Here is a 502,996-nt window from a genome sequence, read left to right as displayed (position 1 = left end):
GAGCTACAATTACAGTTTAAATAACTACACAGGATTAACAAAGTCAAGATATCCTGTAGTGTTTATGCAAAAATTCAGTACTGGCTTAAACTGCCGGCTCTCTGGATTGATCTGGCAGAACAACAGCAAAAAGATTTTTAAAGGATGGCTTCTCCTGTGGGATTTGTCACATTTAAACCATTACATCCATCTAATCCATTTAAGCTGATTTTCATTCCTTACTGAACTAATAAAAAAAAATCCTATAGCCACAGTGAGTCACAATTATCAGACAATGTATTAATGTGGTAATGAGAGGAGAGCACACTGAAACAGTCAAGGAACATCATTTTAGCTATTCAGACTGTGGGAGGACAGAAACAGCTGGCAGCAGAAGATATAAGATTAGATTTACCCTCTGCTTACTGGTCCTCCAGTTCAGTTTTACAGGGTGTATTGATTATTGCGGATTAACCCTTTAAAACCTGAACCATTAAATAATTGAGTATTTATTTAACCTTCTGACAATGAAAATCTATATTCTTTGTATCATATTTGCTCCTTTTTGTGGAGCAAATATGTTTAAAATGTACTGTGCAATTTTTTTGGGTTTTTAGTGGGGAAATAAAACCCACACGGATGATGTGGTCTCAAAAACTCACAGAAACTGTCAAATATGATACACTATGCATTAAAGCACTACATACGGCACAGGAGAGATCACCTCGAAACTAGATACCCTGTTCCCAGATTTTTGGAGGTTCATGAGGAGGCCATCGCCTGCTGGTGCTTCTGCTGTGTCAACCACTTCAGTGGTCACAGGTGTATAAAACCAAACACCGAGGCATGCAGACTGCTTCTACAAACATTAGAGAAAGAATGGCTCGCTCAGGAGCTCAGTGTACTCCAGAGTGGTGCAGTGATAGGATGCTACCTGTGCAATCGTGAAATTTCCTTACTACTAAATATTCCACAGTCAGCTGTTTTGTGGTATATAACAAAGTGAAACTGGTGTAGAGCAGCGGAGACGACCAATCACGTTTCTCCATCTGGTGATGTGATTGACGAGGCTGACAGTTGCCAGGGGAACAGTCCTTGTCTGACTGCATTGTGCCAAGTGTAATGTTTGGTGAAGGGGGAATCGTGGTGTGGAGTTGATCAAAACTGGTCAAAAGTCCCCATAAACACCCCTAAACCTTGTAGAAAGACTTCCCAGAAGAGCTGAAGCTGTTATACCTGCAAACAGTGGGCTGACATTATATTAAACCCTACGGATTAAGAATGACACGTCACTTGAATTGATATACGTGCGAAGGCAGACGAGTGAATACTTTTGGCAATATAGTGCATGGCTCTCTGTAATACTTTTGATAGCATAGGCGAGCCATGGGGACATGGGATGATGTCAGAAAATCTGGGTCACCAGTCTAAAATAAAAGCTATGAAAATGAAACCTTCTCCAACTAAATTTGGGCGTGTAAGTATAGAGAGTGACACACATTCGCCACTGCGGACGTAGGCTTGTGCGCGCGGTGTGTCGATCCCAAAACAGGACGATCATTGTGTCAAAACAACACAGAGAGGCCGATGTCTTACACAGAAGAAAGCCGAGTGGCAGCTCAGCGAGAACACAGCGTCTTCTGTATCGGGTGCCTCGCTGGCTTTGACCTTTGACCCCGTGCCGAGTAATATGACCATATCCTTTAAGAGGGCCGAGCCAGTGTGCGCCAGGCAGAAAACACGAGCGCAGCCGTTTATGTGTGTGCCGAGCAGCCTTTTTTCTCACACACACACACTGCCCACACAGCTAATTTATTCAGTAAATGGGAAACTGGTTACAACCTTTGCCCTCATGTCGAGCCGCAGCACTGAGCTCGCCGGTCAAAGGAGTGCCACCTGAGCCCAGGGGAGTGGGTGGTGGTGGGGATTTCATTAACACACACATACAGAAACAGGCACAAGACAGCGAGGAAGCGGCAGGAAACCTAATAACGACTCGAACATCGTCCAGAGCAGATTTAGCAAGAGAGAACAAAGGAGCGAGGTAAGAGATGGTGAAATTAGTTGGAGGAAAAAAATGTGTCTGCTGGAAGGAGCAAAAAGAAGAGAGAGGAGAGAAGGCAAAGCAAATGTGAGAAGGCAGCAGTGGGAAAAATAAGAAAGATGACAAAGAGGAGTGTGGGAATGCATGTGTGTGAGTGTGTTTGGACGGCAGTGCGAAGCAGTGCTGACAGGATGTGTTGTCAGGCCCGTTTGGAACAGTAGAGGTTTTATCTGTGCTAATAAATGAGGCCCTATATCCCATCCTACACGGGCCTATTAAAAACTGACCTGGAGTCTGTTGTACTTTCTTATTAAATATTTCAAGTGGATGCTCCACAGTGTGGTGGGTTACCCCACACAAGTAAAAATCCCTGGCTTGACTTTTCCCAGGAGGAGACACACGAGCGTGAATGTGCATCCAATTCTAAAAGTGTGCACGAGACACTAAGAGGCTTCACCATCAGTTTGCCAGTCCACCACGGGGTGAGAAGAACTGGCAATGCATACAACACGCTTCCACAAGAGCTTCTTTCCAACAAAAGTCAGACTGTTGGTGAAAAAAACCCCTAAAATACAGATAAAATCTAGGAGTGCAATACATATTTTTTCATACTTGTCCTTTAAGTGCAGTATGGGAATTAATGTTTCATAATTGAAATTACTTGAAATTGTGTCCCCTTACTTTTCCTCACTGTGCACTTTGTTTTGTATTTGTATATAAATATACATTTATTTGGCTTTGACTCTAAGCTCTGCACATCAGACTTGCTTTGTATGCAGATCCAGTGCATGTGAACAAATGGCTGATAAGAGGCGTTATCACTATCTTTTTTATCTTTATAAACCACCAAAGAAAATCTACACTGTATAACATTTTGACAAGAACATGTCTCCTCAGTGTAGAAAGAATCCTCCAGGAAGCTCAGATATAATAGAATTGTTTATTATCTTAATACAAATAAGAACCAGGCGGCTACATGTCTTTGCAGGTTGCATCAGCACCCCAGTTCCCAGGATGTCCTTCCACCAAGAGCATTTTTCAGGGTCTATTTAAAAAAAGTCATAAATCGCACTTTTCAGATATTTTTAATGCCATTTAAAAAATTTAAAAGATCACCCTTGTGATGAAAACACACATGGTGATGATAATAATAATAATAATAATAATAATAATAATTGTGCCTGATCATTTTCAGTTTAGACTGTGTATAGCAGATGAACAGTATGTGAAAGTTACATCCTTAAGAAATAGGAGGAGAAAAAAATAGTCCAGCCAATCCATCGACTGTTCACTGAAGCCTCATCAGACATGGTCTCAGCGGAAGGGTGGCTGTCAAGAAGGCGTTCAACAGCGAGAACAGGCTGAGGTTTGCCAAATTACACAAGAACGGGATTGAAAATCAATTTCAATAGTCTGGAGAACTATTCCCGAAGAGTACTTAGAGAAAAAGAGTTCACGCTGCATTAAAGAATAAAGGTTTGCATTCCAAATATTGACTTTTAAGCTCACCAGAGTTGTACATTCTCTGTTTCCAGCTCATACATATTTCCTGTATGTTTGCTCATATTTTGTTTTAATAAACCACTTCACAGATTTCTTGGCGAAATATAAAGAAATGAGGGCTTGATACTTTAGCACAGTACTTTAAATATTCAGTTTATTCTTCCAGAGATAAGGTGCTTTCTAATCTTCTGCCAGCAGCTGAGCTTTCTGACCCTCCTGTGGCTGCAGACACAAGTAAACTTAATATATATGGAGATGCCGCAGAAACACTTGAAGGCCACCAACAGAATCCACTCATATTGCACAGTCAAACAGGCTCGACCCACTGGGACTCCTTTAAAAAAGTTGTTTTTTAAACATCCTTATTGGTGCACAGTGAGATTTTAGAGGTTTTGCTGAAAACAGCAGCTTCTGCCAAGGGAAAGAAAGCAGTTACAGCCAGCAACAAGCCGCAAGAGGAAAACGAGTGAGAGGTCCAGGCATTCTTTATTGCAGTCAAATAAATAGGATTCATTGCCGTGTTGAAAACGATGCTAGGATACTGCCCGACATGCTTCAGTGTGCATGTTTCATGTTATTTGCAAATGTTTACATTTAATTTGTCAACCCTGGCTTCCTGTGTGCATGACATATCTTTAATGGCACAGTGAGCTGGGTTCACAGACACAGATTTCTAGAAGTGTCTGTGAGGCCATGCAGTGATTTGCATGAAAGAATCATGCCTGCTTTTAATATAGTGTGTCCCATGGGCATGAAGGTCACAGACATATAAAACATGTTACTGGAACATATAGCAGCCTCACTGACTGCTATATGTTTTTACAAGAGTCAAAGAGTTCTTTTGGAATAGGGGTTGTATTCGCATACTGGTCAATGTAATCAGTGTAATAATAACAACAGATCTCACATTTCCAGTTCAGGTGGACTAAAGCTTTGTGGGAGTTACCATTTACAATATTAATTATGATCAAATTTGCTAGAGGCACAAAAACAAAGCTCTTTGGTCTCTTTAAATCTGGAAATTACATACTCATCGCTGTTTCATTTTCACTTAGTGTTGTTTACCAGGTGATATCTGTTTTGAGTGCTATCCAACACCCATAAAGTTTTATGTCAGCTGCTTCAGAGCAATCATCTCAAGACTTGTGTTGAACCGCTGCAGGTGTACACTGCAAAAACCCAAACTCTTACCAAGTATATTTGTTGTTACTTAAAATAAGACAAAAACAGCTACAGAGTAACATTTCAAGACAGTGAATCTTGAAACTACAGACAAACTAGATCATTTTCACTTGTTTCATTGGCAGATTTTTTTTCACTTAATATTTTGACTTGAAATTAGACAAATATACTTGGTAAGATTTTGAGTTTTTGCAGTGTATTTTTATTCTTCTGAATCTTTATGATAACCAAACAGTTTATTGCTGTAACCAGTCAAAAAGCTGAAATCATGGCTGGTAAGCACACCACAGACACATATTATATACCAGCAACATTGTCCACAACATCACAACCTTGACTTATTGAGCCTGACAGCAGGAGCATGGTGGGTCTTGTTAGGAGCGTGAGGGACCCTGAACAGGTCAAAGTAACGTCACGGACCATCCAGAGCGCCCTCCATGTCTGCTGATTGTACCCTGACAGCTCGAATGGAAGATGAAGTGAGCCGTGTCCGGGGATCTCTGCAAGCGAGCAGAGATTGTAAATAATTTAAAAATAAAGTAAATGGTGCATGACTCTGTCCTGCCTCAGTTCTTTTCAATCTTTTGTGCCATTCATGGTGTGGAACACGATGGACGTTTGCTTTGGTTCTGAAGCACAAAATATTGATAAAGTCAGGTTTTTTTTAAAGTTTTGTCAGTCCAGGCTGACCTGATTCTTGTCTACACAAATCAATAAAAGTAATTATACAAACAGATATAATGTTGAATAATACTTTGCTGGTATCTCTTTCTTAAGAAGCCTCTTTTGAAGCCTTTTGAATATAAAAAGTCATTTAGCCATTCTTTAATATTTTTTAATGCTCAACAACAATCAGTTGTATCAAAGAAGAAAAAGTCTGTAAAGTTTTAGAAACATCTGTCCCTGCTTCTCAAATCACATCAAACACAAACCATAAAAAGCTGCAGAGGAACCACAAGAAAGCGCCCAATCAATCAGAAAGCAGCCCATTAAACAATATCCATTCAGCACAGCGGTGTCATGCATTACTGCCGGTCCACAAACAAGCTAAAAACAATGAATTTATAATGCCAGCGGGGTGTTTAACAAGCTTCGGCCAATCTCGCAGCTCATCACAAACAGGATCAATAGGAAGAAGCGACAGCGTTGCCTAATCAAAGTCTGCGCTGTTCCTCACAAGAATAATAACCCGTATGGAGGAGGCAATACGCTGCAAACACAATAACTCATTAATTTATTACACCCCCGAGTCCAGATCGTTACTCAGTCTGTCCGTCAGGATTCAGGAAGCATCCTTAACCTCACCCCCCCAAAAACAGGAACGTAATACTAATAAAATCAAAGAGCGGTGGGATGTATTAGGAGGTAAAAGCCAGAAAGAGTCCAACTGTCCTTTAAATACACTACAGGTGACTCATTATTAGTTCACAGGAACACTGTAAGAACAGGATGGAAAATATGATGACTACTAAGTCTTTGAGACGTGTTTTTGAGTAACGGAGATAAAAAACAAACGTGACTACAAAAGAAGGGAGTGGAAATAAGTTGCAATACACAGTACAGGCAAAATAAATACAAACGAGAATAATAACTTATAAAGAGCCAGTTTAAGGAGACTGTAATAAGCGTGAGAAAAGAGGATCTATGTTTCTTAGTAAAGACTGTTTAAAAGTTGACTTCAAATGGCAGGGGAGAGAGAGGCAGGGCGATAAACATCGACGTGGGTCAGATTGTGAGGGTGTTGTAAACCTCCAGGGCCAACCAGGAAAGAGACGATTAGGGGAACACTCGAGCCAATTAGCACTGCAAGACTCACACGCAACACCATTAAAAAATAAATAAATAAAAGATCTGCTATAAGTACGATGACAATTTTATACCCAATAATTGTATTGGGGTTTTTTTTTAATAGAAGAGAGAAACAGCACCTCTAACAACAGTGATCCTTGAAGCAGCATTAAAGCTTGTTTGGAACAGCATGACCTGTTTTGTTTTCAAAAATGCTCGTACAGGATTCCAGGATGTCTCAGATTTATTGAGTCTGTTATCGCTCAGAAGTCTCAGACTCTCCAAATGTGATGTATTCATCATTTCTCCCATCCAAAGCTCAAATGTGGGTGCTGAGCCTTTTTATTTCCACTGCTGTAGGATTAACTTTTTAGCCATTACCATTCCAAGCAGGAACGCAATCTGTTCGCGGTTCCTCGCAGACGCCAAAGAGCTAGTCTTTCCGAGTAACAATGAAAACCTACCACGGCAGTTTCTACTATTTGATTTCGAGGTGGAATTAATGGTGCTTTATCTGTTTCTGCAGGTTTTTAGCCATGCACTGTAAAAGATTTTCGATTTGCGTCCAGTTCTCCAAAGCAACGTCTGCGCATAACCCAATCTCAGTAAGTATGTAGAATAGAGTAGAATAGTAAAGGGAACCACAGTAGAGTTCACCACAAACAGGAAGAAACATGAAAGAACAGCCAGTGTTTAAAACCCCCCCAAAACACCTAAGAGACAAGCACAGAGAATGGACTCCTAGCTGAGAGCTGTCGTTGTTTCTAACACAACAAAGAAGTTCTCTGTGTTACTTCTATGTTCCCGAAAGCAGAGGCTAAGCTGGAGGGCCGACAGCACCATCCACATACTTTGACACTTCCTCCTGGATCACGGCACGCGGCTCCGTGCCGCTGCCTGTGTGACTGTGTTTTTCTCCCTCCCTGCCTAATGGTCGTGCTGTTAACAGTCTTTTAGCACTGCTTTATCTCAGTACGCTGACTTTTGGATTAGACAAGAACATCACATATTTTTAAAATCGCTCCCTGTTGTACCAAGATTTCTTATTTCATATTTTGGTCTGTTCGTTTTATTTCTCTCTTAGGGGTGTGTATTTTTTTTTGTCCTAGAACAGAAGCAGCATTTATGTTAGACAACCCTGATGAGGATGATTGGAAGAGAACAATTGGATAGATCAAGTTATTCACCCAGCATGGTCACAGAATACAATCAGAACAACGTGTGAAAGTGATAACTTGAGTTTATGTTGCAACTGAGTCATTCCGTAAAAGGACTACATGTTACAATCCCTGATAATGCGCCTGATAATATCAAGACAAAAACATGATGCTATAGAACCTTGCATCGAGACATAGAAACAAAATAGCAAGATGTCAAAACATTAAACATTTCCATCACAATAGTGTTCAAGAAACATATATTTTATTGGTGGTTTTTATAGTTCTGTGAAAGAGGACTGTGACTGCTGAGTGGGCCTCTTGGATCAGAAATGTTGGAGGACACTTAAACGTGACAGTGGTCCCACTGCAGCAAAGATTAGTGATTTCCATGACAACTTGATTATCAAGGCTGAGATGATTGGCTTGTTACTCATGATACCAGCAGAAAGTTGATGTCATGTAAACCTGTAAAAAAACAAACTTGTGCCCATACCCATATTTATGGTGTTTTGGAATGTCTCCATTAGACATGCTAAAACAAAATATATGACTCAGCTCATTTTGAGAGGGTTGGATGGGAACTGTAATTAACCGAGGGGGGTGGGTGGGGGGTATAAGTGTTGAAATAATGAAAAATAAATCTACTAAATGCTTGCATTCATTGCAATTAGTAACTTCAGTCATACTAAACACCCCTTTGTTATGAAAATGCTGTGAATAATAGATGAGGGAGGCCCCGTTCCTGGGGTTGCCTAAGGCCCGTGAATCACTAAATGCACCCCTGTTGACTGTAGATTTACATGCGAGCTCTCTGTGAAGCCCCACTTCAAATTTAAATTAGCCTGCGTGGCATCACAAAAGCTTTTCACAGTGAACGGCAAGAAGCAACTTTACAACCGAGAGCGCGGGGTTAACCGAGCGCCCGGAGCCGGAGATACAAAATTCGGGGAAACGTTACATAAGTATTACAATAATTTTCTCGTCACGGTCGAACGACTTTCCGCTAGGATTGTCCATGCGCGTTAATGTGCTCGTGGCGTGTGTGAAGACCATATGTGCTTGCTGTGAGCGCGCGAGTACAGCGTTCTTCGCGCGTCACGAACGCACGCGCAGAGAGAGAGAGCGAGGAGAGAGAGAGGCAAACGCCTCTCGTTATGTAGCACGAGGAGTCGCTCGCGAGGACCATCCTCTTGACAGACAGCAGATCTGCAGCCTCACTGACTGCTTCACCTGAACAAGCCCCAAACAGTGCCGAAGAGAGCCAAGAGTGAAGGGGAGCAGGAGGAGCGGGAGGTCCTCCAATAAACCGAACAAATAAAATAATTTAAAATAAAATAACGGAAAAAGAAGAAGGGAGAAGAAGAAGGAGGAGAGGGGACAGGAGGCAGCCGGCTGGCCGGGACACGCAGTCCGCCTGAGGGGAGAAATCACCGCTACCACCGTCACATCACATCACAGCTCCGGAGATAACAAAGGTCGGTAACGGTGTAATAGCAGCATCCCTATCCTTACATGGCGGCGTTAATCCCCGTAGTAGAGCAGCAGTGGACGTGTCTGATGTGCTGTTTAAAAGGGAAAAAGGGGGGTCGATGTGTCACAAGCGGACATTTGTAGACGATCATGTTTGTTTCTATTGTGCCAATGCTCCGTTTTTCTCTCTCTGTGATCCTCACAGCTCCTCTGTGGGGACAATTACGCACCGATAGCTGCGCCAAAAGCGGATTTATGGCCACCCCCCTGCGCTGACACGTTTTTCTCAGAAAAAAAAGGTGTTCAGAGCCAACATGTGTGTCATTTGGAAATGCGCCGCGGAGTGATTTCACTCCGGCACGACCCCTCAAAGCTATCCAGGCGTGCTGGTGCTGTTGTCGATCCAGCGGCGGAGAAGAACGAAGTTCTCACATACAAAGAGCTGAAGTGAAGCTGAGTGTTAAAAGCAATGAAGAGTGGACACGGTAACCACTGTCCGTGCTTTTCATGTCGTTTTTTAGCCTTTTGAAGTTTTTTTTTTCTTTTTTTCCCCTCCCGGTTATCGCGTTCCCGCTAAACTCACTCGCTGCTCTAACCCGGTTTTCCAGGTTAACAGATTTTTTTTTCAACTGGTTAGATTTGCTTACATTTTACGCTCTCCAGATGTTGCAGATTTGTCTATTTTTTGAATAGATTAGATAAAAGACCTGGCGGAAAATAGGAGATTGCCATCGCCTTTAGTGTATACATGTGCATATAGGTGCTGATAGTATCTTCAAATAGCAACGCGAACTATGCTGATGACAAATATTTTCACATTCAGCTTTTTGTTCGAGCAAATTAATGTGCCAGTTAAGCGGGAAGCTGTGTTAAACTGTGTAAGAAACTGGTGACAGGTAGCAGGTGTTGATGTTTCCAGCTCATCTCGAGTCTGATGAGTTTCTTTGTGGTTTTAGGAGGAAAATATCAGCTTGTGATTTCATGTCAGTGGACACACAGGTGCCAGTATTTTGCATCGTAATATGAAGATAACTACAACATGTATTTGCATGAACTGGACATGAAAACCTTCTTTTTCCATAGAGGTCTTTATTTTAGTCAAATCATATGGAATACTTGCAAAAAGGCAAAAACCAAAGCTGTAAATGATTTGTATATATATTTGTATAATACCCCTTTTCTGACAGACCAGCAAAAGCACAAGCACAGTAAAACAGACCCGTTGTACTGCATACTTTGTGCATTGCCTCCATCTGGCAACAGAGCTCACTGCACTCAGCAGTGCGAACATACCATACCATGGACCATAAACCCAGCTTTAACCTGGAAAACCGGTCTGCTTGTCGACAGGTCGACATTGGGCAGATGCTTTCGTCATCCGCTGCCAGCGACGTGCAGTCAGGATTTTGGAGAGCTGCACGAAAGCGCGTCCTGTCCGAGCTGAGACGCTTACACTGTTGGACACATTAGCCTAAAACCAACTATACACCGAGATGGAATCGGTGTATTTATCGTGATCTTCTCTGCCAGCGCCTCAAAGCTTGTCGGGATGACTGATTTCTCCTGCTCAGTCAGATTAAGAGAGTGTCAACACCTGTGCCGGGAAATTAATTAATTAAACTTCACGCGGAGATTAACCGCGCGGGATTAACAGTGTGAACTCTTTCGTACACCCAGAGGAGAGGAGGGCAACTGTTAATGACAGACTATTTATACCTTTATTGAATCTAGCATGATGGCAGAATGATTCCAGCTGTTGCTGGAGCCTGTTCAATATTTTCCGTAACACAGATTTGCTTCTGTTCCATTAGTTGATTAGTTTGTTGTTGGCTGAAGTTTTTTCAGTCTGCTGCATCACTTACAGAGGTTTGTATTTGCCTTGTTGGAAGGAAATGCGCATTGTTGTCACTGCTGGTTCTTGAAGTGGCTCTTTACACACACACACACATACACACGCACACACACACACGCACACACACACGCACACACACACACACGCACACACACACACACACACACATAAAATGTACTTTGGTTACATGTTAATGGGGTACTTCATTAATCTGACAGCTGACAGAAAATTATGGGCCACACTCAAAGCAAGTCAGTCCCTGCAGAAATCATTTACTTGGGTGGGGGAATAAAATAAAAAAGATTTAAAATAAACATGAAGAGTATCAGAGGAGTTGTCCCTATTTCAGCTCAGTCACTCAGTGAAATAGCTGTCACATCTAATGAATAATTCAAGTCATTTAGTAAGCTTAAAATGGGGGAAAAAAGACATTTGCAGGCTCCAGCTTGTCAAAATAAGAATTTGCCCCCCGACACCATTTTTTTTATTTGGTGCTTGTTTTTGACTTTTGGTCAGACAAAACAAGACATTTTAAAGGCATCAAATACTCCAGGAAGCTAGAATGGTGTTTCCCCCCTTTTTCCCATCAAGTAAAGCAAATAACTGTGGGACTCCTTTGTAAATGTCTCACAAAACAGAAATAATTCCCAGATTTTCTTGTTTTTGTGTCTTTTTAAATGGCTTTGACAGCAGGTGGATGGACGGCCCACGTAAAATACTGAGAAATCTCATCAATCCTCGCCCCCCTGCACGAACCCGGCCCACTGCTGCTCCTTTTTGATCCGTGCGTCTACCTGCCTCCCCTCTGTCCGTCTGTCTCTCACCTCCTCGTCTGTCTTCGGGAAGTAGGTTAGCGAGAAAGGAGGCGAGGTGACTTAATAAACCCCATCTCGCGGCAGGTCATTTACAAGCACGGACCTAAAAAGGTTCCTGACTTTCTTTCTTTCTTTCTTTTTTCTTCTCTCTCTCTGGCGTGCCCACAAGAAAGGCACAAGACTGAGTGATGAATGTGCACTCTGTTGGGAGAACAGCGATGCAGGGAATAACAATGGAGGTGAGGCGAGGTGGTGTTGATGGAGGGGGCAGGGAGGGATAGAACAGCGACACACTTACGAATAAATGCTCACACACAAACGCACGGGCCACACCGGCCCTCTACAAAAAAACGCGAAGATAAAGTGTGCTGACTAAGATTCACTGCACGGCTGTGTTAAAGCTCATCACAAAAGTCTTTTTAGATGGAGGGTGCCCTTTAAAGGCTCTGAGAAAGGAGTTTATTTATACTGTAGTAGACTATGATATACTGCTCTGTGTCTGGCTGCTGCACAGTGTCCCTGAAAACGGTCGTTCTTAGGCCCCGAGCCAGAAAAGGAGAAGTCTTTGTTTACTGGTTCCTGGGAGGCGGAAAGAGTCAGACATGCTGGTATGTAGCATAAATTCCTCCATTTGTGTGAGATAGGAATTTCTAAAAGAAAGGGAGGAAAATAACCTGGATAAGTAGGATGTGGAGTGTCTGCATACAGTATAATGCAGTTCTTTTTTATTCAAATTTAACTCCGAGTGACAGAAACGCCTGCATGTACCCTGTCAAGCCAACAAAGATGACATTCTGGTGATGGGGAGAGGTGAAAAGGAGCCAGATGGTGATTTTAGGGTGGGTGGGTGGGGTTTTCAGAAAATGCAACAGTATCAGCAAAGCTTTGAAGGAAGGGGACAGTTAAGCATCGCAGAGCTCACACACTTGCACACGAAGAGAAAAAAAAGGGGCAGAGAAAATCATACAGGAGGACAGATGGTGAGCGTTGTCTTTTTTTTCTTCTCTGTGCAGTTGGTATTGACAGGGAAGGGCTTTACGGGCACGCAGGTTTCAGGGGTGCAGGAGGATGCGGTGCTCACTGAGGTCTTCTTAATGTGCGCAAGCGGAGGTCATGACTGTGGTTTAAGACCGACTGTGAGCCTGAGTGATTAGAGCGCATGTGATTAAAAATTTACTTGTGGGCATCTCGGCTCACCGCGGAGAACTGAGGGAGTGTGTGTGTGTGCGCTGATTTAGCGATGTGTGGATGCTGGCCTGAGCGAGATTAATGCTCCATGTTAACAAACCTCTTGGTTTGACCCTGGCCAGCAGACACACACACACACACACACACACGTATTCTCTCACGCACACACCATCCACTTGATCCCCTGTTAGGTTGATGCTGGCCTTGAGCAACCCTCCTTGCAGAAGCATGCATGCGCACACAGACACACACAAACAAACATTGAAAACTGGCCAACTTTCAGCCACTTTGATGCATTAGTGCAAAGGTACATTTTCTCCTCATTGTGGCTCGGGAGCAAATAGATTTTGATGCGCAGGCATGCACCTTATTTCAGATTAGAGGCTTTACTGGATACAAAAATGAAGGGTGTAGAGTTGAAAATGCCCTCTTGTCACCCCCCTGTGGTGCCGCATATCATTGATATCCCTGGTTGTGATTGATTCCTTGGGGGAGCCTGCTAGATGAAGAAGAAGAGACATCAGTAATTTGTTGTATAATTGTTAGAGAGCAAAGACTTCATAATGAAAAATTAATGCTAGAGCGCTCTTTATTGCTTGTCACAAAACGAGACAGGCTTTTATCCCGGTTCCCTGTCATGTGTGGTTCTGGCTGCTGGTGCCAGATGAAGACAGATGGGCGAGGGTTTTTGTCGGGGTTTGGGCCCGGCTCCAGGGAGCAACCCTTGGTACGAACGCTTTCATCTACTTGTAGATGTCCGATAGCCAGATACCAGCAGACCCTGGATTAAAACGGTCTGGGCAGAAAGATTATGGGAGCAAAGTCCTGTATCTCAATGGCCCTGCTGTTCCGCACAACACAAAAATGCATTATTCATTATTAATACCGAGAGCATCTCGGTCTGGGTGCTGTTGTTATTGTCGGGCAAACTTCTACGTAGCAGAGTCCTCCCTTTTCCGAAGTCCTGACCTTGAATTTCTTTTCCATTCAGACACTCTCTGCTCTTGAGACTTTTGGAAAGTGTTTGAGTGAACCAGAGCCTGAGGTTGTTTTTTTTCTCAGTACTATGAATAGCACCATGACTAATCTGACTGGGGTAATAACAACATTTAAGCTTTCTTTGTTGCGCTAGTCAGTCAGAGCGTATACGGTGCAGGGGACACCATGAGGTTAACTGAGAAATTTGTAGATTTTCATCAATTTACCCAAATAACACAAATATTTTACATTTCAAAATACAGTGATGATCAGGCTTTCTTTCTGATCAAAGAGCCCTGTCCTATAGTTTGACTGATATCAAATTGTGTTTATTACAGTTATCATTACAATGTTTCTGTGTGAGAATATAAATGAAATCAATATTATTATAATGACAACCATCCTCGAGTAGGAATAATTTGGGGTGGTTTCCAGTTTAACTACCCTGAGAGGCACAAACCCCTCATCTAGCAGCTGCTGATGCTCTCTAAGCTAATTGCAGTGATCACATGGTGCAACACCAATCAGCCACAACATTAAAACTTCTAATGTTGCATAGCGCTGTGTAGGTCTCCCTCATGCTACTGTAATCTCTGACTTGTCAGTGTGTTCAGTTCCTTTGGTGTCGGTTTTATTATTGTGTCTGTAATGAATATGGTGACTGATGGTAATTGAGAGCTATCTGTTGTACGTGTTATTATCTGATAGGATTGATGAGTGCACGATGAAGCAAGAATCAAGGGTTTGTGAGGTAATCTGAGTTTAAAGTTCGTCGGCGTCATGAAGGTGGCTCTCATTTTATTTGTCTAAAATCACCATGGTAACTTGTACTGAAAACATAACCTGGTCGGGAGGTTATGTGTCCTGCTGAAAGACCCAATTTGAGTGAAGTTTAGCTGTAGGACAGATTCTCTAGAACAGCGGTCTCCAACCTTTTTTGCACCACGGACCGGTTTATGCCCGACAATATTTTCATGGACCGCCTTTAAGGTGTCGCGGATAAATACAACAAAATAAAACTAGTACCGGTACCGAAAAAAAGAAGATTTATTCATAACACACGTGAAAAGACCCAGGCAAACCGAGTTAACAATAAAAACGATAACAAAATAACGCTGAAAACCGATAAAAACCCTGAAAACTATACATTTCACACCTGAGCCTCAACTCTCGCAGCCCGGTACCAAACGACTCACGGTACCGGTCCGAGGTCCAGGGGTTGGGGACCGCTGATCTAGAATACTTTGGTATACAGAGCAGTTCATGGTTCACTCAGTGACTGCCGAAATCATCACCCCTCCACCACCGCACTGATAGTTGTTATGAGGTTTCTGTGCTGATATGCTGTGTTTGGTTTTCTCCAAATGTGGTGCAGTGCATCATGGTCCGACATCTCCACTTTGTGCCCTTGTCCAAAGGACATTGTTCCAGAGTTTTTCTGGTTTTGTTCAAATGCAACTTTGCAAACCTAATCTGAGCTGGGATTTTTTTTGAGAGAAGAGGCTTTCTCCTGCAGTTCTTCCAAACAGCTGAGCCCTGTAGAGTTTGACATGCAGCTCTTGGGCTTTTAGCAGTTTCTTTGAGCATTGCACGAATCTGACCTCGGGGTCAATTTGCTGGGTCGTCCACTCTTGCGAAAAGGCTCCGGATCAGCAATCTTCCCAAGAGTGGACTTCTTGCTTTTATAGAGGTGCTCACACTTATTGATGATCAGTCAATCAAGTGCATTTGATTCACAGAACATGGCTTCTACTTACCCTCTTTATTTCTATAGAAGCAGGGCAGCAAAGAGTCCTGAGAAAACGTCCTTTTTCACATCACTGTATTCGTGGCTCTCATTTAACATTCATGCCACGTGATCGCAAAGGGCACAAGCACAACTGTGGATTATGCAGTTATAAGTTCATCCTTAATCTTGGAAACACCATTGTACCTTTAGTAACTCTTCTTGACCTTTCATTTTTTTACATTGCATAACCTTAATTAGCAACAAACAAACATGGATGTAACATCTGCTCAGTAAAAATGGATGTTTTAGCATACTTTCCGAAAATAAAGTGAGGTGCTCAGGTGATTAAAAAGCAAACAACGAGCTACTAAATAGTATATTTTTCCCAACAAACCCTAACACCAAACATAGCTGTAATTGGTTGAATCTACCAGGTTATGATGAAACTTCTAATTCTAATCAAGATGATCAGATAGAGGTTTTGCCATAATCAGATTATTTCTGCCAGTGGGATGAACGTGAGCTGCCGGCACAAACTCATAACGGGCTTTACCTTTATTTTGTTTTGAAATTGATTTCTGTGGAACTTCAGCCCACCTGAAGTGAAACAAGGTTAGATACAGTGGGTTTGGGTACTCTGGCCCTTGATGGCAATTCTGATTGAAAAAGCTGGGCAGTGTACTTACATCCTGTCGTTGCCCTCCAAATAGCTCGGTTCCCATGACCTTGGATGAAACGGGAAGCTTATAGTGCCCATAAAGCCACATAAAACAGAGCATAAGAACAATGATAATGGCCGGTGAGAGCACACTGTGGTGGCTATTAACTCCGGCAGGCCATTCGATATGTTATCTATAGAATCACTGGCTCGACTTCAGCCAGAAAACAGATACTCGAAACTGAATATCGCTTTTCCACACTAGCGAAGAGCTTCATCACAAAGAACTCCCGATGCCACGAACTGAAGAAGTATTGCAGCGTGTGTTGAGGGACTTACAATATATTTCACTTTGGCTCAGTTTGAAAAAAAAAGAGCTTCTTTTCAATAGACTGGATCCCATTACCTCTTATTCATTAGGCTACAAGGAGCAAGATGAGGCACACGGATCAATAGAGGACACCTCCGAGGGCTGAGCAGTGCTGGCAAACACTCGGCTATTTATGGCTGAACACTGTAATAGTTTGATGATGATAATCCATTTTCAGCTGATGTCAGTGCAAACAATTATTTTTTTCAGTGGATTTATTTCTCACTTTATGTGTGTTGTGCTGTTTATTTTACCCGAGGAAATTATTTTATTGTGCAGCTTGAATGATTGAAATTCTAATATTTGTTTAAATTTCTCGTTCTCTTTGATTAAGAACCACAGGGGGAATGAAGAAAGTTTTTTTCTGTTTTCTTTTGACTATTCTCGTTTCATTTTTACCACCTGCCTTGCAACTCTTTCATCCTGAAACAATATGTTTGGTCTAATAAAGAGGAGGAACTTAATGAGTGTGCTGAGCTGCCCAGGCAGGCGAGTAAAAGCCTCCGTGAAGTGCTAACGATGTTTCTTCCGGAGGCTGCCGGTGTCAGGTTAGAGGCGGGCTCTTACACACTTTGACTCCTTTTACCTGTGTGTTTGGGTTTTTAATCATGAGATCTGCTTACCTGTGTGTGTGCATGTGCCTTATTTATTCGCAGCAGCATCTGTGCGCTGGTGTGTGCATTACGTGGAGTTACGATGCACAGGGCTGCCCACCCCTTGGGGATTCTGGTGTGGACCCTTAATTAATCCGTTTTCTGGCCGGAGGGCCTCTGTTATTAGGTTTTTACAGAGAAGCTGGCTGAATCCTAACAGCACGATCTCCGAGAGCACAACACTCACTCACACAGCTGTGCTTCCAGCAATGTGAGGACAGTTCACATAATGAAATGTTTTCCATAACTTCTAAAAAACACCCTTAAAGAGTGATAAATCAGTTCAAGTTCAAACAAACTGGATTAGCAGCAAAGCGTCAGCTGCCCATCCTTTCATATGATCAGCTTGCATATGTAACATAACTTATGCTTAAACCTATGGCTGTAAAAATGTATATGGACGGACCTGCGGGCTGTCTTTCAACCTGGTGCCACCACCTTAGGTTATCACTCAAGATTACATTTTGAAATCGCTGACTTTCAAGTTAGTTCATAATACCATATTTCAGTTAGCCCGATGACTGTTTACATGCTGAGTGATTTTTTTGATGACAGACTGCAAATGTTGTGTTACTGGATCTCATCTTACCCAGTTTAGTAAGGAATTAACGAACAAAAATCACACTTGATGTTCGTCTTCTTTGACTTCAAGACAGATAGACGTCATCTATCTATCTATCTATCTATCTATCTATCTATCTATCTATCTATCTATCTATCTATCTATCTATCTATCTATCTATCTATCTATCTATCTATCTATCTATCTATCTATTCATGCAGCCTGAGGGTTGTCAGTTTGGGCCACCTCCTACACCTGTGTTCTCACAAACAGTTCAAGTTAGAAAAAAGAAAAACCTTCCTTTAAGCATCGCCATCAGCTGCACACCCCAGGTTTTACCACGTTGCCCCACTGAAAATATCAGCACCACATTACTGTGACACTATGTGATACACATACAAAGAGTAAGCATGGCACAGGAAGACTGTAAATACAGGTGTGTAAGCAGCAAATATGCACACATGCATGCCTGCGAACACAAACTGTGCACCTATAAGTAAAACAATGTGTTTGAACAGTTACACCTTACTGAGCTATCAATTTGTATTTGTTTATAGTCATTTCTATAGACGTCCAAACAAAAACACTTGTCAAGTGTTTTTGTTTTAATCTATTAATCTATTAATGTCTACACACATACATAACAGGTCTCATATAGTTAAAAAAGAAGTTGACCAGCTGCAGGCTCAGCAGCACTTTCAGATAAGAAGAATATGAAAAATTGTTTGGTTCATAAGGTTGACTGATCTTAATACCTTTAACCAGCTGGTTTGCCAACATCCAACTTTATTTTTCATTATTTTTTTTATCCTCCTGTAAATATTGAAGAGTTATCATGTCACTGCATTATGATTAGATTTGAATATACTTTTTTTTTTTTTAAAAATTCAGATGAACTCACAAAAACAGCTGTTTTTTTCACAGATGCTCCTCACAGCGCAGCCACTACAAACGGAATTTATAGAATATGATTCTGGACATAAAACAGAACATAAAGCATTTAAAATGAGCTCAATCTTTAACATTTGCAGCAGTAAAATTAACCGAGAAAGCATTGTTCTGCAGAATAATAATTTTTACTTTGGTTATTTTATAAACACAATTTTTCAGAAATCCAGTTTTATGTGTACTGAGGTGGGTTTTATTGTTTCGTTTCATAAAGGAACAGTTTAGTCTAAAGAAGTAATACCATCTTATTATTCTTCAGCAGAAGGAGTGCAGACATGCAGCACAAATAGTATGTTTTATTGTGATTTTGTTTGGTGTATGTCTGTTTTGGGGGCAGTCACGCAATTCGATTAGGAGCATGGTATCAGCTACCTGAACCGTTCATATGATCGAGCTTGCAAATACAGCTTAATTTATTTGAAAGCAAAAATTAAAAAAATTAATGTATAGGACAGCCTGAGGGTTTACAGCCTGTCAGTCTGGGGCCACCCCTACACCTGTGCTACAGGTTCTCACAAACAGTTCAAGTTAGTTTCAGTCTGCCTGACAAGTTGCTTTGTTTATGCCCCGAGTGATTTGGCTCACGAGACTGCTTTTGTCATGTGAATGGATCTCGTGTCACGCAATCTTTATAATTAAGGTATAGAAAAACGAAAACCTTCCTTTAAGCATCGTCATCAGCTGCACACCTCATGTTTTACCACCTTGCCCCACTGAAAATATCAGCACCACATTACTGTGACACTTCGTGTTCGTCTTCTCTGACTTCTGAAACTCAAACTCCAGTCAAAAGTCAGACTTTTGTCCTCAGTTTCTGAAAATATCCTCTGCAAGAGCACAGACACACAAATACATGGCACAGGAAGACTGTAAATACAGGTGTGTAAGCAAAATGGATATGCACACATGCACAAACTGTGCACAGCCAATAACCTCAAAAACGAATGCAAACACACTTTGTCAGCAGCTTTCAGTGGAACGTTTTCTGTCCCTGATCTGTACAAAAATATTAAAGTAAAAAACCCCAATAAGTCTAACAATAACACCTGTGTTAAAGTAAAACAGTATCTTATCTGAGCAGTGAGCCCTTTCAAGTTTCATGTCTTTTTTGTGTATTTCCTGGTTTATGTGCTTGATCAGATCATTACTTCAGTTTTAAGGTTTCTTAGTTATTTTTGAAACCTTTTGGAAGTAAACCTATGGTGGTTAGAGCTGCAGTGTATTTTTAGTTTCTTGTGTTTCAGTTTTGACTGCTTCCCTCGCGTTTCCTTGTATCTTGTCAGCGTTTGTCTCGTTAGGCGTGTTAGGCTCAATGTCATGCTATTTTGGCCACATCCCTTGGACAAAGAGACTTGGAAAAAGTCTGTGTTTGGGATCCCTGTGCAGGGCTCGCAAAATTTCAAAATCCCTGGTAGCCCTTCGGGCAGGGACTCTTCAGTTTTTGGAAGCCCAAAATAAATTTAAGTAGCCCGAATAAAAAAGAGAGCAAATTTTTTGATTGATGTTTTGTTTCCTTTACAATATTATACTTTAATGTATAATATTGTAAAGGAAACAAAACATTAATCAAAAAATTGTTGAAACACAAATTACAACATTGTATAAAAATTACAATCATCAACTCAAATACTTGGTTCTAATTGAACAGAAATTTCTATGAACTTGTAAGAACTGTGTAGAACATGAATCAGTCTGTGTCAGATCCTCAATCTGAAATTTCCACTGAAGTCAGGGTAAGAGGCAAGTGGAACCAAGATCTAGGCCATTTGCTTTTTGAAGTTTGCAAAGACTGCTAAATTGTGCCAGTGGTAGTTCACTCTTTGCAACATAGTACCTGTTCTAAACAGATTTTCAGGTTTATTTTTAGTATGTTATTTGCAATTGGTGTTTGTTCTGGGAAAGATATTGCAGACTGAGCAATAATGCATTTCTTGCATTTCTCATGGGTTCTAATGGGGGCCTTTCTTAAAATTACTGGTCCCAGTAACAAAGGCGCGTTTCGATTCAGAAATCGAGGGAAAACCAACAACACAGCCGGCAGAACATTATGTTATTTACACGAGTGCACATAAGTGGTGCGCATTCGTTGTCAAAATAAAAGATGCGCACCAGATAAGAAGTTGCAACGCGCGTTTGCGTCCATATAAAAGGCACTGTTTTTGTCCGCTAGAGTGGGATTTTCACGGCACATTCTGCACCACATCTATGTGCGTTCATCATTTGTTTGAAGCCAGCTCACCTCCTGCAACCACTTTTCCGAGAATACGCGCTTCTTTTGTGGTTTGGACTCCTTCTGACATTTCTTTGGAGGTGGAGGAAAACCAAAGTAATTGCTTAAAGGAGCTTCTTCGACATCTTTAAGAGTTCTAAACAAATGTCTGTCCTCCTCCAGAAAATCTTATGTACGCAAACACGCGTTGCAACTTCTTATCTTGTGCGCGTTTTTTATTTTGACAGCGAATGCGCACCTGCGGACCACTTATGTGCAGCCCTGGTTATTTAACTCGTCATATTGCAGCCACAGAAATTCTTTTGTCCATGAAACCATAAAGCTGCACTTTCTTTTTGCCTTATAGTCTGATTTGCCATAACTTTTCCGTTTTGTGGTAAGCTTTTCTTTGGCTGTCACTTCTTCACGCTGACCTGTCTTATTTGGCTCAGCAGAACTAAAATATATATCCTGCTGCTTTTACACACGCACTCACATAACGCTCAGCGAGTCTCTGCGCGATCAACCTCTCACATGTTTAAGCTTGCTGCGGGAGATTTCACTTGTCATGTTTGCATAGTAAGCTAACGATTGATAAGACGATGTCAGAGGAATTGGTGCGCAAATTATCATCACTCACCAATCAGTGCTGTCGCTCTCTATACACAGTTTGCGCGATTGCAAAGTGAAAGCAAAAAACAAGCGCAAATTCAAACGCGATTTCAATATGTCACATATTGACAGTGGCTCACCGATGCCAATGACATAATTACCCAGCTACATTTCCGAAAGAATGCAAAAGCATTGACATATATTTTTCCTTCCTACAATAGCCCGACGGGCAGGGCAGAGATAGATTTTGGTAGCCCAACTGGAAAAATTGATAGCCCCAGGACGTCGGGCTAGCGATTTTGCGAGCCCTGCTGTGCTTCTGTTTAAGAGTTTGGATTTTGCCCCCTGTGTTTATGGACTTATTCACTCAACCTAATTCATTTTTCAGTTACTGGTTTGTCTCTGAGTCCTGGGTCCACTTTTTTTCATGACACTTGCTTCATGACAGTTATTGCTGTTAGCTTCCTTATGGCTAAGACCAGAGTCATTACTCAGTTGCTGCTGGTAACACTAGTGACGTTCATTTACAGTTCTTTTTCGGAAAAACGGAATATTTTATGCAAATCCTCACGTCCATCATTCTATATGGCAGGTACATTTACATTGAGTGCCATATATGTCCCCTGATGGTTCATTGAGTCGCTGGTGTTACCATGTATTTGTTTTTTGTTACATCATATAAAGTGTGTCATTCGATAGTTATTTTACATACATTCAGTTTTGTTACACCTAAAGCTGAAGGATTACATCACTAAACTTCTTTAATTTTTCTTCGAATATTTTCATTTTTAGAGCAAATAAATGGTTGTGGAAATTCAAAAAAATATAATATCAGTATTTCTGTAGAATGACTCAACACCCTGCTTTTCTTTTACTTCTCCTGTAACACACATCAGTTCAGCCACCTGACTGCAGCAGAATCGGGGTGTTTGGTTGAGATGCTCGAGCGATGTGTGAAATCTGATTACGGTCTTACACAGCTTCTCTCAGCGGCGGGAGGGTGATCTCTGTTACTGCCGCCTCGCCTGTCCCGTCTGGCCTCCCTCCTCCTGATATTCCTCTTCCTCTCTGTGGGACTCTGTCTGCATCACTACTCTGTATAATGGTAGTGTCTGGCCCAGCGGTTAGAGCCTCACATGTTTGTTTTTTTTCTTGCAAGAGCTGATGCAATCTGTTCAGGTGCTGTAGAAGTAAAACTTCAAAGAAAAACCTGAAAGTTTTTTTTTTATGTTCGTGTGGATATTGTTTTTTCACTGGAGCAACAATTTGAAGGAAAAGAATCTAATTTAGGTGTCAGTCCCTCAAATATTACAGGGGTCTTTTGAGGCTAATACTTATGCACTGATGCTACGCAGTGGAACAGGGAGGACAGAAAGTACACAACAACAAGGACATACATTTTGGTTTTAAATATGAAAGAAGCATATTTTAAGAATTGTCACTTGTGTTTGATGCCCTTATCTTATTTGGCAGTTGTAGCAAATTTTTGAAAAAAGCTATGCTAGCTAATTATGGCTTCAATCATAGCAACCGTTTGGCAACCACTGGTTGCTAGGGAAAAATTGTGTATTCCCCGACTGATTGTAAGTGCTTGCTGGAGGTTTCTTGGAAAAATTGGTCACAAAGAGGGTGCTACAGCACACATCTCCTTGCTGTGGCTTTGGTCACAAACAGATGAGAAGCCTTGGTCACCTGAAGCTTATATGAAAGACGCCGGCTTGTCTGCAGAGAAGAGATAATGCAAGTTAGACCCCTTGAATTAAAGCTGAAAGTCCGCTCTTTAATCACATATTATAAGTACTTGCTTTTGATGAATATATTATCTGTTTTGATTAAGGGACTTGCTTTTGAAGCATTGACTACTTATTTTGAACAACTGACTTTTCTTTTTGATGAAGTGACTCACGTTTGCAAGTTATCCACCATGTTTTGCTGTTTGCACTAATTGTTTTGAGAAGAGCCTTAGTAGTGGTGCAAAGTTTAATTCTGTTGTGAGAAATGCACCAAAGCAACTGAGAAAAACTGTAAAACCCACTGTGGTGGTGTACAGACAAAATTACAGAATACATTATTGCCCAAATACCAATAACAACAAGTCCAAATCCTATGACACGGCTCGCCTTATCAAGGTGGAATCACACAGAGCTTGTCCTCAATTTTTAAAGTTGCAATCCTACAAATTCTTGTAAACACTTTCTCCCAGTGCAAATTTGTGACGATTCACATTTTCGTTTGAATTTTGGCCGTAACTGTGCTCCCCTGAAACTTAACTTTGCATTTGGTGTGAACAGACCATTACAGCTACTGTACATGTGAGCTACTTCAACAGGAAAGGAAAACCCAAAGCACAACCCTGGGAATAATGGAACAGGAAAGTACTGACATTTTTTATGTAATCATTCATGACCTGAACAGCATGAGTTTATTAGGCCCTGACTGTACTGCTATTGTTTCCCTGTTCCTTCGTTTCGCTGAAAGTGGGCAGACAGACCAAGCGTTCATCTCAGGAGAAAGCTCCTCTGCTTTCCCGTGAAACTGGGAGGACAAAGTCAAACCACAAGGACTTTGTTCGACTCAAAAGCCTCGTACTTTTATCTTCCTCCATCAGCTCTGCAACTTGCCTTTGTCTTTTCAATGACTTTGTGTTTGCATATTTTCTCTCCGCTCAACACTTTTTCTCCATTTGGATCTCATCTGTGTGATCATCTGCGTGCTGAATATCTCGGCTTTTTCTCCTGTTTTGTTTCTGCCATCGTTGCCTTTATGTTCGCCTGTGGCGATGCACTAATAAAAAGACACACCTCCGGCACGGTATGACAAAGGACACTTGCATTTCTATATCAGTATTAGCTAAGAAGCCTGGGTCAGTTGTTCTTCCCCCTCTGTTCAAAAATAATAATAAGAAGGGTTTTTTTTTTCTATTGTGTTGCCTCGCTTGTTTCCCCCCCTCTACGGTACATTCCTGCTTCTCTCCACACCAAAGTTTTGCCGCAGGCGGCGTGTCATCTGCTTTTGACATTTTCAGAATAAGGAAAGCTTGTGGGAACAGCCTGTTTATTGTTCCATTGTGGTTAATTATTCAAACAGCAGCTCTCGGTTCAGAGCGGCCGGTTATCTGCAGGCACTGCCCTGTGCGAAGCTGGACTGACACTCTGTGCAGAATTCAAAATTTGGAATTCATCATTCCGATGCTGCTTTACTCCAGTCTGGAGGTAACAGTTGGAGCTGAGAGTAGAATAAGACTCCCTATTGTTGGTCCGGCAATTAGTCAGAAGTGCAGAGTGCAGAAATAAGAGTGTAAATGACAACAATAGGTCATCAGTCAAAATCACAGCAGAGCACCTCCGTGGCACGCTGCCCATTATGGGCACATGTTGTGGTCCAGCAGCAAGTGATCTGAAATGCACTTTTTGCAATTTTTCACATCAAAGTTTGTTTGTTTATCATTGTCGGGCAGGGCTTGCTTCATATGCAAAAACTGTGATGTGAAAGTGTTACGAGGCTCCAGAAGGAACTATTAAATTTGCTTCAGCGATGGTGGGTTCATTTGTGTAACCAAATGCAGGACGCAGGGCACTTTTTTCATGGTGATAACTTATAAACTACAAAGTCGAGCGATAAACAAAGGGAAAAATCAACGAATACAAAAACTTCGGCGCAAGGAATCCAGAGTAAGAAAAAACAAAGAGTACCAATATAGGGAATACTCCTCTATGAGGACACCATGCAGATTACAACATAAAGGAAGACGGAGACAATATATATGTGACCTATAAGTAGGGATGGGTATTGATAAGATTTTCACGATTCCGATTCCATTTTCGATTCTGTTTAAAGATTCGATTCTTTATCGATTGTCTTATCGATTCTTTTTAAAAAAGGAGAACACTAAGGTCGATTAGCTTAGAACTTTGTTTTTTATCTTCTCTTTGAACAAGAGTAAGTGACATGGCCTTACAAACCCAACAGTGAGATCTTAAGAGATCCACAGCCTACGGCTCTTCAATTGGGTGTCACAGGGTCCCCGGGGAAAAAAATTGTAAATGTAAAATAATAAAATAAATATTCTTCTGTAGCAATAACAAAGTATAACAAATTATTCTGTAGCAATTACACAAGAGTATCCAGTAATGTCCCTGCCTACAATTAAACACATTCACTTACCGAAAATCGGGGCATCTGCTGTGGCAAATGGGTGCAAGCCTTTGACCACAAACTTAGTCACTGCTCGGTGACATTCGTCTATCCTGGCCTGAAAGGAGACGCTAACGGTAGACTGCAGCGACAACTGCCAGCATCTGAGCCAGCCAGACTCTGTCTCTCTCATCATGGTCACCTAAATGCACAGTAATGGTTTTGTAAAAAGGCAGATTGCGCTAACATAATATGCACTGTTAGTTGATTATTTACCTGCCGCATTAACGGGAGAGGACGTGCAAACGTTACCGCTGCTGCTGGGTTGAGATTCACGAGTCCGGAGCGGAATTAAAAACACGACATTCATTTAAGGTCATCGCGTGTTTTGTGAGCAAATGCTTTTGCATATTCGTAGTGTTTCCTCCCTTAAATGAAATATCTACTTTGCAAGTATTGCAAGTTGCCCTGTTGTCATCCGCTCTCGTAAAGTATAACCAAACTTTTGAGCGTTTGAGCCGCTTAGGCGCCGTGTTTCCTGCCAGGTAAATGACGCCCCGCAACGTGGTGACGTCATTCGGGGCGACTGGAATCGATAAGGGAATTGTTTGCAAAAATGGCAAACATTTCCAAGGAACAGTGGGAACCGGTTCTCAACAAGAACCGGTTTTCGATACCCATCCCTACCTATAAGGGTGAGAGTTAACAGGTGGGGAGTTAACATAGCTAAAGACAATAAAAAGGAGTCCGCAAAAGTTAAAATTCGATTTAAGAAGATAAAGGAGCCTATACAAAGCATCAGAAGAATATTAAAGAATTTTAAAAAACAATGCTTAACAAAGACAAATGCTAAATTTCAAAGGATATAATAGTAAATCATATTTTAATGTAAATCTATCCATCGATCCATTTTCTTCTGTTTCTGGTTGTGGGGTTGGGTTGGTGGGCTGGAGCCTATCCCAGCTGTCATAGGGCAAGAGGCAATGTACAGGATGTCTCAGGGCTAACACAGAGTGACACACAACCATTCGCACTCACATTCACACCCATGAGCATTTTAGATTCCCCTGTTAGTTGAACCATACTAGGCGCATGTACTTGGACTGCTGGAGTAAGCTGGAGTTTTTGTAGAGGACCCACGCAGGTCAAATGTAAGCCATTTCTCAAAACCAAAAAAGGATTAGATTTCCAGAACGTAAAAATCCTGGGTCTGAGAACACTCAGTTTGAAAGTAAACAGGTGAAGAAGTTTACCTGTATAACCTGCTCCTTATCTCTGCTTAAGGGTAGTGGCTCCAAGCAGAAGTTGCTTGTATCACACAGACAGGACGGTGTTGAGTGAACTTGTGTGTCAGGCAGATGTCAGACTTCGACGACAGAATGTGTGGTATAAAAATTCTTCTGCTCTGCTAATTTTGATCCTTTACAATAATGTTGAATGTGAACCAGTGGAATTAAATACATTTATACTTTTCTAAGCAATATGATGCCTCATAGAGTTGGAAGAACTTCTCCATAGAAGACTTTTCATCCTGTTTACATCTGTCCTGTTTACATCTAGCCATATTACAGATGGGTGCTCACTTCGATATAGGGGCTTCTTTGCCGTGAACTAGGTGGCAAAAAAAGTTCATTAGCAAACTAACTTGTTATGTTATGTTAACACGTCACTACAGTAGGTACATAGCTGTCTATTTGCATTAGTGTGCAAGCGGAAGGATTTTTGGTGCCTGCAACAGCTTGTAGTCTTCTTTAGACTTTGGGCAATCGTGGCTCAAGAGTTGGGAGTTCGCCTTGTAATCGGAAGGTTGCCGGTTCGAGCCGGTTGGACAGTCTCGGTCGTTATGTCCTTGGGCAAGACACTTCACCCGTTGCCTACTGGTGGTGGTCAGAAGGCCCGGTGGCGCCAGTGTCCGGCAGCCTCTCCTCTGTCAGTGCGCCCCAGGGTGGCTGTGGCTACAATGTAGCTTGCCATCACCAGTGTGTGAATGGGTGGATGACTGGATGTGTGAAGCGCTTTGGGGTCCTTAGGGACTAGTAAAGCGCTATATAAATACAGGCCATTTACCATTTACCATTTAGACCTCTATTACATTATTATGCACACCTCAGTTATCTGTACTGTACTCCTAGTTTGAATCAAGTTTCTAAAAATGTGTTAAATATAAAATGTGACTCAATGTATTTTTATCAGTAAAACATCAGTAAAGTGTAAATAAAAACAGGATCCATTGATGTGCAAATCTCACAGCAGAACACAGAAAACACGTCAAATGTTTGAACTTAGACATTTTACCATTTCACACAAAATATGAGCTCATTTTTGATGGCAGCAACAGGTCAAGAAAGTTCAAAGAAACTTAAACAGCTGGAGGAACGCTTTGCAACTAATTAGCAACAGTTCAGTAACATGACTGCCTTTTTAAGATGCTCTGTTAATACTCTCTTTTTTTTTGCAATTTTCTACAGATTGTGGAACAATTTTAAATCACTGTCTGCAGGTTAAAGCTCTATCATGTAGAGAGACGTCATACGGGCAGACGATCCAGAAACACTTGTGTCTTTTCTGAGCAAATAATCATTTAAAATGTATGGAAACAAAGTGCAAAACTGTTCAGTGGTCAGACCAATCAAAATTTTAAATGCGTTTGGGAAACAATGGATTCAGTGTCATCCAGACTCTTTTTTACAAAAAGAGGAGGGGGATGCTACGCAGTGGTAAACACGTTGCTGCCATCACATTCAAAATTAGCTAAAGGTTTTCCTTAGGTGGTGCGTTTTCTCAGTTTATTGTGTTTCATATGTCCGGTGGTGAATAAAAGAGATTTGCAAATCATTGTTTTCTGTTTTTTTAATTTACATTTTTACACAGCGTCCAAACTATTATAGAAAATGGGTTGTAAATGACTGTGTAGCATATGCAATGAAGCATTATAATTCCAGTGCTGATGGCAGTTTTTGTACTTTTTTTTAAAAACAGACCTGTCTGTACTAGACTCATTGTTAGCTTCGTAACCATGGTAATCATTATATTTGCTGCAGTTACTGTGGTGATTTGACATTTAGTCCAGATCTGACAGGATACCTGCTGCCTCTCATTCTAGCATACACGTCAAAAAATGTGCATTAGGAGGGGTTTCACATAAGTGCCAGATTACATATGAGCCACAGATGTAGTTTTACCACTTTTATATAAAAAATAACATGTTGTTGAATTTCTCTCATTCTGTCTTTGGCTTGGATTAACCTTCCTCATCAGTCCTTGGTGATGAGCTTCTGTTTGCCAGGTTTTATCAGAACTGGACATCCTTTCTGTCCGTTCCTCTTACTAATTATTCCACAAGTAATCCCGCAACACTGACGGTAATATCATGGTTTATTTGCTTTTTAATTTCTCAATTATCACCGCAGACACAACCAAAATTAACCAGAGACCTCTTTTCTATCAGTATGAGAAACTGTGCGATCCGCCTTCTTCACAAATAATCAACAAGCTAGACACCCAATTAAGGCCGTTTGACCTGGTTATAATTGGGTATGAATAAGGATGGCGCTTTCTCCGACGTCTTTTAATTGCATGCAGGGATTTTCACTACAATAACAACGTAATGTAGATCTAGTATGCATTGATCTTTCCTTTTGCTGCTTGAATGTTGGATTATTGGCTCATTAGCCTGTGTTATGCAGGGGTGAGGGTTCAGCTTATGGGGTAATGGTATCCAATTACAAGACCGGAGCTGGTCTGTGTAATGTTGCTCTTGTTTTTTTAATCGTTCTGCTGTGCAGTTAGTACAGTTGTAGACAAAGCGCCTCAACAAACAGTGAGCTCATTATTTGTTCAGCGCTACTTAAACTTTTAAAATCTGGCACTGTGGGTTACACGCTTACATTTTTTCACTGACCGCATGAAGTATTGGCTGGGACCTGCTAAATACATGTACGATTCCCCAAACCAGCAGATCTGCTAAGTTACCAGCAGCACGCTTAATGTTAATAATGATTGATGGCATTATAGCTCGCCTAATTGCATTGCTGCTTACTTTATAAACTATAGTACTTTGTCAGGATTCCCAACTTAAGTAACCCATATGGAAAAGAAATAGTAAAAAATTATAAAAGACTTGGATAAGATGTGGCCTACTTCATATAGTGAGTCATATAAGGCTTATATGATTTACTCATGAAAGTGGACACTTTCTCATTACTTTCATATATTGTTTTAGGAAGTATCCAAAACAACAAACAGCAGTAAAAAAAAAAAAAAAACGTGAAGACTGAAAACAGTCTCGCAAACTTACTGACATTCATTTGTGGACATGAGGGCAGCAAAAAGTCGGATTCAGCTGGGAGCCAGTGCCAATAACAATTTTTTTTTCTTGTTTGCTGCAACTTTTTAGGGTTTCTTGTTTGTTCTCTCCTTTTACCCAGGAAATAAAGCAATCTTCATTATGAAAACGACAAGTACATATTTCAGGCGTTTTCACTGCATCTTGAAGCTGGATTCAGTCAGAGCTAACTGATGTGACACAGTAAATAAACATTGTCAACTTCTAGCTCTAAATGATTTCTTATATCTAGGTACACAGTTAATGTATGTCTGGGTCAAAAGAGGCATTTAAAAAAAAGACCATGTTGATGATACAGTATCTCATCACGATTGCTTATAAAATCATTAATTTGACCTTTGCCTTGAGACAAATTTGACTTAAGACCTAGTAGGTGATCAAGGTTTGATTAAAGATTAACCAATACTGTAAGATAAGCAGTGATTTTTAGTGGCATAAACATGATAAGATAATAACGTGGAAAACTGATTAGAAATCTTGTAAAGAAATTAAAATCCATACAAACTTAGTGAATGACTGAAAGTCATCTAAACACCTGAATAAAGTTTCACGAATGTCCGGCAGTTAAGATTCTCCTTGCATGGCTAAAAAGCACCATTTCTACTTTGATGTAGAAATGGTGAAAATACTTTTTTTCTGTAAAAGAAAATCCATTTCATGTGAAAGTACCTTTGAGTCACCTAACAAACAACAGAGAAGACCGGGCCTCTGGCGGGAATGAGCAATAAAGACATTTCTACTGATTTTAGCAGCCCTCCTCACTATAGTCTGCTTCCTACTGAAAGATAAAAAAGCAATTTGGAGCACGAGAGCTCAAAAGGTTGCTGTGTTTTTGTCTGGGCGAGCAAAAAGTGTTTGCGTACATGCCTGCAGTTCACTCTGATGGGGCGTGATGCATTTTTGTGTGTGTGTGTGTGTGTGTCAGGGGAAAACACTCATTCAAAATATCGTTTCCTCGTCTTTCTGCATTCATATTCTGCTCAAGGAATTCAATGCGCCTTTTGCAACTGAGCTGTTCATTTACATAAGACACAGCCTTCTACTTTGCCAAATGAATTTGATGTTCTGAGGCGAAAGCCAGAAAGCATCTTCACAGGATGAGGCCGCAGCTTCCTGTTGGCTAAGCTGGCCCTACCTGAGGAGTTCACGTGTGCTTCGCTAGCGCACGTTGTTTTGCTGCTGCTACAAAACTGCAGTTGTTGGATTTACATAAAGCCCCCTGTGCCGCTGCTCTGTGCTTAAGCACCAATTACTAGTGAGGGAGCAGAGTGATCCAGCAGGTTTGTTTGGACATGAGCCCTATTTTATATTCTTGGTTTACTGGATGACAGTTTATTCTGCTGCAGGGTGCCGCTTTGTTTCTGTTTCTCCACTTGGTAAAGATGAAAGAGAAAGCCCCACTTCATCAGTGTGACAAACAAGCAAGATTTGTGAATCTAAAACACACCAGTTTCTCTCATAATTACGATATATTTCCAGCAGAAAAACCTTTACCAGATCCCTCAAACTGAAGAGCTTTGACGGTGCCCGCACCAGAGCGGAAAACCAAAAGCGCTGCCTGCACTCTGCAATTAAGTTGAGACGCTGTCACAATAGGAGACAGAAGGAACATTAAAGACTCCTCTGCGCTGCAGAGGAATATGCACACACTTGTTCAAAAAGCTCGCTGGCTTTTATCAGTGAGTTGCAAATGCTCCTGAAGTGGACTGACAGATGGGGTTGCCTTTAGTAATTAGTAAAAAGGCCAGCATGTGGATCAAATCCAGAGCCTCATAGACGGCAGCGGGCAATCAGTCTGTTGGTGACACAGAACAATTACAGAGGGAGTGTCAAGTCCTGTTAAGAAGCTAGCATGAACAGCATAACTGATGCTTGACTTCTTCACATACCTGGCCTAATTGCCAACAAGGAATTCAATAAGGAGAGACCATTAGAAGGAACTGAACATAATTTATTGATATACAGAATTCTATTATGCTATTAGACTCTGATGGCTCATCACTGGGATTTCACCAGCAGAATGAAAATTCCAGCAGTGATAGGAATTACGGCAAAACTTCCCGGAGTCTAGATGCAGGTGGTGAAGATAAGATGCAGGGTTGGATGAAGTGACTTGGTTCGGGTGGAGATGGGGTGGAGGTGGGTTGCACGAAGGAGTTTGCAAGGGACAGTGACAGCTAGAGCAGGGCGATATGACCAAAAATATTTATCACGATATATAATTTGTGATAACGATATAACTGACGATATAATTGACACTAGACAAAATACTGTACAACTCCACAACTTTATTAGTGCAAAAAAAAACCCCCATAAATGTATTTTCACTTAAACAAGCAGCTGTTTTTATGCGCATTAAAGTTATATAAAAATGTAACAGTGCAAATTCCTTGTTGACAGTTTAACCAAAAGGCATTTCCAGTGGAAATTGGCCGACATATCCTCAGCATAACCATGTATAATATCCACAAAACTTAAAAAGAGGTTATACACACGCAATACGGTAATATTATGTTGAAGCACAGTACGTATCACTCTGCGAGGCTCCTGCCTACGATAGCTGTAATGCTCCGACAATCCATCAAGCGGTGCGGGTTCTTGCTTAGCAAAGTTGTACTGAAACATTTGACAGATTTTCGAGCGCCGTGTACGACATAAAATCGCTTCGAGGTCAGTAAACACAACCAGAATTCATACATAAGGCACACGGGATTATAAGGGGCACTGTCGATTTTCAGAAAAATCAAAGGATTGATTTTAAGTGTGCCGTATTTTCCAAACAACACGGTAATAACGACGGCCCGCTAGCATGCTCTACCAAAAATAGTGCTTTGTTGTGTAGCTGACGGACGAAAGCTAAACCAGTTCCACACCACTGAAGTTTCAGCATTTTTACAAACCAGCTCTGGTTCATCCGCTTCATTCAACGATCCGCTTTCGCTCTTCTTCTTCTGCGTCGCCGCCATGTGCGTATGTAAACATAGGCACTGCGTATGCGCGTTTTACCCATATTCTATCGCGATATTTAATTTTCCTATCGTTGCCCAAAATTACACCGGTATTACCGTGTTCTGACCAGCAGTCAAACGCCTGGGAAAGCAAACAGAGCGTCCTCATCGAGCTTATCCACAAACTTCATGCATATTAAAAATGTGTCATTTTTTTCCCATAGGTGTGATGCAGTAGAAACAAGAAAACTCTTTAAATATTTTTCTCATTTAAAACATCAGGACCAACTCATCATGTTGAGTTTTTCAGTGCGCTTGTACATTACTCGACCTGAAAGAAAAGCAGATGTGAAATGTAAAAGTGAGGTTGCAGGGCAAATGTGACAGTTGCATTTGGATGCAAACTAGAATGTGATATTCACAATCTGCATATACCAGTATCGTTTCCTAAATGTTGCTAATACAGGCAAAAGAAGTCGAATTTGAAGCACATTTTTAAAGATAAAATACATTTTATGAAAGTTTGAATTTATTTGACCTTAAAGAAGAGGTCAGAGTGTTACACCATGCTGTGATGTGTCGTGTGATACGAGTGGAAGCTGCTCCCTCAGATGCAGAGGGAAAAAGCCGGCCATCGTGCAGAAAGCTGCAAAATCTGCCATTATTGGTTTTTCAACATCCCGGCGTGTTTGATGTGTTAAAGGTGTGGATGGAGGAGAACGGTGGAGAAAGGTTTCTCAGCCTTCTGAAAGCACCTCTGATAAAACGTACTCAATGCTTCAGTGGTGTTAAAAAAAACCCAAAACGCACCACTCGCCGCTCCTGTTCTTTCGCAGCATTGACGAGCTTTCTTCAACCTTTGACGCTGTAATTCAGACGTTATCACAAAACTGCTGTTGAGCCAAAAGACACCACATTTCAGTGTATGGATTAGCCCGTAGACAGTGTCTATACAAGCAGATGAAAAACCAGAAGATGTGCCTGTCATTTGACTTTGCTGAAGGGAACATTGTGTTGCTGATGTTCTGTTTCTCTTGTGTTCGTTCCCTGGATTTGGCTTAAGGCTTTTGTTAGCAACAAATGATCTAAAAGGCTTTTCGTCGATAAGCACACAAGTACAAGGCCCGATGTTGATTCTACCCGCTCATTTGGTCTCAGGCCTCTTTCATTTTCTCCTGACATGTTCTCTGGTTGTCTTTTATCAGATCTCATCTCTCTCCCTGGCTGCCTCTGTTCTGCCTCTCCTCCCCATTTTCACCCCACATCCCCTCTCTCCCTCACTAACCCCATATCCCCCCTCACTCCCTGTTTTCCCCCTTTTTCCCTGCTGCTATCTCATCACTCTCTCTGGGGGGTCATTTGGGGTAAGATAAAGCCTGAATGTGTGGGTCCACGGGGAGTCTACCCTGCAGACAAGTAATGATCTGGACACGCTCTTAGGCGCAGTCATGCACAAGCACTCACACACAGACGGGCAGGCACAAACACAGCTGCGTGCTCTCACACCCACCCAAACACACACACACACACACACGTACACACACACACACACGTATTAACATACATGTTAAAGTATAGACATCCACTCTGTTTCCAGCCATCTCTAGCAGTTCCAGAAACAGGGTGGGGCGCGTGGTGATAAAGCACTGTAGGGATACGGGGAAGAGATAAAGGGTTGGGAGATGGAGAGATGGGGAGAGGAAAAGCCCAGAGGAGAGGTGGAGGAGGAGGGTGGGTCAGTGAGGTGCAGTGGAGATTAAAGTAATGAGAATGGGAGGCAAGAGACTGTGGGGAGAGAGCAATAAGAGAAATAGTCTTTGCACGGGTGCAGGCAGAAGCTGTGATCCTCTTCGGGTCGTCGTCCACACCCCCACCCCCAACACACCGCAACAAAATAAGAAGTGTTTGATTCAGCACGGTGTTTATTGACTGCTCGTGCTGAGCCCCGCCCTCCAAGTTCAGCAGGCTTAATACCGCTTATCTCGTAAATAACAACAAATCTGACCTTTTTACCAGAATTCATATCGGGCGGCAGCTACTGTGAGCTTTTCCATCAATGGAGGCAAAGCTTGCAAAAGCACATGACATGAGTCTACTGGTTTGACTGGTTCACCTCTGCAGTGATGAATCAAAACACACTAATGTATGATATTGGTCGAAAGACAAAGGACTAAAAAGTATCATCTGCGTAACACAAAGCAAAACAGCGTCCTCTGAGGACGTGCACACATTCTGATATAAATTATAATGGAGCAGCTGTGGCTGAGGAGGTGTGGGAGGTTCATCCCTGTGGCAAGACACTGAACCCCAAATTTCTCTCAGTGCATCAATCAGAGTGTTTGTGTAAATGTGGGCTTGGCAGCTAGGAAGCACTTAAAGGTGTAGAGTAAAGAAGTGTAATGAATACCTGACAGTGTGATTATACTTTTGTATTTTCTAATTATTTTTATTTCCTCTGAACGTTTTCTCTTTTCTGTTTCAGTTTGTTTCCAGAGTGGATTTTCTTGTTTCAGCTGAGTTTTTCTTGTTTGAAAATGGTCAGTTCTGCTTTGGTTTTATCCGCTTCATTGTTAGTTTTAGTCTTTTTAATTATTACTGTGTGCAGGGAATGTGTCAGACGCTTTTTTAGGAAAATTAGAGCAGTGATTACGATAAAAACAGCTCTTTGAAAGCAGTTGACTCATAGTGTATCATGGTATTGTAGATGTCCACAGTCTCAGTAAACATGTCATTGAATGCCTCATCAGGCAAGTTGTAATAAAACTAAAGAAACTAACAGATTATAAAGCTTAGGATATTTCCCTACATTTTTATTCCTCAACTGTAAAAGGCTAATGAGAAATTGTCGTCACCCCGCTGGGCGTGTGGGCGGAGTGCGAATGCAGTAACTCCCGAACAAGGTGACGTAGGTTTTTAAAATTCTTACCATACCAAAGAAAAGAGCTTTTTCCATGGCCCTACACAGATAGATGATAGATCGATGTCAGTGCTGGTAAGACAGAAATTAAAAAAGTTGCAGGAAAATGGCGTAATCGACACAAGTGTGAATGCACTGTGAGGTGAAATTTACAGAAATGATGAAACTATTACACGCATATATCTCATTTATTCATATCTACAAGAGAAAAAATAACTATAAATGACTGAGCTGAGCTCAAGACTCACACTCACACTCAAGACTCACACGTCACTGGTTGTACACCAATAGATCAAAAAGGCACCTTTATCTTGCTGCTGCTGGAGTGCATGACTTCCCAATATTGCCTTAAAGCAGCCGTCTAGCCTAAGTATGAAATGGGTTTAAAAATATCTCTGCTCTTGGAGGATCTTTACTTCACTCAGAGGCATTAAGTGAAAGGGTGGAGCAGCGGAGACGTGGGCGAGGAGGTACAACTGTAGAAAATAACTTCAAGCTTCATATCCCAGATTGATTTTTTAGAGGATTTCAGAGACAAGGGATCAGACATTAGAAAACAGCCTTCCTGGAAAATGAGTGATTTCTTAGACTGTCCCGAAGCCCCCTGAGGATTTCTCAGAACTTGATTAATACAGTAGCTCCAAATGGCACGCTTAAACAACCTTAAACAACAGTCTTAGCATTTAGCTGCCTTGCTCTCGAGTAAATCCCTTCAGTCGCGAACAAAATAAAGTCTTTGTCCTTAAGCAGCTACAGATATTAAGACACATGCCGGCATCAGGATGCAGCTGTTACCAGCACATCTTCGACTCCACCGCCGCTCGTCCAGCTATTGATTCTCTCTTTTCCAACAAGGGCACCCCACGACGTTTCACAATTTGCAAAGTCAAACCTAAGTCACTGCACCTTGTAAACAAAAACAATAATCAGATGAGATATTTATTGATCCCTGCAGGGCAGAAAATTGCTGGACTGTGCTGGGAGGTCAGATCGAAGGGTCGGGTGCCCTCGACCTGGAAAGGATCCAGTATCCAGATTTTACAGCTCGATTGCCACCACAGGAGGTTTAAGACATACTCTGTTGGTATGCAGTCATGTGTATATTACAGAGGTTCTGATTGAAAAGCATGTTTTTCTAGGCTGTGCAATTAATTTCTAATTTGATATTAAGCCCTGATCTCAGCCTTTCTATGTGGAGTTTGAATGTTCTCCCTCAAACTCGCGCACAGATTAATTTGACTCAAGCCAGGATGACAAAAAGAGAGCTGCTGGTCCACAGCTGCCTGAGTTTTGTTTCTTTTTTTGCTGTTCTCAATTCGTTACCCACAAACCAGGTGGAAGTGGGTGGGCAAAAACACCACCCTGCTCCGAGCTTAAGTCCGAACCAGACAAATCTCTGTCTTCTCCCACTAACTCCACCTCATTTTTCTTTTATTTATTCCCCGTTTAAGTTCAATAAATGTGTGATGTGATGATTTTCTTGACCTTCGTGAGCACACACTGTGATAAAAGTTCCCAGATCGAGGTACTTACCTGCCTTACTGTCCCAGAGCGTTATTCAGCAGCTGGCACTTTATCACTTTATTTTAATAAAGTGGCCCTTTCACCCGGGCTTGCCATTATGGCCACTGCAGCTCTCGTTACTAATGTGAATGAAGCTTGAGGAACACGTGGATCTTGCACCAGCATCACTGGCTTGCTTGCACCTCAGAATTTTCCACATAGCTGATGAAGGGCACGAGTGCAAACGTAACCTCAGGTCTGCTCATCTATTTACAGTGTCATGCATGCGGTGTGTGTTTCAGAAAGAACTGGGATGGCATGTTGATACATAGTCACTGACATACGCACAGACCACTTCTATATGGTGCTGTTAAATTCCCACAAAAAGCGGCGTCACACCCGCCGGGGCAAGCTGTGCTTTGTTGTCCTTTGTTGTCCTTTGTTATGGTATGCTTTAGATCAAACTGATCATCAAAGTGAGGAAGAAAGGTGATATATTGCACGTATACGTGGCGTGTCGACGTGAGTGTTTCAAAACCTGCTGGCATTTTTCCACACAGTCATCTCTAAAGTGCACAGTGAAAAGTATGAAAAGGAGAAAAAATGCCTTTTTAATGTCAGAGGTCAGAGGGGAGGGGAATGCTCAGATTGCTTCGAGCTAAGGCTGCAGCTGTCTCAAACGTGGCGTTCCCGGTCTCTTCATGTCACCGCGTATTTTACTAGGTACGTGTGTATGTGTTTTTCTCCATCTGCGTGTGTCTGCATGCTCACGCTGAGGAAAGTATTTTTGAAACATTCAAAGGTTCTGATAGCAACCTTCGAGCTGAGATGTGGCCTTCGATTTGTTTTCTACAGCAAGAGAAGTTGCTTCAAAGGTTGGTTGATGTTAATAATTAATCTTAATAATTATTCAATGTTTACTTTAATAACCCCAGGTCAGTGGCAGAGTCACAGTTTTATGATCCCGTAAAAAAGTGTATTTAGTTATTTTTAAATTTTAATACCATTTAATTAACATAATATTTATTTATACTGATCTAAATGTGCAAAAATAATGTTAGTAAAAGCCTTGAAATAAACACGGCCAAGCACACCCCATGCCCCCCTTTATACTCACCCCTGCTTGCTGCAAGTATTGCTGCCATATAAAGTGGGACGGCTGCCGTCAGGATTTTAATATTGTAATAAACGAAGTTAGCAGTTCATATTTTGTTTGAACTGCAGCAGATTTTCTCTGTGTGAAACAGACGGTGGTGGATGGAGCAGCTACAGAGCCGGCTGTATCTCAGTAAAGGCTTTAATGGTGATCACTGTAAGAAGCGCTGCCGGTTTGGACGTTTTCTTTCGCTCGACCTGAGCTCTGTGTCTTGGTAACAGCTCTGCCTGTCCTACTGCAGGTCTACTTTTAGTCACAAATGTGGGCGAAATGCACGTGTTTGCACTGTGACACCTGAGTGCTACAAACTTACGGATTAAACAAAGCAAAGAAGAGAAAACATTTGTGTTCAAGATCATTTGAGTTAACAGATCAGAATAAATATCGTACAGAACTTGTTAGATATTTAGAAGAGCATCTCTGAACAACAGCCACAGACGACCCCATTAGATATGAGCTTTCCAGCTAGTATGTCTTTTACTGCCAGTGTAATGAGTGCAGAAGCTCAGAGACTCACAGATTATACACAGGGACACGTTACAACTGTTTAAAAAAGATGAGGCTTTCTAAAAAAAAAAAAAAAAAAATTAAAATCCTGCAATTTCTTTGATTCCACTTTTGACTTCTTCCCTGCCCGTACCAGCACTGATGTGGAGGTTTGTCTGAGTATTGATGCCTAGTATGCACACCTTCACCGCTGGTATAAATGTGTGGCCACATGACTGGCTGTGGGTGTGTGTTTGACTCATGTTAGATTCATAGGAAATATAGTGTGTAGCATCTCATCTTATGCTGTTGACAGACTGAAAGGGTGCCTATGATGTCTCTGATGTCGTTGCGTACTTTACTAGTTACACCTGTCCAACTGCTTTTTTGTGCGATTATCTAAACTGTCAATCTCATGACAGAAAGTCGTTGTATGTAAGAACAGAAATATGTCATAAATTATACTCCAACGTCCAACCTGAGCATCTGAATGAGGAAGAACTGTATGTGAACGTGTCATGGTTGTTGTCACAGTTTTTCCAAAGTAAAATACTCATTAGTTTCCATTTGAGAAACTGCGATAGTTTTAATAGTTTAGTGACAGTAAACCCTGTCATGGTTTTTACCTGTCTTATTAAAATCACGTTCAATGAGTGAAAACTTGAATAAATAATCACAAGTACAGTAATGTCAGATTAAATAAGGTATACATACAATCTAAACTAAACTTGGGCTAAAATAAAATAGCCTTTACTCTGTCTTCTGCATGTGTCTTCATGTTTAGGCTAGTTAATGATTAGGTCCAGTTGTGAGCCTTTAAATGCTGTGATAGCTGCACTGAAGAAAATCAAGCATTTCAGTGAATCTCAGTTTCAGACAGACTGTAGGGCCAGAATTGTGTGTATATAATAAGGGAGCTTTCTACCAACATATTAAGCTGGTGTTGGTGTAATGGTGTATATTTGTCTTTGCATATTTTGGACCTGTTATTAAAGATATTCTTATTCAAGAAATCAAGCTGGTTTCTTGAACATAACATGATGAGTTCACTGTCCTCAGATGGCCTCCACAGTCACCAGATCACCAATCAATATGGACCAAAATTGTTTCCAGGACCTTGTTGAAGGTGAGACAATGAATTAAAGCAGCTTTGAAGGAAAAAGCTCGTCCAACCCAGTACGAGCAAGGTGCACCTAATGAGGTCCTGGTGACTGGTTATGACTGTGTTACACTGTCCTGTCTGACAACAATTATGCCAGGTTGAACTCTGGCATGTTACCTTTAATGTGTTTGTGTACGTACATGTAAATATGTGGCTTTCTTTAATGAGATAGACTCTATGGAGTTAATCGATCAGCAGGAAGCCACAGGCAAACACAGTGTGATAAAAATACAAGATATACATGCGGTGGAGTCAAAGTCTGGAATGATGCGTGTGACTTTTATTTCTTTGAAACATTAAAGAGCATCTAAGTGTTGTAAAAGTCCCTTTATGGTCAGAGATCATAATGTGGCATCAGTATAGATGACACGATTATAGAGTGGAGCAGCTGCTGTTGGCCCGGAGCGAGGAAGCTACTTATACACGCTCATTAGGTAGAAGTCAGCTTTGCATTTGTGTGTGTGTGGCAAAGGTCTGCAGTGAACAGCTGTTTAAATGCGCGTGTTAGTTTGATAGTTTTTTCCTCTGCTTCTCTATCAAGCAGTGGCTGTTGAGTGTTACTGTGTGCGTTAGGTTCTCTCTCTCACCGCTTGTATTATGTGTCTTTGAATCGTAATTCTCTTGTGTCGCTGCTGGATTTCTGCAGAGCCGGGCTACTCCAGCGCTCACCCCTGGGTTCGCACAGAGCCAAAGGAAATATAACTTTTTAAGAGTGTTTCGCTTTTGTTTTCACTGATTCATGAAGTATTGACATTTTGGAGATATTGTGTTTTCACATAACAGCAGCGGAGATGTAAAAAGAAGACCTCTGGGAGAACAGAGGTACACTCTCCGAAAGATAGTAGAGACTGGAGGACAGAATTTGAAAATTTAAAAGAGATGTTGTTTTCTAACTTATCTCGATCTCAGATTAAATTGTGTTTGCAAACTGTCACAGCCTAAAAGAAAAACATATCCATTGCCGGTTAGCCTGGTTTCGGTTGGCATCACTCTGAGCATGGAAGTCTTTTGTTGCTAGCTTTGTGTTAGCATGCTCGTTTGCTCGGAAAGTGGTGCCGTTGTGTTTGCAGTGGGAGGTAGTTGTTTCTGGCACTTTGCATATTTACACATGCTACTTTCATCCTTTCTACAGCACACACTGAGGTAAGGCAGTTGACGCAACATGTATTACGCTACAGTCATAAAAGCGGAAACAGAGACTGACTGCGGCAAGATTATGGTTGTGTTTAGGGGGGAAAAGGCCACTAATCCACTGTACTCTGACTTTTTAGTTACCTCTGCCTGTCTGTGGGTCAAGCTTAGAGCAGACAACAAAAGCAGTAATGCAGAAACGTAGCATAGATTCACAATAAAATGAGTACTGCACTGATGGAAGAGACTTGGCACAAAGTTTGGGAGCAGATAAATTAAAAAAGACACAAATAAGCACAGTTGTCGCCTCATCGCTTTCTGGATGATTTAAAACTATTGTTATTAGAGCTTCATTACAAACTAATATGTGTATGTATTTAACAGGCCAAATGTGAGAACCCTACTACATCTAATGTTTTAGTAAAGAGGGAACGAGAACAAAGTGTTATTGTGATTTACCAGCACCTTACATAAACTGTGTCTGCAGAGAAATATCAGTCTCTAACAAATATGTGCTTTTTACAAAGACAAAAGCACTCTATTGTAGGTATGTGAGGTGTGGTGATATGTTTCAGTAAAATTCCACCTTAGCGTCATCCTAAGTGGAATTTTCTTTGCCTTTTAAATGAACAGTCAAACAGAATTCAGCCATGTGTATCACAGATATGTTCCATGTGTCTGTGGTAGATGCATTTACTGAGAACAACAAGTGTTATCAGTTCATCAGTAGCTAAGTTAGTTGCAGCTTTTTTTTGTTGGACTAAATTAAATTAGAGATACCAGAATGAAACTTAAAAGCACTGAACAACAAAGGACATGAGGTTTTAGGAACGAGCAAAGCCGCCAAGTCCGGGGTAATGAGCAACACGCCGATGCCTTCATTTTATTCACAAAACAAGCCGTACTACTACCACTGACAGGATTGGGTGTCCTCTCATTCGGTGCTTTTGTATCTGCAGCGATCGTTAGAGAAACCTATTCAGACATTTTTAATTAAAGAGGCCAGAGTGTTTGTGCTGAAGGAGGATAAAGAGGAGGAAGATGATTACGAGGTGAAGGGAGGAGAGGGTGGCAGCGGCTGAGGGTGGATGAAGGGGAAGAGGTCGAGTCTGCCTGCTGAAAGCCACTTAAATCCCTTTCTTATTAACTCACTGTGACACATGATCTTCCTCCATCCCCCTCACACACACACACACACACACATCTACACTCACAGGGCTACAAACCTGCTCTTCTTACTTCTTACTGCTTCATTGTGTCTTATCACTGCCTTGCATCAGCTTTGGCCTTGATGTCATTGCTCACCGAACCACGATGGATCGGTCTGTGTTTACGCGCTTTGTTCAAAACAGGTATTACGCTGACATTTTCTTATGCAAATGAGATCTACCCTTTAGGTGAAGAACCCGGGGTAACTAAATGTAATTAATCAGCCTGGAAAAGGTAACATTTCTTAGGATGGTGATGAAAAGTCTGTCCGCTTCATGCCATGTTAGCTGTTGTTGTTGTTTGACTGCATGCAATGGAGCCATATAAAACATCCAGAAATCAAACCATGAAATAAATGCTGCATTTTCTTTACGTTGGATTAGCTCAGTAGCAGCAGTAGCAACTAAAGGCATGTAGAGGCACTGTCCCAATCCATCAACTGAACCTTTATCTTTTACACCTATTACACTGAAGTGCAGACATGTCTACACACTGCGGTTCCTAGTATGAGCTGATCGGCTGCTCACCATGTTGTGCATTCAAAGATGCTCTTCTGCATACATGGTTGTAACTCTGTCGTCTTTCTATCAGCTTGAAGCAGCCATTCTCCCATGAAGGTACCCGTTAAAACCACGGTATGCAGACGATATGTTGAGGCCTGATGGAAGTGGGTTTACAGAAGCAAGTACTGAGTACCTGTCTACATGTCTATATGTAAATGCATTGGGTTTTTATTATGTATCTGGCTGATTATATATTTGTATTAAAGAGAAGTTGAACAGATGTACCTAATGAAGTGAGTTGAAGTAGCTTTTGCCGTGTTTAAAATTCCCATTGAAGCCATATTTAAACATTTACCCTCATTCCCACTTTTTTAGCTTTTTTAGCAGACATTACCCAGGTTCATCTGCAAATGCTGAATGCAGCCATTTTTATTCTCTGTTTCAGTAGCAATGTAGTTCATGGAGTCCCACAACCTTTGCACTCATACTGGAAAACCTCATTAAAAACAAAAAGACTGTGTTTTCACCCCATTTCTAATATTTGTGTGCCTGAACACAGGTTAAGGAGCTTCTTTGTTTGTTGAGAAAAATGCAAAGGGATCTGAGAAATCAGATGCTAAAGTGAAACATTTTCCACAGAGGCATGTGTCATCTTCTGTGGGTCCAAGAGTGAGTGACAGTTAGTCCCAAAGTACAGAAGGAAAACATGAGTATCTCCATCCACAGAGACTGTGTTTTATTTATTGAAGAGAAGAAAAGAACCCACTTCCACACTAAGTGCGATGAGTAGTTTTCAGACAGTCTTTGCTCAGGTGAAGTCTTGACAGTTCTTCTTTCCAGTGGAGCAGAGAACAACTTTTGCTGTAAATCAAAGAACACGTAGCTGGGGAATGATAAGCGCTGCACAGAGAAACCACTTGTGGATCTAAGGAATTCATTCATTGTTCTCATACCTCTTGGATAACGTGCTATCACCTTCTGATTTTACACTGCAGCATCTAGGCACATTAAAGTGCTTAGAACCCATTCTAATAAACACGGGGAACCTCGGGATGATGATGATTGGTCAAATAGATTCTTTCAACTAGAAAATTAAGATGTCAGCATCATTTGTTGATGAGGTCTGATTAAAACGGAGAAATAGACTGAAAGCAAAGTCTTTATTGAATTCAAATCCAGTGGAGGAAATGAAATGTCGACCAATGAAAGGAAGACTTTTGCTCACATTTGAACTCAACTAGCATAAGCTTGACCACGGGGAAACATTTTTGGTTTTCATGGTTTTCATCATGAAATCTGCAACACTTAACAAACTCACAGGTAGGCTCTGGCATTTAAGTGATGCTCAGATGATACTAAATGTGGAAGGAAAGCATCCCACACCCCACCACCACTAACCTAAATCTTTGATTCAAAGCAGCATGAATCCATGGTCTCCTATTATTTACATCAAATTCTGACCATAGCATCTGATTGTTGCAGCAGAAATCGAGACTCATCATTTTCCAATCTTATATTGTCCAACTTTGGTGAGTGCGGGCAAACTGAAGCCTCCGTTTCCTGTTCCTAGCTGAGAGGAGTTGCCCCGGGCCGGTCTTATCTGCACGCCTTTGTTTTAACAAGTGGTTATTAGCGTTACTGCGGGATTCATATCAGCGCAAAGCCGTCTTTCACTGATGTCTAACATCAACGGGACACCCAGAGAGAACTGCAGTGTGATTGGCTGATTAGCTATTTGCATTAACAAGCAGTTTACAGTTTATATTAACTAATTACCCTTTTAATGATGTAAAATAACTGTATTATTTGATTCTACTTACCAAGTTTTGATATCTGTGTATCTGGAAGTATACCGTCTTAATGTCACGTTGCTGAGACGGAGTCTACTGTGTACAGAAAGTCTGTAATAATATTGTTTCACCATATGAACCTATCAGCACTGTAAATTATGGAAGTGTAGCAAGTGAGTCTCTCTGCTTTTGCACCACAGAGTCTTTGTAGCAAATGTGATACAAATTAATATGTAATTTCTTTATTTCAGTGAACACTGGCAACTACTTCATGGTTAAGACTTTAAATGGTTAATATGTTTGCTAAGAAAAAAAGAGGCAAAAAAGCAGATTAATTGATTCAAATATAAAGATAAACATTAGCAGCATGCCTGTTGTGCAGCTCTGTGGACTATTCTTTGAACCAAACTGGCAGCTCTGCCACATAAGAAATGCAGGAGATGGGACTGAAATTTGAGGTTATGAATTCAGTATGAAAACATAAATGAATAAGAATAGATCCAGTTGTGGTCAGATGGTTGTGTCATCAGGAAAGCAGAGGGCACGCTGCATCAACAAATCAAACTGTGCGTCTGCACAATCTGTGTCAATTAGTGTGAGAGCACGGCTGCCTGTTTGGTATCAGAGCAGGCTTACGGCTTTGTGCATTTGTGTGCCCACACACGTGTGTTTACGCACATTCCTGCAAAAGCAGCCAACAGCTGTTCAAGGCTTTTAAAGCGGGGAGTAAAAAAACAACAGGAGTGAATGTCGGTATACACTCGGCCCATTCTCTCTTAATCTTCTACAAATCAACATGAGGTCAGCTGTTATTTCATCACTGAAAGCTTAATTACTTTTTGGGTACATTTGGAGATTTGACTTTGGATTCGTGACTTACTGTTCTCCAACAATTGTGCTTCCTCTGCACAAAGACACCCCCCCCCCCCCAAAAAAAAAAATCTTGTTTTTATTCATGAGCTGTGGGTTTTGAACAAAAGCCTGACTCTGTGCTCTATAGCTGTGTTTTTTTTCTTGTCTTTTTCCTGAAATGCGTTATTTGACAGCTTTATTGAGTATGTGCTTGCTTCTGAATCTAAAATGTGAGTTCTTGTTTAGTGAAAAAAAAGCTTTTTAGGGGGGCACTACATTTTATTGAGATAACCTTTAACTGATCTATTAAAAAAAAAGACATTAAACCACCATTTAAATCAAATAAAACAATGTTTGTCGAAATGTATTGATTATTTCACTCCTGCATACAACATCTGCATCTGTACAGCAAAAGATTAACGATCATGTTTGTTTGAGTGCCACGGTCACGGTCAGTAGTTTCCCCGACTGGGACCACGGGTGCTTCAAACTGATGCACTTGTGCTCCTTCACAAACGGCATATGCAGCGTAAAATCCAGCTGCTGGGAGTAACGCGAGCTCGCGTCTCGTCTGCTGGCATCCATGCAGATCGTAGCATCACAGTGTAATCAAGGAGAGAGATGTCAGCTATTGTTATGCAAGTGAGACGCTGTCGAGAGAGGCTTGGACTCCCTCCCGGGTTCCACTGCCCGTCGTAGCTTTTCAGCGGCACGGGTCGAGTGTCACGAGGAGTTTCTGCTATAGAGCGATCTCAGCGTGATGTGCTGCTTTTGTTTTTTTGCTTTCCACACGTGCGTATGCCATTTCTAACAAGACCTAATGTACGAGGCCATTTGCCCAGGGTGTCAGTAAATGTGACTGTTACAGCTGTGGAAGGTAATGAAGGTATCGTTCACTGTGTTATTAGTGAGTGACTAAAGCCAAGACGCATCCTCTCCTGCTAATGGATCCCAGCAGTTATTGAATAAATCATCCTGCGTCGTGTCCGTCTCTTGCTCTCATTCACTTTCTCGATTCCCTTTCCTTTCTCTCCTTTCGCTTTTCTTTACTGCTTCCTTTCATCATTTCAGTCTCTTAACCTTCTCTTCTTTTCTTGTCCCCCAATTTTGCGTTGCCCATTTTCTCCGTCGCTCTCCCTCGAACCTGATCCTCATATTTGCTTTCTCATTACACCTCCATCTGCTCTCGTTCCCGCCACCCTCCTGCTCTCTGTTTTTGCTTAAGTTCTCACTCGCTGTGTCTTTTTCCCTCTGCCTCCCACAGATGTGGAAGAAGAAGATATTCCTGGTCATCATTGCCATCAGTACCATCAGTCTTCTGCTGCACCATGGGGGTCACTTGACCTGGTGAGTGACCCACGATATGAAAACACATTAAATATCCATTATTCTTCTATAAATCCATATGGTCCTTGTTACAGTGAAAAATCCTGACAGTCATTGTGCTACACTTTTGCCTCATAGGCAAATTAATAGAGAGGGGCTTATTATTAAAGTCAAACATGGAAATCTTGAGCGCCTAAGCACTGCCATGCTGGTTGAGGGACCAATTATAAAAGTAGAGTGCTGTAGACTTTTGACAGCCCAGCGTTTTGTTCTCTTTCAACTTCCTATTCTCGACATCTTTATCGTCTCACTTCACTGAACGCTCTTGTTTCCACATCCCACCTCTTATCATTGACTCTGCAGTGAGCACTGCATTCTTTATATTACTTTATTCACTGATACGTACCAAACACCTCAGATTTTAGGAGAATTTAGAACTGGTATCCTGCAGTGCTTACAGCAAATGCATTAACTGCACATGTCAGCTGTGTTCCACCACATCCCAAAAGTGCTTTATTAGGTTGAGAACTGTGACTGTGGAGGTCATTTAAGTATAGTGGACTCATTGTTGGGATCAAGAAACCAGTTTGACCAGTTTGTGACATGGTGTGTTGTCCTGATGGAAGCAGCCACTGTGGTCAGTCATAAAGATCGAGATGCTAAGCAACAGTACTCAAATATAGGCTGTGGTGTTTAAATGATGCTCAACTGGTACTAAATGGTCCAAAATGCGTGAGGAAAATATCCCCCAAACTAGTACATCACCATGCTCCATGCTTTCATATTATATACACAAAATTCTGACACGACCATCAGAAGAAATCAAGACTCTTCAGACCAGGCAACATTTTTCCAATTCTACTCTATTCTATTGTCAGGTTTTGGTGAGTCCGTGTGAAATGTAGCTTTTCCCGGAGTGTGGTCTCCTGCTTCAAAGTTCGACACATTGTGCTTTCAGAGATGCTCTTTTGCATAGCTTCAGGACATACAGTTAGGTCCATAAATATTTGGACAGAGACAACTTTTGTCTTCTTTTCTGTACATTACCACAATTCATTTTAACTGAAGCAACTCAGATGCAGTTGAAGTGCATAATTTCAACTTTAATTTAGTGGGTTGAACAATTGCATAAAAATGTGAAGATCTAAAGCATTTCTTTTAACATAATCTCTTCATATCAGTGGGTCAAAAGTAATTGGACAAATTAAACAACTGAAAATAAGATGTTCATTTCTAATACCTGGTTGAAAACCCTTTTATGGCAAGGACAGTCTGAAGTTTTGAAATCATGGACATCACCAGGTTTCCTCCTTTTTAATGCTCTGCCCGGCCTTTACTGCAGAGCAGTCTTTCAGTTGCTGTTTGCTTGTGGACCCTTCTGTCCAAAGTTTAGTCTTCAACAGTGAAATGCATGCTCAGTTGGGTTAAGATCAGGTAACTGACGGACTATTCCACTTCATCCACATCATCAATAAATACTAGTGCCCAGTGCCACTGGCCCAAGCCATCATACTCCCTCTGCCATGTTTTGCAGATGATGTGCTATGCTTTGGATCATGAGCCGTTCCACGCTTTCTCTATACTTTTTTCTTGCCATCATTCTGATAGATGTTGATCTTGGTTTCATCTGTCCAAAGAATGCTTTTTCCAGAACTGTGCTGGCTTTCTTAGATATTTTTTAAGCAAAGTCCAATCTAGCCTTTCTATTCTTGGGGCTTATGAGTGACTTGCACCTTGCATTGAACCCTCTGTATTTACTTTCATGCAGTCTTTCACGCAGTGTTGTTCACTTGGTTGGCTGTTGTGAAGCTTTTTCTCTTCACCATGCAAATGATTCTACGATCATCCACCAAAGCTGTCTTCATGGACGTCCAGGTCTTTTTGCATCGCTGAGTTCACCAGTGCTTTCTTTCTTTCTTTCTTTCTTTCTTTGGATGGACCAAACTGTAGACTTTGCCACTCCTAATATCGTAGCACTTCTTCGGAAAGGCTTTTTTCTGCTTTAACAGCTTAAGGATAGCTTGTTTCACCTGCATGGAGAGCTCCTTTGACTGCATGTTGTGTGTTCACAGCAAAATCTTCCAAATGCAAGAACCACACCTTAAATAAAGTCCAGGTCTTTTATCTGCTAAAATTGATTATGACATAACAAAGGAACTGCCCACAGCTACTGATGAAGCAGCCTTTGAGTTAATTGTCCAATTATTTTTGGTCCCTTTAAAAAGAGGTTGACAGCAAAGAAAACCTAAACTTGTGTCCTTGTCCAAATATATATGGACCTAACTGTATGTATATAGTATGAACTTTTTTTACTTCTTCATTAAAAATTGATAAACATCTGCCACCAAGATCTTTTGATAAAGTTCATGAATAATTCTGCCAATAAAAACTTAATGTACTTTGAAAAGTAATAATTCGTACTATCATCTGTGTGTTCTGTGAATGTCAGTCCACTATACAATAAAAACAGACACACTGTATATTATATCATATATTGCATTTCTGGCCTCCTCTCCTCTCACGTCTATATCTTTCTACCTTTCCCTTCAGTCCCATTTATGGTTACTATTTTTGCCTTCCTGTTGTGTTGCTTCTGTTCTGTACAACACATTAGTTTCTTCCATTATCTGTGTGCAGCTTTTTCTCTAATGTCACTATTTTATCTAGAACAGCTGCTCTTTGTGCTGTTTAAGCGAATGCAGCTTTAAGTAAACTTGTTTGTTTTTTGCCCCCAGGACCATGGATGCCTTCCACCTCGGTTGTCCAGCCCTGCACTCTCACCCTTACTCCGGCCTGAAGCCTAAGCACAGTAACATGGTTTTCCTGAAAACCCACAAAACAGCCAGCAGCACCATGCAGAATCTCCTCTTCCGCTTTGCAGAGCGCAACAACCTGACGGTGGCGTTACCCATACAGGCCTGCGGTCACCAGTTCTGCTACCCGCGATCCTTCACAACTCACTCTGTGCATCAGCACACGCTACCGCCAAACATCGTCACCAACCACATGCGCTTCAATAAGGCTGAGCTGAAACGACTGATGCCAAATGATACGATATACGTCACGATCCTGAGGGAGCCTGGCTCCATGTTTGAGTCCTTGTTCAGTTACTATAACCAGTACTGTCAGAGTTTCAAGAGGGTCCCTAATGGTTCACTGGAAGCTTTCTTACATGAACCCTGGCGCTACTACAAACCAGAGGAGAACTACTCCATGTATGCACGTAACACCTTGACCTACGACTTGGGCGGAGACAAAGATCGCCCAGCGAAAGATGTCTCTTATGCAAAAGCTTTTGTAGCACAGGTGGAGCGAGTGTTCTCCCTGGTGATGATCTCTGAGTACTTTGATGAATCTCTGGTTCTACTTCGACACCTCCTTTCCTGGGATCTGGATGACATTTTGTATGTTAAGCTCAACATGCGGACGCCAAGTTCCAAGCAGGGCCTGACTGACGATCTTCGCAAAAAGATCCGTGCCTGGAACTCCTTAGATGCCCAGCTCTATGATCACTTTAACGCTTCACTGTGGCGTCAAATCTCTGCTGTGGGTCCAGCCTGTGTGGCGAGGGAGGTGCGCCTCCTTCGTGAGGCCCAGGAGAAGCTGATGAAAAGATGTTTCGGTGAAGGCATGCCGCTTGTTCGTTCAGCTGCTGAAATCAAAAACAAGGAGCTCCGCCCCTGGCAGCCTAGCGGCAAAGTCGACATAGTCGGTTATGACCTCCCTGTAAATATTACCCAAAGCTTCTCGAGCCAGGACCAGGAGCTCTGCCTGAGGCTCATCATGCCGGAAGTCCAGTACACAAAGATGCTCCTACGTTCCCACTTACTGCGGTACCGTCGGAACACTCAGGCTCGGCCTCAGCAGCAGTCACACTCCTTCCAGCAGCCCGTACGCACAACCCTGCTTAGACATCCAGCCCACCGCAGCCAGCCACCAGTGCCTGCTGCTGCAACCCCTGCCTCAGGAACTGGAATTAACTCAAAGACTGCTGCAGGAACTCGAGGTCGGACAAATAAGCAAGGGACAAAACCCTCACAAACTCAGTCATCATAGGCTGGAAAACTCCTCGTAGACTTGAAAATTATCCGAGTGCCCAACAAACTGCATTGTTTAACTCATCATGACCCATGAGACTATGATTGTTGGCTGGTCTGGGGTTTTTGGGGAATAAGGCTATTCTTGGGAAATGTCCTTGTTTATCTTGAATTAGAGTATCCCCTCTTCCTTCTATGTGTGTTTGGTTTGACATGAAAATAAATTAGGAAAAAGGGGATTGGACATACTTGGACTTGAATTTTAATCTTTCTCCTTTCCAATCCATCAGACCTTATCAGGGTGGGAAGGCACAAAAGCTGGAAGAACACTGGGAGGGAAGTTTAACCCAGCCGTACGCCTCTGCAGCCCTGACTGCAGTGGATATGAGAGGGTTTCTGATGAAAGTGGTTCTTTGAAGGAAATCTGTTTCATGCGACTGGGACTCAATAGAGAAGTGGCGATATCGGGTCTATTGTGCAGCACAGAGTGTGCTTTGTGTGTATCACACTGGGATAGTATCATGTTACTTGTGTTTGTTCTCCGTTTCTCAAGCTCTCATTTGCTCTCTCTCTCTCCTAACATATGCCACTTAAAGTCCTTGAGGAGACATAATGACATAAAGGGATCGGCTGTCAGGCCTCCGAAGAGCCTCCTAAGAGGCCAGACAGACACTGAGATCAACTCACAACCATTAATGTGACAGCACAAAACAACTCTTCCTTTTTTGGCCTTTTTTTTCTTACTGACTCTAGAGTTGAAATCAGTGAAGGGACGGGGGATAAAAAGGCCAGAGAGATGGAGACCTTATCCTGAGGGTAAGCCTAAAAACTGCTGAATACTCAATTTGGCCATACAAGTCCCACAGAGACTGAGCACACGTGCGAAGCCTGTGTCCCGTCACCTTTTTGACCTCCCTTTCTTCCTTCAAAGGTCCTTCTCTGCATTCACCACCCTGTCATTACGGCTGTTGCCCTCTGGGCAGGCTCTCCATCCACCAAGAAGCACTAACATCTTTTTTTCTCCAACCCCCGGTACTTCATCGAACAGCCAGACAAGATCACACCTCACCTTGTGGAGACTCTGTTAAGGTGATGCTTCTGGATGTGGGGATTTACTTTAAAGCTTGGGTGTTATTGCAATAAGATCTCCAGGCCCTTCGCCCTGAATATGAAAGGCATGGATTTAATAACCTACCAGCAACCCTGTGCCGCATATACAATAATCACACACACTGGCACAAGTAAATCATCAAACTCCTTGATGGGACAAAGACTTGAAGCCTGTGGATCGTGGCGCTTGAATATTTAATCATCTCCTCTCACGGGCCGCCTATGGCCTGGGTTCTAGGGTTACACGGCTGTACGTTGTCATTAAGGACATGTTCAACCAGGTGAAAGCTGCTCAATCCGAACCCTGAAGCACAGAAAGACAAAGGGAGAGCGTTAATGCACGATCCTTAAAGCCTCTTAAGGCAGCTGGGCCAACTGGGGTCTTAAAGAGTCTTCATTTATCTCGGCTGTGATCCATTTTTAATGCTTTCTGCTCATATTTAATGTGTCATTTATGTTCTTTTATTACTCTGGTGATCAGTAGGGTGCTGCTGAGGAAGTGAAGGAACAATATAGTTGTGTGAGAGTATGTGTTTGAGCCAAGAAATGTCTCTCTTTTTTTGGGTTTTTTTTCTGTGGCCTGCAAGATTTATTAAACTATGTATTATTTATGATCGGGACTTAAAGAGCCCCATTATTGTATTTTAACTGGTATTTTTCATGAATCACTGGATGAAAACTGCTTTTCCATCGATTTGGTGGTTTGTGGTGTGCACGGTTTACCACTTCAGGCAGCAGAGATGGAACAAGGCATGTGGAAACGGTTTAAAATATTAATTCTGTACATGTTATACATAATGCAAAACTACAACAAACTGCACATCGAACCTACTTTAGTGGCTTCAGAATTAATCTCCCATTCAGCAGAGCTAAGTACTTAACCACACTACGTGTTTGTGGTTTGAGTGTGTCAAACCACAGGTAACAATAATAATAAAATAGACACACACAGCTGCTGCTCAGAAATAAAAAGCAATGAAGCCATCAGGCAACAGACGCGAGGAGAGGATGCACAGTTTTATGAAGTAGCTGTGAGAATCTGAATGTGTGCAATGCATGATAGTTTTTATTTATTAGACATGTGAAATGTCTTCAGATATGTGTAAAAACCTTTTCAGGTTACATGCACTGTAAAACATGAGCAAACATGAAGAAAACATATTTTCTTGCTCCCATGAAAAGACCAAAACCAGCAATATGTAAATTGGTCTGCCAACTTCCTGCTGTGAAAGCACACCACAACTCCCTAAAGAAGGCTCAGTACTGAGCAAAAGTCTAGAGTCACCCTTTATTTCTTTATATGTTGTTAGAAAAATGGGAAATAGGTATGACGATTTATTGAAGCATATATATACAAACATGGTAATGCAGTGCGTACAATTGTAATGAGCTTGAAAGTCGGTGTTGGTAGGACCACCTTTATTCTTCAGCACAGTCTGAACTCTCTTAGGCAGCTTTCTTGTTATTGTTTTAAGTAGTCTTCAGGAATAGTTTTCCAGGCTTCAAAGGACCTTCAAAACATTCGCTGCTGTAATGCAGCTCCCAACCATGAAAGAACCTTCACCGTGTTTTACAGATACCAGAACTGCTGCCACTGATTTTCAGTCTTCTGTAGTTTGGCACACTTCAACCATCTTTCCACTGAGACCATTTCTGATGAAGCTTCAGTGAACATCAGATGCATGAGCTGAAGGTCAAGATCCATCTCTCAGGTCCTGTGTCAGGTCTTTGCTGGATTCTTTCCTGTTTCTTAAGGACATGATCTTCAGATACTGTTAATCTGTTGTAGATAGCTGTTTTTGGCCTGCCACGCCTTTGGTTCTCAATTTGTTCAGACACAATCCATTAAAACTGATCAGCTACAAGCACAGGACTTGTCCAAAGAAAAGCTTTGAAAGAGCCTCCGAAAGCCTGGAGAACTGTTGCTCTTGCATCATTTTAAAGCTATAGCAAAGAATGAAAAGGGATGAGGATTGGCTCAAAACATTTGCACAGTACTGTATAGTAGTACAGTTTGACTCAGTGAGTGTGTTTCAGATATTTTTGGACAACAAAGGCACTGGAGACATCAAACTTGATTGATTATATGTCGTAAGAGCGATGTGTTGTTGGCTTTTTCAGTAACATACGGAGTATCAGCAGCCTTATCCTTTACCAAAGCAGGGCTTCTCAAAATATTTGGGTCCTGGGACTCCTTACAGAGGAGAATATTTTCCAAACATCCACCTCCAATCCTACAACCGGGTTAGCTAATTTGGATTAAGCATTAGATGAAAAGCTGACTGACTCACGCATGTGTTCACTAACTCAATAGTTGGCTAATAAATCCAGCTTTGCAGCAGCAAGACCACTTTGACTCTTTGAGTTTCTACTGGTGCAAAGTAAAGGACAATATATAGCTAATAGCATAAATTTATCTATTTAGCAATTCCTTACTTGCTAAGATGTTATTACTCTGGACCTCTGAGACGTCCTCAGATCCCACTCTGAGAAGCACGGCTGTAAAGGAGCTGGCAGCTGATGCTGACTTTCATCATTTTCCCCCCAAAAAAACAAAAACCATGACTGTGAATGCAACTCCTAAATTGCTTAAAGCACCTGTGAATCTGCTAATATTAAACAAATGATACATTATCAAAAAGTATTTGCATTAATTTTAAATCTAGACCAAAAAATGAATGAAAATTGTTTTATGTATTTATTTATTTATTGAACTGAACCATGTTTGTTTTTCATGCTTCACAAAAAGGACGAAAACCTGGTGTTAGATTTGATCTAACTGATAAAGACAGACAGTTTGGAATAAAAAAAGTAATTATCTTCATTTTTTTCAGTGAAACTATACATTTATACATATTTCTGCAATTTTGGACACTTTGGGTCTCTACAGAGGTTTCTGATAGTCGAATGTAGTTTTTTTTCTTTTACGTGAACTTTCAACTTATGTTTAGGCTGTAAGCGCTCTTTTGATTGCACAAGACGTTTGCTCGGCTGTTCTGCTTCATGTCAGAGTGTTTCACTAATGGTCCTGCTGTCATGTCTAAAGTGTCGGCTATTCTTTCTTGGGTTATGCCAGAGGGGCTGTGAAAATGGTACGCTAAAAAACAAAACAAAAATAAAAAAAACCTCATCATCTCCACATTAGCTGGCTCCTCTTTTCTTGTGAGGGAGAAATGTGAAGCTGCTTTAAAAAAAAAAAACAAAAAAACTGGAACATGAAAGCCTTGTGGGATCAGAGCATTTTTTTGTGTACCTGCTGAGCTTTTATGTGTCACAGGGAAGTAAACATGAACTGCATTGTTGTCCACTGTCCTCTTTGATGTGCACATTATGTTTTGGGAGGGGGTTATCTGTGAACTGAGAAGAATGAGAGAGTTTGGTTTTTTTTGTAATTCTGTGAATACTTGGATAATGTTGGGTGGGTGATACAGCTCTGAAGACATGGCTAGTGACAATCAGAGCTAGGGGCCCCAAAGCTTTGTAATGATGGTTGATGAGAGGGATGAATAAAGTTTGAATGATTTCAATTCATCTGCGAGTGAGTGTCTTTTGACTCTGCCACTTTTTCGGTGAGATTTATTCAGATATGCGGACCCTTGAATTATTCTGGATATCACAGCAACACACGCACACACTCTTCATCAGCGGTGAAACATAACACACGGCGACAGTCGCTCAATTAAGATTCAGATACTAAACGGTTTCTATTTCCCTGAAGACTGAAACCAGACTTTTCAGGCTGCAATCAGTCTTTGGAAATTACCTCCATTTAGCACGCCCGCCTAAATGAATGAACAAATTGCTTCTCAGCGGGACAAAAACAAAATGCAGAGCGGCGTGTGTTTGATATGACTGCGATTGAAGCAATCACCATGCTGTGTCCCACTCCGCCGGCCTGTCATTATGGCCTGCTGTTGCCATGGCTTTGGCTGCTAAGAGGTGGCCCTCCGGAGTCTCGTCGCCGCTCTCGTTTTTTTCTCTAACACGGCGGCAGCCTTTCTGTTTGTTTCTCTATCATAACCTGCCATAACCTGGCCTCCAACCATGCGCATAATTACAGTAATTATGCTAACTGTAATAACAATAACATAGAATGAAATGACCACAGGAGAAATATATTTCCTTCACCACTCCATCCACTTTCTTCTAAAGCAAACTTACTGTCAGAGGATGTGCAGTGAGGGCCTTTAACAGCTGTAAACAGCTGTTTAACAAATGCTCCGCTCTCTTTATGTGTCAGATGTATTTATGCCTGAGCAGCTGGGGTCTCTGATGCGTGAAATTCACTTCAGCTTATATAAATGACTCTATTAATTGAGAATGTACCCTAATGTATTTGGCGGATTGTTTCATTACCTCTGCCAAGGAGGTTGTGTTTTTGGTAGCGTGTCAGTCTGTAAACACGGTAGCTCGAAACGTTTTGAAGTAATTCTGATAAAACTTTGTAGGGGTGTAGACTCGGGTCAGGTTAGTCATCCATTAAAATGTCAACTTAATGATTTATTGATTGAAAATTACAAAAATCCTTATAACTAAGAAATTATATTTCTTAAATGTGTATGTGTATTGTCAACATTTAGAAAGGACTTGTAAAATATTCAATTCAGTTCAGTTTTATTTATACAGAACACAACAACAGTCGCCCCAAGATGATTTATATAATAAGGTATACCCTACAATAATACATCCAACAATTATATGACCCCCTATGAACAGCCATCTGTTGGGTGTGTGAGTACAGTATACAGGACAAAGACACACTGTGGAAGAGAACCAGAGATGAATAATGGCTAATGATTAAATGCAGGCAAGTGTATAAACAGAGTGATACGGTACTATGAGGTCTTTAAGATAAGATGGGCTATGATTCAGGAGCTTGTATGTGAGGAGAAGGATTTTAAATTCAATTCTGGATTTAACAGGGAGCCAATGACGAGAAGCCAGAATGGGAGAAACGCACTGTCTATTTCTAGTCTTTTTCAAAACGACTAACCCCCCCCAAATTCCTTTGTCTAACAAATTATGGACCTAAGTGTCAGACATTTTAAATTTGGGCGGCACAAGATACCTGCTCAGAGCCACAGGAGAATGTGACAGCAGTGCACGACATAAATGGACTAGAGTGGGGGCACAATCAAATGCACCTGCCTGTAATTAGCCCAACCTTAGTGCAGCCACTGCCTTCACAGCATATGTGAAATGCACCTGCACCTGCACGCACGCACACACACACACACACACACACTTTCAAATCAGTGGCAACTGCTCACTGCAAATGTGGAGGTGAATTAGTGTGCCGAATAATACAAGCCCACCAAATTACACCCCCACCGATTACTGCTTAAGGCTATGAATGTCAATTCAGGAAACTGACAAAGACTCAGCCTTTGCTCTCTTCTACATTATGAAAGATCAGCCTCACAGAGTGACTGGCAGGATTTTTGTTTCACATTTTCTCAATAATAATGAATAAACCCGTGTTAGTTCACCTTCATATCATACATTATGTAAAGGAAATGCTTGTATAGACGGGATTGTCGACATGTCAGTGTACATGTTGACCTCAATGAGATCAGTGAGTTACCACAGAGGTACTAAATTACTGCACAAATTAAGACAATTCAATAAAGTTAAACACCAAACAACACAAATAAGGTTTATATTTACAAGTCTATTCAAGCTATATAGGTATATAGCTGTATTATTAATTTGTCAGCTTTGTTGGTATTGTCATGGAGACCAGAAATGTATCTTCCAACTACTAGCTTAAAGTTACTGCTAGTTGACCACTGTGTAGCCAAGATGGTAACTACTTAAGAGTAAACCGACCCACACTGGGCTTTTCAACCAACATCCGCATGTCCTTCATCGTGCACTTGATGTCATTACTTGTCAGCTTGAATGCACCCATATACTCAACACTGTAAGGATGAAAGCCCAGAGCATATGACCGGTTCAAAGGCTGGAACATCGAGTAGTTACCCCATTAACCAAGAAAGGATTAACAAGATTTATTAAACCCAACAATAAACCAGATATATTGTATCCAGATACACAAATTGCTTTCATCTGGAATTAAGCAGCTGAATACCAAAAGAAGCAGTCTGCATGCCTAGGTGTTTAATTCAATCCACCTGAGACAATGGAAGCGATCTGAACACCTGAATTCAGTGATTTGGATGGGTGAGTGAATAATGTGTATGTGTGTGTAAGTCTATATTGGTGGTGTGAAACAGTGCGTGGATGGGTAGTCAAGTTTATGGTGTGTGTAAATAAAAACAACCAAATGTGGTACCAAAGCATGGATGTCACAGGAGGAAAGTAGGACAGCAGTAGGGCTCCAATCATGGAAGGCAGGATTTAAATAGTCCTGCTGAACACTGGCCAAGATTTCTGCCTTTCCTGCAATCTCCACATGGAAAACTCCTGCAACTCAACACACAGAGCACTACTCAAGAAACCTTAGGGCCATAACATGTAGCAGGACTAATAAGATGTGCACCATAAGCTAATTAAACCATGCTAAGCACAGCTACAAAATATGAGTTAGCACACCTGTATACATGTATGCAATATGCATGTAAAACAGCCTACTCTATTCTTCAACATGACAAATACGAGATGGATACATCGAGAGAACGACATTTGAAATGCCTACAGAGTGTTACATTCATTAATATTTGACCAGAGCTGTACTGTGGGGTGGATGGTTGATATGTCTGTCCATCCTGCTCTATATGAACGCGAGCAAAGAGCCAGCGTACACCCTTGATGCATCTACAAACGGTAAATAGGAGTGTCAGAGAGAGTAATAGAGCGGGAGATAAAAAGGACCGTCATTAGAGCGACCAGGCTTCATATACTCACAAGATCACATTTAACCCCACAGTAACAAATACAGCTGTGTGCTGTGCATCATGCACTCAAGCCCATTAAATGTTGTTGTTAATATCTAAATGGGCTTTTACAAGTGCACACAAGAGCCTATCGAACACACAAAAACACCCTCAAAACAATTTCCCTCGTGACACAAAACCAAAATTAGACCTCAAACGCCAGCAGAGCAACAAACATGAAGACAAACTGAGGAAAATTCAAGCATAAATATACCACTGAGCTGGATTTCCTTGATGGGACGAACACGTATTTATGAGCTGCGCAGACATGCTGTTCAGTGGAGCAGTTTATGGCATTATTCATCTGAAAGCGCACAAGTGGAATTCTGGGTAAATTGCAGGCACTGAATTGTCATAGCTTAGCTCAAGTGCTTTGCCTTGATTGCCCTGTGATTGGGTCTAAAATGTCAGGCACCTATTCATCATCAAGTTTGAAGTGCATTTTCAGCTCTGAAGTATTGCAACTGTGTAACTCAAGTCGTATCCAAAGATTAAAGCAACAGAGGAACAAACTCTGGTAGTAGCCACAGGGTGGATGTAGTCATTGTATGAAAAGGTAAACGCTTTGAAATAAACAGAATTAAAATGTTTATGATAGAAATGCTCATTGACACGTTGCCTCATAAGAAGGCTTCTCCTGGCTGTGTTTCCATCTTTATGTCTGCTGCTTATTGGTGGTAAGTATATCAAGAAAGAGAGCAGTGGAGTGGAGAATTCAGCTTCACTCACAGCAACTAGATTTACAAAGGATTTTACACTCTGAGGACTGTGTTTACATTGGCAGCGGAGCCTCAGTCAGAGAGCCAGAAGACTAGATTTCGACTTGCTGAGATTGTCTCTCAAGACGTGTGATAAACATCAACAAAGCAGAACTGCAAACTTTAAAACTGGACTTGATACAAATTCAAAAGTCAAAAATTAAACATGAAAACAACTCCTCCTGGACTTGAGGCAAATTAACAGCATTGTAAACTGATTCTGAAACGCTGATTGGGACTGGGGTCACGACTTGAATCTACAAAAACAACTTTTCTCAAAGGATTAGAGGGTCATATCCAGAGTCCCACATAAACATATACAAATTAATGTGAATGTGGTTCAATAAGCTACTGAATCATGGGTAGTACTTATACTTTCTGCACAGAATCCTGAGTACTTTGTATATGTTCAAAACTCAAGAGGTTGTCAAGAAATGTCGCACTGGAACCCAAGAATGTAGTTTCATAGTAACTTCAGTTTTTTAAACTTAAAGGTGGTGTTAAACTGTTTTGTAGCATTGTGTTTAAATGTAACAGGGCAGCAGAGGTAACTGTCAGGTTTAAAGTAGAGCCTTATAAACTTCATGCAGAGCTGCTCTGCTATGTGTGCTAAGGACAGCCATGCCAAAGACCATCAATGATGATTCATTCTTTCTTCATCAGCACCATCATACTGTAAACAATTTCACCAAGGTTAAGCACAGATAAAACTGTATATTATGTGATGATCTTATGACTAGCAAAGGCAAAACTCAAATTTTTATCTTCATTAATTTGAGCCTCCACCCCTTGACAGTATGAGAGAAAAATAGGTGCTATAATTTTGCTATTCTCTGATTTTAAAGGCGTCTTTTCATAATCACACTGCTTTTCTTGAAGTCTGAATTTCTGCCCCAGTTGTCAGCCCCTCCTATTAGCACTGCCTTAACGTTTCGGCTTTGCATCACTCCAGCTCACCGAGGCTGCGAAGGCGGCAGATGTTGCGGGCTAAATGTAGTCAGGCTTTGTGAGTCACAGGGAGCAAGGAGGCACCACAGCAGAGAGGTTTCTCTGTATTTTTGCCTTTTGTGAGTCAGAGCATGCTGGAACAATGCGGGAGCGCAGGAGGCTGGCTGGGTGGGCTGTTAGAGCAGCTTATCCCTGATAATGTGAGCTCATCCCTGCTCTGAATAAGCGCTCTTCTGGGCTCAGAGGTACCACTGACATCAAATCTACCATTTGTTCTCGCTTTTACTCTCTCCTCTGCAGAGGAAGAATTTATAGTTGAACATGTGTTTCTCTCAGGCTGATATTATGTAACTGAGCAAGTTAAAGCTCAACTGATGAAGCCAACAAAATGGGATTTTTCAGAGTTTTGAAACTGTATACGGTAAGAGGAAGAGGAAAGAAAAGATCAATTAACTTTTTTAAATCATTTATTTACCCCCCCATGTTTTGTTGTGACGATGTTGCGACTTTTTTTTTTTTGAGTAATGAATCCTCCAGGGTCATAAAATGAAAGGCTGTGTGGAAGGGAAACTGTGGACCTGAACACATGATTTGAGAAACAGGAGTGAGCTCAAAAACCGACTTTAGTTCAAAGCCCAAACAATAGCAGAGCAACAGCAAGGAATACTGATATTAGCAATCTTCACAGAAACGCATAACAAGAGGACACAAAACCATGAGGGACAACTCGACAGTGGCTACAAGGGGAGACTGAGACAATATATACACACAGCAGATAACATGGAGAGAAGTAACAGGTGGGAGAACAGTCAAGACCTTAATTAAATTTGATTTTATTTGTATAACACGTTAGCTGAGGCCTCAGTTGGCGTTCAGCAGTGTTGGGTGTAACATGTTACACCCAACATTACATGCAATGCCATCTTTCCACAACACTAAATGTCAGACTCTTAAAAGGAGCAAGATCTGTGCTGCACATGCAACCTTCTTACAGTCGAGGAAAAAGAGAGCCACACAATTTATACCCATAAAATGACATCTGTCACGCAAATCTGGGCCAAAACATTGGATCAGTTTCCCCTACTGGAAAATTTAGTATTCATCCTCTATAATAGTTTCACCAGCATACCCTCATTTTCCTCTCCCTCTGTCTGGATGGTCTGCAGTGTTTCACAGAGACGGCGAGTTTGGGCAGAAGGTGGACAGATGATAGGCAGAAGGGATGCAGAGACAAGAGGCTCGGGGATCAGAGGAAAGCCTGACTCTCCATGCAGCGGACTGTTGTCGGCTCTCATCACCCGCAGCAGATGGCCGGAGCTGTGATCAAGACTTTTGCCAGAGGCACAGACGGACAGACAACCAGCTCTTGTTATTTTTTGCTGTTGTTTATGTTCGCATGAGCCAGGATGGGCAGTGGGTCGTGTTTTCTGTGACTTAATTCCTCCCCGTTCCTCAGTGTGTGTGTGTGTGTGTGTCCAGCTATCTAAATGAGGTCCACTTTTAGTTCTAAACTAAACTGGACGTCCTGACATTTTTACCATTAGATAGTTAGGGAAGATAGCTGCGTGCTTCAGATGTGTGGGCGTGCCAGAGGAATTAGGAAGGAAAAGAGAAATCCGCTATGCATAAACATAACACGAATAAATACTTCAGGACTTTGCACACTTGTAAATGCATGGGAGAAGAATAGCTGCTTCCCAAACACGTTAATATAAAGTGACACAGATATTCATATTCACAAATGCAACATAAACAGTATCACTGGGGGGTGTGAGGATCAGCTGGCTGCTTTTTATCATCTCGCTACAGAGAAGCAGAGTCACTGTGAAATATGTTTGCTGGGCTTAGACTCAGTTTAAAACAACCACAGCCACCACAGTGTCACTAATTTGTAGAGTTGGATGTCTCGAGACCGGTCTTGGTCTCGAGACCGGTCTCGAGACCACTTTTACGTGGTCTTGGTCTCGTCTTGGTCTCGACGGACTTTTGTCTTGGTCTCGGTCTTGGTCTCGACGGACTTTTGTCTTGGTCTCGGTCTTGGTCTCGGTCTTGGTCTCGCTGTCTCGGTCTTGCGCTCTCAAATCGACATAGTGTTCGGGAGATTTGGAGTCAACCATCAGCGGAGCGGGGGGTGTCTTACTGGGCTTAAGCCCGGGTCATTTTTTCTGAAGCATGGGGTTTTTTGGAGTGTAATTTGTTTGTTAGATGCCTGACTGACAACTGTATAAAACAAAAACAACACACGAAGCACAGAGCGCACCGTCCTAAATTCCCCCTGATTTTGGTATGATCCGAGCTTTGGCACTAGGCGACTGAGCATAGCACCCATGTGAGCGAGGGGGGAGAAGCTGCTGCCTGCGAGTTTGCTGCAGAGGAGAGCTTAAGTTTGACCAGGTACCAATGGAAATCATTCGTACTGAACTAATAATGTAAATATGACGGTGTATCACAAAAGATTGATATCAAACTGATCACTTGGTTGCGTTACTTACTCTTCGAGTGAATCAACAAATGGATAAATAAAAAGCCGAACGACAATGCTGATTTTTTTTAGAGAGTCTTAGCTTACATCTCATATTTTCAGTTGTTACCCTCCACGGCTAAACAAACTCTCTAAATCGGTTTCAGTTGTGTACTGATGAACACAACAATGGACATAAGGAGCTTCTTTCAAAGAAAAAACTCAGGTAGATGTTATTTTATATATTATGCTTTGTATGTTGTTGTTGTATGTTCAGTATATCTATGCAAAACAAGAGGAATTTCAATACACAGCAGTATATTCACAGTTGAAACCAGATATTTACATACACTTTAGGGAGAAAACATAAAACCTTTTTTTTACTGTTAAACATCAATTTAGAGTAAACTTTTGTTTTAGATAAATAAATGTTGCAATGTCTTTTGAATTAGTTAAATGTCAGAATAAAAAGAGGGAGCTGTCTATTTTAATCACTTTCATCAAATGTAGGAGTACATATACACTAAGTTTATTGTTAATTAAGATTAATTAAGAAAACTCCAGATGATTCCATTCTGAGCTTAAGAAGCTTCTGATTGGTTAGTAAAGTCCATGTGGGTAAATTGGTGGCACAGCTGTGGATGCATATAAGGCAAAACACAGAGCCTGTTTCTTTGAAATGGGAAAGTTTCTTTGAAAAATCAAGAGCTGTCAACCAAAACACCTGGAAAAGAATTCTGGAAAAGAATTGTGGAGCTCCATAAGTGTGGCTCAATTTTGAATACAATTTGGTGCCATTTGCAATTAAGAAATACAGACAGTTTCTCTCTTTACTCTTAAAGTTAACAAATATGTTTTTTATATTTATCAATCTAAAAAAAGAAACATTTAGTCTGATTTGATGTTACAATTAAAAAGTGTTTGTGTTTTTATCTGAAGAGTATGTAAATATCTGGTTTCCACTGTATATTTGTGTTTGGCTTGATTGTCAGCACAAAGAGGGAGAGAGAGGAACAGAGAGGGAGAGAGACGACGAAAATGACGACAGAACAGAGATGGAACAAGAGCAGGTGAGACACACAAGTTAGTCAAATGGTTGTTTGCCAAAAACTCATCAGAACATGTATCTCGTACCTATTGTATCTTTTTAGATAGCGTTTGTTACTTTTAAAATTCTATATTTATTAAGTTATGCAGGCTTGTTTGCTGAACAAGGCTGAATAATTATATAAACTTTTCAGAATCTAAATAGTGTACTTTGGTAGAATTAAAAAATAAGTGTAGTGCAGGTCTAAGATGATTTTTAGTGCTGCTATCATCTAGTTCTGATTCTGGTTCTGTCTTGGTTACTGTTGTAGTCCTGTTTTAATTCTGGATCAGTTCTGGGTCTGGTTGAATTGGGGTTTAGTCCCTGTGTCTTGATACAGGCCCGACTTTGTTCTGCCTTGCTGCTTAATTAAAAAACTATATATATATATATATATATATATATATATATATACACATATGAAGTCATTCTTTTTTGAACAAAGCTCAAAACAGAGCCTAATAATCTTTCAGTCATTTCTACCCCCACTTAATTTCCTTTGGCTGCTCAGCTCTCACACAGTGGCTCAGCTATGCTCCAATCCCTCCATATTGTGGCCAATCACATGCGAGGATATAGGATAATATCATTATGTGAAAAACAGAGAGGGTGAGAGACGCAACAGTCAAGTGGAGCATGCGTCAGTCCTTTCAGTGAGTGAGTGAGACAGTAGACAGCGGTGAGGAGGGCTGTGCGAAAGCAAAAACATAAATATGCCCGAGACCCGTAAACGAAGCAGCATCTGGCTGCAGTTTAAAGACTTTTTTTGTCTCGGTCTTGGTCTTGGTCTTGGTCTCGTCTCGTCTCGGTCTTGGTCTTGGTCTTGTCTTCGTCTCGGTCTTGGTCTTGGTCTTGTCTTGGTCTCGATACCCTCTGGTCTTGGTCTTGTCTTGGTCTCGATACCCTCTGGTCTTGGTCTTGTCTTGGTCTCGGATTAGGCGGTCTTGACTACAAGTCTACTAATTTGTTTGTGGAGTCTTGTTTTCAGACATTTTTGCTTTTTCATTTTTACTTCTTTTACTACTTTTTTTTAAAACTGGACAGACAAACTGCCACACTTAACATACTTTGGTTGCTATATTGTTCCAGCAGAGACCATAATGTGCAAAATGAACATTGTTGAAATTAATACTTGGAATTAGCAGTGGACGGTCTAAATCAGAGATGTCAAACTCAATTTCACATCGTGGGCGATGTGCAGTCCACTTTGATCCCAAGCAAACAGAGGAACTTCCCTTTCAGTCAGCGTAAAGAAATGTAAATGTAAATGTATAATTCCAATTAATATAAGAAAGAGAAGTGCAATTGCAATTTCAACAGCATACCTCAGTTTTTCAACATGATAGAAAAATGCTGCTGATAAAGATGATAAAATGAAAAATCTGCCAGAATGAATAAATGAATTATCTTGTGAACGTAAAATTACAGAAAAGGTTCTTATAGCTTATTGCCCGCACTCTCCTGTTATTACAAACTGAAAGTTTTCATTAATTAGTTAAAAAAAGGATGTATTTATTTTAGTTTCGCTGTTGTTTTTGGGTTTTTTTTTTTTTAACAAGAACAACAATTTCTATAGTTAAAAGTAAAGCAACAGGAACTTTTCTATCATTTAGTTGTTTAATTACTTTGATGTAGTATGCATGCAGCAGGGTGGTCTTATAAAATTACAGTTAAAAGTCCAAAATCTATATCCATATATTTCAAAGCCATCCGGTGGGCTGGTTTGGAGTCTTTGGAAGACCGATCCCAGCTCCCGGCTTTATGGTTTACATCCTGGTTTTAACTCATCAAGGGAATGTTTACTGAGGCCATAAATCAATTGAGAAGTAGGGTCCTTTTACTAAATTATTTCTGCATGCTCTGACTTCTTTCTGTAGCCATAGGAGCTGCCTCCTAGTATAGAGTATGTAGGAATTCTTCATTTCCACAACTAATCTTTTTTGCTGTGAAAATAAAACATCCACAAGAGCAGATTTACCACATACCGTTCCCAACCCCAACTTTCTCATTTATAATAATAACCTATGTGTATAGCATGTTTTACAGAAAAGTGCTACGACTTGAAGGCACAGTCTCCATGAGTCTTTATGTGAGTATGAGGAAGAACCAGACCTGAAGACCAGAGAGAGCGAGAAGTGGAGTATGTCTGAAATATACATCTGTAAAAGGCTAAAATGTTAAAATTTATTCTAAATTTACTCTGGAGCCAATGAGGAGCAAGTAGAATGGGAGTAATGGGAGATCTCCTCAGTTAAGAAGCCTTGAAGGAGGATTTTGAGCAGTCTGAAGCCGATTAAAAGATGAAATAAAAGAATGAATAACCATCTCCAGCACTGTTTTAGAAACAACACCTCTCAGTTTAGCAATTTTCCTCAAAAAGATGAACGAGTGAACTGCTTAATGTGACTATCCAGAGATGTTAGATTGTGACCTCCTGAGGGTGGATTTGTGTCTGAGTGCAGAAATTTATGAGGTAGAAAGTTCGAGCAGAGATCTTTCTCCTGCTGCGATCTCCATTTATCTATGGACGTGCCTTTCTTCAGTTTCATGTTTAGCCAGTGAATATCTAGATTTTTTTGGGAAATTCACAAAAGGCCAAGAACTATGTGAAATTAAATTCTTCAAATATTAAATAAGCCACATGGCATGCAGCTCAGGATTTTAAGTTAATAGTTGAAAATGTCAGTGAGCTTTTGAATGAAATTTTCTCACTTGTGGAAAAAAGAAACCTGAAAGTTGTATTCCTGCTTTCAGCTCTCTCTGGCTTTGAGGAAATGTGCAAAGTTTATTGATGGAAGTTTATTAGCTGTCATGAAGAGAAGTACTCTATATTGCCAAACGAACTGCCTCGTCTGGCTTCACACAGAAATGAGCTTGTGTGACATCCCATTCTTAATCCATAATGATGTCGGTCCACCCTTTGGAGCTAAAACAGCTTCAGCTCTTCTGGAAAAGCTTTCTACAAGGTTTAGGAGTGTTTGTGGGAATTTTTTATGATTGCTCCAGAAACACATTTGTGAGGTCAGACACTGATGTTTGACAAGAAGACCTGGCTTGCAGTCTCCACTTTAATTGAGATCAGGACTCTGTGCAGGCCAGTCCGGTTCTTCTACACCAAACCTGCTCATCCATGTCTTTACGGACCTTGCTTTGTGCAGTGGTGTGCAGTCATACTGGAACACGGAGGGGACATCCCCAAACTATTCACACAAAGATGGGATCATGAAATTGTCCAAAATGTCTTGGTGTCCTGAAACATTAACAGTTCCTTTGGAACTGGAACTAAGTGACTGAGCCCAACTCCTGAAAAAACACCCCCACACCATAATACCCCCTCCACAATGCATTGGCACAATGCAGTCAGACAAGCACTGCCAAACCAAGACTCATCCATCAGATTGCCAGATAGAGAAGCACAATGAGTCCAGAGAACACGTCTACACTGCTTTAGAGACCAGTGGTGGTGTGCTTTACACCACTGTATCCGACACTACTCTGTAATGTAAAGCGTTGACGCAGCTGCTCGGCCGTGGAAACCCATTCATGAAGCTCTCTGCTCGCTGCTCTTGAGTTAATCTGAAGGCCACGTGAGGTTTGGAGGTCCGTAGCGATTAACTCTGCAGAAAGTTGGTGACGTCTGTGCACTATGTGAATCAGCATCCGCATATCCTGCTCTGTGATTTTATATGGCCTACTATTTTGTGGCTGAGTTGCAGTTGTTCCCAGTCGCTTCCACTTTGTTACATATTATAGTATAGTGTATGTGACAAGACTGGTGCAGGTGCTGTCTGTACGCTAACTGCTGGGACATTATCTCAGTGACTACAGGTGCTTTATGAGTCAAGCTTTTGGAGAGCTGTTAAAGCTTTACAAATGAATAAAAGGGTTGAAAGTGCTGAAAATGATAAAGACTGATTATTTTAGTTGATGACGTGCAGGAAACAGAGATCTGAAATGGCAGGAAACTCATTAAGAAATCATGTTGATTGCTGTGCCGGATGCTTGTTTGTGGTGATTGCTGATCGCACGCCCCTACCAACAAGTCCTTTTCATCTCTGCTTGTACTGTATGCACTTTTTACCCAGACTACAACTGCACAATATCAAACACACACATTTTCGTGTTTGCCAGCCAGGGGCGATTCCAGCGCCTGAATCCAGTGCAGACCTACAGCCTCCACCTACAGCCTCCACCTACTTCCCACTTGTTTACAAAGACTCATAAAGACTCATTCTTATACCCTCTGAAGAGCACCGCTCTCTGACCCCCCGTGCCCACACAGGATCTGTAATAAAAAATAAAACAAACACTTTGTTATCTGCAGAGTGAAGCGGGTTAGGAGAGTAGAAACCTCCCAGGGAAAATGAGTGTTTCTTTACAACTGGGCAAACATGGGTGTACAAGGTGTGCAGCAGTGAACACAGGTATATTTCAATGCTGCACTGGCTTTAAAGCAGCTAACGTGTGTATGTACTCATGCATATGTGAAGATGTACAGGTTACACACTCTGCATTCATGTAGTATGTTTCTCTGCTTTGTTTGGCATGCAAATAAGGTTGTGTGTGCGTGTGCACGTCTTGTCTGTAGTGCTGATCTTTGAGGCAAACTGTGTATATATGAATGCCTGCATGAATTCTGTGTCACTATTATTGGTTTGTTTACAGAAACTCCTCCATAAACATTCATTAGCTCCAAACATCAAGCAAGGAAGAGCAAGACCACAGCAGCAAACAGAGTGAGTAGGTGTGCAGCGCAACAAAGAGCATAAGAAATGCCACAGACTAAAGTTTGGAGATTTCTTTTGAAGTTTCTTTTCGTTCCATCTAAAGTTTAGGCAGATGTAATTCCATAGTGCTCCTTACTCTTGGTAGAGATTGCAGATATGCACTGCGTCAAGTTTAATACATGCCTGAACATCCGTGGGCATGTTTAGTTTGAGGTTTGTCTATTTCAGCCATAGACACAGAAAATGTTCTGTTCTCAAAACAGGACATAGATGTGTTTTTGGTTTGGTCTTTATGAATGCTAGAGATCTAGAGATTCGATTTTAATGAAGGATTTTTTTTTTTCAACCAACGCATGGCTGACTGAGCTACACACTTAAGCTGCTCTTCTCTTTACTTTCTAGCAGCAAAATTCAATAATGAGAGAGCAGACATCCACCAGAAGAAGCCCGGTTTCCTGGGTATTTCTGCTGTGTCTAAAAAGTTTTCTTTCTCGACAACTTACATCCTAAACAATTCATAAAGGCAACTTCAAACAGAGTCATGTTTGTTCCATCGTGTATAGTTGTCAGCAGATGGCATAATAGCAAGTCAGCTCTCAGCTTAGAGATAGCCTGGAGGCACACTGGCCTCCCACTCAGGTGTCTCCACTTATCTCACTTGACTGGACCCCCTCTGTGGGTGTGAACAGAAAGAACTTACATCTATTTAATTTTCCTGTTCGTGGGCGTGCGACAAATTATACCTTCATCAGTCTTAATTAGTGCTGTCAGTTTAGGAAAATCACATCATTCATGCCCAAGTCTGAGATGATTTTCGTCTTTGTGCAAGGAAATCTAAACTTTAATACAACAGCTAAATGTGGGTGTTTTCCTTGTTTCCTCATTTTCTATTTTTAGCAACCCTGCTGGCTAAATAGATATGCCGGTCTGCTTTACTTCTCAAACATCTTCCTAATTAAAAATTAATTAATTAAATGACACTTTATGTAGTTTCCAGAGAATTATTCCCATTTACTTCAAATATCTATTGTCTTTTCCACAATGCTTGGTTAGTGTTAGTCAAAGAATTACTTGGTTAAAAACTAAGGAAAAGACCAGTTTGTATGGGCAGCCTGACTTCACCAGACAAACTCCTGTATGAATAGATGTTAAAACAGCCACTGTTTACAAAGGTTGCCTCCTAAAATCTGCCAGCACAACTTGTTACACATCTGTCAGTAGATGAGAAAACATGTTGATTTCCATAGTAAAGTATATACTAAAGTATTCTGATTCTGATAGTAGGAGTAATCTTCTGTCAGTATTGGAAATTTGCCCTTGGCAGATCGTGTGGGATTTGCATCAGGAGTATTAACAAAAGGTAAAGAATGTCCCTGTACAGCCACAGTGGACAGCTTGGTTGGAATTGGTAGCCAGTCAGATCTGTTATGGGTGGGTGTTACACTCTTCCTTTCGTCATCCATTGTATTCAGAACCTTGATGAAAAACTTTCCAGGTGCAGCCAAGTGCCAGATTTCGGCTACACCTCATCCTGTTTTGTGGATGATAAGGCGCTGTTGGCTTTATGAGGTAGTGACTTCCAGTTTGAAGACAAGTATAAGTCTGTGACCAAGACACAGGCTGAAATGGGTGGAGTGTTTGCTCCGGGACTTGCTGTCCGAAGTGGAGGAGAAAATGAGCTTCTCTCTAAAGGGTGTTTGGACTTAGAGATAAAATATTTAGTAGGGACTCAGAGCAACTCCTGCACATCAAAAGGAGCCAGGTGAGGTGGTTCAGGCATCTCTCCAGGATGCCTTTTGGGTATCTCCAGCATGAGATGCTTTTCTAGCATGTCCTACAGGGTGTAAGTCCAGGTGGAAAGATTATGTCTCTTGAGTATTTTGGGAAAGCTTTAGCATCCTTCCAGATGAGCTGCAGGATGAGGCTGCATAGATGGAGGTCTCTGTGTGTTTTGGGGGGTTCATGGCTCAAGAGTTGGCAGTTCATCTTGTAATCGGAAGGTTGCTGGTTCAAGCCCCGGCTCGGACAGTCTCGGTCATTGTATCCTTGGGTGAGACACTTCACCCATTGCCTGGTCAGAAGAAGTGATATGGCAACCTTGCTTCTGTCAGTCTGCCCCAGGGCAGCTGTGGCTACAATGTAGCTTGTCATCACCAGTGCGTGAATGACTGAATGCAGTGTAAAGCACTTTGGGGTCCTTATGGACCAAGTAAAGTGCTTTACAAATACTGGCCATTTACCATTTGACCATTTGTTTAGGCCTCTGGGCGCCTCCTATGTGAGCTGCTTTGGGCGAGGCCCTGGGGCAGACTATGTCCTTTTGAAAAGGCTTTTCACATTCCTCATTCCATACATTTCCTGTCTGTGTTTACTACAGATATAATCTATCTGATAAGGCAAAAATATAAATAGATTTTTCCCCCCAAATGTATATGCACAGAAAAGCACAGAGGCATATTTTTCTTATATTTTAATGGTTCTTTTCTATCATTCCATTTTTTATGACTTTATCTATTTTTTATTTTTATTTTTATTTTATTTCTGCTTTGATTTGTGCTTTTTGAAAATACAAATGTTTTGGGGTCCCAAGCGAACCCAGTCAAAGGCACCGATGCAGTTTTAATAAATTGAAGATTTTATTCAGTTATCGTTTGTTATTATCACTGTATCAAGAGCATCAGTCATTTTAAACACTTCATCATCTGGGCGGAGAATTTTCCACAGTGAAAGAATCAGAGACAGATCTTCCTGACCAGTGGCGGTCCTAGCCTGTTTGGCACCCCGGGCGAACACTCCCTCTGGCATCTGAATACATAATGGGCTTGGATTTACAACATTATGAATGAAATGTGCTCTATTTGGAAGCAGCCGGTCCCCTTTTCACAGGTTGTGTGTGAGACTTTAAATCATCGAACTGTAAAATATAAATTTTAAATTGTTATTGATCCCTTTACCCCTGGTCCTAAAGTGTATATTTATTTTCTTACTCTTCTTATATTTATCGTTTGTTTACTTGCACTGTTGTAACTGGAGCCTCGTCGTCTCGTCTCTCTATATACTGAACTGTATGTAGCGGAGATGACAATAAAGTTTACTTTGACTTCAGCAGCGAGCAGGCGCACCGAGGGCTCTCGCGCTCACTTTTCAGTATAGAATTTCGAAAAAACATTGGTGCAAATTATAAGTCTGTATTACAATGTCTGCTGTTTTTGTGTTTGTTGGTTTGTTTTATTTTGTTTTATTTTGCGAGTTGGTTATTAGATGCTGCTCTAGCTGGTCAGAGAATTTGGACAAGTTCTATGGAGATGAGCCTATGGACAGAACCCTGCAACTTGGACCCAGAGAAGTAGCTGGAAATGGATGGATGATCCATTATTTTTGCCTGATTTACTTAGCTAGATAAGTAAAAAAAACCTTGTGCATGTTTAAAGGCACTTTAAACTGAGACAGTATTTATGAGAAACCTTTCATAAGACTAATAATTCGTTGCATTTTGCAAAATGTTTTTGTTTTCATATTTGTTGATGAAAAAAGAAATTAATTAAAATAATATATATTTTAAAAAATGAAGCACTGTTCTCATTAGATGGGTGCTTATTGGTCCAGATAAGGAAATCCCCAAAAGTGAGCAGAATCAACTATTTGGGACTGTTCTCACTCACTAAAGTGTTTTTATTACGTAAAATAAAACGTCACCTTTACATTTTGTCTCTGGTATAATTATTCAGTGCTTGGAAATTTGGACAAAGTCTGCATGTTGTGAATTTAGCCTGTTTGCGGTGTATATGCAAATTGTACTTTTATTGATTGTGTTTTTATTCCTCTGGCCTCACGCCCAAAATCTTTGTTTTTCACCCTTTTTTCCCTCTAATATTGTAATGAGAAAAAAGACAGCGTTCAGTGCGAGGAAGATGACAGGGCCTGTTTCATTAAACCTCACACGGACTTGTCTTCACCCACGAATAAAAGAGCAGAAGAGGAAGACAGGAGAATAATTAGAACAGCAGTATATGCAAATATTTAGCCATTTAGAGGATTTAGGATCTGTGTGCATGTGTGGCAAGTGGTGGGTGGTTTTGCTTGTGTGTGTGTGTATGCTTCTGCAGGATGTTTCAATGTGTGTCTTCTCCCTAAGCGGCTGATGTCACTCAGTAACTGGGTGGAGGAGCATCTCTGGTTTCCTGGGCTCACAAAGAAAATAAGGGCCACTCTGTTGCAGCGCTCCATTCTTTGAGAGGTCTGCAGAGACCCGGTGGGCCTTACGAGGGAGGCCCCCTCATTATCAGCCCCTCTTCTGCCCACTCTGTCTTTTAAATCAGTGATTTTCCCAGCTATCTCTGTGTCTCATTCTCCACCTCACCCGTTTTCTCTTCACTCCTCAGGTCTTCACTCACACTTCACTTCTGTTCTCAAAAGAGTTTAAAATTGATTTCAAAAAACTGAGAGCAAACTTTTTTTTTCTCTCACGCCACCTTCGCATTAGCTCCCAGACTTGTACGTCTCTCACAGGTAAAGACTCATAGCTAATGTTGTGGTAAAAAACAAGAAGATGTGCCGCTGTCTGAATACAGCTACACGTGCTGCAACCGAGAAGTTTGCTCCATGAAAGATTTGGAGCATACTTCTCTGTTGCCTTTCTTAAATAATGCAGCAGTCCAAAGCACTCTTCCATACATCATTCAAAAGACTGGACTCCACTTTCCTCTCATGTTCTAATAATTTAACTAATTGGCTTTGATTTTCTTTTCCAGGGTTTTAAACAGTCTTCTGAGTTAACCAGTGGACACTTTGTTAGAGAGAAATCAAAGATGCACCGATCGACTGGCACATGGTAGCGCACACACTCAAAGTTGCATGCTAACATGTCATTAGCTCCTTGCTGTGAGCTTCCACAGAGTTAATCAAAATAAGCTGCAGGCGTCACCATGAAAAAGTTTGTTGCAACAAACCTAATATCAGAATCTTTAACCACCCTCACCCAGCTGCACAGGAACGGGCAAAGTAGCTAAAGCTAAAGTCGGCCACAAGCAAGCAACCTCAGTATGAGCAAAGAATAACTGACATGAGAAAGAAAAAAAAGGGTGGAAGTCCTGTTAATTGGTGATTGTTTGAACATACTGGAAACTAAAGCATCTGAAGTTTGTTGTGTTCTATAAATCTATTTCACCCGTAAGGCACAATATATCTGGTAAAGGGAGCTTCTCAGCTACACATTTATAATAATTTAATAGAATTATTTGCACCTCTCTTCCTGGAGCTCCTTATTTTAAAATCTTTATGTGTTGATGACTTCTTTCACAGCTGCACGGTGGCAGGTACGACAGACAGAACAGCATTTATGCACTGTGGAAACATCTGCATGGTTTTCTGGGCGACTGTAAGAGAACTCGACTTTGCATTTTGAATAAATATAATACAAAATAAAGAATCAGCTTACTGTTTTTGACTGAAGTCTCCAAATGTTTCCCTCCCTTTTTTTTCTTTCCTCATTTCAATCTGTCTCCTGTTATGTTAAAGATCCTCAAAGAGGGAGGGGAGGAAACCTGAGCTTCTTATAAAAGGACTTAGTTGCTGAGTTATCAGTCAGAAGGACATAGAGCTCCTAATGGGTGGGGTGAAGGTTGGGGGGTCATAACTGTCCACAGTGGTCCTTCTGAGGGAGGAGTCATGGGTTTAAAAAACAAATGAACACTTACAGGAGGAGTAATCTGACCTCTCCCCTGCTTTTAATTCACATTAAAGAACTACTCTCTGCTACTACTACTACCACCCCTCAGCTCCCCACACCCAGTCTAGCCCAAATACACACACACACACACGCGCACACACACACACACACACACACACACACACACACACACACACACACACACACACAGCTCCTCCTCTGAAAGACAGCTTTCAGAATTGGATTACCAGCTCTGAATGGGGTCGGTTCCCCTCCGCTGGGCTCCGTCTCCATCCCCTGCCGGGACTAGTGGTCTGCACACACACACACACACACACACACCTACACACACACACACACACACACCAGTCCTCCTTAATTGGTGGGCTGTGCCCTCATTACAAGTCCAAATATATTCATGTGCTGCTGTTGCCTCTCCCTGAAGACTCCCTCCAAAGTGTGTACTATACTCTGTGTGTGTGTGTGAGATCACAGCTGTGCATGTGTCCTTGATGGTGGTGAACTTGAATCTCATTGTGACCCTATTCTTCTCTCGGGGGGGCTCGGTGACAAAGCTTCACAATGTCTACAGAGATGTGTTGAGCAGTCTTTTATAAAACAACCTTCATCCACACACACACACACACACACACACACACACACACACACACACACACAAACGTGCAGGTGAGCTCGGCAGGAGGACAGGAGATCTGGCGCCTTTTATCGGCTCCAGGCTATTGCACTTGCTGTTTCTTTCGGATAAATACCTCAGCATAATTACCATAGAAGTAACAAGACAGTAAAGTGGGAGAATGTCTTTAGCAAGCCCTGTAAAGACGCACTCACAACGGACTCACAAACTGCACACTGCTGAATATGTTAAAATCTATATACCCACAGATAAGAATCTCTTCCTTCCTCAGTTAAACTATTTGTCTTTCTCTTTTTACAGTACACAGCTGTCAAGCTAAGTCAACAATCTAAGTCCTGAGTTAACAAACTGTAAAATAATATATAAATATAAGTACAACTAAATGTCAGTCTCCTTCATATAAAAACCTTGTCATCTGTTTCTTCTTCCACTTTGTTTCTCTCAGCACATCAATCACAATGTTTATTCAAGTCCTCCATATTATTAGGAAGAAGCAATATTTCCAAACAATATGAAAGGCAGTACAGGTCTGTCTTCCTTCCATGAGCTAACACTGTATTTGTGCATGAATTATGGGCAAATGGCTCACAAAAAGACATTAAAGTGACATCAAAGTGATTAAAGTGAATCTGCTCAGAATGCCACTTGAGGCTGGTTTGAAAAGTTAGTTTTTTCTCCACACTTTCCCATGTTAAAATACCCAACGGTGTACCAGAGAAACACAGGTGAAGTGCCTGGAACACAAAATGTTGATCTATATACCGAAATTCCTACTTCACGACAGCTGTAGTGGTGGTACATTTTTGCATATGTCACCAGTTTAAATGTATTAATGCTTAAAATGCTGTATTTCAGATACTGCTGCTACAAGGAATTGCTAGCTTGCTAGCTGTTTGCCAGGCTTCATCTTAGCTAATTTGGTTCAACAAACTAGACCTCTCAACCATGTTTGGGGTATTGGTACATAGCCTGTTCTCCAGTTTTGGTAAGTTTTGTCTTTTACTTCAGTAGTATGTTACAATGCACCAATATGCTAACTGATAGCCTTATCAATGATCTTTGCTAACTGATATCTGATAACCGTTACAGTAGCTTATCATTTATCACAGACTTTAAAAGGAACCCCGACTATTATGATAAGTTACTCTAAATATGTTACAAATTATCTCCACTACATAAAAGCATACTTGAGAATAACTACAATTTTTTGTTATTCATTAAATCTTTGTTGTTTAAAACTATTTTGGAGCCGTAGGAGTGGCCATGTTTTTTTGCACACAATGCATATTAATTCTTCTAATTTCAAATCATTTTGCAGATTGCAAAGACAGTATCCTTGCTGACTAATGACACTTCAGTTACAATGTATGATATGTTAAATGTGCTCTAATCACTGCGAGGATGGATCAAATAATGTGACCAGGGCAACTTGTAATGAGGCTCTCGCTGAGAATTTAGTCTATTGTGAATTTAGTATAACACAATATGTTAGTGTTGTGTTCACAGCTGCCCGGAAGAAGCCAAAAAAATAAATAAAAAAGCCTTAATGCTGAAAATTAATACAAGTTGCAGCACTCGCTGACATTTAATTTCTTATGCAATGAGACCCACAACCTGATTTCATCTGAGCAGAGAGCAAATACCAATTATGAATGCACTGCAGATTAGATTTTGATGTGTTTACAACCGGCTGATGAATAAAAGATAAGACTTACCGTTTAAGGGATTTCTAAATGATTTGCACTTAAAATGTCATTTCACAATTTCACAGTATGTATGTGTTCATAGTATAGATACACATACAGATTTGTACAGTTTTTTCTTATCGTTCATCTTCCTTTTGCAGCACGCAGCATCCACCTGTCAATCATCCAGGCCTCTCATCGTTTCACAGATTAATTTGCTCGTGGCAGAGGAGGGGTAAGTCAGCCAGAGGTGTGATCGTCACGCCTGTCATCGCTCACTTTACACATCCTTCGCTTCACATCGCCCCCTCAATAAAAAAGAATTCTCTCCCTTCCTTCTCTCGCCTCCACACATACACACACGTGTATCTGATGTCTCCATCACTCCCCCTGTCTGCTTCTCTGTCTGGAAGGCTTTCTGTAAGATGACCCGATGGTGCCAGCAGCGACGTGCTTATGCAATGCATGTCAGAGCTTCTGGTGACACAGACAAAGAGGAGAGGACTGGAGGTGGAGTGCGTTTATGTGCATGTACTGACGGGCTTTTTTCACTGTGTGTGGGGTGTTAGTGTGTGAGTGGATAGCTGTGGATCATTTTTATATCCTGTCTCTGCATTGGACTAAAATGTGACCTACTGACAACAACATTCTGTGTGAGTCAGGGGGGGAAAAAAAGCTTTTATTTCAGCACTGTGTGTCTTAGCAGAACAATTTAGAAGACACTTTCTTATCGTTACGTAACACGTGGTTACCAGTAAATGGAAATCATTGTAACCTCACTTTCCTCCAACAAATGTAAAATCAGTTTTTAGTCAGTATCTTCCCATTTCACTACTATTTAACACCTAAAAACATTAGTAGGAAAAAAAAATCTCAAAAACTAACAGTTTTTATACTGGGATATTTACAGTATTGCTTATCGATTCGAGTCGTTTTCAATTCTCTTATTGATTGTCATTGGCTCCGTTTTTAGAGTCACCACCATCTCTAAGCAGAAATAAATAAATAATATTCATGCTAATGAATTGCAATCTCTTTGTTGTGATTGGTGTTGGAGTCGTTATTACATATTACACAGAACTTATCATAAAAGTAACGTTTTCGTTATACTACTCATTACTTAGGATGGGTATCGTTTAGGTTTTATCCGATACCAGTACCAAACCGGTACTTTTGAAACGGTGCCGGTGCTTAAACGGTGCTTGAACCGGTGCTTAAATAATGGAGAACACACACTTTGTCCAAAAACCTCTCATGTTTAGCTGTTTTTTTGTAAAAAGATAACAATGTTAGCCTTTTCTGCAGCTATAGGGTATATATGGCATCACTCTTGGCTGGAAGCAGTGCTTAAACAATGGAAAAAAACACAAATTCTAGTCTAAAAACCTCTCATGTTTAGCTGTTTTCCACTTTTTCTTTGGTCATTTTAGCCTTTTTGGCCAGGGTGAAGGGAGTATCTGCCATCAAACAAGAAGACAGCCGCATTTAGCTATGATGATGTTTGCTAGTTCACCTTACATGCATTAATGCAATAACGTGGTTAGCGTACTCAACGTAAATTATACACGAACAACATTAAGCTACTCACGCAGAGAAGAACGGCTGCTGCTGCCATCATCATCCGTCATCATTTCTGCTGCACTGGCAGGGCTAGGGGCCAGGACTCTACTCTTCGGGTTTTTGGGAGATATTGTTAACTCCGGGTCCAATAACAGGCAACCCACCCGCAGTAGATGTGCTCGATGTGAGGTCTCGCAGCAAGCTATCAAATACGGCGCATTTCTCGGCTTTAAAAAAAAACGCTATGCGTCACCAGATGTTTCATCGGATTTGAGGTGTTACTTCCTTTGACAGTATCACAGTATAAGCTTAAAGGACTTGTTGCCGGCTGCTGAGTTTGCATCTTTTGCTGTGAAGTACAGCCAGACTTTTGACCGCTTTGCCTTGGGCATTTTTAATCTGTAGCTCTGCTCTAAAAGAACGTACGTACCTGGGCCCGCCTACTGCGCTTGCAAAGGTAAAATGATTGGCTAGAATCCAAAGTGTATCACATCTCAGGGAAAAAAAGCACTGAAATAAAGCACCGAAATGTGCGCTGCTTTTTGGTCTGGTTACTACCGTTTATGTCAGATGGCACCGGATACCGGTACCCATCCCTACTCATTACATTACTTTCATGTTACTCTGTAAAGCAGCTGAAACACACTGTCTCATAATCACCATTTAACAATATAAAACTGAGGCTCCAGCCTCGCACACAAATACAAATACAAAAAAATGATTAAACACATCTCTAAGATTTTTCTCTAAAGCTGACCGCGGAAAGCAAAGTTGAAAACCAGCAGAGAAAAGCGATCGCCACAGTGACTCCGCTTTAGAAACATGAACAGGCTGAACGGGAGGCTGCAGCCTGACTGCTTATCTGCTTGTTACCTGTTAAAACTAAGGGTCTGAGTTCTTAGCTAGCTTAGCATTAGCATGCTGTCTTGGCAGATCCTTGCACTGAAGTTGTGTTAGCAGCATAATGTGGTTGTTTCTGTCCTGGATGTCCTTTTCTGTCTCTGGATTCAGTGTTCCACTTTACCGTTTATCTCATTCTGTTGTGCAATAAAAATAAATGTCCATATCCATTCTCTAGGCTACATCGCTATTTTCGTCCTCTGACACGCAAGTAGGGATGGGTATTGATAAGATTTTCACGATTCCGATTCCATTTTCGATTCTGTTTAACGATTCGATTCTTTATCGATTCTCTTATCGATTATTTTTTTTTAAAAAAAGGAGAACACTAAGGTCAATTAGCTTAGATCTTTGTTTTATATCTTCTCTTTGAACAAGATAGAAATTTAAGAGTAACATGGCCTTACAAACCCAACTGTGAGATCTTAACAGATCCAACCTACGGCTCTTCAATGGGGTGTCACAGGGTCCCCAGGAAAAAAAATTGTGAATGTAAAATAATAAAATAAATATTCTTCTGTAGCAATTACACAAGAATATCCAGTAATGTCCCTGCCTACAATTAAACACATTCACTTACCGAAAATCGGGGGCATCTGCTGTGGCAAATGGGTGCAAGCCTTTTACCACAAACTTAGTCACTGCTCGGTGACATTCGTCTATCCTGGCCTGAAAGGAGACACTACCGGTAGACTGTAGCAAGAACTGCCAGCATCTGAGCCAGACTCTGTCTGTCTCTCTCATCATGGTCACCTAAATGCACAGTAATGGCAGGTTTGTAATAAGGCAGATCGCGCTAACATAATATGCACTGTTAGTTGATTATTTACCTGCCGCATTAACGGGAGAGGACGTGCAAACGTTACCGCTGCTGCTGGGTTGAGATTCACGAGTCCGGAGCGGAATTAAAAACACGACATTCATTTAAGGTCATCGCGTGTTTTGTGAGCAAATGCTTTTGCATATTCGTAGTGTTTCCTCCCTTAAATGAAATATCTACTTTGCAAGTATTGCAAGTTGCCCTGTTGTCATCCGTTCTCGTAAAGTATAACCAAACTTTTTAGCGTTTGAGCCGCCATGTTTCCTGCCAGGTAAATGACGCTCCGCAATGTGGTGACGTCATTCGGGGCGACTGGAATCAATAAGGGAATCGTTTGCAAAAATGGCAAACGATTCCAAGGAATTGAAACAGTGGGAACCGGTTCTCAACAAGAACCGGTTTTCGATACCCATCCCTACACGCAAGCATCAGTCAGCTGATTGTAGTGCGAGTGCAAGAACCGATAAGTAGCATCGATAGGCAGGCAGACTAACGATTCCAAGGAATTGGACTACTTGGAATCGGTTTTCTGCAAGAACTGGTTCTTGATCCCCGTCCCTACATCTGACTGTTGTTTATTCTGGCGCCTTAAGCGTGTTCTGGCTTTATAGCCTGCGACTGCTGCTTTAGTTCATTGTCACTGTTATCATCAACACATCCTTATCAGCTTCACACACTCTGATTCAGTCAGGACCTGTAGGCATGTCACTTTAAGGAAGATGAGGAAAAATAAAATCTGACAGATGCCCACATATACAGTCAGGAGGCAGGCGGGGTAACAGGTGGCATAATTTGGAAACAGAAGGCTGGGGTTTGGAGTCCCATCTGGGGCCGCTATTTTTACACACTCGATTGTGACTTTTCTTTACTTTTCTTTTCGAGGGGCCTACTTGGTGATAATGTCGTTATCTTTATTTGAACCCAAAGACATTTATATGTATTTAACGCTTAATTGGGAAAACTACAAAAACAGTAAATTAGCAATAATAGTTGAAGAAGCAATAATAATAATAGCAGCACAGACAGTAGTCATCATGCTATGATGACTGTAACACATGTATGTCTTTGTATGTTCCCTGTCTCCCTGTCTAGACGACTGGACCAATCATGATGAAGCTTTGGATGAATATTACCAAGGGCACCGTTAGTGCCGACATCTATGTGGTGTTGTGAGATTATTACACTGTCTTATGTTACATTATACCTCTAATCAAAGAATTGTTGAATCATTTTACGGCTATGGGCCACATTATGCCGTTGATTAAAGATTGTGAAATCATTATATTGTTTTAGGTTGCATTATACTCCTGAGTTAGAAGAAGGTGAAATTATTAGATTTATTAGACTGATTTGTATTGCATTATTCTGCTGATTTATAAAGAAAATACTGTTTGCAGAGAATCATGGCCTTGTTTTTCTGATTGTAGAAAGAACAAAACATACTGCACAAGAAGCCAAGGTCGTAACTTAGGCTCACTGAGAGAGAATGTGAATGCTTAGTTTGGAGGGGGGCCGAAGCTATAAGAATGTGAGAAACGGTCAGACACTTCAAGATTTTGCCGGACACCCTCCTGTGCACATCTCCCGTCCGGATGTAATGCTCAAAGTGTTGTATGGAATAAAGAGATTGTTGACTGATCATTAAACAGAGTGTTGTTCTTCCTTCAGCCCAAAGAATTGGGATATACAAATACACCAACCTTACGACTGTGTTCAATGTGTGCACGTTTGCTGATGTTGTGTGCGCATGCTAAGTTTGTGTAGTTTTTGTGCATGTTCTGTGTTTGTTATGCTGCATATTTTAACAGTCAGTGCAAAGTTTTCATCTATATATTTAATTTATCTTTAGTGTTACTCTATAACACTTGAATATAGTCGTTAATTTACATAATTACATTGTTTAAATATGACATCTAACAAATTATTGCTACAATCGGTATTGTTCTGGTAATATAACATATAGATCTTGACCTAACACAGCCATCCATCTTTATTTATAAAAAACACTTACGAACAACCACAGCTGATACAAAGTGCTGCACACTGGAACTAAATTATAAAAATACATAAGATATAAATAAAATCAAATTTTAAAAAAGTCAAATAATTAAAAGAAAAATGTCTCACTGGGGCAGAAAGGGAAAAAATAAAAACAAATTTTAAGACATGTTTTAAAACTGGATAGCAAAGGGGCCTTTCTAATGTACTGGCCAAGTTATTCCATAATTAAGGAGTAACAGTAGAAAAAGCCATGTCCCCTCTGAGTTTCCTCCCAGATCTCGGTACTTGCAGGAGCAGCTGGCTGGGCGACCTGACGGGGTGTAGGGGAAGGAAGAAGGTTATAAAGGTAAGGCGGGGCAAGATTGTGAAAGCAAACATAAGAATTTCAAAACATGCAGGCAGCCAGTGAGGCTTGAACAAGGGTTGCGTGCTCTCTTTTACGAGTTCTTGTAAAAGGACATACCTGCGCACAGTAACACTAATCACAGTAATATCACTAAAATAAAATATATGAGTAATAAAAAAATTATTTTTCATCACGTCATCACTTTTTCTACTAGTTCAGATACTTCTGGATAATTTAAATGTCACAAAGTCACACACTTGGGCAAAACACATTAACGTAGCTTAAGCATTTCTAAGCATTTTTTTAACCTTCCTTGAATAAAGTTAATACGTCACACATATGTCTTAATATGAAGACAAATACTACAGTCAGAAATCTCCAGTTCAAGCGCTGTTACAAGCAGCTTTATTGCTTTGTTGAAAATTTAACTCAATTAAAGAAACAAGGGGACAGACAGAGGTGTCAGCACAGTGTGGAGCACTGTTAAAATGACCATCACCTCGCCATGTTCCACCATAAACTTGACTGCTCCAAGTAAACACACCGACTGCTGCCAGGAAACCATAACGATGACAGCAGGACCAGGATTACAATTACTAACGTTTTATCTAAAATGACGTGATGAAAACAAAAAGTAAAAAATAGAAACATTTTATGCCTGTGAAGGTTCTCAGTCATCCAGGTCATCGTAGTCAAAGGAGCTTGCAAAGAAAAGCGTCTGGACTTCTTTAAGTTGCTTGAAGATGTTTCAGCTCTCATCCAAGAAGCTTCTTCAGTTCTAAGGTCAAATGGTGGAGAGTCCCAGATTTAAACCTAGTGGGAGTATCCCCCCCGCAGAGGGACAAAAGGACCCCCTGATGATCCTCTAATCGCCTGAGCCAAGGTGTGAAACTGGGTGTGGGTCCCAATCAGCCAGGGTTTCGGGTGAGCTCATTGTGAAACCTGGCCCCACCTTATCATGTGAATTCCTGAGGTCAGATCAGATCTGACCTCAGGAATTTGCATGTTAAGGTGCAAGCTCCTTTGACTAGAAACAGTTTAAAAACTCCAGCAGATAATAATCACTGTTTGACAAACACGTAAATCCACACAGTTCAGAAAGCTGTAGGTTAAGATTCTTGAGGCGGTGCTTTAACATCTGTCTAAAAGAGCTAAAGGAAACATCCAGCCCCCAACTTATCAGTTAATCAGCTGAAGTGACTCATCTAGCCGAAAGTACAGTCGCTGGTTGTGGCTTAGAGGACTGTGTTGAATCCACCCTGTTCACTGAGCAGGGCTACAACACCTGGTGCATGGCCTTTTGTTACTGAAGCACCTCCCAGTAAAATGCCCACTATCCTCAGTACTGCTGAGCCACCTGGAAATTCCCATACGGTACTTTGCCATCACTCACCAAAGTAAACATTATCTAGCCAATCAGTACAATTACAACACTGCACTGTACACTGTACAACACGGTTCTTCAGTTACCTGAAACACCTAACGTGACTTTTTCAAACAAAACTGTATCCAGGACACAATCCGAAAACTTTATTAATCCCAGAGGAAAGTATGTGTTCACAGTTACTCCAGGACAGTAAGACAGTAGCAAACAAGTTAAAGTACTAATATTAAATAATAAAATATATTACAAATAGCTCTGATATGAAAAATTTCTCCAATATATTACAGAAACGAAATATTATGTTGAAATTGAGATGATGTCTTATCACACTGACAGTTATTTCCACTGTAAGGGATGTGCAGATGTTAAGGATGTGCAAGTATTGCAGTGCATACTTGTACTTTTAGGCTACGTCCACACGTACACGAGTATTTTTGAAAACAGGGATTTTCCGTTTTCTTTTCCAAAAGAAAAAAAAAAGTTTTCCAAAATCTCAAGGAGTTTTTAAAAATCTCAGTTTTCAGTGACCCAAAACGCTGTTTACATGTGGACGAAAGGCCCAAACGCATAGAAAAATCTACGTTTTCAAAAATACCCGTGTACTGTGGATGTAGCCTTAGATGGAAACAACTGCATCACACAACTTTGTGCGTGATGAGCAGTGAGGCTTGCAGCACTGGAGGCTTTGTTCATATTTCTACAGCAGAATCACTGTGGTGAAATTTTTGCGCTGGTTTTCAACTTTGTGTTCAAACTTAAACACTAAAAAGAAAACTCGTATCTGTATCCTCATTAGGAGATGGATTTGTGTTGGTGTGTGAATAATGTAGTGCATTAGTGTGGTTTTCTCCGCTGAGTAATTAAGTAACATGATGAATTACCTTTAGGAGTAATGTGTTTGCTTTATTCTTGGAGAAATGACTTTAACTGCTTGTGATACTGCTGATAATACATATCAAGGAAAACAAAATATTTCAAAATAAATGAAGCAGAACTGATTTTTTAAAAGCGTTAAAATGATCAAATTAAAGAGCAGATGATTTTCTGCCAGATAGACTGTATTATAGAAGGAGATAGTGTGTGGGTATAAAGGTTTTCTTGTATCTGTCCTTGTGGCAGCAAATCACAGTAAGTGGATAACAGCTTGTTCAGTGATCTCCTCTCCACTGCAGCTTCAGAAGTATCCAGTTTGCAGCCAATCACAGAGCCAGTCTTCCTGGTCGGTTTATTCAGCCTGTTGGTGTTACAGGCTCTGATGCTGCTCCTCCAGCAGACCACAGCGAAGTTCACAGCACTCACCACAACTGACTGGTACAAAGTCTCCATCATTTGGCTGCACATGTTGAAGGATCGGGTGAACATCCAGGTACTTACACTCCTACGCCACATATATACATGGGTCATGAACCCCTCCTCTTCTCTGCGAAATTTTCTCATTCACATTCAGGACTAGACGATTCTTTCCAGACCACTTCAAACAACCATCCACTCGTGCTCTGTCCTCCTCCTCCTGCCCATCACTAATACATCCAACCACTGCTGAACAGAGTATTTCTATAGGTGGTATGACCTGGACTTGTACTGAAAGTCTGAGGTGCACGAGGTGAACAGGAATGGAAACAGCACCGTCCGCTGTGGAGCTCCTGGACTACACATCACCAAATACTACAGCCGGTCTGTCAAGCTGTCAGTACTCTGTGAGATGGGGAAAGTGTTTACTGATGTTTCCTAAAACGTCTCTCTCAGTGGGAATCAAAGGTGGTTGTCACTGTGTGAAATGCACCTTGTGACAACATTTAATTACAGGGGTATAACAGCCATAATTGTGACCCTTATTATAAACCCCAAATTCTGGCCATTTGAAATCACTCAGACTGCGCTGCATGTTGAACAAGCTAAAGGGGGACTGACGGTGTTAAAAAGTTGTAGTTACATCACCTGAGCTGCATCAAACAGCACACAGATACAGTTAGCAGCTAGCTTGTGAAGTACTGCTCATTGAGACGTCATAAAGAGAAAAAAGGCTGAGTGACTTTCCTTTTAATTGTGGACAGTGCATTCATTATTTGCACACACATACTCAGATTGATGGGCAGCGGTTCTGACACCATCGCAGATTTCTCTGGTACAGGGAGAGGTTTTTTTCTTATTGTGTGATTTCACCTCAAACGCAGTGAAACTCTGTGATGACGGTAGCGGGAGAAAGAACAGCTGCAGGAGATCAGGCGATGTCAGCTGACGTGAGGCATCTCTAACAGATGTTGGTGTCAAAACATTTTTATGAAGTGTCTGTTCCAGTGGATGGGCTCTGATCTGGGACTTTTCTCAGTCCCTTTCTACTCCTTTTCCTTCTGTCTTTCTTTAAGACACACTCAACGGCACACAGCACAAACACTCGTCCAGCACCTACTGGTATTGAATTTAACTAAGTGTCTATACTTTTCATTGCAGCAATTTCTTTGCTTCCTTTTTTTCTCATGGTCTTTGAAACAGTATTCAGACCATCTAGAAACCCCTAACCTTCACACAACATGGTTTAAATTAGATGATTTTATTTATTCAGCAGCAAATCACAGCATAGGTTATCAAAAGGAGCTTTACATAATAAGGTTAAGACTCTGCAAAACCCAACAAGGTCCTCTGAGCAAGAGATACTCAACAGTGTGGGCTTATTGAGGCTGGCATTGGACATTTGAATGAAATGAATGAGTGAAATGTGACAAAAATGTGGCCTGGCTGCAAGTTCTTTATGTGCTGGTTGTGCACGAAAATGTTATACATGCTTACAACACAGAAGCAAGCAAATGCTTCTCATCAACGCTGGGTGTTGGGTAACTGCAAATCATTTCCCAGGCTCTCAGTTTGGTTTAGAGTGACAGCATCCTTCAACAGCCAGTCAATTCAAACTGCTTTAGGACATATAATGGTGAGGATAAAATTATTACAGAGTACAACAAAACAAACACACACACAAAGAATACAATACCAGCTCTGATTCAGAACTTCAACCTCTACCCTTTTTCTTTATGATACTCTTTTGTAAAACGTTCTTGGCACTATACAAATCTAATTTATTACATTTATTATTAAGAAATATTCATGTTCATTTATGTTCATTGAAGGGAAGTATTTCATTTAGACCATAGCAGCGTTAGTTATATGTAAAACAAACGAAATAATGCTCTCGGAAACAATGCGACAGCGATGGCGTGTCAGGGCCACTCTTCAAGGTTCATTTATAAAGAAATTTGCACGTTTGAGCTCCTGGGATCAATAACTTATATGGAGTGTTATTAGAAGACCAGCAGCACCTCTTTCTTACATCATTAGTGCAGGAAATAAACTACAAGCTTGTTTTCATGAAACTAGTCATCATTCAACCTTGGCTGAGTGAAAACGCTGTCCATGTGCAGCTGGTTGTAACAGGAGTGTGTAGGCCCCGTATACAAAGTGCAACACTTGACACACCTGAGGTGTAATCCTGTCGATTATACTGCCATGCTATACAGAAATAAAACTTACTTTCAGCTCCTCCCTTATCACGAGGGGTTGCCACAGCAGGCAGCTCCACATGCTTGGATGCCCTTCGTGGCACAATCCACAAGCGATTCATGTTTACTCCAGGAATCAAACCAAGGATGGAACTGCTCCATCTACACTATAGAAAAATATGCATCTCAGTAGTAGGGCTATTTTTCATTGCAGTTATTAAAATGATTTAAAACCCTTTTGCTTGTACAGTGAACATTGATTAACATTTCCTTGAAACCTGCATTTGTCTATTATTTTTCTAACATTTCAGTTTGCTATCATGGACTACACCGAATTTAATTATAGTAGGTCTCTATCTGAAAGTGCAACAACCAAACGTAACGTACGTGATTCCATTAAATCAATTTGCTCTACTTTCTTCAATGCCATGTAGCAGACAGAGCACAAAGTCATTGCTGAACTTTGTAGACTCATTTTTAAAACTTCACTAGCTGGGCCCACGTCCTCATTTTAGGTTTGGCAGCGTTTTAGTAGGTAAAGGTGAATGCTTGGACATGAATTGAGCTGCAGTTTGGGGAAGGCCTTGAAGGGGACTGGCGACGGCTCCCGGGCCTGGCAGATCCCCGTGTACTAAACAGGAGTGAAGAAGTTAAAGAATTGAGAACAAGGAGGGAGGGAGGGTGGGGCACGTAAACGAGAATGAACAGTTTGCAGAACTGGGGGGGAACCTATATAGATGACAACTGGAAGGAGCGTGCTTGGAGGCGTGGTCCCGCTCCTGAAATTCCGATACATAATCTCCAATAAAAAAGCTTGGAGTTTGTCTTCTGCCTTGATAATATAATTGGAACGAGGTGCTGTTGGTTTCACACACGTACATAGACTTCATAGAAAAATGTGAGATACACACTAAGACTGTCGTGGTTTAGCCAGATAAGTTACCATTTCCTTTTTGACTGTATTCTAGTCTTCATGGTGTATTTTATAATTGTATATGTATATGTTGTATATTTTAATAACAAGAAAAAATCATGTTATATTTTAATCTTCTAGAACTTTCACATCCAACTAGTCCTGCAACATCTGTCATAGAAGTACCGCTCAAATGTCAGAACGATACATATCTTTTGGTGGCCATTGTACTATAGGAGTTAGAGAGGAGAGCTAGGCTCCGCCTGCATTCCTGCTGCATACCAACAGATGCATAATACCAGTAAACAATCTTTCCTTCAAACTATGTCAGGTCTTGTCTACGTGCATGTTGTGTGTTCTTGATGGTCACCCCGTGTCAATGGTTTACACGCTGCATGATGAAGCAACACTTTCACCTTCTGGCTGCACAAGCTGGAGAGGATCATCAAACCAGAGGGCAGTATCCTCATCTGCTTCTACAGACCACAACCACAAAAGCACCTCTGAGTCCAGCGGTAGCTCTGCCTGCTGAGAGTTTTGTCTACGATGATTAAATATCTCTATAATTTAAAAATATATCCCTACATGTGTATATATTTAGATCCTTGCTTTGTATCGCAGCAACAATCCATCTGCAGTTTGTCCAGAAATTACAGTCTCTCGTTGTTATTAAACCTTCATCTTATTTTGAAGGTGGAGGTGACTGTGTGTGGGCCAGAGGGTACTCTTCAGCTAACACCAACCAGCTCGCTTAGATATGAAGATACTGCAGCAAGTCTCTGACATACTTAGTTGGACACATGCTAAGAAACTAAATGAAGAACTTCTTTAGAGTATCTGTTGGTGCACACTCAACACTAAACATGAACAAAAAGCAGCCACCTCTTACTCAAAGCAGCCCATCGCCTTCTAAAGCATAACTCTAATCCTTAATGTGATTTGAATTGCTGGGTTATTTCTGTAGCTAAGCTGGACTCACTTTTGGAGACAGCCTTAGTAGGAAACTACTTCAGGTTGGCTTCGTTTTTAGCTCTGAAGGTTGCAACTTGGCTTAAACCTTATGAAACAGTGGCAACACGCATCAATCAGGAAACGCTGCTTTGCTGTTCTGAGCAGAGAGTACAGACTAATGTCACTTTTTTTAGTGCAGGTTTAACAAGTGAAAGCTGCAGAGCTTGAAGGTTTATCTTCATGACAACTGAGGAAAATACATCTGCTCCACATTCTTTACAGTCCACCAATTTAGGTCACAGTCTTCGTGCGTCCTGTCCAATTGGCCCTCGCTGTGAAAAGCATGTTGGTTTCACTGAGTAACACCCATGCAATACAGGCCATCCCTCTGCCTTGTTTCTTGGCCTCTACAGTCATTACTAGGCCACAGGATCCCGAGTCGTTAACTCACTTGTCAGATTCTGGAGTCCAGGAGATGTGAACAAGGTGTCACTGAGCTGTGTGGTGGAGCACTGATCCGTGATGAAGGCAGGGAAATAGACAGGATACAGGGGATGTGGAAAACCAAGTCAACTCTTCTGCCTGCTGTCGTACGCTGCAAGGCCCGGAGGCACTGTGAGCCCAGCAGCACACGAGTGCATGTGAGTGCACTGGCACGTGGGTTTTTGCACGTCTCTGTGTGGATACGGTCTCGTATTAGTCCTTTTTAAAACCGATTGATGTAAACTTAATTCATTGAAATTTTAATTGGAGAATCTTTCATATATAAAACTTATAAAATCTTAACTGTGCTGCCAGTTTATAAAAGCTCAGTAAAAATGAGAAAGCATTTTATTTTGAAAGTATGAAACAACACTTTCACCTTCTGGCTGTAGAAGGTAATATATACTTACAGAACACTTCATTAGGTACACCTTGCTAGTACCAGATTGGACCGTTTTTTCCTTCAGAGCTGCTTTAACTCTTCATGGCACAGATTCAAGAAGATCCTGAAAACATTCTCATCATATCGTGATGACAGCATCACACGGTTGCTGCACATCCATGATGTGAATCTCCTGTTTCACCACATCCCAAAGGTGCTTTATTGGATTGAGATCTGGTGACTGCAGAGGTCATTTGAGTTCAGTGAAATTGTCGTCATGGTCAAGAAACCAGTTTGAGATAATCTGAGCTGTGACATGGTGTGTTATCCTGCTGGAAGCAGCCATAAGAAGATGGTGCACTGTGGCTATAAACGGATGGACATGGTCAGCAACAATACTCAGGTAGTCTGTGGTGTTTAAATTATCCTTACTTGGTACCGAGGGGCCCAGAATGTGCAAAGAAAATATCCCCCACACAATTACACATTACATTACAACATCGCCCTTACAGTGCTATCTGATTTTTGCAGCAGAAATCAAGACTGTTCAGGCAGCATTTTGATCACTTTTGGTGAGCCTGTGTGAACTGTAGCCTCAGTTTCCTGTTCTTAGCTGACAGGAACGGCACCTTATGTGGTCCTCTGCAGCTGCACATATGCTTCAAGGTTGGATGTGTGTGGCTGTTCTGCAGAACTTGGTTGTAATGAATGTTTTTGGTTAATGGTTTTTAAAGTATTGTTGCCTTCCTATCGGCTGAAAGCAGTCTTGCCATTCTTCTGACATCAACAAGCATTTTCATAGAGAGAGCTGCCGCTCTGTGGATATTTTCAGTTTTTCAGAGCATTAGTAGTAGAGCATCGAGATGGCTGTGTGGGAAAATCCCAGCCTGGCCTGGCAACAACAACCATGTGTAACAGGGTCATAAATCACATTATTATAATTACACAAAATGTGTCCTAAACCCCCAAACTGTTCCTTTTATACCTGACTTTTAGGACCTCCAAGCCTGTAGTTATGTTCATTATCAGTTAGAGCCCCTCCTCATTCTTTTCTTCTTCTTCTTTGGTGCAACCCTATAAATACAGTGTACCCCTTTTGCCTCTCCCCTTTTCTACAATTCCCCTGTGGGAGAGGTTGGTATAATTTCCTTCCCAACACTTTAAAACACACATATAATGCATATTTAGCCACCCTGATATTTCTGATTGCAATTTTAGTTCAATTATTGTCATTATTAAGCCTGTTTTTGTTAGATGTTATAAGTGTGTAGTATGTGTGTATCATAAATGTGTTTTAGGCGCCATAAATGCTAGCATGGATATATACTTCTTGCTAGCTTGGAAGTTGTGGTGGGTTGAGCTAACCCTCTTCCCCACTGTTTGTATTTGGTCGTAGGAGCTGGAGTGGGCAAATTATTTACTTGGAGGCCTTTCTTTCTTTTACCTTTTTTGATCAGACACAACGCAGAATCACACCGGTTACACATGACACGTTCAAATTTAACCTTTCTTCCTCATTCTGACGCTCAGTTTGAATTTCAGCAGGTCGTCTGCATGACTAAATGCATTGAGCTGCTGTCATGTGATCAGATGATGTGTCAGATGCCTGGCAGGGCCTCACCTGTTCCGCCTCGCCTGTCCCTGCGGTTGCAACACCGCCGTCAGAGCCAGCTCGATCTGTTCCGCCTCGCCTCTGCTGGCCGTTTTCCAGACATCTAAGTTGGCATCATGGCCGTCGGGGATGGCCTCCGGAAAGAGTTCGTCACCGCCGCTGGCATCGCGGCCGACCTCCGGACCTGCTCAGTGGCCGCCACTGCCTTCCAAGCGGTCGGCCTCCTGATTGGTTTTGCCTGCGCTGCCGCCATTGCCGTGTGCACGGTCGGTCTCCAGAACTCTTTGCCCGTCGCCGCCATTGCCGTGTGCACGGTCGACCCCTGAACTTTTCATGGACTCTTGTTGAGCTCTAGTTTTGTTTTGTTTTTTGTGCTTTCCTGCGTTTTTGGACTCTTGTGCTCCTTGTTTTTTGTTTGGTCTCTGGTTTTGTTTGGTTCATCTGTGTCTCACCATAGTCTAATCCTCGCCTCTAAGGTACACACCACTGGCTCATGTGTTTTATGAGCCTGATGTTATGAGTCATTGAGTGGTTTAGTTGGAATTTTTTTTCTCTTTCACTTTACCTGTACTGTAGGGTGTGGCTTCAAGCACAGCTTGGGATAATTTTTTTATGTTGAACTTCCACTTGTTTGCAGTTTGTTTATTGATGTGATTGTTGCAAAGCAATGATCCCCGTATATTTTTGCTGTTGTCGGCCAATATATATATTATTGGGACTGTTTCAAAGCAACGATCCCATTTAAATCAGATCCCAGATACTTTTAGTAAAGTAAATAAGTGTTGAGTAAGTTTTGAATAAACTTAAAACTTACAATAGACAGCTGGGGTTTGGAAGAGAACTGAACAAAATTTAAAACGTAATTTGATTATTTCTGGAGCAGTCTTCAGGATCTCCACGTCGAGTTAGCTACACATATTTATATGAGGGATTAAAGATGACCCAAATATTCAGTTTAAAATATACTGATGGCTCTCCAAGGAAAACTTTAAAATGAAATAAAACAATCCTGTTATGAAGCTGAACTTAAATCTAAGCCTAACCAATTTTTAAATAAGTATGTTTGATAAATTTTTGATCAGCATGTTAACAAATTCCTCACCATTTGATGTAAAACATTTAAAACATTGTATTATCCATGTTTTGCACGACCACTGTCTCTCCACTACAAACTGCTGTGAAAAAGAAATTCCTATTCAGAGTCTTGTTAACTGAAGTGGAGCATAGTTATTCTGCAGTGACTCTGCATTAGTTGAGATGAACCCAGGCACTGTGTATGTGCATAAAAAGACTTTATGGTTTACGCATACATTTATCTTACCAATCACTGACTCAGGAATTCTGTGAAAATTTTTTCTGCACTGCTGTTGAACGGGAAGTGAACCCCTTTCTTCGGGTGACACACACTGGACCTATACTCAGTAAGCATCCCCCCCACCCCCCCATCTTCCAATACCTAAAATCTGTCAACTTTAATACAGTCACAATAACATCTACATTAAAAAAAGAAATCTTTGTAATTTGATCTAGAACTCTGACTTCTGAGTCTGGTTTGGTGGACAGGTAAAGCTGGGTGTCGTCGGCATAGCAGTGAAACTGAATATTATATTTATGGAAAATGTGTCCAAGTGGAAGGAGATTAATAATGAAAAGGAGGGGCCCAAGAACAGATCCCTGGGGCACCCCAGTAGACAAAGGAAAAGGGTGAGAGCCCAAGAACAGTTCAAAATGAAACAAACAAAAACAAGTCCACGAAAAGCACAGGGGCCCAGGAAACTGTTCAGAAAAGGTTCAGGGGGCCGGCCTGGAGGTGGACAACACAACAGTCCAAAACAGTTCAGTTCAGGAGGCCGGCCGCGTGAAAAGCACTGGAGGCGGCGATGCAGAAGGCAGCAGCGGCGACGCAGGCGAAGGAGGTCTGGAGGTCCGGAGGCCGGCCGCGCGGAAGGCCGGGCAGTTCAGGAGGCTGTCCACGATGTTCATGATGTCCAGCCAGTGGCCCAGAAAGTGCCTGGCGATGTTGAGATGGCGGCCATAGAAGAGCCAGCATTCCTGTATCTTAATTTGTAGAATATATATTTATATGATATACCTTTATTAGTCCCACAAGGGGAAATTTCATGTTAAGGCTGCCGACCTATTGCACGCAATTTCGGCACCATCTTACCCTCCGACCATAAAATACATTACACAAAAACATCACATGGGGAAGACAGGTCAGAGAGGTATAACAATGGAAAATGCAGCACATGAGAAAAGATAAGGAGAAAAAATAACTCCCCCCAGACTGAGCTCCAACAGGGAGATCAGTTTGAGAACAGAAAAAAAAACACCTCTGCACATAGCACATGAAAAAACTCTTAATACACCAAAGAAACACATGACAAGCAACAGGGGTGGGTAAAGGGTGAGAGACAGCCAATGTAGACAGTACATCCGGGCCTGCAGCCTATGCGCTGGTCTCCTTGATCCACCGTCAGCATCGGAAGGGAATATGCGTCGAAGGCGTTTGGAGGGGGGGATGAGTGTATATCTGCATGTGTATATATATGTTTGTGTGTGTGTATGTGTCCAGAGTTCAGCTGAGACAGTGTCCTTCGCCCTGCCAGGCTAAGTAAACAGTCTTCCAGCCAACCCAGGTGGCCTTGCATGGAATGGGAAGAACAGTCTAAACACAGTCGTTATCAGGGTGTTTTTGTTCAGCTCCAGCCTTGAGACCGCAGCTGGCGCCAAAGGGGTATCTGCATGAAGTGATGGTGGTTTTTACTTTAGTACGAACAACTCATATGAATTTCAAAGCTGTTCTAACAGTCCGACACTGGTCTCTCAATCTCCCGTTGGAGAGCCGTGAGCTTCTCCATGATGTTATCAAACTTACGCTCCGTGATGTTGTCATTCTTGTGCTCAAAGAGCCGATTCTGAGAACTCACGACCGCAGTGAGCTTCTCCAAGATGTAATCCAGTTTGCACTCAGAGGTCTTATTCTGAGTATTCACGGCAGCCGTAAGCTTCTCCAAGATCTTATCCGTGCTGCCCTCAATGAGCCCATTTTGAGAAACTCACGCCTCGTCCCATCATTTCAATCCCAGTGGGCAACCTTGTGGGGGTTTGAACAGCCGGTTCCGCTTCCTTAATTCTTCGATAAGCCAGGACCGATCAGCAAGAACCCTGTTACCATGGTTCCGAATAGGTAGATATCTTCAGCACTCAGGCTCACCCAAGCCCAAACTTCTCATTGAGAAAGGGGTGTCAATTGCATTCACGGACCAGTTGATCAAATCCATAATTCTCTTTTAGGTTTTAGAGAACAGACTGTGAGAGAATGTTGCAGGGAAAAGTAATACAAAAAACACGAGACAAGACAAGGACACAAGAGGCTAAGCAGGGAAACTAAGAGAGGGGAGGAGAGGAGAGGAGAAAAGTGCGACCACCTTCGTCAAGAGCAAGAGCAGAATGGATGAGGGTAGATTGCAACACAGACAAAGGAATACACAGGGCTTATTAGTACAATTGTTACATTTTTGAAAAGGCAGTGCACTAATTCTTATTGGCTGTTTAAAAATTCTTAAATGTATTAATTAAAAGTAGTGCCAGAGGGTCTGTCATTGTGTTTTTGTTTTTTTATTACCACATTTTATTGAAACAATTTGTGTTTCAGACTGATGTAAATGTTTACTGTTCTTTTAGATGAATAAATAATTAAATTGTAAATTGTTTTGGCCTAAGCTTTTCATAGCTGTGATTGCAGCCATTCCCCAACTCTCTGTGAATGGTACTCATGGCCATTGACCAGTGGTCTTTGATCAGTGGTTGTTGTTTAACCCTTTAAAACCGCTCTGTTTTGCGTAACTATTTTTAAATCCCGGTAGCTCTGCAACCACGTAAGCTAGCGCAATAATTTTTTTTGCATATGAAACCGGAGGAGTTGTACTTACATCTTATGCCATCAGCTTGTCCTAGGTCACAGTTTCCTTCCACACATAGCTTTGCAAAAAGTGCATTAAAAAGCGCTTGCAGCAACAAAAACATAATATTCCAGAAACACGCTTTGCCGATCCGATCAGCTGTTCATAACACTTCCTACATTGGAATAGACGTCAGCGCGAACTTTTGCATGTCCGCCGTTACCTGCCCGAAACCGGAAGTGACGTAATTTTTGCGGAAATGTAGTTTTTTTTTTTTACCATATAGCCTCATGAGCCTATACTGGTGTTTTTAAAAGTTATCTTTGACTTTATGACTTTCTGTGTCGTTTCTGGGATGCTTAGGACTAATATTGCACTCCTGGAAGTAGTTTATTTTGATGCATATGCTGCTTTTTTGCAAATTTGCAGTATAATATCTATTTTTCGTTTTTCCTGCAGTATATAAAAATTGGTGTATTTCAAAAATAAAACTATGAAGACACTGAAAATAAATTTCCTGTGGTGGGAAACTATTTTGTGCAACTTTTTTGTATTTACAGTTTTGAGGGATAAGCCTCTTAAATTTCTCTAACTAGAAATATATGTTAAAAAAGCAAAAACGATTTTCAATTTTTTTGTAGTTTATTGCACTTTTTTGCAATTTATGTAATTACTATGCACTTAATGCATACATATTATTAAAATCTGGGCTATAATGGTTGTATTGATGTATAGCAACTTGAAATGCTCCCAAAAATGGCTCTACAGCAACATGTAAAAATATAATATAAGCTCTGGCGGACTTGGTTCTATGGTAGGTCTTAAAGGGTTAATGGTCATGAGAATTTGCATAATTATGATGAAGGACCTGACCTCACAGCCCATTGTTCCTTCTGTGCTGCTAGTTTCTGTCATTATGTAAATGTACTGTTTATAAGATTGGGGAAACCTGTGGTAAGCTGAGACTGAAGAAGTCACTTGGATGAGTGACAAAACGTTTTTCCCACTGAAAACGCTACGTCCAGATGAACAGAATCAACTTTTGGAGATTTACTTACCTGGATGATTGAGCATGCGTCAAGACAATTTTTCAGTGTTTATATAAAAGTAATCTGTAAATTCAACAAGGATGTGTGTGATTTTTAAAAGGCATTCTTACTGTAAAATAAAAAATTTTGTTTAGTTTATTACTTTACCGTCGTATATGTATTTATTGAGAAAATGTTGATGTAAATTAAACATTGCTTTGTTGTTTATCTATTTACACACTCACAAACATTTTTACAGTGTACACACACCAAAATAAGTAGAACAGCTTGACGGGATAATCAGAGCTTTTAAAGCACATCAGTATCACCTTTGGATACTATTTCACAAGCCATTTTCTGAACAGACTGGAATTACATATAAATTGAACACACACTTGCTTTCAGTGTTTCTAAAGAGAGAATGAAAAAACACAACTTTCCTGAGCTGTGTAAACTGCTACTTATTACTATGCAGCTACTTGTCTTCTGTCTATCATGTTATTTTCCCTGAAGAGCTCTCGAACTGACATGAAGAGGCCCGAACAGCACCGCATCTGTCTGCCAACATGATCACCCAACAGCATTGGATATGAGGCTACACACAATATTTGCCATGACTCTAACATGTAACGCACACACACACTGACAGTATCTCATATGACCAGTGCCCGTGTCCCTGCTCATTTATCTCTCGGTGAGTCAGAGATGCTTTTTTGCAGCGTTGAGACCACAACACATCACTTCCATTTTAGTTCACACACTGAAGGGCTGTGGGCGGCATGAGTGTGTGTTTGTGCAGGGAGAGAGAGCAAGAGGGCAGAAAGGAAAGGGAGAGGACTTCTGTGCACGTGCGTGTGCACATGTGTGTGAGTGTGTGTTGCAATTAATTAGCATTAGCTGGGCGCTGTTGGTTTCCGAGCGGCTGCAGATTGCCACACTGGAGATTTTTCCACTCAGTGGATGGAGGAACTGGCCCACAGTGATCTGGCGTGTGAAAGCTGCTGGAAAGACGAGGATGTCCGAACAAGGCAAACACCAAGCAGTGAAACACCGAGAGCTACACAACATCGGAAGCATAGATTCCCCCCTGAAGGCGTTCAGCAGACCGCAGCTTGATAAAATGCGGCATTAAAAACATGCACACACACACACACACCCTGACCTTGGAATAATACAGTTTCATGTGCCAGTTTGGTTGGATTAAGTTATTCACATGAAGTCTGCACAGAAAATGTAACTAGCTATGAATCAACATGAGTGGTTAAAGACTTGATATATCAATTAAGCAACATTTCTATAATAGCAGATGTTGCTGTGTTTTTAAACTGGCAGCTGTATAATTTATCTCTAAGCTTCCCAAATAAAAACCTACAAGACTGAAAACAAAGCAAAACTGACAGAGGTGCCCAAAATGAAGCAACTCAAATGGGCACTAGAAATCTCTTTGACCTTCATGTTAACGTCACATTTATAAAACGTAAAAATCCTTTCTGACCACCCGTTTTTTAAAGTCTTGAGATTTAGTTTTCTTGCTGTTGCATCTTTTGGTTTTGAAAATGAGCAGGAGGTGAATGAAGCTGTGCATAATTTCCATCCATCCATCCATCCATCTGTTCATCATTAGTCCATCTTCTACGTAGGACAAGCCTACTGGAAGACCTCACCTAGGAAGTGCCCAGGAGGCATCAGAGTCAGATGCCACCTCAGCTGCCTCCTTTCAATGTAGAGGACGAGCAGCTTGACTGTGAGTCCATCCCGAATGACTGAACTTCTCATCCGATCTCTAAGGGAGAGTCCAGCCACCCTTTGGTCGAAACTCATATCTGCCACTTATATCCACAATCTCAATCTTTTGGTCACGAGCCAAAGCTTGTGGCCATAGGGGAGAGTAGGAACACAGATCTCACCGGTGCCTTCACGCTCAGCTCTCTGTTCACCACACTGGTCCACGCTACTGAAGATGCAGCTCTAATCCATCTGTCAAGCTCTTGCTCCCCTCTTACCTCACAAGACCCCAAGATAACTTAAGCTCCTCCACTTGGGGCAGCAACTCATCCCTGGCCCAGAGCGGGCACTCCACCATTTTTGGGTTGAGAACCACGGTCTTTGACTTGGAGGTGCAAATTCTCTTTCCTGGTTCTTATTTTCGCTTGCCTGTAAACTGCTTCAGTGTAAGCTGGAGGCCACTGCCTGATGAAACCAACAGAACCACATCATCCACAAACAGCAGAGAGGTCTCTGAGTGGCCCTGAGAAATGCTGTCCATAAAACGATGAACAGAATCAGAGACAAAGGGCAGCCCTGGCAAAGTCCAGCATCCACCGGGAAAGAGTCCAACTTATTGCCGGCGATGCAGACAAAGCTCTCGCTGCAGTTTCTACAGAGACCAAATGAGAAAATATAGAATTCAGTATTTCTCCACCGGGGCTTTATTCCTGGCAGCACAGCTGAGCCTTTGAAGGAAAGTACTGCTCCAATAATTCTGCATGTGTGAGGAAATAACTCAAACACATGGTCCACTCAGTAGCTTCTTCTTGATCTCTGAACTGCATCTCACAGCCCATTTTATCAGCGTCTCACACTTCATTTCATGGGTCAGTCACTTCTTGGAAAGTTTTCTGGCCACATTTATGTAACACTGGTGCTATTTCGAGGAAAACCGACAATGATGCAGTTATTCAGAGTTAAGTTTGGCACATGGAGCTGACAGAATATGCATCGGCTGATATCAGCAGAAATGTTCCCAAGAGAACTGCTTCCACTTGCATAAAATCAATTGTGAATAAATAAATGCATTAAATAAATATGAAAAAGGTAAGTAATTAAAAAAAAATTAAAGCCAGTATTGCTAAAATCTTTCCAACAGCCCTGAATGACAGTATTAAAATGCACATATACTAAAACAATGTTCTTTTTAGGCCAAATAAAGAGTAGCAGAAGAAGAAGAAAGTCACATATGCCAGACATCATTTTGTAAATGTCATTGTCATCATTTTAAAAATGGCTGAGCTTCACAGTTACACTCGTCAAGGACGGGTCCTGGGAGGCATGAAAATGACAAGAAAACAAGTCAGACTGCAATAAACAAGAAAACAATCCTAAATAAACTAAAGAGTGTGCAGAGGAATGGATGTGAACACAGGACACATGGCAGAGGCCCAGAGAATAATGATGTGATGCCAGACTTCAAATAACATCTGGAGCTGGCAGAGCACCAGCAAACCAAGCATTCAGAAGGATAAATAATGAGGAGTGTGGGCAGGCAGGCACATTATTGTGTTAGAGCTGATCTGAGAAACAATATAGAGAGAGGCATGAGGTTAGGGTAAAAACACCTAGAGCTGACCTGCTCCTGAAGCACCGCAGAGAAATACGTGGACAGACAAACATCGCAGCGACATGACCATTGAATCTCGACTCCCTATTCTAATAAATCATCCTCTCATTAACCACATGAGCAAAACTGAGGTCCAGTTCTATTTCATACAAGCAGCGCGTTCTGCACCCACAACATTTTCTGTCAGGAAGTTTGTTCACAGCAGCTTATTATGTCTGCAAATCTGGCAGTGAAAGCAAAGATATAAGTCATAACATAAGATATAAGTCTTTTTTACAGTGTGCTTTCACTGTATTGAAGTTTGCAGTGATTCATTCATGCACAGCTCTCTTAAGGTCCCACCACAGCAGTCTGGACCTCGACTGTGTTTGGGGTCATCGTCCTGTTGCATGACCCAGTTTCAGCCAAGCGTAGCAGTAGCAGCTCTTTAGCTGTCAGACTGATGACCTCACATTTGACTCTAGAATATTTTGGTATACAGAGGAGTTCGTGGCTGACTCTTTTAGTGCGTGGTGTCCAGGTCCTGTGGCTGCAAAACAAGCCCAAAACATCACCTCTCCAACATTGTGCCTACAGCTGATATGAGGTGTTTGGTTTCCTCTAAATTTAGTGGTGTGAAACAAACATCTGTACTGTCATGACTTTTATAGATAACTTAGGCCTGTTGGCTCTGAGGTGGAGAGTTTTTTTTACACGGTCTGACCTTGGGGTGAATTTGCTGTGACATCTACTCCTGGGAGGATTGTAGCATTGTGCACTCAAAAAAATGAAATTGGGTGGTTGTTACATGCATAAGATCCAAACTTGTAATTTGAACTAAATAATTCCATGTTTCTATGGTGAACGTAAATAAATCATGTAGCATCTGCATGAAATTCAGCAACTTAATTTGTTCTTGTTGAGATGACATCATATAATCTAGTAAGAGTGGCTGGATCCAGGCAACTAACTGCTCTTACTAGATTCTCACGAAATTCACAAGATCACATTAGATGTCAAACCACAGGAAAATCAGTGGAGTTACAAGAGGCAGACAACCACACCACGTGTATGCTGTTACTATTTCTTACGGTTTAACTTGTCAAGGACAACAACATAAAGCATCATCAAGCATAGCTTTCCTACTTTTGTTAAGTCTGTATTGACAGATTAATGCCATGGTGGTTCGTGCTGTTGCCTCAGAGCAAGAAGATCCTGGGTTCAAATCCACAAAGTGGCGACTTTTTCAGTGGGTTCTCTCTGCGTACTCTGGTTTCCTCCACAGTTAAAAGTCATGCAGTTGTAAGGGTAACTGGTTATTCTATAGAATAACCAGTTACCCTTACAACTGGTTATTCTATAGAATAACCAGTTACCCTTACAACTGGTTATTCTATAGAATAACCAGTTGTTATTCTGTAAGTTAAGGGTAACTGTAAGTTACCCTTACAGTTAACCAGTAAGGGTAACTGGTTATTCTATAGAATAACCAGTTACCCTTACAACTGCATGACTTTTAACTGTGGAGGAAACCAGAGTATGCAGAGAGAACCCACTGAAAAATTCACCACTTTGTGGATTTGAACCCAGGATCTTCTTGCTCTGAGGCAACAGCACGAACCACCATGGCATTAATCTGTCAATACAGACTTAACAAAAGTAGGAAAGCTATGCTTGATGATGCTTTATGTTGTTGTCCTTGACAAGTTAAACCGTAAGAAATAGTAACAGCATACACGTGGTGTGGTTGTCTGCCTCTTGTAACTCCACTGATTTTCCTGTGTTTTTTGTGAGTCGACTCACAAAAATGAAATTGGGTGGTTGTTACATGCATAAGATCCAAACTTGTAAGTTGAACTAAATAATTCCATGTTTCTATGGTGAACGTAATTAAATCATGTAGCATCTGCATGAAATTCAGCAACTTAATTTGTTCTTGTCTAGATGACATCATACAATCTAGTAAAAGCAGTTAGTTGCCTGGATCCAGCCACTCTTACTAGATTGTATGATGTCATCTCAACAAGAACAAATTAAGTTGCTGAATTTCATGCAGATGCTACATGATTTAATTACGTTCACCATAGAAACATGGAATTATTTAGTTCAACTTACAAGTTTGGATCTTATGCATGTAACAACCACCCAATTTCATTTTTTTGAGTGTAAATTGCCCAAAGGTGTTAAAGTGCAAATGATTGTTTGTCTCTGTATGATAGACTAGCGACCTGTCCAGGACGTACCCTGTCCCTCTTGCCCTATCACTTTCGCAGCCCAGATAAAGATAAGAAGATGGGTGGATTGGAAGTTGCTGTAAATCTCTTGAATTTTTTTGTTGAACATTACTTAATATTAATATAACATGTACTACAGACATAAGTTACATTTCATTCATTCAACAAGATTATCACTGGTGTAACAAACAAATATTTTACTAGTTCATGTAACAAGACTGACTTTTGATGTGCCAAAGTGTTTAAACAATATGAGATGGATTTAAATACATTTAATTAGACTAACATGGTGCAAACATGTTGATTGAACAAAAGTCAAATTAATTGAATGTTAATGTTAATATTATGTTAAACCTACACACATATATCGTGTTGACACAACACAATCAAGATGGATTAACATAACATGATTTGTTTAGATGGAATATAAGTGGCAAGATAAAATTACGTTAATCCAATTAATTATTTTTTTGAGTGTGTCTTAATATGCCAATGCTATATTAACACAATGTCAGTTAGTGCAGGTAGTTTAATTAGTGATTCTAAATTACCCATAGGTGTGAGTGGTTGTTGTGTCTCTGTGTTAGCCCTGCCTTAGACTGACAAACTGTCTGGGGTGTACCCCACCTCTTGCACTATGGTACTATGGTCCCTGGGACCCTGATAAGGATAAGCTAAAGATAATGAATGGATGGATGGATAGATGGATGGTACAGCATATGTAAACAAAATAAAAATTGGGCTTATAAAAAGTCATATATGATCAACAGTATCAAAGCATATATAATTAAAATTCAGGACAAGAGTTTTGTGGCACAATGGTGCAATGGTTAGCCCTCTTACCTCGCCGCAGGACGGTATGTGGTTGAAACCTTCTGCTCGACCCAGGTCCGCCTGTGTGGACTTTGCTTGTTATCCCTGTCCCTGTGTGGGCTTCCTCTGGGCACCCCTGCTTCCTCCCACAGTCCACTTTGCTTGTTAGGTTAATGGGTGATTCTAAAGTGGCCGTAGGTGTAGACGTGATCCTGTGTGGTTGCCTGACATGTCTCTTTCCATTAACCCTGTGACAGACTGGTGACTTACTAGAATTTTATTAGCATTTAATCAAGCTCTTTCCATTTTTTTTTTTAGCCTGGTTTATTATCAATGTCAAAATAATGTAGGCTAATGCTTTATTGTATTACAACGGGAAAATCTGGCAACATGCCAGATGCTTTGTCACCCCCAATCCACATACTGAGCATATCAAGTAATAGTTCTTATAGTTAGGTAGTTATAGGTATCCAGTTAGTTAGTTAGTTTCCCATGGCCACATAAAGACACAGTTATAGTTAGTTAGTAATGTGATATAAGTTCTACATTCAGTTTAAACACAGCTCAAGTTGTCAAATGTCAGTTTAGTAAGTTAAACATGTTTATTATTTATGTTCTTTCTGCTTCACATATGTAAAATATTACATCATTCATTAGATATAGAAGAAGGTAAATGTTGTTCAAAGTCACACATAAAGAACCACAACCAAATCTTCACCTGTTTCAGAAAACTTCTGGAGCTTTTTGGCCATGTCGGTGACATAAAGCGCGGACTCTGGCGCCACCTGGCGGCCATTAGCAGAACCACACACCTTCACCTGTAAGAAAAAAAAAAAAAAGATGGATGCAGCAGTCCAGAAATAGCTCTCACAAAAAAGCGCACAGTGCGTCAAAGTCCAGTTCCGGTTATGTGACGCTTCTCACAGCTTCTCCCATGGTCACACACACGCAGTTTTATAAAGAGCTGTGTTATTTCTGATCGTTTAGTCTCTGTGGGAAAATGCAAATTGTTTCAATTAGCATTTTCAGGACCTTTGCGCGCTTTCTCTTCCACCTGAACTGCGCGTTATATACTCAAGGGCTTCATTAGGGGAACAGAAGTGGGACGATTCGCTGCCTTTCTGCAGTAAAAAGTCTGTTTATAATATTTTTACGCTATTTTCTTGGTTATATCACAGATTTAAAAACGTGCCTTGTGTCCCCTAAAAGACAAATGATTTCGTCTTTTATAGTTTGCACTGGTGCTGTCTCCTTCATGGAGTCCATCAACCTCACGAGAACATAACAAAAGGCTTAAAGTTTTGTGAGGCTCCTGCATTATTACACGGGAAACGCCCTTTATTAAATATCGTGTCCACTATGTCAAAAAAAAAAGTGGATTTACAAGCAGAATATTTTCCCTGGCATGGTGTGATTTGGATTGGTGTGAGTGAGTGAGTGTCAGAGTCAGGGAGGCGGGAGGGGGGGCACACAGTGTGTCTCTGCTGTGACTGTGTATCACTTCAGATGCTCAGACAGAATTAAAAATGCGCTCCTCCGCCTTGTCGCCGGTGTTGTGCGCATTTTCTTGACAAGCCCGTGTTCCCACAGCATGGTGCTCGGACTCGGAGGCTCGGCACCCTCTTCGTACATAACCATCAAACTCTCGCGGACGCTTAATTAAGACAGCAGACTGCGCACAGCGCCCCGCAGCACCTGTTCCCACCTTCAGATAGAAGGTAAGTTTGTTTTTGTTTTTTTGGAATCGAAATTTGCGTTAAAAAGAAAAAGGGAGACAGGTGTGACTGGCTGTGAAGATGCATAAAAATAAATAAATAAAATTAAGACTGCGCGAAGTTGAAAAAAAAAAAGGAAGAGGTAGTTCCTGGAGAGTTGGCACATGCAGCACAGCTCCAGGCTCCAGTAGCTGTATTAATATTTTCTCCTCCCTTTTGAAGGTCCCCTTTCTCTTCTCAAGTTCAAAGCGCGTCGGCGTTTGTTGTTTAACGTAGTTTCCGGTCAGCAGGGGACGTCTCGGTAAACAATGCAGCTCGGTGATTCACGCGTGTGGGTCCCCTCGACATTAAAGTTTTTGCCAATTAATCAATTAGCGATTAGGACGGTCGGAAAGCGTTGGTGCAGGGGGGCGGGTGGGAGTGAGGCTGATGCACGACCCAAAGCTCAAAGTGGAGGTTTCATGAAATTAATATGGATGTTTTTTTTTTACATGATAATAACAGTTTGGGTGTAGGTGTTCATTATTCTCAGCCACAGGTCTGCACTGTGTACTTGGGCTGTTCCTCCTTCAACTTTACTGATGGTTTTTCCTTCTGTCTCTCAGTGGTTGTGCTGCAGATTTCTCTGTGTACAGCCTGAAAATTTCAAATTACCATATTACCTCAGACAAGCAGAAGTTCAGGGCGTTTTTTCCCCCAGATTTCCTCCAGCACCTAATCAAACCAGCCACCCACGAGAAGTAATGCAAATTTTCATCTCTGCAGGTTTTGGAGGTGAACTAATGACCATCCATCCACCCATCCATCTGCCTGGCTTTCTTTTCTTTTCTTTCTTTTCTTTTCTTTCTTTTTTTTTTTGGTTGAACTGCACCTTCACGAGGCATGCCAGTGTTCAATTAGCCACTCAGACTTTTATTTTTGAAGTATCTTGATCTCCTGTCTCCCCTCAGAGGGCAAAGTGAATGTAATCTCACACCAATGGACTGTTACATAACTTTAAAACTGAAGTGCCATCCTGCCTGCGTAGGAGTAGATGTGATGTTCCCACTTCCTCGCTGTTGTTTTGCTCGTTAATTCTGAGAGGCGCATTACTGTAAGTGGCGTTTTGTGACTTTACATGACTGCTGTTTTTTTTTTTTAAAAAAAACAGTTTTTATTTATTATTTTTTTAAGACCCCCACCCTTCTTTTAAATGCAGATGCAGATGAGGCTACGAGCATTACTGATTGCTTTGCGAGTCGTTGCTGTGATTATGCCGTCCTACCTACAAGAAGTCTGTGATTGCTGAATGGTGGACTGACATGTTGATTTTGACCAAATGTGTGCGTATATATTTATGTGTGTGTAGGGGGAGGGGGGCTGCTTTCTGCCCTGTGTTGTGTAGGAGGAGTGCGATCGCAGAGTGCCCAGGCATGACGCTCAGAGCTGTTGGACAGAGTTCAGTCCTTTGCTGAGCAGCCTGTCCTCTGTGCTGGAAACGGTGCGCAGACAGACACATTACAGTAACCTGACTCATGTATATGGCAGGCTTCCCCTCTTCACTGCTAAGAAATTGTGTCATCACCTTGAAACACAAGAGAGAAAAAACAGAAAAAAAGGTGCTCACTCCTGAAGTAAACGTCCACCATTTTGAAAAGTCTGGCAGATATATAAGGATTGCTGGCACAGGAGACAGTTTCTCCGCTGAGAGCAGTTTCTTACTGTTCAGTTAGAGGCTATTTTGGGCACCAAATCAAAACTTTATTAAAGATGTAATTAGTTTTTTGTTTTTTTTAGATATCAACCATTTCCCATCAGTGTGTCCCAGCAGTATAATCAAGTTAAGCTGCACTAACTTAGGATGTAGACGCTCGCTTTCCAATGCGAACGCCTTCTCCAGTCAGCTTGAGTCAGATTCATTTAAATGCACAGTAGGGCAGGGCAGCACTTTACAGGAAAACAAATTGTCAGTAGCACCCAATGCTTCATGCAATGTGATACGAGTAAAAAAGGTTGCATTTTTTGTAAGTATATGCAAAATGGGGAAAATACTTACTCCTTATCCAACCACGGTCGTGACAGTGCTGCTGGAGCTGTTGTCTTTATTGGAGAGGTGAGGTATCACCATGAATAGGTCGCCACCCCAACACCCTCAGGTCTTAACAGAGAGAACTTAAAGCACAACTATGATAATTTTTGTATGGAAACAGCAGATGTTTATGATATTATCTCACTGGTATAGCTCTCTGTTTATAGCTTCATATTAACCACAATAACAGTAAACAGACACACAAACAAGAACACAGCTTCTAATCTCCTCTTAATAATTAGTGCCAATCATTTGTAGAAAAAACACATTTTCTTTGCATCCATAAGCTTGAAGTTTCAATGGATCTTCTCAGAAGCTTGAGTCCCAATTTCCAGGTATTATCTCAAAACCTTGACTTGCTAACGCAAAACGTCTGAGTAAAAAACTTGAAATTAGACAATAACCATAAATTATGACTTACAGATGCCAAAAAGTGTTTTAGTTTGTCAGCGGCAGAAACAAACTTCAAGTGAGAGTGGTCTACCGGTGGTCGAAACACGTCTTTAATGATGTCATTGATCTTTATCGGTGTCAGTACTTCTCATTAAGGGTAGAGGGGAGGTCCCCAGATGTCGTCTTTATCAGTTAAGAATGATTGCTGCATTCGTAATGTTATGGTAAAGCTTCGCCTGCATCTAAAGAGGCAGCAGAAAATAACACGCCTACATAACCACTTGAAAGAAACCATCACAGAAGTGATCACTTTTGTCGTACTGCACACGTGCACTCCTCTAACTCGCAACTAATATGTAGTATTAACAAGTAAAAGGTCACGGACACGTGACAAATTACAGAGTGACTTTTTATAATAAAAGATATATCCCCAAATTACCACCTCTATTGGTTTTTAGGTTGAAATTAATCAGTTCCACCTCAACAAGTTATTGACAGATGGAGTTCTGAAAAACAACATTCTGCGTTCGAAGTACAAATACTCCAAAACCGATAAGACATGATGTGATCAGAAGCTCTGCACTGCCTCATATTCATTACCTCCTGGTTAAGACCACAGATCCCACTCTGTCTCCTCACTGTTAGGGTACCGTATGCACCACAGCACTGATGGAGTGGATGTAAAACAGCAGGATTTGGAGGATATCGTTCAGTTACTGTTTCATGCAGTGTAATTAAATTAGGAAGTGTGTTGCTATAGTCCTAATATAGGTGTGTTTCTTAGGCAACCTGACAGCTTTTTCTCTCAGGTTTGAGCATGTCTGGTGGATAAATGCTCCAAGGTAGATGTTCAAGACGAGAGGTTTAGGGCTTACGTACACTGACTCAACAAAACATCACGAAATGTAAAAGATTTGAATTTGGTTTACGGATTAAAGACGACGAGTTTGCTAAATCTGACTCCTTAAATATGTCAAAAAACATATAGTTGACTGTTTTTATTTTTAGGTTTATTGTGACAGGACTTTAAAAAAAAAAATCAGTAGGGGTTGTTTAATAGAGCAGAACTTGAAAACCAACAGATCTGGTTTGTCGTCCTCCTTCCCTGGCTTCTTCAGAGAGAGTACAGTATTAATGCAGGCTTTTGTCCTCTTGTGGTCACTCTAACACAATCTGAAAATGAAAGATGAAAGTGATCCCTCTTTGTCGTTGTCAAGTCCGCGCTCGTGAGATTAAATCCACGGTAGATATCGCAGTAAAGCCGGGGAATTTAAATACTAACCAAATGTATGGACGCACATGCACGCACTAAAGTCTTATCAGCAAAATAATAGTTTAGGAAACATTTTTAGTCCTAACTCTAACATGATCGTCTAGTTTGAGGTTTCTTTGGGGGAAGGTGTTTGATAGAATAAAACTAAACTTCCTAAACTTCCTAAAGTTCCTAATCAAAGTCTTAAAAAGCTGCTAAAACTGCTTTTAGCACAAAGTCTACGAGACGCTATATCTACTCAATCAATATCTTCTCCAAAGACCCCTGACAAAACTCAACTTTTAGAGATATTATTCACTCCCGCTTATGGAAAAACCTCTGACATTACCTAACAGTCCTTTACAAAAAATACCATTTTGTATGAAGAGCTCCTCATGCATCATTAGTTACACTGTGAATCACGCAGTCATGCAGAGGTCAAGCAACACCAGAAAAAAGGAGGAACTGCGATGCTGAAAAGACTTTTTTTAAGGGTATGGATCCTATTATTTCCAAGCACATTTTGGATCGCAGCTTTAACCGCAGTTCGGGATAAAGAGAGATTAAGAAGGAGAGGAGAGGTGTTTCGCCTTGTTTTTGCTGAAAGCGGTGTGAGAAAATCTGGCAGTCGCGTGGTGAGATTCCAGTTGTTATGTGTTTTTGAGAAGTGACAACGGCAAAGTGACAGCATCTTGAAGAAAGTTGGTTTCCAGTTTTCGTGGGAGACAAGTGAATGTGGCCGGGCTGTTATCCTGGCAACTTTTCCAGCTCTTATTATGAGGAAAATGCAAGATTCAGTGACCTGTTCAGATGGACAACTTTGGCACTCCAAATCGAGTACAGGCTTTCCAGATAAGCTCCAAAACACCGTGGGAAAAAGACACAGTAAATAAGATTTGCAGTAAATTAAAACCTCAGTCAAAACTTTATCCACTGATTAATTGTATATAAATAATAATAGTCACTGCTCACATTAGTCCACACTTTTTAGACTTTCTCAAAGCTGATGACGACCACTTACTTAGTTTTGTTGTGGGACCACAGACTGTATTTAAAAATAGATGAGGCCACTGTGACGCCACCTACAACCTTGTGAAGAAAAAGAAGTTTTCTGGGGGACATGAACTTAACATTCTGAAGACAAAATTATCTTTTGTTTTACTTTTTTTTTTTTTTTTTACATTTTACAAAAATTCTGACAGTTTTGAGACATATTTACAGACACTGAAGTTAAGATAACAAACAGAAATATTGGAATGTCTGCTTGTTCGTGATTTTCTTCTTTTGTGTTTTGTTTGTTTTTGTGCACAGCCAGGATTGTTGGTTGGCATCTCTGACGGGCTTTTCCTGTGCTGCGTCACATATTTGGATGAGTGGTTTGAATATGAATTTACCCGCTAATACTACCAAGCTTAGTTAGCAAGGTGCATGGATAGCTCATGAGTCACTCAGAAAAAAGCAGCATACATGTCTAATGTGGGCTCCAGCACGTTTTCTTTGTGGACCAGCTGAAGTCAGCTGACTGCTGGCTCTGAGGTTTCCTCCTCCTCCTGGAGTCACCCAGCTGCATCCTACACTATATGAGTAGATGTTATATGAGGCATCATGAATGCTTTCCAAATCCTAGCTAATAAAAAGACAGCAAAAGGGTGAAATATCAGCTAAAATTCATGTTGATGACTCCTACCAAAGTTCTTCTGGAAGAAGGTCCTGTTACTCAGCGGCTGCACTGAAACATTTTGAAGCATTATTAAATTAAACTTTAAATTTAAACCAGGATATTAAAAAATGCACAGATTCACTCATAACTGATTAAAAACATATTTTAAAAGTTTGCTTACTTTTACCACAAATAAGACTTTAGAAGGTTTTTCCTCTTTAAGCTTAACCACTACTGATAAAAATGCTTTCAGTAAAGATCAGATTTTATTGGTTTAGTTTTGAGCTCTTTGATTGGTCCTTCTTGGGTTTATTGGCCAATAGCTGTTCTTCTACAGTATTATGCAGCGTGGTCAAAACTTAGTGGATTGACAGTAGCTAAAGTCTGTTTTGAGGATGCGTAAATGCACTCACGTAAGTTTATTCATTTGTTATTTATAATCAATATTAGAGAATACTAGATATCAATAACTTTATTTCTTGTGTATATTTTTTCTTAAATGTCGAAACTTGCTAGTCTGGGTGGTATGCTAACCACTGTTTGGTCAGTCAAATTAATGTGTACATTTCTGAAGAACATTTATATTAGTTATATGTAAATAGTCTATAAATACTGTTTACATGTCTACAAGCATTCAAATAACATATCAGAATATTGTAGTTACGAAATAAACATTTAGGATTACCTTAGGTTAAAGTTTATTTGTATTTAGAAAATGCTTTCTATGGGCCTTTGGTGTCCTCTGGTGACACATGCAAAATAGATTGGTCACCTGGGAAACGGATGTACTTTATTTTTTTGTCATTTTTGTTCTTTATTTGTGGCCAGAATACAAATACGCATATAGTACCATTGTGTACTACATGCCTGTAGTGGTTTTAATTATTTGAACTTTCAAGGCATACCTCCTGTTGCAAAATTCTCACACAAAATTTTATTCCAAATTATTTTAGTGCCGTTTCTGTTTCTTTCAATGTCTCTCATAATAGCCAGGAACTAACCTGCCAGTTACCAAGGATACCACAGCCTGACCTGCAGCCGTTTAACATCAATCACTTTAAAATGTACCACAATATTGTATACGATATGAAAAAAACTCAACTCCAACAGCACATCACATTATGTAAGCTTTAAATTTCCTATTTAAATGTTTCTTCTTATTTTAATTATTTAATTATTCTTTATTATTTTTTAGGGTTAATGACTGCGGTAAATGTGTACTATAATTATACTCCTAATGTTTTTTCAGTCTAAATGTGCTTTTATAGATAGTTTTAATAGGAGGACTTCAATACTGTGGATTATTTTTTTCATCTCTTATGTTTAAATCACGGTTCATTTTATTTCTCTGCCTGAATGTGCATACTTATCCAATTTGGGATCCGTATCAAATCTAAAAATATCCTATATTAGATTTACACCTCATAATAACTGCAGTCTCCACACCTCATATTTGCTCTTTTCAGTGCTAAACACGCAATTATTCACGCCAAATTATCCTGAATTCAAATAATCATAAGATTTTAACATGCATTATATACCTAAAGCTGCCATCAACAAAAGCTGAATGATTATAGGTTGCAGGCTGACCTCTGTGTCACACTATGGAGCAAAAATAGAACAGTTAAATGATTTGACATCATAATGGATCACATTTAGCTTTTCTCTCATTACACACACACACAGACACACATCTCTGGTCTGACAGAACTATTTGTGATAATGCTCCTTCTGAATCACCACATCAGTTAACCGATATGCTTCTAAAATTATGAAAATTCACAGTTATGCTAACAGTCCTTCTTCTCTCCTACAGCCCAAGTGTTGCTTCTGACTCATACTAATGCCTTTGTACTACTTCGTCATGCACGCACACATACAAACAACACACAGCTCTCACTTCCTTGTCACTGGCCCTGAGTGCCTTTGCTATGCCGCTTATGCAGCAGGCATCAAAACGGACACCTGTCATCAGTCAGCAGGCCCCTGTGCCCACTGTTGCCCCCTGTGGATACTTATAGCCCACTGCAATTATGTTGTTCCATTAGTCATCCTACGCATGCAGTGATGGGCTGCTGGCTATACTTATCCACTGTCATGGTCACTCTTATGCAAATGAGAGATTTTACAGACTGATGAGAGAGTGGCTGGCGTCAAAGCAAGAATTTATGCTGAACCTTAAGTACACAGTTGTTAGTCTGATTTGTGTTTGAGTTTAGAACTACCTCTGCTCGACATGTTAAGGCTTCAACTATTATGAAGTTAGAGTTGGCGTATACTGTGTATATAATAGTGTGTAGTTACATTCATGTAGATAGACCACTGGCCACTGTTCATAAATCCAGCAATGTGGCCGCCATATTGGCCAGAAATAACAAATATAAATTCATCGCAATACATTAATGCCTGTACACATTTTTCCTGCCACCATCCTCTTCAGAGTAGGAAAATCTTTTCTGCTGCAGCAGCAAGACACATTGTCTGAAATGACAAGAGAAGAGGTGTTGTGGTGACAGTGGGTTGCAAAGAGGCTTGCTATAAGCAGCAACTGATGTGAGCTAAAATGACTCAAATAGCACGTTCTACGCTACATTTGTCAACTGCAACTGCACCTACAGCTGATTTGGGTTAGCACGGAGATCAGCTGATCTGCTGAGAGTGCATTTGAGCCTGACCTGCTGGAGTGAATGCTATACAGGTGAGGACAGCTATTAGGCCTATGAATTTTAGATTTTTTGTCAAAAGTCATTTTTAACAGTTAAGGTATGGTCGACATAGTATTTCTAAACATTCTACTTTTCTTTAAGCATTTCAAGAATGAATGAATTTTTTTTCTACATAATTACAGAAAAAATTAGAGGTTTATTGAGCCATAGCACAAACCTCTACTGTGCAATGATGTGGTTTAACTTTGTGATGCTCAAAACTTCACAAAACGTTTTGCTCAAATCAAACTAAAAGTAACGCTTATCTTTTATTTAACACACAGTATAAAAAAAACCAGCATGGGTTTGAGCTATTTCTTGAAAACGCATCATGTCAAAAGCAAAAGAAGTCAGTTTAGACAGTTTAAACCTGGCAGAGGTGGGAAGCCAAAGATTTCAAAGACTCTGGAAAGAAAACTATTGACTACTGACTGATTAAAGGACCACCTGGCACATATTATGTACACTGGAAGTGTGGCACAAGATTTCAGATGACCCAAAAACTAGGTCTCTTTGGCCACAGAGATGCTGCTTATGTTTGGAGAAAGAAGAGAGAGGAAAACAACTCCACAGTGAAACATGGTGGAGTATTATGTTGTGGGGATGCTTCAGAAGATCTGGAACTGGGAATCTTGTCAAGATGGAAGGAATCATGATGAAAGAAGGATATGTGAAGCTTCAGAAAGAAAAACCCATGAAACAAGAATGGCCTGGGATTGCTGAAGAGACGGAAGTGATACTTACTGAAAACGACAACAAACGACTGCAGGCTGTTATCCAGCAAAAAGAAAGCACAACTGACTTTCAGCATCAGGGAGGTCAAATGGGGAACGTAAAGTAATGTAAGCATCTATAATAAAACTAGGATGTTTGGAAAAGCTGTGTTAAAAGTTTCTTGCTCTGTTTAACAGAACTTGGGAAAAATACATTTTCTGTATGTGATTAATAAATGTGCACAATAACCTGTTAATTCTTATTATTAGTCATGTTAATTTGTCAATGGTAAGCTGCTATAAATGCGCAGAAATCTGTGCATCCAGTGGATTTCTCAGAGCTGCAACATCAGCGCATATCCATGAAATGTAATGTCCCCGCCAAATGTAAAATCTGTAGAAGATGATTTTAAAAAAAGTGAATTTCCAGCGCCTGCTTATCAAAGACTCCAGATGGAAACACCGTATGTAGGATGTAACAATGAGCAAAGTGCACGGCACTGCTATCTGCTTTCAGCATTACTATCACTGCATGTTTATTGGCTGGGGTTTACATTTGTGAGAACTCGGTGGATTTCACTCGGTGTGGCAGAAGCTGAAGGCAGCGTAGCCGCATCAGCTCAGTGAAAAGTGGGTGGGTTGTTGAGATTTAAGTTTCCGCCTCGTTCCTCCTCTGCTGCTGTCTCAGGAGCCTCTATAACTTACCCTGGACTTATTGCATTAGGGTTTGTTTTTTCCCCTGTGAGTAGCTGGCAAAATGCGAAGCACTGTACAGATGATTTAGAATTTTCTTTGACGTTTTTGACAGTGCATCAATCACCAGCAGCATTTCCCGTCTCATTATTTGGGATAACTGATCAGGCTTGCAGATCACAGCTTGCAGATGTGTAAATCGTGGAGGTTTCTGCTTAACTGGACACCTGCGCTGCTTTGCTATTACTACCTCTGTCATTATATGGCTACATCCACCTACACATAAAACTCAGCTGAAAACAAGTTTATGAGTGTTCTCTGGAGGCTGCTGAAATGAATGCTGGGAAATGCAGGAGTCCACCGTGTGAAGCTGGAGGGAGAATAAAGGGGCAGCATGCAACAATCTGGGACAACCTGATTTCACATTTCAGGAGGGCTTTTTTTTTTTGCAATTCTCTGGATTTTTCATCAAGTTTTTGGTTATTACTAATTAGGGCTGGGCGATATATCGAGTTTTTTAAAAATATCGATATATTTTTATATGAGATATAAGATGTGACAATATCTTTTATATCGATATAGTCTATGTTACGTTATAATTATAGTTGTGGAGCCACAAGTTTGCCTCTCTTTTGTCCACTTTTGTCTTTACGCAACGGTACTCGGCCTCGCCTCTCCTTCACTGAACACAACTCCCCCTCCCTCCCCCATTGCTTCACCTGCAGGCAGCGACAAGATGGACACGGCAAATCTCCGTTAACGAGGTACTGCGCATCGCCCCGTGCGTGCCGTGGGGCTGGACGGCGTCAACGTGTTAACGAGCTAACCACGCTAACGAGCTAACCACGCTAACGCCATGTACGGCCTAAAATCCTTTCATTCTCTCAAAAATTGACAGCGCGCCTTATGTATGAATTCTGGTTGTGCTTGATGGCCGCGAACCGATTTTATGTGGTACACGGCGCTCAGCAATCTGTCAAAAAATGTTTTAGTACGACTTTGGTAAGTTACGGAGCTGCACCGGCTTGATGGATTGTCGGAGCATTACGGCTACCGAGGAGCCTCGCGGAGTGATACGTACTGTGCGTCAACGTAATATTACCCTACTGTGTATAAGGACCATAAATGGCACCTGTTAAGAGACATGGTTACAAAGAGGATTTCAAACTCCAGGCTGTCAGTCACACAGTAGAAGTTGGGAACAGAGCAGCTGTGAAATCTGCCCTTGTTATTATGCTCAGCGTCTTTTAGTTTACATTTTGACTGCACAATTGTGAGCTCTTTGTTATGCACAAAAACAACATAGTTTTCTTTTATTTATGGAGCATTATTATTTAATAAATGCTCATAATTTATTTTTGAGTAGTTTTTTTCATGCTTTTCGTGTCATGCTTTGACTAAGAACTCTCTTTTTGTTCTTACCTTGTGGCTTTAAAAAAATATCGAGATATATATCTTATATCGCCATCCAGCTAAAAAATATCGAGATATGAATTTTGGGTCATATCGCCCAGCCCTATTACTAATGTTACATTACATTAAGTTTTTATCGCACATTCTGTTATTTATTTTTAAATGTTCTCCCTCCTTGTGACTGCAAAACACTAGACTTTCTTTGATGGATTACTTGTTGTGTCTCAGGTAGGTCTAAAGTTCATGCAGATGACTTTTTCCTCCTTACTGGAACCAAAGGTAATTTGTCAAAGCAAACACTTAGGGTTTGCTGCAAGAAGGGATGCACAAGTTTTAGTTAATAATATATGTCAGCGGTCTCCAACCTTTTTTGCGCAACAGACTGGTTTATGTCTGACAATATTTTCATGGACTTAAGGTGTTGTGGATAAATACAACAAAATAAAACCAGTACCGGTAACAAAAAAAGAAGATTTATTCATAACACTCGGGAAAAGACCCAGGGACACCGACGATAACGCTAAAAACGATTAAAAAAAAGCAGAGCACTGGATGTTTTTTCTGCAGTGAACTGCAACACAAACTCGCTGTTCACCACTAATGCGACTATAGATGTGCCACGTCACGTGGATGTGGCTCAGGAGTAGGGATGGGTATCGTTTAGGTTTTATCTGATACCGGTGCCAAACCGGTACTTTTGAAACGGTGCCGGTGCTTAAACGGTGCTCGAACCGGTGCTTAAAGAATGGAGAACACAAAATTGGTCCAAAAACCTCTCATGTTCAGCTGTTTTTTTTGTAAAAGATAACAATGTTAGCCTTTTCTGCAGCTATAGGGCATATATGGTATCACTCTTGGCTGGAAGCAGTGCTTTAACAATGGAAAAAACAAAAACTTTATCCAAAAACCTCTCATGTTTAACTGTTTCCCACTTTTTATTTGGTCATTTTTGCCTTTTTGGCCAGGGTGAAGGGAGTATCTGCCATCAAACAAGAAGACAGCTGCATGTAGCTATGATGGTGTTTGCTAGTTCACCTTACATACATTAATGTAATAACGTGGTTAGCCTACTCAACGTAAATTATACACGAACAACATTAATCTACTCACGCAGAGAAGAACGGCTGCTGCTGCCATCATCATCCTCATCATTTCTGCTACACTGGCAGGGCTAGGGGCCAGGACTCTACTCTTCAGCTTTTTGGGGGATGTTGCTAACTCTTCGTCCGATAACAGGCACCACACCTGCAGTAGATGCGCTCGGTGTGAGGTCTCGCAGCAAGCTATCAAATACGGCGCATTTTTCGGCTTTTAAAAAAAACGCTATGCGTCGCCAGGTGTTTCATCGGATTTCAGGTGTTACCTCCTTTCCACAGTATCACCTTAAAGCACTTGTTGCAGGCTGCTGAGTTTGCATCTTTTGCTGTGAAGTACAGCAAGACTTTTGACCGCTTCGCCTTGGGCATTTTTAATCTGTAGCTCTGCTCTAAAAGAACGTACGTACCTGGACCCGCCTACTATCCCCGGAAACGTAAAATGATTGGCTAGAATTCAAAGTGTATCACATCTCAGGAAAAAAAAGCACCGAAATAAAGCACCGAAATGTGCGCTGCTTTTCGGTCTGGTTACTACCGTTTATGTCAGAACCGGTGCCATCATGGCACCGGATACCGGTACCCATCCCTACTCAGGAGGTTGGTAGCTCAAGAGATATTTTGAGCTTTGTAACATGGTGTGTTATCCTGCTGGATGACACACTGTGGTCATAAACAGATGGATGTGGTCAGCAACAATACTCAGGCAGGCTGTGGTGTTACTCAGGCAGGATTCTTATTTTGTGCTAAATGTACTAAAGTGTATCAAGATAACATCCCCTACACCTTGCACCACCTCTACCACCAGCAGCCTGAACTGTTGATGATGTGGGATTATTTTATTTTCAGATTTATATTTCAAATGAACATGAATCTACTTGAAATGTAGATTTGCTTTCAATATCTAATAATGGTGTAAAACAATAAAGTAGTATGACATGTTTAAAGGGTAATGAGTCCATTCACATTGAGTAAATGTGTTATGCACTGTCCTATCCACTCTTAGATCCAATGGCGCTGTTCATCTGCAGATCAGCTGTATTTTAGACCAGTGGTGTTGGTGAGGGGTGGGGGTGGGCGGGTAGAGGCTCCAGAAGACCAATCATATTTCATGGCTGTAGAACCAGTAGTTGCCTTGCACACCTGACAATACTCTTCTTCCTCGCATGCATGACACAGCAGAGCTTTTTGAGGTCATTGTCTGTGAAGTCTTCAAATAAGCCTGACCCCTTGGGGGCGCCACTGTGCTTCTGTGCATCCTGAGTGGACGCTGCTGTGGAGGCGGACAAACTGCGTCCTGCAAATCTGGACACCATGATGTTGACCATCTGCATGAAGCTGAGCTTCTAGCATAGCAGCTGGTCACTGTTAGCGATCTCTTTCATCCCCCACAATGTGACTTACTCACATTCAGCCCTAAAAGCCGTTTTTCTCTCGAGTCCTGAGTTGTTGTCCAGTGACAGACAGGTGGTGATGTAATCTCTGTACACCATTTATGATGCACCACTGCCTATAAAATCTGAACAAAACACTCATACCTATTGCACCTGCTGTGTTTTCTCACATCTGTTGTAAAATCATCCTTTGTTAGGGTTTGAGTCACTCCGTCAGCCCGTCATCGCTCGCAGTCCTTCTGTGCAGCATCGCGCTCATGTTCGGATTTCTTTCGAAATTTCTCATCTCCTCTCCAAAAGGTGTAGTCAGGTTCTCTCCAGCAGTCAGTCATTATTTGCACAATAAAACCTGATGTTTCCTGCTCAAATTACCCACCAACAGCCTGCTGCTTCTCCTCCCCCCCCCCCCCCCCCCCCCCTGTAGCACTCACTCCAGTTTTGACTGTACAAGCTCTTCTCCCCTCTACCTTTTTCCCAGAAGAGGAACATAATTTAAGGTTCTCTAAAAATCCTCAACAACTCCCCACTGAATCGCACTACTGGGCTCAGCACTCCTTTCCTCCTCCTCCTCTCCCCATCCGCTTCAGTCAAGCCTTGCCCTAACTGTCTCTTCATCTACTTCTTGTTAAGTCCTGAGTGCGATCAGCAGCATCAGACTTTATGCTCTACCCCGCTGGGCTCCCACTGCTGCTGCTTATGCTGCAGCTGCTGCCCTCAGGTGCAAAAACACCTTGTTAGATATACAGCGTGCGTTGTCTCCTTCTGCTTATTACATTTCCAGTCTTCCAGCTCGCAGCGCTGTGGGCCCACCGATGTTGTGATTTCCTTATCCAAGCTTTAATTTGCAGTGCCGGCTTTTCTCTCTTCTCTTTTCATCGTTTTATCTTTTATCTTTCTTTTGTGTTTCTCCCTCTCTCTTTCTCTGAGGGAATTGCATAAGACTTTCTGTGTGTGTGTGTGTGTGTGTGTTTGTGTGTGTGGGCAGCACTGCATTTTATGTAAGGTGGACCTGGAGATGGCTAGCAAAACATTTGTGTCTTGCTCCGTGTTTTTTCTCTCATTCTCTCTCTGGTTGTCTTGTGGCCTTGTGTGTGTGTGTGTGTGTGTGTGTGTGTGTGTGTGTGTGTGTGTTTGGGCCATCGGACTGTGGTTGACTCCAGATACACAATGATGTGACTCTCCAAGCCCACTCAGAGTTGTAAAAACACGCACATATACACACGAAAAACTTATTTTACATTTTAATTATTAATTGAGCAGCTTGATATATGACTTGTACTTTTACAGTGATGCTGCTTGTTGACTTGTGACGCACATGTAAAGTGTGTCTGAGTTTTTTATTTTTTTGAAGGATAAACATTCATCCTTTGTTTTATTCATTTAAAACTGCCTGTCGTGAGGCTTGCCAGGATAACAGTGGCAGATTTGCAGCTTCACAATTCAGCATTTTCTGAAACAATAGCTACTCGAAGTAAACAAAAGCAGTCTTTGTATTTCAAGCCAACAAAAAGGGATTTTCTTGATTGAAATTAGGTTTGAAATTTATGACAGTGGACCGATGGCCGACCACGGCTCGATGAAACAGGGAATATCAAGAAATAGCAGATTTTATTAACTTCAGCTTTGGCTAATGATGGGAACTGTTAAAGGAAGCTAGCTTAAACCTGTTATTGGGCATAGACTGCAGAAGGACATAGACCAGGGGTTTGAGGAGTAAAGTAAACAGTGGAGGTACTTACACCTGCATTTTCCCAACACCCACAAGGGGCAACACCTCTGGTTGCAAAAGACAATGTTATTACTATTTATTGTGTTTTGTCTGATTCAAGCTGATGTTGCCATCCCTATATTGGTATTTTGGATGTGATAAATGAGGGGCGGATCCTACTGTGAAACCATATGTATGAGGAAATCCTGGATAATCCTCCTTTCTGGAACTTGTGGCCAAATTTTCCAAAATTGATTTCATGTATATTATTCTATAACACCCCAAATAAGCAATTAAGAGCATTAAGTCATCAGGGAAGTGCTTAAAGCAGTCAGGTCTGAGGTCGGTTTTCACTTCTATGGAGCCAGAACTGTTTGTAGTCACAGGTATTTTGGCCTCCTTTAACAATTAAGAGGAATTCAGGTTTAAGGCTTTTTACCCTCCCGCGCTGTTCGCCATATTGGGTGGCAGATCTCCGCCAGCGTAATCGATCAGCTACAGCTCCTTCGGCCTCATCCCATGCAATGTCTTAGGTGCGTAAATCATCAACGAAAGTCCTTCGCCATGTTGTACGGGGGCAGTTGGTGCGGGAGTTGGCGTAAAATGTGACCTCCAAAGTGCATACACCGCTCAGTCACAATGTCACAGAGGGGACGTGTGGCAGTCCGGTCTGGACTTCTTAATTCGTGACATGGTCTTGGTAAGAGACCTGCAAGATCCGTCTTAGCCATCGATGTTGGGCCACATTGAGTCTATTGGGGATTTTGGCTGATGTTTTCCACGACTCACGAGCTTTAAGGCACTCGGCTTTTATTTTCTTACTGGTATCTACATTTAAAATGACCAGTAAATGATCATTTAAAAAGTAAAAAAGAGACAAGACTTTTAGAACTTAAATGCAGTACTTTAATCTGTTGCATTCCCACCATCTTCTTTATGAGACAGGACAGCTGAGGTGCTGCTGCCACATCAAATATTTGGTAAGCAGTTTTTTTTTAACATTAACAAACATGAAACATGGTGAAAAAGCTTTTTGATTAAAGCGCACCACTTTTAAAGACACATGGACGCAATTTATGTGGAAAGGTCTTTTAAAATTACCCACACAGAATGAAAGAAGTCTGTATTTTTAAGATAGTTGAGATAATAAAGCATGTTTTCTTTGAATTTAGCAGCTCAACTCTTGGATCTGACCTCTGCAACAAGTGGCTTTCTTTATTTAAATTAAATTTGTAACCCTACAATAACAACTCAACTAAGTAATACTAACAGGTGTTGAAAAACTAGCATTCTGGGTTTAAAAGGCTAAAGAAGAACAACAACACACTTAAAACTCTCCTCTTACATAGAGAAAGCATCTTATATAGGTGGCTATTATCATAAAACACAGACCCTAATGTGATTGATATGTGCTGCACTTGTTTTCTAACCTTTCCTGTGCTATTTACAGTTAATGGTCCTGCAGGGTGCAGACTGGGAACTGGTTTCTCCTGGAGGAGGGGAGGGTTATGTAATAGGTGACAGGAGGTGATGAAAAATGTGAAAATTTCAAATGTGATACTGAAAGGAAAACAATATTCATAATGCTTTTACTAATATCGCTGAAACAGATCGCTGCGTTTGAGCTGTGCTTCGGCGGTCTGATGTAAGGAAAAGGAGGAACTGGAAATATAATGATTATTAACGACATCATTCCTTCACTTTCCTTAAGAATAAAGGAAAGAAGTACGTCCTAGAAATAAAACACCTCTGCACCCCGGAAAAACCTGTCACCCGTCAGCCAACAGTGTGTGTGTGTGTGCGCGCATCTCCAACTTGTTAGAGAAAGGGTGTTTCACTGAGTGGGAATGCCTGGTAGGATGTGTAGGCCCAGGTTGCCATAGCAACCATCTGCTGCTACGCTTGCAAGCGTTCGCCGGCAGCCCACACAGTGTGACATCCAGCAGCAAGCCAGTCTTACAGAGAAAGTAACACTGTGACTGAAAGCTTACATTAAAGAGCCAAAAATAAGCAAACACAAAAAATCCCAAAAAAACAGGGAATTAGTTTCACTTCACGTCCACATAAAGGTGAATTTGTTTAGAAAGTGTAAGCGCAATAAATTCTTTAGGAATGCTGCTATAGTGGTGACAGAAGGAGGAGAGGTGTGCAGCATGTGAAACACAGCAGACTTTGGCAGATTATAGAAGGAACAGAAGGATGTAAAGCTGCTTTAAATGTTCAGGATTTGTGAAGTTTGGTAAAGGATGACGATGGTTAAAGCCGCTCACAGGCAGGCAGCAGGTAAAAGTCAGAGTGTGGCGCAGGCCTAAAGGAGCCACAGTGTCATCGCTAGGGCCATTGAGTTTTAAAAAAAAAAAACATGCCAGGAAACTGGTGGCGTTTCTTCCACAAAGCTCAGGAATGGATTGCTAATATGATCTAAATGAGACCATGAATAATTTATCAAGAAAAAAATTGGCTCACCACTTCAATCTCTTGACTTTCTATTGTCTAATAATTCTGTCTATCTCAAGCATGTATAGTTTTACAGCACACTATAAAATATGCAAAAAATAAAAATGAATGCACTCTGCATAAATCACACACACAGCACGACATAAATAACACTTTGCTGAGACTTTATGTGGGCTTTCTGACAAATCTAATACAACTCTTGTGAGGGGGCTGGCGGAGGGGTTGGGGCAAAATAAAAGTCTTCAATCCAGAAAACACACGATGGTCATACACAGGATATCAGTTTGTGCGACAAACAATCCAAATGAGGGGCAGGCAAAAGTCAAGCCATATTTAAACAGAAATCATTAATAATCTAACAGGTGGTAAGCAAACAGCTAGAGGCTTATATACTCCAGGGAAGCTGATGACTAATTGGAAACAGGTGTTGCAGACTAAACACAGGTCACACTAATGAGGGCAAACCATCACAAAAGGAGGGGACGCTAATAAAGACAGGAAGTACAACAGTGTAAACATACTGACACTGATTAGGTTTTGGAGGACTTGGGTATAAAAGCTAACACCACTCTAACACCATGCAGTTATTGACATTTAACACTATTTTATATATTCATAATATATTCTTCTGAACTATAATTAACAATTTAGTCTGTTCTACTCAAGTGAAGTGTTATAGTTTGTCTGGTGTTACATTAAAAGTGTCCCCTCAGCAGTGTTGGAGCCTAGCTTAATGCTAAGCTAGCAGCTGGACCACACAGAAGATTCTTGAGTCATGCTAGCTTTTGATGGGGAAGGGCCACATCATGTGAATAACTTGTTATTATTATTGTTATTGTATGCCCATGCGACAGTATTGTTTGGCCTGTTCATGAAACTGGAATGATAAAATGCTTTTATAAGGTGTGGTAGGTGCATAAATGCTAACAGGGTTAGGGCTAACAGGGTTAGCAATAGGTTGTTTTAGCCTATTGGTAGGTGGTTGCTAGGTAAGATGATGCTGTTTATAATTTATCATGAACAATTCCATTTTTGTGGACATATGTGAGATGGTTTTGTTGTGGAATAAAAACGATACTAAACCTCATTAAAAACATGTTAGGTACATAAAAGCTAAAAACTGGTCATTTGTTCGGTTGTTGCCAGGCAGTGTAGTGACATCATAATATATTATGTGTAATTCAGCTGTTGTGGGTATAAATATTACATTAATGCTGTGTAATTAACATGATATCAAACCTTTCTAAAACGTAATAGATCCTTAAATGCCACTAATAGGTCATTTTGCCTGTTGCTAGGCAACATGATGATATCATAATATCTGATATGGATAAAAACTTGGTGGCCTAAGATGTGCCTGTGTGCCCAATTTGGTTGACTCTTGATGTTGTGGGACTTCATAAGTAAATAGATTATTGTTATCATTATTATCAGTAGTAGTCTAACATGTGTTTACTTTTCTTAATAGAGCCTAAAATGGTTTGTGACTATTTAATAAAACTAAAGTAAAGACATTTCAAAGCTTTTTCCTTGGTACAAAATGCTAACAACAGCAATTAAAATATGAAACCTAATCACTTTTTACGGGGGCAGAGAGTAAACACATACATCCGTCCTCCTACCTTTATCGGGGTCACAGGGGTTGGAGTCTAGCCTGTGTAGAAGAGGTATACACTGGACAGGTTTCCAGTCTGTCACTGGACTGTGAAAAACAGATTATTTATGCACAATTTGTTAATTAATTAACCTAACCACCCTAACTACTACCTCCACACAGAAAGGATCTGTCCACATGATGAATTTGATCCCAGGACTTCCCCGCTGTGTGGAAACAGTGCTAACCTCCTTGGTACTGTGCTGCTGTATCACAATCTGCTTCTCTAAACTTCTGTCCTTAAAACAAGAAATCATGATTTCAAGTTTGAAATTTGAAATATTTGACAGGAACAGCTTGTCTGATTAGTTTTTTCTCTGGTTGCATCTGTCTTGCAGATGCAGGAGGTGGGCAGTTCCCAGCGAGGCTCTCAGCGGGCCTTCAGTGTTCTGGATCGTTTGCTGCTCACACATCCTGTGTGGCTGCAGCTGTCACTCAACCAAGAAGCTGCCCTATACATCCTGCTCAGAGAACCTGTCGGGGTGAGGAACTATCAATCATATTACTCATACTATTTAATCCGGTAAAACAATAATGAATCATCTTTTGTGCATACCAATGAACTGGATGGTTACATATGTAACTAAAAAAGCAGGATTTTGTAAAACCTTACGTGGATATGATTCCTGGCTCTCCCTGCTTTGGCTTCATATTTACTGAGGGTGGTCTAAATGTCCTCATCTAATTAACATCATCATCTAAGTGCCATCAATCAACCTATTTATGCCAACTGCAATTCTCCACTAATTAAAATGAAATGCATTTGATTGAAAACCATGAAAATTAACCTTAATCATGAACTGGACATCATCTCCTAGAGCTGAGAAAATTTAAAAAAATGTTCTGTTCTTATTTTCGGTGATTTTTTTTTTTTTGTGCTTACAGACATTTCTAGTGCGCAAATGCAGCTCTACCCAGAGGAAGGTGCTGTGTTTGAGGGTGACAGCGGACAGAAGTGCCTCCTCTGTTAAGGAGTGCTTCATCTGTGAGGAGGACTCCAGTGAGTATAAAACAAGCTAAATTATCAGCCAACTGCAGTTGAAGCAATACACATAACTCTCAACACATCCACAGCTGCCAAGAGTCAGGCTGAGTGAGATCAGGGGCGAGGGGATGTGGGGGAGAGGGCTTGTGTTGGAGTGCAGCAGGGTTGATAATGCAAACCACATGACTCTTATTTTTTAGAAATTACCTACACAGCCACTAAGTTGTCATCTTTGTACCTCTAAAAAAGACCACGTCAGGCTTATGTTTACATCTTTTTAGATGTGCACAAATGAAATTAACTGATAATTATTTTATAATATCACATGTAATATTCAAAATTAGCCTTTTTATAAAACATAATGATCTGTTGTGAGGGCCTGGGGCAAGAGTAAGAGGGAAGGTTTACAACAAGGTGTATGGTTTGGAGACAGTGGCACTGACAAAAACACAGGAAGCAGAGTTGAAAATGTTAAGATAGACAAGCATGAGACGGTTTGGATGTGTGCTGAAGAAGGATAGTGTACATGTATGTTGAATATAGAGCTGCTGGACAGGAGGAAAAGAGGAAGACCTCAGAGGAGGTTCATGGATGTAGTGAAGAAGGACATGTTTGAAGTTGGTGTGACAGAATATTGGGTTAGGGTGAGATGGAGCTAAAAAAATTTGCAGTAGGGACCCGTAATGGAGCAGGAAGGTGGTACAATGATACAAATCATTGCTACTTCAAAAACTCCAAACTTCAAAAAGCAATAAATGAGAAAACTTTTTACTTTACACATCAATCTGTTAAAAAGAGCAAAACAAATGGCTTTACAGAGGATGGCTGCACTGCTTTCTGAGATGCTCGAATGGATCATGCTGCTGTTGAATGCAGCAGATATTCAATAAACTCAGAGAAAAGTTCATTAAATAAATCCAATAATCAAATAAATCAATAAAACAAAGTAAACTTTAGTTTCTGCTAAAGGCTTGTCAGAAATGGATTACATGTATTACTGGTGAAGGGCAAACCTGCCACAAACTCATCACAGGGATTTTCTGCTCTCTTGTAGGAATTTCAATGTGTAATAGATGAAAAATGTAGAGTCAAGTAAACGAGGCAAAACTTAACATCCACGAAAGTCGATCTGTGATTTTGGTGAAGTTTGGCGAAGTGTGCATCCACTAACTAAACGAACAAAACTGCAGCTCTTGTGCTTTCTGTGATGTTGGTGTTCAGACTGTTGAGAGAAAGCCTGTTTAACATGGATTACTTTTCATAAAGGCTTCTTTTCGTGGCTTCCTCTTAATTGGAGCGAGATTTGTTTTGGCAGCATGAGAGTGTGAGACAGACTGAAAACAGGTGTCTCATGTCAAAAGTGTGAGAGTTGACAACCCAGTCAGCGTTTGTGGCGCAGTGCAGCTCAGACACTCTCGGTGAAGTGATGTGGGCCGGCGAGGATGGGTCCTCCAGATTTTTTTTGCAGCTGGCACATTTCCTGTTAAAGCTGAACGAGTGTCCCACTGCTCCCATTAGCTGTCAATCAAACTCTGTCTGTGTATAACCAGCGTTCGCCTTGGAGAGCTCAGCACTCAGCTTCCCTGACTTGTGTCGACTGGTGGCCTTCTACTGTATCAGCAGGTAATAATATTATAACTGATAATAAATCTCAATCATTCTTCTTGCTAACATTCAACCTATGCAGAGTCCTCACTTCAGCCCAGTATTTGGAATGATATGGATGGCCGAATGCCCAAATCTTATTTCTTAACAGAAGTGGCAGATCTCCCCTAATGCCTTTGCACCTAAATGGGAGCAAAGTCTTTGCACGCTGGGTCCTAAATCTTCTTCTGCATCTTGATGCCCACTGGTTTTTAAAACCAGTTTTATTCCCGTAATTTTTAGCTGTCCACAGACTTCCTTGCATGTAAATTGACTGTGTCTAGTTTTAACTTTCTGATCTCACATATCTTCAAACTTGAACTTTTCATTTTCTTTGATCTGCAGGGATGTGTTGCCTTTGCCTCTGCAGCTACCTGATGCCATCGTTAGAGCGTCAACACACAGGCAGCTGGAGGCCATCTCACACATGGGACAAGGTTGGTCACTGGTGGCCTCTTTAAAAAATAAACTGCAGCAGCAGGTACATTCACTTGCTCCAAATAATAAGTGTTACTTAATGTAGATCAGCATTTTTGGGTCAGCCTGTCTAATTGTCTGAATTGCCTAAATACTTCAGCCCAACAGAGCTGCTACCATAAGGTATTTCCTATTTGTCCTACTCTCTCATAATTCACTAACCAGAGGAGAGAGGGTATTTTTCCCCTTTTACACTGAACCTAAATGAGATTTAAGGACTTTAAAGATGTGTTCAGGACGAGATCGCTCACAGAAAACCAAAGTTTGAGAGAACGAGAGAGTAAAGTAATAGCTGACTAAAGTGGTGGCTGCCAGCTTGCGTCTATTTTTAAATGCGTGGCATGCTTCTGTAGTGCAGTGGGGTGTGACTTCATTGCGAAAAGTGATAACCAGACTCTTTCTCATCATGCGTCTGCAAAATCAGTCTGCTTCTGGATCAGCTTGCAGTAAAAAACACAGGTTAATGTTGTGTGTTGTGCTGTGTATTGTTTTAGTTTTCAAGCAGGTGAAACATTAAAAAAAATGGGAACACTATTTAAACACTTGTAAAATAAAGTACAATAAAGACTTAAATATTTAAGTTATCTCCCCTCTCCTGGTTTTTCAATTAGACTTCTGGAGTTCACCGAGTGCTTCAGACATCCAAAATGGACCGATGGAGCCAGTTGCATCCACCAGTCAGGCCCAGACTGGGGTCCAGGACCGATGTCCCCTGCTGTCAAGGGGCACACAAGGCAAACTGTGCTTCATTAACCCACTCTTTCTGCAGCTGGAGGTTTGCAAGGTTAGTTGCTTAGAAGCTTTCTCTGAGACCTTTCAAGGACACCCGTTGGTGCTTTTCTGGCCTCTACAAGTGCTCTAAATCGAAACGTCCGTGCAACTGATAAATAACTACACCCTGCACTTTACTCTTATAGATAATCTCTTATAGAAAAATAAACAGTTCATCAATCTACCCTTGAATCCATTTCCTCCCTTTTTACAGCAGCAACAGCTCACAAACCACAGTGCCTCCAATAAACGGCACCGCTTCAAGCGCAGCATGCGGCTCCGGCTCTCTGAATCCTCCATGAATCTGTCCCTCGAGGGGGTTGGTTCCTTCTCACCTCCCCTTTCGGTTGAGCAACCTGGTGGGTCAGAAAGGCTGAACAAGACCAACGCCAACCCACAGAGGAAAGTTCACGCTGGTGCAGGCGTCCTGAGGAGAACTCCTGCTGTTTCACCTGGATCTGCTGAGGAGGATGACCTGATGTCTGTCTATGTGCCACAAGTAATAAGAGTCAGGATCTTTATTTGCACGTCAAAGCATGCTTATACTGATACGGATATGTGAGCACACCTCCTTTCTGTCTTGATTTATAGTAAATATGTCGCTTTTCACATCATGCAATAACATCTCCTCTCTTCAAGACATCTGCCAAGGTGGAGGAGTCTCCGAAGCCCCAGCCGTCTGGCCCAGCTGAGGAGCCAGGCATCGAGGTGGCACTTCTGGCCATGGAGCGCCGCCCGGCTCCATCTTTGGCTGAGCTCGACAGCAGCAGTTCCTTCAGCAGTATGGATGAGGACCATGACTCAGACACGGAACCTGAAAGCATGTCCCAAACCCAAATGCACGCCTACCATCGCCCGCCACTCTTGCGCTCTCGAGGTCGCGGCGGGCTGCACCGCATGAGCGAGGCATTTGTGTGCTTCTTTGCACCAGACAAGCGGCTCACCCGGCTGGTGGAAGAGCTGTCCAGAGACAGGCGCTCAATCTTCGGGGGTATCATTCAGGACTTCCTCCTAGAGCAGAGAGAGGTGCTCAAATCCCTGACGTCTTCGCCTTCGGCATCGTCCTCATCACGCGTGACCTCCGTGCAGCTTCTGCAGGGTCTGCGCCTCTTTCTGTCCCAGGCAAAGTGTTGCCTGCTGGACAGCGGAGAACTGGAGCCTCCCATTGAAACCCTGGTGCCAGAGAACGAGAAGGGTAAGCAAATGCAAACATAATTAACATGCAAATACACTCTGATATGAAACACGGTGCATTTAAAACATAATTTGATCTGTGTTTTTGAAATTATCCTCACCACCCTTTCTCATATGAATGCTTGATTGGTTTATCACATTTTAAAAAGGAGGCGATGGTGAGTGCACCGAGGGACCGAGGAGAGATAGAAATGTGTAAAACAAAGCAAAAAAACCAACAAACTGTACTATTAGAAAACAGTGATTCAATAGACACTGTGCCAGAGGATGCAGGTCTGTGGAAACAGACAGCCTTTTCTGATAAATGGTGGGCTGCTCGGGCTCCAGTGAAAGGCACTGTCAACACAAAGTAGTTTGCGTGGGGGGGCGGTTGGGGGGGTAGAGTCTCATTCAGTGGAGCTCATATTGTCTCTGGTATTTAGAAAATAGCATTAGGAAAGCCCGGCCCGATGCGCCTGCACTCACATCCATCGCATTCAAAGCGGGACTCGTCTCATTATTGTAAAGACATCGCAGGGTGTTACTCTGGAAGCATTCTAGTTCGATCTTTTGACACGCTCCTCTGCGTAGGTTTGGTCGTGTTTGGACTGCTTTGTGTGTGGCCGAGCGTTTGCGCGTGTGTGCGTCTGCGCTCGCAGGTGCGTGTGCTTGTGTGTAAATGTGTGATGACGGATGGTTGCCTGGCTTCAGAGCCTTCAGGGGAGAGCGGTCGGCTGTTGCCTTCCGTCCTCCCTTTCCTTCCTTCCTTCCTGCGCTGCGATTTTGATTTATCTCGCCTTGCGTCGGTGGGAGGCATTTGCATTTTTTTTTCTCCCCCTCGTTTATCATAAAAAGATATCACAGTCCCACGCTCACTTGAAGAGCAGCACGATTCAGAGGAGGGTGGGAGGGAGAGATCGAAATAGGCAGGTTACTTTGAAAATGTAATCAGTTACTGAACTGTGAGTAACAACTCAAAAAATAAAAGGGAAAAAAAGAGAGAAAAGAAAAAGTCAGCTTTTTTTTCTGTAGCTGGGTTGTAATCACATTGCATGTAATCTATTACTCTCCAGAGCTCTGTGTGTGAGAGAGAGAGAGACATGGAGCAGAGAGGGAGGTGGATAAACAGAGACTAGAGGGTGGGAATGATTGATCACAAGGGGGAGTGCTATAGTGAGGTAGATGGGGGAGATGTTCAAGGATTATGCAGCAGGGAAACATGAAGCATGGAGAGGAGGGAGTGGAGTATATTGATGATGAGTGGAAAAACAGTGTGCACTGGAGAATTGTTACCCACTTAGTCAGGACTGCCCACTGACTGCAGGAGAACCACCGAGTGTGTGTTTTTTACACGTGTAAGGGAAGGCTCGCATGTGAACCGTTACATGTACACGAGTTCACTGTTGTCACCCCAAAACAAAATGAAAAATGAAACCAAAAGAAAAAAAACACACTCCTGAGCTTTTCAGAGGATGAGAAAATGTCATTTCTAATTACATGATCAGGGAGCTTTAAAGGAGTCGTTTAACATTTGCAGAAATATGCTCGTTTCTTCATTGGAGGCAGGTTTTAAAGCGTGTTTTATCTTTAGGGGAATGTAAGTGAGGACCTGCTGAACAGAAAGCTAAGGTTTACCCTTATTTCAGTTCTGTGACATCTGTGAAGCACTTCTCTAAGAATTGTGGGTAAGCAGGCGAGACTAGAGCGAGGAGGGAGCCAGGTTTGTGCAAGCGAGGTGGAAAATTGGCTGGGAGATACAAAGGAGTTCCCAGAAAAACTAACAAAGATGAGAAAGTATAGCTTATGCCTGCTGCTAGTTAGAGCCACTATTGTAGTTTCTGGGATCCCTAGTTTATGTAATGAATACACTGTATTGCCAGAAGTATTCATTCACCCGTCCAAATCATTGTTCAAATTAAATCCATGACCACAGGTGTTTAAAATCCAACACCTAGGCCTGCAGACTGCTTCTACAAGCACTTGTGAAAGAATGGCTCGCTCTCGGGACCTCAGTGAACTCCAGCGTTGTACCATGATAGGACGTCACCTGTGCAACCAGTCCAGTCAACAAATTTCCTCACTGCTGTTAGTGGTATTATAAGTGGAAGCGATTGGGAACGACAGCAACTGAGCCATGAAGTAGTAGGCAAAGGTTCAGTCGCACAGGAACTCGTAATGCTTCAGCACATCAACATGTCCAACCTTTTGGACAATTAAATGTTCCCAACCTTGGCAGCAGTTTGGGGATGTCCCCTTCCTGTTCCAACATGACTGTGCACCAGTACACAAAACAAGGTCCATAAAGACATGAATGAGTGAGTGTGCTTTGACAGAACTTGACTGACTTGCACAGAGTCCTGATCTCAGCCCCAAAAAACACCTTTGGGATGAATTAGATTGGAGACTGAAAGCTAGGCCTTCTCGTCCAACATCAGTGTCTGACCTCACAAATGTTCCTCTGGAAGAATGTTTAAAAATTCCCACAAACACTCCTAAACCTTGTGGAAAGACTTCCCAGGAGAGCTGAAACTGTTATAGCTGCAATGGGTGGGCCGACATCATTTTGAAGGAGGTATTATTATTAATTATAATGATACTATGCAATCAAAACTGCCAGGATGTTTGCCATAAATTATAGAAACTTGTTTCTGCCATTAAAAAGACTCAAAAATTTGACTAAATCTGAAGTTTCAATTTTGAGATAATAACTCAATTTTTTTTATTTAGCTCTACCTGCTAATAATTTGTAACTTTCAATGATGGAAATAAGCGTTCATAATAAATTGTCAGAAGGTCGTAGATTGCCTTTTGTTTGTTTGTTTTTTTAAATGTTTTTTACACAGTATCTCACCACCTTCAGTCTTCCCAGGCTTTAACACGCCCAAAGCGATGAGAGATGATCGAAATGACAGTCTAGACATTTTTTTCTTGGAGCAGTTATGTGCTGCTGTAACTATGTCTTGACTAAGAATAGCAGGCACAAATCCCAGTCTCAGTCTGCAGCCAGAGGAGGACTGCTGATCACTTTGATTTGTGTTACCTTGAAACAATTCCTGTGTCTCTGCAAAGGTTTGTGCTCTGAGAAAAGGGTTAATGGAAAAACTGTGCCGGGAGGTGAACTGCAGGGAGGGTTGTTTTCAGGTTAATGTGACCATGCAAAATAGGAGCTGTTTCTACAAATACTCACTCTTCACTACAGCAGAAGAGTTTGAACAACATTTCACTCAGCGATAATCTCCCGAATCCAAAGCACATCTGATTTTATATGATGTGAGGCAAAACAGGATGCACACAGTCAAGTACAGTACACTCTGTAATTAATGTGTGTTAGTAGTTAAACCTTTTAAGGCTGTAATTTGTGTTTCTGTGGATTGCTCCATTAAGCGTACTTTGTCAGATTCATTAATATCTGAATTATTATTTTCCTCTAAATTAAGGTTCTAAATAAATAATCTAAATATTCATTTGAAACCAGACAATGGGACTTGACACGGCGTGGGTGAGATCATTAAAAAAATCGAGCCAATGTTATTTGTCGGAATTTTTTATGTATTTTCATATATTTGTCTGTTTTCTGAAGGTAATTTTACTTTATGTGCACTTTATCGCAGGTCACTGGATGATGGCTGAGTATTTTAGAGCAGTAATCGTTAAAATAAATGTAGATAAAATGTTACGGTCCCTAATGGTCCCCCGCCCCCCACTTAGACATTTCCAGGATTTTGTAAATGGAGTGGCAGTGGGCTGGGATGCAGAGCCAGCCGTGGGGTCTTATGGGAAATCAGGAACAAATACATTATTTTTAATTGATTTCATTAATCCATTAGCATCAGGAGATGTTACTGTGCTGCAGCATGGGTGTTGATACCGTACAGGGAGGCAGCACTGAAGCACAAGACTCAGGTGTGAAGTAAAAAAAGTTCTATTGACTAGTGAGCATAAAGAACAGTATCTCAAATATGCTTTCTTTTAAGTTCACTTTTGCAAAGTTTATTTTACTGAACTGTGGTTTTATCTTGCTTGTTGTGCAAAGCACATTTACTTTTAACCTTGTTGCTCTTAAATGTGCCATAGAAAACAACTGACATTGGCATTTACCTATAAATAAATTATAACATTAATGACATCATTTTAAAGCTCATATACAGCCCTGCCTTTGCAGTTTTATTGTGTGAAAAGTGAAACTGCATGAAAATTTAAACACAATCTTGTGATGAATATGTCACGGCTGGCGGGGTGAGCCGCGTGGTGTGGAGGAAAGGAGGACCCAAAATGCAGACAGCGACTGGTGATTCGAGTGAGGGTTTATTTACAGTGCACAAATAACACAACTGAGGGCAGGACAGAACATAACCTAAACTGGGTGAGCTAAATAACAAACCTGAGATCACACGAATGGGGTGGGAGGCAGAGAGACACAGACGAGGAACAGACACCATGAAACACAGACGAGCCGACAACGAACACAGACCGACACCCACTATAAATACACACACCAGGTAATCAGGAAATGGCACACAGGAGGGGACACAGCTGGAACTAATGGACATAACGAGACACAACCCTACAAAGTAAAACAGGAAACACACAGACTGTTTTACATAACACGAGGACATGAACAGAGCACCGAGGGAGACGCAGGTAGGGAAAATAAACACAACCAAACACCAACAACCAATACAAGATCAGAAATAAACTAGAAAATACTAATAACAAAACTCAAAGCGCTGGGTCACCGACCCAGGACCATGACAGTACCCCCCCTCAAGGGCTGGCTCCAGACAGCCCAACAGAAACACAAACCCCCCCCCCAAAAACCAAAAACGACCCGACCAGGGCGGGCGGCGGGGGACCAGGACGGAGGGACCACAACCAAACAAAAAACATGCTCCAGCGGGCCAAACGAATTGTCCAAAACACAACACATACTGGAGTTCCTGAACAGGGTCCCAAAACATAGTTCAGGAGGCCGGCCATGCACACGGCAGCGGCGACGACGGTGAAACGGTTCAGGAGGCCGGCCATGCACACGGCAGCGGCGATGACGGGGAAACGGTTCAGGCGGCCGACCGTGCGGACGGCGGCGGCGGCGAGAAAACAGTTCCGGAGGCCGACCGTGCACGCGGCAGCGGCGGCGACGGGGAAACAGGTCAGGCGGCCGACCGTGCGGACAGCAACGGCGGCGACGGGGAAACAGATCAGGCGGCCGACCGTGCGGACAGCAACGGCGGCGGCGACACAAGTCCGGAGGCCGGCCGCATGGAAGGTAGCGGCGGCCTTTGGGAGGTCGTCCATATCGACGATGACGCCCAACAAGCGGCCTGGCAGACGACCGCCGATGTCGAGGCGGCAGTTCGGGACCTGAAGGTGGCGTGGCCCCTGCAGCACCAGGCGAGGCGGATGCAGAGGCTGGACCAGGCGAGGGCGCGGATGAAGACGCGGCTGCTGCAGCCGGACCAGGCGAGGGCGCGGATGAAGACGCGGCTGCTGCAGCCGGACCAGGCGAGGGCGCGGATGAAGACGCGGCTGCTGCAGCCGGACCAGGCGAGGGCGCGGATGAAGACGCGGCTCCTGCAGCCGGACCAGGCGAGGGCGCGGATGAAGACGCGGCTGCTGCGAGGATGAAGACGCGGCTGCTGCAGCCGGCGGCGGCGAGGATGAAGACGCGGCTGCTGCAGCCGGCGGCGGCGAGGATGAAGACGCGGCTGCTGCAGCCGGCGGCGGCGAGGATGAAGACGCGGCTGCTGCAGCCGGCGGCGGCGAGGATGAAGACGCGGCTGCTGCAGCCGGCGGCGGCGAGGATGAAGACGCGGCTGCTGCAGCCGGCGGCGAGGATGAAGACACGGCTGCTGCAGCCGGCGGCGTGGATGGAGCAGCAGCCGGCGAGGATGATGAGGCTGCAGCTGGCGGCTGGACGGGCTCCTCGGGCCCTCCAGCTGACGAGGCAGAAGACCGGACGGGCTCCTCGGGCCCTCCAGCTGACGAGGCAGAAGACCGGACGGGCTCCTCGGGCCCTCCAGCGGACGAGACAGGCGGCTGGACGGGCTCCTCGGGCCCTCTAGCGGACGGAACAGGCGGCTGGACGGGCTCCTCGGGCCCTCCAGCTGACGGGACAGGGGGCTGGACGGGCTCCTCGGGCCCTCCAGCGAGAATAGTCTCAGGACCAGCGGGCACAGGGGCCCCTGGCGGGCGCAGAACAGAACCAGCAGGCGCACGGGCCTCTGGCAGGAACGGATCAGAACCAGCAGGCGCACGGGCCTCTGGCAGGAACAAATCAGAACCAGCAGGCACACGGGCCTCTGGCAGGAACGGATCAGAACCAGCGGGCACACGGGCCTCTGGCAGGAACGGATCAGAACCAGCGGGCACACGGGCCTCTGGCAGGAACGGATCAGAACCAGCAGGCGCACGGGCCTCTGGCAGGGACAGATCAGAACCAGCAGGCGCACGGGCCTCTGGCAAACACAAGGCTGACTGCAGCTGCACCGAGCATTGACTCAGCTCAGGCAGCGACAGCCGGGTGCAGTCCTCAGCTGGCTTCTTTACCTCCAGGGGTCCAGAGTCTGCTGGGGGCTGAAACCCAGCCTCTGGGGAGGCCCTGGAGTGCATCTCAGAACTGGCCAGCTCTTGAGGAGTGTTTTCTGGATTGTGTGGTTTGTCTCTCTGCAAAAAATACTTAGAAAAAGAGTCCAAAACGGGGGGCAGAGACGCAGCCTGCTGTACAGAGGGAGTCGGTGAAGATGGCATAGATGACTGGGCTAGTGGGGATACCGGGGGCCGAGCTGAATGCTGCTGTGCAGCTAAACGAGCTTGCGGCTGTGCAGCTAAACGAGCTTGCGGCTGTGCAGCAGGCTCAAAAAACACAGCCCCGGTATAAACCGTCACAAGTTCTGGTGAAACCAAAAGAGTGTCTTGTCCACTCACCACAGCCGGCCGCTCAGAAATCCCCAGGTCCGACTGTGGCGAGGAGCGTCGGCGGCGTGAGCGCCTTTTCCCCCTTGAAGGCTGCGTTGACGGGCCGGGCAGAACATCCTCTGTCGAAAGTGAAGCATGAGTTGCAGGGTGGGTGGTAGCAGCCGGGGGGTGAAGACGGAGCTCGTTCAGAATGAAGTTCTGTGCGAGTGGGTGAAGTGAGTCCAATAGCCAGGAGTGAGCAAGGATTAGCTGCTGTAGCCTGGCTTCTACAGCGCGGTGAAATGCCTCCCCCTCATGCTCAAGCCACAGGTTAACTAACCTTGAAACAGAGTCAACCAATTCCTCCCGAAACTCCTGGGAGGGTGCGGATGCTGCTGGGTCCATGTTTGGTCGGCTCGTACTGTCACGGCTGGCGGGGTGAGCCGTGTGGTGTGGAGGAAAGGAGGACCCAAAATGCAGACAGCGACTGGTGATTCGAGTGAGGGTTTATTTACAGTGCACAAATAACACAACTGAGGGCAGGACAGAACATAACCTAAACTGGGTGAGCTAAATAACAAACCTGAGATCACACGAATGGGGTGGGTGGGAGGCAGAGAGACACAGACGAGGAACAGACACCATGAAACACAGACGAGCCGACAACGAACACAGACCGACACCCACTATAAATACACACACCAGGTAATCAGGAAATGGCACACAGGAGGGGACACAGCTGGAACTAATGGACATAACGAGACACAACCCTACAAAGTAAAACAGGAAACACACAGACTGTTTTACATAACACGAGGACATGAACAGAGCACCGAGGGAGACGCAGGTAGGGAAGATAAACACAACCAAACACCAACAACCAATACAAGATCAGAAATAAACTAGAAAATACTAATAACAAAACTCAAAGCGCTGGGTCACCGACCCAGGACCATGACAGAATAGTTGTTTTGCAAAGTGGAAAAAAGAATTTAGATGTTTAACCTAAGTAACAGTTATAATCCTATTTAACTAGCTTAATAGTTTGCAGGTTGTATCTTCAAATATATGTAAAGTACCTAAAGTAAATGTACTAATGATGTTTTGGGGTTATAATTTATGATTTACTGATGTGTGAATCTCTTTAATTTGCGAAATAAGAAGTAACGAAAGCTTTAAAAAAAAATGGCGTATGAAGTGGAATAATTGCATTCCAAGTATAGAATACATGGAAATATTTAAATGTAGTACAAGTACATTAAATCTATGTGAAGTACTTGAGTAAATGTACTCAGTTACATTCCTACTAGTCCTATCTGTGCTCTCATCCAGTGGTATCAGGAACTACAAGATTAACATTCCTCTGGTTTGAAGGCTTTGTTGGTGGGGCAATCACATTTATGCCCACCTTCTAGACACGCCTCTGCAGAAGACCAAACCACAATATAGGAGGGGGAGACAATTTTTTAATTGTATTTTTATTGTTTAAATATAAAATTACCTGAAGATGAGTGGATGTTGTTATATTTATAGTTATATTTACAGTAATGCACAGTGGAACAACACTGTTCCTCACCCAAAAAGGTGAAATGTCATTTGGAAGAAGTTGCATCCCCAAGATCCTCTTATAGAGACGTACCTTTGTTTTAATTTCCATGGGTGCTTCTCAAAATGCAGGACAGAATAAAAACTGGAAAAAAAGCTTTTCTTCTGCTTTTTCTTAATTTAAAAGGAATTTCATGCATTATGAAAAGTGTTGCTGCAGACCTTTCTGTCAGTATTTCCCAGTTGCACAAAACACAAAAATTAGTTCTCTTCCTTCCTTGTGCATCAGTTTGTCAGAATAAATGCTGGTTTTCCCGAATAACAAGCCCCTCCCCTTTTTCGCAGACCTGGCGTTGGAGCGCTCCATGTTCTCCTGTGTGCTCAGGCCTCTGAGGTCCCACCTCGAGAAAGCCCTGGTCGCTTTGCACAATCAGGACGGCTCCACCCAGCGTCTCACCGAGAACCTGCTCCGGCTGAAAGGGGACGCCACCATGGAAAGGCTCGGTGTTCGGACGGGCGTTCCAGACAGCCGAGAGGTGGAGAGGGTGAAGCAGAAACTGGTCCTGATGCAGCGGACGCACTCGCCCATCGACAAGGTGCTGCTGCTGCTCCAAGTGTGCAAGTGTGTGCACAAGGCCATGGGGTCCTTACACGGTGAGACTGCTGGACGCTGCACAGACAGAAACACAGGTAGCCAGAGATGGAGTCACTTCAGCTGGAGTTTTGTGTGGATTTGTGATGTTTTTAGTTAAAGATCAAGTTTGACACTGGAGATTTTTCACTTTCTGTAGCGTTTACAGATAGAGGGCTTTGTCGCTGCTGCTTGTGATCCTGGCTGTAAAAAAAAAAAGAAAAAAGAAAAAAATGAAGGTCAGGTGTCTCTGCAGAGCGTTTCTTCACTGTCAAAACCTTCACATTTCAAACTGTATCTGTGTGGGCAGCAGCACAACCTGCTTGCTTTTGTACACTTGTTTATTTGGTACAATGTTCATTTCAAGCTGTCAGAAAGAACCATGACAGCCTCTTCTTTTCCTTCTCTTAATATATATGCAGGACAGGAAGTTAGCTGGGACGACTTCCTGCCATCGTTGTCTTACGTGATCGTGGAGTGTAACAAGCCTCACATCCTCATAGAGGTGGAGTACATGATGGAGCTGCTGGAGCCCTCATGGCTCGGAGGAGAGGGTAGGTCCTAAACTGCGGCATCGGTCGCACCGCGACACTGTCTCAGGTCGTCCCAAGATATCTTTGGTACAACAGTCATCATTAAACCTCTGTTACTGTGCAGTGCAGGAGCAGCTATCACAATAGTTTTGTTACATTTGCTGTCTTTGTTTTGGGACAGCACAGTGCATAACTGAGTCAGGTTATTTTTTAACCACCGTCTGTAATAGCCAGACAACATAAACATTTGATGATATAACAATCAAAAGTAATTTATGAGCCAAATAGGACCAAGTTACCTTCTCAGGTGCTTTTGATTCCTCTGAGTTTGGGGGTCAGTAACTTCTTCTGGGAATTGCAAGGTATCATTATTTAAATCCTCATTTGGACAGAAAAACGCAGTCGACTCTTTTGGTGTTCAAATCTTTACCTACAGAGGGGTCAACCGTCCAAAGCAATAAACAATGCACGAGAGAGATAAAAAAGAGAGTGTCGGTAGGGTGGCGGGGATGGAGACAAGTCTCAGGGGTGATTTATGACATAGGGATGGCAGCATGAGTGAAGCTTTACAAAATGGGAGTGAGATCTGCTGTGATGTATGTTTTGGAGACGGTGGTACTGACAAAAAGACAGGAGACCGAGCTGGAGATGAAATGAGTAGATCAGAGCGACGGCGCAGGTTGAGCAGTTTGGAGAGAAAGTTAGAGAAACAAGGGTCAGAGGGTTTGGACATGTGCAGAGGAGGGAGAGTGGATATATTTGACAAAGGATGTCGAAGGTGGAGCTGCCAGGCAGGAGGAGAAGAGGAAGAGCACAGAGGAGATTCATGGGTGTAGTGAATGAGGAGTGTTGGTGTGACGGAGGAGGATCGGGTGAGATGGAGGCAGATGATCCGCCGCAGCATCTCGTAAAGGAAGCAGCTGAAAGAGGAAGAAGAAATCAAATTGTATCCAGACTGGAAGATTTTTAAGTGCAACCTTAAACTGTTTTTAAAAAGGTCATTCACAAATGATTTGGTGGTTTTTTCTTTTGTTGTGTGAAGCTTTTCTTATGTGTTTTTATCTTTAAATGGTGGAAATGCAAATTAGTCTAACAAACACTGTGCTGTTGGACTTCTACTAATACTACATACCTATTCCCATATAAAGAAAAGTGACTTTAATCAATAAATTCGATTAGTAGAAACAAGAGGTTTTTAAAAACACACTGATGCGACACTTGGATGTATTTGACAATCAAAAATCGTCAGGGATGCAGGAGAGAGGACACAAGTGTGAAAATGGGAAAGGAAGACAAACAGGAATTAAAACCAGAAGAGACACACAAAAAAGCTAACCTTTCAATCTAAAACAGGAAGTTAAAGATGAAAAACTAACAAAAGACAGAAAGAAGGAACACAGGTAACAGCAAAATAAAATGAACAGATGTTATGAAGGTTTATGACAGCTAGTTAATTTTTTTTCCTGGTTTCATATCAGTAAAAAATACACATTTTCAAATATTACCACAAATCTGCGTTTGAGGATTCACATTTTACTCGCTTTTTGTCTTAAAATTGCACTGACTGTTCATAATCTACTCTGTCTTATTTGTATTTTGGTAGCTGTTACGACATGCACTGATTATTATTATATTATTATCCTCTATTATTAATTCGTACCTCTGACTTACACAGGAAGAGTGTAGGAAGTGAATTTAGGAAGTAAATAACAAAAAAAAAGAAAAATCTCTTGAAAGCAGAACATGGCAGTGAAGTTTAAGACAATCTTTTTAAGGACAGAGTAGGAGGAAGTACTATGTGATGCAAGATTTAGTCCTGTTTTTACACTCTTTTTCCCTCCTACACCTTTTTCGCCTACAGGTGGCTACTACCTGACCAGCGTGTACGCCAGCCTGCGTCTGATCCAGAGCCTGGATAAGGAGCAGCCGTTCTCGGGCTGCCTGACGCCAGAGGTCCAAGAAGCGCTGAAAGAGTGGAGCTGCAGACGGAGCCGAGAGGCCCAGAGACAGAAAGAGAATCAGCAGAGCCAAGTAGGCGCCGCCTGCTTCGATTGTACCAGTGCACAAGCCCTAGTAGCATTACATGTGGGTTTGTTGTGGAGTAATGTAGTATACAGCCTTCACACAAACCTCTCTTGTGTGAAATGGTGATTTATGTGTGGACAGCTGCTTATTATGCAGTGAGACAACTCTAATAGGATATTCTGGCCCGTGTGGACGACTTAACGGCAGAAACAATTTAAAGACACGAAACTAAATCTTACAGGTGGATGAATGATGATCAAAAGAAAAACACATGTGAGGGGGATGTCTTATTTTTTTCTTTCTTTAATCTGTTTTTGTACATGAAGGTTATTACAAACGCAGGGAATTGGACTAAACTGATAATATGGATAAAAAAACTAATGCTAATCAGTAGCTTTGCAGAAATCTCCTTACAGTTTTGAGCTTTCTTGGATAACTCTGGTCAAGCCTGTAAAAGTGTGACTTTTTATTCCATTTTTCTTGGACTGGCTCCATAATGTAGTGGTTTGCACGTTTGCCCAACAAGCAGAAGATCTCTGGTTTGATCCCAGGAGGAGATGCAAATCCCTTTGAGGTTGAATCAGTAGGGGCATCTGGCATAAACAAAAAGTGCCAAATTAAGCATGCAGAGCTACCCTGCTGTGGCACCCTGTTGTGAATTAGGGAGCAGCCAAAATAAGCTTTTATTTTATTCTATACTTCTTGGCAGATTCTCTCTGCATGCAAGGCGCCTATTCAGACCTCTCGACTGATGTTTTGTGGCGTTTAAGTCTGGGATTTGATGGGGTCACTTAGGAACAGGCAGAGACCTGCTCTGTGCTGGCCTCTGCTCTGAGGCCACTCCAGAGTGGCTGTTTGGTTATTAGCTTCAAGTCACTGTCATGCTAAAAAGGTGAACTGTCGCCTGTTTGTCGGGTGGTTTATCTCCGTCTCTCTGCTCTGATCACTCTGCCTTTCCCTCAGCTTGATGCTATTACCAAGCAGTGCCTGGCGTTTCCTGGACATCCACCATTTCACACACGCTGACACTCCAACGGATGGATTCGAGGGGGTTTAGGGGTGTCAGCACGGGGTTTGGTATCTTAACCAAAGATACTTAGACATGTGGCCTGGAGCAGTCAGAGATTAACCCATTGACCTTCTGATTGGACCTGCTGTAACACCTGAGCTACAGCTGCCCAGTGTAAGAAGCAAAGCATCAGACTTGGGTATTAAACAGTCTATCCCCTGCACGCTCACCAACACGTCTTAGATTGTTAGAAAGAGGAAGTAATTGTAAAAGGATGTGGACATTTTATGTCCTGCATCCTGCACGCTCAGTCCTGCTGCTATTTCCAGGTTTAAGAAGACATCGGAGGACAACTATCTCCTGTCTCAATCTTTTTCTCTAAATGTTTTTTGGGGTTATAAGGCTCATCAGAACAGAATATCTATCCATCAAGGTTCCAGTTCAGGATGCTCGGACTGCAGGGCTAACACAGAGAGACAGACAACTATTCACATTCACACCTATGGGCAACTTAGAATCACCAGTTACCTTAACCCCACTAACTGCATCTCTTTGGACTGTGGAAGGAAGCCAGAGTACCCGGAGAGAACATGCAAATGCCACACAGAAAGGCCCCGGCCTGGTAGTGGGGTCGAACCCAGTGAGGCAACAGTGCTAATCACCACTCCACCATGCTGCCTATCAGACCAGAACATCTTTTACTCAGATGTTCTCAATCTGTAGGTTTTGTTCTATTTGCAGAGGAGTCTACTTTGGGGTTTTGATTTCACCCCTTCACCAAGAAACTGTGTGTTTGATTTATCAGTTTGGCAGTTCCAGCATAATTACAGTTACTAGAAATAGCTTGTTTAGTAAACGTGAATACTTTCTGGATCCACTCTAGCTTATCTCATACAAGGGCCAAGACAAGTGTTTCCATGCATCTGCAAAGCTTCTGCATGCTGCTTTGACTAGTGCTGGTGTTGGACAGCAGTATAGCTTTAACCATTTTCTGCACGTTTATGGATTAAACACAAAGCTGCACTCAGAAGCAGGCTACCCTGGCTTCGTCTTTAATTGACTGTCAGAGAATAACAAAGCAAATCATCGCTTGATGGCACCAGTTAAAAACTCTTTTCTTCTGGCAGAACAATCAAAGTCTCTCTCGTATCAAACGTGTGGTCTTTGCAGCTTGGAGCGGCCAGCATCTGCTTAGAACTGTCACAGTGCGCTTTGGCACATAAAAATTGCACGAAAGAAGCAAGTGACATCGAAAAAGAGGTGATAATCCATCCAAAGAGGTCAGATATTACAGCACATTAATTACACTGATGGCACAGTGTTGAGCAACATCACACTGTCCTCTATCTGTGACTCTGGCAGGTGGGGTAGAAAAAAAGGAGCAGTGCCCCACATTTGACTCAAAGTTGATTTCGGGCATCACCGCTGAAGCTTCTTGATGAAGTCGGGGACAGAGCTGGAGTTTTTGGAAAGCCGGTTTTTAAATCAGAGGTGGAAGAGCACACCTGGATTTCCCTTTTTTGGTTTTCTGAGTGCCAACACGTTTCAAATTCATTTGGGGGGATTAGTTTTTAGACATTTTTAGAGGTAATCCTCTGATCTGGGGCCGCCGGCTTACGACCGGTCGTGCACTAATGCGCGCTCACACACACGCATGCTGACTTTTTACCTACACTCTCCTATTATCACCCTGCTGGCCCCACGTTTGTGTAACGGTCCACCAGATGCCATGGAAAACAGGCATTGTCATCCACAACGTTTCTGTCTCGTCACGTGGTTCCTCTCCTGGCTTCAAATAGCCGATCTAACTCACCCGGCAGCCAGATTTTCCACTGACACAGGCGGGGATCAGTGAGCCAAGTGCTATGAAGAAGTGGGCGGTCAGATAACATGAAATTTATTGAGCTGCATCTACCCATCGAAGCAGGCAAACACAATATGCACACGGACAGTGAGGAGCTCAGTGACTCTGTAAGTTCTGATAATGGCTGACCTGTTGATTATATTTGCTACTGAGTGCTTTTTATTTCTTTTTTTCTGCTTCTTTTAAAAGCCACTTATTCGTCTGTGGTGTGTGTGTGTGTGTGTGTTGAGGGAGGCAGGCTGGATGGTCTGTCTGTTTGTGTGTTTCCGTGAGCGACAGGGAAGAGGATTCTCCCTGGTTTCTCAAGGTTGGATGTTTGGTAAAAAGGATTATGTCCAGCATGTTTTCACAGTGTGTGTGTGTGTGTGTGTATGTGTGTGCTTTACAGAGAGTTGTGAGGGCGTCTGTAGGTGGTCAAATCTGACATTATATAATGGCTCAAGTGCCTGAAGAGCAGCGATTGTTGCGATAGACCTGTTAGTTTTGGGTTTGCTCGCTTTTTGCTCTGTGGAAAATGTGAAAAAAGTTTGTCTGCTGAGTGGTGGCGGTGGTGGAGGAGAGTGGGGGGGACTTCAGCAGAGCACCAGAGCAGAGCGAGTTTAATGGATGATATTTGAGTTTGGAAGTGGACACGCTGGAGTGGATTTATGCCGGGAGTTTGTCAGTGAAGCTGTAACATGAAGCAGAGCAGGGGGAAACAGAGCAGTTTCATGAAGATGGCTTTCGCGTGAAGCTCTCGGACCTGCCGGCTGTGTGTGGGAAGCAGGAGCTTTGTTTAAGAGGCATTTCTCTTTCATGAACGTCCTTTTTCTGTTTTTTTTTTTTTTTGGCTCATTTATTGTGGCAGCGTATCAGCCGTGCTTATACAGTCCTCACTCCTCCTCTGACTCCATCTCTCTCCTCCCCCTCGTTTGCCCTCACTCCATAAGCCTCTTGACCTGTGTTTTGCATAAATACAGTATATATTCACTCCTTTTCTCTCTCTCCCTCTCTTTCTCTCTTCCTCCCTCCCTCGCTGCCTCCAGAGGTGCGTTCGGATACTGTTCCAGGACGGGGAGCGGAGCGCCGTGCGGACGTTGCAGTGGAGAGCCGGGGAGACGAGCCAGGCCCTGGCGCAGCTGTGTGCCGCCACCTTCGGAGTGTCCGACCCGCAGCAATACACCCTGTACTGGCGCAGCGGCGGTGAGATGAGGGCCCTGCCGCCCCAGGCCCAGCCCCAGGACCTGGCCAGCCACAGCGAGGGAGGCCCCTCGCTCTCCTACCTGAGGACCGACCACGACTTCAGCAAGATGCGGCGGCTCACCAGGGGTGGCGCCGTGGACCTGAGCGAGTCGGTGTGTGAGGAGTGAGTGGGAGGCATAGAGGAGGAAGGAGGAGGAAGGAAGGAAGGAAAGGAAGGAGGAGGAGTAGATGGATGGTGGCTCTTGCTTTCTCTCTCTCTTTCTCTCTCTTGTTCTGTCTCTTTTCTCTCTCCGACGGTGTGTTGTGTCTCGTCGTGGGTCGGGACTTTTTCGTGACAAACTGCAGCCCTTCTCCAGACCAGGAGCAGAGCTTTAAAACAAACAAACAAACAAACAAACAAATGGTAAACTCTTCCCTAAATGGACCGACGTGCAGAACAGAGCAGGACCAACGTAGGGGAGTGTTGCCAAAAAGCTGTACTATGTACCACTCAGTGTGGCTGCTAGTGTAAAGGAGTGTGCTGCTTGTGACAATGGAAAATGTGTAATAAATGGATTTTGATTGTTATTTGAAACATGAACCCAGAGTTATACCACGAAGCGATTACATCATTAAAAACAAAACAAAAAAAACATGTGAAGAGGCTCGAATCCAAAGACAAATTCTGTGAGACTACTGTTGCCTGGAAACTAATCACTTCCTGCGAGCACGCGCCGCAAGACGGCAAATAGTCCACCGCGGTGATGTAACCCTTCCACTGTATAGTTCTGGGTGAAAATTGGATATTTTATTACTTTTTGAGGGGTTTTTTTTCCTCCTTTTATGTGTAAATGTCTGCAGATTGATTGCTGGATGGAACTATGCTGTTAAAAAGTGGGGGTAGAGGCTTTCTGTGCCCCCTCCCTCCCTTCCCCCCACCCCAGTGACAAAAAAAAGGGGAGATGTGTGATAACCACGACCAAACCTCAATACCAAAGGGACGAAAAAAGAAGATAAAAGAAAGGCCATCTTGTGACACAACAGCTGTTTGCTTTGAAAGAAATCATGAGGGAAGCTTTAAATCAGCTGTTTATTTTTAGGCTCACCCACAAAGACTATTTTATTTTTACTTCCTGAAGAGAAAAAAAAGGAAAGCAAAGAAGAAGAAGAAGCTCTACTCCCAGCTTGCGTATTCTATTTAATGGTTTTGGCAGGTGGAGTAATGGGCGAGTAGGAGGGAAGTGATAGAAAGGCATCATCTCTCTCTGTTTTTAAACCAAGTGAGGGAAGAAAAAAGACGGAAGCGCATCACATCCACACACCAGGACAACAGATTTTACTGAATGACTCGCGAATGTATTTAAAATCTCTCTCAGTGTTTATTCCTTTTCAGAACTGCATCCGTTTCATGTTTCGATTCACCGCTTTTGAGTTCTACTGTTGGCCGAGCCTGTTTTTCTTTCTTTTTGTTATAAGCGGACTGAGAGGACAGTCTGACCAATAAAACCGGGAGCCTCGCGGCGACTGGTAGAATGTAAATGTGCACGTCGCCAGCCTCTTGGTGACTTCCTGCTGCAAGTCATCACTATCGACTGACTGTTCGACTCAGTGTCGTTGTCGATGATCATTATTGTGTATTTAAAACTAACTTTGAATAGTTGAATTTGTTGGGTAGATATCGAACCTAAACATGTGGACATTCCAACATTTCTGGAGTTTTTGGATTAGCCGAGTCGGGGGAGGGGAGGAGGTTCAGTTTTGAGATGTGTTTTGAACATTATTGCATGCTTTTTTCATTTTAACGCGAAGGTTCTGCGAATGTGGCGTGCGCGTATGTGTGCGTGTACGTGTGCGTGTATGTGTGCGTGAAGCATGTGTTCATTGTGAGAGCTCACTATTTCTTTTCAGTGTAAAAACACATGACTGTATTTTGTCAGGTAACTCAGTATCGCAATAAAAAAAATTGCAATATCCGTTCGCCGTGTGGTTACGGTGAGTGAAGTGCTGGAGTGGGGTTGGGAGTGTTGACGGGTACAGATTTAACCACCAGATGGCAGCAAATACTAACACTGTCATTTCACACCTTCACATTAATTTCTTACTGACTTGAGTGTTGAGACTTATCATTGACTATTTAGTAATTCATGTATTAATCCATTAATTAACCCATCAAGCCAAGTCCTGCTTTTGGATGTATGATCATGTTATTTAAAAGGTCTCATAAAAAAAGAAAAAAAAGATTAAATTATATTTTTTAAATGAAAGGCACTAACATCTGCACTCATTGGTCACTAGTACCAGGTTGGAGCCCCGTTTTCCTTCAGAGCTGCTTTAATTCTTCATGGCACAGATTCAACAAGGTACTGGAAACATTTCTCAGGAATGTCGGTCCATGTTGACATAACAGCATCACACAGTTGGTGCTCATCCATGATGAGAATCTCCTCTTCCACCACATCCCAAAGGTGCTCTGTCGGCCTGAGATCTCGTGGCTGTGGAGGTCATTTGAGTTCAGTGAACCCATTGTCATGTTCAAGAAACCGGTTTCATCTGAGCTTTGGGACATGGTGTGTAGCAGCAATAAGGAAATGGTGCACTGTGGTCATAAAGGGATGGACATGGTCAACATCAGGCTGTGGGGTTTAAATGATGCTTAGTTTGTACTAAGGGGCCCAAAGTGTGCCAACAAAATGTTCCCCCACATTAATGCACCTCGAGCCTGAAACATTAATAAATCCAGGTTTGTTCCAAATTCTGACCCTCCTTTCCAAAAGTCAGAGCAGAGCTTGATACACATCAGACTAGGTAACACATTTCTCATCATCTGTTGTCCAGTTTGAATTGTAGCCTCACTTTTATGTTCTTAGCAGACAGGAGTGGCACCGCGTGTGGCCTTCTGCTGATGTAGCACATCTGCTTCCAAGGCCAGTGTGTTGTGGATTCAGAGATGCGCTTCTGCATACCTTACTTACTTACTTACTAAGCAATCTGGCCTATTCCTCTCTGACTTCAGGCCTGAACAAGACATTTTTATGCAGACATCTGCTGCTCACTGGATATTTTCCTTTTTTCCAGACTGTACTCTTTAAACCACAGATATGTTTTTGTGGGAAAATCCTGATCAATCACCAGTTTCTGAAATACTCAGACCAACAACCATGACACATTCAAAGCCACTTAAATCACATTTCTTCCTCATTCTGATGCTCAGTTTGAAGTTTTGCAGGTTGTCTTCATCATGTCTATATAGCTGAATGCATTAGCTTGCTGCTATTTGATTGGCTGATTAGTTACTTACAGCAATGAGCAGCTGAACTGGTGTACCCAGTTAAGTCAGTGTATGTACCCAATTTTATATCTATGAGAGAAGTAACAGGTCACATTTTGCATCATTTTTCATCGCATACAGCAAGAAATATGTACAATAAAAAACAATTCTAATTGACATTTATTAAAAAAAAAAAAAACACCAAACAAACCCACAGATAAATTCTTTACAGTTTTTTTCCCCACTCAAAACATTCAAATGTTCAGCCTGTATTTACCAGTCCATTAAACATTTATTTTTACAGATAATAAGAAGAATCTCTCAATCTCTCAGAATGGGAGGAGCAACAAATCAGGAATCAAACTGGGACCGAGGCAAAATGAGCAGCACCAAAGGGAATGGAAACAGGTGTTATAACAAAGGCCAAACTATAAATACACTGAGAAGTGACAGACAGGTGAGGAACGAGATGCAGGTGAGAGTAACACACAATCAGTCACAGTCAGGGGTTTGGGGAGGGCAGACTGGAAGCTATACTAACATTCAAAGTTAAACAGATAAAAATAACCCCAGAGACCTACACAGACCCACATACACACTGAACAAGTCAGGAGTAAGGAAACACAAAGGGAGGAACAACCAGGAACCCTGGGGAGGCTGCCACTAATAATAATAATAATATACATCAACCAAAACTAAGATTAAAGTGCAGGGGGGAAAAAGCACAAAAGACCTAAACTAATCGTTTATATGAGCCAATAATTAAAGTTAAACTTTTGATAATAACAAAAAAAAAAAATGAGGGGTGACTCAAAACTTTTGCACAGTACTGAAGCACAGATCTATGAGTTTTAAAAAGGTTAAATAAAACATAAACTTGCTATTAATGCAACAAATAAATTCCTGACATTTTTTAACTTTAGTCATCAAAGTTTTATCAAATGGTCCAAAGAACATGATCTGGATAAGCGAGCACCTACACAGTCCAAAAAAATGTTATATTTAGAACAGTATGTAAAAACCTACAATTGTGTTTTTTAATGATAAAAGTTGTAATTTTGCTCAGTTAACACTGTTTTGAATAGAGATGAGACTGTGAGAGGTACGGAGTTAATATTTAAAAGTACAAAACCTAGTTCATATTTTTTCTCATTTTTAATTTGTGTTTTTAAAATTCTGTTTAACTCAGTTTTATTTTATCTGACTCCACCTCCCAGCTTCTGCAGCACTCCCAGGCCTTTCTCCTGGTATTCTTGTCTAGTCATCCAGAAGGATTCTTTGTCTTTCATGATGTTGGCCAGCACAGCACCACCCATGAACACCATGTGCTTTCTCCTGGGAGGGTCCTCGATTCGGATCTTGAACTTCTGCACGGGTGAAGAGAAAAGTCGGGAGAGGTCATTAAAACACAGAGCCCTAATATTTAAGTACAACATTTCTTTCCTTTAAGCCTTTTTTTATATTCTGTGCTGCTACGAAGAAAAGTGCTAAAAGAGAAATGACCTCAGTAATGAGGTTAACAAAACTTAACTTTCAATTTCTAGATATATATTTAATTAATATGACAAATGTCACACTTTATTGGTTTGGCTTTAAAACAACAAAAAGTAAATGCATTTTAGTATTTGTAATAAAATAGCCCAAAATTATTTTTAATACAAAGAAAAAGAGATAACCTTAACCTTAAATGTTGCAGAGCGTCAAATGTGGAATTCAAACTGAGCTTTTTCTAAACTTTTAACTCATAAAGATATTTAAATTCAGAAAGTTATCACAGCCAAACTGGACCTGCTGTAGAAAAACCTGCATGCAAGTAGCCCTCAGGTTCAGTGAATAAAACAGAGCATCTATATGAATGCTTGGTGACATTTATTAAATAACTGGAAAATGTATTCTATTAACATTTCGTCAGCTCATGATACAGATGACACTCATCATCAGTAACATTATATTTATGCAAATGCACTGAAGAACGCCTTACAGGCTCTTAATCGAATCCATTCTCTACTGACATTAATATGAAAGCTCTTACTGATAGTTTCTCAGTGTCTCCCTTGAGCACTCTTTCCAGGTAGAGCTGCTTGATCTCTCTCTCGAGCCTGGATGGGAGGCCCGGGTACATGGTGGTCCCCCCGGACAAAACAATGTGCTTATAGAAGTCGGCCCTGCATGGGAAAGCAGACGGGAGACGGAGCTGATGAAGGCATGTTTGCAGTAGTTCAGCTTCATTAATTAGAGAAAGGCGAGGGAGGAGGATTGGACCTGAGGTCAATGTCTGCAGCCTGGATGGTGTTAAACAGCAGCTCGGCTACTCCAGCTCCCTCCACATTGATGAGATGAGGCTGGAAAAGAGCTTCAGGAGCCCCGAATCGTTCTCCGCCCACCTTCACCTGCCTGCCATCAGGAAGCTGCACAAATGAGAGGAATCGGTTATTTTTTCTGACGTTTCTCAACTTTAGGAGGCAGAATAAATAAAAGCTTGCTCCAACGTACCGTGAATGTCTCCACCAGGTAAGTGGTCTCTGTGGCCAAATGCTGCTCTTGCTCAATGTTGTATGCCACATAGCAGAGCTTCTCCTTCAGCATGCGCACGGTCTCAAAGTCAGCAGTGTGGTTGAAGGCGTAGCCGCGAAGCAGCAGGAGCTGATGGAAGAACATTTTTTCACACATATGTTTGCTGTGAAACTGTACATATACTTTCCTTACACTAAAAAAAACCCAACTCTTTGCCCGATCACTGATCTTTCCAGCTCACCTTAATGAGGTAGCGTGTGACATCACGTCCTGCGATGTCCAGCCTGCGTGTAAGGTGGGGCAAAGAGAAGCCCTCGTACACTGGACAGATGTGGGTGACGCCGTCTCCTGAGTCAACTACAACACCGGTAAGCAAACCTGTGGACAGAGTCATTTAGCAAAGCGGGAGTTAAAACTAACCAAATATCCAGTCAATTGCACCGTTAACAGCAGGTCAGGATTTAAACCCTTTATTTTTGTGCAGCGTTTCGCGCCCTCTTACCCTGAGCGTACAGAGTGAGCACGGCCTGGATGGCCACGTAGATGCCGTAGAACTGGTACTTCTCAAACATGATTTCAGCGATTTTCTCGCGGTTTTTGGTCGGGTTCATGGGCGGCTCAGTCAGTAGGATCTTGGATAGAAAACATACACAAACTCAATAATAATCTAGTCCTTGTACAGTTTTTTTTTCCATTCATTTCTGTCGTTATCTGTCTTACACGGGTTCATACCTTGCATTCTTTTGGGTTGATGTCCAGGCATTCTGGGCCAAAGGTGTAGTCCCACAGGTGGAGCATGTCCTCCCAGCAGCGCACCATGCCATTCTCCATGGGGTAGGACATCTCCAGCATGGAGCGACACTCGCTGGCCTCTTCTCCCACCATTAGGTCCTGGTGGAAAAGATGACAGGGACAGGAAATATTAATGGTTTTGTTTTTGCTCTTCTTTGTCTGACCTACAGCAAAGTATAGGTTTAATAAATAATAATAATAAAAAGCATCAGTTAGATTTTTAGTTTGAAAATTATCAGCAAGTCTTTCTGTTGAAATGTTTTAAATGTACTGTGTTAAATATTAAGTTACAAACATGCACATCCATACACAAGTACAAATATAAGACAGCTATCCTGGGAAACCTGGTGTTTCAAGTGAACACTAAATAAAAATCTATGAAAATGTGATGTTTATTACATAACAGCCTGCCTTAATTTGTTTACTTATTTATTTGTACCAATGACCTTTTCATGCTTTCTCTGCTCCGATCCTGCAAGGGTTATCAGGTTAAAAGGTCTGAATGATCTCAGGTTACGTGAGTCTATGAACTCAACAGTCTCAGCATCTTAGGAAGCTAGCAGGTGTGCACTTCTAAGACGCTTTAAGCTGAGACACAGGAAGTTGATGAGAACCAGAGATACCGATGATCAAGTCTCAGGATGTGTATCTAGATCTTATAGATGGCTACACCAATCAGCTGCAGCATTAAAACCATCCAATTTCTTTCATTTATCCAGTCAAAGGTCGCTGGAGCCTATCTTAGTTGTCACATGGTGGGACACAGGGTACACCCTGGACATGCCACCAATCTGGCACCGGGGTAACACACACTCCACATTCAGAGGCTCCAGACACCACTGTGCCATCTCGAACATTAAAACCACCTGAGTAATATAGTGCAGGTCCCTGTATTGCTGCCAGAACAGCTCTGACTTTTCTAGACGTGGACCTTGAGAGTCCTGTGGGTTACTGGGTGGGACCATTGTGCTTGTGGTCTACGTCTTGGCTATTTATTATGTTCTTAGTAGTAGTTTTTGTGGTGTTGCAGGGCCCCTTATCCTTCTTGGGAATGCTGTAATGCTTTGACACCAGGTTTCTCAATAGAGCACTAAACTTTAACAGGATGACTCACCTGTCAGTGGTTTTAATGCTGTTTGCTGTTACAGTTTTTTCTGATTGCTTAAGCACATTTTTTGTAACTATTGGCTATTTTTGCAAAACTCTACACACAAATAAGAAAACCTGTCACCCAATTATCAAAACATTGTAGTTCTCTTGCAAAAGCGAACACAGCTAGATTAACTCTTCACACCTTCGTAAAAATGGTGTTTTCGTATCAAACAGTACACACAAGCCATCATCTACTAAGCACACAATGCGCCAACTGCACACTGATGGTATGAATACAAAACACATCTGGCTTTTGCTTTCTCTGTGTACAGATGTCAATTGAACATTCTGCCTCTGCCCCCAACATCTGGACGTCTAGCAATTCTGTAAAGTAACAATTTCAGTATTTTTGCATGTATGGTACTGTTGTGTTTCTCATTAGAGTATGGCAGTGCTACAAAGTACTTACCGATTCTCATTTCGAAATGTCCTAATGATGCTTGCCACAGTGTAGCGGCTCAGTTTAGGCTGAACCCGTTGGCCAGCTTCCCTCAGGGTCATCCCATGGTTGATGACATGGTCCACTATTGTAGCCCTGATGTCATCAGTTATTCTGTTTCTTACTCTTCTTACCCTTCCTCTTTCCCCTCCTCGTCCTCTTCTTGCTCCTCTTTGTCCTCTTCCTCTAACTTCCTCTAACCCTCTTGCTTCTTCACCTCCACGTCCTCTTCCTCCAACTTCTTCACCTCCACGTCCTCTCCCTCGGCCTCCTCTGATTCTCACTCTTCTCACTCTTACTGCTCCTTCCATTGTACTCCACATAGACAGCTTACCTGTGGCCTGTTTATAGTGCTTAGGCTGATTGCAAAGTGGACTAATTATCTAAAACAGTTTTCACATGTGAAAGTGTGCCAGACAGTTGGCAAAATAGTGTTAATGATAGCCATACATGTGTATAATTTTGCTAGGAGTGTGTTGGAAATTTGGTAATTGAGTGTAAGCAGTGAGTTGTGCCTACAGTTTTGCAAAGTGTGTGTTACAAAATTGCAAACTGAGTGCAAAGCAGTGTTTGTGCTTTTAGTTTTGCAAACTCAGTGAGTGGTTTTGCTATAAGTGTTAATAGTTTTAGGAATTGTGCTATAAGAATCACAGTTAGGGTTTAAGCATTCAGAAAAAACTGTAATAGAACTCTGCACACAGTAGATGTAATTTCCCCATTTCTTTTTTTAATGCTCCTCTATTCTGACTTTAGGTTAACTGAAAGACCCATGTGTAGTCCTTTCATTTACATCAATCTTACCTTTATCTCGATGTTGCCCACTCTGGCGGATGATCGTATGATTGGCCGGCCCACCAGGGCTGGGAAGATGTGCTTTGGGAAGTTGGAGCCGGCAAAACCACACTTGACAAACTGCACAGGGATGTGAAAATGAAACTGAGAGCCAGTTTGTGTTTGTGTAGCCCTGCATTAAGGCTAAACGTATTAATTGTACTCTTGCACTAAAAGCCTTTTGTGCAGGTAAAATTCCATTCATAAATCAGGTTTGTTCATTTTAATCTGATGCTGGGATTAATCTGCCTCCAAGGACCTGACCTAGAGTGTATTACTGTAATACATTTAACAAATTGTTTCTTTCAGTGGCGAGAGCAATTTCATCACGTTTACTGGCACTCATTTGGAAAGCACATACACACTATATATATATATATATATATATATATATATATATATATATATATATATATATATATGTATATATATATATATAGTGTGTGTGATTTTTGTTTTTTTACGCAGCCTTTAAACAGCAATAGATTTACCAAATTTCCCATGCTTTCCTATCTGCCATAACTACTCCTCCTACTACACTGTCTTAACTTGTCCATGTGGGCACAGACACACATTCCTTAGCCTGGAGGGATGCAATGCATTCCTAACAGGGGTAAAAACACGACTCTGGTCATTTCTGGTTGCAGCAAGTAAAGTCTGTCAATGCGCATCTTCCTCCGGAAATCAACCACTGAGTGCCACTTCTGTGATTTTATCTCCTCTGATAAGTCTCTCTTCCTGGTTTTTGTCCAATGTCTGCTCACTTCAAAGCACCACAGCCATTTATGGTGGTGTGCGCATACTGAAGGCAGGAGTGACAAGTCCAGACAGATGTGAAATCACACAGTAGTGCACTTTGTCTCACACCCGGGATTTCTTCACATATTTGCCATTAAATGATCCAGATGATTGACAATAAAACAAATAAGATAGACATCGATGCAAAAGGTTACTTTGCATCAAGATATCTTAAAGAGACATGCAGTTAACATGATTAGTAATATTTTTCACGCTAAAACTAAACGCTCATGGAAAGAAAAATAAAAGACAACATCCAGTACTATTAGCAGGATATCTGACTATGTGGTAATATGACTGCTTGACTTACCCCTGTCCCATTGTCACTGACCACCACTTTCCTCCCCTGGCTGTCCATTCTTAATAAATATTGCAAAAATCAAAATACCCCCACCCGTCTGCACAGGAACCTCACTGACACACAGCCGATTGTGTGTTATGTGCAGCCCTAAGATTGCACATAAGTGTAGCAGTGGCTAAAAAGTGACAGGTCTGTTTTGCTGCTCCTTCTGGTGTGGGTGGGATTACTGAGCGTAACAACACCCATTTTTGTGGTCAGGCAGGAAGAAGAACTATTCTACACTGTGTTGTTATGAGATAAGAAAAGAGGAATTTACACAAACATGTGACTGACATTTTGCACATTTTGCGTTTCACTTACCTTTAAATGTCCCTTAGTCACAGCTGAGGAAACGTTTCTGTTTCACTTTGAGGTTGGTAAAGAACTGTTTGTTGTTTGTTTGTTTTTGTTGCTTTGTAACATAATACTATACAATATGTTGGAGGTCTGATATTTATTAAGTTGTACTATATACCATTCGTTCATTTTTTTAAAGTTACACATCCAATATCTGAGTAGTTTTTAACCTATAACAGCCTGACGGTGCAGAACTTTTTGAATGGCAGCAGCATGTTTTCTGTCAGTGCTGACATAGTTTTAAACTGAAATTACAGAGCAACATATGATTAAAATGTATAGCTTAAATGTCTATTTGTGTTGTTATCTTTAATTACAAGATAAAAACAGTAAATTATTTGTAATTTCCCAAATGTCAGCAATTTCACAACATTTAGCGTGAATCCAAATTATGGGTGAGTGCCAGAAGAAACCTGTTTTAATATTTTTACCTTTTTTTTGTTTGTTTTGTAATCCCTGTAATGACATGGCTCCTTTCTGCTCGTCATGCAGCTTGCTTAGCTTCTACTTCTTATAGGTTTAGGGTAAAAAAAACGTGTCTTTCCGGCCGCCATCTTTGTTTAGTTTGAGAACCAACCTCATCTACAGAGGAGCAAGTCTTTTTTGTGAAAGACAGACAGCATTTGTTCCTGGTAAGTCAGGTAAGTCTCTCCAAACAACATTTCAACATATATATTTTTTATGGAAGCTGCAGACATTTGTGAATTGTGAATTTCTCTTCAGAAACGTATGCTAACATGATGTCTGTTAGTATAAGAGTTAGCTAGTACTAAAGTTGTGATAAACCACAATAATCTATCTATCTATCTATCTATCTATCTATCTATCTATCTATCTATCTATCTATCTATCTATCTATCACAGATGGCTGTATACACTGTCATGTGAAAAAGACCATTTTCACAGTACCCCCTTACTGCTTTCATGGGAATTTAGAGGGCTGGTATCAGCCACGTGCTGCAGATCAATTGCATTTGACTAATTGATCAAGAGCATTTGTGAGCTCCTCCCTAAAAGCAGAAGTTTTGGCATTTTGTTGGGCTACAGCATACATGTGTGTAACATAATGCCTTTATCTTCCCAGCAAAAAGCCACTACAATGCTCACAGTTATTTTACAGTTTTTCTCCGTTGGTTTGGCTCATTTCTTGAAACTGAAATTACATTCTCAAAACTCTAAGATCATTTGGCAAAACACTCTTACAGTTTACCACAGCACTATAGCTCACCTGCAAAAGCTCATATCTCTTCCAAAACTGTTCACTCAGGCTTCAATCTAAATCCCTTTCTCATTTAAACAGTCAGTGTCTCCAAAATGGCAAAGATCCTTCTCAATAGCTTTGGCTCATTTCTCGACACAGATCGGACATTCTCATCATTCTTGGTGCTTTTGTCAAAATAAACCTGGATGGTTGATCACAACAACATGGTCCACCTGCAAAAGCTCATATCTCCCCTAAAACAGTTCACTTGTGTGTCAAAACTACATTTCTTTCTAATCTGAATAGTCAGTGCCCCCAAAATGCATCGTCCCTTTGGCATTGTGTGAGTACTGCCATACAAAATGTTTAGATGTTTTGTCACTATGGCAGAGGACCAACAATATACAACAGAAAAGAGTAGCCTCCAAGGTTTGACATCACAGACTGCACTCACACTACCAAGGAAATGATAACCATTTTTTATTCACACGCAAAGAAAGTTTCATACATATGTAAAAAGAAAATGTACATTACAGTAGTAAATTGTATGAACACAAAATCAAAAAACAAGGACTTATTCAGTGGTCGCTGTACTCATTCTCCCACTGCACAGTGACTGGAATACTACTCTAAACTGTATAAATTATGTAATTCCATAGTTTACAGTAATTTGTTCAATATATTTCTTGTCATATTTAGTATCACAACATTCCACTAGTCCTCTCCACCTGCTAGTATAGACCTACCACTGTAGGCAGGTGCACACAAAATCTCTCCAGTAAGTTATACATTTTTTGCCTCACGCACAGTGCCCTGTCCTATACAACATATAATTCCATTATAGATTACATAGAGTACATACCTGTTTTCCCTGCGAAAGGTTTGGATGATGGAGGAGACTGTAGAGCGAGGCACATTAGGCTGCACTCGACGACCTGCCTCTGACATTGTGAGGCCATGGTTTATGACATGGTCTATAATTGTGGCCCGAATTTCATTCGGGACACCACAGTGTCTTCGCGCTCCTCGGCCTCTTCCCCCTATTCCTCCACCACGCATTCTCAGTCCTCCTCTTCTTCTTCTTCTTCCTCCTCTTCCTTGAGGAAGAACTTCCCCTTGTCCGTTTGCTTGGCCTTGTCTATCCATGTTCAGAGATCTGACTGGCTCTGGTCAAGCTCTATATATCTGTGTTTGGCAGCACACAATCATGAAACACACCTGTGTGTGACACCTAGTTTCATCTGACTGTCAATGACTGTCATCAATTTATCAAATATTCAAAGAAGTTCATATATGGTATTCATGGCATTATGTTCTTGACCAATTTTGACAATTGAACAGACAGTTGTGCATGCGAGTACTTATACAATGAAATCATGCTGACATGTTTTGGAGAGAATGATCATTAGACTGAGAATCAACTAATCAGTTTAGATCTACAAGATCTATTCATTTGGAAAATGTGCTAAATGTAGGCTAACTGTATAACTGTAGGCTACTTGTACTTAATCATTTGCAAAGATGCACTGAGACAATTGAGACATGTACTGAGGCATTTGCCATTTGATAAAATGAATGAGAAATGCCATTCTGTTGTGAACATTTTGGAGTTTGGAGGTTTGTCCATGTTATTTTGAGAATGTAATTTCTGTTTCAGAAATGAGCCAAATCAATGGAGAAAAACTGTAAAACAACCGACAGCTACATCTCAGAGTCTGCAGGCCTCACTTAGCATTTTAAATGTTCAATTAGACAAACTTTTGATAAGAATGGGCTGTTTGGAAAATCATGGCAGCACAGGTTAAGTTTGCAAAATTGCATGTGAACAAATCAGATGAGACCAAACTGCAGATGTTCGGCTGTGATGCACGGCACCACAAATCGAAACCAAACACAGCATATCAGCTCAAACACCTCATGCACAGTGATGGAGGGGTGATGGATTAGGCTTTGCAGCCACAGCACCTGAACACGTCGCAGTCACTGAGTCAAATTCCTCTGTTTGTTAAAGTATTCTAGAGTCAAATGTGAGGTCATCTGTCCAACAGCTAAAGCTTGGCTGAAACTGTGTCATGCAACAGGACAATGATGTCAAACAGAGAAGCAAATCTACAACAAATAGTCTGAAAAAATAAAAGAATCAAAGGGCTGCAATGGTCCAACGTCCAGACCTCAACCTGATTGAAATATTGTGGTGAGACAGAGAGCTGTGCATAAATGAATGAACTGATGCAGTGTTGTAAAGATGAGTGGGCTAGAATTTCTCCACAGTGATGCGAGAGACTGATAAGTCACACAGAAAATGCTTCAAGTTATTATTAACACTAAAGGTGATTTAAGAAACTACATAAGTCCTGGTATTGCAATTGTAACTGTAACCCACTGCAGAGTAGTTTAAAAAACTCTAAATTTTTACACCTTATATTACAGTTTTTCTCCATTGGTTTGGCTCATTTCTTGAAACAGAAATTACATTCTCAAAATAACATGGACAAACCTCCAAACCTCTTGGCAAATGTTCACAACAGAATGGCATTTCTCATTCATTTTATCAAATGGCAAATGCTTTAGTACATGTCTCAATTGTCTCAGTGCATCTTTGCAAATGATTAAGTACAAGTAGCCTACAGTTATACAGTTAGCCCACATTTAGCACATTTTCCAAATGAATAGATCTTGTAGATCTAAACTGATTAGTTGATTCTCAGTCTAATGATCATTCTCTCCAAAACATGTCAGCATGATTTCATTGTATAAGTACTCACATGCACAACCGTCTGTTCAATTGTCAAAATTGGTCAAGAACATAATACCATGAATACCATATATATGAATTTCTTTGAATATTTGATAAACTGATGACAGTCATTGACAGTCAGGTGAAACTAGGTGTCACACGCAGGTGTGTTCCATGATTGTGTGCTGCCAAACACAGATATATAGAGCTTGACCAGAGCCAGTCCGATCTCTGAACATGGATAGACAAGGCCAAGCAAACGGACAAGGGGAAGTCCTTCCTCAAGGAAGAGGAGGAAGAAGAAGAAGAAGAGGAGGACTGAGAATGCGTGGTGGAGGAATAGGGGGAAGAGGAGGCCGAGGAGCACGAAGACACTGTGCTGTCCCGAATGAAATTCGGGCCACAATTATAGACCATGTCATAAACCATGGCCTCACAATGTCAGAGGCAGGTCATCGAGTGCAGCCTAATCTGCCTTGCTCTACAGTCTCCTCCATTATCCAAACCTTTCGCAGGGAAAACAGGTATGTACTCCATGTAATCTATAATGGAATTATATGTTGTATAGGACAGGGCACTGTGCGTGAGGCAAAAAATGTATAACTTACTGTAGAGATTTTGTGTGCACCTTCCTACAGTGGTAGGTCTATACTAGCAGGTGGAGAGGACTAGTGGAATGTTTTGATACTAAATATGACAAGAAATATATTGAACAAATTACTGTAAACTATGGAATTACCTAATTCATACAGTTTAGAGTAGTATTCCAGTCACTGTGCAGTGGGAGAATGAGTACAGCGACCACTGAATAAGTCCTTGTTTTTTGATTTTGTGTTCATACAATTTACTACTTTAATGTACATTTTCTTTTTACATATGTATGAAACTTTCTTTGCGTGTGAATAAAAAATGGTTATCATTTCCTTGGTAGTGTGAGTGCAGTCTGTGATGTCAAACCTTGGAGGCTACTCTTTTCTGTTGTATATTGTTGGTCCTCTGCCATAGTGACAAAACATCTAAACATTTTGTATGGCAGTACTCACACAATGCCAAAGGGACGATGCATTTTGGGGGCACTGACTATTCAGATTAGAAAGAAATGTAGTTTTGACACATGAGTGAACTGTTTTAGGGGAGATATGAGCTTTTGCAGGTGGACCATGTTGTTGTGATCAACCATCCAGGTTTATTTGACAAAAGCACCAAGAATGATGAGAATGTCCGATCTGTGTCGAGAAATGAGCCAAAGCTATTGAGAAGGATCTTGCCATTTTGGAGACACTGACTGTTTAAATGAGAAAGAGATTTAGATTGAAGCCTGAGTGAACAGTTTTGGAAGAGATATGAGCTTTTGCAGGTGAGCTATAGTGTTGTGCTAAACTGTAAGAGTGTTTTGCCAAATGATCTTAGAGTTTTGAGAATGTAATTTCTGTTTCAAGAAATGAGCCAAACCAATGGAGAAAAACTGTAATATGATACTTAAAGGCATATTCAACAGGCTATATCTGATTCTTTGTAAGCCTTGAGTAAATCTGTGGCTTCATGCTGATTTTGTTTGGTGAAAAAAGCTCAAGCTTTTTGATATTGAAGGTGATTTACAGAAAGACAAACACAGTGTATTCATACTGATCATAGCTAAAAAGAGACTGCGTCGCTTTGGATAAAAATAGGTTCATTTATTTACACAAAACATTACAAAATACACATTTATCATTGAAACGATACTTTATGAGAAATGATGGTCGTTAAGAAAGACAGCAAACAGTAGGCCTTTGCGTGTGTCGTTGTCATGAGGACAGTCTCGTGCCTGATTAGGTCTCACTGTTCTCAGATGTAATAGGCACATTGAGTTAAGACCGACGAGTGTGTTTTATTTTCTCTGATTACTCTTTCATCTCTGCGTCGGCTCCTGCAGGAATTCGTCATCATCAGAGCAGCTCAGGAGCATTTCCAGCAGATTTTGATCAGCGAAAAAGGTAAAACAGCCCACAATGACATGGTTTGTATTTTAAGCAGCATGTGTGCATGGTCTCTCTAAACGTGTTGCTTGTTATTGCATTGCAAAACAGTAATGCCCTTAGTTCCATTTTAAGGCAGTGAAATGTGAGTTGGTACGTCCCTATGTTAACATGCAAACTGCAGCGCAGCAAGATAGATTTTGTACATTTACTGGCTGTTTTTAATTTTAATAAATTTGCCTTTATTATTATTAAGTGTGCCACCACTGGCAGCTGTGCATTGTTTAAATGTAATTTTTCAGGAGTGATAAAACTGTAACACTGTGTGGGGATGTCTCTGCCAGTTCTAGGGGATTTTCACAGTTTGTTTTTGGTTCTTATCGGAAGATAATCGAATGAAACAATGTGCGTGTTAACATACTGACATACAGTAACAGCCTGCACAAGGCATTTTTCTTTTCGTAGCTTCCATAAAAACTGTGAAAACTGTCTCTACCAAAATAGCATTCAACCTTAAAATATTAATATTTAAAATCTCTTCTAAAGCTCATAGGCATGATCTCTACAAATACTTCGCCTGAGAGTTTGAAACTCAACTGGATGTTTATCTTTTTACAGCACTGAGTCACATTAAACTAATACATAACAGTCAGAGTCATGTGCCATGGTGCTTTTTTTTAAGTGCATATCTTTACTTTGTCCACTCACATCCACAACAAGTGGTCTCATCCTTGCCCTCCTCCCACCGAGAACAGCTCTAATGTGTCCGCAGTCACGCTGAAAGTTCAAGTGTCTTTGTAAGTGTGTCTGGGTCTGATCACAGACAGTAGTAAGAGTCTGCCCGTCTGCGACAGAGAGTCCCTCGTCTCAAGACTCAAACTCGCTGTCGCTGCTGACGGAGATCTCCGGGGTGGAGGCTCCGGTTCCTCTGGGCTCGGGCTCTGTGCTGCAGTCGCTGGCCTCGGGGCTGCCCGGGTGGCGAGGGGAGGCGGGCAGCAGGTGGGGGTGATGGTGGCGTCCCTGGAGGGAGCCGTTGGGAGAGCTTTCAGAGGGCAGGAGGGAAGGATCCTGCTGCAGCCTGCATCAGGGGACAGAAAAGAGAAGAAGAGTGAGAAGTCTTGTTTTTAAGAGTGTGAGTGTCGGAGCTGATCTTCAGACAAGTACAGCCACTTCACCTAATTAGTCTCTTTAACTTGACTATACAGGGTTTCTCTCTCTTTCTGAGTCATAACTTGTATAAAATGTGGAATTTCTGAGATACCTGTTCTTTGCTGAGGCAGCTCTGTCTCTTTGCCGGCGGTTCTTAAACCAGTTCCCGACTTGCGTAGGTGTGAGCCCGGTGGCCTGGGCCAGGTGGCGTTTCCTGGACGGATTGGGATACGGATCTTGGAGATACCACTCTCGTAGCAAACTGCGAGTTCTTTCCTGGGTACGAATTAAAATGATGTGGATCATTAAAGACTCTACGTGTCTCATATGACGGATCGAATGAAGGTGACGACAATAAAGTGGTTAGTGTTATTTTCATCCTATTAATTCATCCTATCATCCTATTAAACCGCAATTATCACTCTTATATGATACCTGGTATAATCACATTAGTCCGGATTTATAAATATATAAACACAATCTACATTAGAAGCACACATAACAATGTTTATCCACTAAATTGGATCATGCTAAGTGGTTTAATAAGCTGCTGGAGAAGCTACCCCTCCTGAGGGTTGGAATTAAAGATTAACTCTGAATGATACTTCACCACCCTGCCACTAGAGGGTGCTCACACTTTCAGACACACACTTCCAAGAGGAAAAGTGCATTTTTACTTCCCTCAAATATACTATTTTGTATGTTTAAAGCTGTACTTTGTATACTTTTACCGATTTGTGATTTATAAACTGCACTTTAAAAGCCAAAAATGTCGCCAAATTGCCTCCTGAGGAACTGCAACAAATCTCATGGCATCAAAATGTTACATTTTCTTTCTTTCTTTCTTTCTTTCTTTCTTTCTTTCTTTCTTTCTTTCTTTTGAGTCGAGCTTCTCTGCACATCTGGAAAGCATTGTTAATGTGTCACAAGAAAACAGTTTTATAAATCTAACAGAAGAAGTCTTGCTGTGCAAACCAGCAGTCTGCAAGGTGCAATTTTAACACAGATCCACAGAGGAACTTTTATTTTATCTGTATGAAGCTTATCTGCATCATACAGATAAGCTTAGATTAATTTTGTCATATCTGCACAAAAACAGTTTAACTAATGAAATTATTCAACTTTGTTTTTTTTTTAAAAAGTAGGAAAGTCTCAGAAATTTCTGATCTGAGGGGAAATCCATGACTCTGACCGTCATCATTTTAACAGCTCAAAGACCAGCCACCACGAATACAACAGTCATGTTAAAAAGCTTTGATTTATTAGTTAATGTGTAGTTTGCAGAAATGTTTATGCTTGTTGTAGCAGCCTGGCACTGCAGAGTCCGTGTTTTCCTCAGAAATGAGGGAACACGCGGGTTAGTTTGGAATATCACGACCCTAACCCTCTGTCACCAAAAGCCACGAGAGTGAAACCACAACCCTACCTTGAAGCAGTGCGTCTTCTGCTCGCCGTCCCAGATGGTGCGGGGCAGCGGGAACTTCTTGCGGATGCGGTACTTCTCCACCGGGCCCAGGGGTCTCCCACGGAGCCTCTCTGCCTCTCGGTAGTGCGCGTCCAGCCACAGGTCTTGCAGCTTGGCGTGAGACTCGCGCGTGAAACGGTGACTCTGCAGGATTTGGTAAAGAGCCTCGAAGTTCCCTCCGTGAAACGCGACCAGCGCTCTGGCTCGCATTATGGACTCGTGTCGGTTGAGCGCTTCCCCGGCGGAACCAGGGACGGCGGCTGGCAGGGACCAGAGGAACCGACCGAGGCGCTCGATATCCCCGGTCTCCTCCAGGTTTTCGCACACCCGAGCTACCTGGTCCGGTGTGAACATCGGCAGGGGGAACATCTCGACCTGTTGCTTCGCAGCAGCTCAGAGAAGAAGTGAAGAAGTGGCCAAAAGACGCATGAAATGCTGTATCCGTGCGTAAAGCCCCGCGCGCTCTCTGCCGCTCTCCTTTTTTCAGATGCTGCAGGTTTATTGACACTTGTCTCAATTATCTAGAGCCTGTCTTATGTAACGGAGTTTTTCCTGGTATCTGTGCAAATTGTTTCGGGGAAGCCGGTGTGAAGGGCGTAGGCTGTTCCAGGTTTATAGGCAAATGAAGAAAGAAGACAAGGAGTCGGCCAGTATTTATAGCGGGATACAATTAGCATCTCTGTGGTTGTTTTGAGAAGGATTATACATCCCGGCCATTAGCCTCTTAGTGGGGGGTACTGTGTACAGAGGTGGCTGGCTGATCAGCTTGTTTGGCTTAGCCTGAGGATACATTGACTGCCAGAATGACTGCAGTGAGCAAACAAGTGAGGTTAGGTTGGTTAATCGGTGGAGATGGACCAGTGGAGTTGGAGCCCTGCTGGATGATGGGCTGGAGGAAAGCTGGGCAAGAAAGGGTGCAGGCCACAAAATGGCTCAGTGTCTGAAGAGGAGGCCAATCAAGACTCAAAAAATGCAAAATAAATACAACATTTTTTGGGAGGTTTTCTGTTAAAGCTGTTCTGCCTTTATGTCACCAGTGATAGTCTGATATCTGACAGTATTTCTGCCACACACTTGGATGCCACAATGAAACCCGGATGTCCCATGATATAAAAAAAAAAAATGTCACATTTGCCTGGACATTTGGCCCAGAGGGAATGTCGGACACAAAGCTGTAGGGATCTCCCCACCAGCTAATACCCCTGTAATTAAAGCAGACATGGTTGCACATCGGCTATCCTCTGTGACCTCTCGTCAGGCCGAGACATAATGAAAACGCCCCTGGACATCGACATGCAGCAGAGTGACTCCAGGACACGGAATTAATGATGCGCTACCCGGTTCAATCCTTCTGATCTCAGCAGCTCATTAATCAGTCTGAGGGCAATTCTGTTATTAATCAGGTTAAGGATCCTGAAAGCATCTGTCAGCTGCAATGCAAACATAAACTTTATCTGCACAAAGCACAACATTGAGGAAAAAGTTAGGCAGTTATATAGATGTGGAGTTAGGGTCTGCAAAAAGTTCCTCCGCAGGCAGACACCGATTACTCCCTAGAGTAAATTTAACTTTGCATAAAGGTTGCAGTCAGGTGAAGGATCATCTGCTTTAAAATAAGTAGAAGGAGCTTAAATTTTTGTCTCGAACTCTGTCTAGAATAGAGATACGAGCCCAGCAGACATCAAAGGCTGAGCTATGAACATCTGGAGTCTTAACCTTGTGTTCATGTGAAACACAGACCGTCAAGCTGACACATAATTACCTTTGTGTGCACATCAAACGTGCACAACCACGAGATTAACATGAAAATTAGCTTTGAACACCTTTTTTCACAAAACAAAAAAACCAAACAAAAACTAAGTTTAAAGCCTTTACTCACAAAGGTTGAATATTTTTTCCACAATTCACAACTGCAATTGTCAAAAAGTTGGGACACTGTAAAAAAAAAATAAAAAAAAAAAAATTAAAAAAGGGTAAATTTCTCAGTTTAAACCTTTGTTATTGATGTTCCCAGTGTTCTATTGCAAATAAAATGTTGTTTTATGACATTTGCAAGGTATTTCATTCTGTTTTTATTTCCAAAACTCTGTGACAAAAGTTTTGGAATCAAGGCTTGCATATTCAGGACCCACGGCTGCAAAAGAGCAAACGTTTTATATCTTTTTAAAAATTATTATTTTGCCTTGATAAGGTACTTAAGTAATGATTTTAACCCAGTAACCTGCAACCAGCAACTGGTCAAATAAATTAAGGAAAACAAAGTAAAGCTTTTTTTTCTTTCCTCAGTTGTTTACTTACATAACGAGTTATATTTTGATATTACAAGTATTCAGAAATGTTGTGTTTAAAACTTCAAGTGAGGTAACAGGGAAAAAACTGAGTACTGATTTGAGAGTGATTAGTACTCCACGTGTAAGACACAGCAATCATCATCTATGAGATCTTATTAGATTGTGGGACCTCTGCAGATTTTCTGGGATCAGCAGTGGAATGATTAGAAGAGAGGATATCTACCTCTTCAATTTTGACTATTGCATGAAAAACAGCTCTTACAGGGAAAAGAATAAAATGTGATCCGCCGAGGATGGAGACCGGATATGGTAAAAGACAAACAATAATTCCTGACTTAAGAACTGAAGCACAACTACAGACAGTTATGAGCCAGGTGGTCAAAAGTCACAACACGGGTCAAAGATGTAATTTCTAAAACATTTTGGACATTTTGGATTATCTAATTATGTTTTTCCCCCTACATGTTTCTCCCTATTCTGATGTTTATCCCCTTGTCAAAAAAAAAAAAGAAAAATTCAGAATTCAAAAGTGGCATTATATATCTGTTATTACATCTTTTTCCAAACTTGTCCAGAACAAAAATGTAAATACAGGATGAAGCGATCATACATTTTTAATTGGTAAACTAATTCTTTAAAGTAACAGATATCACCATGAAGTTTCTCCAGCTTGTTACTACATTATAAAAGTTATTTTTCTAAAGGCAAGTTGTTAAAATGTGCAAATGAGGTATCTCATTAATCACACACCAATTTGCATAAATGTCAAATAAACAAAGTGTGTTAAAATAAACACCTAAATGTGTATTTGGATACTTTATTTCCAATATTCTGAATGGAGACAAAGATCCAGTTTATTAAAATGTCTTTAGCTGATTTTCCTTTAATAAGTAGTTGATTAATGTTTTAGAGGTTTTCCAGATCTGTTCCTGAGATGCTGTTTACGAGAGTTTAGGGTATAGAAAGGGTGTAGAATTACTTTGTAAGCAGAAGGCGATCATCTGATACGTGTTAGAGCCTAAATCTAGATTAAAATACCAGGTGGGATTGGTGAGCTAATGGAAAGGTGGTTAGCTGTGTGTGCGTGTGTGTGTGTGTGTGTGTGTGTGTGTGTGTGTGTGTGTGTGTGTGTGTGTGTGTGTGTGTGTGCGTCAGTCACACTCATTGTCACAGAAAGGGGGAAATGAGCTCAGTGAAGATCATGCTCATAGTTAATCTAACCCGTCCAAGTTTCAGACATTTGACCACTGACCACCACCCCACCACACACACACACACACACGCACGCACACGCACGCACACGCACACACACGCACACACACGCACACACACGCGCACACCTTCATTAAAATAAATACCCCCCTACCCAATCTGTTTAACACTTTGAGAGCAGACTGAACCAAAATCTGCTTAAGTACTCCCAAGCCGTTAGAGCAGAATGAATAATAAGATGGAGGAATAAAAAGATTATGCATGTGTTTGTGGAGGAGAGGAGGCAGTGGGAGGCTCAGAGGGTTCATTTTATATAGTCTTAAAATAGAAAATCACTCACCGTGACTCTTTTTTTTTTTTGTAGATACTAAAAAGGATCATAAAATGTTGCCTCTAAACAAAACTAAGGCCTGTATCATAAAAATAACTCACAAAGTAATTATTGCTGTACTGTAAATATCAACATTTCACCGAGTTCTTTTGATTCCTGCATTATTGAGGCACTGCAAATTATGTAATCCCAACAGTACATGTGAAATCAGAAGTGCAGTTATTGTTTTGTAATTTTTCTTAATAAAATGCTTCCAGCTCAACTTTTATTTTGATTATATCCAACTAAACCATGTGTACATTAATGGTGATTTAGGAAACACTTTAAAAAATCTTATTATTGAAGCTTCAACAGGAGGTCCGACTTGTTGATGTAAGGGAGGCCTTTGGCCTTTGTGGGGTGAAAAAACAATATAAACTATATATCAGAGAGACACCAAAAACTTTAGCAGAGGCCACATCAATAATCGGGGTATTGCTTATAAAGAGTGAATATCCTGACCAGCTCAGAGACACCAAAAGATCGGAAAGAAAACTAAAGTGAATGATCACAGAATTATTTCCATAGTTAATCAAATCAGCTTCACCACATCTAAACAAGTCAAGCAACTCTTGTGGTGGTACGGTAGGAGCGTCACTGTCAAACGCCACAGTCAAGAGATGCTTTCATGAAGGGAAATTTACAACAAGGTGAAAACCACATATTACACTCAAGAAGAAGAAGAAAACCAAGATGAACTTGTAGCAGAAAGATGGGAAGAGAGAAATCTGGAGAAAGAAAACTGTCTAACACGGTGGAGGTGGCATGAAGTGTGAAGTGTACAGGGCTGTACTCTCTGCTCAGATTCAGCCAAAAGCTGCAAAGCTGATCAGACAGGACTTCACTGTGCAATGAGATAATGGCCCAAAGCAAACTGTGAGAGCAGCCTGAGAGTTTCTCAAGGCCAAGAAATGAGATATTCATCAGTGTCTGAGTCAATCACCTGATCTCAACCTAATCACAGTTACTGCAGAAAAATAATTTGTACAGTCATAGATGACTTTCTTATTGGCATGTCCTCAGTTACTGGTTACAGTACATTTAGTCCCTGTCGTGTTCTTCTACTACTTTTTTATGATGCGGCCTTTTCCTAAAATCCTTTAAATAATTGATTTTCATGACTCTATATTCATTTCCCTTTTATGAAAAGGCACAACTAGAATTTTAGGGACTATCTAGGTTTTACTTTAAAAAAAACAAAAGCTGAATTATCAAAATAATAAATGTATTCTGAGCCATTATAAGGTATTTGTGACTGTTGTTTTTTCTCTTGACGTCAGCTGCAGCAAACGCAGCTCCAAAGCTCTGGAGCAGCCTCCTCCTACAGTTCAGGTTGTCGGCCTCACAAAACAGATTTTAAATCTCAACTAGAAACTAACTGCGTCTTTCTGTGAACAGCATAGGTTTTTATTTTAATCATATTTTAACTATGTCATCTTATTGTTTTGTAATTCTGTTTTCCTGATTGTTATGTTTGCTGTTGTGCTTAAATTTGCCCAATTACTCAAGTGGTGCCTCTACAAATAGTTCTGTAACATCTACAATACTCTAATATTATTTATGTATATGTGCAAAGAATATTGTCCAGTTTACTGATTTCCACATTTTTCCTTAAAAAAACATCATCTGCATTTTCTGTATGTTTGTGGCTCATTCCAAATCCCCTGATGAAGCAGAGTTTTCACACGAGTGTCGTTTGCCCATCGTGATGTACCTGGTCTTAAATACACACTCCGGTCCCTGAATTGGGACACAGCTTATGGGTGTTAACAAGGTGACAGACTGCCAGTCTGTCTAGAGTATACCTTGACTTTTTCCGAATACACACTGGGTTAAGTTTCATCTTCTTGACACGATACGCTGATTCTTAACAACCGTAAGTTGGAGGAAATCCTCTGGTTTATGTTTGTAGTGATCAATCACTTTTCAGGAAAGCAGAAATAGATCCAGTTGCTGAACTTCGGATGCTGATTTTTCTTTAGCTTTTTATTTTTTTTTTTGCCTGATTTGTTTACAGAAAGACAAACCTGGATCTCATAGTTATCATATGATAGTCACTGGGTTCCCAGATTGGTGTGATGCTAATCATAAAAAAATCATAAAGAAATGGAGACAGGAAGGCTGACATTTGTCCTTCAAGTTTTACTGTAATGTGTTATTTAACAAAAGAGGACTATGCCAACCCCTGGTCTGAGTCAGTCATGTATGTGAGACACCCTCTAACAATAAAATGAGGTTTAATCCATTTATTACTCTTCACAGCATTTTCATTTCCATATACTGTTGAGGTCTGACCCCAAAGCCGTCAGGCTCTAGGTATTTAACCTCCATGAATATATTAAAACAACCAGACATGCACATACATACACACACACACACACTGCCTCATTGGCTGGACTAATATATGATGAAGCACCAAACTGGCATAATTAATCAGCGGCTTAAACAGAAATATCCTGATTAAAAAATGACCTGTTGATTTTGCCAACAAAGCAGGGGGCATGCATCTGTTTTGTGTGTGTGTGTGTGTGTGTGTGTGTGTGTGTGTGTGTGTGTGTGTGTGTGTGTGTGTGTGTGTGTGAGGAATGGGGAGTATTACCACACTGTATAAATCCACACCAAGCACAATTAACAAGCAATGGGGAGGAGAAGTAATTAGTATTATCTGCTTATCGCCGTCAACCCCTATTCTAAGGAAAAGGGGTTAAAAAACACACAATGACGCACACACACACACACACACACACACATACAAGCACGCACACACTAATTCCCTCCAGGCAAATGTGTAAGAGCTAATTACAAGCTCATTTACAACTCTATGCAGTCTCCACTCAGACAGGTCCACCCCCTCTGCATCCTCCCCTCCCTTTACCCCCAAAACTCCTGCATGTTAGCTTTACCTCTCAGCTCAAGCCGGGAGCTCTCAGCAAACGACAAAAGTGACTTCCTCATCTGTTGCTGTGGGGTGTAAAGAGAAGAGAAAAGAAGATCTCTTGATTATATAGACACAGGTGATATAAAGTCAGCGTGGATGGAAAAAACTGATAGGAGATAACAGTAACAACATTTGGTGGGTTATTGGTGAATACAAAGAATCAATAAGGGAAAAGTCATACCTTTGTACAGGTGTGATGTAAAATATGTGAATGGTTTTGGTATAACTGAAGATGCCTCACTGAACAAACCCTTTGAGAAATGTTGTGGCCTCTAAACAAAATCTTTATTTAGATGCAATCCTGTGAAAAACTTAGGACACCCTCAATGCTTTTATAGGAACCAAGCAGCAGTAGTAACAGCCAGGTGAGACTACTGCTGCTTGATTCAATGAACTGATCATAAGCAAGTTTGAGCATCTCCATAAAAGCAGAGGTTTTGAAAGCTCGCTGGTCTGGAGCATTCAGGTGTGCATTAAAACTCAAGACAGGAGTGGACGTTCAACCAAGCTCAGACCAATACTCAGAGAAACGGCAAAATCAGAAGAGTTACATCTCAGACCCTAGAAACTTTAGCTAGCCTGTTAAACATAATTTGTCAGTATAATTAGAAAAACACTGAACAAGAATGAACTTTTTGGGAGAAGAATACCTTGTCTCTGTAAAAAGGACATGGCTGCACAGCTTCAGTTTGCAAAACTGTATCCTTACAAAACAAAAGTTTAAAACAAAAAGTACTTTGGAAAGAAAAGACCAAAGTGGAGACTTTAGGTCATACTGCACATCACCATGGTAAAAAACAAAAACAACATATCAGCACAAACACCTCATGTGACCTGCCAGCACGGTGGTGGAGGGGTCATTATTTGGGCTTGTTTTACATCCACAGGATCTGAACACCTCGCAGTCACTGAGTCGGCCATGACCTCCTCTGTATACCAAAATATTCTAGAGTCAAATGTGTCTGATGGCTAAAACCCGCCAAAACTGGGTAATGAAGCAGAACAATGACCGCAAGCACAGCAGGAAATCTATAACAGAATGACTGAAAAACAAAAGAATCAAAGTTTTGCAACGATCCAGCCAGCAAGTCCAGACCTTAACCTGATTAAAATGTTGCGGCGGGACCTTAAGAGAGCTCTGCACGAATGAATACCTGCAAACTCAAGTCACAAATATGTCAATATGACTCAGCAAAATTCAAGTCAAGTGGCTTTATTGTCATTCCAACCATGTGCAGTGGTACACTACACAGTGAAACGAGACAACGTTTCTCCAAGACCATGGTGCTACACATCACATATAACAGACAATCAACACGGGACCACATAAAGTGCAAAAACTGCAAAAAAAACAAAACAGAGAGCAACACGAGACAGAACAGAACGATACAGACACAACAGTGCAGTAGAAACGTGCAAAAATGACAGTTGGTTGTGCAAAAGACTGACCATTGTGCAAAAAGTAACTTGGTGTATGAAAGCATGTGTGTGCCAGTCCAGTCACTGAGTGTTCAGGAGTCTAACATTGGGCTGTTTCGCAGTCTGGCAGTGAGGGTCCAGATGCTTCGGTACTTCTTGCTAGAAGGCAGCGGGGTGAAGAGTGTGAGGGTGTGTGGGGTAATATTCCTCCGCAATAATGTGAGACACTGATACATCACACAGAAAAGGATTTTGCTTCAAGTTATTGCAGCTAAACTGTTTAATCATGAGGTGAATTTAGTTTTTTAAACCACTGTATTGATAAGTTCAGAATATGCAGCGTTAGGAACAGCTCATTAAAGCCAAAGACTAACTGGTTAATCGAATAATTTACAGGTTTTATTTTTACTTAGTTTTACATTTGTCTTTTCATTTACAGGGTTTGCTCATTTTGGTTTAGTTTTTGAATTAGTTTCAGTTTTTGTCTTAATTTCAGGTCGTATTTGTCAGCTGCAAATTTAAGCCTTTTATAGCAGATATTCTAATGCAAACCCTTCACTCACAGTCATGTAGACATCAAAATCTTAGTAAACATGACAAATGTGACCAAATTAGACCAAACCTGCGAAGGTTTCTTCATACAGAGTGTTGTAGGTCTCAGGTTTCAGTTATTTAGCTTTTATTTTTCATTTCAGTTAACTATCCTTTGATTTAGTTTGTTTTACTTATAATAACTTATAATGTAATAACCCCGGTTATGAGATTCAACCACAGTTAAAGCACTCACAATTGCAAATTTAGAAGATTTAATTTCCAGAACCCTGAAGGAAGCTCTTAAAAGTCAGTAATCTTGAGGCATGTGCTGTTCCTCGTAGTGCCTGGTTTCTTAGCATTACAGCATTTCCAAGAGAAATCTGAACTCTGTGAATTAATTAGTGGCTCAAAGCAACAGGGTCTTTAAAAGAAAATTCAGCCCTATTATTTGTAACATTTGTGCTTTCCAGGTATCACTAACAGGTGGGTTGGGTTGTTGTTCCCTCCAGCACAATGAACTACCTCCAGACAGTATCATGTTCCCTGTTTGTGGGATCAGCTTACCACAAGCTCACGGTTAGCTGGCAAACTCTAATTTAAGCCAAAGAAAAAATAGCCCAGCAAATCACTGCTTGCACTGGATTGTTTCTTTTCTTTTCTTTGCTAATTGTGGTCACAGAGCTTTGTATAGACCTGCCTACGTGGGGAACAAAGGTAAAAGATAACACCCAGAAACCCAATGAGGTCACAGAAATGTGGAGGATTGGATTTCTTGTGATTTTTTTAGCATTATTAAATTTAAGAGGATTTCAAATTTTCATCATCTTTGTCTCTTTTTTTTCATGTGTGACTTTTAAAGACATATTTTCTGTTTTTTTAAGAAACAGCAATTAAAAATCAAGATCAAAACCGAGACTGCTGTCTCGGTTTTAAGGGTTTAAAGCCGACTCCCCGAATTTATGCATTTCTTTATGTTGGAAGAAGTTAAATATTTTTAATGAATAATACAAATATAACAGCACAGCAGCCTGTATAAAAAGTAGATATGTACAGCTGAAATATTCAGTACATCAGTAAACAACAGTGTGCACTGATATCATTTCACAAGCTTTGATTTTAGATCAGCTACACAAACAGCGTAGACTTTTTTCAGTTATCTGTCTTGTCACAGGAGCCTGGTCTTCCTCTGTGATCCTCTTCATCATATGTAACAGGTGCTGGTGGTTGTTTAGGAATCCTGAGGGATTTAAGGTGGGACTTATTTTTACCTAATACTATAATGCTCATTAATTCCTGCTTTGGTGACTTACCTCCCCTGATCCTCTCTGGACCGCCCGGCCCTGCCCAGCCTAGCCTCGCCCTCTGTGCTGCTGACGCTGTCAGGGCCTCGACGAGGAGGATAATACAGCACTGAAAGATAGATGTCTACATGTCTGACGTTTATATGTCGTAAATATAAGCAAACTTTGTGGCCTATAACCTGAAATGTGGTGTGTTTTTTCTTTAGATTGTATTGATGTCAAATGGGATAAATATGAGACAAACCCACAAAAAAGTAAATTAACTGGATGTTAATACTTTGACTTGAATGATTCTGCAGCTATAGTTTGGTGTGTTTTTGGTACACCTTAAAATATACATTAGTAAATGTAAGCAGAACTTAATTTAAATAAATGCACATTACATACCAATTATGTTTGCTGCTGTTCTGAACTTCTGAGCTTCAGCATGAACTTCTTCCAGAGTAGGACAGGTTTTACTGCTTTATTACGGAGCCCCGCAGGGGACATGGGAGAAAAAAAAAATTAAGACGGACTTTTGCGAGATCTCGCAAAACTAACTCGGGATCTCGCAAAAGGGAGGAACACCGCTTTCCCGACACATCGTGCCTCGACCTCCCGGTCGGCATCGAGCCAGCGTCCGAAGAATGCGGCTAAAACGTTTGCGAGAGCTCGCAAAAGTTTTGCGTTGACACCTGTCAACATGTGTCTCCTCCAAGCTGCACTAAATCATATAAAGATAATTGTTCACACCAAAACGGGACATCATAAAACATGCTGCACTTAACTGGTAATTTACTGTTTTACTCTGGTAATTTAGTAAATAATACACTGTGTGTAAATAGGCAACAGTCCCTCAAATAAATTAATACATAAATTATATATTGTTACAATTACACAAAACTGTTCCTGGTGTACTTGACTTTTAGGACCTCCAAGCCTGAAGTTATCTTCATTATCAGTTAGAGCCCCTCCTCATCCTTTTCTTCTTCTTCTTTGGTGCAGCCCTATAAATTTGGGGTAGCCCTTCGGCCTCTCCCTTTTCTACAATTCCCCTGTGGGAGCTCGTGTCATTTCTTTTAGAACAGTAATTATATCTTTATCCACCCTGGTGGGTTTTTTTTTCTGATCTGTGTGAAATATGTTGCATGTAAGTTTGTACTTTATGTTTAATGTAAAAATAAATACAGCGTCCTTTTCTACAATTCCCCTGTGGGAGAGGAGGTGGAGCGAGCAAGTTATTTACTTTCTTTTTACCTTTCATTGTCAGACACAATGCACGAACACACCGGTTACACAAGGTATGTAAAAAAAAAGCATCTCTGAATGTAGAACCTCAAAGCAGAAGGGCTACAGCAGCAGAAGACCACACTGGAAGCCACTCAAATTAGATGTTGCCAAATTAGATGGAAAATTGTTGGCTGGTCTGATGAGTTTTGATTTCTGCTGCAAAATTCAGATGGTCAGGTCAGAGTTTCGCATTAGCAACATGAAAGCATAGTCCAACAGAGCACCTTTATGATGTGGTGCAACGGGAGATTCTCATGATGGATGTACAGCCGGAAAATCTGCTGCAACTGTGTGATGCTGTCACGTCAGGAATATTTTTAGCATCTTGATGAATCTGAGCCATGAAGAATTAAAGCAGTTCTGAAGAAAAAACAGTACTAGCACTGTGTACTTAATGAACTGAGTGGAGAAAGTTAACTTGTTTGCAAAATTTGAATAAAATTTTAGTTAATCAACACAAAACTAAAGGTTTAAATCAGTTTTTACCAAACGTATTACTCACATATCCTCACTTTTATCTTTCTGCAATCAGATCTGATGTGGACGCTTACACACTGACGTGATGCATTAACCAGGAGCCATATGCCTGCGCTCATTCAGCCTTAAGACCTCTTCATGCTGTTCTAAGCTGTAATGATAAATAATGTTCTCAAATTTCATTTAGATTTTTTAATTGTTTGTGTGGATTATTGAAATTTGCAATTACGCAATTAATTAACCGTATCAAAAGTGTGTTCATGTGATCTGAAATAATATGACCTAATTACTAGTTTATTGATCATTTATTAGGTGTATTTAAATAAATAGTACAGCGCACAGGGTCTGAAGGGCACTATGCTGCATTTTTCAACCAAAACCAAAATTATCTTTAAAGCTAAGCTCCAGCAAACAGTAAACATGTGAAAAAGCTTCATTTATATCAGTATCATAGTCCTTTTTCAGTTTGTGTTACTGTAATAAATGTTTTTTTGTTGCACCTCCAAACATTCGATACAACCTCTGGCGTCATGAGTGCAACAAAATACACAACAAAGAAATAAATAGTGAAAACAAATAGTCGCGCTCACTCGTGGCTTATATTGATTTCCATTAAAGCCATGTTGTGTGATCCTTTGATACAGTGGCTGATAGTTCAACTAAAGTTTAATCTGTCAAATAAATCCGACCTAATCTCTTGTTCCACAACCGCTACATCGAGTATATTAACGTCTGTAACTGCTTAGCAGAAGTGCTTCTACTCAGCCATCGGTGCTACACTTCATAAACCTTTACAAGTACACAACAATCCATCACGTTCTCTATCGATGCAGATAATATCAGTCAGGTCTTCTCTGAGACATTGTTGTCATACACCCGGGTTGTGTTGTGCAAACACTGGGGTAATGGTATCATAGCGCCCAACATCTGTTAGTGAATTATGGTGATAAATGAGCCTTGTATTAGCACATCGATCGATGCAGAAGCTATTGTAAGTGTGTGTGAGTGTGTGTGGCTGGTGCAGACCATATGTTTCCCTTTTTTTTTAAACCACCTGCCTTATTTCGTGCTTACAAGCTACCTCTAACATGTTCAGGCCTCCTCAAGCTGTTCTTTAGCAGTTTTGGCGGTTTGATGGTGCGTGTTGTCCTTGTGGGGGGGCTAGTTTAAGCGGCTGCTTAAACAATGTTTAAGTTGGTGGTGAGTGTCAAAGTAACAGCAAAATGAGGTTTCCCTGCTGAACGCTGCATTGTAATGAGATGATCGATGTTAATTTTACCTGTCAGAGGTTTTAGTGCTGTGACTGAACAGTGTGTTCTCTCCAGACAACACATGTATGAATGCAAAGCTGACAGCTTCTAATGATTACGCTGCTAGTGTGTCTGCATTTGTCTATATGTGTATGGCTCCTGGATCTTTTGCTGGGTTCATGTGACAGCCGGGGCGAGAGGCTAAGAGGCGTTAGCTTGGTGAGAAGGATTACCTATATCTGTTAGGCCTCCTTTTCCTTCCCTTGGGCAGTGTCACGTCTCATTACTTCTGTCCTCCAGCCTGGATAGTCTGGCTTTAGTGGGATGCATTTAAAATGCAGGCAGCCGGGGCATCCAGGAACACCAGGTTTAGAGGTAGAGTGATATGTGTGCCCTTTGCCTGAGAGGCTTTCTTTGGTAAGTAGACAGGTAAACTTCTCCCAAAGCTGGCGTGGATGGCAGCTAAGCCTTCGCTTGTTTAAGTGAAACGGATGCATGCATCACAGAGATCGACATGCCCAGCGTGTGGTTACAATCTGTTGTTGGGATTGTTGATCAAAACAAGAGTGTTTTTGTGTTTGTGATTGAGACCTGAATCTTATTAACAGGCACCATTACAAGAATGAAAAGGAGAAGGGTGGAGGCAGATAGATAGATAGATAGATAGATAGATAGATAGATAGATAGATAGATAGATAGATAGATAGATAGATAGATAGATAGATAGATAGATAGATAGATAGATAGATAGATAGATAGATAGATAGATAGAACTTGTACTATTCTAACAAGTCACCACCTTTATTATGAAAATGAAGCTGCTGCCATATCGATGATGATTTGGCCTGAACATTTCACATTTTGATTCATGACTCCATCAGACCTGTTCCACTGAATTTCATGTCAGTTCTTGTGTAATTTGCCAAATCTCAGCTTACCTGACATACTTTCCCTTCTGTAAGAATGGCTTCTTGACAGCCACCTTTCCACTGTGACCATTTCTGATGAGGCTTTAGTAAACAAGGGAGAGATCAACTGAAAGACCAAATGTCTCTCTCACCTTGTGTCAGGATTGTTTCCTCTTTATTAAGAGTATGACTCTCAGATACTGTGAATCTGTTGTAGAAAGCCTGACTCTGCACATCCTGCTGAGATATGCCAGGTTTTCAGCTAATAGCTCTTTGGGAATCACCTTGACTTTACATCTGTCAAACTATGCTACCTTTGCTTTTTTTCACAGATTCAACTAAAGAATTTGGAACAAGTGTTAGATCAGTGGCCTAACAAACAGAAAATCATTTCACTAGCTGGGCCCACGTCCTCATTTTAGGTTTAACAGTGTTTGAGTAGGTAAATGCTTTGACATGAATTGAGCTGCGGTTTGGGGAAGGCCTCGAAGGGGACTGGCGATGGCTACCAGGCCTGGCAGATCCCCATGTACTAAGTGAAGAAGTTAAAGAATTGAGAACAAGGAGGGAGGGAGGGTGGTACGTAAACGAGAATGATTGGCTTGCAGAACTGGGGGGACCTACATAGATGACAGCCGGAAGGAGCGTGTTTGGAGGCGTGGTCCTGCTCCTGAAAGTCTGATACATAATCTCCATTTCTTTGAAAATGGACAGGTACAAGGAGTGAAGAACAGTTGATAGACCTCCAGAAAGCTTTGAGAATTATTGTTAAGAAAATCTGCATCCTTAGAAGAAAAATATAAGGAAATGAGTTTTGTAAAAAAAAAAAAAAAAAAAAAAAAAAGCATCGCTGTAATAGATCTAAAACAAGCTGTCTAGCAGAAAATTAATGGAAAAAATTATGACCAGTCAAAGACATCCAAGTAATTTTTGAAGTGAAAGATATCATGGTCCCTGATAAACGTGAGGGTTTGCTCCTTTTTCTGTTATGTGGTTATGTGTAAAGATCATATTTCCTTTTTTTTTTTTTAGAGATATTTGACTCTGTGCTGGAGAAAGAAATTTCAAGCAACAAAACATTAAATGATCAATCATTAAGTATAGATGTCTCCAGCAGCTCTAATGTAACCATTTCTGTTATGTTGTTTTATAAAATCATGTGTTTTTGGTCAGGTTGGAATTAAGAAGAAATCTTTTTTTCGATGGTTATTTGGCATTAGAGGTTAACAAATAATCATCAGTATTGTTTACAACACATAAAATGTAATTCTTATAACAGCATTCAGCTTGCATGGCTGTTTTTGCTTCACATCACTGGAATAGCTTAATGTGAAAATGATGAATTACAGTCACAAAGTTACATTTTTACTTTTTTGGGGGGTAGTAATGTGCAGTTCTTGTGAAAAAATCCATATTTCATATTTTCACATGTTGTCAGATGCCTTGAGTCACAAGCTGAGCATATGTAGAGATCTTTTAAACCATTTCTCTAAACCAATTGTCCTAATCACTTGTAAATCCTTCCAGTCAAGTGGCTCATGAGAAGAAATCGATGACATTAAGCTGAGTAACCATAAACATCCTTTGTGGTCGTTTTCTCTCCACACTCCTGTTAAACATGCTACAGTGAACAAACGCCCTCTTCATCCCCCCACATTTCATTCTGTGAATTCCTTTCATCAGTGTGGGTCACTGACTCCGTCTTTCTGCTCTTGATCCTCCGCTGACCCGTGCTGCTTGTCCTGCATGTCTACAAGATATGTTTGTTGACCCATTGCTCTTGTTGCCCTCCCTCCCCCCCTTCCCCATCGAGGAACCCCCTGCCGCCTGCTCATCTCGCCCTCCAGCTGGTTCCCTCCACTGTCCAGAAGCTGCCGAGCTCTCCTGGCATGAGTAGGATGGCTAATCTAGATAGCGGGAGGCCTCCCTCCTGCTAGCATACACAAGAGAAGGAAACCCTAATTGCTTATGTCATAAAGCTCTCTGACCCAGATAAGCCTTCACTCCCCAAAGCTGCTGAGATAAACCCCACTTTACCTCACCAAACCTGCCTCTCCTGATCCACCATCCCCCTCCTAACCTTTCCGCACCTTCTGCTACGTTATTAACACCCTGAGCAGGGGGAGAAAAAATGTACATCATGGGTTTTAAAGTTTAAAAAAGATGACTAAGCATATACCAATTATATATAGTATGCATGTAAAACAAATGAATAACCTAACTTAAATGCATGAGTACTCTAACTCAAAGATTTTTGCTACATTGGTAAGGCCTTGCTGTTGTGAGTAATAGGGAAGTCGCGATGAAGTGAGTGGAAGGCAAAAACAAAGCCTTACTTAATAAAGCTGGTGATGACAAAGTGTGCGTCCAATGAAAGCTGATCTAAAGTCATAGCATGGCATTGCGTGCCACTTGCCCTCGTGTGCCTGGACCCAATAATGAAGGCTTAGCCACAAAATGCCACGGCCCCTCGCACAGTTGTCGAGTGCTGAATGTCACACGTGCTCCACTTTATCAACCAACAGATGGCCGGTTAAACCATCAACGCTCGAGCGAGGTTGAAGCTGGGCACAATGATACTGACGTGTTTTATTTTCCTCATCACCTTTCTTTTTTTTTTCGTTTATCAGGATATAATGAAGGCTCTCCTGGGAACCTCACTGGCCATGGGCGTCATTGCAGAGGGAATTCAGTCCATATGAAGCAGAAGTCACACAGAGAACTCATTAAACTCCAGTGTAACAGAGATCTTAATTACTAAGTAGGAACTTTTAATTGGATTCTGTCCCAGCTCACCTTGTAATCACCTGTCACATGCTGTTGGTGCAGGGATGGCTTTAAAGCCTCCCCATCTTAAACCCCGTTACACCACAGGTTAGAGTCAACTAGGTCAAGTGTTTTGGAGAATGATACTCCTCTGATAACTCGCAGTTTTCTCACTTTGAGCGACACATATAAAGGTTTTACATAACGTCACGCACGCTCTGAGTTCAGACGGGCGAAGCCTGCTGTGTTTGAAACGCTTTACTTGGACATGAAGTGTTGCAGTTATTTTCAAATGATGCTTCTGGAAACTCTGTTGACATTAGATGTCATTGCAAATCCCTCTGGTGAAGTTAATTGATTGGGTTTGAGCAATTCCAAGTGCTCAAAGAACCTTCGCATGACTGAGGGTGTTTGTTTTCTTACTTACAATTTGTTTTCAAATTACTTTTCATTTGAAACCTGTACACAAACAATACAAGAAAAAAATGTAATAATATTTAATTACTATTTATAAAAACTGGTGGTATAAAAACACATACAGTAAAGTTATTTATTTTACAGTTTTGTAGGGTGAATGAATGCATTTTTAAAAAATTCAGCCCAAGTGAGTCTTTACTCGTCTTATAACAGAAGAATTTGGACCCATTTTTTATGCCAAATAAGCATTTCAGTTTAATAAAATAAAAGACATAAATGATAATATATATACATGTTTAATTTTGAAGTATTTTGTACATTATTTCATATCAGTGACCTTCCCTGATTTGTAAAGCGACTCATTAAAGGAGCATTTCCTGAATTCTTTCATTTTTTTAAAAAAAGAGTCTAATATCCACTCGTTATTGCGATTGTTGTCTAATCCTTCAGTGCGTGATGAAGTTTGACTGAATGCTTTACAATATTTAAAAAATTGTCAGGGTCTCGGGGGTGGTGTGGGGGCTAAGACAGGGGTTGGAGGCGAGAGGCAGGGCACTCTGTGGATAGGTGCCAGTCTGTCACAGGGCTCACTACAGCTCAGTTACATCTAAACAATTATTATTTTTGTCCAGTAAAGCTGAATTTTAAGCATGTTCACAATGTGGATGCTGTTACATTTCCTTTGATTTAATGAAGTCCAGTCTGAACCTACTGTAGGTTCAATAGAAAAAAATTGATATTTTAAGTGATATCACTCTTACCCGTAAGTGTCACTAAATTAGAGCCATTAGCACAGATCCTTTCCCAATTTTTCCCAAATACCTCTTGGAGATGTTATATTTGTATTTCTCCCCTTTATGAATCAACAACCTTCGATATATAGAAACCTCTCGACTTTTGTTGAATTGAAAACTGACTGAATGGCCAAAAGGGATTTCTGAAGTTTCTACGTGTAGTATGTTTGCTAATGTTGGTAAATAGACTGCACAGGATTAAGGGTTATATATGAAATGAAGAAATTACAATATTAAGTGTTTTGCACACTTCCATTACACTGTCTTGTCTTGTTTTTTTGCACATTGCATTTTACATAGTCCTGTGTTTGTCTGTCATATGTAGGACCAGGAATGTTGTCTCGTTTCACTCTGTACTGAACCACTGTACATGTTTGAAATGACAATAACAGTCACTTGACTTGACATCTTCATGCAGCACATTTAGTGCTTTCGAACAAACAGACACTCTCTCAGTCACTGGAGGCAGCTCAGGGTTCAATATCTTTCCTAAGCCATGTGGGCTGGATGATCCAGGGATCAAGCCACTGACCTTCTGACTAGAAGACGACCTGCTCTACCACCTGAGCCACAGCTGGCTCATTCTTTCTTTCGCACTCTGAGTTTGTGATATAATCAGGTGTGATTTCACTAACTTACTCTATTCTTGAGTTAGAGCTAGAGTCAATCACAGTCACGGGTCAAATGTAAATAATCCAGGTTTATTAGAAATTTCAACAGTACAAATCAGGCATCATAGAGAAAAAATAAATAAATAAAAAAAACAATAAATTTCCAAATAAGGAAGAAACACTGCACCAGGAAAAAGCACTGCACCACATAATCACATAAGGTAACGTGTTCAAACAGAATCTGCTCCAAAAACGCTAAATAAATTATTTCATAGTGGTTTAAATTTGGTGCTACAGGTTATTCTTTGTGGCTCGAGGTCATAAAAAACTATTCCTGTTAACAAACAAGAGTTTTTACAATAAATATATCACAAACATGACGAGTGAGGAAGAAAAAACACGTCAGTCCGTCTCGAATCGAGAATTACATTTAAATTAAACACTTAAACATGTGAGTCAAACACATCTGAAGTGTATATGCATTCACTACAAACAAAGAAGAAGAGTGGTAGTCGAGGTTAATACTGTCTGTATGTACCGTAGTTACAGAATAAAGCCTAAGATCAAACATTTGCTGTCTTTTACTTCAATAGTAGCAAGAGAAGCAAACCTTTAACACCACAGGCTGCTCCTGTTTGTGGTTCACACTTTGATTATGCTTTATATGTGTGCTACATTAGTGCCTGTAGCTGCCTGCTCCCAACACACACTCCAGCTGAAGAGGTAAAAACAACAACAAAAATCTCTTGATAAATGTAGAGGGCTGCCAGCGTCAGATCCCCAGTGTTATAAATACAGCAGTTCTCCACAGTGTATGCAAAAATTTAGTGTTGTGCATAATCTCTGTACACAGGCTCCCACAGCTTTGTTCTCATGAGATGAACCCTTTCAGTCTGATAAGCACTCGCAGCCAAATGTGCTAACGGCCGTGCTGCGGAGCTGCTTCGCGTCCTGAGCACCAAACAGCGCCGCTGATGTGCGAGCGCTCTGCTGTTTTTACCACAGGCTGAAAACAAACCACAACTGGGACGCTCGAGCGATTGTTGCCACCTTGTGGTCAGAGCGCACTACTAGCTGACATAAATGTCTGAAACCAGGACAAACAAGTGAAGTTAAATAGTGTGAGGAGGTTTTTTTAACCACAGAAATATGTGTCAAATCAAAAGATGCAGATCCATCTGCTGTGACGACCTTGTCAGAATAAAGGAGCAGCTTTATCTTTAAACTAGTGTTTTTGCCCTTGGAGGAAATATAATAATCAGACCTTTCAAATCCCCAAAAGGAAGAAATGTAGTATTTTTAGCTTCTCTTCCAGTCAGAGGGCTGTTAGTGTTTGTATATATGTAGATGGAGAACTTGTTTCTGTACAGAAAGCCTGATTAAAGCATCTTCAGCATCGCTCTAGAAAACAACGCCGCTGCCTTCCTGCTGATGTCTCCTTGTAGACAAGTAGACCTTTGTGATGCTCCACCACCTTCCTACAAATGAACCTGCTCCATCAGTCTGCAGGAGAATAAGCTGGTCAGGAGCTCCACATTAAGCAGCTGGTCCTTACTGTTGGTCCCTGATGTATCAGCGAATTCATTTTTTCTGCCAGCTGCTGTCAAACACCACCATGCATGTTAACTTTAAACACAATGTCTGAAATGTAAGACGTTAAAACTTCATGTTACTCGCAGTGAAATCTAGGACTCTGCTCCATTTTTGAATCTGGACGAGTGTAAAATGATTTCCAAATATAGGATGCATTCCTTATGTGCTTTATAATGACCCCAAATGTTTTCTGAATGTGCATTTGAGTGAAATCGCAGTGAACTCCAGATTTTCTGCCCTGTTTCTCACTCTTGAATGATCATTTCTTTTTCTCCCATCTCAGCGAACACTCAGAAATCCCCAGGCAGCATTTCCCTGATGCTCATTTTCACAAAATTTGAAATAAACGCCTACTGTGCCACCATCACAAAAAAAAGGAAAATCAGAGAGAAACTAGGAAATTGATGTGCTGACTATGAAAGTTGGGCAGAAAGGGTTTTACAGGAAGCTAAATCTGGATACAAGAAGAAAGCGTCCGTCGTTTCAGCTCGACAGCGACGTCATCGGCGGCCGATGTCCTCGTCTTTTTTTCAGCAGCGCCGGGCGGAGGACGGATATTTGGTCTTCAGGCCCTCTTTGAAGTTGCGAAACAGAACCCGGTTGCGTTTGTTCTCCTCGTCTTTCCTAGCGTGGAACTCCCCCTGGATCTTGAAGCCGCGGTGCACCACAAAGGCAGTGCTCAGCACAGAGAACCTGTATCCGGCCACATGGAGCTCACAGGCCTGGAGGGAGATTAAACAACAGCATGAGGAGACAGACATGGGGGTGGGAAGTGATGAGAGCGAACGGGGGGAGGTGAGAGAAGATAATGACAGAGGAGACGGTTTTGGTATCGAGGGCAGAAGGCGTGAGAACAAAGGTGAGAGAGCGGACATGAGGAAGGAGAGATGAAATGTCTTCTTCAGGTACGAGGTGTCAGGGAGAGGCTGCGTGGAGTGATGAAACCGACAAAGGTGTGGAGACATTTCCACAGGGGAAAGGAGAAGCTTAGAAAAAGCAGGCCATGAGGTTTAGAAGAGACTACAACCAAAAACGATTTGTGTCGAGCAGATTAATTTAATTTAAAGGAGTCTTCACACCTTTAATACAGTACTTTCCTAAAGAACCTGTGAGAGGTCAAAGCTGATGCACCAGAGGCAGACGTCCTGATGATGATCTCGTCCTCGGTAAAGGTGTGTCCACAATCACGTGTTTTAATGTTAAAATGTGTACCTCTTACTGCATTTACATCCACGTCTGAAGTTTTAGGAAGCTTAAAACTCCATAAAAAAGCTGCTGACCCAGTTTTAGTCTGAAAAGTCCAGGATTATAAAAAATATATATTTTATGGGATTTCATCCTGCTCTGGGTCACGTCCTCTCCCACTACTGTGACTCATTAAACTTCATTTGTGATGACTCCTAATCTCTTGTCCATCTCCATGACCTCTTTACACTTTTGTGTTACTTTTAGTAACTTCCATTAATTTTCCGAACTGTTTATAGTGTTTATGTTAAATGATCTGCTATAATGACAAAGTTCAGCCAATTTGAAGGCAGGAAGTAGAAGCAACTTAAATAATAAGCGTGTGAGATAACAGACTTGTCAATAGCACAGCTCTATCACTAAGATATGGAAGAGTATTTAAATTAAAATAATGTTTAAAGGACAGTTTTTATACTTTCAGCTGCAGCCATGGTGGTGTTTAACAGAAGTTTAAAACAAAGACATTAGATACTGTTGGTCTGTGGGATCTCCAGCAATGGCGATGCTATTATTAGAATTGATTATCATTAGGGGGTAATCTCTAAACTTGAACTTAACTTGTTATTCTATCACAGGGCTAACACAAAAAGCTGATCCCACTCACAGCCTGAATCACCAATTAACCTGCATGTATCTGCAGGAGGGAGTCGGCGCAATAGTGATATTTATTGATAGTGTAAAGTTTCTTTAAAGGCAGAAAAATGACTGGTAGGATATATTTGTGCACATGCTTTTGAATTTAGTCTACAATTTAATTTAAGCAATTCATCTACAGAGTTTTGGACCTGGAAAAAAAAACTGAATCTTTTAGTGCAAACAGAAATAATAAAGAAAGTCCTTGATGATAGAAAAAGTGAAGAAAAAGCCTCCATGTGAGTAAAGATTGAATAAACTGCAGACTTCTGTCAAACTGTGTTTGCAGATTGTACAGAGTAGTAGTGCACCAAGTACTTCTTCCTATGAAAATATACACGACTTACAGTCAAATTAAAAGATTTAAATGCAGAGGTCAGCAAAGTTGTCGACCACTTTCCAGTTTTTTTAAAAATACAGCAAAGTATAAATACTGCTGACTTTGGTTTACTGGGACCTGGGCTTTTAATTTTAGAAGGCTGATTGTTCCAGCCACCAAACACCTGGAACAAGCTGCTGCTTCACTCCTTTAGTCTAAGAGCGATACTGATGCTGACAGTGTGTGGTAGCTCTCTCCTGTATGTTCAATGATTGTTGTGGTTTTGTATTTAAAGACCTCATGGGCTGCAGCTAACAGGCAGATCTTCTTGAAATCATGACCACCTTTCTCATACCAACCTGGCTGATACGATTGAAGCCATACTGCTTGAAGTTCTCATCGTAGAGAGGCACAGAGCGGTGCCCGATATAAAAGGGCTCCCAGGGGTCCACCCAGGTGAGCGTGTAGGCAACTTCCAGGGTTCCCGTCTCTCTGACGTGGCTGTTTACCCACTGTGAGTAGTTGGTGGGGGCCTGACAACGAGGACACAGCTCTTCATAAAAGGGCCGGACTTCACCGACCTGGTAGAGCTGAACCAGCTCTGCCTTGGTGGCTGGCATCTTCCTAGCGTGGCGGATCTCGAAAGCCGGTAGGACGAAGACCTCGTCACTCGCTGGCTCACGCTTGGCGATCATGGCCATGAACTGCTCATGCAGGTCGGCGCTTGGCATCATGTCCATGTCAATGACCAAGATGTAGGAGGACTCCGTGCCCCCTCTGGCGATGTTACGAAGAAGGTTGTTGGGGTAGGAGATGTTTCCGCTCATGGCATAGTTCTTGTACTTCTCCCCGTGAGACTCCAGTCTGGAGAACACTGAGGCACAGTCCTCAAGACCTGCAAAATGCTCACGGTCTTGCTCCGGGAAGCTGGCCATCTCTCCAGAGAGGCAAACCAAGTGGAAGTCCACCAGGGCTTGGATGTGAGGGCAGAAGAAGCTGAGAGCGTACACCAGAGCTGTGGCAAACTTCACATCTTGGCCGTGAGCAAATATGGCCACAGAGATGGGGTTCTGCCACCTCTCCAGCAAGGACTCCAGGTAGTGCAGGTTATTGATAGTGGTGTGTGTAGCTAGAGCCAGGATGTTGGAGCTGGGGTCAGATCCCGGCTTCTCATTCGTGGTGAAGTCACTTTTGATCAAGTTCTTGTACACTCGGTACTGCCCGCTGTTGTCAAAGATCCCGCCGGTGGACAGTGAGTACCTCAGGCGCTCCTTCCGCGAGTTTTTCTCCGGGTGGGCATTTTTCTTGGCCCCGGAGCCTCCGAAGAGCTCCGAGTATCGGTACCGCTGCTGCTTTCCGTGAAACTTGGACAGGAAGGACAGGTAGATGAGCTGCAGCAGCGCCACTATCAGCAGGGCGCTCAGCACTACTTTGAAGGCGGAACATTTCTTGGAGAGATGCATCCCAGACAGGCTGCAGGACACAAAGAGGTCCGAAAACCACAGCTGGATGCCTCTTACTGCTCTATTTCTGTCCCAGCTAGCGTCACCGACACTGGCGCCTCGGTGCTAACTGCAGCCTCCTCGGCTGGAAATGTAACGAATACTCGATCGCATGTTTTCCCGGTTAGTGGCAGCGCTGACCTAGATTTCCACACGACTCAGAAAAGAACAAATAAAGTGATCATCCAGTTTCTGTGATCTCCATCAAAGCACAGCACAGTTGTCAGCAGTCTGCTGCTGCTGCGACAGCGGCGCACACCGATGTGTTATAACCGTAATGACGGACGCAAAGGCGCCACTGAATTTACTCCTGGAGAAGTGTTTGCGCTTGTTTTTAATTTGTCCTAAAGGCCAATGTGTGAACCCGTGGATGTTCTAATTACGGTGCCACGTTACGTGAGAACGAAGTCTTTAGAAATAAGCCAAATAAATATGGACACCATTCTTCTATGTTGCCCTTGAATACAATTTGCTGTTGCGGTAGAGACATTCAGACGAGGTGGCCGAGTGGTTAAGGCGATGGACTGCTAATCCATTGTGCTCTGCACGCGTGGGTTCGAATCCCATCCTCGTCGGTATCTTTTCACTTTTTCCCACTTAATCCCGAATCACGTGTTTTGTCAGTTACGTAACGCCATATGTTTAAAAATAATCTCAGTTGCTCAGTATCACTTGCTCACATTAGTCCAAACGGACCATGAGGTTTAAATTACAAATGAAGGAGCTTCAATCAATCTGCCTCAATCCTATATAAAACCCAGAATGAATACTATAAAGTGTAGCTATATATATAGAGATAAATATAGATACGTGCAGATATGGCAGTGCACACAGACGCCCAGAGAAAATATCTCGCATTTTTTATTGTATTTGTTAGCTTTTCTTTTCCCCTGTCTTAGTTTACTTTAGTTTCCAGAGTTAATCTGATATTTTAAGGTTTATTTTTTTGCCTAAGAGTTTTTGGTGTGGTTCATTCTAGTTATCATTCTATAGTTATAATTTTTGTTGCTGTTGGTTTTGTTTTTGGTGGTTATTTGTCATAGGTAAGATAATAAGTTCACAAGCACACGGCTCTTTACCACATACTCGTCTCAACTAAACATAAGCTCCAGTGTCTTTTAATGTTTGACAAAACTAAACTTACAAAAATTATAACTAAAGACATTTTTTGTTTATTTTTTGGTTTAGTTTTGTAAACAATCAACATCCTGTCCATTTTTCTTTAAAGTGTGGTGTTTCAAAGTCCTTTCAGTTCCCCATACTAAGTTTTAATTTTTGTTATTTATAATTGCCTTGACAAATTAGGAGCAATCCAGAACTTGGACACCAAAATCTGTTGGCTGACCTGTGGTTTAGCTCTTTCTTTGCTTTAGAATGAAAGTGAGCACATAGATGGCTCGATGTACCTTAAAGGTATTATATCTTACTTTAACTGACGTGTATTTTCCTGTCGATACATTTTAGGTGTTTTCTGTACTTGATGAACAAAGTTATCTTCCTTTCACTGTGTCCAAAACCTTTGGTGAGTGGCAAACATTTCACTCTCCCAGAAAACCCCGAGGTCTTTTTATCAAAATTCCATACAAAAGACTTTCCCCATCTTGAAATCAGTCTTAGATCACCATGCTGAAGGATGTCTCAGTTTCTGAACGTCGTGATTTGACAGAGCTATAATAAATGATAGAGGTTTATCCTTTGAAAGCAGGTGCTGCACATACAGGCAAATATACAAACCATGTTATGAGCGGGACTCTTTAAACTAGTCCTTTTTCCTTCACCATTCGTGTGTGAGAACAATTTATGGTGCACTTCTGTTGAACCTCGTCTCATCTTGTTTAAAACTCTTGTTGGCGCCACTCGTCATGGAAGTGATGAGATGAATTGAGGACAGCAACAAAACACAACTGTGACATTTTTTATTCATGAGCATTAACAAAAAACAAAGGCCTTACAACACATTAACCGTGTGGACAGTGCTCAGGGGGTCCTAGGAGGCATTTCCTCAGTTATGGTGGGTTTTTATTATTAAGGTGTGACAGTTACACTTCCAGGTTCATCACCCCGAACACAAACCGACCTCATTCAGAGCTAATACTCTACATGGCTCATGTGTGGAGCTAAACAAGCTCAGAGGGAGGCTGAATGTAACGTGTCTGTTTTTAAATCTGATGATGTACTTAGAGTAAATTTAGATGTTCATGCTAAAGACGAGTGCTTTTTAAATGCCTTCATGGACATGAACTTTTGCTCAACTTGTTAATTATTTACAGCACTATGAAATCCAATTTTTGCACATCTTTCAAAATGATTTATTTTACTGGATGTTTCGATGTCCCATTTCTTCTTACTTTTTGAAATTACTCTTTAATTTTGGCCAAACACATTAGCACATTATCATTATTGTGTGGAAAAAACACTTTCGATAATCTTAAGACAGCAAAATCATGTTTTTAGCTGCTCCTGCGTGAGTGCGGGTAAATGTTCAGGTGGTTGAATTCAATCAATGAACTGATGTCACAGTATTTCAGCATTAAAAAAGGCAAACATAAGACAGCTTTAACTTTCACACTGAACATAAGGAAGCAGAATACACCTGCTGCAAATTAACAAGTGCGTTAGATTAAGCAGAGATTTCAGTAAACTTCAAATCCAGAGTTATCCTGCAAAGAGTTTGTTTTCCACCTAAACTGTGTGACTCCATCTACGTGTTCAGCACTGCAGAAATCAAAGGACCCTGCTGTCACTGTCCATGCTCACAACCTATGAAACTAAAACACCGGCTCCGCTTTTGGATCCGCCTCCTTCGCTGTCCCTGGAGGGAGCGGCTGACTGGCCCTTTTCCTCTCCTTCGCCCTCTCCCACCAAACGTATGTTGTAGCGTTCCCTGTACTCTGTGAGCTCCCGCCCTTTCGTCTGCATCTGTGAGTTGATGGACTCGATTATTTTGGAGATCTGTGAGGACAGAAGGAGGAAGAAAATTAAATTTTGAGTTAAAGTGTCTGAGTACAATATATGAAGCTATTAAACGCCAGAGCACTCAGTGTTTAAAGAAAAATTGTAAAATGCTCTCATTTCCTCTTCCATCACCTGTTCTTTGTTGTTTTCCAAGGCAGGTAGAACTTCTTTTACTGTCCTCTCCACCAACACTCCTCCTATTAGACGAAAGCATTTCCTCGATGGATCCACCTCCTTCAATGTGTCTATTACTAAGCTGAATAGAAAAACAGAAATGTTAAAAAGAAAACTAATTCAACTCAAAAGGTATCACAGGAATGCCTCAGCTAGTAGCTGACATTGTTATTCCCCAGACTGTAAAATATTTGCGGCTAAGAACATGTATTCAGTGTTACATTCACATGCACCACTTGGTCTACCCTAGGGCTTATTACGTATTTAGATGCTTATAATATCAGGCCATAAGTCTCAATTAACCTCCACATCCACAAGTCCACTAGGATCATAAATTTCATCATCAGACAGTGAGTGTGAGGGTCCATGTGTCTACGAGGACTTATCCACAGAGACTCTATTTCACCATGCACCGATCACACATGCACTCTGGGAGGTGAACTTAAAAGAAGTATAACAGGAATAACGACTCAGCCATCAGGTCTTCCACCAAGTATATTAATACCCATACAAGTATATCTGACACCTCATTTAAGCATTTATTTATTTTTTATATTTAAACGTTTTAAGATCAGTTACTTAAACTTAGTTACCAAAGTAACTGCTGCAAACCAGCCACCTGTTCTGGTTGTGCCAATGAACTGTTTGCAATCAGTACTGTTTGCAAACATGCAAACGTTTCCTAATACTGGAAGTGAGAAATAAACACTTGCTGTGTGTGTTTTTATATCATCTGTCTGCTTTGTCTGTGTACACGTGTGTGCGCACACATCGTACATTTGAGAAGGCACGCAGTAAAACCATAAAATAATTTAGCTGCTTCCCAGTGCGTGTTGCAAGCCATGGTCAGATGGATTAAACTCCACCATCTTGGACTTCTGCTCTGAGATCCTCGATGAGCTGGAGGGGCACTGGAGCTAGAACCTGAGCTAGAATTTGACGAGGACCTAGAGTCAAGGCATGACCCTTGATGCCTAGATAACGTCTATCGCCACTAGGATTTCATTCTGCTGTCGTAGCATCGGAGTCGTCAAATAGCATAACTGAATTCTGTATATCAATAAATCATGTTCAGTTCTCTCTTTCTTGAACTGCTGCATGAAACTTCTTTGTAAATGTAAACTGTTTAGAGCGGATCAGAAGGTTTGTACCGACCTGTGCTCGTTGATGTCCATCTCCAACTCTGCAGCTTTAGAAGCCATACTGCGCTGTTCCTGACGCATCCTCTGAAATGTTGCCACCACCTGCCACACAAAACCACAGTGAGCACCATCATGGACCAGCAGAGCTATTGTATATGGTATGTTATTTTTATATTCACGTTTCTTGGAGATGACTGGACATGTAAGCATGTCTGATCCACATATAGTTAAGGTGTAAAAGTCTATGTAACCTCACTTAACAGAAATTCACACATTTTCAGTAATTTTTTGGCTATATCATAAAAATAATGGCATTTTAATTTTGAGTAACTTAAACACCTCCTGGTGATCAAAACCAGTGAGCCCTGTTTCTACCAGTGGGGGCTGTGTGGAAACTGTCAAGGAATGTTCACATTAACAATTAACCAGACTTCACTAAAAACACATAAGTTCTCCACAACAACATACACAGCCATCACTATTTTCTGAGATGACTGAGGTATTTTAATATCCGCTCAGCATGAGTCTGTGATGGTCACTGCCGTGCTCTATGCTGTTCTGTGCTGCGCTGGGACAGCAGAGGGCAGCTGACACCAACAAACGCAAACTGATCCATGATCGACAGCCTGCAGGAGCATCACATGAAACCATTGCATTGATCACATTAATCGCTTTCCACATACTTTTGTTGAGAGCAGCTACACTGCAGGACTTTTACGGCAGACTCAGTTCATCGTTACAGGTACTTTATGAATAGCTGAGTAATGTGGCTTCACGTTGAGTCGGGCTGGGTGGTCTTCAGTTATAAAAATAGCATCTTCTATTCACACAGCCAAACCACCTCCTTACACACACGCGCACATTTAAATACGTCTAACAGCCATAAACCGCGCTCTAGAAGCGCACACCTGACCCCAGCTCATTATATGAACGCTTAAATCTTCATGTTTAACACCAGCTGCTTGTTAGAGAGCAGACCATGACGGTGATGGGAAGCTAACGTTAGCTTTAGCTATCCGGGACTCAAACTGGTGGCTGTAACTCCACCGCACACGGCCCAACGACAACAATATCAACGACTGTACCGGTGAAGCAGCCTGAGGTGGAGGTAAGTGTACCTGTTCAGCTGACGGGCCGGACTGTTTCCCACCGCTGCTGTTGCTGGATTTGCTACCCGTGCTGCTACTGTTGGCTGCCATCTTGGAAGGGTGTTGCTGCGAGGGACCCAGGAAAGACGTATAGGGCTGGTTTACGCGATTGCCTGTATAGAAATGAATAAACTAAAGTGTGACTTTTAATTATGGTATTATTTTTCTTTTAATCACTGTAGTATGTGAAATTTTGGACAACCTCACATTACTAGGCCTTCAGTATGGACCAATTACTGCATGGACCTTAAATTACATTGTTACACAGCCTATGTTGTTTTTATTGTGGATTATACAATTTTTATTTCACTCTATGGCGAATTCATTCCTTTATGAAATCCCATTTTAATGCCTTAACATTAGAGTTTTCCATATTATTTATGAGTGACTTATGCTGGGCATACACTGTGCGATTTTTTTGGCCCATTTTGAGCCGATTTTTGAGTCGTGCGACCGTTTTGGCGATCGGCCTGATTTTGGCCTTCATCGTGCGTCGTGCATCGTGTAGTATACGTGGGGTAACGAGAAGCGATTAACACCTCACGACCAGCTCCCGATCATCAATCGCTTGGTCGGGAGGATTTCAAACCTGTTTTGGGGGCTTGAGCACCTGCCCCTTTCCTGATGGGTGCCCAAAGTGCCCTTTTCTTCAGGCAATTAAAGTGCTACGTTTGTGCAGATTTGTGCAGGTAAAATGAGCGTTTGTGCTGCTATGGTTTCTGAGATATTAAACTTGATTTTATAGGTCATTCAAAGGTCACCATCCCCCAAGACTGCTCCAAAACAGACCAGAATTGTCTACTTTTTTAGTGCTACGTTTGTGCTACAATCCGTCCTCCTGTAGTAAAATCAGCGACATTTGGCCGTCCTGTTGCATTGAAATTTATACAGCCTATTTAAAATCTAAAACTTAAAATTGTTCGTAGCCTACTGTTGTTACCACTGTCCTGTTTGAAATGGATACTAACTGACTGGATGCCCATTAACCTTAGAACACCTGTTGTGTGTGTGTGTGCGTGTGTGCAGAGAGACAGCCAGGTTCATAATGGATATAAGAAAGTTTTTTCAAAAAAAGGAGCCACATTCAGGTAAAAGTGTAAAATCAAATGACCTGTGAATCAGGAATAATATTGGATCAGTGTTTCAATATTTATCTTTTATTAGATGTTCATGTGGTTTGGTTATTTGCCTTTTGGTTGAAAGTACACTGAGAGAGGACTTTTTGTTAGTGATCTTAATAGTATTTTTTCATATTAATATAATTTTTCATCTAATTGAATACAATCTATTTGTGTATGATTGTCAGTCCAAAGAGGGAGAGAGGAAAGAGGGGAACGTGAGGAGAAAGTACAAGGTCAGGAAGAACCAGGTAAGAAACAGACAGGGAACAGTGACAGGCACAACAGAAACTGTTAAACTGACAAAGAGAAAAAAAACTAATTTTACTCACACAATCAGGAAGTTGTGTTCTCCCGATATTAAAGCTGCTATACAGAATCTGCAAAACAAACTGGGTTGAAACATTTATGACCCTCTTTAACAACATTCCAACATAACATTATAATTGATTGGGGAGATTAAAATTAATGGTATATTTTTATGTGGTTCAGCCACAACTCTACTAAAACCTCAGACAGTAATAGGTAGGCCAACTTTTGGACCGTCCAGTTGTCTGTATGACTGCCGCAGTACGTACATCACATTTGCACACTATCAGAAAGTGCCAAACAGCCCTGGTACGTGTTTTGGAGTTTGCATGTGTTTTGGATTTTGTACGTGTTTTGGAGTTTGTACGTGTTTTGGATTTTACATGTGTTTTGGATTTTGCATGTGTTTTGGAGTTTACATGTTTTTTGTATTTTGTACGTGTTTTGGATTTTGTACGTGTTTTGGATTTTGCATGTGTTTTGGATTTTGTAAGTGTTTTGGAGTTTGTGCGTGCTTTGTCTCTAGGGGCCACCGTAGATAACACAGGTAATAATACAAATGAAAATTTGGAACAGTACAACAGTACAAGCTTGTATGAATCGGGAGTAGTTCACATTTTTTGATATTAAGAGATAAACTTGAAGCTTTATAGAAGATTGAGATAATACTTGAAGTTTTATCTACCATTGATTTATCTTTCAAAAAGATAGATGTATCATCTGCAAACTGACTTTGAACTCTTTATTAAAAATTGATATTCCTTGTATGTCGTTAGAATTTTTTATTAATAGTGTTAAGAAATAGGGCATCCTTATCAGATTCCTCGTTGCACCTTGAATCCAGGAGTCATTCCTGGATTCAAGGAGACCGTGCTACTGATGTCAGTGTAAAGCATTTCATCCATGTTGCAAAATTTACTTCCAAAGCCCAAAAATTCTGAAGCTTTTAACAAAAAGGAACGCTCGATTGTGTCAAAAGCCTTGAAGAAGTCCAGAAACAACACATAACTGTCTGTTGTGATAAATTTTCTGTAGTCTAGCAGGCAAAGACGCAGTCTAGTTTGGTTATGTATGTTTCTACCCTTCACAGAGGCTGACTGGCACTCATCCACTATTTTGGATAGCCCCAAATCCAATCTATTGGAGTTAATATGAGCTAGCAACTTGTATTCATTGCATAATAAAGTAATTGGTCTCCAATTATCCAGCAATAGTTTGTCCTTACTGGGTTTTGGAATTAATGTGATAACACCCCTTTTCATGGTAGACGACAGAGATGACCAGATGAAGTACATTCCAAAAAGGCATTACAAAGCAGTACCCTGATATCATTCCAAAAATGAATATAAAATTCCACTGTTAACCTATCCAGTCCTGGTGACTTTCCTTTTGAAGTATGCCCAATTGCTTTATCTAGCTCTGCAATTCTAAGTTTATCTTCCATGTGTTGCCAAAAAGTCTCATCAATTATTGTACTACTTGGCCTAATTATTTAAAAAAATGTTTGACAATCATCGAGTGAAAAGTTAGATTCATATAATTTCTTATAGAAATGTTCTATTTCCTCATTTATTTGTTCTTGGCTATCATTCCTAAGATTATTAACAAGTAGTTTATTGATTTTCTTTTTTGTTTGTCTTTGTTTTTCTAGGCCAAAGAAATAAGAAGTATTTTTTTTCGCCTTCCTCAAGCCAACGAGCTCTTGAGCGTATAAATGCTCCTTTTGCTCTTTCCAGATATAAACTATCCAACTGATTTTGAAGATTATTTAGTTTTATTTGTTCTTCTACAGATGGGTCTTCTTTTTGACGTAATCTGTTCATATCATTAATAATATCATGTTGTTCCTTTTTTTTTTACTTTTGAGATGCCTTTACTTATTTTTATGGCAACTTCTTTGATTTTAAATTTTAAACCATTCCCATTTACCCAAGGGTGACATTTCCAGTAGATTAATTTTGTTTTTTTTCATTGAAAAATTCCTCATTGTCTAGGAGGCTACTGTTAAACTTCCATGAATAGTTAGGGATATGCTTAACCCCACCTGGTTGAAAAGACATTGAAATAGCACAGTGGTCAGTCAGGGGTGATGCTGACATTTCACATTTAAGGACCTCATTTATCAGGTTAGTAGACATTAACCAAAAGTCTAACCTTGAACATTGACCATTATTAGCCGAATTGTACCATGTGAATTGTTTGACATTGGGATTTCTCATTCTCCAAAAATCAATTAGATTTTAAATTCAGCTATAATCTCCTCATAATAATGGCTATTTCTTCTTGGAGGAAGGCGATCCATATAGACGTCAGGGACCAAATTAAAGTCTCCTCCAACTATGACTTTATCAGTATTATAGGTCCTCCAACATCTTATTCAAGGAAGAGTAAAGTTGTATGATTATTTATGGTTATGTTATAACCAAAAACACAAATCAAAATATATTTAACATCATTAATATGGAAGAAATATAGTATCATCAGAATTCAACTATTTTTAGACATTGAATTTATAACACTGAATTTTTATCCTCCAAATTTCCCTGCAAAAATATTCACCTGCAAAAATTTCACCTGCAAAAATTCAACTGCAAAAGTGATGAACTTGAATGACCCAAGCCAGAGCAATTAGCACTAGATCTCTAGTGGCTCTCAGCCAATTAAATTACGCTGCTTGATCACATGACACCGTTAGCCAGCAGTGTGTCTCCTAAAAGAGAGCTGTTTAAAGCTGAGTGATTAAGTATTTCTCCTAAATAGAGATCATTACAGAACGCCTGGTCCTACTTAAAATCCCATTCATTTTTCTTTTACTTTATCATCTACTCGAACTAAGGAAAACGTTTGACTAACTCAAAGACCATTTCCATGCCTCCCCTGCCTGTCTGCAGAGGCAGTTTTGAATTTATGAGCAGCAAGATGGCAGCGGCAAACCCTGGCGGTTCTCCGGTAAGTATATTGTTTTTTTATCTTCAAGTTTGTCTTTTGAAACGTTAATTTTATTTAAATCCGTTGCTCACGTATAAAGTACACAGACGGGGTCTTTGCTCAACTCGTCTGAGGCGTGTCTCACTAAGCGCTACATGCTAGCATCCTGCTAACCAAGCTACCCTTTACATGCTGTGCTTTAGAAAATAGGATACTCGGTACAAAACCATACTCCGCAGATATTGATAGATAAACGAACACTGCAAATATAATGTTGGAAACAAGAACGGCCTTTGGTGAAGGGGTAAAATACACCATGAATAAAGCCATACAGTGAATGGCTGCCATGGTTGCAGAACGGCCTGATTTAATGACAAGAATGGGGAAGAGTGAGGTGAAGTGAACCAAAGCCACAAAACACGGTCAGACAAGGCGGGAAAAGGGCAGTGATCTGTCCGTCAGTATGAAGTTGGTGTGTGCTTTGGTGAACAAAAACTCGAGACCGGCAGCAGGAAGATGGGAGACTCGTGTTTCACTGGAATAGTGGTGAATTAAAACATCCTTTGTTGGGTGTAAATGCATCCATACAGGTGAGACAGAGGCAGACCAGACAGTGAAGAAAACAAGGCAAACATTAGAAATATTAAAACGGAAATATAGGATTAATATAACATACAGTTAGGGAAAATGTAAGGAACACAATGTAAATGATATTGTAAAGTCATTAAAACAGCATACTCTGATTAAAAAAAACATGTAATTGGGTAGGATAATAATAATAATAATAATAATAATAATATTAAAAAAACATGTACAAGATGGGTATGTATACTTGTACCCAGAATTTAACAACGATAAAGTTGTAGCATGCCAGACCATCTTGATTGAATCACTTCGCTCCACACAAGTTTTATGGTAGACATATTCATATTGGTATCTAATAAATGATTAATTCTTAGATTTTATCAAACGTTAATTTATAAATTGTTTCTGTCTTTATGTGTTTGTTTCAGATTATGCAAGATGAAATTATTCAGTCAGCAAGACACTTGCTGCAGTTGCTGACATCATCCAACTGAACTGCTGCTGTGATGAATCAGAATACAAGGTTTACTTTAGCAAGACTTATGAGTTAATGCTACATTTAACTAAATTGTTATATATTCTTTGTGTCCAATATTGTCTCCATATGATCTTGTTTTTTGCAACATCTTGCAGAGAACAGAGTCAAGGTGGCCAGGGTACCAGCTTGGACAACCCTGAAAGACCATCCGTTCATCAAGAAATGACCAGGTGAAAAAGTCATAAACTAAACACACTGCATGAGCATGGAATTTAGGATGCAACTTTATGTCTTACCTGCTCTACACTCAGGGCTTGAATTACAACAACAGTCAATCACATAAAAAAAATACTTACATGTATCTAGGTTGTTGCTTTGATCTCTGTATTCTCTTGTTGTTTGTTTTTCTTTTTTCTTCTTTTAACAGGTGATCCAATTTTCTCAGTCTACTCTCACTGTCCAACCTTCCTCCCTGTTTTTCTTTCTCCATTTCTTTCTTTCTGTCTAATTGAATGTCCATTTTATAATAACTTAAAATAAAACAAAATAAATAAACATTAATAATATAGATCAGCAAAAAATAGCAATTTAGTAGTATTAATTTGCTCACTACACTTAAATTACAGCTAAAACATTGCTGTTTAGATTTTAAATATCTCCTTTCTACATGTGAGTTAATGTTGCTATAGCAGGGGAGGGGGGGGGGGGCGGTGCGGGGGTATGAAAAAAAAAAAGAACGCTTGATTTGATATGATATACCTTCATTAGTCCCACAAGGGGGAAATTTCATAAGGCTGCCGACCTATTGCACGCAATGGTGGCGCCATCTTACCCTCCGACCATACATACATTACACAAAACATCAAATGGGGAAGACAGGTCAGAGAGGTATAACAATGGAAAATGCACAACATGAAAAAAATAATAACTCCCCCCAGACTGAGCTCCAACAGGGAGATCAGTTTGAGAACAGAAAAAAACCCACCTCTGCACATAGCACATGAAAAAAAAAACTCTTAATACACCAAAAAAACACATGACAAGCAACAGGGGTGGGTAAAGGGTGAGAGACAGCCAATTTAGACAGTACATCCGGGCCTGCGTGCGCTGGTCTCCTTGATCCACCGTCAGCATCGGAAGGGAATAAGCGTCGAAGGCGTTTGGAGGAGGGGATGAGTGTATGTCTGCATATGTATATATGTCTGTGTGCGTGTGTGTGTGTATGTGTCCAGAGTTAAGCTGAGACAGTGTCCTTCGCCCTGCTAGGCTAAGTAAACAGTCTTCCAGCCAACCCAGGTGGCCTTGCATAGAAAGGGAAGAACAGTCAAAACAAGGTCGTTATCAGGGTGTTTTTGTTCGGCTCCAGCCTTGCAGCTGGCGCCAAAGGGTATCCGCATAAGTGATGGTGATTTTTACTTTAGTGCGAACAGCTCATATGAATTTCCAAGCAGTTCTACAGTCCAACACTGGTCTCTCAATCTCCCATTGGAGAGCCGCGAGCTTCGCCATACTTGCGCTCTGTGATGTTGTCATTCTTGTGCCCAAAGAGCCGATTCTGTAGTAGTTTGGACCCAGAAGCAGGGTTCATACATCATCACTCAAAGACTGGATGGTTTATGAGGAAATGAATCATTCACAGGATTTGTGGAGTGTTTTTTTTTTTTGTTTGTTTGTTTTTTTGCCTGTCCCGTTTGGCTCTTTTGCCATTAGAATTATTGTCTAAAGGCGAAGAAAGATGCCCAACGGATTTACTTTACCAAATGGACCATCCCAGCCTTGCCGTAATGGTCTATTTGATTCACCTTTTATTGTTTATTTTATTTTATTTTCACTTGCTAGATACGGGACAGACTTGAATGAGGAAAAGAAAAGGGAAAAAGAAAGAGGGAAAGAAAAACAGCGGAGAAGAGGGACGGGGATAAAGGGCAAAAAACAAAAACCAACTAAATAAGCAGACAAAAAAAATACATATATCGATCACCTGGATCACCTGTTGAGAAAGAAAAAAGAAAACAAGCAAAGAAAACGAGAGTAATAGAATAAACAACATCACGATGATCTATGGGAATATAACAGTAAATACTAAATATTAAACATTATTGTGCAGCACGTAAGATCGACAGCGCACAGTGTGCTTTGAGGTAGGAGCCAAAAAGGGTGTAGTTTGTGTGTGTGAGCACCCGTGTGTACACCTGTGAGCATGAGCGTGCTTGTTTTTAAAAGGTTCCTTCATGTAATGATCTGCTAGAGGGTAAGGGAGCCACAGCCCCGTCCTTCAGGGCATGAAACAGGTATGGAGGAGATCAAAACTCCAGACATCCAGAGGCCCCCAGAACACAAGAGACCAAGGAAGACCAACAGAGGGGCAGCCGCGCCACTGTCCCAGAAAGAGCTGCGAAGAGCCCCAGATGAGGGGTCACTCAGCAGCCACGGAGCAGAAGCCAGGGGGGTTGCAGTGACATGCCCGTGAGCTCCGCTGGAAACCGTTCAGGTGGGAGGCTTGGGCTAGGGCAGGTATCAACCAGGTGGTGGATTTATTTGGGCAGACTGGCATGAAATCATTTGCGGAAATCAGACAAGAATTTAATCTGAATCCAAGGGAAAGAAGCTGGTTTCATCATGGTATGTTTGTTCACGTGAAGCACAATCTCAGCTTATCCAATACAAGTTGCTTCACAGAAATTACTGGACTCCCAGTAAGCTAGTCAGGTTGAAGCTTGCTGACACTGACACCTGCTGGAAAAGTCAGGAAGAAGCCGGGACCCTAGTTCATATGTTGTATGCATGCTGGAAAAATGATTATTTGTGGGACGGGATCATTAACCTTGTGAACGATCTTTTTAATCTTAACCTTTCTAAGTCTCCAGCCTTGTGCATCCTGGGTCTGTTACCTAACAGTATCCTCACTAGAAGACAGAGACTATGGATGCGTCTGGCTTTCATAACAGGATGCAGGATAATATTGAGGCGCTGGAAGTCATCTAGCCCCTGTTGTTTCAGGGAATGGTCTGAACAAATGTCCAAGATGGCATTATATGAACAGGATACGTATAGAATTAAGGGGAGAGAAGATATTTCTGAGCAGGTCTGGGGTCTCTTTTTGGTGTACACCGACAATGTCTCTTAGATAATGTGATAAGTGGGGGGTGGGGGGGGGGGGGTCGTTGTTATTGTTGTTGTTGTTCTTTCTCTTTGACAGCCAGTAGAGGAAAGAAATTGTTTATTGTAACCAGTGGTCAAGGTTGAGTTTAGTTTCTAGGCACCTGGGTGTTCTGCCCCTTTTGTTTTGTTTTTGCTGGTATTTCCCAGGAGGTGGTTTCTTATTTTGTTTCTCCTGGGTTTTTTCTTGTTTTTTCTTTTGTTTTTGTTTTTTTTAGCTATTGTTAGCTCTTATTTGTTTGTTGATACTGAGAAATGGACAGAGAACTGACAATATTATCACCCCTGTTGTATATGCCTATATGTTTCCGTCCATCCAAAACATGAATAAAAATTTTAAAAAAAGAACTAGCAAGGAATAACGGCATAAAAGACTAATCAACTTGCACAAGACACTTAAGCGCATTTTTATACTCCTATTCAAAAGTTTTCTTCTATTGAAGGGACCATGAACACAGAGCCCACTCAGACCAGACGGCAACTGGTTGTTGCTTCTTTGGTGAACATGATTGTGAAGGACTTGCAACCCTTTTTCCATAATTGCGGATGCTGCTTTCAGAGACTTTGTTGGTGTCTTGGACACAGCCTACACAACAGCCACCAGAAAAGCTCTAAAGGAAATGGTGGTGGAAAAGTTCAAGGAGGAAAAGAAGAAGGCGAAGAGAGAACTGGAGAAGGCTACGGCTGTTAGTCTCACCAGTGACATGTGGACATCCATTCATATGGATGGGTTCTTGGCTGTGACCTGTCATTTTGTTAATGAACAGGATACACTGTCCACAGTGTTGCTAGGAGTGGGACATTTTCCTAAGACACATATAGCAGAAAATATTGCTGAGGTGAAGAAGGCTTTGATGGAGGAGTGGGGCATCCAAAATAAGGTCAGATGCTTTGTCACAGATGCAGCACCAAACATGATTTCATGTTGGAAAATATTGAAAGTGTGCCACACAAAGTCCATTGCACATACTTTGAAGCTAATTGTCAGAAAATCCATTGATAACACACCTGGACTTGAGGAGCTTGAGGAGAGATAAGGCTCAGAAGATAGTAAGCTATTTCTGATCTAGCACAACAGCAAAGAAGCTCTGCCAAATGCAGCAGCAGATGGGCAGACCACATCTAAAGCTCCTGTAGGAGGTGGAAAGGCACATACACCATGCTGCAGCGTTTGAATGAGGAAAGAGAGCCAGTTAGTGCTGAAGTGCCAAAATGAATTAAATAAATACATAATTAAATAATTCATAAATGTCTCAATAATTAATTAACTACATAATGAATTAAATAAATAAAATTGAAAACAAGTAAATGATTTATTCAATGTTTTAAATGAAATAAATTAGCATTTAATTAATTATTGAAACATTTATATAATTAATTAATGGTGTATTTAATTATTTCATTTTGTCACATCTGGCCCTCTATAGTACAGGAATTTGTTGCTGGGGGTATTTTACCATTCAGTTTTACTGTCGATCTGTCTGTAAGGGAAGGTTCTGGCCTGAACTGTGACCAGTGTTTACTAATCCAGATGTATGTGGACACACACATTGGAAGCTTCATTGTCATATATTTGGGGATGAATTTAGTTTATTTAACGCCAACACATTAAAACTCATACAAATCAAAACAACACATACACATGACTGAGATCCTGTGTCCCGTTACTTAACACTTTACAATGGCAAAGACTCAAAAACTGTGACAAATAGACATAACTCAATTTGTTGCTCTCATCAGATAGAAAATGAATCCCGTAAGTCCTTTAAAAAGTTTGTGTAAGATCAGATATGTCAGTAAAAGAAAAGCTCATTCTAAATTCTGCAAAACAAAGTCACATACTCAAAGGAATAAAGAAAATGTTTATACTAACATGATCTAAACACTAAACAATTAAAAATTTGAACCATAATCCTCACAGAAGTAAAAATTATATATTGAGTCTTTTTTTAATTTCCTTTTCTACTTAAATCATTCGAAACAAAATTGTGAATATCTGACAAAAGAATTTAATCAATCAATAAACATATGTATATATCACATATCATATCTATTTAATAATTTAAAGAAAATTATTATTCAACGATTACATGCATTTTCCCAGTGTCTACTATAGTGCCAATGAACACCCCACCCCACCCCCACCCCCACCACACACACACATACCACAAATACTATATCTGTGCTATTTGCTCCTGTAAGGTTCTAGTCATCCCCACAACCCTGAATTGGAAAGTTACTTGATGTAAAATGATTCTTTGAGACTTTTTTCTGCCTGTTTTTTCTTTATTTTTTTCCAAGCTTCTGGAATGACAGCAGGTTCTGCTTTATATTCTTTGGCAAATCTACTGTTGTATTTTCTCATAACATATCTCCAGTAGTCTGATGCCTCCAGGCTCTCGTCTGGTTGAATTTTCCAGTCTTTAAAAATGTCCTTGTAATCCTTACAAGGGTGTGGTTCATGTTTTGTTTCACTGCAGCAAAATGTTCTGTCACTTTTCACATTGGACGAGCATAACTCAGTGAGAAGTATACCTGTTAAGAGGTTCCTGTATTCACCCAGACCCGATGGCCTATGTAGTGAAACAAAGTGCTCAGTATGGGCTCTTCCTCCTGCATCACAGGGAGCTTTGCAGAATGGACACTGTTTGCCACAACCAATCAACTGGCTAAAAAGCTCATCCTGAGGCTCTACACAGAGATGTTGTAGTTTTATTTCAAAGGTAGATTCTTTAAACTCATTTCTGAGAGTTTCTGTCATGTCATTCACAGATGTTCTGAGCCAGTCAGCAAACTGTTCCTTGTCAGCGTTGTTCAGTATCATGAAAGCACCAAGAGCATCCTGGGAGATGACCAGTTTATCACCAAGTTCTTTACAAATTTCTTCAACAAAAGCCTTGAAGTCATCACGCTCTCTGATTTTTGCCTTGTTGATGGCAGAATTTATGCTGTCAATACATGACCGTAAATGTTGCTCCTCAAACTCAAAAACAGTCGACTTATTTGAGAAGCGCTTCTTTATCTGTTCAAGTATCCATGACTTTACATATTTCTCATATGAGCAAATGTAGCTCAAATAATTTTCAAAATCCTTCTTGGAGAGCAAATCCAGTAAAATTGAATACTGGAAGGACATTCTTGTGCTGAAATGCTCGAGTTTCCTCATTTCATCAATGATATCAGGGCCCAGGGAGCGATTAACAAAGTCCTCAACAGCAGGCTTCAAACATCGATTTGTGAATTCTTCTGCCTTCTTCTGACACTGGTCTCGTTCATGAAACACATCTTTGAAGTCCTCATGAAACCTTTCCTTGTTTTTAATCAGACATCTGTACGGATCATTTTCTTCTATGAAATCTTCGTGCATTTTCTGAAACTTTCTGGCTGCAAATCCACAGATGTGCTGTTTTAGAGAAACTTCAAACTCAGTATTTATCTTGACATCTTGATTGTTTTGGAGAGTCACATCAATCATGTGGAGGATCTCCTGGATGTAAGTGTCATGGTAATTGTTTTTGCTTTTCACTCGTTTCTTCACAAAGTCTGTGCAAATATCTATAATTCTGTCAGCCAGATGTTGTGCAGCCATTATGTGATCCTGACGGGCAAGTAACTTGTTTGCTGTGTGTTTAAATTTGCTTAACAATCCTTCAGCTGTATATTTGAATGACTCGTTTCCACAACTTTTCAGACTCTTTCCACTTAATAACTCATTTGCACGCCCCCCCCTGTGTTTCAGATTTTCTCTCAGACAGTAGGACACTCTGTCTGTGACATCCGAGGTTTGTTGTTCAGAGAAAGAAAGTTTTTCTAAAGTTTCCCTCCACATCTTCTCAAACTCTTTATCCAACTCTGTGTCTGTCATTTGGACTTTTTTCTTTCGACATTTATCAATTAATGCATGCACTTCTTTTTCAATTTCTTTTCTGTGACTTTCTTTGATTTTATTAATTTTTATCATTCCCTGTCTGATTTCTGCTGCTGCTTCAAGCTGATACATTGCACCACTTTCTATTTCACGACGAAGGACCTTTGCACTGTTTGAGAATTCCTCTTTGTATCCTTCAACCAGATACACATGACCCTCTGTTTGCTTGAAATATTGTGTCACATTGTCCAGAATCTTTGTCTCCCATGTAGACAGCACTGTGGAGGCTTCACTTTTCAAAGATCTGAGAAATTCTCTCATGTCACATGTTCCAGATTTTGCTGCAATGATACCAAAATTGGAAATTTTCGTTTCTGCATCTCTTACCCAGGTGTACATTTCTTTTCTGAACTCCCACTCCCATTTGTTGAATTGTGTGCAGAGCTTCATGTATGCATCAGCTACGAGGCTGTTTCTGAAGCTGAAGATAAAGTTTTCATGCTTTACTGCATTCCACAGGCTTCTCACCCACTCTTTAAACTCCATGATATTATTAGCAGATGACTCACAGTTTCCCAGTAGTTGGATGATGTTTTTCTTGAGCTCATATACAGCCTCACTGTATCCTGCATTAACTGGTGCCATTGGTGGGTTTCCATTCCACAGTCCAGGAATGTACCAGTTCCCAGTGTCTGGACTGTACTCCATCACATCAGTGAAGCTCTTGTTCTCCTCTTTCTTTTCCATTTTGGCTGCTGCCTGAGTCATCTCATTTAACTGTTCCAGGAGCAGTTTCCTGTCTCGTAAGTTATTGTCATGGGCTGAAACATCCGACACATTCTGGTGAACAAAATGACATTTAGGCTTTTTGCCCACCTCCTTCATCCTGAGAAAAGCGTGCACAACTATTTGTAGGATGTCTTTCATTTCAATTAAATTCTCCATTGCAATGTTGACTATGGTGACATCACTCAGCCCCACGACAAGTGTTGCAAGCTCATTGTCGTGCTCATAGCTGTTGTCCAGTTGTGCAAGTTCTGTTGACTTTAAGCCCTCAGTGTCAATGATCACCAAGAAGTCACAGTTTAGGACGTTTTTCATGTCTTCATTGATTTTGATGAGCAACATAAAGGCACCTCGAGTACATCGACCACTACTGACTGCAAACTGCACTCCAAACATGGTGTTAAGGAGAGTGGACTTTCCTGTGCTCTGAACTCCAAGAACTGTGACTACCAGTATCTTTCTGTTTGTAGAGACCAAGTCACTGAGCTGAGAGAGAACATCACTCACTCTGAGAGGTATGTTGGATGCATCTCCATCTACAAGCTCAAGAGGAAGTCCATCAAGCAACAACTCTGCACACAGTTTGGGAAGATGCTGCAATTGTTGATGTGATGGGTCTGTTTCTGGAAGAGACAGTGAAGCTTCATAGATCTGACCCATTTCACGGAAGAAGTGTTCAGTCCCCAGTGAGCTGTTGGAAATTTGTCTGTCAATTTCTTTGATCTCCTCTTTGTTCTCAGAGTTCTTGCATTTTTCTTTATATTTCTCTCGGAGTTCAGACAGTTTTACATGAGACACATTATCGAGGTTCATTCTCATCCATTTCAGGAAATAAAACCTCTCTGTTCCTGGGCTTGATATCCCAGTGATAAAGTTTGTCATAGCTGTCGACATCTCATATGAGTTCTGCTTTTTCCGCAGTTCTTCTTTCTGTTTCTGAAGATCACTTCTGTAATTTTCTACATTTTTAGACCCAACATTTTGAAGTCGAAACTCTTCCTTCTGTAACGAGGTCAGTGTTTTCCATATTTGTCCTTGTCTGGGAAGCTGATCTTCTTTATATTTATGGATGTCTTGATTTCCTGCAGTGATGGCTTCTGCATTTTTCTTTGCAGTCTGGCACTCTGAAAAATCTTCATCAACCAGGATTCCCAGTTCATGGGCAACATCCACCATCTTCTCTATTTTCATCTTCAGCTCTGATTTCTCAACCACATTTCTGACTGTCTTCCTCAAATCTTTTACAAACTGTGCTTCATTTTTCTGCTTTGTCTTAAAAATAATGTTGCTATTGCTGAAGCACAACTTGGTTGCCAGATTTTTCACAGTATCCAAATTGAAGCGCTTGCTCTCACAGTTACCAACCAAGAAGATCTGTGCTTTTTTGTTCTGGCTTTTAAGTAGACTGATCACAGAGTCAGACTCAGAATCCAAATGATCAAAGAAGACAAAAACTGCTGCCGATGTCTGACACAAAAAGGAGTATTGTGTTTCAAATGAAGCAATGTCTCCGCGAAGGTTAGCTACAGCCACTGGCTGACTGAAAATGTCAATGTTTGTGTTTCCACAAGGAAGATACCAAGTAATTTCAGTCAGTCCATTGGAAATTCTTCTTGGACTGTCACCACACTCCATGTTGTGGTGAACAAAGGTGTCGTGGTATTGCTGATCATTGCTCAGAAGCTTATTGAGAATCTCTGACTTGGACAAGGAGCACTCACCCAGTCTGACAAAAGAGACCATTGGAAGTTCAGAGAGAACAATCCTTTCTTCAATGAAGCCCTTTGACTGTGAAAGAGACTGAGGTCTGTACTTTTTAACAATGTCTCTCATGGCCCACAGCATGAGTGTGCACTGTTCTGTGTCACAATTAGGAAGCAGCAGAGGGACAGAGAACTGACACATGGACATTTTTAGTGCCATTTCCTGCTGTAGAAAACCATCAGAACACAGAAAGAGAGCAGTGATTATGTCGAGGGGGTTCACCATGTCCTCTGTGTTTGAATGGTTGATCATATTATCAAGATCTAAGTATGCACTCCCTGTTTCATCATCACTGTTTGACTCACACTCTGATGTACATTTCACATTAAGCATCATTACTTTCTTTAGAAAATACCATGGAAGGTCAGATTTACGCCTGGAAGGTTCATCAGTGATGGTCTTCAAATCAATCTCAAGTATTCTGCTGAGTGATAGCTTCTTTGTGTAGCACTGCGTCAAGTCCAGCTCTTCCAATAAGTTCTCCAGGTGTTTCACTGTGGATGTGAGATTTAAAAGTTATTGCATCCTGCTTTTATTTACAACTTAACCAGTATGTCATCTGGTTTCGTAATTGGTGTTAACTTTTACTTGTGTGTGTGTGTGTGTGTGTGTGTGTGTGTGTGTGTGTGTGTGTGTGTGTGTGGGTAACAATAGAGTGACCTTTGCTTTTATCCTTCATGTCTTCAGGAGTCTGGCTGGACTTTTGTTCCTCTGGTTTCAGGTTGTCTGGCTCTGAGCTGTCCATGTCTGTCAACTCTTTTCCTCCTGTCTGCATGTAATCACTGTGTAATTCTCACTTTCACCAGCAGGCGTGTCCAAATGCTGAGACACTAACTCACTGTTGATATTAAACAGTATTGTCTTGACGTGACAACTAGTAACTGTAGGGATAATAATAGTAATACTTATAATATTAATATATTAATGGTTTTTATTTACAGAAGTCACATCATATCATGTCCTTCTGCTGTGGCAATAAAAAGCATAAAGCTCACTTTTACCTCCTGTAACAATCTGCCGACAGTCATCCCAGGTAGAACATGGTGCCGATGGAGGTCATCCTCACAGTATAGTTCAACAACTAAATCTTCATCATTGTTTTCCTTTTTTACAAATGACGATAAAAAGAGAAAAAACATCGAAATACATTATTGCAAACACATCTCAAGAGAACAATATCTCCGTTTCTCCCCTTATCTCACAAACAATTTGAGTACTTTTAATAACATAAGCAAATGAGTAAAACCCTGACCATGATTTTCATACTCGTTTGCAGCCCTGTGCCCTAAAATATGTGGTTCACAAAACCATTGTTTTGTGTTAATAAGGGTTTTGAATTGTGGTTTTTAACTATTTTTGTCCCTTAATACAGTGTAGCCCGGATGGGAATTTGGGAGTAGATACTCATAATTCCCATGGACTTAAACGCCACAGTAACATAAGGTGTTCACAGTTAAGTTTATGTGATGTAACTGTACCCTGAATGTAATTTGCCCTGTAATATGTCACAAGGTAAATACAGGTAATTAGAACAATGAAACTGTTATGTTAATCATAAAGTATTATTTTATGGTATGTAACTCTGAAGAGAGTTAAAGTATTGTTCAGAGTTCTAATTTTCTGGAGGCCCGTGAAGGTAGCATAGAACGGGACCTGCTGTGAGTGGTTGCAATGGAGGAGGAGAGGAGAACGGCATGGAGAGATGCACGAGGTTAGCTGAACAGATGTGAGAGACTCGGCTAGTTTACTGAGGTTAACTAGCACAAGAGAGTGCGTGTCTAGAAAGTTAACCGTGCGAGAGCTTTGCAACAGAGTGCGGGCGAAGTGACTTTTTGTTTCAACTGTCGCACCACCGTGAAAAAAACTGTGTTTCTAGCTACGACAGCCGAGGCTAAAGGCTAGCCCGGACTGCTAGGCTGCGCCGCGGAGGCAGCCGCTATGGACTGTCGGAGAGCTGGACAGTGACTGGCTAACGCGCCGTAGCAGAGACAGCATCGGGTCCGCAGGGAGAGCGGACAGTGGATTTATTTTGGACTGGTGAACGGCAACCTACCGAGCAACTGAACTGTAAGTTGGACTTTTGTGCTCATACTGGGGAGAAGAGGATTTTTCTCCATCGTCCGCTGGGAGCAGCGAACAGGCCTGCAACAAGTGTGAATGTGAGTGCGTGTGGGGCCCATGTGTGAATATTGTGTATATAGTGGAGTTATATAGCATATTTTTGAGTGTATATTAGTGAGTCACTTACCAAGAGGTGATAACATAATTTGTGTTGTTTAACATAATGTCAAAGGGAATTATTTCATTTACACAGCATGTTTCATTTGTTTATGAAGCTGGATATCATTTGAATTGAGTTAAGAAAAGGGTGTGTTGTACATTACTTTTGCCAGCCCTTACATTCAGTAAACGTTTGGTTGGTGTTAAAGAGTTGTCTGGGGTTGATTCTTTTACTACTGGTTAAGTCTAACTTGCAGGCAAAGGTTTACTGATAGTTTCCCTGATTCCTGTCTATACCAGAACCATTTGTGGTATCTAGGCTGTAACGAACCTAACACCCCGCCTAGGGGGTCCAAACTGAGGTAAGTGGATTTAGACTCAGTATCACGGGTGGGGTGCTACAACAGTATGAATTTAAAAGCGTGGGGTTAACAGCCTGCCTGCACCTAAGTGATGTTCTATTATTAGACTTCAGGGCAAGTAACATTAACAAACACCATGTTCATACATTGTCCATAAGTGCACTTGGCACCAGGACAAACTAGGTCACAGGTTGATGATCAATTTTGTCATCATATCATCGGATCTGTGGCCATATGTTCTGCATGCTTGATTGAAAAGCAGAGCTGAGCTGTCAGAATGTGGCTCGGCCAGTAGCTAAATAAAACATAACTTTTTTCTGCTTCTGCACTATTGACAATAAAATTGTTGTACTATTGCTGTGGATAAGTCACTTCCTTTCAATTCCTCAGGCAGTATAGTGCAACAGGGATTCTGACAACTCCTCTTACACTGTTAGATGAACACATTCCATTTCACTCAGGATCATGTGATTTCTTGTAAAGGTGTATAGTGCCTCCTTTCCTTTCATTCTGTAAAGCAGTGTAGTGGACCTTAGGTGTGGTACAAACTGTTAGTTTAACACTTTCAATTTTACTCAAGTTTATGTGATTTCATATACAGCTTTTATAGTAATTTGCATCAGATGATTTAGTGCATAAATGTTTTCTGCAGATTAAAGACATTTTGTCAAAAAGTGAATGCTGAAGCCATGAAGTAAATCGTTTTTGTGAAAATGAAAACACACACTTAACTAAATACTTAACTAAAACTAAACCTAAAAAACTAAATGTGGAAAAATATTCAACTAAGAAAATTGTCAAAACCTACTTTTTAAAAAACTGTTGTTATGCGGTTCAGAGCTGCGGATCTGGAGATTTTTTTTGGAGATCTGTATCTATTGGGCGCATTTAAGCGTATTTAAGCTTTTGTGGGTGAGCAAGAGACATGTTATGTGTTATTTTAGACATTTGTACATACAGACAAGTTTTTGAAAGTCAAAATGATCAGATTCGTGAAAGCTGAACTTAACAAATTGTGCGTAAATGATCAGTATTTATTCAGGTTTGGATGTATGCATTCGTGAAATGCTTTTACATGTGTTCTTTAGTAATTGTGTGGGAATTGAAGCACGCATGTGTGAGTCTTCAAAGGTTACATAGAAATCATTGTACACATTTGTAAAGCTTGGTTTACACTTGTGGATCATTTCACATATGTTTTAATTTAAAGTAGGCCTGCACATGACAGCTCTGCTCTGCTCTTCAAAGTGTTTGTTAAACAGTTCTTTCAAGCAAAACTCTCTTCTCCTTATCTTATCATTCTCGCATTAAGTACAGGGTGGGCCATTTATATGGATACACCGTAATAAAATGAGAATGGTTGGTGATATTAAAGTCCTGTTTGTGGCACATTAGTATATGTGAGGGGGCAAACTCCTCAAGATGGGTGGTGACCATGGTGGCCATTTAGAAGTCGGCCATCTTGGATACAACTTTTGCTTTTTCAATAGGAAGAGGGCCATGTGACACATCAAACTTATTGGTAATGTTACAAGAAAAACAATGGTGTGCTTGGTTTCAACGTAACTTTATTCTTTCACGAGTTATTTAGAAGTTTCTCTTTGTTCACCGCCATTGACATGTCGAAGAGGTTAACACGTGAGGAGCGGATCGAAATTGTGTTGATATCTGGTGAACGCAGTAACCGGGTCATTGCAGCAGATTTCAATGCAACACCCTACGAGACCACCCATCTCCCATGCTACAGTTAGCAAACTGTTAGCTAAGTTTCATTGAACTGGTTCAGTGTTGGATTTGCCAAAATGTGGACGCAAGAAAACTGTCACTAATGAAGAAACATCAGTGGCTGTCCTAGCTTCATTCAGCAAGAGCCCACAGCGTAGCACTCTCTGCATGTCACTGAGAGTGGCATTAGTCGAACATCCCTTCGGCGGATATTAGCTACTCACAAATGGCACCCTTACAAAGTTCAGCTACTGCAGCATCTCAACGAGGATGACCCAGATCGGCGCACAGAATTTGCAGAATGGGCAAAACAAAAATTGGAACAGGACCCTCAGTTCACGCAGAAGATTTTGTTCAGTGATGAGGCAAACTTTTATGTGAATGGTGAAGTTAACAAACAAAACCACCGCTATTGGTCTGACACTAACCCACATTGGATGGATCCCTCCAAGACTGTTGGAACAACAAAAGTGATGGTTTGGTGTGGTATATGGGGTACAATGATAGTGGGTCCATTCTTCATCAATGGTAACCTCAAGGCCACTGGATATTTGAAATTGCTACATGATGATGTGTTTCCCTCTTTATGCACTGAAGCTGGCACGTTCCCTGAGTTTTTCCAGCAAGATGGTGCACCACCACATTATGGTGCCAGGTCCGAGCATTCCTAGATGAACAGTTTCCTGGGAAGTGGATTGGTCGTCATGGGCCAGTTGAATGGCCCCCAAGGTCTCCCGATCTGAACCCCTTAGACTTTTATCTTTGGGGTCATCTGAAGGCAATTGTCTATGGTGTGAAGATACGAGATGTGCAGCACCTGAAACTACGGATACTGGATGCCTGTGCTGGCATTTCTCCTGCGGTGTTGCTATCAGTGTGTAAAGAGTGGGAGAAGAGGGTTGCATTGACAATCCAACACAATGGGCAGCACATTGAACACATTTTAGTGGTCAGAAACTTGTAAATAACTCATGAAAGAATAAAGTTACGTTGAAACCAAGCACACCATTGTTTTTCTTGTGACATTACAAATAAGTTTGATGGGTCACATGACCCTCTTCCTGTATCCATATAAATGGCCCACCCTGTATATGCATCCTGTCTGATTTGGATAGTTTTCTATCCAATTTTATCTGACTTGTGACCTGTTATTGTTCTATACCAACCCCAAAATGCACATAATACAATTTAGTCAGCACAGTGTGTTAGACTAATGTGTGCCGAAGCATACTTTTTCTTAACCCAATAATCAGACTGTAAGTCTACAAAGAATGAAAGCCTTTCTTGAGAAATCTTTTGCTTATTGCAGACTAGACTATTGCGAATTCACTAGTTAACATCTGGTCTTCCTTATCATCCACATAACAGAAACATGCCTATGAAAAATAAATAAAAGTATTAAACAACCTACCGTAATGGAAGAGATTTGTCGTCTAACTTGGTCTGCTTCTGCACTATTGGCAGCACAATTATTTTCCTGTTTCTGTAGACAAGTCGCTTCTTTTGAATTCTTCAGACAGTGTAGTGCAGCCAGTATTCTGACCACCACTTTTATACTGTTAAATGAACACTTTCATTTTCACTCAGGATCCTGTGATTTCTCGTAAAGGGGTGAGGTGCCTCACTTACTTTCATTTTGTAAGGCAGTGTAGTTAGATTCAAGATTCTTTATTTGTCACGTGCATGGTTATACGGGTATAACACGCAGTGAAATGTGATCTGATACGCTCCTCGACTGTGCAAAAAAAAAAAGTGGTGGTGGTGGTTAGTGGCAGTTTTTGATATGGGCGACATGGGCCGTAGCGTCATGGTGGGGGTGGCATCATGGGCATTGGGAAAAAAGTTGCTTGCACCCAATGTTCCCTCTAATTTTTCATGTGTCTGAGCGAACACACAAACTCCCTGAGCGATCCCTTGGACCACTGTGAGCAACATTAGACAATTCGAATCCATCCAAGTTACATGGTTTATTAAAATAATCAAATTACAGCATTTACATGTTACTTTTAATTAACTGCTTTAGCCCACTTACAATGAAAATTTAAAAAAAAATCTTGTTCATGACCTGTGTAGTACGTTAACACTATTGGAAGTAAAAATAACTCCAATTTTGAAAACACAACTTTCTTTCTTTCTTTTTTATAAAGCTGACTTGTATTATGAGTCTGTGGTCTGGAGAGAGTCCTGTAACTCTCTGTCTGCAAAATGCAGTATATAATGACCAATGTTGGGCAATTAATTATATAGTTACTTCTTCAAAAAAGTAACTGAGTTATGCAAACAACAAAGTTTTTTGCAGCTGTTTACCTAAAAATGCAGCCAAGGCATTTTTTTTTTTTAAATAAACATTTCAAACTATTTACAGAACAATCAGCTCAAATTACACAAAAGCACACAAATTATTTGTGTCACTCCAAAAAATAATTTCTGTCCACTATGAGATAAAGGAGAACAACAGCATGATACCTGCAGGCCTGACAGCAGGAGATGTATTACTGCTGTAACACCTGTAACATTCAGCAGTCGCCTCATTGTTCTGACACACACAACAAAACTATTGACTACACTACACACTAACTACACAAGATTTGGCTAAACGTCGCAAATCTCTCACATCTCAAAACACCGCCGTCACTCCTAAAACTTCCCCCTTTCCTAAACAACTAAATGCCATGTTGCCATATCATTTTTTGATTGGTCGACATGGTACATTTTTCCACCAATAGGAAAGGGTGGGGTTTTTTTGGTTTTGTCTTTGCTCACAGGCGGAGAGAGCTTTTGAGCGTTTTCCTTATAAAACACAGTTTTTACTGTTTTACTATTCAGGAATAAAACAAATATTGCATATATTTTTTATCATAACTCTGATTTTACATGGCCTATCAACACAATTTAAAAACTGCTATAAAGTTTTTAAATTGACACTTTTTCCGTCAATTGTTCCGTCTGTCCTGCTCACATCTCCAATGGTTGTACACGTTGTCATTAACGTGGCTTCACTCCACATCAGCCACGCCGCTTTGCTAGCTAAAGCACTGGTTTTGGCACATTAGGACGCTGTCATAGCCTGTCAACGACGTCGATTAGGGGCGTATATACGAATGTAAATCGCGTGATTGGCTGGACTATGGGATAAGATGGCATCGTTCTAATCCCATACAGGAGCAGCCAGTCACTTACTGACTAACACTGCAAAACAGAATTGTTGAAGTTTTAATTTTATTTCAATTCAGGTTAGATTTTTTTTTTCTGTGCGCAACACAGATTTTCTGTGCACAGAGACCGTGCCAGCAGTGCACAATTGCACTTAGAGGGAACATTGCTTGCACCCATGTTGTCCCAACATCATGCCAGTGCATTCTGGGGATTGCATAGGCACCGATTGGTTTTCTACTGCCCATTTGTAGGGAGTATGGACGCCTTCCATTTGTGAGGTGCACCTGCTGCTTGCTGCACTGGAAAGAGAGGGGCTGGGTGGCATCTAATAACTAGCTCGTGAAATAAAACAAAATAAAAACAAACCAACAAATACAAAAACACCACACAATGACCCCCAAGAGCCTTTATACTACTCGTACAAATTTCCAGCCCAAAAGCTCTTACAGGAAGCCCAGAATGAACAGCACACGGACGGAGGGATATTAAACCCCTTGTGTAAAAATGAGTGATTTATGACTTAGGATATTAATACAATTGTTATTTCATAACTTCATAACTTTATTTTCAATAATTCAAAAACTATGGTCAGGAAAAATATGGATTTTTATCATGAATAGTATTTTTCTAATTTTATTTTTATTCTAATTATTTTTCTGTGTGTGTGTGTGTGTGTGTGTGTGTGTGTGTGTGTGTGTGTGTGACAAAAACTGCTGCCGATGTCTGACACAAAAAAAGGAGTATTGTGTTTCAAATGAAGCAATGTCTCCACGAAGGTTAGCTACAGCCACTGGCTGACTGAAAATATCAATGTTTGTGTTTCCACAAGGAAGATACCAAGTAAGTGGCCTGCTTTTTGATGAAAATTGTCTGGAAAGGTTGGCCAGAATAAGCCAGAAAAGTTTGCCACATTCACAGGGCTTCATCACACCAACACTAGACACAAATTCTAGATGAGAAACTGAGATTAGAGTTTCTAAGAATCTCAAAGAGTTTGAAAAAGAATTATGACTGAGGATATTAACATACTATCAGTGGGACTCTCCACCATAAGGGAAATTGCTAACAAACACCCTCAACTGCATCAGTCCCCAATAATTTCACACATTTTTTAACTATGTAAAGGGCGCTTGAAGAAATTCAGATTAGAGCTTCCCCACTCGTTTGATTCCTCAGAATGCATCCTCACTACAACCAGCCAGCTCTTCCACTGAGCCTGTGGATCTCTCTCATGAGCCCAAGGGTGCTGCACTGCTTGAGCCGGAACTTGAGATTTCTGAAGATCCCGCACAACATATCCAATATCCAACTCGGATACTCTCATATTGCCTGAGCCCATGGGTCTCCCAATCGTTTCCCAAGCATCCTAATTGTTTTGGAATTCGTGTTCATTTTTACCTACTTTTTTTGTGTGTAGGGTTAACAGCAGACTGACTTTTGCTTTTGTTCTTTGTGTCTTCAGGAGCCTGATTGGACTTAGAGAATAACAGAAACACACATAAAAATCTATTATTGCAAACACAGTATGTAGTGAGGACATTTTTTTTTTCATATATTTTACCTCCGTTGTTGGTATTGACTCCTACAGTCGCTCTGGGTTATTTGGTATGTTTCTCTCTGAAAGTAATGAGAGCCAAGCCTTTAACTAATTTGAGCACTTTCATAAACATAAGCTATAAAAACCAAATGAGTGAAATTGGAGAGAAAAAGCTGAGCATGATTTTCCTACTCATTTACAGTAGTTTCTGTTTGGGGTAGGCATTCTCATGGGCGTATCCATGTCTTGTTAACAGCGTCTAGACTTGATAAACCACTGTTTGAAACTATGTATGAAACTTTTCAGAACTTGTTTAGCATGTTAGTAATGAAAGGATTGATTACAGAGAGGGAAACTTCTGCCATGTCTGGTTTAGCCAAACAGACAAGTTCAACAGTTGCCAACACTATCAGATGAACATTTCTCAGAAATCACTTGGTTGCCTCAATGTTCAAAGTTTTCCATTAGATCACCTTTATTTTTCATGGATATTAAATCCTGCTGTAGACACATACAGTTAACCATGTCACACTGTGCTTAAGATTTAATTCAGCTTCTTTTTCTTGTGAAGATGTTTTAATTATCATGGTTCTGGGTCAATTTTGACCCAGCTTTTTCTGTTTTGTTTTCCTAAATATATGCTTTGTTTGGGTTTTTGAGTTGTGCTGGTTTGATTTTGTATTAGGGGTTATTCTTGGTTTTCTTCTCATTACTTTATTTGGTGTTCTGGCCTTTAGTTTAAGTCACTGTCTCCTCTGTTTTGTGTCATATTCTTCCTGTTTCTCTCAGTGTCAAGTTTGTGTTTTTGTGAATTGTTTCTTATTTCCTGTTTTACTTTGAAAGCTCATGTGTCATGTCTATAGCTGTGTCCCAAAACGTCGGCTGCATCCTTCGGAGGACCCGGTCTTCGTGGTCTATGTGGGCGGGGTCCTTCAAAGACCGAGAAGGCCGGAAGTGCGAGGCTGTGAAATGGGACAGTCTAGCCTTCAGATTTGCGTCACCGCTGTGTCTGTGGAGTTTAATAAACTCGGCCGTCTGCTCCTTGCTATCTAAAATATAACAGGACACTGGCGTAAATTGTCGACCGTCTCACACTTCTGTTTAATCAGTTTTCTGTTTGACGTTTATTCAGCTGTGTGAAAACCAAGGAGGAACCCACCCGGGGGATTAATAAAGTTTTATTTAATCTAATAACTTTGATCTCAGCCAAACCGATTTACTCCGGAACAAATAAAACACAGAAAAAAGCCAAACAAGTGACTTATATATCATGTTTAAGCTGAGTAGCGAAAGAGCGGGGGTCTGAAAACTATGAAGCCGGGAGTCCACTGCTCTCGCCGGCTGGAGTGACCATTGACCATTGGCTTGCTATTGAGCGGGTGGGTGACAGACGTCTCCGAAAACATCGGCACACTTTTGCAAATATGCGATGTCTTGATAAACCAAGCAGATATTTGTAATTTACACAGCTACTTTCTCGCCTGAAAATATGTTAAAAGTTTATTTTGTCACCCAGAAAGATTAATAAGAGTAATTTTAAAACTTAGTAGCGGCCACCATTGTTGGAAACTGGAGTTTGGCTGGGCCGCGCTATGAATTCTGGGATATGGTGGGCCACGAAGGACACACCCGACCCATCCTTCAATTTCGGGGAAATGAAGGACGCATTTGTCGGCCACATTTGAAGGAGTGGACGAATTGGGACAGCCTTCGTCGCCTGGCTGTGACGTAATCGGCCTTCAAATGCGGCCTCTGGAGGATGTAGCCGACGTTTTGGGACACAGCTAGTGTGTTCAGTTTTACCTCTTCCGTTAGCCTAATTTCTCCCAGCCCTCCTGTTGCCCATTCCCTGATTACTCCCCTGTGTATATAAGCCCTTGCGTTTTCCTGTGCTCTCTGTCGTGTCGTACCCTCAACTTGCTGTGTGTTTGTTATGTCCAGTCCTCCAGCACCTCTGTTTATGTAGCCGGTCTGGCCTTAAACTCTGATTGCCGTTAGTTCTCTGCGTTGTGTTGTGCGAATGACCAGAGGAGTCAGCTCTCACTTTGCCAGCTGGGTGGATTTATTCTCCCAGAACTGTTTAAAATAAAAACAAAACAGTACAGCGACTTCATTTTACTTGACTTCTGCATGAACACCTCTCCTCAGCGGGGCCTCTAGGCGACTGAGGTGCAACATCACAATAAAATCTAATTAACAAATAAAACTGCTAAAATACTAAAATGTATTTATATACATATATAACAAATGAAAACGCACTGCATCGTGAACATATAGTGACAATTACCTCATCAACAAAATTATACTTTAGGGAGACTTCATTTACCAGTGGCAATTTTACATATTTTTTTAGTTACATATATCTAACAGCAAGTTGAAACAGTGAACATGAATCACAAACAAAAGATATAACCAGTTCACATGACACAAAAATAAAAGAGGGAGTTCACATACCTGTTTAAAATAAAAACAAAACAGTACAGCGACTTCATTTTACTGGACTTCTGCATGAACACCTTCAAGGAAAAGAGAAGGATAGCGGACCACATGAGAAGCCACCTGCATGCTCCTATGCTCTCATCTGAGAATGGCTAACTAGCATGTTACAATAAAGTGCTGTACTCGGCAGAGAAACAATAATTCACACTAAAACATCGAACAGAACTGTGAGACAAAATGCACAAAGGGAACAAGCACTGTTTGAATTACTTTTAGTTACTTTAACTGTGTTTATTCGCTCTGTAACGAGAATACTAGCGTACGCTAACCTCTCCTCAGCAATGCCTCTAGGCGACTGAGGAAAAGAGCGCGCAGCTACAGGAAGTGACTTCGTGGGAAGTCAAAGGTCACACAAACAAAATAAAAGCTCCCAAAATATAAATACAGAAAATAAACATATATAAATAAACACATATACATAACCAATACTGACAAAGCAAAATAACACTGCAGGTTGGATCTTTGGTGAAATATAAATTATTTTTAATACACCCATTACATTTAGAGTCTTGTTTTGTTTTTGCTAGTAATGGCCAAATTGACTATGTGCACGTTAGCATATGCTACTTCCGGTGCGGAAACTCCTGTGGGGAGCTTTGTTTCCGGTGTCCTATTCGCGCCTGGTTTACGGTCCAAAACAAGTTAAGCAAATGAATGAATCAAGCGGCGATTTACACTTCTATAGATGTCTTGGGCATTTACCCAATATATCTGTAAATGATGTTCATCGACTTGTTGATATTTTTCCCCCGCGCCTCAGGGCAAAAGAGAAAATGGATTCAAATGTTATATTTCTCAGCTGTCCCTCGTTTATCGCGGGTGTTATGTTCTAAAAATAACCAGTGATAGGTGAAATCAATTAGCCAATTTTATTTTTTGATGTGCAAAACGTGTCGTGGACATTGTGGACATACAGCACTTCAGAGTCACACTGCTAGCGATCGATGCAGAGATTCTGTATTGTACAGGAGAGACGTCACGGAGGAGATCGTCTGCAGCGATCAGGACGCAGGACAATGTGATGTAAAAAAATAAGCATGCAAACTTGCACGAAAAAATTTCACAGCCAGGTGAAAGGTGAACCGCGTTATTAGCGAGGGACCGCTGTAATTTTTAAGGTAAGTCACAACATACCCTTCGTAAATACTAATGTATAGAAACCCTTACCAGCAATCATTCATTTTTTGTGTGGCTTTTTTTCACGGTTTGTTAACATGCTGTGTAGGTGTGTACTTGACTAGCTGATATCGACATAATGGGGGAAACACCTGGTTTGACTATTGTTCACCTGTAGTTTGAATGCTGAACATTTGCCTGTTTAAATCATAAGACCAGTCACTATACAGAGATGTGCTTCTGAATGTGGACGATGTGTCTTCTGCTGCAGTTCTGCTTGTGTTGAGTGATGTAAACAACTGATCGATCTAAACTCTTTAAACGTCAAAATTGATCATTAGATTTTTTATGACACAACAGTGGTGAGTGTTCCCACCTTCTGCTCTTTGTGACTTAACGCGATCTTTCCGTTTTCGAGTTTTGGACATGATTTTGGAGGATATCTTTGCAGTAGCGATTGACCGCAAAGTAAAGCTACCGGAAATGTACAACCCCACATCCGGTCTCAAACCAGGAAGTTAGCATTTTCTCGTGCACAGGGTCAATTAACCTTTCAGTATGGGCAGAAGAAATAAGTTAAATTTGACTTTGAATTGCTCGGATTGAATCTGAATTGTAACTTGAATAAGTGCTTTTAAAAACTAAATATGAATTATCCTAATTTGAAATTCAGTTTATTGGTTTGAAAATGATTATCACTAAATTGAAATTGAATTTTAAATTTTGAAAATGAATTAATTTGCTTTGAAACCGTATTTTATCCTTTATAAATTTAGCTCTCGAATAATTTCAGATTCACTTCTCACCATTCAGTTTCAGTTCTACAATTCAATTTCATAAGAACAAGCGTCATGTTAACAAATGATAGCCGTACGGTAACTTTTATGCTTATTGTAGCTGGTAACTCAAAGCGCTAATTTAGCGTAGTTTGCCCTGAATTCACCTTTGACAAACAAATATGATCGACTGTTTCTAGTAGAATTCCAAAGTTGTCATCTTGTACCCTCTCAGAGCCCTGTATGCTTGTAGAGACTCCTACAGTAGGGAAACATGCAAAACGATGTCCAAACCTTTGTATTTTAGCTTAAAAAAAATAAGCTTAAAAAAATAAAGAGCCAGTAGTGCACATCGTTCCACAGGGCTTTACAGAATATACAATCATAAAATAAATGTTCTGTTGATTCAATATCCCCATCACAAAAAGAGCAAGAATTATTATCAATAGCAAAGCGACGTCTGAGAAATTCTTTGGAAGGGTAAATACCAGAGAGTATTTTGTAGTGGACCTCCTTAGCTTTGGGAGGAATGGGAAGTTTTAGGTAATTTTTTTCTGATCTCTTTCTTTTGAACACCAGAGAACAGATGTGAGATGGACTTTGGATTGCATCTATAAGGGAAAAAAACATTAGTAAATAATTCCCTAATTTGGGAGTTTTTCAGACTGTTAGCTGTAATGTTATGCCCATTTACCAAGAGTTCAGGGAGGTAAGGGGATCTATAGTCAGGGTTTTGAAAAAGATTATATGCTGTACATAGAATGTTTTGAGGGATAGCCTTAGTAATTTTTTGAAATTCTTTGTTATTTATTCTGCAAATTATAATCTGCAAATTATAATTTGCAGATTATAATTGGTGGTGAAATCTTCTAATAAAATTTTACTTCTTTCATTTAACAAATGCATCACTGACCAGATGCCCTTATTGTACCATTTTTTAATAAAGATTGATTTGTTTCCAATGTTTATGTAGCGACAGTTCCATAGGGGAGTGTTGTGTGGGCTGTAGTTATGTTTGTATATTAATTTCCAGTATAATAAAACTTGCTGGTGAAAGGAGAGAGCTTTTATGGGGAGTTTTTTTTTATGTCAAAATCACATCTAAGTAAAAGATTAATTCCGCCTAGATCTGAAGAATATTTTGCTTGGAATGTGAAAACCAAAGGCTATTTTGACTTCTTAAAAATGACCTAAGCCAATTTATTTTTAGGGTGCCCATTTAAGCTGTCAAATTCAATAGCTTGCAAACCTCCATCTTCAAAATGTTTGACTAAATTACCTTGCCTAATATAGTGGGTTTTGCGTTTCCAAATAAAATCAAAGTTTAGCTGGTTAATAGATTTGATTGCTAATTTAGGCACTCCTACCGCATATGCAGGATATACTAGCCTGGAGATACTTTCCATTTTGGTGAGAAAAATTCTACCCAGAATCGATAAGTCTCTCTGAGCCCAGTTATTTAAATGAGTTCTACAAATTTGGATTTTCTCCCAAATATTAAGGTTATCTAAATCAGTCTTATTCCTGGTTATATACATACCCAAATATTTGACAGTGGATTTAACAGGAATATTAAAAGTGTTAGAAATAGTACAATCATTTAAGGGTAAGATCTCACATTTGTTTAAATTTGGATTTAACCCTGAAGCTTTTGAGAAAGTTTCAATAATCTGCAGAATTTTGGGGATTTCATTCAGGTTATTTAGAAAAATAGTTGCATCATCGGCTAACTGGCTGATAGAGAGCTCTTTACCCAGGATAGACATCTACCAAACTCAGCATTTTTAATCAGTATGGAAAGCATTTCTGTTGCTGCAATAAACAGCAATGGTGAGATTGGACATCCTTGTTTTATTCCTTTGCAAATCCTAAATCTTTGTGAGGTGCCACGTGGAAGAGACACTGAACTGTAATTTGATTACATTAATGAAGTTACCTCCAAAACCGAACAAATCAAGGGCTTGGAACATAAATTCATGCTCTATCATGTCGAAAGCTTTGTAAAAATCTAAAAATAGAACAAAACCTTGGTTTTCAATTAGGTAGTTGTAGTCAATCAAGTCCAAAATAAGGCGGATATTATTATGAATTGAGCGGCCTTTTATAAATCCAGACTGAGTGTCAGAAATAATTTCATTTATGCCTGATTTTAACCTGTTTGCAAAAATATGTGTTAAAAGTTTATAATCATTATTTAATAGAGTAATTGGTCTTAAATTATCGAGAAGAGTCTGATCTTTCCCAGGTTTTGGTATGAGTGTAATTACCCCTTGTTTCATAGTGTGTGTGAGAGAACCATTTTCTATTATTTCTGTAAGCATTCCAAACACAAGGGTTCTAATATGAACCCAAAAATGTTTGTAAAAGTTACTGGTCAAACCATCACAACCTGGTGCTTTATCTTTGGGTAAAGCACTTAAGGCTTTATCTAACTCTTCAATGGTAATTTTGCCCTCACAAGTCTTTTTAAAATTTTCATCAATTTTAGGAATCAGGTGTTTGATAGATTGAAAAAAAGCCTCAGCCAATGGTCTAGAGTATGAAGAGGAGTACAAATTACTGTAAAAGGTAAAGATTTCTTTAGATATTAAATGAGGGTCAGTGCATAGCTGACTATCAATTTGTAGACTATTTATGGCGTTTCTTTCTTGTCTTATCTTTTCTAATCTACAGAAATATGCTGTACTTTTTTCACCATCCTCGATCCACTTGGCTCGGGATCTCAGATATGCTCCTTTAGCCTTTTTAATATAAATATCGTCTAAAGAAGACTGTAGAATACTTCTACGCTGTTTGTCATTATCATAAAAAAGGGTTTCGAGCAGATGTGATTAAGTTCTCTGATAACTTCAGTTTCTTTTTGCTTGTTCTGATGAGCTATTATTTTACTGTGTTTAATTGAGATTTGACGTACTTTAAATTGAAAGAATTCCCACTTTTCTGTGTAAGAACTTATGTTTTCATTAGCTGAAATAAGTTCTAGTTGTTGAAGTATTTCATTACTAAAATTTTCATTGGTAAGCAGGGATGAGTTAAACTTCCAGTAACCTTTATTATGAGAGTTTTTAAGTTGAGGAGTGACACTGAGAATTATCACACAGTGGTCGGTTAAAGGTGCAGCTGAGACACCCACATCTATACTATTCTGCATTAAACTGTCTGAGATTAGCCAGAAATCGATACGTGATTTAGCCGAACCATCAGGCTTGAACCACGAAAAGGACTGAACAAGTGGGTTTGCTAATCTAATCTAAGAAAGGGCCTATGTGCACGTTAGCATATGCTACTTCCGGTGCGGAAACTCCTGTGGGGAGCTTTGTTTCCGGTGTCCTATTCGCGCCTGGTTTACGGTCCAAAACAAGTTAAGCAAATGAATGACTCAAGCGGCGATTTACATTTCTATAGATGTCTTGGGCATTTACCCAATATATCTGTAAATGATGTTCATCGACTTGTCGATATTTTTCCCCTGCGCCTCAGAGCAAAAGAGAAAAGGGATTCAAATGTTATATTTCTCAGCTGTCCCTCGTTTATCGCGGGTGTTATGTTCTAAAAATAACCAGTGATAGGTGAAATCAAGTAGCCAATTTTATTTTTTGACATGCAAAACATTTCGTGGACATCGTGGACATACAGCACTGCACTTCAGAGTCACACTGCTAGCGATCGATGCAGCGATTCTGTACTGTACAGGAGAGATCACGGAGGAGATTGTCTGCAGCGATCAGGACTCAGGACACAATGTGACGTAAAAAGCATGCAAACTTGCACTAAAAAATCTGCGAAACAGCGAGGTGAAAGGTGATTATGCGAGGGACCACTGTAATTTTGAAGGTAAGTCACAACATACCCTTCGTAAATACTAATGTATAGAAACCGTTACCAGCAATCATTCATTTTTGTGTGGATTTTTTCACAGTTTGTTAACATGCTGTGTAGGTGTGTACTTGACTAGCTGATATCTACATAACGGGGAAACATCTGGTTTGACTATTCTTCATCTGCAGTTTGAATGCTGAGCATTTGTCTGTTTAGATCATAAGACCAGTCACTATACAGAGATGTGCTTCTGAATGTGGACGATGTGTCTTCTGCTGCAGTAATGCAGTTCTGCTTGTGTTGAGTGATGTAAACAACTGATCGATCTAAACTCTTTAAACGATCATTAGATTTTTTATGACACAGCAGTGGTGAGTGTTCCCACCTTCTGCTCTTTGTAACTTAACGCGATCTTTCCGTTTTCGAGTTTTGGACATGATTTTGGAGTAAATCTTCGCAGTAGCGACTGACCGCAAAGTAAAGCTACCAGAAATGCACAACCCCACATCCGGTCTCAACCAGAAGTTAGCATTTTCTCGTGCACAGGGTCAATTTTGTAACTGAAATTGAATGGTGAGAAGTGAATCTGAAATTATTCGAGAGCCTAAATTTTAAAGGATAAAATGCGGTTTCAAAGCAAATTAATTCATTTTCAAAATATAAAATTCAATTTCAATTTAGTGATGATCATTTTCAAACCAATAAATTGAATTTCAAATTAGGATAATTCATATTCAGTTTTTAAAAGCATTTATTCAAGTTGCATTTCAGATTCGATCTGAGTAATTCAAATTCAAATTGAACTTATTCATATTCAGTTTCTGATGGCACAGATTTCTGCGCATATTTCTGAAGCTTGTATTGAAAAACGGTTCATTACTCAAAGCTTTTCAACACAGTCCTCTCTGGTGACATCTTTTGGCCAAAAATATGAAGAGCAGCTTGAAACCAACTGCTTCATTATGATTGCCCACTCTACAGAGTCAATATCTGTCTGATATTGGGCCGCCGTTGTGTTGCTTTGAACGTGTATTTTTGGGGGGTTAAAAAATTTGGTTATTTGTGTAATAAATAATTTTGACCAGTAAACCTTCCTTGTTTAAACATGCACCATGGTGTGGTCTTTCTTTGCTTGTGACTTCTTGATGTTGGTAAATACAATAATTAAAAAATACCACGTTACATATAATATACATATAATATTGTACAACACATTATGGAGTATGCTTCTGCTGTGAGGTCCTGCCTCCATGCACTAATGCAATTAACCGCTAGATGGGTATATTTATAAATAATATTATATTAGGGAAATTTTCCTATACATATTTTTGACCTGGGGGTAGAATTGATTGTGAACTGGTAAGAGAGAATGCTTATGAACTTGCAAATTAAAACATGATGCATTTAAGGTAACCCTTTTCATTTTTATTCAAGAAGAGAATTTGTTCTACTGTGCGATGGCCGAACCTGTTCCTTTTCGTGGAGATAATTTGTCCTGCCTTAAGGAAAATCCCTTCACATGGCACAGAAGAGGCTGGAGTGCAGAAAAACTGATAGAGATGCAGTTATACAGTCTACCTGGGCCCCACAAACTATCAGATAAAGAGAATAAATAAATTAAATTGCTGCATTTGCAATTGGATTTGCAATCTGCATTTGGCAGACTAACATTTTAAGAGTAATTTAAAAATAAAATATATATTTTTATAACAATAAATTTAAAGAGTCAATGTTAGTTTTCTAAAGTTATTTAATGATATTTATATTATGAAAAGCAGATTTTTGACATTTTAAGTTTTTCCCGTTTTCAGATAAAATAATTGCACAAAACAAAAGCAAACAGCCAGAACACAAAGCTGGAAAACTCACCCGATTGACCAAAGTCAACTCAAAATACTCCCACACAACAGAACCTCCTCTATTCCTCGCTGGCTCCATATCTCTCAGTAGAATGATCAGTGGTTTGCTATCTGTCACCTTCAAAACAATCCACAAATCCCGTGAATGATTCACTTCCTTATAAACCATTGAATCAGATACCAAAGCAGTTAGGTTCTAAATGAAGCTTCGGACGTCATTGATCATGTGACTCTGGCTAAACGAATCAAGCTTCGACACAGCGCTTCTGAAGCAGTGTGTTGATTTTTTTGACACACGCACCGGAGCGTCAGCTTCAAGCAAGCCATCACTAGTTTTTGCTTTTGTGAGTTTTATTTTATGAGGAGTTTGTCCAGCAATAAAGCTGTGTTTTCAGTTTAAATCCCATCTCCAAGAGTCCTACATTTTGGGTCCACCACTTCTGCCTGCCTGCCACACAGCCAACCATGACAGAACGACACGACCAGTACATGGACCCAGCAGCACTCGCCCCGTCTGATGAGCTTAGGGAGGACATAATTTATTCAGTTAATAAGTTATGTGACCTGTGGCTGGATCATCCGGAAAAGGAGTTTCAGCATGCTGTAGTCCAGCGGTCCCCAACCTTTTTTGCGCCATGGACTGGTTTATGCCCGAAAATATTTTCACAGACCGGGCTTAAAGGTGAGAGCGCCTGAGAGGCAGTCCCGGGATTATCCGGGACAGCGGCAAGTAAACATTGTTCATGACACCGCGTGCTCCAGCCGGTTACACACCCTTTGGCCCAGTCGATTTGGGGGTTGTGACATTGGAGCCAAGGAAATCCCAGTACCAGTGGTGTGTGGGGGGCTTTGAATACCAATAAACTGATTTTCTCAGAGTGATTTCCCGAAATAATGAGTGTAACCTCCTGAGTGCGATGTGTGACGGAGGCTAGATGGCCGCCATTTAAGGCTGAGACCTTCAGGACCTCTGGAAGGGGAAGTAGGGACAGGTCTAAGATTTTGGCTAACTCTTCGTCTAGGAAATTTTGTTCAGAACCAGAGTCAATGAGTGCGCAGCAGGAGTGAGTGAGGGAGTGAGACATTATTGTGGCAGGGCAGCTGAGGTGAGGGAACGCTTTAGTTGCGGCGCCCGCCAGTATCCCCACAATTACTGACGGGCCGACTCTTTTACTCGGTCTGGGCAGGAGTCAACAAAATGTCCTCTTTTTCCACAAAGAAAGCACTCACCGGTCCGTGGTTTGCGCCCCAGTCTAGAGGAGGAAAGCTTGGCTCCGCCGAGCTGCATGGGTTGCTCTTCATCCCCGTGTTGCTCACTTCTCCACATCAGAGTAGGAAGGTCCCTAGATGTACCCGTGCTCCCAGCAGGCCGCCGACCATCCCCGGCTCTTTTGCCAAACTCCCGCATATGGTCGTCTAAGTTAATACACATATTGATTAGAGCAGACAAAGGTTTAGGCAGTTCCTTGGTTGCTAACTCACGCTTTATGTTCTCGTTAAGGCTGTTGAGGAAGGCTCCACGCAGTGCTTTCTCCTCCCAGCCCGACTCCTCCGCCAGGATCCAGAATTCCACAGAAAAGTCAGCAACGCTCCTCTTACCTTGCTTCAAAGAAAACATGCGATGACCTGCGGCGTCCGAGTTAGCGCCTTTATCAAATACACAGTGAAACTTGCTGAGAAAAACGTCATATGACACAGAGGGCTGGGTACTTAAAACCGCCTGAGCCCATTGAAGCGCCCGCCCAGTCATAAGTTGCACCAAATAAGCGATTTTAGCGGAATCAGAGGCAAAGGCACAAGGTTGCTGTCTAAACACAAGAGAGCATTGCGTCAAAAAACCCCGGCTCTTCCCCAACTCGCCGTCAAATTTTTCAGGCGCGGGGAGTGAGTACTCTCGCTGCCGCGGTGGAGGTGAAGGGGGAAGCGGACAGGCTGCCGCGGCTTCCAGCGAAGGGGCGGGCTGCGTTGGAGCCGTATGAGGTGAGGAAATCAACATACCTTTAAGCTCTGTTATGGCTTGCAGAAGCGCGGTTTGTTACTTTGAAACGTGCTTCAGCATTTCCCCGTGTCGCTCCAAAACCTCCGCTTGGAAAGACAGCTGGCGTGAAGCAGAATCCGCTGGGTCCATGGGGGTGGGATTATTCTGTCACGGAAAAGACGGACCCAGGCGCGGTTCTTTTTCACAGAAACACAGTGCGTTTATTTACAGTGAAACAGACAGGCAAGTCCAACAATTCACTCAAAAGTGCAATTTCCCAATTGTGCTCGTCCCTTGCTCCCAGTACGTTCCGTGTTGTAACTCCCTTGGTGTGTGTGCTCCCCAACTCGCTTCTCCGCTCGCCCCTCCTGGAGGAAGAAGGAAAATCCACTGTTAGCCACACACTCGCCGAATCACAAACTCACGTTGCTCGCACGGACTATACCAGTTCGGAGTAATAATCCCACGTCGACTGTCGCCGCGAGTCCAGGTTAAATACCTCTTTCTAGCCGGGAGGAATGATTACCAATGGCTGGTCAGGTAATCAGCTGCAGGTGGCCGGCAACAGCGAAGGGGGACTCCCAATGACGACAGTCGCCAGGACACGCCTCTCCCACGGCGTGCACCTCCGTAAACAGCCCAAGGACCGGGGAGGGAGAAGCAAACACACACACAGAAAACATACACACAAGCAGAGTCGTCCGGAAGGACCGTCCAACCGTGACAAGAGGTCTTCGCGCCTGCTGGTTCTGATCCGTCTCTGCCAGAGGTCCCCGCGCCTGCTGGTTCTGTTCTGTACCCGCCAGAGGTCTCTCTGCCTACTGGCCCTGTGCCTGCCTCCGCTGGAGGGTCCAAAGGGCCCGTTGAGCTGCCTGTCTCCGCTGGAGGGTTCGGGGAGCCCGTTCAGCCGTCCATCATCGCGGAGGGGCCAGAGGAGCCGCTTCTGCCGTCAATCCTCGTTGAGGGGCCCGAGGAGCAGCTTCTGCCATCCATCACTGCTGAGGGGCCCGAGGAGCCGCTTCAACCGTCCGTCACCGCTGAGGGACCAGAGGAGCCGCTTTAGCCATTTGTCCTTGATGAAGGGTCGGAGGAATCGCTCCAGCACCTTGAGTCCTCTGACGGCTCTGATCCCACTCAGCCACCTCCTGTGTTTCCACCTGCATTTTCCACACTGTCGCCTGCAGTGTTTCCAACAGCTGTTAAAACTCCGGTGCCTGCAGTGCCACCACCTGCTCCATCGCCTGCGGCTTCCACACTGTCGCTTGCTGTGCCACCACCTGGAGCTGCCATGCTGTCGCCTGGTCCTGCCTCGTCCGGCCCCGCAGCTGCCATGTCCGGGCCTGCATCGCCTGGTCCAGCCTCTGCCTCGCTTGGTCCTGCGGTTGCTACACCGCTGTATAAAAGGGTGTGGCGCAGTGTCACCTGTCAAGTAAAAGATGGCGCCAGTGTGTACGGCAGGCCATCCTCGTCTCTGTTGTCAATCTCTTTTCCTTGATATTTGTTTATTATTTGTTATCTTTCTGGCACTATGCCCCCCAGATGGTTATGCATTAATCACCTATGACCGGGATACTTTGTTAAATCTTCGTTTCCCCCCCTATGCTGGGTTGGATCAAGGCTGGAATTTGGGAGATGCTACCTTTCCACGTATCATCTCTTCTACTGGTTCATACGGTTCCCCTCTCTGCTCCCCGCCTAAGAAGCGATATAGGAAGCGGGGCAAACGGAGTGGGTTTCAGGTTCGCTTAAAGGCTTACCTTAAAGCATCAGCTGCAGCTAATTCCCTCACCACCGCGGGGATTATACGACTTCCATCCGCTCGGGATCCATCATCCTTCAGGCTGCTCAACCATCGCTGGATCTGTACGGTCGGTAAACAAGCCTGTCCGGTTTCTCCGGTAGTCTCTCTGCCTGTTCGTGTTTGGACTGGGTCCCCCAGTGATGGTGCACGGCTCAGGCATTTAAGCCAGCTAAGATGTGCTTCCAGCAGAGATAAGATGCCGATCTCCTCAGATGGCTTTATTAAACGCAAGATCGCTGGTGAATAAAACCTTCATCTTAAATGACCTCTTACTCACCTCTCGGCTTGATGCTCTGTTATTGACTGAAACTTGGATTCGTCCTGGTGAGTCCTCTTCTTTTTCAGAGCTACTACCTCCGGACTGTGTATTCTTCAGTTCACCGAGGCCTTCGGGAAGAGGTGGAGGCGTGGCCTCTGTTTTTAAAAACAAACTTAAAGTTCGGCAACTGCCCTCTCCTACCTATTCTAGTTTTGAGGTTCAACTTTTGGAGCTTGCCGGACCCCCAATGATTCTATGTGCTGTGATTTATCGACCACCTAAATATAATAGGTATTTTATTTGTGAATTTGCTGACTTCTTAGGTTCATTTTTATTAAGTTATGACCAAGCTCTTATCACTGGAGATTTTAACATACATATTTGTTGTGCTGATGACCCCCTAGCCAAGGATTTTCTTGCCCTAATTGACTCTTTTACCCTTACACAGTGGGTCAGGGAACCAACTCATCTTAAAGGTCATACCTTGGATTTGGTCCTCTCATATGCTTTGGATATTTGTACTATGGACATTGATAATGCTGGTATTTCTGACCATTTTTTGGTTATGTTTGATGTTGAGCTATGTGCAATTTATTTAAATTCTAAAGGCTGTCATCGCCCTGTACGCATCATTAACTCTGAGACAGTGGCTAACTTCATTACGACCTTTCTAAACTTTGCCTTTTTTGATCCAGACTTCACTGATACAAACTGTTACACACCTCCATTGGTTGATGATTTTGCCAACGCTATGCTATCCACCTGTTGTTCCATCTTAGATACTGTGGCCCCTATAAAGATGAAACGTCCCAGAACTTCTCATCAACCATGGCTAAATGACACTATACGAGCCTTACGTCGTGCCTGCCGTCAATCTGAAAGGAGGTGGAAAAAAGACAGGCTTCAGACATCCTATGACATTCTTTGTAGGAGCCGCTTTCTCTACCAGAACTCCGTAAAGGCAGCTAAAGCAGCTTTCCTATCAGACATTATTGAGACTAATAGCCACAACCCCCGAATGTTATTCAAAATTTTTAATTCAGTGATAAATCCCTGTCCGGACTCTTCGAGCTCGGCCTCTCAGGCTCTCTGTGAGCAATTTCTTAATAATTTTACTGGAAAAGTTTTATTACTGAAGGCTGTTCCGGTTTTAGGATGCATGTCCACCTTTTCTCACTTTGAGCTGTTATCACTCCCCACTCTTAAGGGAATAATTAAACAACTGAGAAACTCAAATTCTGTGCACGATATCCTTCCATCCCAAATTATCAAGGAAGGTTTTGAGGAAATTGGGCCTTGCATCTTATTCTTAATGAATTTATCATTGTTAGTGGGCTGTGTCCCGACTGCCTTTAAACATGCGGTAGTGCACTCCGTTCTTAAAAAAAAGTAATTTTGATCAGAAAGACCCTGCCAATTATAGGCCAATCTCGAAGCTTCCGTTTTTATCAAAAATTTTAGAGAAAGACGTCTTTTTCCAAATACAGGCTTACTTAATTGCAAATAATATCACTGACAAATACCAGAAAATTTGACGCTATTACTCCGGCTCTTGTTGATCTACACTGGTTACCAATCAAATATCGCATTGAGTTTAAAATCTTGCTACTCACTTTTAAAATCCTGAATAACATTGCGCCCAGCTACCTCACTGACCTCCTCAATTTGTACACTCCTTGTCGTGCATTAAGATCATCAGGTCAATTACTCCTGGCCCAACCTAAGTTTAGACTGAAGACCAGAGGCGATCGTGCCTTTGCTTCAGCTGCACCCAACCTTTGGAATAGCCTCCCAGCTTCTATTCGAGCCTTGGACTCTATCCAGTCCTTTAAATCAAGATTAAAAGCATATCTATTTCACTTGGCTTTCCCGACCAGTTAATACCCTTTTAAATCTTTTAATTTTTAAACTTTTAAATCTTTTATTAGATTTTATTAAATTTATTATTTTTTATTAATTTTACTGCTGTTTTTGTCTTCTTAGCATATTTTGTATTTATCTAACTCTCCTGGTCTGTTAGTGCCTCTATCCTGTCTGTGCTTGTGCCCGATTTGTACCCTGTTATTGACTTATGTTGACTCTCCATATTACTGTGAAGCACTTTGGTGTGCCTTCGGGTTTTAAAATGTGCTATATAAATTGTATTGTATTGTATTGTATTGTATTCAAGTTCCTCTTCTTGCTTCTAAGGAACTTCATCTCTCCTTACTGTCAAGAGCTGCGTCCCAAAACGTAGGCTGCATTCTTAGGAGGCCACATTTGAAGGCCAATTACGTCACAGCTAGGCGACAAAGGCTGTCCCAATTCGTCGACTTCTTCAAATGCGGCCGACAACTGCATCCTTCATTTCCCCGAATTTGAAGAATGGGTCGGGTGTGTCCTTCGTGGCCCACCATATCCCAGAATTCATAGCGCAGCCCAGCCAATTCCAGTTTCCAACAATGGCGGCCGCTACTAAGTTTTAATATTACTCTTGTTAATCTTTCTGGGTCACAAAATAAACTTTTACCATATTTTCAGGTGAGAAAGTAGCCGTGTAAACTAAATTAAACTAAATATCTGCTTGGTTTATCAAGACATCGCATATTTGCAAAAGTGGTCCGACGTTCCCGCTCAATAGCTAGCCGGGAGTTTCAATGGTCACTGGAGCCGGCGAGTGCAGCGGATTCCCAGCTTCATCATTTTCAGACCCCCGCTGTTTATTAGATTAGATTAAATAAAACTTTATTAATCCGCTGGGTGGGTTCCTCCTTGGTTTTCACACAGCTGAATAAACGTCAAACCGAAAACTCATTAAACAGAAGTGTGAGATGGTCGAGAATTTACACCAGTGTCCTGTTACATTTTAGATAGCAAGGAGCAGACGGCCAAGTTTACTAAACTCCACCGAGACAGCGGTGATGTAAATCTGAAGGCTAGACCCATTTCACAGCCTCGCACTTCCGGCCTTCTCGGTCTTCTTAGGACCTGGCCGGGTTCTCCGAAGGATGCAGCCTACGTTTTGGGACACAGCTAATGTGAGTGCTAGCTTAACTGTCCACATGAGCAAGCTAACACTTTGGTCCCCGGGCGCTAGCATGGCTCGCATTTCCAGCCTCCTCTTCTCCAAAGAGCCAGGTTGGAGAGTGTGTTAGCTGCCACCACACACCTAGCACAACAACAGCTACCAACCTAGCTACCAAACTACCTGTCTTTGCTACACACGGTCACCAAGCCAAGTAGCACAAGCATATGGGCTCAAATTGTGGTCATAAATATTTTGTACTTGAAAATCAGAATGTGTATATTTGTGCATCTGTAGAAAAGAATTTGCGTGTGCGTAAAAAAGATTTGTGTGTGTAAAAAGAATTTGTGCGTAAAAAAGATTTGTGTGTGTAAAAATATTTACACAAGGTACAAATTCTTTTTGTTAAGGTCTGGGCAACACTTCACTGAGTTCTTTTGATTCCTCAGAGGCATCCGATGGAAGACAAAACACTGCTCAGTAGACCATTTAACATTTTATTACTTCTAGAAGGGAGATGCGTCCTGCATGACACGTTGCCACGGATCAAAATGGTGGTGTCCCCTCAACAGTTTTATTACAGAAGCTCTCTCATTCTAGTCTAAACAACAGTGTCTTAGTAACTTTCCACTAGAGATAGTTCCCTCTTATCTACATTTTCCCAGGCAAGCGTGAGCAAGTCTGCAGCTTTCTACTCCCCAAGGACACACGGCCTCATGCCTTTATTTTCAGGGCTGTGTCCACTTAATACTACACTATATAACTTTATAAAACTTATTATTAATAAAAAGCATAACATTATTGAGGCACTGAAAAATTATTTATTCCCAACAGTCCCTCCTTTGATCTGATCAGATCAGATCGACACTACTATAAGTCATCAAGTATCATCATGTTGTCTTCAGATCCCCAACAGCCCTGTTAACCAACCTTACCAATAATAGCCAGATAGAAGGCACATAACAATCACCACAAATTACCCAATTAGCTGTAAAAATGGATAAGGAAACCCTAATGGACATAATATTCCCCTTCCATTGCCCAAGGACAGACGTCCTCCACTCCTCCAACGGATTATCAATTCCAAAATATTCATGCATTTATTATTTTTCTTAAATTATGTTTTGAGTCTTCGCAGGGCTCTAGTTACAGAACCATCTGGGGTTGCTGGGAATGAAAGTGCAGCACATCTCTCCAAACATTACACACACACACCCTTTTTACCCACTAGGTGTCTGCCCCCTCTGCCCCCTTTAATGGTTGCACCATATGGGATGACTGCTGTGTCTGGGGAAATGTTACACATAAAAATCACAGACTATGACTAAAAGAAATTATCAGATCTCCCATTACTTTTCAGCTCCCCCGATCTCCATTCTGGTTGTTTCCTGCTTTTCTATGTGCTCAGACTAGAACCTCTGTCTGAGGGGCTTTTGACCTTCTTTACAGTTAAATAACTAATCTTCCAGGACGGGCGATTCTCTGCGCTCTTCTCCTCTTCTTTCTTCAACGTCAGGGGTTAGACTACCCTTCAGTTCGTTGTATAGATTAGGGGATTTATTCTGCCCCTATGTCAAAGATCTATGTGTTCTGGGGTCACATCTGTGTCCCCCTTTTTTTTTGGCCAGACCCTCCTTGGTCTGGTGCTTCTGGATTTCCGCCAACCCCTTTGTGGTTATTGCTGTGGTTCTGGTGTCCATTCTCTCGTGACTAGCAGGAGCCCAAACGGCATGACCCTTGACCCCAAATACTGTCTTGGCAGTCTCTGTGTCTGTCTCTGCTGCAAAGGATCCTCGTATCTCCGTGACCTTGTCTGGTGTCTGCTCCTTCCTCTGTAAGAGACGGTAAAGGAAAACACCTCTCTGCCTAGCCTCAATCGTCTAATTTTGTCATCCATTGTTCTTCTAGTGATTCAAAGTTAGAATATCATGTTCGGGACTCTATGACCTAGAGAATTTGTCTAATTATTATCTATGTGTGTAAGCGTGTTTGCAGTTGTTTTTCCTGAATACTATTGTTGTTTATATTTAATGCGGGAAGAAACGGTAAAAACTGTGTTTTATAAGGAAAGCGCTTGAAAGCACTCTCTGCCTGTGAGCAAAAACAAAACCAAAAAAACCCCACCCTTTCCTATTGGTGGAAAAATGTACCATGTCGACCAATCAAAAATGATATGGCAACATGGCATTTAGTTGTTTAGGAAAGGGGGAAGTTTTAGGAGTGACAGCGAAGTTTTGAGATGTGAGAGATTTGCAACGTTTAGCATGTTTGGAGTCTAAAGTTAGTGTGTTGTCTTGTGTAGTTAGTGTGTAGTGTAGTCAATAGTTTTGTTGTATGTGTCAGAACAATGAGCCGACTGCTGAACGTTACAGGTGTTACAGGAGTGATACATCTCCTTCTGTCAGGCCTGCAGGTATCAGGCTTGGGATGTTCTCCTTTACCTCATAGTGGACAGAAATTATTTTTGGAGTGGCACAAATGATTTGTGTGGCATCAGATTTGATGCAGAACACCTGATTGTTCTGTAAATAGTTTGAAATGTTTATTTTAAAAACCGCCTTTGCTGCATTTTTAGGTAAACAGCTGCAAAAAACTTTGTTGTTTGCATAACTCAGTCACTTTTTTGAAGAAGCAACTATATAATTAATTGCCCAACATTGGTCATTATATACTGTATTTTGCAGACAGAGAGTTACAGGACTCTCTCCCAGACCACAGACTCATACTCATAATACAAGTCAGAGCTTTATTTAAAAAAAAATGTAAGTGAGCTGAAGCACTTCATTAAAAGTAGTCTAACATAAATCTAGATGCTGTAGTTTGATTATTTTAATAAACCATGTAACTTGGATGGATTTGATGCTGGCGTGACCACAGTGCACACGTCTGCTGTTGCTCACAGTGGTCCAAGGGACCGCTCAGGTAGTTTGTGTGTTCGCTTAGATACATGAGAAATTAGAGGGAACATTGCTCTCAAGCATAAGTATATAGTAGATTTCAAAATGGTATAACCATGCTAAATATAAGATGCCCAAGTGTGCACTAATGCACCCTAATGCAGGCCATTGAACTGTATGTTTATAAGTACATGAAGTGTACTTCTATCTCTATATCTGAAAAGAGTCTGTGTAAATAATTTCTGGATCTACTGATTTGTTTTTGTTGTAGCACCTCTTTTATTAAGTCTGTATTATAACCTGCAGATGATGAAATCCTCTTTATTTTAGAAAATTTCCTTAAACTATTTGATCAAGAAAGGTAACATAGCATTTAAAGACACATCTTAATGGAAGCAAAAGTTTATGTGACTGTTCATATATTCTTTGTATCGATCTCCCTGTCTCTTTCTCTCTCTCTCTCTCTTTCTGTGTGTGTGTGTGTGTGCGCGCGCATGCTTGGCAAAGGGGAGGTCATGACAGGAGCTTCCTGAGTTGACATTTCCCAGTACATCAACCATAATATCAGTTTGGAGACAGGACTTCCGGAGCTGTTGGTGAACATAAAAGTACAATCACTCATGACAAAGTTACTTTTTTTATCCACCATCATGTATTTTCAAACACCAAGTTGTAATTTTGTTTCATTTTTGAATGCATTTCCAATCAGCTTATTTTCAAGAAGTGCAGTTTTCAGTACACTTTATAGATATGAAACTCTGTTTTTTTTTATTTAAGACAGTGTAAAAAAATTCTAAATTTTCTGTATCACAATCATTTCTATAAAAACATGCTGTCTTTATGGGGATAATATGACAAATATTTTGTGGTGCCTATTAATGATCTGTGGTCATTATTAAAGAGGAAACAAGAACAGGAAGCTTGATCCCAGGTTCTGTCCATTTTCAAGTGACAGCACAGAGATCTGTTAAGGTGAGAATGTGGGTTTTTTTTATCATAAAGATTGTGATGTGAAGTATCAGCAGTATGTTAAAGTGTCACTACAATAATGCTGCTGGGAGAAAAAGGTGCTTTTTAGAGATGTTTTTAACAGAAGGCTTAAAGCACAAAAACTATCATTTTTGTTTGAAGAACTGAACAACTGAAGCTAGTCTGTAGAAAGGACATTGTATTTTGATAGACCAAGTGATTGTCCCTGTGAACCCTTGAAACGCAGGCTGTTCTTTACAGTCGTTCACAACTCACCATTCTTCTGGCATGAGCTACTCAGCATCTACACCTAAAGTGGAAAGTTGAAAACTTATCACTTAGAACTCTCCGCCAAGAAGTTGAAACCATTCAAGATTCTTTGCAAGTTTCCAAATTTTCCAGCAAGCCACCTAGCACTTTCAGACCATACATACCCCGTATTGTCAAAGGAAATACAAGCACATCCACTGCTGCTTGTAGGCTCTGATCATACCCACCTTATTACTCCTATTGCTCGTCAGACATGGCCCTTATGGGTCTCCTGCAGCAGTCAAAACCCGCTTAGGACGGACACTCCATGGTTCTATCACAGACGTCCAACCTCAGAACTGTTCAGTGCATACCCAATGTTTGTTCACTCCTTTTAGTTTTCCTGCAGATGAACTGTGCTATCATGTTGAAAAACTATGGTAACTTGAAACTTTACCTGTGCACAGTGAAAACTTAACATATCAAAGCAGGACACAGAAAGGGTTCAAGTGTTCGCAGGATATTTGAAGTGATTAAAACCCCAGTACATTTGAAAGTTTATTTCCAGACTGCTTCATTTTGACCGGCTGCTATTTTATCCCAAATATTTTTTTCAAATGTTAGGCTATGTCCACACGTACACGGGTATTTTTGAAAACAGAGATTTTCCGTTTTTGTTTTAAAAAATAATCCCGTCTGCACGTAAAGGCAGAAATGAAGGAAAACGCTGCTAGGAACATGCCAAAGCAGCAGGTGGTGATATATTCCTAACCATGCAGAAATATTGGCCAATCAGAAGTCTAGAAGCCTCGGTGGGAAAAAGTAAACAAAGCTGGGGCATAGAAGCAGAACCGAGTCGTATGTGTGGAGGGACAGTAACTGTGTGTGTATATGTAAGCATTTAAACACTGCAGAGAGTACAATTAACAGTAACTGTATTGTAGAAATTCATTTCACCGAAACAATAACGTGGCGCACAGTGTGACGTCAAAAAATGCGCACACCTTTGACGCTGCGTTTTCTGCGTTTTCTCAGTTTTTCTCGTCCACATGTAAATGCAAAAACTGAGTTTTCAAAAATATCCACCCTGGCCGGAGTTTTTAAAAATCTCCGTTTTCAGTGTGGACGTAGCCTTAGATTCGCATTGAATCCTTCAAATTTGGGAAAATTTGGGCCTACACCTTGCGTATCGGACTTGCAGACTTGAGTATTGAGAAACAGCCCATCAGTTCATGGTTAGGAACGAGTCAAGTAAAAAAAAGCAACAAACATTTTAGTCCAAAAGGATTGTTGCATGGACTTCATTTGTAAGTGGGAGATAGGACTGGCTCAATTCATTGCAGCAGCAGCTAGTAGTGGCACTTCTGGTCTGCCGTAGCAACTAGTCCTGCAACTACTCCACCTGATGTGCACTTGTTGGGCTGTTTATACAATCTTTGTTCAACTTAAACTCAAGACTTAGGATTATGAAAACTGCTAAAGACATTAAAAGTATTCTGATTGTAACCCCTATAGACCTGTTTTGTTTTGTTTTTCGCCTTATACTATTATTTCAAACACCTTATTATTATTATTATTATTGATGTTTATATTTAAAAGTGCAATACTGTAATTTTCTGCTGCTCATTCCTGTGCAATATCCCATCTGCCCTCCCGTCATATTTCTTTTCAAGATTTTGTTATTTAATCACTAGTGTACATATATATATTTAGTCATCTTTTCTCTTTTACCATGTCTCTCTAATATTTTGCTCCTTACTATTTTTCTATTTTTTTTTTATTATTTTATTATATTTTATTATATTTTCTCCTACTGTATCATGCTGCTGAGTGACTGCTGCTCGTCAAACACATTTCATTGCAATGTTGACCCTGTGCTAACTTGCATATGACAAATAAAACTGAAACTGAAAACTGAACCTCATGAAAACACTGTGATTTTCCGTAGTCCAGTGAATGCAACATAAGCATGCTGCTGCATTAAGCTAGGCAGAGCAATTAACAAGCTACACAGTGAGTCTTTCAATATAAAATAAGTGTTAGAATGTACCTTTAACAATCTCTAACTTGAAGTTATGTACTTTTCAGAGCCTTTTATGTGTTTTGCTCTCGACCAAACCAGGTGGAGCGTGTGTTTGTTTCTTGGAAACTCCGGTGAGTTACTAAAAATGATAAGTTAGCAGGAAAACCTATGCTAATTTTAAACGTGGTAACTATTCTGTATTGTCTAAATAAGCTAAAACCAGATGGAGTACTTGAACTGTGTGTGAAATGGAGTGTTATATTTTTATTTCATTGTCTATTTGATTAGGCACTTTCACAAAGGCACCATACTAATGCAAGATGCACTTTTATTTTAGTTGTACATGTTATTCAGTGCCTTTTCTGCACATTGTCATTTCAGTTATGAGTTATTTTATATAAATGAGTTGTTTATATAATAATAATTTATATAATTATATGATTAAGTTACAAACATTTCATGATTTGATTACACATGCCTTAAAAAGGGGTGTATAAATATATTTGAATGCTCTAGAAAAATACAAATCGAATTCATAGAAACAGAAACAATGTTAGAACAACAGTGTACTTGATTTTGAAAATTTTATGAGATCTCATTTTATTTAGAAAAACTGTTAAGAACTATTTTGTTCATTGTTCTGTACTGTATATGCAGACTATTTTTTTGTGATCCTGGATCCTGAAGTTGGTTCTGGATATGGATGGCGAGCCAGACCCTGTGAAAACTCTTGGCGAAGAGACAGTCACATGGACTATATCCAAAATTTTGTGAAAAGCTCAAACCCATGAAAGACACGGTTTACCCCACTTCCTTTGTTAGAGAACAGGGAGGATAATTTTTCACATAATTTTCCTTATTTAATAAGAAACTAATTTATAAAACAGATGATGAAACATACGATATGTCAAGAAAAATACATGTTATTTTTTTCAACAGATTTATTGATCTGATGTCACTGCAATTTATAAAACACAATAGAAAGTCTCATTTTGATAACACACCCAACCAGAGACATTAAAACACTGAATATACTGTGTGCTTACACAAAAAAGGCATATAGCTCATCAGGATCAATTCACCACCTGGTCTACCTTCTCCCTGTGTATAAACCTATCGTACACAGGGAACCATGCTGTGAAAAGATGGTGAGACAGAAGTGGGCTCTGAGGGATGGTGGATTGAATTAGAGACTACAATTTATTTTTTATTTTTTGTAGATAACACACAGTTTGATCCACTGTTTGCTATTTGTGTAAGTGTAAAGATTCAACATAAGACTCCTCAAAGAAACACAAATTATTTATAAAGTCTGAGTCTCTTTTTTGTTTTTACTTTGTTATTGAAAAAAAGAAGAAAACTGACTTATCCATAATAGAAATGTGAATATATCAATTACCAAAAAAAGAGAGAAGAAAAACAACACACACAAAACATATATTTGATATCAGATTATTTTTCATTAATTCAGTTAAATTTTCTGTGTACTGAGAGTATTTTACTTTTGGCTCAGAAGATATTGAGACATTTTCTTTAATATTACAAAAACCACATCTACGATATCTTCTGTACAGCAGAAGGAAATGAGGAGCAATACGAGTAGTTACTTGTATGCCTCATCAAGACTTTTTTCTGCCTGATATTTATTGATTAGATACCAAAATAATGGGATGTTAGCACATTCTGCTTTATATTGTTCTGCAAAATTCTCGTTGTATTTTGTCATTACATATTTCTAGTAGTCTGATGCTTTGAGACTCTTATCTGGCTGAATATCCCAGTCCTTATAAATTTTCTTGTATTTCTTATAAGGGTGCCATTCATTGTTTGTATGACTGCAACGAAATCTGTTGTCACTGATCACTGAGGATGAGCATATGTCAGTGACAAGTCGCTCTGTCCGCTTCCACCTGTATCTACCCAGACCTTCTGGTCTATGCAGTGAAGCAAAGTGTTCAGTATGGACTTTTCCTCCTGCATCACAGGGAGCTTTGCAGAATGGACACTGTTTGCCACAACCAATCAATTTGTTGAAAAGCACATTCTGAGGCTGCACATGGAGATGTTGTAGTTTCATTTCAAAGGTAGATTTTTTGAACTTCTTTCTAAGAGTTTCTGGCATGTCATTCACAGATGCCGTGAGACAGTCAGCAAACTGTTCCTTGTCAGCATTGTTCAGTATCATAAAAGCACCAAGAGCATCCTGGGAAATGACCAGTTTATCACCAAGTTCTTTGCAAATATCTTTAACAAAAGCCTTGAAGCCATCACTCTTTCTGGTTTTTGCCTTTTCAATGGCAGAATTTATGCTGTCAATACATGACCGCAGATGTCGCTCCTCAAACTCAAAAACTGTCGACTCATTTGAGAAGTGCTCCTTTATTTGTGCGAGTATCCATGTCTTTACATACTTCTCATATGAGCGAATGTAGCTCACATAGTTTTGAAAATCCTCCTTGGAGAGCAAATCCAGTAAAATTGAATACTGGAAGGACATTCTTGTGCTGAAATGCTCGAGTTTCCTCATTTCATCAATGATATCAGGACCCAGGGAGCGATTAACAAAGTCTTCAACAGCAGGCTTCAAACATCGATTTGTAAATTCTTTTACCTTCTTCTGACACTGGTCTCGTTTATGAAACACATCTTTGAAGTCCTCATGAAACTTTTCCTTGTTTTTAATCAGACATCTGTACGGATCATTTTCTTCTATGAAATCTTCGTGCATTTTCTGAAACTTTCTGGCTGCAAATCCACAGATGTGCTGTTTTAGAGAAACCTCGAACTCGATGTTTATCGTATCATCTTGATGGTTTTTTAGCTTCTCATCAATCATGCGGAGGATCTCCTGGATGTAAGTGTCATGGTAATCGTTTCTTCTTTTCACTTGTTCATTCACAAGGTCAGTGCAAGCAGCTATGATGCTGTCAGCCAGATCTTTTATGTGATCCTGACCAGTCAACCACTTTTTTGTTCTGTGTTTAACATTGTTGAACCATCCTTCAGCTGTATATTTGAAAGACTCTTTTCCAAAACTTTGCAGACTCCGTTCACTTAATAACTCATTTGCACGGCTCCCCTTATGTTTCAGATTTTCTCTCAGACAGTAGGACACTCTGTCTGTGACATTCGAGGTTTTTTGTTCAGAGAAAGAACGTTTTTCTAAAGTTTCCCTCCACATCTTCTCAAACTCTTTGTCCAACTCTGCGTCTGTCATTTGGATGTTTTTTTCTGACATTTATCAATTAATGCACACACTGCTTTTTCAATCTCTTTCGTATGATTGTCTTTGATTTTATCAATTTCTGTCATTCCCTGTCTGATTTCTGCTGCTGCTTCAAGCTGATACATTGCACCAGTTTCTATTTCACGACGAAGGACTTTTGCACTGTTTGAGAATTCCTCTTTGTATCCTTCAACCAGATACACATGACCCTCTGTTTGCTTGAAATATTGTGTCAGATTGTTCAGAATCTTTGTCTCCCATGCAGACAGCACTGTGGAGGCTTCACTTTTCAAAGATCTGAGAAATTCTCTCATGTCAGATGTTTCTGATTTTGCTGCAATGGTACCAAAATTGTGAATTTTTGTTTCTGCATTTCTTACCCAGGTGTACATTTCTTTTCTGAACTCCCACTCCCATTTGTTGAACTCTGTGCAGAGCTTCATGTACGCATCAGCTACGAGGCTGTTTCTGAAGCTGAAAATGAAGTTTTCATGCTTTACTGCATTCCACAGGCTTTTCACCCACTCTTTAAACTCCATGACATTATTAGCAGATGACTCACAGTTTCCCAGTAGTTGGATGATGTTTTTCTTGAGCTCATATACAGCCTCACTGTATCCTGCATTAACTGGTGCCATTGGTGGGTTTCCATTCCACAGTCCAGGAATGTACCAGTTCCCAGTGTCTGGACTGTACTCCATCACATCAGTGAAGCTCTTGTTCTCCTCTTTCTTTTCCATTTTGGCTGCTGCCTGAGTCATCTCATTTAACTGATCCAGGAGCAGTTTCCTGTCTCGTAAGTTCTTATCATGGGCTGAAACATCCGACACATTCTGGTGAACAAACTGACATTTAGGCTTTTTGCCCACCTCCTTCATCCTGAGAAAAGCGTGCACAACTATTTGTAGGATATCTTTCATTTCAATTAAATTCTCCATTGCAATGTTGACAATGGTGACATCACTCAGCCCCACAACAAGTGTTGCAAGCTCATTGTCGTGCTCATAGCTGTTGTCCAGTTGTGCAAGTTCTGGTGACTTTAAGCCCTCAGTGTCAATGATCACCATGAAGTCACAGTTTAGGACATTTTTCATGTCTTCATTGATTTTGATGAGCAACATAAAGGCACCTCGAGTACATCGACCACTGCTGACTGCAAACTGCACTCCAAACATGGTGTTAAGGAGAGTGGACTTTCCTGTGCTCTGAACTCCAAGAACTGTGACTACCAGTATCTTTCTGTTTGGAGACACCAGGTCACTGAGCTGAGAGAGAACATCACTCGCCCATCTGAGAGGGATGTTGGATGCATCTCCATCTACGAGCTCAAGAGGAAATCCATCAAGCAACAACTCTGCACACAGTTTGGGCAGATGCTGTAATTGTTGACGTGATGGGTCTTTTTCTGGAAGAGACAGTGAAGCTTCATAGATCTGACCCATTTCACGGAAGAAGTGTTCAGTCCCCAGTGAGCTGTTGGAAATTTGTTTGTCAATTTCTTTGATCTCCTCTTTGTTCTCAGAGTTCTTGCATTTTTCTTTATATTTCTCCCTGAGTTCAGACAGTTTTATACGAGACACATTATCGAGGTTCATTCTCATCCATTTCAAAAAATAAAACCTTTCTGTTCCTGGGCTTGATATCCCAGTGATGAAGTTTGTCATAGCTGTCGATATCTCATATGAGTTCTGCTTTTTCCGCAGTTCTTCTTTCTGTTTCTGAAGATCACTTTTGTAATGTTCTATATTTTTAGACCCAACATTTCGAAGTCGAAACTCTTCCTTCTGTAACGAGGTCAGTGTTTTCCATATTTGGCCTTGTCTGGGAAGCTCATCTTCTTTATATTTATGGATGTCTTGAATCCCTGCAGTGATGGTTTTTGCATTTTTCTTTGCAGTCTGGCACTCTGGTGCATCTTCATCAACCAGGATTCCCAGTTCATGGGCAACGTCCACCATCTTCTCTATTTTCATCTTCAGCTCTGATTTCTCAACCACATTTCTGACAGTTTTCCTTAAATCTTTTACAAAGTCTGCATCATTTTTCTGCTTTGTCTTAATAATGATGTTATTTTCAGTTAGATCCAATGCAGTTGCTACTTTTTCCAAAGCATCTAAATTGAAGCACTTGCTCTCAAAGTTACCCACCAAGAAGATCTGTGCTTTTTTGTTCTGGCTTTTAAGTAGACTGATCACAGAGTCAGACTTGGAATCCAAATGATCAAAGAAGACAAAAACTGCTGCAGATGTCTGACACAAAAAGCTGTATTGTGTTTCAAATGAAGCAATGTCTCCACGAAGGTTAGCTACAGCCACTGGCTGACTGAAAATGTCAATATTTGTGTTTCCACAAGGAAGATACCAAGTAATTTCAGTCAGTCCGTTGGAAATTCTTCTTGGACTGTCACCACACTCCATGTTGTGGTGAACAAAGGTGTCGTGGTACTGCTGAGAATTGCTCAGAAGCTCATTAAGAAACTTTGACTTGGACAAGGAGCACTCACCCAGTCTGACAAAAGAGACCATTGGAAGTTCAGAGAGAACAATCCTTTCTTCAATGAAGCCCTTTGACTGTGAAAGAGACTGAGGTCTGTACTTTTTAACAATGTCTCTCATGGCCCACAGCATGAGTGTGCACTGTTCTGTGTCACAATTAGGAAGCAGCAGAGGGACAGAGAACTGACACATGGACATTTTAGTGCCATTTCCTGCTGTAGAAAACCATCAGAACACAGAAAGAGAGAAATGATTATGTCGAGGGGGTTCACCATGCTGTCTTTGTTTGGACTGCTGACCAGATGTTTAAGACTGAACTTTTCACTCACTGATTTATCATCACTGTTTGTTTCAGGCACTGATGTGCATTTCACATTCCTAGCAGTTACATTAAACATCATAATTTTCTTTAGAAAATACCATGGAAGGTCTGATTTACACTTGGCAGGTTCATCAGTGATGCTCCTCTTGTCAATCTCAAGTATTGTTCTGAGTGATAACTTCTCTCTGTAGTTCTGCTTCAAGCCCATTTCTTCCAATAAGCTCTCCAGGTGTTTCACTGTGGATAGAAAGATATGTATTATTTCCAAAGTAACTATTGTCTCTTTAATATTGCAAGACACCGATCTAAAATTAATGGCTTTGTTCACACAAGAACTTAAATTACGTGTTGATCTGATCTATTGTGCCCTCTGTGCTAACCTTTATAGGTTATACCGTGATTATTCTGCAACAGTTTATCGGTTCAGCCCATAGCAGGACCGGCTTTTTTCTTGTTTTCAGTAGCGAGCGATGCTTATGATTGTGCCAGAGCACATTCTGAACAACACCATGAGAATTTCGCTTTTTATACAGGTGGGTGGATGTTACACTCTGGAAATGGAAGGAAGGTGAGTGTTGTTGACCCTCCGTGGTCCACTGACACGCTGCACCTCCAAATCACATGACTGATGTAAGCTGACATGGCAACAAGCTGCAGCCACGCTGAGTCTCTATTTCAGCCCACATCGAAAATTCGGACTTCAAAGTTTTTAAATTTTAATTATAGGCCAGTAAATCCAGAGCTATGATAATATATATATATAAGCCACGCTTTGTTCTAAATACTGTCGTCACGTTTGTGTGTGTGTTTTAAGCGTTTTCTAAGGACAGCACGAAAACAGTAAAGAAAGGAAAAAAAGCCACCTCTTTCCTAACGGTGGAAAAATCCACCATGTCGACCAATTAAAAAAACAGTCAACATGTGGGATTTGATTGTTTAGGAAGAGGGAGGGTTTTGTAGTGACGGTAACGGCAGCGAGACAGAGCGAGCGAGAGAGAGAGAGAGTTTTTAGATGTGGGAGATTTGTAACGTTTAGTGTGGACTGTATACTTAGTGTGTTGTGTTGTCTTGTGTAGTTGTTTTGTTGTGTAGTCGTTTTGTTTTGTGTGTCAGTGAGGGCACTAATGAATGTCACTAAGGCACATTTGCAATGTAAACACTGTCACTAAGTAGGAAACCAGCGGAGTGATACACTACCTGTTGTCAGGCCTGCAGGCTTATCTCTGTGCTGTTCTCCTCTGTCTTTTGGTGGACAAACTTTTTTTTTTACTGGCACACATCATTTGTGGGGCATCTTATTGCAACACCTGATTGTTCTCTCATTTTAGTTTTAGTAATATTTTTAAAATGTTGTACAAAATGAAAAAACGGTAGGTGTATTGGCTGCATTTTTAGATAAATAGCTGTATATGTTTACAAAATGTACAATTTATATTTGCATTTCAAGTTATAAAAATTGACTGTTTTTTTTTTTTTTTACAGTAAAATAAATACTACTAGGATTTTTAAGTTCTTTGTGTGATTTCAGATCAGTAATAGTACTATTAATAGTAATAGTAATACTAATGCAGTATGTCAGTCAAAACAACTAAATTCAGTTGAGCTGAAAAGAATGATACCAAACAAGGCAAGGGGGAAAAATAAAATGAAACAATCTGAGGGTGAAATACAAACGTAAACTCAAAAGGAGTCAAAAATGACCGGTTATATTTCAGACCTCAGTGGGTTAACAACAAATCATGAAAAATTAGGTTTAAATTTTTGTTCATGACAGTGCATTTGACATTTTGTGTAATTTGAGCTGTAACAATGTGATTGTTTTCTAACAAAAAACAGTGTGAAATTTAAGTTAGACTTGTGTTTGTAAATGAACCGCCCCATGTTGTGTAGCTTTCTGGATTTTATTCTTATTGGGCTACATATTTATTTATTATACAGGCTATACAGTACATAGAATCAAAACTCACATGTTTTATGTAACTAAAGTGTGTAATTATATGGGCTACAGACAATAATTAAGTTCTAGACTATATTTATATGAAAATCGTGTATACTTACTGCATTTGAATCATTTAACCCTATGTAAGCACCTGCATGTGTTTGAAAAAAAAAAAGGCTTCGATTTTGCCACCGCATTTGATTTCTTTGCCACCCACATGCCACCCTAAGAAAATTTCTCTAGATCCGCCCCAGCTTGTACAGACAGTAATTTAACTCAGATGATTTAGTGCACAAATGTTTTCTGCAGATTAAATACCTTATTTAAAAAATTTAACAGGGTGAAAATGAAAGGACACACAGAGGTCATTATATTTAACTAAAAATAAACTTAAAAAATAAAACTAGATATGAAAAAAATAATATTTTTTTACATAGTTTTTTAAACTGTTGTTAGGAGCCGTGGAAATAAATCGTTTGCAACATAAAAATGCACCCAATGCAATTTTATCACCACCTGCTTTACGGTTCAATATCAAATCATAACTCAAACTGCACAAAGAATAGGGGGGGGGGAAGCATTAAACAACCTACCGTTACAGAAGAGATCTATCCATCTAACCTTTTCTTCTTCTGCACGAAGACTGGCAGTAAGACTGTTTTCTTATTTCTGTAGATAAGACACTTCCTTTGAATTCTTCTTATACTGTAGTGCAGCAGGGATTCTGACCACCCCTTTTATACTATTAGATGAACAAAGGAGCTTGCAAAGAAAAGCGTCTGGACTTCTTTAAGTTACTTGAAGACGTTTCACCTCTCATCCGAGAGGCTTCTTCAGTTCTAAGGTCAAATGGTGGAGAGTCCCAGATATAAACCTGGTGGGAGTGTCCCCCCACAGAGGGACAAAAGGACCCCCTGATGATCCTCTAATCGCCTGAGCCAAGGTGTGGAACTGGGTGTGGGTCCCAATCAGCCAGAGTTTCTGGTGAGTTCATTGTGAAACCTGGCCCCACCTTATCATGCGAATTCCTGAGGTCAGATGGCCCAGGGTGTGAGAGGGCGTTAAGGCGTCTGGGAAGGGATCTCAAAACTGGATTATAGATGGCAGAGAGTTGGTGTCGTAAACCACCGCCTCTGTTCAAAGATGGTCGCTCACAGTGGACATAGATGGCTTCTTTCACTCCTCTTTCAAACCATCTGTCCTCTCTGTCCAAAATGTGAACATTGGCATCCTCGAAGGAGTGTCCTCTATCCTTAAGATGCAGATGGACAGCTGAATCTTGTCCCGTGGAGGTGGCTCTTCTGTGTTGTGCCATGCGCTTGTGAAGTGGCTGTTTGGTCTCTCCAATGTAGAGGTCTGGGCATTCCTCACTGCACTGTACGGCATACACCACATTGTTAAGTCTGTGTTTTGGCGTTTTGTCTTTCGGGTGAACCAGTTTTTGTCTGAGTGTGTTGCTGGGTCTGAAGTACACCGGGATGTCATGCTTGGAGAAAACCCTCCTGAGTTTCTCTGATACACCGGCTACATAGGGGATGACAATGTTGTTGCGTCTGTCCTTCTTATCCTCCCTCGCTGGTGTCTGATCTTCTTTTCTGTGCCTCTTTGCTGACTTTAAGAATGCCCATTTAGGATAGCCGCACGTTTTTTGCCATTTCTCCACAACATTTGCCCATAGTGGACCTCATCACAGCCACAGAATCTGCCATACGGATTAATAAATTATCACAGACAGAAGCAGAGCAAATCAGGATGAAAGTCTCAGCCACCCTCTCCAGTGCCAAAGTCCCTCCGTCCAACCTCACAATACAGGAAAAGAAGGCCGTCGCTTCCCTGACTACGATGACCTGGATGACTGAGAACCTTCACAGACATATTAGATGAACACTTTCATTTTCACTCAAGATCATGTGATTTCTTGTAAAGGGGTTTAGTGCCTCACTTATTTCCATAAGGCAGTGTAGCGCAGGGGGAATTCTAAACGCCCTTTCAGTGAAGCGTAAACATGAGAATTACAATAACTTTATGTTCCACACAAACATGTGAACACAAAAATAATGCTGCGCAGCTGTGTAATGTGCTTCAAAAGTTTAATTTAAATAGTGTGCAATAAGTAAGACTACGATTACTGTTTCTGTGTGGCCTAACCCACTTTCTTCTTAGAGGGGTAAGATTAAGGGTTTAATTTTTGAGATGTATAGAGGTTGCAGTGGCTCTGAGCTATGTGCTCTAAAATCATTTGGAGGAAATGGTGCTGGTAGCAGCCAAATGTTTCAGTCAAAGTTTTCCTCACTCTTAGCTTGATGTAGGCCTGTGTTTGTAACTGCAGTTAAGGTTCATAAACCCAGTTTTGTGTGATAGTTTTAATGTACTTAGAGACACATTAGACATATTACAAACTTATCACATGAGAATTTGTTATATTGTGCTGGCTTAACAAGACCTTTGCACTGGTCGTAGCCACCTCTTTTTTTCTTGGCTATACTAGAAATTTAACAAGTGGGAGTTTAGTGAAACTCCAACTGTAGAGCAGTTTTTTCACTGTGCAAAAGCCCAACTACTGGCCATTCCAGTGGGCTAACATATTGAAATTGGTCTAGTTCTTGTAAAAAACACACACACACACACACACACACACACACACACACACACACACACACACAACAACAACAACAATTAAGAACTAAAATATGCACTGCGCTTGTTGAGATCCTTCACAGCAGTTCATTTTGGAGGTGGATGCCTTTTATTCAGGAGTTGGTGCCATGCTCTCAAAGAGAAGATTTAATGTATCCCCCCCGCCTTCCTCTCCTGCTCTCTCTCTCCCACAGGATGTAATTATGACATATGACACTATGCCAGGTGGGCCAATTTCACCACTAGATTTAACCTAGCTATCACCTACAGATCTGGATCCCACAATGTGAAACCAGTCCTCTCCCATCAATTTTTCACCTCTAAAACCACCTCCGAGGGTGCCAGAGTTCTTCCACCTTCCTGCGTCATTAGCTCACTGACTTGGGAGATTAACCCACTGGTCAAAAACACCCAGAGAAATGAGCCTGACCCAGGTAATTGACCACCTAACTGTCTTTTTGTTCCCTGAAGTGTCTGTTTTCAGGTTATACATTGGGCCTATACTGCTGTTCATTGTCACCCCAATCTCCTTCCTACAACGCCTGCTTTGGTGGCTGTTAGGTCTGGGCTCGCAGGCCTCGCTAGCTGAGAGACTTATCACCGTGAACAAAAGCAAAATAACCAGAGCTCAATCGGTTTTTAGTTGAGCAAAGGAAGCCTGGTCGGAATTTCAGAGTTCCAAGGTCTTTACCCAAACTCAGCCAGCTCCAAACTTCAGCCTCCCCTCACAGCCTCAAATTTATAAGCTTGTAACATATCTGATGTAAAGTTCATCTTCTCTGATTATGTTCTAGTTGAGGCCATTTTATTGATTGAAAACAGTTACACAACCCCCCATTGTAAAACCCATATAGTGTGTTGTAAAAGCTAAGGCACTGTGTGTGCATGCACGTGCAAACATGTGAGTGTGTGTATGTGTGTCTCTGTATACGTGACTTCCTGCTAGCTATATGTGGTTACAACCATTTAACAACATCTCTAGTCACAAAAAGGGTTATCTCCCCTCACCCCATATATGGCTCAACTTCTTTAACGGTGCACCAAATTCAAGCATAGGTGAAACCATAAAGGCAGGAAGTGAACATTCCTTACCAAATAAGGAAACCAGAATCTTACATGCAAGTGTACCTGCAGTTGGAAACTATTGCTAAATAGCTTCCAACAACATCCTACATGTAAGGGAGGAACAGAAAAATATCTAAACATGCAGTTCAAGACAAGGTTTACAACTTTAAGCACAACAATGACAACTTTTAACAAAATCACTCCAACAGTCGCCATCTCTCATTAAGGATGTCTGAGACTGAGGCTGCATGTTCGTTCTGTGCTCAAAATAAGAAATCCAATATCACAGAAGAGCATGTAATAGACACGCCGGTCCACCATGTCCGTGGACACACATGCAGAAGTTACAGTACCAGCAGGCGGGGATTCTGATCTGCTTCTTTTGAACACTTTCACTTTTACTCAGGATCATGGGACTTCCTGTTAAGTTTTTGAGAGCAAACTGCCTCAGATGATTTAGTGCACAGATGTTTTCTGCAGATGAAAGAAAATATCTATACAGAAATTAATCAATAAAATTCAGAATCATAATCAAGGTCAAAATGAGAATGAAACAAAAGAAACCCTTGTTTGTTACAAATTTATAAGCTTTTAACATATCTGATGTAAAGTTCATCTTCTCTGATTATGTTCTAGTTGAGGCCATGTATCTTTGTGTCTTGGCTTTGTGGTATTTCGTTATTTTCTGTTACTCTTTTCTGTTTCTTCAGCTGTGTCCCCGTGTCTGTCTGATCTCTGTCTTCTTATGTGTTTAACCTTCTGTCTTTGTCTCAAGTTGGGGTTTCTGTTGTTGCATTCTTTCTCTTGCTGTCTGTTCTTCCCTGTCTTGTGTGTCTTTTGCATAATCCTTAGTCATTAGGTTATCTCCAGCTGTGTTCCCACCTGTTTCCACCCTCTTGTTATCCTGTGTATGATTGTTTATTGTCTCAGTCTTACTTTGCTTTGTCGCATCCTCCTTTCCACAATCTGTTTGTTTTTTCCTGCCAGCTCATTCTGAGACTAATAACGTTTCAGAGGCAGCTCTATCAGACAGGGTGTCCAAATTCATGCTCCAACGTTTTCGGAGATGTTTGTTACCCACCACATTGATAGCTGACCGGCTAACTCGAGCCGGCGAGAACAGTGAACTCCCGTCACATTGTTTTCAGACCCCCGCAGTCTTTCGTTACTCAGGTTAAACATGATATATAAGCCACTTAGATAACTTAAAAATGTTATTGTTTGGCTTGTTTCAGTGTTTTATTTGTTGGTGAGTAAATCAGTTTGGCTAAGATTACAGCTGAATAAACGTCAAACAGAAAACTGATTAAACAGAAGCATGAGATGATCGAGAATTTACTCCAGTGTCCTGTTATATTTTAGATAGCAAGGAGCAGACGGCCGAGTTTATTCAACTCCACCGAGACAGCTGGTAGGGCTGCTCGATTATGGCAAAAATGATAATCACGATTATTTTCACTGAAATTGAGATCTCGATTATTTGACGATATTTATTTAACAATAACAATGTATTGAATAATGACTTTAAAGATTGTCAAAAAATAATATAAAATAGTGTGCAAATACTGATAACTAGGGATGGGTACCGGTATCTAGTGCCATCATGGCACCGGTTCTGACATAAACGGTAGTAACCAGACTGAAAAGCAGCGCACATTTCGGTGCTTTATTTCGGTGCTTTTTTTTTTTCCTGAGATGTGATACACTTTGAATTCTAGCCAATCATTTTATGTTTCCAAGGATAGTGGGCGGGTCCAGGTACGTACGTTCTTTTAGAGCAGAGCTACAGATTAAAATGCCCAAGGCTAAGCAGTCAAAAGTCTGGCTGTACTTCACAGCAAAATATGCAAACTCAGCAGCCTGCAACAAGTGCTTTAAGCTTATACTGTGATACTGTCAAAGGAGGTAACACCTCAAATCGAATGAAACACCTGGCGACGCATAGCGGTTTTTTTTTAAAGCCGAGAAATGCACCGTATTTGATAGCTTGCTGCGAGACCTCACACCGTGCACATCTACTGCGGGTGTAGCCGTAGCCCTGCCAGTGTAGCAGAAATGATGATGGATAATGATGGCAGCAGCAGCCGTTCTTCTCTGCGTGAGTAGCTTAATGTTGTTCATGTGTAATTTACGTTGAGTAGGTGTTACGGATTCAAATATTGGGAATGGATACAGGAGGAAAACCAAAATAACCACACTGGTCCGGCCGGGTCAAGTCAAACGATGATTTAATGAACACACGCGTGGGGAGATGGACACCATACACAGACAGCATCAGATCTCAAAATGGTGGAGCCTTGATCAAACTCTTATAGCCTCTAGTGGCCCCCACCTAATCATAAAAGCCTAAACATTCACATTCTTTCTCTCACACAGCGCCTAAGCTACAACCTTGGCTCCCTGTTTATCTGCTCCTGCTGATGGGGCAGAATGCTCTGTTCTCTTCTAATCAGACAAATGAGACAATGACTTTCTGTGAACAATATTTTCTTATAACTCAGCAGTATAATGCATCACAAAACAATATCATTCATTCACAATAAATCAACAGTCTAATATAATGCAAATCAGTTTACCAAATGTGATAATTATCACCTTCTTCTAATTCAGGAGCATAATGCAAACTAAAACTACATAATAATTCACAATCTTTAATTAGGGGTCTAACATTGCATAAAGTAATATCATAATCCGACAATTCCCCCTGATGAGCTCTTTAGACTTAAAGAGCTCACTTACACCCTGCAATCCAGTGTTGCCGGGTTCATTTCTCCTTACTCCTTAGGCCCTTTGTCCCCCTGTTGGGTGAACCATATGTGAGATGACCTCTGTGTTTGCGCAGTTCAGATGCAAGAAAAACTTTTATTACAACAACAACAGTGGGTACAGATGATACTCCCATCACTCCCCAGTTCTCCCACAGCTTTATTTCGGTGCTACCTTATACCCTCCAAACGTACTCGGACTAGAACCTCTGTCCGAGGAGCTTGTAACCTTTATTTTATTGCTGTAGGCACCAATGTCTTCCAGTCGGGTGATCCTCGGCTCTTGTTTCCTTCAACTTCAGGGGTTAGACAACCCTTCAGTCGTTGCACAGATCAGGGGATTATTCTGCCCCGATTTCAAACAATGATCTGTGTATTCTGGGATCACAGCTGTGTTCCCCAGGAAAAGGAACAGAAAGGTGTTCTCCTTATGACCAACAGCCTCTCGAACGTCGTTGGTGTGGTGTTCCTGGATTTCCGTCAACCCCTTCATGGTTATTGCTGTGTTTATTTGATCCATCCTTTTTAGGTGACTAACTGGAGCCCAAAATGCCATGACACTTGAACCCAGTTGATGTTTCAGCAGTCACTGTGTCTGTCTCTGCTGCCAAGGATCCTCGTATATCTGTGACCTCGTCTGGTGTCTGTTCCTTTCTCTGTAAGAGACAGAAAACCAAAACACCTCTCTTCCCAGCTCTAACAATCTAATGTTGTTGTCTGCTGATCTTTTGGTGGTTCAGAATTTGTTTAGAATATTCAGAATGTCCCAAGGACTTATCCTAATTTAGTGTATGTGTGTGTAAGCGTGTTGCATTTAGCCCGCTGCACTCAAGGCATTTCCTACACTTTATCAGTCCGGAACTATCGCCGAACGAAGCTTATGACCTTCAAAAAACCGAGTGCCAACTCATTATAAGCACATTTGCAAGATATGTATAAAAATGATTAAAACCACTCATTCTAATAAAAGACATAAACAAATTAGCCATTTCTAAATCTAACATGTGTCCATTCAATGAAGCTAGAAAATTAAAAGAAAAGGTTAGTGACCTCGTATCTTAGAAAGTATCAGACTTTCTCCTATCCAGTGTCGTTGCTCCAGTCTTGTTATTCTGTGTTAGGGAATGAAATCAATTTAATTGTCATATTAGATCTGTTCAACTCCTGGCTCCGCCCAGAGCCTGCGTCTTCACAATCGTCTACAAACAAAACCTGTATTATTATGAACTTCACTTCAACATGAACTTGTTGACTACTTTTGACACCTGTAGATAGAAGATTAACATGGGGTTATAACAATCACTGTAATACAAATGTTAATATGTCAATAACTTCAATAAATGTTCAATGCAATGCTTGTTATATGATTCTGATGTAACAATAATGCTGATGCTAAAATAACAGTAAAACACACCCTTTTTATCCCTTACTAACCACAGCAGGGGCCTCTATGTTTTAATTCAGCCATGAAGCTCACCTGATTCATCACTGAGCCCCACCGGCACTGGCATCTGACAGGGTGGTGCTGCATATTCTTCCTTTAATGTCACTATTTTCAATCTGTTAATTAGAGTGCTTAAACATGAAGTAGACTACGTCCACCACAAGTCAATACAACTGTGAATGTGGCCAATTATCAATCTATTTACCAATCAATAACAAAAAATAGCTTTTATTTTATGCATGCTTTTAGTCAACCACTCACCCACAGGATCTCCAATCCCAGAAAATTCCTTCTCCTCATTTAATGAGTCTGTCCTCCTTCCATGCCCTGGTAACTGGTCCATCCAGAGCTGTATCATTATGAAATATACATACAACAAGCCAAACCACACTTTGGTCACACCAACCCTTTTCCGCCCTGAAGATGTCCAACGCCATCTTAGTCTGGACTGTCAAAGGTGACTTTAACGCTGATTGTTCCGACAATCCATTTATAACATTTCCTGGTCAGATTAGCCAATCTCTGCACACTGGAATAAACATAATCAACATGATCAACATTTTTCCTGCGTGTTTTTCACCATCTTATTAATTCCAATGGTCCATCCTTATGTGGTTTGCTGCATTATGTTTATCTAGAACTCCACTCTGTCTCTAAATGTTTGAATAATTTTTCATTTTTTGGGTCAAGTTTTAAGAATTTGACCATACGTGAAATTAATGGTGTTATTGTAACATGGTAGACTAGTGTGCCTGTGTTAATTCAGCTCCATATTATTGTGTGAAGTTGCACTGGGTTGGGAGTGGTTTTTTGTGCGTGTGTCACATTTTTGGTGAGCCAATGGCTGGAATGGGGTTGGACTAATTAGAGCCAGGTGTACTTGATTGCACTGATACACTGGTCTACTTATAGCCCACACTACAAACACTGCTGTGTCATTTTGTCTCTCTGTGCATGTATGTAATGTGATAATCTGATATGTTTGGGATGGATGGGTTTTGCGCTATGAATTTTATACTGAAGGTGTCATTTTGTCTCTCTGTGCAGGCCAGGGCCTATTATATGCCACAGCCTAAAGGCAGCATAGTTGCACAGGTTGGAGTGATCACTGGCAATATGCTTGCAGGGTAGTGGGTCTCCAAGGACAACTTCTACCCCTGTTAAAGGCAACATGTGGAGTGCCACTGGCCGTGTGGCATAGCTGGCTCTGGCCTTGGGACTGTGTGTTTTTATTTGATTCATGAATGGGACACTGGACTGTTTTATCTTTTATCTCTTGATATTTTTTGTCACTAAATTATCTTTTAGAATTTTATTGACTGTCATCGTTTTGCCCACGACTGAGACGGTTGGTCAGACCTAAAATCTTTCTTTGGGTGTGTTACATTATCACCCCCATCGGGGCTTACCTTTCCCACTTCTGATGATATTCCTCCCTATTCTTTGCAAGTACCCGCTTTTGGTGGCGAGAAACTGTTGGTGTGGTCAAGTGGGCGCTGTAAACACAAAAGCTCAGGACAGAACAGTTATCAGTCATGTACTTCATACAAAATTAGCATATATTGAATTTCATATTGATCCTCTGAGTGTAATGGTACATTTTAATTTGAATTTATCAAAACTAAACAATAATTTTTCTTTAGTTTTTGCTCTTGTTCTTGTGCAGCACCACATCTCAGCACATGCCCCTGTCAGTTCTATCTTACTTTTCTAAATTATTGACTATTTCAATGGAGAACCTAAATGACGTGGACCAAGGTTTGTCATTACATATCTCTATTTTGAATGTGACAAGTCTATCATTCCCCTGTTATTCATAGACATCAGTAGAGTTTTTGTCTTTATCTATCAAAATTAATTGGCTTTTTACAGTGGCCTGCTATGGTTAATAATAACATGTTCAGTCTTGAGTGAAATCAAAGCTTCTCTTCACTTTAGCATTTAACATTCCCAACAATATAATGTGCTGCATTAATCGAAACACAGCTAATAAAACCCAATTTTCTTAATGGAAACATCAGTAGCTCAAAATTAGCAACCAAAGGGTTAAGTCTGCAGTTCACACTCATGTGAAGCTACAGCCTCCCCCCCTAGTCTCTGTCCTCCTACTCCTGCAAAAACAAAACAAAGCGAGACAAAACATCCACCCTTCTTTTACAAGCTGGGTGAATTGTTTGTGGACGTTTACTAATCCTAAAGTCGGTACCGTTTTTGTCTCAGTATCAAGTCAGTTAAAACTTTTAGTCGTCAGTCCATCACAGTCCAGTCACATGCATACATTCACACACATTCATACCAGATATTGCTGATAATGGAGTCTCACGCGGAACCTATTCGAGGCTCCATCACCAGCAAGATGACGTCATCATTTTAAAAGAAAAACAGTTCCTTGTTTTTTTTAGAGTGGATTGACTCGCTGCAATCCTTTTAGGCTCAGGACTTCTCATGTGATCAATGTCCCATATAAGTGAATTTCTCCAGAGCCCATTATAATTATGGAGAAAAATACTTTGCGACTGTTTCTAGTAATCATGTTTTATAGCGCTTTAAAGTTCAATCTCTCAGGCCTGGATTAAAGAGCTGATTTGTTAAATCAGGAACTCACAAAATACCAAAATATCACCACCGGTGGATCACTCCTCTCAGATGTTCTTATTTCAGTGCACTGTAACAAAAGCAAAGACAAACGTAACCAATAAAATACTCATATAATAACAAATACTGGGGCCCGTTAGAAACATGTCCAAACATAAAACCATCTTTCTCTCTCTTAGAGAAAGAAAACAATCCAAACCTCACTGATAAAATCAACCTAGTGTTAAGCAAAACCCAAAATCAACCAAAACTTCACCAGAAAGTTTTTCTCTGTCCAGGGACAATATTGTGTAAGCATACAGGTACCGTAACTTCTTTTGCACTGACAAAAACATGTTGGACTTATTTGATTCAATAGTGGACACTAGTTGCACACAAATGTTTTGCTTTGGTAAAAACTTAAACAACTGAGTTAAATCAACACAACCTTTTCATTTTCAGTTAACCTGTGCATTTTGAGTTCATATAACACGATTAAAACATGTTCAGATGGAGTAAGTTGAACTCCTGGAATATTTTAATCCTTCACAATTCTGTCATTTTATTTCAACACTATTCAATAACTTTTATCCAAATTCTACTTGGTCCCTTAAATACTACATGTTGTCTTCATATTGCCTACGGTTCAACAAAGTCTAAATTCTGGTTACCATAAAAATTGAATGGGTCTACAACAACTACCATCCTCCTATCTTTATCCTAATTGCACGAGGGCTGGGAAATAACTCTGAAGTGATAGGTTACGACGCAGGGTGCACCCCGAACCGGTCACCAGTTTATCACCTAGAAACAAACAACCATTTACACTTACATTCACGGATAATTTAGAATCATCAATTAACCTAACTCTAACAGCTGCATGACTTTTCACTGTGGCAGGAAACCAGAATACCCAGAGAGAAACCACTGCAAACTAGCCAGACTGTGGACTTGCACCCAGGACCTTCTTACTGTGGAGCAACAGCACTCACCAGCATGCCAACAATGTAGGAAATACAGGGAAGCTATGATTTCCTGTTGAATTTTATACAAATCTTTAAAGCCTGAGGCAATTGTGTTAAATACCTGTGGGATGCTTACATAAATCCAAGGGCTGGCCCCCTTTTCTTCTTTTTGTTTTATATTTTATTATTGTTATTATTATTATTTTTTATTTTTATTTTTTTTTCAGTGTGTTCCTCCTTCAATTAAATCTCAATCACAAAAATGTGGTGCTCCGAAATAAGGCTCACACCGTTAATTCATAATTTTCACTCTGTACCACTGCTCCTTATCAGGCTGTGTGAAGCACAGTAAACAATTCAGTTGAGGCCTTGAGCCATAAACAGACATCACTCACAGACATTGTTTTCATAACCAAACTGCTCTAGACCCTGTCCCCTAAATCTACACAAATGCCCTCTGGGTGACATGAAATGCATTTAACCAATTAAACAATCAATGGCTTCTAGTTGTTGTAACAAATTCTGTATTTGGACGTTTGTGTGCAGCATTTTGCGTATCAGCATAGCATTTGTTAGTAAAGCATTCTTCATTGCATCAGCGTGTGTGTATCACTCTTCATTGCACAAACATGTGTGTGTGTGTGTGTGGATCACTTCTCCGTGAATTGAGTCAGCATTTCGATTTATGTGCGTGTGTGTATGTCATTTCTCAGTCAATCAACGAGTGCATATGTGTTCATATGTGTGTTTCTCTTGCTTCTGAGTCAGTGTATGTAAATGTGTGTGTTTGTGTGTGTGTTTGTGTTCATCACTTTCCTGTTCTGGTGTTCTGGGTAAACCATGGCCTGAAGCGCGCTCTGGGGTCCTGCCTCCCCCTTTTCAGTCCGTTTGGGTCCATTGGTGCTGCTGCCCAAAGTTCTCTCCATACTTGTTCTAGCCCCAATTGAGGCAGTCCTTTTCTCCAGTGTCCTGCATCTTCTCCTTGTCCAGCTCCTCCTTAACTTGACCCTTTTTGCTTCTGTAGGTCCTTCAGGGTTTGCTCCTGCTGTTGGAGCTTCTCGTCAGGTTTGGCAACCTCCTGCTCCAGCAAGCTCCGGCCTGATTTTAAGTCCTGTATCTGGGACTCCAAGCCTGACTGATGGGTTCGATTAGCAGCCAGCTCCTCCTGAGGCATGCTCAGTTTCTGCTCTGATGTCTTGAGCTCTCACTGAGGGCAGAAACCTCAGTCTTTTCCGTACACGTCAGATTGAAGTTTATTGGTGTTTTCCTTGCTTTGCTCCACGGCCTTCTGCAGCTCTGCTGTTCGGCTCTTCTCAGAGGTCAGCTCCTGGCTGAGCCCCGACACCTGTGCCTTCAGCTTATGTTCTTCTGCTGCTTTTGTCCAATCTGAGGTGCCTTCTGACCTCAGTTACTCCTCGTGTCTCTGGCACGCCCTTTTTGCTGCCCGATCCTCCGTGTTGGTCCATCACTGTCCTGCACAGTTTTAATGCAGAGTTGTTAAGGTCAGCATTCTTTTGCTCGGCCTCACTTTTCATCCGGGCTTAATAGGCGTCTCGTCACAGCTCTGTCAGCTGAAGCTGTCTGGAAATCTCCCCCGTGTCGTGAAACGGGCCTTGGATTTAACGTTCTCCGTCTCCGCTGCATGAGATCTTATTCCTGCAGCACTGTTGACATTCTCAGGTTGTTGTTGTGGGTCCAGCTGCTGTAGCATTTAGTCAGGGTCACATCAAAGATGGTAGAAGGGAGAGCAAAGATGGTAGAGGGGAGAGCAGGAGTCCAGGTCAGCCTCGGCTTTCAGGGCCGACAAAGCAGCCTGTAATTAACCCTTAAGGACCCACAGTGACACTGGTGTCACTGCCCCTTTACACTTAGAGACTTGGTTATATATGATTCATTTGATATAAGACCCCCGTAATTTTCATGAAAGTAGAAATAGGTCTGGGCTCTTAAGGGTTAAGCATAAAGAGAAAAAACAAAACAAAAACAAAACAAAAACAGACGAACAGGAAAATGATGTTGTTTTGGCTGTGTTGTTCAGAGAGGGGCCAGGCCCTGTGTCAGCCTTCTCCCCCCCTTTTTTTTGTTTTTTCTCACTATATAATCAACTCCTAACCCACCAAGTTGACAGGACAACACAGGTACACGTTAAAATTCTTAAGATCATGTTTAATAATTCAAAAAAGGAATTTTATTTCATTCAATAATCACTTGTATTAATCAATCAGAGGAAAACATGTCACAATTTGACTCTTTTAACCACTAAATTTGTTGTTTCATCACTGGTTTGTGATTTACCAGTGTCTGTCTTTTTGAAGTGAAGTTGTTGTCCTGCAACCCAGAGAGTTTATTTGTTAGTAGTGGATAGACTTTATCATTTAACATCAGGTGTATGTTAAGTTTTGCTGCTTTAAGCTTGCTTGAAAATTTTCACGTGTTCATGAGTGTAAGCTGTTTCTTCATTGCGTGTATGTGCGTTTGTGGGTGAGTTATTTTAACTTTTTTTTTTTTTTTTTTTTCTCAAGCAAGGCATTTCTCCAATTGTGTGTGTTTTTAATTTTGTTTCCCAAATTTTGATTTCCCACCTTAAATAACAGCATTCCATGTCTTCAGCCAGGAATTAGAGCTTGCTTGTGAGATTCAGGGACACATGGTGCCAAAAACAATTCAGTGAAAAACTTGCCTGAAAATTTCCAGTGATGGTAACCGATAACTGGAGGAGAAGATGTCCTTTAAGCTACTTTTTCGGGTGGGGACAAAGTGACAGGTCAAACTGTAAAATTTTGAGCCAGAGCTTGGCCTGTGTGCCGTCCCAATTTTATTAATCTATCCTTTTGCCGCTGTACTCAGGTCTCCTGGTTGAGAGAAATCCACCTGTATTAAGAGACTAAAACATTCATTTACTATTTTTCTTACAACATCCATTTAATTCATCCACCTAGATTTTACTCTCTCTCTTGGTGCATAGTTCACACAGTCAGGCAGTTGCCTTTTATGGGCATGCAAGTTTCCGGTCACTCACCCCCAGCAGCTGCGAAGCCGTCTCTCCCATATCAAAACTCAGCCAAACATTAAACATTCACCGTAGTCATTCGAAACTTTATTTGTAATATTATAATCAGCAAAATCAGCATTTTAATTACAGCCATGTATCATTGTTTGCAAATCATACTTATATAAAACTCAATAACACGCTAAACAGGAAGTCCTCTGTGGGCTTCACAGCAGCCACCTCATTTGCATGTTCACACACTATCTAAAAAATACCTCGCAGCGCACTGTCGTCACACACAGCCTCGTTTCACACTCAACTTTCTATTATATTACAAAGACGTCTTATATTCACAATCACTCTCAGGCCTGAAAGTTTTAGCGCCTACACAATTTTGACAAATTTAAGATAACGGGTCCAACCGAAGAAAGTCCAACTTTTTTGTAATCAATTAACCAGTATCAGACTCTAACTGTATCTGGCCTCATCTCTAAAGTCCCTAAGTCAATTTACAGTGCCCAAAAAAGCGCAGATACCGTTCAACACGGTAAGGAGACTCTAACTCCTAGTTATTCTGGAGTGCCCCAAGCTCCACAGTGACCAACTGACTATCCCTCGAAGAGGACAAGGCCTAGGCGTCCCTGGCCTTGGCAAGCGTTACCTCTGAGCACTGCGCCTCCTAGTGGACTCTAACCACCGTTCTAACAAAATTTATAATACTTTTAAACCGCCGTCAACCCTCTAAAACAAGAGTATGACTGACGCAGATGCAACGTTACGGACAATGGAGCCTCTAACTCTCAACATGGCCAACACAGATGCAATCCATTAGACCAATGGAGCCTCTAACTCACAAAATGACCAATTCCCTATCAAACTACCTGAGCCTCTAACTCAGTATTATTTTCCTTTACCTTGGGCCTCTAACCCAGTATTATTACTTTTAAGCTTATTTCAAGTTTCAAAACTCATGAGATTTTTTCATCAAAATCAAAACAGGCCTTCACCAGTAATTTCAGTGAGTAGACTTTTAATTTATACAGTCCAATTTGGCACAGTTTGGATTTACATTCAACAGGTTGTGCCTCACCTTTAGATATGCCGGCTTGCCCACTCACGTCAGACCACTGGCTCGTGCCTGCCCGTTCAACCACCTCGGACCGTCCAAACCTCCAAAACTTCCATCCCAATACCACAGGACGAGCCCCCAAAACTGTTACGGATTCAAATATTGGGAATGGATACAGGAAGAAAACCAAAATAACCACACTGGTCCGGCCGGGTCAAGTCAAACGATGATTTAATGAACACACGCGTGGGAGATGGACACCATACACAGACAGCATCAGATCTCAAAATGGAGGAGCCTTGATCAAACTCTTATAGCCTCTAGTGGCCCCCCACCTAATCATAAAAGCCTAAACATTCACATTCTTTCTCTCACACAGCGCCTAAGCTACAACCTTGGCTCCCTGTTTATCTGCTCCTGCTGATGGGGCAGAATGCTCTGTTCTCTTCTAATCAGACAAATGAGACGATGACTTTCTGTGAACAATATTTTCTTATAACTCAGCAGTATAATGCATCACAAAACAATATCATTCATTCACAATAAATCAACAGTCTAATATAATGCAAATCAGTTTACCAAATGTAATAGTTATCACCTTCTTCTAATTCAGGAGCATAATGCAAACTAAAACTACATAATAATTCACAATCTTTAATTAGGGGTCTAACATTGCATAAAGTAATATCATAATCCGACATAGGCTAACCACGTTATTACATTAATGCATGTAACGTGAACTAGCAAACACCATCATAGCTACATGCGGCTGTCTTCTTGTTTGATGGCAGATACTCCGTTCACGCTGGCCAAAAAGGCTAAAATGACCAAAGAAAAAGTGGGAAACAGCTAAACATGAGAGGTTTTTGGACAAAGTTTGTGTTTTTTCCATTGTTTAAGCACTGCTTCCAGCCAAGAGTGATACCATATTTGCCCCATAGCTGCAGAAAAGGCTAACATTGTTATCTTTTTACAAAAAAACAGCTGAACATGAGAGGTTTTTGGACCAATTTTGTGTTCTCCATTCTTTAAGCACTGGTTTGAGCACCGTTTAAGCACCAGCACCGTTTTAAAAGTACCGGTTTGGCACCAGTATCGGATAAAACCTAAACGATACCCATCCCTACTGATAACAGTGCAAATGTTTGCAATATAAAAAATAAATGAAAAATGTAAACATCTATGTTTAGTGAACTTTGCAGTGTTGCTCTGTGGTGCAGCTACGACACTGTAGCAAAGTTTACACACTATGTCTACTTGATCCACGTCTGACTCCGCGAACCCATAATGTTTCCACACCACTGAAGTTTTTTTTACCTCTCTTTTCAACCAACAGCAGTCACTCTCCTCTCCAAATAACTTCTGCTTAGCTTTCCGAGCTTCCCTCGGGTCCTCTTAATCAGCGGTCCCCAACCCCCGGGCCTCGGACCGGTACCGGTCCATGAGTCGTTTGGTACCGGGCCGCGAGAGTTGAGACTCAGGTGTGAAATGTATAGTTTTCAGGGTTTTTATCGGCTTTCAGCGTTATTTTGTTATCGTTTTTATCGTTTACTCGGTTTTCCTTGGTCTTTTCACGTGTGTTATGAATGAATCTTCTTTTTTTCGGTACCGGTACTAGTTTTATTTTGTTGTATTTACCCACGACACCTTAAAGGCCGGTCCATGAAAATATTGTCGGGCATAAACCGGTCCGTGGCGCCAAAAAGGTTGGGGACCGCTGTTTTAGGGTATGTCTCTACCAGCTTTGCACATCTAGAGACTGAAATACTTGCCCATTCTTCTTTGCAAAACAGCTCCAGCTCAGTCAGATTAGATGGACAGCGTTTGTGAACAGCACTTTTCAGATCTTGCCACAGATTCTCGATTGGATTTAGATCTGGACTTTGACTGGGCCATTCTAACACATGGATGTGTTTTGTTTTAAACTGTTCCATTGTTGCCCTGGCTTTATGTTTAGGGTCTCTGCAAAAGACTGTCCTGTATTTGGCTCCATCCATCTTCCCATCAACTCTGACCAGCTTCCCTGTCCCTGCTGAAGAGAAGCACCCCCAAGGCATGATGCTGCCACCACCATATTTGACAGTGGGGATGGTGTGTTCAGAGTGATGTGCAGTGTTAGTTCTCCGCCACACATAGTGTTTTGCATTTTGGCCAAAAAGTTGCATTTTTGCAAATGCCAGAGCACCTTCTTCCACATGTTTGCTGTGTCCCCCACATGGCTTGTGACAAACTGCAAACGGGACTTCTTATGGTTTCTGTTAACAACGGCTTTCTTCTTGCCACTCTTCCATAAAGGCCAACTTTGTGCAGTGCACGACTAATAGTTGTCCTATGGACAGATTCCTCCACCTGAGCTGTAGATCTCTGCAGCTCGTCCAGAGTCACCATGGGCCTGTGAGTTTAGGTGGACGGCCTTGTCTTGGTAGGTTTACAGTTGTGCCATACTCCTTCCATTTCTGAATTATCGCTTGAACAGTGCTCTGTGGGATGTTCAAGGCTTGGGAAATCTTTTTGTAGCCTAAGCCTGCTTTAAATTTCTCAATAACTTTATCCCTGACCTGTCTGGTGTCTAAACCCAATCGAGAATCTGTGGCAAGATCTGAAAACTGCTGTTCACAAACGCTGTCCATCTAATCTGACTGAGCTGGAGCTGTTTTGCAAAGAAGAATGGGCAAGAATTTCAGTCTCTAGATGTGCAAAGCTGGTAGAGACATACCCTAAAAGACTGGCAGCTGTAATTGCAGCAAAAGGTGGTTCTACAAAGTATTAATTCAGGGGGCTGAATAATTACGCACACCCCACTTTTCAGTTATTTATTTGTAACAAATGTTTGGAATCATGTATGATTTTCGTTCCACTTCTCACATTTACACCACTTTGTATTGATCTTTCACGTGGAATTCCAATAAAATTGATTCATGTTTGTGGCTGTAATGTGACAAAATGTGGAAAAGCTCAAGGGGGCCGAATACTTTTGCAAGCCACTGTAAGTGGACCTTATGTTCTTCAATCGTCCTGCAAAAAATCAAAATATTATTCAGACCAGTAGTTCTCAAACTTTTTACATCATTCCCCACATGGCAGGAAGAAATATTTTCACGCCCCATCTAAACAAAACAATGACAGAAAAGCCGAGCTGCAACTTTATTAAGATAATAAACTCATTCACAATGAATCCTTCAGTAATTTGTTTTAAACAAGCAACTTTTATTTCAAATAACTATTTGTAACTTTTGTCTAGACTGCTTCATTAGTCTGCACCACTTCTTAAAAAAGCAACAAGTTAAACAGAATGCGAACATTGCCAAACATGGAAAAAGAAAGTCAGTCAAAAAAAGAAATCCAGAAACTTGTAAACAGAGATGAAAAATATATGTGACCATATTCTAACTGTACACAAATGCAACGAGATTCAATGTTCAGCTACTCAATATCATAATCTCTCATTAATAAATTTAAAAGAGATAAGAATACTAAAATTATGCACTATATTAAAAAAAAACACACACACAACAACAACATTGGTGTGGGGAAAGGTTTAAGCTTAAGCTTATAAATCATGTTACACAGTTACAGCACATACGTTTTTCCCAAAAAGTTGATTCTGTTCATCTGGATGTAGCGTTTCAGTGGAATCGTCAACCGATTGAAGCAGGTGACACAGATTAATCAATATAAGGATGAGCTCATTTCTATACACGCTGAGAACCTCCACTATCAAAATGGAGTGTTATTCAGATGTGGGTGTCTGTAACAGGGCTGCCCTTAGTGGCTGGAATCACAGTGAGGCAGACCAAGTCAAAGATTATGGAACAAAAAGTATTTGTTTTTCATGCAGCTCTCCTCTCAAATAATTCCCATGTCAAGTTTATTCACAGCACAACAATCAACGTCTAATGATAACTGGCAGCCTTAAATACCTTCAGCTGTCACAGACTAAACCATTATTCCACTCACAGGTAAGTTCTTAAATCCCAACCTTCCACCACATACAATACATCAATTTAAATAAATAAATATATACATACATTTCACATTATCATATTAATAAATATTTTAAACTTTAATCTTACACCAAACCCATTATTATAAAAACCCAAAAACCCAAGCACAAAAGATTCCCCATACTCCCTTAACAACACTGGAAGTCCCAGGCTTTTCTAAGCCCAAGTCAGCCAAGTGGAAGCTAAATTGGCTAGTCTTTTAGCATCAATTCATATGTAAAGTCGGTTGTTACTTGAGAAGTGGGGGAGTGGGGGTGTGTGAATGATTGCTGATTTCTAACTGCCAACTGCCTCTTTGTTAGTGTGTGGGGGTGGGGAGCTGCTAAAAGCTGTGAACTTCCTTTCCTGTTGAGGTCAATGAAATTGTCATCTTGCGGGGTTTACTAGGCTGCTGGTCAGCAAACCTGTGAAACCCACAGTATAACCCTAACCCTGCAGTATATTGCAAGTAAACCTGACAAGTTTGGGATCAAGTTTTGGGTGGCTTGTGACCTAAAATCCAAGTACATTTGCAATGTCTTCCCATATCTTGGCAAGGGAAGTACATTTGCAAGAGAGTTGGCTCACTCTCATATGGCTGGGAAGAAGGCAAGAAAAGAACAGTTGCTTTGGACACAACCCTCCACACCTAGCCCTGGAAAAAGAGCCATGTGTTAGGTCAAACACAAATGCAAGAACAATCATGTCACTGTGCGATGTGTTCACTGCTACAGATACTATGGCAGTGCCAGGATAGTGAGTGATTGCTGAAAATGTTGAAATGTACTCACTCACTTTTTATTATTATTTGTAAATATGTGTACAAATGGTTGTTTTTTGTTTGTTGTTTTTTTTTGTACTGTTTTTATCAATAAATCTCAGCAACAAAGGAAATACACCCATGTGTGTTGATTTCTCCCTAAGATGGCAAACAGAAACACAAGTTTCCTTCCTAACCCTAACGGCTCAGCACCACCTTATTTACAGTGGGGCAAAAAAGTATTTAGTCAGCCACCGATTGTGCAAGTTCCCCCACTTAAAATGATGACAGAGGTCAGTAATTTGCACCAGAGGTACACTTCAACTGTGAGAGACAGAATGTGAAAAAAAAATCCATGAATTCACATGGTAGGATTTGTAAAGAATTTATTCGTAAATCAGGGTGGAAAATAAGTATTTGGTCACCTCAAACAAGGAAAATCCCTGGCTCTCACAGACCTGTAACGTCTTCTGTAAGAAGCTTTTCTGTCCCCCACTCGTTACCTGTATGAATGGCACCTGTTTGACCTCATCATCTGTATAAAAGACACCTGTCCACAGCCTCAACCAGTCAGACTCCAAACTCCGCCATGGCCAAGACCAAAGAGCTTTCGAAGGACACCAGGAAAAGAATTGTAAACCTGCACCAGACTGGGAAGAGTGAATCTACAATAGGCAAGCAGCTTGGTGTGAAAAAATCAACTGTGGGAGCAATCATCAGAAAATGGAAGACATACAAGACCACTGATAATCTCCCTTGATCTGGGGCTCCACGCAAGATCTCATCCCGTGGGGTCAAAATGATCATGAGAACGGTGAGCAAAGATCCCAGAACCACACGGGGGGACCTGGTGAATGACCTGCAGAGAGCTGGGACCAAAGTAACAAAGGTCACCATCAGTAACACACTACAACGGCAGGGAATCAAATCCCGCAGTGCCAGACGTGTTCCGCTGCTGAAGCCAGTGCATGTCCAGGCCCGTCTGAAGTTTGCCAGAGAGCACATGGATGATACAGCAGAGGATTGGGAGAATGTCATGTGGTCAGATGAAACCAAAGTAGAACTTTTTGGTATAAACTCAACTCGTCATGTTTGGAGGAAGAAGAATACTGAGTTGCATCCCAAGAACACCATACCTACTGTGAAGCATGGGGGTGGAAACATCATGCTATGGGGCTGTTTTTCTGCCAAGGGGACAGGACGACTGATCCGTGTTAAGGACAGAATGAATGGGGCCAAGTATCGTGAGATTTTGAGCCAAAACCTCCTTCCATCAGTGAGAACTTTGAAGATGAAACGAGGCTGGGTCTTCCAACATGACAATGATCCAAAACACACCGCCCGGGCAACAAAGGAGTGGCTCCGTAAGAAGCATTTGAAAGTCCTGGAGTGGCCTAGCCAGTCTCCAGACCTCAACCCCATAGAAAATCTGTGGCGGGAGTTGAAAGTCCGTGTTGCTCGGCGACAGCCCCAAAACATCACTGCTCTTGAGAAGATCTGCATGGAGGAATGGGCCAAAATACCAGCTACTGTGTGTGCAAACCTGGTAAAGACCTATAGTAAACGTTTGACCTCTGTTATTGCCAACAAAGGTTATGTTACAAAGTATTGAGTTGTATTTTTGTTATTGACCAAATACTTATTTTCCACCCTGATTTACGAATAAATTCTTTACAAATCCTACCATGTGAATTCATGGATTTTTTTTTCACATTCTGTCTCTCACAGTTGAAGTGTACCTCTGGTGCAAATTACTGACCTCTGTCATCATTTTAAGTGGGGGAACTTGCACAATCGGTGGCTGACTAAATACTTTTTTGCCCCACTGTACATAACAAAAGCAGCAGTTCACAGTTCAGTTCAGGATATTAGCTAAAAGCCTACCAGCCATTTGGCTGGTTGGCGGGTTTTAAACGTAGAAAAGCCAAATGGCTGCTCTCTGGGACTTCCAGTGGGACAACCCATGGTCTCTCCCGGAACCTTTAAATGATGTCTGGACCTCAAGGGAAACATTTGCCCAAACACCTTGGAGAGAGCACAGGAAAGAACGGTGAGTAATCACATCTTACAATCACTTCTTTGCACTACCTTTATTCCTAGATTTTTCACACACACATTTGCATTAGTTCTCCTTAGTGATGAGTAGATGAGGCCTCGTGAAGCGTTTCAGTACATTCCCCAAACTGCGTCGACACAGTGTTGCTGTTTTGCTCCATTCTGACACCTGCTGGACCTTAAATATCATTGCAGGCAACTTACTTGAGACTCACAACAGACACTGATTCAATGACCTATAGTCAGTAGCGGTTTTAGATACGGGCGACACGGGCGGTTGCCCCGGGCGGCATCGTGGTGGGGGGCGGCATCACGGGCAGAAAAAAAAAAATGCTCGTACTCATGCTGCCCCAACGTCAGCCAGCGCATATTGGGAATGGCATAGGCACCGATCGGTTTTCTATCGCCCATTTGCTGGGAGTAAGGACGCCCTCCGTTTGCGAGGTGCGCCTGCTGCTTGCGGCGCAGGGAGGAGAGGGCGGGGCGGCGGGGGATTCTCTGGCTAGCTGGAGCAGCATCTAATAACCAACTCGCAAAATAAAACAAAATGAAAACAAAACAACAAACACGAAAACACCAGACATCATGATACAGACTTATAATTTGCACCGATGTTTTTTTGAAATTCTATACACGAAAAGTGAGCGAGAGAGCCCTCGGTGCGCCTGCTCGCTGATGAAGTCAAAGTAAACTTTGACTTTATTGTCATCTCCGCTACATACAGTACAGTATATAGAGAGACGAGACGACGAAGCTTCAGTTACAGCAGTGGAAGTAAACAAACAATATATATAAGAAGAGTAAGAAAATAAATATACACTTTAGGACTCGGTTTAAAGGGATCAATAACAATTTATAATTTACAGTTTGATGATTTAAAATCTCACACACAAGCCGTCGAAAGGGGAGTGGGGCCTGCTGCTTCCAAATAGAGCACATTTCATTTATAATGTTGTAAATCCAAGCCCATTATGTATTGATGATTTGAATCCTGGGTTGTGTGAAATCTCAGAAATGCACCCTAGACAAAGTGAATCTGTGAACTAAGGTGTAGGTCTGTTAGATCATGTTGTGGTGATCCTTGGGTTGAGGGATGGGTGTTGGGTGGGATGAGTGCAAAATTAAAACCAATGGAAGATAGACAAGAAAAGTTCAAAGCCATCAGGTGCTCAGTTTAGAAAAAAAGAGAAAAGAAGAGGAGGAGAAACGAGCAAAAGATACAGGTAAGCAGATGTGTCACTGGATAATGGCAGGTCATCCTGAAACAATCAGAATCAGAATACTTTATTAATCCCTAAGGAAATTATGTGCGTTACAGTTGCTCCAAGAAGAAATGGAAAAATAGCAACAGTAACAGACTAAACTCCAAACAATACATTATGTTACAGATTTTAATATTAATTAGTCATTGTCAATTGTTGATTTGTCCTGTTCTCATTGTATGTGTGTGTGTGTGTGTGGGGGGGGGGGGCGCCAGAGGGAGTGTTCGCCCAGGGCGCCAAACAGGCTAGGACCGCCACTGCCTATAGTCATACTTGTACACTGTAAGGTATTGTACTTTCCATGGAATCATTTTATATCTTTTACACTGCAAATATTGTAGACATCTTTAAAATATATTGTGAATGACATTAAGTGAAAATTAAAACGAAAGTATTGTGAATGTAATATTACCCATTTGACTCAGAGTTTATTATAAATTTCGATTCAGAAAAATAAGTTTATCCAATGTTTTTGCATTCAGTCTATTGGGGTTTTTTTTGTTTGTTTGTTTGTTTGTTTTTTACACCATTTCCCCAGCTTTGGAAAAGTCACAGGCACAGATGAAGCTGGGGTACACAAAAGCTGTAAAGCCAGGTGGAAAAGGTTCTGATAAGATGTCTTCCTATTCCCCCAGTACGTTAAAGGATCTTCTGATCTTGGAATTTTTCTGTCCGACACTCTCCACAATACTAAGGGGTTGGCAGCCCTTTATAATAAAATTCAGGACTGCCTGGTCCAGAACAGTTTTCCTAGATGCTTGATTTCAAAATAATAAATCACATCCAATCCAATTTTATTTATAAAGCACTTTAAAATACCCACCACAGGAACAAAGTGCTGTACAGAAAATAAGTTAAAACAATAGAATAACAGAAAACAGCAAAATAAATAAATAAAACATCAAATTAAAACAGCCCTATATTAAAACAAAAACAAAATAAAACAGCATCGAATCAACTAAAAACCACAGAAATAGAAATAAAAACCAACATCTCATGTGGTGTCAAAGGCCAGGGTAAAGAGGAGGGTTTTCAAGAGTGACTTAAAAACAGGTAAAGAACTGGCCTGTCTAATCTATAAAGGAAGCTCGTTCCACTGTTTTGGAGCTGCTACAGCAAAAGCACGATCTCCTCTAAGTTTACGCCCAGTCCTGGGTATATTCAGGAGCAGCTGATCAGCTGACCTGAGAGAGCGGGTGGCTGTAGCAGCTCAGAGAGATAAGATGGGGCGAGGCCATGGAGAGCTTTAAAAGCAAATAAAAGAATTTTAAAATGAATCCTAAAAGAAATGGGCAGCCAGTGAAGTGAAGCTAAAACAGGGGAAATGTGCTCAAACTTTCGAGTGCCAGTTAAAAGACGAGCTGCGGCATTTTGCACCCTCTGTAGATGACTAATATATGATGCGCTGACCCCAATATAAAGTGCATTACAGTAATCCAGCCGAGTGCTAACAAAGGCGTGGATCACTGTCTCAAAGTGCTGCCGTGAAAGAATTGGCTTTATTTTTGCCAGCTGCCTGAGGTGTAAGAAGCTTGATTTTACCACTGCCTTAATTTGATTATTAAACTTCAGATCACAGTCCACTTTGACCCCCAGGTTTGTGACAGTTGGCTTAACATACTGGGCCAGGGAATCTAAATACACATTGGGGGTCTCAGTGGGGCTACCAAAAACCATCACCTCTGTCTTTTTATCATTGAATTTTAAAAAGTTAACAGACATCCAAGCCTTAATGTCATCGAGACACTGAAGTAATGGCTGTGTAAGGTATCTGCCTTTTTTCTTTAGAGGGACATAGATCTGACAGTCATCAGCATAAAAGTGGAAAGCAATGCCGTGCTTTCTCAGTACAGAACCAAGAGGAAGCAGATATAAAGAGAAGAGGAGGGGGCCTAGAACTGTGCCTTGTGGGACACCACACAAGAGGGGAGCAGAGGACGACAAAACAAAAAGTTCGCCCCGCCAAGTAGGACCTGAACCACTCCAGTGCTGTGCCCCTAATGCCCACCCAGTGCTCCAAACGAGAGAATAAAATGGCATAATCCACTGTATCAAACGCAGCTGTCAAATCTAAAAGCACAAGAACAATACAGTCCCCAGCGTCATTACCTAAAAATATGTCATTAAAAACTTTTAAAAGGGCTGATTCAGTGCTATGAAAGGGTTTAAAACCAGATTGGAAAACCTGTAACACATTTTGCTTTTCCAGGAAAGCCATCATTTGGCTGTAAACTACCTTTTCAAGAATTTTGTAAAGAAAAGGTAGTTTGGAGATAGGCCTGTAATTTGCAAGAACTGTAGGATCAAGAGCAGGTTTTTTTTTATCAGGGGTTTGACTACTGCATGTTTAAAATCTACTACTGCATGTTATATTAATTTAAAAAAAAATGACGATAAAGCTGTTCAGTGTCAATATAGGCCGACTGTGTTCATTCTCGGTGTGTTTGTCTCCTCATTTTCATGTTTGGCTCTGTAATGCCTGAACACTGAGGAGGTGCTTTTGTTTGTGTAAGAAAGCTCTGCAGAACAGATGCGACAGTTAACCTGCATAAAATGAAATAAATAATTTACACTTCAAGTCACATTGCTGTTTTTTCTATTCTGATAGATTACACTGAAACAAAGAAAGACAAACTATTACCTTATTTGCAGTTAAAAGATCAAAATGATCCCACACAACAGAAACATTTCTTTTTCTTTCGGGCTCCATTTTGTTATGGAGAGATGTGTATTTTTTTTTATCTTTGCCAAAGTAATTTTGTGGTCTTTTTGGTGGCGACTCATTCCGTTGGCAGATGCGGATGCGGTACCTTTTAAATACAGTTTGGCGCATTGGCAATGAGCGATACAGCAGCTGTATCGATCACGTGACTTTTGCTTAAAGCGACGCACGCACCGATACAGGCTTCGCTAGGTGAGCTTGATACATGCGTCAGTGTTGCAGCACCCATCACTAGTTCTTCTTACTCGTAAACCTTATTTTCTCACAATCATCATTCCTTTCTCCTCACAGACACCACCACATTTCTTGATGAGGAGCAGCTGTGCAGGACCTGAAACAAAGGCTACCAACTTATTTTAAAATACATAATAAATATTCAATAAATAATTAAACTTCTTGTGTGCAAATATTCTTCATGTGCAAATCTATGCTTAAAGTGTGACGCTAAATAAAGTGCTAGATAAGGTGCTTTTAATAAAGTGAAAGTTGTGCTCCTAAAGTGCTATAGCGATTATAATAAATAACAGCAAGGGAATCCTCTTCCTTACAGTGTCAAAGAGTGTGACTGCTCTCCCCTTTCAGGAGAGTGACACTAAGATGTACAAAAGACTCTCCTGAGGAACCCTAAAATTAGTGATGGGCAGATGAAGCTTCATGAAGCACTGAAGCTTTTCCTCCAATTGGTTCACCCCAGCGCAAAGCTTCTTGAAGCTTCATTTGCTCTAGTAGGACACCTACTGGACGTAAAAATATTAGTTGGCATGAATTTGAAGAGTGTGGCCTTTTGCACACAGCCTGTAAGTGTCAACAACAAAAGGTGTAAAACATGTATATTGTAGTGATGGCAGTATACTGTGTATATTTATACTGGCAGTATGGAAAATGATTATTTGGAAATGCTTAAAATGGAAATGATCATTTACTGTGAGGTGAGGTGTGGTTGGGGTGTGGACAGTGGTTGTGCTTTTGTAACGTTGAGGTATGGACAGCTACACACTGAGGCCTCAGTCCTGCCTGTTCACAGACAATAAAAACAAAGCACAAATATAAATAGCACACATATAACTTATAACAGTTGTATAATATTGTTATATCATTTAGTAACAGTACTGCATGTTGTCAAAGGAGCTTGCAAAGAAAAGCGTCTGGACTTCTTTAAGTTGCTTGAAGACGTTTCACCTCTCATCCGAGAAGCTTCTTCAGTTCTAAGGTCAAATGGTGGAGAGTCCCAGATATAAACCTGGTGGGAGTGTCCCCCCACAGAGGGACAAAAGGACCCCCTGATGATCCTCTAATCGCCTGAGCCAAGGTGTGAAACTGGGTGTGGGTCCCAATCAGCCAGGGTTTCGTGTGAGTTCATTGTGAAACCTGGCCCCACTTTATCATGCGAATTCCTGAGGTCAGATGGTCCAGGATGTGAGTGGGTGTTAAGGCGTCTGGGAAGGGAACTCAAAACTGGATTATAGATGGCAGAGAGTTGGTGTCGTAAACCACCGCCTCTGTTCAAAGATGGTCGCTCACAGTGGACATAGATGGCTTCTTTCACTGCTCTTTCAAACCATCTGTCCTCTCTGTCCAAAATGTGAACATTGGCATCCTCGAAAGAGTGTCCTTTATCCTTAAGATGCAGATGGACAGCTGAATCTTGTCCTGTGGAGGTGGCTCTTCTGTGTTGTGCCATGCGTTTGTGAAGTGGCTGTTTGGTCTCTCCAATGTAGAGGTCTGGGCATTCCTCGCTGCACTGTACAGCATACACCACATTGTTAAGTCTGTGTTTTGGAGTTTTGTCTTTCGGGTGAACCAGTTTTTGTCTGAGCGTGTTGCTGGGTCTGAAATGCACCGGGATGTCATGCTTGGAGAAAACCCTCCTGAGTTTCTCTGATACACCGGCTACATAGGGGATGACAATGTTGTTGCGTCTGACATGACATGTTGAAGCATGACATCCCAAGCAAGTACTGAATATGACGTCACTTATTCATGTGCGAATGTTTAATAACGAAGAACATTAAAACATTGCTGTTGGCCACATGCCGGCAAAGTTATGTGACACTAGTGATGTTTGTACTTTCAGCATTAACTTGGTTTTAAAGCCTCTACTTCTAAATATACATATAGTCGACCTTAATCTTACAGAGAATCTGATGATTTTATGGATAATTAAAGTCAGTCATATATCCACAAACACAACAAGCTGAAAGTCAGTGATATAGATTATATATATATATATATATATATATATATATATATATATATCATAATAATCTGACAATACTATAATATTGGCCATATTATATTTACATTACCATAGTGAGATGACTTTAGTCTCATGAACAACATTAACTAATTATTATTTACTAGCTACTCTTAAATGACTGTTCAGTACAGAAATGAAGCCCAACAATCATGTTTTACAGTCCTATGGTCTCAGCCTCAGATACTCAACTAATCAAAGTGATGTCATGACAAAAATGATTGACCAACAAAACAATTTTCTCCTTCATTTATGTCACACAAAGCTGTATGTAACGTGTCTCGCGGTTAGTATCATGGTTGCTAGGCAACCTGAACAGCGCAACGAAGCATATACCGTCCCATTTCACAAGCCTCTCACTTCCGCACTTCTCGTACTTATAGTACGCACCGTACGTAGTACGCGTAGTGCGCGTACTTCAAGCGCGCAGACCCTGAAATGGGACACAGCCACAGTCATTGTCACTACCCAATCCGTACCGGAAACCCGATCGGTACCCCGCATGCGCAAATCTTACGTCACTTCCTCTCTTTGCCAACATTGCGACATTCAATGGTCGTGTCCAAATTCATGGGCTGCATCCTCCTGAGGAGCCGGCCTTCGCGGTCTACGTGGGCCGGCTCCTCAGGAGGTCGGGTAGGCCGGAAGTAAACGGCTGTGGAATTGGACGGTCTAGCCTTCTCGGATCTACTCCCGCCCTTAATTCAGAGTATTTCCGGTTGTCAGCGCCACAGCGCGAAAATCGAAAATGGACCCTGAAATCTGTCTCCGTTTTTTGTGTTCATTTTTAATTATCAACGAGCTGAAAAAACTGTGTCGCGGTCGTCATCGCCGGCATGTTTTGTACTCCAGGCTCATCAGAGAAAATCATATCCAGGTAAAACTATTAATCTTGATGCATTTAGGAATTACTTAGCTAGTTTTATGGATAATTTCAGTGACTGAATGACGGCGGTCATTCAAAATATATGAACAAAATCTCTTAGAAAATGTTCTTCTATAAGTTTACATTTATTTTCAATTATTTATATGATCTGTTACTTATTTTAGTACATAAAATTGCAGTAAAATTGTCAGAAAGCTGAAAATAGGGTTATTTTTGAGTTCACAAAAAAGCTTAGCTAAACAGATGAAATGTATAAAATGTTATTCCTCAGTGTTAGTATATTTTACTCAAGCTTAGTAATCAGAATAATGCTTTGATGTAATAAAATAAATGAAGTCATACCTTTCTATTAAAACTGTTTATGCTGTTCTCCACCTTTTCCTTAACCAGACAAGGCCGTTGTACTGCAGGATTAACCAAAGTGTACCAGTCCTGGACCGTTTTTTTAGCCAGGAGGATCCAAGGCCTGATTTTCGGCTAAGCAGGGAGTCTCTGGCAGTGTTGTTAAATCTCCTGAACCAGGATCGGCGGCATGGATGGGGTGCCACAATTGAGATCCTAGTGTTTCTTTTCTGGTTGGCAAGTGGAGCATCCTACAGGGTGGTCTCAAGAGTGTTTGGGATGCCGCGTTCTACTGTCCACTACATCGTCCACAGAGTCACGAAAGAGGTGTTGGCCATTCGCTACCAGGTCATCCACCTCCCAACAACCCCAGAGGACCTGGAGGTAGTGTCCCGTGGGTTTGCAGGGCTGGCACGCCACAGAGCCTTTATGAAAGCGGTGGGTGCAATCGACGGCTGCCACATACGCATCAAGTGTCCAAGTGGCCCTGATGGTCAGTGCTATAGGAACAGAAAGCTGTTTCCATCAATCATCTTGCAGGCGGTTTGTGACCATCGGGGCCGCTTCATCGACACGTACGTGGGCTGGCCTGGGTCGGTGCATGATTCCAGGGTGCTCCGCCACAGCCCACTCTACAGACAGTCAGTCTACCCTCCTCCAGGGCATTTCATCCTCGCAGATGGAGGGTACCCATGCCTCCAGCGTCCACTCCCCCTCATCACACCCTACAAGAGGCCAGGCCAAGGTGTGGGAGCCCAGCGCTTTAACAGCCATCATTCCAGGGCACGCTCCATAATAGAGCGTGCTTTTGGGATGATGAAGAACAGGTTCAGGGCCATCTTCCTGCAAGCGCTGGAGGTGCACCACACCTTTGTACCTCATGTAAGTGACCACCCAATGTCAAATTAATTGTGTATATATATATATATGTGTGTATGAAAGAATAATGTGTATATGTATATCACTACAGGTAGTAACAGCATGTGCCATCCTCCACAACATTTGCCTCAGTGCTGGCGACATTGTGGCTCCTGAGGATGAACCTGAGGAAGATGGAGCAGAGGATGATGAGGGGGAGGCTGGATTGGAGGCAGTCAGTGGTGCTCTGTGGCGGGACCAGCTGTCTGCCGAGGTGTCTGCCCTGGAGGAGGTACCACCAGACCATGACTACTGTTAACAGGCAAGTAAACATTTATCTAAGCATCTTTTTTAATACCACTTTTTCAAACTGTTGTCTGCTACAGAGTCACATGTATTATACTAGTAGTGAATCCACTTTCTCTGGTTTGCATATTTCTGAAAAACCTCTTAGTGGTGTGGCAGCCGTCGATTGAGTCAGCCCTGCAAACCTGTGGATGGACGATGCAGTGGACAGAGGGAGGAAGCATCCTACAACTCTTTGCAGACCACCCTGTGCGATTCTCCACTTTCTGACCAGAAAAGACAAACCGCGGGTCACAGTTGCAGCACCCCATCCATGTCTGATCTTCTTTCGGCAAATCCAGCAACACTGCCAGAGATTTTCTGTTTGTGTGATCTTTCAAAGTATATATTTTTTTAAAAACGGTCCAGGAACAGGTCACTTTGGTTAATCCTGTGTGAAAATTTGTAAATATTTGTATATATTTTTCCTTCTCTGACTAAAATTCATGTTTTAGAAATATTCTTGTTTTATTGTTATTTACCTTTAAATGTCCATTTAAAACTCTTCAAAGTTTATGTTCATACATGTTAAAAACTGTAAATAAAATGAGTTCAGTGAAATCTGTTTTCATCAATTTATTCATAATGAAAAACTTAAAATAACACAGAAAAAGGTAAGAAATGTATTTAAAAAAAAAAGAATATCTGAAGGCACAACCAATTTGGGGACTAATTTTCATTAATCAAAAACTTTTAGTATGACATAACAAATAGAACAAAGTAAGAACATTATCTGAATATATTTTTAAGTTATTTAGGAACTAATTTTTCTAGTATGGAAAAAAGTCTGTCCATCCTGTCCCTGCTCTCCTGTTCTCTCCTCTCCTCAGCCTCCCTTTGGTACTGCATGTCCTCTTTGATGAGCTCAAGGAGCTCATCCCCTCTTTCCCTTCTCCTCTTCCTTCCCGTTGTTGCTGGCTGACCTCGTTCCTCATCTGTCTCCTCTTCCATCTCGCTTTGGTTACCCACTGCTGTACTTGGCCCTGGAGTGTCCTCAGGGAGAGAGGAAATAAGGACAGGGGGCCTAATGGAAGGCCTCTGTCCCATCACCTCATCCATGAGGCCAAACCAGGGCCAAGTAGCAGCAGTGGGCTTCCCACTGACTCCCTCACCTGACCCTGGACACTTGCAATCCTAAAGGCAGAGGAAATCAGAAATGACAGACAAATATAAACAATACAACTTTTAGTAAATGTACATTTATTAAATTTCATTCTTAAAAATTATCTTCTTGACAGCACACATACTTTGTATCTTTTCTTTAAGTTATCCCACTTCTTTTTGGCCTGCAAGGGGGTGACTTTCCCTTGCAGGCCCATCTTCTCGAGAATAGTCCTGATCGCACACAAAAAAATAAGAGAAGAGAGAAAACCATAACAACTATAATAATCCCTAAATCCAAAAGTTTTCACAGCAGAACACAAGAGGAATATCGTCTGGACATCACAGGTTCTGTACAGAATGAGGGTTATTGAAACCGTACTCAGATGAATATGATGTGTAAATTGATTTATTCGTGTACCTCCATCCCACAGTTGCTGAATTTTTTACCCCGGTGAAGAGGTGATCATTTTCTCCTCTAGTTTTGATGAAGTTTGCCGTTTGCTCTTTGGTCCCTTTAAACATATCACAAAAAAGTTGATTGGGAAAAATGTAAGCGCCAATGAAAAACCGCGGGACCCACCATACAAGCTAGTTTACGGACACTTTTTATGAAGATTGTTTAAATAAATATTACAAGTCTATGCAAATTCACAACCCTAACAACATAACCGCTATAAAATGTAACTTTTGTACCACCAGATTTTCATATACTTACATTTAAAAGTGTATTCGTCTCCCGGTGTATCTTTTTGTGCCGCCATCGTTATGTGAATGTGCAATGAAGTTATGTCCAATGAATTCTGGGCCGGCAAGCTATGGAGCTGGTGGGGTGACAGACGTCACCGACAACGTCGAAGCACTTTTGCAAATATGTCATATTTTGACAAACCGAGCAGATATTTGATGTTTACACACCCACATTCTCGCCTGAAAATATGTTTAAAGTTTATTTTGTGGCCCAGAAAGATTAATAAGAGTAATTTTAAAACTTAGTAGCGGCCGCCATTGCCGGAAACTGGAGCTTGGCTGGGCCGCGCTATGAATTCTGGGATATGGTGGGCCAAGAAGGACACACCCGACCCATCCTTCAAATTCGGGGAAAAGGAGGACGCATTTGTCTGCTGCATTCGGAGGAGTCTACGAATTTGGACAGCCTTCGGCGCGTCGCTGTGACGTAATCGGTCTACAAATGCGGCCTCAGGAGGAAGCAGCCCATGAATTTGGACACGACCAATATATTTGAATGATACGGTTAGCGCCCAGTTAGCTCCTAGCATTTCTCAACAGCTCTGCCTCCTTTTCGACTGCCCGGGACATTTAAACAATGGATAATCCGTATACAAACAAATTCATGCTTTTCTCCTCAACAGAGAGCGTTCCCCGATTGAACAACAGCGCCGTAAAATAAGAAAAATGGTGCCTAATTACAGACTTAATAATATTGATTTAGCAATGTGTCACGTGAAGATTCATCAGCCAGATTAAGTGTTTACTGACAATTGACAGTGATAGCGGACATCATCATCACTATTCCAGTCAATCCTCTCCTCACAGACAAGCATAAACACACTCGACTATCACTAAATCAAATTTAACACACGTTAGTAATGACGCCAATTCATTTTACAATGGGGTTCATTCGCTCGGTCAGCAGGTGGCAGTATCCTCGTACACTGGGGAGTACACTGCCATTAAACGAACAGAAGAAGAAGAAAACATCTGCACATGCGCGGTACGGATCGGGTAGACCCGATTTGTACGGTCCGACTTTGCACATGCGCAGTAAGGATCGGGGAGTCCCGATCCGCAACTATCTTTTTATTTTTCGTTTAATGTCTACATTGTACTGAAATGCTTCATTATTGCAAACATTTTAAGATATACTTATTATTCTTAACATCTTAACCGATACTCTGACCCATAACTATCATAAAACGCTACGACCGAAAGTAGACACCTTTCGCGCATGCGGGGTACCGATCGGGTTTCTGGTACGGATCGGGTAGCGACAGTCATATCTCGCTGCAAAGTTCGAACCACTTCCTGAACCAGTCACGTGGTACAGCCGGGCAGCGAGGCTTCGGACGTCATCATTTTCATCTCCTCCCATAAATGAAGCAAGCCTCGATACGCGCATCGCGGAAACGCCCCCTCAATTACTCAACACAAGCTTCGAAGCCTCGATACAGAACGTCACATCACTACCTAAAATAAGACACTGCCATGTAAAAACTAACTCCCAGTGAAAAACTTGTACTGATACAAGCACAAATGGATGTTACCGATGTGTACATGTGGGAATTTTGTGTCAGTAACATTAAACCTGACCAAGAAATCAGTTTAAAAAGTGCCTCTGTTACTCCTTTTGCTTGATAGAGGAAAAAGCTTAACACTGGATTTAATGGTACAGGCGGAAGGCAGCTCTGACACACACGGGTTCCTGGTTTGAATTCTGTATGTCTTAGTGTTTAGGAAAGGTCATTTTCCTAATGAGATAGTTGGGGGTTGGGTTCATCTACTTTGAGAGAGAGAGAGTGAGAGAGACAGAGACTTCCTTGCTCTATTCTTCTTCATTTCACCCTAGACTGTGAATTTTCAGACAGACCAAAAGCAGTACTTATAGGGGGCTAAGTTTTCTCACAAACAGCAATGTATTTGAACTCCACTGACTTATCATTTTGTAGACTATGACATGAAGCATAACAGCAGCAGTATGTCAGGTCAAGTCAAAGTTTATTCCTACATATTTTAAACAAACTCAGTTGAACAGAGTGCTGTACAAGTCATACAATGTAGACACTATATATAAGTCACTAAACAACAATAAATATACACAAAAAATGACATAAAACTAGAGAATGTATTTCCTCAAAGTGTGGTGTGAATGCTGATGAGAGTTCATAGACTGTATATCACTTTAAGATTGGAATTATATATTTTAAATTTCTAAATATTGTTATGGAAATGTTAACAATAAACTGCAACACACCCAGTGAGCTTGATTTGAAGTGGGTTTAATAAACACATTGCAATGTGGAGAGAGCATCCCAGGGAAACACCAGGACCATCTCTGAATTGTGGCCACCGCCCTTGCATCTTATATACAGAGACACAGACAAAGAACATTCCTCAAACTCTTACGTGTTGGCCCCTCTCATGGGGGGGGCTATACCTCCTCCCTCACCGAGAGAATTATGACCTTGTTTTCTGCTTAGCCATCACCTAAGGATTTATATCCCTGATAAGCAGAAGGAGCCTCACTATCTATTTAACGTCTCCCATCACAATGGCCTCACTATGTTAACTTTCCACATGCATGTAAACTGGTGATGGGAGTGCTCTTACTATAGTAAAGTGATAAAGTGATATTACTATAACTAATGTGATATGATTAAATATGTGATTAATACATGAGAAAAGAAATCTGCCACCACAGGAGACTGGATCAAACTGCTCTAAGACAGCTGAGCACATAGTAGAAAGATTCGGATCTGAAGCAGCAGACGACGGTACCTCTCATTGCAGCTTTTCAGATTCACCATCCGATATCGACCAGGGCAAGCTCAATGTAGTGGCAGATTATTTCTCCAGGTTGCCGCACAACGCCAACCTCCAGGTGGAAGCGGGTGATGTGACGGAGTTATGCCAACCAGTGCTCACCTGAGCGCATACATGCACAACCACCATTCGTTTCTACACGTCACGCTGGGTTACTGTGGCTGTGCGTCTTTTAGTCAACCAGGCAGATAAACAGGAAGGGGTGAGAGGTAGATTTTGAGTGACATAGAGGGTGGCCAACTCATTTCATCTCTTACCTTTAATAATGGCCGGTCACATAGACCCCTTGTGATCACCAATTACACGAGTAGGGGGGCAAGCCGATGGTACAGTGTTCCGGGGTTTAATTAGTGGGTTGGCGCACTTGGAGGGTCATGTGAACTGCATTATTTTGTGTTTGTGTTTTGTTTTTTGTTTTTATTCTGAACCACTGTAGGCTGCCTGGAAGTGTCCATAAATATGTATATGTCTTGTAGAAATGCAGCTGGAAATAAGCTGAGGGAAAAACAGTGTTTTCGGGAAAGAAATGATAAAAAAAAAAAGACTATTATGCCCAGTGGGAGGGGCAATGGGATATAAAAGGAGGCTATCAGGGCTTAACTGGCAACCTATGAGATGTTACAGTGAGGGTAACATGTAGGCTGGTTCAGCCCTTTTGTGTTTTGTATATGGATTTTGTTTGTGTTGTTTAAAATTAATTCACTTGTTTATTTTCTTTGTAAATAATCTTTTATGCACCTGGGAGGCCGGCAGAATAAAAAATACACACTAAACGCTTCCCGACTATGCCTGTATTGGTGTGGAGACATTTAGGAGAGAACCCTGCGACACACATGGACAAGGTGCACCAGGTTATGATCAGATCTTCCCAGGGCAGAAAGAGGTGATGAACTGTATGTCACTTTTGCATTGGCATACAGTAAGTACAATGTTTTATTGCCTATGGTGGGGGAGGTCACATTATGGGTGAAGGTCGGCAGTGTGGGTTCCAGTGATGTGTGATTATAGTCCCCTAATATGATCTCTCTCATAGAGTGCGTTTGCAGTCTGCTGACCACAGAGTGGAGAGAGTCACAGGCCGCCTCCCTGCATGCTAACGGCTAACAGCTCAATGTCTCTGTTGCAGAGTAGTTTTTTCACACTGATGTGACCAGGGTTACACCATCTGTCATTTAACAAACACTGCCAGTCCACCTCCTTTCATCTCACTGGTCTCCTGTCTGCCCGCAGCAGCTGGAAACCATACCGGGCACCGTGCTCACAGCGTACTCACTGTGACTGGGTTAGCAACATTAACTCTTCAATCTTAATAGGGAGTGATCTCACATTTCCAATGATGACAGACAGGAGAGATGGTCTGTAACGTCTCCTTCTCGGGTGACAACACACCCGTCTCTTCCTCCTCAGCTCACAGTTGCTGTCGGGTCTGTCTGCTGGTAGTGCAGCTGTAGGGCGCAGCGCTAACAGCTGAGCCCTAACGTAAACAAAGAAGCCAGGTCTCCAAAAACGGGTGAAAAAAGTGGGGGGGAAAGCAGAGAAAAATCACCAGAACTAGCACGAAATGGTAGTGCATGATCGCAGAATCTAATTGCTAAGACGTAAGTTAATGGTTAAGAAAAGTAAAGAAGAAAATAAGAAAGAAGGTCAGGAATGAGCAGAGCTGCCGTAACACACAACACAGTTAAGGTTTCCACTTGTTCCAGAAAAAACATTCTGTCGTTTGCTTGTTTGATCATGCTTTAAACACATTAAAATCATTAAAATCCATAGTGGGATTATAATACAAGGAAAAACTGTGACAAGCATTGGCAATCACTTAGCAGCAAGGTGAATCTGAGATGAATTCGTGTGGTCTGCACTTCTTTTTCTTTGGTTGGGTGAAAGGAGTTGAAAGTAATTGGATGAGGGAACCATGGGAAGGGCCCGGCATAATTTTGTAAAAACTGCATTTTAAATGCCATCACAGCTGACACTGAAAAATGCAGTTTTTACCTGTCTTTGAACTGAGTTTTCTGCTGAGTGACGTAAAAAGCAGCATTCAAAGACAGATTAAAAACTGTGTTTTTTCCACCACTTAGAAGGGGCGTTGAAGGCACCAGTCTATGGCGTGAAATATGACGTTCTGGAGGGGCAAACACCATTTTTATGGTGTTTTAAATTATTAAATGGTGGTTTTTACTCCGTTGCTTAACCAGACATGTTAGAAAACTCGAGACTTTTGGCTTAAATGGCTTTCAATAGATAATAGGCGGGTGGCGTGACCAGCAGCTCACAAATGCCTCACTTGTCTCCCTGCCCCTGCTTATCTGCAGGAGTTTGTTGGTCAATGTTAACATCACGTTTCCACGCAAGGATAACATTAAAACTGATTACAAAACAGGTAATAAGCTAATACGTTTTACCACAGCATACGTGCAGTAAAAAGTCATTTAGTGATGAAAGTCTGTCTGAATTTTAAAGTGTTTAACATTAACCAGTCAAACATTACTTTTTGCGGGGGTCAAATGCACTGGGCCAGTACTCTGAGCTAAAACCCTGGCACAGAAGTAGGTGAAGGGCTGGAAATGTCATTAGGCACTTGTACAAAATCCTAAACACATACTTAATTAGCTTACTTGCAAATCATCAGCAGCTCTCACATCTGTCCAGATAATGTCCAGATACTACACTGTAAAAATGATAACTAGTAATTGTTGATTTGATTAAAGTTTTCAAATTAAACTGACTTAGAAATAAAACTTTCCATTTACAACCTAAAAAAGCTCGTCTGCCCAACAAATTTTTTCCATTGTTGTCCTAACTAAGATTTTCTAGAGAGCATAACAAAGATTATCAACCTTTGAGTAGATTTTTTGAGTTAAGTTGGGAACTTGTGGGAAACCCCGTAGATGACTGGCACACGTGGTCTGTGCCAAGTTTGAACTGGACCAAACGAGCCTGAGCAGACCTGAGCTGTGTGATAGATAGTGGTTTGTCAATGTGTTCTGGGCTGAAAACCTGCTAAGAAAATTTGAAGAAACGTGGCCAAAGTTGGATGGAAATTACATTTTTTTGACCATTACGGATTTTACCTGGTCTGAAGTTGGACTGTATTTTTTGACCATTTTTCGGACAGGACAAGCTGCCGACTATTTGCCCTAGCAGGTAAGCTAACCAGATCTATTATTAGGATTTTCTATGAATTCTGGCATAGGGTGGGCCACGAAGGATACACCTGACCCATCCTTCAAAGCTGTGGAAAGTATTGTATTGTTTTGAGAGCCTTTTTGTTGTTGGAGTATTGATTTTATGTACAATTCCACGGGTAGACGTGATCTGTACGGTCCGACTTTGCACATGCGCAGTAAGGATCAGGGAGTCCGATCCGTAACTCGGTTTTTTTCTACATTATATTGAAATGTTTCATTATTGCAAACATTTTCTCTCAGGCGGAGAGAGGTCGTGGAGTGTCAGCCTATGGTGTCCAGTGTGTGTGTGTGTCCAGGAGAGATGACCTGGGCTGTTTTACTCTGTGGAGGTAAGACTGTCCTAATTTATTTATAATTTAATTATTATTCAAATTGGGCATGATTTATACTAGATTGACTATATTGAAGTAGTACAGTATTTGCTGGGGTAATGCATTGGCCAACTTTATTATATTGTGCTACTATTCCAGTCAAGACCATTGCCAGTGTTACATTGAAATCCTTACCCTGAACTTTTCTTTACACAGAAAATGTGTAAAGAAATTTCTTTCAAGAAAAGAGTCCCCATGCTAAATCGAAATTGTGAAACAGAAAGGCAATCTCATAATTTTGACTTAGCATGTTTTTTTTTGTTTTTTTTTCTTTTAGTGCTAGAAATAGGACTTCTATAGACTGAGATGGTTAGGGAAAGAATACTAAGGCAGGTCACAGAATCTGATTGGTCACAGATTTTGGTGCAACTTAGAACATAATATGTATTTGCATATTGATGCTGGGTTTTGTGGAGGGTATTTCTATTCCTGTGCAAAATACGTATTCATGAGAGATTTTTGAAGTAGGTTTTGCTGTTGATAACACAGTCAGGCATATAACATGGTGCAGACTGTCCAAGACCGCTACCCAGGAATTTTCTGTGCTGAATAAATGACAATATTTTGGTGAATGTCTTGTTTAGATATCTGAAAAATTTCATCGGATCACAAGCAAAGACCTCCTGGGGACCTTCAATGCATCCCTTGACAAATTTGTGCCTGGCCTGCTGAAACTGTACCGGCCTAAGAAGGGAGCTCTTTGTGAGGAGATGGAAGACCTCCTGGATAAACTTGATGAACAGGTGAGTGAAGTGCTTCTTTATCTGACATTTTTAGAAGAGAGAATACTTTTCTCTTAACAGAAACTGAAAAAGATGTTGGCTTCAAACAAAACACATCAGTGGAATATGTCCGTAAAAATTAATGTCATCAGTCATTGCTTTGTTCTTATTTGGCAGTATTTCTATTTAATTTGTAAATAGGAAGTAAAATTGTTAACATGATGTTGTTGTTGTTGGGGTTTTTTTTGTAAGTTTTGCGTGTTGCTGGGTCTGACCTGTGCTTTATTTTCATTACTATGAGAGTTCTGATTTTGCATTGTGTATAGTACACCATGTTACTACACTAATTGAAATTCTTGTTTTCCACTGAATACTTTTTAGGCATCTGACATTGTGTCCCACCGGCACTGAGAGGCCAGCCCATTTTCCTCAGAGAGGATGCAACAGAGGTTTTCCTGAAGTGCTTAGTAAGTACAAAAAAGTAATGCAAGTAAAACTAATTGCTATGAGATGTTTTTAAAGGATGAGTTAATCCAAAATGGAAATGTACACTTCCTCAGTGCAGTCCAGATAATTTTATAGTGGGAATTGCAGTTGTCATAACTCTCACTCCTTTTTTTTTCTGCTGAGCAGCAGCTGGGCATTGTTAGTGGGTGTTCAACAGCAGAAAATATTTTTGTACAAAACTCACAAGGTGGCATTAATTAAAGAAAAATAAGCTTTTTGTTCTTAAAACCTCTATGAGTCAAATGACCAGCATGGTATAGAGGTTAAAGTTAAAATCTTTAGAAATTTGTTTTGTCTTTAGTTTTTCTTAGCTTTCAATAATTCATATTTTACTTTTCTTCAGGACACTGACATTTTGGAACCAGTGTTGAACGGTGCATCAGTTGCCATCGTCACCATCCTACAAGATGACGATGCCGATACGTCTGTGCAAGAAAATGCAGTTGTGTTGGAAGGGGACATCGTGCTACATAATATTCCAGATCTCTCTACTGCCTTGGATAAATCATTATTCGAAATGTAAATTTTAGTCAGATGAATCTGTATTGTTGAGAATATATGGTGAAAATTTGTCTTGTAGTATTTTAAAAGATTTGTTATAGTGTTTTCCACTTCACATGAAGCATAGAACTGGTGTTTTACCTGTTAGTTTTCTAAATGTCTGGGTACATAGGCAATCGTTTGTGGAATTACCCTATTTAAGGTGCAATAGTTATGTTCAGCTTTTACAAGACGGTCAGGGTATGTGCGTGAATTATTAAGTTGCTGGACACTTTTCTTTTTTGGTTCTGGACTCTGGAATTTTAACGTCTCTGCTGGGGTGCTCAAAGCACCCAAAAGAAACTGGCAACACGTTTGTTTGTTTGTTATTTCTTTTTTAACAGAAATTCACCCTACTGCCCATGACATTCTGAAATGTACTGAAAGCACTGTTGAACAAAATAAATAAGCTTTTAGATAACATTGAATTGTGCTTTGTTTTATTCTATATCTATTTATTGAGTGTTCTTTCAAGTATAATCACAGCATACATTTTCCTTTGTTTATATAGGTACATTTTCAACTCACTGGAGTAAGAATTGTATGATTACTCAACAAGAATATCCTTGTTTGGTGAAGGCAGAAAAACATGGCATTGAAACCAGAATTTCTTCGTTAGACTTCCAGGATTATCCTAATTAGGTGAACAAGAAGAACCAAGTTGGCAGAACTTGTAAATCTTAGTTAAGTCAACAACAGTTGCAAAAGTTGAGAAAACTCAAAAATCTCTTGCATTATGTTGCCTTGAATTTTTAAGTTTTCTCAACTTTTTTCTTTTTTACAGTGTACACCCTGACTGCAGACCAGGCGGAAATTCATAATGCTCAAAAAATTGTAGTTCACACCCAACTTTGGCCACGTTTAGTGAAATTTTCTTAGGTTTTCAGTACAGAACACGTTGATGGACCATCATCACACATCTCAGGTCTGCTCAGGCTCAGTTCAAGGTCCGTTTGGTCTAGTTTAAACTTGTACTCAAAAGTTGAGGATCTTTGTTATGCTCTCTAGAAAATCTTTGTTAGGTCAACAATGAAAGAAATTTGTTGGGATGACAAGCTTTTTTAGGTCATCAATGAAAAGTTCTATTTCTGAGTCAGTTTAATTTAAAAACTTTAATGAAACCAACAATTACTAGTTATCATTTTTAGAGACAAATACAAAGACTGTGACAAATAGACATAACTGAGGTCATTTAGGGTTAGAATTGAGTGACTCAACATAATTAACTTGACTTAATCATCATGCCATCTAACCGATAAGAAGGAAAAAAAAATCTCATACTTAGTTCATTTTAACATGCACATTAATGGCACTCAAATGAATGTTAACAACCTTTATACACACGTGATTTTAAAAACATTAAACAATGTATATTTTAAAATTTCTTATTAAAAATGAATAAAACAGTCATCCATAACAACAATGTGAATCTCTGACAAAAAGCAAAATTAATTGATAACCTTTCACATCTCTATTTGATTTCTTTTTACTCCCTAGTCACTGACTGCATGTTTTTTCTTTGGTAAAAAAAAATGTAACTTTAATTTTGAGATCAGAAAACTTTTCATTAAATGTCTTAAATGCAAACTGAGTTGAAGCTGTGCAGTAATTGTCTTATTTTACCTTGAACAACATTGGTTAATTGTCTGCGCACTAACAGTATCTTAAGTTTCACTTATAGAATACTTAAAGTTTTTTTCAGTATCACAAAAACAATATATGTAATGTTCTTCTGTAGATGAGAAGGAAACAAGAAGGAATATGAGACGTTATGTGATGCAAAATGATTCTCTCACACTTTGTTCGGCCTGATCTTTGTTGATGTCATGCCATGTTTCTGGGATGTCAGCAGTTTCTGCTTGATATTCTTTGGCAAAGTCACTGTTGTATTTTGTCATTACATATTTCCAGTAATCTGACGCCTCACGGCTCACATCTGGTTGAATACGCCAGTCTTTGAAAATGTCCTTGTAATTCTTATAAGGGTGCCATTCATTGTTTGTGTCACTGCAACAAAAACTTTTGTCACTGATCACAAGAGACGAACATATGTCAGTGTCAAGTTTTTTTGTGCCATCCCACCTGCATCTACCCAGACCCTTTGGCCTATGGAGTGAAGCAAAGTGATCAGTATGGCCTTTTCCTCCTGCCTCACAGGGAGCTTTACAGAATGGACACTGTTTGCCACAACCACTCAATTTGTTGAAAAGCTCATTCTGAGGATTCACATGGAGATGTTGTAGTTTCATTTCCAAAGTAGATTCTTTAAAGTTGTTTCTAAGAGTTTTTTCCAGGTCATCCACAGATGTTTTCAGCCAGTCAGCAAACTGTTCTTTGTCAGCATTGTTCAGTATCATGAAGGAACCAAGCGCATCCTGGGAAATCACCAGTTTATCACTAAGTTCTTTGCAAATATCTTCAACAAAAGCTTTCAAATCATCACTCTCTCCGGTTTTGGACTTGTTGATGGCAGAATTTATGCTGTCAATACATGAACATAGATGTTGGTCCTCAAACTCAAATATTGATGATTTATTTAAGAAGTGCTTCTTTATTTGTTTGAGTATCCATGTCTTTACATACTTCTCATATGAGGAAATATAACTCAGATAGTTTTGAAAATCCTCCTTGAAGAGTAAATCCATTAAAATTGAATACTGGAAGAACATTCGTGTGCTGAACTGCTTGAGTTTTCTCATTTCATCAATGATATTAGGACCCAGGGAACGATTAACAAAGTCTTCAACGGCAGGCTTCAAGCATCGATTTGTGAATTCTTCTGCCTTCTTCTGACACTGGTCTCGTTCATGAAACACATCTTTGAAATCATTACAAAACGTTTCCTTTGTTCTATTCAGATATCTGTACGGATCATTTTCTTTTATGAAATCTTCGTGCATTTTCTGAAACTTTCTGGCTGCAAATCCACAGATGTGCTGTTTTAGAGAAACTTCAAACTCTGTGTTTGTCCTAATATCTTGATTGTTTTTTAGCTTCTCATCAATAATGCGAAGGATCTCCTGGATATAAGTGTCATGGTAATTGCTTTTTCTTTTCATTTCTTCATTCACAAACTCTGAGCAAGTATATATGATGCTGTCAGCCAGATGTTGTGCCGCCATTATTTGATCCTGACCAGTAAAAACCTTTGCTTCATGTTTAAACCTGTTCCGCCATCCTTCCGGTGTATATTTGAAAGGATCTTTTCCACAATCTTGCAGAGTCTTTTCAACTAATAACTGATTTGCACGGCTCCCCTTTTTTACCAGATTTTCTCTCAGACAGAAGGACACTCTCTCTGTGACTACTGAGATATTTTGTTTAGAGAAAGACAGTTTTTGTACACTTTCACGCCACATCTTCTCAAACTCTTTGTCCAACTCTGCGTCTGTCATTTTGACTTTTTTCTTTTGACATTCATCAATTAATGCACACACTGCTTTCTCAATCTCTTTTCTGTAATTGTCTTTGATATTATCAATTTCTGTCATTCCCTGTCTGATTCCTGCTGCTGCATCAAGCTGATACATTACACCATTTTCTATTTCACAACGAAGGACTTTTGCACTGTTTGAGAATTCTTCTTTGTATCCTTCAACCAGATACACATGACCCTCTGATTGCTCAAAATACTGTGTCAGCTTTTTTAGAACCTTTGTCTCCGATGCAGACAGCACTGTGGATGCTTTACCTTTCAAAGAACTGAGAAATTTTCTCATGTCAGATCTTTCAGATTTTTCTGCAATGGTACCAAAATTGGAAATTTTAGTTTCTACATCTCTTAGCCAGGTGTACACTTCTTTTCTGAATTCCCACTCCCATTCATTGAACTCTGTGCAGAGCTTCATGTATGCATCAGCTACGAGGCTGTTTCTGAAGCTGAAGATGAAGTTTTCATGCTTTACTGCATTCCAAAGGCTTTTCATACACTCTTTAAACTCCATGATATCATTAGCAGATGACTCACAGTTTCTTAGTAGTTGGATGATGTTTTTCTTGAGCTCATATACAGCCTCACTGTATCCTGCATTTACTGGTGCCATTGGTGGATTTCCATTCCAGAGTCCAGGAATGTACCAGTTCCCACTGTCTGGATTGTACTCCATCACATCAGTGAAGCTCTTGTTCCCCTCTTTCTTTTCCATTTTGGCTGCTGCCTGAGTGATCTCATTGAGTTGTTCCAGGAGCAGTTTCCTGTCTCGTAAGTTCTTCTCATGGGCTGAAACATCCGACACATTCTGGTGAACAAACTGACATTTAGACTTTTTGCCCACCTCCTTCATCCTGAGAAATGCATGCACAACTATTTGTAAAATGTTTTTCATGTCCGTTAAATTCTCCATTGCAATGTTCACAATGGTGACATCACTCAGCCCGACAACAAGCGTTGCAAGCTCATTGTCATGCTCATAGCTGTTGTTCAGTTGTGCAAGTTCTTGGGACTTTAAGCCCTCAGTGTCAATAATCACCATGAAATCACAGTTTAGGACTTTTTTCATGTCTTCATTGACTTTGATGAGCAACATAAAGGCCCCTCGAGTACATCGACCACTGCTGACTGCAAACTGCACTCCAAACATGGTATTAAGGAGAGTAGACTTTCCTGTGCTCTGAACTCCAAGAACTGTGACTACCAATATCTTTCTATTTTGAAACACAGAGTCTTTGTTTGGAGAAGCCAAGTCTCTATTTGAAGATATTGAATCTTTGTTGCTAGACACAAAGTTGTTATTTGGAGATGATAAATTACTTTTTAGAGACACAAAGTTTTCTTTTGGAGTCACAGAGTCTTTGATTGTAGACACATGGTTGATTGAAGAGACTGAGGCTTTCCCTTGAAATGTTGAGTCTTTGTTTGGAGATTCCAAATCTTCTTTTGGAGACCTGATGTCGTCATTTTGAGACACCAAGTCATTGTTTGGAGTAATTAAGTTGTTATTTGGAGACACCGTGTTTTTGTTTGGATACACCAAGTCTTTATTTGAATCCCAAGAGTCTTTGTTTGGAGACACTGTGTCTATCTTTAGAGATGCTGAACCTTTGTTTGTACACACAAAAACTTCTTTGTTTGGAGATAGAGAATTGTTGTTTGAAGACATAAAGTCTTGGTCTGGAGATCCCATATCTTCCTTTGGAGAAAATAGATCGTTGTTTGGAGACACAGAGTCATTGTTTGGAGGCACCATGTGTCTGTATGGAGAAACCAAGTCTGTGTTTGGAGAAGCCAAGTCTTCATTTGGAGACACAGAATCATTGTTTGGAGTCACTTTCTTTGGAGAGAAGTGGTCTTTGTGTGCAGACAAAGACTCTTGGTTTGGATTCATAGAGTCCTCATTTAAAGACACAAACTGTTTGTTTGGACACAACATGTCTTTGTGGGAAGACAAAGGTTCTTTATCTGGAGACACAGAGTCTTTGCTTGGAGACACTTTTGGATACAGATCATCTTCATTTGGAGACAAAAAATAATTTTTTGGACACACAGAGTCCTTGGTTGGAGACAGCAAGTCTTCCTTTGGTGACACCAAGTCTTTGGTTGGAGTAATCGAGTCATTGTTTGGACACACTGAGTCTTCATTTGGAGACAAAACTACTCTGTTAAGAGACAAGTCTTGGCTGGACAACACAAAGTCTTTGTTTGGAGACACTAAATCTTTGTTTTGACATGCCGAGTTATAGTTTTGTGACACAGAGTTATTGTTTGGAGACACTGATTCTTTGTCTTGAGATACTGAGCCTGTGTTTCCATTTGCAGAGTTATTGCTTGGAGGTGCTGAGTGTTTGGTTGGAAACACTGAGTTATTGTTTGAAAATGTCAAGTTATTTTGTGGAGACAAAGATACTTCGTTTGGAGACACATAGTCTGTCTTTAGACACCCTGAGTCCTTGCTTGGACACAAAGGGTTATTGTTTTGGGACAATGAGTTATTTTTTAGAGACAGCAAGTTGTTGTTTGGAGACAACAATTCTTTGTTTGGAGACATGGGATCTTTGGTTGACGATGCAGAATTAATGGCTTGAATCACAAAGTTATTGTTTGGAGACACATGGTTATTGTTTGGAGACACTAGTTCTTTATTTGAAGACAATAAGTTTCTGTTTGGACATGCAGAGATATTGCTTAAAGACACTGAGTCTTCCCTTGGAGACACAGAATGGTCAATTGTAGACACAGAGTTGTTATTTGGGGACACAAAGTCTTTGTTTAAAAATTCCAAGTCTTCATTAGGAGACACTGAGTTATTGTTTGGAGACACGGAATCTTCTTTTAGAGACACAGTGTTCTTGTTTTGAGGCACCAAGTGTTCTTTTTGAGACACTAAGCCTTCTATTTGAAACAAGACATCTTTGTTTGTAGACATCAAATCTTTGTTTGGAGCTTTGGAGTCACTGGCTGAAGACACAGACTCATTATTTTGAGATGCTGAGTAGTTTGGACACAAGTTCTTGTTTGGAGATAACAAATCATTGTTTGGAGACACATTTTCTTCTTTTGGAGACATAGAGTTTACATTTGGAAATGCCAAGCCTTCCTTTGGATAAACAGAGTCTTCTTTTTCCGAAACCAAGTCTTTGTTTGGAGATTCAGAGTTAATGTTTAGAAAAACCAAGTCACTGAGTTGAGAAAGAACATCACTCAACCATCTGAGAGGGATGTTGGATGCATCTCCATCTACAAGCTCAAGAGGAAATCCATCAAGCAACAACTCTGCACAGAGTCTTGGCAGATGCTGCAATTGATTGCGTAATTTGTGTGTTTCCGGAAGAGCTAAGGAAGCTTCATAGATCTGACCCATTTCTCGGAAGAAGTGTTCAGTCCCCACTGAGCTGTTGGAAATTTGTTTGTCAATTTCTTTGATCTCATCTTTGTTCTCAGAGTTCTTACATTTTTCCTTATATTTTTCCCTAAATTCAGACAGTTTTAGACGAGACACATTATCGAGGTTCATTCGCATCCATTTCAGAAAATAAAATCTTTCTGTTCCTGGGCTTGATATCCCAGTGATGAAGTTTGTCATAGCTGTCGACATCTCACAAGAGTTCTGCTTTTTCCGCAGTTCTTCTTTCTGTTTCTGAAGATCACTTTTGTAATCTTCTACATTTTTAGACCCAACATTTCGAAGTCGAAACTCTTCCTTCTCTAACGAAGTCAGAGTTTTCCATATATGGCCTTGTCTGGGAAGCTGATCTTCTTTGTATTCATGGATGTCTTGAATTTCTGCAGTGATTGTATCTGCCTTTTTCTTTGCAGTCTGGCACTCTGGATAGTCTTCATCAACCAGGATTCCCAGTTGTTGGGCAACGTCCACCATCTCCTCTATTTTCATCTTCATCTCTGATTTTTCAACCACATTTCTCACTTTTTTCCTCAGATCTTTTACAAAGTCTGCATCATTTTTCTCCTTTGTCTTAATAATGATGTTGTTTTTTGTGAAGCTACACTCTGTTACTGTTTTTTTAAGAGCCTCTAAACTGAAGCGTTTTCTCTCATAGTTACCCACCAAGAAGATATGTGCTTTGTAATTCCAGATTTTAAGCAGATTGATCAAAGTCTCAGAACCAGAATCCAAATGATCAAAGAAGACAAAAACTGCTGCAGATGTCTGACACAAAAAGGAGTATTGTGTTTCAAATGAAGCAATGTCCCCACGAAGGTTAGCTACAGCCACTGGCTGACTGAAAATATCAATGTTTGTGTTTCCACAAGGAAGATACCAAGTAATTTCAGTCAGTCCATTGGAAATTCTTCTTGGACTGTCACCACACTCCATGTTGTGGTGAACAAAGGTGTCGTGGTATTGCTGATCATTGCTCAGAAGCTTATTGAGAATCTCTGACTTGGACAAGGAGCACTCACCCAGTCTGACAAAAGAGACCATTGGAAGTTCAGAGAGAACAATTCTTTCTTCAATGAAGCCCTTTGACTGTGAAAGAGACTGAGGTCTGTACTTTTTAACAATATCTCTCATGGCCCACAGCATGAGTGTGCACTGCCCTGTGTCACAATTGGGAAGCAGCAGAGGGACAGAGAACTGACACATGGACATTTTTAGTGCCATTTCCTGCTGTAGAAAACCATCAGAACAGAGAAAGAGAGCAGTGATTATGTCGAGGGGGTTCACCATGTCATCTGTGTTTGGACTGTCAATCATATTATCAAGATCTGTGTCTGCACTCCCTGATTCATCATCACTGTTTGACTCACACTCTGATGTACATTTCACATTTATACAAGTGACATTAAACATCATTAGTTTCTTTAGAAAATGCCATGGAAGGTCTGGTTTACACTTTGCAGGTTCATCAGTGATGGACTTCTTACTGATCTCAAGTATTCTGCTGAAGGATAGCTTCTCTCTGTAGTACTGCTTTAAACCCAGTTCATCCAATACATTCTCCAGGTGTTTCACTGTGGATAAAAAGATGATTGTTACTTCTAAAGAAACTAGGTTTTTTAAATTATGTCTGTTCAGTATCATGTTTTTCTTCTGTTCATCTTCTTCTTCTTTATAGGGTTTATTGGTGGTTGTCAAACAGCAACTTGGTGCATTACCGCCACCAAGTGGTGTGGAGTGTCGATCGAAATGACAAAAAAAAAAAATCCCCCTAAACAAGTGGGTCTGCCTTAAAAACCAAAATACAGCCTGATAAATTATAGAGTTCTCGCAAATATCAATCAAGTCTAGTTTCATTCTCATATCGCCCAGCTTTTTGATCAGTTGTCTTCTTTCCATATTATACTTCTGGCAGTGCAGTAAAATGTGTTCTATTGTTTCCTGTTCCCTACTGCAGTCAAACTCCCCTTTTCAGTGTTTTCCTAATAAAAGTAATTTGCTATTCAAACCCGTGTGTCCGAATCAAAGTCGAGATATAACCATATCCTCTCTCCTGTTTCTCCCTGTATTTCTCATTTCTCCTACTTTCCTTTCGATTTTTAAAACCATCGCCCTTTCCTCTCTTCCTCCCATTGCTTTTGCCACCTTTCCTTTATTTTGTGTCGTATTCTACTCTTGATCTCCGTCCTACTAATACTAATATCCATATCTACCACCGGTCTCCTTGTTGCGTCTTTTGCTGTCCTCTGTGCGTTTTAATTTCCTTTAACTCCATGATGTGCTGGTACCCATAAGAATGTGACCATAAGCCCCATCATAATAACTCTGAATAATGTTTGCTGGATCTCCAACAGAATGTCACATCTGCATTTGGAGTGACTGTCTTGCAGACTGGCCAGTGATGAGCTTGAGTCCAAGCATATCACAGATCTTAGTGGTCTTGTGTCTTCAATCCACTGGACTGCTAACAATATTGAAACCATTTCTGCTGTGTATACTGATAGATTATCACTGATCCTTTTCTTTGCCATGATATTAAATTCAGGAACAATAAATGCTATCCCGCTTTGGTTGGCTGTATTCTTTGATGCATCTGTGTAGATTTTGACATAACTATAATACTGATTAATATATTCCTGCACTGTATGAGAATTTAAGATAAACCCACTCTCCTTGTTCTTTTTGTTTAACAATGTGAAATCTACTACTGCATCAGGGAGCATCCATGGTGGTATTGTAGGCAACAGTACTGTTTGACTTATGTTTATCTTGTCCAGATTAAGTTCAGCTGCTTTCTGTCCCACTGTCCACCCAAAGCTCTGCAATTCACTTTTCTCTTTTTCCCAGCATTGTTGGAAAACAGTTTTTGTTGGATGATCTTGACCATGTCCTTGTGAAATTGCCGAGTAATTCAATGTCAGTTGCTCTCTTCTTAGTTGTAATAGCATTTCCCCCATTTCTACCTGTACTGCTGCTGCAGATGTTGTTTTGAATGCACCTGAGCAAAGTCTTAGTGCTTGATATTGGATAGTATCTAACTTACCAAGACTTGTTCTGGCAGCAGAATTATATACTATACACCCATAGTCCGATACTGATCTAATTAACCCAGTATATATAGCTTTTAAAGATTGGTAAGCACCTCATTATATTTAACACTTTCTTGTATTTGTCTATTATTTTCCGAATATGTGTAGTCCATGTCACCCTTTCATCAAACTGCAATCCCCAAATTTTAAATTGTTTTACCCTTTCCAAATCTTGTCCATATAATCTGACCCTGATGTCAACACCAACTCTTTTTCTTGTAAAAATCATTATTTTAGTCTTACCAACTGAGAATTTAAACACCCATTTATATGACCACTGTTCTCTTTCTGTAATTGCCCCCTGTACTTTCTTTACCAAAAGGTCTAACCTTGTTCCTCTTGCCCACATTGCCCCATCGTCTGCAAAAAGTGAAAACCCCATCCCACTCTCTATGTTCTTCAACACATCACTTATCAGCAATTAAAAAAAATAATGGGCTAACTATGCTCACTTGTGGCGTTCCATTTTCTATTGGCAAACGCTCCGAATAACTTTTCCCAATCCTTACTATTATTCGTCTTCCTTCCAAAAAGTCCTTAATCCATCTGAACATTCCACCATTCATACCAATTTCCGTCATTTTAATTAATAGACCTTCCCTCCACATCATATCATATGCTTTCTCTATATCAAAAAAAGACAGCCAGCACAGTCTCCTTATTCACTTGTGCCTTCCTTATCTCATGTTTTAAACATAATGCTGGATCCATTGTGCCCCTCGCTCTTCTAAAACCACTCTGATACTGAGCCAAATATCCTTTCTTTTCTACATAGAACACTAATCTTTCATTTAAGATAAGATAAGATAAAACTTTATTAATCCCTCGGGTGGGTTCCTCTGGGAAATTCGGTATTATTCGGATTTATCATTCTCTCCATTATTTTGCAGATGTTGGATGTTAAAGCTATTGGTCTGTAGTTTCCTGGCTTTGTATCATCCTTCCTTGGTTTATGTATTGGTATTATCACTGCCTCCTTCCAGCTTTGTAGCAACTTCCCTCTCTCCCAAACTATATTATACAGTTCTAATAAAATATCTTTAGCTAAGCCTCTCAAGTGACTAATCATTGTGTAACAAATCTGATCCTTCCCAGGTGCTGAAAGGTTAAATTTCCTAAGTGACCGGTTCAATTCTGTCTTAGTAAACGGCATATTGAATGAATCATTCATGTCGTCAACTTGCTGCAGTATCTCCCTGTTCTCTGCTAATGTAATTTCCCTTCCCCCTTGACAAAGGAGCTTGCAAAGAAAAGCGTCTGGACTTCTTTAAGTTACTTGAAGACGTTTCACCTCTCATCCGAGAAGCTTCTTCAGTTCTAAGGTCAAATGGTGGGGAGTCCCAGATATAAACCTAGTGGGAGTATCCCCCCACAGAGGGACAAAAGGACCCCCTGATGATCCTCTAATTGCCTGAGCCAAGGTGTGAAACTGGGTGTGGGTCCCAATCAGCCAGAGTTTCGGGTGAGCTCATTGTGAAACCTGGCCCCACCTTATCATGCAAATTCCTGAGGTCAGATGGCCCAGGATGTGAGTGGGCGTTAAGGCGTCTGGGGAGGGAACTCAAAACTGGATTATAGATGGCAGAGTTCGTGTCGTAAACCACCGCCTCTGTTCAAAGATGGTCGCTCACAGTGGACATAGATGGCTTCTTTCACTGCTCTTTCAAACCATCTGTCCTCTCTGTCCAAAATGTGAACATTGGCATCCTCGAAAGAGTTTATAGTCTGGTTTGCTGCTACCAGAATTGCACTACACACAGATGAATTTAGATCATCCACATTAATATTCATATCAGTTTGCTGCACCTCCTGATCACTAACTCGTTCAAACGTTTCCCAATCTGCAGATCCAAAACACCATTTGTGCACACCCCCTGTATCATACCTCTCCACATTTATCACTATCTCAGTCCGTACCAGATAATGGTCACTTTCCACCGTTGTCTCTTTAATTATCTGCCAAGAACAAACACCCGCCAAAGAATCTGACACTAATGTAAGATCAATTGATGATTCTGTCCCGTCCCTACTATTGACCCTTGTACTGCTTCTTTGGTGAACACAAATGTGCTACCACATTTTGGTAAATTTTATTATTTTTAAGAAAAATATACGCCAGCAATTAAGACAATTATTATTTTATATTCATTATGTGTAGTCCATAACAATTGAGGAGAGTAAAAGTGAGAAATAATAAACGGAACTGTTGACACTGTAGTCGTTCGCCCGCGGTTGCCTAGAGCGGACCAACTTCCTGTCCTCCCAGATGCAATTCGGGAAAAGATACGAGTGTTCCTGTGGCTGTGTCCCATTTCAGGGTCTGCACGCTTGAAGTACACGCACTACGCGCACTACGCGCACTACGCGCACTACACGTACGGTGCGTACTATAAGTACGAGAAGTGCGGAAGTGAGAGGCGTGTGAAATGGGACGGTATATGCTTCGTCGCGCTGTTCAGGTTGCCTAGCAACCATGATACTAACCGCGAGACACGTTACATACAGCTTTGTGTGACATAAATGAAGGAGAAAATTGTTTTGTTGGTCAATCGTTTTTGTCATGACATCACTTTGATTAGTTGAGTATCTGAGGCTGAGACCATAGGACTGTAAAACATGATTGTTGGGCTTCATTTCTGTACTGAACAGTCATTTAAGATTAGCTAGTAAATAATAATTAGTTAATGTTGTTCATGAGACTAAAGTCATCTCACTATGGTAATGTAAATATAATATGGCCAATATTATAATATTGTCAGATTATATATATATATATATATATATATATATATATATATATATATACATATATATCACTGACTTTCAGCTTGTTGTGTTTGTGGATATATGACTGACTTTAATTATCCATAAAATCATCAGATTCTCTGTAAGATTAAGGTCAAATATATATATATTTAGAAGTAGAGGCTTTAAAACCAAGTTAATGCTGAAAGTACAAACATCACTAATGTCACACAACTTTGCCGACATGTGGCCAACAGCAATGTTTTAATGTTCTTCATTATTAAACATTCGCACATGAATAAGTGACGTCATATTCAGTACTTACTTTTGACAGTTCACTCTTGGCCGCTCCCTTCTGCCGTATTTTGCGGCAAAATTATCCACACCCACCGCCACGCTATGAATTGTGGGATATATGGGACCACGAAGCGTGCACCGGATCGCGCTTGATATTTGGGGAAATCAACGGCGCATTTGGAGTATGCATTTGAAGTACACTTCGAATTGGGACAGCCGTCGTCGCGTGGCGGTGACGTGATCGCACTTGAAATGCGTACTTCAAGCGTGCATACCCTGAATTGGGACACAGCGTGTGATTCTTTCTCTGAGACTCTACCTTTATTTTTACAGGTCAGTATCGTCTTAAAAATACAGTGTATGAGGGTTTTGTGCCTCGTTCTACTTCGGTGTTTACTGAGAGTTATGCTGGCACCGCCGATGTAACCTTAAGTGGGGTTTAGTTGAAAGTTACTGAAGCGCGGCACCGCAGCGGTGGTAAAGCCGAGCCGCGCAGCCCCAAGTCTTGCGAGAGTTACCGCGAGTTATCGCGAGAGTTACCGCGAGAGTTTGCCAGCCCGCGGGATGTATTTAAACTTGGTAAACTCCATTTAACAATCAAATATGTGTGTGTGGTGCTCCAATTTAACTGTAAAGGCCCTGGCATCAAATTATTCGAGTTTAAAATATCTCATATACACTCTCATATATATATATCATATACACATGTACATTTATGTTGTTACATTGCAAAGTAATACATTCAGGTGTGTTTTGTCTAATCTAGTAAGATTTATGTACTTATAAGTTATAAGGATAAGGTATTTTGAGTTTGCCCTTTATGTGAGAAAGGGCAATAAGATGTTTAAGGCATTGTATGGTATCTGCACTGCTTATGTAAATGAGTGAAGGAATAGTGTAATTAACAGTGTAAACTGGAGAAATGTAATAACCATAGATACATATATTTGCCAAATGCCTTTTATTTACCTTTTACAGTTATTGAGCATATCTGACAAGTGAAAGCACTGGATGTAAATTATATTTGTTGATCTGAAATAAGAGACGCAATTTGGGAAAAGATACGAGTGCTCCTCTACCTTTATTTTTACAGATTTGTATTCTTTTTGTTATTGTGGTCTTCACATCTGGGACCCGTAACACTTCCATCATTTAGGCATACCAAGTTTTTAACTTCCATTAATTCTTCAATTACTGCTCCATTTTGATCATTGTAATCTCCCCATAATGTGCTATGAGCATTGAAATCCCCACACCAAATTACTTTCTAAGTACTCCCCAAGTTCTTCCATTACTTCCAATGACAGTCTTCTACATAGGTTATAAAGATTTACTACCTTTATGCTTCAATTCTTTGTCCAAGTTTCAACTACAATATACTCCAGCTGTGTGCCTTTTCCCACCACTCTATACTTAAGTAAGTCCTTGTTTGATAAATATAACACACCCTCCCTCTACCCTCCCTTCTATCCCGCCGAATACTCTCATACCCTTTAATAACAAAATCCAAGCGTGGTCTGAGCCAGGTTTCCTGAATACAGATAATATGTGGATGTGTCCTGTGGAGGTGGCTCTTCTATGTTGAGCCATGCATTTACGAAGTGGCTTTTTGGTCTCTCCAATGTAGAGGTCAGGGCATTCCTCACTACACTGTACAGCACACACCCCATTGTTAAGTTTGTTTTTTGGAGTTTTGTCTTTCGGGTGAACCAGTTTTTGTCTTAGTGTGTTGCTGGGTCTAAAGTAAACTGGAATGTCATGCTTTGAGAAGACTCTCCTGAGTTTTTCTGATACACCAGCTACATAGGGGATGGCAATGTTGTTGTGTTTGCCTTTCTGATCCTCCCAAGTTGGTGTCTGATCTTCTTTTCTGTGCATCTTTGCTGACTTGATGAACACCCAATTAGGATAACTGCATGTTTTAAGAGCGAAGCATGCGTGCATGAGACCCCATTTCTGTGAAATGACATGACTGTCCTGTTATGTGATTTGAGCTTTGAGAAAGACAGAGGAATTTGTTTTGTGCGTGAACTGGGTGTGAGGTATTTTTGAGGATAATCACAAGCTTACACAGAGATTACAAGCACATTATGGAGACAGCAAGAAGGCAAAAATATCAGAAATTAGGGAGCATTTTGATATATTGAACAATTATACATTGGGGTGGCTGTAGCTCAGGTGGTAGAGCAGGTCATCCACTGATCGGAAGGTTGGTGGTTCGATTCCTGGTTTCCCCTAGTCTACATGCCAAATATCCTTCGATGCATCCACGGAGTATGAATGTGTGTGAATGTTAGCTATGAAGCACTTAGAAAGATGTGCTTGTGCGAATTGGTGTGAATGGGTGAATGCACAAGTTGTGTAAAGCTTTGAGTGCTGAGTAGAAAAGTGCTATATACACCATAATAAAAAACACATCTTCTCGATTCAGTCTCTGAGAGGTTGGTTAGAGGGACCTCATTATGGGCATTTTGATATTGATGCAACTGTATGATTACACACTGAAGAGTAGATATTCAAGTTTCTAAGAATCTCAAAGATTTTATAAAAGAATTATGACTGAGGATATTAACATGATGTCAGTGGGACCATGGCAGGAATGGCTGACAAACGCCTTAAACTGCCAATAATTTCACGCATGTATTAACTATATAACCCACTCTGAAAGACAGTTAAGGACATTAAGATAAGAGCTTCCCCACTTGTTCGATTCCTCAGCACCCTCCCTGCTACAGCATGCTAGCTCTTCCACTGAGCTTGTGAATCTCACATGAGCCCAATGGCACTGCATTTGAGCCTGAACTGGAGAGTTCTGTGTGTCTGTGGGTCTCCCAATCATCTCTCAAGCATCACAGTTGTTTTGTAATTGGTGTTAATTTTTACTTACTTGTGTGTATAGAGGTAACAGCAGAATGACGTTTGCTTTTCTTCTTCTTGTCTTCAGGAACCTGACTGGACTTGTAGAATAATGAAAATACACATTAAAAAGAAAACTGCAAACACAATACAAGATGAGGACACCATTTTGTTTCATATATTTTACCTCCATTGTTTACACAGACTCCCAAAGTTGCTACAGGTTATTCAGTATGTTTCTCTCTGAAAGTAATAAGAGGAAAGCATTTAACGAATTTCAGCACTTTCATAAGCATGAGCTATAAAAACCAAGTTAGTAAAATTTGAGAGAAATCACAGAGCATGATTTTCCTACTCATTTACAGTATTTGCTGTTTAGGGTAGGTGTTCTCATGGGCCTGTCCATGTTTTGTTAACAGTGTCTTGAGCTTTTCAAGGAAACATTTAATAACTCGTTTAGCACGTTAGTAATGAAAGGGTTGATGACAGAGAGGGGAACGTCTGCCATGTCCGGTTTAACCAAACAGACAAGTTGAACAGTTGCGGGCTCCACCAACACTATCAGATGAACGTTTCTCAGAAATCACTTGGTTGACTAAATGTTCAGTTTTTCCACTATGCTGCCTTCATTTTCCATAGAAATGTAATCGTGCTGTAGAAACATTCATTTAACCATGTCACACTGTGCTCAAAACTTCATTCAGCTGTGATGTTTTCGTCAAGATATTTTTATTTAATTGAAAAAAAAGATGTAGGTTTATTTTCCTAAGGTTATTAACAGTTGTTTTTCACAGATATGTGGTCCTCACATGACAGCCACTGCAAACTTGATATTTTATAGATTATGATCATTACTGTAGATTAAACAGAATATAAAAAGTATTTAGAACAAGCTTAGCCTGCACCATTTGCAGCGGTAATACTGATCAATAATAACACTGATCTGGAAACATTTTTCTGTAGCTTTGTGGATTGATTAGTTAATTTTTTGTCCTCTTTATCATATGCATAATATAAACATCACTGAAAAGAGAACAGCATGAAACATCCTACCTTTACACAAGAGAGATGTTGATCTCATGCTGTCATCCAATATTTTTTTTGTCTCTACAGTATTGGCAGTAAAATTATTGTCCTATTATTGTACACAAATCCTTTCGGTCTTTGTGGCAGTGTAGTACGGTAAGGATTCTGACCACTCCTTTTGTAGCGTTAGGTGAACACTTTCAATTTCACTCAGGATCATGTGATTGTTTGTAAAAACTATTTCATGTTAACTGCCTCAGTGCATGACTGTTTTCTACAGATCAGCAGAGGTGGCAAAAGTACAGACTTTTTTTACTCAAGTAGAAGTACAGATAACCATGTTAAATAAATACTCCAGTAAAAGTTTAAACACTGAAGAAACTTCTTTACTCAAGTAAAAAAAAAGTAAAGGCTCCAAAATGTACACAAAGTAAGAAATTAAACAGTCGCTCCTTTAAGTTCCTCCTTTTACAACTAACCAAATCGTGTGCTAAAATAATAAAACAATATTAGTACATGAAAATATGAGTATTTGAATCTAAATTGATATACATTTCCTACTCTGGGACAATACTGTGTATTGCCTTTATAATCAGCTGTATACAGTTGATTATAAAGGTTGAAATCAGTGAATTATTGATCTCATTTTTTTTAAACGCAAATTAGTATAGTTGATGTGAACCAGCACTTACTATGGTAATGGTGTTTTTTTTTGTTTTTTTTTTAAATTTAAGAATTGTCTCAGTTCCTTAAATTAGCTCAAAATGGCTAAGCTATGTGAAAAACACAATTGTGTGAATTATGTAAAAATATGCCATTGAAAATGTAATTTTTTTTTATCCCAAATTCACCTTGACATTAACTAATACATTCTTATATGTTAAGATTTTTTGTTTGGATAACTTGTCTTTAATTTTTATTAGTCTACCAGGTGGCACTACTTTTTACCATTTAAAGCGTTTGGAAAATTTCCCTTTTTTCTGTTTTCTGCAAGCAGAATGGCACGGCATTGTGCTACTGAAATGAGAAGTGTGCACCACTATTATTGGAGTATGTTTAAAGTCCACATTCAAGTCTTTTCTCTTAATTGAAAATGCACAGTGTGTCTTCTAATTCAATAACACTAAAATGTAACCTTTCAGAGCTTCAACGATATCTCAGCAGTGAGGGCAAAAAGAAAAATGTTTGGCTTTATTTTGGTTATTGCTCAGGTAGTGTTAGGATTGTTGACCCAATGTTTACAGTTTTGAGGGTTTGTGAGGGTTTTGGTTTCTGTTTTGCATTTCTATTTCTCCAGTTTTCTTGGTATATGATTTTGTAGTTAAGTTGTGGTTTTCATACTCCTTCTGTTCTGTCTCTGTGTCTGGCTGGGTCCCACGTCTCCATGTTCCGTGTTCCCTCTTGTTGTGTCCACATCTTATTGCATTTGTTCTGTAGATGCATTTACCAGAAGCGCTAGAGGGCACTAGTGAGCACTAGGGGTGGTTGTAGCTCAGGTGGCAGAGCGGATCAGCCACTAACCAGAAGATCGGTGCTTCAATCCCAGGCTGCTCCAGTCTGCATGCCAAATATCCTTGGGCAAGATACTAACTTGATTGAGGACATACTGTCTGAGCTGTGTGGGGCTGTCATGTTTTCCACCCTGGATCTTAAATCTGCCTACCATTAGCTGAAACTACATAAAGAGAGTAGAAAGTGCACTGCTTTCATTACACATGAAGGTGTCACGGCCTGAGGCCAGTGGGGAAAACGGACTCTAAGGCAGACAACACTCGGAGACGCAGGGACCGAGGGTGACAAAGCTTTATTTACAGTGGTGCAATTGATGCAAACAGCGAACAACGATTAGAGCTGCTCAAAGTGCTTACCATTACCTAGAACTGCTCAACGTAATCAAGGAATAACTCAAAATCACTCTTGAGGAACTGAGGGCTAGTGGCAGCCTAAATAAACTTAAAACACACTAGAAGCTCTACTCTGGAACATGAACTTAGAAGATGATTGGGAATAACATTAGCTTTTGAGGCACACTATGATTCGTAATACTACGCTGGGAGACACACAGGTTTAACTCAGAAATTCATAACCTTTTACTGTGAAACATACATGGCCAACTTGGCATTTCTATGAAACAAAGCTATAGAGAGCACTAGAAGTGTCCGTGGGGGAGCCATGGGACTGTCGTGGATGGGATGGAGAACCCGACACTGGGAAATCTGCCAGTGCAGGAGCTCCCGAGGAGGGGGGCAGAGGTAAGGGTTTAGTCACTGAAAGTGGGGAGAACAGGTGTTAGCTGCAGGACACGACAAGCTGGTCCAAAAACACTTGTAGTGACAGGAAACAGTCTTACTCATCCGCAGGCAGAGGCAAAGCTTAGAGGGAAGGTGGTCTGGGTGAGGGGAAATGGTAATCCTAAGCGCTGGGCAGGAAGGCAGGCAGGTTGTCAGGGAGAAACTGAGAGCAGACCAGTGCTGAAGTCCAAACAAATTACAGCAGCGGCTTGGCAATGTCCAGTGGTCCTCTGAGAGTGGAGAAAGGACAAATGTCAGGAAACACATGAAACAACTATAAACAGATGAAACTGTGGAGGCCCTGACTGACAAAGGTTTGCAGACGATCTGGCAAGGTGTGAGTCTGAGCGCTGGTCTTAAGAAACCGGCAATTCCAATTACACTCAGGTGCAGCCTGTCCGCATGATGTGTCGGCTCCGCCCAGGCGTGGAAATCCTGGCCCTGTGGGAAGGCCCAGCACTCACCCGGACCATGACAGAAGGACTGTACCAGTATTGCAGAGTCCCCTACGGGTTGAGTTCGGCGCCTGCAGTGTTCCAAAAGATGATGACACAAATCCTACGTGGCCAAAAAGGGGTGCAATGCTATCTTGATGATGTCATCCTATATGGAACTTCAGAAGCTGAACATGAGACCAACCTGCGTGCTGTGTTACACAGAATCAACAACGCAGGACTGAAACTCAATGTTCACAAATGTCGACTCCGTCAAACTACTCTGAGCTTTCTGGGTCAAAAGATCGGTCCAGAAGGTTTGCTGCCAGATGATTCTCATGTCGCTGCTATCCTCATGCTCATGCCCCCTACTGATCCTGCAACCCTGCAACCCTGCAACCCTGGAAGCACTGGGACTTCCAGTGTTAATTGGCTTGAGTGCATGGTGCAACAAGTTTGTGCCAGATTACGTGGCTGTTGTTGAACCTATGAGAGCTCTCTTGTGTAAAGACTGTCCATTTCACTGGAACAAAGCAGCTCAAGCAGCATTTGATCAAGTCAAGCAGTTAATCCTGCACAGCCCTGCTCTGGTGATGTTGGACCCCAGTAAGCCAACCATAGCCTCAACAGATGCCTCAGACCACGGCGTAGGTGCTGTTTTGACTCAACTTGACAGTAATGATGCAGAACAGACTGTTGCATTTGCATCTCACAGCCTGTCTGATGCAGAGAGGAAATACTTAATTGTTGAGAAGGAAGCCCTAGCTTGCCTCTGAGCTGCTGAAAAATGGCGCACATGGCTCTGGGGCAGAAAATTCCTCCCACAAAAATATCACCAAGCACTTACAACACTGCTGACTACTAAGGGCAATAACAGAGCTGGTCTACGCATAGCCAGATGGTCAGCTTGCCTGTTGGAGTTTGACCATGAAGTGGAATATAGAACTGGGTCATTGAACCATGTTGCTGACTGTCTATCTAGGCTCCCACTTCCCGAGAGAGACATGGCATGTGCAGAGGATATGGAGTCAGTTGCAGCCATCCTCACTGATCTGAGTGCTATGTCTGAGGATGACTTCCAGTCAGAGTGCCAAGCCTGTCCAGTGTTTGCTAAGCTCCGTGTGCAGATACAGAAAGGCTGGCCTGCAAGAAAGACATCACTGGAGCCATACTTCCCAATTCGCCATAGACTTGCGGTCATGAACGAGTGCATCGTCAGAGGTACACATCGATTGCTAGTGCCTGGGTCATTGCAGAAAAAACTGATATAGCTCATGAAACTCACCAAGGCATTGTACGTACCAAACAACGCCTGAGGGGATTGTACTGGTGGCCCAAAATGAATTGTCAGACAGAGACAATGATAAAGAAGTGTCTAACATGCAGACAGAATGACAAGTCCACTGTCACACATGTTGCTCCAATTCAACACATTCCTCTACCAGCTGCTGCTTGGGAAAAGGTGTCTGTGGACATCACAGGCCCTTTTGAAATAGCCCCTTATGACTGTAGATTTGCCATCACATTGGTAGACTACTTTAGTAAGTGGCCTGAAGTAGCTTTTGCTTCCCGAGCTGATGCAGTTACTATCATTCAGTTCCTTTCTGTAGTTTTCTCTCGTGAAGGGAATCCAAAGACATTGATAAGTGACAATGGCTCTCAATTTCTCTCTGCTGAGTTCACTGACTTTCTCAAAAGCAGGGGAATCCAACATCTGAGATCCTCGGTGTATTACCCAAGAGCTAATGGAGAAGTTGAGAGATTCAATTGATGATTAAAGACTGCCTACAGATTGCATCGATTTAAGGACAACCCTGGAATTTTGTTCCTGAGAACTTATCTGATGGACTACAGAGCAACCCCTCATTCAACAACTGGAGTTTCCCCTTCAGAGCTGCTCCATGGATGACAAATCAGAACAAAGTTACAGGTAATGGATATGCCTTTTCCCAGACAGAGAAGCATACCATGTGTGAAAGAGTTAAGAATAAGCAACTGAAAATGAAAAAATACACTGATGCTCGCAGACTCGCAAACCGTCCAACTTTCAGCCTGGTGACAAGGTACGGGTTAGGAAGCCATGGAAGGTAAAGAAAGGCGAGTTGAAGTTTTCTAAACCAAGGACTGTCATGACAAGGTAAAGACCAAACACTTATTTGCTGGATGATAAGATAAGATAAGATGAGATAAAACTTTATTAATCCCTCGGGTGGGTTCCTCTGGGAAATTCAGTTTCCAAAAGCACAGCACCGACAGAAGTTACAGAGCGTGAGCAGAATATTATATATATATACACACACATATATAAATACAGAGACATATATAAATAAAATATACAAAGGGAATAAATAGGAATAAAAATAAAAATACAAGTGAATTGCACATTTCAAGTATTGAGATCTATTGCACCGTTGACTATTAACAAAAAGTACTGCACAATAGGTATTGCACAGTGAAGTGAAGAGGCACTACAGCTTAGTTGTTCCCCCCTCCTTTGTCCTCCTGTTTCCCCTCCCTCTCCCCTCCAGAGAGGAGTTAAACGTATGACGTGTGGGACAAAGGAGTTTTTAAGTCTGTTGGTTCTTGTCTTTGGGAGAAGCAACCTGTCACTGAACAGACTCTTCTGGTTGTTTATGGCCGTGTGCAGAGGTTGCCCAGCATTGTCCATAATGTCCAGCATGTAAGGACCTGGAACAACTCTGACACAACAATGGACTGTCTTAAACCAGAAACTGATCTAGCATCTAACTCTGAGTCTGATAGTCGGCTTAGATCTTCCAGGATGAGGAATCCACCTTGCTGGACCCAAGACTTTGTCATGGGGAAGTGAATGTTACTGAGTGACGCGAAATTTGTTAAAACATGTTATTAGGTGACATACATCAGAATGATGAAGTCAGGTTCACTTGTTCAAAGGGGGAATATGTTGTGTTCACATACTATTGCATTTGTTCTATTCAATTTCAATTCTGTTGATGATCTGTTAGCTGTTTGACAACTACTCTTTCAAGGATTTTTGATATGAAAGGAAGGTTGGAGATTGGCCTATAATTAGCTAAGACATTGGGTCTAGAGATGGCTTTTTAAGTAAAGGTTTAACTACAGCCAGCTTGAAGGCCTGTGGTACATAGCCGATTATTAGAGGTAGGTTGATCATATTTAAGATTGAAGCATTAATTAATGGCAGGATTTCTTTGAGCAGTTTTGTAGGAATGGGGTCTAAAAGACACGTTGATGGTTTGGAGGAAGTAATTATTGAAGTTAACTCAGAAAGATCAATTGGAGAAAAAGAGTCAAACTTAACATCAATGGTACTAAGAGTAGCTGTAGATAATATTACATCTGTGGGATGATTATTGGTAATTTTTTTCTCTAATGATAAAAATGTTATTTGTGAAGAAGTTCATGAAGTCATTACTAGTTAATGTTAAAAGGATTGTTGGCTCAATAGAGCTCTGACTTTTTGTCAGCCTGGCTACAGTGCTGAAGAGAAATCTGGGGTTGTTCTTATTTTCTTCAATCAGTGACGAATAGTAAGATGTTCTGGCTTTGCGGAGGGCTTTCTTATAAAGCAACAAACTATTTCTCCAGGCTAAATGATGATCCTCTAAATTAGTGACAAGCCATTTCCTCTCCTCTTTTTCCTTTTTCTGTCTCTTGCTCTTGACGAAGGTGGTCGCACTTTTCTCCTCTCCTCCTCCTCCTCTCCCTTAGCTTCCCTGCTTCCTCTCCCTTAGCTTCCCTGCTTAGCCTCTTGAGTCCTTGTCTAGTCTCGTGTTTTTTGTATTACTTTTCCCTGGAACACTCTCTCACAGTCTGTTCTCTAAAACCTAAAAGAGGAATTATGGATTTGATCAACTGGTCCCTGAATGCAATTGACACCCTTTTCTCAACGAGAAGTCTGGGCTCGGGTTAGCCTGAGTGCTGAAGATATCTACCTATTCGGAACCATGATAACAAGGGTCTTGCTCATCGGAGCTGGCTTGGCCCTGACTTATCGAAGAATTAAGAAAGTGGAACCGGCTGTTCAAACCCCCACAAGGCTGCCCGCTGGGATTGAAATGATGGGACGAGGCGTGAGTTTCTCAAAATGGGCTCATTGAGTGCAGCATGGATAAGATCTTGGAGAAGCTTACTGCACTCATGAGTTCTCAGAATCGGCTCTTTGAGCACAAGAATGATAACATCACGGAGCGTAAGGTTGATAACGTCATGGAAAAGCTCACGGCTCTCCAACGGGAGATTGAGAGAACAGTGTTGGACTGTTAGAACAGTTTTGAAATTTTCATGAGTTGTTTGCACTAAATTAAAAACCACCATCACTTCATGCAGATACCCCTTTGGTGCCAGCTGCGGTCTCAAGGCTGGAGCTGAACAAAACACCCTGATAACGACTGTGTTTAGATTGTTCTTCCCATTCTATGCGAGGCCACCTGGGTTGGCTGGAAGACTGTTTACTTAGCCTGGCAGGGCGAAGGACACTGTCTCAGCTGAACTCTGGACACAAACACACAAGCACACAGACATATATATACACATGCAGATGTACACTCATCCCCCCTCCCCCTCCAAACGCCTTCGCACTTATTCCCCTCCGATGCTGACGGTGGATCAAGGAGACCAGCGCTTATGCTGCAGGCCCGGATGCACTGTCCACACTGGCTGTCTCTCACCCTTTACCCACCCCTGTTGCTTGTCATGTGTTTCTTTGGTGTAATAAGAGTTTTTTCATGTGCTATGTGCAGAGGTGTTTTTTTCTGTTCTCAAACTGACCTCCCTGTTGGAGCTCAGTCTGGGGGGAGTTATTTTTTTCTCCTTATCTTTCCTCATGTGGTGCCTTTTCCATTGTTATACCTCTCCGACATGTCTTCCCCATGTGATGTTTTTGTGTAATGTATGTATGGTTGGAGGGTAAGATGGCGCCGTCATTGCGTGCAATAGGTCGGCAGCCTTAACATGAAATTTACCCTTGTGGGACTAATAAAGGTATATCAATTCAATTCAGTTCACAAGTTACCTGCTTTAGGCTACGTGTTTGGGAATTATACCACGGAGTCAGGTACTTCTGATTTGAGGCCTTCGTTTTAACAGGAGCTACAGTATCCAGAGTCGTACGTAGCAAGGAGGTAAAATTATTAACAAGATAATCGACCTGTGTTGGAGTAGCGTTCAGATGGCTGCTCTGCTCTATGTTGGTACAGGGCATTGACGATGATAACTATGGAACGCCAGGACTGCCATAATGAATTAATTAAATACACCATTAAATAAATAATTAAATGTGTCAATAATTAATTAAAATGGGAAATAATTAATTAAATAAATAGTTATGACACATGTAATTAATTAATTATTGACACATTTAATTAATTATTTATGTATTTCACATTTTAATTAATTATTGACACATTTAATTAATTATTTAAGGATATATTTATTTATTTCATTTTGGCAGTCCTGGCGCCTGGCTCTCATCATGAAATAATTTTATCTGTCAACCTCACCCATCAAACGCAGGGGGCGGGGTTAACGCAGCCCATGCAGCTTCTCTAACATTTGATTGGTTGCCGTGCAAAGTAAGTCAAAACAGGTCGATCCTAGATAATCGATTGCTTGTGTAGACTTGGGGCAGCCAGGTATCCCAGAGTGCATTTCAAATCACAGGCAGCAATGTTGGTGGTGTAGTTTTAAAATACCCCGTTTTTCTGTCACCAACTACACTTTTAACAGTGTTTTAGCTGCGAATGTCGCGCTGTAATCTTCACATGTCGGGTCAGGTTGTCAACATAGAACATGTTTGTGCTCAGATGTTTTCAGAGATTTCAGTAGCTCTGCTAAAAGTCAGCATGCAGAGTGCACCGAGGGGGTTACGTTAACCGGTTTGTTTACATATTCCACTCTCCGTGTTCCACGTGTTGCATTCGCAGATTCTCATTTTCACCGAACGATCGTCTCTTTCCACCTGGTCTTGTGTCTCTGTGCTTCTGTAACATAAAGAACGAGCTGACATTTTTCTCACGAAACCAGCGATCAGCTCAACAGGCACTCAGTTTACCTGCATGCATCCTCCTCCTCACCTGTCAGCTGTTTAACACTTGCTGCTAATTCAAGAAACACGCCCACGTTACCTGGCGATAGTCACAGTTTAACTGGGCAGCCGGTGCTCGATATTACGCAACGTCAGCACATTTTTCTGCACAAGATAAGTAAATATAGTTTTTCCCGAGCGCAGAGCTGCTGGAGCTTGTTTCCCAACAGAGCACTTTATAGGCGAACCCACTTCCAATCACCGGCACAGCTTTGAAACCTCACCTGAGTTTTAGCTCTCAGTGTTAAACGCTGGACTTAATTCACTCAGGTTCTGTCTGTCGGGTCACGTTTACTTCGCTGTTTTATTTACAACTGAGCAAATCGGTTTGGCTGAGGTTAAAGTTACGTTTCAGAACTGCACAGTTTTACAGACGTTTAATGGTTCACTGGCACATGTGTTAGACTGAACTATTTATCTGGTGTGTTTTGGATTTAACAGTGAAGTTTGAGATTAAACTGACTTTTAAAATGTTTTTATACAAAGAGGAAAGAGAAGGCGCATTTCCACCGAGAGGAGCAGAGTTTCCAACTGTTCATAATGCAGACTGCAACCTGGACAGAAATATTATATCATCTGTTTTTTAATAGGTTTTCTAAGCACCAGCGATCTGTTAGAATTTTTAGAGTTTACTTAACTAAAAATAAATGAGGTTAACATATAATTTGTGTGATTTTTTTTCTCTCTCTCTCTTTTTATTCATTTATTTATTTTTTTGCTTTTTCGGTCATGTTATGTTTAACTGTCAAAGGTTTGTTACAAACTATGAAACACGTGGTGCAGACTTCTGGATGTTAGAAGAAAACTAATACTGCTAATAAGGCAGGAAGGTGTCCTTTAAAACTAAACATGTTAGTAGGACTTTACATCATAGTTTATGAAATAACACGTGTATTTCAGTAATAGCCTACTGATTTCAGTGTAGTGGTGAACAGTCACACAGCTCACGTGGGTGTTATTTGTGATACTCCTTAACTATAATTTATCCAAGTTAACTTCAGTTAACTCTGAGCGGCTGGATCGACGGAGGTCAGACAACAATTTTACATGTATGATCTTAAAACAGGACACAGCCATTATCCGTCCTGGCCTCATATCAAATGTGAACGCAGACTGAGTCTATGTTTGACGATTGCTTTATATCTAATCTTCCTCTCAAACATTTAAACAGTCTGCAGCTGAGGGAACACAAACTCAAATTGTCGGAACAGGTTTGCTCGTTTCTTGCGTTCATTTGGTAATTTATTAAATGTATAACTGTTATTCTAATCTGCTGCTGAGTCTCTTACGCTGATGAAAATGCAGAAAACACAGATCACGAACACCTGTTCAACCAATCGCTTTCATTCCACTTTGACAAACTGACGGTTCATCTACAGTGTTGCGTTAGACTGCTATATTTTTGTGTTCTTTATGCTGTAGATTTTCACGTCTCTGGAATAGTTGACAGTATTAAGGATGCTTTTTTGTAAAATCATATTGATATGACCCGTGAATTATTCGTAGATGACAGTTAGATTAGTCAGCTGGGAAACTCTGTGTTACCTCAGAGAGCTGAAGATATCGTGGACATGCTGACCTCGCTCTGTGGTGTACAGGTCCGTTTACCCTCATGATTAATATTCACAATGAAAATATTAGCCGAACATCATGAAGTCTGTATGTGTGTCATAGTTTCGAACAACCTTTGTACAGTTAAAGCCAGCAATTACTACATGACGGAAACACCAACGTTATCTCTTTTATGCGTTTATACACAGGTCACGCTGATTACTGAACAAAAACCCAAAGATCAGCTGTTAATCGAATTTAGTTGCTCTCTCTCCTCCTTAAACATGTTTTTAATGTTAGTTATAATTCAGAATTGGCGACTGAAACACGTAGGACACATAAGAACATCAGGAAATAAAACCCCGATAAATATAACCTCAGTAAAAGAAGTCCGTGTCAGCGGGGGTTATTACAGCTGTGTACCGGGGCCTGAGCCTTGTCGGTGGTAATAACAGCTCGATTGCTTGCGAGGCGAGCGGGTCTATCCACGCTTTGCCGTGAGACTGGGCAGACATCTCCGAAATCATCAAAGCACTTTTGCAAAGAGGCTGTATCTTGAGAAACCGACCAGACACATGAAGATTAAACCACTACATTCTCGGCTAAAAAAAAGATTAAAACTGTATTTGGTGACACACACAAACAGGGTTTTTCAAAGTTCAGTTCTGTTAGTTTCCACATGCTGGTTGTTGTGTGCTAAAAACAATGACCACCAGGCCAAAGCAATGGTTTTGAGTCGATCAGCGTTAACCCCGCCCCCTGAGTTTGATGGGCAGTGTTGGTCAAGTTACTTGAAAAAAGTAATCAGTAATTAATTACTGATTACTTCCCCAAAAAAGTAATCCCGTTACTTTACTGATTACTTATTTTCAAAAGTAATTAATTACTTAGTTACTTAGTTACTTAGTTACTTTTTAAAAACATGATTTACAACCTGAATAGGTGATAAAGTGATAGATCTTTCAGCCCAATTCTACTTTTTCTACATAATCCATCATACAAAATGTAATCAAATGGAAAAGTCTCTTTTTAAAACTTGTTTTATTAGTTTTAATCTTTTAACTTTATGCATCAAGCAAAATTTTAATTATATGCACCATTCTCTGACTGGAAGAAATTAGTTTAACATTTAAACCTATTTTCTGCACATTCCAGCACATAATATATATATATATATATATATATATATATATATATATTTTTTTTTTTTTTTTTGTGTTTACACTCACTCTTTCAGATGCAAGTAAAACACAGCAGAAAATAAATAAAGTCAAAGACTAGCGGTCCTTTTGCTCTATTTTCACCTGTAAAGCAGTAGTAGAGTAGGCGGAGGTTTATCCTGGTGCAGGTGTGCCGCAGCGGTCAGTGGAAGGATACCGCAGTTTCTCTGTGAGTTTGTCGTTATGTCGTAGCTACTCGGTGCTAGCTTGGAAGTTTAGGGGTTTTTTTTCGCTGTAAAAAGAAGTTTTCTTCCCACGCACAACGGACACTAATGTTTTTGTCACTTTTTACGGAATCAAACTCAAAATAAGGTCAGTACTTCCACGCTTTAAACGCTGCACGCTCATACTCTCTCTGCACTCCATATATTATCCATTGTTGATCTGCACACAGCTGTTGTCGAACATCACACTCGCTTACGTCACTGTCATGAGACATTCTCGCAAGAAAATCACGGTTTTAGTAACGCAGTAACGCAGCGTTCCTACGGGAAAGTAACGGTAATCTAATTACCGTTTTTGCAATAGTAATCCCTTACTTTACTCGTTACTTGAAAAAAGTTACAAGTAACGCGTTACTGCCCATCTCTGTTGATGGGTGAGGTTGACAGATAAAATTATTTCATGGTGAGAGCCAGGCGCCAGGACTGCCAAAATGAAATAAATAAATATATCATTAAATAATTAATTAAATGTGTCAATAAATAATTAATTAAATGTGTCAATAATTAATTAAATGTGTCAATAATTAATTAAAATGTGAAATACATAAATAATTAATTAAAATGTGAAATACATAAATAATTAATTAAATGTGTCAATAAATAATTAATTAAATGTGTCAATAATTAATTAAATGTGTCAATAATTAATTAAAATGTGAAATACATAAATAATTAATTAAAATGTGAAATACATAAATAATTAATTAAATGTGTCAATAATTAATTAATTACATGTGTCATAACTATTTATTTAATTAATTATTTCCCATTTTAATTAATTATTGACACATTTAATTAATTATTTAATGGTGTATTTAATTAATTCATTATGGCAGTCCTGGCATTCCATAGATAACAGTGGGTGGATTATATTCTTAAACTTAGTTAAGCGTTTTCAGAAAGACATCTACTTTGATAAAGTCTACTCTCCACTGCTGTGTAATCAATTATTGTAAATGTAAATGTTATCAGGAAATGATCAGGCAGCAGAGTGTTTTCAGGAAACACTGTTAAATGTTCAGTTTCTATGCCATTTGTTAAAACAAGCTCTAGAGTGTGATTAAAATGGTGGGTGGGTTCTTCTACAGTTTGAGAGAAGCCAATTGAGTCTAATAACAGATTAAATGCCATGTTGAGGCTGTCATTTTTAGCATCTACATGGATGTTAAAATCACCCACAATAATTATTTTATCTGAGCTCAGAACTAAATTAGATATAAAGTCTGAGAAATCAGACAGAAACTGTGTGTAAGGCCCAGGTGGACGATAGATGATAACAAGTAAGACTGGTTTCTGAGTTTTACAGCTGGGGTGGACAATGTTAAGCATCAGGCTTTCAAATAAATTAAAAGTCTCTCTTGGTCTTTCGTTGATTAATAGGCTGGTGTGAAAAATTGCTGCCACACCGCCCCCTCGGCCTGTGCTTCAAGATTTCTGGTAGTTAGAGTGACTCGGGGGTGTTGATTCATTTAAACTAACATAATCATCCTGCTGCAACCAGGTTTCTGTAAGGCAGAGTAAATCGATTTGTTGATCAATTATTAAATCACGTACTAACAGAGACTTTGAGGAGAGAGACCTAATATTTAATAATCCACATTTCACTGTTTTACTCTTTGGTTCAGATGTTGATACTGTATTGTTCTTTCTTTGTAAATGTTTAAGTTGTTTGTTGCTGGTTTTTAGTTTGTTTTTTGTCTTTTTGAGAGCTGACACAGTCTCAATGGAAATGGGTTTTTGGGGGGGTAGCAGGAGGAGAGAAGCTGCAGAGAGGCGTGTAAGACTGCAACTCTGCTTCCTGGTCCCAACTCTGGATAGTCATATTTTGGGGAGTTTAATAAATTTGTCGATATTTCTAGAAATGAGAGCTGCTCCATCCAAAGTGGGATGGATGCCGTCTCTCCTAACAAGACGAGGTTTCCTCCAGAAGGTTTGCCAATTATCTATGAAGCCCACATCGTATTTTGGACACCACTCAGACAGACAGCAATTTAAGGAGAACATGTGGCTAAACATGTCACTCCTGGTCTGATTGGGGAGGGGACCAGAGAAAGACTCGCCGAGTGGGGAAAACGGTTAGACACATGAACAGGTCCCATTTTTGCAAACGATTCCCTAATCATTCCAGTCGCCTCGAATGACGTCACCACGTTGCGTAGTGTTATTGACCCAGCAGGAAACATGGTGCCTAAGTAACACAAACATTCAGAAGTTTGGTTATACTTTGCAAGAAGGGATGACAACAGGGCAACTTGCAATACTTGCAAAGTGGATATTTCATCAAAGGGAGGAAACACTACGAATATGTAAAAGCATTTGTTCACAAAACACGAGATAACCTTAAATGAATGTCGTGTTTTTGATCCGCTCCGGACTCGTGAATCTCAACCCAGCAGCAGCGGTAATGTTTGCTCGTCGTCTCCCGTTAATACTTTAATAATAAATAATCAACCAACAGTGCATATTATTATTTGATTTATTGCAAAACTGCTATTACTGTGCATTGCATTTACATGACCATGATGAGAGAGACATGCTACTCCTAAATTTCTGTCTTGTTCAAAGATAAGATATAAAACAAAGTTCTAAGCTAATCAACCTGTGTGTTCTTCTTTTTAAAAAAATAAGAATCAATAGGAGAATCGATAAAGAATCGAATTGTTCAACAGAATCGAAAATGGAATCGGAATCATGAAAATCTTATCAATTCCCATCTGTAATCATGACAGTCTTCGTCTTGTCTCATCAAAAATATCCTGACAATAACTTAAAACTGGTATTCAATACCTGCTGCACATGTCACGTTTAGTGATGGGTCGTTCACGAATGAAATGGCTCTTAGAACCGGCTCTTTGAAGTGAACGACGCGAGCCGGCTCGTGAGGGTTTTTTTTTTTCTTTCTCTCACCCTCTCTCTCGCCCTTTTTTCCGCTAAACTCCGCACGCGCGGCCTGTACTTTGCGCTGGGCAGAGGGGGGAGGGGCGTTAGTTACACTCGCAGTAGCACAGGAACAGAGGCAGAGAGAAAAACAGCGAGGGACAACAATGTCACATTAGAAAGGTATAGTAATCCTCCACTATTTTCAGTTGCAGATGATAAAGGATTCAGAAAGTTTATTCATGCAGGCCCATATGACAGAGAATGTGCATCTTCTTTTTGTTTTAATATTTTAATTTATATTTAATTGTGTTGTGGTTTGCAGTGTTTTGTGTTGTTTCACTTTAAATTTGTTTAAAAGGAAAAAGCTGAAAATTTAAATAGTTAAAAATGTAAATAGTTGTTTTTTGTATTATATGATCTATTTATTACATTTTATGTGGCGTGAATAAATAAAGTATATTTATGGTGGCCCTTAGAGACAAAGCACGTACAAACTCCAAAACACGTACAAACTCCTAAGCATGTACAAACTCCAAAACGCGTACAAACTCCAAAACACGCAAAAACTCAGAAGCACGTACAAACTCAGAATCACGTACAAAAGACAACAGAAGTGCTCCAGGATGCAGGGCGCAGTGTTGAGCTTTTGTTACCTAGTGGCTACACAAGCCAGGAAGTATCAACAACCGGATTTGGTGTGTGGTAGTAACAGGTAAATGAACTTTTTTTTTTTTAATTATTTGAATAAATATGAGCGCTTGTCTATAAATACACAAACAATACACACATGCTTTCAATTATGTAATTTAATACACAATTGAAAGATCTGGGTAGCTCTGTTTTGGAAGTTCAGTAAACGCTAGAAATGTGTTTTGGAGTTTGTACGTGCTTTTTGGAGTTTGTATATGCTTTAGAGTTTGTACATGCTTTGTCTCTAGGGGCCATATATAAACATATATAAATAAAACCACTTTTTTTTTACATTAGTAATTCCTTTTCTGCATAATTTTATATTATTGTTAATGATTAAATAATTAAAGCAACAAAACAACCTGAAGAGCCGGTTCGGAGCCGAAAGAGCCGGCTCTTTTTAGTGAGCCGAGCCGAAAAAGCCGGATCTCTAAAAAGAGCCGGAAATCCCATCACTAGTCACGTTGTATTGTTTCTGTCTTGTCTTTGTTTAGTGTACAGTTAATATTGTATATTTATCATTATAGTATTGTACACAATTCTATAGTTAGTAATTAGAATTTTTTTTATCCCTTAATTTTACCGAAATTTAGCATGCTATTTATTTGTAATTCCTAGTTTTAGAGATCTATCCTTTATATTAGGGCTGGGCGATATGGCCTAAAATCCATACCGCGATATAATTTGAAGCATGTGCGGTAACGATATATATCGCGATATATTCTTTTCTTCTGTATAACGTATTTTCCACACTATAAGGCACATTTAAAATCCTTTAATTTTCTGAAAAATCGAGAGTGTGCCTTATGTGTGAATTTTCGTCCCAGGTCCCAAATTCAAAGGAACACTGAGAGTTAAAAACGGTCTAAATTCTTTAATTAAATCATCAGCATTGCTGCTTTATCAGGTGTAACAATTAAGTTTAACATCCATGCGTCCATGAAAACAGAATTTATTACATTTAACTGAGTTACAAGTTAACAGGAAGTTAGCTCGCTAGTTTCCACCTAAACATTTCATACCATGTTCTGACTGAGAGATTTTTGAAACTAATTAAAACGTACAGCTCTGCTATCACTTCCAAAATAATGAAGACAGGAAACTAAACAGCAGTGGCATTTGCAGGGTTACTGAAGTTGGACTACCTGGTATATAATTTTGTGCTACGTGATTGCTAGCGACACAGCTATGTTATGTGGGATTATAATATTATTTTATGCCATGTTAGACCCCTAATTAAAGATTGTGAATTATTATGTAGTTTTACTTTGCATTATTCTCCTGAATTAGAAGAAGGTGATAACTATTACATTTGTTAAACTGATTTGCATTACATTAGACTGCTGATTTATTGTGAATGAATGATATTGTTTTATGATGCATTATACTGCTGAGTTATAAGAAATACTGTTCGCAGAAAGTCATCGCCTTATTTGTCTGTGTCAATAGAAAATTGTACTTAGTAGTCAGTATAATCTTTTAGTGATATAAGTTTGCATATTATAGAATACTGCATGATGACCCTTTTATGACTGTTGTTGGAATCAAGACTTGCTTTATAAATTCTTTCTCACAGTGATAATAGCTGAGCAAGCTGTTATCATTTCACTCCTGCCAGGAAGAGGGGAGCTGGATGCTCATCTCAGCAGGAGCAGATAAACAGGGAGCCAAGGTCGTAGCTTAGGCGCTGTGTGAGAGAAAGAATGTGAATGTTTAGGCTTTTATGATTAGGTGGGGGCCACTAGAGACTATAAGAGTTTGATCAATGCTCCACCATTTTGAGATCTGATGCTGTTTGCGAACAGTGTCCATCTCCCACGCATGTATTCATTAAATCATTGTTTGACTCAACCCGGCCGGACCAGTGTTGTTATTTTGGTTTTCCTCTTGTATCCATCCCCAATATTTGAATCCGTGACAGTTAGCATAACATTAGCACAGTGAAGCTGGAGGATGAACGCCAACTTTTTTTCCACTCGATAAAAGTTAACATGAGGGATTCTGGTGGTCAGGGACAAATGCAATTGCATAGCAGGATGCTATACATGGGCCAAACTTCAGTCAGGAGAACAACTGAGATTATTCATCCACAATACGAGGTTAGTTATTAATATACTGCAACAACATGGGAATAGAGCAGCTGCGAAAAGTGCTTCATCTCTTTGCTATGACTGTCACCCGCCATAATTTGCAGATGATAATGGTTTTAGCCGCTGCGATGCTTTCGACCAAAACAGGTGCAGCTTGATGACATCATCAACATGCGCTATCGCGATAGAGCGATATAGTCAAAATCTCTATCGTTGGCCAAATTTATATCGTTTCTATCGTATATCGTTCATATCGCCCACCCCTACTTTATATATTTATAAATGCACCATGGGGGGTTTAAGGATAAACAACATTTTGGTACACTCTATACTGTGTATACTACTGTATTGACATTAAAGCTCCTGAATCTTGAATCTAAATGCAAAAGCTCATGTTGCTGAAGAAAGGCTAGATTTGACATTAATAGATGCTAGATAGATAGATGTTTAAAAGCACAAAGCATTAAAATAAATACAGGGGTTAAGAATATACATGTCAGGGACCTGGGTCTGAGCGACCATGGGTCTATGAGCAGTTGTGGACACATATTATATTGTCTTTTCTGCCTTGTGCTGCTGTCCTGTTTCGATGCTTGTGTGTGTGTGTGTGTGTGTGTGTGTGTGGGTGCGGCTGTGATGGACACCTTTAGGCCTGGTGGGTGTGGCCCTGCCAGCTGGCTCGACACACCTAAGGACATCCCACACCTGCAACAGATCAGGACCTTCGGGGGAGCTACATAGGAGTGTAGCTGAGCGCTCCTCGACGCTGGATCGTTGAGTTACACTCCAAGTTAGCGTGTGTTTAAGTGTAGTGTTATGCTGGTTGAGTATGCCCGTGGCTGCCTCTGTTGTTTCCCTGCAGGAGGAGCGTGGAGCAAAAAAGAGGACAGCACGCATGGGGAGTGCAGAAAACACGAGTACGGACAATTGGGTGAAGACACGACACAGGAGTCTAGGGAGCTTACGAGGATTTATGGTGTTCTTTGTTATTTACTCCACTGTAAATTAAATCCACTGCCTTCATCAAAGAGTCCAGCATTTGGGTCCTCCTTCCCCTATCCCCACAGTTGGCCAGCGCTAACCGTGACAGAACGATCCAGCCATCATGGACCCAGCAGACTCAGAGGAGAGGTTCAGGATGAATGTAACGGACAAAGTTAATAGACTCTGCAACCTACGGCTGAAGGTGCACGGGGAAGAAGTGCATCGCAATGTGGAAAAGTGGCTGCAGGAAAAACTGGCTTGTTTTCCCTGGGCATTGGACCGTCTTTTTCCGATTGTCACAGAATTTCTAATTTACACCCTCCATCTCCACTCTCCAAACCGCCTCCAGCGCTCCTCACCACAGCCGGATTCCCAGACTTCTCAACAGCTGGCTGTGGTGAGTAAAAAGGACAATTTTTTTCATCACTCACTTCTGTGGCTTTTGAGGAACGAGCTTACTTTGGGCCAGCTGCACAAGGAGCCACAGTGAGTGAAACAGATCCTGTTGCTGGCAAAAATGTTTTTGTAATGAAAATAGAGACAGCCTGGATCTCCTCCATGCCTGCTTCATGCCCTGGGGGACGGGGCTATGGCTCTCTACATCCTCTTGCAGACCATTACATGGGGAAACCATTTGAATACAAGCGCGCCAATCCACACAGGTGTGCACACGGGTGTTCACTGTTCGTAGACTTAAATCACACCTTTCTTGGCTGCTACTTCAAAGCACATTGTGCGCTGTCTGTCCTGCGTGCTGCACAACATTCAATATTTAGTATTTACTGCTGTTTACACTTAGCTAGATTAATGCGATGGTGTTGTGTTTAGTATGTTGCTTTGTTTTGGTTTTTTTGCTTGTTTTCTATTCTTTTTCTCTCAACAGGTGATCCCGGAGATATTTTTTTTCCCCCCCTTTCTCACTGTCCCTCTCCCCTTCTGTTTTTCTTTTCCTTCCTCTTTCTTTCTCCCTTTCCTATCCCTCACTCATGTCTGTCCCGTCTGTAACAACTGAAAATAAAATAAAATAAATAATAAAAACAAAGGTCGATCAAATGGACCAATACGGCAATGCCATGATGATCCATTTGGCAAAATAAATCCATTGGGTATCCTTGTTGGTCTTCAGACAACAATTCTGACGGCTAAAGAACCAAATGGGACAGGCAAAAAAAAAAAAAAGAAAGAAAGGTTCATGGATGTAGAGGACATGAGGAGGGCTGGTGTGACAGAAGAGAGGGAGGCCGATGATCCACTGCAGATGTGCACTGATGACAAGATGTAGTTACATTTCTCAGGAGATGCATGTCAGGTTACATTTTTGGTATAAGGTTTCAGCAGGGTTTGCTGTTACAATGTACCTGGAATGGGAATAGTGTCTATCACGATGATGGATTATTTCAATTTACTTCTGAATATTTACAAAACAAAAATCTTAAATTGAAAGAAGTCGAAGTTGAGCTTTAAAGCAGTCAAGAGTCTTCTCAAATCATTTCACTAACACAAAGTCAAAGTAGGTCAAATTCATTCTGGGCATACCACCATTGAAACCAGGTCAGAATGAAGTATGTTGACAAAAAAACAAATCTAGACAAATGTTTGAAAATCTGTGTTAGACATCATGTCTCTAGTCTTCCTGTCGCATAAGGGACCTAGTTCAAGTCAATCTTTGAAGTTGCTTGAGGTGATTCACATTGCTCAACTGCAAACCTTGTAATCCTTTTCAGCTGTGAGTGATCAAAGATTGGAACAGTAATAAGATCCAAACAATCTGGAGTAGAGAATCTGTTTATTGATACAACCCTACCTGGGTTCACAGTAGGAAATAAATAGCTCTACATCCATCAACCCTTTCTTCATTTTACACTGAACTGTCTATGCAAGTAAAGCAGCTGAGGTCATTCTGTGACTGAAGGCTGAAGAGTGGCGGCGATGTGCTGGAGTCCCTTTGCAGGTTCAATAAATTCTTTTCCGCACATCCGACTGAAGCAAACTATACACGGGAACACCTCGGGATTCAGTGTTGTGAGTGAGAACGGTAAACTACATTTCCACCTGGCAGCAGCTGGAGTTTCAGTTTGTGATAGAATAACTAATAAGTTAGAGCCATCCTAAACATGTATATTCTTCCGGCAGGACCACATAAACTCTATTTTATTTTACAATCATCTTTTGACCAGTCCGCAGCTTTACAGTTCAGAGATTGCTTGACTTGAGAGCATCTGACAGTGTCTTAAGGGCAGTATCACTACATGTTTAATACACAAATACCCCATTATTGTCCCTTTTCTATGTATCTGTATGTGTAGAGCAGATGCAGGGAGGGGGAGGCATACCCCTGCTTCTAAAATTAAAGTGATGTACACACCAACAAATCAATCATTGTCATCTAATAATATCAATTATAACATTCGGAGCTTTGTAAAACAACTGTTGAACAATGTTTAAACTCTTGTGCAGTGCCACATGTGAGGCCACAGGGTTGACCACAAGCCACAAAATGTATTTATATGAGAAATGAGACATTCTCATTAACCTAATAATTTTAAACTTGAAAAATTTGGTTGTCCATGTGATGTGTCATAAGGATAAATGAGTAGGAGTGGCATTGTTTTATGTATTAGCTTTTGTAGTGTCTTCCTGCGTCCTTTAGGACATCATGAAATGAGCGGAAGTTACAGTGTTAAAGAAGGCCTGCTCAATCCACCACATCATGAAACATCAGTCACAGTAGAAATACAGATGAACCCCCCCAAGATAAGTTAGACAAACGAAATGCACACGCACATACACGCAACCATCCCAGCACTTTATCCATGAAGCATTAAGTGAAACACACCATGGTGATAATCAACACCGTCTCCTCCAGTCTAGTCGTTTTCGATCTGTCAAAAAAGACGTCTTCATTTCCCTGCAGCTCCTCGGTGTTGTTCAGTCGGTTTTGAAGGCCAGCGTTGTGTGATTGTGGAGAGTTGACGTAGTAGGAAGAGCTGTTGGTGGGGATGTTTCTGCGTGAAAGAAGTAGAGCTAGAAGAAAAGAGAGGAGATTGAGTATCTGGTTCAATGTAAAGGTGTCCTTGCATACATCTGAGATCCACGCAGCTCACCGACCTTACAGCCAACTGCCAGCATTGTGTGCAAAACCACTATGGTCACTACTGTAGCCACCGCCGTCACCTTGGTGTCATCACGGACAACGGGCCAGAAGGTGAGGACCAGGACTGAGCCTGAGATCACCATGGCAATTAGGATCAGCGTCCAGTGCAGCCAGTCATATGGTATTATCCACAAAACCTGAAGGTGACAGGGTGAACTTTTATTCAGCTAATTATTGTTTCTGCTTTGGTTTTTGTTGAAATTGACCAAAGTTGGACCTTTTCTTTTGGCAGTGGCCTGGGCCACAGCTGCCAATCAAAACCTTAAATGACTTATTCAGACAGAACATGCTACTCTTCAAAAATACTCAAAACACTGGGCAGAACAAACCTCTGCACTCATTCAATATGAAGAACCAAAGGTGAGTTTTGACTTTACGGCAAGTTACATAGAGAATGACATCAGAGGTTTCCGAAAACGTGAGCTATATTATACATGTATATCATGCATCATGGGTGAGATCATTTATACAACTTATTAAACCTGTAAACACCACAGATGTACTCACAGAGGTGGGGATATAGATAAAGAGTGAGTAGCCGTAAACACACACAGTCTCCAGGAAAGAATAGCCTCCAATCTGCCTCTCGGCCCCTTGCCTCCAGGTCAAAAAACCCCACAGCCCGATCGGCACCAGCCAGGCATACATAAAGATCACTACTGCAGCAATTGTCACTAAAGGCAGAGAAACAAGACAGAGCTATGAAGATCCAGTGTGCTACAGTGACACAGAGTCAAACTGAGACCGTGTGCAGCACTAACCTCTGTGGAACTGTGGTCTGTAGTGGAAGGTGGGGTTTTTCTGCTCAGCAAGGAAGGTGGACAGGTTCCCACTAATCACCACAGAAAACACCAGTGTGACACAAATCCAGAAGGGACCTGCACAAACGCACACTTATATGAGTGCATTCATCTTCTAATTCATCAATGTCAAAAAATTGATGGACACTTTGTTGATCCTTTGAACCTATGGGCAACAAACAGTTAAAGCTGGAATTACAATAAGTGACACCTGAACAGCTTTTTAACATGTATCAGAAATGCCTGAATCATGTGAATTAACTGATACATTCAATAAGATAATAAAGAAGAAAAGAATGAAGAAGAAAAAAGAGAAAAAAAAAAATAGGGACAGCTTCAAAATAATTAATAAAATAATAAAACTAGGCCTGCAATGGAGAAAAAGCTTAAAATGTCTGCATTGCCTAAAAGTGAATGCTGGCCAACAGCTTATACTGGGTCACTTATTGGTGTGGGGAGTATTGAAGACCGTTTTCCTTGCTCCCCATCTGGCCACACATAAGGACCACGCACACCTAAGGACCTCACACACCTGCAATAGATCAGGATGGTCGGGGGAGCTACATAGGAGTGTAGCTGAGAGCTCCTCGACGCTGGATTGTTGAGTTACACTCCAAGTTAGTGTGTGTCTAAGTGTAGTGACATGCTGGTCGTGTATGTCCGTGGGAGTTAGTGTTTGACGGCTGCCTCTGTTATTTCCCTGCAGGAGGAGCGTGGAGCAAAACAGGACAGCACGCACGGGGAGTGCAGAAAACACGAGAGTGGAGAGCACGAGCACAGACGATTGGGTGAAGACACGATACAGGAGTCTAGGGAGCTTACGGGGATTTATGGTGTTCTTTGTTATTTACTCCACTGTAAATTAAACGCACTGCCTTCATCAAAGAGTCCAGCATTTGGGTCCTCCTTCCCCTATCCCCACAGTTGGCCAGTGCTAACCGTGACAATACAGTTCATATGTTATAAAGGTTTATATGAATTGAAAAGAAGACCCCACCACTAACGGCTGCACCCTCCAAAAAAGTTTCATCTGTGCTCTTATTTAGTAGCTGCTCACATTTCTATATCAAACAATCAAAAGAAAAACTCTCTGATGCATGCCATTAATCAATCTGGCCTTTTTTCAGGGTATAAAATAAATTATGATAAATCTTTGCCACTGGGTGATGGGAGATGGGACACTACTCCTAATTTTCTTTTTAGGTGGTCGACCAAAGGTTTTTACGTATTTAGGTATTAGGGCGTCCGCACACAACAAAGTTGTACAAGTTGAACTTTAAAGCAATTGTGACCTCAATAGGTGATTTGACCTCCCCCTATCTTGAATGGGTAGAATAAGTTTAATCAAAAGGAATGTTTTACCCAGAATATTATATCCCATACAAATGTTGCCTCCCAGGATCAACAGACAATCATTTTCTGAGATTGAGGAATATCTTTCTAAATTTATATGGCATGGGAAGAAATCTAGACTTAATATACTGATTTTACAACTGCCTATAGATGAAGGAGACCAAGCACTTCAAACCTTCTATACTATTACTGGGCTTGCCATGAACAAATAATCTCAGGCTGGTTACATTCCTTTTTACACCAAGGTGAGCCACATGTATGTACTTGGCGCTGTGACCCTCTTTCACCAGTAGTAATATGGGCACATTAGTCCAATATGGCGGCCAACCAAACCGGTTGCGTGTGCGCATGCGCATTCAGGTGTGCTCGGGGGCATTCATTTGTGGAAACACACAGGGCATCAGAGGGGTTATATGAGTCTGTGGCTGTGTCCCATTTCAGGGTCTGCACGCTTGAAGTACGCGCACTACGTACATTTTTGGCATGACATCACTTTGATTAGTTGAGTATCTGAGGCTGAGACCACAGGACTGTAATACATGATTCAAGGGCTTCATTTCTGTACTGAACAGTCATTTAAGATTAGCTAGTAAATAATAATTAGTTAATGTTGTTCATGAGACTAAAGTCATCTCACTATGGTAATGTCAATATAATATGGCCAATATTATAGTATTGTCAGATTATTATGATATATATATATATATATATATATATATATATATATATATATAATCTATATATATAAGACTTTCAGCTTGTTGTGTTTGCGGATATATGACTGACTTTAATTATCCATAAAATCATCAGATTCTCTGTAAGATTAAGGTCGACTATATATATATTTAGAAGTAGAGGCTTTAAAACCAAGTTAATGCTGAAAGTACAAACGTGTCACATAACTTTGCCGACATGTGGCCAACAGCAATGTTTTAATGTTCTTCATTATTAAACATTCGCACATGAATAAGTGACGTCATATTCAGTACTTACTTTTGACAGTTCATTTTTCGGCCGCTCCCTTCTGCCGTATTTTGCGGCAAAATTATCCACACCCACCGCCGCGCTATGAATTGTGGGATATATGGGACCACGAAGCGTGCACCGGACCACGCTTGATATTTGGGGAAATCGACGGCGCATTTGGAGTATGCATTTCAAGTACACTTCGAATTGGGACAGCCGTCGTCGCGTGGCGGTGACGTAACCGCACTTAAAATGCGTACTTCAAGCGTGCAGACCCTGAAATGGGACACAGCGTGTGTTTTTAACTGGATTTTAATTTAATTCAATTCAATTCAATTCAATTTTATTTATATAGCGCCAAATCACAACAAATGTCGCCTCAAGGCGCTTCATAGATACAGAGAAAAGCCCAACAATCATATGACCCCCTATGAGCAAGCACTTTGGCGACAGTGGGAAGGAAAAACTCCCTTTTAACAGGAAGAAACCTCCGGCAGAACCAGGCTCAGGGAGGGGCGGCCATCTGCTGCGACCGGTTGGGGTGAGAGAAGGAAGACAGGATAAAGACATGCTGTGGAAGAGAGACAGAGATTAATAACAGATACGATTCAATACAGAGAGGTCTGTTAATACATAGTGAGTGAAACCATAGGGTTTTTAATTAAACTATTTTTATCACTTTGGCTTGTCTCAACATTCAGTTATGCAGACATATGTGTTCTTAAAAGCAATTCTTTGTTTTGCGGGCGGAGTGGAAGCCGTTTTGCAATACAGTGCACCTTAACAAAAGCGGGAATGCTTCTAATTTACATCTAGTCAAAAGTGTTGGTAATAGTGTTTTAATCACAATAATTTTGTGATTCTGACAATATCTCAGCTTGCAGTGATGCAAACATTTTATTTTTAAAAACGGCTGTCAGGGACCAAGCAATAAAGCATAAAGGACACAGGTGGTTTAATTCAAAAAGGGGGTTTTATTGACCCAAAAATATGAAAATATATTTAACAAAGCCAAAACTTAAACAGGCAGACCAATAAAAGAGGTCAACTCAATAGACTAAACTCAAGATAATAATTAACAAAATCTCAAACAAACATAAGATAAACTGACCTGCTGAAATGACACAGGGGGGAACTTAAATACTGGTTTAGCTAAACCAAATGATACACACAGGGGAAAACAAGATGGCTGTCATATAACCAACTAATATAAAACAATTAAACAAACATGAAACACCCCCCAGACAATGAAGCATGTGGTGCAATCCAATTAGGCTGTCAGTGGTACTTCAGGTCTCCCAGCCCTTTGCCACACCTTTTGCCAGAAAGGAGGAGAAGCCAACCCCCAGGTAACTCAAACAAAGATGTATTAATATAACATAAAACAGAACTTTGACCTTGCAAGGTTAATATGTGTGCACGCCATATAAACATTGGAAGGTGTGATGGAAAAATAAATACATTTAATAAAGAAACAATATTGAACAATAAGTAGACTATTTTAAAGTAGTGACTGTAAATTAAACTAAAGTGAATCAACGGGTGGTGAGGTGTGGAGCTTACCATGTATGGCATGCCATCACAACGGCACAAATGGGAATTTCTTCTGAATGGGCAATGTCAGCCTGTTCACAATCGTTTCATTTAATCAAACCACTAGTTTTAATTTAACTAGTTTTTTATGCATCTACTGGAGTTTCTTTCACAGGTTGATGCGATCATTTTATTTAAAAATTGGGATTTCGGAATGTTGAACTAAGAGGGAGACAGAGCCAGCTAGTTTTTTCAACGCAGTAAATGGTCGCAAATAACATTCAGTTCTTTAGAAAATAAATGCTATAAGCAGGCAGTATCACTCTTTCAAACGAATTGCATCTTAATCACACTAATTTTATGATTCTGATGTCTCCTCAAGCATTTTATTTTTAAAACGGCACGAATTGGAGTTTCTTCTGTATGGGTAATTTCAGCCTTCATGACTGTTCACAAGTGTTTCATTTAATCAAAATAACATTCAGTCCTTTAGAAAATAAACGCTATTGGGCTACTTCTAAAACACGTTGCACACGATGTCACCTTTTCCCTTAAAGCAGCCAGTATCGCTCTTTTCAAACTAATCGTGTTTTAATCACACTCATTTTGTGATTCTGATGTCACAGCATGCAGCGATGCAAGCATTTTATTTATTTAAAAAACGGATCAAACGGGCATTTCTTCCGTAAGGGGTTTCATGGTTTCAGAGTAGTTTTTAACACAATAGATGATTGCAAATAACATTCAGCCCTTTAGAAAATAAACGCTGCAGTGATACTTCTAAAACCAGTCGCACAGACCCGCTCCGTCTTTTCAACAGCCGGTTAATTGTTTGAAATTGTTCAGGATTGCAAAAGCCCACCGCGGGTATCATTTAATTGTTGTGATTTCTTAGGAAGACAAAAGATAGGTGTATCACTTTGTTGTTGAGAGTACCATGCGAACAAGGGCCCAACCTATTGTTTAAAGTGGCCGGTATCGGCTCTTTTTGTAATTCCTCGACAAGGTAAAAGCCCCGCAGGTGTACCAGTCGAGCAGGGTCTCGCCTATTTTCTGAAGTAGCCAGCAACAGCGGACCCTTAGGCCTATCTTGGCCAGTTACACTGGAGCTCAGCAACTGCGTGCCTCACCCTCATTGTTTTAAACTTGCACAGTAAGATGATGCCCCCCAGACTTATCGGCCCCCCATCTATTGTTGTTGGAAGCACCCGGTCCTATATGAAGCGTTCCTCAGAGCGTGAGACCCTCGCCATTTTGCGTCAGGACCAGCGCCGGTGCAGACCATTTTCTACCCACACAGAGCGCTTCTGACAGGCTGGCGTTGCTTATGCATAAGAGAAAAGCAACAATACAACGCGGTTCTCTGCTCCAAGACATTGCGGGTCCTATCACACGGTAAGCATGTGTGTTATATAGTATATTTCATGATTGCCATTTTAAAAATATAAGATTTGTTTGTGATCTGTTTAAAAAGGGGTAGTTTTTTGGCCTTTCATCAATTTCAAACTAAGTATAGTTTTGGGTTTCTTTGTGAATTCCCTATTGAAAGCTTTCTCCTTAAATTTAACAAGGAAATAATCACAAAAAAGAAATCTTTCTTTGTTATGGAATAGAAGCCACAAAAACACTTTGAATACGAGTAAACATTTACTCACTAAATCAGTGTATCACCTAAAGAAAAACAAAAATGACAACGATAACCTCATGAGCTGAAGCTTCTCCGGGTTTTCTCAACATATTCCAGGAAAAAATGCGGGCACTATAAATATGCAGACTGATCTGTGCCAGAGAGGAGGAGAGCAGTGACATGGCATTTTCAAACCATATCATTTTATCCTTCTGCACTGAGAAGCAAAATTTCCAGCTTACATAGTTTTTTTAATTTAAAACAACTCGAATAAACTGATTTGATCAGCTTTTTGAATAAAAAGTACTGATAACTTACTTAAACTGAGTTCTAATAACAAATTGACAAAAACTGAATTCAGTCTACTTAAAATGTTTAATTAAACACAATATTAAATTTACAGTGTACTCCTCCCCTGTGATGTCATTATGTTCACTTGTGTCAGCTATTTCCCCATGTGTTTCTACTTTCCCTGATGACCTTCTGTGTGTATTTAGTGTGTTTTCATTCATTCCTCGTCCGGCCGTCTGCTACGTTCACGTTATGTTTCCAGGGTTTTCTATGTATCCATGCCAGGTCTCCATGTTCAAGGTTTTTTTCATGTTCTAATCTTAGTTTAGTTTATTGTTTAGTTTCGTCTTTGCCTTTAGTTTTGTCTTTTTTTTTTGGGCAGCCTTAATAAACGGTTTGTTATTGTCAAGCTCAAGTTTTGTTTTGTCTCCTTATTATGCAATGTGTGGTGGGAGCTCTCCGGGAAAGAGGCCCAGGAGGAAAAAGTTTATCAGCTGCAGGGATGTTTTGAGGTGTTTCTGTGGTTATGGGGGGCCGTACACCCTCTGATAGCAGACTTTCTCCACATGGACTGGTAAATGGACTGATTCTTATATAGCGCTTTTCTACTCTCCCAGAGTACTCAAAGTGCTCTATAAAACATGCCTAATTCACCTATTCACACCCAGTCATACAAGTACTTCTAAACACAAGCACAACTAATAAATATTCACACTCCGACGAACGCATCTAGGGTTAATATCTTGCTCAAGGATATTTGGTATGCAGACTGGGGAAGCCAGGAATTGAACCACCAACCTTCCAATCAGTAGCTGATCTGCTCTACTGCCTGAGCCACAGCCATCACCCTCCAACTCCATCACAGCAGCATCCCAGCGTGTGGGCTGAAACTCCATCGCCCCGCTGTGACGCAGCACTCTCTTCGCGGGCTACAGAATTAAGACTTGCCGCATTAAGTCTTTTGCCTGTCTCCATGCCCATATTACTGCAGCAGCAGACAAGTGCTGTGTTTTTCCTCGCCGCCGCTTCCAGCGCTATGTTCACCTCAGCTGTAGCAGTGCCTGCCTTCATTACTAGGGATGGGTACCGGTATCCGGTGCCATGATGGTACCGGTATCCGGTGCCATGATGGTACCGGTATCCGGTGCCATGATGGTACCGGTATCCGGTGCCATCATGGCACCGGTTCTGACATAAACGGTAGTAACCAGACCGAAAAGCAGCGCACATTTCGGTGCTTTATTTTGGTGCTTTGTTTTTCTGGGATGTGATACACTTTAGATTCTAGCCAATCATTTTACGTTTCCGAGGATAGTAGGCGGGTCCAGGTACATACGTTCTTTTAGAGCAGAGCTACAGATTAAAAATGCCCAAAGCAAAGCGGTCAAAGTCTGGCTGTACTTCACAGCAAAAGATGCAAACTCAGCAGCCTGCAACAAGTACTTTAAGGTGATACTGTGATACTGTCAAAGAAGGTAACACCTCAAATCTGATGAAACACCTGGCGACGCATAGCGTTTTTTTTAAAAGCCGAGAAATGCGCCGTATTTGATAGCTTGCTGCGAGACCTCACACCGAGCACATCTACTGCGGGTGTGGTGCCTGTTATCGGACCCGGAGTTAGCAACGTCCCCCAAAAACCCGAAGAGTACAGTCCTGGCCCCTAGCCCTGCCAGTGTAGCAGAAATGATGAGGATGATGATGGCAGCAGCAGCCGTTCTTCTCTGCGTGAGTAGCTTAATGTTGTTCGTGTGTAATTTACGTTGAGTAGGCTAACCACGTTATTACATTAACGCATGTAAGGTGAACTAGCAAACATCATCATAGCTACATGCTGCTGTCTTCTTGTTTGATGGCAGATACTCCCTTCACCCTAGCCAAAAAGGCTAAAATGACCAAAGAAAAGGAGGAAAACGGTTAAACATGAGAGGTTTTTGGACAAAGTTTGTTTTTTCCATTGATTAAGCACTGCTTCCAGCCAAGATTGATGCCATATATGCCCTATAGCTGCTGAAAAGGCTAACATTGTTATCTTTTTACAAAAAAAATGAGAGGTTTCTGGACCAATTTTGTGTTCTCCATTCTTTAAGCACCGGTTTGAGCACCGTTTAAGCACCGGCACCGTTTCAAAAGTACCGGTTTGGCACCGGTATCGGATAAAACCTAAACGATACCCATCCGTATTCATTACCATGGCTTCCAGGAGGAGGCGGCATTCTCGTTGCCACTGCACCTTACAGCAGCATGAGGTGAATGACTATATTTTTGCTGCTCACATTCTATGGAGGAGATGGAAACAAATCCTAAATTGCTTGTTTATGGGCCCGGCTATGAAGAGACTATTTGTTAAGAGATATATTCTAAAACACTTCTTCAGCAGAGAATCAGAGAGGAGAAACACACAGATTTTCTTGCTAGCAAGGGCAGCCTAGAGTGAGACTCAGAGACCCGTGCTGAGGACTTGCCCTGGTCCTTTATTTATACACTTCAGTGGGTGCTTGTGTGGTGTGTGTGTGTGTGTGTGTGTGTGTGTGTGTGTGTGTGTGTGTGTGTGTGTGTGTGTGTGTGTGTGTGTGTGTGTGTGTGTGTGTGTGTGTGTGTGAGGGGGGGGGGGGGGGGGGGTTAGAGTGTGACCCCATAAAGACTTCCCTAAAACTGCTGGTCTGGAAAGTCCAGCAGTTCATCAAACCAAAACCACTTAGACTGGAAACAGATATAACTACGTTAATCCTACCGTAAAACAATAAAACAAGGTACGAACTTTCTCATGCTCCTAGGATGTGGGGGTGAAAGCCAGAACACCCTGGAATGTTACAGACTTCCTAGGATGAGACATCCTTTCAATAAACACAAATGGTTACATGCAGTATTCTACCATATACAAACTTATATGATTAAAAGATTATACTGACTACTAAGTACAATTTTCCATTGACATTCCCTCCTGTTGTCAGTATAAATTTAAGTGAGATATCAGTATGTAACACCTTGTTGTACATTTTCTGTCACATCGTCATTGGTCACACAAAGTCTTCATGTTCCAACAGGTCGGGGTCATCATCATCATTTGTCACGGCTGTATATGCAGCAACAGTGGAAAATATTATGTGATTAATCATGAGTTTTAGACATGGCAGTATACACGTTACAAAAACACAAAATAAAAATAAAAATATCCCGATGAGCAGTCTTTTTAACACCTGTAACCAGGAGCCAGTGTAAAGCCAAGAAAACCAGTCACTTGTATCACTTACATAGTCCTGATTTTGGGCCTGCTGGATATGTCTTAAAGGTGTGCTGGGCATATGGGAACAGACATAATAGTCTGTATTTGCCGATTCTGTCTTTGTCCTGTAAAGGTGAGCGTCGTAGTCAAGGTAACCAGGAGGGTCCACCTTCCCATGGCTACGTACAGGTCCGTCACACCCTACTACTTGGTTACTCTAGAGTTGACCAATGGCTGGAGGTTGAAGTGCGAGCAATTCCCTACGGGCGCCCAATCAGCACTTCCCCCTCGCCACTGAAGCAACCAAGTGAGGGTGAAGCTTTCCTCTACTAGTTGATTTCTGTGGAGGAAGTGGAATCCTCTGGGACCTCAACCTTTTTGCAGTTGCTCTGATGTATCCAGGAGGGTCTCTCCGCTATTTTGCAGTTGAAGTGGTCAGAAGCACTTGAAATGGTCTCTATCAACCCCCATCACCTCACTTTAGGCCTTCGTCCTGCGATAGGAATATTTATGACTCTTCTACTGTCCATCCTCTGCAGAAAAACCCCTCTGTGGAAAGGGTGCTGGGTCCAGTTATCTTACTGCTGTTATGATCCCAGCAGTCTTCAGAGTGTCATCATATGCACAGTACAGTGACACAGCATTAGGTGATGTTCATAGGAAACTGCTGTCATCACCACCAGAGCTTCTGGTTCCTGTGCTTTTCACAGAATCATGATGTCATCCTCGGACTCCCCCTGCACTGTTGATGGAGCTTGGCACGCTCCCCTCATCCTTCAGGTGCCTGTCTGTTGACCACAATCTCCTCTGTTGGCCTCTGGAAATCCCCCTTGGCACAGTTCTCATTCCAACGCAGTTTTGTGGTCCTTGCTGTGGCTCCAAAGTCTGATCTCATGATGGGCCCCAACCAGCTTGACCTTTGACCTCAACCACTGCCTGTGCTGTCAGCTATGCCTGGAATGGTTCTCGCTTCTCACTGGACCTCTGAAGATTTCTCAGGAGATGACTGCTGCACCTGTATTTCCTTGCTAGGAGGAAAAACTTCTATTTGGAGAGCATGTCAACAATCATCAAACCACATTCTTTAGTTCAGTGAACTTCACTTATAGGCCATCAAGCCTCATCTGAGCATGGATGCACCACTTGCATAGGTTTGATACCCATTGAATGAACTGTTAATCACACAAATCGCTGCAAAAATCATATAAAACATAATTTAATGTTAATTCATTGTTTCATGTTAATCCTGGACCCCTCCTCTTGACGCATGGACACTCCCATGAGTCAACTCATCAAAACCAGATTCCTGTCTTAAAGAAAAAGGTTAGCTAGATCATGTCCCAGGCAACATCAGGGCATCTCCTCCTCTGGAGCAGCACCACCCCGGACCTATAATCCTGCAATAAAAGATGTCAGTCGGTTTTGCATATTAAGTTTGCTTAAAAACTGGCTCCGCCAGGAGCCTGCATACACACCATCATGGCCTGGAAAACAAGATCTGGAAGTGAAATCAAACTTCACACTTGTAAACAATTATATCATAAGAGTAATAAAGCATTCAACATCAGCAAGACAAGTATCATGTGCAGGTTTTTTCACTTGTCCGCTTCTGCCGAATCCTCTACATGTACTCTTAGAAAAACAAACATTAGCAATACACAATGACAATCCCGGTGGTCAGACGCAGGTCGACAGGTTCCAGAGGTGCCATAAAAAGACCATAAAATTAGCCATCCATAGCTGTGGAAAGAAGTGACACTAGTTTTCAACACAGGAAACACAGTATAACAGCATCACCAACTCATAACCTATAAACACAGTTTCTTCACACATAAACCCAGAAATCCTGTAGTAGAAAAACATGAACTAGTTGTCCTGTTATAAATCACATGATCAAGTCACATGAAGAATTGTAATGCTGTAGAGAAGAAAATGTAAATGTTAGCGCTGCGCGGGTGTATACACTCTTTCTCACAGTAATCTCTGTGAGCAACACAAACCCATGAATAACACACCCCTGGTAAATTCACAGACACAGAAAGTGGCATTTAAAAGTTAAATCGGTATGCAACCTCGGATGTTGCTGTCATCTTCCTGTAAAAAGAAACACGTAAATTCATCCACCCTTTTGGCCTGTCTAGGTGGAGGTTAACTTTGAGTCGTGTTACATCAGTAAAGTCTTGTCAGCTTTTGTCAGCTTTTTTTTCCCCCTTTCACTCATTCATTCATTCATCCATTCTTTCTTTCTTTGCTGATAGTGGAAACTATCGCCGCATTTGATTTCCACCCTCAGCAAAATGACGTCATTTCAAAAGAAAAAGGAAGAATTTTAGATCGGATTACCTCGCTGAATCCTTTTTAGGCAGGGACTCTCATTTTCTAATTGTCCCAGATAAGTGGCTTTCTCCTGAGCCCATTTCAATGTGGAGAAACTCACTTGTAACAATTTTCTCAACAATGTGTCGTATAGCGCTTCTAATCGTGCAGATCTGCTCAAACGGAGATTATCGAACAAAACTTTCAGTGCACTGTGAAAGTATCAAAATAAAAAGGCCTTGTTAAGTCATGACACAAGCTCCTCATCTCAGGAGGGTAAATCATACCATTAGCATGGTTTATCATACTATCATACTAATTGGCAGGCTCAACTTCACAACAAAAGAAAAATCATCAGCTAGATTCACTCCGAACCAACCATCAGCTGCACAACACACAACATAAGCCTAACGTCGTATTAGCTATGAGTTTAATCCCCAGGTCTGTGCTTTTCACTCATTTGGGCCACAGATCTATTTTATCCAGTTTTTCTTTTTTCCCGTCATCTTAAAACATGTGACATGTCATCAGCTATGTCACAAAAGAAGTTTGTTCTGACGTATTCAGAGTTGTGTATCTAGGTACAGGATACACTCGCACATCAAAACAGGAAACTCAGTGTTTTAGAGTCTCCACTCAACGCACAACAAACTCCAACACATCTCATTCACTCGTGCTCGAATTCAGTCACCTTTCATCAATCTAAGAACGATTGACTACATTTGCATATCAGCTATTAACCCACTAAGATGACAGGACAACAGAAATGCATATTCAAAATGTTATCACAAAAATAGAATTTCCCTCATACAGTAAATTACTTGTGCTGCATCAATCAAGCAGAAAGCATCTCCCAATTTACTGTATTAACAACTAAATTTATTGTCTGATCACTGGTTGGTCAAACCAGAATCTTTTTTCCCACAAAAGTTAAACTGTTGTCCTGCAACCTAGAGAGTCAATTTTTTGCATTGGATAAATTCAGCATTTGATAACCAGTGTCTGTTAAATTCAAACTATTTTAACACTAATGAGAGATAACAAGCTAATTTTCATTGCATGTGTGTTTGTGTTATTAGGCAGGTTTAATGCATGTCTGTGGAGCTGCATATCCAGCAGAACATGTTCTTAAAGCTGCCTTTCCTACACACTTCTCTGCTATTATTTAATCATTTTGTAACTAATGTGCTATGAGTCCATTGATCTTTGCATCACACTAAGTGACTTGGACAAGATGATAAACAGACTCACATGCTTAAGATGTTGTCTAATCTTCATGAGTTTTCTTGTGTTTGGAGGTGTTAGTAGGGTTAATGCATGTTCTGCTTGTGTGTGTGATTTTTTATGTTTCTTTTTGCAATGTTTCAAACTCCTTCACAATTTTCCAACTTAAGCAGTCAGTTTTGTTTTTCCCAGGTTTGCTAACCCAAAATTTTGATTTCCCAGGTTAAACAACAAAATTCCTATGTGTTCTCACCACTCCTCTCACTCTGTTGTCCTCTCCCACTTCAACAGTCCAATAGCAGGCAGTTCTCTTTCAGCTGTGTCCTGTGTTCCACTGTCTCTTCTTGCCATTTTCTCCAAAGGTGGCAAATGTCAAACTCCAACAGTCTCCTCAGTTCTCCTCAAATGTTCTTGTCACATGCACAGTGAATTTGCAGCTTGTTGGAAACACAGTGCCATTCATCCAATCAGGCAGGATGATGGGTTTCCTCTTCTTCTGTGATGCTGTTTGTCCACACTGCTGCTGCTTGCTGGGACTCTTTTCTCAGGACTTTTCTGCTGTCTCTTTATCTGCCATGTTATTGCTCTTTGGAGCTGCATTCCTTGTCTTCAGGGAGGAGTGAGAGCTCGCTTGTGAGTTTGAGAGACACATGGTGCTGTAAATAAGTTAGCCAGAAACTTGGCCTGAATGTTTCTAATGATGTTAAACTATAACTTTCTTCCGACCGCTGCATGTGGAAAATTGATTCAGGTCTGCTTGTCACCTGAAAGTGACAAACTAAAACATGTTCATTATTATTATCACTGCTTAATCAACACACATCTCTCTCTCTCTGTGTTTTTGTGAACTGTCCTTTCTTAAAAGCAGAAAATGAGATTGTAGTTGCTCTTGGCTGATAAACACAAAACCTTTTTCCTATGATTATTTTTCATCTACAATGTAAATTTTGTCTCTTCTTCACTCTTTTTTTTTTTCTTTAAAATAGCTGGTGACCTGCAGAATCACCGCTCTCACAATCAGAGGCAATTACTTTTACACAGCGCACAAAAACACTGTGACGTCAGACACATTCACACTCACTTTTTTCATCTGCGTAGATAAATCATTTGGCCAATGGCATGTGCCATGGTGATCCATAAATATGATCACAAGTTTATTTAATTATTTTCAACCCAACAAAATGGTAAATGGTAAATGGCCTGTATTTATATAGCGCCTTTCTAGTCCCTAAGGACCCCAAAGCGCTTTACATATCCAGTCATCCACCCATTCACACACACATTCACACACTGGTGATGGCAAGCTACATTGTAGCCACAGCCACCCTGGGGCGCACTGACAGAGGCAAAACAAATAAACAAAAACATGATGATGATGCTATGAACACGCTACACACATGAGTCAGCATGCAGGAAAACTGCTCACGGAAACGCTGCACATTCCAGTTATCATAGTTATCATAGTTCTGTTTCCCTCTCTTTGAAGAGTTCTCAGACAGCTCCTGATCTGATAATGTGTAGCTTGCTCATCAGCTCAGAAAAGACCACAACGTAACCTCACACAGTGGTTGCGTGCTTTGCCCCACAGTGGCAAAGACTTGCACTTTCATATTCAATTCAGCTTCTCCATCATGTAGTTTTCAGCTGCTTCATACAGGGTTCAGCATATTAGTTGTTTTCATAGGTGTGCTCTATATCTCAACAATGGCTCATATTAGGATGACAGTTTTTCAAACAGGTCAAGTGCCTCTATACACGTAATTAGTTAAAGTATTTACCTATTTTACTTCATATGTCATTGTACTGAATTTGAGCAACCCTAAGCTTAATGCAGATTACTTTCAACAATTATCCACCTCACATCATAACTGACTGAGATGCCTCTTCATATTAATATTATTTCATCATTAACACCAGTTTACAGGTTGTTATCCTTGCTATTATTAGTATGAATACATTAAAGATAAGTTGTAATTTAGCCTTTTGTTTATTTTACTTTATTTCTCTTGTATTTATATCTATTCAGTCGGGTCTGTTTCCAACCCTTTTTAAACTATTTTAAACTACTTTGATCTCTAATTTTCACTTGGTGAGGGATTATTACGTTCTTCCTAGTCTGAACTGCTCTCTTCACCTGAGCTGCTATCTGATTCTGAGTTACTGTCTTCTTTGTTTCTTACAGTCACGTACAAAATGTCCCTCTTTTCCACACCTCCAGCATGTAGTGCTAAAGCCACTGTTTGATGTGTGTCTCTGTGCAGCTCTGCCTCTACCTCTTGCTCTTCCACTATGCATTCCTCTCCCTTTCTTTTGGATTAGTCCTGCTCCGGCTTGTTGTTTTTCTAAACATTTCTCATCAGGTGTTAATTTCGCTTGTTTATTCCCCATTTTCAAAAATTTTGCTGGGCCGTCGCTGGCACGCTTGACTTCAGAGTGGTTTACTGATACGGCCTTCGACTTCACCCTAACGGTGAAGCGGTATCAGTTTTATGAGATGAAACTCAACCGTTCTCCTTTGTCACCAGTACTTGAGCCTCAGCAAAGAAAACAAAAATGGAAGTAGTTCAGCAGCATATTGTGCTGTAAATCAACTTACTTCCAGACACACACACATATAGACATTTGCGCGCTAATTTGTCACGAAGTATTTTCGGCTACCTCTAAAACCTAAGTCTAATTCAGCTCCTTTCGGCAAACCCAACCTATTTTAATTTGTCACGAAGTAATTTCAGCTACCTCTAAAACTTAAGTCTAATTCAGCTCCTTTCAGCGAACCCAACCTAATTTATCACGTTACTTTAAACCTTTGCGGCCGTTTTATATACCAAAATAGTGTTTCTCACCCTCCGACGTCTCACTGGTGGCTCGGATCATCAGACTGAATCCCACCGCCGTGGACCAGACTAAAAACACCGGCCCAGACCCGAATTCACGTCCTGGGGCTCTCTCCTCGTCTAAGAGGGCTGTCGACCGGCTTCGGTGCTGGCTTCCCACGGCGTCAGGAATCAGTGCTGGATCTTGGAACAGAGTCACAGATAACAGTTCTGATATTTTCTGATCCGGCTACGAAGGACCAAATAATGTTAAGAGATATATTCTAAAACACTTCTTCAGCAGAGAATCAGAGAGGAGAAACACACAGATTTTCTTGCTAGCAAGGGCAGCCTAGAGTGAGACTCAGAGACCCGCGCTGAGGACTTGCCCTGGTCCTTTATTTATACACTTCAGTGGGTGCTTGTGTGGTGTGTGTGTGGTGTGTGTGTGTGTGTGTGTGTGTGTGTGTGTGTGTGTGAGAGGGGGGGTCAGAGTGTGACCCCATAAAGACTTCCCTAAACCTGCTGGTCTGGAAAGTCCAGCAGTTCATCTAAACAAAAGGCACTTAGACTAAAACAGATATAGATACGTTTATCCTACCACAAAACAATAAGAGAAGATAGGACCTCTCCCATGCTCCCAGAGTGCTCTGGAATCCACACAAAGTTTGTTAAATTACTAAATTACTATTGACAAATGTAGTAGAAGTTATCATATTTCTCATTCAATGGTAAACTGCATCCTACGAGCAAACAAATGAATTGTTAATTTAATAGTTAAAATAAGTAACATTTTCAAAAACATCCCAGCTCTGCGGTGATCACCCATCTTCTGTGCAGAGTGGTTTTAGTTTGGCAGGGCGTCATGAATGTCTCTACCAGTTGTTTCCATCACTGTCTATAGGAGTCCAAATGTATGAAGAACTTTAGATCGGATTACCTCGCTGAATCCTTTTTAGGCAGGGACTCTCTCTCATTTTCTAATTGTCCCAAATAAGTGACTTTCTCCTGAGCCCATTTTAATGTGGAGAAACTCACTTGTAACAATTTTCTCAACAACGTGTCGTATAGCGCTTCTGTTCTAATCGTGCAGATCTGTTCAAACAGAGATTATCGAACAAAACTTTCAGTGCACTGTGAAAGTATCAAAATAAAAAGGCCTTGTTAAGTCATGACACATGCTCCTCATCTCAGGAGGGTAAATCATACCATTAGCATGGTTTATCATACCATCATACTAATTGGCAGGCTCAACTTCACAACAAAAGAAAAATCATCAGCTAGATTAACTTATTAGATATGAGTTTAATCCCCAGGTCTGTGCTCTTCACTCATTTAGGCCACACACCCATTTTATTCAGTTTTCCTTTTTCCCCGTCATCACAAAACATGTGACATGTTGTCATGTACTTCACAAAAGATGTTTGTTCTTATGTATTCAGAGTTGTGTATCTGGGTGCAGGATTCACCCGCACATCAAAACAGGAAACAGTGTTTTAGAGTCTCCACTCTAACAAACTCCAACACATCCCATTCACTCGTGCTAGAATTCAATCACCTTTCATTAATCTAAGAACGATCAACCAATTTGCATATCAGCTATTAACCCACTAAGTTGACAGGACAACAGAAATGCATGTTCAAAATAGTATCACAAAAGACAATTTCCTTTATACAGTAAATTACTTGTGCTGCATCAATCAAGCAGGAAGCATCTCCCAATAAACTATATCAACGACTAAATTTATTGTCTGAGCACTGGTTGGTCAAACCAGAATCTTTTTTTTTTTTATGTTTCACAAAAGTTAAACTGTTGTCCTGCAACCTAGAGAGTTAATTGTCAGCATTGGATAGATTCAGCATTTGATAACAAGTGTCTGTTAAATTTACACTATTTTAACACTGATGAAAGATAACAAGTTGATTTTCATTGCATGTGTGTTTGTGTTATTAGGCAGGTTTAATCAATGTCTGTGTAGCTGCATCTCCAGCAGGGCATGTTCTTAAAGCTGCCTTTCCTACATACTTCTCTGCTATTATTTGATCATTTCTTAACTAATGTGCTATGAGTCCACTGGTCTTTACATCACACTAAGTGACTTGGACAAGATGATAAACAGACTCACATGCTTAAGATGTTGTCTAATCTTCATGAGCTCTCTTGTGTTTGTGTTAGTAGGGTTAATGCATGTTCTGCTTGTGTGTGTGATTTTGTATATCTTTCTTTTTTGCAGTGTTTCAGATTCCTTCTCAATTTTCCAACTTAAGCAGTCAGTTTCTTTTCCCCTGGTTTGCTAACCCAAATTTTGATTTCCCACATTAAACAACAGCATTCTCACTTACTCTCACTCTGTTGTCCTCTCCCACTTCAACAGTCCAATAGCAGGCAGTTCTCCTTCAGCTTTGTCCTGTGTTTCACTGTCTCTTCTTGCCATTTTCTCCAAAGGTGGCAAATGTCAAACCCCAAAAATCCTCAGTTCTCCTCAAACGTTCTTGTCACATGCACAGTGAAGTTGCAGCTTGTTGGAAACACAGTGCCATTCATCCAGTCAGGCAGGATGATGGGTTTCCTCTTCTTCTGTGATGCTGTTTGTCCACACTGCTGCTGCTTGCTGGGACTCTTTTCTCAGGACTTTGCTGCTGTCTCTTTATCTGCCATGTTATTGCTCTTTGGAGCTGCATTCCTTGTCTTCAGGGAGGAGTGAGAGCTCGCTTGTGAGTTTGAGGGACACATGGTGCTGTAAATACGTTAGCCAGAAACTTGGCCTGAATGTTTCCAATGATGTTAAACTATAACTTTCTTCCGACCGCTGCATGTGGAAAATTGATTCAGGTCTGCTTGTCACCTGAAAGTGACAAACTAAAACATGTTCATTATTATTATCACTGCTTAATCAACACACATCTCTCTCTCTCTGTGTGTTTTTGTGAACTGTCCTTTCTTAAAAGCAGAAAATGAGATTGTAGTCGTTCTTAGCTGATAAACACAAAACTTTTTTCCTATGATTATTTTTCATCTACAATGTAGATTTTGTCTCTTTTTTACTCTTTTTTTTTTTCCCTTTACAATAGCTGGTGACCTGCAGAATCACCGCTCTCACAATTGGAGGCAATTACTTTTACACAGCGCACAAAAACACTGTGACGTCAGACACATTCACACTCACTTTTTTCATCTCCGGAAATAAATCATATGGCTAATGGCATGTGCCATGGTGATCCATAAGTATGAGCACAAGTTTATTTAATTATTTTCAACCCAACAAAACAAATAAACAAGAACATGATGCTGATGCTCACGGAAACTCTGCACACTCCAGTTATCACAGTTCTGTTTCCCTCTCTTTGAAGAGTTCTCAGCCAGCTCTCGATCTGATAATGTGTAGCTTGCTCATCAGCTCAGAAGAGACCACAACGCAACCTCACACAGTGGTTGCGTGCTTTGCCCGACACAGTGGCAAAGACTTGCACTTTCATATTCAATTCAGCTTCTCCATCAAGTAGTTTTAGCTGTTTCATACAGGGTTCAGCATATTAGTTGTTTTCATAGGTGTGCTCTATATCTCAACAATGGCTCATATTAGGATGACAGTTTGTCAGACAGGTCAAGTGCCTCTATACATGTAATTAGTTAAAATATTTACCTATATCACTTCATCTCATATGTACTTAATTTGAGCAACCCTAAGCTTAATGCAGATTACTTTTAACAATTATCTACCTCAATTAAATCTATGGTCTGGAACACAGGCTGTTGTTGATCAGGGCAAGCTAAAGAATAATCTAAACATTTTGTGTCAGCAAGCGGTGGGGGAAAGCCATTCACCAGAGCATATCTTAAGTGCTGCTGATGTGGGCTGGCCTTCTCCACACGCTCTTCAAGGCTGCTGTGTTTTCTGAAACTCTTTTATTTAAATACTTTGCACTGCAAACTGAAGTCCAGCATAAACGTCTGTCACCCTCTGACGCACTCTTGGTTGCTTAGGAACCCATGATAACAACAACGGCCGGTGTCACAGACCACGTGTTCTGCTCCACACTCACTCACACAAACACAACAACAACAACGAATAGGCCTATTGTCCAGCACAATCTGGACCCCGCGGAACTTCTCAACGCCCCACAAAGCAGCGGAGAACTCACTTCTCGCTCCACAAAGCAGCGAGGAACTCACTTATCGCTCCACAAAGCAGCGAAAAACACCGTTCCTAGCCCCACAAAGTTTCTAAGGAACTACACAACCACACGGTTATAGAGTCGGGCTCTTTGAACTTACTCGGTGTTGCTTAGCGTGTAGTATAGCCTCAAATCCCGCCGATCGTCATTCATCGAGGAGAGAAAACAGACAGCTAATCCACCGGCCCGATGACAAATTCTCACATCTCGGGACTTTACTACAGGAACTTCCTGGCTGACGTCAGTCTTTCAGCGTGTCTCCTCTCGCCTCGGTGAATGTCGACTCCAGGGCTCCGGCTCTCGAAGGACCAATTAATGATAGGTTTGTAGCGTAAACCTATTCACTGGAACGTTAAGGACAATTTGCCACACAGCAAAACAAGACACGAGTAGGCAAAGTTCTTCATGTTTCTCGTGCACGGGAGAGAACCGGACAAACGCCGTTCCTTCACTTGACCCCAGTTGCTCTCGTCCTCTCCCCCGTAACACTGCTCTTTTATTGAGGTTACATGAATATACATAGGTTCATTAACATATGACGTCTACATACAAACAAAGAGTACCTTGCCTGTGCGTTGTGTAAGTATATGTGTGTGTGTGTGTGTGTGGTCAGAGTGTGACCCCATAAATGACTTCCCTAAACCTGCTGGTCTGGAAGTCCAGCAGTTCATCTAAACAAAAGGCACTTAGACTAAAACAGATATAGATACGTTTATCCTACCATAAAACAATAAGAGAAAGTACGACCTCTCCCATGCTCCCAGAGTGCTCTGGAATGCACACAGAGTTTGCAGACTATTAAGGATCAAACCTCTACCAATCTAAAACTAATTATAAAACTCTAAGCATATATAAGTAGATATTTCTAAGCATAAATGATAATCAACAATACAAAACCTGACAATATATGTGTGTGTATGTATATATAGAGATTGAAAATGTGACGTCATTCAGGGGTAAAACCGCAAAGAATTCTGGGAACGAACTCTTCCCGGAGGCCGTCCACAATGGCCATGATGCCAACTTAGAGGCCTGGAAAATGGCCGCCAGAGGCGAGGCAGAACAGGCCGAGCGGGCTCTGACGGCGGTGTTGCAACCGCAGGACCAGACGAGGCAGGACCAGACGAGGCAGGACCAGACGAGGCAGGACCAGACGAGGCAGGACCAGATGAGGCAGGACCAGATGAGGCTGGACCAGACGAGGCAGGACCAGACGAGGCAGGACCAGACGAAGACGAGGGCGGAGCTGAAGCTGAGGCTGAACCAGACGAAGGCGGAGCTGAGGCTGGACCAGGCGTGGATGAAGGCGCTGAGGCTGGACCAGGCGTGGATGAAGGCGCTGAGGCTGGACCAGGCGTGGATGAAGGCACTGAGGCTAGACCAGGCGGCAGCGGGACGGCTGCGGAACCTGACGGCAGTGGGACGCTGCAGAACCTGATGGCAGCGGGACGGCTGCGGAACCTGACGGCAGCAGGACGGCTGCGGAACCTGACGGCAGCGGTGATGCTGCAGGCGGTGATGTGGATGCAGGCAATGGTGTAGAAGTCACAGGGGATGATTCAGCAGGTGGTGGCTGAACAAACTTCCCCGGACCGTCAGCAGACGTGAGGATGTGCTTGCTGGGTCCTCCAGGACCCCCAGCAGACGAGGCGTGGTGCTGGGTGGGCTCCTCGGACCCACCAGCTGACTTGGCTTGAAGCTGGACGGGCTCCTCGGACCCACCAGCTGACTTGGCTTGAGGCTGGACGGGCGACTCGGGCCCTCCAGCAGACGACACTTGAGGCTGGACGGGTGATTCGGGCCCTCCAGCAGACGACACTTGAGGCTGGACAGGTGATTCGGGCCCTCCAGCAGACAACACTTGAGGCTGGACGGGCGACTCGGGCCCTCCAGCAGACGACACTTGAGGCTGGACGGGCGACTCGGGCCCTCCAGCAGACGACACTTGAGGCTGGCTGGGTTCCCCCGAACCCCCAGCTGACGACACTTGAGGCTGGCTGGGTTCTCCCGAACCCCCAGCTGACGACACTTGAGGCTGGCTGGGTTCTCCAGAACCCCCAGCTGACGACACTTGAGGCTGGCTGGGTTCTCCCGAACCCCCAGCAGTTTTGGTGAGTTCTCCGGTGAGGCTGCTGGCGCTGGCGTCTTGACCTCTAGGGGTCCAGAGTTGGCTGGTGACTGACACCCAGCCTCTGGGGAGGCCCTAGAGGGAACAACTGTCTCTGACATGGCCAGCTTAAGAGAACCAGCAGATATTGTGGTGAAGTGTGTTCCCTGCTTAGAATGAGACAGTGAGGATGGAGGCTGAATGAACTAGTGGGTAGGCTGCTGAACTGGTGGCAACTGAGCTTCAGGTAGCAAAGTTGTAACAGGTGGTGGAGTGGCCGACTGAACTGCGGGCAGCTGGGCTGCTGACTGCGGGCAGCTGGGCTGCTGACTGAACTGCGGGCAGCTGGGCTGCTGACTGAACTGCGGGCAGCTGGGCTGCTGACTGAACTGCGGGCAGCTGGGCTGCTGACTGAACTGCGGGCAGCTGGGCTGCTGACTGAACTGCGGGCAGCTGGGCTGCTGACTGTGTTACAGACCCAATGTTAGCCTGTGGTGAAGTTGTGGATGGGAGAACATGGTCAGGAAGAACTGTTTCAGTGAGGTTTACAGCTTCCCCTGAATAGACCAGTGCAGATGAAAAAGAGTCCCGAACGTTTTCATTGTCTAAATTCATAATGCCAGGCTCAGTAATTCCAGGTTTGGCAGCAGCAAAGTGGAAACAGTCATTAACACAGGACGTGGGCTCAGGAAAGACAGTCTTAGAAGCAATAGCCGTGGATGAAACAGAAAAAACACTATTATCTTAGGTGGACACGCAAAAAATAGCCCCAGAATAAATAGTCCTTGTATCCGACAAAGCAGAAACAGTGTCCCTCTCACTTACCACAGCCGACTGCTTACATGTCCTTACATCCGGCTGTGGGGTGCCGCACCGGCGGTGCGAAAGTCGCTTTCCTCTCGGAGACGGCTCCGACAGACCGGGTAATTCCTCATCCGGCGGGTCGGACGGCACGTCCTCCATTGAAGCGAGTGGGCGAGCGGTAGCGGCGGGAGGGTGAAGGTGAAGCTCGTGAAGAACAAAATTCTGTACAAGCGGGTGCAGTGAGCCCAATAACCAGGGGTAACCGGAAATAAGGTGTTGTAGGTTGGCTTCCACAGTGTAAAGAGATGCTTCTCCCTCATGCTCTAACCACTGGTTGATTAATTTAGAAGCAGAGGCGATAACGGCCTCCTGAAGCTCCCTGGGTGGACTGAATGCCGCTGGATCCATAGCTGGCTGGTCCGTACTGTCACGGCGAGTGAGATGAGCCGTGTGGAAAATAAAGGAGGATCCAAACGCAGGCACTTGTACAGGTGTGAGGGTGGTTTATTAAACACAAAAAGGAAATGGACAAACGGCGAATGGAGCAAAGACTAAACTAAACTGGGAACAAACTGACTACAGAACACGAACCTGGACATGAATGAGAGCGGGCGGAAACAGATGACGATAGACTGCAGGGAAACACACAGATGAAGCAGGGTGGAAACACAGACGGACCAACGACTACAAACATAAAAGACCCGACTAAAATACACTCAGGTGGGGGACACAGCTGGGAGTCATTAACGAGACGAGAGGTAAAACTGAACACACTCACATGAAACGCAGACCTTCACAATAAAACAGGAACAAGAAACCATCACACTAAGACGCAGACTCGACATTGAGAGACAGACAGAAAATGACACATGGAACTAGACCAATACAAAGCAGACACAACCAAAGAACAAATCCTAAACACAAATAAACAGAAACATGAAACTAATAATACACATCATAGTCATTAACACAACAAAAAAACAATCCCTGATGCAATATTAAACCAAAACATAAGAAACTCAAAATACTGGGTCCAACGGACCCAGAACCGTGACATAAATAGTGAATTGTCCTGACAGAATATTGCGTTTCACTTCTGTTATTACCATTCAATCCCCGGGCTCTCTGTCCTGGTCGTTGTGTCCTTGGGCAAGACACTTCACCTACCGCCTACTGGTGTTGGCCAGAGGGGCCGATGGCGCGATATGGCAGCCTCGCTTCTGTCAGTCTGCCCCAGGGCAGCTGTGGCTACAACCGTAGCTTGCCTCCACCAGTGTGTGAATGTGAGAGTGAATGAATAATGGCATTATAAAGCGCTTTGGGTGCCTTGAAAAGCGCTATATAAATCCAATCCATTATTATTATTAGATAGTAAGGAGTTTATTAAACTTCAAATTTCATTAAAATTTAATAAACTATCATCTTGTCTTTATTTTTAGTTAGTACATACCTTAAACACTTAAAGCTGTAAGCTAATGATAGCTATATAAGAGCAGATGCATGCTGGTGCAATAAGCTGTACGCTGTACGTCCAATGGATGCATGATCTGATTAGTCGTAATGTAATTATCCTTATAATTACAAAATGTTTTATGTAAGATTTATGTTTTGTAATTTAAATCTGACATCACAAAAGTATTTTGGAATTTGAGTAATGTATTTTGTAACCGCAGTACACATAATACTTGCCAACGGGGGACTCCTTCAGGACCATTGCGTTCAGTTTCAGAGTCGGTGTGTCCACGGTGTGCCAGATCACCCCCCAGGTAGCGACGTTTTGTCACGTCTCGCGGCGTTCCTGAGGAATGCGAAAGGAGACCTTCGGTGTTTTTATGGTACGCGGTGGGTTATGGCTGAAATCCAGTGCAATGACGCTCCGCGGTAATAGACGTTCCAGCCCTGTATCCCTAGCCCTAACCATAACCTTTTTCCTGACCGTAACCATGACTTTAATCATGTTAAATAGCGTGTTTCTAAGCGATTTGAAGAAAAAGAGCGAACATGTGTAGATTGAGTCCATACGGTTCTCATATGTCGTCATTTAGGAACGTGGTGGGTAGCCGAAAACGTAATATGTTGACGATTTGTCACCTAGCGTAAAATGTTACGCTTTGGGAGTGAGAACGTGTTTCATTGATATACACTAAATATTTATTCCATTTCGTTTTTTTGTGGTGCCCAAATTTATGCACCTGCTTGATTTTGTTTAAACACTTATTGCACACTTTCTGTATCTTTCATCTGATGCTACAATTGTATACCTGTGGGTGCAGCAGCAGGAGAACAACAGGGGATGCTCTGCTGCAGAATCAGTTGGTTCTATCAAGACAATATTAAATGTTAACAGGTTGAAAACAATAATCATAGAGAAAGTATATACAGTGGTCCCTCATTTATTGCAGCAGGGGTTCTCAGAATAACTAGCCCTTCACCATGCACTTTATACACTTTTTTCCCCCACACACATGAACATTAGTCACAGTTCTCACAAGTTGATTCTCAAAGTGCAAACCTTTGTAGATTGCAAAACGTAAAAGTATTATTATGCTGCATTTTGTCTTCATCTGCCTGCCACTTTCGTGCGCCTTTTTTGTCTATTTCCGAATAAAGAGATCAGATTTTTCCAACTTGAGCGGTAGACGCGATAAGCACGTATGCACAAAATGCAACACAAGAACTGACACGTGTATTTTTACTAGCGTGTCAAATGTGCCAGACGCGCATTTCACGTGTTTTCGCGACGCAAATCTGCTTCCGAATTTTCGTGGGACCTGCAATCGCGTGTCATCGCGCTTTTCCATTGACTTGACATGTAAACCTGACGCTCTGTTCACGTCTATCGCGTTCGGTGTGAACACACCGTAACCGCGAGAAACGTTTCATACAGCATTGTTCAACACGTTCTCACTCCCAACTCGTCAAATGTGTGACGCATGGTCAGGCTCCCTCTGCTTCACTTATCGATGAGATAAGAGAACCCCCTCGCGTCGAGAATTGATGTGCAGGGTCCTCTTATTGAATACTATGCTGCTCCCTAATCGTTGTTTATTGACGACAAGAGATTTCCGCGGAAGAGCCTGTTGTTCGTATATTTATACATTTCCGAAATCACATTGTAGTGACGTATACTGAACACAATATATTATATAATGTAAAAAACTACCTGAGAAACAGCAGATAAATTAATTATAGACTATTACTTTTGTATCCTTTATTGCATTTGTGTAGGGAGAGGTGTATGCTGGGTAATGGCACAGCTAGCGACTGGGTGACTTTATTTACCCGCTTTGGATGTTATCAGTCCATACAATGGGCGTTATTAGCACAAATCAGTCCCATAGATATGGGCCATCTCCTGCTAGATTGTTCAGAAGGTTGTTCTCATCCATCCAGATGGAGGATCACTAACAGGAGCGTGGGAAGACTCCAGAATCCACTCTGGCTGGAATCCGGTGGATACAGCAGTGTGTACAGGTAAGACCATTTAAACGGACAGCATTTATAGAATGACTATTAAAAGTCAGCGAGTGTCAATAATGTTAATGTGGTTATGTTAGTAATACACCGAGTGCTAATATAACAGCTTTAAGATGCATTTGTAGATATTATTACGTGTTTTACCGTCTTTATGGTGCTAGCTTAAAGTTACGGTGTAAACGTTAGCTTATATTGGAGTAAAGCTGTTACTGTTTAAACGATGTTAGCACAGAAATATTAGCTTCTGTCATGACTGATGACGTTACTAGTTAATAAAGTTTCCAGTAAAGTGTTTAATCGCAGCCACAGACTGACAGTAAATATCCCGATTAGCTTCAATGCATCTGTAATAAATATGTGCAAGTTTCAGTGCTTCGTTTAACACTGGAAGTCCCAGGCTTTTCTAAGCCCACGTCAGCCAAGTGGAAGCTAAATTGGCTAGTCTTTTAGCATCAATTCATATGTAAATTAGGTTGTTACTTGAGGAGTGGGGGAGTGGGGGTGTGTGAATGATTGCTGATTTCTAACTACCAACTGCCTCTTTGTTAGTGTGTGGGGGTGGGGAGCTGCTAAAAGCTGTGAACTTCCTTTCCTGTTGAGGTCAATGAAATTGTCCTCTTGCGGGGTCTACTAGGCTGCTGCTCAGCAAACCTGTGAAACCCACAGTATAACCCTAACCCTGCAGTATATAGCAAGTAAACCTGACAAGTTTGGGATCAAGTTTTGGGTGGCTAACTGCCAACTGCCTCTTTGTTAGTGTGTGGGGGTGGGGAGCTGCTAAAAGCTGTGAACTTCCTTTCCTGTTGAGGTCAATGAAATTGTCCTCTTGCGGGGTCTACTAGGCTGCTGCTCAGCAAACCTGTGAAACCCACAGTATAACCCTAACCCTGCAGTATATAGCAAGTAAACCTGACAAGTTTGGGATCAAGTTTTGGGTGGCTAACTGCCAACTGCCTCTTTGTTAGTGTGTGGGGGTGGGGAGCTGCTAAAAGCTGTGAACTTCCTTTCCTGTTGAGGTCAATGAAATTGTCCTCTTGCGGGGTCTACTAGGCTGCTGCTCAGCAAACCTGTGAAACCCACAGTATAACCCTAACCCTGCAGTATATAGCAAGTAAACCTGACAAGTTTGGGATCAAGTTTTGGGTGGCTAACTGCCAACTGCCTCTTTGTTAGTGTGTGGGGGTGGGGAGCTGCTAAAAGCTGTGAACTTCCTTTCCTGTTGAGGTCAATGAAATTGTCCTCTTGCGGGGTCTACTAGGCTGCTGCTCAGCAAACCTGTGAAACCCACAGTATAACCCTAACCCTGCAGTATATAGCAAGTAAACCTGACAAGTTTGGGATCAAGTTTTGGGTGGCTAACTGCCAACTGCCTCTTTGTTAGTGTGTGGGGGTGGGGAGCTGCTAAAAGCTGTGAACTTCCTTTCCTGTTGAGGTCAATGAAATTGTCCTCTTGCGGGGTCTACTAGGCTGCTGCTCAGCAAACCTGTGAAACCCACAGTATAACCCTAACCCTGCAGTATATAGCAAGTAAACCTGACAAGTTTGGGATCAAGTTTTGGGTGGCTTGCGACCTAAAATCCAAGTACATTTGCAATGTCTTCCCATATCTTGGCAAGGGAGGTACATTTGCAAGAGAGTTGGCTCACTCTCATATGGCTGGGAAGAAGGCAAGAAAAGAACAGTTGCTTTGGACACAACCCTCCACACCTTTTTTGTTTGTTGTTTTTTTTGTACTGTTTTTATCAATAAATCTCAGCAACAAAGGAAATACACCCATGTGTGTTGATTTCTCCCTAAGATGGCAAACAGAAACACAAGTTTCCTTGTGGGTTAGGGTTAGGCTAACCCTAACCCTAGGGTTAGGCTAACCCTAACCCCTAACCCTAACGGCTCAGCACCACCTTATTTACATAACAAAAGCAGCAGTTCACAGTTCAGTCCAGGATATTAGCTAAAAGATTACCAGCCATTTGGCTGGTTGGTGGGTTTTAAACGTAGAAAAGCCAAATGGCTGCTCTCTGGGAGTTCCTGTGTTAAACTGTATGATACTTATACTGACCCAGGGTCAGTGTAAAATACAATCCTAGCTCTGTGAACAAAGCCTGGCTCCTTTAATCCTGCATGACAAACCTCAGGATGCAGGTTATTATTACTCTTTCCTGCTGGCACACCTGTCACACCTGAGAGTCAGCTAGAAACTTACAGTGACGTGGACATCATGCAAAGACTGCCAGACTCTGTAATACTGTAAATGATCAGTGATTCAGGTTAACACTAAACTATAAAACCTCTGTGGTACCTCTGTGTCTCTGTGTGTGCTGAACATTTAGGATTGAGTCAGGCTGCATTGACTGTGGGACTTTTCTCTGTTAAAAGCAGGTTGAAGACAGCTCAGAAACTTTTGAAGATTAAAATTTAGCATTATGGCTGCTGGTGGTTTGTAAAGCCTCGACTCAGCTGTATTTTTGTTACTAATTTATGTTTGTTGTTGTTTAACACAGATTTCAGAAGAGCAAAGATGAGCACTGTTGCTTAATCCTTAATAGTTTAAACCAGGACTGGATTGGAAATCAAAAAAATCCAGATTCTTCTTCCACAGAAGTTTCATTTGTCAGTGTGGGTCTGCTGAGTCACCTGAAGAACTCATTTCATTCATTCTCCACGATTTTGATTTACAGAAATGTTTCACAGGAACTGATTCCTCCCAAAGGGTGAACTAGTGTGTTTCCATAGATTATCTCTGTATAAATGTACTTCTTAAATGAAGGCAAGTGTTTGTCCTTGTTGTTTCTCAGGTACAGTACGTGATATTAAGTGCAGGCGATCATCACTGGGGGAAGACAAGAAGCAGACGTCCTTCCAAGAGGGAGCTGCAGTGAGGACACAGCCTGGTCACTGAGGTCAGAGCTCAGAATCTGAAACAGCTCAGGTTTATATTTTAGCGGTTATAAAAAAATCAAAATGTATTTATAAAGAAACCTTTAAATAATATTTTAAAAAATAGTCATAATTATGATTATTATTAGAAATATCAAACATTTAAGTGGATTTTCTGTTACACGTATTGTCTTAGCCCTGCGATAACTGGCAGCCTGTCCTGTCTTTGTCCTGTATCAGCTGGGATAGGGACCTTGAATTGGATACATGAATTGTTTTGAATTGTACTCCAGTTATGTAATCTGATCATTTACAAACTCAAGGTATCTAATCAAAATGTAAGTAATAATGATAAAACTGGGAAAGCAGAAATAAGTGTGACATAAATGTAAATGTGTTAGCTGACATTGAGGACAGCTACATGTAGTCTGAAAAACCTTTGTTGTCAAGTTTGCAGGTCTATCAGCACGAGACATTCTTACATAGAAGAGTCTGTTAAAGTCTTTAACTCAGTGAAGCATTATTGGTCCCGTCTGTTTGGATAAATATAATAAGCTGATGTATGTCCATTTATTGACACGTTTCTTAAGTGCTTATCCAGTTCAGGATCACAGTGGAGCTGCAGCTGGATATATTTAGTAAATAAACCTTACAAAAGTTAACAATAAACCTGCATCCATGTACGTTGTTGTCCACAGGATGAGAAAATCAAACTGGAAGACTGTGGAACATGTTAATAAATGTTTGTGTGTTTATCCCTGTGTCTTTCACAGGAGGCGCTGGAAGGTTTTCCTAATAGTTCTTGGTGAATCAAAGCAGAACCATAAAGGTTGCTGGACTGCATGATGGCCTTACTCCTGAGAAGTAATCCTGTTAAAGGAGGAACCAAAGTAGCTGAGCAGATTTCATCTCAAGTAAGCGATTAACTGTTTGTTCATTTGTTCTGCCACTTAAAGGACATTTAAGGACGTCTTTTGAGTGTCCAGTTGAATTTATTCTGGTGACTCTCATGGTCATTTGTAATGATGGACATAATTTCATGTTCATCCAGCTATTTAGTAAATTCTATCTATTTAGTAATATCTGTCAGCTATAAAATAAATATCTCCTGCCCTTTATATTTTAATGATGTAAGACCAGACGCCTGTTATCATGTTACATTAGCATTCCTCACATGTCAAGGAGATGCTGTACAGTACAATCCTACTGACACAGCAGAGGGATAACAATTCAACATCGTTACACGACACATTCGAGCTGCATGACGCAGACAAAGTGACTAAATCATCTTTTTGTGGTTTATTGTCTTCAAACCAGCAGACAAAGCTGATGGCAGAAGATGTCGGACAAGAACTTCAGGCCGTGTACTGAAAAGGTATTTTTTCTTGATATCAAAAGACATTTGGAGTGACGGCTTCTACAACTGTGCTGAAGTAAAGCTTACAGTCTAAGAAATCAGTGTTGATATTCAGCACAAAGAGAAAAGCTCACTTGTTTGAATTTACAATCATTGTTTTTATAAATTCTGACTGTAAACATCTTTTACAGCTTTGATATTGTTTGACACTCGTTATCAGGTGATGGGATTTAATTTATCGGTTTCTATGTCCTAATGAGCCATTTACACTGACCAGTGTCACTTTAACTGTAACACATTCATTATTTAGTTCCAACATTTCTAAGAGAAATAACTGAATGTAAAAATGGCAGCCCTCAGGCCAGGTTTAATTGATAGAGATATATGCATGCATTATGAAATTTATGTATCCCAGATAATTGTTATTCATCTAGTCATGGCAGACCCACCCCTTCCTCCCAAGTTAACTACAACCCAAAAGAACTAGTGGGGCTATTTACACACTCACAACCAGTGTGGGGTAAAAAGATCCACCAAAAAGCTGTCAGCCTGCACAGCTACAGATGTGCTAAAAGCTATAAGAGTTAGAAACTCTGCTTATGGAGAAACTTTCTAAGTCTAACAGGGGACAGGTACTCCTGCCAAAATAACATGATATAACCCCACATACAGCCCAGCCATAAAGAGAACCAAGTTATTTAGTTAAAGACAGCATGGGACCAAATGCATCTAACCAGCCTGCACCCACCTGACATTTCTTCCTCCTGAACTAAATGAATGAATGGATGAAAGTTAAATGACTACAAACCTAAAGCCACTAGTTCCCACACTGGAGTTCCCTGACACTGTGTTAACTGTACTGAGCTTGTATCAACAGTTGTAACAGGCTAAGCTACCTGAGAGACTGCGTTGAACGGTTGTTTCTATCTTAATGGTTTCAGCTCATATGTTCTTTTTCCTTTCAGTAGATCAAAGCAGCTCGTGCTCTTTCTGCTCCCATTTTGATGGCAAGAAGAAGAAGAAGAAGAAGAATGCTTCAGCGAAGTGGCGTTCATGGTCTCAGTGGACAGTCATGGTCACACACTGCATGTGGTTTTAAAAGCAACATGTCTGTTCACCACAACAATCGAGATGTTTAATATCAGTGCATGCTACGGTTTTGGGCTTGAACATCAGTTCTGTTTTCTACTTTGACCACTTAGACCAAAAAAGTGTTGTTTTCAGATTCTTTCTTTTAAATCTATAAAGCACCTGTTCATTTTTTATTAAAATTAGTTTCACATAAATGTTAGTGTTTCCTTTATGATCTTTTAATGCTTACACTGCACTGTACAGATCTACATTAGAGACATTTCTGTTACCTATGTATGAGACTGGGCTGCTTGACTACAATTTGGAAATGGATGCAAAATCACACGGATCGTGCTATTATTTGTTTTTTAATATGATTCAATTCAATTCTATAAAATGTTATTGATCCTGAAGGTTGACCCCGAGGGAAATTTGGGTTAAGGCCAACACAGAACGTGTCTGACTAAGCAAAGCAAACCTTTAAAGAATCTGATCCCATTTCTACCTGTCTCGACTGTTTCAACTGTAACTGTCAGGATATATATTTATTCCAGCTCTCATAGGGCAAAGGAATGACTCAGACTTGTCAAATGTTCTTTGACTTGATACACAATTTGAAGTTCATAATTTTCTTACAAATAAAACTCTAATGACAAACATGAACAGCTGTGCTTATTTCTGAGACATGAATTTTTTTGAATGTGTTCACATTTAGACAGTGTACATTTGTATGCTGAAACTGTAATGGTGAACCTGAGGTGATGGTCAACACAAGACAAATATATAGAAATATAAAACAATATTGAAGTAATGTCTTTACCCTCTGCAGCGTGTGTGGACGCTGTGTACACAATCACCTTATTCACTGTAGTAAACATGCGCCGCTAGCTCACGTGACTGACTGTCTCCATGGTTACATCGTATATTATTAGCTATGTAAACAGCTTCCAAAGATACTTCCAAAGATAGCTTCCATAGCTCTCTGCAGCTGTAACACTTCCACGCTTTGCAAATCATTTCACGTTTTTGATAGTTATGAATAAAGAATATGTTTTTAAAGTCATGCTAGGCGGTTGCTATGGTGGTTGCTGTGGACTTGGGTGGACCGCACGTCCGATTCCTGTTATTAGCTGTCCGCCGTTGGAAGGCTGCGTTCCATTTAGAAGTAGTGACAGTATGCCACAACTCGAACTCAAACCCCGCTTTGTTCTTTAATTAAAGGCATTTTATAGCCGTTCATGACATGCATGCACACACATACACACATATAAAACACTTTGCCTCACTATGAGAATGCAGCTTTACTAAAACCTTTAAAGTATCTGATATAGGATAGAAAAATGAAGCAACCAGAGATTTAACGATGAAGACTCTGGGTTCTGTAGTTCACGTTTTACAGTCCTGAATGACTCTCTGCACATCTATATAGTTTATTAAAGAGGAGTTTAGAATGCACTTTACATTTAGACTGTTGCTGTTTAATTTTTTACATTGTGACCTTGTTATGTCATGATAAGGTTCACCTGCTGGGGATCAGCTGGACAATACAGTCAAAGACAGACTTCATTCATCATATACAAGAATCCTGGATTTTAGTTTTCACTCATATTTTAGAACCAAATATTGAAAACAACACAGACAGACTGGATACCTGGTCAGGGTGTACATTACCTTTCACTCAAGCATCCCAGGACGGAGCCCTGCAAGAGTAATATTGATTACATATGTCTGAATTGCTAACCCCAACCCTAGCTCAACAGACCACAATGCCCTGGACTGTCACTATTATTACATGCTGTGAATATAAGCAGCTTTGATCACAGTTTATGTTGTAAAAGAGAAGGAATATTTAAAAAAGATCAACATTGTGATATTAATTCTTCAAAACTGACCAGAAACATGCTTGTCATACTCTCACAGCAAAGGATCAGACTCACTGTGCATGATGGCTCAGGCCAATGATGTCTGTTAGATTGTCAGTTGTTTAGTGCTTCTGTACAGTTAGGGTCACCATCTCTATTTCAGTATAATTAATATGCAGAAAACACTAAAAGTTGATTGTCTTCCAATATTCTAACATAATTGGAAAAATTAGACTTTGTAAGTACATATTGTTACAGTCCTAATGCCAATATGATTCTTCATAGGTCCTGCTTTGAAATACTGAACTTTAAAATTTACCTGATGAAAGATAATTTACAGTGGCAGTCTGTCAGGATAATTCTGACTATAAGATTACTGTATTAATCTGAATCCTTCTGAAATGTGCTGTGAATGAATGCTGATGCAACTCACTGTGGGAAAGCTGTTAATAAAATGAATCTGTGACACATGCAACACATTCACAGAGGAAGAGGACACAAAGAGAGGACACACAGAGGCTGTGTTAAAGTCAGAAATCCAAAAACAGGCAGTGCTTACAAACAGGAAGACAAGCAGTCCATTAAACAGTCTACAGGGTCAAACATACAGAGAATTCAAACAACAGTAAAAAAAAATAACTGGACTCTGAAAAACTTAAAGCAATGTGAGACGCAATAAAAGGAAGCAGCGCAGTATATTCACTGAATTATCATCAATTACAAAAGAGAAAAACTACGATTTCTAAGGATTATTTTCTTAAATGCAGTTAGAGTGTGGCTGGTAAAGATGGAAACATACAGAATGTAAACTGTGTGAGTTTGGTGAACTTTGTTAGTAACAAATGAGGTAAAAAAACAAAACAGACAAAACACAGAAAGAGGCCCTCACTATTCATTAATAATTAGAAAGCATCTAAACATTCTGGTCGTGGATTTTTACAGTCTTAGTTCAGCTCGCTGTCATTATTATAATCATCAGAATCAGAATCAGAATTTATTTGTCACATACAGGTTGCCCCGCAGTAAAATGAGACACCCCCCCCCCCCTCCCGACCTTACACACATAACACAGACATTACATGAGGGTTACAAGTCGGAGATCGGCAGAGTTACGGAAAAAAACACTGAAATGTACACACAATGGGAAGGTACAAGAGGAAAAAAAGAGACCTCTACTCATGCTGTGCTTCCATGGTAGGACAGCATGAGAACAGGAAACAAAAAAACTCTGCACAAAAAAAGCACATGAATGTTCACAGCACAACATTGTGAAGACATAACAAGCCACAGGGTTGGGTAGGGGGATGAGGAGTAATCCCAGGAAACACAGCAGACATCCTGCCACTGCGCCGACTCGCCAGCGCGGGCCCAGACCCACCTCGTGTTCCCGGGAGGTAACAAGCATCGAAGGCGTTGGAAAGGGAAGGGGAGATGAGTGAGTGCTTATCAGTGTAAGTGTGTGAGTGTGTGTGCGTGTCCATAGTTCAGCTGAGACAGTGTCCTTCGCCCTATCAGGCTAAGTAAACAGTCCTCCAGCCAATCCAGGTGGCCTTGCATGGGATGGGGAGAATAGTCATCACACAGTCGTTATCAGGGAGTGTTTGTCCGGCTTCAGCCTTCGGCCTGTGCAGCTGGCGCCGTGGTGGTGTCTGCATTTTGATCCCGAATTTGTTGATTTTGTTGATTTTCTTTCAGCTCACGAGAATTTTCAAGCTGATCTTTAACACTCTGATGCTGGTCTCTCGATCTCCCGTTGGAGAGCCGCGAGCCTCCCCATGATGGTATCAAACTTCTGATCCGTGGTGTTATCATTCTTTTGATTCTGAGACCTCACAACTGCAGTGATCCGTTCTGTGATGTGATCCAACTTTCGCTCAAGGTTGTCATTTTGAGCAGGGCCCTCTCTGATGTATCCCACCATACGCTCAATGGTGTTGTTTTGAGCCTTCACAGCAGCTGTAAGCGTCTCCAAGGTGTTAACCATGCTGCGTTCGTTGTGAGAGGTCGCGACTCGTCCCGTCGCTTCGATTCCAGCGGGCAGCCTTGGGGGGGTTTGAACAGCCGGTTCTGCTCTCTCAATTCTCCGATAAGTCAGGGCCATGCCAGCTCCGATCAGCAAGAACCCTGTTATCATGGTACCGAATAGCTAGATATCTTCAGCGTCCTCGATCGACAGTCCCGCCAGGCACATGACTCTCCAGTTCTGCCACCCGTCCATCGTGTATCCGGCAGGGAAAGTCCCTCCAGGGCATTCGGGCTCTCCCGAGCCCAGACTTCTTGTTGAGAAGAGGGTGTCAATAGCATTCAGAGACCAGTTGATCAAATCCATAATTCTCTTTTAGGTTTTAGAGAACGACAGTGAGAGACTGTTCCAGGGAAAAGTAATGCACATGAGACAGACAAGGACACAGAGGCTAAGCAGGGAAGATAAGGGTAAGGAGGAGAGGAGAAAAGTGCGACCGCCTTCGCTGAGAGCCAAACGAGAGGCATCATGATCAATGGCGAGGTCCTGAGGTGGGCGGGGCTATCTCTGATGATGTCACCATGAAGGAACAGCATCTGGCGCGTGTTGGTGAAACATCCCAGTACACTGGTGTAGTTTCCTCTCCAGCTGTTGGACATTTGACACTTCAACATTAAGGGGAAGAAGAAGAAACAGTGTTAGGTCAGGTGACCACATGATTTCTGAAAAAACTGACAGGAAGTAACCAGGCTGTTAGAAATGGATATCATGTGTTTATAGTTACTGTAGTTAGGTAACTCTACTTACCAAAAGCAAAGCTGCTAAATGTTGCAGGAACATGCTCAAGTGTGGTGGTCATTCAATGCTGCTCCGGCAGGTTAGACAGTCCAAGACTGATATGCTGCCCATCTGAGAGTTTGAAAACACACATGCAAAGATTTAATTGTATTACAGTCAAAGTGGGATGTTCATTTTTGTCCTTTAAAAATGTTTGTGTATTTGAAAGCACTAACATTTAAGGATGACTCGGATCGTCTCTCTCTAAGAGTATCTCCTTTAAAGGAGAGACAAGTGTATCCACTGATCCACGTCACTTTACCTGGATGATGACTCCTCTCTCCCTCACTCAGAAACACTCCTAATATAACCAAGCAAATAAATAATATTGAAGATTTACTTACATCATTACAAAAACAGCAAAAACATCTCCCTTTGATTCTATTTCTCCATTCCTGCTAAACATCAGGAAACAAATATCCCAGTAAATCACAGTAAAATGTAAAGCACATATTTTCTCTGCTTTGTCTAACCTCTGCAGAGCCTCTGTCAAGAAAAACATATCTGTAAGCATAAAACAAATATACATTTCATAACACTGCACTGGACAAACCTCGGTCAGTTGATTTCCTCTGTGCAGTGCAGACGAACATCAGTCAGCAAGTCAAGGTGGTGAGATGGACTGGTGTCCTTTGTGACTCTGCTAGTTCTTCTGAGGAAACACCACCGTCTCTCCACACTGTCACCATCTGTGAGCACAAATGGTCGCTCTGCTCTGCCAGCATGTAGGAAATCAGATATCACACACACAAGGGTGAAGAAATATTAGAGCTCGAGTTTGGATACTTTAGATCTAAACAGATCAAAGTAGCTCTTAGTTTCAGCAATCAGTGAACAGACAAACAATGATACCATACTGATTCTGTATGAATACAATATAGTATTTTCAATATAGGTGTCAAATTAATTTATTAAAACTAATACAGATATATGTATATATATTTTTGCTAAATTAGTTTGCTAAATTAGTATATATATATATATATATATATATATATATATATATATATATATTTTTTTTTTTTTTTTTCATTTAACAATTGCAACTGAATGAATTAAATATTGAACAAAAATATATTGTCACATTCTGCATTCTCAAATACAAATTTCACAAAGTAAATTTTTGATTAACAGAAAAAAATATGAATACAAACAATAATTGTATATTATTAAAATATTATGCAACCATGACCAAAGTCAGAATCATCATTACAGTACTGTGGACTTACTGCTTGCGTAATACTGATAAACTTCAAGGGAGATCATGACAACAGAAAACTGTAAACAACACTCTGAAGTCAAGTTTCTTTTCTTGTTTCTGTGACCTCAGCAAGTTGACAGACTTGAAGTTGCTAAAGAAAAAGTGATAATTATAGGGAAGAAACTTCTCTTTTTCATCCGTTTAATCAAACATTTGATGCCTCAGCTGTCTCAGTCCTATAGCGTTCTGCAACTACAACTAACCTGAGGAGGCTTGGATTTAGCTGCAGGTGCCCCTGTACATCCTTCTCAGCAGCACACATGTGGGTACCATTTAATCACACTTTAATCCACACTCAGCTTTGCTTCATCACAAGACTAAAGGTGGCATCCCATGTCACAGTCTTATCATCATCCAATTGGAGAAGAAACATTTACGGTCATCCTGGTTTTGTTTTCTGATCCTGCAAAAAGACTGAGGACAACAAATCCCAGAGAACATGAGATACACAACATCCAACATTCAGACTCAACAGCCTCCATAAATGAAGAGCACCAGGTTGGTCCAGTTATACTAGATATAAGCATAATTCACATTACTGTGTATGAATAATAATCAAGAGACCAACTTTGAAGATGCAGAGCATGATGTCCCATCATCAGACTGCAAACAAACATCCACCAGGCTTCTTTGTTGGCAGAGGTGATGATTCTCCCATCAGGGATCAGTAGCGTGTATTAACCTGTGGTATAAGCAGCAGTCACTGAAATATTACTGTTTCAGATAAGAAATCTAGCACATAAAAGTCAAGATGGGATGGATCTCTACAAACTGACTTACCTCTGCGAGTGTGAGGCTGTTCCTCCAGCTTCAACAAAAATCTGACTCTCCAGTCACAGACAAACAAAAAACTCCAGCTGGGAGATAGAAAACGCTGTCTGGGTCTTGCTGGATGTTGCTGGTCAGAGTCCACACATTAGCAGAGTGCTTCTTGGTCCCACTGACCCATGTGGACAGCGACTGTGGAGAACTGTTCTGGAAAACAGAAAAGAGAATTAAAATAACAAAAAGCCAAACAGGATTTCCATAAAGACTCTCTTGGAATCAGCAATCAGAAAATCATTGGTTCATATTTCAATTAAATATGACCAGGCTCCTTAAATGTAAGCAGTTAAGATCTGATTTGATTTACATTAATAGTCTATAATTAATTTATCTGCTGTTTCTCAGGTAGTTGTTTACATTATATAATATATTGTGTTCAGTATACGTCACTACAATGTGATTTCGGAAATGTATAAATATACGAACAACAGGCTCTTCCGCGGAAATCTCTTGTCGTCAATAGGAGGACCCTGCACGTCAATTCTCGACGCAAGGGGGGTACCCTGCGCGTTGATAAGTGAAGCAGAGGGAGCCTGACCATGCATCACACATTTGACGAGTTGGGAGTGAGAATGTGTTGTATTGTTTGACAGAAATGAAGGAGAAAAAATGTTTTGTTGGTCATTCATTTTTGTCATGACATCACTTCGATTAGTTGAGTATCTGAGGCTGAGACCACAGGACTGTAAAACATGATTGTTGGGCTGCATTTCTGTACTCAACAGTCATTTCAAGATTAGTTAGTAAATAACAATTAGCTAATGTTGTTCATGAGACTAAAGTCATCTCACTGTGGTAATGTAAATATAATATGGCCAATATTATATGTATTGTCAGATTATTATGATATATATTACAGGATATATTACAGCACTGAGCTTGAACTCTGGGTCAAAGATTCAAGTTGCAGTTATTTATATTTCCTATCACCTTAAATCTTCACTCAAAGACAAGTACCTTTGACAGTGTATATATAGATGTATTATACATAAGAGACAAATATTGTTTGTTTAATATGTTGGCATTACTAAATTTGGCTCAATGCTTACATATATGTGTAAAAACAAAATGTACGAGCTGTCCAAACTGTTTCTGATAGAATGAAGAGTAGACTGATATATTGAATATTCCTTTATTGGGTGAGAAAATCAGACCATGACATAACTGCTTTAAGTCATACAGAATAGATATCAGAGCCTTAAACAGGCTGACTTCTGCTAAATGGGTCAAACTGGGAAGAAAGTATACAAACACATAACATCCTTATAGAATATGATGTAACACTATAGCTCAACTTACCTCAGAATATATAAAGCATATAAACAATTACAGCAATATGATGCAACAAACACAGCAGTGCTACTAATCCAAAATACTCAAAGCTTCATAGAACTGAAACAAACATTTATTTTTAGCTCCATTCAGCTGCTGATACATACTTTAGGTTTCTGAACATTAAACTTGTTGCTGCCTTTCATAGTGTGTAACTTGAAGGCCCTGAGTACTTTCTCCCACACTGAAAACACTGGAATGATAAAATTACTTGAACATTACCTAATAAGATTCAGGACAGACAATTAGTTATTTTAAACTTTTCTAGCAGTCCTTCACAAACAGGGAACAGTCTGTCTATTCTCTCTATCTGTCAGATGCTGCTGGCTCTTCCTCCTCCTCCTCTTCCTCACACACTGCTGAGTTTGTCCTGGTGGATCATCAGGGGTGCAAAGCCTCACAGATGATGTGCAGCAGTGGGTCCGTCAGTCTGTCCTCACTCTGGACACTTGCAGTTGTCACACATGGAAATCAAATGTGTGATAAGCTGCAGGATTCAAACACAAGTGTAACTTATAAATACATGTTCATACTTTTATTCCACAATCAGAGAGAAAGAAAAAGAGAGAAAGTGCAGGACAGACAGACAGGTGACAGTCTCAGGTGTATACACTGCTACTAAAAGCACAGGAGAAGGAGGATTTTGTTTGTGTTATTACGAGTGCTAAACAAGAAGAGTTCCCAGATGGTCCAGTGGACACATGTGTGACTCCTGTGATTAAAGCATCTTTCTTTCAGCTTAACGAGTAAACCGTCAGCTCGTTCAAACACACGTTAAAGTCCGTTTGGTTCGACACCACCGAACAGAGGCAGCAATATAACATAGCTAACATTAACAGTGCAGTGAATCCTGCTTGTGCCGTGATATTCAGGACTGCAAACCGAGCAGCATCACTGACTTTCAGCTTGTTGTGTTAGTGATTATATGAATGACTTTAATTATCCATAAAATCATCACATTCTCTGTAAGATTAAGGTCAACTATATATGTATTTTAAAGTAGAGGCTTTAAAACCAAATTACCGCTGAAAGTACAAACATCACTAATGTCACACAACTTTGCCAACATTTGGCCAACAGTAATGTTTTAATGTTCTTCGTTATTAAACATTCGCACATGAATAAGTGACATCATATTCAGTACTTACTTTTGACAGTTCACTCTTCGGCCGCTCCGCTTCTGCCGTCTGCCGTATTTTGCGGCAAAATTATCCACACCCACTGCCGCGCTATGAATTGTGAGATATATGGGACCACGAAGAGTGCACCGGACCACGCTTGATATTTAGGGAAATCGAAGGTGCATTTGGAGTATGCATTTGAAGTACACTTTGAATCGGGACAGCCATCGTCGCGTGGCGGTGATGTAATTGCACTCAAAATGCGTACTTCAAGTGTGCGGTCTCTTAATTGGGACACAGCCTCTGGCTCCAAAGATGCAAGATGGCAGCCTCCACAAGCGGGACATTTTGGCTTCATTTTTGCACAATGGGAGGCGCAGTCGCGTTGTCCATGTTTTCTACAGTCATTGGTCCAGACAGACTCCCGCTCAGCAAGGGAGGCCAGCAGCACCCTGCACTGAAACAACAACCTTCTATTTCAATGTAAGTGTATCGTTAGACTTGAAACGTATATCAACTGTAACCATAATTCGTTTGGTCAGTTTTTTTGTTGCATTGAAAGCGTTCCTCTGTCACACGCTTTGCCTTCGGTCCTGTTTGGTTTTCTGGAAAGTTCATGCTAATGCAGCAGGTAAAAGATTTTAGCTAGCTTTACTATGAAACAAACGCCAGTTTAATTTACCAGGAGCAGCTAAAGACAATGTTCCTTTTTGATTTCTGTGCCAAGTCAGTGAAGTCACTGAGGGGTTATGCATTTCATTGCTTCTGCCATCCTGACCATTGTAGAGGAAATTTAAAAATATATATGAGTTGGGTCAGTCATATAATCTGAATAAGCTCACTACACTTCTTATAACTGAAACAACATTATCTGTCAGATATTCAAAAGCAGTACTTTGTGGGGGGTTTTAACCAAAATCCATTATGTTTCAAACTACTGCTATACCAAGATGCCTTTGGAGTTGTTAATAGTTTAGGTTATGGAAATAAATAGATAAAACTGTAGTTAAAGGAACTTTGTTTTGCATGCTGGAGATAATTTGGGCTCACATTGCACTGGTGGCTTCTGCTTTAGTCGTAGACATCATTTCTGTAGATGTTGTTTAATGACACAATCTGTTTTTCAGGGTGGTGATCCAAATCAGTGTGGAGCAGAATACACCATAGAGATGTACAACTCTCCTGTTGAACACCTCAAGACTGAAGGTACACCAGATATAGAAGGAGTAAAGTTTGAGTCAGTTTTCAACTGTTTAAAATGTCTGTGAAGGTTCTCAGTCATCCAGGTCATCGTAGTCAAAGGAGCTTGCAAAGAAAAGCGTCTGGACTTCTTTAAGTTACTTGAAGACGTTTCACCTCTCATCCGAGAAGCTTTTTCAGTTCTAAGGTCAAATGGTGGAGAGTCTCAGATATAAACCTAGTGGGAGTATCCCCCCACAGAGGGACAAAAGAACCCCCTGATGATCCTCTAATCGCCTGAGCCAAGGTGTGGAACTGGGTGTGGGTCCCACGCCTTGGATCCACTGTCAGGGGATACAGAGCAGACTTGATTCTACAGAGAGCACAAAATCACCTTTTAAGTGAAAGGATAAGACAGGTCCATTTCACTATAGATGCCCTCCAGATCAAGATCAGCCAGACTCTGCAGGAATTGGAAACCCTTCTACCCTCTCCAATCTTAGAAGAGGTTTACAAGTTTGTGGACAAGGCTCAGCGGGCCCTAACACTCTAAAGGAAAAGAAAGACAACGCAGGAAATTTCACACCTTGCTTTCAAAAACACACACTCCTCACTCTGAACCTACATAACCCAGAGAAGAAAACACACCTGAAGACAGTCAGGAGAAATGGGTTAAGAACTTTTCAGACAGGAATCTCACTGAACCTGAAAAGAGAGTATTAGCCAAAGGACTCAATTTTGCCATTTCTCCACAACAGTTGCCCATAGTGGACCTCATCACAGCCACAGAATCTGCCATATGGATTAATAAATTATCACAGACAGAAGCAGAGCAAATCAGGATAAAAGTCTCAGCCACCCTCTCCAGTGCCAAAGTCCCTCCGTCCAACCTCACAATACAAGAAAAGAAGGCCGTCGCTTTCCTGAGCAAAGATCACAACATCACTGTTTTACCAGCTGATAAGGGAAGATGCACCGTGGTCCTAAACACTACAGATTACCATACAAAGATCACTACTCTCCTCAGTGACAACAATACCTACGAAGCCTTAAAGCGAGACCCCACAAGCAGCTACAAAAAGAAAGTTATAGCTTGCCTTCAAGACCTTGAAAAGGACAAAATCATTACATATCACCGCCTTTACCCAGGGGATGCCATACCCCGCATTTACGGACTTCCTAAAATCCACAAGGAAGCTGTCCCACTCAGACCCATAGTCAGTAGCATAAAATCAGCCACTTATAACATTGCAAAACACCTTGCTATCATCCTTGCTCCTCTCATGGGGAACACCCCACACCACATCAAGAACTCCACCGACTTCACTGACAAGGTCCAGAAACTTACCCTGGATCCAGATGAAACCATGGTGTCCTTTGATGTAGTCTCTCTCTTCACTTGCATACCCACCACGGAGGCAGTGGAGACTGTCAGAAAACAACTACAAGAAGACAACTCCTTGGAGGACAGGACCAACTTCACACCCGATCAGATTTGCACACTGTTAGACCTCTGCCTCACCACTACATATTTCAAATACAACGAAGGCTTTTACAGACAAAAACATGGCTGTGCCATGGGCTCCCCCGTGTCACCTATTGTAGCCAACCTTTACATGGAGGAAGTGGAAAGGAAGGCTCTTAGCTCTTTCAAAGGAAGAGTACCCAGCCACTAGTACAGATATGTAGACGACACCTGGGTCAAAATCAAGACACAAGAAGTGGAATCCTTCACTGCGCACATTAACGCTGTGGAGAAAAACATCAAGTTCACCAGGGAAGACACAAAGGACGACTGTTTGCCTTTCCTGGACTGCGCTGTGCACATTGAAGAGAATGGCAACCTCAACATCGAAGTTTACCGGAAGCCCACACACAGACCAGTACCTCCTGTTTGACTCCCATCACCCTCTGGAACACAAACTTGGAGTAATTAGGACCCTACACCACCGGGCAGAACATGTTCCCTCTAAGCCTGAAGGAAAAAAGAAGGAACACACGCATGTAAAGGAAGCACTCAAAATGTGCGGCTATCCTAAATGGGCATTCTTAAAGTCAGCAAAGAGGCACAGAAAAGAAGATCAGACACCAGCGAGGGAGGATAAGAAGGACAGACGCAACAACATTGTCATCCCCTATGTAGCCGGTGTATCAGAAAAACTCAGGAGAGTTTTCTCCAAGCATGACATCCCGGTACATTTCAGACCCAGCAACACGCTCAGACAAAAACTGGTTCACCCGAAAGACAAAATGCCAAAACACAGACTTAACAATGTGGTGTATGCTGTACAATGCAGTGAGGAATGCCCAGACCTCTACATTGGAGAGACCAAACAGACACTTCACAAGCGCATGGCACAACACAGAAGAGCCACCTCCACAGGACAAGATTCAGCTGTCCATCTGCATCTTAAGGATAAAGGACACTCTTTCAAGGATGCCAATGTTCACATTTTGGACAGAGAGGACAGATGGTTTGAAAGAGGAGTGAAAGAAGCCATCTATGTCCACTGTGAGCGACCATCTTTGAACAGAGGCGGTGGTTTACGACACCAACTCTCTGCCATCTATAATCCAGTTTTGAGATCCCTTCCCAGACGCCTTAACGCCCACTCACATCCTGGGCCATCTGACCTCAGGAATTCGCATGATAAGGTGGGGCCAGGTTTCACAATGAACTCACCCGAAACTCTGGCTGATTGGGACCCACACCCAGTTCCACACCTTGGCTCAGGCGATTAGAGGATCATCAGGGGGTCCTTTTGTCCCTCTGTGGGGGGATACTCCCACTAGGTTTATATCTGGGACTCTCCACCATTTGACCTTAGAACTGAAGAAGCTTCTCAGATGAGAGGTGAAATGTCTTCAAGTAACTTAAAGAAGTCCAGACGCTTTTCTTTGCAAGCTCCTTTGACAACTGTTTAAAATATTTTCACATCTGTCAGCCAGGTTTGCCATTTTGATTAGGACACAAGATTTTTATGACATTTTGTCATATGATGTGTGGTGTTTCTTAAATTTTTTTGGTGAAAAAAAAAAATGGTTCTCCATTCTGAATTGGAGCATTAAACAGTTTAAATACTCTTACTCGGATACCTCTTCAAAGCCGTGTGAGGTCAGTCTTCAACAAACTCTCAGGACAGTTAATACAAAACTGGAAGTTTGTAAGGCTGTTGCCTCTCATACTTGATGACGTGGTGGAATGTAAGATGGAACAGATGATTTTTACCCCACTGCATCCAGACTGCAAATAAATCCCACATGTGCGAAGCCACTGCTGTCATGTGATGCGCAGCAGCAGAAGAAAAGGACTGTGAGGCTCAGTAACAGAGATTTTATTAGAAAGCTACAGACATTTTGCGCCGCAAAAAATATACTTTTTTTTCCCAATGCATCATGATAACTTCATTTCAGTTTGTTTCTTTTCATCAACAAATAAAGGAGGTTACATACAAGCTACTTTTTTATTGCTCAAAACTTGTCTGAACACAGACTGCCCTTGTTGGTCCACTGTGACGTATGTGGCTGAAGAAAACAAATTGCTGTTATTGTTAGGTTGTACAGTCCTGATCAAAAGTTTTAGACCATTTGAAAAATGGCAAAAAATCATATTTTGCATGGCAGGATCTTAAAAAGGTTCCAAGTAGAGCTTCAACATGCAACAAGAAGAAATAGGAGTAAGGCAAAACATTTTTTGAGCAAGCAATTTATTAAACTGAAACAGGCTTTTTTACAGCTTTTTTACAGCTGATCAAAAGTGTTTCCATCAAGCATTTCCATGAGGTGAGTGGGAACAGTTCTCCAAGTGGTGAAGATGGCCACACGAAGGGCGTCTACTGTCTGGAACTGTTGTCCATTCTCAGTTGGATTTAGATCAGGGAAAGATGAAGGATGGTCCAAAAGAGTGATGTTATTCTCCTGGAAGAAGTCCCTTGTCCTACAGGCATTGTGTACTGTAGAGTTGTCCTGTTGAAAAACCCAGTCATTACCACACAGATGAGGGCCCTCAGTCATCAGGGATGCTCTCTGCAACATCTGGACATAGCCAGCAGCCTTTTGACACCCATGCACCTCCTGAAGCTCCATTATTCCACTGAAGGAAAAAGCATCTCCCCAAATATTGTGGCATCCTCTTGTCTGAAGGACGTAGAAAACATCTCAGGTGGAATCTGCTTGTCATGCCAGTAAGGTTGGAAACCATCAGGACCATCAAGGTTGTATTTTTTTACAGGAGAAAAAAAATGGTTATATCTTTTTCTCATCAGAGAATTTGCTTTTGAAGCCCTTCAGTCTCTGATGCCATTTGGTGGTTATGGGGGTGCAGTCAGCACCAGTGATGGTCTTAATTTTGGTTGAGGATGTTTTAGGTCTTCCACTTCACGTTTTTGTTCCATAACCCCCAGGATTATTTAAGAAATGACCGTCTTAACTGCGTCCCACCTCAGCAGCGATGGTGCGCTGTGAGTGACCCTACTTATGCAGTTCAACAAGCCGACCATGTTCAAAAAGAAAAGTTTTTTTGCTTTTGCCATCAGAACATCCTGACAGTCTGGCTACCTGATAGAAAATGACAATGAATCCACAGTTTTGCACAGATTTGGCCTTTTAAAGGCATGTGGTCCTAAACATTTGATCAGCTGTAAAACAGCCTGTCCCAGTTTCAATTCAATTCAATTCAATTCAATTCAATTCAATTCAATTCAATTCAATTCAATTCAATTCAATTCAATTCAATTTTATTTATATAGAGCCAAATCACAACAAAAGTCGCCTCAAGGCGCTTCATAGATACAGAGAAAAACCCAACAATCATATGACCCCCTATGAGCAAGCACTTTGGCGACAGTGGGAAGGAAAAACTCCCTTTTAACAGGAAGAAACCTCTGGCAGAACCAGGCTCAGGGAGGGGCGGCCATCTGCTGCGACTGGTTGAGGTGAGAGAAGGAAGACAGGATAAAGACATGCTGTGGAAGAGAGACAGAGGTTAATAACAGATATGATTCAATGCAGAGAAGTCTATTAATACATAGTGAGTGAGAAAGGTGACCGGAAAGGAAAAACTCAATGCATCATGGGAATCCCCCGGCAGCCTACATCTATTGCAGCATAACTAAGGGAGGATTCAGGGTCACCTGGTCCAGCCCTAACTATATGCTTTAGCAAAAAGGAAAGTTTTAAGCCTAATCTTAAAAGTAGAGATAGTGTCTGTCTCCCGAATCCAAACTGGAAGCTGGTTCCACAGAAGAGGGGCCTGAAAACTGAAGGCTCTCCCTCCCATTCTACTTTTAAATACTCTAGGAACAACAAGTAAGCCTGCAGAGCGAGAGCGAAGTGCTCTAATAGGGTGATATGGTACTACAAGGTCATTAAGATAAGATGGGGCCTGATTATTTAAGACCTTGTATGTGAGGAGCAGGATTTTGAATTCAATTCTGGATTTAACAGGAAGCCAATGAAGGGAAGCCAAAACAGGAGAAATATGCTCTCTCTTTCTAGTCCCTGTCAGTACTCTTGCTGCAGCATTTTGGATTAGCTGAAGGCTTTTCAGTGAGTTTTTTGGACATCCTGATAATAATGAATTGCAGTAGTCCAGCCTGGAAGTAATAAATGCATGAACTAGTTTTTCAGCGTCACTCTGAGACAGGATATTTCTAATTTTAGAGATGTTGCGCAAATGGAAGAACGCAGTCTTACATATTTGTTTAATTTGACCAGGACATATCCTGGTCAAAAATGACTCCAAGGTTCCTCACAGTGTTACTGGAGGCCAAGGTAATGCCATCCAGAGTAAGAATCTGGTTAGATACCATATTTCTAAGCTTTTCAGCGCCGAGTACAACAACCTCAGTTTTATCTGAATTAAGAAGCAGAAAGTTAGCGGCCATCCAGGTCTTTATGTCTTTAAGACATTCCTGCAGTTTAACTAATTGGTGTGTGTTATCTGGCTTCATGGACAGATAGAGCTGGGTGTCATCTACATAGCAGTGAAAATGTATGCTATGTCTTCTAATGATGCTGCCTAAGGGAAGCATGTATAATGTAAACAGAATTGGTCCTAGCACTGAACCCTGTGGAACTCCATAATTAACCTCAGTGTGTGAAGAGGACTCTCCATTTACATGCACAAATTGGAGTCTATTAGATAGATATGATACAAACCACTGCAGCGCAGTACCTGTAATACCTACAGCATGTTCTAATTGCTCTAATAGGATATTATGGTCAACAGTATCAAATGCTGCACTAAGGTCTAGCAGGACAAGCACAGAGATGAGTCCACTGTCAGAGGCCATAAGAAGATCATTTGTAACCTTCACTAAAGCTGTTTCTTTGCTGTGATGAACTCTGAAACCTGACTGAAACTCTTCAAATAAACCATTCCTCTGCAGATGATCTGTTAGCTGTTTGACAACTACTCTTTCAAGGATTTTTGATATGAAAGGAAGGTTGGAGATTGGCCTATAATTAGCTAAGACTGCTGGGTCTAGAGATGGCTTTTTGAGTAAAGGTTTAACTGCAGCCACCTTGAAGGCCTGTGGTACATAGCCGATTATTAGAGATAGGTTGATCATATTTAAGATCAAAGAATTAATTAATGGCAGGACTTCTTTGAGCAGTTTTGTAGGAATGGGGTCTAAAAGACACGTTGATGGTTTGGAGGAAGTAATTATTGAAGTTAACTCAGAAAGATCAATTGGAGAAAAAGAGTCTAACTTAACATCAATGGTACTAAGAGTAGCTGTAGATAATATTACATCTGTGGGATGATTATTGGTAATTTTTTCTCTAATGATAAAATTTTATTTGTGAAGAAGTTCATGAAGTCATTACTAGTTAACGTTAAAGGGATGGTTGGCTCAAAAGAGCTCTGACTTTTTGTCAGCCTGGCTACAGTGCTGAAGAGAAACCTGGGGTTGTTCTTATTTTCTTCAATCAGTGACGAATAGTAAGATGTTCTGGCTTTGCGGAGGGCTTTCTTATAAAGCAACAAACTATTTCTCCAGGCTAAATGATGATCCTCTAAATTTGTGACACGCCATTTCCTCTCCAGCTTACGAGTTATCTGCTTTAGGCTACGTGTTTGAGAATTATACCACGGAGTCAGGTACTTCTGATTAGAGACCTTAGTTTTCACTGGAGTTACAGTATCCAGAGTCGTACGTAGTGAGGAGGTGAAATTATTAACAAGATAATCGACCTCTGTTGGGGTAGCATTCAGATAGCTGCTCTGCTCTGTGTTGGTACAGGGCATTGACGATGATAACAGTGGCTGGATTATATTCTTAAACTTAGTTACAGCGTTTTCAGAAAGACATCTACTTTGATAAAGTCTACTCTCCACTGCTGTGTAATCAATTATTGTAAATGTAAATGTTATCAGGAAATGATCAGACAGGAGAGGGTTTTCAGGAAACACTGTTAAATGTTCAGTTTATATGCCATATGTTAAAACAAGATCTAGAGTGTGATTAAAGTGGTGGGTGGGTTCTTTTACATTTTGAGAGAAACCAATTGAGTCTAATAACAGATTAAATGCCATGTTGAGGCTGTCATTTTTAGCATCTACATGGATGTTAAAATCACCCACAATAATTATTTTATCTGAGCTCAGAACTAAATTAGATATAAAGTCTGAGAAATCAGACAGAAACTCTGTGTAAGGCCCAGGTGGACGATAGATGATAACAAGTAAGACTGGTTTCTGAGTTTCACAGCTGGGGTGGACAATGTTAAGCATCAGGCTTTCAAATTAATTAAAAGTCTGTCTTGGTCTTTCATTAATTAATAGACTGGTGTGAAAAATTGCTGCAACACCGCCCCCTCGACCTGTGCTTCGAGATTTCTGGTAGTTAGAATGACTCGGGGGTGTTGATTCATTTAAACTAACATAATCATCCTGCTGCAACCAGGTTTCTGTAAGGCAGAGTAAATCGATTTGTTGATCAATTATTAAGTCATGTACTAACAGAGACTTGGAGGAGAGAGACCTAATGTTTAATAATCCACATTTCACTGTTTTACTCTTTGGTTCAGATGTGGATACTGTATTGTTCTTTCTTTGTAATTGTTTATGTTTAAGTTGTTTGTTGCTGGTTTTCAGTTTGTTTTTTGTCTTTTTGGAAGCTGACACAGTCTCTATGGAGATGGGTTTTTGGGGGGGTAGCAGGAGGAGAGAAGCTGCAGAGAGACGTGTAAGACTGCAACTCTGCTTCCTGGTCCCAACTCTGGATAGTCATATTTTGAGGGGTTTAATAAATTTGTCCATATTTCTAGAAATGAGAGCTGCTCCATCCAAAGTGCGATGGATGCCGTCTCTCCTAACAAGACCAGGTTTCCTCCAGAAGGTTTGCCAATTATCTATGAAGCCCACATCGTTTCTGGGACACCACTCAGACAGCCAGCAATCTAAGGAGAACATGCGGCTAAACATGTCACTCCTGGTCTGATTGGGGAGGGGACCAGAGAAAACTACAGAGTCCGACATTGTTTTGGCAAAGTTGCACACCGATTCAATATTGATTTTAGTGACCTCCGATTGGCGTAATCGGGTGTCATTACTGCCGACGTGAATTATGATTTTACTAAATTTACGTTTACCCTCAGCCAGCAGTTTTAAATTTCCTGCTTCATTGCCTGCTCTGGCCCCTGGAAGACAATTGACTATGGTTGCCGGTGTCTCTAGCTTCACATGTCTGAGAACAGAATCACCAATTACCAGAGTTTGACCCCCGGCGGGTGTGTCGCCGAGTGGGGAAAAATGGTTAGACACACGAACGGGTTGGTGGTGTACCTGGGGCTTCTGTTTAGGACTATGCTTCCTCCTCACCGTCACCCAGCCGCCCTCTTTCCCCAGCTGCTTGGGGTTTGCCGGGGAACAGCTAGCGGGGCCTACGCTATCTTCGGCTGCACCAGCTACAGGGGCCTGGCTAGCTACAGGTGAATGAAGGGTGCGAAGCCGAGTCTCCAATTCAGTAATCCTGGCGTCCAGAGCTGCAAATATGCTACATTTGTTACAGATATCATTACTGCTAAAGGAGGCCGAGGAGTAACTAAACATCTGACACAATGAGCAAGAAAGTGCAGGAGGGACAGGTGAAGTAGCCATGGTGCTAACGATTCGGCTACGAGCTAAGCTGAGCTAGCGAAACAGTACAGAGACAGTGAGTGAATACTTTGGCTATAAATTAGGTAGTGAGTACACAGAAAGTGTGCTTCGGATGAAGCACGTGAAGATTATATTCTGAAAAAAGAATGTATTTAAAAGTTGTTAATTAAATTGCTAAGCAAATAAGCTACTCAGAAACACCACTGTGTTTGAGCAGGACCAGGAAGTGATACTCTACCGCAGAGCGAGCGAACACCAAGTGACAGCGCCACCATGACAGTTTAAGTTAACTGTTTAATTTAATCATTGTCTCTACTGGTTTTTTATTACAAATTATGACAAAAAGTCAAAGAATGTAAGTTTTATGCCAGTTAGCCTATTATGTTTATCACCTTATTGGTTGGATCTTAATTTTTTTAGACAACATTCTGGCTGCAACAGCTGCCAATAATTTTGTGTAAATATGAACTTTTGAATAAAAAGGCATGTTTTGTATTATACAGCTCTTCTGTGTGTAACTCAGTTCTTAAAATCATCTCAAATCATCTTCCGAGCGAAACCGGAAGGTTTACTGAACTGTGGCTTCATGTAAACGCTGAGCATCCACTCGACGGCGGTCAGGTTTTTATATGTGATGAATCCAAAGACCAGGTCAGCGATTCCAGAACCCAGAGTGTTCCAGTTTTCACTGGATGGCGAGCCAACCCAAGATCCTAGGAGACAATATACATATACACGCACACTCACACGCACATTGATGGACTACAATCCTCTACTGTACAAGTAGTACGGTAGGACAGACAATCACACACACACTCCTTGTCGGACGAATTCTATTGCCATACACACGTTTGTCATGGGCCCCACTGGTACCATTTGGACTTAAAAAAGACAAATTCTTTTACTTGTGCACAATTTTATTTTATTCTATTCGTTTGCTACTTTGGAGGAAAAATTTTATACTTGACATTGTGTTAAAACCTGTTGAAATACTGTGTTGTTTACAAATTTATTTTACAAGGCTTAACATCACTAAAGTACCTTTAAAGCCACACAACTGTGTTTGTCTGGTTTCTCTGCCATTTGTGTACCAGAGCTCTAAGAGTCGTTCTCAGTCTTCTGATACTAGCCCAAATTACTTATTACCTTGGTAATTATCCATTGGTACTTTATATAACTCCACGTAAGTGCTACAAAAGTGGCGAGCCAGCCACGAGCTCTTTGGTGCATGAATATCAGCAGTGAAACTTCCTTACAGTGTGTATTGTCATTGAAACATCTTTTGCTATTGCCACAAGATGGATTTTGTATTGAGCTCAGGTATCAAAGTCCCCAATGCAGTAATTGTTAGTGGTATACTCAATTCATCGGATGATGAAGAGGTTCTTGACTTTTTGAAGCAGTATGGTACCTTTAGAGCCATCCCAGTTGTAGATCCAAACTCAGAATTTTTCAAAAACCTGATCGTTGAGTACCGAAGTGGTAACTCCATTGATGCCTTAACTGATCTTTTGCCATACACATATGAAGTTGAAGGGAAGCCCGGTGTAAAATACCATGTAAGAGCTCTCTCCAGCGTTGCCAAGGTGGGTGGCAGTGCTACCAAATCCTACTTAGATGAAATAAAGCAGGTGGCAAAACTGAGTGGCAAAAGTTTTGAAGAGGTACTGAAGTCGATGATGACAGAGATCAGTGAAATCATTGGGAGTTCAGAGACCGATGATGAATGTATGCTCTCCTCCATGCAAGTTGATGATCCAAACAGGGAGAACCAGCTTCACCCCTCTCTTGAAACTTCTGAGATTGCACGCCAGCAGTTGTCTAAAGATCCACCACAGGTAGGATTGATTCAAGGTGGTGCGGAGCCACACCTACCTGTTGATTTCAAAAAGAGCCCACTTAGTGCGGCAAACAGTTTCAACCCACCTGAAATTCAGAAAGTCATTGTGGAACACATCGTGAAGAAAGATGACTTGATTGCACATTCATATTCTCCAATGAGACTCCGCTCATTCTCTGACAGGATCCCCAGACCCAGCGGTGAGACGGATTATGACACATGCCATTCACATGTTGAACTTCTCAGGAAAGACCCTGCCATGTCTGAACTTCTAAAATCTAGAAAGATCTTTGAGAGCTTGTTGTCCCATGCAGCTGACATTGTCAACAGACTGAGCCCAGAAGCTACACCTGAAACTTACCTTCAGTTGTTGGATGCAGCTTTTGGAACAGTGGAAGACGGAGAGGAGCTTTTTGCCCAATTCATGAACACTCTTCAGGATCCTGGTGAAAAGGCCTCTGCATACCTCTGCCGTCTTCAGGGCGCATTGAACCTCACTCTGAAGAGGGGAGGAGTCTCTGCTGAGGATGCCGATAAACACATTCTCAAGCAGTTTTGTTGTGGATGTTGGGACCACACCTTGCTCTCAGATCTTAATCTTGAAAACAAGAAAAGCCAACCTCCAACATTCTCAGAACTTCTAATAATGCTCCAAACAGAAGAAGATAGACTGGCAGCTACAGCCACACGGATGAAGAAACACCTTGGCTCAACCCGGCAGCGGGTTGTGGCACACTGTCAAAAGACTTGCACTTGTAGTGAGCTACAGACAGTGACTCAATCTGATTCTGACCCGTTGACAGATCTGAGGAAGCAAGTTGCATCCCTACAGAGTCAGCTTACTAATTTGATGGCAAAGAAACAGAAGAAAAGCTCGAAGCCTAAGGACAAGGCTGAGTGTGATTTATGTGAGATGGCTATGGCAACACCTAGCATCAAGGTCACAAGTGCGAGGCCTGCCAACTTGCGGCAGAGCACCCAGCCAAAACCATGGTACTGCTTCAAGTGTGGTCAGGATGGTCATATCTCAGCAAGTTGCAGTAATGACCCAGACCCCACTGTTGTCGCTGATAAGAGGAAGCAATTGAGAGAGAAGCGACACATTTGGGAGATGCAAAACACTCCATCTGCTGACCAGGATTTTTAGACGCAGTCTCAGTTGTGGGGCAAACTGGGACTGAAGCAGATCAACATCGTCCCGCTAAATCTGGAAGTCAAGCTAAACCAAGAGCACAGGCCACTTTGAGGCAATCCCATGTTGGAGAACAACCTTTCAGACTACCTAAGAGGCTCATAGGCACAAAGAGTACAGGTCAAGTCACGATCAAAGGTAAGGTGAGTAGTTGTCTCCTTGACACGGGTTCTCAAGTGACCACTGTCACCAAGTCCTACTATGACCAGTATTTGTCTGAGCAACAGATAGAGCCACTCCATGACCTTCTGGAAGTTGAAGGGGCCAATGGGCAGCTTGTACCTTACCTGGGTTATGTTGAGATTGGAATCACCTTTCCTAAAGACTTTCTTGGTGCTGAACTAGAAGTCAAAACGCTAGCTCTAGTAGTCCCAGACACCGGGACATTAACCAAGTCTTGTGTATTGATTGGAACAAACACTCTTGATGTAGTGTATGAAATGTACACAGAGCAAACCCAGAGGGCTACCAACCCATTCCTCATGGGTACAGAACCGTACTCAAAGTACTGGAGTTGCGGCAAAAGCAATGTTCAGATGAAAACGTTGGATTAGTGAGGATGCGTGGAAAGGATGAAGTGATCATCCCAGCTGGGAAAACAGTCGTTCTTGAGGGGACAGTATCAATCAAGGAATTTTACACTGAGAGATCTGCTCTGTTGAAATATCCTTCAGTATCTTCCCTGCCTGGGGGGCTTTTAGTACAAACCTGTCTCCTTGACTTGCCAAGCAACCAGTCGTGCAAACTACCTGTAGTAGTTTCCAATGAGTCAGAGCATGACATTACCATCCCAGCTAAGAGCGTGATTGCAGAACTCAGTGCAATACAGACTGTCCTATCTCACAAACAAATTGTGAGTGAGCCATCAGAGTGTGAACCATCCAAGACCTCTAGTGTGACATTTGACTTTGCCGACTCTCCTATCCCTTCTGACTGGAAAGACCGCATTACTCAAAAGCTGAGCAGTATGCCAGAGGTCTTCGCCCAGACTGATCTGGATTTTGGAAGGACGGACAAGGTCAAACACCACATTAAGCTATCAGATGACACACCATTCAAACACAGAGCCCGACCGATTCACCCGCACGACATAGAGGCTGTTTGAAAGCATCTGCCAGAGCTTCTCGCAACTGGGGTAATTCGCGAGAGCGAGTCCCCATTCTCCTCGCCAATTGTTGTGGTCAGGAAGAAGAACGGTCAGGTACGTCTGTGTGTTGACTACCGTAAGTTAAACTTACAAACAGTGAAAGACGCACACGCCCTCCCAAGACTGGATGACACCTTCACCGCACTCTCAGGTTCCAAGTGGTTCAGTACACTCGATCTTAAGTCCGGCTATTATCAGATCGAAGCTGCAGAGAGTGATAAGCCCAAGACTCCCTTTGTCTGTCCACTAGGTTTCTGGGAGTTCAACCGTATGCCACAGGGAGTGACAAACGCACCAAGTACTTTTCAGAGGCTTATGGAGAGATGCATGGGAGACATAAATCTGAAGGAAGTTGTTGTTTTCCTGGATGATCTCATAGTTTTCTCGAAAACCCTTGAGGAGCATGAAGCCAGACTCATGAAAGTCCTGGAACGCTTAAAGGAGTATGGGTTAAAGCTGTCTCCCGAGAAGTGCAAGTTCTTCCAGTCCTCAGTTCGGTACTTGGGACATGTTGTTTCTCAACACGGAGTAGAAACTGACCCAGAAAAGACAGCAACACTTAAAACTTGGCCAGTTCCTCAGAATCTTAAGGAGCTGAGATCCTTCCTTGGGTTCTGTGGGTATTACAGATGGTTTGTTAAAGGCTACTCAAGTATTGTGAAACCGCTGAACGATCTAACGTCCGGTTATCCACCACTGAGGAAGCATTGCAAATCAAAAGGGAGAAGTAATCAGTATCATAATCCAAAGGAGCCGTTTTACGAACGGTGGACCCCTGCATGCCAGAAAGCATTTGAGGCTATCATTGACAAGCTAACGTCGCCTCCAGTCCTGGCCTTTGCTGACCCAAAGCTGCCTTACATCCTTCATACAGATGCGAGCACTACGGGCCTTGGAGCAGCCTTATACCAGGAGCAGGAGGGACAGCTGCGGGTTATCACCTACGCGAGTAGAGGTTTGTCAAGTAGTGAGTCCCGCTATCCAGCACATAAGCTCGAGTTTTTGGCTTTAAAGTGGGCTGTAACAGAGAAGCTGAGTGACTACCTCTATGGCAATCAGTTCACCGTTGTCACAGACTCAAACCCTCTGACCTACATCCTCACCTCAGTAAAACTCGATGCAACCAGCTACAGGGGGTTGGCGGCCCTCTCTACCTTCAATTTCAGACTCCAGTATCGTTCTGGGAAACAAAACGGAGATGCCGATGGACTCTCGCGTCGTCCTCATGGCAAGCTACCTGATGACCTTACATCTCAAAAAGAGAGAGACCGGATATGCCAGTTTGCCAAACAACATCTGTCAGATGCAGACAATATTGACTCAGTCGATCAAGATGTTGTGCATGCTATCTGTGAGAGGCAATTTGTTTATCATCCACCCACCTCTGAAGCTTTGGGTGATGATGCAGGTATATCCCTTGTCGAAAGTCTTGCCATTTCTGGAGATGCTGTACCTGACAGCTTTGAGCAGGAAGAGACGTTGGGAGGCCTAGACATCATTCCCAAACTCTCACAGGCAGATCTCAGAGACAGTCCTGTAGAAAGACATATTATCAACCAGATGGAGAGTGGGGAGAAACCCCCTCCCACATTGAGGAAAGAACTTCCAGACGTAGTCCTGTTGCTGAGAGAGTTGAACAGGTTCGAGCTGTGCAATGACATTCTCTACAGAACACGAAGAGAAGGCGATAATAAACATTACCAGTTGGTCTTACCTGAAGACCTGCGAGAGTCTGTGTTGACAAGCCTACATGACAACATGGGTCATATGGGAATAGAGCGCACACTCGATCTGGTCAGAGCCAGGTTCTACTGGCCGAGAATGTCCTCAGATGTGGAGAAAAAGATAAAGACCTGCCACAGGTGTGTGCGCAGGAAAACGTTACCTGCGAAGGCTGCACCTTTGGTGAATATCATGACAACAAGACCCCTCGAGTTAGTCTGCATGGATTTCCTATCCATTGAACCAGACAGTAATGTGAAAGATGTTCTTGTCATCACAGATCATTTTACTAAATATGCAGTCGCTATCCCAACATCGAACCAAAAAGCTCGGACTGTCGCAAAGTGTCTGTGGGACCATTTCATAGTACACTATGGCATTCCTGAAAAATTACACAGCAATCAAGGGCCTGATTTTGAGTCTCAGCTGATCAAGGGACTGTGTGAAGTAGCAGGCATACAGAAGATTCGGACTACGCCATACCATCCCAGGGGCAACCCGGTGGAGCGTTTTACCCGAACACTCTTAAGTATGCTTGGAACTCTGGAGAACAAAGACAAGTCACATTGGAAGGATTTTGTAAAGCCTTTAGTTCATGCATACAACTGTACCAAGAACGAGGTAACTGGATTCACACTGTATGAGCTGATGTTTGGGCGTCAGCCACGGTTGCCTGTCGATTTGGCTTTTGGGTTACCTGTGAGAGAACAACAAAACAAGTCACACTCCCAATATGTTAAGGACCTCCAATCCCATCTTGAGGAGAGCTATAGAATAGCTACACGGAGTGCTGCAAAGGTAGCCCAAAGGAACAAAACCAGATTTGACAAACATGTGACCACATCTACCTTGGAAATCGGGGACCGAGTGCTGGTAAGGAACATACGCATTCGAGGAAAACACAAACTCACCGATAAATGCGAGCAGACCGTCTATGTGGTGGTGAAATGAGCTGGAGACCTCCCCGTCTATACCGTTAAACCAGAGGGCGGGGATACCCCCCTACGCACCCTACACAGAGACCTCTTACTCCCTTGTGGGTTCCTCTCTGCAGCCAAGGAAGTGAAACCTGAAAAACTAGAACCAAAGAAAAGGCCCAGAACGCGACAGACCACTCACAAAGACAAGGAAAGAGCAGATCACCCCTCGGATGAGGATGATATTGTTTCAGTCCACTGGTTTGCAGATAGATCAGTGCCAAATGACTCGGCGTACACTGTCAAGCGAGATGTTTTGCTGACTCATAAATCAAGTCTTGGTCAAGATGATGTGATTGCAGATCAAGACAAGTTGGCTGGTAATACTTCAGCTTGTACAGACGCCATATCCAATGTTGTTCCAGCCAGTCATGCTGACCATAACCAACATTATGACAATCAGATCGCAAGTTATGGAGAAGCCTTGTATGAGGAAGACTTACCTGAAACGGAAAGAGACTTACCTGGAAATGACGAACCTGAAAAGGAAAAAGACTTACCTTCTACGGATCGCCCTGACATGAGGGATGAACAAATCCTGCTTCTCTCAGACATGTTAGGGAGTGATGAGGAAGGAGAGGACTTGATATTTGACAGGGAAACAGTAAACAAAGCGAGAGATGAACAAACAAGCAAAGAAATTCCTGTCTGACGATCTGAAAGAAGTCGCCAGCCACCAAAAAGGCTAGACTATGCTGAATTGGGAAATCCCCTTGTCACTGTGGTCAAATCATTATTTCAGGGTTTAACCACAGCTTTCATTGACTCTTTAAATGCTAAAGCTGAATTATTGTTCTTAGATGATGCAGTTCGCAGTGGACATGCAAAGGGACTTGCATGAATTCAAGAGGGGAGGGTGTAACCCAGTTCCTAAAATCATCTCAAACAAAAGAGAAGAAAAATTAAAACATTTAATATTCATTGTTCTGTTCTTACTGTCCCTGTTAATCAAAGTGAAACGAGATCAAAATATTTATTTAAACATAGAAGGGACGCAGATTATATATGATATGCTCTGGTCAAACAGGGGTTAAGTCAAGTTTTCTCAGAGGGTTGATGAGCTCTGATGAGAGCCTATTGTTTTACTCCACTCCTCGCATGTCAGCCAATCGGTGAAGCTCTAGGCAGCTCTTGTCCCTCCTTAGTACCAGCTCCCAAGTTTTCAGTCTCTTGCTTTTACAGCCAAACAGAGCAGACAGAGTAAAACTTTGTTATCGGTAAGCTGGAGAAATTAACATCTAACAAGTTAAAAAAATACCATCTAAACTGATATTTTTTCACAAAGTATGGTTTTGCACTTGTTGTCGTCAAGGGCAGAGCGAAACCGGAAGGTTTATTGAGCTGTGGCTTCACGTAAACGCTGAGCATCCACTCGACGGCGGTCAGGTTTTTATATGGGACGAATCCAAAGACCAGGTCAGCGATTCCAGAACCCAGAGTGTTCCAGTGTTCACTGGATGGCGAGCCAACCCAAGATCCTAGGAGACGATATACATATACACGCACACTCACACGCACATTGATGGACTACAATCCTCTACTGTACAAGTAGTACGGTAGGACAGACAATCACACACACACTCCTCGTCGGACGAATTCTATTGCCATACACACGTTTGTCATGGGCCCTATACATTTGGACTTAAAGAAGACTAATTCTTTTACTTGTGCACAATTTTATTTTATTCTATTCTTTTGCTACTTTGGGGGAAAAAAATTTATACTTGACATTCTGTTAAAACCTGTTGAAATACTGTGTTGTTTACAAATTTATTTTACAAGGCTTAACATCACTAAAGTACCTTTAAAGCCACACAACTGTGTTTGTCTGGTTTCTCTGCCATTCGTGTACCAGAGCTCTAAGAGTCGTTCTCAGTCTTCTGATACTAGCCCAAATTACTTATTACCTTGGTAATTATCCATTGGTACTTTATATAACTCCACGTAAATGCTACATGTGCTTTGTCAATAGGAGACGGTAAACAAGCTTATTAAAATGTATTTTAACAGGTTTACTTTATATTAGTTTTTTATTTCAATGTAATAATTGTACAAAAATCAAAGTTCACTGTGAATTTTACATTTATCAACAAAGTATACTGTTATGTATTCTGCATTATCACTATATTTTCCATGGTGAAATTCTGGCAACCACAGCTGCCAGTATTTTACTGTAATATTCAACTTTTTAATATTTATTTTATACAGTTTCACTGTATTTAACAATGCAAAACTGTAATCAGGTTAATGGAGTGTTTGTTGCTTTTACATGAGTTACCATGAAAATGTTTATGATTCTTTATTGTGAATTTTACATTTATCAACAAAGTATACCATTATATATTCTGCATTATCACTATATTTTCCACGGTGAAATTCTGGCAACCACAGCTGCCAGTAATTTACCGTAATATTCAACTTTTTAGGTATGATACCGTATTATTTTATACAGTTTCACTATAATTAACAAAGTAAGACTGTAATAAGGTTAATGGAATGTCTGCTGTTTTCACATGAATTTGTTTAAATTCATAGTCATTTACTGTAAAAAAAAAAAAAAAAAAATACAAAATAGGATACCGTTTTGTGTTCTACATTTACTTTTTTTTTTTCACGGTGAAATTCTGGCAACCACAGCTGCCAGTAATTCATGGTAAATGGACTGATTCTTGCATAGTGCTTTTCTACTTTCCCGGAGTACTCAAAGCGCTGTATACAACATGCCTCATTTACACCCACTCATACAAGCACTTCTAAACACAAGTGCAAACTAAACTACCTTCACACTCCGATGAACGCATTGGAGGGCAACTTGGGGTTAGTATCTTGCCCAAGGATACTTGGCATGCAGACTGGAGGAGCCAGGGATCGAACCACCAACCCTCCCATCAGTAGCTGATCTGCTCTGCCACCTGAGCCACAGCCACCCCATACCATAAATTCTACAATATTTTTTTACAGTGTGGTAAGTTTGAGTCTATTGCTCCAGTTCTTTCCGACCTGCACTGGCTCCCCATTAAATATTGCATTGATTTTAAAATCTTATTGCTCACTTTTAAAATCAGAAATAACACAGTGCCCAGCTATCTTACGGATCTCATCAGTTTTTATACCCCTGGGAGAGCGCTTAGATCAGCAAGCCAAATGCTCGACCTAGATCGAGGTGCAACCTAGATCTCGGCTTAAGACCAGAGGTGAAACAGAAATAGGAGTAATTCTTCGCAACCCTCCGATACCATCATCGGGAAGCTCGCGGTTCTCCAATGGGAGATTGAGAGACCAGTGTCGGAGTGTTAAAGAACAGCTTTGAAATTTTCATGAGTTGTCACAAAAGAAAAATTACCATCATAATCCGGCTACCCCTTTGGCGCCAGCTGTGGGCTCAAGGCTGGAGCCGAACAAAAACTCCCTGATAACGACTGTGTTTAGTCTGTTCTTTCCCATTCCATGCAAGGCCACTTGGGTTGGCTGGAAGACTGTTTACTTAGCCTGGCAGGGCGAAGGACACTATCTCAGCTGAACTATGGACACGCACACACATACATATACTGATACTGATAAACACTCACTGACGCATCACCCTCCCTACCCCGGATCCAACGCCACCTCCAACGCTTACCTCCCCTCTGATGTGGACATTGAGTCAGTTGGAGGCGCAGTCAAAAGATTGCAGCGGTCCCAGGTCAGATGTACACACTGGAACTCTTTTCCCATGTTGCTGTCTGTGTTTATTGTGCTATGGTGTGTTGATATCTGTGCATTCCTGTATTATCCTTCTGTGTTACACATTTCGATGTTTTTTTCCTCGCTACCTATGTAACAGGGTCATAAGTCACATTGTTATAATTACACAAAATGTGTCCTAAACCCCCAAACTGTTCCTTTTATACCTGACTTTTAGGACCTCCAAGCCTGTAGTTATGTTCATTATCAGTTAGAGCCCCTCCTCATTCTTTTCTTCTTCTTCTTTGGTGCAACCCTATAAATACAGTGTACCCCTTTTGCCTCTCCCCTTTTCTACAATTCCCCTGTGGGAGAGGTGGGTGTCATTTCTTTCCCAACACTGTAAAACGCTCATATAATGCATATTTAGCCACCTGGATGTTCCTGATTGTGATTTTAGTTCAATTATTGTCATTATTAAGCCTGTTTTTTGTTAGATGTTATAAGTGTGTAGTATGTGTGTATTATAAATGTGTTTTAGGCACCATAAATGCTAGCTTGGAAGTTGTGGTGGGTTGAGCTAACCCTCTTCCCCACTGTTTGTATTTGGTCGTAGGAGCTGGAGTGGGCAAATTATTTACTTGGAGGCCTTTCTTTCTTTTACCTTTTGTGATCAGGTATGTCGGATTTCATGTTGTTGTTTTTGTTTTATCTTATGTCAAATATGTTACGTGTAAATCCATACTTTATGTTCAATGTAAAAATAAATGCCAGCGCCTTTTCTACAATTCCCCTGTGGGAGAGGAGCTGGAGTGGGCAAATTATTTACTTGGAGGCCTTTCTTTCTTTTACCTTTTGTGATCAGAGATCAGACACAACGCAGAATAACACCGGTTACACTTGGTGCCGCTGACCCGTCACATCGCCAATCCGCGATCCACCCCTCCTCCTTCTGCTGCCGCTGTTTTCCCGCCTCCTCTCCGCAGCTGTGTGCCAGGGTCCTGTGCCCTGCGCTTTGACTCACAGGTTTTTAGATCGCATGTGTGATCAATGCCCCGCAATTTGGCTTGCAGGCATCTCTGTCACGTGTGAACTTAAAGGGCAAATACGTAGGTGATCATTTCTGTCACTGTTTCATATTGTTGCCTCAAATTATAAAGGCACGGATTGTAATTTTTTTTTTTTTCTATTGGTATTGGCTTTTACAGCCTGTTTTAATTGAGAGGAAAAAAACATTTTATTCTATTTTCTATGGTGTTTTGATTCTTTGATGTTTTTTTTTTTCTCCCCACATTTCATTGTTTTGTGAAGTTTTGCATAATTGTGTGTGGGGGTTAGGCTCATTTTTTTTTTTGCTGTTAAATAGTGATATCTCACTTGGACCAACATGTTAGGTGAGGAAACTGTGGATAGCGCTATGCCTGATCTATTCTCTGCGGGGAGTAATATGACCTTTGGTTTGGGGAGGGGTCATCAGATTGCTCCAAAGTGTTTTGGGAGGGGTAGGCCAGTAGTCCCCGGTATTGGTGCTCACACTGTAGACCAGTCAGTGATGCACTCACCATTAATGCCAGCAGCTAGCTCAACACCAGCTGCTTGCGAACGCCAAACACACACCCAGGCTGTCACTAGTGACATGTTGAGCAGCTTGAATACTGACTTAGCAAAGCAAATTGGGGAAAATATCACGTCCTCTCTTAACTCTATGCACCAGCCAGCCCCCACCCAGCCACAGTCTCCTCAGAATGTGCCCTCGAGCTGCAATGACCAGTCCCAGCTGAAGGTTGTTGTTCAGTCAGACACCAAAGCTCCACCATACTTCAAGGGTGACAACACAGATCTATTTCCCATCGGTGAATGGGAGGACATGATGAGATGTTATCTGCACAGAATCAGCTGTGACACAGATGAAGAAATGTTTGCCATATTAATGTCTAGACTGACTGGCAAAGCCAGAGATGTGGTCAAGGTGTCACTTCGTTGTCGCCCTGAGTTGAATCGGAATGATCTTATTACTGCTGTGTTTGACATACTGAGGTCTAACTTCAGCGACTTGACATATTCCAGCCTGCCCATGAAAGATTTCTACAGTACTGTGCCACGTCCAGGTGAGAACGCCATGGATTACTGGATCCGGTTGAACAAGTCTATTGACGCTGCTGATGAGTGTCTCCGCAGGCGCGGCAAGGTGGTAGAGGACCCCAGTAGTGAGGTTGTTTCAATGTTCATTAATCACTGTCCTGACCACAGTCTTGCATTGTCTTTTCAACTGAAGGCCCCTGAGGAGTGGACTGCAGCTGAGGTTCAGAGCCGTCTGGACAACTATGTGAGGAAAATGAGACAGTCTAGTGTTTTGTCTCATAATACAGCATGTCTGTCCATCCCACATCAGAGCCCTGTTGCTGTTAACAGCCAGCCCCACTCTAGCGGTGCTCAAGCAGTCCCAGTAACACATGAGCCAGCTTCGTACCCTATACCCTCTGTCTCCTCTGCAGCCACATGTCAGCCCCTCTCTTCTGATGGCATGGTAAGTGTGCAGCAGCCCTCTGCTTGTCCTCCTTTGACTCCTCATGTCATGCCCCCATCTTTGCCAGTTTCCGGCCCTCCTCCAGCTGAGCCAGGTGTTCAACAGATGGTAGCACTGTTTGACAAGGTTCTGTCCATGTGCACTGCATCACTAGCCACTGGTCCTAGGTTCCCACAACCCACAGGTCATTCCCATGGGCACCGCAGTGCTCACCGTGCTTCGTGCAGAGTGTGTGGCTCACATGAACACACAACCCATGTGCATTGTAGGCTGTACAAGCTATGCCACAGCTGCTTTGACCCTGGACACATGAGGCGTGAATGCCCACAGTTGCGCCAGAAACCAAGCATTTCAGTCCCTCCTCCCAACAATGCTGCTTTAAACTAGACAGCCCATGTAACGAGAGGGGTAGCATGGGCAGTGTTGATGAAACCCTCAGAAATGCAACAGACCCAGAAGCCATATATGTTAACTGCTGTAGTAGCCTCTCTGATGAGAAGACTGTTATTATGGGTTCACAAAGAGTTGGCAGGGCTAGTGAGTTGTTTTACACTCCAGTGTCGGTCAGTGGCCGGTGTTCCCTGACAGGCATGCTTGATTCAGGAAGTATGTCATGCACACTAAGTGAAGAGGCTGATAGCAAGCTAAGAGCCGCTGGTGTTGCTCTGATTCCGCAGCATGCCCCTGAAAATGTGGTGCTGGTTGGTTGCGGTGGCCTTCTCACACAACCGAAATGCATCTATGATTTGGACATTGAAGTATATGGGACTAGGTTTCTTGTGCCAACATTTGTGGTTCCTGGGCAAAAAGATGAACTCATCGTGGGGAGCAATGTGATCCGGCCCATCATTCAGAAAATGAAGGCAGATACAAAGTACTGGGAGCTTATTAACTCCGATTACACTGGCACTGATTGTGAAGACTTCCTGCAGTTGCTGAGCTGTATCTCACGGTGGTCTGCTCCTGTGTTGCCAGATAAAGTAGGTACAGTCAGGTTGCGGAAGAGTGTCACTCTCCTGCCACAAAAAGAATATGTAGTTTGGGGAAAGCTGCCACCTTCTGCCCTTGTGTCTCCAGGAAGTACTGTCGTTGTGGAACCCACGTCAGCCCGTTCCACTCCAAAGAACATAATGGTGGGGCGCATTATAACACCCATGTGGGGAGATCGTTGGGTCCCTATGAAAGTCCTTAACCCAACAGAGAGCCCTGTGACACTTCGTCGCAATGCTAAGATTGCGGATGTCTTTCCTTGTATTGCTGTGGAGGACCTGCCCATCACTCAAGGTCTCTGCGAGACTCTGACTGACCAGCATACCAGTTTTCCCCCCTCACCAGACTCTGTGCCTGACTCTGCACAGCTACTCAAAGACGCTGGGTTGGCTGATATTGACATTGAGGGCTGTGAAGTGTCAGATGGGTGGAAGAGGAAATTGGTGGAGCTTGTGTTGACTTACCAAGATGTGTTCTCTAGAGACAAACTGGACTGTGGTGAGGTGAAAGACTTTGTCCATCGTATCCACCTCACTGACGACCGCCCTTTCAGGCTTCCATATCGCAGAGTACCACCGGCTCACTATCATAAGTTGCGAGAGGTGCTGTCAGACATGGAGATGAAAGGCATCATCAGTAAGTCCACCAGCGAATACGCCTCGCCACTGGTAATGGTTTGGAAGAAGTCAGGTGACTTGAGGATATGCACTGACTTCCGCTGGCTCAATGCCAAAACCATTAAGGATGCTCACCCACTGCCCCATCAGGCTGACTGTCTTGCTGCCCTTGGTGGGAATGCTTTCTTCAGCACCATGGACCTCACATCCGGGTTCTACAACGTTCCCCTCCATGAGTCTGACAGATGGTACACGGCTTTCACTACACCTCTTGGCCTGTATGAGTACAACAGACTTCCCCAGGGTCTATGCAACAGCCCAGCATCTTTCATGCGGATGATGCTCAGCATCTTTGGTGACTTGAATTTTTCCAGCCTCCTGTGTTATCTTGATGACCTGCTGGTGTTTGCACCTTCAGAAGAGGAGGCCCTAAAACGTCTTGAGATTGTTTTCTCTCGCCTGAGGACCAGCAATCTGAAGCTGGCGCAGAAAAAATGTCACTTTCTCAGACGCTCTGTGAGGTTTTTGGGTCATGTCGTGGATGCTGGTGGTGTCTCAGTTGATCAGGATAAAGTGAGGGTTATCGCCAGTTTTCAGAAGACTGACCTTATGGATGGTGACGGTTGCACCCCTTCTCAGAGGAAAGTGAGATCCTTCCTTGGCATGGTGATGTTTTACCAGCATTTCATTCCAGGGTGCTCTCGTATTGCGAAGCCGCTCTTTGCTCTGACTGCTGGTCAGAAGAGGACTAAAGGCTGCCATGGGAGTCGGAAACCGGGAACCTTTCGCAAGCTCACCCCTCAAGACTGGACTCCTGCTTGCGAGAAGGCATTTGAGGGACTCAAAGGTGCACTCCTCAGCTGTGCAGTGCTGGCACATCCTGATTTTGAGAGGCCATTCATCCTTTCGACTGACGCTTCCATGGATGGGCTGGGTGCTGTCTTATCCCAGGTGCCAGCTGGTGAGGAGAGAGCAAGACCTATAGCCTTTGCTAGTAAGTCTCTCAGCCGCAGTCAGGCCAAATACCCAGCACACCGGCTTGAATTTTTGGCTCTGAAGTGGGCTGTGTGCGATAAGTTCAGCCACTGGCTCAAGGGTCACCGGTTCACTGTCTGGACTGATAACAATCCTTTCACATACATTCTGACTAAGCCAAAGCTGGATGCCTGTGAACAGCGTTGGGTCTCTAAGCTTGCACCATACTGCTTTGAGATCAAATATGTTCCTGGAAAGCTGAACATCGTGGCAGACACCCTGAGCAGGGAACCGTTTGTGAGGCCTTTGGCCCAGCGCCTCCTGTCGGAGCCCTACTTTGAGCTGCTAGAGCAAGTCAGTGATGTGAAAGATGCTAGTGTCCAAGATGCCTTCCGTTTGACCTGTCAACCTCAATCGATACGCAGTGCTCCACCCTCTGCTGTGCTTGATGTGTCTCTGTCAACTGATGACGTGTCTTCCCTCATGTCTTCCCTCTGTGAGTGGGAGTCTGCTTCTCGCCAGCGTGCAACATCCCTCGCTGGTCACCTGACCTCCATTAGTCCACCTGACTGTGATGTCTCTCATGCGATGTCCCATGCTGATCTCCTGTCTCATCAAACAGGGGATCCTGTGATCTCCAGAGTAGCCCGCTATGTTGAGCGGAAGCGCAGACCCTCCAGACGTGAGCGCTGTCATGAGAACCAACATACGTTGCGGCTCCTGAAACAATGGGATAAGCTCACATTCCTCAATGGTGTCCTCTACAGAGTTGTGAGGGACCCACTGACCAAACACAAGAGATTCCAGTTTGTGGTACCTGACTCCCTAAAACAAGTGGTGCTGTCTGGCATACACGATAATGCTGGTCATCAAGGTCAACCTCGCACACTCTCCTTGGCTCGTCAGCGTTTCTTCTGGTATGATATGGAGAAGGATGTGCGCGATCATGTGAGAAGTTGCCGCAGGTGTGTTCTCAGCAAGACCCCAGAGCCAGCAGCTAGGGCCCCGTTGGAAAGCATTAAGACCTGTGCTCCACTGGAACTTGTGTGCATTGACTTCTGGTCAGCTGAGGACAGCAACAACAAGTCTGTGGATGTCCTTGTGATTACTGACCACTTCACAAAATTAGCACATGCATTCCAATGCCAGGATCAGACAGCTAAGAGAGTTGCTAAAAAGCTCTGGGATGGATTCTTTTGTGTGTATGGCTTCCCTCAGCGCATTCACTCTGACCAGGGAGCTAGTTTTGAGAGTGAGCTGCTTGCAGAGCTTCTGGTTTTGGGTGGCGTTGCCAAATCTCACACTTCACCATACCACCCCATGGGTAATGGTACGACGGAGAGATTTAATCGCACCCTTGGAAACATGTTACGGTCCCTTCCCCCCAGATCTAAGCAGAAATGGCCGCAAATGATACAGTCCATGACGTTTGTGTATAACTGTACAGCACACGAGACCACCGGCTTTGCGCCATTCTACCTGATGTTTGGGAGGGTGCCAAGGTTGCCAGTTGACCTCATGTTTCGGGATGTCCTTCATGATGACACCATTTGTGACTATGATACCTATGTCAAGTCACTGATGGATGACCTGCGCTCTGCCATGCTCCAAGCCCAGGAACACAGCACAATGGAGCAGAGACACCAGTCTGACCAGTACAACAGAAAGGTGAAGGGTCTGCCTCTTTCACTAGGGGACCAGGTGTTGTTGGCAAACAAGGGAGTCAGAGGAAAAAGGAAGCTCTCTGACAAATGGGAACCTGTTGTGTACACAGTAGTCAACTTGGATCCTGCTCTTCACATCTGCCGTATCAGAGACAAAGAAGGTCATGAGCGTGTGGTGCATCGCAACCTGCTCCTTCAAGTTAACTTTTTGCCCTTGGACTCAACATTGAATGACGATGCTGCACATCCTGCTGTGAGCGTTGTCAGTGGCCCCCCTGAGTCTGACCTGGATGGGTCTGTGACATCTTTTGGGGGCACAGGAGCTGTACCTCCTGCCACCCGTACTGTGGATTCTGTCTCCAGCATTGGCGAGTGTGATGACCGCACACTATCATGGATCCATCAGCAATCCGCCGCTGACCCGGTCGAAGATGGCGTTCATGAGACCCCTCCCATAATGGGTGTTCCTGATCTTGGTGGGCTGGCTGGTGATGGAGCCTCCCCAGACTCCCCTGCTGCTTTCCCGTCCCACAGTTTTCATTCTCTTGAACCCGAAAATGTGGACGTGGATCAAGGACTTACCACACGTTTTGGTAGAATCATTAAACCAGTTCGTCGCTTGATTGAATCAATGGCTCAACTTGAAACACTCCTTGGTGTTGAACCTGTTCAAGCAGCGGTTATCGATGTGTGAATTTGTTTATTTCTGTATGTTTTCCATTGCTATTGTTTTTGGAAAAGAATAATACAAGCACAGAGTTGACTGTATTTTGTCAGTCTGTGCAGTCTGATGGTGATGCCAATAGATATTATGGCCTGTTTTGTGTGGTGTAAATGGCACCTCATTTTGTCTATAGTGTGTCCTGGGATCTTGCTAGGCGCCGAGCGGGTCTCAGGTCTCTTATCCTCCTTGGAGGAAGCTATGTTGCTGATCTAATTCATTGTATATGTGATGTGAATTTGTTTGAGGCCACTGTATCTGTTATTGTGGGTTTATACAATTTATTATTTATTTATTTTTTGGTGTACTCTTTAGTATTTTGTGTAATTCTTGGGGGGTGAATGTAACAGGGTCATAAGTCACATTGTTATAATTACACAAAATGTGTCCTAAACCCCCAAACTGTTCCTTTTATACCTGACTTTTAGGACCTCCAAGCCTGTAGTTATGTTCATTATCAGTTAGAGCCCCTCCTCATTCTTTTCTTCTTCTTCTTTGGTGCAACCCTATAAATACAGTGTACCCCTTTTGCCTCTCCCCTTTTCTACAATTCCCCTGTGGGAGAGGTGGGTGTCATTTCTTTCCCAACACTGTAAAACGCTCATATAATGCATATTTAGCCACCTGGATGTTCCTGATTGTGATTTTAGTTCAATTATTGTCATTATTAAGCCTGTTTTTTGTTAGATGTTATAAGTGTGTAGTATGTGTGTATTATAAATGTGTTTTAGGCACCATAAATGCTAGCTTGGAAGTTGTGGTGGGTTGAGCTAACCCTCTTCCCCACTGTTTGTATTTGGTCGTAGGAGCTGGAGTGGGCAAATTATTTACTTGGAGGCCTTTCTTTCTTTTACCTTTTGTGATCAGGTATGTCGGATTTCATGTTGTTGTTTTTGTTTTATCTTATGTCAAATATGTTACGTGTAAATCCATACTTTATGTTCAATGTAAAAATAAATGCCAGCGCCTTTTCTACAATTCCCCTGTGGGAGAGGAGCTGGAGTGGGCAAATTATTTACTTGGAGGCCTTTCTTTCTTTTACCTTTTGTGATCAGAGATCAGACACAACGCAGAATAACACCGGTTACACCTAGCCTGACCTGTCTCCCCAATGTGATGTTTGTGTATATATCGGGTGCTCCTGTCCTGTCGGTGGCGCTGTCACTTGGTGTTCGCTCGCTCTGTGGTATAGTATCGCTTCCTGTTCCTGCTCAAACACAGTGGTGTTTCTGAGTAGCTTATTTGCTTAGCAGTTTAATTAACAACTTTTAAATACATTCTTTTTTTTCACAGTATAATCTTCACGTGCTTCATCCGAAGCACACTTTCTGTGTACTCACTACCTAATTTATAGCCAAAGTATTCACTCAGTGTCTCTGTACTGTTTCGCTAGCTTAGCTCGTAGCCGACCCGTTAGCACCATGGCTACTTCACCTGTCCCTTCTGCACTTTCTTGCTCATTGTGTCAGATGTTTAGTTACTCCTCGGCCTCCTTTAGCAGTAATGATATCTGTAACAAATGTAGCATATTTGCAGCTCTGGAGGCCAGGATTACTGATCTGGAGACTCAGCTTTGCACCCTTCATTCACCCTTAGCTAGCCAGGCCCCTGTAGCTGGTGCAGCCGAAGATAGCGTAGGCCCCGCTAGCTGTTCCCCGGCAAATCCCAAGCAGCTGCGGAAAGAAGGCGGCTGGGTAACGGTGAGTAGGAAGCATAGTCCTAAACAGAAGCCCCAGGTACACCACCAACCCGTTCATGTGTCTAACCGTTTTTCCCCACTCGGTGACACACCCGCTGGGGGTCAAACTCTGGTAATTGGTGATTCTGTTCTCAGACATGTGAAGCTAGAGACACCGGCAACCATAGTCAATTGTCTTCCAGGGGCCAGAGCAGGCGACATTGAAGGAAATTTAAAACTGCTGGCTAAGGGTAAACGTAAATTCAGTAAAATCATAATTCACGTCGGCAGTAATGACACCCGGTTACGCCAATCGGAGGTCACTAAAATCAATATTGAATCGGTGTGTAACTTTGCCAAAACAATGTCGGACTCTGTAGTTTTCTCTGGTCCCCTCCCCAATCAGACCAGGAGTGACATGTTTAGCCGCATGTTCTCCTTAAATTGCTGGCTGTCTGAGTGGTGTCCCAGAAACGATGTGGGCTTCATAGATAATTGGCAAACCTTCTGGAGGAAACCTGGTCTTGTTAGGAGAGATGGCATCCATCCCACTTTGGATGGAGCAGCTCTCATTTCTAGAAATATCGACAAATTTATTAAACCCCTCAAAACATGACTATCCAGAGTTGGGACCAGGAAGCAGAGTTGCAGTCTTACACGTCTCTCTGCAGCTTCTCTCCTCCTGCTACCCCCCCAAAAACCCATCTCCATAGAGACTGTGTCTGCTTCCAAAAAGACAAAAAACAAACTAAAAACCAGCAACAAACAACTTAAACATTTACAAAGAAAGAACAATACAGTATCCACATCTGAACCAAAGAGTAAAACAGTGAAATGTGGATTATTAAATATTAGGTCTCTCTCCTCCAAGTCTCTGTTAGTACATGACTTAGTAATTGATCAACAAATTGATTTACTCTGCCTTACAGAAACCTGGTTGCAGCAGGATGATTATGTTAGTTTAAATGAATCAACACCCCCGAGTCATTCTAACTACCAGAAATCTCGAAGCACAGGTCGAGGGGGCGGTTTGGCAGCAATTTTTCACACCAGTCTATTAATTAATGAAAGACCAAGACAGACTTTGAATTCATTTGAAAGCCTGATGCTTAACATTGTCCACCCCAGCTGTGAAACTCAGAAACCAGTCTTACTCGTTATCATCTATCGTCCACCTGGGCCTTACACAGAGTTTCTGTCTGATTTCTCAGACTTTATATCTAATTTAGTTCTGAGCTCAGATAAAATAATTATTGTGGGTGATTTTAACATCCATGTTGATGCTAAAAATGACAGCCTCAACATGGCATTTAATCTGTTGTTAGACTCAATTGGTTTCTCTCAAAATGTAAAAGAACCCACCCACCACTTTAATCACACTCTAGATCTTGTTTTAACATATGGCATATAAACTGAACATTTAACAGTGTTTCCTGAAAACCCTCTCCTGTCTGATCATTTCCTGATAACATTTACATTTACAATAATTGATTACACAGCAGTGGAGAGTGGACTTTATCAAAGTAGATGTCTTTCTGAAAGCGCTGTAACTAAGTTTTAGAATATAATCCAGCCACTGTTATCATCGTCAATGCCCTGTACCAACACAGAGCAGAGCAGCTATCTGAATGATACCCCAACAGAGGTCGATTATCTTGTTAATAATTTCACCTCCTCACTACGTACGACTCTGGATACTGTAGCTCCGGTGAAAACTAAGGTCTCTAATCAGAAGTACCTGACCCCGTGGTATAATTATCAAACACGTACCCTAAAGCAGATGACTCGTAATCTGGAGAGGAAATGGCGTGTCACAAATTTAGAGGATCATCATTTAGCCTGGAGAAATAGTTTGTTGCTTTATAAGAAAGCCCTCCGCAAAGCCAGAACAGCTTACTACTCATCACTGATTGAAGAAAATAAGAACAACCCCAGGTTTCTCTTCAGCACTGTAGCCAGGCTGACAAAAAGTCAGAGCTCTTTTGAGCCAACCATCCCTTTAACGTTAACTAGTGATGACTTCATGAACTTCTTCACAAATAAAATTTTTAGCATTAGAGAAAAAATTACCAATAATCATCCCACAGATGTAATATTATCTACAGCTACTCTTAGTACCATTGATGTTAAGTTAGACTCTTTTTCTCCAATCGATCTTTCTGAGTTAACTTCAATAATTACTTCCTCCAAACCATCAACGTGTCTTTTAGACCCCATTCCTACAAAACTGCTCAAAGAAGTCCTGCCATTGATTAATTCTTCGATCTTATATATGATCAACCTATCTCTAATAATCGGCTATGTACCACAGGCCTTCAAGGTGGCTGCAGTTAAACCTTTACTCAAAAAGCCATCTCTAGACCCAGCAGTCTTAGCTAATTATAGGCCAATCTCCAACCTTCCTTTCATATCAAAAATCCTTGAAAGAGTAGTTGTCAAACAGCTAACAGATCATCTGCAGAGGAATGGTTTATTTGAAGAGTTTCAGTCAGGTTTCAGAGTTCATCACAGCACAGAAACAGCTTTAGTGAAGGTTACAAATGATACTTCTTATGGCCTCTGACAGTGGACTCATCTCTGTGCTCGTCCTTCTTGACCTTAGTGCAGCATTCGATACCGTTGACCATAATATCCTGTTAGAGCGATTAGAACATGCTGTAGGTATTACAGGTATTGCACTGCAGTGGTTTGTATCATATCTATCTAATAGACTCCAATTTGTGCATGTAAATGGAGAGTCCTCTTCACACACTGAGGTTAATTATGGAGTTCCACAGGGTTCAGTGCTAGGACCAATTCTGTTTACATTATACATGCTTCCCCTAGGCAGCATCATTAGAAGACATAGCATACATTTTCACTGCTATGCAGATGACACCCAGCTCTATCTGTCCATAAAGCCAGATAACACACACCAATTAGTTAAACTGCAGGAATGTCTTAAAGACATAAAGACTTGGATGGCCACTAACTTTCTGCTTCTTAACTCAGATAAAACTGAGGTCATTGTACTCGGCGCTGAAAAGCTTAGAAATATGGTATCTAACCAGATTCTTACTCTGGATGGCATTACCTTGGCCTCCAGTAACACTGTGAGGAACCTTGGAGTCATTTTTGACCAGGATATGTCCTTCAACGCACATATTAAACAAATATGTAAGACTGCGTTCTTCCATTTGCGCAACATCTCTAAAATTAGAAATATCCTGTCTCAGAGTGACGCTGAAAAACTAGTTCATGCATTTATTACTTCCAGGCTGGACTACTGCAATTCATTATTATCAGGATGTCCAAAAAACTCACTGAAAAGCCTTCAGTTAATCCAAAATGCTGCAGCAAGAGTAATGACAGGGACTAGAAAGAGAGAGCATATTTCTCCTGTTTTGGCTTCCCTTCATTGGCTTCCTGTTAAATCCAGAATTTAATTCAAAATCCTGCTCCTCACATACAAGGTCTTAAATAATCAGGCCCCATCTTATCTTAATGACCTTGTAGTACCATATTACCCTATTAGAGCACTTCGCTCCCACTCTGCAGGCCTACTTGTTGTTCCTAGAGAATTTAAAAGTAGAATGGGAGGGAGAGCCTTCAGTTTTCAGGCCCCTCTTCTGTGGAACCAGCTTCCAGTTTGGATTCGGGAGACAGACACTATCTCTGCTTTTAAGATTAGGCTTAAAACTTTCCTTTTTGCTAAAGCATATAGTTAGGGCTGGATCAGGTGACCCTGAATCCTCCCTTAGTTATGCTGCAATAGACGTAGGCTGCCGGGGGATTCCCATGATGCATTGAGTTTTTCCTTTCCAGTCACCTTTCTCACTCACTATGTGTTAATAGACCTCTCTGTTTTGAATCATATCTGTTATTAATCTCTGTCTCTCTTCCACAGCATGTCTTTTATCCTGTCTTCCTTCTCTCACCCCAACCGGTCGCAGCAGATGGCCGCCCCTCCCTGAGCCTGGTTCTGCCGGAGGTTTCTTCCTGTTAAAAGGGAGTTTTTCCTTCCCACTGTCGCCAAAGTGCTTGCTCATAGGGGGTCATATGATTGTTGGGTTTTTCTCTGTATCTATGAAGCGCCTTGAGGCGACATTTGTTGTGATTTGGCGCTATATAAATAAAATTGAATTGAATTGAATTGAATTATTGTATGTACGGTCGGCAAGGTCTGTCATCTCGGTTGTGGGCAAAAGACCTGCAACTGACAAATAAAGGCTATCTCATCTCATCATCTCATCTCTGTTGGAATAATCTCCCACAAGCTATTCGTGCATCTGATTCAATTGAATCTTTTAAATCTTGTTTAAAAACGTATTTATTTAGCCTTGCCTTTCCTGCCTCCTAGACCCTGCATTTTTAAGTGTACTGTAACTTTGCTGTTTTTATTAATGTTTTTATGATTTAACCTTCAGCCTTTCATCTCGTGTCTACTATGCCTGGTGTATCATTGGTTAGTTATGTCTCCCATCTGTCAGTATATTTTATTTGTATTTATTTTATTTTATTATTTTATTTGCTTGTATTTATTACTGTTCTTAATTGGTTTCTGTGAAGCACTGTGGCATACCTCTGGTTTTTATAATGTGCTATTATAATTTATTAAACCCCTCAAAACATGACTATCCAGAGTTGGGACCAGGAAGCAGAGTTGCAGTCTTACACGTCTCTCTGCAGCTTCTCTCCTCCTGCTACCCCCCCAAAAACCCATCTCCATAGAGACTGTGTCTGCTTCCAAAAAGACAAAAAACAAACTAAAAACCAGCAACAAACAACTTAAACATTTACAAAGAAAGAACAATACAGTATCCACATCTGAACCAAAGAGTAAAACAGTGAAATGTGGATTATTAAATATTAGGTCTCTCTCCTCCAAGTCTCTGTTAGTACATGACTTAGTAATTGATCAACAAATTGATTTACTCTGCCTTACAGAAACCTGGTTGCAGCAGGATGATTATGTTAGTTTAAATGAATCAACACCCCCGAGTCATTCTAACTACCAGAAATCTCGAAGCACAGGTCGAGGGGGCGGTTTGGCAGCAATTTTTCACACCAGTCTATTAATTAATGAAAGACCAAGACAGACTTTGAATTCATTTGAAAGCCTGATGCTTAACATTGTCCACCCCAGCTGTGAAACTCAGAAACCAGTCTTACTCGTTATCATCTATCGTCCACCTGGGCCTTACACAGAGTTTCTGTCTGATTTCTCAGACTTTATATCTAATTTAGTTCTGAGCTCAGATAAAATAATTATTGTGGGTGATTTTAACATCCATGTTGATGCTAAAAATGACAGCCTCAACATGGCATTTAATCTGTTGTTAGACTCAATTGGTTTCTCTCAAAATGTAAAAGAACCCACCCACCACTTTAATCACACTCTAGATCTTGTTTTAACATATGGCATATAAACTGAACATTTAACAGTGTTTCCTGAAAACCCTCTCCTGTCTGATCATTTCCTGATAACATTTACATTTACAATAATTGATTACACAGCAGTGGAGAGTGGACTTTATCAAAGTAGATGTCTTTCTGAAAGCGCTGTAACTAAGTTTTAGAATATAATCCAGCCACTGTTATCATCGTCAATGCCCTGTACCAACACAGAGCAGAGCAGCTATCTGAATGATACCCCAACAGAGGTCGATTATCTTGTTAATAATTTCACCTCCTCACTACGTACGACTCTGGATACTGTAGCTCCGGTGAAAACTAAGGTCTCTAATCAGAAGTACCTGACCCCGTGGTATAATTATCAAACACGTACCCTAAAGCAGATGACTCGTAATCTGGAGAGGAAATGGCGTGTCACAAATTTAGAGGATCATCATTTAGCCTGGAGAAATAGTTTGTTGCTTTATAAGAAAGCCCTCCGCAAAGCCAGAACAGCTTACTACTCATCACTGATTGAAGAAAATAAGAACAACCCCAGGTTTCTCTTCAGCACTGTAGCCAGGCTGACAAAAAGTCAGAGCTCTTTTGAGCCAACCATCCCTTTAACGTTAACTAGTGATGACTTCATGAACTTCTTCACAAATAAAATTTTTAGCATTAGAGAAAAAATTACCAATAATCATCCCACAGATGTAATATTATCTACAGCTACTCTTAGTACCATTGATGTTAAGTTAGACTCTTTTTCTCCAATCGATCTTTCTGAGTTAACTTCAATAATTACTTCCTCCAAACCATCAACGTGTCTTTTAGACCCCATTCCTACAAAACTGCTCAAAGAAGTCCTGCCATTGATTAATTCTTCGATCTTATATATGATCAACCTATCTCTAATAATCGGCTATGTACCACAGGCCTTCAAGGTGGCTGCAGTTAAACCTTTACTCAAAAAGCCATCTCTAGACCCAGCAGTCTTAGCTAATTATAGGCCAATCTCCAACCTTCCTTTCATATCAAAAATCCTTGAAAGAGTAGTTGTCAAACAGCTAACAGATCATCTGCAGAGGAATGGTTTATTTGAAGAGTTTCAGTCAGGTTTCAGAGTTCATCACAGCACAGAAACAGCTTTAGTGAAGGTTACAAATGATACTTCTTATGGCCTCTGACAGTGGACTCATCTCTGTGCTCGTCCTTCTTGACCTTAGTGCAGCATTCGATACCGTTGACCATAATATCCTGTTAGAGCGATTAGAACATGCTGTAGGTATTACAGGTATTGCACTGCAGTGGTTTGTATCATATCTATCTAATAGACTCCAATTTGTGCATGTAAATGGAGAGTCCTCTTCACACACTGAGGTTAATTATGGAGTTCCACAGGGTTCAGTGCTAGGACCAATTCTGTTTACATTATACATGCTTCCCCTAGGCAGCATCATTAGAAGACATAGCATACATTTTCACTGCTATGCAGATGACACCCAGCTCTATCTGTCCATAAAGCCAGATAACACACACCAATTAGTTAAACTGCAGGAATGTCTTAAAGACATAAAGACTTGGATGGCCACTAACTTTCTGCTTCTTAACTCAGATAAAACTGAGGTCATTGTACTCGGCGCTGAAAAGCTTAGAAATATGGTATCTAACCAGATTCTTACTCTGGATGGCATTACCTTGGCCTCCAGTAACACTGTGAGGAACCTTGGAGTCATTTTTGACCAGGATATGTCCTTCAACGCACATATTAAACAAATATGTAAGACTGCGTTCTTCCATTTGCGCAACATCTCTAAAATTAGAAATATCCTGTCTCAGAGTGACGCTGAAAAACTAGTTCATGCATTTATTACTTCCAGGCTGGACTACTGCAATTCATTATTATCAGGATGTCCAAAAAACTCACTGAAAAGCCTTCAGTTAATCCAAAATGCTGCAGCAAGAGTAATGACAGGGACTAGAAAGAGAGAGCATATTTCTCCTGTTTTGGCTTCCCTTCATTGGCTTCCTGTTAAATCCAGAATTTAATTCAAAATCCTGCTCCTCACATACAAGGTCTTAAATAATCAGGCCCCATCTTATCTTAATGACCTTGTAGTACCATATTACCCTATTAGAGCACTTCGCTCCCACTCTGCAGGCCTACTTGTTGTTCCTAGAGAATTTAAAAGTAGAATGGGAGGGAGAGCCTTCAGTTTTCAGGCCCCTCTTCTGTGGAACCAGCTTCCAGTTTGGATTCGGGAGACAGACACTATCTCTGCTTTTAAGATTAGGCTTAAAACTTTCCTTTTTGCTAAAGCATATAGTTAGGGCTGGATCAGGTGACCCTGAATCCTCCCTTAGTTATGCTGCAATAGACGTAGGCTGCCGGGGGATTCCCATGATGCATTGAGTTTTTCCTTTCCAGTCACCTTTCTCACTCACTATGTGTTAATAGACCTCTCTGTTTTGAATCATATCTGTTATTAATCTCTGTCTCTCTTCCACAGCATGTCTTTTATCCTGTCTTCCTTCTCTCACCCCAACCGGTCGCAGCAGATGGCCGCCCCTCCCTGAGCCTGGTTCTGCCGGAGGTTTCTTCCTGTTAAAAGGGAGTTTTTCCTTCCCACTGTCGCCAAAGTGCTTGCTCATAGGGGGTCATATGATTGTTGGGTTTTTCTCTGTATCTATGAAGCGCCTTGAGGCGACATTTGTTGTGATTTGGCGCTATATAAATAAAATTGAATTGAATTGAATTGAATTATTGTATGTACGGTCGGCAAGGTCTGTCATCTCGGTTGTGGGCAAAAGACCTGCAACTGACAAATAAAGGCTATCTCATCTCATCATCTCATCTCTGTTGGAATAATCTCCCACAAGCTATTCGTGCATCTGATTCAATTGAATCTTTTAAATCTTGTTTAAAAACGTATTTATTTAGCCTTGCCTTTCCTGCCTCCTAGACCCTGCATTTTTAAGTGTACTGTAACTTTGCTGTTTTTATTAATGTTTTTATGATTTAACCTTCAGCCTTTCATCTCGTGTCTACTATGCCTGGTGTATCATTGGTTAGTTATGTCTCCCATCTGTCAGTATATTTTATTTGTATTTATTTTATTTTATTATTTTATTTGCTTGTATTTATTACTGTTCTTAATTGGTTTCTGTGAAGCACTGTGGCATACCTCTGGTTTTTATAATGTGCTATATAAATAAAATTGTATTGTGTTGTATTGTATAGAGAATAATGTGCAAAAAATCAATACTTCTGAGACAAGTAGAGAGTATTCCACCTGCTCATCCACTTTGTCATAGACACATACACAAAAAGTTATATGGTCGTATGTTTAAGGGTGAATATAGTTTATTTTTACTCCAGAGCATTAAGACTGATGCAAATCAAAACAACACATGCACATCACTGAGATCCTGTCTTATGTCACACAACACTCTACAAAGGAAAAGACACAAAGACTGTGACAAATAGACATCACTGAGGTCATTTAGGGTTAGAATTGAGTGACTCAGCATAATTTACCTGATTTGATCGTCATGCCATCTAACCAATAAGAAGTAAAAAAAGTCACAAAGTTAATTTTATCATGCACATTAATGACACTCATATTAATTTTAACAACTTTCATACACAGATGATTTTAAAAGCATCGAATGTGAAGATATTTTATGCCAAATTCATCAAAACCACAACATTGGCACAGTTTATTTTAATTTCTTATTAAAAATAAAGAAAATGTAGTCATCCATAACAAAAATGTGAATCTATGACAAAAAAGAAAGTGAGTCTATAACCTTTCACATCTCATATCTACTTGATAATTTAAAAAAAAAATAAAAATCACTAGTCACTGACTGCATGTATTTTCTTTGGTAACCCCCCCCCCCCCCCAATTAATTTTGAGATCAGAATACTTTCTATTAAATCAAACTGAGGAGAAGCTGTTCGGTAATTTTTTTTTATTTTACCTTGAGCAACATTGGTTAATTGTCTGCGCACTAACAGTATCTTAAGTTTCACTTATAGAATACTTAAAGATTTTTTCAGTATCACAAAAACAATATATGTAATGTTTTTCTGTAGATGAGAAGGAAACAAGAAGGAATATGAGACGTTATGTGATGCGAAATGATTCTCTCACACTTTGTTCAGCCTGATCTTTGTTGATGTCATGCCATGTTTCTGGGATGTCAGCAGTTTCTGCTTGATATTCTTTGGCAAAGTCACTGTTATATTTTGTCATTGTATATTTCCAGTAATCTGATGCCTCAAGGCTCACATCTGGCTGAATATGCCAGTTTTTATAAATTTCCTTGTATTTTTTATAAGGGTGCCATTGATTGTTTGTGTTACTGCAACGAAAACTTTTGTTACTGATCACCATTGATGAGCAAATGTCAGTGACAAGTTTTTTTGTGCCGTCCCACCTGCATCTACCCAGACCTTGTGGCCTATGCAGTGAAGCAAAGTGATCAGTATGACCTTTTCCTCCTCCTGCCTCACAGGGAGCTTTACAGAATGGACACTGTTTGCCACAACCACTCAATTTGTTGAAAAGCTCATTCTGAGGATTCACATGGAGATGTTGTAGTTTCATTTCCAAAGTAGATTCTTTAAAGTTGTTTCTAAGAGTTTTTTCCAGGTCATTCACAGATGTTTTCAGCCAGTCAGCAAACTGTTCCTTGTCAGCATTGTTCAGTATCATGAAAGCACCAAGAGCATCCTGGGAAATGACCAGTTTATCACCAAGTTCTTTACAAATATCTTCAACAAAATCCTTCAAACTATCACTCTCTTTGGTTTTAGACTTGTTGATGGCAGAATTTATGCTTTCAATACATGAACGTAGATGTTGGTCCTCAAACTCAAATATTGATGATTTATTTAAGAAGTGCTTCTTTATTTGTTCAAGTATCCATGTCTTTACATACTTCTCATATGAGGAAATATAACTCAGATAGTTTTGAAAATCCTCCTTGAAGAGTAAATCCATTAAAATTAAATACTGGAAGAACATTCGTGTGCTGAAATGGTTGAGTTTTCTCATGTCATCAATGATATCAGGACCCAGGGAACGATTAACAAAGTCTTCAACGGCAGGCTTCAAGCATCGATTTGTGAATTCTTCTGCCTTCTTCTGACACTGGTCTCGTTCATGAAACACATCTTTGAAATCATCACAAAACTTTTCCTTTGTTCTATTCAGATATCTGTACGGATCATTTTCTTTTATGAAATCTTCGTGCATTTTCTGAAACTTTCTGACTGCAAATCCACAGATGTGCTGTTTTAGAGAAACTTCAAACTCAATGTTTGTCTTAACTTCTGGATTATTTTTCAGCTTCTCATCAATCATGATGAGGATCTCCTGGATGTAAGTGTCATGGTAATTGTTTTTTCTTTTCACTTGTTCATTCACAAACTCTGAGCAAGTATATATGATGCTGTCAGCCAGATGTTGTGCTGCCATTATTTGATCCTGACCAGTAAAAACCTTTGCTTCATGTTTAAACCTGTTCCGCCATCCTTCCGGTGTATATTTGAAAGGATCTTTTCCACAATCTTGCAGAGTCTTTTCAACTAATAACTGATTTGCACAGCTCCCCTTTTTTACCAGATTTTCTCTCAGATAGAAGGACACTCTCTCTGTGACTACTGAGATATTTTGTTTAGAGAAAGACAGTTTTTGTACACTTTCACGCCACATCTTCTCAAACTCTTTGTCCAACTCGGTGTCTGTCATTTGGATTTTTTTCTTTTGACATTCATCAATTAATGCACATACTGCTTTCTCAATCTCTTTTCTGTAATTGTCTTTGATATTGTCAATTTTTATCATTCCCTGTCTGATTTCTGATGCTGCTTCAAGCTGATACTTTACACCATTTTCTATTTCACAACGAAGGACTTTTGCACTGTTTGAGAATTCTTCTTTGTATCCTTCAACCAGATACACATGACTCTCTGTTTGCTTGAAATATTGTGTCAGATTGTCCAGAATCTTTGTCTCCCATGTAGACAGAACGGTGGAGGCTTCACTTTTCAAAGATATGAGCAATTCCCTCATGTCAGACGTTTCAGATTTTGCTGCAATGGTACCAAAATTTGAAATTTTAGTTTCTGCTTCTCTTACCCAGGTGTACATTTCTTTTCTGAATTTCCACTCCCATTCATTAAATTGTGTGCAGAGCATCATGTATGCATCAGCTACGAGGCTGTTTCTGAAGCTGAAGATAAAGTTTTCATGCTTTACTGCATTCCACAGGCTTTTCACCCACTCTTTAAACTCCATGATATCATTAGCAGATGACTCACAGTTTCTCAGTAGTTGGATGATGTTTTTCTTGAGCTCAAATACAGCCTCACTGTATCCTGCATTAACTGGTGCCATTGGTGGGTTTCCATTCCACAGTCCAGGAATGTACCAGTTCCCAGTGTCTGGACTGTACTCCATCACATCAGTGAAGCTCTTGTTCCCCTCTTTCTTTTCCATTTTGGCTGCTGCCTGAGTCATCTCATTTAACTGATCCAGGAGCAGTTTCCTGTCTCGTAAGTTCTTATCATGGGCTGAAACATCCGACACATTCTGGTGAACAAACTGACATTTAGGCTTTTTGCCCACCTCCTTCATCCTGAGAAAAGCGTGCACAACTATTTGTAGGATGTCTTTCATTTCAGTTAAATTCTCCATTGCAATATTGACAATGGTGACATCACTCAGCCCCACAACAAGTGTTGCAAGCTCGTTGTCGTGCTCATAGCTGTTGTCCAGTTGTGCAAGTTCTGGTGACTTTAAGCCCTCAGTGTCAATGATCACCATGAAGTCACAGTTTAGGACGTTTTTTATGTCTTCACTGATTCTGATGAGCAACATAAAGGCACCTCGAGTACATCGACCACTGCTGACTGCAAACTGCACTCCAAACATGGTGTTAAGGAGAGTGGACTTTCCTGTGCTCTGAACTCCAAGAACTGCCACTACCAGTATCTTTCTGTTTGGAGACACCAGGTCACTGAGCTGAGAGAGAACATCACTCACCCATCTGAGAGGTATGTTGGATGCATCTCCATCTACAAGCTCAAGAGGAAGTCCATCAATCAACAACTCTGCACACAGTTTGGGCAGATGCTGCAATTGTTGACGTGATGGGTCTGTATCTGGAAGAGACAGTGAAGATTCATAGATCTGACCCATTTCACGGAAGAAGTGTTCAATCCCCAGTGAGCTGTTGGAAATTTGTTTGTCAATTTCTTTAATCTCAGAGTTTTTAAAATTTTCTTTATATTTCTCCGTGACTTCAGACAGTTTTAGATCAGACACATTATCAAGGTTCATTCGCATCCATTTCAGGAAATAAAACTTCTCTGTTCCTGGCCTTGATATCCCAGTGATGAAGTTTGTCATAGCTGTTGACATCTCATAAGAGTTCTGTTTTTTCCGTAGTTCTTCTTTCTGTTTCTGAAGATTGCTTTTGTAATCTTCTACATTTTTAGACTCAATATTTTGAAGTCGAAACTCTTCCTTCTCTAACAGGGTCAGTGTTTTCCATATTTGGCCTTGTCTGGGAAGCTGTTCTTCTTTGTATTTATGGATGTCTTGAATTACTGCAGTGATGGTTTTTGCATTTTCCTTAGCAGTCTGGCACTCTGGTGCATCTTCATCAACCAGGATTCCCAGTTCATGGGCAACATCCACCATCTCCTCAATTTTAATCTTCATCTCTGATTTTTCAATCACATTTCTCACTTGTTTCCTCAACTCTATTCCAAAGTCTGCATCATTTTTCTGCTTTGTCTTAAGAATGATGTTGTTTTTATTCAAACCCACCTTAGTTACCAATTTTTTCAGAGCCTCTAAACTGAAGCGTTTGCTCTCACAGTTACCCACCAAAAAGATCTGTGCTTTGTAATTCTGGCTGATCAAAGTCTCAGACTCAGAATCCAAATGATCAAAGAAGACAAAAACTGCTGCAGATGTCTGACACAAAAAGGAGTATTGTGTTTCAAATGAAGCAATGTCCCCACGGAGGTTAGCTACAGCCACTGGCTGACTGAAAATATCAATGTTTGTGTTTCCACAAGGAAGATACCAAGTAATTTCAGTCAGTCCATTGGAAATTCTTTTTGGACTGTCACCACACTCCATGTTGTGGTGAACAAAGGTGTCGTGGTACTGCTGAGCATTACTCAGAAGTTTATTGAGAATCTCTGACTTGGACAAGGAGCACTCACCCAGTCTGACAAAAGAGACCATTGGAAGTTCAGAGAGAACAATTCTTTCTTCAATGAAGCCCTTTGACTGTGAAAGGGACTGAGGTCTGTACTTTTTAACAATGTCTCTCATGGCCCACAGCATGAGTGTGCACTGTCCTTTGTCACAATTGGGAAGCAGCAGAGGGACAGAGAACTGACACATGGACATTTTTAGTGTCATTTCCTGCTGTACAAAACCATCAGAACACAGAAAGAGAGCAGTGATTATGTCGAGGGGGTTCACCATGTCATCTGTGTTTGGACTGTCAATCATATTATCAAGATCTGTGTCTGTACTCCCTGATTCATCATCACTGTTTGACTCACACTCTGATGTACATTTCACATTTATACAAGTGACATTAAACATCATTAGTTTCTTTAGAAAATGCCATGGAAGGTCTGGTTTACACTTTGCAGGTTCATTAGTGATGGACTTCTTACTGATCTCAAGTATTCTGCTGAGTGATAGCTTCTCTCTGTAGTACTTCATCAAGTCCAGTTCTTCCAATAAGCTGTCCACTGTGGATAAAATAATTATTATTACTTCCAAAGAATTTTCTCCTTCTAAAATAAATGACCGTGTTCACACAAGAACCAAATAAATCTTTTTAATCCATTGCACCCTTTAGGCTGACCTATTTCAAAATATAGCTTAGGTCAACTATTTACCATTTGCCTTATCATATTGTGAAATCACAAATTCTCAAATGCAACTTTCATTCCATTTTCAAGTCTGGCTTGATCATTAATTTTGATTTTTGTCCTATGTGATGTGTTACTGAGATTATAGTATTAACCATTACACAATTATTTTACATTTGTTTAAGTAAAAATTCAGAGAATGTGCAAAATGTAAATAAAGACAAAATGCAATGGTTTTCAAATCTCCTAAACCCACCCGTTTATGTGTGTTTAGTTCCCCAGCTTGTGTCATATTCCAGCATTCCCCAGAATCTAGATCTTAGCTCTACTAATAGCTTTTGGCCTATTTCAAAATTGCCATTTATAAGTAAATTACTGGAATTTTTTTCCCCCAAAATCAGTTCTGGTCCTTACTATGCAGATTACAGATTTTCAGCCCATTTCAGTCTGCCTTTTAAAAGCAGCACTCCACTGAGACCACTTTCTTAAGGGTCTATACTGATCTGCTAATGGCTTCTGATGCAGGAAATTGTTCTGTGATCATTTTGCTTGATGTTAGCGCAGCTTTCGATCTCATTGACCACAAAATCCTACTCAACAGGCTGAAGGTTTTGGCTGGTATATCTGGATCTGCCTTAGACTGGTTATCACATAGGACCTTTTAGATTATTGTAATGCCCTGTGTCCAGATTGGACAAATCATCTCTTTTTATGCCTCCAAGCTATACAAAAATGCAGCGGCCAGGCTACTAACACGTTCTTGCAAGCATGCTCACATGACTCCTATTTTATATTTTTATTATAAAACAGAGTCTGAAGGTCCCGCACCACCACAATCCAACCCCGATACTTTCATGTTGCCTGAGCTTGTGGGTCTCCCAATCGTCTCTCAAGCATCCCAGTTCTTTTCGAATTGGTGTTAATTTTTACTTACTTCTGTGTTTAGAGGTAACAGCAGACTGACTTTTGCTTTTCTTCTTCGTGTCTTCAGGAACCTGACTGGACTTGTAGAATATAGAAAATACACATAAAAATTTATTTACACAAACACAATACATAATGAGGACAGCATTTTGTTTCATATATTTTACCTCCATTGTTTACACAGACTCCCAAATTTGCTCCAATTTATTCAGTATGTTTCTCTCTGAAAGTAATGAGAGGAAAGTATTTAACTGATTTCAGCACTATCATAAGCATGAGCTACAAAAAACAAATGAGTAAAATTGAAGAAAAATAACAGATTTCCTTCTCAAGTATTTGCTGTTTAGGGTAGGTGTTCTCATGGGCCTGTCCATGTTTTGTTAACAGTGTCTTGAGCTTTTCAATGAAACATTTAATAACTCGTTTAGCACGTTAGTAATGAAAGGGTTGATGACAGAGAGGGGAACGTCTGCCATGTCCGGTTTAACCAAACAGACAAGTTGAACAGTTGCGGGCTCCACCAACACTATCAGATGAACGTTTCTCAGAAATCACTTGGTTGACTAAATGTTCAGTTTTTCCACTATGCTGCCTTCATTTTCCATAGAAATGCTGTAGAAACATTCATTTAACCATGTCACACTGTGCTCAAGACTTCATTTAGCTGTGATGTTTTTCATCAAGATTCTTTATATACTTTTTAAAAAAAAAAAGATGTAGGTTTATTTTCCTAAGGTTATTAACAGTTGTTTTTCACAGATATGTGGTCCTCACATGACAGCCACTCCAAACTTGTCATTTTATAGATTATGATCATTACTGTAGATTAAACAGAATATAAAAAGTATTTAGAACAAGCTTGGTCTACACCATTTGCAGCGGTAATACTGATCAATAATAACACTGATCGAGAAACATTTTTCCTTAGCTTTGTGAATCGATTAGTTAATTTTTTGTCTTCTTAATCGTGCACATAACATAAACATCACTGAAAAAAGAACAGCATGAAACATCCTACCTTGACAGAAGAGAGATGTTGATCTAATGCTGTCATCCAATATTTTTTTTGTCTCTACAGTATTGGCAGTAAAATTATTGTCCTATTATTGTACACAAATCCTTTCAGTCTAGTGTGTAGTCAGTGTAGTACGGTAAGGATTCTGACCACTCCTTTTGTAGCGTTAGGTGAACACTTTCACTTTCACTCAGGATCATGTGATTGTTTGTAAAAACTATTTTGTGTTAACTGCTTCAGTGCATGACTGTTTTCTACAGATCAGCAGAGGTGGCAAAAGTACAGACTTTCTTTACTCAAGTAGAAGTACAGATAACCATGTTAAATAAATACTCCAGTAAAAGTTTAAATACTGAAGAAACTTCTTTACTCAAGTAAAAAAAAAAAAGAAAAAGTACAAGCTGTGAAATGTACTCAAAGGAAAAACGTAAACAGTAGCTCTTTAAGTTCCTCCTTTTACAACTAACCAAATCGTGTGCTAAAATAATGAAATTATATTAGTACACAAAAATATGAGTAGTAGTTCTCATTAATGTACAGGGTGGGCCATTTATATGGATACACTGTAATAACATGGGAATGTTTGGTGATATTAAAGTCCAGTTTGTGGCACATTAGTATATGTGAGGGGGCAAACTCCTCAAGATGGGTGATGACCATGGTGGCCATTTAGAAGTCGGCCATCTTGGATACAACTTTTGTTTTTTCAATAGGAAGAGGGCCATGTGACACATCAAACCTATTGGTCATGTCACAAGAAAAACTATGGTGTGCTTGATTTCAACGTCACTTTATTCTTTTATGAGTTATTTACAAGTTTCTCTTTGTTCACAGCCATTGACATGTCGAAGAGATTAACACATGAGGAGCGGATCGAAATTGTGTTGATATCTGGTGAACGCAGTAATAGGGTCATTGCAGCAGATTTCAATGCAAGACACCCTACGAGACCACCCATCTCCCATGTTACAGTTCAGTGTTGAATTTGCCAAAATGTGGATGCAAGAAATCTGTCACTAATGAAGAAACATCAGTGGCTGTCCTAGCTTCATTCAGCAAGAGCCCACAGAGTAGCACTCGCCGCATGTCACTGGAGAGTGGCATTAGTCGAACACCCGGATATTAGCTACTCACAAATGGCACCCTTACAAACTCCAGCTACTGCAGCATCTCAATGAGGATGACCCAGATCAGCACACAGAATTTGCAGAATGGCAAAAATTGGAACAGGACCCTCAGTTCACGCAGAAGATTTTGTTCAGTGATGAGGCAAACCTTTATGTGAATGGTGAAGTTAACAAACAAAACCACCGCTATTGGTCTGACACTAACCCACATTGGATGGATCCCTCCAAGACTGTTAGAACAACAAAAGTGATGGTTTGGTGTGGTATATGGGGTACAACGATAGTGGGTCCATTCTTCATCAATGGAAACCTCAAGGCCACTGGATATTTTAAATTGCTACATGATGATGTGTTTCCCTCTTTATGCACTAAAGCTGGCACATTCCCTGAGTTTTTCCAGCAAGATGGTGCACCACCACATTATGGGTGCCAGGTCCGAGCATTCCTAGATGAACAGTTTCCTGGAAAGTGGATTGGTCGTCGTGGGCCAGTTGAATGGCCCCCAAGGTCTCCAGATCTGACCCCCTTAGACTTTTATCTTTGGGGTCATCTGAAGGCAATTGTCTATGGTGTGAAGATACGAGATGTGCAGCACCTGAAACTACAGATACTGGATGACTGTGCTGGCATTTCTCCTGCGGTGTTGCTATCAGTGTGTGAAGAGTGGGAGAAGAATAGGGATGGGTATTGAAACCCGGTTCTTGTTGAGAACCGGTTCCCACTGTTTCAATTCCTTGGAATCGTTTGCCATTTTTGCAAACGATTCCCTTATCGATTCCAGTCGCCCCGAATGACGTCACCACGTTGCGGAGCGTCGCTTACCTGGCAGGAAACACGGCGCCTAAGCGGCTCAAATGCTCAAAAGTTTGGTTATGCTTTACGAGAACGGATGACAACAGGGCAACTTGCAATACTTGCAAAGTAGATATTTCATTTAAGGGAGGAAACACTACAAATATGCAAAAGCATTTGCTCACAAAACACGCGATGACCTTAAATGAATGTCGTGTCTTTAATTCCGCTCCGGACTCGTGAATCTCAACCCAGCAGCAGCGGTAACGTTTGCACGTCCTCTCCCGTTAATGCAGCAGGTAAATAATCAACTAACAGTGCATATTATGTTAGCGTGATCTGCCTTATTACAAAACCTGCCATTACTGTGCGTTTAGGTGACCATGATGAGAGAGACAGACAGAGTCTGGCTCAGATGCTGGCAGTTCTCGCTGCAATCTACCGGTAGCGTCTCCTTTCAGGCCAGGATAGACGAATGTCACCGAGCAGTGACTAAGTTTGTGGTAAAAGGCTTGCACCCATTTGCCACAGCAGATGCCCCCGATTTCACTTTGGTAAGTGAATGTGTTTAATTGTAGGCAGGGACATTACTGGATATTCTTGTGTAATTGCTACAGAATAATTTATGTTACACTTTGTTATTGCTACAGAAGAATGTTTATTTTATTATTTTACATTTACAATTTTTTTTCCTGGGGACCCTGTGACACCCCATTGAAGAGCCGTAGGCTGTGGATCTCTTAAGATCTCACTGTTGGGTTTGTAAGGCCATGTTACTCCTAAATTTCTATCTTGTTCAAAGAGAAGATATAAAACAAAGTTCTAAGCTAATCGACTTTAGTGTTCACCTTTTTAAAAAAAAATAAGAATCGATAAGAGAATCGATAAAGAATCGAATCGTTAAACAGAATCGAAAATGGAATCGGAATTGTGAAAATCTTATCAATACCCATCCCTAGAGAAGAGGGTTGCATTGACAATCCAACACAATGGGCAGCACATTGAACACATTTTATAAGTGGTCAGAAACTTGTAAATAACTCATGAAAGAATAAAGTTACGTTGAAACCAAGCACACCATTGTTTTTCTTGTGACATTACCAATAAGTTTGATGTGTCACATGGCCCTCTTCCTATTGAAAAAACAAAAGTTGTATCCAAGATGGCCGACTTCTAAATGGCCACCATGGTCACCACCCATCTTGAGGAGTTTGCCCCCTCACATATACTAATGTGCCACAAACAGGACTTTGATATCACCAAGCATTCCCATGTTATTACGGTGTATCCATATAAATGGCCCACCCTGTATTTATTACACACTACTGTAATCAGTGACTTTCCTTAAGCAATGTCACTCACTTATTTTAACTCTGAGCTCAATAATGGTCAGATAATGAGCCCAACATCAAACTATTCTGTGATCACTGCACATAATGCTTCATCGTCACTTGTCTGTCTGTATGTGTGCTGAATCCTCCACAAGCACTCTTAGAGAGAAACAAACATTAGCAGTGGAGAGTCCTGCAGGTCAGGCCTAGGTCAACATTCCAGAGGTCCTGTAAATCATAAAGTTACCAATCTGCTGCTGTAAAAAAGAGTGACACTGGTTTCAACACAGTATGTTTCACACTGTATACTAATTTTCCCAACAACACAATATGATAGTATCACCAGCACATAGCCAGTAAACAAAGTTCCCTTCACACAAAATCAGAATCAGAAAGGGTTTTATTGCCAAATGTTGAGCAGGTTTACAACATTAGGAAATTGCTGCGGTACTTAGTGCAAACATACTGTCAGACAATGCTTAAATAGACATAAAAATAAAAATTAAAAGTGCTAAGTAGATAGATATATACATGAGTGCAGGTGGTGATCAGTGCCAAACATGGAATGATGCAGTTAACACAGTGTAGGGTCATGTGTTAGTGGTGGGAACAGTCATATGGTTATTGTTCATGAGTCCAACAGCAGATGGGAAGAAACTGTTCTTATGGCGAGAGGTTCTGGTGCGAATGGACCAGAGCCTCCTGCCTGAGGGGAGCAGGTCAAACAGACTGTGTCCAGGGTGAGAAGGGTCAGCTGTGATCCGAGCTGCACGCCCCAGTGTCCTGGAGGTGTACAGGTCCTGCAGAGATGGGAGTCTGCAGCCAATCACCTTCTCAGCAGAGCGCACAACACGCTGCAGTCTCTGTTTGTCCCTGATAGTGGCTCCAGCGTACCACACGGTGATGAAGGAGGTGAGGATGGACTCGATGATTGCGGTGTAGAATTGGTTCATCGTCCGTGTTGGCCGGTTGAATTTCTTCAGCTGCCTCAAGAAGTACATCCTCTGCTGGGCTTTCTTTAGTAGTCTTCAGTAGTCCAGAAAAATTGCAGCTAAAGGTTAAATCTGCAGGGCCCACACTCTCACGTGACCCTAAAATCCCCCCTCTGGTCTCCTCCTGCTCCTGCAACAAAAGAAACAAATATCCATACATACATCCACCCCTTTGTCACATCTGGTGTCAAGTATCAAGTCAGTCAAGTCAGTCAGAAATGTGAACGTGTCGTATGTGTTTGCAACAGTGAACATGTGATGTGATCAGTGATATGTGTACGTGTGTCTGTGTAGAAAACAGAGGTGAGCACTTTGGATGGAGCAGCTGTCATTTCTAGAAATATGGACAAATTTATTAAACCCCCAAAAATATGACTATCCAGAGTTGGGACCAGGAAGCAGAGTTGCAGTCTTTCATGCCTCTCTGCAGCTTCTCTTCTCCTGCTACCCCCCCACCCCCCCCAAAACCCCATTTCCATTGAGACGGTGTCAGCTCCCAAACAGACAAAAAAAAACCAACTAAAAACCAGCAACAAACAACTTAAACATAAAAAATCACAAAGAAAGAACAATACAGTATCCACATCTGAACCAAAGAGTAAGACAGTGAAATGTGGATTATTAAATATTAGGTCTCTCTCCTCCAAGTCTCTGTTAGTACATGACTTAATAATTGATCAACAAATCGATTTACTCTGTCTTACAGAAACCTGGTTGCAGCAGAATCATTATGTTAGTTTAAATGAATCAACGCCCCCGAGTCATTCTAACTATCAGAAACCTCGAAGCACAGGCGGAGGGGGCGGAGTGGCAGCAGTTTTTCACACCAGCCTATTAATATACGAACGACCTAGACAGACTTCTAATTTATCTGAAAGCCTGACACTTAGCCTTGTCCACCCCAGCTGTAAAACTCAAAAAACAGTCTTATTTGTTATCCTCTATTGTCCACCTGGGCCGTACACTGAGTTTCTGTCTGATTTCTAAGACTTTTTATCTGATTTAGTGCTCAGCTCAGATAAAATAATTATTTTGGGTGATTTTAACATTCATGTAGATGATAAAAATGACAGCCTCAACATGGCATTTAATCTGTTGTTAGACTCAATTGCAATGTTTCCTCTAAGCTGCGTGTGTGCGCAATTGCACACTGCTGGCACGGTCTCTGCGTACAGAAAATCTGCGTTGCGCACACACACAAAAAAAAATCTAACCTGAATTGAAATTAAAATGAAAACTTTAGCAATTCTGTTTTGCAGTGTTAGTCAGTGAGTGACTGGCTGCTCCCGTATGGGATTAGAACGATGCCACCTTATCCCATAGTCCAGCCAATCACGCGATTATATACGCAGGTAATCAACATCATTCACAGGCTATGACAGCGTCTTTATGTGCCGACACCGGAGTTTTAGCTAGCAAAGCGGCTGATGTGGAGTGAAGCCACATCAGCCGCGGCTGACGGCTCAGAAACATTTGAAGATTAAAATTTCGTGTTATGGCTGCCGGTGGTTTGTAAAGCCTCGACTCAGCTGTATTTTTGTTACTAATTTGTGTTTGTTGTTGTTTAACACAGATTTCAGAAGAGCAAAGATGAGCACTGTTGCTTAATCCTTAATAGTTTAAACCAGGACTGGACTTGAAATCCAAAAATCCAGATTCTTCTTCCACAGAAGTTTCATTTGTCAGTGTGGGTCTGCTGAGTCACCTGAAGAACTCGTTTCATTCATTCTCCACGATTTTGATTTACAGAAATGTTTTACAGGAACTGATTCCTCCCAAAGGGTGAACTAATGTGTTTCCATAGATTATCTCTGTATAAATGTACTTCTTAAATGAAGGCAAGTGTTTGTCCTTTTTGTTTCTCAGGTACAGTACGTGATATTAAAGGCAGGCGGTCATCACTGGGGGAAGACAAGAAGCAGAAGTCCTTCCAAGAGGGAGCTGCAGTGAGGACACAGCCTGGTCACTGAGGTCAGAGCTCAGAATCTGAAACAGCTCAGGTTTATATTTTAGGGGTTGTAAAATAAAATCTAAATATATTTATAAAGAAACCTTTAGATAATATTTTTAAAAAATAGTCATAATTATGATTATTATTAGAAATATCAAACATTTAAGTGGATTTTCTGTTACACGTATTGTCTTAGCCCTGCGATAACTGGCAGCCTGTCCTGTCTTTGTCCTGTATCAGCTGGGATAGGGACCTTGAATTGGATACATGAATTGTTTTGAATTGTACTCCAGTTATGTAATCTGATCATTTACAAACTCAAGGTATCTAATCAAAATGTAAGTAATAATGATAAAACTGGGAAAGCAGAAATAAGTGTGACATAAATGTAAATGTGTTAGCTGACATTGAGGACAGCTACATGTAGTCTGAAAAACCTTTGTTGTCAAGTTTGCAGGTCTATCAGCACGAGACATTCTTACATAGAAGAGTCTGTTAAAGTCTTTAACTCAGTGAAGCATTATTGGTCCCGTCTGTTTGGATAAATATAATAAGCTGATGTATGTCCATTTATTGACACGTTTCTTAAGTGCTTATCCAGTTCAGGATCACAGTGGAGCTGCAGCTGGATATATTTAGTAAATAAACCTTACAAAAGTTAACAATAAACCTGCATCCATGTACGTTGTTGTCCACAGGATGAGAAAATCAAACTGGAAGACTGTGGAACATGTTAATAAATGTTTGTGTGTTTATCCCTGTGTCTTTCACAGGAGGCGCTGGAAGGTTTTCCTAATAGTTCTTGGTGAATCAAAGCAGAACCATAAAGGTTGCTGGACTGCATGATGGCCTTACTCCTGAGAAGTAATCCTGTTAAAGGAGGAACCAAAGTAGCTGAGCAGATTTCATCTCAAGTAAGCGATTAACTGTTTGTTCATTTGTTCTGCCACTTAAAGGACATTTAAGGACGTCTTTTGAGTGTCCAGTTGAATTTATTCTGGTGACTCTCATGGTCATTTGTAATGATGGACATAATTTCATGTTCATCCAGCTATTTAGTAAATTCTATCTATTTAGTAATATCAGTCAGCTATAAAATAAATATCTCCTGCCCTTTATATTTTAATGATGTAAGACCAGACGCCTGTTATCGTGTTACATTAGCATTCCTCACATGTCAATGAGATGCTGTACAGTACAATCCTACTGACACAGCAGAGGGATAACAATTCAACATCGTTACACGACACATTCGAGCTGCATGACGCAGACAAAGTGACTAAATCATCTTTTTGTGGTTTATTGTCTTCAAACCAGCAGACAAAGCTGATGGCAGAAGATGTCGGACAAGAACTTCAGGCCGTGTACTGAAAAGGTATTTTTTCTTGATATCAAAAGACATTTGGAGTGACGGCTTCTACAACTGTGCTGAAGTAAAGCTTACAGTCTAAGAAATCAGTGTTGATATTCAGCACAAAGAGAAAAGCTCACTTGTTTGAATTTATGGTAAATGGCCTGTATTTGTATAGCGCTTTACTAGTCCCTAAGGACCCCAAAGCGCTTTACACATCCAGTCATCCACCCATTCACACACACATTCACCCATTGGTTATGGCAAGCTACATTGTAGCCACAGCCACCCTGGGGTGCACTGACAAAGGCGAGGCTGCCGGACACTGGCGCCACCGGGCCCTCTGACCACCACCAGTAGGCAACGGGTGAAGTGTCTTGCCCAAGGACACAATTTATTTATAATCATAGTTTTTAAAAAATTCTGACTGTAAACAGATTTTACAGCTTTGATATTGTTTGACACTTGATATCAGGTGATAGGGTTTAATTTAAAGGTTTCTTTGTCCCTATGAGCCATTTACACTGACCAGTGTTTCACTTTAATTGACAAGGGCATCCGCTTCAGAATGCGCTACCCAGCGACGCTCGTGTTGAATCACAATGGCACTGAACACAAGTTTGATTCGCCTAAAGATGCACAAAGTTTCATCAATGCGCTGGATTAAAAGACAACTGATACTTGTCCCGTACAAACTGTGGCACTGTTGGATTTCACTTATGTAGTAGCGGCCGGTAATAAACCAGTCCTCATGAAGAACAGTGCTCTTTAATGAATTCAGCACAGACTAACATCGAAGAGGTAGCAGTGACCAGTGGCGTGTCTAGAAAATTTTTGTTGGGGGGCCAGGTAGGGGCACAGATTTGGAGAAGGGTGGCAGATGTAATTGGCAGATAATGTTAAAAACAATTCTACCAACCGTTAACCATAATTCAATAACCCTATAAACCTAATAACCGAATGTGCTTCGAACTCTTATTAGAATGAGATTTTAACCAGTATGGTGCAAAGTTTTTAAATACTGCGTTGATAAAGTACAAGAGATACAATCAGTCAGTGTTTATTCAGCATTCAAGGACATCAATATTTGCATAGTATTTTTACTGACATGTAGTGCACATATGTTTTGGGTAAAAACATTTTTGAATATTAAAATACGAACATTTGTAACAAACAATTGACAAATTAGCCAATGCCAATGCAAAACTTTATCTGCCTCTTAAAAAAAGATAATCTTCTCACAAACTGGTGTTTGATTTTGAAACAGGAAAAAAGTGGGGAAACAAATGAAAAGACTAACATTTGAATAAAACCTGAAAGCAAGTAAATACTTTCTATGCTGCCTTGTGGTAAACTTTGGTAATATTGATGTATAAAGAACAACACTGGCTGATGATGAAATACAGTCAGCTGGCATGGTGACACTGCCAGTATTAACCTGCAGGGCTGGACTGGGACAAAAAATTGGGCATTTTGACTACAGACCGGCCCACCAGGTATTAAAGCCATAAAGCCTTTGAATGAAAACAAACGCTGTTGTGACAGTGATGTACACTGTCTTTTTGGTATATGTATGATTTCTATACATTTTACATCAGATAAAAACTTTGGTTGTAAGCTTCAGATAATTATTTAATAACAGCCAGACATTTTAAATGAGAATAAGAAAGAAAAGTATTTCTTTGTGCCCCCCTCTCCCTGTTAATGCCCTACCTGGGCCCCTGGCAACACTTTGCTAGATCCGCCCCTGCACAGCTGTAAGCTGTCAGCTACTTAGAAAAGGATCCTGATGTTATTTGTCTCTCAGAAACAGTTGATAACTTCCCTTCAACTCATTTATGTCACCTAAAAGGTAAACCTGTTTCTCCATCACCTGTTCAGCTCTGATGATTCAGTAAGGACATCTCCTGGTTTCATCTTCATGTTTTCCTCTCACCACATATCCAAACCGATATCATGACCAGCAGCTTTACAGCTGTGGCTCCAGCAAACATCAGCTGATACTAGAAATTAATATTAAATAAATTCTAACAACAGCTGATCAAGCTTAAACGTGCTGCTGTTGTTTAGCGTGACATCCGCTGGTTTCCTGTTTCTGGCGCAAAGTGGGTGATAAATAAACAAGAGAGAAAAGCCGATCAGCTGATCATTGATCAGTTTCATGATTGAAGTAGAAACAGAAGAGGGAGGGTGAGAGAAGAGACAGCTGTGCAGCATAAAGACAGAATAACTCCAGCTTTGTGTCTTTTTCCATTCTAGCTAAAGTCCGGGACAAACTGCGTCTCTTCTCAGCTCAACACGAAACTCGTAATGTTTTCTCTGAATGAGGGACCATTCCATTTTTAAGGAGCCGTTGGCAACTCTACTAACTAACCTTGTGAATAAAATAAAGTTCACTATCAGTAACATCATAGCAACCGAACAGCTGTATAGAAACGTTATGCTAGCTCACGCAGTAGGAGTTATTGTAACTGACTGTAAAAAGTTAGCACAACGAAAATAAACTCCACCTAAACTTGGTTTATATCTGACCCAGATAGACTGCAGGTCATAACTTCTTACCTGAAGTTCAGTTCACCTGACACTCGGACCGGCGGCTGCCTCGGGTCTCTCCTCCTGCTGCCTCACCTTCCCTCATCCATCTGTGGAAGCTCCGTCATAGCCACCACCAAACAACAGAGTTATTTTTACAAATCGGCCAGCATCTGGCTAAACCACCACCTCTCATTGTTCATGCCGTTACAAAAAAAAAAAAAGTCATCAGCCCACCGTGCAAATGTCCGATGGCTAGTCCAGCTATGTTAACTTGTTAATCTTTCCCCGAAAAAATGTTTTCTGCGGTGCTGTCTTTCGTGCTTGGCTCTCCTACCTTTGCTAACATGATGCTCATAGTGCAGAAGCCGGTGCTGCATTCACTTACCCTCGGATATCTGAGCTTCACTGTGAAACAATAATCGTACATTCGATATTTCATTAAATTTTATTGTTTTAACTTCGGGGTGGCACCTGGGGTGGCCAGTCTGGGGGGTGGCCTGTGCCCCCCCAGGTCACCCCGCTGGACACGCCACTGGCAGTGACACACATCAGTTATCAGCTAGCCATCTAACTATATTCTAACTCTAAACCTTTACCGACTCCGCTTTACTCTTATTTTGTGACACCACCCTCTAATGGTGCAATATGATATAAACATTACAGAACACAACATCTCCTCTCTCTTTATAAAAAGAGTTCACCAAATAGCGTAGTACAGAAATAAAGTAATTCACTGTTTAGCAAACCAAACATACACTGGTGAACTTAAATGTCGCAATAGTTATAACATCAGAATACTACAACTAGAAAAGCTAAATAAGCCTGAAATTGTAAAATGAAAAGAAATTATTCCAGTTTTTCTATTACAATTTTTTTCTTAGTGCATTGGTGGCAGGAAATTAGTTCTTCTTAAACCCAAAATAGAACAAGTAATGACATTTCTCTAATGTCCTTTTTCAAGCAACCTATTATGGTACAATATAGTCTTTGTGCCAGTGAGGCTTGTACTTGACGCGTGGCAGTCTTCTGGCAGTAGGTGAGCCATTCTGGGTGTGGTGCAACCTAGCAGTGTCAGCATTCTTTTCAGTCACTGGGCGACAACGTGCTAGATGAGTGGCATTCCAAATCTTTCCATCACTCAGCAAGAAGGCATTCGAGCCTTTGGCTTTTGTTACTGTTACAGGAGGGGTAAATCTGGGATGTCCTTTAGGGACATGGTGGGGTTTCCTTATCCTCACACTCTCTCCTGGTAGAAAAGAAGGTTTCCGTGCGTGACGCCTACCATCAGTGTAACGTTGCATTTTCAACTGATATTTCTGAACTGAGTGACGTGCAACATCATACAGTGGAGACACAGCAGGAGGCAAAGGGAGGACATCCAGTTTAGTATGCATCTTCCTGCCATACAGGAGTTCATAGGGAGAGAGGGAAGTAGTTGCATGCGGTGTTGCACGGTAAACTTGAAGCCAATCCAGCACAGTCGCCTTCCATGGTTTTGACTGCTGGATTACTGTCTGGATACAGGTGCGGAGGGCACAATGAAACCGTTCGATTGCTCCGTTTGCAGCGGGGTAGTAGACAGATGTTCTGCTGTGGGAGATGCCTCTATTCTGGAGGAATGAGGTGAACATTACAGAGGTGAACTGTGTACCATTGTCAGTTACGATGTTCTCTGGGTTGCCATGACGACTAAAGACAGATGAGAGGAACTGAATGACATCATCAGTAGTAGCAGAAGGTGAAAAGGCAAGCTCAGGCCATTTGGAGTAGTAGTTAGTCAATGTTATGACGTATCTACAAGCAGGTATTGCAGTATCAAAAGGCCCAACAATGTCAAGACCAAGTTTTTTCCACGGTCCATCAGGCAGTGGGACGGGTTGGAGAGGAGCAGGATTAGTATGTGCAGTTTTGTCATTGGACTGGCAAAGGAGGCATGAGGTTATGGCAGACTGAACTTGTGAGTCCATTTTTGGCCACCAGTAGAGATCTCGTGATGTTGCAACAACAGCTTAACTTCTGTCTCGCTAGCTTGCCCTGCGCTCAGTGGATCTGCGCTTAACAGTGCAGCCTAGGCGGAGTAGTCGAACGCAGATCCACTGAGCTCTCAACACAGACAGAATCGTCAGAAGAAAAGTTGATAAAATAAATTAAAAATTTTGTATTGTTCGATACATATGCGTACCGAACCGAAAGCACTGTATCGAACGGTTCAATATCAATACGAGTATTGTTGCACCCCTAATTAAAACTTTCTCAGAGATTGAGGGATATCTTTCTAAATTTATATGGCATGGGAAGAAATCTAGACTAAAGATAGAGATTTTACAACTACCTACAGATGAGGGGGGGCAGGCACTTCCTAACCTTTTATATTATTACTGGGCTTGCCATGCACAAATAATCTCTTAATAATAATAATAATAATCTACTTGGTGCTGTGACCCTCTTTCGCCTCTTAGTCTTTTATCTGTTGATCTGGCTGACCTTCCTCTTGGTGTCAGAAATAATTTCATTTTGATGCCTACACTTAAGGTTTGGCATAATATTGCTGCCCACGTCGGAAGAAGAGGTTTTTCTAGTGCACTACAACCTCTAATTAGGAATAAAGCTTTCCTCCCAGGTATTGACATTAGTATATTTGATGATTGGCATTCTAAAAATATAAGATTTATTTGCGATCTGTATGAAAGGGGTAGTTTTATGGCCTTTAATCAAGTTCAAATTAAATATAATTTACCACAGAAACACTTCTTTGGGTTCCTACAAGTAAGGCACTTTGTAAATTCCCTTAAATTTCCAGCCAATCAACCAGTTTTGAATCCTATTGAAAGCTTTCTTCTTAAATTTAATGAGGAAATAATCACAAAAAAGAAATTTATCTCTCTTTGTTATGGGAAATTATTGTCTTTGAATTTTGTAACCCCTGATAAGGCCAGGGTTCGGTGGGAAACCGACCTCGAAGTTCAGCTTAGTGCAGAAGCATGGTCCAAAACTTTTAGATCTGCCAATAAATTGTTTTCTTGTAACAGACTCCAGGAAAGCCATTACAGAATCTTACATAGACTGCAGCGTATGCCAGAGTTTCTAAATAAAATTCATCCACAGATTTCTCCTCTTTGTGTAAAGTGCAATACGGATGTGGGGACCTACTACCATTGCATATGGCAATGTCCTTTAATTACTAGATTTTGGAAAAACATTGCTATAGAGCTTCGCTCAATCTTTCTCCACACGATCCCACTGAACCCTGTGCTGTTCGTTCTGAATCTGTCTATAGAAGGGCTCTCTCTGTCTTCTGCACTGATGCTTTTGTTAGGTAAACTTTTACATTTAGCGAGGCGATGTGTACTGTTTCAATGGATTCAGAGACAGTCCCCCACTGTTACACAATGGTACAGAGAAATGTTCAAGGTGCTGCCAATGGAGCGCCTTAGTGCCATCATAAAGGGTAATTGTAATGCATTCTGTAGGATATGGCAGCCTTTGCTTGATTACCTACCTCGTGACCTTGCTGTGCTATTACATAAAGGGGGATCAGATTTTGTTTTTAAACACAATAATTAATGTCTGTATTCCCTTTTTTTCTCTCCCCTTTTTTTTCTTTTTTCTTTCCCTTGACTTCAAATGTGAAACGCTGTACATATTTTGACCCAGACATGTATATCTGTAACTCATGTACCTGTATTTGGGTTTTTTTTCTTCTCTTCTTTGTATTTGGCTGTGCTGATTTGTTGCTGTTTGTGTTGTTCAGAAAAATCAATAAATCATTGTTTAAAAAAAAAAAAATCCAGTTATATATCAAATATCTCTGCCCTCTCAGGTGTAGAACAAGACCAGAAAAGGTGACCAAAGGTTCCTTCCATTGCTTTGCATCTATCACACAATGAGTAAATAGATGGAAAAATGCTGCCTAGCTTTGTTTTAGAGAAAAGCAAACAATGAAGGACCTTGAACTGTATAAGTTCAAGTAATCTGGCATTAACAGAGCATTCTTCAATCTTTTTCATCTCATTAGCCCACAAAGCATCCGATATGTCTACTTCCATGTCCTTAACCCTCTGGGGTCGCCGGACGCGCCTGCTCGTCAAAATCACATGACTAATTTAAGACAACACAGCTACAAGATGCAGCACATCAGAGTCTCCATTTCAACTTGGGTCGAAAGTGCGGACTTCAAACTATATACCAGTTTTTGAATTGTGTCGATGGGCCACGTAAAACCAGAGTTATGATAAAAAATATACGCAATGTTTTTTTTCTGAACAAAACAGTGGTGTTTACAGCGGGCAGAACGGCGTTTTCTACAGACAGCGCTAGCAAACACTCTCCTCTTGCAAGTGAAAAAAGAAAAAGAAAAAACACCCCTTCCCTATTGGTGTTAGAGTTTACCATGTCAGCCAATCAAAAAAAAAATGATAAGGCAACATGACATTTGGTTGTTTAGGGAGAAGGGGAAGTTTTTAGCGGGCGAGCGAAAGACAGAGAGAGAGCAAGTTTTCATATGTGAGATATTAGTGACGTTTAGCGTGTTTGGAGGCTGTAGTTAGTGTGTTGTGTAGTTATTGTCTTGTATTGTGTGTCAGTTAGACTGCTGAATTTCATATTTGCTCTAAAAAAGCAGTCAAAGGCAGATTCCAGTGTAAACACTGTTCCCACATGGAAAACTGGACTGATACACCTCCTGTTGTCAGACCTGCAGGGTTTAGGCCTTTGGTATTCTCCTCTGTCTTATACTGAACACAAACTACATTTTTTTTGGACTGGCACAAATAATTTGTGTGCCGTCTTATTTGTTGCAGAACACCTGATTGTTCTGTAAATAGTTTTAAATGGTTATATAAAAAAACGCCTGAGGCCTTGGCTGCATTTTTAGGTAAATGGTACCATACAACTTTGTTGTTTGCAAAACTTGTGCATAATTTTTAGAAATGTAAAATTTCTATTTGCATTTCAAGTTATGAAAATGATTTGTTAAACATGTTTGTGGGTTTTACAGTAAAAAATATAACTTTTTTCTACTCTGATTTTGAATTTTTTGTCTGAATTTAGATCAACTGTGCTAATATAGTATACCATAATGAAAAATAACTAGATATTTGAGGTTGTGCTGAAAATAATGATACCAAACAAGGCAAGAAAAACATATTTTAAAGGTGAAATATAGAGGTAAAATCAAAAGTAGTCAAAAACGGCCAATTATACCCTGGACCCCAGAGGGTTAACTCAAGCATCCTTGATGTGCTTTGTAGGTGTTGTAAGTGTAAAAAGTGTAGTAAGCTGGCTGATTAGGTGTTTGGAAGTGGGATTTTTAATCAAATAATCATAAAAGTCACTATGAGCAGGGGGCTTATCCAGATGGGAAAAAGCGCGCATAGCAAAATTGGTATGGCCGAGATCTTGCCCACATACCGCAAAGAATGACATGTGTCAGCATGTTGTAGACACACTGCTGGCCCAGAAAAGTTTCAGCTCTGGCCCCACATTTCAGCCTGATGTATACCTTAATCAAGCGTTGTAAAAACAACATGTGCAGGAACATGGAGGAACCAGGGATCGAACCACTAACCTTCCGATCAGTAGGTGACCTGCTCTGTCTCCTGAGCTACAGGCACAGGGTTCAGTGTAGTAATTAAATTACTTTTCCACTGAAAAAGTAGAGTAACTGATTACTGTTCATTTTTATGTATTTTAATTACAGTTACTTACAATGTACTTGTGTTACATTGTAAAATAATTAAACTCGCTGATTATCATTGTTTAATTTCAATAATTTATCTTCTAAAGGTAAAAGTAAACTCTGCCGCTTTAACATCGTTGTAGTGCAGCTGCACGTCATTTTGCGCCAGTTTGCTGCATAGTCGTATTCTAAAGCGGAAGATGTCGGACTCGGCTGAAGCGTGTGGCTGTTTTATGAAATGGACATATTCCCGTCTCTTAACTTTTCTGAAACAAGCAGATTATTACAGTAATATTTAAGCTATGTCCTGGGGAGAAAAAACTATTGGCCACTGTTAATTGCACAAGTAATTTACTGAAGCACCTGACACAAGAGCATAGACGAACACTTCTGAGTGATTCTTGTTCATCATCCATGGATAACACCGCGGCAACTCCTGCTAAGCAGACAAAACCTGATTTTACTTCAGGAGCACAGAAAGCGTCTGAAGGTGAGCTTGAAAAAATAATGTATTTATTATTTAAAGAGTTTAATTTTTATTGTTTGTCCACTCAATGTTTTATAGGGATTTTAAGAAGTATGTAGTTAAATTACTTATTGAGTAATTAAGTTACCTTTCAGACACAGTAATTAGATAAGTATTTTAAATACAATATTGATTAAGTAATTAGTAATTAATTACTTTTTTAAGTAACTTACCCAACACTGTACAGTCACCCGGTAGTAGACATGAGTAAACTCTCGATAGATTTTGGATAAAGTGTACACTCACAAACCTGTCAAACCTGCATTTGAAACGTTAGCTACCATAGCAGTATAGTATTTCAACATGGCATTTAGGTCTTCTAACTAAAATAGGAAAAGTCAGAAGTGCCAGCTTGATGCCGGATCTGGGCCAGACCTGTTTTCTATGTGCTGGGCCACATAAACCAAACCACAATCGGGCCAGATGTGGCATGCCATCACATAAACAGTGCCATCAACGCCAGGAATAGCCCATATCTGGATGACATACCACTTACCATGCCAGAAGTCAGCCAGCAGTGCAGGCAGGGCCAGACCTGTCTGCTATGCGGCAGTGTTTTACAAAATTCCTGATTTGTAAGTATCAAAATAAATGAGCAGAGGGGAGCATAAATTTTGATTACAACTGAGGAAATGAAGGAAAAACAATTGTCGATGTAGAGTTCCTTAATACTGTGAAGACCTAATTCTGACCAATGTGTATACACAGGGTCCATCAAGCCAGGTAAAAAAGAAAGGTTTTGAGTTGTGGGAGCAAAAATGGATAGGTTTTGGAAGGCACAAAGCACCCCTAACTTGCTTTAAGATCCTAAGATTGCCAGGTCTGGCAATGATGGCTCTATTGACCAAAGTGCTTCACAATTAGTTAAGCACATGACAAAACAATAGAAAACAAATACAGATAAATGAGATGAATGTATCACATAAATTCAAAATAAAACATAGCAAACATATATTTGAGGCTAAATATAGTTTATTATTACTACAACACATTAAAACTGATCCAAAGAATAACGCATGCACATCGCTCAGATCCTCTGCAATATCAAAAACACAAAGACTGTGACAAATACACATCATTGATGTCATTTATGGTTAGAACTAAGAGACCTAACACAATGAACGTGATTGATACATCAGATACATACATCATATAAAAGGAATCACCCTCTAAGCTCTTTAAAAAGGAAATGTAAGATTAGTTATGTCTGTGAAGAAAAGTACATTTTTAATTCTGAGTAAGAAAGTCACATACTCAAATTACATGGATTTAAAAAGTTTAAGATACAATGTCTTGAATGGGTTACATAATAACAACAATAATAGTAGTAGTAGTAGTAGTAGTAGTCATCATCACCATCACAATAATAATAATAATAATAATAGTAATAATAATAATTATGGTAATTGTTATTGTTATTTAGGTCTTTTTTTAATTACATAGGATAAATGCAAAATCAGGTGAAGTTGACCAGTATTTTTATTTTATTGACATTTTGTTAACATTGGTCAGTCTTCTGTGTGCACTAAAGGTGTCTCAATTTTTCTTTAGTTTTCTTCAGGATCGCAAAAATAAGATCTGATATGTTGTTCCGTACACAAGAAGGAAATAGAGAGAAATTGAGTTTTTAGTATATGTAAAACGATTCTTTCAGACTTTTTTCTGCCCTATCTTTGTTGATGTTATACCAAGATACTGGGATGTTGACCGGCTCTGCTTCATATTTTTTGGCAAAGTCACTGTTGTATTTTGTGATTACATATTTCCAGTAGCCTGACGCCTCAAGGCTCACATCTGGCTGAATATTCCAGTCTTTATAAATGTCCTTGTATTTTTTATAAGGGTGCCATTGATTGTTTGTATCACTAGAACGAAATTTTTTGTCACTCATCACCAGCGAAGAGCATATGTCAGGGACAGGTGTGTGGCCTTGCATGTATCTATCCAGGCCATGTGGCCTATGCAGTGAAACAAAGTGCTCAGTATGGCCTTTTCCTCCTGCATCACAGGGAGCTTTACAGAATGGACACTGTTTGCCACAACCACTCAATTTCTTGAAAAGCTCATTCTGAGGATTCACATGGAGATGTTGTAGTTTCATTTCAAATGTAGATTCTTTGAACTCATTTCTGAGAGTTTCTGCAATGTTGTTCACAGAAGTTGTGAGCCAGTCAACAAACTGTTCCTTGTCAGCGTTGTTCAGTATCATGAAAGCACCAAGGTCATCCTGGGAAATGATCAGTTTATTACCAAGTTCTTTGCAAATATATTCAACAAAAGCCTTCAAATCATCACTCTCTCTGGTTTTGGCCTTGTTGATGGCAGAATTTATGCTTTCAATACATGAACGTAGATGTCGGTCCTCAAATTCAAAAACTGTCGACTCATTTGAGAAGTGCTCCTTTATTTGTTCAAGTATCCATGTCTTTACATAATTCTCATATGAGCAAATATAACTTAGATAGTTTTGAAAATCCCCCTTGGAGAGCAAATCTAGTAAAATTGAATACTGGAAGAACATTCGTGAGCTGAACTGCTTGAGTTTCCTCATTTCATCAATGATATTAAGACCCAGGGAAAGATAAACAAAGTCTTCAACAGCAGGCTTTAAGCATCGATTTGTGAATTCTTCTGCCTTCTTCTGACACTGGTCTCGTTCATAAAACACATCTTTGAAATCATCACAAAACTTTTCCTTGTCTTTATTCAGACATCTGTTCACAACATTTTCTTCTATGAAATCTTTGTGCATTTTCTGAAACTTTCTGGCTGCAAATCCACAGATGTGCTGTTTTAGAGAAACTTCAAACTCGATGTTTGTCCTAATATCTTGATTGTTTTTTAGCTTCTCATCAATCATCTGGAGAATCTCCTGGATGTAAGTGTCATGGTAATTGTTTTTTCTTTTCACTTGTTCATTCACAAACTCTGAGCAAGTATATATGATGCTGTCAGCCAGATGTTGTGCTGCCATTATTTGATCCTGACCAGTAAAAAACTTTTTGGTTCCATGTTTAAATCTGTTGAACCATCCTTCCGGTGTATATTTGAAAGGCTCTTTTCCACAATCTTCCAGCCTACTTTCCCTTAATAATTCACTTGCAAGGCTTCCTTTATGTTTCAGATTTTCTGTCAGACAGTAGGAAACACAGTATGTGACATTTGAGGCATTTTGTTCAGAGAAAGAGAGCTTTTGTAAAGTTTCCCTCCACATCGTCTCAAACTCTTTGTCCAACTCTGCGTCTGTCATTTGAACATTTGTCTTTCGACATTCATCAATTATTGCACACACTGCTTTTTTAATCTCTTTTCTATGATGGTTTTTTATTTTATAAATTACTGCCATTGCCTGTCTGATTCCTGCCGTTGCTTCAAGCTGATACTTTACACCACTTTCGATTTCAAAACAAAGCAACATTACTTTGACTGAGAATTCCTCTTTGTATCCTTCAACTAGATCCACATGACCCTCCGTTTGCTTGAAATACTGTGTCAGATTTTCTAGAAGCTTTGTCTTCCATGTAGACAGCACTGTGGAGGCTTCACTTTTCAAAGATACGAGAAATTCAGATCTTGTTTCAGAATTTGCTGCAATGGTACAAAAATGTAAAATTTTGGTTTCTGCACTTGTTGCCCAGGTGGACATTTCTTTTCTGAACTCCCACTCCCATTTGTTGAACTCTGTGCAGAGCTTCATGTATGCATCAGCTACGAGGCTGTTTCTGAAGTGGAAGATGAAGTTTTCATTCTTTACTGCATCCGACAGGCTTTTCACCCACTCTTTTAACTCCATGACATTATTAGCAGATGACTCACAGTTTCTCAGTAGTTGGATGATGTTTTTCTTGAGCTCATATACAGCCTCGCTGTATCCTGCATTAACAGGTGCCATTGATGGGTTTCCATTCCAGAGTCCAGGAATGTACCAGTTCCCAGTGTCTGGACTGTACTCCATCACATCAGTGAAGCTCTTGTTCTCCTCTTTCTTTTCCATTTTGGCTGCTGCCTGAGTCATCTCATTTAACTGATCCAGGAGCAGTTCCCTGTCTTGTAAGTTGTTCTCATGGGCTGAAACATCCGACACATTCTGGTGAACAAACTGACATTTAGGCTTTTTGCCCACCTCCTTCATCCTGAGAAAAGCGTGCACAACTATTTGTAGGATGTCCTTCATTTCAGTTAAATTCTCCATTGCAATATTGACAATGGTGACATCACTCAGCCCCACAACAAGTGTTGCAAGTTCATTGTCGTGCTCATAGCTGTTGTCCAGTTGTGCAAGTTCTGTTGACTTTAAGCCCTCAGTGTCAATGATCACCATGAAGTCACAGTTTAGGACGTTTTTTATGTCTTCATTGATTTTGATGAGCAACATAAAGGCACCTCGAGTACATCGACCACTGCTGACTGCAAACTGCACTCCAAACATGGTGTTAAGGAGAGTGGACTTTCCTGTGCTCTGAACTCCAAGAACTGTGACTACTCGTATCTTTCTGTTTGGAGACACCAAGTCACTGAGCTGAGAGAGAACATCACTCACCCATCTGAGAGGGATGTTGGATGCATTTCCATCTACAAGCTCAAGAGGAAATCCATCAAGCAACAACTCTGCACACAGTTTGGGCAGATGCTGCAATTGTTGACGTGATTTGTCTGTTTCTGGAAGAGACAGTGAAGCTTCATAAATCTGACCCATTTCACGGAAGAAGTGTTCAATACCCAGTGAGCTGTTGGAAATTTGTCTGGTTATGCAGTGTATGCATTTTTCTTTATATTTCTCCCTGAGTTCAGACAGTTTTATATGAGGCACATTATTGAGGTTCATTTGCATCCATTTCAGGAAATAAAACCTTTCTGTTCCTGGGCTTGAAATCCCAGTGATGAAGTTTGTCATAGCTGTTGATATCTCATAAGAGTTCTGCTTTTGCCGCAGTTCTTCTTTCTGTTTCTGAATATCTCGTTTGTAATCTTCTACATTTTTAGACCCAACATTTTGAAGTTGAAATTCTTCTTTCTCTAACAAGGTCAGTATTGTCCATATCTGGCCGTGTCGGGGAAGTTGATCTTCTTTGTATGTATGGATGTCTTGAATTTCTGCAGTGATTGCTTCTGCATTTTTCTTTGCAGTCTGGCACTCTGGTGCATCTTCATCAACCAGGATTCCCAATTCATGTGCAACATTCACCATCTTCTCCATTTTCATCTTCTTCTCTGATTTCTCAACCACATTTCTGACTGTTTTCCTCAAATATTTTACAAAGCCTGCATCATCTTTTTGCTTTGCTGTAATAATTATGTTGTTTTTATTCAAGTTCAACTTAGTTGCCAGTTTTCTCAGAGCCTCTAAACTGAAGTGTTTGCTCTCACCGTTACCCACCAAGAAGATCGGTGCTTTGTGATTCTGGCTTTTAAACAGATTAGTCACAAACTCAGACTCAGAATCCAAATGGTCAAAGAAGACAAAAACTGCTGCAGATGTCTGACACAAAAAGGAGTATTGTGTTTCAAATGAAGCAATGTCCCCACGAAGGTTGGCTACAGCCACTGGCTGACTGAAAATATCAATTTTTGTATTTCCACCAGGAAGATACCAAGTAATTTCAGTCAGTCCATTGGAAATTCTTCTTGGACTGTCACCACACTCCATGTTGTGGTGAACAAAGGTGTTGTGGTACTGCTGAGCATTGCTCAGAAGTTTATTGAGAATCTCTGACTTGGACAAGGAGCACTCACCCAGTCTGACAAAAGAGACCATTGGAAGTTCAGAGAGAACAATTCTTTCTTCAATGAAGCCCTTTGACTGTGAAAGAGACTGAGGTCTGTACTTTTTAACAATGTCTCTCATGGCCCACAGCATGAGTGTGCACTGTCCTGTGTCACAATTGGGAAGCAGCAGAGGGACAGAGAACTGACACATGGACATTTTTAGTGCCATTTCCTGCTGTAGAAAACCATCAGAACAGAGAAAGAGAGCAGTGATTATGTCGAGGGGGTTCACCATGTCATCTGTGTTTGGACTGTCAATCATATTATCAAGATCTGTGTCTGCACTCCCTGATTCATCATCACTGTTTGACTCACACTCTGATGTACATTTCACATTTATACAAGTGACATTTAACATCATTAGTTTCTTTAGAAAATGCCATGGAAGGTCTGGTTTACACTTGGCAGGTTCATCAGTGATTGACTTCTTGTTGATCTCAAGTATTCTGCTGAGTGATAGCTTCTCTCTGTAGTACTGCTTCAAGCCCAGTTCTTCCAATAAGCTCTCCAGGTGTTTCACTGTGGATAAAAAGATGTTGTTATTACTGAATAAACTATAGACTTTTTAATATTTTAAAAAAGATCTAAAATAATGCACCTGTACACAATATCACTTAAATAGTATCATGATCTGATCTAATAGGCCCTCGTCGACTACCTTTGTAGTAGACGTTGCTCAAAAGTGGACCGCAGTCCGGGTCGGGACCCACAAGCTGTCCCATGTGGACCCGGACCTACTGTCAAAATAAAAGGTTATTGTTTTCATGTAAGGGAAATCTCCAGTGTTTTATAGCATATTGTGAAGCTCAAGGGGACCACACCTGAAGGGTGAAATTAAAAATTATATAAGTGTATGACTGGGTGACTGCCCCTCAAATCTGCTTTGGCGTTGCATAATCTCCCACTGTGCAGTGGTTCAATAAAGAAAAATCACAAGTATTTATTAAGACCTTTATTTCAGCTGAGAAGCAAAATGATTGGAGAGATCGAGTGAGGACCTCGACAATTTGGTTCTGTGACCCGGATTCTCAGCTGAGGGATTGGATGACAAGCAGTGCAGGAGAGGATGGGATAAGGTGGTTCTAAGAGAAAGATAACCAGCGGCATTCCGGAAACTGGATTGGGAGGCCCGGGGAGTTCAGGACCCCCAAAGTCCCACTAAAGCTGTTTGAGGCTGTGAGAGGGAATTTAAGGCAAAAAAAAAGCACCCTCTCTGAAGTCCCCGGAAAAATTATTAAGCAAGAGAGGGAAATTAGGATAAACAACCTCTCCAAATTACATGTAGAAATTATATAAGGGGTTGGAGGCCCAATTGGAATTAGCTAGAATCCTCCCTAAAGTACCAGAGCTCATACCAGTGCATTGTGTAAACATGTTGATTGAGCAAAGGAGGTTTTTTTTTACTTGACTATTGTGAACTCTGAGAAAAAAAAGAGGAGAAGCGAAGAGTGTGTGTGTGTAAGAAGAGAAGTGAAAAGTGTGTGTGTGTGTGTCTGTATGTGTGTGTGTAAAAGGGGGAGAGAGGACAGAATATAGTGGGTTGTTGGTGAAACAAAAAGAGGAGGAGCCAAAATAAATAAATAAAATAAACGGTGGATAGGTGGTAAAGTAAAAATAAATAAATAAAATTACTGTGAGATTAAAAGGAGATAAGAAGAGTATTTACGGATGGATGGAGAATTTGATCGTGAACTTGATGACAGCGGATGGGGAATAGGAAAAGGGTGGAAATCTCTAGGAGATCAGGTGGAGCTGCTGGATAAGGCGACCAGTGGCGTGTCCAGCGGGTGGCCTGGGGGGGCACAGGCCACCCCCCCCAACCAGACCGGCCACCCCAGGTGCCACCCCGAAGCTAAAACAATAAAATTCAATGAAATATCAAATGTACGATTATGGTTTCACAGTGAAGCTCAGATATCCGAGGGTAAGTGAATGCAGCACAGGCTTCTGCACTATGAGCATCATGTTAGCAAAGGTAGGAGAGCCAAGCACGAAAGAGGCACCGCAGAAAACAACTTTTCGGGGAAAGATTAACAAGTTAACATAGCTGGACTGATATCGGGCATACCGGGCATTTGCCCGGTGGGCTGATGACTTTTTTTTTCTTTTTTTTTTGTAACGGCATGAACAATGAGAAGTTGTGGATTGGCCAGATGCTGGCCGATGTGTAAAAATAAGTCAGTTGTTTGGTGGTGGCTATGGCGAAGCTTCCACAGAGGTCAGCAGGTGGATGAGGGGAGGCAGGAGGAGGAGAGACCCAAGGCAGCCGCCAGTCCGAGTGTCAGGTGAACTGAACTTCAGGTAAGAAGTTATGACCTGCAGTCTATCTGGGTCAGATATAAACCAATTTTAGGTGGAGTTTATTTTCGTTGTGCTAACTTTTTACAGTCAGTTACAATAACTCGTACTGCGTACTAGCTAGCATGACAGAGTTTCTATACAGCTGGGTGCGCGCTAAGTTACTGACGTTGAACTTTATTTTATTCATAAAGTTAGTTAGTAGAGTTGCCAACGGCTCCTTAAAAAATGGAATGGTCCCTCATTCAGAGAAAATATTACACGTTTCGTGTTGAGCTGAGAAGAGACGCAGTTTGTCCCGGACTTTAGCTACAATGAAAAAGACACAAAGCTGGAGTTATTCTGTCTTTACGCTGCACAGCTGCCTCTTTTCTCCCCCCCCCCCCCCCCTACTTCAATCATGAAACTGATCAATAATCAGCTGATCGGCTTTTCTCTCTTATTTGTTTATCATCCAATTTGCGCCAAAAAGAGGAAACCAGCAGATGTCGCGCTAAACAACAGCAGCACGTTTAAGGTTGATCAGCTGTTAGAATTCATTTAATATTAATTTCTAGTATCAGCTGATGTTTGCTGGAGCCACAGCTGTAAAAGCTGCTGGTCATTATGTCGGTTTGGATATGTGGTGAGAGGGAAACATGAAGATAAAACCAGGAGATGTCCTTACTGAATCATCAGAGTTGAACAGGTGATGGAGAAACAGGTTTACCTTTTAGGTGACATGAATGAGTTGAAGGGAAGTTATGAACTGTTTCTGAGAGACAAATAACACCAGGATCCTTTTTTATGTAGCTGACAGCTGGTAACTGTGCAGGGGCGGGTCTAGCAAAGTTTTGCCAGGGGGCCAGGTAGGGCATTAACAGGGAAAGGGGACACAAAGAAATACTTTTCTTTCTTATTCTCATTTAAAATATCTAGCTTTTATTAAATAATTATCTGAAGCTTACAACCAAAGTTTTTATCTGATGTAAAATGTATAGAAATCACACATATAACATCAAAGCAGCTGGAATCCACAACTGTGCGTGTTCATGGAGCTTGCATTTTCACCTGCTGGACATCACTACCTGACAAGTTTAACTGTCTTCAGAACATTGCAGAGGCCTTATTGACAGTTTTTGGCTCTACATATCTGTGTGAGCAGATTTTCTCTCACATGAGTCCTCAGGTAGTCGTCTGAATGCTGGACACTCGGAGACCTGTGTCTCTGAGTGGGAGACCAGAGATCACATTAACATGTGTGTCTCTGTATTAACAAACATGCCATATTGGTCCAGTTTATTTTTATGGAGTTCTTGTTATAAATAAAAAGTGGGGGTTTTTGTTTCAAAATAGCTGATAACTATTCGCTGATAGCTGCCAACATCTGCGAACAAATATAATTCTATAAAGGAGTTCTATATAGTGTGTAACTGTTAATATAGAGCGTTATTATATTTATTGCTAATGCAATCATATGGCACACTGACTTCTGAGGAAATTTTAAATGGCACTCGTCATCAGAAAGGTTGCCTACCCCTGGTATAGTACATTGTTGTGAAGTTTGAAGTCCATCCACTTAAAAAAAATTGTGAGTACAGATAGAGCCACTTAAAATGGCCACCTCATTCCTGACAGGAACTAGACAGATGCGTAATGGATTCCTGACTGATTGCTGGCTGAGCCGTGGCTGTAATGATACCCTCATTGTGACGTGTACAATGCGAACAGGAATGTTCACGCCCCCAAGCAGCATTTATGAAAAACAGAGGTGATATCTCATGTATCCACCAGGGGGGCAGTGCTAATAGAAGTTCCTTCAGGGGTTCTATAAATATAAGAGTTTGTGCACAATTAACAAGCAGAAAACAAAAAGTTATTCTAGCGTTCTGTGATTATTGCTGAATATTTTACTCAACATGAAATGCTCAAATGTCTAATAATGTCTAAAAATGCCTCACTCATTCATGAAGAAGAAAGCTTTCTAACTGTCCTGACTAGTGAAGACTGTCGTTTGTGCAAGACTGCTTTTCCCCCCGAGGTTGGCGGAGCAGTTGAAAAGGCTCCAGAGGTCCCTGTATAAGCTTGTGCACCTGTGACAGACTTTTAAATTACTTTAAAATCTGGTTTTAAAAGTATGCAATACAGAGTTTGCTACTAAAACTGTTGTTAATACAGATGCAAACTTTGTAACATCATATTGAATTTATCACAGAGTGTAAGTTAAAAATATGCAGAAGTCGGCTGAAGTTCTACTTTATGGAATGATCTGACAAGTCAGAACATGCCTGTTTAGTTTACTAATGTCTCAGTCAGATAACCGGTTTTCAGCGCAGAGTTGTGTTCATGAAAATTCCAAAAGCAGAATATCAGTCTTTTCTCATCTTGGGGTAACTGTGAGAGCATGTACTCTCCTTCTTAAAACAAATTCAAGGTTTCAACAGAAATAACACTGAATATCAAGCAGTAAAACGTAAAATTTATGAAATTTATATAACAGTATAGACCGCAATACTTTTGGTAGTCTTCTAATGTCCTGTTTTTAGGAAGGCACCATGAAGATGCTTCTTTTGTTTGCTCACATTGCCAAAAATTCTGCCCAGCCCCCATAAAACACCGCTGATGAGAGTTCCACACCCACACACATCCATCAAGTTAACACTGGTATAACGCACTTTCATTTAGCTTGAAAAGACGTTCCCCTCTACGGTATGAGGACAGGACTGAAAATGATTTAAAAAGTCAAACTGACTCTGAAGTTTTATCCATTTATTTTACATTTAAAAAACTGAAATTTAAGTTTTTGATGGGTGAAGAAGTTTACAACAAAAGTTATCAAAAGAATGTGAAATTTAATTCAGGTTAAATTTCACATATTTATATATTGCCAAATCACAACAGTGGCCTCAATGTGCTTTATATTATAAGACAAAGACTGTACAATAATTCTGAGAAAATCATCTTCAATATGGAACCATCCAAGTCAAGGTTTTGTTTGAAGTAAGTGCCATCTCTTGGTGATACCCTGCAATTGAGTGAAAGGGGTGTGTTTATAGTGGAGGTAGATATGCCCCCAAGGAAGGAGGGGGGATTCTCAGCAGCTGGCTGTCAGAAGTCCACCAGCTGACAGCTTAATGCTAGCCGGCTGACCTGGTTGAAAGCGACAATATTGAGTGGTTGTATCTGTAATATAAGTTTTTAATGATTCACATTGGGTGTGGCCTTGATCTTTACCCTGACCTGATTTTAAACAAAAATAAATCAAGACAAATAAAACAAGCAGAACCATGTAATGGAACCAATTACATGAACTTGCATACAGGTTTTAGAGCAACATATGTTCCTATCCAGACAATGTCTTTTTCAGGGAACATCTTGTATATTTCAGCATGACAATATAAAACTGCATATTGCATTTATAACAACAGTATGTCTTCATAGTAGAAGACTGTGGGAGCTAAACCACTGGGTTGGAGTCCAGACCTTCTACCCCCTAAAAACATTTGGAGCATCACGGAATGAAAAATATCTCAACGAAGAACCAGAGCTGCTGAGCAACACAAATCCTATGTCAGAGAAGAACAGGCCCACATTCCTCTCCTAAGAAATTACAAATTATTTTTTAAATGGTATAGTTTCTCAATTTAAACAGTTGATATGTTTTCTATTGTAAAGAAACTACAAAGTTATGAGATCTGAAAATAATCGTCTGTTTTTATTTACATTTTACACAACATCCAAACTCTTTTTTGGAATTGATGTTAAATTTTACTTTCTTGTGCATGTAAGGGTAACAACAAACTGACCTTTGTTTTCATCCATCATGTTTTCATGAGACTGGCTGGACCTGGCTGTTTTCAGGTTGTTGGGCTCTGGGCTGTTCATATCTGTTGACTCTTGCACTGGTTCTCCCTCTCTTTAAGTGGCGACTATGCTCCCTATAGTGAAAATATTATTATTATTATTATTATTATTATTATTATTATTATTATTTTATGTATAAACCTCACATCATATTGTATGTTTTTGCTGTGGTAATAAAAAGCATAAAGCTGATTTTTACCTCCTCTAACAATCTGGTGACAGTCATCCCTGCAGGTAGAACATGGTGCTGATGGAAGGTCATTTACTTCCTCTTCATAGTTTTTATCGTTGTTTTCCTTTTTACAAATGATGACAAAGTGACACACAAAGTGTGTATATATATATATATATATATATATATATATATATATATATATACAATATCACATTACAACAATATTTATTTTTCATATATTTTACCAACAATGGTTATACAAACTTTGTCCTCACATCTAATCACTACAACAGAAAACAAAATATTTCATGCGTTACAAATTTTTCAGACTCACCTATTCTTAATGTTGCCTTTCACACTGAATGCTTAATTATCCAGGACTAGGGATGGGTATCGAAAACCGGTTTTTGTTGAGAACCGGTTACCACTGTTTCAATTCCTTGGAATCGTTTGCCATTTTTGCAAACGATTCCCTTATCGATTCCAGTCGCCCCGAATGACGTCACCACGTTGCGGAGCGTCGCTTACCTGGCAGGAAACATGGCGGCTCAAACGCTCAAAAGTTTGGTTATACTTTACGAGAACGGATGACAACAGGGCAACTTGCAATACTTGCAAAGTAGATATTTCATTTAAGGAAGGAAACACTACGAATATGCAAAAGCATTTGCTCACAAAACACGCGATAACCTTAATTGAATGTCATGTTTTTAATTCCGCTCCGGACTCGTGAATCTCAACCCAGCAGCAGCGGTAACGTTTGCACGCCCTCTCCCGTTAATGCGGCAGGTAAATAATCAACTAACAGTGCATATTATGTTAGCGCGATCTGCCTCATTACAAAACCTGCCATTACTGTGCGTTTAGGTGACCATGATGAGAGAGACAGAGTCTGCCTCAGATGCTGGTAGTTCTCGCTGCAGTCTACCGGTAGCGTCTCCTTTCAGGCCAGGATAGACGAATGTCACCGAGCAGTGACTAAGTTTGTGGTCAAAGGCTTGCACCCATTTGCCACAGCAGATGCCCCGATTTTCGGTAAGTGAATGTGTTTAATTGTAGGCAGGGACATTACCGGATATTCTTGTGTAATTGCTACTGAATAATTTATGTTATACTTTGTTATTGCTACAGAAGAATATTTATTTTATTATTTTACATTTACAATTTTTTTTTCCTGGGGACCCTGTGACACCCCATTGAAGAGCTGTAGGCTGTGGATCTCTTAAGATCTCACTGTTGGGTTTGTAAGGCCATGTTACTCCTAAATTTCTATCTTGTTCAAAGAGAAGATATAAAACAAAGTTCTAAGCTAATCGAACTTAATGTTCTCCTTTTTTTTAAAAAAGAATCGATAAGAGAATCGATAAGAGAATCGATAAGAGAATCGATAAGAGAATCGATAAAGAATCGAATCGTTAAACAGAATCGAAAATGGAATCGGAATCGTGAAAATCTTATCAATACCCATCCCTATCCAGGACAAACCAAAAACTTTATTCTGTTCATCTGGACATAGCGTTTTCAGTGGGAGAAACATTTCTCTTAGATCACCAGGAGAGAAGAAGAACAACTGCTGTCTCTGTGAAAACCTTTAGTGACCCCTTATGTGTCAGGAGTATTGGAACAGTTAAGATGCAGCTTTTCTAAAAAACGCGTCTCTGTAGCGCCCCAAGGATCGAGTCCCCCGACACAAACAGAATAATATAGTGTACACTGTTAAGTGCCAGGAGGATTGCCAGGATTTATACATCAGGGAAACCAAACCAACTCTGGCAAAGTGGCTGGAACAACACAGGAGAGCTAACTTATCAGGCCAGGACTCAGAATCGAGGAGGGGCATAAGGGTACATTTTTCACCATCTTACAATGCTGTGATTGCAGCCATTCCCCAACTCCCTGTGAATAGTACTCATGGCCATTGAGCAATGGTCTTTGATCAATGAGCAAGGGGCTTTGAACAGTGGTTGTTGATCAATCATCATGACAATTTGCATATTAATGATCAAGGAACTGACCACACAGCCCATTGTTCTTCAGTGGGCTGGTTTCAGTCATTGTTTGTTCAGTCAAGGTTGGGGAAACCTGCAGTCAGCTGAGATTGACTAACCCTTTCGAGAGGCGTTACTCTGTAATTCACTTCACGGTCTAATGTGATGCAGTTTGGCAGTTTTCAAAAATCTTGTCCTTCCTGAAAGACAACATTAAAGCTGGCAGAGGTCCTATCTGCTGAGGACAGAGAGAGACAAAAGAAACTGTGGCTTGATATAGAAAAAACTTGAAAAGAAAACAAAAAACAAAAAGCAAACATATTTCATTGGTGGCAGTGCCTTTGTGAATCTTACTAAATTACTCTCACCATAAACTACAGTGACTACAGACACCTAATTGAGTACTGTACGCAGTGGTAATTTTTGTATTTTTGATAGTCTCTTTAATTTTGTGAAGTGTTGTTAGTGCTTTTTAATAAATATTAGGCTAGATGTACCTTACTAGATTTGATCTTGCTCACTCACTCATAATTCAACAGAATTAATTTACTGACACATGTAGGAATACACACCCAGGTCCGAAAGAATACACATGTTGTTACAGGTTAGAGCCAGTTTAATTAAAGGCAAAGACTTACACAACTATTCTCCGCCCACTTGTCACCAGTAGTTCTAGTTTTAGTCATTACTTTTGGGGTGTGTGTTTAATGTTACCATCACTCTTGCAGTGTTTGTTGTTTTGGGTTTTTTCTGCTTTTTCCCCCTCTATATGTTTCTGTATTTGTTCATAAACATGTTTGAATTGTAATTCTTTTTTGATATGCTTACTTTGCTTACTGTCATTCATATAGCTAAATACTTCAATCTGCAGACAGACAGACACACACACACACACACACAGATTGGGCCATTTTCTTCAGTGCTGAGAATGTGAAAGGGCCCTAATTGGAAGCGGTTGATGTATGCAACTGCCAAATGATGATTAGTTGATGAGTGGGCCACACAGGAACAGAGAGGGATAGAGAAGTTCACTGGGAACTGCAGAGCCGTGAAAGAAGTTCAAAGATAAAGAAAATAAAGCATAACAAGCACAAACACTGACAGCAGTGACTTATCATTGTTTTTAAATACTCGGCTAGCCTTCCACTCGAATAATTTCTCTCTCCTTCTTGGCTTGCTCACAGACTAGCAACAACACAGGCAAGATGAGCCCACAGACCGGTTGTAGCACATTCTTTGTGCATTTGACAGCAGAGCTCAATGTGGGCAGACAGGCCCTTGACTGGAGCAGACAGTGAACACTGTCACTCTGCTCAATCGTGAGAGGAAAATAATATGTTATACATTATGTTCGACCATTAATTTTCTTTAAGGCCTTTAATAGCAAGTAATTAGACTGAACAGCCAAGAAAAATTTAAATGCCCTTCTCGATTTTGCTTGTGGCAGATTTAGCTATCGTGGTGTTTGAACGGGCTGCCTCTATATTTCTTCACTGGTTTCCAACCTACAGACTCAGGAAATTTCTGCTAGCTGCTGCTGAAAAAGGCATGTTAAAGACTAGACCGATGTAGTTTTGTGGATCTAATAGTTACTTTCTGTTTTGATTATCATACACATAACAAAAATGCTACCGAGTAAAGAACAGCATAAAACAACCTACAGTTACAGGAGAGAGCTGTCAATCCAATACTGTCCTCCAATATTTTCCTTGCTTCTGTTCAATTGGTAGTAAAATTGTTGTCGTGTTACTTCTTTCAATCCTCGATGCAGTGTGCTGTGGGGATTTACACCACTCCTTTCATACTGTTACTTTCACTCTTACTTAACCACCCCTTTCACCTCTATTTTTTCTTTTCCCAAAGTATTTAAAACAATATTATATAGCAGCCACTAGAGGGAGTTCTAGGGCAGTTTACAAAACTGTATAATCCAGTGTAATTTATAAAAGGCAGAACGTATGCAACTATGAAATGTTAAGATGTGTATCTTTTTAAATATAGAAATATTACCCTTACAGAAGGCTGCTATGCTTGCTGATAAGTATATATTGGCTCATAAAGTAGTTTTCAGTGACAAGAAACATTCAATTATGAGATAAAACTAGCATTAAAGGTTGTGGGTTTTCAAGTTCAGCCACAAAAGCTGTATCAGTTATTTTATTGGTAGATAAAATCATTGACTGGTATTGCATGAGATAATCTTCATTTACTTATTTTATGTTCCACTTTTTCAGTTGAGGCACCATTTTTTTGATTTTTCTGTTACACAGCTATAACATAGTATCAAAATGGTGTGTTATTCAGATGTGGGGGTGTAGCTAGGAGAGTGAGGCTAAGAGATGTAGAGAAATCTCTGCTGAGGAACCCTAAAATAAGACCCTGCCATGTAAAAACTATAACACACATTGACCCACTTGTACTGATAAGAGCACAAATAGATGTTACTAATGTCTACATGTGGGGCATTTTTTTTGTGTCAATAATATTAAACCTGACCAAGTTACTCCTTTTGCTCGATAGACGAGAAAGGTTAACATTGGATTTAACGGTAGAGGTGCAAGGCAGCTCTGACACACTTGGGCTCCTTGTGTTAATTCTGTTCATTTTCTTAAAGAGATAGTCTATAGCACATTTAAACAACAGAAGCTGACCTTTAACCTGACTTTTGACCAATTTTACTATACAGACAAACACTGTTTGTTTTTTGTTTTTTTTTTTTTGTTTTTTTATGTATTTATTTATGCAAGTTTCAAAATTTTTACACATTCACAAACAGCGGGACAGAGGAACACAGACAATAAAGACAATAACAACAACAAAAAAAATCAAAAACAAAACACAGGAACAAACAAACAAAAAATAGAGCAACAAACCCCACAACAGGGTACACGGCCAGCACTTATTAAGAACAGCAGAGAAGAAGAAAAAAGCAACTGGTAAACATGTCAAACAACTCACAATCCAGTGAGTCCAATCCACAAGATCAAATCCAAAGATCGCTAGGAGGAGCCAATAACAATTATGCAATAACAGATATGGGCAACAGCTCAGAATGAAAGCAGTTAAAACAACGTGGTCAAGACCCAGGGCGTGAACTGTCCTTCTTAATGTGGTCTATAAAGGGCCCCCATATCTTCCTGAACTTCTCCATGGAATCAGACGTAGAGAACCGAATTTCTTCCAGGTATAAACAGGAGACCATCTCCTTGAGCCACCTCTTGAAGCAGGGAGGGGAGGCAGTTTTCCACTCCCCCAGAATCAGATGACAAACACTGTTTTTTAAAAGATTTTGTGATTTAATTCAATTCAGTTTTTTTCAAATGTATTTATATTGCTTCACATCACAACAGTAGTAACCTCAAGTGTCTTGAAACTGTAAGGTAAAGACCCTGCGGTATTAGAGAGAACTCCAACAATCTAATGACCCCCTATGAGCAAGCACTTAGCAACAGTGGGGAGGAAAAACTCAGTTTTAACAGGAAGAAGCCTCATTAGAATCAGGCTCAGGGAGGGGTGGCCATCTGCTTTGACCAGTTATGTTCATCTGCTTTTGATGTTAACGGTTTCTAACTGTTGTTTTTTGTTGCCTTATTAACATGGTAAGAGTCCAATTAACATTATTATACCCCAAATCAGATGTTTATAGCAAAGCAATTAAAGATATTTGGCTCCGAATTAAAATTGTTGTAGCCAACTAAGACAGAATTTCAATTCAGTCTCTTCTGATTTCTAAAGTAGTGGCAGGCCTGAATAAAGTTCCATTTGCATGAAAATATGTTGGTGGAAAAAGTCACCATAGCAAATGTTGTTTTAACCCCAGAGTTTAACAGCGACTTTGTTCTGGTTCTGGCTGGTAAACTTGGTGAACCTTATATTTAAAGCCTCCGATCTTACTGAAGGCTGTAGAATATGAGCCCATAATGAGTTTGTCATCTGTGCACTTTCTACCTCTATTTCTGCATTTAGTGGCTTTAGAAGTTTCACTTGGGTGTAGGGCCAAACAATTGAATTTGTTCTTTGAGCTTCATAAAATGCAGGTGAAACATTTCTGACAAGCACATGGAAGTGGTCTGACATCTAATAGCCACCAGATTTCTCATTGGCCCTGCCAAATAGACCATGCAGACTAATATGTCGCAGTTTTCATTTATCCTCGTGTTAATGTGTGCAAATCTTCGTATTGTTTCAAATAATGTATATGCTGCACCTAGAGCCATGTCTGGCACCATTGAAATTGCAACTTTAAATGTAATGCCTAGTCGATTCCACAAAAGGCAGCAAAAACTGCTCCTATGACCAGGAAAAGGTAAGAAAAAATCCTTGAAAACATTCTGAACATCAGACCTCAAATCTTTCCCCTGACCATTGAAAAAGTTTTCGCAATTATTGGTTGGCACAGTTTTCACAAACCAGTAAATGCTGCCAGACAAGTATAAATGATCAGCCTGCTGATTAAAATTGCTCCCTGGCCCACAAACAAAACAGCAGATCTAAGTGTTCCTCCTGACCCTCTGTCAGTATCTTCCTTGCTCTGTTCTTCATTTCTCTCTAGACTGTGACTTTTCAGACAGACCAAAGCAGTACTTATAGGGGGCTAAGTTTTCTCACAAACAACAATGTGTTTGAAGTCCACTGACTTATCATTTTGTAGACTGTCATGAAGCATAACAGCAGCAATATGTCAGGTCAAGTCGAAGTTTATTCTTATAGCATATTTTAAACAAACTCAGCTGACCAGAGTGCTGTACAAGTCATATAATATAGACACTATATATAAAAGTCACTAAACAACAATAAATATACACCAAAAAAAAGAAAAGAAATAAAACTAGAGAATGCATTTCCTGAAGAAAATGTGGTGTGAATGCTAAAAAGTTGTTTTTACTAAATCTTAACTTAATCAGCAGAAACACACAGACTCATTCACCTGGAGGCTAAAGTGCAGAACTGGTGAAAGCTGAAGTTCATGTAGAAGAAGAAGTTTTAAAGTTTTAAAGAAAAGCAGGTAAATATCCTTAAATTGTACATTAGAAAAAGCTGTCTAATTGAAAAACTATATTTAGACTGAGAAAAATTCTGAATGAATATTGAAAGCTCACAGACCTTACTGTATATCACTTTAAGACTGGAATTATGTATAATTGTATATATAATTATGTCCACCACAGATTCTAAAACTGACTGTAACTGCCCAGATATGAACCACCTGTCTGCTGAAGAACAATCCACCAATTAAAAACAAGCCTGAAGTTTATGTGCCAATCAGAATGACCCATCATTCCCATATATTTAAATTTACCATCTGAAAATAACTGCCAACAGCTTTCAGTGTGACTGCATTAAATACTGACATACTGTTACTTTGTGACAAATCCCAGTCATATCTGCCTGGTGCACCTGTTGAAAAAAAGTTTCTAAATCAAGGAGGATGCTGAGGACTTCCTACACAACAGTGTGTTTTTTATGTTCCTGATGTCAAAAATGTGATCGCATAAGCAGTTTAAATAGTAGGGTTTTCCCTGCTGTTGAGACAAAATCCTCACTGAAAATACAATGTATTTTTTATGCTCTATGCTTCAGTTACAAGGTGCATCTTCTACTTGGATCCTCACAGTTCAAAAAGTTTGCATCGTTTGAAAGACAACAATGGTCCTACATTGTGAGGGTAAAACGATGTCTGTAGAGTTAAAAATGTGGAAACTGCAACAGTTTTTCACATTATATTTTCCATCAAATATCATATCATATTTGACCTCTGATCTCACTTTTACATTTCACATCTGCCTTTCTTTCAAGTTTACCCAAAGATTTGTTGTTTTTACTGCACTACAAACTTCCTAAAATACCTCTAAAGAGAAAAAAGTAAACCTGAAAAGTACATACTGTTCAGATAGTGAGCTGCCGGGGTGGAGATTTGCGCTCTCAGAGCGCTTCTTTAGCATTCTGTTAGTCACAGGCCAATACGACGACTCTCCACTAGGTGGAGCTGGTGGGCTTTATTCCGGCGCTCACAGGAGAAGAAGAATGAACCTTAACTCTTCCTGTTGAAGAGGACAGAGCAGGAGACTGAACTAAATGTTTATTTTTGATACTAAAATCGCCCAATCAGGGAAGGTGACAGTGTCTGGGGCCGATGTTGACGCTCAGGTGCGTTTTGGGATCATCTGCAAAGTTTCTGGTCTCGTTCCCAGCTTTGAGACACAACACCAGGCTGCAAAACAGGTATGTTGTTGCTGTTGTTGTTGATTATTTTTACAGCTGTGAGCTAAGCAAAGTGTCATGAAGTTGCAAATTTTGGGTTATGTCAGCAAATAAGAGCATAACAACTTGAAGAGTTGGTTCTAATACTGATTTATTTGTAGGTTTTGTTTTACAGATGTCTACCTGTCCTTGAAAGCCACAGTGAGTGCAGTGAGCTGCAGTCAGTAACTGTATAACAGAGTAGTAAGAGCAGTAGTTAATGATCAGCTGTGGTGGTGGTTGACCTGAACGTTTTCTTCAGCCTACAGCTGAAAAACAACCTCTTCTCTGCGCAGCATGTCTGGCTCACTTCACCCGCTGGCCGCTGTCTGTCAGGTGACAGCCACCCCTAACAAAGAGGCCAACTTCTCTGCCTGCAAACAGCTGGTGGAGGAAGCCAAGCAGCGAGGGGCCAGCATGGTCTTCCTGCCTGAGGGCTTTGACTACATTGGATCCAGCAGAGAGGAGACGCTGGCGCTGTCAGAGAGCCTGGCAGGAGACACGATCTCAAGATACACTCAGCTGGGCAGGTAAACACACAGCCTTCAGGCTCTTTTATCCAGCGCCAACAATGAAACCCACTGGAGGGATTAAGTTCTCACTAACTGCTTAAATGCAATGTTAGTAAAATCAGCTTGTTAAGGCAAAATGTGCTCTTGGTTTCATAGTGTGCATGAACTGGAGTCAGCTGGAAACGTGTGGATAAGTATTTAAATCGCTGTTTCTTTCAGGAAGTTGGAGTTGTGGTTGTCTCTTGGAGGATTTCATGAGAGGGGACACGACTGGGAGGCTGACCGACGGATCTACAACAGTCACGTCATAATTAACGATAGAGGTGCTTTCCGCTGTCTGCCCTCCCTCCCTTCCTGTCCCTGTTTAAAACCCCTTTAAAATAAATCTAGTTCATTCACGCTGACACGCTGTCGTTTCCTCCACAGGTGACATCGTTTCAGTCTACAGGAAGTCCCACTTGTTCGATGTGGAGCTGCCAGAAAAAGGCGTGTCCCTCAAAGAAAGCGCTTTCACCATTCCTGGACCCTCCCTCGTGGCCCCAGTCCAGACTCCAATCGGAAAGGTGTCACTTTAAGGGATTTTAAACATGCAAATTAATTTTAATTCCTCTTATTAGATTAAACATTTAGTTATTTAGGGGTTCAAATGTAAGCTAAGGTTGCTATAATCATGGGAATCCAGTCAGAATGCAAAAAAAGCAGTGATTCTGCAGTTGGATTTATTTTACAGTCCTTACATGTGTGCCAGGTGAGTTCAGTTAAGATAAAAGAAACTCAGAGAGGAAATGAGGGAAAGATGACAACTGAGAAAAAAGGTAAATGAAATAAGAATATTTACTACAGTTTTGACGCTGGTTTCACAGAAACTTGAAGTTTCTCTTTACATTTGATGTTAAATATCCACCAAAAGTAAGTCAGGGTTATTTATCCTACAAGGTCTTGTTTGGACTGCTTCAAAGATGATTATTTGCAGTGTTTGAAACACCAAAGCACTGATTAAGTGCAGTAACATTAAGGTGGGCACGTGCACTGTGTTTCTACTGACCCTGTGCTTAATCCAGGTGGGCTTGGGCATCTGCTACGATCTAAGATTTCCTGGGTTGTCGGTCGCCCTGCAGAGACACGGGGCTGAGATCCTGACATACCCATCAGCCTTTACTGTAGCCACAGGAGCTGCTCACTGGGAGGTGCGCTGGCTCATTATAGGACAGCTGGATTGCTGTGAGATATAAACCAACAGTGTCCATAAAAATGTCCCTTTAAATGCATTCACACTCAGGTGTTACTACGTGCCCGGGCAATTGAGACCCAGTGCTTCGTCCTGGCAGCGGCACAAGTTGGACGCCACCATGAGAAGCGCTCGTCATACGGACACGCCCTAGCTGTGGACCCCTGGGGCGAGGTGCTGGGTGACTGCGGGGAGGAGAAGCCAGGCTTGGTGCTTGTGGAGGTGGACCTGGGGAAGGTTAGAAGCACACGGAGGAACATGCCGGTCCAGCAGCACCGCAGAGACGATGCCTTCTACCACAGCCTGCCTCAAACCTGAGAGGAACGTGAGAGCTGTTTAATGATGGATCCACAAATCAGGATGTCTGTAACAGCCGGCAGAATAAGGTGTCTTTTTTCACTTCAGACTTCAAGCATTAATAGAAGATCAAAAAAGACATTATTGTGAGCTCAGAATCAACAAACCGAGGTGGTGGAAATTTTTCTTTCCTGTGTGGAAAGAAACCGTCAGTGTTTTTACATCAGTAGTTGACAGAAATTGAGGAAGTTCAAATTAGTTTTCTCTGCTCATGATGGAGAAATCTGAGATTTATTGATTTAAACTCTGAGTCATCAGTGTAGTAGGTCATCTTATTTCCAGTTATTAAAGCTCACTCACAGCCTTTTAGCTCTTCCGATAAAGAAAATAATTCTAAAATCATCCCACGAGTCTGTAAGTGACATTACTCCTTCTCATCAATAGGTGGTGCTGTTGGCCAGTAAGAGCACAGGAAGGGAGGAAAGCAAAATCTTGGAGTAAGAGAAGATATTGTGAAAGATGTGATGAGAAACAGCGGGGTTAAAACTGAATTGTCTTTCACAGTTAATTTATTAAAATGTGAATTATCTAAAAACACGACTCTGTTTGTTTTCTTGTGTTCACTAATAAAAAAAACGAGTCTTTGCTTTTCTTCAGTGATGACTTGTTTCTGTCTGATGGGTCAAAATCCCACTTCCAGCAAGAAACGTATGCATACAGTTAAATATGTATAACAGCTCTAAATATGAATATTAATACGAGCAGTCATGCACTAAGGTTTAATGCTTGTTGGTGTAGTTTTTTTTAAATTGGAAAAAACAAAAACCAAAGCATGTTTTCAGGTCTGTGTGTATCCACAAATATTTGCTTCATATTTGGGTAATATTCTTGCCTTACCTTTTATTCTCAGAAATTTTTGGTTTTGAAAACATGACTAAACCATGAATGTAGTTTGTTTTTTTCTTAATTGAAGCCCAGAATTTTATTGAAGAACAGTTGACAGCTGAAAATCGTTGCAACTTCCAGCAACCTCTAAAAGCTTGAAATTCCTATTTTCATCATATACATGGCTGCTGTTAGGGAATACATATTTTTCTCCAGGGATCGGTGTGATCGGTGTTTGCCAGCCATTCTCCTAGGCCAGTGTGAGTGGGGCTTTAACCAGACAGACTGACAGAAAGAGGACAGAGACAACAATCCCAATCTGTCTCTTACCTGGAGTCAAGTGGGTAAGAGACAAAACACAACTTTACTTTAAAGTTGTGTTTTATTTTAATTTTAGTCAACAAGCTTAATTTAAGGCTTTATTTGTGGATTTAATTGCCACTTTTTCCATTAACTATGTCCGATTATAGTGTGTCCGCCCATCCCAGTGTCATGATTTGCTCTTTTGAAGGCCTCGGGAATTCCTTCACATCTGGGACAAAGTTCACTCAGACTGAAAAATGAGCTGGTTAGATTTTTATGGTCAAAGGTCATTGAAACTTCACTTCTTTCCATGGAAAAGGGTTGTCAAACAAGTGGTCCACTGGCCAGAAATGATGACTGTTTCTGGTGGAAGTAGTTTGGACAACCATGTTTCTGCACACTCCTCAAATTTCGACATTTCACAGTGTGCACAGCCTTATCCGTTGCATTGCATAACTAAAAACTGATTGAAATGGTTGAATTTTGCGTGATGAGTTAGTCGAACAACACACGTCTCTGCAGCAGCGTCTTCGGTCGTCTCCGTGTGTTCGGTTGCAGTGTGGGATGAATAATTGATCAGCTGGCTGCTTCCAGGCTGTTGTACTATCACAGAGACGGTGGGTGGGAGCCGCTGTCCGCCGCTGCTGCTGCTGGAATATGATGGGAACAGGAAGTGAACGTCACTGACACAGGAATGGGACTGAAAAAAGGAAAACACCACCAGGATGAGGAGAATGTCAAGCTCCTCGGCGTAGGAAACTAAACCCCAGCTTCAGCTCAGGAAAAGGATGAACTGCTGCGTCCGAGCTGGATTTGAGGCATCAGGGAGGTACGTTTGCTGTCATTTGCGTGTGCTGAGGTGAAGGTTAGCCCGCTGTGTGCTGGAGAACAGAGATGTGTGTTTCATCCTCCGAAGCTCTCCGTCCATCCACCCGTCCCCATGTAGCTGTCAGATTCAGTGAACTTGGCTTCATTTCTCATCCTCGCTGTCGAACAGGTGCTAGCGGGTTTGTTAGCTAGCTGTGGATACTAGCCTGGCTCCGCGTCGATGCCCCTTCAGTGGAAATTTACTGTTAGCCTGGCTGCACGTTTCACTGTGTTTTGCAAACAGTTTGCTGGAGTCAGGCCCTCGGGTTGCAGCTCAGGGTGAGTCTAGCAGGGGTTGTTGTCTTGTTGTTGTTTTTTTCTTGACCTGTTTGCCCTGTAATGCAGATGTAATAGTAGTGCACGCGCGGCTAACTGCCGAGCTCGTGTGGGTGCGAGAAAGGACTGTCGGTGCGATTCTGTTTCTGCCATGCTGGCTCTGACAGGGTTGTTTTTCTTCATTGGAGCCGAGGAAACGTCAGTGCGTCTGTACCTGTCCAGCTCTGGAGCTGAAAGCTGGTTTTTCCTTGTTTAATATCATATATAGGAGCATTTTTAAGTTATAACTCACTTACTAACTAACTGTCAGGGACTTTAAAAAAGTTGGTCTGCAGGTCAAGCACTGCATCTTTACAGTGGTGTTGTTTTCTTTTCGTGCACCAGATAATTCAGTATGATGTTATTAAATTAGGGTGTTTTCTACAAAGTGGAAAATAAATTTGAAAACTGATGAGTATTTTTTTTTTCAGGTATAAAAAAACAATGATAATAATAATCAGCTTTCAAAAAGTGAAGGTTTTCAGGCTTTCTGTGATGGGAAACTGATTTTTTATTTTTTTTTTGTATCCTTGATCATTTGAAGTTGACCTATTATGCTGTCATGTGCATGAAGTCATAATTGTGGTCGCTGTTATTTATCACAACCATACAGGTCAGAATTACAATACACTCATCATGTGCAGAAATGTTATGGTGATTTTAAACTGTTCTTTTTCCAGGCTGGAATGATTATACAGCAATGAGTTTAAAAACAAATCTTGGTGCACAAGTTTGAATTTACTTCCGATTTTCTCAAATCCATTCAAAATTACATATATATGTAAAAGCTGAAATATATGCATACATTCCCACTAGTATTTGGTTAAATGTCCCTAAGCAAGTCACATCTCGATGCTTTTTGTAGTCATCAACAAGCTTCTGAATATTGGCTACTCTTCTTGGCAGAAGGAGTCCATTTAAATTGGTTGGTTTGCTAGCATGGACTCTGCTGTTAGGCGCAGTCCACAAATTTTCAATAGGGTTGAGGTCAGGACTTTGGGGAGGCCATTCCAGAAGCTTAATGTTAGCCTGATCGATCCAAAACCAGATCTGAAGTGTGTTTGGGATCATTGTCGGTTTGGACACCCAAATGTGTCCAAGTTTTATCTGTCTTGCTGCTGATTTGAGGTAAAGTTGAAGAATTTGGAGGAAGTTCTCCTTTATTATTATTCCTCCACTTTGTGTAATGTACCAGTACCACTGGCAGCAAAACAGCTCCTGAGCATGATGCTACCACAACTCCCTTTAATGCTGACGAAGAGAAACGACCAGTTTTAGTTGATCATGATCACTAACAACAAGTTATTAAACCTTGGCCAAGTCAAGATAAAAATGTTGAAAAACACTACTTATTAATAGTTAAGTGAGTGTATGTATACTTTTGACTGTGTGTATTAGAGAAAATTCTAAATAAATGTAAAATTATTCAAAAACAAGAATTGGGTGCGTCAGTTTCTTGTTCTTTCTTGTTTTTTGAAAGAAATTAAAGATGTATGGTGGCAGCACTGGCGTTTAGCACTGTTGCCTCACAGCAAAAAGGTCCTGAGTTCAATTCCACCATTGGGCCAGTGTCTTTCTGTGTGGAGTTTGCATGTTCTCTCTGTGCCTGCGTGGGTTCTCTCCAGGCAACCCGCCTTCCTCCCACAGTCCAAAGACATGCAGTTAGTGGGGTTAGGTTAATTGGTGCATCTAAATTGCCCATAGGTGTGAATGTGAGTGTGAATGGTTGTCTGTCTCTATGTGTTAGCCCTGTGACAGACTGGCAACCTGTCCTGGGTGTACCCTGCCTTAGGAGAGCTGGGATAGGCGGCTCTAATAAGGCTATGTGGAAGAGGATGGATGGATTAAACATGCATGTAGATAAATGCTGTACAACCATTTCACACTGGAGAAAGGCTGGAGCCTGTCCCAGCTACCATAGTGCAAAAGGCGGGGTACACCATGGACAGGTCAACAGTTTTAGTTGATAATGATCACTGCTCACATTCACACCTATGGGCAGTTTAGATGCACCAGTTAACCTAACCCCACTAACTGCGTGTCTTTGGACTGTAGGAGAAAGCCGGAGTATCCAGGGAGAGAACCCACGCAAACACAAACTCCACACGGAAAGGTCCCGGCTTGATGGTGTATGAGTAAAAAAAAATTGGTAGAAAAATATTTTTAAGTGGATCTAATATTGAATTTTTCAAATACTAAAAATGTTCCTCGTCAGGAACATATAGTTATGAAATCCACGGATTGCATGGTTGATAAATCATGCAGTTTTTGGTTGTGTTTAACTTCCTGAACTTTAATGAATGATCATCACAAATGACCTAATAATGATTTTTTTTAACTGTTTTTAAGCAGCTTTCAACACTTCAAAAGACTGAATTCAAAATAAATATAAACACAAAAACAGTGAATCCCCACTTTTACAAAGCTGGAATTACAACATGTACTAATCAGTAATAATACTTTTAGATTTCTTTTAAGTCAGCTAAACATTTCTCCTATAAAAATCATGTCAAACACATGTTGTGAAATTTGGGATGCTGCAGACACTCAGATATTCTGTGTGATTAGTGATGAGCCTGATCATGATCAACATTCATATTAATATTCATTTTTATTCTATTCACGTAGCTCTGACACTAACTTGTTGACAAAGTGACCTTGACATTGAAAAAATTCTTAATATTATGCATAACTTCATGGTGATGTTCCCCTACTCTTGTATATCCATCTGTGTGTGTGTGTGTGTGATTTATGATTAGCCGGTAGTCCCGTCACAGCACAATCAGCATCTGTGGCGCTTTCACTTTTTCCACCCTGGCAGACACAGACAGGTCAGACCAAAGGCGCTGCAATGCTCTTTATCTGATTTGCTCTCTGCTGGGTTAATCAGCACTCAAAGCAGCTCGTTCAACTGTTTCTCTCTCTCCTATCCACTTATGACCCGGTCTGTAAGGTTTGCTCCTTGCTATGTTGTAGGTCAGATTACACACACTGCCTGAGACTGGTTGAACATTTACGAATCCTGCAAAGTCTCAGTTTTGTCTTCTTCCTTACAAGAAAAATATAGCCTGTGTCTTTAGTGAGACTTGTTTTCATTGTTATTGACAGTAATAGAAGTAGTATTAGTGCTTTTGACTGCTGAGTATATATTTTTCTGTCAAGTTACTTCCGTGTGTGTGTGTGTGTGTATTCAGCAACCAAAATACAATCTCTTTTAAAGTGAGGCCTGCGGTTGTTGATGACAATTAATTTAGTTATTTTAAAGTTAAAGATTTACTGATACTTCAGTGAACTTATAAATAAAAACTGTCTGTAGTTGGAGTGCAGTCCCTCAAGCTGCTGACCTTTTACTGGTAGAGTCCTCCACACTACATTAACTCTCCTGCTAGCTACCAATATGCCACTGTGGACGTGCTGTGTAGTAAACAACATGCAGTTCAGTTCCATTCAGGTTTATTTATGTAGCACCACTTCACAATCAGTGTTGGTCAAGTTACTTGAAAAAAGTAATCAGTAATTAATTACTGATTACTTCCCCAAAAAAGTAATCCCGTTACTTTACTGATTACTTATTTTCAAAAGTAATTAATTACTTAGTTACTTAGTTACTTAGTTACTTTTTAAAAACATGATTTACAACCTGAATAGGTGATAAAGCGATAGATCTTTCAGCCCAATTCTACTTTTTCTACATAATCCATCATACAAAATGTAATCAAATGGAAAAGTCTCTTTTTAAAACTTGTTTTGTTAGTTTTAATCTTTTAACTTTATGCATGAAGCAAAATTTTAATTATATGCACCATTCTCTGACTGGAAGAAATTAGTTTAACATTTAAACCTATTTTCTGCACATTCCAGCACATACATACATACGCACACACACACACACACACACACACACACACACACACACATATATATATATATATATATATATATATATATATAGTGTTTACACTCACTCTTTCAGATGCAAGTAAAACACAGCAGAAAATAAATAAAGTCAAAGACTAGCGGTCCTTTTGCTCTATTTTCACCTGTAAAGCAGGAGTAGGGTAGGCGGAGGGTTATCCTGGTGCAGGTGTGCTGCAGCGGTCAGTGGAAGGATACAGCAGTTTCTCTGTGAGTTTCCCATTACGTCGTAGCTACTCGGTGCTTGCTTGGAAGTTTAGGGGGTTTTTTTCGCTGTAAAAAGAAGTTTTCTTCCCACGCACAACGGACACTAATGTTTTTGTCACTTTTTACGGAATCAAACTCAAAATAAGGTCAGTACGTCCACGCTTTAAACGCTGCACGCTCATACTCTCTCCCGCACTCGATATATGATCCATTGTTGATCTGCACACAGCTGTTGTCACACACGTAGCACTCGCTTCCGTCACTGACATGAGACATTCTCGCAAGAAAATCACGGTTTTAGTAACGCAGTAACGCAGCGTTCCTACGGGAAAGTAACGGTAATCTAATTACCGTTTTTGCAATAGTAATCCCTTACTTTACTCGTTACTTGAAAAAAGTAATCGGATTACAGTAACGCGTTACAAGTAACGCGTTACTGCCCATCTCTGTTCACAATAACAGTCACTGCAAGCAGAGCTTGATATAGAAACTTAGTTGTCCACCTTAAAAATAACCTATAATGCAGTCATTAGGCAATGATATATCTGTGTGTTAATATAAAAAAAGTCTGACAGTCAGTTGATCAGTGTTACTGGAAATGTGTATGTGTATGTGCATACAGATTTTATTTTGACTGTGTACATTAGACAAATTTAGCAATTTATTGTTAATTTTAATATGTTTGTCTGGAACAGGTCGCTCTTGCAAATGAGACATTGGATCTCAATACGACAACTTGTATAAATAAAGGTTAAATAAATGAATACAAATTTGAAGTCCTCTGTGGTCCTTGTGCTATCAGCACCTGTATTAATCTGTTGTTATTTAATCACATATTTGTTCTTTGTGATACAAAACTCGCTTTGGAGAAATGCGTATTCTGCTCCCACCGTTTGAGAAACTGGGACCCGATCAATACTGAGTTTTAGAGGCAGTCAAGCTATTATTCATGCTTTTATTTCCTCTCAATTCAATTACTGCTGTGGCCTTTTAACAGTTATCAGTCAGAATACCACTTAATAGATTTCAATTTGTTCAAAATGGAGCAGCACGAATTCCTGCAAGAGCAAAGACAAGTGAACATAGTAGACCAATTTTAAGGACTCTGCACCGGCTGCCAGTTTGTTTTGGAAGTATGTTTAACTCTACTGTTAAAGCCTTTCATTGTCCCAGTATTGGCTCTGCAGTCACCTCCTGACTGTTCTGCACCGCCTCTTTAATACAAAACACAACTGAGTGTTTGCTGTTAGCCAGGCAGGCAGAAGAACCCGAACTTCACAACTATCTTCTTTTTTGTTACTGTTTTTTTTTGTAACAATTGTTTGTTTTATAACGTCTAACTTTTACATTTTTAGGTTATTGTTAGTTTATCCTTGTCTGCTGAATCACACTGCAAATACTCTCAATGCTGTGCTTCAGTCTTCACTGGTCTATTTGAAAATTTAGATTTTAAATAGATATGCAGATTATGTCTATAGCTCACTATAAGATAAATAACTTTATTATTATTAATCATACTTTTATAATCATCTGCCAAACGCATTGTCTACTTCGTATAGTTTTGTAAGTACAGATTTAATGTTATAAACTAGGTACATGTAGTTTGAACCGTTGTGCCTTTAAGTTAAACCTAGTTACACAGACCTAGAGACGGGTTGGTGACTATCTGGCAACCACTAGTCGCTAGGGAAAAGTGAGTATTCCCCAGCTGACACGTTCACCATCAAAGTAAAGATGTGCCTTCCTGCAGCAACCATCATGTTTCCATAGGTGCAGCTTTTACTCTGAAGGCAAATATTTAGCAGTTTGTGTTGCATCTCAGGTTCTCAACCGCTTGTAGAGCAACTATTGAGTGTTTGCAGACAATCCTGAGTCCTCACTGCAGACCACAGGCAACCCAGGCCACCTGCCACTGACCAACACAGTCACAATCACAAGGTGGTCTTCAGTGCAGCACTTTGCAACTGGTCTTTAGGTCAATGTGCCTGGGCCTTTAGCAGTCTTCACAGACACTGCTATCAACTTTTAGCAACACTAGCCAACTGGGGAGAGAATACACTTTGCTTTTTGGGGGGGCTTTTTCCACTTGTAGCTGGTGGTTGCCAGATGGTCACAACCAGTCTATAGCCCCGTTTGACTACGGCCTAGCTGATCAAATATATTATCACTGATAGTAGTAGTGTTATTATAAGTGTTACCCTTATTATATTTTACTTTGACTGCTCGTTAAATAATTATAAAACATTTTGGAAACGATCATTTCTATTGGGTGTAACTTTGGTGCTAAAGTGGCAGAAAAATGATGATATAAATTGATTAAATGATACTCGTCTGTTTCAGTCAACTAATAACTGCTTACATTTATTATATGTGCATGTTTGGCTGTATATGCGTGTGTTATTTTCTCAAATTGACTTCCCTGCATGACTTCACACCTTCAGCCATCAGTGTCAGTGACACAGTCAGAGCAGTTGGCCGCTTGTTGCTGAAGTGCTGTAAATTATGATGAGTGAAAGCCCCGTGCTGTGCTGGGGCTGCTCTACATCGGATGTTTCCCTACAAAACGATCCATATATCGACCGCCCGCTGCCTATGATGGATACGCATGTCAAGTCCTCTCTGTGAAGGAGGTACGAGCCCGGCCGTTAGAGGGAGGGTAAAAAGCTGAGTCACATCTCAGCAACAGTCGCCTGGGCAACACCTCCATAGTGACCGGCTGAAGAAAGATAAGGTCCCTCGCTGCTCAACTAGTTGTATAACATCAGCAGACCCTGCAGCATTTTGTTGCTGCGCTGCTGATTATGCCGCACTTATCAGCTTACCCTCAAACGGCGAGCTGCAATCTGAGTTGCTCGGTTGCAGCTCCTAAATAATCAACACCCTCCGGTCTCCCTGGTGTAATTACCGTTTTGATTTCTGTTGCAGAGAAAGAGGGGAAACTTGAACAAGTACACTGCAGACTGTCATAATTATAGCTATCACATGGCACTAGCAGAGCTGAGTAAAAGAAAATATGATGGTTAGAAGTGAAGCTGTCCATCATTAAGAGACGCAGCAGCGTAGTTCATCTCATACGTGCATTTTATTGTCTTAGCTTGCGATGCTTCGTGAGTCAGCACCCCTGCTGTGCTTAAATGTGCACTTTATTTAAATGGCAGAATTGGCAGAGTATGGATCCAAGATCTTGGCAGTTTTTATGTAACTGGAGGTCAAACAGCGAAGAGAAAACAATCTCTGCCTCAGGGTTGTTTCTGCAAATAGGCTGAATTGAATTTCCTGACCGTACTGATTTGATAAAGCTCAAAGGGAAATCCCGTCTCACAGTGAATGAGTGTGATTGTTGGCTCGGGGAAAGTTTGTCTTTTCTTTTTTCCTCACATTGTGGAGTTGGTTCCAGTGAGGATTAGTGCTCTGTAGCTCCACCGTTGGCCTTTGCAGAAGGCTGTCGTGTGCTGTCATAACAAGTGTCAGCGTTTGTTTGTTGGAGGTGAGAGGTTTTCACTACAGAACAGCGTCTGAAGGGAGGGGGTCAGTTATGAGAAACATGTTTGTGTGGTTCCTGCGGGTGGGTAAGAACGGGATATTTAATGACTTAGCATTTTTATTTGATACATTTTGATCAGTTTGCATTTTATCATGCAAACTGAGCGGGATAGACGATGATAAATTGTGTATTAGTGCACAATTATTAATTGTGATGAGTAATAATTGAAAATTGCAGATCTGTTGCCGTCTGCTGTACATATGGAGAAAATGACATTAAAGAAATTCACAGATTCCTCCACAAATTGTGAGGTAGGTGCTGCCAGATAGTGATTCAACTGCCAAATGCCATAGGCAGAAACCCTGAAACCAGAAACCTCACCCTGCAAGCCTTCACCAATCTGTCTGAGAATGATTGAAGTCAATCTGAGGCGGACCACGATTGTTGGAAACAGGTTGCCACGTGTCGCATGTTCCACCTCTGGGTGACCAGTTGATCATCACAGGCTATGTCCACACGTTTCTCTCGTTTTCTCTCCGTTTTGCCCCCCCGTCCACACTGAGACGGCATTTTCCCCAAGGAAAAACGCAGCGAGCTGCCCCGTCGCAGTGTGGACACTCGAAAACACAGACTTTCTAAAACGATGACACATTTTAGTCATGTGATGCAGTCATTTGACCAATTAAACAAAGATAGCGGAGGGCATTATACAGCAGTTGTTTTGATTGCTCTCAATTTTGACAGCCCTAAAAAGATTAATATCAGTTTGTACGCGCTCTAGATAGCTTTTCTTCAAATTCTTTAATTCTCACTCACTTGTGCGCATGCGCAGGACTGAAACGTAAGCATTTTGGGCCGTTTCAATGTGGACGCACAACGACGTATCCTCAGTTACATCGAAGCAGTTGCCAAATGTGACAAAAAATTCAATGCAACCACCGCTACAGGGTGTGGAGAAGTACCTCATATGGTGCTGATGAATGAAGGCTAGCAAGACAGGAGAGAGATTACTTGATGAGAGGCTCACTGCAGAGGCAGCTAATTTTTTCTCTGTTGTTTATATGTCACAAAGCCAGGTTACTTATTTGATCTATATTTATTCTTTCAAAAAGCCGTTGTGTGTGTCTTTCTGTGAACCACACAATTCACTTCATTGGTAACACAACCTCAAAACATGCTGTGACTCATACACAAAGACTTTCAGCAGTGCAGTGTGCAGAGGTTAAGATGCGCTTCATTTTTGGGGCGAATTTAAGGACGATGCCACTTAATTGTGACAGGCCCAGTTTGACTCTGGCCTGCAGTGGAAAGCTAGATCTCCCGCTATTCCCTTTTTCCCTGTCTACTTTTATACTATTATATTCAATCTGGATCCAATGACAGAATCTGTATCACTGATGGACATATGGTTATTTTAAAAGTCAATGTAGAGTTCCACAGTGAGTTCCAGTATCCCAATACTTAATGAAGAAAAAAAATACTTCCTTATAATCCTGAAAAAGCAACAAAGCGGGGGAAAACCCTCAAAATTTATGCAGATATAATCTGACAAGGAGAAGATAGATGAACAATAGCGGTGCCTTGCCCGCTGTTTTTATCTTAAAACAGTGTTTTGTGCACCTTGAAGTCTAAATTTAACTGGTTTCAGGAAGTAATATGAAGAAAAGCACTGTGTGGAGAAACACCCGTCAGGAAATGAACGACTTTAGCGTGAAGCAACGTAGGAACTACAGGGCTGACTAAGCATGTTTTACTTCTGGCCATAATTCAGTCAGTGTTATCCAAGCAGGAAAACACACACACACACAGAAATCAGCAGTGGTCAGAAGGTTTCAGCTCTACGCTACTTTTCTGTCTTGCTCTTTTTTTTTCTTTTTTCTTTTTTTTTTCTCAATAAAAAGTTAACAACACAGACTGAGTAGGAAGTTTAGCTCCTGTAGAATATAAATATAGAGAGCTAATGTCTGTTTTAAGCTCAGGTCTCCTTTCACAAGTGTATTGGATAAATATAGAGCCACCTGTGCATCCTTGATTAATAAAGACCCTCCATTATTCAGCACCAGGCTGCTGATATTCCATCTTTCCCAATTACAGCGTGGCTCATCATGTTTCGAGGTACATATTTCTATTAATAGCCAAAGGTCACCTTTAATCTTCAGCACCCGCTGCACTGTCATCGTGTTTGGGGCCTGGTCAGGATCACTTTTGGTTTGGTCCTGAGTCACGTTTGTGGTTACGTATTGAGGTGTAGTTTCCAACTTTTCCACAAGGGGGCGAGATGTAAGAGCAGGTGGGGTGCAGTGGCATTGAACAGGCTCTGTAATTTTTCCCCCAGCAGGAATATTATCATAATCGTGCTCTCATTGTGGAGAGGATACCCATGTGTCATTTTAATCCCTCAGTCTATAAATAACCTTCACTTGGCTGAGCTGCGGGTGGAAGGGCTTTCGGTTTGGTGCATCATCTTTGCCAAATAAATCACCAAATCACTTTTATTGTCACGTCACATGTGCAGGTACACTGGTACAGTACATGTGAGTGAAATTCTTGTGTGCAAGCTTCACAAGCAACAGAGTTGTGCAAAAATACAATAACATAAAACAAGCAAAATATAAGAATGGCTAAATCTGAGAGTAATAAATGTACAATATAAGAGTGTAGCTGTTGCTTGGGGGAGCTCGCGACGAAGCTGCCATACTCGGCGCCATCTTGGTGTATCAAATATTTAAGATTTAAAATTTTAAGTGTTGTCTGAAGAGAACAAGTAGGCTAAAAAACAAAAATAAAGAAATGTCTTTTATTCATATGCCAAACACAATTCAAACATTGGGCATATAAACTGTACATAAAAATAAAGCTTTTACACATGTGGGAAAAAAGACTTTAGAAGAAGCTTTAAGAAGAAGTAATAATATAGGGTTGTTAGGTTGTTTTTGGGTTTTTTTGTGGTTAAATTACCCATTTAAGTCTGAAAAATAACCCCAACACTGGGATTTATTGATAGACTGATCTCTGCAGTTAGAAGCTGGAGGTTTCTTCTGCTCACTGCGCCTCAGGTCTGATTTGTTGCTGTGCCACGTCATTGCCATGAAGGGTTCACTTTGGGTCACGAGCTGATCATCATCTTCATCATCGTGCATTTTTCTCTTCTCATTACCCGCTGTCAGCCTGCATTCATCTTTCAGCTGAATGGATGTCTCATCCCTCTCGTCTGCAGAAATAAATTAATGGCTGCAGATGGTTTATCACGTTGGAGTTTTATTATATCAAAGCTACGCTCTGCAAAACGCCAACAAATTAAATGGTGTAATATCTTGTTATCTGTTTTTATATTATTCAGTTAATACAGATGGAGATAAAAAAAAAAGTATGTGTGATGCATGAAAAAGAGAGAGGGTGAAATTTTCTGTTTGGGGTGGGATAAAGTGTACTTGCAGACCCATGACGTGTCTGGATGTGTGACAGTATAGGATCATGTGAATAAGTCTGCATTCACACTGGACTAGAGACCAGTCTGCAACCATTTGGCATCCACTGGTCATGAAGTAATGATGGGTATTCTTCGACCAGTTGCGAGCCCCAGTCACACAGGTCTACAGACCATTCGGTGAATGTATCAACCATCAAAGCATTGCTGTATTTGATTCCGATGTGTTTGTTGTGCCCGTCTATCGTTGCTATTTACCTGCTAACATACCACCCTGCTCACCTGTGCCCCTCATAGCCTCACTTCACCATGTAGACTCTTTAATCAAGCACAATATGTATAACTCCTCCACTCCCCTCCTTATCACCCAGGGTCCCGGCGCGTTGCTAAATGGAGTCGGAGCAGCTGTACCACAGAGGTTACTGCAGGAACAGCTACAACAGCATCGCCAGCGCCAGCAGCGACGAGGAGCTGTTGGATGGAGCCGGCGTCATCATGGACTTCCACACGACCGAGGACGACAACCTGCTGGATGGGGACGCTGCCTCCCCAGGTAGGGAGTACGGGAAATTCTTTTCCAGCACTTTGATTGGTCAGAATCTGGACATCTTGAGCTTCCCTTCACGAAACCCCCGACACTCCTTTCCTTGAACTCTCAGTGAGCTTCCCCATCGTTGCCATCTTACGGCTCTCTGTTGGTCTCTGGTTGTGAGTCATCGCACTGCTGATGCTTGTGTGTGCTTCTGTCTTGTGCCACCGACACCCTCATCTTCATCTTCATCATCATCAAACGTTCTCTATGTCAAACCCTGGAAAAACTTTCTCTTAAACCATCCACCCAGCATCATTGTCCTGCTTCCATTTTCACCATTGAAGACAAAGAACTTTCACAGTTATCTTATCTCGTATTCACTTTCTAGATTTTCTTTAAGAACCATTAACTTCTTCCTGTTTTCACCAATGAAAATTTCTGGAGCTGCATTACCAAATATGATAGTTTTCATCAATTAAATGTAACAGAAGTAACAAACATGTAAAACAGACATGGTACTTAACTGATTATCAATATCGTCCAATTAAAACTGAGTTAATTAGCTGTTTTGTAATCATATGTAAGGCAGTTTCAGCAGCTCCATGTAGTTTTTTTTTTTCCTTTGTTCATTTGTTGCTGTCTCTGCATACCACCTTATTTGTAATTGTTGCTCTTCTGCATGGTTTTATAGTTTGTCCTCTTCTAGCATCCTGTTTATCTTGCCGTGCTGTTCCCTTGATCAGGTTGACCTTATCACCTCTTTAATGTTCTTGCTTCCTGTTTCCTAAAGTGTGCCTCATTGCATGTTGTCATTTCTGCTTTTGCGCGTTCTCCTCCTCCTTTCGTCCCTTGGCACATGCTGTTCCTGTCAGGTAGCTGTTAAGCGGAGGTGGTGGTAGTAGTACTGTCATGTGGCAGAGCGAGTTGATCCGCTGTGTTTTGCCAAGTTGGAGCAAATGTTACAGTTACTTAATTACTTCAATCACAGACAGCGCTGAATGTGATCTCTCCCGTGCCAGGCAGCCACGTTTCATAATTCCCATCATGCCTATCATTTTTCAGCGCGGTCACCCGCTTCTCAGTCAGTCAGCGTCTCAGTGGTGCTCCGACTCGCTTATCCCCATCAGCACCCAATCCGCAGCTTCCTGTTTTCTCTTCCTCGTCTCAGTAAATATGCTGATTCGATTAATTTCTTACTCGCAGCTGATCAAACAGAGAGCGCGCGTCGTGCTGAGGATCGTGTCAGAGGTGTCGGCCGAGCTCGGCTCTCCAAATATGAGCGGCTCGTGTTTAGTCAGAATATCTCTGCGCTGAAGCGGTGTCTCTCTTTGAATGCAGAACGAAGACTGATTTTGGCAAGCTAGTGTGTTTATGCAGGCGATAAAGGCACCGCATTCAGTTTCAACCCTGTTTTGAGTGTTTGTTTAGCACAGAGGTTATTTTCCCTCTTTGATAAAAGGATAATTAGGATCAACTGTTTCTATTTGATACATTTCTTGAATTGCAGATGGCTTAAAATGAAGATACAGTGCACAACGATCATTTTTTCTTTTTTTTGGTAAGCCTGTGCTGAAAGCAGAATCCTGACTGTCATCTTTCTTTTCTGTGGTCCCGGTGAATGCAGCTCTTCTTGCATACTGAATAGTGCAGCCGTGCATCTCTGCCACTTTTCCTTCTCCTTCTCCTGACTTTAAATCTGCAAAGTAAACACTAATACCTGCAGCCAAGCAAACACATCTACCCTAAGAGTCAGTCTAAGTAAAGGTTGAAAGGTTTCACAGGGGAGTTTCCCTTTAGTAAAGTAAAATGTTGAGTCTTGACTGAGCATTTTCATTATTAAACAGTGAAACTGAGGGTCACCAGGCTAGTCAGAGGAGAGACACATGACTTTTAACTGCATGGGCGACCAGACAAGAGGGAGATTGTACGGAACAAGATCAGTCTGGCTAGCTTTGTTGTAATGCTCATTAGAAATAAGTAAATCAAGTTTGGCTGGATTGAAAAAAAGTATCCTGGCAGGATCTTAACAGGAGCAGCAAAGGCATCAGCTGTAGAGCTGATCGCTTGAAGCTTGATTTATGTCTGCAGGTAGGTTTAGCATGCTAACATGTGTCATGGCTATTACACAACCTGATATTGTTCGTTATCAGGATTTCTTCAGTCACTGGGCCTGAAAAATTATGTTTATATACAGTTTTGAAAGACTGCACATGGGAGAAGTTTGCCTGCAGGGCTTTTTGTAAAAAAAAACCAAAAAAAAACAGAAAGGCAAATTAATGTGTTACCTAAATACCTATTTTAAAGCAAATCCCCTTCTAAAAATAAATGTGTAGATTACACCCATCCATAGGGGCTAGAGCTTATCCTAGCTGTCCAGTCGGGATTCTGTCGCAGGGCCAGCACTGAGTGAGGCACAAGCATTTACAGTTACCAGCTAACCCACTGAGCATTGAGGGGGATGCTGGAATACCTGGAGAGAACCAATACAAGCACAGGAAGAAGATGTGAACCCAGCCAGTGGATTTAAACTGAGGAACTTGTTCCTGTGAGCAGTGATAGTGCTAACCACTGTGCTGCACCATGCAGTTCATTTTCTGCCTAAAACTAAATAGTGATTGAGAACGGCTTTTCTTACAGCATTTTTTAAAATTTGTTATAAAGTAGTCTTTGTTTTATCTTAAAGTAATGTTGGCAAATTTAGGGGGTTTGTTTTGCTCCTTAGCAAAGTCAAGCTCTGAAAGCGACCTCTAGCACACAGCTCGATTCTTTTTTCTTTGTAACTTAAAAACACTGCTGCAGCACGTTCCTGGGTAGACCCTGGTCAGTTCTGTGTGTGGCTTATTTAGCCAAAGTCACAAATACATAACAGTGGCTATACTGACCACACCGTTTAGAATTTAACTGCTGTTTATGTGCACTGCCACCATCTTGGATTGTTAAGCTGGGGTCAGTGGGGTTGCTTTGACGTTCCGAGTTGGAAATCTGACTTGAGGGCATGTTCCAGCCGTAAATTTCCACTTCAAAAGAAACCATCTTTATATGGAGCACACCTCTTCCACTTCAACATGAGCTACACCTTAGTGTTTCTCACTGAGCCGCAAAGCTGTGACATCACAATGTTGTGATTGGACAGTTGCAGTGATGGCGCTGGAACAGCAACACTGTATATATTGTCAGAAAACTACGAACACAGTGACATCGGATACACAATTACAGCACTGATGTTAGTTTTTGGTCTGATTTAGCATTTTGACATGTTAGCTTATTAGTATAAAATTCTGAACATGTTTTATAGATATTAGTATATTAGTGTTTGTAAAATAGCCCACCCAGTATTTTTGACACAGGTACTAAAAGTAATATTTAGGAGATATGGCCTGATAGTATTATAGTTCCTTAAATGTCTTATAGTACATTTTATAGTAATTGTTTGGTATTGCTTGGTGTATACCAATCCAGGGTATATACCAATCCAGGGTATATACCAATCCAGGGTATATACCAATCCAGGGTATACACCAATCCAGGGTATACACCAACCATGGAGCTGGATCATTGAAGTCACTGAAATTCATCCTGTGTGGAAATATTGAGGATGGCTTTGAGAGTTGTCGTCTTTGTCTCGTCTCTTTATGTGCAGAGAGTTGCAGAGGGTGTGTTTCAGGTACTGAGTGTTTATCTAAGAGGGATTGGCTTAAAGTTCCGTGTCTTCAGGTTCTGTTGATGTACTCTGAACGTGGTGAAAAGGTGAAAGCATAAATTAACCTTAAGCTGTCACCTTTTGTGTTCTCACTGCTGCTACAAACAGAAAAGTGTGAGAGAAAACTCTAATTATAGACTAATGACACAGTCAGACAGAGAAACCCTTTTCTCCCTTTAAGAAATCTTTAATAACTAACAGTAATTAACAGCTAATGACTGGCTTCCTTTCTACATTGATATTTTGGACCATTTTGTAATGCAGCACATTACTACAGGCCTGAGCTCCACCTACCTGACTCGTCATTCATGCTTTGTGTGTGATAGACGTGGAACATTCCCACGAACCAGTCTTGGTGCCGGCCGGTGCGAGCGAAGGAACTCTCTGGATGAATGCCTTTCCTTAAAGTTGGTGTGCTGCCCGTCTCTGCTTCTGTGCTATTTTTACGTGAGGGGTGGGTTCATAGAAAACCCCGTAAAGCCCTCCTCTGAGCTTAGACTGCAGTGTGACCAAGGAGCCGGATCACTCAGTAGTCCCATGGAGTGTTGGAGTGAGACTTGTTGCACTGGACTTTTACTGGAACACATTTTATGGAAACCTGAGAGATTTGTTGTGGTTTTGCTGCTTTAAAGTGCTGACAAGGGCTTTTTTTAAAGGAGGGAGGTGACAAACGATGGCTGATATCACCTGTGCCACTGCTGAGCAGCGATAACGCGGCGTGACAAAAGGTAAGGGGGCGTGAAGGTAAAAGGATTTCAATTTGTGAAATCCTAGAATAACACATGTTAAGCCTGAAACCACAAAAGAGGGAACTGAGTCAGTTTTTTGTTTCATATAATAACACGTGATTACACCGAGTTTACAAAACATCTCTGAAACATAGGGACTGATTCTTTTTGGATTTTACCGGTGACATTGTTTTCAGTTATTTTGGAGATGTTTAACCAGTAATGTTGAGTCATAGTGCCTAAGTTCTGGGATGTCCAGATAATATCTCGGGTGATTTTTGTTTTTGTTTGTTTTGGTCTGTGTCTGCTGTTCTGACGTGGTTGACACTTTGTTTTTGGTTTTTATTCAGGATTCAGTTTCTTTTGCAGCCCTCATAAATGTTTCATTTTCTTCTTGGATGCTAAAGGCAAGACAGCACATCACATCACTACTACATTCTGCTTTCTTTCTTTCCATCCATGGACTGACAGAGATTTCAGATAAAAACTGGTGTGGAAAGTTTTCTTTATCATTTTAGGATGTAAGTAAAGGTGTACTGTGCTGGTTGAGGCTCTAGTTTTTTCAAAGTGCTTTTTATTGACTTTTATTGGCATTCTTCATGTGTAGTGCCTTCAAGTGAGGTTTTACAACTTCACAGTGTCACGGACAGCAAATATTGTTGCACTTCAGAAATGAATCAGTCTGTTGTGGAGTAAGATTTCAACGTGGATGTTAGTGACTCAAACTAAACAGCAACATATTAATGACTAACCTTGTGCTGTAGATGAGCTCAACTCTTGGCTAAACATGAATGTTTACTGAGAACAGTCTAACCCACATCCTACATCCTTCCTGTGCTAATGTGTTTTACATTGGTGTAACCATAGCTCTACTGCTGGTCACAAGGCAGCAGATATACGCTAACTAGCTCAATTTCACTAGCCTTCAAAAATGTTGCCAGCATTTACTTTTCTGTCTTTGTTTACGTCCACTGTTTAATGTGTCACAGTGCTTGTTTGCCTTTGGGATTTGAAGGAGCTTTGCACTGAAGGTTTTGTCCTGGCTGCTGAGGGTTCAATTCCCCACCTGGTCATTTGCATGTCATCCCTTGACCTCTATACTGTTACATATATGGTCATTATGTGGGTTTTTTGGCCGTTTTAGTCCTCCCTGTGGAGACTAGGCAGATCTAATGGGGATTTGATTTTCCTGAAATAACGCACATCAGTCTTAAACGGGAACGGGAAAAAGTAATCCCGTTACTTTACTGATTACTTATTTTCAAAAGTAATTAATTACTTAGTTACTTTTTAAAAACACGATTTACAACCTGAATAGGTGAGAAAGCAATAGATCGTTCAGCCCAATTCTACTTTTTCTGCATAATCCATCATACAAAATGTAATCAAATGGAAAAGTCTCTTTTTAAAACTTGTTTTATTTGTTTTAACCTTTTAACTTTATGCATCAAGCAAAAAATTAATTATATGCAACATTCTCTGACTGGAAGAAATTTGTTTAACATTTAAACCTATTTTCTGCACCTTCCTATGGAGCCCCTCTGATGACATGGTCCAAAAAATAAATAAATAAATTGTGGCCACAAAATACTATGAGGGCACGAAATAGATATAACGTGCGCACGAAATGCTAATTTGTGGGCACGTTATTTGTGGGCCTACTTTGTGCCCTCGAAATAAAATAAGTATTTCGTGGGCACCTTATACTATTTCGAGGGCACGAAGTAGTATTTTGTGGCCACAATTTATTTATTTTTTGTTACAAGTAACGCGTTACTGTCCATCTCTGCCATAGACTCTTTTTTTTTTTTTTTTTATCATTAATTGATTTAATTAACTACCATATGATACAAAGAAAAGCAAGAAACATTCACAGTTGGACATTTTGGCTCAGAAAAATTAATTAATCGTAAATCTCTGGTCAAATTTGTTCCTAGTTAGCTATTTTGTCTTTTTTAAAGCATGGCGTGTGTATTTCACTGCATATGGCTCTGTAAAAACTTTCTTTTATCCTCCTTACTGCAGTGCTTAGAGTGGAATTTTCCGTTTTGGAGCTCACCAACTCCACCGCTTGTAAAACATACGCACACCCCTGTGACCCGACATTATGGTTTCTTCCGTAAGCGGCACGGCTCACTGATCTCCCTTAGCAACTAAAGCGGGTAGGGCCGACCGGCCTGTGATCGTCTTTCCCTGTGTATGATGACATCATCAACTCTAGCAGTCAGCTGCTGCAGTGAGGAGCGAGCGAGGAGGAAAAGGAAGGGGAGGGAGGACTGTGCGCGCACTCTCTCTCTCTCACACACACACAGGCACGTTTTTCCGCTCAAACAGACACGCGCGCTCTCTCTCACACAGCCCCACTTGTCCTCTGGTAAACATGGCAGCGGGAGCAGCGAACGGCACACGCAGCGAGCATAGCGTAATGAAACTGAGCACGGTTTAGCTTAGCCTCATCTAGACTGTCAACATGGAGGAGGAGGACGCGGCGGCCGATCCCTATTTGCCTTACGACGGGGGAGGTGACACCATCCCCCTGCAGGAGATCCCTAGAAGAGGTAACGACACGTCCCACTCTCCCCCCGCCCTCCTCTTGATTCCCTCCTTTTGATTCCCTCCTTTTATAACGCTGCTGCGATAACATAGGTCGATCTCTGCTTGTACACTTGAGTGCATGTATCCATATGGCAGGTGGAGCAAACTGCCTCTGCTTTATGGACCACAAGCTGCCATTTCCACAGTCAACAAGCTACCTAGCCGGCACATTCCTGCTCTGGCCTCTCCTGCTGATGATTAACCGGCAGTGTGTGCATGTCAGCCAAAGATAATGAGATAAACACAGGGTGGATTTGGTGTGAAGACTCGAGCTCGGGCCTGAGAACATCACGGGCATCCATTTTAATTTGTGCACAGACGCTCTGCAGAAACTGCTGGTTGTGCACATGTAAGCTGGATGTTTGTACATCTGCGCTGCTGTGCGTCTTTGCACCTCTCACAGTCTTTCCTGCAGTGTGAGGACACCTGTTGGCAAGATACAGGATGTCAACTCGCATCAATCAGCCAGGCTATCATTTTTTTATGACATGTTCTCCGCTCGAATCTTTATCTTTCCTCTGTGGCGTTCAGGGAGTCAGGAGTTGGTTCCTTTTGGCCTTGTTAGATTTTTTTACGGTGAGCGAGCAGGGACAAAACACTTGTCGTAAGCTTAGTAGGCAACCCCTACTCCCAGCATTCACGCTTCAGTCGACAAATGTCTTCTGTTTTCATTAGTTTAATGTTGTTACTCTGGAATTTCTAGCAATTTTATGGTCAAAAGCACACTAGCTGTACTGCTGAAAAGTTTGAATTAAAGGTGAAAGTGGACACGGTGCAGTGCGCAGAGTACAGGCACTGCAAAACCAACTTATAGTAAGTCGATCGTCTTGTGGTCATTGACCTGAAACACTGTGGCCTTGTCTCAGCTTGGTGAGCAGCACGTAAACACAACCTTTTGGACTTTGATCCATTTTTCTGTCCGCCTGGTTCATGGTTCTCCAGAGACTCCAGCAGTGTGGACAGCACGCTGCTGTCTGTCCTCGGGCTCTAATGGGATCATTTATGATCACATGATGGCTGAGAAGTCTAACCCTAATGACCCAGCTGCCTCTAAACCCTTCTTTAAATTACTCAACAGTAGTAGAGTAGATCTAATGAAGATTAATACAGCTGTGGTTGTTGGAGTGAAGCATGAAACCTCTAGTCACTTCTCATTTCATTGGTGATGGTTGTACAGGAAGGCTGTGTCTGTTCATTTAGAGAAGTGTGTTCTCCACTGTCAGCAAGACTCCGTGCACACTAACGTGGCGTTCTTCCTCCAATGCAGAACCGCAGCATTACAGTGCCAATGCACAGGGGAACATAGCTAAAGCCTTCTTTTTCTTTTCTTTTTTTAATATGCATGTGTATTGTCTGCATGTCTGCTGAACCATCCAAGCACAATGCTGGAAATGTGCGCACATACAATCCCCTCTGGTTTCTGGTTTCCGTGGTGTCACCATCCACACCTGCAGTGGGACTAATGATTGCCTGAAAGCGCAGCATCATCAGGAGGGGCTCGTCTGGTTTATTCCATCAGTGAAATCTGTTGTTTTGAAACGTTTCCCTTCTTAATTGAACCACGTTGGTTCTGCAGTGTAGAGCAGCAGTCGTGTCTTTATCCTCCGTCGTATTCATAGGCAGATACTGCTGTGATCAACAAACCAGTCGACAGCAGAAAATATTAAAGGCAGTTTGTGTCTTTCGTAAAGCATTCACTTTTCTCTTTTGTTTTTCTATAAATGTGGCCTTTGTCAGGTTCAAGGATGGGCTGGTGGTGGTGCACTGACGTAAACATGGAGGCCAATGTAGTCAGCATTTATGGTGTCGGTTATGTCGATGTGCTGTAGAAACCTGCAAAACCGTGAGCTCCAAGATAAATGGAGCCAACTATGGGCTTCTGTGGCTGCCACTTCTGCATGGAGGGTTAGGGTTGTGACTTAGATGACTACATTGAAACACAGTTAGGCACAATTTAAGGATGTGATGAAACATTGTTAACCACATCCATCAGCACTTCGCTAGATGACTCTCATGGTAAGATACTAGAGTCAAGGAAGTGACATATAAGTCCTTTTACTTCTGATTTGACTATTTAGATGTGCTGTGTACTCGATTCTCGCTTATGAAAATGAGAAGTGAAATGATTAGATTCTAGATTCTGTGTAATATGTGCTGCTCTTCACGTTGCCATGAAAACGAGTTCAACACACAAATAAATTGGGTCACATTAGCTGTGGTATGATGAACCTGTTCTAATCTTGGACATTTCTCTAACAAAACTGTTTGTGGTCGTGTTCGTGGTTAGCATTTATTAACCAGTTGTCAGCTGTGTGTTGGAGTCTTTTTATTTCCTGTTCAATCAGGCTGTTTTTTTTTTCACTCCTCTCATGCTGTGAATCATCTACAAAGATGTCAGGATAATAATTTTGGATAATAACTTTTTCAATTAAGGGGGTAACATCAGGGCTAAAGGATTCTGAGAAAATTATTTTTTGTGACAAAATTCTGTTTTGTTTTTTACAGTGAGTCAGGCTTCAGTTCAGTATTTACAAGCCATCAACTTTTTAAAAATCTTTTTCAGTCATCCTTGTAACGATTTTGATACGTTGCTCATACCGAGGCTGCTGGCCGCCTGTGAGCCCTGGATAACTTTAGCTTTAGCGCCTTTTTCTTTGTAAGCTTCTTTGAAAAGTCCATGTGTCAGCTGTGTGAGGGTGATACAAGTGTCTAAGTAGGGTATCGTTTCATTTTTGAGGTGGTCTCCCTCTGATTTACCCTGGCAAAATGGTGTCTTCAATCACAGTGAGGAGCTTCCATGCTAACCACTTGTTAGCATGTGGTTGCGTGACGACTGTTCGCCTGAAACTGACTGCCTCATAATCAAACATACATGAAGCTGGCTGTCTGGTCAGTCCGGTCTCTGGCCAGTCCATTGGTGATGCACTGTGTGTTTTCCTCTCTGCCACACATAGAACTGAGGATGCAAGAGGCAGGTGAAGATAAACTTAGGATTATACTTAAAATAACATCATTTCATTTCATTAAATAAAAACTGCAAACTGTAAAGGCCTTTTTCCAGAGCTTGATCCTTTACAAATCTGAGTTTTAAATTTGAATATGTTGTCTTGGTATATTTAATGTCAGCTAAACAGCACATGCTGCAGAGCTCTGTCAGCAAAGGTTGTTATAGCAACAGGATGTCCAACTTGTGGTGTCGAAACAAAGTAAGCAATTGAAATTTGTTCTCAATAAACTAAAACCACCGAAATTATAGAAGGATTTTTGTCACTCTTTTGTAGTTACTATGCAGATGTAACCTTGATTAGTCAAAGGAAACTCGATACATAAACAGAAGGTTTATTTCTACCTTTGTTATTTGTTGAGCCCTTATAGGTGCACCTAGTTTATTGACCTGTCCAAAGAAAACATATGAGGCTTGTGTTGTGAACTGAGTCATCGCCCCATCACTCAGCCAATCCATCCCCGCACTGTAACCGTCACTCTGAAATCAAAATGGAGACTGATACAATCTCTGTAATGCTTCTCCTTATTGCTGCTGACTCCACAGCAGCTGCAGTAGTGTCTTACACAGTCACTACTCCTTACTGTTCACTGGACAGGATAGGCAGCGTCTAATCAGGAGCCATTTCATCCCTGCTTCTTCCCCTCCTACATCCTGTCAAACCTCAAAGGGAGAGACATGAGCTAATAAGCAGCTCTTTCAGAATCTCTGTTACGGCCCCGTTCAGGTCTGTGGGAATCAGGCTTTACTCTGGACTAATGTCTCAGAAAGATTTTGACGTTACCCCGCTGCAGTAGTAGTTAATGATGTGGTTCTGTAGGAATGCAGAGGAAAACATGAGGATGTGTTTCATGATCTGTTTTAATGATCCCAACCACTTAAGGTCATAGTGATGAACAAACCTTTGTGTGATAATCCCCGTTCATTCTTAGTTGCTCAAGATATTAAAAATGTAAAGAGGAGTTTTGTTGTGGTGCCTGGAATTGATGTGTTTGCTGTACTGAAGGTCATGAGAGTTACCCGTTGTATGTTTTGACTGGTTTGGCACTTATACTGTATTTATACTTCTCTCTGTGTGTGGGTACCATATAATGAAATGCTGTTTCTACTGTAGGCTGTTTCTTTTTATTCAGAAAGTGAATTTATCTGATATTATATTTGCATATCTTACTAAATACTTAAAACAACTATAATTTGTGTTGTAAACTTCTGGCTCAGTTATTTAGTTTAGTTTTACTCTTTGTCTCAGGGACTGTGCACAAAAACAGTGGTGTCATGACACAATTGGCTCGTTTTTGGAAATGGCCTCAAGTGGCCACAAGAGGAACTGCAGGGATTTTTTTATCCTTCCATGTTGGCAGCGCTTTTATTTCAGTCAGGGTGACTGTGCATCTAATTAATACAGACAAGTATGGCTTCTTAGAATTGGCGTGTGTGTGTGTGTGTGTGTGTGTGTGTGTCTCATGAGATATAAATATGAAAATCTATACATGTTTTTAATCCTTTAGGGAGCTCATTCTGTTCTTTATTGGAGTAAAAAAAAGAAGACTGTTCCAAAGCTGAGCTACTAGTAGTAGAGCTACACTCTACTAGTACTAGTAGAGTGTAGCTCTACTAGTAGGTCATCACAGTGTGCTGACCCTGCTCTAGTTTCCTATTCAGAACTTGTGGGGTTTGTTTATAAAATAGTCTTTTAAAGTTGTCTAAATATTAGAAAGTGTCATTGCACTCACATGCAGCCTTGTTACTTCCTGTGAGTAACTTTCTGAAGATGACTATCTTGTATTTCCGCGTGTTCATCTTGAAGCTCGGAGAGCACCAAAGTATTAAACGAGCTCAGCATGAAGATCTGAAAAAGCCTCTTTTCTTAGATGTCCCACTAAAATATCTGAAAGCCTTGTTTATAAAGATGTCCTGGTTTAGCTGCTCACCTGTTAAAGACAGTAAAATACAAACATTGTATCTTTTGTCCCCGTCATTATCAGCTGGGTCAGGTAGGACTTGTGAGCCATCTTACTGTCTGCTTTGGTGGTGTTGGTTTTAACACACGCAGTAATTACACCCATGTTCTTATTTGTTCATTAATCTCATATTGTTGACTGTACCCAAACAGGGGAAACGAGCTGTACTTGTTGGATTTGCAGGCCTTGTTGTTGTGTCATTTAATCTTATTGTTGCGCACAGTTCAGTCTTTGTTTTCAGATGAATACTTGTGTTATCTGAAGGAGGAGGCTCGGGCTCGATTTGCTGACAGTTTCAAATGTCAGAGGATGGACTTTTCTCTGATTACTCAAACAGGCTTTGTCCCAAGTTAAACAAACTAAATGGCGCTCTTAAGGAAACCTGCTGCATTATACGGATGTTGTGGAGGGATTTTTAAGTCTCCCACAGGTTGCTGTTGTACATCAGAGATCAATTCTGATTACGCCGCCGCCTCAGGCAGCAAAGAGAAATGTCAGCCGTGTAAAGCCTGTGATGCTTTTCAGATAAGACGCAGAGAATCGGCCCCTCAACTCGCCCTGATGTGTGTGCGTCTGTGTGTGCATATGACTTAGTATGTTTTGTTCTGTGTTCATACTGAGCATGTCCGTCCTGCCAGAGCAGGTCAGACCTAACCAGTGACTGCCGGCGTCTCGTCCCAGCATAATGAGCAAAGTCATTGCACAGAATGAGAGGATCAGCCCATCTCTGAAAGGGCAGCTAACAATGTTTGCTGCTGTTTCACTTATCATTAATGAATTTTTCCTGATAATAATCCAAGTCATGTTCAAGTCATTACTTACAAGATAGAAGTGATTATTTGGCCTGAAGGGAGTCACATGGCCCTGCAGCCTGTGGACCAGTGAAGCAGAATTCAAAATAGCTTTTACCCTCAAAGCAAACCTAAACATACATAAATATATTTAAAATGTAATGAACTTTAATGTTTAGATCCAGTTTGTAGAGGTAAGCACTTATAATTAGTTATGGGTTTTGTTCCACATGAGGTGATGGACTGCAGTGTTTCCAGCAGTCTCATTAAATCTCAGTGATGGACGTGCAGTGATCTCTGCGGTGCTTCTGATGGGGCTCGATTATGGAGGAGGTGTAACTCTAATGCAGCCGAGGCAGCACTGTGATGGATCTCTTTCTTTCATTTTTTTCAAGGATTATATGTAAGAATCAGAAGTATAAACTGTCAAAATGTATCGTTTAAAAAGTCATCAGACTGATGTATGGTGTAACACTGTAAGCCTGCTCACACAACCTTCTGGTTTCATACATTGTGGGAAAAATAATCATATTTCTTGTTTTTTACTCTTTCAAATATGTTTTAAATGTCAATAGTCTTCTTTTAAAAAATTGGACTGTGAACTTGTGCTCGTTGTTTTTTCTTCAGGATCTAACTACGCCATGTCAAACGGGGGCGGGGCTCCCAGCAGCTCCACCCACCTGCTGGACTTCCTAGAGGAGCCCATCCCTGGTGTTGGGACCTACGATGACTTTCACACCATCGACTGGGTCCGTGAGAAGTGCAAGGATCGCGAGAGACACCGGAAGGTGAGGATACCGATGCCAAACCAGCTCAAAAAATAAAAACTTTTCAGCTTCGAGCAAAAACTTTTATACTTTGATATAACAACCAGTTTGTATGTATATTACAAAACCTGTCAGAGCTTCCACCCAGAGACAGAAAAATATTTTTAATATTTTGGAAAGAAAATATTCTTCTTCACGGGCCACAAACAGCCCTACTTAATTTAAAGAAAGAAAGAAAAAAGTTTCACACCACTGTGTTATGCACTTCCTGTTGTATAAACAGTTTGTTTGAGTCACATAAAAGAAAGAAATGTCAGGTAGGATCAGGACCTACAGCCCTGATGGCTTAACAGAGAGGGTAAACAACACTTTTCCAACAAAAATGATCCCTTCTTATAATGTTTTTACTTTATACAAAGTCAACCACAGTTTCCAAATTATAAATTAAAAGATCAATTTCTTATCCACCACTAGCATTCACAGGCTAAGTGTGTGGGAGATTTTACGGCCCTTCAGTTGGTCATGAGCGCATTTCGGGTCTGCCAACACTTTTATCCAAGTGTTTTACTGCAGGACGCTGCAGGACAATCTGAATGTTATTTGCATACCCGGTGTTCTCCGCCCCTCAGCTGACTGTTATATTGATGCAACAATGAAAATCATCCCTGTAGAGGTGGTGTATTGTCACTGAAGGTCACTGTGTTTACCCCTCAGCTGTAAAAGGCTGATGAGGTATTGTTAACCTTTCCCTCACTTGCATTAATCTCACTGTAAGTTGATCTAATAGTTTTATTTTTAGCCATCGATGCTTGTTATTGAGTCTTTTGTGTGTGTTGATACAGATCAATAGTAAGAAAAAGGAGTCGGCATGGGAGTTCACCAAGAGCCTGTACGACGCTTGGTCCGGCTGGCTGGTGGTGACGCTCACTGGCTTGGCATCAGGTAACACAGATGTGGTACTAAAGTGCACACAGCTCTTATCTGCCCTGCTGGTGACTCTCACATGCTTTGCCTCAGGCAGCTCACACTCAGTCTTTCTCTTGTTCACTGTCTTGTGCTCTCGCTCACCCACCTCTTATAAGCACGCTGTTCCTGCAGAGCCCCACGTGACAGATCTCAGAGCCATGAAATCCTCGCTGTGTGTGTTTTATGGCCACTAAATAACAGAAAATCTTTTTCTAGCTGAGCTAGTCAAAGTGGAGTACTTATAAAAAGGTCCAGGCTACAGAGGGGAGAAATGAGTAAAATGCATATGCCTGTTGGGCTCTTTGTGTAAAAGAAAGCTCTGCACTGTGATATCACATTATATAGATTTAAAACTGGGGTGACTGAGCTGTTTTAGGGCCTAAAATGTCCATTACTTCATAAAATACAGCCTTTTGAAATCAGATAATTCTTACTGATAAACTTACAGATACCACTTTCCATTGTCTTTATCACACTAACAGGCCTTTTCCCCACTCCCCCCAAATAACTATGACAGGTTGTGGGAGAAGTAGGCGGATAAAATGATGGTAATAATATCACAATGACACATGTAGAAATCTAGAAATGTGGCTGCACTCAGTCACGTGAAGGTCAGTGAGCCTGTGATGTTTAGACACATCTGATATGAAAATGTCAGCCAGACAGTCCCCTTACATGCCAAAGGTCACTGGTTAGAGAACAGGAGGAGACACAGATCCCAGTATCAGGATATCCAGGTATCAGGCATTAAACATCTGTCAGATCAAACATGTGAATCTTTCCACTGTGGCAAGGTTTGTGAATAAAGGAGCAGCCAAAAGAAGCTTTGTTGTTTAAGTCAGACACTGATTTTTGTGCTGTAATATTTATGCATTGAGAGCTGAAGATTGTCTAATGTGAAGATTTGCTGCAAAGTTTTATAGTGTGCGTTTAGGTTCATATTCAGTGAGGATGGTTCTCAGAATTATTGTTAAATCACCTGAAAACATCTTTGTCAGGTAGTACGCCTGGTAGTGTAGTTAGGAACTCATCTCTCTCTCTGTTTTTCTGTTCTTCACCTTTCCCACTCATCCCTGCCTTCACTTCTTTGCCCTTTTATTTCCTTTCCTTTCCTGGTTCCCTCCTCCTGCCAGGTGCTTTGGCTGGCCTGATTGACATTGCTGCTGATTGGATGAACGACCTGAAGGAGGGCGTGTGTCTGAGCGCCTTGTGGTTCAACCACGAGCAGTGCTGCTGGACGTCCAATGAGACCACCTTCGCTGAGAGGGACAAGTGTCCTCAGTGGAAGAGCTGGGCTGAGCTAATACTGGGGCAGGCTGAGGTAGAGGAACACGGGCACATGAAAGGGAGAGCATGCTGTCGATTTAAAACCAGACATTTTCTGCAGTACGTATACGTCACTGCAGTGAGACCAAGAGGCTACGGCTTCTAAGCAACAATGCAAAAATAAAACCCTTGTTGTTCAAATTCATTAAAAAAAAAATTCAATTAAAAAGTAGACAGTTTGCAAAAGCTTTGCACCTTTTCTCATGAGCTGACTGCAGTGACAGTGACACCGACACATAAGGGCAGATGTAGTCTCAGGCGTCCACACAAGTTTTTTTTTTAATTTTTATTAAAGGTTTGGACGTTTTTCTTCCACTCTTTAACTTTTCCCTCCCTCTTCATCCGTCCCTCTCTGCAGGGCCCCGGCTCGTACATCATGAACTATTTCATGTACATCTACTGGGCTCTGTCCTTCGCCTTTCTGGCAGTTTGTCTGGTTAAGGTGTTTGCGCCGTACGCCTGCGGCTCAGGGATCCCAGAGGTGAGGAAAACATTGCTTTTGTAAGTCCTGGTACAGCTGAAACTTTCTTCATGTTAACCTCTTCTGGTGATACATTGTTGTGCATGAAGGAAATCCTTGAACTCTTAAATGGGAAATGTCTTCAGCTTTATGTTGTTCGACTGTTCGCTGGGGGATCTTTGCACGCATTTTTTGATCGATTTGTCTCCCGGTGACTCTGTGAAAGAGTCTGATGGGTTTCAGGATCTTTTAATGTACTGAAGCACTTAAAAACTATTAATTCAGCTGGGAGATGTGAAATATTTTACTGCTAAGAAAAAAAAGGGGGGAGGGCTCTTTGTTGCCATGGAAACATAAAAGCGGCACGTGTTAGACAATGACTTGAAAGCAGATGCAGCTCAACTAACAACCCAGTGAATTTATGTCATTATTTCATTTTAACTTTCATGTGTTTACGTGTCTGATCCTCACACCTGCCTCTCCCATAGATCAAGACCATCCTGAGTGGGTTCATCATCCGGGGCTATCTGGGCAAGTGGACCTTGATGATCAAAACCATCACTCTGGTGCTGGCTGTGGCGTCGGGCCTGAGCCTGGGGAAAGAGGGCCCCCTGGTCCACGTGGCCTGCTGCTGTGGGAACATCTTCTCCTACCTCTTCCCCAAGTACAGCAAGAACGAGGCCAAGAAACGAGAGGTGAAGCAAAAAAGTCCAAGTCCTTGTAGCATGAGTAATAAATGTTTAATACGTACAAGTGTTTTTAGTAGTTTGTGCCTATGTGAACAAGCCCGGCGCTGGTGCTGAGATGTGTTTGTTTTGTGCTCTCAGGTTCTCTCTGCCGCGTCAGCTGCCGGGGTGTCTGTTGCTTTTGGAGCACCAATCGGGGGAGTCCTCTTCAGCTTAGAGGAGGTGCATCAGCACTTAAACAAGTTACTATGTGGTGTTGTTTTAATGTGATGGTAACAGCAACAGTATTAATACACCAATGCTCTCCTTTCTCCTTCAGGTGAGCTACTATTTCCCTCTAAAGACGTTGTGGCGCTCATTCTTTGCGGCCCTGGTGGCGGCCTTCGTGCTTCGCTCCATTAACCCGTTTGGGAACAGCCGCCTGGTGCTGTTCTACGTGGAGTACCACACGCCATGGTACCTGTTTGAGCTCATCCCGTTCATCCTGCTGGGAGTGTTCGGGGGCCTCTGGGGCGCCTTCTTCATCAAAGCCAACATCGCCTGGTGCCGGCGGCGCAAGTCGACACGTTTCGGTATGATGTGACGTCGTGGTGACCTCACCATTTAAAACTTTTACTGAGAGCTTAATGGTGGAAAAAGTGAAATGGAATAAAGGCTGTTTCTATTAGTCGATACTCTCCTCTCATGTGCTTTTTATGATTTTAGTGACTCCATAGTGCCGTGTCTGAATTTTAAAATCCTCTTTTCTTAAAATCAAATGTATACAAGCATCTTTCCATGAAGCAAACAGAGCAACTGTGTTTAATCTGCATTTGAGGCGTTTCACACAAACCTTTGTCTCGCTCTGTAGGCAGGTACCCGGTGCTGGAGGTGATCCTGGTGGCGGCCATCACTGCGGTGGTTGCTTTCCCAAACCCTTACACGCGTAAGAACACCAGCGAGCTGATAAAGGAGCTGTTCACCGACTGCGGTCCGCTGGAGTCTTCGCAGCTCTGTCAGTACCGCAGCCAGATGAACGGCACCAAAGCCTTCTCTGATGACCAGCCGGCGGGGCCCGGCGTCTACTCGGCCATGTGGCAGCTGTGCCTGGCGCTCATCTTTAAAATCATCATGACTATATTCACATTTGGACTCAAGGTGAGAGAGTTTTTTCCTTAATAATGAAGCAGATGTTTTGCCCTGCGAGTCTTCATCAGCACTGAAACATGTTCCTTTCTCATCGTTAGGTGCCGTCGGGTTTGTTCATCCCCAGCATGGCCATCGGGGCGATCGCGGGGCGGATTGTTGGCATTGCCATGGAGCAGCTTGCATATTATCACCACGACTGGTTCCTGTTCAAAGAGTGGTGCGAAGTCGGAGCTGACTGCATCACTCCAGGGCTCTACGCTATGGTGGGAGCTGCAGCGTGCTTGGGTGAGTCAGCACTTAATGGGATTGTTAAGCTTTGCCACCAGTTTGTGCCAAAGCCTTCACGTTTTAGCACCAAGTGGCGGGTGATGAGCATATATGAGATATCCTGCTGCTATTGTAATAACTGGCTGTGTCAGAACATGTTACTCACTGTGAGTAACATGTGATCAGGGATGTGTAGCTTTGTCTCATCTGTTATAGAAATAAACACTTGTTTAGTTGGAGTCGTAGTTTAATGCGTGTTACTGTCACGCCTTCCTCCCTCTGTAGGTGGAGTGACTCGTATGACTGTCTCCCTCGTCATCATCGTGTTCGAGCTGACCGGCGGGCTGGAGTACATCGTCCCCCTCATGGCCGCCGTGATGACCAGCAAATGGGTGGGCGATGCATTCGGTCGAGAGGGAATCTACGAGGCCCACATCCGACTGAACGGATACCCCTTCCTGGATTCAAAGGAGGAGTTCACGCACACCACGCTGGCCCGGGAGGTGATGAGGCCCCGACGCAACGACCCGCCGTTGGCAGTGCTCACGCAGGACGACCTGACTGTGGAGGAGCTGCAGGGCATTATCAATGAAACCAGTTATAATGGTTTCCCTGTGATCGTGTCTAAGGAGTCCCAGAGGCTAGTGGGCTTCGCACTGCGCAGAGACATCACAATCGCTATAGGTAAGACTGGAGAGACAACACCTGAACCCTCGTGACCTTCTGGAGTTTAAAGATGGTGTAAAGTGAATGCTTTTCATATCTCTACAGAGAATGCACGCCGCAAACAGGAGGGCATCGTGCTGAACTCAAGGGTGTACTTCACCCAGCATGCACCCACGCTGCCTGCTGACAGCCCTCGACCCCTCAAGCTTCGCTCCATCCTGGACATGAGCCCCTTCACCGTCACTGACCACACCCCCATGGAGATCGTGGTGGACATTTTCAGGAAGCTGGGTCTGCGCCAGTGCCTGGTTACTCACAACGGGTAAGTGTGTCTCAGAAGGAAGGAGGTGCTGTAGGAGCTGAAGGTGGATCCGTCTCACATCGATGTTTCTGATGTAGTGATTGCTTAACACACACACACACACTGTCTGGTGTTGCATGAGCTCTGGGATCCCTGGATTTATGCTGTAATCTGCATGGCCTGGCCTAATCGCTGTGCTGCACCTCCTTTTATCCTCCTGTTGAGCAGTGACGGTCTCCTTTACAGGAGAAGCTGAGCTGCTGACGGAAACTAACCACAAATACATAACAGGTGTCACGCAGTGGGAGTATAGACAGTAAGAGGAGCTGATGTGTGGTCTGAATCTGAGGAGGAACGTTAAAGGTTTTACCTCCGCGAGAAACCTTCAGTGAAACTAATTTAAAACTAAAGTCTCGTCCACATGTGGAGACGCCTGCAGGAGATCCGGTCTGTTTGGGTCTTTGCAGATGTGCGATGTTGAAACTACGAGACAGACCGTGTTAATTTGCTGTGATGATCACTGGAGAGGAACTGTGCAGCAGTGTTTGTTTCATTTACCTTTTTAAGAATTAACCTTTTATTTATTTCTTAAATAATGACACTAGTTTTTTTTATTTTTCATATTTTTGTTGTTGTCAACAAATCTCATGAAAAGACCTAAACTATCAGTCATGAAGGAGGTTCAGGATGATTTAAAGATGTAAATTTATTACGATCTTTCCTTCTATTGTTATTGGGCTTTGCTAGAGTAGCTTTGCTTGATTAATAGTTCAGAATAATCTGTATTTACCTGATACTGGGTCTTCATCCACCTGAATATAGGCAGCTGCTTTAGCTCCTCTCCCTTGAAGCCGGCTGCCTTCTCATTGGCTGCCCCTCCTAAGCAGAAGGTTTGAACAGCAGGGGATTTGCTCAGAGTTCCTGAGATGACTGTTTTAGTGATAGACAGTGATGTCATACAGAGCAAAACACAGAAAGAACTGAGCACATAGAGCAGTCCAAATGCTGAGTTTGTGGCTCAGAGTCACACACTTATCTCATAATTTAAAATGTTTAATATGAACACTCACTCCTATAACAGTAAGGAAGGAACAAGGCCTCCTTTATACGTATGAAGAAGAAAATATGAAGAACAATGTTACACAATGATTGAAAAGTACTTATAAGACACTGAGCAATCCTACAGAGATTAGAGGGATTAGGTTTATTGGTTGGATTATTATTAGCTGCTAATAAATGTTGGTTCTTAATGATTCTTACATTCGCGTTGGATAAACCTAAAGTCATTTAATGCACCTGTCTGATACTCTGCTGTAACATAATCTTTTTTACAGCTTACAAAAGACACTGTACACTTTATTAGGTACACCTTGCTAGTACTGGGTTTGACCCAGGTTTGTCTTCACAGCTGTGAAGGTGTTTAAAACATTCCCGAGATTTTCGTCCTTGTTGACATGAGAAGTTCACACAGTTGCTGCAGATTTGTCTGCTGCACATCCAGGATGGCAATGCCACGAGCAGTCTAACAGGTGTACCTAATAAAGTGGCAGATGAGTGTAAAACAGTATTGCGTGTTGACCTCTTCATGGGATTTGTTGACAGAAGAATCAGTCATATTATAAGTAATTAAACCGTTATTCTTTTATCATTACACTTTGAATTCATTTATATCTTTAGTTGTATTTGCTTGTTTAGTTTTGTTAGTTTTGAGTTGTATTTTTGTTGTGTTTATTGTGTACTGCTGCTGTGTGTTCTCTCTGTGTCTGTCTGTTGTTGTTGTTTTGGGCAGTCTGCTGAGTAACAGGTGTGTGTTTCAGGATTGTGTTGGGCATCATCACTAAGAAGAATATATTAGAGCATCTGGAGGAGCTCAAGCAGCACACGCCGCCCCTGGTGACTAGCCCCGCCCCTTTCACACGTGATCTGTTCCCCCACTTTTTTTTTTTTTTGCACCTGTCTCTTAGGCTCTGCCTCTTAGGGGAGGGGAGGGGGGATGCATGAAGTGTAGTGTGAAAAGCTGATGGCAGTTCCCGGCTAAAACATCCAGACTTCCTGCCCTCTTCCTTACTTCAAGCACTTTTCTGCTCCTGGGTTTGTTTGTTGTGGATTTACCTCTAATGAAGTCATAGCCAAACATGCGTAGACAAACTAGTCTTACCTCCCTCTTCATGGTAGCTGTAGCAGTTTCGGAGACATCGCGTAGAGAAGCATTAGGCTGGTCCTGTAATGTTGGACCTCGATGGGAACTGTCACCCACATCAGTTCAGAGCCCCTTTCAGACACGAGCTTCAGCGCTTACTGTGACTCGTGTTGGACGCAGTGGGAGTCACACGAAGGGCCAGACAAAGGCTCAGCTGCTCAGGCATGGCAGCTTCTCATGTCTGAGAAACTGGACAACAGAGTTTATTGACGTCCTGTAATACAAACAACACAGCCTTCATCAAACTTGTCATTTGGTCCTCAAGAAAAAAGTCTAATAACTAGGGATGCACCGATACCGATACTGGTATCAGGTATCGGGGCCGATACTGTAAAATGTGTGTGTACTCTTACTCGTAAAAGTTAACCGATACCATGAACCGATACCAACTTATTTCATTAATCAGAGGGTGGCTTGTCATTTCTGTTGTAGTTTTTTAGATTGGCCACTAGGGAGCCAATTATTATTTTATGTATTATTTATTTAATAATAATAATTTTGTTTGTTTACAATATGGACACTCTGCAATAATTTAAAAGTTTATTTTATTCGCAAACCTAATTTGTATTTATTTTATTCCAAACAGAAGTGTTTATTTATTATTCTGAAAGCTCAAGACAGTGCCAATAGTTCAGTGATATTTTGTAAAATTACAATGTGGAGACTGGATTTAACAGAAGTGCTTATTTTTCACTTGAAATATTTTTGTGGTCATTTTTATTAAGATTTTATTTTTTATCGACAGGGAATATAATAAAACCTGTCTTCCAATTAATTGTATTTGTGTGTGTGTGTGTGTGTGTGGTAGAAGTATTGTTTTTTGTACTCTGTATCGGCAAGTACTCAGATCCAAGTATCGATATCGTATCGGTTGGAAAAAATTGGTATCGTTGCATCCCTACTAATAACCATTAAAATGCTTAGTTCAAGGTTATTGTTAATAATATTGTTAATAAAAACTAAAAGTAGTTTAAAAGCAGCAAAAAACACAAAGAATGAACAAATATTATTAATTTTACTTAAAAAACAGAGGAAATCTTACCGCTGACAGTTAAACTTCAGTATTTTAATCACTCATAAAATTAAAACTGAGCGTTATGACTAACGGCAACTAAACTAAAACACAACAGAACAAACTAAACTGAACTGGGACAAGAAGTCGACACTGAAACTAATCAGAAAACACGAAACCGTCATAACTCTGGTTTAGTCCAGCACATGAACATCTCAAACTCATGACAACAGTAGCTTCTGTTAGTGCGAAGCATTTAATAAAACTAGACTGTATCTAGTATCTATCTAAAACTGGACTAGACTGTATCCTGATGTAAAAGGCAAAAAATGACTGATTTTTGATGATGGAGGAAGCTTCAGTTGAAAAAGAAAAGTAAAGAATCTGTCATCATGTAGCTGCACATGAAAACAAAGCTTATATTTGCTTTCAACTCCATTACTTTGATATTTGTCTCAAGGAGAAGCACACTGTGTTTCAGCTGCATGGCTATTTTCAGTTAAATGACTCTCTTCTCTTTCTGTGGCTTTCGTGTTTTTGCTTTTTGGAGTCGAACAGAGCCTCGTGGCAGATGGATAAAGCTGCCTCTCTTACAATTATTGCCTGAACTTCCTTTTTGCTGTGCTTTGACTTAACTGTGTGTTTAGTTTGGAGCATAAATCACAATTCAGCTGGAGTTTACTGAGAACCTGAAGTGATTCATCGAGCCAGGTTACAGCATGATCAGGGCCTTGATTTGATCAGATATGCCTCTTACACTCAAAACCTTCAACTTTAAACACATTAGTGGGGAAACCACCAGAGCCTCTGAGCGCACACCTGAGCAGCTGCATCAGAGTAAACAAACTCTGTTACACGGTTTAATATCAGTCTAGAAAAAACGGTGTCCATTAAGTATTAATTGATAGTAAAGATAACGAGCATCGCCCACCCTAAAACTGTTTGCATCCATAAAGTGCGTTAATGCACACGCACCACTTAAAAGCTCCAGTTTGCATGGAGTGTGTAAGCAAACAGAAGTGAGTCATAAACTAACACTGTGCCTGATAACTGAGTTATTTCAGGCTATAAAACAGGCGGCTGAGCTAGTGATTGTGTGTGATGAACAATGATGGCACGTTGTAGTCGGTGTAAAACTCTGGATTTTATGCACAGTTCTCCGTCACTAATCCAGATTTAGACGCACTCTTTTGCTTTTCATGGACATTTTTTTACACAGCTTGAAATTTTCAACACTATTCAGTAAAAGACGTCATAAATTGACTGATATTAACTGAAACAGTGATTTCCTGGTTTTTAAAAATAAACGGTAGTTTAGCAGACATGTGACGAGTGCTGCTGACGGTGTCTGAAAGGGGCTCAGTAGATTCCCACAGAGCAGAGTTCATCCCATCGACCTGCATTTGTACACACAGTAGCCCCGTTCACTCACAGCACCCTGTTGTGTTCCTGGCTGACTGTGTGATCAGAGACACTCAGCATGTGTGCAGTCGTGTAACCGTGAAGCCTGTTGTGTGTTTCCCATCTCCCCCTCACAACAGAAGTGACTCCCAAAGTTTTCTGTTTTCATTAACGACTGCTTTTTCCCTCCCCCCTCTTTTTTTTTTTTAAACCCCTCCCCTCTCGACCACAACCGCCCCTGGGGCTCCACAGATCAACGACATGTGAGCCGTCACCTGTACAACGACTGGGCGAGTAGTTAGCCGCCTTGGGAAAGCGGACCACCGTTGTTTTAGTCCTTTTAAAGATTGAAGGGGGGAGGGGGGCAATCTGTAGTGATGCGACTCATTCCTGTAATCCCCCTCATCCTGTAGTGGTAGTGCGCGTGGTGGAGTGACGATGTTGTGTTGACTGGTGCCAGTAGTGCTGTAGCTTATGTAGCTAGCGTGCGATGATCACATGAGACCTGTTATGAAGTGATTACTAATCCTGTTCTTTAACCTGCCGATGTTTCCTCTGAGCCAGCAGTGTCCCGCCTTGTGAGTGTGGGCCCACAGCAGACATGGAGAAGGTGTTAGAATATACTCTGGAGTAAATGTTAAAAAAGCACGATTATTATAAGCAATAGGAAGGAAAATAGAAACTTTTAAAGTAAATTATAAGTAAATTGTGTATATTGTCATTAGAAACACACAAAAAAACACCATCATTTGCACAAGCTCCAGTTGATATAATAATCTGTAATAAGCAACATGGCTACATCAGCTACTGTGACACCACCCATCTGCTTCTGTTTCCAGATTTTGAAGCTTCAGTATTTTTGGTGCCACCATATCAGACGTTAGAAACGTCCGAGTGTGGATGAAAGGATGGAGGGCTCGTTTATCAGCTAACATGGCTGCATACGTAAACTGCAGCTCACACACTCGTGTATCAGCACCAGAGGAATAATGACGGTCTGCAGCACAGATTTATGACCTTGCTGTGCATGCAGAGAAGAGGCAGGTGTACAGCAGAGTTACAGGCTGCTTTATTATTAATGTGTTGTAATGTTAGTGCAGGTGGTGCTACGCTCACTTCCTGGCCCAGATTTTTACCTGAAATTCGCTGGGGCAGGTCACTGCTGGTTTAACTGGAAACATTGTGGTCACTCTTCACCTGACCCACTCTGATCTGCACCTGGCTTCCCGAGCCTCTGCTGCCGGTCTGATCGGCCGGCGGGGGAACCCAGGTCTGATCTGTGTGACTGCTGCTTCACACCTCCGCCCTCCACAGGTACCTCAGCTCCACCCACTCAGACCTGGGTTCGCTTTCAATTATTTGCCTTCTAGGGTCAAAACGCAGCTGAAGATCACGATTAATCATAAACGCATGAACTCCTTGTGGTCACCTGACTGCATTAACACAAAGCACGCTGAGCTCTTTGGACGCAGCTCTACATGATTTGAGCTCTGTAGGAGTCACATAGCTTCTTCTCACTGCTCTCAGCTGTTTCTCCTCTTCACCTGACCTCACTGCAGTTAGCAGGAGCATCGCCGATGTTTAAAAAGCTGTCGTGTTAATCCTTAATGGCCTCAGCTGACTGACTAAATCCTTTACAGTGTCATACAGAGAGAAAGTGCTCCATAGTGCTGCGAGGTGGATTCATCACAGGAGTCAGAAATCGCTATTGAAATATGATTATAAAATGAGCTGTAATTTATCACAACTTGAAGTCACCTGTGTTTTGTGGAAACTTTCAGGAAAAGAGAAATCAGAAATGCAACCTGGAAGGGAAAATAAATCCTAAAATGTGGAATTTCACACTAAAAAACAGACTTTGAACGTTTTTCTGTACAACGACTGGGCGATGTAGACTTTCTGGCTCAACACAGTTCAAACCCTTCACCATTAAGTTTTTTAGCAATCTGAAATAAAAATGATAACATTTCTAATGAAATTCGAGTCAGAATTTTGTTCATCTCCACAGACCCATGATGACTGACTTCATGCAAGCGATATAACCGCTGGCGACACAAAGCGGGTCTGTCGAGAGTTAATCTTTGAGGCGATCGACTAGAAATGAGGGTGAAGTGCACTGCTGATTGATATATGACAGAGTGGTAAACAGATTAGAGGGTTACCTTGGCAACTGGAGCTTGGACTCTCCACTAGCAACCAATGATGCTTTAAAGTGAGTCACTTCATGTGTGAACGTGTGAACGGCCCTTTAATGTGACACTGTCCCCTGGTTACCAACGGGGACTCTGTCACCTGTCAGACTTTCAGGGCTTCGTATTATGAAAATGATGTTACAGAAAGCACTTTGGAAAATGTCAAACATTAGAAATATTTCTCACAGGTTTAAAGAACAGGAACAATTGATGTGTTTTTGTGATTGGCAGTAACAAAGTGTCTAAAGTTGTCAATTACGTGTAGACACATCATGAACCTGTAAAATATCAAAGCATTAAAAGGCTCAAAGGATGAACCAGTGTTACGCAGCCCAACAAACAAAGCATTCCTGTGAAAATGGTCAAGTACAAGGACTGAAAATGAGTGAAAAAGCATCCAATGAAAAACTTTGAAAGGCCTTCAAAAAAGACTGGAGAACTGTTGCTCAAGAGCACTTTAAAAAATACAAAAGCCGGACTGCTTGGAAACAAAATATAAAGAAGTGATGGCTGGCTCAAGACTTTTGCACATCACTATAATGTTTGCTGTCTGATCTTACTGCAAAAGCTTTAAATTGGACTGAATAAAAAGAAAAGGTAAAAGATAGAAATGTCCTCTCTGACTCCTGTGATGGGCACCGCCTCTTCCTCTGCTCCTCTGACTTTACTCCTGTTCACTGCTTCCTGTCTCCTCTGAAGGATCCAGCTCCTCCTTTTGCTCAACAGCAAATCTCAAACGGCCGTGGCAGGGGTCTGAAGCGGGGGAAGCTGGGTGCTGTTTCTCACCTGCCTTTTTCCTCTTCCACCTCCTGCTGCTGACTTTTGCTTCCTCAGGGACTCGTGCTTTTGTTGGCCTCATTCTGACACAGATTCATATAATTAATGTCATACCAGAGCCAAAATTAAACAATGCAATTCTGTTTTTGCCAACAAAAACATGATGTTTTTATTGTTTCCTGCTTTACTTCAGCTGCCGAGCACCAACACCACCACCACCACCACCTCCTCATGCTTCTGTCCCTCTTTGTCTCCCTCTGCAGGCGGCTTCTTGGTATTATCACAAAAAAAGATATCCTTCGTCACATGGCTCAAATGGCAAATCAGGATCCAGAGTCCATCATGTTCAACTGATCCGCTCTTTCCAGGACGGCTGGGGTGGAGGGGGCAACGAGGAGGAGGAGGAAGAGGTGTGCCTCCTGAACGGCTCCAGTCTCTGACACTCGGACCCCGTTTTTGTTTGTTCGTTTTTAGTTTTCAGCTGTAGACCCTGAACCTCACTGACTGACTGACTGAGGCCTCCAGAGACTTTCAGGCCACCCGAGGAAAAGACGATGACACGAGACTTTGTTCTCATCGTCCGGCTGCTGAGGACACGATGAGGTCACGGGTTGAAGGCACGCACACACACAAGGAATGCACTTTTTACACACACACTTTTGCACTCGCAGACACCTCACTCATGCATGCTGTACACACACACACACACACACACACACACGGCTCCCTAAACCTGTACAGCTACGCCCGTTTGCACTCTACACGTGCCTCACCCCCTTGTACTGTCTCCCTCCTCTGTGGTGGACGCCGCCTGGCTGGGGTCAAAGGTCAGAATGAACCGCTGATGAGGGATGCGATGAGGGACCTTGAAGCCTCCAGGCTCTCGTTTAAATAAAGTTTAAAACAAAAAGCAACATAAAAACAACTGACTTCCCTCACCCCCGCACACACCTGAGCTGTCCGTCCTGCAGAAGATTACCTTGTTTACCTGTGAAGTGTGTCTGTGTGTGTGTCTGTGTGTGTGTATGTGTGTGCGCGTGTCGTTAGCACCACTACATTCCAGCCAGGTTATCATCGGAAGTGAGGGGATGATCTTACGCTCCTCACCCCGAAAACACGGCAGCCTCTTGTGATCGCATCATGGCACGCTGCTGCTTCCCTGGGTCATGTGAAAATGAGACGTCTGTAAGGTGTGTGTGCGTGTGTGTGAGCGAGAGAGTGTGAGTGCGAGGAAGAGAGGACGATACTGTATTTCAAGAACAAACGTGTTCCCAGTGAGGAGGAAAGAAGTGAAGATCTCTGTGCGTCCATTTCTGAGCCAGTTTGTGTGTGTGTGTGTGTGTGGGTGTGGGAGAGAGAGAGAGAAAAGGAAGGGGAAAAAGGTTGAGTTTTGTGGAACCGCAGTTTGTTTCTCCCCATGTGACCTTTAGATTATTGCTCTCCAATCATTTCAAGTCTGCTTTAAGTGATCAGTAACTTCATCAGTAACATGACTCATGTACCTTCAGCCCACCTTTTATAATTATAGAATATATAAAAGTTGATTGTCTGAGCCCCTACAGGTGGTGTTTAACACTCCAAACTCATTTACACAACAAAGACTGACAGAAAGAGAGATCAACTGATCAACACTGTGATCGATGCTTTGATCCACAGATTCTCAGTGTTTGGTTTAAACCTCCTTTTAGGTCTTTAATAAACGTGCTTTGTCCCAACATTCAGAGCCTGTGAAGCTGTAAATCGTCACATTTTAGAAGATGAAGCCAGCAGACGGTAATTAAAAAACATTAAACTTTATCTGCACTACAGTTGTTGGAGTTTGAGAGATTTTTATATAGAGTTTGTACTCTGATCCAAAGCTGCCGCCACCTTAAATCCACACGTATTTGTTGGGTCTAACATGTCATTAACGCCTCGGATGAAGCTTGCTTTTTGCCCTGCATTGTTTTCAAGGTTGTAGAGAATAAAACTGCAGAACATCTGGCTGCAACTGTCTGTCGCTTTCAATCACACCGGGTTTCTTTCTTTTCTCCCCACGTCTGCCAAGTGCCTGGCACAAGTTTTTTTTGTTTTGTTTTTTCTTTAGGCTTTTCACACCCCGATCTCTCTTCTCCCTCTTTTTTTTTTTTTTTTTAAACCAAACGTCATCACTTGATGAAGGGAAATGAAGTGAGGTGTGTGTGTTCCTGTGTCCGTCTTTGCATTGCAGTGACTGTCCTGCTGTGGTGTGACAGGATCGTCTTTGTTACCTGTGGTGTTGCCTAACGTTGTGTTTCATACTGATCTCGATGTTTTTTCTTTTTTTCTTTTTTTTGTTTCTTTTTTTATTTATGGGTAGTCTGGATAGAGTTGTGCATTACTATAATGAATTTCATGTATGATTACAACAATTGTTTGATTGTATATTAAAAATAAAACCTGTAAAGATTAAAATTTGTTTTAAATTAAAAACAAAGATTCAAGTTGCACACGTGGACTGATGTGTGATTTGTTCTCGGCAGGTTTTGCTTGTTGTCAGGCTGTTGAGCTCCACTTGTTAGCTGTCATGAAGCTCACAAAAGTCCTCGATTTTAGAATCAGACAGACTTTTCAGAGAACTTTATAGTTTCCACGAAGACAAAGTTTATTTACCCTTTTCATTAAAATAGAAACTCATTCTTACAAAAAAGAAAAAGGTGCTCTATAAAATACAAATCCATCACCTGTTGACCGACAGGTTACCAGGTCCAAAGGAAAGCTTTTACCTTCATTAGGTACACCTGATCAACTGCTTGTAAATCTAAATCTAATCAGCCAATCACATGGCAGCAGCTCAACACATTTATTCATGTAGACGTGATCAAGACGACCTACTGAAGTTTAAACTGACACTGGTCTAAATGTTACAGAAACTGCTGGGATTTTCCCCACACAGACATCTCTCTGGTTTATGATCGGGAAAATATCCAGTGAGCAGCAGTTTTCTGGAGGATTTTATTTTGGCCAGACTGCTTCAAGCTGAAGGCAGGCAGCAGTAACTCAAATAACTATTGTTACAACCATAGTAGACGATGCAGAAGAGCATCTCTGAATGTTGAATCTTGAAGCAGACGGGCTTCAGCAGCAGAAGACCACGTCAGCTGCCACTGCTGTCAGCTAAGATCAGGAAACTGAGTTCACAGGTTCACCAAAATTGGACAACAATAGATGGCGTCTGGTCTGATGAGTCTCTGGAACTTTCAGAAGGTAGGATTAGAAGTTGGTGTCAACTGCATGAAAGCGTGGCTCCATCCTGCCTTGTATCACCAGTCCAGGCTGGTGGCGGTATAATGTTGGGGATATTTTCTTGGCAAACTTTGAGCTCCTCGGTACCAACTGGGCATCATTTAAAAACCACAGCCTGCCTGAGTATTAATGCCAGTCATGTCAATCCCTTTATGACGACAGTGCACCATCTGATGGCTGCTTCGAGCAGGACAACACACCATGTCAGAAAGCTCAGATCAAACTGGGTTCTTGAAAATGACAATGAGTTCACTGAACTCAAACAACCTCCACAGTCTCCAGATCTCAGTGTGATAGAGCAGCTTTGAGATGTGGAGGAAGAGGAGATTCAAATCATAGATGTGTGATGCTGTCATGCCAACGTGGACCATGAAGGTACCTAATAAACTGTCCAGTGAGTGTAACTACTGTCTCTTTTCCTTTCATGTAATGGTTGCTTTGTATTTCAAGTCATCAGGTTTTTTTTGGAGTTGTGGTTGCAATCTTGTGGTCTTTGCCAGAGGAAGAACCTGCAGACCGAGCTATCACTTACTATAAACGTTGTAAGGATTTCATTATTGTTTGTAGTCAAATTCTGTGCAAATACTCTCCACCCTGCTTTGCATGTTGTTTATTCGGGCACTTAGAAACATTAGCAGGGATAGGCACGCACTCACTCTCTGTTCTCATGTTGCTCCACAGCCATAATTTGCCATATTGTTGACACAGATGTGGCACATCTGGCAGCTGTGGTATAACTTTAAAGTATATAATCTAAGAAAAAAGCAGAATTTGATATGAAACTGATTATGTAAAGAAAATCTTGTTTAAAAAAGAATGTTATCCACTTTATCAGGTTCTTCCTCCAGAGCCAGTTGAAACAGGAAATGTCACCTAAATTTAGGGTGGATCTACTTACCCACTGGCTCATCTTACCCCACTTTCCTCCAAGGACACGCTGACACTGTGTGTGTGTGGCAGGACAGAACAAACAGCTAATAGGTTTCCACTGATGATTCTTCTACTGATGATTTGCTGTGCGTAGACAGTATGAAGCATCTCTCTCATTCAGTCTCTCCTAATAATCTCTGTGGTTGCAGCTTTGTCAACAACTGCTCAGTCATATTGCAAGAAATCTGACACGTGAAGTTATTTGTTTATACATGTTTGTAAAACAGATATTAATTGCTTTTTTTGTGATGTTAAAAAAGGATTTCAAGTCTAAAATGAACTCTTGTGTCTTACTGAAGCATCTGAGGTTCCCTTTAGGTGGAATGCAACAGCCTGCTGCTGAAAAAGAAAATGCTTCTCTCAGATCGAGACATTTGTTTATTCGCACTGCACTTTGTGATTTAGCTCTTGTCCTCAGACTAGCAGAAGCTAATTAGTGCAGACAGGAAGTCTTATAATGTTGTCCCAAACGCAGTAATGGGGTTGAGTTTGAGAGGTTCAGGTTTCCCAGAGATGGACCAGCTTCTGTGAGCAGTCCCTGCCCAGTGTCTCAGCGACCTGACAGCAATCCACGTCTCCTCATATCCACTTACACATCTATCATTCATGACTCTGTCCTTTCCCTGTTCACCTATATTCACAAAACAGCGTCTGATCCTCTTGCAGATTCAAAAACAAACAGGGCTTTCTCACCTAAATCCATATTATCATCGGATTAGCTGTGTGAACATTTTGTGTGCAGCTTCTCAGTTTGTTGTTTGAATGAATGTGCTGCTGTTCACCTGCATTCTGAAAGAAATGAGACTTATTTTTTCTCTTCTCAGGAGATCTGTTTCCTCCATCACCTGTGTCTGGCACAGCCTCGTAGCCATGGCTACCACAGCCATTACACAAAAAGGTCTAACTTGCATTATTAACGCCTTTCACGTGAATGCCTTCGGGAGCATACCATTTCAAGTTGAGGAAAAAGCACAGACCTTGAATGGTTTGTTATCGGACTGCAGTGAAAAAGAATAAAAGGACCAAAACTTCAATAACTTTGTTTTTCTTTTATCCTTTTTGTCTTTATTCAGCTTTTAAAGGAGGTCAGTTACTCCCACTTCCATCTTAGATTTTTATTCTTGATTCTACTAGAGTAACTTTGCATGAGTCATGGCTCAAAATAAGCCTTGTTAGTGTATTAATAAAGGGCATAGTTGCAGCCACTTGATGCTTTAGCTTCACTTTTCTCAGCCAATCAGAAGTAAGATGACTGTTCCATTTTTTTCACAAGAGGTCACCACAGCTCCATGTTTTTGTTTTGTTTTTTTCATGTTACACTGGATGCTCTTTCTGATACAACCCCAAAGACATTTGTCTCCTCCTACAATTGAACCAGGAACCTTTTGCTTGTTGGGAAAAAAAGGAAACACCAGAAAAAGCTGAGAACTACTGGTGTAAATGGAGAGGTGCTAATAATGGCTTATTTCATACAGGGTTGCTTGTGATAAATGATTACTTTGAACTGTGAATCATGCAAAGCTGCTGTAATAGCTGCAAATGAGCATAATAAGTTCCATTTACTATGCCAACTTCATGACTGATAATGAAAAAAGACATCAGACCAAACTGTGGAATCATTTTAAGCACAGCACTTTCATTTTATTCCACTACAAAAGAGAAGCATCTCAAGAGCACCAGAAGAAGCAGAACATCGCCCACTCATATCTGCCACAGACTGGACTGTAAGCCAAGCGAAGGGCCAAACAAAAGGAGTCATTTCAGTCCCAGAGAAAAATGTTTAAAATCCCAACATGCAGCAGAAATACGACTGTACTGTAAAGCTTCTGCAGAAGCAAGACGAAGACGCAGAAATCGGGTCAGGAGTCAAATTAAAATAAAATCACAAAGGAAGCAAAGCTGCTCTTCTCTACTCAAGCGAAAACAAGACACTAGTCTTAGTAAGAAGATAAAAATGACTAAGAAACAAAAATCACAGCACAAAATGGGCAGTAATAATAAAAAACTCTAAGTATTTCAAAGGAAACAGATCTAAGCTCCACCCTGTGTGTGTGTGCTCTCTCTCCTCGCTTACTTCCATGTTGTTAGAGATGCAGAGAGCTGTACAATCATGAGTAAGCAGTCGGACTGTCGGCTATTGCTCCTCGAGTCTGGCATGCATCTGTAGGCTGTGACAGTAGCTGGATGTGAATTCTGGAGTGGATCTAGGAAGCTCGAGGCAGATTTCTGAAGTATGTTGTTAAAAACCCCTAGCACTGTAAGAAACTACCAACTGAAAAATCCCCACAACTCTTTAAATAAGAACACAGGAAATGCCCGTTTACAATGCTTTGCTTTTACATTTACACTGATATTCCTCCGCCCGGATACATTCAAGCACCCAGAGTCTCCTTTTGATTGATTTTCAGTAGATGAGCCTGCAGAGGTTTAGAGAGATTGTTCACAAACGATAAATACAACTGATTGTTTCTCTTCAAAATGTGAACTTACGAATGTTTATGGACCTTTTTCAAGTGGAAATGCATAGCAGGGTAACGTATCGTCTCTCTGGAGCTCCCCACAGTTCGTCACACGTGGCTCTCGTAGAACACCTGGCATGTGGGGGTCTTGCTTGCCACTGGTTCGTCGGCGGCAGCGACCTCCTCGGTGTCCTCGGGCTGCTCATTGTGGTGAAGAGACGACGGCGGCGGGGACGGGGACGGGGACGCCGTAGCCTCTGGCTGCTCTGCGGCTTCCTCGCTGTACCCGCCGACAACGAGTGGCGGGTGGACCGACACCTGGATGGCGATGTGCTGCGGCTGCTCGTGATCGGAGGAGTTGTCGGAATCGGCGGCGGGTGACTCGCTGCGTCCCCGCTCCCTCTCCTGCAGGATTGTGAAGACATCTCTCACCCCGATGGAGGTGAGCCGGCGTCCGTCGGGAGCCTGCCTGAGGAAGGTGTGCCTCATCTCCTCCACCCCCACCACCTCCAGGATCTCCTCCATGAAGGTGCGGCAGTTCATGATGAGTGGGGGCAGCGGGATGCTCCGGGCCAGCTCCTCGATGTACCGCGCAAACTCCATGGTCTTGAATTGCGTCACCTTGGCGAGCTCCAGCGTCTTGGCCGAGGTGATGATGGGGATCCTCTTGGCGATCTCAAAGGCTTTCTGCAGCTTCTCTGCGCCTTCGGTGCGGAAGAACTCGTTGATGGCTTTCTCCGTCTTCTTCAGGTGGCTGCTCATCATGCAGAGGCGCGTGACGTTCAAGACCATGATGATGGTGAAGGTGACCAGGCACACCACCATGTAGTACACGCCCATGTCGCCGTTGGTGAACACCACGCGCAGCGTCACCGTGCAGTTGGAGCTGCCATACGCATTGGACGCCATGCAGGTGTACTTCCCGCGGTCCGCGAACTCAATGCCAGTGATGTTGAGGACACCGTTGTCGAGCAGCGACCACTTCCCTCCTGCAGACACAGAGAAGGTCACGGTAAAAGCACGGACCAATAAAAAACTTTTAAAGAAGCAGGATTTTTGTTTTTGTGGCCCATCTGTTTGAAATGTGTTTGGAGGATTTGACTGTGTCACTGCTGCTGGTTTTCCCTGTTAACGTGCAGATTCTGTTCCTTGGAAGTTATTTTGGTCATGGCTTTGTTATCCTAACCGACTGAGCCAACAACATGAGATTTTTCCTGGCCCACACTGAGCCTCTGAGGAGTGACTTATGGGCACAAATGGTCTTTGTCTATTCAAGGCAATGACTCTGTTACCTTGTTTGACAGAAATGTAGACATTTTTATCTTCTATCATTTAATAAGAAAAGCTGTCTGTTATGTTTGAGTAAACTAAATCCCAATCAAAAAATCTGGTTAAAAATAATTTTATTACAGCAGCTCTGACTGAGACGTCTTCGCGGTTGCCAAACATTTTAGACCATGCAGAAAGAAATTCCTGTCATTAGTTTTAGCAGAAACTGGACATCCTGACCAGATTTAGAATCATGACCA

At 41.2% G+C, this 502,996-nt stretch overlaps 17 protein-coding genes, 6 long non-coding RNA genes and 1 other non-coding gene across 42 annotated transcripts in view; 9 read left to right on the top strand and 15 right to left on the bottom strand.

Moving 5' to 3' along the window:
• The first annotated feature begins 8,719 nt into the window (after positions 1–8,719).
• Positions 8,720–56,999, top strand: gal3st3 (galactose-3-O-sulfotransferase 3). Its single transcript, XM_085149125.1, has 3 exons — positions 8,720–9,131; positions 47,101–47,183; positions 49,898–56,999. Exons 2-3 carry the CDS (start codon positions 47,101–47,103, stop codon positions 51,216–51,218), a joined length of 1,404 nt encoding a protein of 467 aa, XP_085005251.1. The 5' UTR covers positions 8,720–9,131; the 3' UTR covers positions 51,219–56,999.
• Positions 57,000–104,179: 47,180 nt separating this feature from the next.
• rin1b (Ras and Rab interactor 1b) lies at positions 104,180–148,946 on the top strand. 2 transcript variants are annotated; one of them, XM_085147103.1, is made up of 12 exons: positions 104,180–105,051; positions 124,591–124,734; positions 125,138–125,252; positions 126,788–126,860; positions 127,227–127,318; positions 127,970–128,142; positions 128,344–128,628; positions 128,769–129,324; positions 138,087–138,395; positions 138,795–138,926; positions 140,767–140,936; positions 144,829–148,946. In XM_085147103.1, the coding sequence occupies exons 2-12, from the start codon at positions 124,591–124,593 to the stop codon at positions 145,150–145,152; spliced, it is 2,373 nt and encodes a 790-aa protein (XP_085003229.1). In that variant the 5' UTR covers positions 104,180–105,051; the 3' UTR covers positions 145,153–148,946. The 2 variants fall into 2 exon arrangements, with proteins under 2 accessions (XP_085003229.1, XP_085003222.1); XM_085147096.1 differs by lacking the exon at positions 104,180–105,051 and adding an exon at positions 118,108–124,447.
• On the bottom strand, positions 148,423–156,215 carry LOC146522247 (actin-related protein 2-A). Its single transcript, XM_085147130.1, has 9 exons — positions 155,069–156,215; positions 153,931–154,041; positions 151,479–151,637; positions 151,249–151,378; positions 150,988–151,124; positions 150,726–150,875; positions 150,495–150,640; positions 150,265–150,397; positions 148,423–149,599 (listed from the first exon to the last, which is right to left on the bottom strand). Exons 1-9 carry the CDS (start codon positions 155,114–155,116, stop codon positions 149,429–149,431), a joined length of 1,185 nt encoding a protein of 394 aa, XP_085003256.1. The 5' UTR covers positions 155,117–156,215; the 3' UTR covers positions 148,423–149,428.
• Positions 156,216–160,651: 4,436 nt separating this feature from the next.
• six7 (SIX homeobox 7) lies at positions 160,652–165,278 on the bottom strand. Of its 2 annotated transcripts, none has more exons than XM_085147150.1 (3): positions 163,927–165,278; positions 162,613–162,812; positions 160,652–162,429 (listed from the first exon to the last, which is right to left on the bottom strand). In XM_085147150.1, exons 1-3 carry the CDS (start codon positions 164,332–164,334, stop codon positions 162,219–162,221), a joined length of 819 nt encoding a protein of 272 aa, XP_085003276.1. In that variant the 5' UTR covers positions 164,335–165,278; the 3' UTR covers positions 160,652–162,218. The 2 variants fall into 2 exon arrangements, with proteins under 2 accessions (XP_085003276.1, XP_085003268.1); XM_085147142.1 differs by having other exon boundaries at positions 160,653–162,429; positions 162,613–162,776; positions 163,927–165,260.
• Positions 165,279–169,096: 3,818 nt separating this feature from the next.
• LOC146522245 (uncharacterized) lies at positions 169,097–177,662 on the bottom strand. The gene is made up of 2 exons (XR_014871685.1): positions 174,040–177,662; positions 169,097–173,966 (listed from the first exon to the last, which is right to left on the bottom strand). It is a non-coding gene; the product is annotated as an uncharacterized LOC146522245 (long non-coding RNA).
• A 4,929-nt stretch (positions 177,663–182,591) lies between these two features.
• On the bottom strand, positions 182,592–188,273 carry b4gat1 (beta-1,4-glucuronyltransferase 1). The gene is made up of 2 exons (XM_085147118.1): positions 186,672–188,273; positions 182,592–184,837 (listed from the first exon to the last, which is right to left on the bottom strand). The coding sequence occupies exons 1-2, from the start codon at positions 187,773–187,775 to the stop codon at positions 184,646–184,648; spliced, it is 1,296 nt and encodes a 431-aa protein (XP_085003244.1). The 5' UTR covers positions 187,776–188,273; the 3' UTR covers positions 182,592–184,645.
• Positions 188,274–188,307: 34 nt separating this feature from the next.
• On the top strand, positions 188,308–188,389 carry trnas-gcu (transfer RNA serine (anticodon GCU)). Its single transcript has one exon. It is a non-coding gene; the product is annotated as a tRNA-Ser (tRNA).
• Positions 188,390–189,710: 1,321 nt separating this feature from the next.
• On the bottom strand, positions 189,711–193,337 carry pfdn2 (prefoldin subunit 2). Its single transcript, XM_085147165.1, has 4 exons — positions 193,204–193,337; positions 192,099–192,187; positions 190,902–191,025; positions 189,711–190,766 (listed from the first exon to the last, which is right to left on the bottom strand). Exons 1-4 carry the CDS (start codon positions 193,282–193,284, stop codon positions 190,575–190,577), a joined length of 486 nt encoding a protein of 161 aa, XP_085003291.1. The 5' UTR covers positions 193,285–193,337; the 3' UTR covers positions 189,711–190,574.
• A 4,149-nt stretch (positions 193,338–197,486) lies between these two features.
• LOC146522241 (uncharacterized) lies at positions 197,487–199,183 on the top strand. Its single transcript, XR_014871683.1, has 3 exons — positions 197,487–197,609; positions 198,602–198,696; positions 198,807–199,183. It is a non-coding gene; the product is annotated as an uncharacterized LOC146522241 (long non-coding RNA).
• A 4,762-nt stretch (positions 199,184–203,945) lies between these two features.
• On the bottom strand, positions 203,946–443,766 carry LOC146522230 (up-regulator of cell proliferation-like). 2 transcript variants are annotated; one of them, XM_085137277.1, is made up of 4 exons: positions 213,947–214,691; positions 209,230–209,331; positions 208,889–209,066; positions 203,946–208,722 (listed from the first exon to the last, which is right to left on the bottom strand). In XM_085137277.1, the coding sequence occupies exons 3-4, from the start codon at positions 209,001–209,003 to the stop codon at positions 204,047–204,049; spliced, it is 4,791 nt and encodes a 1,596-aa protein (XP_084993403.1). In that variant the 5' UTR covers positions 209,004–209,066; positions 209,230–209,331; positions 213,947–214,691; the 3' UTR covers positions 203,946–204,046. The 2 variants fall into 2 exon arrangements, with proteins under 2 accessions (XP_084993403.1, XP_084993394.1); XM_085137268.1 differs by lacking the exons at positions 209,230–209,331; positions 213,947–214,691 and adding an exon at positions 443,711–443,766 and having other exon boundaries at positions 208,889–209,089.
• Positions 230,624–234,356, top strand: LOC146522240 (uncharacterized). Its single transcript, XM_085154128.1, has 2 exons — positions 230,624–232,482; positions 234,300–234,356. Exons 1-2 carry the CDS (start codon positions 231,289–231,291, stop codon positions 234,354–234,356), a joined length of 1,251 nt encoding a protein of 416 aa, XP_085010254.1. The 5' UTR covers positions 230,624–231,288.
• LOC146522239 (up-regulator of cell proliferation-like) lies at positions 243,573–246,791 on the bottom strand. Its single transcript, XM_085152929.1, has one exon. The coding sequence runs from the start codon at positions 246,394–246,396 to the stop codon at positions 243,691–243,693; it is 2,706 nt and encodes a 901-aa protein (XP_085009055.1). The 5' UTR covers positions 246,397–246,791; the 3' UTR covers positions 243,573–243,690.
• On the top strand, positions 255,791–258,499 carry LOC146522238 (uncharacterized). The gene is made up of 2 exons (XR_014872649.1): positions 255,791–257,302; positions 257,394–258,499. It is a non-coding gene; the product is annotated as an uncharacterized LOC146522238 (long non-coding RNA).
• On the bottom strand, positions 279,748–282,527 carry LOC146522237 (uncharacterized). Its single transcript, XM_085154208.1, has 4 exons — positions 281,254–282,527; positions 280,957–281,050; positions 280,682–280,769; positions 279,748–280,568 (listed from the first exon to the last, which is right to left on the bottom strand). The coding sequence occupies exons 1-4, from the start codon at positions 281,297–281,299 to the stop codon at positions 280,185–280,187; spliced, it is 612 nt and encodes a 203-aa protein (XP_085010334.1). The 5' UTR covers positions 281,300–282,527; the 3' UTR covers positions 279,748–280,184.
• LOC146522236 (uncharacterized) lies at positions 286,956–289,347 on the top strand. The gene is made up of 5 exons (XR_014873278.1): positions 286,956–287,240; positions 287,525–287,613; positions 288,240–288,398; positions 288,759–288,844; positions 289,228–289,347. It is a non-coding gene; the product is annotated as an uncharacterized LOC146522236 (long non-coding RNA).
• Positions 289,955–306,518, bottom strand: LOC146522235 (uncharacterized). Its single transcript, XM_085154748.1, has 4 exons — positions 306,301–306,518; positions 305,435–305,490; positions 305,279–305,348; positions 289,955–297,834 (listed from the first exon to the last, which is right to left on the bottom strand). The coding sequence occupies exons 2-4, from the start codon at positions 305,438–305,440 to the stop codon at positions 291,194–291,196; spliced, it is 6,717 nt and encodes a 2,238-aa protein (XP_085010874.1). The 5' UTR covers positions 305,441–305,490; positions 306,301–306,518; the 3' UTR covers positions 289,955–291,193.
• LOC146522234 (protein YIPF1-like) lies at positions 327,119–336,665 on the bottom strand. Its single transcript, XM_085154126.1, has 5 exons — positions 336,641–336,665; positions 328,641–328,757; positions 328,387–328,553; positions 327,834–328,016; positions 327,119–327,749 (listed from the first exon to the last, which is right to left on the bottom strand). Exons 1-5 carry the CDS (start codon positions 336,663–336,665, stop codon positions 327,654–327,656), a joined length of 588 nt encoding a protein of 195 aa, XP_085010252.1. The 3' UTR covers positions 327,119–327,653.
• Positions 363,460–365,253, bottom strand: LOC146522233 (uncharacterized). Its single transcript, XR_014870614.1, has 4 exons — positions 365,113–365,253; positions 364,736–364,860; positions 364,530–364,631; positions 363,460–364,387 (listed from the first exon to the last, which is right to left on the bottom strand). It is a non-coding gene; the product is annotated as an uncharacterized LOC146522233 (long non-coding RNA).
• On the bottom strand, positions 365,689–366,917 carry LOC146522232 (uncharacterized). 2 transcript variants are annotated; one of them, XR_014871306.1, is made up of 4 exons: positions 366,601–366,917; positions 366,389–366,502; positions 366,024–366,234; positions 365,689–365,911 (listed from the first exon to the last, which is right to left on the bottom strand). It is a non-coding gene; the product is annotated as an uncharacterized LOC146522232 (long non-coding RNA). The 2 variants fall into 2 exon arrangements; XR_014871305.1 differs by having other exon boundaries at positions 365,689–366,234; positions 366,601–366,916.
• On the bottom strand, positions 407,238–415,454 carry LOC146522231 (up-regulator of cell proliferation-like). Of its 2 annotated transcripts, XM_085154870.1 has the most exons (4): positions 415,326–415,454; positions 414,475–414,530; positions 414,318–414,387; positions 407,238–413,260 (listed from the first exon to the last, which is right to left on the bottom strand). In XM_085154870.1, the coding sequence occupies exons 2-4, from the start codon at positions 414,478–414,480 to the stop codon at positions 408,600–408,602; spliced, it is 4,737 nt and encodes a 1,578-aa protein (XP_085010996.1). In that variant the 5' UTR covers positions 414,481–414,530; positions 415,326–415,454; the 3' UTR covers positions 407,238–408,599. The 2 variants fall into 2 exon arrangements, with proteins under 2 accessions (XP_085010996.1, XP_085010997.1); XM_085154871.1 differs by lacking the exon at positions 415,326–415,454 and having other exon boundaries at positions 414,475–415,312.
• On the bottom strand, positions 432,542–443,807 carry LOC146522229 (up-regulator of cell proliferation-like). Its single transcript, XM_085137290.1, has 3 exons — positions 443,711–443,807; positions 443,454–443,585; positions 432,542–437,889 (listed from the first exon to the last, which is right to left on the bottom strand). The coding sequence occupies exons 2-3, from the start codon at positions 443,530–443,532 to the stop codon at positions 433,232–433,234; spliced, it is 4,737 nt and encodes a 1,578-aa protein (XP_084993416.1). The 5' UTR covers positions 443,533–443,585; positions 443,711–443,807; the 3' UTR covers positions 432,542–433,231.
• Positions 443,808–451,540: 7,733 nt separating this feature from the next.
• nit1 (nitrilase 1) lies at positions 451,541–454,743 on the top strand. Of its 3 annotated transcripts, XR_014870132.1 has the most exons (7): positions 451,544–451,896; positions 452,211–452,444; positions 452,646–452,749; positions 452,853–452,989; positions 453,488–453,613; positions 453,706–454,040; positions 454,396–454,743. XR_014870132.1 is itself a non-coding variant. In XM_085137478.1 (6 exons), exons 2-6 carry the CDS (start codon positions 452,212–452,214, stop codon positions 453,970–453,972), a joined length of 867 nt encoding a protein of 288 aa, XP_084993604.1. In that variant the 5' UTR covers positions 451,541–451,896; positions 452,177–452,211; the 3' UTR covers positions 453,973–454,742. The 3 variants fall into 3 exon arrangements, 2 of the variants coding, with proteins under 2 accessions (XP_084993604.1, XP_084993592.1); XM_085137478.1 differs by having other exon boundaries at positions 451,541–451,896; positions 452,177–452,444; positions 453,706–454,742; XM_085137466.1 differs by having other exon boundaries at positions 451,545–451,896; positions 453,706–454,740.
• A 988-nt stretch (positions 454,744–455,731) lies between these two features.
• On the top strand, positions 455,732–496,956 carry clcn3 (Cl-/H+ antiporter 3). 9 transcript variants are annotated; one of them, XM_085137355.1, is made up of 16 exons: positions 455,736–455,968; positions 467,726–467,907; positions 481,293–481,453; positions 482,275–482,374; positions 483,532–483,719; positions 484,083–484,205; positions 484,673–484,879; positions 485,012–485,092; positions 485,190–485,442; positions 485,721–486,007; positions 486,097–486,283; positions 486,551–486,949; positions 487,037–487,253; positions 489,050–489,125; positions 492,098–492,135; positions 495,078–495,192. In XM_085137355.1, the coding sequence occupies exons 2-15, from the start codon at positions 467,745–467,747 to the stop codon at positions 492,110–492,112; spliced, it is 2,457 nt and encodes an 818-aa protein (XP_084993481.1). In that variant the 5' UTR covers positions 455,736–455,968; positions 467,726–467,744; the 3' UTR covers positions 492,113–492,135; positions 495,078–495,192. The 9 variants fall into 9 exon arrangements, with proteins under 9 accessions (XP_084993450.1, XP_084993481.1, XP_084993492.1 ...); XM_085137324.1 differs by lacking the exon at positions 492,098–492,135 and having other exon boundaries at positions 455,732–455,968; positions 495,078–496,956; XM_085137366.1 differs by lacking the exon at positions 495,078–495,192 and having other exon boundaries at positions 492,098–493,678.
• A 3,668-nt stretch (positions 496,957–500,624) lies between these two features.
• The window catches only part of mfap3l (microfibril associated protein 3 like), an 11,098-nt gene continuing 8,726 nt past the window's right edge, over positions 500,625–502,996 (bottom strand). For 3 of the 4 annotated variants that reach the window (XM_085137442.1, XM_085137433.1, XM_085137426.1), the window contains exon 3: positions 500,625–502,456. In XM_085137442.1, coding sequence (XP_084993568.1) covers positions 501,576–502,456 — 881 coding nt within the window. In that variant the 3' untranslated portion in view covers positions 500,625–501,575. The remainder of the gene's footprint in view (positions 502,457–502,996) is intronic. The other variant, XR_014870123.1, reaches the window with a different exon arrangement.

The sequence above is a fragment of the Neolamprologus multifasciatus genome, chromosome 3 (genome assembly GCF_963576455.1).
Source record: "Neolamprologus multifasciatus chromosome 3, fNeoMul1.2, whole genome shotgun sequence".
NCBI classification, from domain to species: domain Eukaryota; kingdom Metazoa; phylum Chordata; class Actinopteri; order Cichliformes; family Cichlidae; genus Neolamprologus; species Neolamprologus multifasciatus.
Note: the sequence above shows the minus strand (reverse complement) of the source record. Positions and strands in the feature narration are given on the sequence as shown.

Coding starts and splice junctions, on each gene's coding strand:
- LOC146522231 (XM_085154870.1), bottom strand. Junction 413,261..414,317: donor TGTTACCTCTAAACACAGAA/GTAAGTAAAAAT, acceptor TTTTATCCACAG/TGGACAGCTTATTGGAAGAA.
- LOC146522234 (XM_085154126.1), bottom strand. CDS start 336,665: ATGCCGCCTCCTCCTGGAAGCCATG. Junction 328,758..336,640: donor GCCTCCTCCTGGAAGCCATG/GTAATGAATACG, acceptor GCGTTTGTGCAG/GTCCCTTCTGGATTTGTGTC. Junction 328,017..328,386: donor TTATCTATATCCCCACCTCT/GTGAGTACATCT, acceptor TGTCACCTTCAG/GTTTTGTGGATAATACCATA.
- LOC146522237 (XM_085154208.1), bottom strand. CDS start 281,299: ATGGCGGCACAAAAAGATACACCGGGAGACGAATACACTTTTAAAT. Junction 281,051..281,253: donor AGACGAATACACTTTTAAAT/GTAAGTATATGA, acceptor ATATGTTTAAAG/GGACCAAAGAGCAAACGGCA. Junction 280,569..280,681: donor ACTTAAAGAAAAGATACAAA/GTATGTGTGCTG, acceptor CTCTGCCTTTAG/GATTGCAAGTGTCCAGGGTC.
- b4gat1 (XM_085147118.1), bottom strand. CDS start 187,775: ATGCATCTCTCCAAGAAATGTTCCGCCTTCAAAGTAGTGCTGAGCGCC. Junction 184,838..186,671: donor GCTTCAATCGTATCAGCCAG/GTTGGTATGAGA, acceptor ATCTCCCTCCAG/GCCTGTGAGCTCCATGTGGC.
- LOC146522247 (XM_085147130.1), bottom strand. CDS start 155,116: ATGGACAGCCAGGGGAGGAAAGTGGTGGTCAGTGACAATGGGACAGGG. Junction 150,641..150,725: donor ACCTGGTGGAGACATTCACG/GTACGTTGGAGC, acceptor TCATTTGTGCAG/CTTCCTGATGGCAGGCAGGT. Junction 149,600..150,264: donor GAGACACTGAGAAACTATCA/GTAAGAGCTTTC, acceptor TCACCCGTGCAG/AAGTTCAAGATCCGAATCGA.
- gal3st3 (XM_085149125.1), top strand. CDS start 47,101: ATGTGGAAGAAGAAGATATTCCTGGTCATCATTGCCATCAGTACCATC. Junction 47,184..49,897: donor CATGGGGGTCACTTGACCTG/GTGAGTGACCCA, acceptor TTTTGCCCCCAG/GACCATGGATGCCTTCCACC.
- LOC146522240 (XM_085154128.1), top strand. CDS start 231,289: ATGGCTTTATTAAACGCAAGATCGCTGGTGAATAAAACCTTCATCTTA. Junction 232,483..234,299: donor TATTACTGAAGGCTGTTCCG/GTTTTAGGATGC, acceptor CGGTCTTCTTAG/GACCTGGCCGGGTTCTCCGA.
- nit1 (XM_085137466.1), top strand. CDS start 451,808: ATGTTGACGCTCAGGTGCGTTTTGGGATCATCTGCAAAGTTTCTGGTC. Junction 452,445..452,645: donor AGATACACTCAGCTGGGCAG/GTAAACACACAG, acceptor TGTTTCTTTCAG/GAAGTTGGAGTTGTGGTTGT. Junction 453,614..453,705: donor CAGGAGCTGCTCACTGGGAG/GTGCGCTGGCTC, acceptor ATTCACACTCAG/GTGTTACTACGTGCCCGGGC.
- rin1b (XM_085147096.1), top strand. CDS start 124,391: ATGATGAATTTGATCCCAGGACTTCCCCGCTGTGTGGAAACAGTGCTA. Junction 126,861..127,226: donor GCCTTCTACTGTATCAGCAG/GTAATAATATTA, acceptor TTTGATCTGCAG/GGATGTGTTGCCTTTGCCTC. Junction 127,319..127,969: donor CATCTCACACATGGGACAAG/GTTGGTCACTGG, acceptor TTTTTCAATTAG/ACTTCTGGAGTTCACCGAGT.
- six7 (XM_085147150.1), bottom strand. CDS start 164,334: ATGTTCCCCCTGCCGATGTTCACACCGGACCAGGTAGCTCGGGTGTGC. Junction 162,813..163,926: donor AGAAGACGCACTGCTTCAAG/GTAGGGTTGTGG, acceptor AGACACGTAGAG/TCTTTAATGATCCACATCAT. Junction 162,430..162,612: donor GCTGCCTCAGCAAAGAACAG/GTATCTCAGAAA, acceptor CCCCTGATGCAG/GCTGCAGCAGGATCCTTCCC.
- LOC146522235 (XM_085154748.1), bottom strand. Junction 297,835..305,278: donor TGTTACCTCTATACACACAA/GTAAGTAAAAAT, acceptor TTTTATCCACAG/TGAAACACCTGGAGAATGTA.
- LOC146522239 (XM_085152929.1), bottom strand. CDS start 246,396: ATGTCCATGTGTCAGTTCTCTGTCCCTCTGCTGCTTCCTAATTGTGAC.
- clcn3 (XM_085137324.1), top strand. CDS start 467,745: ATGGAGTCGGAGCAGCTGTACCACAGAGGTTACTGCAGGAACAGCTAC. Junction 467,908..481,292: donor TGGGGACGCTGCCTCCCCAG/GTAGGGAGTACG, acceptor TTTTTTCTTCAG/GATCTAACTACGCCATGTCA. Junction 482,375..483,531: donor GCTCACTGGCTTGGCATCAG/GTAACACAGATG, acceptor TCCTCCTGCCAG/GTGCTTTGGCTGGCCTGATT.
- LOC146522230 (XM_085137268.1), bottom strand. CDS start 209,003: ATGCAGACAGGAGGAAAAGAGTTGACAGACATGGACAGCTCAGAGCCA. Junction 208,723..208,888: donor CATGAAGGATAAAAGCAAAG/GTCACTCTATTG, acceptor TCACATCCACAG/TGAAACACCTGGAGAACTTA.
- LOC146522229 (XM_085137290.1), bottom strand. CDS start 443,532: ATGAACAGCCCAGAGCCCAACAACCTGAAAACAGCCAGGTCCAGCCAG. Junction 437,890..443,453: donor CATGATGGATGAAAACAAAG/GTCAGTTTGTTG, acceptor TTTTATCCACAG/TGAAACACCTGGAGAGCTTA.
- pfdn2 (XM_085147165.1), bottom strand. CDS start 193,284: ATGGCAGCCAACAGTAGCAGCACGGGTAGCAAATCCAGCAACAGCAGC. Junction 192,188..193,203: donor CCGGCCCGTCAGCTGAACAG/GTACACTTACCT, acceptor TTTGTGTGGCAG/GTGGTGGCAACATTTCAGAG. Junction 190,767..190,901: donor TGGAAAACAACAAAGAACAG/GTGATGGAAGAG, acceptor CTGTCCTCACAG/ATCTCCAAAATAATCGAGTC.